We start from the raw sequence: 461,236 nt of genomic DNA on the forward strand, positions 1-461,236 counted from the left end.
CCCTTCCCTGCGCAGCCCATCCCAATGCCTCGCAACCCTCTCGGTAAAGAAGTTTTTCCTAATATCCAACCTAAAATACGCAGAGCACAACCGCCGTGGTGGGCTAAAAGGGGGTGGCAGGGCACGCCAGAGCCGCCACGCACCCCATATTGCTGGCAGCAGCCCCACGGGGAAGGTTTCTGTGCACTCTGTGGGTTTGGGTTCCCCATGAGGATGCGCTTCCTAATGGGAGAGGCTGCGATGTGTTTAAAATGCATCCTTCCCGGAGGCTCGCGCTCGGCCTGGCTGCGTGCCCGGGGGAGCGTGCCAGTGTCTGGAAATGACTAGAAGAATTTACCAAACAAGAAGCCTGCCCTCCCGTGGGCTGCCCTGCACACCCCTGGCCGGTGCAGGCGGTGGGATCCGGGGCTTGGCACCACGGCTCCTGCGGTCTCCCAAATCCCGGTGTCCTGCTGCCGTTCAGCATTAACAACACTGGAGCACGGGGATGTGGGGCCCTCCCCCAAAAGATCACCTCTCTCTCCTCTCTCCGCTCCTCAGATTCAGCAGAACCAGTTTTAAAAAATATTTTTTGCACACAGTTATGGGGCATTGTCCAAATAGGAGAGCGAGGATCGGTCACTGTCATGTGGCAGCGTCTAACTGGAGCTCAGCTCCCATGGGAGCGATGCTGAGCACAGGAGGGGACAGCAGCTCAAAGCCCTGCCTGTCCCCATGGAGGTGGCATCCCCAGCAGCACCCAGGGGTGCCACTAACCACACGCTGCAGCCCCTGGGCAGTCACCAAAGCTCTGCCACTCGCATGTGGCTGGCCCGGGCTCAGTGCAGTTGGGTTCCCTCGGCCCTTTCCCTGCCCACGTTCCCTTTCCCTGGCTGGAGGCAGTGGGACGGATCCGTGCTTGGGGCCAGGCACCTGCTGGCTCCACGGGCATGGCCTCGTGACTCATTAACGCCTGCGGTGCCTGCGGGCAGTGGGGACAAGGTCCTTGCCCAGCCGCCCACCCTGCTGAGCCCCAGCGGTGCCGTCTCCCACCCCAAGGCCCTCCAGAGCCAGAGCTGTTGCTGGAAACCCCCCTCCAACAAGGGACAGAAGCCAGAGCCGCTGCTCCCCGGTGCTCGCCCCAGGAAATGGAAAAACCCAGCGCCGAGCCCTTTCTGCAGCAGTGCCCCCGTTAGCGATCGCCAGGACACAGAGGCCGTTTGTTGCGGGGCTTAAAATTAGCTCTGCACTTGCTGCGTTAGAAACGTGTTTTATAAAAGCCGGGGGAGTGAAAGGGGACGGCGCTTTGCTCTGGTGTTCAGCACACACTGAGGGCAAGGGCGAGGGGTTAGCGGCAGTGTGCATCCCCCCCGGCCTGGTCCCTGCTCCTCCGTGCACCCCAGGGTGCTGCGTGGGTGCTGTGGGCGTTATTTGCCATCAGTGCCCCGTGGGCCGGCAGCGAGCAGTGCACGGGGCAGGGCTGGCACCAAACCAGGCTTCATCACCGCTGTGTTAAAGATGCCTCAGGCCCGACCCCTCCACGTCAGCCCCTGCAGTGCCCATCACGTGCGGGGCTGCTCGGGGAACCCTGCGGCTGCCGGGGGTGCTTGTGGGGGGCTGAGCCCGCACGCTGAGCTGGGCACCTGCACGCACACAGCCATGTACACACACACACGTGCACACAGCCATGTGCTTGTGCATAAACACGCACACACACACACACCGTAGGCATGGCCAGAGCGTGGCCGGCATGTGGGGGACGATCCCATCGCGGGGGTGGCTGCTGCAGGAGCGCCGCCGGGACAAACGGGCTTGACGCAAGCATTTAAAGCCGATATCTGGGTTGTACAAAGGGAGATAAAGCAGAAGCAGCACAGTTCGGGCAGGCACTGCTGAAGGCTGTGGCACTGGGTCCCCAAAAGGGACAGAGCTCTTGTCCCCGCTGCGCTCCCTGTCCAGGCCAGCGTCCTCTCAGCAGCAGCGGTCGCAGGAGCGGCGCTTTCCTGGTTCCCCCTCGCCGCAGCACCCAGATAAGCGGAGCCGCCGGCGCCTGCAGCCTGGGGCAGGGTCCAGCCCCACTCCCGTGCAGCCGCCAAGGTCCCCGCTGGAGCTGGAGCCGTGGGCGGACGGCGCCGTTGGGCTCCCGCTTTCATCTCTACCCAAGGCCCAGCTGGGTCCGTGCCCACACTGCCCTCTTCCTCTTCCTCCTCCTCCTCCTCCTCCACCTCCATCCCGCCGGTGACCTTGCCTCGCTCTCGCACAGGCCCTGAGCATCCTTATCTGGGAGCTTGGAGGCAGGTCCGGTGGAAGCAGGGTGAGCCCCAGGCACTGGGTCCTGGGACATGGCCACGGCGCTTGCTCCATGCTGGCTCCCACAGCGGCGTCCCCACAGCTGCTGGCGTCTCAGCTCTCAGCAGGGAAACTGAGGCAGGAGGTGAGGGCAGGGGCCGGAGCGGGTGCAGGGTGCAGGCGCCCTCCCCACCCAGGATCTTTCCCTGGAAGCGCTCCCAGCTCTGGCGATGAATCACGCTTTCCCCCTGAGCTCCTGCATGCAGGGCCGGATCCAGCACTGCTCATGGGGCTGAAACTAGACTCCCGCAGCCTCGGCACGCAGCCCGGGGTGCTGAGCCCCATGCTGGGACCTTGTCAGCCACGTGTGGGGCACGGGGCTGGCGGCACCACTCCGAGTCTCTGTGGTTCGGGTGGGCTGGGTGCCCTGCGGTGCTGCATGCACCGACCGAGCCACGGGAGCTGCCGAGGCCATGAAGCCTCCCTGCTTCCCTAAGCCTGTCCCCGAGGATTTTTGGGGACAGCTCCGGGATGGAGCCCTGCCCTCAGAGCCCAGGATCCATCCCTGCCCTGGGGCCAGCAGCATGAGTGGCAGGGGCACGAAGGGGCCACGCACTGATCTCTCCCAGCTGCCTTCAGCCCTTGCCAGGCCGGTGCCAGGACGCAGCAGGGGGTGGAGGAGCGGCCGGAGACGCCGTGGTTTATCCTGTTCCAACAGCTGGAACATTTCCCCTCCCAGATACGCTCCTGCCTTTCGCTCTCCCTCCTGTTTGCCGGAGCAAAGTCCAGGGCGGCTCGCACACGAGGGCGTCGCACCCCGTGGGACACGGAGCCGCAGCGGGTCTGACACCCGAGCCGGCCGTTGCCTGGTTATATCCACAAAACAGCCGGGGCTCTCCTCTTACCGGGGACAGCTGAGCCCCTGCAGCCCCCCGGCCGTCCCCTGGCAGGTGCCCAGGCGCTGCCGTCCTCCCCTCGTCCCCTACAAGGGTTTGCTGCCCCCGGCCCCCCTGCCCCGCAGGTTTCTCCCCCCCCCCTTGGCAATCCCGGGTACAGATGTATATTTATACGCACAACTTGTCCGAATTAACAGCATTCCTCTCCTAGTGAGTCAAAAGCCTCAGCACGAAGAGAGGCGCTTGATGGAAAAAAAGAGAGAGCGGGGAATAAAAAAAAAAAAAGGGAAAAAAAAAAAAAAGGTGGGTTGTGCTGAAAAAAGCAACAGGGCCGAAAAAAGCCAAACACCCAAATCTTCCCTTTCCTTTTAAAGCTCTGCTCCCCTGCACGCGTGTGCCAGCAGGCCCGGGAGATGGACAAGAGCAGTTATTTTAAACCCGGCGGCCAGCAAGGTGACGGAGGTGGTGACGCGGGGCCGGGGCCGGGGTGGCATTTGGCGATGTTGCAAGCTGTGGTGCGCGTTGCTGGGCGATTTTGGGGCACGTAAGCTGGTGACTTCCTGAGCCGCGAGTGCCGACTTCCTGAGCGGGCAGTGCCAGGGCGGAGGTAGGCTGCGTTTCGCTCTGATACATTAATTAATTTGGCTTTAATCGGTCGCTTCTGCCCTTCACCTCCTCCGGCCCCGCATTAGGGGTGGCCACACCAAGTGCCCACTGGCCACGCTGCCCCCCTGGGCCACTGCACGCACGCTGGTGTGGCAATATACCTAAAATACGCACTACGGGTAACTGTATGTTAATTATAGCACCCCAAAGGGTGGGGTTAGGGTCCTGCAGGGAGGGCGGGTGGGTGGGCAAGGGTGGAAAGCAGAGCCCCAAGAGGCGAGGGCAGCGGTGATGGCAGCGGCAGCGCCTGGGAGCGTGGCCACGGCCCCCAGCCCCTGGGGGGAGAGCAGAAAGGGGGGCACGGGTGGGAAACGGGGGCTGTGCTCTGCAGGCACTGGGACGGTGGAGACCTTAAGGTGCTGGTGTTTGATATACTCGCGTGCTTCAATAAATAACAAGTGTGTTAAGACGCCGTGCTGCCAGCGCCCCGCTAAGCCCCTGCTCTGTGCACAGAGTAAGGCCGCACAGATTCACAGCCACGTGCTGCGTCCTCCCCCGTGCCCCTTCCAGACGCCCCCGCTGGACACAGACCCCTGCAAGTCCCAGGGAGACCCCCCCCTGCCCAGGGACCCCCATGTCCCCGTCACGTTTCCCCCTCATAGGGCTGGCAGGGATGCTCTGGGGACGTGGGGCTGCAGCCAGCCCTGCGGCTGCTGCTGCCAGGGATGCAGGCATGGCCCTCCCCGCCCTCCTCCTCCTCCTCCTCCTCCTCCTTCTCCTCCTCCTCCTCCTCCTCCTCCCAGGGCGGAGGGCGGCAGCACCCGCAGCTGGCGCTGCAGCCGGGTGAAGCGGCTGCCGGGGGAGTCTGATTTCCAGCCCCGTGTATTAATAACCCCCACCCGCCCCATGCTAAGCCCATGTGCAGCACAGCGCCGGGGGCACCGGGCTCCTGGAGAGCAAGGTAGGAGCCGGGGAGGCGTGGGGGGAGAAGGGCTCATGGGGGGGGGCGTGGGGCAGGGCAGGGCGCTGTGAGACCCCAGGGTGCTGGGCTGGAGAGGGGGTGCCGAGGCTCAGCCCCCCCAGGGGGCATCGCAGGCACCCAGAGAGGGGGCGAGGGGGTGGCAGGGGGAGCACGCCCCGGAGGCGCAGCTCGGAGTCAGTAAGTTTGGAAAATAAATGCTGGCAGAGGAGGGGGGCACGCTAAGCACTGCGCAGCCCCCTCCCCACCTTTCCCCACGCTCCCCAGCTCCAGCGGTCAGGCCGCTGGGTCCGAGGCTGCGATGTGTCATCGCTGCAGAAAACTGCCTTATTAGGAGAGAAAGTACCGGTGAAAATCTGTTCTTTCCTTAAAGCCGTTGCAGCGAGCCGAGGCCGCTCGGTGCCAGCCCGCGCTCATTCCTTTGGGGATGACGAGATATGAGCTCAGCCCGCGGGGCCGGGAGGTGAGAGCATCTCCCCGCTGCCCCCGTGGCAGAAAAAAGCCCCCGCCGGGCCCAAGATCGTGCTCAGCTCCTGCCCCAAATAGCACCCGGGTGATCGTGAGCTGGGAACGTTTTGTGGTGGCAGCAGCAGGTGCCCGCCGGGGATAATGCCCGGCTCGGATGACACTGCAAAGCCGGGGCTGCCGCGGGCCCGCTGCCGTGCTCTGCTCCGGCCTCAGCCAGCACGGAGCCCGCCTGCGCTTTAGCAGCGCATTCCCCTGCCGTGAGGTTATGCCACGGAGCTGGAATCCGGGCACGTTGACTGGGAGCGCCTCACCGGCCGTGCCGTGAGAGCCATCAGCCACTCCGCTGCCATCCCGCCGGTGCTGGTGGTGCTGCTGGGGTGACCCACGCGGGTCGTTCCCCGTTGTGGGGACAGAAGTGCTGCTGGATTTTGAAGCACTCACTCTTCCTCTGCCCCAGTCATTTGTTTTGGGATGGTTTCGCTCTTTTGTTTTGGCCCACGTTGAAGCAAAAGGCTTGGGTCAAAGTTGTCCTCGGGCCACGCAAGCGGCACCGCGCTGGCTGACATCTCCTCTCCTTTACAGGGACCTGATGGCAGAGCCAGAGCCCCCTCCAGAACCGCGGCTGGATGAAGCAGGAGCGGCCCCGGCCCCGCAGGGAGAGGCTGCGGGCGCTCCTCCACACCCAGAGGCTCCACACAGCCCCTCGGAGCCAGCGCTGGGCGCGGGGGCTGCTCCTGCACACGGGGGCAGCCCGGGCACCTGCCGGGAGCTGCAGGCAGACGTCGGGGACGCTGCCTTGAACCTCAGCATGCCAGGGCCACTGCTGGGCGAGCACGAGGCCGGGGCAGGAGCCCCGCTGGATGCGGATGGGGCAGGAATCCCACTGGATGCAGAAGCAGATGGAGCAGGGATCCCGCTGGATGTGGATGGGGCAGGGATCCCGTTAGCTGTGGAAGCAGATGAAGTAGGGATCCTGCTGGACATGGATGCCAGTGGGACAGGGATCCCACTGGATGTGGATGGGGCAGGAATCCCACTGGATGCAGAAGCAGAGGGGGCAGAGATCCTGCTGGATGTGGATGCAGCAGGGATCCCGTTAGACGTGGAAGGAGATGGAGCAGGGATCCTGCTGGACATGGATGCCAGTGGGACAGGGTTCCCGCTGGATGTGGATGGAGCAGGACTCCTGCTGGACGTGGATGCAGACGGGGCAGGGATCCCGCTGTACATGGACACAGACGGGGCCGGGATCCCACCAGAGGTGGACGCAGAGGGGGCAGGGATCCCGCTGGACATGGACGCGGAGGGGGCAGGCACCCCGCTGGACACGGAGGGCACGGAGTGTCGGTGCCTCACCCTCGAAGAGCTGGGCGATTACTTCCAGGAGTGCATCGAAGCCGTGGAGCAGCTGGAGAAGGAGCGCGACAGCCTGATCGAGGAGCTGGCCCAGCTGCGGGAGCCGGCGCTGCAGGAGATCCGCCATGCCCACGAGGAGATCCAGGCCGCCTGCCGGCTGCTGGCCAAGGTGGAGCTGGAGAGAGACAACCTGAAGGATGAGATCCGGCAGATCAAGCAGAAGCTCTTCAAGGTGACGAAGGAGTGCGTGGCCTGCCAGTACCAGCTGGAGAGCCGGCGCCACGACCTCTCCCAGCACGCTGCCTACCGCGGCGAGCTGGAGACCCAGGCCGGGCAGCTGTCCGGCGAGCTGTCCCGCCTGAAGGAGACCTGCGAGAAGGAGAAGGAGGCGCTGCGGCAGCGGCTGGAGGCTCCTCCGCGTCGAGAGGACAACCAGTACCTGCAGGAGAGCCGGCGGCTCTCCATGGAGTTCGAGAGCTTCGTGGCGCAGAGCCGCCGGGGGCTGGAGGAGCACTACGAGCCCCAGCTGCTGCGGCTGCTGGAGCGGCGCGAGGCCGGGGCCAAGGCGCTGCAGGCGCTGCAGGGGGAGATGCAGGGGATGAAGGAGGCCCTGCGGCCCTTGCAGGGGGAGGTCAGCCGGCTGCGGCTGCAGAACAGGAGCCTGGAGGAGCAGATCGTCCTCGTCAAGCAGAAGCGCGACGAAGAGGTCGGGCAGTACCGGGTAGGCGTCCTCGGCGGTGTGTTCAGGTTTGGGGGTCACTGTCTGGGGGCACCAAGGACTGGGAAACCAAAGGGCTGGCTCGTAGGGATGAGGGGGGAGCAGGGTGGATAAGGAGGGCAGCGAGGTGAAATATCTCCCGTGGGTTTCAAGTCAGATGTGTCCCCCTCCCTGAGGATTTACTTCATGCCCCTAAAGAAGCCCCAAAGTCTAAAACTCGGTGACTCAGCATCCGTGCCTCGCTTGGTCTGGATGCTCAGCATGAAAAGACCATTACAGAGGCATGAGCAAACATTCTGGCTTTTGGGAAGACTTCCAGGGCAGGCCCACGCGTGGGTCAGCAGGCTCCAGGTGAGGCCGTGTCAGCCCAGAAACCCGCAGACACATCCCCATACCCCGGGGGGACAGAAGGGAGGTGCGGGTACAGCACCAGCACCGCAGCTCAGCATTTGATGAGAGCTGCTTGTGGGTGCTGGAAGAGAGACGTGGGGCCGTGCCAGGCATCCCCCGCATCACCTCGTGCAGAGAGAAAATGCAATTCAATATCCACAAGAGCACATTTGGCAGGGTGGCTCTGCTGCCCGTCTCGCTGCCAACATTCCCGGCCACCGCTGCTGTCCCCACGGGTCAGGGCTGTGGCTGCAGCATGGGGACCTCCAGGGTCCCACCTCGCTCGGCAGCTGGGATCTTGGGGAGCCCCTGGTGTGCCTCCACGTTTTCTTCTTCCCATTCCCGTGTTTATCTTCTCAAGGGTTTTAGATTTACACAGCGCTGACAGCTTTTCAAACGCACACCTAGCAGCGTAGGGGACAAATCCAGCCAGCAGGGAAGCCAAAGCACGCGCTGCATTCCAGCCCTGGCTCCCACCTTCGTAGGAAAGCAGAGCTTTTCTGCAGAGGCTTCTTAACACCATTTCTGGCAGCCCTCAGCCTGGCTGCCCCTGCCTGGAGCAGAGCACGGACGGGCAGAGCCCCGTGGGTGCTCCCCCATAACCCGGTCTTGGCTTCTTCGCCCCCAGGAGCAGGTGGAGGAGCTGGAGGACAGGCTGAAGGAGCTGAAGAACGGCGTCCAGCTCCAGCAGCGCAAGAACCAGGAGCTGGAGGAGCTGCGGAGCAGCCTGCACCAGGAGCTGTCCATTTACAAGTCAGTCTGTCCGTCCCGGGGTGGTCGGGGAGGGCTGGCAGCGGGCGAGCCCGGCGCTCCTGGCCCCGCACACGCGGACGGCACGGGCACGGGCTGCGGCCGTGGAAAGTCCGACCCTCTGCCATGCAGCGATGTCATGGAAAGTTCTGTGCAAAATAGAAGCAGGGGCTGCCTTCCAAGAGGCAGGCGCGGCAACTTGAAAAAAAATATTTCCCTAGGAACACATGGGAGGGAGAGGAGAGTTCTCGGTTGGGGAACGTTGCTGCAGAGGCTCTTCAACAGAGAGAACCGCCTCCCTATGAACCTACACGGCTGCTTTCACTCCAGACTTCTTTACTACACAGCTTCTAAAGCTCCAGAAAATGCCCCTCAGTTTGGGGACTATTTTACTTGCCAGACTTTGCACTGTTGTGCGTTACTCCAGTCTCAGCTGTGCACATCCTTAAACATTTTCTGGAGCTTTACTGCCGCTGTAGGATTCCTTTTTCCCCTTCCCCACGCACCACGGGAGGGCATCCCCACCACCAGCAGCTGCAGTTCTCTTTTTTCCATGAAAGACTGCAGCGTGATAAGCCAGGGCGAGGCAATCTTCCTGTTTCAGCCTGTCACATCAGCAGTCACTGCAGGATTTATTAACGCGGGTAACCGCATTGACAGCTCTGAACAGATCCCAACAACCCCACGTCTCTGCTGCGTGGGGTCTGTGTGATCGCAGGCTGCAGAGGCCAACATCCAAGCTCAGGTGCAGCTGCAGGCTCTAAATTCCTGGGGATCTGCAAATTGCCATCACGGGAAGCAACAGGGCTCCAGATTTCTTAAATGTCAGGGCACCTCGAGTTCCACGTTTGAACCAGGGACCTGAGTTAGGTACATCTGAGCTGCCCCCTCCTGCAGCTTGCACCAGACCTCAGGTTCCCTCCTGCCAGAGCTCGTGTGACTGCCAAGGGCTCTGGCAGGGCTGCCCTGCGTCTGCACAGCCACAGCACCGTGCACTGAGCCAGTTTTAGTGTCAGCTGATTGCTTTTCTTCCACATCATGAAATGGAAGATTTTTCAGAAGTAGTCTGTCCCTGTTGCCCGTTTTCTCCAGCCAGAATACTTTACACATTGCATATATTCCATATTCCAGACCCTAAATTCACTTTCTACCCACACAGGGGCTGCTTAGAAATCTATGGCCACCTCTGCAAAAAAGAAGAAAAAGCAGATGAAGACTGCTAGAAATGACACTCGTCCTCTTCACAGCAGAAGCGGAGGATAGAGGCAGCTGCAGGGGACGTTTCCTTTCACTGCTTATCTCCTGCTGTACAGCAGCTGCCTGAAGTCAGGAATGCCAGAGTGCTGCTGATCTTCGAGTCAAACTGCTTTTCCACAGAGGAGCAGAGAAAATTATACTTGCACTGAAAAATGGACACATATGAAGAATAATAATGTATGTTTTGCTGTGTTTGGAAAACGTTATCTTGTCTTGTTCCATAGCTGGATTGTAAGCCTGCACAGAAGGTGTTTGGGAAGGCAGTGTTGGGGGTTGATTTTTGAAGTTTACATACAGGTGAAGCTTTATCCTTTTAACAGGACTCTTTTGTAACTCAAGTGCTGTCTGCTGTATTGTGACATGCTCCAATGTGGGCCACAGAAACTGAAGCTTGTGGATAAAAAGGTTTCCACTTTATATAAAGTCTCACACTGAAAATAAAGGTCAGTTTAAGAAGCTTTTGATTTCTCAACGTTGTGTCTCAAAGAAAAATAAGCTTGTGTGTCAAACCATGGTGCGTGTAAGGTGTCCAACTATTCATGCTGCAGACTACTTAAAAAAATATTCTTGGGTAAGAGCTAAAGACAGACCTAGTATTCAGACAGCAGCACACCTGGGGGTAAGGCACACTCCCTCCCGTGCACTCCCAACTGCTTGGAGCTATTAAGTGCTTATTGCACAAAGCAAGCAGCAGAAATAAGAGGAGGTGGCGTTGAAGAACATGCATTATGAATGTAAGGACTATCCATCCCAGCACCTACCCTCTCGCAGGTAGAGATTACGCCCGTGCTTTATGCTTGCTTTCTCTGCTTTCTGAAAAAAATAGTTTACTCTCAAGAAAACTGCCAATGCAGAAGGAAACCATCAGCACAAAACCACACAGCAATGCAGCGTTTATGTAGAAAAAATTTATTCCATCTGAAGCACTTACACGCAATTAGTCATGAAGAACATGGAGAGTAACAGGTTGCTGGTGGAACAGGACACCCTAGTGGAAGATGTGCAGGATCTAGTGGTCAAGGACTAACTCCTACAAAAGGTAGTTCATCCACATGTAATTTGTAATTTGCTTTACATGTACCAGCTACCAATGCTGTTTTAGATTACTGGGCATGCCATCTGTGGGACATCAGCTGGTAAAAACATACACCTTTACAACTTGGTGGCCCCAAGTTTTAAAAACCATTTCACAGAAAGGAAAGAAATACATGTGAAAACACAGCTCAAGAAACACACAATAGAGCAAGATACATGGAAGGTGAGCAATGCTCTGCAGGAACAGCTAATGTACCCGAACTGCTGTCGCCCAGCAGACGGGAGAAGAGGGATAGGACCAAAGGAAGGAATGAAAAACCCAGAAGTACCAGTAGAGAAAAAATACAGAAAGAAATAATTTCAGTTTAAGTCAGAATCTGCTAGTCTTTTTTTGCGCCCCCCCCCCCTTTTTTTTTTTTTTGTATCTGCAGAGGCAGAAAAAGCCACACAGGTACAAATTAACTAAAGGAATCACAAGACTTCTCAGCTGTACTGAACAGGGCAAGACCTTCCACACTCCATTTCTGAACTGCCAGTGGATTAACACTTGTATCATCTCCATTGGCTTAAGCATATTCTGGCAGCTCTACTGATTTAACTTTTGTTTAAATTAGGCAAAAGCCCGTAGCCGTAGCAAGCTAAAGACAAAATAAGAAGAAGAAGAAAAAAAAAGTTTGCTCTGTATGAGGAAAGCAGCTAAAATGGGACAGCCAGCTCTATACACAAGAGGTTGCTGTAGGAAATATGACCAAGGAGCTACAGTGCAGAACCAGCTGAGTTGGGCTAAGCCCTTTTCTTAGGGAGTACTCACTGTCTGGGATAAAAAGCAGTCGATGGTATCTACAGAAGGATGGCTGAACACAAAGTCTACGTGTGTCTCAAAACCAGTGTTAAGTCAGTATCAGGTTGAGAAGGAAGAGAAGGAAAAAAAGACTAAGAACAGGAAGAGTTATCATCTAGGATCCTTGACCTTCTGGATCCACGCTTCCTTCAGGATCTTCATCATTGTATATGTTCTCTGCCTGCAAGACAGAAGCGGAGGAATTGAAGCACTTAGCACCTCATTTAACAGGATTCCACCTGCTAGAACACTTCCAAAAGTTCTGGCAGTCTTCTATCTGCACACGTAAGTTACCTACCCCTGATCCCTCAAGGCTATTTAACATAAAGGCTGCAACACAGATTTCTTTTTGGAAATAGCAATGTCTTCAAAACATTTGAGAAGTACTCTTAAGTTACCATAGCTTGTTGGAATCTGACTTCTTACAAGTGGGGACCACTGCAGGGCTTATTTCAATTAAGACTACCTTGTATATGTTTAATAGATCCTTTACTTTGCTGCAGCACCTTCCAGAACTATACCGAATGCTGCTAAGACAAAGCCTCCGTGAACCAGTCTATAAATAAACCAAAATTAGAAGAATGGTCTTTAAGGTTATTCGAACTGCACAAGACTGTTCTCCAAAACTTTCAACAGCTGGTAATTTAAATAAGCAAGCTCTTTCTACTCACCGCTACCCCTCTCCATCCACAGGAGGATATTTATATCATTTGCAAACATTTCATTTGTTATGACAGTAACTAACAGAAACCTCAATTTCACTTAAAAAAAATAAATAAATATATATATATATATATATTCTAGCACAGAAGGAAAAAGAAGTACTTCTACACCAGTACTCTCTCCTTTGTTTTCCTTTTGAATAGAGAAATAACACAGTTTCTCAGTATTTGTAAACCCTTGTTTCTAGCAAATGGATTTCACAACCCATTTGAGACTTAGGCAGCTCTACAAAGTCATTCCAAGAGCTGTAAAGCAAGAATGCTGAAATTCAGGCAGTTCAACACTCTCTTATCTACCACTTCCTGCACTTTCCCAAACAACTTACCATTTGCCAGACTTGCATGATATTATCTTCTGATACAGAACAGATTACCCAGGGTTCGTTGGGATTCCACGAGAAATCAGATATCTTTGCAGTATGACCACCATGAATAAACTATTACAGGGGAAAGAAAAAAAAAAAAAGTGGTGGTGGTAACATTTTCAAATCTGTGTTACAGAGATGAGTGATATAGGTCAAAACAATCAATGAGATTCAAAAGACTTACCAATAGCTCTGGGGGACCATCTTCAGCATCCTCAGGGGACTGTTCTTCTCCAATTTTACTTTAAGAGAAAATGAAAAGGTTGTGTTTATTTTGTTGTTGTTGTTGTTTGTGATGCAGTTCATCAATAATATTTTGTCATGACAACTTGACGAATTTGGGATTTACCTCAAGTCCCAAACATTTAGCCTGCGGTCAGTGCCACTGGAGGCCAATATAGTTTCATTATGGGGAGACCACTGAACCTACAGACAAGGATGAATTTAGAAAGCAGATTAGTTTTAAGAAGCCATAACACTGCTGACATTCACAGCAAACACCACTGTATCTTACGAGAGCTTTATGAAAAGGCAAATTGCTATTAACTCAAAATATGAATGTGCTCAACAATTACATTCTAAGATAGCGATTAGTTTATATAGTCACGAGGCATTCGAGCACCAAAATGGTACCACACATAACCTCTCCTCTAATGAACGCCACATATTAAGAAGCATAAACAACTCTCAAGGATATTAGCTACTCCTTAATAAGGACTGCACGAATATAAACTGCAGATTCCTTAAATAGTAAGTATGGTTTACACATGAGAAGAAAATCGCTGTAATACAGCTTAACTGCCCAAAAGCTCACATTAACCATGGCTGCTGGAGATAAATCTCTCCAAAACATACCACTCACTAGGATCACAGGATTACAAATTAAGACAATTCTGCATGTTAACCTGACATTTAAGACTCTGGTTACCTCTGAATAAAATTATGTACAGAATCTTTTAAGTACCAACCCTTCCACAAAAAAAAAAACCTTCTACATATTTTGGTTCTGACTAATGCATGAGCTGGAGATGGAAATATTGTAACTGCTAAGCACATGCTACTAATGATGTTAACTTTCTATATTTACAACCAGCAAAATTAGCAATTATTTTTTTGTCACAAGATGGTCCAGCAGTCCCTTTTAGTGATTACCAGCTAAAACCTTCTTCCAGGACCAAGCTGAGAAGATGAAAACACTGCAGCCATTTCATTGTGCCTCCCTGCTTCAATCTGCTACCATGAATAATTTACATTTACTCTGTACTGCTAGTATTTCACTCTTAACATTGTGGACAAAACTCTCAAACATTTCCTTGTTACATTCTGACCCTGGTTTTCTGGATACTCTGAACTGTGCTGGAGTCACCCCCACACGGAAAGCTACACATCTCCACAACAATAAGCCAGGAAATTATAAGCAGATGAGAGAAAAGAACACGAGGGTTTCAAGCACAAGTACACTTAATAAAAACATAGAGGAAAAGAATACTTTTCATTTTTTCCCAGCCATCTAAGTAGAACTAAGGGCATAAAAGACAAAGATATTTTGTTGTACCTGAAATATCTCATCTTTATGGGATTCAAAGGAGTGCAACTTCAGTTTTAAGTTCCTCAAGTCCCATAACGCGACAGTCTAGTCAAAGACACAAAAACATTTTTTCCTGAAGTAACCAATATAACACATCCACATTTACACATCAGAAACTAAATAAATATGTTCCAAGTTCAAGGCAGACCTACCTTGTCAGCTGATCCTGTAGCCAGGATAAACTCGCTGTAGGGATTGAAAGAGAGGCAGTTGACTTCAGCTGTATGAGCATCCACCGAGTGACTAGGTTTGGAGGTGTTGTTTGACCGCGTATCCCAGCTGGAAGGAGAAAGGAGAATGGAAATAAAGGCTTAAAGCCAGTTTTACTGATGGAATTGGAGGCAACTGGGAAAGCAAAGCATACAGAAGTGCTCATTTTCTAAAGACAGTACCCCACTTACATCATGAGCTTCTGATCATCAGCAACAGATCCAAAAAGAGATTCATGGAGCAGGTGCCAAGACACATCTTCCACTACCGCTGTGTGCCCTGTGAAGATGGTCTTCGCATCCACCACTTTACCTTCTTTTGGAACAGCACTAATATCCCACAAGCAAATAGTCTTAAAAAAAAACAAAACAAAACAAATTTGAATCTTGAGACAGAAATTCTCATCACCTCTCCTGCCTCCTCCCCCCTCAAGAAAGAAAAACATTTTTAACCTTTTGCCAAGGGTCACAAATAAAGTGCAGGTCGTACCCCAGCTAATATTTAAAGTACTCACATGATCATCAGAAGCACTAAGCAAATGCCCACTCAGGTTTGGGTTCCATGACAGCCCATAACCTTCTTTCTGGTGTCCACGAAGACGCAGATCAGGGTTACACTCTCCAGAAGGGTCTGTAAAACAGCAGCATAAGAACTTCAATGCTTAGTATCACTTTCAGTGCATCATGGAATACCTGGCATTAAGTTTTACTGTGCTTTACTAAACTTTGCTTTCTATTGCCAACAGGATGCCTCTTTGTCCTTTTGAGCATTATGCCCACCCTACGAATCACCTCATTAAAACAAAATGCAACAAGACAGCACAGAGCAGTTTGTCTGCTTAAACAGACACAAATTGCAGATTTTTTCAAAGCTGCAAATTTTTAGGCTGGATGACCTAGCAGTGGCCCTTTCTAAATTAGCGCTATGTTACCTGCTGAGGAGTCAAAGAAGCCCAGTAGCCACCTTCAGACTCTGGCACGATGCACCTGGTCTAGCTGGATGAAGGAGCAGCAGCAGCCCAACCCAATTACTGCTCAGAAAATTCTTCCTAAATATTCTGCTGGTGGAGTATTGTTCTTTCTCTCATCATCTCCAACCCTACTTCAAAAGCGATAAATACACTTCTGATCTTCCCCGCAACTGGCAGAACTAGTTACTCTGTGTGATCTTGCCAAGCTCATCAGTAAATGAGAGGTAATATCCTTGCAGATCAAGACAACAGTTCAGCTACCCCGATCGTATCATTTCCAGCAAGCCACCTTCTACCACTCCAAATATCATCACATACACTGACATGGCAAACACACTAAGACAGCAAGAAAAAAACACGTACCTTTGTACTGATACACATCAGATATCTACGTTCACGTCTCTACAAAATAACCTTTCACACTAAATGCCCACTTTCCTCTAGAATTACAAGTGATATAGAATCCACAGAAGTTTTCAACCTCTTTTGCACTACATCAGCTTTCTCTTAAGAGTATTTTCTTAAGAAAAGGATGTCGTTTATATTCTTATGACCTCTGAAGCACAGACATGACAAAGATTCAGGCACCTGGCTTAGAAGGGTGTTTGGTGTAATCGAAGACGAGGACGTCGCTGGACGGAGTCTTTGTGGCAATGATGCAGGGGTTCTGTGGCATGTAACGCGCTCTGTTCACTTCGCCCTCGTGATTTATCTTGATTTCAATTTCAATTTTTCCACTAACTGACCCAAAGCCTCCAAACTCTGGAAAAAAAGAGGTATTTAATAGTTGTAAATAATTAGTCATTTTCAGAACAAGACACAAAGATCCAGACTCAGTTACTGGTACTACCAAGGACTTATTTTGGGTGAATAGTCATAAGAACAAGCAACTAGAAGAACACAGTTTTCAAATGGCACATTGTATTAAATATCTCTATTTATAACATAAAAACATCAGGACTTTGGCTAAGTTGAGAGACAAACTGTTTTCCCCTAAAACAGCACAAGACCCAAATTCATCCTACCTAAAATTTTGATCTGTAATGAAGATATGTGCTGTGTATTTGAAATGAATGTGTTGTAATTGCACTTTCAAATATAACGAAGTTCAGCCTTGCAGAACAGACAAAATTCTGATATAAAGAAATTGCTGCACAAGGTTTAAAACGTGAAACTACGTAACTTGCTAAAGCCACCTTATATATCTATAGTTAGTTATAGTAACTTTCTATTTTAAGGAAATTGCACAGCAACATTCTTGCAAAAAGGCTTGCAATTTCCTTTTTTTTTTTTTTTTTTTAAAAAAATCAGAATAGTGTATTTTTGAGAAGTATCAAGATAGAATGGAAACAAATTATTTATTAGACAACATTGTGTTTATCAATAACTGAGAAGCCCAAAGATCAAAACACAAAATGCATAATCCAGGCTTCTGGTAAAAACGAAAGCTAAAATTAGGTGGTTGAGGACTTGCACCATGTAGAAAGATTGATTCAACCAAACAAATGTGAGAAGTGCCTAACTTGGAGCAATGCTGACAGCCAACTAAGATTACAGAAAGCATCAAATTCAAGGCCAGTTCACTGAACAAAATACAGTCATCTTTTCATCCAAGCCAGGCTGGCACAAGTATCAGGCAGCAGAATTCAGACTAGAGGAGAACATTTGAAATGATACACTGCTTTGAAATAAAACATCCTTTTACGTGAGTGACTTTCTCACTGAGTTTATGTAATGCAAAAATGATGATAAAAACCAGGTTAAGCAGCTCTCCAAGAAATTCATTGTCAACTCATGATGAAAAATAGAGGGGTGAAGTTTTTCCCTGCATGCTTTTTCAGCAGGTCTTCCAAGACATTATGCAGATACATCAAACGTGATATTTGTCCGTTAAGTAAGGATAACAGAAATAAACTGGCCAGTTCAGGAGTAGTATCTGAATTTTATTGCCTGAATGTTAAGAAAAGAGAAATATTCTACTGAGAGGAGGAGGAAAAAATGGTTAAAATTCCGTCTGGCTGACACCTTTGGCCCCTTACCTCCTTTCTCACTATCATAGTGCGAAGCATCAAACTGCGCGTCGTCATTCGGCAACTGCACGCTAGCTATCACGAGATGATTTTGTTCATCTGAAGTATGGGTGCCCAGCACTAACCGATGAATACTGAAGTCTTTGCCCTCAGGTCTGCAAGAGAAGAAAGTTGAATGAGAAACAAAAGGGATTCACATAAACACTGAGCTGACCGCAATAGCTTTTGATGACAGTGATTATACTGAAGTTATATCTACATTTATTTCTGTGTTAGAAGAAAGGAGACTTGTTTTTAAAGAAGGTGAAGTGGAAAGAAGAAAAGCATCAAAATCAAGGGTGTGAAAATGTCTTCTCAGTGATAAAAGGCTTTTATTTTCACAAAATGAAACTGACTCTAGTATTTGTGGTCCTCAACTTGCTGATGGCAAGGCAAGGTAAGGATACAAAAAGCAATTAAGACAGAAAAGAATCATGTAATGCCTTACTTCAACAAAAAAGGATCCTAGATTTACAATTTATCGTGGTTTAAAGGAGCAGCTCACCTTGTGACATCCGGCAGCCACTGCGCAGTCAGGCTGGGCCACTCCAGAGCATGGGTCATAACCAAGTCATACAAGAAGGGAGTATTCTTCTTCCATATTTTGTACTCTTCGTTGATCACACGTTCCTCCACCGCATCATCAAAGGCTGCTAATTTTTTTTTTTTTTAAGAAAACACACATTAGCGTTGCGAATACATTTATAATAAGCACGCAATGTCACAAACGGGCACTGAATGGAGAGAAAATCATTACGGGCACCGCTTTGTGGTCAGCCTACCCTGCGGGCACAACCCCGGGCCCCAACCCCGCTGCCTGAGGCGCTGCGGGGCCCGGAGCGCCCCGTGCAGGCGGGGGCGGCCCCGAGCTGCTACCGAGCGCCGCGGCCTGGCCGGAGCCTGGACCCAGCGGCCCGCAACCCCCCGGGGCTCCCCGTGCCCGGGTGCCACCCCCCAACCCCCCTCAGCCCCTTCAGGCCCCGCCGCATCCCCACAGGCCCCGGTCGCCCCCCCCCAACCGGGTGCAGGCCCCACAGGCCCGGCGAGGCCCTGCCCGCCGCGCGCCCCCTGGCGGAGCCGCCCCAGGCCCCCGAAGGCTTCCCCCGAGCTCGGCGGGGCCCGGCTGAGGCCTGACGGAGCATCGGGGCCGGGCCGGGCCGTACCTTCCTTGTCCGCCATGGCGGGGCGGCGGCGGGCGCTGCGGGGCCGCGCGGAGCCGTCAGGCCGCGGCTCTATTGTTCCCTGCCCCCGCCGCCTGCCGCCCCGGCGCGCCGCGCACCCCCCGTTCGCGCGCCAACGCCGCCCAATCAGCGCCCGCCGCCGGGAGGCCGCGGCCAATCAGAGAGCGGCAAGGGGCGGGGACGAGCCGCGCGCGGGGAGGGGGGAGGGTCACGTGGGATGGAGGGGGATGGGAGGGGGAGGGGGGTGAAGCTCCCCTGGGAGCCGCCATTTTGCGGAGGGGAAAGGGAAGGGGAGGGCGGCGCGAGCCCCTCGAGTGGATCTTAAAGGGGCAGCGCCCGCGGGCACGGCCTTGGGGGGGGCGGCTCCTGCCGGTACCGGGGGCGGTGTGAGGGGCCCGGCCCCGTCCTGAGCACCCCCAGAGCACCCCCTGGGGCCCTGCGCCGCCCGCAGTCGTCCCTCGCTGCTTCTTTTCCCCAATTTCCCTTCAGAGTATGCAGATATAGTGTACCTGAAGGGGAGAACCCCGTGTGGTGCTGCGACTAGCAGAGACGCTGAGTGTTTTGTTAATAAATATTACATGGCACCTAAAAATCTAGTGTTTGCGTTGTTTGGGGAAGTCTTGGGTTCAGCTGTGGGTAAATCTGAAAATGCACAAAAATACAGAAAAAGAATAGTTACTATACCTGAAAATCTACAGATCTAATCTGAGGAAAAATTAATTAGACTCAAGTCAATCAGAGTCTCTGATCTAAGTCTGTTCAATTTATAGATACATACTGGTATGAAACTCAGCAACTACTAAGGTCTGATCTGAGAATTAGGCTTCTAAATATCAGTTCCTTTTTTTTTTTTTTTAATGAAAATCACCCCTTCCCCTTTCAAAAAAAAAAAAAAAAAAAAAAAGAATTTGGGAGGAAATTGAACAAACATGGTTTTATTTGCCATGCCCATTTTTCTAGGATCGAAGCCTTAAATGAAGTCTCTCTCTTGAAGGGGAAAATGCTTTTTTCTTTAAGGCTGTGTGGAAGGCTGCAGGGTTTCCGTCCCAGCTCAGGGTCTGGAGGCAGCAGATACTCCGGCTTGCAGTGGGCTGAGCACCCTCGGCTGTAAAACCTGGAAGCCGAGAATACCTGAAGCATGAACGTTTAATTCACCTCATAGCTGTTTTCATTATTTTTCATTATTGCAGTGTTTTGAGGCTGAATGCGATGCCTGGTGAAGAAACGTGGTTCCTCCCCACAAAGGCTGCGGTGTGTGCTTTCCGCCAGGACTGCAGCCCCTCGCCTCGCCGCGCTCTGACAGCGAGCATCATAACATACTGGGTTTAAACACACCAGCATACAGCTGTTACCAAGCTGCTGCCGGGTGAAAAAAACACCAAAAAGGGTTTTTGCAGCGGCAGCACGAGAGGCATGAGGCTGAGCGTGGGCGGCGGTGGCCATGTTCTGCGCAAGCAGGAAGTGGGTGAGTGGTGCTCGGCCCAGCAGCGATGGCAGGCGACGAGAGGGACTACAACCTGACGGCGGAGCAGAGAGCCACCAAAGCCAAATACCCCCCGCTCAATAAGAAGTATGAATGTGAGTGTTTTTAACGCTATCCCGTACAGCACGAGTGTGATGGTGCAGTCGGGGCGGGGGAGGAAGGAAGAAAGCAGGATATGCTGTTTAGGTGCTTGTGGGGTTTTATAGTGTGGTAATTTTGTGTGTTTAGACTGCGGGATACATCTCTAGTTGAAAACAGAGATGAGATACATCCATTTCTCTTTATGGAAGGTGGCTGCCTTTTTTGTTATGGCTGCTAAGGAAATCTTATGAATAAATTAGTTAAGAGACATAGGCTGAAAACTTTACCCTTTCGAGCTATTTCTTAGCTAGACATTACATTGTCTACTTCCCTTATATTAGAAGAGATAAGCAAGAGTGTGTTGGTCTTCTGTGTGGTTTTTGTTTGTTTGTTTGTTTGGTATTTTCTTTTTCCTACATGTACTACTACAGGATCATTCTCTTGTATTCCCCACCCCTAGAATGACTTCTAAGAAATTTCAAGCCAAAGGGCGTCAGCCCAAGGGCCATCGTAAGGCACTCACAGGAGACCACAGAGTGTCTGTTTTCTATTTGAGCAGTGTCTGTTTGCAGGGACAGTTTACATTACTCTGTTAGAAGATGTATTTTTAGGATGCGTTCAGATCTCTATTTGATAGCAGTGCAGAAATACAGTGACATATTACAATAGTTGCGTTGCTTCTATAACTGGAAGAGATTTGATTCTTCTTTTACGTTCACTGGAATTTGTTTGCTTTAGAGACAGTTGTCGAGAAACCGTTAATAGTGTATGAATGATCTAAACAGCATCAGAGGCATCATTCAGTTGGAGTGATCACAGCGTGGCATATTTACATCCCAAGATAGCCCTGTTTCTACCAACCTGGCCCAATTTTCCATTTCTCTTGTTTCTCTAAGGGAATATAAATGATGTTCATGTAAAACTTGATACATGCTTGGGATGTTAAGCTTATGCTATTAGTGAAGATTACTTTATATTTTGTATTACACACTTAAAATTTCTCCTTTTTGCATAATGGGTGTTTTTGGGTGTGGACAGGTACGCTTGTTCACTGAACTGTGAACGTTTGCAAATCTTATCCTCTGCATGAACAATTTTAAGTCCTGCAGACTTCAGCAAAAACTCTTTATTGCTGTTTTTTTTGTCAATTAACTTGTAGAAGCCTGTTGCATTACACCAGCCATACTCTGAACATAGGGTACATGTACATGTAGGGCACTACCACAGTTTGTATTAAACGCTTTTTTTTTTCTGCTGAGCAGAAGGCTTTACCTATGCTATTTTTCCTAATACACTGGAAGATAGATGATCATTGTTCACTGTCTCAGGATGAATGTAGAAAGTTATTATTATAACAACAATATTTTTTATCCTTGTTTTAAAGTATATGTGGTGATGTCATGCCTTTTCTTTTTCCTTCCTCCTCAGATTTGGATCACACAGCAGATGTGCAGTAAGTATGGGCAGGTAGGATTTATCTATATGACAAATGCGTTATTTCTTACACTGATACAAGTCTGGGGTGACTGTTAAAGACTGGTTACAGATGGACCTTATGGAACTAGGAAATGTCATGTACTGAGTTTTTTTGATTGTCTATTTCATTTCTGCTCTTCAGAGGGCATAGAACCACATACTTGGTTTCTTTGCTAAAGTACTATTGCTGTGGTGCTTCTGTTCTTTGGGAGTGTCTTTTGAAACCTTCTTTTAAATGCTTGCCCTTACAACAATTTTTTTCTAAATTCTATGTAAATTCTAAAATCTATGTGATCTACCCAAATGCATAGATATAGAGGAGGATTTCTGTGCAGTCACTTCCTTTGTATTTGTTCTTATGTTCGCATTTCTCACCTGCATAATACTTCTATTTATTTATTTATTGTTACAGTGTGGTAAATTATCCTGTGTCTCTTTAGGCTACATGCATGGGGAGACACTTTGGAAGAAGCATTTGAGCAGTGTGTTATGGCCATGTTTGGCTACATGACTGATACAGAGACTGTGGAACCTCTGGATACTGTAGAGGTAGAAGCAGAAGGTAAGACTTTTTATATTGGATTTTTAGATGTAGTTTTGTAATAGTGGATGAAAATTCAATTAAGCATAACTAATCTGAATCTTCTAGTTGGGCAGAAGCTGTACATCAGCTGCACTCTTAAAAATGTTTGGGTGTTCTTACTGGGGCAGTCAACTGACTGACTACCTTCTCTGCTTCAATCATGCAGGGCATGACATGTTGTCTCTTCTCTTTCACTTCTTGGATGAGTGGCTGTATAAATTCAGTGCCAATGAGTTCTTTATACCCAGGGTAAGTGTTTTGTTTTGTTCTATTTCCATTTTGTGGGACAAGTCAATTCTCTGATAGTACGGGCTCTGAATGCACTGTCCCCTTAGGGAAGGAAAAGGGACACAACAGATCACTTAGGTGTAAGGCAGAAGATATCAAGGCACAAAAAAATCAGAAATAAACACTTAGCTTTGTTTCCACAAAAAACAGTCGTTACCTGCCATTATACCTGAGTGGCAGCTCTGCTGTCTATATGTTCCAAGTAGCAGTATACATCTTTGAGAATGCTCAGATTTTCTGGTTTTAGCTTCCATTTAAATAGTGGAATATTCTTGTTAATGAGGTATTCTGCCTGAAGATAGAAGATGTTCTAACACATTTTTTTCTCTTGCTTTCTCTGCAGGAGGTGAAAGTGCTTTACATTGACCGAATGCAATTCAAAATAAGATCAATTGGGTGAGCTTTAAATGGTTAACTAAGTAATGAATATCTTCCACTGAAGACACATGTTGCCTTCAGTCATCTCTCTGAGATACTGTGATGTACTGGGAGGGCACTGATGCTTTCTAAAAAGTGGATTGTGGACTCTTTTACTATTCTTTGAGGCTTTAAATCAAAGTCTCACTGTCCTATGCTTGTCAATGAAACTAGTTGTAACATTTGATTAAATATTACCAATACGATCACCTCTTTTCTTTTTGCTTTTAAAGGTGGGGAGAAGAGTTCTCTTTACAAAAACACCCTCAGGTATGCAGTGATTCACCTGTACATCTTTATGTTTTAGGGGATACGGAGGGGGTGGTGTCTTTTAAGTCAGACCTCTAAGTTGGCAAGAGATCCAAGTATAAATATATTTGAGTGGTATCACAGGCACTAATAACTTAAGGTCTTACATCCTGTTTTTTTTTTTGTTTTTTTTTTTTTTTGTGTAGTACATTTCTGAACTGTTGAGCTGATGCTTCCTTCACACTGGCAAACTCAACAGTTTGTTTGTTTTTGTGATGTATGATAAAATAGTGAAACAGTCCATACTCAGAATGTTTACGTGAGTTTGGTTCACACATTGTTATCACAACTTCTTGCTTAGTCTTATTTTGCTCAGAAAATTCATGCTTTTGTGTCTTTTTCATTCTAGGGCACAGAGGTCAAAGCCATAACTTACTCAGCAATGCAGATCTGTGAAGAAGAAAAGCCAGAAGTCTTTGTCATCATTGATATTTAAAGCAAGAGAAATGTAACTAAGCCGATACTTGTCACTGGCTGACAAAAGTCACAAGAAAACTGTAACCCCCATGAATGGGACTAAGGAATTAGCTGATTCAAATCATAAATTGAAGGGGGTTGTGGGAAATGTTATCCTGTATTTTGACTTGAGGATGGTGAGCCAGACCAAGACCTGCATGCCAGGAAAAAAAGAGCTAGTTGGGTCTGGGGGGGATTCGAGAAGAGAATTAATGGGATGAAAGTCTCTCAGGAATGCTGGTAGTCAGCTTTTAAAGCTGATACGTGTGTTGGGTGCTGTATGAACTAAGATAAAGTAGTGGAGCTGCTAGCTAAATACTAGCTTTTTGTAGGGTGGCAGGAGATAATTACATGACTTCATTTGCAAATTTAAATAGAATAATTTTGAGCTCTTTTGTATTATCTGAAGGGTCCTAAATATCTTCAGTGGATCAGTCATGCCACCAGGTGGTGCTGACTTCCTGGAAATAAATTTCCATATAAAACCTTAAAGCATGTGACGGTGTACAAGGAATACTAATAGCCATTTATTATCCTAAAAAAGTAGACTGCTTTGCTGCCACTGTTGAAAGGAATTCACCAGATTCTCTGCAGGTTCGCTCCTAACTATGTGTTGTGAAAGCTGATTCTCATCTTTTAGAAGAAGCAGACAATCTGGATCAGCTCCCATTTTTTTTATAAAGGACAATGTAGAGCATCCCTCTGGTAGGAGGACTGTGCATGGCAATTCACGTGTCAGACTGACTCTTTTTGATTATTACACTGTTTTTTACCACTGAGAGGAGTCCATGCGTTTAATCTCTTTTCAATATATACAGCATTCTGAGATTGTATGCCTAACCCCTGAAAAGCTTCTTTTAGCTTTTCCTTTAAAGTCAAACACTAGAACTTGAGATCACTAAATCAAAAATAAATTAAAAATTGTTTTGTTTTAAATCACAGGACAGCAAATGTGCATTACCTGCCATTGCTATTCAAATGTGACATAGGCGCAGTAAGGGAAGGTCTGCGCTGCCAAGACCTGTTTTTTATGGTAAATTTTAGAGGTGCTTTGCCACTGGAGGTAATGTCTCATCTTTATTTTGCTGTAAAATCATCTTAAATGGACCGGACAGTTTTTATTTCCTATTGTGAAGATGAGGGATAAAATCTATTTTTGAGAAACCTTTGTCACTGAAATAAAACCAACTAAAAGAATTAACGGCTTTGTGTGAATAACTTTGGCTGTGAGTAACTTTGGCTGGTGGATTTTTGAGTCTAATAGATTACATTTGTGCTTTGCTCTCTGCTGAGGTGAGCAGACCCCTTTGTGAACAAATACGATTTTCACACAGCGGGTCTTCTCTCCCCACTGAAGGAGCCCAAGGGCTCCAGCACGTGCCCGTGGTGTCCTGCTGGGCCTGGGGACAGTGCCAGCACGGTGGAGCTGTGGAGAAAGAGCGAGGCCAGGGCCTGTCCCCAGCCCACCGGCCCGGGGCCCCCAATGGCGGCCGCGGCGGGCTCGGGGGTCACTGCTCCGGGCCCTCACCCGGCCCAGCGCCGCTACCGCCCCTCAGCAGCGGCCTCGACACCTCATTGGCTGGCTGGGTCAGGTGACCGGGGTTAGCCAATCGGGCGTCGAGTGTGAGGCGGTTTTAATCTCCACAGCGCCTGAGGCGAGAGCGGGGCCGTGAGGTGGGTGCAGAGGCTTTTTATTTATTTATTTATTTTCTTTTTTTCCCACTAAAACGAGAGAAGGGATGTTAATGTAGTTAAACTTTAACGTGGTAGTGCTAAAAGGCCGTGTGCACCATCAGTCACAACCTGTAGTGACACCATCAACAGCTCTGCTCTTACAGCTGCTGACAGGAACTTACTAAAAAAGCACTTAATTGTTACTCATTTTTTTTTTTTTCAATATTTAAATACTGTAACACAGGTCTGAAATTCTCCATTTTAACAGCCGCAGGAAGTGACAGGCCTCAGTAAGCAGGTGTTTTCTCAGCTGGCCATATTCTCACCCAGCTGGGGCCCAGCTCAACACTACCTGCAAGCAGCTACTTCATAAACATGCTTGAACAGCAAAACCTCCCTTTTTTGCTGTTAGTTGAAAAAGCTTTTCATGTGCAGTCCCTGTGGGATCAGCTAGAGGCAGCAGTGGCAGTTCTGGGAGTGGTTCAAAGGAGAGGGTTTTACACAGGCACACTAAACCTGTGGAGGTGTTTGCTAAAGGGTACTGTTGATGTAAGTATAGATGAGTTTAAGGGTAGAGTGGGGAAGTACTTCAAAGAGACATGCATTGGTGATTGCTAGATGTACTAAATCCTGAATTAAGAAAATCCCCTAAACTGAACATGTTTGGAGTCAGGGAGAGCATTAGGGAATTCTTACATAGGGTTTTCCTCTTCTACTTCAGATTAGTAGTTATCTGCTAATGACGCTAGTGGAGACAGAACCTTGAATCAGTATGACTGCTCTTAAATTCTCCAAAGGGAATTTTTGCTCATTTGGCAGTAACCTTAAGCTACAGGTCCTGCTAACCTTCCTTTCTAAGGAAAAGTGGAATAAAAAAGAGACATGAGAGCAAACAGCAGGTCTCTATAAAGAGTTCCCATTGTTAATGCCATTCTCTACTTAGTCCAAAAAGCTTCTACTTTTTCACTTCACCTTTTAATATAAAAAAAGCACTAACCATTTTCAGTTTCTCTAGGGAGGCTTGGTTCTCTTACTCAGAAGAGAGTAAGACTGCAAAAAGAATATCATTACTAAAGCTGAAGACTCCAGAAGTGCAAAGGTTGCTTAAACTCTAAAGGAAATTGTAATTTTTATTGTTTGGTCAAGCAGCCTTTGAGCATCCTATTTTCTTTTTAGGATAGCTTTTCTAAAATAGCTACATGATGCATGATGTGTCCCATTGAAATTAAAGAGGCTTGTCCTCTGTGGTATTTTAGCATAAGACAGACAAGAGTTTAAGCAAATCTTGCACCAGTCCTGAAAAAAATGGAAGAAATCTGAGAACTGTGATTGCGCTTTTATTTCCTTGGAACCATGTTAGTTTATCTTTGCTTTAAATTCACAGTACAAAAAAAAAAAAACTTCATACCTGAAAAGGCAAACTCATACTATGGAAATGCACTACAGATGTGCTGTTCATTATTCTACTCTGTATGGCAGTGTTTATTCTTTAAAATGGTTCATGCTTTTCAGAACTGTGAGGAACAGATCGATCAGAAAACAAAGCTGCAGTACAGCAGGAAGAATTCTATTTGTTTACTCCTTTCTTAGGAAGTTTAAGTGTATATACATGTTAGTTACAGTGTCAACAAAATTGTTTTACATTTCTTAGATGCTTTTGTAAGACTTTTTCAAAGCAAATTATCATTTTTTTAAATCTATGTAGTATAGAATCTTCCTTGTGGAACTGTAAAATAGTTTATTCGTTCCTTATGAACCGGAGCTCTGAGTAAGTCTTCGAAGAAATATAAAGCAATTTTCCTAAATAGTTTCCAGATAATAAGTAATTTCTGGATGATGTTTAGAAGTAGTTACACTGTTGTGTGTCTGTGAGTACAAAGCAACTTGTTTGTAGCCCTATTTTGTTTCTAACAACATCATTTTAACAATATTTAATGAACTAATAAACCAGCATTAGTTGGTAAAACACAAGTAATTTAATCTTGAATACCGCAATAACAAATATACAAATATATCTACCTAAGATTTGGTTTCACCTTTTCATCTGCCTCATTCGGAGTATCATCACTACTAACATGTCGGACAACCAAGTTATACGGTTCCTCCATTGTTTCATCATCTGATTTCTGTTCCTCTTCCAAGGCCCAACTGGAATGTTTGTTTCCTGTGGAGGAGACAGGAGAATGTTCTGCATCTAAATCATCAGGGTTGCTGTCAAAATTAGCTTCTGCTAGACACTTATGGCACAGTCTGTAGCGTCTTGTTCCTTGCTGAACAACACATCCTGTTAGGTCAGTTACATGCCGCTTGCATTTTCTGCAGATCAGTTTGCCGGCTTGATGTATCTAAAAAGATATAAAATTTGAAAAGGTCAGTGCTCAACCAAACACAGTTTATTTTTACTTTTAAATAAAAGAAAAAAGGAAAATTCACTGGATTGTTCTAGAAAGTAAAGATCAAAATTTCCAATTTAAATACTGAATAATTGAAGTTGATACTCAGCTAGGACACCTCTCTGGTACTAGTTATAGAAATGACCGAACAGCTGGTACCAATGAAATCTCGGGCTTTCTTTCCTAGGCTGAATCTCCTGCTGACATGGCGTACCGTTTGGAAGTGGTTACGTAAATGCTCCAGTCGAGTGAATCTCTTCCCACACGCTTCGCATGGGTACGGTCGCTCCCCTGTGTGACACCGAAGATGTCGCTTCAGGTCTGCGCGTCGTTTCACCGTGTGTGTGCAGAAGGGGCACTTGAATCGCATCCGAGGTAGGTCATCTGTCACAGAGGAACACAGGGAACATGTCAAACACTGTAGTCTTTCTTCACATTTGATTATTTTTAAGCTTAAATAAGTAGCAGGTCATTTTTCCTCTGGTTTGTCATTAAATAAAAAAAAAAATCACAAAATATCATCCCTAGAAAGCAGTAGTTCTTACTGAATATGTTAGGCATTTGATGACATATTTTTCCTTATTCCAGGTGTTTAATTTTAGACATACAGATGAACATGAATACATAGATGACAATGTATATTATAGCTGACTCTTGCATTAGCTACTACTTCAGAAATTAGGTATTTGTAATCTCTGTAGTATAGTAGGATTTTGAAGTCTTAAAGTTATGCCTTTATAATAAGCTATATTAGATTAGTTCCCAAAACAATGTGTGTAAGAATATAGCTGTCAGCTTTATTCCACCACCTCAGACACATGCTGTCAGTTCACCAAGAGCTTAGATGCTTTATGCAGTGCAACCAAGCGATCGTGAAGTTCTGGGTTGGTTTGCACCTTAAGGGAAATGCAGCACGGCACCAACACCAGGAACCTTCTCTTGTAAAGAGCACAGGTTCAGGCGGAACACCTCTACTCCTGCCACATACCAGGGGTGTTACATGGGTGATCCAGTCCTTCAGGTCCCTAAGTCAATTGCAGCCCTTTAGGCATCATAAAACTCCATTTAGGTCCAAATAATCAGGCACGTATTATTTTAACTACAGAATACCTGGGTCAGGCTCTCTGATTCTAATTCTCTTGTCCTGTTCTGGCTTCAAAGCCTCTCATTCTGCCAGGCGCTACAATAGAGTAAGTGGTATGTCAGTAACCTGACAGACTAGGCATCATTTTGGTTCTCATGCAGCCATACAAGATTCTCTTATCTGACTTCTAAATAAAGGCCAACTTTGCAAAATCAGAAGTATTTTTTTACCTTCATTCCAACTACTCATTACACCTAAAACTGTGGGCACTGAGGTGTACAGTTCTTCTGCTTTTAATTCCATGAACTCAGGAGAAGTTCGCGAAAGTTCTTGTTCTAGCTGAGCAACAGACCACCTCTTCGGTATTACTTCTGATTCGTGATTATATCCATAATCATTATGATCCACATCATTCTCTGCATCAAAATCAGCTTCCTCTCTCGCCCGAGAGAGGTGACTAGAGTCCGATGCATTGCAACCTTCGCCAGGCCGCTCAGCTTTGTTTGATTTGCACTGCCCAAAATCACGAGTTTGGGACAATCCTAGATGCTTTCGGCGCTTTCTCGTTGAGCTCTGTTTTCTGCCCCTCTTTGATAGCTGTGTGTCTGCCCGCTGAAGAATCATCTGTGAGGACAGGTAGCTGCTGTAACTACTCCACGAGTTTTCATTCACCGTGTTAGCCTTTTCATCTGGAATTGAATAGGAACGCCTTGGGTTGCTCTTTGCTTTTCTTCTGGACCGATAAAGAGTTGGATGAGCAGGTTCGCTGTTGGTACTTTTGGCTGAAAGGCTAAGGTATTGATCCTTCTCCTTTTCATTAATATCCAGAGAGGATTTAATGTATGTCTTGCAGACATTAAGAATATCTGTCATCTGCAGATAACTAGCAGCTGACATTACTTCGATCACATTTTGACCAGTTAAAGGCAATATTCCTGAATACACAAAGTCCAGGATAACCATAAATGTCTCTGGAGAGAAGACCTCAAAAGTAGCTATTGTTGGCTGACTCGTGTCCTTGGAGCTCTGCGAAAGCAGCATCTTGAAATACCCACTACTGGCAAACAGGACATTTCGATGCGCTTTGAAAACCTTCCCCTCCACTAGGATACTGCAGTCGCAAAATAAGTCTTGCTTCCGTTGCTCATTTAACTGCTCTAGGAGGTGGAACTGATGGGAAGAAATCTCCATTCCAGTGAGGGAGTAACAGGAAGTCTTGCTCTAAAGTAAAGAAAAAAAAAATAAAAAGCATATTCATGACAATCTAAAACTAAATCGATGTTGCTGAATGCTATTTTAAGAGATGGGCACTATCTTTAAAGACATGAAGCTGCAAGCATCGCATGCCCCATATAGCTCCACCCCCGCGCCCCGCATAATATAGCGGAGTAAATTGAACAACTCTAAAAGAGGTGAAAAGATGCCTCGGCAAGAAGAGCGCATAACCTGAAAGTCCAAGATTGCATCCGAGAAGACAGAAAGGATTCACGGACAGGACAAAAACGACTCAGTCCTTCAGCAGCACGGACTGCCACGCTCCGGGTGCGAGTCCCTGCGGCCAGCAGCGGGCAGAGCCTCCCCCAGCTGCCGGCCGGGCTCCCCCGGGCCCGGCAGAAGCCGCCGCCGCCGCTCACCCGCGCCCCGGCCGCTCGGCCCCGGCAGCCCGAGACGCCCGGCGGGCGCAGAGCTCCCGCCCGGCCAGGCGCGGCTGTGGCTCTCCAGCGGCACGGCACGGCTCGGAGCCCGCAGCCCCCCCGAGCCGCTCGCCCCACCGGAGCCCCGGCTCCCGCTCAGCCGGCGCCTCGGGCGCTCCCCGCCGCCCGGTGCCCGGCGCGGCCCCGCTGCCGCTGCCCGCGGCCGCCCCGCGCTGGCAGCGCCCCAGCCCGCCCCGCGCGGCCCCTCTCGCCGCGCACCCGCCGCCCGCTCCCGCGCAGCCCTTTGTTGCCGCGCCCGGCTCCTTCCAGCCGCGCCCGGGGCTGCAAATGGCGCCCGCGCCGCTCTCCCCGCCGCTCCGCAGCCCGGCCGCCCCCCGCTCCCGGCGGCTGCCGCCGGCTGCCGGCGCCCCGGAGCCCCCGACGTCCCTCGCCGCAGCCCGCCCCGGGCTGCCCCGGCCCCGGCGCCCGCTCCGAGCCCGAGCCCAAGAGCGGGGCTGCGCAGCCGCCACTCACCGGCTGGGTTCCGCGGGCGGCTGCCGCTCGGCCGGGAGGAGCAGGCGGAGGATGCGGGGTCCCGGCCCCCGCTCGGGGCTCGCTGCGGCTCACGGCGCCGTGCTGGTCGCGCAGCCCCGAGCCCTGGCAGCCCGAACGTGAGAGAAACAAAAGGTATTTGCTGACGTGGGCGTTGGACAGAGACGCCCGAGGGCTGGGGACACAATTAAAGGGGCAACGCACCGAATGCAGGCGCAGCCCAGCAGCTCCCTCCGCCTGCTCGCCCCGCAGTCTGGGCTGCTTTCCTCTTCCCACACCCACATGCTGCCCAGGAGGCCCGCTACCTTACCGTACACAATGCACTGCTATTGTTAACGGCACGGCTAGATAGCTTTTGTGTGTGGAAGGAAGGCGCCACCTGAATGGGAAATATTTGTAGTTCTGTGCAGTAGGATATATTGTGTTACTCAATACAGCAGCATTTTTATAATAGGAAAGTTTTGTATTCAAACAATGGAGGACACCCAAAACCAACGTACTGCAAGTGGGAGTGCAACAGTACAGATATTTTCTTCCTCTTCCACGTGGATAAAATAATCTGGATGCCTGTTTGAAGATGATTTCAATCTTGTTGCTTGACATCGTCAAATAATTTTGAGAAGGGACCTCTGGAGGTCGTCTGGTATAGCACCCTCCTCGACTAGGCTCATTTAGAACAGGGTAAAAGAACAATTGCCATTTTTCACAGTTAAAAAAAAATCATATTGGAATGTGACATAGAACTTCATTAGGGTTTCATTTCGTACAACAGCTAGATGAAGAGACAGAAATGTTTTTCCTTCAACTCCTCCCAGCTCTTCCTTACAATTTCTTTTGTCCCGCGTTTAACATTTGTGATGCAAAAATGTGTGTTGATGCACAGAAGTATGTTATAGGGACCCTGCTACCTAATGGAAAAATTACACTGAATGTCTGCAGGCAAGGACTGGATGATTATGACTCTTTGTTTCAAAACTCAGCCCTTTTTGCTACAATTAGTTTTTTCTCTTTTCATTCACATTTATGCTGCCTTCCAACTAATAGCAACCCTCAAATCGAGTTCAGACTTCCCTGAGATATTTCAGAAAAATCAACAAGGTGGTGTTGGAACGTCTGTGCTAGAATATGGAACTACTGCCCTTACAATTCTGCTGTACCTATCCATGTAGAAGCTTAAAAGGAACATAGAAGTAACTATTCTGGGTTTATAACGCGTGTTCCTCTACCTTGCAAATTATTAGAAGTCCCCGCTGCCAGCTTGACCAGATCGTATATGTAAACTGCTGGCCTCTGCAGTCCAGTTATGGTTTCTAATGAAGTTGTAAATTCATTAACTAAACCCTGAGCACATGTGCTTATCCTAGTCTGACTGATAACTTTAACCTAGAGACTTGGGTTAAAAAATACATAAAAATAGCTGCAGTCCTCCCTTAACTCTGCTAACCCTCAGCAGTTGAGATTTTAGATAGACGCTCAGCTATATAGCACTGTTGTTATGCTAACAGATGCTAATGACTGTCAGAGAGGGACCCAGGAACAGTCCTTGATTCAGCTGTAGCCAGATGGCAGGTCGGGCATTTTTCAGTTTCATCGAGGTCAATTTAAATAATAAATGGAGCTGAAGATACAGTGCTATTAGCCCGGTTAGGCTATCTGAAGTTCAAAGCCAAGTACTTCTGCAGACTGTAGGAACCAAAATATAAGAAACGTAGACATCGGCATAGCTAGGTAATGGAATAATCTCTGACAGTGACCAGATGCTTCAGGGAAGAAACTGAATATATTCTATAATACCAGCAGAATTATATATATACATACATATATATATATATATAAATTTTCATTGAAAAATTGAAAGAGTGCCGAAATCATGGAGGATGGCGTATTTCTTCTGAAGAGCCAGGAGTAAAGAAAGGATTATACATGCAGCAGTCACTGTCAGTATCTAATCATTTTTTTTTCTGCTACAGAGATCTCTGGGGCTCTCAAATATTTTCATAGCTCACACTAAACAAATATATTTGCTTTTTTTTTTTTTTCATCTCAGTTCTTCAGAATGAGAATTGAATATATACCAAATGTTTGGAAAAGGACATTCATTTTGAGCTTTTGGGTATTTTTTTGGTATTAATTGTGAAAATAACAGCTGAAAGCCTGTTTTCCCAAACCTTTTAAAAAAAAAGACAAGTGTCTTTTTTTTTTTTTTTTTTATAATAAATACATAACTTTAGATAACTTAATGGAAAACAAAAATTTGGGGTATATTTATGCAGCAGTTGAAGGAGAAAACAAAATCAAGTATCACATAAATCATAGGTTTACCTGGCATGTGGAATTTTTTATGAATTACCTGAAACAGGAGAAGGAAGATGTTTTTGATTCCATGTCTCATCTTTTTAAGGAACAGCAAGATAGCTGCCAGAAAATAAGACAGTTAAAGCTGAGACACTAAATGGGGGATGATGAATCTATGTCTTTACTCTTGACTGTGGTTTTGTGAACACAATAAACATAAACCAAGCAAACAGAGACAGTCTTTCAATGACAAAGTACAGACGGAGGAACAGGACAAGGAACCCAGGATTGCACAGAAAAATAGAGGTATAAGAGAAACGTTTCTTGAAGTTGACACCCACCACCTAATCAGAGTAAACGAGGAATGGAAAAGCAGAAGACAAGAGAATGGCATATTGAAAACCAGTGAAGAATCAAAATATGCATTAAGTAGCAGCACTTAAGAGCATTCAAAGCAATCAGAGTCATGATGATGATGAAAAATGTACAAGGAAAAATAAAAATAATAGCAAAAATCATAGAACTGCTGGTCACAGGAGAGCTCCGAGTGTCTCCAGTCCCACCTCCTAGAGGAAGAAGGCTAGCACCAATGTCATCTTGGATCAGCCATGCTTTGTCTAGCCAAATCTGGAACACCTTCAAGGGCAGCAATCTAGGAGGCTGCTCTCTGAACTGCCTGTTCCAATGCTGCACTACAATTTAAACCTTCCGAACTTTGACTTGGATGTACAATGGCAGTACAGAAACAGAATCTGAACGGATCAATATCAGCAGAAGCCAATGCAGTCCTATACAGCCTTCTCTAGCATCTAAAGATAAAACCAGGTGTCTTTCTTGTGACCTGACAAAGTTCTAGAAGCATCATTCAAAACAGTTGTTGTCAGGTAAATTAAATTATGTGGGAACAATCCTTTATGCCCTTTGCTTTCGTCCTTGGAGAAAAAAAAAGAAAATGTTACTTCTGCTAATGAGCAGCCTGTGAGCCTGACAAGAGTATGAAGACAGTTATCAGAGGCAATGCAAGGAGATTAAAAGAAATCAAAATAGGGTTACTTTCATTTAAAGAAAAACAAGCAAAAATACATGACCGGCTATGTAAAATGAATGACATAGAAAACATAAGGCACTTAACATTTATCTTGTCTTGTAATACAAAAATAACGGAACAACAACTGAAATGAAAGCAACAAATGTAAAAATGGTAACCTTTTTAAAATATAAAAAGTAACTGACCTGTGGGTATCGCAGCCTTGGGCTAAAACTCCAAGCTTAATAAGATACTTTAAAAATGACTACAAATATTTAAGTACGCTATTTGAGAATAACAACGTATAAAAGCAGTAAAAACCCTTGTTTGCCAAGGCAAATCAGCAATTAATTTGCCTACAGTTAATGTCTTCATATGGATAGATTGTTCCATTTGCCCATTATAGCCACTTCACATCTTTTTTCTGAAGCATCTGGTCCTCACTATTCTTAGATTTACAATATCTAATTAAATTGAGTATTGATCCAGAAATCCCTTTGCTTCTAAAAACTCCCTCAGGTATACAAGAACACTTAATAGTCTCACCTTTGCAGTTGGCAGTTAAGATTTCAGGCCTAGAGTGACACTGTATATCCCCCAATGTACTTCCCTTTAATCAGTCCCCAAACACAGACAGAAATTAATTCCAGTTACTTTGTATTCTGGGACAGCAGGCACTGGTACCCAGCATTGTGCATACTGCTTAATTTAAAGGGAAATGAAAAATCTATTCAATTCTATTTTGGCAAGCATTTTCTGTCAAAATTTGCCATTGATTGAAGTTATTCTGTATTCCTTTATATATATATTTGTTATATATTTGATTTAGTTATGGTTGCCTGCGGAGTATTTCTTAACCATTTAATATTATGAATTTTAGGAGTAATAAGCTCCAAGAAAATAACTAGCTGTTTTCATGTCAAGTCCATTTTGTGGACTGCTGAGCAAAGGGAAGCATAAAATCAAGGCAAGTTTGTTTGGAAAAGATGTTTTTGTACAGCTCATCAGAAAGTTTGGTAAATTCTCCCCTTTTTCCTCCTCTCCTCCCCATGTCTAAGCCAATGGACACTAATTTCTGTAGGAGCAATAAAATATCACTTCCCAACTGGACAAATGGAAAAAGAACAGTCTCCTTGGAACATACAGACTGGGTGCTGCTCGACACCCTGCATGTTTGAGGGAAGTGCTTAATGCTAGCACCATCAACTGAGGATGTGCTCCAGCTCTCAGTTGTGAGGCACCTAGGCTGGCCATCTGCAGCCTGGTAAGAAAATGCTGCACACTCTGGTAAATATGATAATAACAAGGCTATACAGTTTTTACAGAAATAAAAATAAAATAGTGACTTCTTAGCTGTCCCTGGGAAAGAGATTATATAGTGTATATATATATGTAATTGCTCTGTAATTAACCCCAGGTTTCAGCCAAACATGCTTACAAAATTGTTAAAAAAAGACAAAGTTTCCTAAGCCTGTACCCATCGAGTTCAACGATCACAATATAAAGACCAGTAAAACTCATTTCTGTCCAAGAAAATGCCAAGTAAAACCACCCAGCAGCATACTTCTCCTCCTCTCCTCTTTGCAGTGCTGGTTAAGCAGAACTCACCAAGTTAGAAAACAAAGTGACTTAATTTTGTTTTAAAAGGAAACTTTCTTCAACATTAATCATCTCATCTCTTGTAGTCTAATTGTAGGTGAAGTTAAACAAATATGATGCCTATAACTTTCAATACATATTTTTCACTGGCATACAGCATAGACTGAAAAAGGTTGGAATATGTTCTCTTGGTGACTGGGTGACTTTGGGAATATATAAATCGATAAGGACTCCATCTTAAAACTCACCAGTTTAAACTGAGGGCAGGTCAATACAAACAAGAGTAGTTAATGGTTTCAGATGTAAAACGTCATCAGTTCCATTTCTAACGATAGAGTACACATGCTATACAAGTTGGCTCTGCCTCCATTAATGGTGAATAAAACAGGGAACAAAGAGAGAACACAGCAGCCAAAGTAACCTTGTCAGGATTGTTTCATTCATGCTGGCATTGAAAAGCTGCCACTGCCAATAGCAACGCTGTGGATGCAGGGCTACCAGTCATGCCACTTTGCCACTTTTGAGATGTTTTATAAAAAAAAAAAATTAATTATTTTACCAATGGCTATTAAAACACACTCCAATCTGAGTTCCCAATTTTCAGAATGAATAAAACATCTACTGGCATCAATTACTGATCCATATTCATAACCACTTTATCTCTGATGCATTGGCTGGGACTAGCATTCATGTGTTTATTTTCTTGTAAGGAAATAAGTCTTGAATGAATGATCTGCTAAAGATTCTCCTTATTAGAATAATTTTTTTACAAGAAAGTGCTTTTCCAGATATATGTGCTAAAAAAAATTATGCGCTTTTTCTTAATTCTCTGCCCAGCTTTTCTAATCATAATATGAAGACTTCATGAAATTTCCTGGAAGATTATCTTCATTTCTGAATGCTGAAGAGCAGTTGCCTTTATATTCTACAGTGGAGATGGCGGCGGTGGGGTACTTAGACTTTTCTCATCACTGGGAAATACCACATATAAAGCAAACATCTCTAAAAGTGTAAAAATTGGGTAATTTACAATGGTGTGCGACTTTTTTTCAAGAAGAGTATTTAGACCCTACCCCCATGAAAGAGGTTTTGAGAAGAGACCCACTGTCTACTACAGAAAGTAGTAGACTTCTATCCATGTAGTACGTCAGTGTCCATGTTCAGCCATCATTTCATTCAAGAATGGGTTATTTCTAGTGAAGCAAAGTATGGGTATTTCAATAGCAAAACTCAGAATGGACCCAATGATATGTCCATAAACATGCAAGTCCGGACCTGTTCAAGAGAAACCAATAAGTCTTTGTACAATAACAGGCTGGTGGAGGGTTTATGGTCAGGACAGGAATTCCATGTAAAACGGAGAACGTACTAACGCTCATCTTGCAACTACCTAATGCTTGGTTTTACATCCTTTTCATCTGCTTCATCCTCACTGTCATCAACCTGCTGAATGACCAAGTCGGATGACCCATCCTCCACAATCTCCACATCAGATCTGTTGTCTTCTCCATAGTGCCACCTGGAATCCTTATCCCCATCTGCTGGAAATTCAAGGGGTGCTTCAGCCTCCAAGTCAATGCGAATACTGTCTATGCCAGCTTCAGCCAAGCACTCATTACAGAGTCTGTAACGTCTTGTCCCCTCTTGGACCACTTGTCCTGTTAGCTCAGTCACGTGGCGTTTACACTTTCTGCAGATAGGTTTACAAGCCTGATGAATCTGGGAAAATTGAAATGAATAAATTTGATATTTTATCCAGAGAGAAGTGTTTTTAAGATCACAGAAGTAGCGCTGGAGTAGCATCAAGTGGTAGCATTAACTCATTTTGAGGAAGTCATCAAACTTTAAAAATAAAACAATCATGAGTGCTGTGATTGTCCACTTAAGCTCTATTACAGGACTTAGCACACTACCTTTGCAAACCATCAATTAACAAAGAAATGCATCCCCTCTCATAGGAATTATGCTTCAAATTGACTTAAACAAAACCAGCTTAATTATCTACTACCTCTTCTTTATGGGAGTCAATGTATCAACCAGATACACTTGTACTGTGTTTAATTTTACTGAGACAGATTTACACATTGAACAAATCATGCAGTTACTAAAAATACATACTGTTCGAAAATGGCTACTTAGGTGATCTAGCCTGCTAAATCTTTTCCCACATGCCTCACAAGGGTAAGGGCGCTCTCCTGTGTGACAGCGAAGGTGACGCTTTAGGTCTGCTTTTCTTTTTACCACGTGAGTACAGAACGGGCACTTGAACCTCATCCTGGGCAGATCATCTGTTAGGAAATAATTTTATTTAAAAAAAAAGTCATAACACTTCCAGTCACGCTCTAAGAAACTGTATTCTAGTTATGAAAAGCAACAGAAACAGAACAGAAAATCACTCCTGTTTTTTTAAAAAAATATATCATAGGTCTTTTCAAATACAAAGATTTTGTGTTTTCCTATAAATTACACAGTAATGCAACAAAGGAAAAGGAGTGGACCATTAGCTATATTAAAACGAGCTTAAAAAAACAAGATGATCATGAGTCTGGAGCTGTAGAGACACTAAAGATTATGTATTTTGAAAGACTACCTTGATTTAATTTCTTCGTAATTATTTCTTTATTCATTTACTTCATTTATTCATAATTACTGAAAAACAGAGCTTTGCTTTCCAAGCTTACATTTCTGGAAAACGGAAATGTATTTCTGGTAAACGCACACTCTTTCAGCAATGTGTATTTTCTCACTGACACCAGATGATTAACAGATGATTGCAGCATTAAAACAAATTTACCTTCAGTCCAGCCTCCCATGACACCTAGAATAGAGGGCATGCTTGCATACGGCTCATCTGCTTTTGAAGACTTGGATTTACTCGAAGAACGGGGTGATTCGTGCTCCTGCTGTGACACAGCCAAGCTTCTTGAGATCACATCAGACCCTTGACCGTACTGGTATCCCACATGAGGAGATTCAACTTCTGTTTCAATCTGAACTTGCTCCTCAGACTGAGTAATGTGGCCAGCAGGCTCAGCAGCCCTGTCCTCCAGTTTGCTTGATTTATAGTGAGGAATGTCAGAAGGTTGCTGTAGTCCCAGGTGCCGGGATTTCTTGACGGAATCCTGCCTTTGGTCATGTTTGGACAGCTGTTGCTGCGCATTTCTTTGAGAAGCAGGATAGTAGTTGAAATTGCTCCAAGCGTTTCCACCCATCATGCAAGTCCCTTGATCTGGATTTAAGTGGGAATGCGGGGGGCTGCTTTCTGCTCGCCAGCCAGCGCTGTACAAGCAGGATCGGTCCACGCCATTTGAATTTACCTCTTTGTCTGACAGGCTGAAGTAGCGATCCTTCTCCTTCTCACTGATGTCTAGCGAAGACTTAATGAATGTTTTGCACACACTGATAACGTCGGTCATCTGAAGATAGCTTGCTGCTGACATGACTTCAATGACATTCTGACCGGTGAGGGACAGTTTGCCTGAATACACAAAATCTAGGATAACCGTAAATGTGTCAGGAGAAAAGGCCTGGAAGGTGGCTGTCGTTGGCTGAGTAGTTTCCTTCGAACTCTGTGAAAGGAGCATTTTGAAATACCCGCTGCTGGCAAACAGCACATTTCGGTGTGCTTTAAAGACCTTTCCCTCCACCAGGATGTTGCAGTCACAGAACAAGTCCTGCCTGCGCTGCTCATTTAGTTGCTGCAAGAGGTGAAACTGATGAGAAGAAATCTCCATTCCAGACAAGATGCAAGTCACTCTAAGAAATAGAAAAAAAATAAAGAATCTCGATTTCAGCATTGTGCAACTCCGTAAAAGATGTCAAAAACCAGTTGTATAGATATTTTGAAAAAAACATATAAATAGACTTAAATTTAAGTTACAATATCCACGATCATTCATCCTTTTTCGAAAAGAAAAGCCCCAGGGGATGGCAGAGCCCGCTACGCCTGACCACGATAATCTCAGCCACGTCTGTGCTCCAGCGCGGCGCTCGGACACGCGAGGGCTGCGGGATGCGGGATGCGCGCAGCCACCGGGAGCCGCGCAGCGCCCGGACCGGAGCCCAGAAGCCGCGGAGCCCTCCGGCCGCCGCGCTCAGACGCTGCCCCCATCCCCGGCGTGCCTTGGCCGCGCCGCCCGGGCCCGGCTCCCCGCCGCCGCAGGCACCGCGAGCGGGCACCCGGCGGCCGAGCCCTGGGCGGCCGCAGCGCTCCCGGCCGGGCTCCGCGGCACCACCAGAGGCCGCCGCCGCTCACCCGCGCCCGGGCAGCCCGGGACGCCCGGCGGCGCAGGGCCCCCGCCCGGCAGGCGCGGAGCCACCTCCCGGCTGCGCGGGCGGCAGCACCGGGCACGACGCCGCTCCGGCGGCTGCGGCTCAGCACGGCGCGGAGCCCGCAGCCCCCCCGAGCCGCTCGCCCCACCGGAGCCCCGGCTCCCGCTCAGCCGGCGCCTCGGGCGCTCCCCGCCGCCCGGTGCCCGGCGCGGCCCCGCTGCCGCTGCCCGCGGCCGCCCCGCGCTGGCAGCGCCCCAGCCCGCCCCGCGCGGCCCCTCTCGCCGCGCACCCGCCGCCCGCTCCCGCGCAGCCCTTTGTTGCCGCGCCCGGCTCCTTCCAGCCGCGCCCGGGGCTGCAAATGGCGCCCGCGCCGCTCTCCCCGCCGCTCCGCAGCCCGGCCGCCCCCCGCTCCCGGCGGCTGCCGCCGGCTGCCGGCGCCCCGGAGCCCCCGACGTCCCTCGCCGCAGCCCGCCCCGGGCTGCCCCGGCCCCGGCGCCCGCTCCGAGCCCGAGCCCAAGAGCGGGGCTGCGCAGCCGCCACTCACCGGCTGGGTTCCGCGGGCGGCTGCCGCTCGGCCGGGAGGAGCAGGCGGAGGATGCGGGGTCCCGGCCCCCGCTCGGGGCTCGCTGCGGCTCACGGCGCCGTGCTGGTCGCGCAGCCCCGAGCCCTGGCAGCCCGAACGTGAGAGAAACAAAAGGTATTTGCTGACGTGGGCGTTGGACAGAGACGCCCGAGGGCTGGGGACACAATTAAAGGGGCAACGCACCGAATGCAGGCGCAGCCCAGCAGCTCCCTCCGCCTGCTCGCCCCGCAGTCTGGGCTGCTTTCCTCTTCCCACACCCACATGCTGCCCAGGAGGGGATGCGATGCCCTAGATGCTTCCTTCTCGCAGCTTTATGTGTAGCAGGGGTCCTGGTGACCCAAATCCTTCTTTAAGGTGCCTGCGGATTACTCAAGAGGAGATGCAATATCTTATGTTCTCGTATCTCAGTTACCTTCTGGGGAAAAAAAATGCATAATGTCTGAAATCCTACTACTTAAACCTCTTAACTTCTCTCACTGGAAGTTTGGTATCTTTCTCCTTCCTCTTCTTACCGCCAGGGTCTTTTCCCTTCTGTCTTGTCACCCCAGTTATTTGTCATAAATATTTGTTTTCCCATGTGAGCCATTCTGTCTTCACTGTATCCTTTGTGTCCTTTTAGCCCTCCCTTCCATAAAGTTAAGACATTCCATCTTGAAACAATTTACGTTCCTTTCCCCACTATAGAAAAAGCAGAAAGATATCTAAAGACTTTTTCCTCTGATAGTTAGAAACGTTCTCCCCGTATATCATGCATTCATATTCAATTTATATCCGTTTATCTTGTAACAATATTTTTCATCATCTTAATACTGCCTTTTTAATCAACATCTGTTGTCTTGTAAATTCCATCTCCTCTCACATTTTTATATGCAGGCCACGCTTTTAAAACCTTTCATGAGACCCATTTGCTTGTCCAAGACTCCATTCTGTGCTGACCAGCTTAAATTAATCATTCTTGAACATGAGAAAGTGTCTGGAATTTACACAGTATTTTTGCATGAATCTTTTCAGTCCACTGGACAATGGTGTTAATTATCAACTGGAAACATTTGAAACTATGTACCTACAACTGACCAGCCCTTTCCAGCCATGCTACATTGCTGGTTCTTAGTCATCTCTGATCAGTGTCAACTGCAAATGTCACACAATCCATCTTGCTTTTACATCCGAGTCAGAACCGTGTACTGAACTGGGCTGAACTGATCCCAAAGCCAGCCCAGAGGATCGTTAGCAGCCCTCTTTGTGCTCATCGTTCCCTTTTCAGGATAACCCAACACAACTCCAGTACCCAGCTTCTCGATTCTTACCATTAATTAATAGAGCATGTTGAACTCTGTTTGCAACCCTGGTGTCACTCACCTTAAGGAATGTATGTGGGAACCTGTCATTGTTCAGAGAGGGAGAGGAGAAATGATATAAGTGTGCCAGAGCTTTGTACAAATATCTAATGAGTGTGAGGTATCCAAATGAGTAAAATAAAATAAAAAAAAATAATCAGGTGAGATCCATGGAAATCTCTAAAATCATGGCAGGATCAATAGGGGCTGATTGTTCACTGCTTATTCTGCTAAGAGAGTCAGGTGACAGCGAATGAAGCTGGCAGGTCAAGCCAAAGGATGTGGTTCTTCACATAACGTGCGATTAGGCACTGGAACTTCTTGCCCTAGGCTGTTGTGGATGTGAAGTGTTGGTGAGTGGTGCAGGGGTGTACCAGACGTGGTCACAGACAGACCTGAGAGTTCCATGCAGAAGTGCCCGTGCCTTTGGAAGCTGCCAAGTCATAAACTGGAGGAGGCTGGAGGAGACTGAGGTAGAAGTGTTGCTGTTTGCTTCTCTTATTCTTCCATGGAGTAACTGCTTTCATCTGCTCTTGTGAACAAGACAACGGGTCAGAGGAGCTCTCGCAGCTGCCCTTGTGTTAATTATCCCTCTGCTAGCCCTGACTTCCTAAAGCCACTGGAAGCTTGCTCCTGGCTACTAATAATGTACTTGCCTATCAGTTCAGCTAAGTAGCACCACTTTATATGTAACATCCTATGTATTTTTTCAGTTCTTCATCTGCTGAAAACTTCCTTCTGAAAAGAACACTCTGTAGGTATTCGTTTCTGTTTGACTTAGCTGACTTTTCATTTACTAGGTACTTTCACTTGTGTACCAGAGAGTGCTGAGCTTGGCAGTTCGTATCAATATCAGTGGGAGCTCAAGGGTTCTCCATCTGCTAGAAAGAGGTAATAGAATTTTAAAGGTAGAAAAAAATGCAGTGATATCTAGAGTAGATTAATTAGAATTTTTAAAGGTGTTGCAAGTGCTTTACTCAGAATACTTCAGAAAACTCGCCAAGGAGGCTGCTTGTGGCAGTTAAGAACAGCCAGGGAACAGACTGTTGGTTTCATCATACAGAGGGACTAATTTCATCCTGTTTTGCACAATAACACATCAAAAACAATACACTGATTTTAGAAGGGCAGTTGTTTCATCTAGCGCTTTGCACTTCTAAATTTTAGAGATGCTGTATTTAACCAAGTTCCACTTGAAGTTGAGATATTGCTCAGAGAGTTTATCCAATGGAAATAAACTCAGCAACTATGCAGAGGAGGTGCTGCTCATGGCAGCAGGAGGAGGAGTGCTTCAGGTACAAGACTGATAGTCTGCATTTTAGAAAATAACTTAGAAATGACTTAAAGGGCAGTGTTGTTGGAGCTGATACAAAAATTATTAACATAGACTGTGCATTGTTTTATTTGGGTTTTGGTAACCAAGTGTGAAAGTATACTTAACAGTTGCAGCAGTTAAAAGATTTTTTCTGTAACACAAATATTTCAGGGAAATCACATATTTCAGTTATGGGATGTTTTCTGACTTTAGGTATATCGTGATATTTCTTGCCAAAGAAAATTCAAGAGTGTAGACCAGAAAAACTGACATACCATAGTTAAAGGAGACATGTACTGATTCACAAGATTAACTTGGATTGGATTGGATGGAATGGTAATGGATTTTTCTCAAGTGTGTGAGTAAAGTAATATGAATTTACTCCGGTTTTTATTTTTAAATACAAGTAAGATTACATATAACCTTGGGCTAAAGTATACACAATTTATTTTGTCTTTCTGCCATGCAAGAAATAGCTGGATATTTTTTATGCAATCAGAAATTTACCATACTTGGGGAATTAATTAGTTGCTCGCTTTCTTTCTCTTTTTTTTCCTGCATGTAAAATGCATTTAATGAGAAGATGTGAACAGCAGGAATTTTAATCCACGCTCTTGCAAAAATAGTTGCTTTAAAAACAGTGTATCACCCAATGAGCAGGTTCTTTTAGGGGTCCCTGGTAGAATAAGGACCAGCCACAGGACTGTGGGTATAATTAGAGCTTTATTATCACACTAAAAAATTAGCAATCAGCATGGCTTATTACTATCTACAGTTTCTAGCAGCAAGAACAGCTTACTTGCTCAGCCCTCAGAGGAGGCAGATGGTGGTGGAGGTGTCCCTGACCGAGGCAGATCCCAAGTTTTGCAATCCAGCTGCAGTTCCAGTCAAAGTCCCACTTGGCGCTTGCTGCTGCTTGTTTTTATGGGCACTATCTGGTGTGCTGTTACGCTTCCTGTTGCAGGCCGGGTGTCACCACACCCTGGGGACCCAGCAGCACCTGGGCTTTGATAACTCCGCTGGACTTATCCCAGTGCTGGCAGGAGGCTCTTTCTGCAGCGTCAAACTACATTTCTGAGAACATCTGCCTATTCAAAAGCTTTTGAGAAATGTGTGTGATGTAAAAATACAGTATTTTTAGTTCATAGCTGAGTTATTCATCATTCCATCTCAGGAAACTTTCCAGTGTTCCAGGCTGTAACACCTTGCGAAATACAAAGTATACAGATAACAGATAAGGCCACGTCCGTCCCAGCCTTAATGAAGGAGCTTCTAAATTACGCAGACACAGTCTGGAGATAGGGGAACCATATCCAAGACTCCAGAAATCAATTAAGGAGGAGATTACGATTTTCATTTACTATGCTGCTAGCTAATACCTGCATTTCACCTTAGTTCACTTGCCTCAGTATCACTTGACTATCACCAGTTCTCCACGTGACTAAGCCAGTAGTGATTTCTGTGTTCAGTTTCTGTGGTTTCTGTAGTTCAGCTTTCTTCATGAAGATCCCTAGCTGCTTCCTTGTTGTCTTCCACTACAAACACAACAAACACAAAGGCTTGGTCAGCCTCCAGGTCGCTAGGAGGTCACTTAATTTCTCAAAATGCCAAGGAAGTCATATTACTTTTCCTAATTTGTTTAGCATGGGGAGGAATCTCCCGTCTGCAGTAGGCCTAATATTGCCTGAGCAGGCTGTCCTCTAACCGAAGTTCTCAGCTTGGGAAAAGCCCCAAATTCGACTGCGGTGCTAACAGAGGCTGCAGCTCCGCCAGCATCTCAGCCTAGGGTGTCAGTGGCTTCATCTATGCTGGAAACCCAACTTCTGTACCAATAACTGAGAATTGTTGGGTGTATTCTTACCTTCAACCCAGCTTCCCGTAACACCTGAAGTTGTGAGCATATTCCTGTACAGCTCATCTACGTTGATGACTTAGACCTTGATCTGAACAATTAATTCTCCCCGACTCATTAGCAAGTTCACTGGCAGCCTCTCAACTCGCTTGATTGCCCTACCCTCAAGGCTGCTTTCCTTCTCCCACACCCACCTTTGCCCAGAAAAGACACATTTACAGCTGAAAGAATCCTTTCACCAAACCGGGCCCTCGGGGCCAGGCAAACAAAGGCAGGGATGAGTGTGTCCTCCCTCTTTCTTGTCCCTTGGATTCCTCCTGCCCCGGCACATCAAAGCTTTAGTGCTGAGCAAGGGAAGAAACCTCCTACACAGCTCTGAACGTCGTCCCTCTGTCCCCCGGAGCCCGTGGTGCCCTAGCGGTGGGGAGGGGGGGAGCTGACAGATTTGCACTAAGGAGCATTTGAAATCCCTCACTTAGGATAGCCTGGGTACCTGTTACCTTTCACTGCATCCATCCCTTAAAATAGTAACTGCAAATCCTGGGAGTGTAGAAATGGTTTCTGTGTAGTGTTTGCATGGCCCTGCTGAATCCCACTCCCTCCCCTCCTCTCTAAAGAAACCCTACCAAATCTACACTAAATTACATTTCCCGTTAGAAGACTCGATAGTAATCTTGTGAGATTTTTTAAACTAGTGTCCTCCCTTTGTGTGGAAAATGGGAAAAAATACACTTACTACAAGATTAATATTTAATACTTTATGTTCTTTAACTATAAAAGAACCAGACTACATACAACAATATAAACATATATAGTACATATATTTAACATACAGTAAGGACAAATTCAGTAATGCACCACTGTAGAAAAAAAGTTACAAAAAGCACTTAAAGATTTGATCCCCACCCCTTAAAAAGGGTAAATTTTCTATATGGTGGGGGTGTACATTAATTCTCAACTTTGGTTTAATTTCTTTTTCTCTCTTCCACCCTGATACATACACTGGCAGAGAGCTCAACAGCAGGACAGGTACGCTGGCAGACCTGGCAGCTTGTGATAAATGTCATTGGAACTTCTCTGTTACTGATGTGCAAAAAACGTCCACTTATTAAATCTGGAAGGGTCTTCTGGGTTTGCACCGTACTCTGAATTGTCTGTGAACACTGCAAAGCTGTCTTTTGTAACACACTATGAAGACCTACGTAGACTTTTGATCCCAAACACCTGTGGAACCAGAGCACCAGATGCTGGTCCCTTCTTTCACTTTTCACTCCCTGGCATTTGTCTTTCTCATCAAACTAAACTATTGTTTAGTTTAGTGCGTACTCTAGCTTACAGTTTCACACAAGAGGAGAGAAGAATCCTCCCAGTCTCCAAAAAATTGAGGTATTCCAAACTTTTTGTGAACTAGAAATAGCTGTTTTAGCTACCAATAGCTATTATCAACCAACAAAAGATGTCTGTCTTGTATTAAAAACTCCTTCAACTACAACAGAAAAAGATCCCAATAAAATAAAAGTGATCAGATTTCATTGTTTGAATTAAAACAGTGAAAAGAAAGTGGAGGTTATTAAATTTTTCATTGATTCAAGATACTCTAAATCAACAGATAAATACAGATTTTAAATAGAGTCTCTACAAGCAGGTTTTAAAAAGTCCATATGTGAAATATCCAATATTCTTGCATGGTGATCTAGGAAAAAAATAAAATAAAAATTCCCCATTCGTTTTATTGTAGGCATTTGCCAAGATTTTTTTCTAGCTAGCATCTGTGACTGCTTCCCAGTTGCATGGATTTTTCTTGCCCAACATAAAAAAGAAAAGCTTTAAAAAGGTTTTAAAAAAATCACGATGGCTATAAAACTATGAGAACTGGTAAGAAAACAAAATCAATATTAATAATATAAAAGATCTTCTAATAAATCCCAGTTGGCTGGGTTTTGAGTGGACAGCATCTTTTTAATCCTTTCCTACCAAGAACCTCTTTTTTGCTTGCACAGTGTATGTTAGCAGAAATGGATATGTTCATTTTTATCTCCCAAAAGTTGAAATGTGAGCCTTAATCTAGACACACTCAGGTTTACCAAGTCAACTTTTGAATGGTTAAAAAAAAAATAAAAGTCAAAGCAACCCTCTCAGAGAGTTTTATTTTCTAGACAGTCAAAAAACTCCGGAATGCTCTAAGATCCACAAATATAGTTAAGTCACTTCTACAAGTAAGGTTGGGTTTATAAGAATTCGTCACTTAAACTAGACTAAAGGACTCCAGTTATGAAACTGCCTTACAAAACATCAGTAAATTAAATGAGCACATTTGGAAGATTTACAAGGTCTTGCACCAAGAGGTTAAATGCACCATGAATACCAGTGCAGCATGTATTCCTTTAGAGAAATACAGTGCGATTATGTGCAAAAGTATACTAGAACATATACTCCTAGACAAAGTCAATTACACAGAGCTAAGACTTCAAAATATGGAGCCTGCATGGCCTTTAAAAAACTTTGAGAAAGAGATTATATTAGAAATAAGTTTCTTAAAAACATTATTTTCGATTCTTCATTAAGCACCATGTGAATATCTTGTAACAGCTACATCATTTTCTCAAAGCTTGTAGAGGCTGGATTTACAATGGAAGATTTCAGGAAAAACATCAAAAACTAGGAGGAAAAGCACAGCAAACATTTACATGAACATCTGGTCACAAGAATGTGGGTAAACTACATCCTCTTCTACCAAATACAAAAGCTGAAGGACCGCACTGAAAACAAAGTAGCACAATATGATGGATCAACAGGAAACATCGATTTTGGTGGTCACCTTCCATCTGGACTGTGAATGGCACACCCCCCACCCTCCCCAGTGTTACACGGACCTTAACACAGCTCCGTCCTCTATGCACAAGACACACAAGAATAATCTCTAAGACCAAAGGAAGCAGGTTGAAGTAAAGTTGCTGAGATCTCCGCAGTCGGTCCTGCAGCTCTCAGTACAGACTTTCGCGAGGTTAATTTCCCCTGCTCTGAATGTCTTCACAGCTTCAGAGTCAGCTAGCCTGCACCTCAGCACAGCTCAGCCATGTGGTAAGCTAAATCTCCTGACAGTTTAATTGCAGCGCATTAGCCCAAACATGCTCAGCTGATACTCCATGTCTAGTGGCCTCTACCAATATTTACAGTAATTTGGCATCTTCACGCTAGATCAGGATGCCTGGTCACTAAATATCATTGTGGATCCCTATTTACATTCTCACCCCACTCTCATTAGTGAGCTAGTCTCCTAACACATGCAGATATTGCAACTTTTTCGGTGTTCTCACACACACAAGTCCTCCCGACATCAGGTAATCGGATTCAGAAAAAAACACTCTCTGAAGCTGTCTGCACACAACAAAAAATAGAGTAGCAGTCCAAAAGATTAGTGCCAGTAGGCTAAAGGTGGCATTTTCAAATGTGCTAGCACAATTTACAAGGCCATGGCTTGTTCAGTTTTTCAGAAGTGTGTAGGACCCAAAACTACAGCTGGATTTTCAGAGGAGCTCAGGTCCATATCTGGCACCTACGCAAGTTGTCTCTGATGGTCCTAAGTTACATGACTAAAGTAGGGACTACAGAGCCCTGGATTTTTTGTCTTATCCCAGTGAGGTTTTTCTGCCTGTCGCTGTGAGCTGTGTTCAGCTATTACAAACACAAATTTACTGATGATATGGAATAGGAAATACTGCAAGCTTAATCAGTTTGAGTTACAAAAAATAAATGTAGCAACAGTGTTCCTTGAGGTTTTTAGTGTAAAGTGGGAGGAACTGCTCCTACTTTGTCAGCTGCGTCTGGCTGCAGTCTCTGTAGCCAGATCCCAGATCTACACTTACTCAGCTAGAAAGACTCAAGTATGATTTGCATTTTCATTAAACACAAACAACACAGTAAAGAAACATTAAAAGTCTTACTTCACAGTATCTTGTAGTTCCATCTCCTCTTTAAGGAGCAGTAAGTTACCCATAACCAAACAAGCCTTCTGTTTGGTGGTGTTTTCTTCTGAAGTTTCTCAGATTGATTTTGGATAGCTTACATCAACTCAGTTTTATCTGGAAAGGTAAAAATCTCACCTCCTTTGAAAGCCAACCTTTATCTACCCCAGCAGTGATACAGGAGGTCTACACTGGAGTTTAAAAAACAAAAACAAACAAAACCACGACACTTGTATAAATTCGCACAGCAATATCAACCATGAGAAAGACTGCCAAAGACTAAAGGAAAATAGAGGAAAAGAAAAAGGATTTGCATACAAAGAGGCTAGTAAAAAATTCTGAGATTTCCCACCCAATTGCTTCAAAAAGAGTATACAGGGCTGTTTCATATGCATAGCTCATGTATACGTATTTAACTACTCCTCGGCTACATCAGCTGAGGACTCACATTCACAAGTGATTATTTAATCTACTACAATTCCCAAGTAACCTGACTGATAGCTTTTCGCTTCTACTGTAAAAAGTTGAGAATTGGACCATTCACTTAGTCTAAACTGAGAGACCAGGACACTAGACACCATAACGTGTGCTTAATGTTTCTTAAGCACAGACTACTAATGTCTAAATGACATTGAAGATACATCCGAAAATCTGTAGTCCAAGCTCTTGAAAGAGGAAGATGTAGCAAAAACAATTCAGAAAGAGAAACTTGTTCTCTAAATACCTGCAATTAAGGATGTGTGAAATATATTTATTCTTACTTTCTACACTTTCAGCAGCAGCATAGTTTTGTTATTCTGGTTTGTTTGCCCTGGTTTCCAGGTCAACGCAAGTCTACAAAAACACTTAAGGTTTACAGCTTAGATAATACCATCCTAATACAGAAGGATCACAACCTAGTTTAGAAAAGTCCATGGTAATGGATGAAAACTACATTTCTTCAAATCTAATCTTCAGAGAGAAGACGGTGCCCCTTCCAGATCAGGGATTAAGGACCACGCCAATATTATTTGAAGAAACCTGTTATCAAAACAACAGATGTTCCGCCTACAAAATGTTGCCTCTTCCTCAAAACTAGGAAGCAGAGACACAACTGGAGATTGCTCAAGTAAAACCTCTGTGAAGCCCAGACAGAAGATTCTTCACAGAATTCTGGTGCACAGCACTGAAAACTTAAAAGTATTAAAAACTCTATTTCTCCCCATTCTTCAATTAAAAAATGGAATAATAATAATTAAAAAAAAAAAAAAAAAAAAAACAGCTCAGCCTCACTAACACAGTTTTCTGTTGCAAAGCAGCCACTGGCAGAGAGAGACCTTCAGTCCTCCCCCTCTCCTCCCACTGCTACATAAGTGTTTCTCGATCTGATAAACTCCTGTGGATCTCCTGCTTGTCATCAGCATCAGCATCATCGTCGTCAGCTGGATCGTTTTCCTCCCCGGACTCCACATATATGGGCCAGTCGTTATCCGTGTCACCCTTCTCCTGGCCCTCTGAGGAAGGTTCCATCAGGCTGAGGTTAATGGGCATCGAGTCGTCGTGCGTAGTGGTCACACAAGTGCAGCTGTCACACAAGCCAAAGCGTCGCAATCCTTGAGACAGGCTACTCGTGAATGTTCTCCTGCAACCTTTGCAGATAATTGGCTTGTTCGATCGATGCACCTGAGGTTAAAAATAAAATACTGTGATAAAAAGGCAATCTGGCTTCTTAGCTTTAGCTGTTTTTGGGGTGCTGGTTGGCACACGTAGAACATCTAAGCTAAGGGGCAGGTGACCCCACCACGCTGCCAGAGACAAAGATTTGGGACTACGTAACTACTGCTGAACCAAACATCAGTTGCTTAAACTTATTATTAGCAAAGTTTATCTGAGTTGGCAGCAATCACTGTGTGCAAGATATTTTGGGAAATACAATCGGTAAACAATAAAACAGTCTGCTTTTCAAATTTCATGATCATCTTTCAAACTTACACTTAAAGCGTGACTCCGAAGGTGTTCCTGCCGGGTGAAACGCTTCCCACAGGTCTCACAGGGGTAGGGTCTCTCACCTGTGTGAGAGCGAATGTGCCGCTTCAGTATTCCTTTCTGCTTGGCCGTGTAGGGACAGAACGGACATTTGTGAAGCTTGATGGGCACAACTAACACGTCTCCTTTTGAAAAAGAACACAGTGCATTAGATTAGGCAGCTCTGCAACATCAGGTATGTCGGCTTCTTGTCCTTGCTGCAAGTCTGAGTCAAATTAATTGCATTTTCCACTCTTTTTGCGTTTGGCTTACCTGGAATTTCTGTAGGTTGCGCAATCTCAAAACCCGTTAATGCAGCTGGAGATGATCATGTCTCTTGAAAATCAGCTTGCTTATATTTACATGGCTAAGTGAGTTGATTTTAGTGCACTGCACTGTCTCAGCCATAGAAAATCTTTATATATATATATATAAAGGGTATAATATATATATATAAAGGTATATATATATACCCTTATCATTAAACAGCATTCAAAACTAAAATCTTACCACAAATTACAGGTAGCAGCACACTGTTTCCCATACACTTTTACAATGCACAAATTTAGGTACAGGGGACCCATCTGAAAGTATGTTTGTTCCTACTGCCATTCACGTTAGCCTATCAGAAACAACAGGATGAAGGATTCCAATGTTCTTGCTGACAAAATTTTACTAAAATCAGACCACGTGCACACAAATATACAATTTATCAAGTCAGATGCAAAAATGGAGAATTAAATTTGAAGATCCTGTTTTATGTAAACATGGGTATTGCCAAGATTTTCAGTGTCAGCCCAGATATGAGCTGCCCTTGCAGCATGGAGGCTTAGATGTTACCTTAAAGGATTAGGTTTCTCTAACATTTCAGGTACTGATTCAAAAAAGTCTTTGCATATTCAGCCTCGAACTCTTTAATAATTACACCAATTTAGGTAAGACTGTAGCACATTCCTCTTACTGAGGTTTGCCCAACTCAGTCTCAAAAAAAAAATAAATGTGTTCAATATCAACATGTAGCCATCCAGTGAAATTCATCTTGCCCAGCTTTGTACCTCTGTGAGGTACTGCTGGTCCCTCCTGGGCATCAAGACCTCCAATTACAGAAAGAAAAGCAGCTGGTCCTGCCTTGCTTCCAGACTCTAGGGGTGGCGTCGACCCTCCTTCGGCTGAGGGGGACCAGGATGACTGGAGCACATACAGACACTCGGAAGGAAGTGGCATTTCTCATCTGTCAGCTTGAATTCATGAGCACACCATTCTTTTATCTTTTATTTTTGTCAGCCCTGGTGTCTTGTGAAAGTGCTGAAGGCAGCAGGAGCACTGAAAGCTGAGAAGAGGCATCTCCATCCTACCAACTGCTTATGATGCTCGGTTTAAGCAGAGAAACATAGCTGAATGCAAGATGTTTTTTCCCCCTCCTCTTATTTAAAGCACACCTAGCATTAACATTTGTAATATGTTGCGACTAACACCTGATGTTCTCTATCAAATCCTAGTTTAATTTTTAATGAAACATTAACAATCCAAAGACGTTAAGAGGAGAAAAAGTAAGCGAAGTTTGGGTATTAGATGCTCTCGCCTCACTACATGTCAGAAATAGACATGAGCTGGTGATGGTGCTCTCTTCTGGTAACTTTAGTCTTTTGGTGACTGTAGGAGCAGATTATTGATTTTACTAGATTTGTTCTCTAAGAACAGTGAGAGAAGGTATTGTTTTTATTGGCTTTAAGATCACACTTGCATATTTGAACAGGAAATAACACAAATGTAAGCTTGCTATCTAGAGAAGAATACTTGGTGGAAGATTCCCTTTCTGCTGCCCGCACCGTTATCCCGTTTGTCACGTCCTCAAGTGACATCACTTGCAGTGTGTATCGGTCGCCTCCCTTCTTCGTAAGGCAGTTTGGACGAGGTAAGCTGTGCACCAACATTACTGTAAGTGGATAAAAATGCCTTCGTGTCCATTGCAGGAGAAATGCACATGGACACGACCACCTGCTCCAGGCCCCTGACACTGCTGCTGGGAGACATTGCAGCAGGCACAGGGCTTGTGAAAGCAGCAGCACCTCTGGCGACCAGCAGACGAAAAACCAGTCTGCCTCTGGAAGCAAAAGTTAAGTCTCGTCTTTATGCAGTACCACAGAGTTTAAAGCTTTCCACGCTCTTAAGGACATTCTAGGCATCGCAGCATTGAACAACACCGAGTTCTGCCTTTCTGAAAGTCAAAGGAACGGCAAGCAGACTGATCCTGCAGCTGATTAGCTGGTAGGAGCTCCAGCAGAATAAGCTAATTCTGGTGTGTACATCCCTCTCGGAGCAGCCCAACTTAACTTGCCAATTGCACTTTTAAAAAAGAAACTTCCCCTCATAATTTCAGTGTTTCAAATTCACCTGCCATTCAACAGGATCCCAAATGAGACCGTTTATTAAAGCAGCGTCACCAACACCAAGCTCCAGGATCAGTTTCAGACTGTGAACCCTACAGAAATACTTACCGCCCAGGTGCTGCACTGAATAAAGGAGTACAGCTTTCTTTGGAAGTCCACAACAATCGTTTATTTCGCTACGGCATAATATTCAGCAACACACTCCTCAACAAGAAAGTAACAAAGGAGGTCGCACAACTAGGCGGTTTCCTCACCAAGCACCCTGCCTACGCCCTCGAGTCCTCTCACCTGCGTCCTCACCATACCAGTCGCTGTGAATGTCCATCATGGAGCTCATGGCTACCCCCGCATCCTCTGGCCTACCCTCAAAGCCCCGGACGAAGTGATGAACCACGTCGTCCTTCCTCTGAGCCGAGCTGTTGCGCAGCAGAGCCTCCAGGAACTGCTTCATGTGGTAGTTGTTGCAGGCCAGGTCCATCGCCTGCCCGCTGTGCAGCCCCTCGTCCATCTGCTCCAGGGACAGCGGGGTCGGGTACTGCTGCAGCCGCTCGCCCACCTCCACCTCCACCTCATCCGAGTCGAACTCCACCTTGGGTTCCACCCCCTTGGGCAGCGAGGAATTGACGTCCTCCGGGGAGTCGCTGCTCACCGGGTCCCTCACCACGAGCTCCAGGGGGTGGCAGCCGCTGCACTCCCCGCAGGGGGGGTCTCGCTGACAGCCCCCCACCCTCTCCTTGTCCTGCAGGGACGAGGCGGGGGCAGAGCCCTGGCTCTTGGAGCCGTACGAGGGGCCCTCCCTCGCGGAGCCCCCGCTCCCGCTGTCGGCCTGGTAGAAGGCGGCCTCCCTCTCTATCTTCCTGCAGATATCCAAGGACGACCTGATGTAGGCCTTGCAGAAGTTCACCACGTCGGTCATCTGCAGGTAGCTGGCCGCCGACATCACCTCGATGACGTTCTCCCCGCACAGATCCAGCTTCCCCGAGTAGAGGAAATCCAGGATGACGGAGAAGGCCTCGGAGGTGACGATGTCGAGGGACGCGGTGCTGTGCCGCCCGCTGTCCTGGATGTAGTGGATGAGCAGCGCGCGGAAGTAGCCGCTGTTGGCGAAGAGGATGTTCTTGTGCGCCTTGAAGATGCGCCCCTCCACGATGATGCTGCAGTCGCAGAAGAAGTCCCGCTTGCGCTGCTCGTTCAGCTCCCCCAGCAGCTTGGCGTAGTACGACTGCACCTCCATGGCTGCGGGCGGGACGGGGACGGGGACGGGGACGGGGACGGCGCCGTCACCGGAGGGCACCGGGAGGGCACCGGGGGGGCACCGGGAGCACCCCACCCGGTCCTCCCCCCCCGCCCCTCACACCCCCCTCCCCACGGCTTCCCCACCAGAGCCCGAGCCCCCGCCCCGCCCCGCGCGGCTCCTCCCGGTGCCGCTCCCGGTGCCGGTGCCGGTGCCGCCCCCTCCCCTCCTCTCCCCTCCCCTCCCGGCCGCCGTACCGCCGGCCGCCCCGCCCGCCCGCCGGAAGTGACGACGCCGGGAGCCCCGCCCCGCCCCGGGGCTGCGGGGTGAGGGGTCGGTAAATAGTGGTGACGTCACGCCGCCGAGATGGCGGACGGGTGAGCGGCGGGGCCGGGACCGGGACCGGGCATCGGGGCCGGGACCGGGACCGGGCTGGGATTCAGGATCTGGGGACCGGGCCCGGGCTAGGATGGGTTGGGGTCTGGGCGTCGGTACCGGGCTGGGGTTCGGGAACCGGGCACCGGGCTGGGATCCGGTGTGGGGCTGGGCTCCGGGGACCGGGCCGGGCTCCGTTCCGTGCCGGTGCCGTGCGGTGGGGCCCGGCCCAGGCCCTCCCCTTGACTCTCGTCCTTCCCCGGCAGGGAGGAGGCGGGCTGGTGGCGGGGCTGGCTGCAGCAGAGCTTCCAGGCCGTCAGGGACAAGGTACGGGGCTGGGCACCGGGGGGACACCGGGAGCCGGCCGGGGGGCACCGGGATCGGGAGCTGGGAGGAGCAGCCGAGCAGCATTGCCCGGTGCTGTGTAACTTCCTGCGTGACAGCGCTGCTCGTGGTCGTTACGCTACGTAACGCTCCAAACAAGGCTTTCCAAAACACCTCGATTTCGGTTTTTAACATAAAAAATGCCGTTCTGGGTTTTGGGAACGGCTGCGTCCCGCCTTTACCATGCTCACCACAGCCCTGCCCATCGCACGAGTTGTGCCGAGGGCTCTTGGGGTGTCAGCTGTGTAAACGTCAGAGCGACCACGGCTCTGCTGGAGAGCCACAGCAGGCAGATGATCTGTCTGTTGTCTTCTTGCAGTCCTCAGAAGCTCTGGAGTTCATGAAGCGGGACCTGGCCGAGTTCACCCAAGTAGTGCAGCATGACACGGCCTGCACGATCGCCGCTACGGCCAGCGTGGTCAAGGACAAACTGGCAGTGAGTAGAGGAGGGGGAGAGCTGGGGGCTACAGGACGGGGTGAATGGGGCACGGCCACAGCTGGCACTGAGGGCACGATCCTTCAAACAGACCCCAAGATATAAACACAGGCTGTGGGTTTCAGGCTTTGTTCCTGTGCAGATCTGATTCTGAGCCCTGTGTGGGATTTCCATGTGGTGTGAGGAACCTCTGGGAATGAGCGTGGGAAGGTGACCAGTGCGTTTCTGGCTCCTGGCAGTGTCACCATCGTGTCATATCAGACCTTTGCCTGAGCTGCCCTCTTTAGCCCCACAGAGCTGTTGCTGTGCCAGGCCTTGAGCCTGGCTGCTTTTCCCCTCAAAGCCTCGGCTCCGTTCCCAACCAACCTCTCATGAAGGGCTTCCAGTCGGACCAGTGGCACCACACCCTTTGCACAGCCTGGACATGTGGCTGCATTGTTAGCACGCTTTGAAGGGAGAAAAATCATTCTTCCTGGAAAGAACACACCCAGAACGGACAGATTTGTCCTGTTACTTACACTGTGCTGCTTCTCTCCTTCAAGAGGGCAGAAGGTTCCTCAGGTGCGACTGAAAAGGTGAGGAAGGGGATTTCTGACTTCCTGGGCGTCATCTCAGACACATTTGCCCCCTCGCCGGACAAAACCATCGACTGCGATGTCATAACGTTGATGGCAACCCCCACGGGGACCACAGAACCCTACGACAGCGCGAAGGTGAGTGCCCCATCTCAGAGCTTTTCCCCAGCACTGCACCTCATCTTCCCAACCCCGCTGCTGCCCCTCCACTGACTCCTCTTCCCCGTGTGTTCTCCTCTCTCCAGGCTCGCCTCTACAGCCTCCAGTCAGACCCAGCCACCTACTGCAACGAACCCGATGGTATGGGCTCGGCAGTGCTGCCGAGAGCCTGGGGGGGTTGTTGTGGGGGCTGTGGGGTGTCCCCATCACCTACAGCCTGTCACCAGCAGCCCTGCCCTGCTGCCATCGGGACCAGGCTGGGCTGGGAGCCTGCTGTGGGTTCCACCACCCCTACTGCTGGTACTGCTGGCAGAGGACCCACCCTGCAGGGCCCTGTGTGTCCCTCGCAGTCGTTGCTGTGAGATTGGTGTCCGTCCCTCTGCGTGCTGAGCCTCGTGTGGGGCTTTGGGGTTTCTCTTGCAGCAGCGAGGAGCAGCTCCCTCTGGGGACGGGGAGCATGCAGTGGGTGGGGGGAATGCAGGCACCCCTCGGGGCTTTGGCTGCTCGTGGCTTGAAGCTGCTGCTCCTCCCCTCCCTGATTTCTCTGCTTTGACTGCGTCCTGCTTGCAAATCCCCTCCTGCCTGTCGTGTGGGGTTTGAGGCCTCGAGGAGGAGGCGTGCTTGTCAGGGCTGCGTCTTGCTGTGCTCCTGCCTTCCCTCGCCTGCCCTTTGCTCATCCCAGCTGGTCTGCTCTGGAGCATCTATCTGAGGAAACTTCCTGAAACTTTTTGTGCCTTGCTTGTGCCAAAAATTATCTCAGTGCCTCTCCTTCCCAGGCCCTGCTGAGCTCCTCGAGGCCTGGCTCTCCCAGTTTCACCTGGAGGAGAAGAAAGGGGAGATCGCGGAGCTGCTGGCAACCAGCCCTTCCATACGGGCTCTCTACACTAAAATGGTAAGGAGCTGGTTTATGGCAAACTGGCGCAGTGGTGCAAGTGGTAAAACCACTTGCCTTACGCAGGTTGCAGTGGTGCCTGTGAAGTTCAGGGGGAGAGAGGGGTGAGGCAGCAGCCACAGCCCTCCCTCACGCCGTGATCCCTGCGTTGCTCCCAGGTCCCCGTGGCTGTTTCCCACTCAGAGTTCTGGCAGCGCTACTTCTACAAATTGCATCGCCTGGAGCAGGTAGGTCAGGGTGGGTGTTCCCCCTGCGGGTGGGCACGCCAGGCAAGGAGCTCTGTGAGGCAGGCCCAAGAGGCAGAAGGTTCCTTTTCCTGGAAGGGCAGGGCTCTGGGCTGTTATTCCTGGGTTCTTGTCCTTGCTGTGCCTGGGGGGTGAAGGGACCAGGGATGTGAGCAGCTGCTGATGCTGAGCTCCCTGCAGGATGAAGCCCGGAGGGAGGCTCTGAAGCAGCGCGCGGAGCAGAGCATTCACCGGGAGGAGCCAGGCTGGGAAGAGGATGAAGGTGGGTCAGGGGGTGGGGGCCTGGGGGTGGGCTCGTGCGGACCTCGGCACCCTGAGTTTGGGAGGGTGGTGGCTGCTCCTCGCTCCCCCATGTCCAGCTCCTGGCCCAGCTGCCGCTGTGCTCGCTGAAACATCTCTTGCTTCTCTTCTGCCTTCCTACAGAGGAGCTCTTGGGGATGTCCCCCCTGCCTCGTGCAAACGTGAAATTTCCAGAAGCAGCAGAGAAAGCAGCTGCCCCTGCAGCCCTGGAGGGAAGCCACCCTGCTTCTCGCAAGGGTCCCTCAGAGGAAGGCTGGGCTGTCCTCCCTCCTGAGCCGGCCCCAGCAGAGGGGAGCCCCTCCGAGAGCAGTGAGAGCATCTCCCTTGTGACTCAGATTGCAAACCCTGCCTCTGTGCCTGCCGCACAGCTACAGACTGGAGCACAGCCAGACGGGGCCAGAGACCTCTCCCAGAGGCTGCTGGAAGCCACTTCGGAAGAGCCGAGCTCTCTGCCAAAGCCCCCAGAACCTGGGCATCCTCCTGCACCTGCCCGGGAGCCCGCAGCATCCTCCAAGCAGCCGGCTGTTCCAGAGCTCAGAGAGGTGGAGAGCAGAGCCCAGGGCAGGACAGAGACTCTGAAAGAGGAGGGACCAACGGATCTGCGGATCTTTGAGCTGAACTCGGACAGTGGGAAGTCCACCCCCTCCAACAACGGCAAGAAAGGTGCGTGTGTGGGGCCAGTGGTGCCGAGGCTGTGCTCTGTGCAGGGGGTGGGTTTCTCTCCCTCTGCCTGTCACCCCGAGGAGCATCCCTCTGCCCCAGGAGGTTGTGCCTTCTGTTTTGACTGTGGCAGTCCCCATATCTGTCACACTGTCACTCCTTACCTGCTGCATTTTGTGTGTGAGTGAGGTGTGATCTGTCCCAGTTCTCCCAGCCCAGAGGAGAACGTGTTTTAGCACCCGCCTCTCCCACTTGTCCTGCGCCCGGGGGAGCAGCCCTCAGAAACAGCTGGCACAGAAACGCAGCTCAGTGCGTCCCACGCCTGGCAGGGAGCTGCTGGGAGCGGGGGAGGTTCTCCCTCCTCGGGCAGGGTGCGTTGGAGCTGAGCCCCATGAGCGCTTCGTGGGCCTGCTCGGGCGGCTCCTGCGTTGGCCGGGGTGTCTGGAGAGCACGCACAGCCCTGATGGCTCTGGCGTGGTGTTTGTGCTTACAGGCTCCAGCACGGATATCAGCGAGGACTGGGAGAAGGACTTTGATCTGGACATGACTGAAGAGGAGGTGCAGCTGGTGCTGTCCAAGGTGGAAGCCTCTGGGGAGGTGAGTGCAGGGGAGGCGCTCGCTCAGCCGAGCGAGAAGGCTGCTCGGGGAAGGCGTCAGCATTTCATCAGCTCCTTGGGGTGATGCTGCAGCGCTCTGCTCTTGCTGGGTGCTTCCCCTGGGCCTGAAGCCAGGCGGGGAGAGACCACAGAGCAAAAGGGCCAAGCCCTCAGTGTCAGCCCTGCTGCAGGATGTGCGGATGTGGCTGCTGCTGGCCTGAAGGACAGCACCACAGCAGGCAGGTGCCTGCCTCGAGCAGCTCACAGGCAGCTTCTCAAGGTGTCACTCCCTCTTTGAGGACACGGGCTTTGCTTGGGAGCTCAGCATGGGGATTAGGTAAAGCAGAGAAAGGGTTTTCGTGCTTAAAGAAGGATGGACGTGCTTAAAGAGGGCTGAGTGTGCAGGTTCCGCAGGCGGAGCGCAGCAAGGAAATCTCTGCTGTGTGGGTGTGGGAGTGAGTGGATACGTCAGGCTTTGCACCAGCTCGGGTGCCCTGGGCAGGAGGATTTGCCAATAGACGTCTGAGTTACAGAAACAACAGAGATGTTCTTCTTGTTTGCAGCTTGAAGATGAAGAGTGGGAAGACTGGGAATAAACCACCTTCTTCCAGTGTGTCACAGGCTCATTTCCACCATCGAATGTGAATTAAATCACGGACCGGCTGTTCCTTTGTGTGTAACTGTGCTGGGGATCGCAGTTCCTGGCTGGAGGAATTTCGTTCCTGCTAAATCCTGTGGGCATCTCAAATGACCCCTTCAGACCTGGAGGAGGAGAAGGAAGCAGGAATTTGCTCGTACACGTAGCTGCTAGGGAGTTCATCTTCTCGGTAGGTCCTAGAGGCTGGCGAGGCCAAAACTGACTGCCCCAAAAGTGTCGGGTGGAGGCAGATGCGATGCAGGGAGGGGTCCCTGGGGTGAGCAGGTACTCGGGCACCCGGCAGGATTGCTTGGTGCTGCCGAATTGCCTGTTGGCTGAGTGTTTGCTTGTGTGTGTGTGTGTGTGTAATCGATGGTACAGCAGTTCAAAGGATCTTGGGTGCTGCTCCCACTCGCTCACTGCTCTGTGCTGCTGGTCAGGCTGTCCCCAGAGAAAGCCCCCACGTGGGGAATGGCCAGGGGCTGGAGATGCTGCAGGAGAAGCCCCATTTGCTTTTTCACTCGTTGCCACAAAAAAGGCGGTTGGTTTGTGGCTTTGGCCCAGCGCTGGGCTGTTCTGGAAGGAGCCAAACTCCCTGCCAAACCCTGAGCTTCTGCCTGGCTTTTTGTCTTGGAAGCCTTTTCTGATGGGAACTCCTCTTTGCTGCGGCAAGAGCAACAGCTTCTCTGAGAGCCAGGGCTCGATGCTTTCCCCTTCACAGCTAGACCAGCTGTGCTGCCTTCCTCTACTGCATTCTAGGTACTTCTCATTCAATTCTCCAAGCAGAGATTTTTGTGGCTTGCTCTCACTGAGCCCTTCTGGGCAGGCAGTGATTTGGGTCAGCTTGGGAGTGGAACCCTGTGCTGCGGTGCCCTCGCGAGGCCCCATTGTGGGCCACTGATGGCTTCAACACGCTGTGGTGCCAAGGCTCAGCCTCCTCCCAGCCCGGGGAGAGGCAGAGGCATCCGAGCACAGATGGCTCCTCTTGGTGTGTCTGCCCTCCTCGCCTTCCAGCCGCACCAGGGTCACAAAATTCCCTGCGCTCACCTGGTTTCCCTCACCCAACCCCCTGTGACTGCTTGCAACGCTTCCTTCGGTCCCACGGCCTCTGCAGGCAGCTCCCTCGTGGTGCCACGAGGTGCTCCTCAGTGGGGGTCACTAACACGAAGTTATCCTAAAGGGGCAGAGCCCACGCTGCTGGTTTTTGGCCTTTTGGGTGGTGGTTTTATATGTGCTACCGTTGTCCTTCTGCCCCTTGCAGGGCTGCTCCATGTGAGCTGGGGCTTTCCTTCTGTTTCTGGATAGCATTAGCCTAGGTACACTTGGAAGACTTGATTTTATTTTTAATTCTTTTTTCTCCTCGCTGTTGGGGAGATTCTCAAATGCAGCTGCTCCCCTGGGTGGCTTGGTGGCAGCACCGACTTCAGGCCCTTACACGAGCTCTTGTCTGTGCTGCACAACCTGTGTGTGGGGTCCCGGGCCTGAGCTGCTGGTACACAGCAGAGCCTCTGAAACCTGCTGCAGCTTCGCCCTGGGGTGGGCTCAAGCAGCAGAAGCCCTTGTGGTGGAAGGTTTCTGCCGAGGGATTGGGGCAGCAGGCTGAAGGCATGAGTCACAGCGGCATCCCTGGCCCAGCAGCAGAGCTTCAGGGTGCAGTGCTCTCATCTGTGTCATTTTGTTTTGTTTTTCTTCTGTCAAATTAACCATGGGGTTGTCTGTGCAATATTCTCTGTTCTGAACTATTCCGCATCTCCCTGAGCCTTTTCTAGCTGGGGCAAAAAACCAGGAACACTTCTAACAGCTGGTAGTTTTGTAACAATGACTTTCTCCAAACCTTTTACAGACTTGCAGTTAACAGCAATTAAAGGAATTCTACAGAGTTGCTACCTGTGTCCTCCTTTCCTTTGCCGGCGGGGTGGGGAGAGCTGCCTTGAGGGAGCCAACTGCTTTAAATTTCTCTTCCCTGTCCTCCTACCTACCCCAAGGGAGGTTCACTTAGCTGGGGGGATGAATGGGAGAGGAATGAGGACAAGCAGAGGTGTCCGGGCAGCTGGGGTGCCCTGCTGCCTATCCACATGACCCCAAGTGTTGTATATCCTCCTGGCCCCCATGCTGCATATCCCTGTGCCCCCCCCACATGCAAACACTGCCCCAGACTGTGTGGAACTTGTGTGAAGCTTGCTGTGTCTGCCCTGCTCCCTGCCACTGAAGGCTTTGAGGGAGCAGGTAAAAGCGTCCAGATACGAACCAGGCCCTGTCTCTGCCAGCCAGAGGCCTGGCAGGGCACCCAGGAGGCTGCATAGATGGTAAACACTGACATCCAAATTTATCGTCATTTTAGAAGCAATCTGTCCCATTGGGGGAGGGCAGAGCGGGTACTTCTCAGGGGTTCGCCAGCCAGGGGTGCCTGCTGACCCCCTCCACCGAGGGCCTCATGATCATATCTGGCTCCAGGAGCCTTTTCAGGAGGTCCTGGCACTCCCTGGAGACCCCCAGGTGCCTGGGCAGGGAGACTCCTTTCTGCTGCTGGCACAGCATCTGGGGGATGTTGGTGTCGTCGAAGGGCAGGCGGGCGCACAGCAGGACGTAGAGGATGACGCCCAAGCTCCAGACGTCGCCCTTGCGGCTGTCGTGGGGCACCCCCTGCAGCACCTCGGGCGCCGCGTAGGCCGTGCTGCCGCAGAAGGTGCGGCTCAGCTCCCCGCGGCCCCTGGGGAGCAGCTTGGCGAAGCCGAAGTCCGTCAGCTTGACCATGCGGCCCTGCAGCAGGGCGTTCTCGCACTTGAGGTCGCGGTGAGCCACCCCGCAGCCGTGGCAGTAGCAGATGGCCTCGACCAGCTGGCGAAAGAGCGCCCTGGCGCGGCGCTCGGGCAGGGGACCCTCGCGCAGCACGCAGTCGAAGATGTCCCCGTCCTCCGCCAGCTCCATCACCAGGTAGATCTTCCCCTCTGCGGACTCCAGCATCTCGTACACCCGGATGATGTTCTTGTGGTCCAAGCGCCCGACGATCTGGAGCTCCCGGGGCAGGAATCTCTGAATAAATTCTGTCAGGAGAGGAGGCAAAATTACTCACAGAGCAGGGCTGGGGCCATCCTCGAGCTACTGATGCCCTGCACCTCTCCCGGCTGAGGCCACGGGGATGGGTAGAGGGAGGGAAGGGCGCACCGTGTGTGCTTAATTCCTTGTGGGGAACCAAACCTTTCCCCCAGGATGCTCGTCCAGAGAGGGTGCTGGGTTCTGCGTGCACTTGGCCCTCCCTGCAGTTGCAGGAGCAGCCAGCTAAATAATCGTTGGGTCACAGCCCCCAGCTGCTCCGCTGGGGGTCAGCATCCGGCCAAACTGCGCTTAGGTGGAAAGTTTGGGAAACTTATTTTCTGGCAGGAATGGGAAGTCTTCAAGGAGGGGTGGTGCCTCAGCCTGGAGTCCCTTCGGGGCCACCTCTTACCTTCTGGGCCTTCCTTCTTATCAATTATTTTAATTGCCACTTTCTTCTGATGCTTTAGGGATAAGGCCTCCTTCACTTTGGAGTAAGTTCCCTCCCCAATGGTCTTGCCAAGCTGGTAGCCATTGGCAAGCAAAAACTCCTCCATGTCCTCCTACGAGCCGGGACCAGTCAGCCTCAGGTCAACCCCCAGCAACTCCACAACAGCATCGCAGCACCCAGGGACTCCCCGTGCCCCCCAGTGGCATGCACAGCACCCCAAGGCCCCGCTCGTGGCCTGGTGCTGTGTGAAGGGGAGCATAGGGGGACCTCTTAAACCCGGCCGTGCTATTATGATGCAGCTGATGCTGCGTGAATCAGAGGTGACGGATGTGCATCAAAGTGGGTGACCACTCGACCGGGCAGGGGGGATAGGGCTGTGCTGGAACGCCCGCTCAGTGGGCACCGTGAGTAGGGGGGCTCACGGGGTGAGGAATGCAGGGGATGCGGGGCTGGCCACACGTCCTCCCCCTCCTTTTGCCGTTGCTGCCCCTCCGTGTCCCTTCCCCTTTTTCCCCAGAGCAGGCTGGGGGGTGGCAGAAGGGGGTTCAGAGCTGGCGTGCTGGGAACATTTCGCTGCTCGGTGTCCTCCTGCAGCTCCAGCACGGGGACACCGAGGGCAGGCAGTGGCCGTGCCCTGTGCCAGCCTCCTCCTGCTGCTGCCTCGCAGCCGTGAGACCGAGCTGGGCACATCCAGCCAGCCAGGACAGCTGGAACCAGAGCAGGCAGTGCCTCCTGCCCTTCGGCAGGGCAAGACCCGGCCCCGGCGATCCCCTGGGTGCCCCCCAATGTGGGGATGGGGATCTCAGGGGTCAGGCCCTGTGCTGCCAGCTCACGGCTCCTTCTCCCCCATCAGCCACGTCCAGGGCCCGGACATGAGCTCCCAGGAAACACCGCAGGCCCGGAGGTTCCCCATCGAGGCAGGTGACTGTCCCAGCCTGGCCGCGGCTCCAGAGGCTCAGGAGCCGGTGGGTGCCGAGCAGCCTGCGGGAAGGTAAGGGGGTGCTGAGCCCCGCCAGAGGGACTCCTGTGGGGTGCAGGGTCCGACCTCGCCATGCCGCTGCCCTCACCCTTCTCTCTCCCCACAGGCAGCTGCGGCGATGCCCCGGGAGCCACTGCCTGACCCTGCCCCACGTCCCCATTGACGTCTTCCTTGCCATGGGAGGGAACTGCCGGCCACGCGCCACCTGATGCCCCCCACGCCGCTCAGCCCCTGCCGCAGGAGGCCATGGAGCTGCGAAGGACACAGATCCTTAAAACACTTTATAATGAAAGGACATCTTAGAGCGTTGCTATGCGTGCTGCCCTGCTCCGAGCTGCACATGGAGCAGGATCGGGCCCGTGTCCCCTCAGTGCCTCCCCTGGCACGTGAGGGGATGTGAGGGGCAGGGGGGACATGAGGGGGCAGAACATGAAGGGACAGGGCTGAGGGGATGGGGCTGAGGTGATGTGAGGGGATGGATTATGAGGGGACATGAGGGGACAGGTGTGAGGGGACAGAACGTGAGAGGACCTGAGGGGATGGGATGTGAGTGGATGTGAGGGGCTGGGGGGACACAAGGGGACAGAACATGAAGGGACAGGGCTGAGGGGACAGAGCTGAGGGGATGGAGTCTGAGGGGATGTGAGGGGACAGAGGTGAGGGGACAGAACATGAGAGAACCTCAGGGGATGGGATGTGAGGGGCTAGGGGGACATGAGGGGACAGAATGTGAGGGGACAAGGCTTGAGGGGATGGTGCTGGGGGGCTGTGAGCGGACCTGAGGGGACCTGAAGGGACGGGGCTGAGGGGATGTGAGGGGACAGACATGAGGGGACCTGAGGGGACGGGATGCGAGGGGATGTGACAGGCTGGGGCTGAGGGGACATGAGGGGACAGACACGACGGGACGTGTTGTGAGGGGACCTGAGGTGACGGGGCTGAGGGGCCGTGAGGGCACAGAACGTGAGGCGCCATAACTGAGGTGACGGGGCTGAGGGGCCGTGACGCCCACCCCGTGAGGTGCCATAACTGCCTCAGGGGCGGCCGTTAGAGGCGGGGCCGAGTCCGCCCCCTCCCCGGTCCCGTCCCGTCCCGCCCCGGGGCGGGCCCGCGCGGCTCGGGGCCGTTTGGCTCCTCTCGGCCGCCGTTGGCCGCTCGCCGCCCGCCCCCCGCCGCCCTCCCGCCATATTGTGGCCGCCGCCGGGAGCCGCCGCCTCAGGAGCCGCGATGGGTGAGGGCGGGACGGGACCGGGGACACCGGGGGGGACCGGGGACGGGACCGGGACCGGGACCGGGCGGGGGGCTACGGCTCGGCCCCGTGCCCCTCAGCGGGCCGGGGGCTGCGGGCAGGGCTCGAGCAGCGCGGCCCCGGCGGGGCCTTTTCCCGGGCGGGGGGAGCCGGTGCCTCACCTCACGCCAACCTCCCTCCCGGGTTTCCCAATTCTCCTCTAAACCGGCCCAAAACCCCAGCCACAAGCGGCCGCTCCTGTCAGCGAGGGTCCCGGCAGCGCCGTGAGCCCCCCCCCGGGGCCGGCCCCGCGCCCTGTCAGAGGCGCAGCGCTGTCGTTAGGGACGGGTAATTAACCGTAATTAACCGCCGAGCGCTGCCCCTCGGTGGGTCCGGCGGTGCCAGGGGGTTTCTGTCATCCTGGCCGTGAGCTGGGGCTCCATGCTCGGGGCTGTGGCGCTTCCCTGAGGGGGTGAGGGGGCTTTGGGGGGCTGGGGGGAGCAGGGAGCGAGGCCTGCAGCAGGAGCGTTCCCCCCCAGCTTCGTCTCTGAGGTAAAAATTAAGGTCTTTCAGTTTTTAACTGCAGCAGCTTTTAAGCAGGCTTGTCCTCAGAAGCCTTAAAAATGCCCCTTGTGGAGGGATGCGGCCTGCCCGAGGGGTCAGCAGCTCCTCAGCCGCCTCCTGTGAGGCCGTGGCTGCCCCGGCTGCAGCAGCTCCCGTCCAGAGCAGCTTCTGGAACGCAACGCAGCCTGGTGAGAAACCTCGGCCGGCAGCTTCGAGCAGAAAAACGTCCTCGGGCCTGTTGGAGCACGTCTGGAGACTGCGAGCGCTTTCTGTGGCTGAGGGTGTTCGAAGGAGCTTTCCCGTCCTTCCCCCCTCTGCCTCGGTGGTTCCTTGTTGGAGCTTGAAGCGTTTCCGACAGCAGCCATTCGGTGCTTCCCACTTAAACCTTTTAAAAGTAACTTTTAAAATAAGCGAAGACTGCTTTTTCAGTGCTCTGGATTAACAGGTCTAAATTATGGCAGTACGCTGCTGTGCTTTGCGTGGTGTGGGTCGGGGGTGCTGTGGTTTGTAGGGAGCTGTGGAGCGTTGGTCTCGCCTCCTAGAAGTGCCCAAAATCCTAGAAATGCCCCTCAGTCCTTTCCTCGTTGGCTGTGCAGGTTACAAATGTCCGGGTGTCTTTGCTGTGCTGCTCAGCCCATGCAGCAGGAATGTCAGGCTCTCAACAGAGCTCTCGTGGCTGATGAATTGAACTAGTTACTTGGCTGTTTTGCTTTGTTTGCTTGAGTTCGGGAGAGCAAACATGAACTTTGTAAAGGGGAGCCTGCTCATCAAAGTGGTGGGTGTAATAGGGGAAGTCCTAATTCCTCCAGCCTTTCACTTTTCAGCTATTGTACTTCTGAAGCCCAGACAAACATGCTTATCAAAGCACAATGCTGCTTGTTTCTGTAGAAAAGCACGTGCTGGGAGGGATGAGCTTTTTGGAATTCTGTAGCTCTCTGCAACTTTATTTCAGGCTGCGCTAGGGCTCCCGTCTCTCTTTTGGGTCAAGTTTGAGCTGATCCTTGGTTCAGAAACTGTTACGGAGGACTCCCTGACCTCAGGTGAGAGGGAGTTACGCTTCTCAGATCATCAATACGCTCTTAAGGAAGTCTGAAGGTCTTGGGGCATGTAAATCAGGTTGAAGGGGATTTATAGGCGCCAAACCCCAGGCTTTCGGGGTGAAAAGGTCAGGAGGAAGTAGAGTTGAAGTTTGTGTTCAGAGAAACAGACTCAAGGACAGCGAGTTCTCCTGACGTCGGGCACGGGCAGCCAGCGGGAGGCCTCGTCTCGGGCTGACCACGGTGAAAGAGAAGCGTGCTGCAGGGCTCTTAATTCCTCCGAAGAGCATTTTTGTGCTCCCCTCCCCCTCGGCAGGCAGCAGCGAGGCTGTTGCACATTCCTGCAGTGATATCACGGCCCTGGCTCTCGCAGCGAAAACCGACGGGAATGAGCCAACGGCGACTGCTGCACCAGACAGCCAAATAACTGCGGGGATAAGCGCTCTGAGAGCACACCGTGTACTCTGTGACAAGCACCCGGCCCCGGGTGGCAGCAGCTTGGTGTTTGAGACCTCTCTGCAAGACTACTGCCTCTGCTCGCTTGGAGCAGGCACTCGGAGAACCTGCAGGAGGACTTGAAAGCAGAATGAAACGAGCAAGCGAGTGACAGAGCGCAGCGCTTGGCCTTTCCTCCAGGGTTAGCAGCAGCTGGGTCACTGCAGGGCTGTGGAGGAAAAGCCTCGAGTTGCTGTTTGCTTGGCAGGACTCCTCCTGTAGTTGTTTGGTTTCCTTTTCCCTCCGTCACCTTCTGAGCAATGAAGCGATTTTATTCCCAATTCACTTTTCACTATAAAACCATCAAAATGACAGGTTCACTATAAAATGAGAGGCTCAGCGTAGGAACCTGTCCTGGGCTCGTGTCTGCCAGCAGCTCGGAGCTGCCTCTGCATGCAGTGCACGTTAATCAACTGTTTGTGTACATTCAGCATAACCAACTTCACTTAGTTTGTGTTCAGGAAGCACTGATTATTTAGGCTTCGCTTTCTCCATTCCCAACTAAACCATTAAGTTGTCCTGGACACGCTCCTCTGAAGCTGGGTCTGTGTCTGTAGCTGCTGTCACGAAGAACCTTTATGCCATGTTGTAAAGCAACTGCTTTAAACATCCCTTTAAGAATTGACTGAAGACGTGCCTGTGGTGGTGTGTAACGCATTACGTGTCTGAGGTTCAGAAGAACTTTTCTTTCTGTTGCTTCTCAGACTTCAGGAGCTTTCACAAATAAGACAGAAGAAACAGAAAATTCACACAAGCACTGCTAATCATCAAGTAAGTTTAGAGGGGGTTTACAAACTTACTTCAAGCAAAGCTTGGCTGTTATTCCTGTTACAGCAGCAAGACGTCAGCTGTGGTCTTCAGAGCCACGCTTTCAGAGAAATGGGTGGTTAATGCTTGGCTGTGTGGAGACAGGTTTCAGGTTTAGAGACACTTCAGAAATCCGTAATGCTGTTGTTTGTTGCCGTTGTGCTGATCTTTGAGGGTCAGGGCCTGCAGGGAGGCAGGTGGCAGGAGGTTCCTCAGGTGACCTTATGGACTGGAGAGACCTGAGGGATGTAAGCAGCAAGGTTGTCAGATGCATCTTTTTAGTCAATTGATTGTGTTTTGCTCTTATTTGTGGAGCTTAGGGCTTTTTCTTTCCTTGTAACTGACCAAGTTCATGCTGTTCATTGCTGTTGTGTAATTCTGCTGCTGTACTGAACTCCACACACGTGGCTGTCAGCCCTCCTTGCTGGCCAGGTGTCTTAGGTATGTGTCCTGTGGCCAGCACCAGGACTGTAGTAGACACCTTACAAAGATTGCCTTCGTGGAAGGGAGTTTTGGCTCAAAAGCGCCTGGTGAGATCTGTGAGTGTAACTGTTCTGTTCTGTCCCTCCAGGCTGACTCAGCAGCACAAGTCCTGATTTAGACGTGCGAGCCCCTGCAGTGACTCAGCTCGGAGGCTTTCAGCAGCAGCCGAACTGTTGGAAGCAGTTGTGTTCTGTAAGGCAGAGCAGTGGGGAGAGCGTCAGCTGGAAGGAAGCAAGGCTGGGTGGTGATTCAGTGGTCTTGAGAAGCCGTTACAGTCCTGGCGTGGTAGCAGTGACCCTGGAGTCACCTTTCTGGCCGAGTGCTGTGGCTTTGTTGGCTTCTCTATGGGTGGTTACGGGACCCGAGGGCTCTGGTGAGCCTTCAGAGTCCACCTTTCACCCTGCTTTTTCATTGACCTGGTGAAAACTTTCTCATTGTTCAATATAGGGTAAGGAAGAGTGTGGTGTTCTGTTTTTTTTGGCTTACGTGACCACAGGAGGATTTCTCCTCACTGAAGCCGACCATTGCCAGCAAAACCTACAGCAGGAGCCAAACTTCTGCGGCCTCCCCAAGGAGTTTCCTTTACACAGGGAACTGAGCAGGTATTGTTCCATTAACCTTCACCCCCAGGTTTGTTCCTGTAGCTCCTGCAAGAGAATTCTCAGCTCACGGACCACCTGAAAGCAGTCCCAGAGTGAATTAACTCAATAATTCGGAGCAGGGTCCCTGGGGCAGCTGCAGGCTGCTTGGGGGAGCTGCTGCCCGGCTGAGCGCTGCGGTGCAGGAGGAAGCTTCCGTGGGGCACTGCAGGGAAGCCCAGAGCCCAGGACTTGTGCCTGGAACAACATCAGAACGATTCTGTAATTCCAGGGCGTGAGCTGATGCTATCTTGATGCAAGGCAGGGCCTAGCTGCTTGTCAGAGGAGAAAGCTGTCCTAGCAGAGGCGCAGTGCAAGGCGCTGTCCTAGCGCTCTGTGGGGATTTGGGTGGCTGCTGAAACTTCCAGCAGCTGAAAGAAACGTGCCCTAGCTAGGTTTCCAGTGCTGCTTAGTCAAGAGCTTTTCTATAAAAGTAGAAACTTCTCAGAGCAACAACTGATGGTCAGTTGCAAAGTGCAAATGTGTGGCTTGAGCATTGCCTGCGCATCACTCGCAGGTGATTGTGGATGAGTGCTTCTCCTGATCAGAGAATCAGACTGCCCCTCCAGCCTGGCTTAGTGTGGGTAGGATTTCAGTTAATAGTTAACGCTGCCGAAGCCTGGCTTGCAGATATACTGGATGAGCCAGATGTTTTGTGCAGAGAATTTGGATGTGCTGGGCCTCCCGCTGTCAGTTCTGTTCCACGTGTTTGCTGCAGCCTGGTGCTGACAGCGTCAGCTGAGCTCACCGTGGAGTTAGAATCTTGCACCGGTGATGTTGCTGCCATAGAGATGGGAGGTAACGTCACAGATTGGCATTCCAAGGCCAAAGGATTGGGACAGGATGGACTGGAAACAGTCAACGGAAAGGACCTGAGGAGGTGTGTGCGCAAAATGAAGTAGGAAACCAGTGATGGTTGCACGGAGGTGTGTGGGTGTCCAGCCGTGGGGGTCCCTGCAGTGTCACGGTGGTGCTCAGAGCTCCTGAAATCAGCAGCCTCACGCTGCGGGGCATAGCACACGCTGAGTGTGAGACCTTGGTGCCTGGCTGGGTTCCTTCTCTGCGCTGCCACCCAGCTCCAGGCTGCCAGGGTGTGCCTGGGAGCGGGGTTGTGCAAGTCCCCGGGCAGCTCGACTGTCATGTGCCACTCAGCTGTTTGTGTGACCAACTGGCTGGTAATCCCGGGCATAATGCTAAGCCACTTAACCACTTTTTCGTCCTCCCTTCCTTAAAAACTACCTTTTAATTGGGGACTTTGCCTTCCGAAGGGAGGTAGCCAATTTGTCTGCTAGGGATTCTGGTGTAATCTTTCTGAATTAAGCTGTTACTCCTTTATGTGCCCATATCAACCCTTAGAGCTGGGGCAGTCACAGGGATGCTTCACCAACTGAACCAATGGCAGTGGTGAAATTTAATTCCTGAATTAAAATCTGGGTGTAGATGACGCCTTGCTCCTGGAAGATCAGCTATAAACAACCCCCTGTACGTTTTGTCTTCTGTCTCCTGAAGTAGCTGCTACTCGGTCAAAAATAACAAAGATTCTCCCCTCCACCCTGGCATACAGCCCTGCTGGGAAGGGGGATGGCCAAGGGGGAGCAGGGGCCTGGCTTCTGAGAGCTTCAGGCTGCTTCCTTGCCGTGTCAGCGGTCCTTGAGGACGCGGTAGGTGTGTCAGACGCCTTTACAAACATGCCAGTTATTCCGCTGAACCTCTGCCTTGTGAGAGGTGAGCTCAGGGAAAAAAAGAGCCCTGCTCTGACTTGTTTCAGCCCTCCACTCTCTTTGGAGGCTCTGTGTGTTTTCCTTGGTGGTGCTCATGATGCAGTCCCTTTTTCATAGAGCTACTGCGTCCTAAACAACTTACTGCAAGGCTTTCTAACAGCACTGGAATACTGCTGCTTACTGATGAAGAGCTGGTGGCTTCTTTTCAGCCTCAGGTGACAATAAGCTTGCAGCCTGCTGTGCCTACACCTCCTCAAGCCTCGGGATGTCTCTGGGGTCAGCTGAGCTTCAGAACGGGGTCAGGACTGTTTGCCAGGGGCATGTGTGGTTGTTGCAGTGCAAGTGACCAGAGGAACTTGATTTTTTTTTTTTTTTTTGGTGGTGTTTTTGCTTTATCTGTTGCCATTCACAAGAATGTCCTTGCTGATTTGGCCAGGGAAGGGAATGCCCCCTCAGAAAGCAGATTCCATGAAAAGGAGCATGACTCTCCTAATGTTTAGTGTCTGTAGGTATTGTCTTGAAATGCTATAACTGAAAGTATTTTGTTTCCTCATGTTAACATGAATTCTTCTGGTTGTTTCCTCTTTCCACAGCAGTGAGCTGTTGGACAGCTGTACACTGTACCTGTCTTTGGCTCGGCTGTGGGCCCTGCTAGCAGGAGGGCAGCAAGGTCTGAAACTTCTCCAGCTGATCTTGGAGGGCTTCCAGGGTGGCTGGAGGCAGCTGATAAGTCAGACGTGGACTTTCTGTAAGCAACGTGCCTGAGGAGTGCTTAAGGGTTGAAGGAAGAGGTCCGAGGAGGTAGCTGCTGATTTTCACAGGGTGCTTCACAGCTGCTTGGGGCAGGTGACAAAACACAGATACTGGTGTCCTGCAGACTGCCAGGGAATTGTCTCCTGGTCTCAGGGCTAACGGGCAGTTTGCTGCTCTGCATTATCACTGCTTCCTTCCTGCTCTGGGAAGGGCACAGAAGAGAATCCAAGGGATCTGTCTCATAAATGGGAGAAAGGGAGCGTTTGGGAAAATGGAAAAAGGAGTGGATGTGGTCGAAGCAGGGGGTTATGGCTGGGTGCAGCTGAGGAATTGCTATCCTCCTGTGCTCAGGCTGCTGCTTGGCCCTGGTGGTTTTACTCTGCCAAACAGTGGAGTGTCACTTCCCTGACTAGGAGGCAAATAGACGAGTAATCAGGTTTGAAGGACTGCGTTAGTCAGATATGAGGCAGCAAAATAAGTAGGTCAGGTACTGAACCCTCGCAGTAAGCTGGCTGGCAGGGCAAACGTGGCCTGTGATATGTGCAGCTTGTCTCTTGGCAGTGTTTTTAGTGGAGTTGTAAAATCAAGGCTGCAGTTTACTGCGAGCTCTGTTGGGTTTTTGCCATGCAGGTGTGGTTTGGTGCTTCCATGGGCTGCTCCGAAATGCTGAAGTTGGTGCAGTCACCCACTGGCAATCGGAACGGCCTTCAGCAGATGTCTGTGGGAAAGGGATGTCGAGGTGTGGGTTATTCCCTGGTGGTACAAGGGAAATAAGATCTAACACCAAGCTAGAACTTAGTTACACACCTGGACGGTGAAGCTCTCTGAGGAGAAGCTTTTCATATGGGTGACCTGCTTCAGTGTTGTGGCGTTGGATCCAGGTTCCTTTTAGAACAGCAAATCTGCTCTGCTTCCTACAAACTTAATAACAGTCTTGCATCAACAACACATCACCTGAACTAGTGTCAGGGTCATATTCCGGCCTGAAGCTTTTACTTCAGCGTGTAAGAGACCAGCTCTTGCTTTTTACATTAAAAGTCCGTTTAATCTGGCTGTTCTTTGCTTTTTTATGTGCACCGACGTTCTCGTTGAAAATGACACGCTGGTAAAGGAACAGAGAGTGACCAGAAATCTGAGGCCTTTTCCTTTTCACAGAAACCATGGCGAGTCCTGGCAAGGATAACTATCGAATGAAGAGTTACAAGAACAAAGCCCTAAATCCTGAGGAAATGCGTCGGAGAAGAGAAGAGGAAGGAATTCAACTGCGCAAACAGAAACGAGAGCAACAGGTAACTCTCATCTTGACTAGCTTGTGTACAGCCTTAACACAACCAAGATTGTGCTGCTGCCAAACGGGAATCTTCAAGGATCTGTGCATTAAGGTTTGTTGGCAGTCCTCTTATTTTTCCTGTTCTGAGACATTCCTTTGCTTTTCCTTTGTACCTAGCACGGAGTGTCGCTCACACCAAGGGCTCTCCAAGCACTTTGTCTTTACGGTACTGAAGGTTTTTGTTCACAGATCCTTGTTTTTAACTTTTTAATTAATTAGTGAATGGAGTTGCTTCAACCAGAAGCAGGGAGAGTAAGTGAAAGTATGGGCTGCATGCATTTCTTCACTCTGAGCTGTGTGTTTTTTTTTTTGTTTTGTTTTGCTGGGAGTCTGAGAAAGTGAAAGGTGATTCTCGGGTGATCCGTGTGGCTCAGACTAAATGATTGCATCGTCTACAAGCTGCCTTCTCCCTGTTTTCCCTAACTTGTTAGGCCAAATTTTGCACTTGCCTATACCAGTGCTTCAGTGACTTGGGCATTTGCATATCTGAGAGCAAGCCTTAGCGTGTTTTATTATCAGGGCTTGTATGCCAAGCTAGTGTTCAGTGTGCAGAGCTGTTATTAATGACTACTTTTCTATTCAGGTTACGCTTCATCTATAGCTGGCGGTATCTTGTTTGAGGAACAAGAATGTCTACTTGTGAAGACTGTTAATCATTGCTTTCTAATAATGACTCCCATGTTTTGTTCCCTGTCAGCTCTTTAAAAGAAGAAATGTGGAACTGATCAATGAAGATGCCTCCATGTTTGATAGCCTCCTCGTGGACTCCTATGTTAGTTCCACAACATGTGGGGTAAGGTGCCTCTCCTTGCTGCAATCATGCCTTCAGATAGATTTAATGCTGATAGATTTAAAACTGATAAACTGCAACCTGTTTGTTTTTCCCTGGTTTGGGGAATGTTGCTAGTACTACTACAACAAACTGGAGAAGTCTGCCAGGAAGCAGATAGTGTGCTGTAATCTCAGACAGCACATCTTTGGATTAACAGCTAGCACAGAATTGTGGTAGGCTGCCTTGATTGAGATACCTTAAATAAGCTTCATGTGACATGGAACTGTTGTTCTGTCTCCTTTCAGGAGGGAGTGATCACAAGAGAGATGGTAGAGATGCTTTTTTCAGATGACCCTGACCTACAGCTAGCAACCACACAGAAATTCAGGAAGCTACTTTCCAAAGGTAAAAGTCCCTCATCCCTGCCCTTGGGTCTGGCATAGGCTTTATTTCAGGAATATTTGTGCACTTGAAGTGTTGTACAAATCCCTGGCTTTGAGTTTGGGGAAGGCTATAATCTAGAAACTTGATAACCTAGTAAATTTACTAACTATTTACAATTTAATGTGTGTTACTGAAAGTGATTCTGAGGAGCTGTTCTACCAAGTTCAGTACAGCTTGAAACCATTCAGGACAACAATAGTTCATGCTTGTTGTTCCCTTGTATTAGACCTATATACTATTTTGACACTGCATTACTATTTCAGAGCCAAATCCTCCAATAGATGAAGTGATAAACACTCAAGGAGTGGTGGACAGATTTGTTGAATTCCTGAAAAGAAGTGAAAATTGCACGCTACAGGTAAAGCAGCCTGTTAGGAATTCTTCACGGCTTGTAGCTGTTAAATCTTTGCAGCTGAGCAGCGTGAACCCGCTGGTGCTATTAGAGAAAAGTGGTTTTGAACCCAAAAGATGCAGGGTGTATGATATATGGGAGAAGATAAAGATAGTTTTAATGCTTGGAAAGGAGCAACAGAAAAGTTATAGATTGCTCTAAATTCAGTTCTTGGAAGAACGCTGGCAAAAATAATGAAAAACTGTATTTCAATTGTAGCAGAGGGGAATTTGTCATTCCTATGTCTGATGTTGCTGCTGGAAGCTAGAGGAGCCACAGAGGAAATGTGTAGGGAGCAATTGTGTAGGGAAAAACCTCCATTATTTGAGGCTTTCAAGAACAGGCTAAGTGGCTGTTAGAAGTGACATAGGTAGTACTGACCCTGCCGTGGGGCAGAGGGATGGACTAGATGGCTTTTTGAGATTCCTTCCAGCTTGGTAATAACTATAGTTATCTTGCAGGAGTTAAAGATACTTCCATACATGGAGTTGGATCTCAGAGCTGATGGCTGCCTTCATAATTTTCTATCTTCCCTCTGGCCCGGGGCCACGTATCATGAGGCATCTTCGTAGTGTTAGCCAGATGAGAGGGTGGGCTGGAAGTGCTCGCACTGAATAGATAAAGCTTCCTGTTCTGTGTATTTCTGGGCTATGCATCTTCACTTTCATACAGGAAAGTGGTTGTGTAGGTAAATGTCTTCACTCGTTCAGCTGAGCCAATGAGAAGGCAGGTGTGGGTTTTTCTTACTGTACAAGAAAAATCTTTTTCTTAGGGTATTGAGGTGTTTTGTTGGGGGATGCTTTCTCTCAAGTGTTTTAAGAGAAGATGAAAGAATTGTAGCTGCAATTTAATAGCAAATACCTTGCTACGTCACGGTTATTTTATTCACACTTCTCTTTTCTACTCGTTTCAGTTTGAAGCAGCGTGGGCACTGACGAATATTGCGTCGGGAACTTCCCAACAAACAAAAATAGTAATTGAGGCCGGGGCAGTTCCTATCTTTATAGAGCTGTTAAACTCTGACTTTGAGGATGTTCAAGAACAGGTAAGGTTTGCTTCTTTCTTTGGGGTTAGGGAATGAACCACAGTGGGTTGCACACAATTAAAATGCAATGTTTAAAATAAGTGACTAGTCTGAGAGCTGGCTGCAGACCACAAACTGAAGTGTCTGTTACCTGGAGTTACAGGAAAATGCTTTCTTAGCACACTACCCTTTTCTTCCTCTGTTTGGAAACTGCGTGAATGCTAAAACTGTTGCTGTTTCCTTTCAGGCTGTCTGGGCATTGGGGAACATTGCTGGAGACAGCTCTGTGTGTAGAGATTATGTCCTTAACTGCGCTATTCTTCCTCCCTTGTTAATGTGAGTAGCCATGAATACTTGCCAATACACTTTGTGAAGTCCCACTGCACTGCAACAGAGCAATATTTGAGCTGGATGAACAGATTCCCTAGCAATGTGTGTTGATGGGAATCAAACCATTGGTACCAGATGATAAACTGGCAGCTCAGACAAGTATCTGATAACTAGTGGGACTTGGTAGATAACATGCCTTCTCACAAACCTTTACACTGCTCTGAACCTGCAGCGGGTGCTGTTGCAGTGTGCTTGCCTCTCTGAAGCCATAGGCCTTGCTGTTTCACTGTGTCCCTCCAAATGCCTGTTCTCGTGCTTATGCTGTGGATTTCAGGTGCTTGTCTGAGTGGGCTTCTCTAGGACTGAGGAAAGGGAAGCAGGTCTCTGCACACCACCTTGCCTCTGAGCTCTCAGGTGTGGTGCATCCCACCACAGTCAGAAGATCTGGCTGTCAGGAGTGTGCTCTCCAGCACCACTCCCTGCTTTGGAAGCGATTGTTTGCTGTATCCTGTCCTTGGCAAACTGATGCTTTGTCACAAATGACCTGGTTTGCTATACTGGTCCTCCTGTCAGTCCCCTCTCTCAGCAATAACTGACCAAAACCTTCCTCAGCCCCCAGGACTTACCGTCTTCACTGCAGAGTAGAGGCAGCAGTTTGTCAGCTGGCCACTCAGAGGCCATCTCACCTCTGGTGCGAGTGTCTGGGCTGAATTTGATCTTGGAACTGCATTTGGCTAACTTACACTGCTTTCTGCAACTTGTCCAGCATGGAGCTTGCCTGTTCCATGTCACTGTAGTGTTAGGAAAGTAGCTGCTTGTTCTAGAAGTAGTTGTTTCACTCCTCTTCTTGCTCAGTGAGAGGCTCGAGTGACAAAGGGCATGGCTTGAGCTACAGCAAGCGGAATAGTGGTTTGACTTCCTTACAGTCGTACAAGTGTTTTATTTTTTTTGATTCCCTTGCTGGTTTCCAGCAACTTACGTTCTGCACCAAGGGTAATGCATGGTAATTGTCTCTCTAGGCTCCTTACAAAGTCCACCAGGTTGACAATGACACGAAATGCTGTCTGGGCCTTGTCGAACTTATGCAGAGGGAAGAGTCCGCCGCCCGAATTCGATAAGGTGAGAGTAAATGCCTTGTTGGCAGATGTGATGGGGAGACACCCAGCCAAGATGTTTGTCTAAATTATTTTTGGCCGTTGGACTTCTGTAAGATGTTCTGGGAGGGAACGGGGTGAGGTTCTTCCTGCTGAGGTGGATCTTAGTGTTCAGCAGATATTTGAGTGCCTGTTTAATATTCTGCCAACCTCGCTGCATGGCTCTGTTGGCAGCCCATCAGCTTAAGTCCCTTGAGTAAGGGGCAAATGCAGACTTCTGTGTAAGTAGCATGTACTCTGGGCTACCCTGAACTCTTTCTTTTGTGAATGCTGGAAGCCTGCAACTTTGAGTTTTAGACTGAAAACTCAATTCTGAGGCATCCAGATTTTACAAAACAGGAGCTCTGTAGCTATGTTTCAGCTGTGGTAGCTTTCTTCTTGCCCTTCCCTGGTATGCCAGTGGCACTAACAGAAAGTTCTGCTGGTCGTTCAGATCAGTCTCGTTTTTTTTTGTTTGGTAAATCTGAAATGGTTTTAGATCAGTGAGTTTTTGTTTTGTGTTTTTAAAATGAAAGCTTCCTTATCAAAGCTGGGAAGCCTGCAGTGAGGGGTGAAATCTAAATTGAGTGTAAATATAAAAACAAATACTTGAAGCACTTGGAAGTATAACTGTTGGTGTTCTGAATACTGAGCTTTTTAGGGTTAGTGAGAACAAGAATTGGAGCAGTGCTCTTGCATAAGAAATGGAAGGAGCTTCCAAACTGCCGCATGCGTGGTAGCACTCGTCTCAGGAGTCTACACTTGGTCCGAGAGGAAGGGATGTAATTTCAGTTTAGTATTAAAGCTGTTGAGGTAACTTTAAGCCGTGATTACGAGGTACGTAAACCAGCAAGGCAGCTGCTGACTTTGGGGAAGGAAGCTGTGGACGTTCAATATTGTTATCTTGTCAGTCAGCGTGGCTGTGTGGTGTTGGTATGCAAATGTGGTGGTCCTTGACAGGCTGTGACTAATGTGGGGTGGTGGCTGTTGTTGTAGGTATCTCCCTGCCTGCCAGTGTTGTCCCGACTATTATTCAACAGTGACTCTGACTTGCTGGCAGATGCATGCTGGGCTCTTTCCTATTTATCAGATGGCCCCAATGAGAAAATTCAAGCAGTTATTGACTCGGGGGTGTGTCGGCGACTGGTGGAGCTGTTAATGTAAGTATCTTGTCTCACTGCTCCAGCCCAGTGGGACTGGGCAGCAGTTCACTCCCAAATCATCAGAGCTCTCCCCACCTTGTGGGGGCAGGATCCGGGCACTGCCTTAACCAGCTCTGCTGGGGCAGTTACAAAAGAGGGTCTGAAGCAGGGTGGGAGCTGTAGGTTATCGGCCTCCTCTTTCTGAGAGAGGCAGAGCATTTTCTAGTGCTGGAGTGCTGGTTAATGCTGTACACCAAGAAGAACTTATTAAACACAGGTTTGGACTGAGACTGTATGCTAGGGAATGGAATACTAAGTAATGCAGATGGGAGACTGGAGAGAGGATTTCCTAAATATCCGGGTGCAGTGATCTATTTGTTGTCCTTGCACCATCTTCCTTGCAGGCACAATGACTACAAAGTGGCCTCCCCAGCTTTGCGAGCGGTTGGCAACATCGTGACAGGAGACGACATCCAGACCCAGGTGAGGGGGATAGGAATGTTTTACAGATGCAGCTGAAGAGCAGTATAACTCTTCATAATATTTGTCTGCAGCAAATTTTCCTAGGATCAAGGTGCACCATTTGCTTTTCTCTTGTTTTTTTTTTTTTTTTTTTTTTTTTTTTTTTTTTTTTTTGCTACTCTGGAGAGTGCATTTTTGGTGCAATTTCAAAAACTCTGTTTTGGGAGGTGGGGTGGAATACCTTTCTTTACTACATAATGTAGAAGTGCCATTGCTCCCCCCCTTCCCTAAAAGGTCAAGGAGTGCCCATACAGCATATTCCCTGTGTGAAAATGGAAAGCATTTAACTTTCTGCCTGATACTGGTGATCTAACTACTGCTTTCTTTCTCTAAAGGTGATTCTGAACTGTTCAGCCTTGCCGTGTCTTCTTCACTTATTAAGTAGTCCCAAGGAGTCAATCAGGAAAGAAGCCTGCTGGACTATATCTAACATCACAGCAGGAAACAGAGCACAAATACAGGTACAGCATTGAGTCATTTAAACCATCTGTAAAAATCCTAGATTCCAAGCTCAGCATGAAGAACTTGCATTTTTTCCATATCTGATACTTGGAGGCTGGTTTTTCCATATCCTTTATTTGGAAGTTATTTGCAGACTTCTGCACGTAGCCATCTGCCACACAAAAGCTTAAAAAAAAAAAAAAAAAACTAATTGTACCTACAAAAACTGGGCTGAAATGAGTCCCACAGATTGGATCATTGGAATAATGAGAGAGACAGCCCCAGTTTCTCTATATGCAATTAGAAATACCCCTTTGAAAATTTGTAGGTTGTTGAATTTTAATTATCCTTTCAATGACCTATGTACAAAGGCAGATAAATGATGAAAGCATTCCTACAGTATTGATGTAATAATAAAGATCACTGTGCTGGTTACAGAATTGGGTATCTTGCATTACTAGGATCTGGCTGAAGAATGAAATGAAGGAATCATTGAAGGGAATAGCTTGGAAAGTTCTTTCTGAATTGGAAAATGGAAGTAGAGATTTTGTTCAGGTTTTTTAATAGCCTTTTTAGAAACCATGTTGTCAATTCAAACACTTCTTACTATTCTCTCCCCAGGCAGTCATAGATGCAAACATTTTCCCGGTACTGATAGAAATCTTGCAGAAAGCAGAATTCCGTACGAGGAAAGAGGCAGCATGGGCAATTACAAATGCAACGTCAGGAGGAACTCCTGAACAGATCAGGTACTCCCTGGGGCTCCTCTTAAGGGAGATCTGTCTGAATGTATGGTAGCTTTGTCTTTATGGGAACTGCAAGAATAAGTAACAAGGGACTAATTTGGAGAACCTCATGGAGAGTACCTGAGACACAGGCCAAGCTATACAGGTCACATGCTGTGAAACTGTAGTTTCATTCTGAATTGAGGATAAGCCAGTCCAAACTACTCCCTCCCGTCCTGTTTATATAGCTTAGACTAGGCTAAATGTCCAAACTTGGTGACTGATTAAAATCCAGTGTGGATCTAATTTGAATAGTACCTGCATTTCAAGAAAATTATTATATTAAAAAAAAAAAAGGGAGGGGTTGTATACAAATGCAGATAAGTAGCTAAAAATTAGCCTTGCAAAATAGAAATCTTACATAATAAAGCAATATATTTTAGCTTGACTCACTTCTGTCCTTTATAACGGAGCAAAGGGGATGCTAGCTATCCTGAAAGGTGAATGTGTGTTCTTGGTGCTCTCTTTAGATACCTGGTAAACTTGGGTTGCATCAAACCTCTTTGTGACCTGCTGACTGTCATGGACTCCAAGATTGTTCAGGTGGCGCTGAACGGCCTGGAGAACATCCTGAGGCTTGGGGAGCAAGAAGCCAACCAGAGCGGGACAGGCATCAACCCTTACTGTAGCTTGATCGAAGAGGCGTACGGTAGGTTGTGGTTGGTGGTCTTTGAAAACAATAGATTTTATTGAAAGGTCTGATGCTAGGTGGTTTTTGATTGCTTTCCCAACTAGTGAAGTGATTTGTTATATTCTAAATTAGTCAGTATTTGCTCCAATAATAGATCACGCTGTCTTTTTTTAGAGTCTTACAATACAGCGTAAGACAAAATGCTAGGAAGCAAAAGCTGTCATACTTATCTGGGTTTCTTAGAGCTGGATGCCAACCAGATAATTGTAGCTCGTGCTGTTGGGAATATTAATCAAAATAAGCTGAGCTAAGTAAGAAGTTCGTGACTCTTCTTGCTGCAGTTGTATGATGGAAATCCAGAGAGACTTAGCTTTTCCCTGGAGAGGCCTAATTTGGTGTTTCTTGTCCTGTTCCTAATGCTTTGAGGAACAGTTCCTATTTTGGTCTGAAATGTCCTGTATACTGCCAGCGTCTTTTTTGCCCTCTCACTGACTGTTACATCGTGTGTCCCAGTAAGAATAATTCTTGAAATTCTTGAATATGTAATGCTTGGATGCTTCCTGTTCAGCAGTGGATTTAATTAGGACAGCTAAAGCTGTTGCTGCCCTTCTGCTGGAGATTACTGGGACAGGCCCTACCTCCTTCCCCCTGCAACTGCCAAACTTTTCACAGACTGATATTAATTTCACTGATGATTGGTTTTGTGCTCGCAGCTCTCTGCTGGAGAGCCGGTAAAGCTCTCTGCTTTAGCTGTATCAGCTAAACCTACAATTGGAAAGGCATTAATGCTTTCCGATACAGATTAAATCCACAAGCAACTCTGGAGAAACAGGGGTAGTTTTAGCTGTTAGTTGGCTTTAGCTGTTAGTGCTGCTCACAAAATGCTAATCTAACACAGACAAGGGTCTTGTAGTAAATAGGGGGAAGGGTGGAGGATGGATTTGGGACACTGAACAACAGGATCTCCTTGTTTCATTGCATTTCACTTTTTTCTTCTCTAAGGCTTGGATAAGATAGAGTTCCTGCAGAGCCATGAGAACCAAGAGATCTACCAGAAGGCCTTTGACTTGATTGAGCACTATTTTGGAGTAGAGGATGACTCCACCCTAGCTCCCCAGGTAGATGAGAACCAGCAGCAATTCATCTTCCAGCAAGCTGAAGCCCCCATGGAAGGTTTCCAGCTATAATGTGTCTGGGGGGAAAAAAAAAACAAAAACAAAAACACCACCACAAACTTGCCAGAAAGCAACTGGGAGCAGCTGATTGTCCCATTCCTCCTTGCAAATGGAAGGCTGAACACCCACTCCACCTGTTAGGAAACAATTCTTCCTTCAAACAACTAGAAACAGTGCTTTGTCCTCATGGAAAGGAGGGGATATCTTGCACATTTTTTCTTTTTGCTGCTGCATATGTGTCTTTAATGCAGGCATCTGGGTGGAGGAAGAACACTGAGGTAACAGATTGCACCTCTCGGGGTTTTTTCTTTGTGGTGATCTCTCCCAAATGTCACTTCTTACCTCGGGTACTTAATTGAGATTTCAGCATTGGGTTGGGTAAGAACACAAATAGAAAGTAAGCATTCTGACAACAATAATTCTGGAAACCTGGGTTGATCTATTTAATTTTTTGCACATATTACTCTTATTAAAGACTCTAATTTGCCAAGAGCAAAGTTTGGCCCTGGCCTTTCTGCGACCCTCCTTGAGTGGACAGTCCTGACAGAGCTGAGTTCCCCTGAGACATGCTGTAACTGGACGAAGAAGCGGGATGACCTTCTCCCCCTCCTGGGAAGAGTTTTCTGGGGGAAGGAGACTTCCCTCGGCCTAGATTTTCGTGTTCCCGAAGAACTGCTGGTAGCACTCACAAGGAGAAAAGCACCAGGAGCGCTGGTAGCTGAGGGCGGGCTGCCGGGGTGCTGCCTGCACAGGCTTTGCTTGCATTGCTACTGATCGGAGTCACAGAACTGTTCAAGTGCTGAAACCCACCCTCGTCGTTACTTGAAAGCTTTTTTTTTTTTTTTTTTTTCCCTGTGAGAACACGCTCTGAGTTCTGCATTTTCTTTATTTTTTTCCGACCTGGGGTGGGGTGGGGGTGGTTTAAGGGCTGTGTGGTGCTGACTGCGCCTCACTTCGGGCTTTACCCAAGTCACATCATGTACGTTTACTTCAGGCAAAGAACCCAAATCTCTGTATTTTTATATAAAAATATATAAATATGCAGGGAAAGCGGCCCCGTGAGGCGGGTAACGGCCTTGGGGGGGCGGGGGAGGGGCGAGGTTGAAGGCTCGGCCGGGCCCCAGCCCTCTGTGAGGGCTGCTGAGGGGGAGGGCGCGGGGCACGCCGGGAGTTGTAGTCCTGGGGAGGCCGCGGAGAGCCCGGCGCGGGGCACGCTGGGAGTTGTAGTCCTCGGGGCTGCCCGCCGCGGCTGCCGCTTCTTGCCGGCGTTTCCCGGCAGGCCCCGCGGTGCCCGTCGCTGATTGGGCGGCCGCGCTGGGCGACGCATGCGCGGTGCGCGCACAGCGAGGGGCCCGGGCCGGAGCCGCTTCCTGCAGCGCGGGGACCGGGACCGGGACCGGGAGCGGGGCTGGGGCCGGGGCCGGCAGCGGTGGGGCCGGGAGCGGTGGCGGCGGGGCCGTTCTCCTCCCCTCCCCCTCCCCACCGGTACACCGGAGCGCCGCCGGCTGCTGGCCGCTGATTGGCTGACGGAGAGAGGGGCGACTACGTCACGCCGCTGACGCCACGGGGGTACGTGCGTGACGTCACGGCGGGGCCGGGGGGGGGCACGCGGGGTCACGGGGGGGCGGCACCGGGGGCGCTGCCCCCCCCCCCCCCCCTCCCCCCCCTTTCAGCACGGGCCGGGCCCGGAGCCCCCGGGAGCGGCGGCCCCGGGGGGGGGGGGGGCAGGAACCGGCCGCGTCCCGGTGCCACGGAGCTGCCCCGCGGTGGGGGGGGGGGCGCCTGCTGCCCGTTAAACCCCCGGGCTGGGCCCCCGGGACATCGCAGGGCTTTGTCCCGTTAAACCCCGGGGCAGCACCCCGTTAAACCCCAGGTTTCACCCCGTTAAACCCCGGGGCTTGGCCCCGTTAACCCCCCGGTTTCACCCCCGTTAAACCCCGCGGCTTCCCCCTCTCCCCCCCCCCGCCCCCCGTTTCTCTTCCCCCAGGACTCGCCGACACCGAGCGGGCGCAGGCGGCGATGAAGAACCAAGGCGGGGAAGCCAAGGCAGCCCCGCGCCCCGCGGGATCCTCCGTGGCCGGCGGTGCCCTGCTGCTGGAGGAGGGCGACACGGCCGAGCCCACGGCGGGGCTGGAAGGTGGGGAGGGGACACGGGGACAGGGCTGGGGGGTGCACTCCCTGCCTGCGGCTGGCAGCATGAGCAGGAGACACGGGGAAACCCCGAGGGAGGGTTCCAGGCCTGGAGGCAGCGGGGCTGCTGCTGCTCCTGGGTGCGGGCAGGGTGCTGCGCTCACCCCTTGGTGCTTGGGTGAGGGCAGGTGTGGTTTCGGGGGCAGAAAGTCCTGGTTTTCTGTAATTCCTGCGTGTACGCAGGTCTGAGGTAGTTCCTGCTGCTTTTCCGAGGCGTGGAGTTGATGCGGGTGTGGAAATGATGGGGTGTTCGTCAGGCTTAAACCCTCAGGGTCCCGTACAGAACGTGTCAGCCAGCCCTCCTGGGGGTAGCCTTGAGCGATCTGCCCTGTCGTTAGCACTTGGTAAAAATAATTCTATGGAAGACAAAAAAAACAGTAATCAGGGGGGTGCTTGGTTAACGTTAACCTCGCCTTAGATTCTCACACCTCATAAATGTGTGATGTAGGAAGTGCCCAGTGGATAGAGGTAGTTTAATAATAGAGTTAACGGAGTTAATTTAATAACCCAGTGCTGTAAATTCTCCCTTTGGGGGAACTTTGGAAGCACAGAGGTGTGCTGAAGGATGTGCTGCCTGCTCTTCCCCACGTGTCTGCTGCTGGGGATGAGACGTGTTCGGTCTGATCCAGTGCAGTTGCTCCTACGTGTGGGAAGAGGGAATAACCCAAAAGCTGGGCTCTGGGGAAATCTGCAGGCTGCTCCTCTGAGGGAGAACTCGTGCACAACCTGCTTGTGCTAAAGGCTGGCGGGCAGGGGGCAGATCTTGCTCTTGACAGATGTCAGGGGCTCGGGCATGCTCTTGTGATCAAAGGAGAGGCTGCCAGGAATGCACCTCCATTGTCAGGGCGGCCGCCTGGAGCCTCCTCCTGAACAAAGCGCCTCGTGCTGCTGGAAGTTCAGCCTGCCCCGTGCCGTGGGGAGCTCGGGGAAACCTCTCCCTGGCCGCGTGTCTCTGGGGAGCAGAGAACAGGCTGCGTGGGGGCAGCGTCATGCCTTGTGTCCGCGTCTCCCGCAGCTCCTCTCGCGCAGGAGGACGCCAAGTCCTCCCGGCCTGCCGTGCGTGACGTCTCCGAAGAGCTGAGCAGACAGCTCGAGGACATCTTGAACACGTACTGCGTGGATGCCAGCCAGGAGGGTCCGGGCGAGGACGGCGGGCAGAGCGAGCCCGCGGAGCAGGAGGAGGCGGAGAAGTGTCGCAGCGAGTCCCCGAGGAACGGCGAGCAGGAGCCGGGTGGCCCCGAGATGAACGGGGAGAAGGAGGGCACCAAGGGGACCGAGGAGTTCCGAGCTGGCGAGGAGTGCGGGGAGCGGGACCAGAAGAAGGCTCAGGAAAAGAAGAAAGCCAAGGGCCTAGGTAAGAGCTGCCCTGCGGTGGTGGTGCCGGTGGTGGTTGTGGAGTTGGGAGCTCTGGCCCGGGGCAGTGACGGCTGCGAGGCCTGCTTTGTCTCTGCCTTTAGGAGGCAGAATTCTGTGTGAGTTATGTTTACTTTTTTTTTTTTTTTTCATCCCGTGTCTCGTTCCAGGCAAGGAGATCACTTTGCTGATGCAGACGCTGAACACCCTGAGCACTCCAGAGGAGAAACTAGCAGCACTGTGCAAGAAATACGCTGAGCTGGTGAGTCCTTGCGTCTGCGTGCCAGGTTCTGGGGCAGAGGGAGGAGTGCTGCAGCGAGCACCAGGGCTGTGCGGTGAGGCAGACGATGGCTGCAGATTATTTTGCTCTTGGTGTTGAGAGGGACAGTCCAGGAACACGCCTGGAGCTTTGTAGTGTATGTTCTGGGATCTCTGTGCTGCTGGATATCCAAATATCAGAGGGCAGGCGTTGCTTGGTCTGGCTGGGCACTGTTGTTTTGATGTTCTGTAGAGGTGTAAGCAGGGACAGGAGCATTTTTGACAGGTCTGCATGTAAGAGGACTTCAGACACGCTTCCTGTCTGTTCCTGTAAGTGGGAGCTGCATCTCTCACCCATCTTGTCCTGGTGGCCTGTTCTGCTGAGCCTGCGTTCCTCATCTCTGCAGGCAGGGCTGAGCCGTGAGCTGGCAGGCCCAGCTGTGACAGGACCAGATGCATCTCCTGTCTCCACCACTCAGTCACTGTGTTTCTGTTGATAATTTCGTAGCAAGAAGTGGCTGTTTGGCAGAGCCAGCGTGCTGCTAGGTGTGTGTTGCAGAGCTGAGCATGCACGCAAAGCCCTGTACAGCTCTCATGGGCCACATTTAACCTCAGCACGTGCTGTATTCAGGGCAGAGACACATGGGACTGTCCGTGTGCATCCCAAGGGGTCGTGTTCAGGTTTCCCTGCGGGTGGCCGTGTGCTCAGAGCTCTGCTCCGATGAGCAAAGTGTGCGTGGAGATGCTGGAGAAACGTGTGAGTCTGTCGGGTACTGGCAAGATCCTGATTCAGGAAGGAGAAAGGCCCAGTCCAGGGGACTTTGGGCTCTGCATCAGCTCTCCTCTGCTCAAAACCAGAACCTTTTGTGTTATAAAACTCCCGTTCTCCTCTTACGGTACACAGAGCACTTCTTTGGTCCCCCTGTTCCCTCGTACAGGCACAGCTTTGCCCTGGTCTGTTTTGCTACATCTGTGCCCTTTGCTCTCCTGCCCTAGCTGGAAGAGCACCGTAACTCCCAGAAGCAGATGAAGATCTTGCAGAAGAAGCAGACGCAGCTGGTGCAAGAGAAGGACCACCTGCAGAGCGAGCACAGCAAGGCCATCCTGGCCCGCAGCAAGCTGGAGAGTCTGTGCCGTGAGCTCCAGAGGCACAACCGTACCCTCAAGGCAAGTGTCTCCTGGGTGCTGCTCCACGAGCTGCTTCCTCCCGAGCACTCAGATCACTTGCTGCAGGGCTGGGAGCCTCTTTGGCAAGCTGACCTCTGCCCGTGGTAGCCCACAGCCTGATGGCTTCCAGAGCAGGCGTTTAGAATTGCTGTTAAACCTTTGCCTTGCAAGGGAGAGGAGGGCAGGGGGCTGTTCCCTGTTGTGTTCCCTGCAGAAATGCCGGGGAAAGGCCCAGGGCAGGCTGAGGAAGGGGTTTTCAGGCAGTGGCCCATGGTTCCTGACTGACTGACAGCAGGGGGAGGCTGGGTGGGCTCCGAGCAGCACGGCGTGGGCAGGTTCTCTCACCTGCCTGCCCGCGCAGAGCCTGACGTGGCCCTGCTGTCTCTGCCCTGCTCGTGCAGGAGGAGGGTGTCCAGCGTGCCCGGGAGGAAGAGGAGAAGAGGAAGGAGGTGACCTCCCACTTCCAGGTGACGCTGAACGACATCCAGCTCCAGATGGAGCAGCACAACGAGAGGAACTCCAAGCTGCGCCAGGAGAACATGGAGCTGGCCGAGCGGCTCAAGAAGCTCATCGAGCAGTACGAGCTGCGGGAGGAGGTGGGTTGGGGCGGGGGCCTGGGGCAGCCTGCTCTGCCCCACGGGGCACGTTTCTGGGCAGGGACTGGTGGGAAAAGGGGCCTCGGGGCTCTGGGGTCTTCCCTCGGGATCTCTGCCACCCTGGCAGCAGGGCCCTGGCCTGGCGTGTCAGTGACTGGTGGTGTTCCCTTGGCAGCACATCGAGAAGGTGTTCAAACACAAGGACCTGCAGCAGCAGCTCGTGGACGCCAAGCTCGAGCAGGCACAGGAGATGCTGAAGGAGGCAGAGGAGAGGCACCAGCGGGAGAAGGACTTTGTAAGTCTCGCAGCCAGTCCCTAACAGCGCCGAGCACTTCGCTTTTTGCCTCGTTTGTGGAGGTTTGTTGCTGCTGGGTTCCCAAACGCAGAGCCCAAGCCAGATGCGGCCATCCCAGGCCCGCTGTTTGCCCGGCAGTGACTGTTCCCCAGCTGCCTCAGGAGCACGGCTGGAGCCCCCGCTCTGCTCTCGGTGTTTCTCCCAGCCCTCTGCTGTCTCCAGGCCAAGCATCAGCTGCGCAGCGCGTATCAGGAACTTCCCCTGGTGGCAGCAGGGTAACTGCTTTTGTTCTTCCCTAGCTGCTGAAGGAAGCTGTGGAGTCGCAGAGGATGTGTGAGCTGATGAAGCAGCAGGAGACCCATCTGAAGCAGCAGGTGAGCTACCTGGGCTGTGTGCGCTCAGCCTGCTTGCTCGTTTGCCTGCTAGTTTGTTTGTTTTTCTCTTCCTTTCTCCCTCAGCGGGGAACAACCTGAAGTTGCTTAATCTGGAAAACACAAGGGCAGGACTGTTCCTGACTTTGGTATCGGTGTGTCTGTGTCAGCACAGTGTTTGCTGAGACCTCTTTCAGCTCTTCTGCCTTGTGGGAGAAAGGGGCCCTGGTTTTACCAGCACGTTTGGCAGTGCTGGGAGCAGTTGGGTGGTCATGCTCTGCTGAATCAGACCCAGCAATGCTTCCTGCCGAGGCCAGGAGATGTTTGCAGAGCACATCACTCTCTGAGGATGTTTCCCTAAGAAAGGAGAAATACTGCTCCACATTTTCCAGTACCTAAAGTTGGCAGAGCAGCCCCATGCTGCTAGTTTGTTTGTCATAGAGTTCAGTCACAAGAGAACTAGCTCACTTCTTGGCTTAAACCTCCCCTCTCCTGGGGAAGGCTGTTGGGAGGTGCCATGGCGAGGAGCTGTAACCCCGTCTCTCCCTGCAGCTTGCTCTCTACACAGAGAAGTTTGAAGAATTCCAGAACACCCTTTCCAAAAGCAGCGAAGTGTTCACGACATTTAAACAGGAGATGGAGAAGGTGGGTAACGCTGTCGCTGCCTGGCAGAGCGCGTGTGGGCTGGAGGCACTGCCTGTCCCCTCGCTGCGTCTGCGAGCAGGATAAGCTGCAGCTCTGCTTTGTGGATTTCTGCTGGCATTAAACCAGCCACGAGCTGGCTGCTGATAGGAGGTGGATGCTGAGCTTGTGGGGTGGCTGCTGCACCCCTCCTGAGTCACAAACAGCAGCGCTGCCCCTGTCGCCTGGTTTGTTGTTACCTGCTTGGTGTTTCCCACTTGACTCTGACCACAACAAGGCAAGGAGATGTGCAGGGCAGCAGGGTCTCGCTGTCTGGGACAGCAGGTGCCTGTCTGTGGATACCTGAAGTGTGCCCCACTGCATCACTGGCTCATTTGTTCCCTTTCTGTCACTTAGATGACTAAGAAAATTAAGAAGCTGGAGAAAGAGACCACCATGTACCGTTCTCGCTGGGAGAGCAGCAACAAGGCTCTCTTGGAAATGGCTGAAGAGGTGAGGAAGCTCTGGCTTTCTGTGCTGAGGCAGGCAGCTTGCCTGGTCTTTTCCCCCTGAACTTCCCTTTGAGGTTTCGTCTCTCTCCCTTTCTGCCTTCAACCCTGGCGTGGTAAGAGTCTGAAAACTGCCTCTCTGTTTGCAGAAAACCCTGCGGGATAAAGAGCTGGAGGGGCTTCAGGTGAAAATCCAGCGCTTGGAGAAACTGTGCCGAGCCCTGCAGACGGAGCGCAACGACCTCAACAAGAAGGTTCAGGACCTGTGTGCCCACGCGCCCCGGGCAGACATGGACCTGTCGGAGCCCCTGAAGGACCCAGCCCGGGAGGGCTCCGAGGCGGTGGCGGGAGGTGCCCCGGCAGAGCAGCGCCTGGCTGAGGATTGCCTCCACTCGGGAAAGCCAACGCACGGCACAGATCCTGCGGAGCCGCTTGGAGAACTGAGCATAGGAGGCCTGGGGCAGAGTGGGACTGAGGAAGGCACTCAGGGCGCTGACTGAGCTCGCCGTGTGGTAGGCAGAGGTAGGGCGAGGGAGGGTAGCGCGAATGTTTCCAGACTCTGATGGCCCTCTCCTGGTCCTTGGACAGGTGCAAGAGGACAGCCCTCCCTGGGCTTCGAGATTTCCTAGCGTAGATTTTTGGAGGGTTTTTAAATTTTTATATATATATATATGTGTGCGAGGCATATATATATATGGTATATAAAATCTGTGCAGGGCAACGTACACTTTATATACGAATATATATGGAACCTAGAACGACCCACCTCCCTGCGTGTGCGTGAATAACTAATATATGGAGACTCAACTGATTGTCCCTTTCACTAAAAGACCTTGTCATTGGCAGGCTGTGACTCCCCCAAAATCTAGTGCAGCTCAGGAAAGCAGGCGCATGGATCGGCCCCAGCCCTCCTCCGGCTCGTGGCACTGGGACAGCTGGAGGCTTCCTCCGCCTTCACGGCGACGCTCTCGTGTTGAGTGACAGCAAAAGAGTTGAGCGAGGGAGAGCAGAAGCGTTTCCCAGCTCTGGATTCTCCCTCCCTCCTCTGCAACAGGCAGGAGGGAGCTCCTGGACTTGCTGTTGCTTTGGCTGGCAGCTCTCTTGAGTGGGAGCCGAGCAAAGGAGGGCGAGAGAGGCCGTTCCTCCTCTGTGTATGGGTTTTGTGTGTTGAATGGGGACAAAAAGAAGCAACCTGTGGACGCCTGGTTCACCCAGGCCTCCTGCAGGGTCTTTGCTCTTCCCAGAACCTGCCCATGTCTCGATAGCCTTATGATTCACAGTTGCCTCTTTGCTATACGCACATGTGCACAAGTGTATTAAACAGTTAATCCAAAGGTCTAACTCCCAAGTGTTTTGCACAAGCACGTGTGACCAGTTGTGCAAGGGGACGGGGAGGGCCTTCAGCTGAGCTCTGCCCTGCGCCGGGACCACCCCGTGGTGCTGAGCTGCTCCTGGGGGCGTTCAGGGGGCTGGGGCTCCAGGAGGATCCAACCCAGGTCTGCTCCGCGACCTGAAGCTGAACCACTGGGACCAGCACAGGCTCGTGCCGTGGGCCGGGCCCTCCTGCAGCCCCCCGCGGGCCCTCCAGTCTGCACTGGTGCTGCCCGGCCCCCTCCTGGCCCTCTGCTTGGTCCCAGGTGCCAGCTGCTGCTGTGTCTGGGTTCCTCTGCCCACAGGACCCGACCCGCTTGTGCTGGGAGGGCGTTGAGAGACACGTGAGGCTGGCTGGCACGGGGCTTGGGGGATTTCTCCTCAGTTTCTCAAGACTTCCTCTTTTCACTGTTGTTTTGGGAGACCTCTGCTTCCTTGAAACCCTTCCTGCAGCTTCTCTACAGCAGACTTTATTTTCAGCATTGCCTTCCTTTCGCTTGAAGCTGAAGTGAGCCAGCCTGGGCCGTTCCTTGCGGTGGCTGCATTCAGTGGAACAGCTTTGGTTTCTTCTCTGGTGATGCAGCTGCTCTTGCATCTTCTCTCTGCAACTGTACAGTGCCCTCGCGAAGGACCTGCCCTGGGAGCAGCCTGCAGCAGGTGCCTCTGCGTCCCCCTTTCCTCCAAGGGAAGTCCAGCGAGTTCAGGCTCAATGAATGTGGTCACCTACAGAGTCCAATACATCTCTGTAGAGCCACAGTCCTGAACATCCACTAGGACACATTCCCTGGAGTTCTGTGGGGCTTTTTCCTCTAGCCCTGCACCGCCAGCATCGCTTCCTCCTGCATGGGGACGCCTCTGCCTCTGCCAGGAGCCTTCTGGAGCAACTGAATGTAGCTCTGGCCCAGCGGGAGCCCCCAGATCCCCGGCAGCAGGGCTGGCCGAGGGCTGCAGCCTGGCTCTGGACTTCTCTTCTTGCTCTTTCAAAGAAAAATCTCACAGCAAGTCACCACCACCACCACCTTTTTTTTTTTTTTTTTTTTTTTCTGTTATGGTACAGATAACCTCGGCGGGGGGCTGGTGTATGTATCTTGGTACCCAATAGAAATGCACCCAAACTCGCTGCTGCTGTCTGTGTTATTTCTTGGGCTTTAGGGCCGCGTTTGGGAGCGAAATGGGAGGCTCTGGGGTGGCTCTGGCTCCTGGGGTGGGAGGGGAGAGGCTGGGAGGGGGGCTTCAGGTGCAAACCTGCTAGCACGTCCCTGCCTATGGGGAAGGGGTGGGGGTCAGTGCCCAGGACCCCCGGCATGGGGCAGCTCCTGCTGCTCTCCCCTGGGAGCTGGGGGGGCCCCGCACTGCACCCACCCTGGGGTCCTGCAGGCACAGCCCAGCCGGGGACCCTCCTGGGGGGGGCCGTCAGCCCCCTGAGGGCTCAGCCTTTGGCATTTGCGACACCCCCCGATTTTACTGGGGTGCCGGTGCCCGTGCCGGCGGTGTCCGGGGCTGTGCGGTGCCCGGAGGAAGTTCCCGTTCCCTTTAAATGCAAATCCCGGCCCCGGGGCTGGGAAGGCGGCCGGGCGGCTCCGAGGGACGGCCCGGGACGGAGCTGGGGGGGTCTGGCACAGGTCGGTGTCCCCGTCCCCGTCCCCGTCCCGCTGCTTCGGGGGGGGGCAGCCGGAGCCTGCCACAAAGCGAGGGGCTCCCGCAGCGCCATCCCAGCACCGCCGGGGGCCCAGGAGGAGTTTGGGGGGGTCGAAATGTTCCGGGGAGGGCTCGGGGGGTGTCGGGTCCCTGCGGTGGGCTCAGCTCCAGCTCTCCCTTAGGGCATCCGGTGTCTCGCCCTGCCCCGCTGGGGCTGAAATCCTCTTTTTTTTTTTTTCTGCTTGGGCTCTGGGAGATGACGCTGGGAAGTAATCCCTGGCTGGGAGCTCCCTGGCTGCTTTTCAGGTCCCAGCCTCTGCCCTGCGCCGTGATGCTGCGGCACAGCCCGAGATAACGCAGCCCGAGCCCGGCCGCAGATCCCAGCGAGTGCGGGCAGAGCTCCTGGCCTTGGCCCTCCTGCTGCTGCTGAACCTCGCTGCAACCCACCGAGCCCCACCACAACTTCTGGAGCCCCGCTGCAGCCCCCCGAGCCCTGCTGCAACCCACCGAGCCCCACCGAGGCACCTTGCTGGGGGCGTGAGGACGGAGAAGCCCCCAGCAAGGAGCTGCCAAGAGCCGTGCGTCCATCCTGCGCAGGTGCCTGCCCCGCAGCTCTGGGAGCCCCTCCAGGATGGAGGAGAGGAGGAAAAAGCGGAGCCCCAGGGCCCAGCCGGCGCCTGCCGGGGCCCCACGGCCGCTGCCCATCAGCAAGAGCGCGTCCTTCGCGCTGCCGCTGCCCGCACTGCCCTCGGCCCAGCAGCGCGCAAGGCCCCGGCGGTCAGTGCTGGTGGGGGGGACCCTCGGTCCCTGGGGTGCCCTCGGGTGCTGAGGGGCCGGGGAGGGGTCTGGCGGTGCCACCAGCTGCGTGTTCTGCGCAGGGCGAGCAAGGAGAGAGTGAGGGCAGGTGGCACGGGGGCGGCGCGGGGGGCTCCGCTGCAGCACAGCTTCCTCACTGAGGTCTCCGACGTGTGCGAGATGGAGGGGGGGCTGCTCAGCCTCCTCAGCGACTTCCACTCGGGCAAGCTGCAGGCTTTCGGTGAGGGGCTGGGGGCCACAGGGGGGTGCGGGGGATGCACTGGTTGGGCTGTGACGGCTCCCACCCATGGGTGCAGGGAAGGAGTGCTCCTTCGAGCAGCTGGAGCACGTGCGGGAGATGCAGGAGAAGCTGGCGCGGCTGCACTTTGGCCTCGATGTCTGTGTGGAGGAGCTCCCCGAGGAGCAGAAGAAGGCGGTGGCCGACAGGAACCTGGACCAGCTGCTGGTGCACGTGAGTGGCGTCTCCACGCCCCATGCCCAGCCCTGCTGTGCTGGTGGGGTCCCCGCCGGCCCCCGGCCTCCCCACAGCTGCTGCAGCCTCTCCCTTTGCCTCCCGCAGCTGGAGGAGCTGAGCAGCTCCATGTATCCTTGGCGTGGGGTGGCAGTGATGGTGGTGGCAGGGGATGGATGATGGCACGGCCGCTGGTGCTTTCCCTTGACATGGACCCAGACAGAAGCTGCACCTGGCGGAGAGCCCCGGCCCCGAGGAGGCTGCAGCCTGACCCGGCACCGTCCCAGCTGCAAGGAGGAGGCTGCTGCGAGGAAGAGTCCCCGTGGGACGGGACAGGAGCAGCAGCCACAGCCCCACACGGGGAGGACCCCCCCCCAGTGCCCCCACTGCAGGGCCGACGGCGGCGACACCTCAGGCACCCGCCTGGGGGAAAACAGCGGGGACCGGGACCGGGCCCTTCCCCTTTCCCCCCCTGCCCAGCCCCGCCGCCATCTTGTGGGCCCCCATGGCCGGGCGGGTGACGCCATCGGCCGGTGCCCGCTGCCCCGCGGTGATGGCGGCGGTGGCGGAGGCCGAGCAGTGGCAGCGGCTGCTGGGCGCCGTGACCCGCCTGCAGGTGGGGGTCCCGGGAGGGAGCACAGCGGGAGGGCCGGGCCGGGGCGCGCTGCCATTAAACTGACTTGGCTCCAGGCTCGGCCACGATCGTTTCTTACCCACGGGGGGCTGGGGGTGGCTCTCGGGGGGCTTTGGGGGTGGCTTTTGGGGTGCTGGGGGGGGGGGGGGGCGCGGGGCTCCTGAGGTGCCTCTGCCCGCAGGCCTGCGTCAGGGGCTGGCAGCTGCGGCGGCACTTCAGGAGCTTGCAGCAGGAGTACGAGGAGGTGGTGAGGGAGATCGAAGGAGACCTGAGTGAGCTGCAGTGGACAGGACGGTACCTGCCGAGGCCCGTCTTTGTCCCCAAGGTCCGTGCCCGTGGCCGCTGGGGGGGTAGGAGGGTGGGCTGGGGGCTCGGCTGCTCCTGGGGGAAGTGTGGACTGGATGGTGGGTGCCCTGGGTGCTGCTTGCGCTGTGCTACCGCAGGAACCGTCTCTGTCAGCCCTGTGCTCTATTTCTACCCAAGACAAAGTGATAATTACAGAGCCAAGGCTCTGGCTCGTCCCATTTTGTCACTGAGTCTCTGGCTGTGGGTTCAAACGCCCAGCCTGCTCCTGCAGACCTCGCCTCTTTGCATCCACCTCAGCCATTCCTAGCACACAGTCCGACCTGCTCCTGGGGTGGCTGAGTGCTGCTATTTAATGCCTTTGCTCCCTCTGGAAGAGAGGCCCTTTAAAAATCTGCGTGCCCCAACCGAGGCATGCCAGTATCGGGGCAGGATTGCTGGGAACAGCAGGTGCCTGGCTGGGACCGAGCCCTGGCCTGCAGCACAGCCCCATTCAGATCTTTCTGTTTCCCTCTATGTCTGTTTGTTCAGTTTGTCGCATGTTGCTCCTCTAGAATTCACTGCAAGGAAAGTGTTCAGCTGTACAAGAGTCTGTACCGAGTGACAAGGCCAGCACAGAAAAAACAGAGCAGGAGCTGGATGCTTCCGAACCAGAGCGGGACTGGGGCTGCAGCAGCAGTGTGAAACCTCCAGCCCAGCTGCAAAGCAAGGAAGACCCAAGATCCCCGGGTGAATGTGATGCGGCAAGACCCCCAAATCCAGGGGCTGAGGCAGATAAAAGCGCTGCAAAGGGGTGCAGTGCCCTAGCAGAGAGCGAGGAGTGGCAGAACAGCAGTGTGTCATCTGTGTGGGACAGCACTGTCCATGAGTCGGAGTCCCTCGAAGCCTGCCTGGGTAAGGGACAGGAGCCCCTGCGCTCTGTGGTCAGGGCTGTGCCCTCTGCCCATGTGCTTTGAACAACCTGGTGATGAGCGTGGGTGGCATAGTGTAGGTCCTTGGGGAATCAAAACCTTGAGACTGTACTGGAGAGGTTAGAGAAACTCATTGCAGGACAGATGGTATCTGCAATGTGAGTGTTCTGGTAATGGTTTCTTCCATTTCTCTGCAGAAATTCCACTTGAGGACATAAAGGAGCTTCCCCGAACTCGGGCTGGCCTCCAGTCCTACAGAAATCACTTGATCATGGAGCTGCTGTGGCTGCAACAAGCTATCGTCAGCCGTAAAAACGTAAGGGCCTGGCCCTGCCTCTTAGGAATCAGGAATGATTCTATGATTCTATAGAATCATATAATTTTTTCATTATTCCATATATGGAATCTATTTCTATGATTCTATAATTCTATGATTCTATGGTCCTGGCTGAGTGTGATGACTTTGCTGGCTAATCTGCAAAGGCAGGTGCTTTCCTGCTTCTCTATACCTGGGATTTAATTGTTAACACTCGATTTTCTTTCTCTTACAGTACCTGAAGCTGAAACAGAGGCTGGGGACTCCTGACCCATAGAAAGGCATTGCCAAGTGTGGGGAACATTTGTGCTGGTGTGGAGGAGCTGCAGCACCACGGCATCACCTCAGGGACAGCAGTAGCCTGATGGGACTACAGCTCCACAGGATGATGTTCTCCATGTCAGATGCATGGGGCAAGAAAGACATTTAATTTATTTTAAATTTGAATAATTGGTCAAAGCAGGGGTTAATTGTCACTGCAGCTTGTGTGCCCTGGAGGGAGTCCCAGGGAGGCCATCCACAAAAACCCTGTTTTTCTTGGCAGAGCTGGGTGGTTCTGGGGTAAATTGAGGCTGGGAAGACTGTTTCATGCAGGAGGTACTCTTTGGCTAGCTGATTGCTTGGGATGGACCTGAAATGCCTGAAGACAACAGGTACTTTTAATTTGTAGGAATAAGCTCTTCTCCACTGAACTGTGGATGACCCATACCAGGATCTGAGCTGTATTTTTGGGTTGTCACAGCTCTGGGGTCTCCAGGTGCTCATGGTAGGAACACCTAGTTGAAGTATTGAGTTAGGAGGGAAGTTTCCTAACGTGCAGCTGGTGGGGACAGAATATCAAACCTGACCTTCAGGAGATGAGGTTCCTGACACGCACGTTTCTGGCTGTGTGTGTGGCAGGATCACTTGGAGAGAACACCTCACGCTCCAGGGAGCAAGTAAGGAGTTAAGGGGTTGGTGCTGTGCTTTGAGAGCACTTCATTTGTAGAGATATTTTTTATTTTTTTTTACCTTTGTACTAGTTCAGGGATATTAAAAGGGGGACTTCCTGCATGTTGCTCTGGTTCCTCACAGGGACCCTGAGTCTCACGTGCAAACTCTCTGTTTCTATGCTCTGAGTGGGCGCTGTTATTGTATGGCAGAGATATCCTTCTGTTCCTGATGACACCGACTGTATGTGAATAAAAAGTTTTTCTGCAGCTTATCTGTGAATCTGCCTATTCCTGCCTGCCCTTCTGCTCCTGGCCTCTAAGCCATTAATCAGAGCCTGGTGGCCACAGTACTCGATGTGCAGTGAGGGTGAGGTTGAGGAGCCGTGTGGTTCCTGGCTCTCAGATATCAAGGTGTTTGCAGGTTGTTTGATGTGGCCTCCGGACTGGCCCACAGCTTCCTCCTGCTGGGCCCGCAGCCCTGGAGACGGCCAGTTGCTCAGGGGACTGCTGGGGAGGGACAGCAGAACACAAAGACGGCTGCTCAGAAGGCTTCAGGCTGGGCAGGAGGCTGACCACAGCTCTCCTCCGTGCTCTGCGCTGGTTCCTGGGGCTTTGACCCACGGGGATGAGCTCCAGAGGCTTAACTCTGGCACCTCCAGCCAAGAACGTGGTGGTGTACCGCAATGGTGACCCCTTTTTCCACGGGAAGAAGTTTGTGGTGAACCAGCGGCGGTTCCTGACCTTCGAGGCGTTTCTGAAGGAGGTGACCAGGAGCATTCAGGCGCCCCTGGCCGTGAGGAATCTCTACACCCCCAGGCACGGCCACCGCATCGCTGAGCTGGGGGACCTGCAGGACGGGCAGCAGTACGTGGCTGCAGGGTTTGAGAAGTTCAAAAGGCTCAAGTGAGTAGGTGGTCCTTCGGTCCCAGGCTTTGGTTTAGTGGAGGTGTTTGTTTTTTTGTTTTTTTTTTTTTTCAATCCTGCATGAAGCAGAGCTGTTCTGGTTCATCCTGAAATACAGAAGGATACAGGATAAAGGAATACAATGTTCTGGGTGTCTTTACCATGGATATTTGAACTGGTCTGTGATTGATCAGGAATTTATTAAATGTAACAGACTTTAGAGTGAAATTCTGTAAGCCCCTGAGACGTGGCACATAGAGGATTGTTTCTAAAGTGACCTAAATAATAAGTATATCTGGTGATGATGCACCAGGTCAGAGCAGTTGGCCATTTCCTTACTGCTCTTCAGTCAGTCGTGGCCCAGTTGGTATGTGGAGTGTCATCTCCTTGTTCCCACAGCTATTTAGACCAGGGAAGGAAGGAGCTCTGTGGGACCAGTAACAGCAGCGGCGTGCAGGTGAGTCTGAGCTGAGTGGGGACGGGCAGGAATGCAGAAGGGGGGAGGTATGAGAGACATGGAGGCTGGCACTGATCAATCAAAAGTTGAGGTTTAAGGCTGCAAGGTGCCCAGTGGAGATCAGGTAAAAATACCACAGGAATCAGTAGGCTGATGTGTGTGTGAGGGGCTGCTGCTGGGTACCTTCCTCCCATCTCAGTCGTGCAGGGGAAGGATCTGTGCACAGAGGTTCTCTGGCAATTCTGGAACACTCTCAGCTCTGTGAAGAGCCTCTCCAGGCCTTGATGTTGCTGACAACAAACCCCACCTAGCAGCAGCAAACATGAAGGCAGGGCAGACAGCTCCTGGTGTAGAAAAGGGAACAGCCCTGGAAGGCTCAGTGCCAGGGCTGTGCTGTTTTTTTTGCACTGACCTTGTCTCCAGTCCCGCACCGTAGCTCCCTGGAAGTCAAACATCGCAGCACGACGGCAGAAGCACGCCCACCTTGCCATACAGTAAGTGCCTCAGTGTTTTCTCCTTGGAGGGTCTTTGGGAATGCTTCTGGAGGGAATTTGTTGTAAATACTGTCAGGCATCTCCCTGTTTCCCCTCCCTTCCACATACTGTCTCCTTTGGGAAATTGAACAGAGATGCTGGTGGCACAGTTACAGCTGTTACCATGTCCAGTGATGGTCTTAGATGAGGAGCTGCCAGGGCTGGGGAGAATTGATGTCTTCGTAGCTGTTAATGGAACATTTCTGCTCATTTCTGGCTGGTTGTGGCCCACAGGATGGTGCGTGTGATCTGCTGATTGTAAGGAGCTGTCAGCAGCTGTGGGGCTGAGATGTGTGAAAAGTCTTGGGACTGCGAGTGCTGTGTTCACGGGAGCTGCAGGAACTCTGGCTCATGGCATGCTCTGGGCTGTTTCTGCTGCAGTGTTTTCCGGAATGGGGATTTGCTGAGCCCTCCTTTCCAGCTGCTGTTCTCTCAGAGCGCCCCGCTGCAGTGGGACACGCTCCTGGCTGTGCTGACAGCAAAAGCTGATCTGCGCAGCGGAGCTGTTAACAGGTGGGTGTCTGGACAAGGCACTGCTCCATCTTCCCTCTTTATGGCCGGGAACATAAGCAGCACTTAATAAATAGCACACAGGACTGGGAGCTCAGTGCTTCCACACCGAGGGGCTGCTCACTGCCTTGTGGCTTTCCCCTGTGTCGAACCCTTTGCTGTCTTTTCCCAAGGCTCTGCAGGCTGGATGGCACGCAGGTGCTTGGCAAGGAGGAGCTGGTGAATGGCGGTTACTACGTGGCTGTGGGGGATGAGGAGTACAAAAAACTGCCTTACTTTGAGCTGCTGGTGCCCCAGGATTCCACACGCAGGACACCGTGGTACGTAGGCTGTGGCTGAGAGGTTTAAATGTTCATCTCCATGGTGCTCTTTGGCTACAGATATCCTTAGCCCTCCCATTCAGCGCTGTCACAGGTCCTGCAGCTCGCTTCTGCCTGATGCTGAGAACCTGCTTCTTTTTTTGTTTTAGGAACCATCCAGATAGACACAAAAAGCACAGCAGAAAGGTGGGTGGCTCCGCTGGCACAGGGCTGTGTGTGCTATGATCACAGCTGCTCTGTGCAGACATCCATGAGATGAAGCCGTGGATGTGTGCAGCAGTCTCCCTCCCCAACTGCCATGGTTACGGCACCCTTGCTTGGCACCAGCCTTGTGTGAACACGTTAAGAACAGTTTGTAGCAATTGCTTGGGAAAGTGCACAGCGCTGCGTTTCCCCCCAGAATGTGTAAAGATGAAAGTAACCACCAGGGGGAACTTCTGACACCAGAGGAAGTGTAGCCACAGTGCTCTGCGTTTTAGAAAGCCAAAAGATTGTCATCTGGGTCATGAACATTTCCCTTCTGAAGCATGTTACAGCTCCCCATGACAGTAAAGATATAAAAGGCTTTATTGGATATATTTTATTTATTTATTTATTTATTTATTTTTGGTGTGTATGTGCCCTATTTCTATCCTTACTCCTCTACCAGAGAGTTGCAGAGACTGTAGAACAACTTACACTAAAAGCCCAAGCAGTTTAAAGCAGTATTTATTCCACTTAATGTGTCTGGGCAGTGTGTAAGATCCCCTGTGGCTTTGTTCTGATTTCTTGCACTAAAACTCAGTACCCCCAGATACAACTTGTTAATTAGAGCTTGCCTGTAGCTAGGTGAAGCTTTGAAGCTGGCACAGAATAAACATGTAATGCCTAAAATGCCTGAATATATTTGTTAAATAATTTTTTTTAAAGGGAAAAATCTGTTTTCGTTTTACAGAATTTTGTTTTAAAATGTCTGAAAGATGCTTATTGTTTATGGGGCATTTGTGGCTTAAACTTGTCATAAGCACACTGAGAATTGATATAAGGGGATGACGTGCATCATCCTATAGCTGATTCACCGTTCTGCCTAGGTAGTCTCATTAGACTAATTAGAACTTCAAAAGAAAAGAGCTCCTTTGAACTGAAGTTAGAGAAAGCCCTAGTGAAGAATTAGCTACCAGGTAGTGACGTCTGGGCTCAGCGGGGAGCCTGATGCTGCGATTTGCTTTAGGAGCTCTGCTCTACAGTCAGAATTATCTGGGTGCCATAGCTCTGCTCTGCAATGGGAGGGGTTATTAGGCCTTACAATTACCTTTGAATTTAACGTAGAGACCCAGGTCTGCACACCAAAGCCTGGGTAAAACTAGAAACAATCCACGAATTTAGTCCCAGAAGCTTTCTGTAACAGCGAAGTGCCGCATTAATAACTGTATTTTTTCTTCTTTCTACAAAAAGGCAAGGAGCGCAGGCACAGCACAAAAGCCCACGGCAGGGAGAAGGGATGGCAGCGATGCTGAGGGTGAGGATCACTGAATGATGTTTTCCCTCGGCAGCAATCCTGCTCTGAAGAGCTCACAAAGGGACAGTGATGGGAGGACAGCGAGGTACGCTGCTGTCTGCCTGGCTGCAGATAACAAAAGCACGCGAGTCTGAGGTCTGTGTAACGTTATAGACTGGCCAAGCTTTTTGGTGAATTAACAGACTCTTAGCAGGCACCCGAATTATCTGGGCTTGAGAAAGACTACCAGTGAACCATGAACCAGATGCACATTTCTATTAAACAATGCAAAACGTTCCTCCTTTCCACAGCTCTGTGGGTGGTGATGTGGCAGAGAACAGGGCTGCTTTTCTGAGCTTTAATTTAAAAAAGCAGTTTGTAGCTGAACTTGGGAAGTAAGAATTACCACACAGAACATATTCCTTTCTAACAAAAGATTCCTTCCATACAAAGTCAGTCGATCCCAGAAGGTCCATTTGAATTATTTATTAGAAAGTTATTACACCTCCTCCCATCCCTGCTTTAAACCACCCACAGAAAAAAAATCCTTAATACATTGAATAAGCTGTCCTTGCGCTATGCCTTGCTCTGCCCTGGTGCTTGGTGCATCCAATCCATGCTCCAGGTGTGTCAGTATGAGAGCCAAGTAGTCAGCAGCTGAGCCAGGAGCTCCCCTCATGACACGAGGTCACCTTTAAATGCGTTCTCTTCCTCTGCTTGCTGCACCTTGGTCACGAACCAGCCACGCAGAGCGTGACACCCAGGAGGGTGAGCACCATTCCTGCCACGACCCCTGCAGAGGCAAAGCACAGCGTGTTCCTACAGCTATTTTGCCAGGCTCTGGGCTTTAACTTTTCATTTTCCTGCCATTTTCTGACTTTCTCAGCAAAATAATGTTATGGGATGGAGTGAAGAATGGGAAGGGGTATGAGTAGTCACGTTTTGGGGCTTACAGGACATCCTGTTTCAAAGTGGGCATATTCCTTAGTGTTTCTCTTATGGTTAAGCAGTTAGGTAGAGGCTCGGGCCTGTAAATTCTGCTCACTTAGAACAGCCAATTCAAATTCACTTGCCCTACTCACGTACACATCAGTTTCACTTCCTTTCCAGCTTCCTAGCCAGAACTGCCACTTAACTAGTTACAGGGCTTGTGTCCACATTTGCTGGTTTTCAGGAAAACAGAGGGGAACACGCAACTTTAAGTTAGCACACAGATGCAGGAGACAGTACGCCAAAATGTTTTAAGTGTAACTCACTTTTACCACCGATATCCTCTCCCAGCATCCTCCCAGTCACCAAAGTGAAGATCAAAGCCAGGGAGTTACAGAGCGGTACCGCCAGGGACAGGTCTGAAAACGAGCAGCGTAACACAAACAGTTTGTTACAAGATGTCTGACTAAACATTGAGCAGGTCAGCAAACTAATCACTAACACGGTTCCTCCCCCAAATCCCAATCAACCCACTCTACAAAAGCAACGACAGCTGACCTGCAGAGGCCAAGGTGAGGTAGAAGAGCAGCGATCCGCACTGATTGAGCAGGAAGGGCACCATGTACTGCAGGAAGAGCACAGCCCGTCAGTCACGGCACGGAAACCACCACAAGCCCCTCAATGAGCAGCAGAGCCCCAACCCCCTTGTTCTGTGCCATGTTTGGGGGTGGAAATGCAGCCCAGCACTGACTGCTGCCAGCCACGAGCTGTTTGGTGCCTGAGTTCCCCAATCTGCAGGTGGCAGGCAAGGCTTACTTTGTGTAAAAAGTGAGGATTAATGACCTGCTTTCTACAAACCGGTCTGAATTCTGCACGGGAAGAGCAGCACTATGGACAAATAAGTGAAATATTACAGAGGATAACTCATTCTTCTGACAAATTGAACATTTAACAGTTTAAATAAAGGTATTGAGTGCAGAAGCACACAGGAACGATCCTGTGACGCCCCCGGCTCAAGCCTCACCTTGTAATTGAGGCCCAAGAAGCGGATCTCAGCCAGCAGCTGCCGCAGGCGGCTCCGGTGCCGCAGCTCCTCCAGCCCCGCCGCGCCCGTCCGCAGGAAGGGCCCGGTGCTGCCCCACAGCGCGGCCACCAGCAGCAGCACCGCCGCCTCCCCTGCGCCACAACAGCCTCAGCTCAGCAGTCCCAGGGAACACGGACCCAGCAGCGGCCCCTCGGCCCGCCCCGGCTCAGCCTCTCCCCCCCGCACGGGGCCTGCCCTAACCCGGGGAGGCCCCGAGCGACCCCTCAGGGGGAGCCCCGGGCCGGGCCTGCTGCCCCCAGCCCCCCGGGGCCGGCCCCTTCAGGGCCCTGCCCGCAACCATTGGGGCCTGAGGCCCAGCCCACGGCCGCGTCCCCTCGGGGAAGGCTCCAAAGCCCCAAATCCACGACCGCGTCCCCCCCCACAGCCTCCCCGTGCCCCTCTCCCGCCGCCCGCCGAGCCCCGGCCCGGCCCGAGCCGCCCGCCGCCCTCCCCGCTCCCTCGGCCTCCATCCCGGAAGCGCACCCGAGGTCGCCATGGCAACGGCGCCGGAAGTTCCGCCGGCTGCGCGCCCTCCGACCCGGAAGTGGTGGCCGGGGCCTCCTCGTCTGGCGAGCCGCAGCCTCGGCAGCGCCGCCGCCATGGTGGGAGCGGGGAGGGGGCCGTGAGGGGGTTATAAGGGGTTGGTGAGGGGTTATAAGGGGTTGGGGAGGGGTTATAAGGGGTTGGGGAGGGGCTATAAGGGGTTGGGGAGGGGCTGTGAGGTGTTTATGGGGGGCTGTGAGGGGGGTACGAGGGGTTTGTGAGGGGTTGTTCGGGTGGGGGAGGGGCTGTGGGGGACTCTGAGGGGTTTTGGGTGGCTCTGAGGGGTTGGTGGGGGGTTGTTCGGGTGGTGAGGGGGCTTTGGGGGGCTCTGAGGGAGCGGTGAGGGGCAGTAAGGGGTTTTGGGGGGCTCTAGCGGGGCTCTGAGAGGTAGGTGAAGGGCTGTGAGGGGTTTATGAGGAGTTGTGGGGGACTGTGAGGGGTTGTTTGGGTGGTGAGGGGGCTCTGGGGGGCTATAAGGGAGCAGCAAGGGGTTGGTGAAGGGTTATGGGGGGCTGTGAGGGGTTGGGGAAGGGCTGTGGGGTGTGGTAAGGGGTTGGTGATGGTCTCTGGGGGGCTGTGAGGGATTATTTGGGCAGTGCAGGCCCCAGTGGGGGTTCCTGGACTGTGACAGCCGGGTGGGGGATCCCGGCCAGGTCCCTCGTCCCTTTCCAACCCCAACAGTCACCTTTCCCCCGCAGAAGCCGATCCTGCTGCAGGGCCATGAGCGCTCCATCACGCAGATCAAGTACAACCGCGAGGGAGACCTGCTCTTCACCGTGGCCAAAGACCCCGTGAGTGCGGCGTGAATCAGCCCCCGTCCTCCTCGGGTGGTGGGAAGGGGCGGCGTTGGGTTTTGCGAGCCTCCTGAGGAGTTCTGCGTGGTGAGGGCTTCTCTCCTTCCCCCAGATCGTCAACGTTTGGTACTCGGTGAACGGGGAGCGGCTCGGCACGTACAATGGCCACACGGGAGCCGTGTGGTGCGTGGATGCAGACTGTATCTTTTGGCCGGAGAAACCAGTTTGTCTGTGCCCTGCTTATTAGTTTGAGTGATTCAGCTCAGCCGTTCCTTTCAGCTGCTGCCGTGTGACAGGCCTGGAGGCCGCGTGGTGCATTTAACTTGCCCTGACTCCATCTGTTGGATGTTTTTGCTGCTTTTTCTTTCTGGGGTGTTGTTTGGAGTAACGTGTGCTGTGACATTCGCTTGCATTCGTGCTTGAAGTGAGCTCAAGGAAGGTGTCCAAGTTGCACACAATCTTCCCTCTCCATTGTGGGTAGGACATAGCAGAGGTGAAAGCGTACAAAGGTTGTGTTAAGGCAAGGACTGTAGCCTTTTTAGCCTTTTTCTCACCATTTCAGGAGGAAAGCTGTGGGTTTTATAGTAGGCACACTGGGACTCGCTGTCTATACTGGAGCATGGCCATTCCTGTAATGGAATTTGCTCAATCTCAGCAATTTCTCGCTGTAATGCACCCTTTTGACCTCGTGTATAAATACTTTCTGGGTATCTAAACAGCTTCTGGGGGCTACAAACACGCTGATGTTCCTTAACTGGTGACCTAGGGGACACCCGACACGTGCTCACTGGCTCTGCAGATAACAGCTGTCGGCTCTGGGACTGTGAAACAGGTACGGCTCCCGTGGGGACCTCCCCCACGCCACGTCTGGCTCCCAGCTCTGTCCTGCTCTGGAGTTTGTGTGCAATGTCTGCTTGTTTGATCCCTGAAAGGGCTGAATCCTAACAGGCGTGTGTGCACGCCTAATTCCTAGTGAACATTTGGCCAATTTACTCACCTCCTGTTTAGTCTGAGCGTACAGTCAGTGCCTCAGCTCATCGGTTCTGCCTGATACCCTGCCCACTCGGTCACTTTGATGAATTTTGCAGTGCAGGCCCCAGTGAGTGACGGTTTCTGCTCTGTGTGCAGGAAAGCAGCTTGCCCTGGTGAAGACCAGCTCGGCGGTGAGGACGTGTGGCTTTGACTTTGGAGGGAACATCATCATGTTTTCCACGGACAAGCAGATGGGCTACCAGTGTTTCGTCAGCTTCTTTGACCTGCGGGACCCCAGCCAGATTGGTGAGGAATCCGAGCCTGCAGCGGGGAGCAAGGGGAAGCACTGACGGCCAGAGCTGGTGCCATGCTGTCTGTCTGTCTGTCTCCTTCCTTCCTTCCTGCAGAGAACAACGAGCCTTACATGAAAATCCCCTGCAGTGACTCGAAAATCACCAGTGCAGTGTGGGGCCCCCTGGGGGAGTTCATCATCGCAGGCCATGAAAGCGGGGAGCTCAACCAGTTCAGCGCCAAGGTCGGTGCCACGAGGGGCAGCATCTCCTCCGCCAGCAGGGCGTGGGGAGGACGCTGCAGCATTCCTGAGTGGTCACGGGGCAGAACGTGGGCTTCTTGGCTCGAACCAGCAGCCTTGTGGAAGGATAGTGAAAATATGTGGTTCCCTTGAGCCAGGCTGACGTAGAAATGCCTGCCCTAGTGCTGACAGCGATGTCTCCTAAATTGTTTTCACTGGGGAAGCGTGCTGGCTGTGTTTGCTCACTGAACGTGCCTTCTTTGACCCTCCAGTCAGGGGAGCAGCTCTCAAACATCAAGGAGCACACCAAGCAAATCAACGACATCCAGACCTCCAGGGACATGACCATGTTCATCACCGCCTCCAAGGACAACACAGCCAAGGTGAGGCCTCTTGTGAACACAGCCAACTGCTGCACCTGCTGGTAGAGACTGCCTCAGGGGTCTGCTCCTGGGAAATCTGAGCGAGTGTGAAGTCAAATTGGGTGGGAGACTTCAGTGGGAACGGGGAGGCATCGCCACGTTAAACTAGCAGCAGCAAAAGAATGAAGGCTGCAGTGTGCTACCTGCAGAAGGTATAAAGGTGACGGTTACCTCGGGCAGGTATTTGTGGATTCTGGAGAAATGCCTTTGGGTTTTGGGTGCCTGTGAGCAGCTTCAGTGCTAATACCTGCTTGTGTGAGGACTGGCAGCCAGGGGCTGGGGTTTGTGTGAGTTAATTGGGCTGCATGGCCTTTGGAACATAACTAACTCTCTCTTTTTTCTCTCTTCCTTTTGCCTCTTAGCTCTTTGACTGCACGACACTGGAACATTTGAAGACCTTCCGGACCGAGCGACCGGTGAACTCTGCCGCACTCTCCCCCATTTTTGATCACGTAAGAACCCCACTCGTGATGGTCTTACTGCAACTCCTGCCTTGTCCCAGGTCCTCTCGTCTCTAAGCGTGGCAGAGAGGCAGGAACTTCTCGGGGCCCATCGATGAGCTCCTGGGCTTTGCTGGCGTGGTGGGAGGCTTCCCCAGGGCTGGGCTCCCTCCTTCCCTGCCTGCTGCTGCGCGCGTGGTGCAAGCAGTCCTGCAGTGTCGTGGCCTCTGCTCTTTGCAGGTCGTGCTTGGTGGTGGGCAAGAGGCCATGGATGTGACCACGACCTCCACCAGGATTGGCAAATTTGAGGCGAGGTTGGTGCTTTACAATTGTGGAGGTTTTTTTGTTTGTTTGTTTGTTTTGAGGAAACCCCGATTATGTCCCGATCCAGACTCCTGACTTCTTCCTTCTCCCAGGTTCTTCCACTTGGCTTTTGAAGAAGAGTTTGGCAGAGTGAAGGGGCATTTTGGTCCGATAAACAGTGTCGCTTTTCACCCCGATGGAAAAAGGTAAGAAATTTTGCAGATCTTCCAGCATGCTCAAATCAAACCTAGCCTGTGCTTTGGTTAGGATATGGCTGGGCTCACAGGAGCTCTGCAGTGGGAATGAAGCCAGCACCTTCCCCAGTTCTCTCATTCCAACCCTGCTGCCTCCTGTCAGGCTGGCTCTGGGGGTCATTTACACGCTGCTGCACTTTTTGCTGTGTTACTGATATTTTTTTTCATCTTGTGACTATTTCTTAGCTTTTGGAGGGTGTTGTAAGAACAGATTCCATCTCTTGCTGGTATAAAGCTGGATGCAGTGTGCTCCTGACAGGACTGATGACTTTCTCATCTTTTTTTTCCCCATACAGTTACAGCAGTGGTGGTGAGGACGGCTACGTTCGCATCCACTACTTCGATCCCCAGTACTTCGAGTTCGAGTTTGAAGCTTAAAGGAGGGCGTCCTCTCCTCTTCTTCCCTCTTCCCATCCGTTGCCCAGCCCATTGGCTCCTGAGCAGAACTCTTGTAAGGCCTGAAGTTGGTTTGCTCCACAGGAGGCAGCAGGAAGCAGCAGCAAACTCAGGGGCTGTATGGAGGTGGGCATCTAGAACCCCAGCCAGCTCAAAGCAGCACAGCCTGGGGCTTTCTCAGGAGGTAGAGCAAAGGTGAGGAAAGGAGCTGGGTTGGCTGCCTGCCTGCCCCTGTGGATGCTAACTTCCTGGCCTGCTGGGCATATTTATATACCAGTGGAGGAAAAAAAAATGGGCAGGAAATTAATAAATCTTTTCTAAACGCCAGAAAAAAAAAAGTTGCCTCTATTCTTGTGCTCTCAGGGACAAAATTAACCTGGCTCTTTGCTCTCCCAGCTCTGCTGGCAGTGCCTCGCTCTCCACCCCCTGGCAGGCAGCGGTGCTGCTGCTCCCCATGCCTCTGTCCTCGCCCAGGCCTGGGTTAACTCCTTCCCAGCAGCGATCTGCAGCTGCTGAGGTCCAGCCCCAGCAGTGCTGGATCTGGGAGCGCGGTAGCCAGTCATTGTTTTCCAGGCGATGTGCGCCCAGTTCTAGGGCTTTGTTTATTTGCTGGCTTGACCCTGAGCCAACTTTCCTCATGGAACAGTTATTTCCTGCACTGGGAAGGTTGCGTTGCAAATCCTCGTCCTAGCCCTCTGTCCCCGTGTCTGTCTGCTTGGAAGGGTGGCTCCTATCTCTTTCCTTCCTCGAAACTGGGTTCAAGGACCCATTTCCCAGGCTGGCTCCCTGCTTGGAGTGACTGATGCAACACTTACGCTGCAGCCAGCGTGCCTTTTGTGGAGAGGTCGGTGTGAGTTTAGGATGTTTTGCTGCTTAGAAGCTGTGCCAACCCTGCCTCGGTCACGGAGCAGGGCTGGCGTGCTGCAAGGGAGCTGCTGGGCACCTCGGCCTCCTGGGGTGGTCCAGGTCTGAGAGCTGCTGCGATCCCCCTGGGGAATGGAGCAGGATCCTGCCTGAGGGAGCGGGGCTGCTCCTGCTGCTGCAGAGCCCTGCGCTGCCCAGCTCCTGCCCGAGGAACACCACACAACGCAGGAGCAGACTGCGAGACACCACTTTACTGTGCCACGTTCAGTCTGCATGGCTGAGAGGCTGCTGAAGCGCGTCTGTCCCCCCTCTCCCTGGGCTGTCCACGCTGCTGGTGCGCGCAGCCTTCCCTGGGCTCCACAGGGTGAGTGTCCCGCACACATCCCGTGGAAAACTGCATTGCCTTGACCCCTCAGCCCACGGTGATGGGTGAGGGGGATGTGATTGCCAGGACCGAGGTGCCCATGCTGCCGCTCATCTTTCATTCTCCATCCTGGCAGCAGGGTCGGAGAGCGACCGGCTCAGCCTGCTCTCTGCGCTCTCCTTGGCAGGCGCCTCGTTGGCCTCCACCAACCTCTGCATCTCTGCCCGGGCCTCCTCCAGGTACTGGGAGGGACGGATCCAGCGGAAGAATAAACCTAGGAGGAGAGGGGTTGTGTCACAGCAGGAGGGAAGAGCCGAGCAGCTTGCCCTAAGCCACCTAGCCTGAGGTGGTGTCCGCGAGCACGGCTCCGGCCTCGGGTTTGGGAAAAGGCCCCAGGGCTGGCCCCGGCTCACCCTGCCACAGCTGGATGCTCTGGGGCTCCACGGAGGGCCAGATGACCAGCGGGTTGTGTGAGTAGAGGGGGTTCAGGTACTTCTTCTTCTCCTCAGGCTGGTTCAGCCAGGCCCAGAGGGAGTGCGTGTTCTCCTTCACTTTACACAGGCACCTACGGGAGCGTCGAGAAGCGTCTCAGTCCCCGGGGCACGGGGCTGGGGCTGACCCCAGGTGTTACCGAGAGGGTTTGGCTCTGCCCAGGGGCAGGGAGGTGGCCGTGGCACCGCTCCTACGGGGCGCTGCCATCCCCACCTCCCAGCACTCGCCTCTCCTTCTCGTTGTTGCAGAGGAAGGTGCCGTAGTCGGAGGCGTAGGCGTTGTCGAAGAGGGTGAGGAGGAGGCTCTCGCTGAACTCCAGAGAGAAGGGGAACTGGCGGCTCAGCTGCCACACGCAGTCGAGGAAGAGGAGGAACAGCGGCGCCTCCTGCTTCAGCCGGGCGTGGGAGTAGGCAGAGCGGGCGCAGCGGAGGTGGAAGGGGTGTCCAGCCTGCGGGACCCCAAAAAAGCGGGGTAAATAACAGGGGTGAAGGCAACCGGGGGTGCCCAGCCCTGCTTCTGCCGCTCTCACCTCGATCCACTCCCGCTCCAGCAGCCCCTGGAAGCCCACCACGGTGCGGCAGCCCGGGTCCAGGATCACCTGCGCCAGCGCTGTCACCAGCAGTGTCGTGTCCGTCCCCTCCGCGCCGTGCACCAGCACGCTGGCCTCCTCCCTGCAGGGGGGCACAAGCAATTAGGGTGCTGCCAGCCCTGCCCGTGGCTGGTGTCACAGCGAGGGGCTTTGGGGTGGCAGCAGCCCCCCTACCTGTCGAGGCACTGTGCGGCCAGGCAGGCCGTGCTCAGGGCCGCCTTGACATGGCTCAGCCAGCGGCAGCTCTCCAGGCGGCTCAGCCAGCGGTCCATGCTGAGCGAGGCGTCGTTGCAGGCTTCCACCAGCTTAATGAAGCTCTCCTGCAGCGGGCGGCCTCTGGGCGGGAGGGAAAATGGGGTGAGGGGCTTGGCGGGGCTGGTTTTGGGGGCCTGGGGGGGCCGTGCTGGCTGCGGGACAGCACGATCGCCCTAATTATAGGAGCCAGGCTTTGGCACAGCCCCTCACCGCTCCAGGGGCCGGTGCAGCCGCTTCCACTGCGGGTAGGAGGATTTGGGCTCCGTGCCACCCCCCGTCATCCGTGCCTGCTTCGCCGCCTGTGCCGACCGCGTGTCGATGATGAAACCCCGCTCGCCCTCATCCAGGACCGTCCCCAGCAGCACCTCGTCCTCGGGGCAGCGCTTTCGGTTGGGGCCCGTCAGCGGCTGGCTGCTGCGGAGCATCACCTGCGGGGCGAGGGGCCGCGGGTAGCTGGGGCTGGGGGCCCGGCAGGGTGGGATGGTGGTGGGAGAGGGCTGGGGAGACGGACTCACGGTCCCGTTCCTGGGGTGGTAATAGCTGAGGACGGGGAAGCGCCCGCCCTGCCGGAATCGGGCCGCTCTCCGCAAGGTGTCGTCGCTCACGGCCGCCGGCACGATGACGCCCGCGGGGTACGTGGGGCAGGTGGTGAAATCCCTGTTCAGGTCGCTCAGCCGCCACTGGCTCGTCTGGAAGAGAAGCAGGATGGGGGCAGCGGGGTGTGGGTCGAGGGAGTCGCTTCTCCCCCTCCCCTGCCAGCTGGGTCTCCCCTCCCCAGGCTCACCTCTGCGGCGATTTTTTGGAAGTATTGCTCGAGGGGGAAGAGGTGCCAGCCCTCCTCGAGCCGCAGGTCCTGGGGTCTGTAGAAGAACGGGTACATCATCATCACGGAGTCCACCGAGGAGAGAGCCTGGAGCAGAGCGAAGGTGGAGCTGGGGCACGCGGGGACATCTGGGAACGTCCCCACCGTCCCCCCCCTGCAGCCCCCATCCCTGTTCCTTTCTCATGGCCACGTCCCAGCTGCAAGCGAGGGCTGGCATCGCCGAGTGCCCGTGCAAACAGAGCCCAGGAGCTGAGTGTTTACCCACGGTAATGACGGACCCAGAGCAAACACTGCAGGCAGCCACCTTCTCCTGCCAACCCTTTGCAGCCCGGAGCGGCTCCGGCACGGCTCGCCCGCCACCCGGGGCTCACCTCGATGGAGCTGGCGATGTTCAGACACTCCTCCATGCCCGGGATCTCCAGCTGCAGCACCTTCAGGTCTTTGCACCGCAGCGTGATGGTGCCGGAGGAGCCGGCGAGCCTGGGGAAGGCAGCGGGGTCAGGGCCGGCAGCGGGGCTGCGCGGGCAGGAGGGGGCTGCGCACGCGGACAGCCAGCAGCAGGGAGCTGCCCCCGCTCCCCGGGAGGATGGAGCAAGGCAAAGCGCCGTGCCGAGGCGACCGGGATCCCGTTGGCTCTCATCCGGCACCGGCCTCACGTGTGCCCGGAGCTGCGATTTCCATCATCTCCCCTCCTCGGAGCAGCTGCCCCTGCCCTGCGGAGCGGGGTTAGCACGAAGCCGGGCGCTGCCGGGCGGGTTTAGCAGAGCCGAGAGCGCTAAAAGCCAAACCTGGTGTCTCGCGGGGAGCCGTTAGTCCGGGGGGGCTGGTACCAGCCTAAATTCTGCACTCTGAGGCACGGAGGAGAAGAGGAGGTCAACGCCCGGCGCTGCAAGCATCCCCAGCGTGGGCCGTGGGGAAGAGGAGGGAAGAGGCTCGGCGGCCGCAGCCGCTGGGAGGGCAGCGGGGAGGGGAATTTCCCCCCCCCGCCGACGTGGGGTGACGCCACCGAGGGGGTCTGGGGGGCACCCACCTCTTCTCCACCGCGTCCACGTTGCGGATGAGCAGCCAGAGCTCCACAGTGCCGGGCTGGCCGTCCCCCCCGGGGCAGGAGGAGAGGAGCAGGTGGTGGCTGGTGATGCACAGCGTCCCCCTCACCGGCGGCAGCCCCGTGCCCGCCAGCAGCACGCTCTCCACCGTCGCCGTCTTGATCAGCTCCGAGAACTCCATGGCGGCGGCGGCGGCGGCGGTGGTGGCCGGGCTGCGGGTCCCGCTGCGGCTGCCTCCGGCGGGGCTGGAGGGAGAAAGGGGAAATGGTGAGCGGGCGCAGCAAGGCCTGGAAATCCCCCTCCGCACCCCGTCCCCCCCGTCTTTTTTCTTCCCTCCCCGAGCCACGCTGGGGCCCTTCGGCCTCTGCTTGTCACCTCTGCAGCTTCCTCCCCGCGGGGCGCCTCGCTCGCTTCCTCCCCGCGGCGCAGGTGGGGAAACTGAGGCACGGGGCCGAGGGGGGTGAGCAGCCCGCGGGCACCCAGCGCTGGGTGCTGGGGGGGGGGGATTTGGGGTTGCTGGGTCCTGGGTGTCCCCCCCCAGCTCTCCGCGGCACGGGGCGGGGGCGGCTGCAGGGCGCTGCCGGGCGGGGAGGAGGAGGAGGAGGAGGAGGAGGAGGAAGAAGGGGGGAGGAAGAGGAGGAGGAGGGGGCGGTGAGCGGCTCGTAGCGGGCCCCCCCCGGGCTTACCTGCTCCGATCCGTGGCTCTCGGTGGTGGGGGGCGAGCAGGGGGCGACTGGGGGGGAGAACGGGGCAGCAGCCGGGCTGCGAGGGGGGCACATCGGGGTGCCAGCAGGGACCTGGGGGGGTAATGGGGGGGGGAAACGGGGGGGTTGGGGGGGTGCCTGCACAGCCCCGGGGGTGCACAGGGCTGGGCGGAGGGGGGGGCGGGTTTAGGGTGGTCCCAAGAGGAGAGAGGGGAGGTCTGCGGGGCCGGGGGGGGGGAGAAAAATGGGGCAGGGAACGGCTGAATGCTGCCCCGGGGGGGCCGGGAGCGCTGTGCCCCCCCGAGGGTCCCACCTTTAAGGCCCCCCAGCGGTGCCCAGATGCGCCCAGAGGTGCCCAGGAGCCGGGCAGCCCCGCGTCCTTCCCCCGTGTCCTCCCCCCCCCCCCGGTTCACGAGGAGCCGCTCGTTTTCCTTCCTTTCCCCTTTTTTTAGCAACCTTCCCCCCCCCCCCCCCACTCCCCCGCGCCCAGCCCGGGGCCGGGAAGCCGGGGTCAGCCGGTGGCGATAACCGGGAGCCCTCGGGGCGCCTCCTCCCAGCCGGAGGCGATGATGCTGGACCCGCAAAGGAAAAAATAAAAACCAAACCCCCAGTACAAAGTCCCTGCCCGTTAGCATCATCCCGCCGTGTCCGGGCTCTCCGGCTCCGGGGGTGGATAAAGGGCTGCAGCTGGGAGCTTTTTGGGGTTGGGGTCGGTGCCCCCCCCTCCTCCCCGAGCCATGGCCCTGGGGCAGCTGAGATTCAGCGAGCTGGGTGCCGAGGAGCCACCCATGGGCGAGGAGAGCCTGGCGGGCCTCAAGGCGCTGACGGCCAAGCTGAAGCTGCAGACGCGGCGCCCGTCCTACCTCGAGTGGGAGGCCAGGGTGCGGGGGCAGCCCTGGGGCAGCCGAGCCCCCGGCGGGGCCGAGGGGACCCCGGGGAACCCCAAGGGCGAGCGGGACGGCGGCGTCTGCGGCTTCCCCACCGTGGGGGCGGCTTTGGAGTGGCTCAGGACGGAGCTGGTGAGTAGCTTCTGGGGGGCGAGGGGTGCACGGGGTGGTGCCCAGCCCTGGCAGGGGGGGCTCCAGCTGCAGCCCCCCCAGCTTTGCCCTCTTTTTGCCAGCACGGCCGCTGGACGGGGATTTTTGCCAGGTGCTTGGGGCTCTGCCCAGTGCCATGGGTGGTCGCCCTGTGCTTGGCACCCCCCTCCTGCTGCCCTGCTGGGGCACGGCTGCCTGACTTTTGCTGGTGCAGCAGAGGCAGCAGCCGTGTGGGCACAAACCTCCCTGAGCCCCCCCCAGGGCTGGGTATACGTGCACACCCCCCTGCCAGCCTGGGATTTTGGCTCCGTGCTGACCCCAGGACCGCACATCCCCAGTGCCCAGGGGGGCTGTGCCCCGGCCAAGCCCCAGCACCCTGCTGAGCCCCCTCTGGCCGTGCACCGTGGCTGTGTCCCTGGGGGGGGGGCTGCGGTGCTGATGGCCCCATGGTGTCCCCGCAGCAGGAGCTGCAGGCTGCAGACCAGCGCCTGGCGCAGCAGCTGATGCGCCTGCGGGCGCAGCTGCACCGGCTGAAGGTGGAGCAGGCCTGCCACCAGCACAAGGAGATGCTGGACGACGCCACCTTCGGCCTCGAGGGCTGCGAGGAAGACTCGGATCTGCTCTGCAACATCCCCCCCAAGGCCGCCTTCCTGCTCTCCATGCCGCTGAAGCACATCGGCGTCACCCGCATGAACATCAACTCCCGGCGCTTCTCCCTCTGCTGAGCCTGGCGGGGCCCCGCGGGCACCCACGGGTGCACCCAGGCTCGGTGGGGCTTGCGGGTGCCTCCTGAAGCACCGTGGGGATGGCGGGGCTGGGGCTGAGCTCCCTGGTGCAGGGGGTGCTCAGTGCTCTGGGAAATGCCACTGTCCCCGTGGGACACAGGGCGTCCTGGGGCACCCACAGCCCTGTCCCCGGGGATGGTGGGGTCAGCAAGGTGCACGAAAAACTTGAGGAGGAATAAAAGGAGGTGGTGGTAAGAGCCAGGGGGTTCTGTTCTGTGCACCCAGGCGCCTGCCTGTGCCCCCAAAATGTGGCTCCCAGCCCTTTGGGGTGGGGTGGCCGGAGGGGGTGCGCTCCCGGCGCTGTCCCGTGGGCTGGGGGCTTCTCATCACCTTTCTCACCCCGTGCAGGAGGGATGGGGCTGTGTTTTGGGCACCCCGCTGCCAGCCCCTCCCCAGGCACCGGCTGCGATGGGTGCTGGGGCTGTGCCACCGCAGGAAATGCTCGTCACCGAGCCGCCTGTGGGCTGGGAGCTGGGTCTCGAGGCCAGGAGGTGCTGGGGGCTGCGCTCGGGGCCCCCACAACCCCATCCTGCCCCGACCCCGGCCCCCCAGTGCAGGAGAGGGGCCCTGGGTGGTGCTGGCTGGGCTGGGGGGGCTTTGCTTTTGCTTGTTCCATCCACACCAAACACTTTGCAGAAGAAGTTGTCACGGCCGGGGTGCGACTTTCGCAGAACGCTTTTCACAAGCGGTGTCAGGGGAGACGCGGGATGGCGCAGGGACCTCAGGGGGTGCCTCAGGGACCTTTTTTGGGTGCTGCTTCCCCTTCCCAGGGTAACAGCGGGACACGGGGAGAGCTGCACATGCCCCCCGAGGCTGTGGCACACCTCACCTGGGGCACCCCTGGTGTTGGGGAGCAAAACGGGAGTGGGGCCGCTCGGCTGCCCCGGGGAAATGTCCCCGAGGGTGGGTGCTGTGTTTGCCACCGCGCTCCCCCCGCTGACGCAGCTCCCCCCCGGCACAGGCTGGGCTTCCTGCCCATGCCTCCGCAGAGCAGCCGGTAGGTACCTGCGGCTTCATGTCTGATCACAGAAGCCAAGACAATAGCTTTGTGGTTGCTCTGCTCTGAGCTGTTTCCAAAAACCCAGGGGCTGGTGGCGTGGCACAGCCTGGGCACGAGGCATCCCCTCGGCTTTGTCCCCAGCCCGGCCAGCGCTGTGGCTCTCGGGGTGCTGAGGCCTTGGGTGATGCAGTGGGGGCAGCCAAAGCGGGGGCTGTGGGTGCGAGTGGTGTCACGCAGCCCACACGGGGTCCGGCACGGCAAAGCCAGCACTGAGCCTGCAGACATTGAGCACTGGCGAGGGGGCTGCAGAGGGGACAGGGGGGTCAAAACATCCTGGGCAGTGGGTGACAAAATCCCAGCCATTGCTGGCGCCACGCTGACAATACCCAGCTCACGGGACCCCGCTCCCCCTGAGCAAACATCTCCGTGTCCCTCCGTGTCCCTCGGTGTCCCCTCGCCCAGCTGGGGCTGGGGGCACCCGGATCAGGGACCCCCCTCGCGCAGCCCAGCTGGGGCTGAGCAGGAAGCTTCGGGGTTTGTCACTAGCTCTTTGCGGTCGTGCGCGAGCTGTGAACCAGCTTCTCTAGAGTTTGCTCATGAGGCAGGAAACCAGGGCAGGCGGCGAGCAAGAGCGAGCAGCGGCGGCGGCAGGGAGCGCGCACCCGCCTGCGGGGTCGTGGCTGCGCACCCGGCCGGTCACCGTGTGCCCGCTGCTGATGGGGAGGACGTGAGCGGGGTCGGGGTCCTCACTGCTGCTGCCCGGCCATGGGAGTCTGAGAGCTGCTCGTCCTCACCTCGCTGCCACCAGGTAACGGGGGCTGGGGAAGGGGTCTGCGCCCCTCAACGGGTGCCGGGATCCACGGGGTGCCTGGGGCAGGGGGTGTTGTGCCTTCTGATGTGGCTCCGTGGAGGGGTGTTAATGGGGGATTGCCACTGTGGCACTGGGAGCACTGGTTGCCCAGGGGGTCGGGAGGTGACACGGGGAGCAGCCCCAGTGCTCCCCGTCCTGCTGGAGCCACCCAGGGGGGGTGACAGCGGCCGCCCCGCTGCCTGGTGCCCACCCGGGGTGCGAGCGCTGCCCCCTCGCAGTCCTGACCCTAAGCCCCCATCTTCGGGGCAAAACAGGCGCCATGTCCCCAACGCCAGGCCCTGTCCGCAGAGCTGTGGGAAGAGCAGCGGGTTAGTCCTGGCCCACCACAGCCCCGTTGAGGACGGTTTCAGGCCGAGATGTGTCTGTTTTTGGTGCTTTTTTGGTGCTGTTTCGGAGCAAACGCCTCCCTGCCCGCCGTGATGGCGCGTCAGGGCCGGCTCCCCGGGCTCGGCAAGGTGCGGGGCCGGTGTCCAGCTGGGTCACAGCAGATTTGGGGACACCCAGCTTGGGGACCAGCCCAGCCTCAGCCCTGCTGGCGCCCGCCCACGCTCGTGACCAAAGTGTCCAGCCCTGGCCGGACAGGCACATGCAGCAGGGCCGGCACAAGTAGGAGGAGGCCGGGGGCTGCTCGTGTACCCCCGTGCACACGCAGCCACACACCGGGGGGGGACACGGCGAGGCACGGGGTTAGGGGCACGGCCACCTCGCTCTCACGCAACCTTCGCAGCAGAAATTCGTTTGCACAGATGCAGGCGCAAAAACCTGACTTCAAACGCCCCGAGCCGCGGCGCAGCCCTCGCGCCGAGCAGGTGAAACGGTTGCTCGGTGGAAATTACGCTGTGGCTTGAGCACATAAGAAAAAAAAAAAAAAGCACAAAAAAACGACGATAGCAGCACCTCCCTCTGAACCCCAGCTTCTCGCAGAAAGGAAAAAACACCTCCTGGCACCGCTTCGGTAGACGGGCGTTTGAAGTGCTACGTGCAGGTTGGGAGCGTGGGGGCTTTTCTTCCATGGGGCCAGGCTCGGGCTTGGGTCCGGGTCCTGGCTTTGTCTCGGGGCATTGCTGGGGTCTTGCCCGTGCCCTGCAGGCCCCAGAGGCGGCCGAGGTGCTGTGAGAGAGCTCTCAAAGAGGCGGCAGCGGAAGCCGAAAGCACCAGGGCGGCTTCCAGGCCCTGGACATGGTGCGGGTGGGCTCGCTCGTCCACCTTCTCCTTGCCACAATCACTCCCGTCAGCCACTGCGGTGGTGGGCACCCCGAGGTGGCCCCGTGGGGACGGTGCTGATGTCCTCTGTGTCCCCCCAGGCACGGTAAGGGGGTGGCCCTGCTCCTGTCCTGCTGCCCCCTCCGTGGGGAGGTGAGCGCAGGGTGCCCCCGGTCTCCAAACACGGGGCTGTGCCTCTCCTGGTGGCACCTGGCTCCGGTGGCACCCAGGGGACACCGAGCCCCCCAGGGACCTCTGCAGGGCCATTCCTTGTGTCCCCAGCGGCACACAGTGGGTGCGTGCCCCTCGGAAGCACCGTGCACAGCTGTAATGTTGCCCTCCCCAGCAGCACCCCAGGTTTAAAGGGGTGAAAACAGAGCTGTGCCTGCCAAAATAAAGCTGTGCCGTGAGTCCTGGTTGGGAAACCAAGGAGGAAAAAGTGATGGCAGAGCTGGTGGGCATCGTCCCCAAGCAGCTCTGGGCTCTGCCATCCCCGGGGACCCCCCCTGCTGCACCGCCTGCCCAGAGGCCACAGCTCCCCCCCACCAAAAGCGGCCGCTAGTTCTTGGGCAGGGACCCCTGGGTGGCTCCCGGAGGAGGCTCCGAGAGCTCGGCGCCTGCAGAAACCACACGGGGCCCCCCGAAGCCCCCGAGCTCCCCGTCAGAGCCTGGGGAAATGGGTTTGGGGCCAGGCCTGGGAGGGGGCAGATCCCGGCGGCGTGGGTGCGGGGGATTCTGCAGAAGAGCTTTTTCCAGGGCCGTGGGCTGCCATTTCCACGTGACGCAGCGCCGGGCTCTGACGGATTTTGCAGGAAGGCAAAAGTGACACGAAGGAGGCCCCCTCGGCCCACGCAGGGCACCGGGGCTGGTGCTCGAGGTGGGGGCGTCTCGAGAGAAATCACCCTCCGTGCTCACCAAAGCCAGAAGAAAACAAAGCTAGGAGGAAACAGGGCTGGGGACAGAGCCGGGGGATGCCCTCGGGGCGCGCAGGAAGGGCCCGGTGATGTGGGCGGTGGGACGGATGGGAGCAGGGTTGGGGCAGGGGGGTGCAGAGATGGGGATGGGGGTGCTGGGGGGGTGACAGCTGCGCTCACTGCCCCGTGCAGCCACCATGGGCTGCTGCTGCAGCTCGGACTACGATGACGACTGGATCGAGAACATCGACATCTGCGAGCACTGCAACTACCCCATCGACCCCGACAGCAAGCGCCAGGTGAGTGTGTGGGGGGGAGAGAGCAGCCAAAAAATCTCCCCATGAGTGATGTGGGGCTTTGGGGGGTGGCACTGATGGGCCCCAATGTCCCTGCCCAGCAGCTGATCCGCAATGGCTCCGAGGTGCGCGATCCCCTGGTGTCCTACGAGGCCACGTCTCCGCCGTGCTCCCCCCTGCAGGGTAAGGGTTGGCCGTGGAGGGGTGGGGGGGTGGCTGCGGGTGCCCCCATCACCGCCTCCACCCTGCCCCTGTTCCCCCAGACAAGCTGGTGGTGGCCCTGTACGACTACGAGCCCACCCACGACGGGGACCTGGGGCTGCAGAAGGGCGAGAAGCTGCGCGTCCTGGAAGAGTGAGCGAGCGCCGAGGGGGTCCCCGCGTCCCCGTGTCCCTGTGTCCCCCCCGCAGTTGGTGCCCCGGTGCCACCGGTGGTCCTGGCAGCAGGGGGGGGACACTCAGGTGGCCGTGTCCTTGCAGGAGCGGGGAGTGGTGGAGGGCGCAGTCGCTCACCACGGGCCAGGAGGGTTTGATCCCCTACAACTTCGTGGCCATGGTGAACAGCCTGGAGCCCGAGCCGTGAGTAGGGGCCGGGGAGCACCCATGCGGGCACAGGGGAGAGATGCAAGGGCTTCAGCACCCCCCAGCCCTCACCCTGCCCCCTGCCCCCAGGTGGTTCTTCAAAAACCTCAGCCGCAAGGACGCCGAGAGACAGCTCCTGGCCTCGGGCAACACGCACGGCTCCTTCCTCATCCGCGAGAGCGAGACCTCCAAAGGTACCGGTGCCACCGGCACCTCCCACACCGGGAAGGGCTCCAGGAGTGCTGGGGGCCCGTGCCCACCCAGTGCCCCCCTCCCCAGGCTCCTACTCGCTGTCGGTGAGGGACTTCGACCAGAACCAGGGCGAGACGGTGAAGCACTACAAGATCCGCAACATGGACAACGGGGGGTACTACATCTCCCCCCGCGTCACCTTCAGCAGCCTGCACGAGCTGGTGGAGTATTACACACGTATGTGCTGGCCTGAGGGGTGGGGTGGGATGGGATGGGATGGGATGGATGGGATGGGATGGGATGGGATGGGATGGGATGGGATGGGATGGGATGGGATGGGATGGGATGGGATGGATGGGATGGGCACGATGGGATGGGATGGGATGGGATGGGATGGGATGGGATGGGATGGATGGGATGGGCACAATGGGATGGGATGGGATGGGATGGATGGGATGGGCACAATGGGATGGGATGGGATGGGATGGGATGGGATGGGCACAATGGGATGGGCACAATGGGATGGGATGGGATGGATGGGATGGGATGGGATGGGATGGGATGGGATGGGGTTCATGGGATGGGATGGGATGGGATGGGATGGATGGGATGGGATGGGATGGATGGGGATGGTTTGGGGATGGGAACGGGATGGGACAGGACACCCAGGCACCCTGTGCTCGCTGATGCTGGTGCTGCCTCCCCCCCCTGTGCCACAGGCAGCTCGGACGGGCTGTGCACCCGCCTGGGCAAGCCGTGCCGGACCCAGAAGCCGCAGAAGCCGTGGTGGCAGGACGAGTGGGAGGTGCCGAGGGAGTCGCTGAAACTGGTGGAGAAGCTGGGAGCGGGGCAGTTTGGAGAAGTCTGGATGGGTGAGTCAGGGTGAAAGCGGGGCGCTTCCTCCTGCACCAGGGCTCTGCTGCAGGCGGCATCGGCACAGGCTCGGGGGGGGAAGCCGGGGCCCCGCACGGCGCAGCCGGCACCTCCCCAGCTGTGGGACACCGGCTTTTCAAAGGGCTCTGGAAGAAGGGAGAAAAACAGCAGCGAAAGGAACCCCAGGGATAAACCAGAGCAGCCCAAACTTCCCCTTTCTCCCATCCGTGGCCACCCCGACCCCTGTGCTGCTCCCTGCCAGGACGTGGCTGCAGGCGTTTGTGCACGGGGGCTGCGTGCGCCTGGGGCTTGGCACCAGCACAGGAGCACCGTGCGTGGCTCTGCAGGGGGAGCAGGGCTCGGGGAGGCTGCTGAAGCCACGCTGGGGGCACCTGGGGCTCGGCGGCTGCGTGTGGCTTCCAGCACCCTACGGCTGAGCAGCAAAAGCTCCTCCTGCTGTCCCGGTGCCGTGGTGGGGAGGGCACCAAGCGGGGTCCCTGCCCTTGTTCCCATGGGTGCTGCAGCACCCGAAAATCCCCTCTGGGTCTCTCTCAGGAGCTGGGTTGTGGCAGCGCTGCCCGGCTCCGCCAGCTGCCCTGCTGGGAGCCTCTCGGAGGGTTAAAAGCCCAGCACCAAGTTTCCTTTCCTCTCGGTGGCTAAAAGCCACACGTAAAAATCTCTGCCTGGCGGGTTCAAATGTGGCTACAGGCTTCTGCCCAGGAGGTGGCCAGAGCACACACGGGGCTGGGACCGTCCCCTGCTGCAAGAGTTTGGGGCCAGCCGGTCCCTTGCTGTCCCCAGTGCCCCTGGGACCAGGCTTCATCCAGCAGCCCGAACACCTTCCTTGTGTGCTTTTGGGTCGGGATGCCCTAAATCAACAGCCCTGCCTCCCCCGCCGGTCACGCTGTGCCCCTTTCTCTCCGCAGGCTTCTACAACGGCCACACCAAGGTGGCCATCAAGAACCTGAAGCAGGGCAGCATGTCGCCCAGCGCCTTCCTGGCGGAGGCCAACCTCATGAAGAACCTGCAGCACCCGCGGCTGGTGCGGCTGTACGCCGTGGTGACGAAGGAGCCCATCTACATCATCACCGAGTACATGGAGAAGGGTGAGGGCACCGCGGGGTGCTGCCTGCTGCGGGGTTGGCACCCAGGGGGGCGGCTCGGGGCCGTGTGGGGTCGGGGTCCCTTCCTCTCCCACCGCCGTCCCCATCAGGGCAGGCACAGGAAACCCACCAGGGCACCACGTGTCGGTGCTGGCTTTTGTGTTTTGAGCTGTTCTGGGGGATTTTGAGCCTGCACACCACAGCACTGTGCTGGCTGGGAGCTGGGGGACAAGGACCTTGCAGCAGCCTGGTCTCCTGCCCCCCTCCTGGGGGCTGTGAGCCCCCCAGCCCCACACCAGGCGTTGCACTGAAGGGGTCGGTGCCCTGGCAAAGCCTCTGCCACGATGGCAGCCGGTGAGAGGCTGAGACCTGCGCCTTCATTGCAGGCAGCCTGGTGGATTTCCTCAAGACCTCGGAGGGAGTGAAGCTCAGCATCAACAAGCTGCTGGACATGGCTGCGCAGGTGAGGGGGCACAGAGCCACGGGGAGGGGGTCTGGTGGAGCTGTCCCACTCCTCCAATTAACGTGATTAATCCCTCCTGCAGATCGCCGAAGGCATGGCCTTCATCGAGGCCAAGAACTACATCCACCGCGACCTGCGGGCTGCCAACATCCTCGTGTCGGACACGCTGTGCTGCAAAATCGCCGATTTTGGGCTGGCTCGCCTCATCGAGGACAACGAGTACACAGCTCGCGAGGGTGCGCCCGTCACAGCCCCATGCACATCCCCTCTGGGGCTGCTGTCCTTCCCCGGGACCCCTGATACCCCATCCCCTCCCTCATCTCTCTCCCCCCAGCTGCAGGGGGCTGCCCAGAGCCCACAAGCCCACCCGGCCCCGCTTTCGGTGGGCTGCCAGCCCTATCTGCTGGCTGCTGCAGGAACAGGCGTGCTGCCCCGCTGCGGGGTCCCTGCTGGTGTGGGTGGGCAGCTGAGCATGGGGGGCCAGCCACCAAACCCACCCCATCAGCAGGTTAAAAAGAGAGGGGGGCAAAGCTCGGCTGCAGCACTTTATTTTTTCCCCCCTCCCTTTTTATTTTATTTTATTTTATTTTATTTTATTTTATTTTATTTTATTTTATTTTATTTTATTTTATTTTATTTTATTTTATTTTATTTTATATTTTATTTTATATATTATTTTATTTTTGTTTTATTTTTTATTTTTATTTTTATTTTTATTTTTATTTTTATTTTTATTTTTATTTTTATTTTTATTTTTATTTTTATTTTTATTTTTATTTTTTTTCAGGGGCTAAATTCCCCATCAAGTGGACGGCGCCGGAGGCGATTAATTACGGGACGTTCACCATCAAGTCGGACGTCTGGTCCTTCGGCATCCTGCTCACCGAGATCGTCACCTACGGCCGGATCCCGTATCCAGGTCAGGATTTCCCGGCAGCAGCGTGGCGGACGGGCTCACACACACACACACACACACACACACACACACACACACACGCATGCACACACGCAGGCGCACACGTGTGAGTGTGTGCATGCACTCCCGCACGCACACTCGCTCCGCCTGGCCCCGCTCCCTGCCAGCCCTCCATGGGTTCAACCTCTTCCCAGCGCACGTGGCCAGCCGGGCCCAAAATTCAGGGGGGATTTTGGGGTTTAGGAGGGGGTAGAGGGAACGTTTCCCATGGGGTTTGCCAATTTAGGGGGTTTCCAGCAGCAAGGGGGTGACTTGAATTCGGTGCCGCCCGCTCTGTCCTCGCAGGGATGACCAACCCCGAGGTGATCCAGAACCTGGAGCGCGGGTACCGCATGCCGCAGCCCGACAACTGCCCGCAGGAGCTGTACGAACTGATGATGCAGTGCTGGAAGGAGCGGCCCGAGGAGCGGCCCACCTTCGACTACATGAAGAGCGTGCTGGAGGACTTCTTCACCGCCACCGAGGGCCAGTACCAGCAGCAGCCCTGAGGGCCCCCGCAGCCCCGGGGGGGGGCCCCGCTTTGGCCCCCTCATGCTGGGGGTCCCCACAGACTCTTTCTGCATCCCCCCATGGGTGCTGCTTGGACCTGGGGGGGCAGCGGCACAGACTTGGGGTGCTCCTGAAGGCACAAATCGCCCCCCAAAAGGTGAAAGGCCCACGGGCTCCGAGGACATGCCACGTGCCACTGTGCCCACCCGGCTGCACGCCACCACCGCCGTCTGCACCGGTGGTGGCTGTGGGGTCCTGGGGACTGTGTGGGGACCCCCAAAGGGCTTCAGGACCGGGGAGCCCCTTGGGGCAGCTTCAGGGTCCTGGGAACTGTGTGGGACCCCAAAGGGCTTCAGGACTGGAAAGGTTTCAGGCCCTGGGGTGGCTTTGGGTCCCTGGGGACCATGCGGGGACCCCCAGAGGGCTTCATGACGGGGGATGCTTTGGGACAGGGGAGCCCCTGAGGTGGCTTTGGGGCCCTGGGGACCATGTGGGAACCCCCAAAGGGCTTCAGGACTGGAAAGGCTTCAGGCCCTGGGGTGGTTGTAGGGTCCTGGGGACCGTGCAGGGACCCCAAAGGGCTTCAGGACTGGGGACGCTTCAAGACCAGGCTGTGGGGTCCCTGGGGACCGTGTGGGGACCCCAAAGTGCTTCAGGACCAGGGAGGCTTTGGGACCAGGGAGCCCTTGGGGTGGCTGTGGGGTCCCTGGGGACTGTGCGGGACCCCCCCAAGGGCTTCAGGACCGGGGATGCTTTGGGACAGGGAAGCCCCTGGGGTAGCTTTGGGTCCCTGGGGACCGTGTGGAGACCCCAAAAGGCTTCAGGACCGGGGGCACTTTGGGACCGGGGAGCCCCTGGGGACTGGGGACCTCCCGGTTCCCGGGGGGGCAGCAGCCGGGGGGCCGTGCAGCAGGGGCTCAGGGCTTCAGCCTCAGCCCCCCCCCCGTCCCGCAGCGCCTGCCCCGGGCCATACAGGACCTTGGGGACCCCCCCACGAGCCCCACCGGGACCGGGGCCCTGGCGGTGCCCCCCCCACACCAGGGGTCCCTCACCGGGCCCCCCCCCCGCCTTCACAAATGGTTCCTCCCCACCTGCCTCCCCCCTCCCCTCCCCACTCCCCCCATCCCCTCTCCACAAAGGTTCCGCCCCCCCCGCCCACCCCACAGCCCCTTCCCCCCCCTCTCCCCAGCGATGGTTCATCCCCCACACACCCCCCCCCCTCACCCTAATGGTACATCCCATACACCCCCCCCCCACATCGCTCCGCCTAGCCTGCTACCGCTCGCCCCGCCCCTCCGCCGACGCGCCTCCCCATTGGCCGGCGGGCGGGAAGGGGGCGCATGCCTCGCGTTCCGATTGGCTCAGAGGTCGCGCGGGGGGGGCGGGGCTACGGGGCCCCGGCGGCGGGGCGGGTTGCGTTGCGCGGCGGCGGCGGCGGCGGCGGCGGCGGCGGGGTCGGTGGCGGCGGCAGGAAAATGGCGCTGACGCAGGGCACCAAGCGGAAAGTCTGCTACTACTACGACGGTGAGGGGCCGGGGGTAACGGGGGGGGCTCGTGGGGGGCGTGGGGGGGGCTGGGGGTAACGGGGGGGGTGAGGGAGGGGGGTAATGGGGGGGGTGAAGGGGGTAAAAGGGGGGTAAAAGGGGGTAAAAGGGGGGTAAAAGGGGGTGGGGGGTGTGAGGGGGGGTTTTGGGGGGTAATGGGGGGGTTGAGGGGGGTTAAAAGGGGTTAAGGGGGGTAAAAGGGGGTTAAAAGTGGGTTAAAAGGGGGGTGAGGGGGTGTGAGGGGGGATTTTGGGGGGTAATGGGGGGTTTTGGGGGTGATGGGGGGGTAGGAAGGGTAGGGGGCAGGGTAGAGGTTGGGGGCACTGAGGGGGGGTAGGAATTAGGGGGGGCACTGGGGGGGCTAGGAAGGGTGAGGGGGGCATTGGGGGGGGCTAGGAATTTGGGGGGGCACTAAGGGGGCTAGGAATGGTATGGGGGGGGCTCTGGGGGTACTAGGAAGGGTTGGGGGGGCAGGGTAGGGGCGGGGGGCACTGAGGGGGGAGGGATAGGAATGGGGGGGGGGCATTGGGGGAGGCTAGGAATAGTGGGGGGGCACCGAGGGGGGCTAGAAATGGTGATGGGGGTGTTGGGGGGGGGCTAGGAAGGGTGATGGGGGCACTTGGGGGGGCCTGGGGCACTGAGGGGGGTGGGTTAGGAAGGGTAGGGGGGTGATGGGGGGGCTAGGAAGGGTGTAGGGGGTACTGAGGGGGGTTAAGAATGGCGTTGGGGGCACTGGGGGGGGGTTAGGATGGGTGTGGGGCACAGCAGGGCCAGGGGGTGTTGGGGGGGGGGGATTGAGAAGGGCTGGGGGCAAGGGGAAGGCGGGGGGGCAGCCCTAGGGGGAGCAGGAGGGAGAAGGGGCTGGGGGTGATCCCAAGGCTTTGGGGTGGGGAGGGGGCAGGGGGGGCTGGGGGAGCCCCCAAAAAGGGCTTGGGGGGGGGCCCGGGGGGGCCGAACCTCCATTAGGGGGGCACAGAGGCTCTTCAGGAACTCCTGCTTGGGATGGGGGCCAGCCCCATGGTGTATTTTTTTTGGGGGGGGTCCCAGCATCCCGGGGCATCGTTCAGTCCCATCTCAGGCTGCAGGCTGGCAGATTTCTTTCTTCTCTCTTTTCCAAGGCTGGGGGGGGATGGTTTTGGGCTCTGTAACCCCCCCTCATTGGGACAGGGTCGTAACGGGGGGTGGGAGCTGCCTGCAGCCCCCGCTGGGTTCCTCAGGCACTTTCCCCACATCCTGCCCTTCATCCCGGGGTAAAAATCGTGGTAAACGGCCCACCTCGGGGCCTGTTTTCAGCCCTCCGGAGGCGGTGGGGGTGCTGCGGGGTCCCCTCCCCCCCCCCCCTAACGCGGAGGCTTTGGGTCTGCGAGGTCAAATAAAAACTTTTCACCGCTGTTTTTCCTTCCTAAGCGGACGTGCTTCGCCGGCGAGCAGCAGAGCGAGGGGTTTCGTGGGCCAGGCAGGCAAAAAAAGGGCTTCGATCGCTTCCCAGGAGCTGGGGGGGGGCAGCCCCGGGGCGGGAGGGGGGTGTCTCTGGCTGTGACCCCCCGTGACAGCAAAACCAGCGGGGTGCCGGGGCTGTGAGCGCTGCAGGAGCGCTCTCAGGAAGCACCAAAACCACCTCCAAACTTCCTCCTGCACCCCGAGAGTGTTGTGGGGTCGCGGGGGAGCTGCTCAGGTCCTCAACGACCCCAGACCCTAAGAGGCACGGGGCGGGGATGCCCTGAGCGGGGGGTACCCCTGCACGGTGTCCCCGTGAAACGAGCGCTGTCCCCTCCTCGTTCACTCCCTGGGTTGGTTTTAGTGCTTTATTTCTGCTCTTTTACGAGGGGCTGGCAAACACCCGCAGCCCGTCCTGGGGTGAAGGTGTGCTTTTTCTTTGTCGGGGAAGGTGTAAACTGCACTTAGGGGAGGCCGGCTTGCTCGGGTGTCATGCAGGGAGCTTAGGGCTGGGCAATCTTGGCACAGTAACGCCCCAAAATGAGGTCCCTGAGCCATAAAACTCAGATGGGAGAAGGAAACTGCAGTGGGGATCAGCACCGAGCTGCTGGGAAGGGTCCGGGCACAGGGGGGAGGCTGGGAGAAAGCAGCTGGGGACCACGGGGGTCCTTCCTGGGGCCCCCGAGGTGCACGGGGGGTGTGTAAGGTTAGAACTGCCCTGGGGGTGACTCCTTTATTAGCAGGGTCTCCCATCTTCTAGATGGGCTTTTGAGCATCCCTACCTGGTTCCCCAGAGCTCGATTTCACCCCATTTTGCTGTAATTTTGGGGTTTGGGATTTGGTGGTGACTCGTCACCCGGTTAAAACCCCTCGCTGCAGACCGAGGACGCCCGGTCTCGCTGCAGGACCCACAGAATGGTTTGGGGTCGGGCTTTGCGCCGTTCCCATCCCGCTGAGCAGCAGGCAGGGCCGTGCTGCGAGGAAGTGGCAGTTTGCTGAGTGCTGAGGCCGGTGACGAAATAGCTCCCAGCTGAGTCACAGCCGGGCTGGGCTGGGTCTCCTGCTCCCTAAAGTGACTGCGAGCTGTAAAACTACGTGCACAACCCGCTGTGATTTCCCAATAAACCAGGGCTCATCAGGTGCTGCTGCTGCTCGTGCCATCCCCTGCTCCTGGCAGCCCTCGGGCTCTGCGTCCCGTAGCCAAATGGCAAAATCCAACAATTAAATTTTGTGAAAAAATTCATGAAAATAAGTGCCCTGGGAGAGGAGGGGGCAAACAGCGGTGCCTGCTGTGAGAGCAGCGTGAGCTCAGCTTTATGAGGCAGGGGAATATCGGGGTGGGGAGGTGACCTGGGGTAAACCCACAGATGGGTGACGGCCCCGTGGCTTCACTCTGGTCGTGTCTGGAGGAATTTGTGTTTTTCCCCGCTGTAACAAACTCCCTTCTGTCCCCAGGTGATGTTGGAAACTATTATTATGGCCAGGGGCATCCGATGAAGCCCCACAGGATCCGGATGACCCACAACCTGCTGCTGAACTACGGCCTCTACAGGAAGATGGAGATCTATGTAAGTGAGGAGAAATGTGTATGGGAGATGGTAGTTCAATCGTCAGCTCTTAGTTTAATGAAAGAAAAGAAAAACTTCAATGGTTGTACTGATGCATTTCTCCTTTCTTCCGTTCCCATTTCACGGAGATGCTCTGTGCATCAGATAAGCTTTGGAGACTGGAAAATTGGTTTTCTCTCTGTAACTTCAATATTTTCTTTGTCTAGATGTGTAATGTGTTCCACTCTGTGGTAATGGCATCCTTGCCTTTGAGAATAAGTTCCTCTTGTCTATTGCTGCTGGTTTGGTTGTTTGTTTTCTTCTTTCCCTGGGAGTAAATCTGGGACTGGAAACGGGCTTTAGGGGAGAGATGTGTTTCCAAACAAGCCTTTGCTCTTCTTTGTCCTTGCAGCGCCCTCACAAGGCAAACGCAGAAGAAATGACCAAGTACCACAGCGACGACTACATCAAGTTCCTGAGGTCTATCCGCCCCGATAACATGTCTGAGTACAGCAAGCAGATGCAGAGATGTAAGCTGCGGGCGTAGTGCTGTAGTGCTGCCAGTGCTAAGTTTGTGCGCCTGGGATTCCTGGGCGAGCTTTAGAAGGTGGCGATAAGCAGAGCAGGAGGAACCCTTGGAGGCTGTCTTCCTCCTGACTTGGTTTTTTATTTACCTGGTAAATCCAGCGTTTTAAAAACCAATATGCCAGAAGAGCTGAGGAGAACCCTTTGGCCTGGTGGTCTTTTTTGATCTTATGTTTTAATGGAAATTCTTCTAAGTTACCTTCCTGGCTCAGAGATGACCGAACTACTCTATTTATGAGCTACATGGATTTTGTGATCGTTTAACTTTAACCAAAGGTCTCAGGGTGGGAAAGGGCTATTTATTTATTTATTTATTTATTTATTTATTTTTAAAAAGCTCATCAATCATGTCCAAAATCTGTAGTTATTCTGAAGGCTTTTCAGAGCAACGGCAGTTTGGAAGCGGGGAAGTTTGAGATGCACAATGGTGCCTGTCCACTTGGTATTAGAATGGTTTTTGTTTTTTTTCTTGACATGTTCTCCATTCTCTTCCAACCTCTACAGTCCACAAAAGCACTGAAAACCTCTTGGCCACTTTAACGTTACAGAAACCTTTTTTGGGTTTATGTGCAGCTCTGAGCTGAAGTCCTTTGGCAATGACTGTCTAGGTTTCTAGCTAGTAAGGACAAATAGATGGGGAAGGCTTGGGGTTCATTTAAAGTGTTTTGATGATGCACACTGCGTTCCTCGAGAGCAGAAAAAAAGCCCATGGGATTCATTTATGTGCAATAAGTGTAATTTCCAAATTAAACGAAATACGGGTCTCAGGTCTGAAGTAGGGGCACTTGGAAATCTGCTATGAGCTGAAATACTCATGGCTGAAATAGATATTTAGGCATGAGCGTGTGAGAGACATGACTAATATATACTGAAAGACTTCCTACAGTAAATAATATGCCTTAATATACCAAAGTACATATTTACACAGTGAACTGTTTACCCCTGGAGCTGATATGGCTCATAAACACCCACTCTGCTCTCTGGTAGTCCACATTTTCTGTGCTGTATTTCCACAGAACTATATTTACCTGAAGGAGGCAAAATAAGAAAATTAATCTTAAACACGCATAGGACAGGTCTTTTCTTCAACAAGGCCTGTAAAATGCAAACCTCTGCCTAGCTAAAGGGCTATCACGGGAGGCTCAGAAGGGATTAGTGGTACAGGAGACAAGGTCACTGCTCCTCGGTACGGTGACAGGTCTCTGTAGCCTGCTTTAGCTTTCCTTTCAGGAAAGGGTAAGGGCTGGGATGTCCACAAGGATGTTTCCACGTCCGTACTGGACTCTGTCTCAGATACAAAGATCCTCACGCACCCACTGTAAGGAGGAAAGAGCATCTGCACCTCTTGTCTTGCTTTATGCCTCTAGCCAAGCGATTGACCCCAGTTATTAATATCCCTCCCTCCCTCCCTGGTAGTCCTGGCAGCTTCTAATGGGAAGCCTCCCTGGCTTCTGCCATACAGCAGCTCCTCCTGTCTTTGCCAGCAGAGCAGAGGAAAACCCTCAGACACTGTCAGTGCTGCCCACAAAGTTCTGAGGGGCAGTGAAGGTAATGAACGGTTTCTAATTTAATTTTGCTAATGCCGTGTTGCCTGTCCAAGGAGTTGAGAAGACTGCGCCGCAGCCTAAAAAGCAAAGTGTTTAATTTGCTGTAATGGGAAGCATGCAGAAACAGATGACTTGAATTCTCCTCGCTTCACAGGAAAAGCTTCTTTGAGTTAATTATTCAAACTCTGCTGTTTGCTATGCCCTGCTGAAACAATTGGGAAGGGAGAACAATTACTTCCTTTGAGTGTCGTGATGGGCATTGTCCTTTTCAGAGATCTGTGTCCTGCACGGAGACCATTCAGTTCCCTTATCACATCATCTAAAGACTGCGTACTGTTGAGTTTCTAATGCTGAGATCTGCAGCTTCTGCCTTTCCCATTAAGCAGAGAAAAGAAAACATTTTAGAGAGATTGCTACAAAAATACAGATTTTTTTTTTGCTTGTGAAAGCAAACCTTGCAAAATCTCGTTTGGATCCAAGCCTGCTGTTACTGCTTTGATTTATGATGGTGAGGGCTGCTGGCTATTTGCAGGGGCTGTGCTGACCAGCACGCCCTGCCAGAGCAGAGCCAAATCCTGTAAATGAGCTGCTGTGACAAGGGGCACGGGGGTTTCTGCTAGGGACGTGTCCTGGTGTTGCACAGCTCTGCTCCATAGCATCTCCCTGCTGCTCACTCTTTCGAGGTTCTGCATCTCTTCGTGGTGCGCCCCAGCAGATGGCGTGCCTCTCTCAGCACAGCCCCTGGCACTGGTTTTCCTGTGCTCCTACCACATGCACAAGGGTCAGGAGCACCTTCCCGGCAGCAGCAACCTTTTTGCCTCATCAGGCAACCTCAGGCTGATTGTTTTTGTGTACAATGATTCCTTTGTGGTTATTTTTTCTGTTGGTTAAAATGCTTATCTGGTTAGTTTTTAAAAGCAGATCGGTAGCATAAGCTTCGGCGTTTATCTGTGGCTTTGTCTTACTCATTCTTGTGTATTCTTTTCAAGTCAACGTTGGGGAGGACTGCCCCGTGTTCGATGGGTTGTTTGAGTTTTGTCAGCTCTCTGCTGGAGGCTCCGTTGGTAAGCTTGCAACTCATCTGTTCTTTTCTTCTCCTGAGCAGATGTATGTAATCCTTGTAGGTGGTGCTGGGGAAGCCCTGGGACTCTTTCTGAGTTCTTTAATAATTAGACCCAGATTTCTTGTCACGTTACAATTCAAGCCTTACACACTGGCAGATCCCTTTGTGTTTGTGGTGCATAGCTTCACGAGTTGGGGTTACTGCAGCGACTGGACGAAGGAGCCTGTGAGTGATAGAACAACATGTGATAGACAAAACCCCAGCTGCAACATATTTAATTTAAAAAAAATCGATGTGAGCTTTACAGGAAAAAAAAGTTGTAAAAATATTGCTCTGAGTAGGTGTAGCCTGGAAAGCAGAAAGGGGTTACTTAAAGCCACTGGCTCGGGGCCTGAGGCAAGAGGGAATCGAAAGCTGGAACATTTAAAATGCTTTCTCTGTTTTCAAATACTTTGTTGCAGAAAGTCTTGGTATTACCAAACCGGGTTGCTGTGCAAAGGCCTTAAAGCTTGGTGGCCGCTACTCCTGCGGTGACATCTAGAAATCTTTGTTTCCTGGAACAGGGCTCAGCAGCGCGTCCCAGGGCTGACTGCAGCGTGCTCTGCGGTCCCAAGGTTGCACGTTCCACAGAATGTAGCATTTGTTTCCATCCTTGGAGACTTGCAAAATTGCAGAAAGTTTGGGAAGGAGCTGGGGGAAGAGAACTTCCTTTGTCTACATGCATATTCGGCGACTGACCCAAGCATATATGGGATAAAACCATTTGTTAAATCTCGTGCCTGTGGCCCTGAGAAATCTCCTCTGTCTTTAACTGTGCCCCGAGCTAGATGCTGCGGGATTGTTTGTGCACATTTTGTGCTCTGAGGCATAAATGGGAAGCTGTTAAAAGTGTGAGCAGGCACAGGAGTGGCTGCGTTGCTCTTCCCTTGTCTCTGTTAGCTTGTTGAGCCGGCCACCGTTCGAACCCTTGGCTTGGGCTTGTGCCCAAAAGCACACAGAAACAGTGAGGTGGTGACAAGGGACCTGTGCTTTACCCCTCTGTCCCTGCCATGGGTACTCTGCCCTTGTGCTAACGGTTTCTAATCCTTCTCCCAACAGCCAGTGCTGTGAAGCTGAACAAGCAGCAGACAGACATCGCTGTGAACTGGGCAGGGGGCCTTCACCACGCTAAGAAGTCGGAGGCTTCTGGCTTCTGCTACGTCAACGATATTGTCCTAGCCATCTTGGAGCTACTCAAGTAGGTGGATTCCTTACCGCTCTTTGAGTCCTTACCACTCCTTGTCGCTTTTTTTAGCTGTGTATTTCAGGGAGGTCTTAGTGAGCTACCTCTTTGGGATGTGGTGCCCTCTCTGCAGAAGGGCTGTGTCCCGTTGTGGCTCTGTGCGGGAAGCAGAAGGCTTGGAGCATTGTGTGGTTGCTCTTAGGCCCTCCTCCTTCCCCTGAGAGAAAGGGGGCACAGCTGTAAGATGTGTCTGCTGGTTAGCACCCTGACAGCTTTTGGCTCAAGGCAAAGCTCAGTGGGAGGCTTGGACGTAAAAACGCAGAGTCCATTGGCTGAATCTGAATAAACTGAGTCAAGTCTGCCTTCAGAGATCAGCTGCAGCAGTCAAAGCCACTTTGTTTTCCTTGGTGATTCTGTTCCACTGCTGACTGAGGCACGTGCCCATTCTCCACACTTCTGGTGCCCGTAGACACCAGAGCGACAGCTGCTTGGAGCTGTGCAGCCTCAGGATCAGCACCGAGCTCTTTGCCCTCTGCCCACGTACTCTGCTGGGGAGGGCTCTTCCTGCTCTGAAGAAACACAGCATTTTGACTCCTTTCTGATCCTAGGTATCACCAGAGAGTGCTGTACATTGACATTGATATTCACCATGGGGATGGCGTGGAGGAAGCCTTCTATACCACAGACCGTGTGATGACCGTGTCCTTCCATAAGTACGGAGAATACTTCCCAGGAACAGGGGACCTACGGGTGAGAACGAAGGCTTAGCAGAAAACTCCTGAAATTCCTAACTAAAATCACTGCTCTCCTGGGTTTTCCTGCTTTAAATAATGCTCTCAAAGTAGCATCCTTTTAGTGAGAGCAAAGGTGTATACGTGAGGCAGCTGGCTTGGCTCTTGGAGTGGGTGCTTTGGTCCTGTGATCATGGTCTGGGTAGCCATAAAATCACGGCTGTGATATTGGTCATTTAGCAGCCTTCTGGTGGAATTATGCTCAGAGAAGTGACTCTGAAGATGGGGTCTGGGTCACCTGCAGCTTCTTCCAAGCTCAGTTTGGTCCCACAAGCTTTTTGTGGAAGTTTATCAGGGAGTGCCTTTGTGTGTGTTGGTGCATCTTGCTGGCGTTTCTTCCTCTGAGTCAGTTCTGTGCGTTAAGGAATCGCATGGTGGTCACGGTGGCACTCTTTCAAGTCAGGTACAGATGTGGTATCAGGTTGGAAGTAGAATTTTGACCACCAGTTTTACAGCTGTGGAAGAGAGTGGCTGTTGCCAGTGGAGTGGGAGGCTGTGTGCTCAGAACAACATGAAGGTGACAGTGGTAGATTCTTGTTCCCTGAGCAGAGAGCCAAATGCACCCACGTACACTAAATACCTGCTGGTGGGGTCAACTGGCTCTTGCCTTCTGATGGACAATATTTGTGTTGTAGGTGATTCTCTGGTGACCTTATGGTCTCTCCTCTCTTTAACAGGACATTGGTGCAGGCAAAGGCAAGTACTATGCTGTCAACTACCCTCTCCGTGATGGAATCGATGATGAGTCCTATGAGGCGATATTCAAGCCGGTGAGTGGCTTTGCTGGGTGATGCTTTGTGCATCATACTCTGTCGTTGGGTACTCGTGGAGCCGTTCTTTGGGGAGACTCAAACTGCTGTTATGAGTTTCTTCGGGGGCTGTATTTCTCCCTAACAATTGCAGCCTGTCATCAGTAAGCTTTTCGTTGCAAGAGCCCCAGTGTTACCAGTACAGGGGAGCCAACAGCTGTGGGAACACTAGGGATGTCTTCTTGTTGCTTGCTGACGTGGACATTACTGTGTTGTTGTGACACTGTCCTGTGGAGAAAGTGTAACAATGGGTTTCTTGTTTAGGTGATATCTAAAGTGATGGAGACGTTCCAGCCTAGCGCAGTTGTCTTGCAGTGCGGGTCGGATTCTCTGTCAGGAGACAGGCTGGGTTGTTTTAATCTGACCATCAAAGGTAAGAGTACAGTGCTTCCATCAAAATACCAAGGCCTGGTCTGTGATCCTGAGAGGCCAGAACTGTATTGTACAGTGCCTGTGTTAAACTGGCACAAATAATCGGTTTTCACTGAGAAGTTTGTCCTTTATGTCATGAAGCTATGGCCTTTTTTCCCCGCTGCCTTTGCTTCAGGTCATGCCAAGTGTGTGGAGTTTGTAAAAAGTTTTAATTTGCCTATGCTGATGCTGGGAGGAGGTGGCTATACGATCCGCAACGTGGCTAGATGCTGGACCTACGAAACTGCTGTGGCTTTGGACACTGAAATCCCAAACGGTAATAATTCTCCCCTGCAGTGTTTGAGGCAAGACAAAGGGACAATGACTATCTGGTAACAGAGCTCAGGGACACAATGTTGCTGCAGGAGAGGCAGGAACCCTAAGATGTTTCTTTAGCTCTTGATTATTACCATGGAAGAGCTTTTTAATTCTCTGATTTTCAGTAGCTGTTGCTTACGTTACATTTCTGTAGGTCTCTCCTCCATTAAAAGGTACCCAGCAGGTTTGTTGTTGTACTGAAATGAGATGACCTTCAACTGAAAACTTTTGTGTGCACTGAGCGTGTTTAACTGCCAAGTAAGCTTAGGCTCTTGTTGCTAAGCTATCTGCTTTGATCTGAGTTTGGGCTATGAAAGCGTCAGCTCCTACCCCTAGGAAAATGCAGTTGTGCTCTTATGTAGCACTGAAGCCCACTGTGTATGAGGTATTTCATTACTGGTTCATTGTTAATTTGGGCTTTTGTTCTATTTTAACTTGCCTGCAGAACTTCCATATAACGACTATTTTGAGTACTTTGGACCAGACTTTAAGCTGCACATCAGTCCCTCCAACATGACTAACCAGAATACCAACGAGTATCTCGAGAAGATCAAGTAAGTGTTTGCTCCTCTTCACAAGACTGACACCTTCTTCTGGGGGCTTCAGAGCCGTGGGTGGCTTCTTGCTGACGGAGGTATTCCTTTTCTGGGCGGCTCTAGGCAACGTCTCTTTGAGAATCTGCGCATGCTGCCTCATGCCCCTGGTGTCCAGATGCAGCCAATTCCCGAAGATGCTGTTCAGGAAGACAGTGGAGATGAAGAGGAAGAAGATCCTGAGAAACGCATTTCAAGTAGGCACTTGCCTCTGGCATAGCTGCATTGCCTTGCTGGGAAGTGTACAGCTTTGGGCCTCAGGGTGCCAAAGCTGAACGGGATCAGTTAGCTGGAGAACTGTGCAGGCACTAAACTGAATTACCTTACAAAGACAGGAGGATACGTGATTTAGATTTATTTTAATTCTGGAGTCGTTCAGTTTGAATCTGTTTCCAGTGTTCTGATTGATTTTGTAATGAAGCAATGAGGCTGAGTACTGCGGGGCTGGTAGATTTCTTCTCCCTGGGAGAAATGTCTCCCTGGGAGACAATTTCCATAAAGAAAGAACTTAGGCCTTAATGTGAGAATTTAAACAGTTCCTGTGATGTAGGTGCAATGACAGTCTCCCAGAAAGTATTCTATCAGGTTTGATCCCAGAAGTTGCCTGCCTCAGTGAAAATGCTAGTTTTTATCCAGATTGGCTGATGGCCTTTAGATCTGGCAGTCAGATTTTCTCAGTGTGAAGTTGGTTAACCTGCTTATGCTGTCAAGTCTAGACATCACGCTGTATCTAATCCAAGCTCTACATGTGATCTTAGATCTTAAGCAGGAGCAGTCAGAAGTGATCAGTTAAAAGAGACGGCAGGTAGAAAGATGAAGTGCTTTCGCTGTGGCCTAATTGTGACTTACGTAGATTTATCAGTTCTTTCCCACGTGTGTAGATGCACTTGGAGAAGTTAGTGCTCGGTGTCTTCTGACTTTTAACTCTGCTGAAACAACCTCTTCTCCCCTTCACGTTCTCAGTCCGCAATTCTGATAAGAGAATATCGTGTGATGAAGAATTCTCTGACTCTGAAGATGAAGGGGAAGGAGGGCGCAAAAACGTTGCCAACTTTAAGAAAGCGAAGCGTGTGAAAACAGAAGAGGAAAAGGAGGAAGAGGAAAAGAAAGGTAAGATTGGAAGCCCTCCCAGCTGCATGGAACTTTGCCTGGTGTGTGCTTTCCTACCGTTCTACCATGTCTTTTTTTTTAATTTTTTTTTTCTTTCTCATTTCCAGAGGAAAAAGAAGAGGAAAAAGCAAAAGAGGAAAAACCAGAACCCAAAGGGTGAGCCCCGTGTCTCTTGGCTTGGCAATTAACTGGCTGCCTTTGTACTTCCTTGTGCATTCCCCCGATGGGTTATTGTGTAACTTGTGGGGTTGGAAGGGAGATGTGGTAGCTGGGATGGCTTTGTCATGGGGAGAAGTTTGCATAGGTAGAACAGCACACCTGATAAAGCACTGTGAAAGCCCTCAAAGAAAAGGGCTCAAAAGTACTGTGTATTCAATACATTACTAGTTTTAGGGGGAGATTGACATCAGAGTATGGTGTTTTTAGGATGGGCTATCTGATCAGCCTTTTTAAGGCTGCAGCTCTAGCTTGGGTACAGCCTGAGGTACTTGTTTAAACCATATTCTTCCCTATTTCCTTCCACAGGGTGAAGGAAGAGACAAAATCTACCTAAGATGGCTGCAGCTGGACAGTCCCTGTCAGTGCATAGTTATCATAGGTTAGCTTCTCCGGTTGCCTCCCATTCCACAGGATTTATATTTTATATATGTTTCTGTATATATTTCTATATAAATATATAAATGACTTGAGAACTGTAAATTATTCCTTGCTGCACTCCTCTGGGAGCAGATAGGGAGGATTCTGCGGAGTAGAGAGACCTGCACTGCCCAGGATTGGTGACTGGGAAGTTTCACTCTTGCCTTCCACTGCCTCCTTAGTGTGTCTTTTAAAAAAATCACTTCCTTTCTTTACTCTCCTCTGAAGTAACCGCCCTTGGAAAAGAATAATTTAAGTAGAAGTAGTATCTGCATTTCAGGTTAGGTGGAAAGATGGCCATGAAACTTTTTTCTTTTTTTCTTTTTTCTTTTTTCTTTTTTTTTTTTTTTGATGGGAGATATGAATTCCCAAACGAAGCCTGTGAGAGAAGACTGACTATTCCTTTGGTCTTCAGTCTGATTCCACCATGGCAAGTAACTGCAAGCTGGTGCCGCTTCTCAGGGTCAAATAGTGCAGTTCTTGAATAGAGTTGGCTACCTCCCTGCAGCAAACTTGTGGAAAGAGATGAAGCAGCTTAAAAGCAGATCTGAAAATTGCTTGAGTGAATCTGCCCAAGAGCCCTGCAGGTGCAGATCTGGAAAATGCAAAACGAAAATCACCCTAATGTGGTGGTTAACATTTTCCAAGATCTTGCAGATCCAGTTAGTGTGGCAGCATTATGCATCTCGAGTAAGAGAAGGCGTGAAGTTTTTATACATTTTTTTCTATACTTATGCCCCTCTTTGCAGGGGGGAGGTGAGTTACTGCCCGTCTGGCCGCCTGCTTCGCTTTTCCAGCTTGTTCTGCCCTCAGCTACGTGTGCTGTAATTTGCTTTCTCTATCCCGATCTGTGTCCTAACTGAAACCACGGCAGAAATTCCCAAGTCGTGTAAAGACCAGACAAACCGAGCCCAGCTGAAGCGTCTTGTCGACATGTGTCGCTCACTGAAAAACTTCTCTGAAGTGAAGCATACAAATGTTTTCAGGTTGAACCTCTCCTCTCTTTGCTCTCAAGGCCAGTAAATAGGGAGAACTTTTTATCAGCAGTCTGAGCTGTTATCTGTACAAGGGAACAGCAGATGGGGCTCTGTACATTTTTATAACTACTCCTCTTCCTACTCCCACACATTATCTCACACCCAAAGGTCTTTTGTGATCAGAACTGGCCTTTCTCTTGCATCTCGTTTTGTACAGCTGATCGGTAGATGAGCTTTCTGTGAAATGCTTTGCTGAGCTCCAACTTTGCAGAAGTTTTGCAGGCAGTTTTGACTCGCTGCTCTCCTTTCTCAGGGGGATTCCTCTGTCCATAAGAGGATCTGTACCTCCCACGGAGTGCTGCTGATGGTTTCAACTCTAATAATGCTGCTAACTTAACACAGGTTATTTTTAAAATGTTTTATTTTTTTAAATACTTTTTTTCCCTTTTCCACCGTAAGTTTTTTAGTCTCTTGGAATCTGAGTGACGTCTCACTCCCGCTCTTCAGTGTTTGTATGTGAAGCGAGAGAGATCAGTGTATCTTTGTGTCTGGGGGGGGAAATATATTGTGGTTTTTTAAAGATGCTTTTATTTTGAATTTTGAGAACCTTTGTAATAAAACTGGTACATTTCTATGGTTGGCCTGAGTTTGTACTGCTTTGTGCTGAGAGGAAACACTTGGATAGAGTGGGAGGGTGGTTGGTTTTCAGAGTCACTACTGGAAAATGTTGCGGTGGCTTTATGGTGATCATAGTGTAGTGTAGATCCCTACAACAAAAAAAATGACAGTGGCTTTGAAAAGAAATGTAAGGCAAGATTATTTTTCCCCCTCTTTTGGTTTTTTTTGGGGGAGTGGCTAGGTATATTGGTTCAAATGCATCTACTGAAGCCTGTAGCATTGTATACGGAACATGCTCCATGCTGCATGTAAAAGAATGCTTCAGTTCCTTTGGTAGATGTTGATATTTCCTTGACTTATTTTTTTGTTCCCCTGCATTTGATAAAATAGCCTCGAAATTCTCCTTGTGACCCTTTCTCTCCAGAAAAGGTAAGTTGAAATGCTGTACATTTTGTGTGCTCACACCTCTTCTACTGAGGATCGTGGGGGCAGTTCTTGTCCTCCTGAAATTGCAGCCAGGTTCTCCTCCAGCAGCACTGCTGATGCTGATTGGGGTTGCAGCTTGGTGGTACAGTGCTTCATGCACTGACTCTTGCTCTGAAAGCAATGTTAGTCTGGAAAGGGAAAAATAGGTTATAGGAAGGGAGTATATTATATATTTTTTTGCATGAGCTTAAATGGTTTTAATGCGGTATTTAATTGAAAAAAATAAAATTAGGAGCAGGTTAATTTTGCACTGAGTGCTGATCACAGCTGAAATGCACATGGAAGGTTCCCAAGCCCAATCCGTTCTTTAGGTAGTTAAAGAAAAGCTTTGAGTGGCTCAGCTGCCTTTCAGTGCTGTAACAATACTCCGGGAAACTTAGCTATCCTTCTCCCCCCAGCACACAATTAAAATCCTCTTCTCCTCGAACAAAAACAAGCGTACAATTCCAGTCACCCCTGCTATCTCATGCATGCCAATGTGCGACTGCGGCCTCCCTCCCTCCCTCCCAGCCTCTCTTAAAATGGCTGCCGCCGCGCGGCTCCGCCACAGGCCTCGAGCCCGGCACCTCTCGGCTGGGCCTGCTGCAGCTGGGCCTCGGGGGGCACGCGGAGCCATCTTCCAGCTCGGAAATAATCTGCAGATCGCAGCGCCTGCGTTTAATTTTATTTTATTGCCCCAGGTTAATGGGGATGAATGCCTGCTGCGGTTGGAAGCGGGTTGCTTGCTGTAGTTTCCCATTATTGATGATAATAAATACCTTCTGCAGTTGGAAGCGGGTTATTTGCTTTTTGTTTCCCGTTATTGATAGGAGGATGAGCTGCATAAAGCCCTTTGGGCTTCTATCGAGGGCCATGGAGGAGCTCTGGTGGCCCTGCCTTGGTGGTGCCCAGCAGCCCTCGGTCCTGGCTTCTCTCCGGGCTCCCTTTGGCAGCCCAAACAGTGGGGGCAGGTGGTTAAAGGGGGATTAGGAGCCGGCCATTAGCTGCAGGAGGCCCTGCGCTGTCCTACACAGCCCGAGGGGGCAGGAGGAGCTGCTGGGGGCTGCTGCCTTTGTGCTCTGCAGCTGCTCTGAGGTGGGCAGCAATCCTTCCTTCCCCAGGGCAGACCACAGAAGAAATAATGGAGGCATCCAAAACGCCTTCATTTTGGAAGGAAAAATCTTTGATCCTGGCTGCTAGCTCTTACAATCAGGCATGTCCCCATAGCGCAGGATCAGCTCCTTCCTAGAGCCACAAAAAATTAAACCAAACTTACACTGGGGCATCCCTAGTGAGACATCCCCCCTCCACCCCCCAGGAACCATGCTTAGGGCTCCCGAAATCAGGTACAGAGCCAAGGGGCATCCTAAGGTAGCAGTGACAAGAGGCTGGTGTGAGAAAGTCCTTTGTGGCTGTAGCTCTACATCTGCTGCAAGTCAATTAACTGCGAGCAGAGCCAGGGCTGGGGTGATTAAATGCAGCAGCTGTTGAACTAAATAAGCAACTGCTATCTTCGCTGGCCCTTGTCTGGCATCCAGGACAAGAAGGACTCAAGCTCACCCATAAAGGGGTCACCATTTATTCCTTTCAAATGTTACAATAAAACCCATACAGCTTTTTTTTTTTTTTTTAGAAGTTAGAAAATTGCAAATCAAGTGTTTTGGCCATTAAAAAATTATTTACAGAGAAAACAAATGTTGCTTCACATTATACAGCTGGCAGGCCCCCTCCCTCCACCCCAGACCCTAAAAGTTATCCCCTAGAAGCAGAATTAAACACAGCGGACTTACAAGCTTTACGGTTTTAAGCCAATAGTAAGACTTTATAAAAAAAACTAACCAGATTAGCTTTTAAACCATTGGTTTCTATAAAAAGCACAAAATACTTTAAATGAAGTCAGAACCAGGAATGTAAACTGAGAAAAAGAATCCACTGAACAGTCACTGGCTTGCTGGGCTCGGAGGAGCGTGGGGACGGTCGGGAGGCCAGCAGAGACCAGAGCAGGACGCGGGCTCTGGGGTCTTACAAACTGTAAATTCCAGTTATGTACAGGATAGTCTTCCTCCACAGTTTTAAAGGATTCAGGTAAAACTACACTCCGAGTTGTGATGGTGGTGGGAATCCAAACCAGCTTCCTAACAGGAGAGGTGGGGGCGAGGGGAAGAAATAATAATTCAGGGCTGGGTTTTAGAAAGCGCTGTCAGTTCTACACCGGAGAGGGGAGGTGTGTGGGCAAGGCAGCGAGTCCGTGGTGTTACTGGGGTGGAGAGGATGGCGCAAGAGTCTCAAGTTAGGTGGATGCCAAGCAGGCTCTACTCTTCCTTCTGCTCCGCCGCCGCGGGAGCCGTGGGCTCAGGCCCCGCGGCTTTCGAGGGCTCCTCTGGTTTGGCTGCATCCCCCTGGGGGTCCCCCGGCTGCTGTTTCTCCTCCTCCTTGCTCTCCCCTGCTTCTGCATCCTCCCTCTTGGGCTCGGCTTCCTGCTGCCCCTCGCCAGCAGCCCCGGCCCCGCTCGGCCCCGCATTGCCCCGCTCCTCCGCCTGCCCCTCCTGGGGGGGGGCCGAGGGCTCCGTCCCGCTGCCGGAGCCGGAGGGGGGCTCCTCTCCCTTGGCCTCTGCCTTGCCTTGGTCCTCCGTGGGAGAGGACGCGGAGGAGTCCCCGGCTTCTTTCTTGTTCTTCCTAAAGGAGATCCCGCTCAGCTTGAAGGACTTCTTGAACGAGAACTTCTTCTTCTTCTTGGGGGTGTCCTTGGGGGCCGCGGCGCCTTCGGGCTTCGCGTCCCCACCTTCGGCTGCGGGGGCCGGCTCGATGGCATCCTCGGCACCCAGCTCGCCCTTGCTGTCCTCCTGGGGGGGCTCGGCCGAGCCGTTGCCATTGAGGGGGGCCGCTTCGCCCCCCGCCTTGGGCGTCATGTCCCCGTTGAGCCTCAGGTGGCCGTTCTCCTGCGGGAGCAGCTCCGCGTTAGGCACACCCAGGACCCGGCACCCACTCCCCAAAAAAACCCAAATCCCCCCCCAAAAACCCTCCAAGCCCACCGCCAGCTGGGACGAGAACCCCTAAAACCCCAAATCCCTCCCACCCCACAGCCAGCTGGGGAGGGAGGGGTCACCAAACCCCCCAACACCCAAATCCCCCCAAACCCGCAGCCAGGCGGGGTGGGGCGCCCCAAAACCCCCCAAAATCCCCCCGCAGCCACCTGGGGCGGGGGGCACCGAGCCGGGAAAAGGGAAGGGGGGGAGAGACACCGGGGCGGGGGCGTTCGCACCGGGTGGGGAAGGGGAAGGGGATGGGGGGGGGGGTCCCCGCGTTGCCACCGGGCGGCGCCCGCGCTCCGCGCCCGGTGCCGGGAGGGGGGCCCGGGGCGCGGCTCGGTGCCGGCCGGTTCCGCAGCCCGGAGCCCCCCCGGGGAAGACCCCATCCATATCCTTCCCTTCTTTCCTCTCCCCCCCCAACCACGGGGTTTCGGCCGCCCCCTCCCCTCCGAGCAGCAGCCACCGCCTTTGTCTGTCTGTCTGTCCGCCCTGCCCCGGCGGTGCGCACGGTGCCTCCCTCCCGCATCCATCCCGGTTCCTTCCACGGTTCCCTCCCGGTACCCACCTGCCCGTTGGCTTTAGAGGGCTCGGTAGCGGCGGCGTGGCCGGCCGGGGGGGCTCCCCCCTCCGCCTTGGCCGCCTTGGAGCCCTGGCTGCCCATGAGTGCGGCGCCCACCCCGCCGCGGCGGCTCCGCTCGGCGCCGAGAGGCAGTGGGCGCAGCCCCCCGGCGGGGCGCTGATAAGGAGCGGGGACGGGGCGGGACGGAGCCGACACCGCCCCCGGGGCGGGGGGACCGGGCTGCAGCCACCGCCCCATCGGGGCCGGGGGGCTTCTGCCCTTCCCCACCTCCCCCGACGGCCGGGGAGCCCCCGCTGGGGATGGGGAGGGAGCCGGAGGGGGAGCGGTGCTGCCCCCGGTGCCGGCACCCCGGGGTGTCGCCCACCTTTGGGTGTCTCCCACCTTGGGGTGTCGCACACCCTGGGGTGTCGCTCACCCTAGGGTGCTGCCCGCCCCCGGGAAGGTCCCTTGGGGGTGGCATTTGGGTTGTTGTTTGGCTCGCCCCCGCACGCAGCCCGGTAGTTTGCCCCCGCAGCCCTCGCCGTCCGTTCTTGGATTTCCTGGAAAGGAAGAGTTTATGGGAAAGGAAAGTGGGACTGAGCCGAGGCCGATGCCAAGCAGCAGGGACAAGGGACAAGGGCCACAGCTCCTGTGGCGAGCCAGCAGCAGCTGGGGGGCAGCGACCTGGGCTCAGCCCTCCCGGCACCCCCAGGAGGGTCCCAAGAGCGAGACCCCCTTGTGCCAGTGGGAGCTGCCCCCCCCGTACCCCACCAGCAGCATCCACGCTCCGAGAGCTGCGCCCTGAGCCCCAAACCCTGCCACGACCCATTCCAGCACCGTGCTGGGGTCTGCAGCCCCCCCTGCCAACACCACCCCAACCCGGGCAGCCCCCAGCCCCTAGCCCCCAGCCCCCAGCCCCCAGCACCCAGCACCCAGCTGGCCGCAGGGGCCGTGCAGCATCAAGGCCAGCGTCTCCGGGGGGGGGGGGAAAAACAATGCTGGGCTGTGTGCTCTCCGCCAACAAGGTCATGTTTTGTCTCCGTCCTCCCTCCCCCCCCCCGGCGCACATCATCTCCCCCCCGTCGGAGAGAAATTGCGCTGTTAATTAAAGCAGGCGGCATCTTCCTTATTGACTTTTGGTTGCCAGTTGATAAAGCCTTTGCCCGGCTGCTGGCTCGCCCGCCCGCTCCTCGAGCCGCCTGCGAGGGGGGCAGCGGCCGTCGGGGCTGCAAGGGGGCTGCGGAGGATGTCCCGGGTCGAAAAGCACCCGGTTTTCAGAGCGTGGTGAGGCTGCTTGCTTTGGCAAGACAAACGGCCCAAGCGAGTCCATTAAATCTGTCGATAAACACAAAAATCGCCCCGTGTCTCTGCCACTTGGTGCCCAGTGCCCCCAGCGCTACCTGCTGGGTCTAAAATCTGGCAGAGCCGGGGGTGGTGACCCCCAGTTTCTGCCCCTGCGGCCACCCGGTGCTGGGCAGTGTCCAAGCCAAGCCCAATTCCTGTCCCCACGTCCTGGGCATGAGCATGGCCTGGGTCCCCTGCTGCAATCAGGGTGTTCGGAGGAGCAGCAGGGTCCCTGCTCGAGGTGGGAGGGATGGGGCTGGGGTCAAGGCTATCAGGGTTGCTGCTGGGGCCGTGCTCCGTGCCGCTCGCTCGGCCCCCACGCAGAGCCCAGGTCTCTTCCACGCTTTGCTGGAGGGGACAAAACGCTTCACACCCCGCTGCTCCCCTGCCACAGCCATCGGAGGGCCGAGCTGAAGTGACGGGAGGCAGATGTGATGTTCCTAAAGGGCAAACTTTAGCATGATGAGACAGGTCGAGATGCAGCCCTGCCGGGGGGTGGGGGGGGCAGCCCCCCTTTTGGCATCCAGCAGCAGTGCCACAAAGCTCACGTGCGCTTTTTTAGTGGCTTTCATCTCCGCGACATCCCTGCTTGCCACATCGCTCCTGATCCCAGCTTCTCTTGAAAGCCTCCTTCCCCTGCAAGCTGCGCAGGGGATGGCTTTATAAATAGATTCCTTCCCCGTGGGTTCCCAACCTGCCTCCCCCTCCCAGGGCCACCCTCCCCGCGATGCCTGCCCTGCCCGTGCCGATGGCAGCGGGGTCAGGAGCGCTCAGCGGGCTCTGGAGGGGTGCTTGGTGCTCCTGGGGTGCAGCCAGCAGCCCCTGTGCTGTCACCAGGCTGCTCTCGGGCGTGTTGGTGGCACGGAGCACGCCGTGCCACGCAGGGTGACACTACCAGGGGTGTGCACACAGCTGGGTGGGGGCAAGAGCTGTGACGCACAGCGCTGGAATCCACAGCACGACCCAAAACCTGAACCCCACGAGGGTTTTGCTGGCTCCCAGGGCTTGGGCTGCTCGGGGAGCGGCGGGGATTTGCAGGGTGCAGGCGGACGGGCAGATTACGGGGCTGTCTGCCTACTCCAGCAGATGGACAGGCAGACAAATCTGTCTGCCTTCCTGCGCGCCGCTCCTGCCTACAGGGCCTCGGGGATGAGACATCTCTGCTGATGTTATTTTCCACTTTCCAGACCTACTTAAACGGCTTGCTGATTATTAATTTATGAGGTGTGAAGCGCTGACAGCCCGCAGGACGCAGCGGCGACGGCAGCCCCCGCGTGCACTGGAGCCAGGGCAGGAGGACGCAGCCCCCTGCCCGTGCCCTGCCCCTGCCTCCCGCGTCGCTCCCCGGCGAGGACCTGCTGCGATTATTTATTCATGGATCTGGAGCCACTCAGCAGCCTCGCATCATCTGCTCCAGGATCTTAACCGAGTTAGCAGGGGCCCAGCCAGGGCAGCCAATGGCGCTGGGAATGGAGCGGAGGGATTTCCATATTGATTTATAAATAGCAAAGGAATTAGCTAATTAGAGCTCTCCGGGGAGAGAATTCCAGCAGGGAGAGTGCGGGGCCGGGCTGCACGCAGAGGGACGGGCGGATGGTGACAGCTCCTGACCCCGTGGCAGCTCCTGCAGACAGCCCTCGGCTGTGGTTATGGCTGGGGTCTGCCTCCACCGTGCCCCCCCTGTCCCCATGTCCCCTGCCGTGCCCTGCCCGGTCCCTGCTTGTGCTGCACTGGGAGGTTGAAGGCTCGAGGCCGTGGGGCTGATTGGGGCCATCCCCACGGAGAGGAGGAAAACCTCCAGCCATGTGCTGGGGGATTTCGGGAGGAAGAGATCTGGCCAGGCGCAGGAGGAAGACGAGGGCCTCGTGGTGATGGAGGGGGCTTTTCCAGCCCCTCGTGCAAGCAGAAGTCACCTCCAACGCCGTGCCACCACTGCGGGGCCTGGTGGGTCGCTGCCGAGCACCCACCCGGGTCTGTGACACAAAAAGGGGTCCTGGGCACCTTCAGGGGCTTTCTCTTGTCTCTTGACCCATGCTGGGTTATCCAGGCCCCGTTCTTCTTGAGGTTTCTTGCTGCCACTCGTGGGTAGGTGGGAACGCTCTGGGCCAGGGGGATTTTGGCCCCAAAGCCCTGCTCCCCACCAGGCTCAGGGGCAGAGCCGCGGGGCTGGGGCCGGTGCCGCAACCAACGGCTCCGAATCCGTCCTGCCCTGGGAAAGGCTCCAGCCCGGAGGCTGCAGCAAGGCGCTGACTTCCCATAGAAACACATAAAAGGGCCCGTTCTTGTATTTGCCAGAGGCCCATCATTTTTGGTTGTGAAGATCCCATGGCAACCGGTGCCTTGTGTAACTGCATTTTCTATTTCTGGGGCTGCTTTTCACTTCGGTAACATCCTTCTCACATCCCCCCCGTCCTGCGCAGGGGCAGCACCAGCCCTGCTCAGCCAGAACGGGCACGGGATGGGTGCTAGGAAGCAGCCAGGGCCGAGACATGTTCCCCACTGCTCGCACCCCATGCACCCCGCTCTGCTTGGCCCCGACACAGGGAGGCTGCGGGCAGAGGCTGGCAGCTGGAGCAGGGCGAGCCCCGCACCTCCTCTCCTCTCTCGGAGGCCATCTGCCCCGCTTTTTGGCCAGGAGCTGGAGCATTTGCTGGGGCTGGCTGACCCAGGGGACAGCCCTGGCTTTGCTTCACCCCAAGACGGGGAGCGAGGGCCCCCGGGTGCCTCCCCGTACCCAGAACGGGCACCCCACACCGGGTGGGAGAACGGGAACCGGCCGCAGCATCTGCGCCCCGGCGGGACGCGCGTCCCCCGCACCGTATCTCCTGCCTCCCACCGTAGGCTACATTTCAGCGCTGATAAAGGGCTCCCTGACCCTGACCAAGCCGTGTGCTGCCGGTTCGGTCACGTTACGAGCTCAGGACGGCTGCCAGGCGTTGTCCGGAGAGAAAAGGGGCCGCAGCGTCCAGCTGGCAGCGGGGACGGGAGAGCGGCTGGGTGCTGCTGGGCTCCCTCCTGCCTTGGCCGGGGCTGCTGGCAGGGTCCTGCAGCTGGGGGGCTGAGCGGGGAGCGTTCCGAGCCTCCTTCCTCGCTGGAAGGGAAGTTTATAATGGAAACAAAAGCGGCTCTGCGGCCAAGTGCAGCTTTTCCCATCCCGTTTCCTCCGGAGCCGCCTGCGGAGGTGCCCCGGGAGCGTGCCCACGCGCCGCGCACCACCACGGCTGCAGCGTGGCGAGGAAGCTGGGGCTGGGTGCGTGCCTCACCGTGTGCAGCACGGCCGTGTCCTGCTGTCATTGTCCCCAGCGAGGGCTCAGCTCCCTCCACCTCCAGAGCTGCCTGTGCCCGGAGCGGAGCTGCGCACCCAGGGGGACACAGTTTGGGGTCATCCCTTGTTCCTCAGCGGGGCAATGCCCCGATGGGGCTGCACGACAGCAGCTCGCCCCGGCCTCTGCTGCAGGTGGGGATGGGGTGAGGATGGTGTGTCCCTTTTGGGGACACCGCTGCTCCTGGAGGGCTCCCGAGCCCTGCGTCTCCTTGGGGTGCTGCTGGAGGGGACTCGGCAGTGGGTGCCCCAGGTCCCGCGCACCCCGCACACCTGCAGCCTCCCCTCCCATGCAGCTTCTCCTCCTGCACATCCAGACCCCGAGGACGCCGCTGAGCGCAGGGGCTGGATGCAGCCCCCCGACCCGGCAGCCCAGGGGGGGTGACCGCCTGTACCCGAGCCCCCCGGGGCTCGGTGGTGGCCAGACCCGGGACAGGAAAGCGGCGCTGGGCTGCAGCGGTCCCAGCCCCCCGCCGCCGGGGCTGCATGGGCCCCTTTCTCCCGGGCAGTCAATGTGTCTTTTTGTTGCGCTGCTGGGTTTTGATGCCTGCGAGCAGGGCAGACAATACGTCGCATTGTTCCCTTTCAGCAACATCTGACGGCCCGGGCAGAGAGAGGCCAGTGTGTGCGCGGGGGGGACATGGGGAGGCCGTGGGGGAAGGGAGGCAGGGAGGCCAACGGGACTCTGCTCGAGGGACCGGGATCGGGAGGGAGGTTTGGGGTGCTGGGAGCCTCTGTTCTGGCTGCTTTTGGGACCTGGGGGAGGGCGAGCCTCCAGCCTCACTTATCCTGCCCAGCCTCGCTCGTCCTAACGATACGGCCTCGCTAGGAGGCTGTGGGTGCCGTGCCCTTACCCTCCCTGTTGTCCTCTGCCAGAAATCCCAGCTAATTTGGGGGTGATGGGGGTGTGTGTGTGCATCCCCTGTCTCTGTGCAGCACCAGACCGGGCTGTGCCTCTAATAAATTTGGGGTGTCGAGGCCAGGAGCCCCGCCAGGCCCCCCCGTGACCCCCACAGGCTGCGGGCAGACGGGGATGGGCAGCACCAGGGCAGGGGCTCGAGCCCCCAGGTGGGCTGCGGGGAGGAGCTGGGGGGGAACTGCGGGGAACTCAGACGTCAGCGCCGGGATTGTCTGCAACTTTCCATCAGAAATCCCCTCCTTCCCTGTCCCTGCTGTCCCGGCCTGGATTGCCCAACCGCCTGGAGCAGAATTCCCCTCCACCACAGAGCAAAACCGAAAGCGTCCCCGGGGCCACGCAGCGCAGCGCAGGACACGGCACGGCGCCCACGGGGCTCCGCCTGGGTGCCCGCAGAGCCCCGGGACCCTCACGAGGGGTTCTGGGGGGCTGCTTCCCTTCAGGGGTGCTGTGCCGTGCCCCCAGACTTTGCCTCCTTTGGTTTGAGGGGATGTGCTGGGGGGGGGTCCTGGAGCCAACCCCCTAGGGTGGGCACTTGCAGCAGGGCTGCAGCAGGCAAGGAGCGCGGTGGCACCGCGCCGTGACCGCGTCCCACCGGGGTGCAGCCCCTGTTTTGGGGGGAAAACAGGGAAAGGAGCACTCCCAGTCCCCCCCCACGTGCTCCCCACTCTCCTGCCACGGATTTCACTCTGGGCAGAGGTGCCAAGGGGTGCCACGGGTGCGGTGGCCGCGCGGTGGCCGTGCCGTGGCCGCCATCCCCCGGCAGCGGGGCCCTCCCCGCCCCCACCGCCGCCGCAGCTGCATTTCGCCCAGACTTGCATGGCCGTAACCATGGCAACGGCTGCTCGGCGGCAGCGGGATCCCCGCGGGGCTGGGGGCGGCGGGATGCACGGCACGGGCACGGGGACGGGGACGAGGATGGGGACGGGGTCGTGGCGCTGCACCGCGTCCCCCCGGCGCAGCCCGCTCCCAGCAGTGCCACCGCTGCGGGGCTGGGGCACACCCGTGCACGCATGCAGCCGTGCACACGCGTGTGCAAGCAGGACGGCAGCATGGTGGGGAGGGAGGGGGGCTTTATAACCCCGTTATCAGGGCTGGGCTGCCATAAAGCCCGGGCTGTTTGCGGAGGCGCGGGCTGGGGCTGCCATCGCCGCCGCGCTTTGTCTCTCCGCGTTAACTTTTAACCGCGGCTGCCTCCCCGCGCCGCGCCCTGCAGGCATCGTGCAGCTCCCGCGGCTCAGGGCTGTGCGTGGACACCCCCCCGAGGATCCCTGGGGACCCCCACGCCTTGCCCCCACACCATTTGGGGGCCTCTGGTTCCCCCCTGCACGCTCCCTGCCCGCCGGGGATTTGTCCGGCTGCGTCCCGCTTCTGTTCCTTGGCTCCCGGTGGCTGCGAGGCTTTTGGCTGCTGCCTCCAGCGGGGAATTCCCGGGGCTGGCGGGGACGTTGCAGCCCCGGGAGCTGCAGCCTGGGAGCCGAGGGCAGCCCCTCACCACCGCCGTGCCCGGCCCCTCGCCACCGCGCAGGCAGCGCCGGCCCCGGTGGGTTTGGCAGCGCAGCAGCTCAGCTGGAGCAAAGCCTCTGGCGCTGCAGTGACCCACTAACCCTCTTCCTCTGAAAAATGCATGAAATGCAGGCTGCTGCCTATGGGGACTCGTGCACTCACGCTGCTGCTGCTGCTCACGCACGCGGGGGCAGATTTTTGTCACCGCACCCCCCGTGGCTGGGCCAGGCAGCGGCACTGGAGACCCCCCCAGCAGGGCCGGGGTGCGCTGGGATGGGGTGAGCGCTGCGCTCGCCTTGCTGCAGATTTTGGGGTATGAGCAGTGTCTGTGTGCTCCCCCTCTGCTGCTGCTGCTGCTGCTCGGTGCCCTGCACGTCCCCAGCCCACGCGAGGGCACGGCAGGTTGCTGCAGCAGCCGGGGCTGGCCCCGCTGCTCTCCCCTGGGCTGCGATAACGTCACGGCTGCGCAAAGTCCACGCCGCCGTCCCCAGCTGTGCCAGCGAGCTGGAGGCTGGGGCTGGGGCTGGGCAGGGCCGGATCCTGCTGCCAGGGAGGGGAGGAGGGCACCAGCTCACCCCAGCCACCGTCACAGCCCCGGCCTTGCAGCCCTGACCTCGTTTCTCTCCGGCTCCTCCACTCCTTTAATACACCCCAGCCAGATGGCTGCGAGCCGGGGGCTCCTCCGCAGCACAAGGGGAGCCAGGGGCTGCGGGGGGGCTGCAGCTCAGGGCTCTGCTGCTGCTGCTGCTGCCCCCAGCCCCACCAAACTGTCCCAGTGTGCCCCCCCCCCCCCCATTTGCAGGGAGCTCCTGGGGCTGGGTGCTGCTGGTGCCGCCCCGCCAGGGGTTAACGGGTTTGTGCCTGGCTCGGCTGATTGAATTTTGGGCGCATTTGCATCGCTGATTTCGTGGCTGCAACACCTCAGCTGCTGCGCTAGAGACGCCGGCAGGATGTTCACTGCTGGGTGGCCCCGGGCAGAGTCCGGATCCAGCCCCACGGAGGGTGCCTGGGGGGTGCCCGAGGGGTGCCCAGGGGGGGTCCTCAGGGAACGAACGGGCACATCCAGCCCGCACCAGCACCGCGGCTCTCAGCGGGAGCAGCAGGGGATTTGCAGGGCTGCGGGGATCGAGGTTCTGCCTTCCTTTTGTGGTTGCAAAAAAAAAAAAAAAAAAGAAGAAAAAAAAAGAAACACAAAAGCTGACAGCAGCCAACCCCCCCGGTGCCTGCTGGCCTGGACTAAACGCACCGCGGCACGGCGCGAGACGCAGCAGCCTCCCCCTGCCAGCACAGAGGGAATCACCCCCAGGCTGGATGCGGCCACACCACATTTCCCGTGTCCTCTTCCTTCCCCAGCTCTGCTCCCCTCACTGCCTGCTCCTGCTGCAAGCTCTTCGCGTTGCTCCTCTGCCCCCAAGGCAGCTGCGTTTCCACCCGGCGGCACAACCCTTTCCTACAAAAGGAAGCAAAACCCCGCACCAAACCCCACCAGCGCAGCCCCAGCAGCAGCAGCCGGCGTCCCAGGGTCCCCAGCCCTTCGGTGTGACAGCTCCCAGGGGACAGAGCTTTTCGGAAAGGCCGAAGAGCTGAGCACAGCCCGGTGCTGTGCTGAACGCCCCCATGGGTGCACGTGGCCGGGGCTCTTGGGATCTGGGGGGGGGCAGCTGTGTGCAGGGCGATGCTGGCGGCTGCGCTCGAGCAGCCCCCGGAGGTGTTTCCGTGTGATTTAAAGGGGAGGGGAGAAAAACAAAATAAAAGAAACCAAAAAGCCCCGAGAGGGGATTTGTTTGGCTGGCAGCAGCGGGCGGGAGCCGTGGGAAAGCAGCGCAAGGTGCGGGGCCGGGCAGGGGCAGCCGGGGGCTTCCAAGGGGGCTGCCAGGGCCGGATCCTGCGGCATCGGGGGGGTCAGGAGAGGGTCTCGGTGGGTACGGGACACGGAGAGGAAACAGCAGCAGGGCTGGGGGAAGGGAGCATTCACTGAGCCCTTTTGGAAATCCCTGCGGCTTCCTGTGTGGTTTCAGCTCTTGCTCGTACGGCAGCGCAGCCGAGGAAGAGCGTGAATCAGCGCAGGAAGCCGCGCACCGCTCATCCCTGCCTGCACCCTCGCCCCGTGCCCTCCTGTGGTCCCCGCGACGTGGTTGCCCCCCTCCCACGTCACCGGGGCCACGGCATCGGGGTGGGCTCAGCTTGGTGCGCTGCGGGGCTGCGGGGGTGCACATGGGTGCACATGGGTGCATGTGAGTGGGTGCACGGCTGCACGGGTGCATGGATGCACGGGCGCGTGGGTGCACGGGTGCACATGTTTGTGGGTGCACATGTGGGTGAGAAGAGGCTGAGTGAGTTTCCAGCTTGCGGTGTGAGCAGAGGCCCGGCAGCTCCCCCCAGCAGCAGGCAGACGGGGGCCGGAGCCCAGCAGCACCTTGCAGCCTCCTCGGTGGTCCTGGTCCTGCTCTCGTTGTGCAAGCTGGGGGTGGCAGCACGCACACACACACACGCACACACACACGTGTGCACACGCATGTGCAAGCCCCCAGGTGTGCGCACACCTCTGCAGCCCCACGTGCGCCCCCCCTCCACGCACGTGCCTGTGCCCCCCCCCTCCCTGCCCCAGCTGGGCTCTGCGCTTGCTGGTGCCAGCCAGGTGGCAGAGGAATCAGTCTCTCGGCTCCTCCAGCTAATTAACATAAATTGACACTGACTAATTAACCGTCCCAGCTCATTAGAGCCTGCGTGCTGCATCTCGGGGAACAGCAGGCAGCCGAGCGCTCGCTGCCTGGTGGGGCGGGTGGGAGCCCCACGGCCACCCCTGGCCTCCTGGAGCACCCCAGTCCCCATCCCTGTCCCTATCGGTGTCCCCATCCCCATCCCACAGCCCTCGCTGAGGCCGCAGCGATAACGAGCTCGGCTCCTAATCCATTTATTCCTGGAAAACGGCCTGGCTCGGCTTCCTGGCACAGCCAGGGGAATCACCCGGCTGCCCTGCGGCACGCGGGGTGCCCACGGCTGGGTGGGGGCACAGGAGGAGACGCGAGGGCGGCCTGGGCGCAGACGTGGTGTAAGAGATGTGGCAGGATCACAGCATCCTGCTGGGAGCAGGACTCTGTCCCCGCGGGCAGGGCTGGCCCTGCAGCGGAGGTGACAGTGGTGTCACCCACCCTGCAGCAGGGTGGCCTCGGCAGCAGCTCGGTGACAAACCCTGCGTCAGCCGGGGAGCCCTGCCCGGCCCTGGCGCTGGGAAACCCCCACCTGGGACCGGGCGGGTGCTGGGGACCCCCGGGCGTCCCCAGCAGCACAGCCCCGGGGTGCTGCCGTGAGACGGGGCAGGAGGTTGCACCCAGCTCCCTGGGGCAGGATCAGACCCGCTGCGGGGAGCGGGGAGCGGAGCTGGGCGCAGGAGAGGGCGGCCGTGCCGTGCCACCACCTCCACGGCCCTGCAGGAGGAAGGAAAAGGAAACTTCTCGCTTCCCTCTTTGCTCATGGCTTTGGCGTGGCTGCCCGGGAAGCGTGGCCCCGTGCAGGTCCCATCCTGCACCCCCCCCCCCACCCCACAACCCTTGGGGCTGTGCCCCCCGCCCCAGCCCGGCCCCTGCGGCCTGCCCGCGCACGCCGCTCCCCACGCGGCCGCCCCGGGGCTGAGTCAGGGCCCCCGCTCCGACCGGTTTGGGGGGGACCCGGCGTGGGAACGGCACGGCCCCCGCGGGGAGGCGGCGTGCACCCAGCGCCAGCCCCACAGCTGGATGGGGCCCGGTGTCTGCGGACCCCAGGGGGCTCTGGAAGGGGACGTGTCGGTGCCCCCCACCCCTCCAGGCAGCGTTTGCCGGTCCCTGGTCCCTGCCTGGTGGCCTCGGCAGCCCGGGGATTACAAACTAGGTCAGCGGCAGATCCCCAAAGTGGTGGCAGTCGGGGGGTTGCTGCTCTCCTGCTCCGCTCGATGGCGTTACCACTGATCTGGAAGGGAGCGGAGAATCGCTGCTGCTGAAACGCGGGGGCACGCGGAGGGGCTGGGGGACAGGGCCTGGGGATGGAGCCCACGGGGAGGGAACAGGGACATGGGGCTGCTGGTGACACACTGGGAGCACTGGGAGCACTGGGAGCAGCCCCATCCAAGACTGGGAAAGAGCCACAGGGAGGGTGGAGGGTGCTGGAACGGCAGGGAGAGATGGAAACGCTCAGTGCAGGGAACCAGGGATGGAGAAGGAGGAACTGCGCCCCGTGCCCAGCAGCAGGGCAGGATTTGGGGTCGAAGGGACCCCGGGTGCAGCCGGGGACGGACGTGGAGCAGGGCAGGAGCCCGAGCCACGAGCCCCAGCGCTGGAGGGCAGGAAGAGGGGCGGGAGACGGGGCAGGAAGGCAGCCGGCAGCGGCGGAAGGAAGCCCGGCAGCGGTGCAAGGCTGCGCTGGGGCTCGTGTGCCGGCCGTGCCACCGCGGGTCCCTGTGCCAGGCGCACCGGCTGCGCCCTCTGTGCCGCATCGTGCCGGGAAAGGGCTTTGTCCCGGGCGAGCCCCGGGCTGCAGGTCGCAGCACCCCGCGGCACCGGCACGCCGGGGCTTGTCGCTTCATGCCGCAGCCGGCTCTGCCACGGTGCTGGCGCGAGGCTCTCAGCAGTCCCGGGGCGGTGCTGCCTCACGCTGTGTGCTCAGCCAGCTCCCTTCCCCACCCAGCCCCTTTGCACCCTGCGCTGCCAGGGCTGGGGAAATGTCCGGGTCCGGGTCCGGATGGGGATCTCCGGGTGGATTTTTCCTTGGAGCAGATTTGTGTTGTTTTTTTTTTTGTTTTGTTTTCCAGAAATGATGCAGCAAACCTGGCGAACGGCCCCGTCCTTGTCCCCGCCACGGCAGCCCCAAAGCTTTTCCAGCTTTTCCAGGCGTGCTGGGGTCGTGGAGCTCAGCCCCGGGGCTCAGCCGAGCGAGGCTGCGGAGGGGCCGTGGGGTCCCCGCGGGCTGCGGGAGCTGCCGCCCGCCCGGCTGTCGGCTCGACAGCAGCGCCGAGGATGGAGCTGTTAAATATTTATGGGCGCTGCTGGAGCCGGGTGGGTAAAATGGCAGCGGGATCGGGGAGGGGGACACACACACACACACACACACACACACACACACGGCTCTGCTCTCTCCCTGCGGCCCATCTGGCCCCGCGCAGCTCCGCGCATTGTGGAGCTGCAAATCGCCATCTGCTCCCCGCGGAGGGCTCGTGCCCTGCTCAATCCCCGGCCGTGCTCCCAGGGGGGGGCTCCGAGCTGCGTCCCCAGCCCCACTGTGTCCCCAGGACGTGTTGTCACTGCTCAGCTGCCTCGGTGCAATGAGTTTTTGGGACCTCGGGTGGTGAGCGAAGGACCAGAGCAGCCCCTGGGTGGGTGCGTGGCGGAGGTGGGGATGACCCCAGGGAGCGGGGAAGGGAGAAGAGGAGGAGGAGATGAAGGCACAACGAGCAAAATAATGGACGGGTGTGCGCAAGACACGGGGTGTTCCCTCCAGCTGGGTGTCGTCTCCCCTCCCCTGGCTGTGCCGTGCCCATCCATCTCCCATTTTTTACCCCATTTTGGTTATCCGATCCCTGCGGGGGCTCCAGGGGTGCAGGACCCGTCCCCGCTCCTCCCCACACTCGCTGCCCCCCGTGAACTTGTTCAGATCAGAAAACGAGGGCAGGCGTGCGTGTGCGTGTGTGTGTGTGTGTGTGATTGCTAATCAGGCCCTGCACGGGCTAATTCGGGGCTGCCAATTACTGCAGGTCTCTCCGGCTCGGGACGGGGCCTCGTGGGCCGTGTCCTGCCCCGGTTTCGGCAGGGCGAGCCCCGGGCAAGGTCGGGCTCGGGGGCAGCGGTGGGCAGCGGGGCTCGGCTGGGCTCTGACCCCCCCTGCTGTGGGTGCCCACGGAGCCCCCGGGGTCAGGAGATGCTGTGGGGTGGGCACAAAGCAGCTGCCCACCCCCACCACCACCACCCTGTGGCATTTTTCCCCTTCTCCATCTCCCACAGCCCCTGCCTCGCTGTGAGATGGCAGCGGGCGAGCGAACCCTTTAATTAACCACTTTAGGGATTTGGCTTTATTAATGGCATAAACGATGATGAAGGAAGAATTAAAGCTACCGGCCTGCAGCTAAAGGGCACGGCGCAGCGGGGATCTGCACGGGGGGCTCCCTCCTGGCCCCCTCTGTGCTCTTTCAGCCTCAACAACAGCCCCATGCCCCCCGTTTCTGCCCCCCCCGTGGGCAGCAGGAGGCTGGAGCTCGGCCCCTGCTCGTGTGCCACGTTCTCCCCAGGTTTTGACCCCGCTGCCAAATTGGTGTTGGGGTCCTGGGTTTGGGGGCACCCCAGGACAGGACCCTGGCACCCGTGGGCTCCCTGGTGGCTCCGGAGCTCGTTAGGGGCAGGTGTGGGATTAGCCCTAATTGCCTGCACTTTGCTGGCCGCAGCCTCCTCCCCGAGGGCTCCTCGTTACCTGCAGCAAACCTGCGCCCGGCATCTGGCTGCTAATCCCGGGATTAGGGGGCAACGGGGGGGGGGGGCAGCAGATGGAGCCCGGCCAGGCCAGGACCCCCAGGGGCTGCTCCCACGCCTCGGTTTGGTTCGGGTGGGCCGGGGACCCCCCAGGTCCCCAGGGCATAGGGACGAGGGGACGAGACCCCCGCTTGCAGCCCCCCCGGGGCCGGGTCCCCCGTGCGGCTCACCCTGCTGCTCCCGGGGGGAATTCCCACCCGGGATCTCCCCGGGGACATCATCCCCTCCGGGTCCCCGGGGAAAACCCCTGCGCTCACCGCTGGTGACTCAAGGGAAAGGAGAAGTGCCCCCCCCTGCCCCCCCCCAGCTCCCTGCCACCCTTCCCAGCTGCGGGGCCTTGCTGGGAATGCGCTCGCCCTGTGGGAAGGGGCTGGGATGCATCGGGGTGCAGGCACCCCTGGGGCTGGGGGGGTCTGCACGGTGCTGTGGGGTCGCGTTGCTGATCCTGGCGTGGTTGGGAGCCCCAAAATCGTGGCTCTGTTTGCTGCAGCCACCCCCAGCCTGGCCACCCCAGGGATGCTGCGCTGGGCCGTGTCCCCAAATATCTGCAGCGTGCTCGGGCCGAGCAAGGGAATGGGGGTAAAACCATGGAAAAAGAGAAGAAAATGGTTGCAGGGCTCCTTCCACACCCCTGCACCGCCAGCTGCCTCGTCCCCCACCCTGGGGAGGCTGCGGGGGTCCCGGCTGGGAAGCGGGACAAGAAGAGGGGGGTCCCGGTGGGAGCTGCCCCCGGGGCTGCGTCCTGGGGGGGTGCCCCACAGCCGGACCCCCTCCTCCTGCGGGCCGAGGTCCCCCCAGGGCTGCGTGCTAACCCCAGGGTCCCCGCTGAATGGGAGGAAGGAAATCCTCATCCTCGGGAAAGGCTGGACACGGCCGCTTCCTCCTGCCGCAGCTGGGAGGGGGCCGGGGCGCAGCTCTGCTCCCGGGGCACGGGGGCAATGGGGGCACCGGGGACGGGCTGGGGACCCCCCCTCCGGGCTGGGACCCTCCCCAGGCTGGCTGCCAGCCCCAGCTCCTCGCTTTCCTGCTCCTTCTTCTTCTTCTTCCTCTTCCTCGCTGTGCCCTCGGGGGTTTTGCCCCAGTGGCTTTGGCCCCCGCGGTGTCCCCGGCTGGGTGCTGGGATCCTGCACTGGGGAAATTGGGGAAATGGGGAAAAATGGAGCAGGGAAAAAAGGGGAGAAGGGGAAAATGGGGGAGTAGGGGAAGGTGGGGGAACGGGGGGGAGCTGGGGAACAGGGGAAAGATGGGGAGCAGGGCAAAAATGGAGAGATGGGGAAAGATGGGGGGGACACGAGAAGATAGGGGAGCAGGGGAAAGCCCCCAGCCCCCAGCCCCCTCCCCGAGCCCCCTCCGATGCCCCCCGGAGCCGTTCGGGCTCTCCGCGCTCCCGGCCCCCCCCTCGCACTCCCCGGGCGCCCCCTGGCGGCGTTGGAGCCCCCCCGAACAAAGGCCGGGGGCGGCGGCGGCTGCTGGGGCCCCCACACCCTGAGCCCCCTCCCCGTGGGCGCCTGAAAAACGCCCCCGGCAGCAGCTCCACCCTCGGTGATGCGGCTCCTTGGGGCTGGGGGGGGTCAGGGTTTGCACCCCCGGGGGCTGGGGGGGGGTGAGGGGCGTGAAGGGCTCTGCCCCAGCCCCCTGCACCCCCCCGGGTTTGGCCCCGTGTTTTTTAGGGCTCCCTTAGGGTCACCCCCCCCTGAATGATGCGGCTCCTTGGGGCTGGGGGGGGTCGGGGTTTGCACCCCCCGGGGGCTGGGGGGGGGTGCAGGGCTCTGCCCCAGCCCCCTGCACCCCCCTGGGTTTGGCCCCGTGTTTTTTGGGGCTCCCTTAGGGTCACCCCCCCCGAGCCGCAGGGATGGGTGGTGCTGGGGGGCTGCGCACAGCACGAGGCTCTCCCCCACAGCAAGGGGTTGTGGCTTAAAAACGTTTTTAGTTAAAAAAAACGCAACCCTGCTGCCAGCGAGCGTTGCAGGGATTTCTGTAGGGTCCCAGGAAAAGGCAGGGTCAGGGCCCTGCAGAGCTCCCCTCACACCCCCCAGAACCCAGCCCCGTTAATGAATTTCTCCTCTTGCATCCAAACAGGAGGAGGCCCCCTCCCGGGATTCCACCAGCCAACAAACGCACAAACAACTGTTGGGAGTAAAAAAATATGTTTTTTCCTTTTAATTACATCAGTTATCAAAGAAAAAAAAAGCAGTGGTAACAAAAATACAAAGCTCTGAGGGTTTCTCGTTTTGTTTGTTCTGTAATAAGCTGAGCATCAGTGCAATTGTTTTAATTTAACTTCTGCTCTGAGTCTCTGCTGGCAGAATAGGAGTAGGCTTTGCCCAGCACCAGACGGTCACGCAGCAGCTTGAAGAAGGCGTAGTAATTGCTGAAGAGGATCAGAGCCAGTGAGATCGTCTGATGCCACTTCTCCGAAGAAATCAGCGAGTAAAGCTGGTAGAAGATGACGGCTCCTTCCAGCAGGATCAGGATGTTGAGGATTCTCAGTGGTTTGCTGAAAAAGAACTGGAGGAGAGGCGACAGTGAGGCACCGAGCGGAGGAGCAGCCCGACAGATCCGTTTGGGACAGGACGAGTGAGGCAGGGAGCAGGGGGTGGCCCTGTGGGATCCCCTCTGCAGGCACCAGTACCCAAAATGGCTCTGTATGCACAGGGGCCAGCTCTGCACGGGGCAGTCGCCCTCCTGGCAGCACCGAAGGCAGATGTGGAACTACCACAAAATGCCCAATCCAGCTCGTTCTCTGCCCCCGGTACACCCAGCGGGCAGCTCCCCGCCCTGAGAGCCAGCTCGTGCCTCCAGCAGCTCCGAGGTGCTCAGGACGAAGGCTGCAGCCCTGCCGAGGAGCTGCCCGTCCGTTCCCAGCAGGGGATGTGACCTTACGTGGAAGCGGAAGTGCGAGACGTCCGACGGCACGGCCACGTTGTAGTGACCCACAGCTTTGTACACATTCTTGCTGTGTTTCACCAGCACTCCCTGTGGCCACATGCACTCCTCTGTCCACCTGCAGAAGACAAGCAGAGCGTGCTTTTACTTCCACCCGCACAGCTGGAGACAGGGGCTGGGGGCTGAGCAGGGTTCTGCTGCCTTCCCCTTTCAGCCAGGACAATGTCCAAGCCGTGGTTGTGGCATTTTCCACGGTGGCGAGCTGTGGTCACTCGTGAGGACAGAATTTGGGCCGCCGAGGCACGTCACTGTGGCAGTGACAAGCTGCAGTTACCTGTGGCCAGCAGCAGCAGGCACCTTGCCAAAATCAGATCTGCCTGCAGCACTTGCAAGTGGACAGCACAGATAGTGTCTGCACGGTGCCACATGTGTCAGCTCACAACCCTGCCTTCATTTTTCTCTCTCTTTTTTTTTATGGCAAAAAGATGAGAGATAGCTGAAAGCTGAGCCTCCCCCATCCAGCCTCTGTTCACACCAACAGAAAGAGAAACCCCCAGCCCCGGGTGAGCTCCTTACTGATGCTGCAGCACGTTGGAGCAGAGGGCAGGATCGACCTTCTGCCAGCAGCCCAGGTGCGCCGCAGCTTTGTGGAGCAGGTCGCAGTAGCGCGCGGGCAGGAGGTACTGCATCAGGATCACCGACGTGCTGATGGAAACCAGCAGGAAGAGCTCACACGACCAGCGCTTGTCGTAGTACTGCGTGTTCTGCGGGGGGTTGGACAGGAAGAATGTGACGAGGTGTTTGGACAGCCCCACCTCACGAAGCCATCAAAACACAAAGCGCTCCGGCAGGTAGGGCGAGGGCTTTTCACGCAGCCATTCAGCCTGCCTCCAAAAGAGGCGCCCACAGACACGTAGGACGGCTGCTGTGCAGTTCCCAAACACACCACGGCAAAACATTTACGCTATCGCTGCTGAGCACCAAATATGGGGAAATGTTTCTGATGCTCCCCCAGCGATGGGCGGGGGCACCGGTCCCGCAGGGCTCATCCCCGAGGTCTGACAGATTTATTACCAGACCTGTCTCACTGCACAACATACCAGGAACAGAAACAAAGCACCTAAGAAACCTAATAAAATCCATCCTGTCTCGGACTGCCTCCCTGGTTAAAGTCAGTCCCCTGGCCTTGAACAGAAGGCCAGCCTGCAAAGGACTGCTCAGCCTGGGGTCCAACGCCCCCCATTTAGCTCCTCGGGAAGGTGAGCAGACGGATGCACATCTCACAAACAGCAGCCCTAAACCATTGCCCACCTCTCCCCAGTCCTCCCCAGCCAGTCCCATACTGGGAGGAGTGGGACGATGCACGCACAGGGCTCCGGCTCACCTTCACAAACCAGACTGGCACGAAGGCCACGTAGTAGGCACTGAGCATGGAGCTCACCAGCACCTCTTTCATCCGCCAGTTAAAGTCCATTTTCAAGTATTCCACCTCATTTCGGATGAGATCTGGGGAGAGGCAGCAGGCGTGAGTGGGCATGGCCTCCATGCCGTACATCTGCCGGGTGTGCTGCTTCCAGGTTTCCTTTAGGACAGTCAGGTAGTCTCTGCCCCTGAAGTTCACCTCGCCGGTCTCTCTGGGACCGATGTTGGCCACCTGGGAGAAGAGGCTCGTCTTCCGAAAGTCACAGTTCAGTTGGAGGAAGGGAATGTACATGCCAAACCTGCAGCATCGAGGCGCAGAGAGGTGGTTATGTCCTTACCAGCTCCCCGTGCGACACCTTTACGACCACATCCCTGTCCCAAATGGCACCTGCCACCTCAATCAGCTCCAGAAAAGATCTTCGCCAAAATGACCTCAAATCACAGTACAACCCAGGCCACCTTCACCAACAAGTCTCATGTCTTTACAGGATCCTTCCTCCTGTATCTACCAGAGGGAAGGGAGCAATTCCACTAATTGAATGGAAATTCAGCCAGCTTCCTTCTGTTGGTTAACATGAAGCAGGGAAGCGTTTGATCCTCTCCACCTGGCAGAGGCACCGAAGGACTACAGTAAGCTGAAGGAATGGGTTCTTTGAATACCATGAGAAAAACAGACAATCCTTTTCAGATGACACAAGCAATCTAGGAGCTGTAATTAATGCTTACATTAAGGCTGAAAGGTGTGCAAATGGGAAAAATATGCCCTGGGACCAAGAAGAAACATGACACAGCAAGAAAAGGGTAGGTTCAGTTCTGTTGCCGTGTTGCTTATTTACTTCCAAACTTCCTTTCACCTGAGCAACATCAGAAATCACAAGAATGACAGAAGAGATACTTACGGGTAACAGAGGAACAGGAGATTAAGGAAGGAGTAGGTTCTGAAGAGGTGAATTATTGATCGACACAAACTCCAGCCCGTGCCGGTGAGAACGGCGAAGCGGGTGATCACCAGGAAAACCGAGCGAGGCAGGGAGACTTTGCCACTCTGCGAGGCCTGCGGGGAGAGAAGGAGCAGGGCTGAGGGGAGACCGACTCACTGCTCCTCCAGGGAGCAAGCTGTAAGCGGGCAGTGCTCAGTCTGTTAAAACAACACCCTAAGCACGAGGGAAGAGCTAGTGGGAGGCATCAAGTGAGTGCCAACAGAAAGAGGAGGATGCCTTTAGGCTGGAATCCAGAGCCTCCAGAACCCAGGGCCTCACTCCTCAGGTCAGAACGAGGAGAGGTTTCAGCTTCTTGTTAAGGTCTGGTCCTTACCTAGGCCACCAGCCCACTGTCCTGGACCTGCTGACCACAGAAAGCTTCTGCAGTCAGCAGAAACCAACCTATGCTGCTTCCTCCTTAGAGAGCTGGGTAAATTAAAACAGGAGAAGAGCCAAACGCTGCTCTTTGCAAGGAACAAAGCAGAATTACTACAGCCTAGTTGAGACAGCAATTCAGAAACAAGCACAGGAGGACAGTGAGAGTCACGAGCAAAGATTTGAGACGCTCGTTTCTCTCTTCTTCCAATTAGAAACCACACCTAGGTTCCTGACTGGGACATAGCCCAAAGTTCATTGGAAAAGGACAAAAGAATTTGGGACTGCAAAAGGGGCACAGAACTTCATGTTTCACCCGAGCACAGCGCTGAGATTCTCCTGGGGACGTTACCTCCTTCACAATGGCGACGATCAGCCGGCGTGCCAGGACGATCGTCGTCACCGTCAGCACGTTGAAGTCGATCAGATGAAAATTCTGCAGCAACGAGAACAAAACGATTCCGCTTTCCATCGGGCAGCACAAACCCACACTCAACAGAGAAGCTTCCAAGGTATTCCCTTCTCCTTGGGCTCTCTTTTCCAAAATCAGAAAGAGAACGCCAAGCAGACAGCCGGTGCCCAAAATTCACCAAACGAAAGCCACATGAACAGCCCTGCAGGGTCACGTGCAGTTTAAATAAAACAGAGATGGAAAAATTCACATCTAACAACCCGAGAGAGCCCGTAAACCTCACCAGGCAGCAGCCGTCCCTTGGTGCTTACCAGCGACGTGTGCGAAGGAGGGTGGGAGGGCGGGTACCACCACACGGTCTTGTAGATGTTGATGTAGTGGACGAACAGCGCAACGAGATGGCAGAAGAAGAGCTGAAGCTCAAACAGCACGCTCCTCTCCACAGGCAGCTCGGGGATCTTACAGTGCCGCAGGGGAACGACTGTCTGCGTTGCCAAGGGCGGGCTGGAAAGGCCTGTACCTGAACCGCTCCTAGCAGGGCAGAGCAGAAGCAGCAGTCACTCCCCAGACAAGCACAGCCCGTGGATTCCCCTCCAGCCCCTGGATTCTGCAAGTGGGAGGCTCCGACACCAACCGAGGGGCCTCGGCGGGCCCTCACGGCCAGGAGCTGCCACCAAGCAGCCGTGTCAGCACCCCCAGGACTTCCACAACGCCTCTTCCAGGCAGATGCGAGCAGGAATTTTCCCAGTGAAAGCAATATTTGGAACCAGGCCAGCCTACAGCGCCGGCTCGTTTGGTATTAAACCCCTCGCTTTGAGGCAGGTTCAAAAGCCGTGGCTGCGTCGGGGCTGTTCAAGGGGCAACCAGTGGCCCTCTTAATTAATTGCGAGCATTTGGGCCTGGAGTCGCTATTTACATTTCTAAGAGTGCTTGAACATGAAATACAAAGCAATTAAACACAAGCCCTTTCTCATTCTTCAGCTTCTATTCAACGACGGGGAAAAACAAGTTTAGTCAGAGGAGCGTGTTCCTGTGCGAGCACGCACACAGTTCCAGACACCAACCCTTTTAATCAAAGGGAAGGGAATTAATATACAGCAGAGATATCTCTCCTGATTTGCAATCTCTAAATAACAACAGGCAGAGGAATCTGGGTGTGGGTTTCAAAGGAACCACAGAGCACAAGGTGCCAAATTCCTACTGAAAATCCTAAAATGAAATCACAGCAGTCTCAGAGCGCGACGGCAGAAAGGCTTCTAGCCGGGGTGGATGCAGGTGGATCAAACCCTGCTTTTTCAAACCGAAGGCTGACAGCCTGAAATAAGTGTGGGGACAACTTTAGGAACCCAAGCTGTGTCTGAAATCCCCCAAATCCCAGCTTGACAGGTTCTGGACCCCCGGCGGAGGGCTTTAAGCACAGACCTGAGGACTTTTTAATGCACACACACTGTCACTTGGGGCTTCCTGCACAAGGCAGCTCCCAAAGGCATTACAGGCACGGAGCATTTTGGGGTTCCCCAGCCTGGGCTGCTATTTAGGCGACCGGTGTCGCATGGTACAGCACAGAGACAAATCCCCTGGAGCTCTGTGCTGCATTCCCTACTCCGTGATAAGGATTTCTGCACACACTATCACAGCAAAGCGTGTACAAGGTGGATTGCTCCACTCTCGGCAGCCTTGCAATAACTTGTTTGAATAACTGTCTCCACACATCTCTTGGCCCAGGGCCACAAGCGGGGAGAGGTTGGGATGGAGCTACCATTTGCTCCGCAGACAGTTCACAAGGTGCCGCCTGCTTTCGTATTCCTGGTGGTGCACGGCTTCTCGTTTCACCTCTCTCACCTCCGAAGCAGAAATGCAAACAACCAGTTGGGCCAGAATCTGCAGAAGAACCAAACGCAGCCTCCACATCACCTGACCGAGCTGAACTCTACCCTAGAAACACCTCCTGTGACAAAAATGGGGGCACGGGGACCCAATAACCAGAACTCCACATCCAGGCTTTGGGTAAAAAAAAAAACAAAAAACGTGTTTCTGCTTTTCACTGAATGGTCACTAAAAGCTTTTGAACGCTCATGGAAGTCTGTCGTGGTCTGACCAAGCACTGGGGCAAATTGGAACCCACAGACCCAACGGGACGTGCAGGGCAAGGCTTTCTGCCAGGTGTGGGAGCCAGCAAAACCCCGAGCAAAACCCCAAAAGGGCCAGCAGGGTGTGAGGGATGGCTGAAACCCTCCAGGGAGAGGAGCAGCCACCTGGCTGTCCCCCCAGGACCCTGCCACCCGCCGTACCTGGTGCGTGAGCGCACGCCCGTGACGGAGGAACTGGTGGAGTGTCCGGAGCCGCCAGCAGCACCGGGCTCGCAGAGGGGGTTTCGGCAGTAGGACGTGCGGTTGGGACCCCGCCTTCCCCCTGCCATAACAGCAGAGGGTGCGGAGGGTTTGCTCTGTGGGGCGGCTTCTGGGCTCCTCACTGCGTGGCGATGGCTTCGGTCCTTAAAACTGGAAGAGAGAAGGTTTGGAAATAAGGCTCGGCTGCTCGCCCAGCACCTGCAGCACAAGGTGACCCCGCTCAGCCCCGCTCGGCCCCTTTTTCACCGGGGGCTAAGCCCGGCTCCGTCTCCTCCTGCATCACCAGCGGCCAGGGACACGGCCCCGAGAGCTCCCGACGCGCCCAGGGCGTGCAGCAGCTTGCTGAGGCGCTGCCACTCGACGCCTGCAGGCTGCGAGGGGGCAGGAGGAAGCTTTTCCTGCCTCCCCCCGGCCCAAGGCAGCTCGCAAGGAATTTAATCTGATCCCTGCTCCCCTGGCAGAGCAAGGCGCTCACGGAGACGTTAAACAATTTGCCCAAAGGACTCAGTAAGTCGGGGGTATTACCTCGGCCCCCTTTTGCCCCAAATGCTTGCAGCTGTTTTAAAGGCACACAGTTGGCTTCTTCCTTTTTGTGCCCTTTTAGGATGGGGAAAAAGCACCTGGAGAGTTTTTAGGGGATGTCTGCATGGTGCAGGGCTCAGTGGGACGCCAGCCTGAAGTCAGCTTTCCTAGGGCTTGCTTGCCACAATATCAATAATCCCAGGGCTTAAAAACCTCCCCTGGGTCCTGTTTAAACCATAAAACTTAAACCTGTACAATTAAGCTACACGACTTCAAGAGAGGACGGGGTGAGAACACCCCCATTCTGCTAGAAGCGGGCTCTGAGCCGTGACAAAACTCCGATCAGGTCACACCAAACGTTTGTAATTTATTTTTCTGGCTATTTTTCTCCAGTTTGCAACCGACTGGAAGCCAGAAAACTCGCTGCAGGCTCAGGCACCGCTCTCCAACCAACTGCAAGGCTCACACCGAGCCCAGACAGCCCCAGCAAAGTGCCCTGGTCCTGGACGGGGGCTCGGGGAGCTGGGGGGGCTGCACTGAGGGGCCCCAGGGCACAAGGAGGGCCCCGGGGGGGTCTCGGGGCACCACAGGAGCGGGGCCGGGGGGGGCACAGGGGATGGGGGCGGACCGGAGGGTCCCGGGGGGGCCCCTCAGGAGCCGCAGGACGCGGCCTGGGGCTGGGGGGGGGTCCTGAGGGGACACCGGGGGGGTCCCGGGGCCCTGTGGAGCCGGGGGGCGGCCCCGGGGCCCGCTGCAGGCCTCGGCCGGGAGCCGCCCCCTCAGCGCGGCGGGGCGGGGCGGGGCCGCCTGCGCCTCACGGAGGGCCCCGCCCCGGCCCGGCCCGGCCCGGTTCAGCCGCTCCGGTCCCGGCCCCCCCCGGTCCCCCCCGTCCACGCCCGGTGCCGCCCCCGCCCCCTCCCCGCCGCCCTCACCCATCTCCGGCCGCCGCTCCGCCAGCGCCGGGCGCAATATGGCGGGGAGCGACGGCGGCCGGCAGCGGACAAACCTCCGGCACCGCGCCAGCCACGCCCCCTCGGCACATAACCCCGCCCCCTCTGCACATAGCCCCGCCCCCTCTGTATACAACCCAGCCCCATCTACACATAACCACGCCCCCCTCTTCACAAAAGCCCCGCCCCATCTACGCGTAGCCACACCCTCTCTTTACATAACCACGCCCCCTCGCGGTCCCAGCCCCGCCCCCTCTCTCTGGGCCGCGGGTTCGAGCCCCGCAGCCGCCGGTTCGAGCCCCCCCCGGTCCCCCCATCGGGGTCCCCCCCGCAGCTGCCGCTGCCCCAGCCCTGGTTGCTCGTCTTAGGGGGGCTGGTGGCTGCCTTCTCCTTTTTTCCTCCCAGTTCTCAGAGTGCACGGCCCAGCATGGCTCTGCTGGGGGGATGCGAGCGCCCCGTGCCCCCCCCAGCATCACCCCGGGGGCTGAGCCCCGCTCCGCATCTCCAGCCCGACACCAAAAAAAAAAAACCAAAAAAAAGCCAAAAAAAGGCAAAAAAGCCAGCGTTAGGCCTTTATTGTAAGGGATGAGTAATCGTTTCCAACACCTGCTCAACGCTTCTTGCTGAACAGCAGCCACGAGCGCGCCACTTTCCCCTGCGAGTTATTTTAACGCCGTGATTCACCTTGATCAGTCTTCACCATCTCTACCAGCCTCTTGCTGTGTTTTTCATTGAATTCCTCCACTCGTGGGCGTTTGATGCCTCAGTGCAGATGGAGCGTTACGCAATGGGGAGAGCCACCCCTGCCTAGGCTGGAGGCAAAGCTGCTGCTGAAGGTGATGAACTTTCAGGCCCCATCTTCTGTTCCTTACTGGGTTTGGAGCCTGTGCTGTGCAGAGCCATCAAACCCCACAGCATGCGGATCCTGGGTGCAGCCCCGTGTTCGGAGCCGTAACGCCAGCAGGCAGGATGCATCAGCGCCACATCAAAAACAGGTCTGTGTGTGCAACACCACGCACGCATCTTCCGCAGCGTTGGGTTGTAAAGCCAGGGGAAGTAACAGCTCTGTTGGAAACCAGCGGCGCAGCCCTCACGCTGCTTTTGGGGCAGCTGAAGGAGGTCCTGGTGCTCGCCAGCGCTCCCAGCAAATTCTGGCCGTTCCCTGCTTCCCAGTCACAGGAAAGGCAACGGGATCTTAACTGTGCTCCTTTATCGTCTCTGACACCAGCTCCTCCGAGCTCCATCCCGCTTTGCAATAGGAGCAGAGTGAGCGTGGAGGCAAACATCTCTATTGAAACATATGGCAGCAGTGGAAGGCTCAACTGAGCAGCAGCAGCAAAGGTTTCTGCACTGCGCTCACAGAACCGAGCTTCCCGAGCAGAAAAGAGGAATAATATCTACATTTGAGATGGCAGCTCCCCACGGGCCCTGACTAGCCTGCAGAAATTCCTCCCCCTCAAAGCTTACAAGTGGGGCTCGTATCCAACATCTCCTTCGAGATGTTACGGCTTTATCAATTAAAGCGGGATTTCCCTCAGCCTCGCCTTGCTCCCCAGAAGCACCATATGTACTCGGCTCCTCGCAGCCGAGAGAGGAGCTGTGTGAGCAGCGCCTCCTGTTCTCCTCGGCAGCTCCCAGCAGCCAGGGCACAGCTGGTCCCGTTTCCTTTAGGGCTGCTCAGAAGGTTTGGCACAGGCTGCAGGGATCGCCCTCTGCCCACGTGCTCCTTAGGAGAGCAGCGGTGTGGGGTGAGGAAGGGAAGATGTGCACGTTTGAATTGTTTTTCTTGGCTCCGTCCGTGGCAGATGCTCTCATTCGAAATTAAAAACTCATTCCGTACAAAAAGAATCATCCGCTCTAACAGCCAAATAGGGAATCCAGCTGGGCTCCTACATCCAAGCTGGACCCAGCTTGCCAAATTTGGGCTTTCACAAAGGGCCACATCAAGGCAGGTTTTCAGCCTTACTGAAAACACAGTGCTTTAAGTTAAAAAAATAGAAAGTTATAAAATAAAGCTCGTCGTCATTTGCTTTATTTAAGAATCTAAATATCAACTTGAAACCAGGGATAAGGAATGGGCATAGTATGAGGCAGGGAGTGCTCTGCAGCACGAGGAGGTTTCTGGAGCCAAGCTTCCCTTGGGAAGAGCAGCACTGCCATGGAGGAGACGTGACTGCATCATGCATCACACTATACTGTACTTTTGTTGTTTATGGCCTTTGCCACCATCCTACAAATAAGGAGACGTGGATTAGATCTTTGGGCAAAGCAGGAGACTAAAGCTCACCTGCACTTGTCTGCCCACAGCCAGCAGAATGCCCCCTCCAGTGGGGATGTCAGCGTAGAGGGAGGTTGTGTGGGCGACTCAGACTTCAGCACTCGGAGGAATCTCTACCCCTCACGTATTTCAGTGAGTCCTGCATCACCCCCGGAATGTCTGGCTAATTAGAGCATCTCTGAGAGACACATCCGATGCCGATGGCTATTTTGGGATCTCAAATTAGCTTTTGCAGACTCTAGGCTAAAATCTGGATGTAGTAATGCTTTGAGAGGGAGGAAGATATCTGATGCAGGGCATGTTTTTGAAATATTTTTAGCACATACAGTTATTTTCAATATATTAAGATTTACATTCCTCCATAACATTCAATTTTTCACATAAACATGCAACAAATGCAACACAAACTGTATTACTCCAAAGGCAGTGTCACAAGATCCACGTCTACTGGTAAAAAACTGCATCATAATAGATGATCTCTATCAAATCTTTTCCACTTGATATAAAAGCTGTGCCTATTAAGAAAGAAATGGGAGAGATTGGTACAACACTATATAAATCGATGTTGGAGTTACACTGTGAGTGAAGATGCATTGCACAAACAGGCCACAGAAATTCAGACAAGTTAAGATTTCCCCTAACAAAATTATGGAGCAATTTTCAAGTTAAAGTCCAAGAATTGAGGATAATTGCACTCCCTTGTAACATTCCCACATATTACCATTTCCTTGATCCTAATACTCTTAAGAGAAGCTCATTTGGCAGCTTTACATTTCCATATAAAAAAAGACTTTCGTCCTTATACCCTGCGCTCAGGGCTTTTCACGGTGGTCTTTGAAGTCATTAGACCTCAGCAGCACAAAGGTTTGTGTCTTTGTTCTTTTATTTATGGAGCTCAGACTCGCAGCGATCTTGAGAGAAACGGATCGGCCGTCCCCAAAGGAAACGCTTAGGGCTGCTGCCTTGGGGCTGGAGGGAGACGTGTCCTGGCAGCACAAGGTCACTCCTCCCGTGGGTGATGCCGGGGGTCTGGCTCCCCAACCAAGGCACCACTCGGTTTGCGAGCATGTGCATGTATTTATTGAGGTATTTACTGGAGAAAGCAACTCACTGCGGCCACAGCAGCCACCAGAGGGAGCCCAGCCACCACGGGTGCTGACCAGCACCAGCTCCCAAAGGTGCTGGGGGGTTCCTCACCCCACCGAGGGCTCAGGGTGTCCACTCCCTGCAGGGCTCTGAGCTGGATGCATCCCGGTGAGGCGTGGAGGACCACTAGCCCAGCAGTTTTACTACTATACTGGACTAAAAGCTGTTGAACAGCAGCCAGATCACGTTTCAGATGCTGCCACGGCAGCGTGGAAGGGACAGCACTAGCAAGGTCTAATTGGGCTACCTGCAGTGCGTAATTTTAACGCGTTATAGGGTCCTGCAGGAATTCCTCCTGAACTGTTCCGTAGGCTGCTCTGCTTCTAGAGCACCAGGTTACAACAAATTTAATGCCACCTTGCTGCTGAGAGCATTCAGACGGAAGCCAGCAGCTCAGTCGGGAGCCAGCTCCCAGAAATACATCTCCTCGCCACGTTTCCCCCTCTCCTCAAATCCACTTAAAACCTCCTTCTCCGCGGGACCTCGGTGGGAGAGCTGCAAGCAGGTGCACAACTGAAGCCTCCCCCACACCGTGACCCCTGCGCGAGTGGCAGTCATGGAACTGGCCTTTCGCAAGAGGAATTTTATTTGTGGGTCTGTGAGGAATGGCTCCAATTTAGCAGCTCAGATGGTGCCGCCCCCGCCGCCCCCACAGAACATGTTAGCAGCTTGCAACGGGTTGCAAAAATAAACAGACAAACTCACCCACTTCGTGTTGCCCCTGCTCATCGTCCCCCAAGCGATTCGCAGCGATGCACTCTTGACTCCTGCAAATTGAAGACATTTGTGAGCCTCCTTAACGTAAGCACAAAGCAAAAGAAAAAAGATTCCTGCATGCAATTACACAGGAAGGAAAACATGCAACTTAAGCTGAGCTTTGAACATGTCACAGTAAGTATCAATACGGGGGTCTAAAAAGGGCCATCATTTTTACATTTTTAAGTAACTGAGCAGAATTTTGGTTTTGGCAGTAGCAGGACTATCTATATTCGTTCTCATTTTACATCTTTTGATATTTAAGCTTGCCGATTCCTTTTTGCCCACATTACATTACAGTGCATTTTCAAAGGGCACAGTATTAAAGTTATCGCTAATTTATGCAGAAGCATGTGGTTGTTTTTTTTTTTAAATGTTTATTTTAAACATTTTTTTTTTCAAATTTTTACATTAAAATTAACATTTGAAGAATTGTTTCAATAAAGTTTATGCAAGTTGCCGTCACAGTTTATGTAAAAGAGAAATGTGCTATTAAAATCAGACATTTAGGTTACCTTTTGGGTTTTGCGATGCATGTTAGCTTTACACATCCTGATTCTCCTGCGATAATTTTCCTTTAAAAGGGGGGCATAGGGTGATCTTTTCATCAAGCAAGACATTATGCCCTGAAAGCTGACTCCAAACCATTGTTGAAAATTCAGTTATTTGCACTTTAATAACAATCTACAAATACAACTTTTTGTTTTAAAGTATTCCCCTCAGTCATGCACTGCTGCGAGCAGTTTGTTTCCTGCTGCTCTATTTTTCACCCCCGAGCAGTTTAATTCTCTCCCCCTAGAATGCCAGATTCACCTCGCAATTGGGAAATGCGAACTGCTTCCCACATCTCTAAGCAGCAGTTTAAGATTACAGCTGATGTATACACAAATACATAACACACCCTGTCGGAAGGATTTGAGGAGCAGCTGCAGCACCCTTCCCAAAGAGGGGTAACATTTGCAAGTGGCTTTCCAAGTAAAGGCTACCTTAAGGCAGGAAGGGCAGCATCCCAGCCCAGTGGGATAGGGGAGTTTATGTGAGCAAAAAGCAAGCTTCCTCCTCCTCCTGGTGGCAGCTAAGCCTCGGAGCTCTCAGCCTTCGTTTTGTCACGTTACATTTACACCAGCCATTTCAGACTCAGCCTGGAGCCTGCAGCCTGGCATGCTCCGTGAGGCCACCTGAAACCTCAATCTTTAATTCAGTGAACGCTTTCCATCCAGATTTCTGCAATAGTCTAGGATCAAACTGCTTTCAAGAACTTCCAGGGGGTGAAAAACAAATTTTCTTGTTTTTTTCCTTTTTTCTTTTTTTTTTTAATTACGCTCATTTAGTGAGCTCGATAAACTTTTTGTAAGAATTGCAAAAAAACCACCATTTTTAGAATGTCTCCATATTTTAAAAAGACAATTAGCTTTAGCATTAATTTAAAATTATTTGAAAAAAATAATAGCTATTTTACTGCTCAACCAAAAAAAATGACAATTCATCACATTTACTTTGATTAAAAAAGGACTAAACTTTATTGACAAACTGCGGCAGACATTTTGACAAGTTTTAGCTACCTATTTAGGCAGACTTACACATGTAGCATTTAATCTTCAAGAACAGAGTTGGGAGGACAGTGTACAAATCCAATTAGGACTTTAACCTATGTACAACGTGAAAATTTTCCTCATTTTTTTTCAGCTGCAGTGTCCCTTTTTATGCAAAGCTAGTGTTGAGATACACTTGAACAAGTCCATGGGATTGCTAACACTGACAGTTTTGCCAGTTTTAAACTTGCACTGTATTATCTGCCCCAAACCCTATAACCATGAGAAGACTGCAATTTTACAGAGTTCAAACCTACTCACTTAGTACTCTGTTTTCTAATATCAAACCCCGGGCAATTAGAGCCATGCTTTAATTTGTTTTAAAAGTTCTTCATATCGAACCAGGCTAAGGACCCCTTTACACTGGAAAATCTGCTTCCCAAGCATCTCTCAACACCGCATGTTCGGGGCTAGATTTCAAAACCCACATAAGAAAAGTCAATTTTACAAACCTAATTTTTTCTTTTAAGTCAATCACCTTTAAAAAATGCTATTTAATTTGCTTGAGGATCCTTCGTATTAAAATTTAAACTGAAGATTCACCAGCAATCTGCTTTTAAGTGAAGTTTGACATCTGAGGTTACTTTTAAACGGTGGCAACTACTACCGTTACATTATGATTTTAATTCTTAAAAACAGCCCTGAATTTTGAAATGTAGCCTACTTTGGGATTCTGCAACTACAACTTTTATGGGTTCCTTAAAACCGAACTTAAAAGGTTAACAAAACCTTAATTTCATAACTGCTAAGCAAGCATGTCACTTTTGAAACTAACATTTTTAAGTCAACTTTTTTTTTTTTTTATTAAAAAAGGTACAGTTGTGTTTATCTAAACAACAAAGAAAGAGAAGCAATCTACACACTTAAAAAAAAAATTAAAGTCGGTCCTCTAAGTCTATTTAACTCATTTTAAAATACTACGTACAGAAGCCAGAATGCAGGGTGAGGATGGAGTGGGAGAAAAAGGGCCACGAAGAAAAACAGTTAGACAATTACTTGTCTGGTGTGGGTAAAGCAACGGGAATCCTGGGAGATACAAGAATCAGTAACAACTGTTTGCTCATAACTGATATTTTTCCCTCATGTTTGTTTTTAGTAACGTCCGTATGGGTGCTCTCTGTAGGCCCCCTTCACCGGCCTAGCTGGCGGGGCCTTCAGGGAGGGCCTTGTTCCATTCCAGTCATCTTGGCCTGCAGAAAAGAGAGCAAGAAATCAGCGCTGGCGGCGTGCTCGGGGCCGGGCGCAGCCTGGCTCCCGACGTGGGATCCTCTTGGAGCCTGACCCGAAACACTCCTCGGCTCCACGCGAGTTGCTCTACAGTGTAAAGCACGAGAAAAGCCCCTACACAATCCCCCCGGCCCCACAAAACCTCTCTTTTGCAGCCAAGCATTGGACCAGTACTGGGAAAAGCCACTCGGCCGGGAATCCCCGGGAAGCCGGCAGCCCCGGCACCCCCGCTGAGCGCAGATTTGGACAAATCCGGTGCCTTTTACGAGTAATTAATTTCAGCAGAGCTGCAGCCAATTCACGGGGTGGCTTTGGCAGCCAGCCTGCCTCTGCTAAGGTCCGGGCAGGCGCAGCCCTCTCGGATGGGCAGCCAGCAGCGCCGTGACACCGGGACTGCGCGGGGACACGGCCACAGGTAGGGTGCTCCTCCTTGCGATGCACCAGCCAGGCAGCTCCCCGTAATCGTGCCAAAAATCAGTAAATGACTCACGCTGCCCTCAGACAGCAGCATATCCGAGAGAACGTGCAGGCATCAGCCTGCTTTCCGACTGCTCCTTCTGCACCGGGATGATGGGGAAAATCTGCAGCTGCAGGGAGCGCCGCACCTGCTCGCCCAGGACGGCCAAAACCCTTCTGACAAATACAGCAACCACTGAAGCGAGTTAAGTTCACATCCTGTTGTCCCTGAGCTAGCTCAAGCCCCGGACATCCAAACGCAGCTTTCACAAAGGGTTGTGCCTGCAGTGTTCCTACTGCCATGCCTGCTGCTGCCTCCACGGCCCCGGTTCGTGAGAGCGAGCGCCCAGACCCCGGAGGACGGCCGAGCGCTGCTCCTGCTGCCACGGAGCACGTCCTCATCTTCTCAAAACCGTCTCCAGCCCGGCTCAACAATTTATTCTTCTAATTTTGTTTTCGTGAAAGCAGAAACCAAAGGAAATTACTGTGGATAAACAGATTAACTGTGGCAACTTCATGCCAAGTGTACAATGAGCATTTTGGCCTTCCTACCCCAGACAACAACACTGCTCTCCTACCAAGCAGGAGGCACAAAAGCCTCTTTGTGCTGCGTGACTAACACAGGCAACAACCCAAGCCATTTAAGAGCCATTCTGCACAGAGGCACGAAAGATACCCACCATTACTGACAGCAGCTGTCTATTCAAATTCATCCTTGCCTGGAAGAGCAGCCCTGATTAGGAACCTGAATTTGCACTCACAGCTTAAGCCCGGAGCACACCCAGAGGCAGGTCTGTCTCTGCTCCCTGGGAGCAGGAGATGCCACAACTTGGGCAGAGGATTCCCTGTCTCCCCAGAAGCCCCTCCAGGTCAGTCATTATCGTCTGGGTTCACTCACACCTTCAGGCATGGATGCTCTGCTGCAGGGACTGCTTTCAACACTGTATGTTTCCATGCCACTAAGCAGCTCGCTGTGGGGCTTGTGTAACTGTTTACATTTCAGCTTGCTTCCAGAGAAAGTGAATCTTACTCATTGCCACATGCAGATGTCATTCATGAGCTGGGATAACTGAACTAGCTTAAAAAAAACACAAAACAATGCAGTCACCCAATGCTTTCTTGCCAGCACCTCACATGTAAGGCCTGTGGCTTTCAGCAGTGGGTGATTTACTCAGCTGTGGCCAAATCGGTCCTCCACACTCCTCAGTCTAGCCTACGTTGGTAGCCTCAGGTAATTTAAATTAGCCAGACTTCATAAACTGCTTCCTAGTCATATTGACCAAGATTGTTCTACCTAATCGAAGGGAGGCCTTAAAATGACATTTAAATCCATTTTTCAAGCAAATTGTGTAGCGCAGTCGGTGTCAGCTGGAAGGTTTTTGAGGATAAGGAAGCAGATGGAGCCATGCACTCATGCAGCTCAACAAAATATAATCCATGAAACCAGACTGCAGCAAAAGTAGTGCTGTGGGTGGAAATCCATAGCTCTTAAAATACTTTAAAGCGACAAGGAAATTAAAAGATACTTCCATATTTAAAAATGGAAGTTTTCATCGCCTTTGAGACAATTGAGCTAGATAAGAATCTGAAAACCACAGAATGCCTTCAGTTGTTCAGACCTGGGTAATCTGTAGGGTATAAATATTCTGCCACAAAAACTGCCCGAGGCTCTCCTCAGCATCAGAAATTTCTGCTCAGGGCGTGGAGTGGCACTGGAAAACAGCTGATCGACTGCAAAATTCCCAGCTACGTGCAGCCCCTTCCCTGCAAGAGAACAGTATCCCCAGACATACCATAAGCTTCATAGGTTTCCTGTGCCTCCCCGTGTCCATAATCATAGTATTCTGTGTCCCTGGAAGAGTAATTATGTTGGTTACATACAGCTCTGAAATCGTACTCTAACCTGACACAACTTGCACAAACACTGGAACAGCAAAGATGCCCGACGTTGCTCACAGCTGTGGTTGTGTGTTCGCTGCTTTTACACATTTCTCAAGAACATTGGGCCACTCCCAAAGCTATTTCCCAGAATCTCCTGGATTACAGCAGAACAGGGCACTTTCCCTACAGCTCAAGCTCAGAAACAAGTGTTTCCATTCCCTTAAAAGAAAAAAAGATCATGCACAATGCTCTCAGTAAGACAGGTGACTTACCCTTGGCCCTGGCTGTAGTACCCTTCGTACCCCTCATAGCTCTGGTCTGCATATGCATCATCATAGCCCTGAAATGGAGGATGACAAACGGCATTAACAGAAAGAAGGAAGGTTAACGACTGACCGAGGGTAGTGGCAGAAGTGAATTGAGACTGCAGCAGTTTTCAGAGAAGCCTCTGAGTCCCTGCCTGCCACAGGGAAGGGGGCTCCATCACAGAACACGTGGGCAGCTAAAAACTGCTTGTGGCTTGCAAGGAATGAACCACGCTAATATTTACAATGCATCTGAGAGTTATTTACATGTCCAAGGCTGCAGCTGTCTGCAGTACAAGTCCTCATGTGTCATGAGGACTCTGTGCTCGCCAGATTTACAGGTAGACAACAACCCATCTGTTATGATTTGCTTCAGAAGTTTTACTGGGAGGAGAAGCAGGATTTTCAGAAGTTGCTGTATTTATGTCTGTTCCCCAAAATGCTGCTGTGCATCAAAAAGCAGCGTTCTTGTTTTCTGTTTAGGATATCAAGAGCAGAGATGCTAAGATAAGCTTAGCAAGAGGGTGGTGCTTGGGTATATGACCAGAAACCTCATTATGCTCATTCACATGTTTACTTGAAGGATTTTATGGGCTGCAGAAAAGCGCTGGTGCTCCCTGTTGAAAGAATTCTCTTGCAGAAAAGGCAATGCAGTTTTTCCAATGTGCAGTGATAGTTATGCCAAAGTTCAGACCTGGGCACATTTCAGTTTTATGATAACCCCTTCACCCGAATTCATGATACTAGCAGACCCCCCTTTTGAAGACTGAACAGGTAGAGCACGTCACCAGCAGCATTCTGTGTCTGCACTAGGCTCACTTCATCAGCATAAGCTTCTGTGTTGGTAGCCTGCATTTAAAGGATGTTAAATACCTAATACACAACTAGCTGGCTAGAATAAAGAAGTAGACAGTTTCTTACATATTCCTCGTAGGTTTCTGGTGCAGGAGGAGGAGGAAGCGGTATCCTCTGAATGCCGGCTGCACGTGCTCTGGGTGCAGGAGCCCCCCGCACCGCCGGGGGGGGAGGCACTCCGCGGGCTACGGCAGCTCCCCTGGCAATGGCACCCCGCACCGGGGCTCCTCGCACCAGGGCCCCCCGAGGAGGAGGAGGAGGAGGCCCAACACCACGGCCCCTGGAAGGAGACAGAGATGACTGAAGAGCTTGAAGAGCTGTCACCGCACTGCTCACGTGCTGAATAGCGAGGGCAGCGCACGCGCTTCTTACGCCTCCTTCAGAACACAACAGCTTGATAAAGAAATCCAGCTACTGTTCTCTAAGCTATGGAATATTTGTCACAAAAGAAAGCACGGGAATTAATCCTACATTGCACGGGCTGAAAAATGGGGTGGAACCGGACTGCATTACATGTTATGCAGATGTAGAAATGAATCTGATGCAGAACTTCTGCCAAGTCATTTCTCAGAGCTGGTTTTAAACAACTCTCTGTCACTAATCAGCACAGACTGCCATACCTCCAGGACTATAAAGATCACTGATGAGATAAGCAGGGACACTTCTGGGATAAACAGTCAGATGAAGCAAAGGCTTTCCCCTGTGAAATATGTAGTGAAGCCAGAACTACAGCAACAGAGCTTTATCGCCAATTTATCCCAATCCCTTGACAGCAGTGACAGAGTAATGCTATGCTGTGACTTTCAAAGGAAGGTCAGTTTGAACTGAAAGTGCTTATTCTGCTGCAGGTTGCAGAAGCAAATACAAAACATCTACACATGATTTTGCAGGCTGTTAAAAAAAATGATTTTCTACTTATTCTTTTCAATTTTTGAAGGGTTACTTTACGAAGCTTCTAATTTCAGGCACCAAAAAACAAGATAAGACATCCATTGAGCTGGATTACAACTCAGCACATATCAAATATCTGATGTCAGCTTGCTCAAGCAAGCCTGCAGAACAAGGCTAGAAAGCCTTGGTCAAAAGCCAAGATCAAAGCTAACGGCTGATGTACACGAATAAGCAGCTCGACCTGATCTTGGAGCACCGCTCCGAGCAAGACGCAGCATTTCCAGATCCACGTTCTGGGATCGGTACCTTGGCACAGGCGGAGGTGGTGGCGGAGCTGCTCCCCTTCCCCGCACAGGGACTCCTCGGCCGCGAGTTGGCTCTGGCACACCGTTCAGATAGGAGAGCTCCAAGAATTGCTCCTGACAGATATCATCCATCATATCCTAAAGAGGGAAGACAGTCAACTCCAAAGAGCAGCTAACTAGACAGTCCCTGCTCCAGGACATCACAGGCTACCGCGCTGGAACAAAAATGGCCTAATAGTCCCAAATTAAAACCTGCTGGTGACTTTTACTGGGATCTTCCCAGCTGGCAGCAGCACACGGCTGCCAGCTTTGTCCAAACCAGCCAGGAGAAGCCCTCTCCACTGATGTCCAGGAGCTGCACTGCGCACGGCAGCTGCTCCCTGGGCAGAGGACCTTGCTCACAGGAGGTCTGGAGGCATCCCAGGGATGCTGGCATGATTTATTTGCAAATGTTGGAGGGCTCAGAGGTCAGGCAAGATGTATCTCACCTCGAGCATCTTTCAACTGCCATTTAAAGGCAGGTGGCTGGCAGCGAGCCCACGGAACGTAAAACACACTGCCGTGTTCCTGACACACCGGGGAGCAGGAGAGGATGCAGCCTGACGAGCAGTAAATGCCAATTTGCAAGCAGGCTGACTCCTCACTGCCTCACGAACGCAGTATGCTTCTGCTCCGTGCATTTTTATCACCCCAGGGGATGGAGCTCGAGGATTCGGTGCCAGACCCTGCTGACCTGTGGGGGTCTTTGCTGCCCACCCCTCCCCGAGCACACACCCAGGCCGGGCCTCGCGCCGCCGGTCTCATCAGAGGGGACCCTCACGCTGCCATGGCAACTCCACAAAGCGAGAAGCCTCCTACCAGATGTGTCTTCACAACCCTGCTGCCTTCCTTTGTGGCTTCTCTGCCAATTTTCACGAGTTTAACACATTGTTTGAAGGCAGCGCTAGATAAGACACTTTAAATAGCAAGGCTGCACGCTCGCTTCGGCGAGCCGAGGTTTTGTACATCCCAGGGGCTCCTTGAAGATGACCTCTTTCCTTCAGAGGCACTTCACACAGCAATCTCTCCTCCTCTCCGTGTCAGACACATGGAAACCACTCAGTAACCGTATGCTTTTCCACACTTCCCTGCAGCTCTCGAGTTCCACCTGCCCCTTGACCCCGAGGCACACCTGAGCTCAGCCGCACGGCGCTGGGCTCTGCTCAGCTCCCTGCCTGCCACAGCAGCACTGAGTGCTTCCTTCCCATTTTGTTTTCTTCCTAATTTAGCAAGCAGTGCTATGATTTTAATATCTTCTTCAGGTACCTCGGTTCTCCGAGGCAACGCTCAGCTTTGTCGTATTGCACACTGGCACAAAACCCCCGATGCTGAACATGAAGGTCTTACAAGCTTCGCCAGTAGAAGACATCCCCCAAAAGACAACAAATGTCATCTGCATAAATGCCTGACAGGCAAAAGGAGGTTCCTTCACATCATACCCATTTAAAAGCAGCAGAAATATTGACTCAGGGGTGTCTCAGAAACTAATCACAGCGCTAAGTACCACTACCAGGCTCCCAGGCAGTCACCCTCCTCATCCTCACACCGTCCTCCAGAGCAGAGCAAGCACCTCTGTGCACAGAGTTCCTGATCTGACCTGTACAGTTTTCTAGGCAGATTTTGATGCCCCAGTTCCAAATCGGAGGAACCCATCCAAGAAGGCTCTTCCATGCCAGATCCAGATAAAATTATTCGCCTGCTAAATCTGAACAGGGAGCTAGACGAGCTCTCCACCCACCCGCGTCCACATCTAAAACTGGGAAAGAAATACCTACTCCGAGTTTCCCATGCAATTGCCCTGAAGGTGTACTTCCTTCTCATTATGATTAGGGGATTAATACATGACCTCATGCAAGATTAATGTGGCCATCTTAAGCTGCCACACACACACTTACTATTCTTACTACTCCAGGCTTCCTCGTTACACCTTTCCTGTACCACGGGCCTTACACCGAGCAAACCTTAACCCATCTTCACCCTTCAATACAAAAAGAGCATCAGCATACATACTGGGACAAGGAACTTCTTGACCTCTTCCATGGCATGAGCCATCAGAGCATATGCTTCACAAGGGGGTCCAAAGACTTCAATGAAGACGTGCAAATCCATATTTAGATGAGCATATTTAGGATCTCCCCCTTTACGTAGTTCTTCCTCCTAAAACAAAGCATATTAGAGAGTCCTAAACTAAGTAAGAAGCAGCAAAACTATTTTTCTTTTCCTGTTTCCTAAGCCTTAACAGGTAACGTCCATAAAATCGTTTTAGCCATGCTGGTTCATGGATCATGTTAACCTCCTATGCACATCAATACAGTTTTACAAAAAAGCCACAAGCAGCCTGCAAGTCTGTACCTTCCAGCTTTTTATAGCAGCCTTTTCAGGTGCCTATGGTATCTGTGTTAAACGCAGTGATGCCAGCAGCTTTTTTTTCCAGAAGATTAAGCACAGGGAAGCGATGTTCTTCCTGTTCTACACCACCTGTCTGCCTAAGCAGCTCTTTACAGGGACAGTGAAGCTCAATGCCTCAAACACGCCTGTTCTAACTCTGCTCTTTGATACCTGTGTTATTCAGCTGGTTTTAAGAAGCTGTAAGCAAGCTAGAAGCATACAAGCTTCTCAGTCTGCTAAAGTAAAAGCCCCATTGTTTGTTAGCTCAATTTTAGGAGCAAGCAGGAAGAAAAAAACGTTTCCATTTTTTCTGCTCAAAAAACCTCCCGGCACTTCGTGATTCACTGAAGATTACCAGGAACAGACTGCTCCAACGTCTTCAGTGAACCATGAAAATGTACAGATTTCAGAGGGGACATCTGGAAGAGGGAAATGTTTTTTGTTTTTTCCCCCAGAGGGAAAACATATTCCTTTAGCAAATGACTTTTCAAGGAGTAGCTAGAATTGGTTCTTACTTTAAGGACCTTGCACTTCACCTTTCATATAAGCTACCTCTGCACCCGAGGTACAGTATATCACAGAGATGACTGGTTTCTGCAAGTACTGCTTACAAAGAACACATGCATCACACTTCTCCCCCAGCCAGGATTGCTCCCAACAAGCACAGAACATTTTCAGAAAGGTGACCTCCTGTTGCCTTCGCTTTTGAATTTCCATCTATAAAATGCTTTGAGAACCTCTACTTTTCACAGCGATGTGCAAGGCATAACGGATGTCTATGGCTTCGAGGGGGTGCCCTTACCTTTGCTTTATCTCGCATCGAACCCTTCCCAAGCACGGATATCTTAGCACCAGTTTCTTCCTGAAGTCTCTTGATGGTGTTGCCTTGAGGTCCCAAAATCTTTCCAACAAAATTGAACTGGAAATACAAAAAGAAGTTGTTTAACTCCAGAACTCAGTAACGTTAACAAGAACTTCTGTCAATGTTACGCTGGCTTACAAGAAGTTTAGTCACGCCGCTTTCTCTTAATCTCACAAAAAAAAAAAAAAAATCAGACCAAAAAACGCACAGGAAAACTTAAATTCCAGAACATTCTTTCAATGAAAAAATGCTCCACCAGAAAAGAGCTAAATTAACTCACGTAAAGCGTTTAATTCTAACTGCTACTCTCCAGTGGCTTTACAGGCAGCAAGCCTTATGAGTTAAATGTGGTCTTAGCTGTAAAACAGAGCTCTACGCATGGAAGTCTATTCCAGCAATGGAAGATCACAACTACACATCACCATTTAGCTTTATCCCGAGACATGCTGGAAATGCAATGTATTAGAAATAAGATCCTGCAAGCTTGCATAGGACAAATTCTGTAGCGATTCCAGCGGCACACTGGCGTAACTCCTGCTGACACTTTGACAGCTGCTATCTCTAACATTCAGCCATAAAATCCACAGAAAATAAGCAAATCACAGAGATTCAGTAAGCTATTTTCTGGCCCTCACCTTGGGGTACTGTTTGACAGGTATCAGAACTCGTTCTTTCAGTTTCATATTCTTGTGAGAAAATAAATCCAGGTAGTTCTCTTCCTCATCCTTCTTTGTTGTTTCACCCTTCTGAATTTTTTCAATTTCTAAACAAGATAAAAATAGGGCTGCTTATATTCCTCAAACAAGCATCATTTTCGAGTTGGAATTGTAACAGGACACACCACCCTCATTCTCTGTCAAGACACCGACATTCATTGGGTTCATTTGCACTCCTGGAACCTGGGCAGACAGGACATCCTCAGTGCTAGCCCCGCTCCTCTCCTCCTCCCTTCACAGCTAGGGATTGCACAAGGCCAAAACCAGGACAATGAGCAATAACGAGGACAGCAGAGTGCCCTGCAAGCTGCTTCGTGGGTTCAGAGGGACGCTGTGAGCACAGCTCTGCGATCACTTCTGCTGTGCCATTCCCTCTCAGTTCCCAAATTCATGCCTGCACAGCTCCCACCTGCAGGCTCCTAAACCTCGGGGGGCCCAGCCCCGCTGCGCACCCCTGATTTAAGGCAGCAGCCCTCAGCAAAGCAGGCAGGTTGAATCACTCCAGCTGATGTGCTGGCTGCATCTGTAATTTAAACAGCGGTCTCAGCACACGTTGACACTGAATTTCTGCTAAGCTGAGGACATTGCCAATAAACAAGCCCCAATTAGTGACAGCCTCGAGTTTGGGCTGGTTTTCTAAATTCTTACAAACTTGGTTACATGCGTGCACCTTTATCACCCGGGTAATTGATCACCTGGTGTAAGCCTCAGGCACACCAGCCGTGGGTATCACAAGTCCCTAACTCGATTTGAGCAGTGTAAGGACGAGTTTTTCTCTGTCAAAGCCATTCTGGTGTAATTGCACACGGAGTTACGGAGTCTTGGAAGATCTGAGGCAGCCTGAATGAACCGTGGGCACCCTGCAGCCCGGGGGGATGTGCAGAAAAGTCCCAATTACCTGCTGGCAGCAGTCGTTAAGGCAGGCAGTTAGGAACTAGTGCTCAACACCTCCTCAATCTGGCTAGAGGTTAAACTTTCACTGAGAGATGCCGGGTGACAGTCACCCCAAAAGAGAAGAGCCCCCAGGCACCTTTTGCTCCAACCCCAGCACCCGGGCGCACCACGCACGGCCATCCCGAATTACTACTTAGATACTCAGTGAGTAAGGGCCCTTCCTTAAAACCCTAACGGCGTCATTTCAGCAGCAAACCCAAGAACTATAAATACCTCTTCCGAGCCGAAAGTGCTCTAGATACAACTCCTCACGTCTCGGGGGGAAGAGAGAGACACTTTCACAAGCTGACACACGGAACTGATCAGAGCTGCAGGCTGCTCGCCGGGCGTTCAGGAGGGCAGCAGCAGCAGCAGCAGCAGCTTGCCATCTCTGTCCGTGCCACAAACGGTGAGCCTGACACCGAGCCTTTGTGTTTAGGGCTTTGGAAGACTGGCAGAGCAGATTCTGGGCATGCCAGCCACCCAGTTGCACTCCCATATAACGGGAACAGAAATAAATATAATAGGAGCGCTGGGTTTGCCATCAGACCCCTGCCCAGGCAGGCACAGCCCAGGGGCTGAGCTGGACGTGCAACCAAGAAGCCCTCAGGGACCACGCTGAAGGATCAGGGTTTAACTTCTTGGTTGGGGGCACCCTCACGCAAACTGGTTTTTAGTTTAGAGATCTAAATACGGATCTTGGTATCGCGTTGCATAATTGTGAAAAAGGCCTAATTTTTCTTATTCCTACTTGCAACAGCGCCTTGGATCCCTTACAAAGCTGTTACCATGACTCCTCGGTTTAAGAAAATTGCTGGATATAATCAGCTTTGAAAAAAAGGGCTTGGATTTTTCCTTTACAGAGAAGTGACTTTGAGGGCAGTACACAAACATAACAAAACCGGAGTTCAAATGCTGTCAAATGTGTAGAACAGACAAAGGAGATGGCTGCCTTGGTTAGTTTTATACACAGGTTTTAAAATTTTAGCAATGAAAACACGTCAGGGAACCAAGCTTTGGAATCTAAGGATTGCACTGGTGGCCTCTGCATTGATTAAGTGCAGCTTTCGATCCTGTAATAGAAATGAGATCACCTCTCCGATGCTGTGGCTCTCCAAAAGCAGTATTTGTTGAAAGGCACCCTGCGTGTTAACACGAAGCACTTCCTATGCACACACCAAGAATAAAAGCACCTTTCAACGACCTCACAGGAACCCAGAGGGATCAGACGTCAGCCCCTGACACCAGCGAACCCCAATTCACAACAGCCACACAGCAAAACCCCATTCTGCCTCGTGCAAGAGCAGCAGCAACATCTGGGACCTGGTCTGAGCAGGCAGCAAACCCTTAAACATCCACCAGCGCTAACTCTTCAAGGGAAACCCAAAATATGGGTTTAAAATATGGGATTAAAAAAAAAAATCCTGACCCAGAGGAATTGCTCCTGGAGCTCTCGGTCAGCACAGGACCTGGCACCTCCGAACGGGCTCCAAAGCTGCCAGCAGGGACCAAAGACACGCACAAGGTGTCCCGTGTGCTGCTCCAGCATCACCCAAACGCATCCTGGCACGAGCTGCGCGGCACAGAGTGGTGCTGGAGGAACTGCTGGGCGGCAGCAGCGTGCCAGAACAACCTCCTGAGCCCAAGGAGGAGCGTAGGTATACCTCGAGGGGTTAGGCACGCCGGGTTGCAGTGCTGGTTTTAGGAAGCCGGGTGAGAGGCGCAGCAGAAGGTTACCTTCTGGCCACGGGGAATGTCAGCAGGCTGGCGGCATGCGTGGCAGTGGTTCCCAGGCCTTCGTGGGGGGCAGTGATTGCATTGTCTCGGTAGAAATCCTAAGGGGGTAGGTAAAGGGGGTTGGTAACGCCGCTGCTGCGCAAGGAGGAGGCCGAGCAGCCGCAGCGCTCCTCCTGCTCTCAGCCCAAACGTCCTCAGCACTGCCCCGCAGCACGCCGGGGCTCTGCGAGCAGGGACAGCTCCTGTCCAGCCCTAACGCTGAGGGCATCGCCTTCACGGCGTGGTTGTGCTGACCCCGCGGCCCCAAAGGAGAGAAAATGAAGAGTTTTGGGGTGGAAGAGGGCAGGGCCCCACCTCTACGCTACTGCTCCTTAGCAGGTCTGATCTCCCAGGGCTGGGCAGCACAGGGAGAAGGGGCACAAGGAGGAGAAACACCAAAGCGTGAGGCAGGAGGAGAGCTGCGAGAGATGGCACAGGCAGAATCCCGGCAGTGGCAGCACCCAGCGGGGCTCAGCAGGACGAGCATTGAGAAATGAGGCACGTGGCTCGGCTCAGGACATCAGGCACGGGTCTAAGGCAGCACTCACAGCTCCTCGGGGGGCTGGGTACACACTCGGAAACACAGGGATGGATAAAATCATCTCCATGCCCAACTCCACGCGGAGAGAGCTCTGCCCAGCTGCCTGCTGGGGGTTTCGTACAGCTCCTCGCTGCCCCGTGGCCTCAGCCCACCTCTAAGCCTCCTGCTGGGTCCTTGGCAGCACAGCCACTGCCTGCCCGGCCCATGCAGCCTCTTCTCTTGCTAGGAAGAGATGAAATGGAGCTGGCACGAGGCTGGCAGGCAGCAGAGGATCCTGCCGAGGGCTCCTCGCGCTGCCCCTGCTCTGCTGTGCGTTGATTAACACGAGAACCCCAAAAATCCTGCGCCTAGCTAACGTCAGGGGGCAGCTCCTCCAGCCCTGCCTCCGCAGCACACGGGGGGCACAAGCCAAAGAGAGGAGAAGGGATTCTTGTTCCTGCAGGAAAGGAAGCTCCCAGAGCCCGAAATCACAGCAGTACAAAACTGGCTCGTATCCCAAGGTGCAAGAAAGCCCAGCCTTCAATTCCTGCTCAGGGCGCTGCGTGACAGCCCCCAGCTGTCCTTCAGCTCACTCCTGAACACTGCTGATTTTTCTTCAGGACTGCTAAATAGTTTTACAACTCCAGAAGTGTTTCAGCCTGCTTTCAGACGCTGTTTTTACACGGGAAGGCTCGGTGTCAGCGCAGACCTGCGGGGTTCTCCCTCCCGAGAGCAGGCAGCACCAGCAGGCTGCGTTCCTGAGAAGGGGCTGGGGCAGGAGGGTGGCTGTCAGTCAGTAACCAGCCTTTTTTGTTTTTGGTGTGTTTGTCTGAAAATCACTTTGCTCAAGTTGTGCTACACGTACATGCTACAAGCTCTGGCCCAGACCTAAATTCCAGAGCAGCTCCTCCAGCGGGACAGCCCCAGAGGCTGCCACGGCAGTAGAGGAATTGTGAGCAATCCAGGGAGCAGCCGGTCCTCTGCACAACGACTCACTTGCCTAAACCTCAGGTTTATTTCAGCTTTTCTTCCACCAGCTTCTCGCTCTGATTGCCCTGAACGCGGACTGCTGGTGGATGCTCCTAAAGGCCAGCAATATCCAAAGCAGGCAGGAAGCATCTGGAGCTCTTCCAGTGCCCAATGTTAGGTCTCACAAGGCAGCAGTCTGCTCTCAGCAAATGTTAAATTAATAAAAACCCCCTCGTAAATCCTGGTCACACCTCTCTCTGAGGGAAGCTTTGCTACGGGGCCGAGCGCTGCTCTTTGTGCGGGAATCAGCAAACCCCTCCGGCTGCGCTGGGGGCATTATCACCGAGCATCAGCTGGCTGAGGGGGTTTATTAATGAAAAACCTTAAATTGATGGCAAATCAGCTTACAGGACTGATTGGTTTAGATCGAGACGTCCACAATCGATGCCAGGTTCCCCATGCTGACACACCTCGGTTACTTGCACAAAGGGAGGGGGCCCTTCTGAAGAATTATTCCCCATGCCACAGGAGGAGCTAGGGAAGCCCCTCATGCTGCGATGACTACGGCAGCATCCAACGTTTTAAAGCCCTGAACGAGCCCATTCCAAAGCAGAACGATAAATACCGGGGAGCTGAGCATCTGCAGGCTAAACCTGCGCCTGTCCTCGTGCCGGTGCCTCCCGGCACACGGTAAGCACGGAGGGGCACCGAATGCTGGCACTCGTTCCCCTTTTCAAGCTGTCTGCGGGGTCTGCAGGCAGCCGAGCCTACCCGATAGGGCCGCCGAGTGCGGGAGCAGCAGCTGCACCGTGCAGATAGGCAGAAATCCGAGCCGGCAGGCGATTGGACAGCGACGGGGAAGGAGAAGGCGAAGGCTGGTCTGGGCGCAGAACAAAGGCTGCCATTGCCAGCCCCTAACTCGGCTCATCGCGAGCACGAAACGAGCCCTAACCCACAGCACCCGAGGGGAAACTCAGAGGGCTCGCAACCCGCAGGGCCTCAGGCAGCCGCTCCGTGCAGGACCCCGCTGTCCCCAGCCTCCTGGGGCGCCTCTCCCCCCTGGGGGAAGCAAAGGGCCGGCCCCACCGTGCTCTAAACCCCCCTCATCCCCCCACCGGCTCCGGGCTCGACCCACCCCGGTGAACCGGGGGCTGCCCCGGGGCGAAGCGAGCTCCTCAGCACCGGGCTGCTCCAACCCATGCCTCCGGGGGGGGCCCCACAACGGCCCCGCCGCCCCTCCCGGGACCTTCCCGGCCTCCCCCCCCGCCCCGCTCATTGCCGGGGGTCCCGGCCGGCCCGGTACCTGCGGTGAGGAGCTGCATGGCGTGCGTGAAGGACGGGTCGAGGCTGTCCTTCTCGGCCATCAGCTCGGGCAGGTATTTGTTCTCGGGCTCCAGCTTCCCGCCGGCCCCGGCCAGCAGCGGGGTGGGGGCGCCGGCACCGGAGGAGGAGGAGGAGGAGGAGGAGGCGGCGGTGGCGGTGGTGGAGGCAGCAGCGGCGGGGCCCTGAGCGGCCGAAGCCGTGCCCGCGGCGCTGGGCGGGAGCAGCGGCGGCGGCGGCTGCGCCCCGGAGCCGGCCCCGCGGCCTCCCCCGCCCCGGGGAGGCCGCCGCGGTGGAGCTGAGCCTTGCCGGGCTCCTCCACCGCCTCCACCGGGCCCCGGGCCCCGGCCCATGCGGGCGGCGGGGTCGTCGCGGCGCTGCATGGGGGGGGGGGGCGGGGGCGGGGCCGAGCCAACCGAACCGGGCCGGGCCGGGCCGGGCCGGGCCGAGCGGAGCGGCGCTGCCACACCGTCCGCCGCGGCGCCACGGCCGGAAGTGAGCGGCCGGAAGTTCCGCCCCCTCGGTTACCCCCCCCCCCCACGGCTCCCGCGCGACCACCCCGCGCGCCTCCGCGCCTGCGCAGAGCGCCGGCCTCGCGGCGCGGCCTCGCCCCGCCCCTCACGGAGCGCGCATGCGCAGTGCTGGGGCCGTGAAGGGGGAAAAAACTGCGCGCGGGGAAGCGCCCTCGGCCCCGACTGCGCATGCGCAGCGCTGCCGGCGCGACATTGGTCTCGGGGCGGCGCGAGAATTGTCCCCCGCGGCCTCAGCGCGCGTGCGCACAGGCGGTGGCGCCGGGTGGGGGTGGGGGGGGGGGAAGCGGCTGCGCGCATGCGCACTTGGCTGCCCGCGCGGGGACGGCGTTGAGGTGCGAGGCAGCGGGGCCGGGCCCTGAGGGGGCTCTGAGGGGCCTGGGGCGGGGCTTGAGGGGCTCTGAGGGGGCCTGAGGGCCTTTGAAGGGCCCCTGTGAGGCTCTGGAGGCCTCTCAGGGGGATCTGAGGGGGCTGGGGGGCCTGAGGGGGCTCTCAGGGGGTCTGAGGGGCTCTGAAGGACTCTGAGGCGGCTCTTAGGGGCCTTTGAGGGGCTCCTAGGGGGCCCTGAGGGAGCTCTGAGGGGCCTGAGAGGGCTCTCGGGGGGCTCTGAGGGGCCTCAGAGCCCAGGGGAGCAGCCCTGGTCATTTTCCCACTGAGGGTGCCCGCTCCCACACAGGGTTTGTCTGTGTGGGGTTCTGTTGCCATGGTTTTCGGAGGGACCGAGTGTTCAGGGAGCAGGCAGGGGACGCCTCGGTGCTCTTGGATGCAGCCCTTATTGATGGCTTTACGTTCATGACCCAAAGAGATGGCCTTTACAGCTGGTAGAACCACACATCTTTCATCCCCTTAAGGACACGAATCTCATCTGGTCTTTCCGTGTCTCGTCACAGGGCCCAGTTTGCAGCAGCCGCTTGTGTGGGGCTGGAGTCGATGTGCGTGGACAAACGGCCTCCGTCGGCAGCAGGTAACGGCAAGCCTGGGCCCCGTGCTGCCCCCTCCCCAAGGGTGCTGGTTCTAAGCTGAACCTGTGCACAGCCATCACTCGGCATCAGTGCTTGGGCGCTTTGGTGCCTGTAAAGCCTTGCCTCGAAGGGAGCTCCTGGTGTTGCATGGCTCCCTGATACGTGTGCCTAATGTGTGCCTCCCCTGTCAGGGCCTTCCTTGCTCGCATGCTCTCTCTTCTTCCACCCTGGTTTTATATCTTCAGTGTAATTTTTGGATATGTTTCACTGAGATTCGCTTTCCTTGCCTGTCCTGTCCTTACAGCTGCATTACTTGTAAATGCCGTGGCGCCTTCCTGGAGCAAGGCGGTGCTAGCTCTGCTCTTGGAAACGCTGTCCTTGCCCCAGGGTTTCCACCTGCTGCCTCGTGCTGAGCACACACAACTCTCCCCTTGCTGCAGCCAGCCCCTCTGCTGTGCTTGTGCTGCTGTGAGGGACGGCTGCCATCAGCCATTTGATCTGGACTCATCCCTCCCAAAAATTTCAGCCAAAAGAGATGCGTTCGGCTCTTCTAGAGTTTAATTTCTAGAGGAAGGTTGCCCGATGGGGTCCAGGTATGGAAGTTTGGAAATCTGGAACCAGTTTCCAACTTCTTCCAGGCTTCTTGAGTGGAACTGGACACTTAACTGGTCAGTTCCCCATCTGTAAATTGAGCTACTTCTACTTTATTTGTCCTCAGCCTGATCTGCTGGGGCGCAGAGGGGCTGAGGTTTGTCTGTTACAACCTTGTGGAGCCCCCAGAGCGAGCAGCACAGCCCTGAGCTCAGCCAGAGCCTCCAGCAGCCACTGAAAAAAAGAATCCCGGGGTGTTAAAATGGACGCGGGGCCCTCCGGGACGGGGCAGGGCGAGAGGCAGGAGCCGGCCGGGCAGCGCCTTTGTTGTGAAGGGGCCCGGTGGGCCGGGGCACCGGGCGCTATGCAAATGGGAGTGCGTCAGCGGCCCCGCCGGCCCGAGGGGCCCCGCCGAGGGCTTCCTGCGGGCGCGGAGGACACAGAGGCTGCCTTGTTCCTGCCCCCTCCCTCGGCCGGAGCGGCGGCGATGCCGGTGGGGACGGCCCGCCCGCCCTGCCCCCGGGCTCAGCTCCGGTAATTTGGGCTGGGCAGGCAGGGAAGGCGGCGGCAGGCTGCGGCTCCCGATGAAGGTACTCCTCGCGGTGTTAACGGGCGAGCACAGCCCCTCCGGGGCCGAGCGCTTTCCCCCCCCGGGAGCCCGGAGCGGTGTCCGGCTGCCCTCTAGCGGGGCCCGGCCCGGCGGCGGCTCCACCCGGGGGGGGGGCAGAGGAACCGAACGGCACCGGGGCGAGCCCAGCGGGGCCGTGCCGCTCCCGGGGGCGGCTCCGCCTCGGTTCCACCGGGCTGCACTCAACGGGCAGCGGGGCCGGGTGGGAGGAGGGGGCTGGAGCCGGGGGCACGGAGCCGCGCTGTGCCCGGTGGGGCCGCCTGGGGGCCGGTACAGCCCGGTACGGCCCGGTTGTAGCCCGTTACAGCAGCCCAGGTCGCTTTTTTCAGCTCCCGAGCGCCACGTGGCTGAGCCGAGGAGCTCCGTGTCCCCTTCTCCCCCCCGCCCCACGCTCCCGTGCCGGCCGCTCGCCGTTTTGAGGCGGTTTCGGGCTTTTTTCCCCCCTTGCCCCTTTTTTTCTCAATGGGAGCGGCCGCGCCCGCCAGGCGGAAGGCGTGGGAACGGCGGGGCGGGCCGAACCACCGGGCGGGGGGATGGGGGGGGGGAGCGGGCCGTACCAACCCCTCCCCGCGCGGGGGGGGGAGGTGCTGGCGTGGAAGGGCCGGCGCGCACGTGGGGCCGGAGGGCGACTCCAAGTGCGGCGGGGGGGAGGGGCGGGACCCAGCGCTCCCCCCCCCAGCGCTGCCTTGGAAGGGCCGGGCCGACGCTCAGAGGGGCGGGGCGGGCCGTACCACCGCGCGGAGGAGAGGGGGGGACAGCAGCGCGGTGATGGCGGCGGGAGGGCGGCAGCGGCTCCCTGTAGCCCGGAGGAGGCCCCGCGCTTGGCTCCGCGCCTCCATCCCGGGATGCGGCGGCGGGGCCCGGCACCTCCTCCCCGCGCTGCTCTGCTCACCCCCTTATTCCCGGAACCCCCCCCGCGCTGGTTATAGATGGTCTCTCCCAGCGGGCAGAGCCGGGGCGGGCGGACCGTACCACGGAGCGTTGAGAGGGGGGGAGAAGGAGGAGGAGGCTGGACCGTACCACGCGGCGCGGGGGGGCGCGGCCTGTCCTCCAGCAGCAGCGCGCGGGCTCCGGGCTCCCTCCAGCAGCGGCCGGGCCCCGGCGGCCCCCACCCAGCCCCGGCTCCCGGTTCCCGGTCCCCGCCGCCTCCTTCCCCTTCCCCTTCTTCCCCTTCCCCTCCCTCCCCTCCCGCCGCGCCCCTTCCCGCCCCCCTCCCGGCCCCGCTGCGTGGGAGGCGCCGGCCCCGCTCGGCAGAAGGCCGCCCGCTCAATGCCCACGGTGAGGGGGCCCCGCGGTGCTTGGGGGGGGGGGCACCGGGTGAGGAGGGGCCGGGGGAGGCCCCGCAGCCCCCGCCCCGGGGCGGGCCTGGGCCTGGGGGGGGGTTGGGGGGGGGGCTTCGAGGCCTTTCTTGGGTTTTTGGGGGGGTCCCGGGCCTCAGGGGGGGGTCCTGGGGGGTTTTGGGGGCTTGGGGGGGGGTCCCGGAGCCCCTCTGGGGCCTGGGGGGGTCGTTGGGGTGCGAGGGGGCTCTGCTGGGAAGGGGGCGCCCGGTGCCCCCCTGTGGGGGGGTTCTGGATTTGGGGGGATCCGTGGGGTTTTTCTCGCCCCCCTCCCCTCATGAGGAGGTGGGTTTGGGGTCCTCAATCTTAGGGGTTTGGTGGGGTAGGGGCTGGGGGTCAACCCTCAGCTGCAGGATGGGGGCGGTTTGGGGGCTCCCTGGTCACCCCCCACCCCCTCCAGGGCTGGTTCTTGGGGATAGCGGCGGTTATGGGACCGGGGGGGGCACCCCTCGCCTGTGGGGTGGGGGTGAGGGGCTCCATGGGGGCAGTTTGGGGCAGTGGCTGTGCCTCCTGTATGGGCTCCTTGGGGTGTTCGGGGGGGCAGCTCACTGCCTCTGGGCCTGCAGCGAGGGGGGAGGTGGGGAGGGGGCTGGGGGGTGCGTGGGGGCTTGTACCGGGCACGGGGGGGCACTTGGAGGTCTCAGAGGTGAGGGGGGGGCTCGGTGGTGGGAAAGGAGTTGGAGAGGAGGCGGTGGGGAGCCTGCCTCGTGTCTGCCCTGGGGGCGGCCTGCGAAGGGGAGGGGGCTTCCCTGGGAGCTGGGGGGCTGGGGGGGGCTCGGGGGGGGCTCCTCCAGCCGGAGGTGGAGCTGGGAAGGGAGAGGGGCCAGGATGCGGGGCTTTTCCTGGGGCTGCAGCAGGGGCAGCGGTGTGGAGCTGGAGAGAGGGGGCCAGGAGCGAAGGGCTGAGGCTGGGAACGGCCGGGGTTTGCCCTGGGGGGGGGGGGCTGCAGGTCCGGGGGGTGTCACAGCAGCCCCTGCGCCCTCGTGGGAAGGCTCCCGGTGCCGTGGGGTCGGGGTTGGGGTTTTCGTGGCGGGGCAGCCGCGTGCTGGTGGCCGTCGGCGCGAGGCAGCACGTTGGCTGTCACGGCGCTCCCCGAGCGGAGCAGTCGGGTTCTGACTCAGAGCTGCAGTTGGTGTTTAAAAGGAGAGAAAAAAAAAAAAAAAAAAAAAAAGCAAAAAGCTAAACCCACCGCCAGCAGCAGCCTAAAAACTCTCTCTTCTTATGACTCAGCGCCTCCAAACAGCCGGAGTTCGCGAGCTCAGCTGCTGGGAGCTGGAGCAAGACGGGGTGGGGGGGGTGCCCGGGGCTGATTTTGGGGGCTGCTTGGGATTTGGGTGCCCACAGCCCCCGGGAACGGCGGCTTCTGCCTCTGCCCCTTGGCACGGGGCTGAGCTGTGGCCGCAGCCGGCTGCATCGCTCCTGCCCCAGGACTTTGCCCCGCGCCGGGGAACGGCCTCCACTGCCTTATCCTGCCGGAGCCGGGCTGCACCGGCCTCCTGCGAGGGCACGTTTCCATCCTCACTTCGAGGAGGGGAGCCCCCAGCTGCAAACACGGCTCCTGGGGGGCTGCAGGGCGAGTGGGGGCCCTTTGGAGGTGCTGTGGGGGGTGCTGGGGGGTTTTTGGAGAGCTGTGGGTGATGCAGAGGGATCTGTGCGGTGCTGGTTGTGCTCGGCCTGGTCTGGCAGTGTGGGTTCCTGCTGAAGGGTTGGGGTTTCAAACAGCTCTGAGGTGAGAGGAGCCCTAAATCTCTCGATCCCTTCTCTTCTAACCTCGAGGGGCCGGCTGCTGCCTCTGCTCAGGGCGCTGTGTCAGTGTCTTTGTTCCCCCTTGCCAACGAGTTAAATTCTTCCCGGCGATCTGCACCAGGAGCCCGGCTCTGCTCGAAATAATGCACCCCGGAGTTGAACAATTGTGACGTTGTGGCCGTGCGGTGACATTTATCAGCGAGCTTCAGTTCCAGGCTGACTTTAACTGCCGCGGGAGCGTGGCCCAGGAGCCGGCTCCCCACCAAGTCCTTTTTCCAGCAGAGGTAGATGGCAAATTCAAAGGGAGCTGAGTAAGGTGCAAGTAATTCGGCTTTGGAGCTCCGCAGGATAATAGCCCTGTTGCTGTGTGGTTGGAAATCGCTTTCAAGTCCGGCTTGACTTGTTAATGGTTTTTTTTCCTTTAGATCCTTGATCCTCAGTGTGAGAATATTTCCTCCGAACCGCCGGGGAGGCCGGCGACTGGGCGATGTATTTCCAGAAGGCAGCAGTTGCTGCAGCTCAGCTCACCCTGCTGAGCTTTAGAAACTAGTTTAGAGTCCCGTAACCACGAAGCATTGACTAAAAGTTACTTTTGACTTAGATGTTTCTGAGTTAAATGCGCTTTTTTGGTGTGAGGAGGAGAGCGGTGAGCTCGGATCCCTCTGTCTTTTGGGGGGCCCTTTTGGTTTACACTTCAAACGCTTCTGGTAACTTCAGACTTTCTGGGTATGCCAGTAATATTCAAATGTGTCTTCTGAAGGATTTTTTTTTGAACTAGGTGGTGGGTGGGGAAAGCATTCAGCAAACTCCCAGATGTCAGAGCAGCCCTTTAAGCGGCGAAGCAGGTTCTGGCTCACCGGACAGGAAAACTGCAGCGTAAGGCACGCTGCCAGCCCTGTCCGAAGGGCTCGGGGGCTACGGCTGAGCATTTCACCTCCGAGCTCTCCAGGATGGGCTTCCCCACGTGCTGATGCCCGCGTTGGAGACGGGTTTGACCTCACCCAGACTGAGGGAGAAACGTTTTGGTGTGCGGTGCTCGAGTTTTGGTGCTTTTGCTGGGTCACATCTGAGAGCCGTATCGCTTCCTGGCGCGTCACTTCCAAATGAAGATTTTTTTTAAAAATTTTTTTTTTTATAATCTGGACTTTTTTTTAATATCTTGCAGAGGCAGATTTGTATCTGCTGCTGTTGGTTTTACGGCCTGGGACGGAGCGACGGGGGCAGTGCAAAAGGAAACGCATGAGTCACCGGCAGAACTTGTCAGCGCGCGGGGAGGGAGCTCCGCCGCGGGGGTGGATAGGGTGGAACAGTAAGATTCTGACCTCACCCCTCTCTGGGCACGTGTCGTCCCGAGCAGGCTTCCTTCGGAGCGTGTTCAAGAGCTTTTTTCCAAGAATGCTGGCTCCGGAGTTTTTCTCTGTATGCTAGGGGGGTTGGTGCTTCGGAAAAGGCCATCTCGGTTCTCAGCGGCGTGGGTTTGTGCCGTGCTGGGGCCGGCTGCTTCTGGGGGCCTCGCTGAAGCCCCTCCTGCAGGGCTGGGTCTTCAGGACGCTTCTGGTGGAGAATTGGCACGCCGCAGGTCGTTCAGAGGAGCGATGCAGGAAGAGGAAGTGAAATAAATACCGAGCACACCGCCAACGTCAGGAAAAGCAGGGCTGCGGCGCGCTCGCAGGGTGGAAATTTTCACCGTCAGGTTTTGCACCGGCAGCGCAGCGTGGGGCTGGTTTCACGTGTGCGAGCACAAACCACAGGAATGAGGTTTTCTTGAAGAGGAAAAGGAGAAAGAAAAAAAATAAATCAGCAGTTACCTAAGGTCCTTAGCACCGAATGTGAATTCCCGCTCGCGGGGCAGAGCGAGCGCGGGCGCTTTCAGAATAGCGCTCTCTGCACCCCGAAGTATTCTCCTCACAAATTAGCGGGCTTTGCTCCGCATCCTGTGCTCTGGTTGTTTGGAAAGGTGAGCCGGGTGACCTTTCCAGAGGTATCTGTGTTTTGCAATCCGGGCAGGCTGCAGCTGTTGCAGGCGGTTGAGCTGTCGCCGTGCGGCTCGGGAAGCGCTCCTGGCCGTGCGCTTGGGAGGCGGTGGGACTGGGAGCTCCCTTGTCCCTTTTAATACGTTTTTTTTCATCAAATCCGTGTCCCCGAGCTTGCAGAGCTGCAGTTCAGAAGGGAAGAGCCCCGCTGAAGCATCTCATTCAGGAGTCAAGGCGCTGCTGGGTGCTGTAGCCGGGTGGTTTGCTCCTTGGGGCACCCTCTGAGATTTCTGTCAAGTCAGGAATTCGTTCAGCTCCTCTCTCTGAGTTAGCTGGGGAGCCTAAATAAACAAACTGGTGATTAATAGGCCTGCCCCTCGCTTACACGTTAGGCAGATTTGTAGGATTTGGGGACTTTCTTCTCAGCTTGGCCCCATTAGGCTCCACCAGGTGTTCCCGCAGGTAGGGCCGCGAGCTCGTGGCGGAGCCTAAGTGAGTCCTGTCACGGACTGTCACGGCCCACTGAGCATGGCTGGGGAGACAGGCGTCTTGATTGATGATTATTCCTTGCTAATTAAGTCAAACGATGTGGGGAACTAACTGCCAGGCATTGCCAGCTCCTCTCAGCTGCAGGAATCGCTGTCGCTGCTGCCCCGCTCCCCTCTCTGGTTCCCCAGGGAGCTCTCGCGCCCCATTCACGGTGTGGATGTGTGAGGTGGCTGCTCCCTCCCTCAGCCCAGCCCTGCTCCACCTCATTTTCCAAGCCTAGGAAGAGGGCTAATTAGCTGAAAAGCCATTTCTTGCTTTCTGCTGTGCAGCCAGCCTTGCTGTGGGTCGTCATCGCCCGGGTGGCGCGCAGCTCCCCTGGGGTTTCGAGGTGCAGACTTGGACGTTTCTCCCTCCCTGCGTCACCAAGCGCTCACCTGGGGAGCTGAGAAGTTTCCCACAACGGGGTTTTTCCCCTTTTGCTCCTAACCAGAGGCCTGGTTGCTCACTAAACTCGAGCTAAGTGGCGTTGCAGTTGAGGTGAGGGGCGGAAGGGCTGCTTTAAAACAGGATTGAGCGCTACATAAACTTCTTACCCTTCTGGAAATCGTTTTTCAGGCTTAAATACGGCGCCTTACGTTTTTAATCACTCCTGAGCTATTAGGTAATTAAACGCTCTAGTAATACGCCTCCGGGGAAGGTAAGGTGCTGGCGTTCCTGCTCGGCAGATGAGTCAAGCTCCTGGAAGCAGCGTGGTCAAGGTCAGGCAGGAGCAGGCGCGGGGCTCGAGCCGGTGCTGCCCTGTGCCACGCTCCGTGCTCTGGAACCTGTCCCCTGCCCGCCTCCTGCCTTAATGGCTCGGTAAATAGTTCTTAGAAACCATCTTTCAAGTAATTGGGCTGAAATTCCCTCTGATCCGCTGGAGGGAGGGGAAGCGTAGCGGTAATGACCTGATTTGATGCGGCTCACGGCTCGGGTAGCGCTGGAGGAGGCTCCTCCAACCCCGTTATTGCTGCTGAAGAGGAAAAATGTGTAAAGGATTTGTTTAAATACGGCACAATCGCTCTCCCCCCCGGGACGGCGTGCTCTGAAATGCTGTAAGCTGCTGGTACTCGGCTCTCAGCTCTGATCTCCTACCCCAAGATGTGCTGATGACTGGTTTTGGTTCAAATCACCTTTTTTAGGTCCTAAAAACTTGGTTTGGGGACCGTTCCTCTAGTGTAAGCCTTCAGGGTGCATCAGGTGGCTTGAGCCTATATTTAAATAGGGTGGAAAACCCCATCCTGGTATTTCTATGGGAAAAAAACATTTTCCTGCATAGTTTTACAGGTGTTGGACACGTGTGGCTGCTGTAACCGTGGGGCTTCTGTTCACCATGGTGCTGATAAAATGTTCCAGGATCCCCTTCCGAAATCTGTATTCGAGTCACTCGGCGAGAGCTGCTTTCAGGTTGGGGGAGGTTATTGGAAACATCTTTGTTCTTGCCTCTGGCAATCTAATTAATGTGTTTTTTTGGCGTTGAGAGCTGTTCTTGAAGGAAATAATTGCTGTTCTTTGGGTGATTTTTGACTTCGTGTCAGTGAAAAAGGTATTTTTGTACTACTTAATTTGACTCTTTTAAAGCGAGGGTCTCATTAAAACGTTGAGCGCACCGCGGGTTCGGGGTGTGAATTTCCAGGCGTGTGTTTCCCTAATTGCGTTCACTTTGCCCTTTCAAGGCAAACTTTGCTCAAGTTGCAGGTTTTGTGACTTCTGGGCTGGTTTGGATTTTACTCAGCTGCTTTAAAACTTCTTTAGAAATGCGAAGTGTCTGCAGCAGGTCTTTGGCTTTCTGCTTTTTACGCACCTTATTCCTTTCAGTTTAGGGGTCTGCCCTGGCAATACGCGATTCCAAAACAGATCTCACCCTTTGGTGCAGTTTCCCTGCACAGCAAAGCTGCTTCCTTCCTCTGCAGATGAAATCTGGTGCGTCTGAAGTCGCTCTGTACCCACGAGGAGGTAACAAAGCTCTAACAAAGCTCGTTGCCTTCCGACTCCCTTGCAGACGTGACACATCGCTGGCCTCCTTCTGCTTGCTGGGGAATTTCCCCAGGCCCAGGAGGGCTCCTTCTGCGAGCCAGCAGGAGGTGAGGGACGGAGTGGTGTCATCTGAGCGAAATCTCAGCCTGGCACGGCCTCAGAAAGCTTCACCAGCATCTTCCTGACAAGCTCAGCTTTGAGCACATCGCTTAAAAACAGCTGAGCAAACCTTGTTTCACCTGCAGCAGCAGGAGCCGTGTTGCTTACCAAGTTTTTCAGCCTTAAATGTCCCCCGCAGGGTTAGTTCAGGTGAGCTCCGTCCTCTCTCAGCAGGCCCATCAGCTCTTGCTGTTGCTGCACCAGCTGCGAGTGGGAATCCTCTGCTGGGACTGGGAGCTTTAACGCCCCGGGCTTGCTTTGGAAATGACCAATTCCTGCAGGATTCCTCCCTGCTGCTGCTGGCAGCTCGGTGGCGCAGTGCTGGTGGTGCTCCTGTGCTACCAGCAGTTGAAATTCCCTCCTGTTCCTGCTCGTAGTGCTTCTGTTGTTGAGAGCACGAAGCTGTCGCGTTGTGGGCACAGCCTGCAGTGCCAGGAGGCAACAACTTCAGGTTGGTGTGTTGGACCCAGCCATGTCCCACCTGGAAACGCAGGCAGTCCTCTCTCATCAAACAGAGAGCTTTAATTAGCAAGCAGTTCGTTAATCTAGGAGTGGGTCCAGCCCTGCCTCCGCTTTCCGCCTGTCCTGATGGGCTTCGGGGTGAGCACTTGTTTCTGTTGGGCTTGGGAGTTGGTGGTTTTCCATTATTCTGCTCGCTCTGACTTAAAAAAATGTTAATTTTGGTGGAATTAGCATCCTGTTTACCTCCTGCTCTTTATGACCTCGCTTGTTGGGGTGTTAGTCACCGGCAGCGTGTTGTTCTGGGCAGTTTTAGTCATGCCTGGTGTCATAAATCGTCCTGAATGGCAGGAGCTTGAATCAATGGTGCAGTTTATGTGTGTTTATTACCCTGCTGGTTCCTCTCAAACGTTTACAAGCAGCAGCTGCAGGGGCTTCTCCTGAACTGCTCCTCATTTTGGGGCTCTTCGTGCAGCCTCAAATCTCAGGTGGTCGGAATTTCAATGGGAGGAAAGGGAAGCTGCTTTGTGCCGCTCTAAAAGAAATGATTGAGTTGGTGTTGACTAATTTCAGCAGCTCACACCACTACTGATGGTTCAGAGCTTCAGGCTCGTTAATAGTTGGAGCCAGAAGCAAGAGCTCCTCTCACGTGCTGTTTTCTTCTCCTTGCAGGTGTTCTGTTGGAATATACGGCGCACATTTATGGCGATTCTGAGCGTGAGGGCAGACTTCTGCCAGGCCCAGCACAGCATCCTGGCTGACAAGTGAGCCGAGAGCGGGGGGTTTCACGTGCCATAAGTACTTTGCCTTGAAGATTCCGGACACAGCGAACACAAATATATGGGATATCTTCTGCCCATTGGAAGCATATTCCTCTTACTGACTCTAGCAAAACTAAGCGTCAAGAAAACAAAGTGGAGAGAAAACCTGCCCTTACTTTTTTGCCTTACCAGTGCCTAAATGTAGAACAGGCTGCCTAGTCTTGCATGTAGTCAGAATTCGTGGAGTCTGAAGGATACCACCTGCAGCAGCTGAGGCCGAAGCTGAATTCGAGTGGATTCTGAAGCAAACCTGCTTTCCTAGAAGCGAAGTCTCTAAGGAACAAACACGTCGAAGCAAGCTCTGATCAATCCCAGCCATTTTAGTGGTCTTTTTAATGTTTTCTGCTGTGAAACGTTTCCAAGGTTATTGATTTATTTTTTTTTTTTGCCCCTCACCCGTTTTGTTTGCCATTATGAACCGTCCAGCCCCCGTGGAAATCACCTACGAGAACATGCGTTTCCTGATCACTCACAACCCAACCAACGCAACCCTCAGCAAGTTCATCGAGGTAAGGCAGGCAGAAAAAATGCCATCCTTCTTTCCTTTCCTTCCGTTTTCCTTGTGTGCTCATCATTTCTGTAGAATTATTCACACCTGTGGTTCACAAAGCTGTGACTGTGTTACGTGCTACTCGAATCAAGGCATTTTTTTTCTTTAATATTTCTTAAATACGTTGTTTACATTCTCTTGACAGCATGAGAAGAGAATTCGCTGATTACTTTTCTTCCAAATCTTGCACTTCTTTAAGTAAGAGGGGCAGGGTGAGCTCCCATTTCAGAGCACAGCCCTGCACCCTTGCCATTGTTTTTGTCCTGGCTTCTGAAGGACTGCATGTTCTGTGCTCTAAACAGAATTTTTCACTAAATAATACGGTGCTTCTGATACGTTGCTCATCTTCTGGCTTTTAAAGTAGCAATTAATGGAATTGTGACTGATTCCTGAACTTCTGTAAGGCAGGGTTAAGCGCAGCGCTTACGCTGATGTTTAGTTCTGAGGATGTTTTCTCAGACTGCCCCGCTGATCCCAGAGCTGTCCTTCTCCAGGGATAAATGCTGGCACCTGAAGCACCTGACAGCTGCCTGGCTCGGACTGTGGGAAGACTCTGTTAAGATGGACAGTGAAACAGAGCATGACTGACACAATAAGGCCTTAAATACAGCAAAACTTAATAATTTGACCTGAGAAAGTGACAAATAGTTTCACCTACTACACACACACAGAGTATCTGCTACCGAAATAGTATTGCAGTGTATTTCTGTGCTCCAGCTTGCTCCAAACCCGCTGTATCTTTGTGCCCTTTGTATCCAGAGGACTTTTATCTTGCCTACGTAGGCCCTTTTCATTCCCAGGAGATCCTGTCATCTGATACTGCTGGCTGACTGCAGCAGACTTCCATCACTTAGCAGCCTGCTCTTCACCCCGAGTCCGCTCATGCATTAGTGGTTAATTTGTTCGCAAAGCCACATTTTTTAGTCTCTGTTTTTTCAGCCTGTGGATTGTCTTCCTTTATTAGGAGGCTCGAGTCTGGAACAGATTCTGCTAATTGTTAAAAGTCATATTGACTCAGCCCAAACACGAGAGGAAATTCTGCTCGCTGTATCAACCTTCAAAGTGAACTGGAACAGCTTTTTGTTTGATCTTCTGATTATTTATCTAGCACAATGTGCTACTTATAGTGCATTACAAGGAAGCTGGAGTATGGTGGGGTGTGTGTTCTGTTCCTCCCTGCCTCAAAATGTCAACACTGGCTGCAGCGACCAGTTCCAGGCTGCTATTTAAAGACAAAAAGAAGCTGCGTGGAGAGGAGAAGCAGCTATTCTAACTTTGCTCTTACATATGCATTTTTTTCCACCCTGGCGTTTCCCCAGGGAGGAATAATTCAGAGGAGTTTTATGTTTATTCCTGTCACTCGTAGCCCTTATCCTAACGCGGGTCATAAACGCTCCTTTCACAGCTGGCTCCTTTGTCGTGCAGTCACCTGGGAACCGTGCAGGTAGTACCTCTGGTGTGGTGTAAAATCTTTACTTTCGCAGCTGATGAGGAAGTTTTTGAGTTTCTCCTCCTGGCGGTGTGCTCACGTGTTTCCTTTCTTCCTAAAGGAGCTGAAGAAGTACGGAGTGACAACCTTGGTGCGAGTTTGTGATGCCACTTACGATCAAGCTCCTATCGAAAAAGAAGGAATCCAGGTTCTAGTGAGTTGTCTTTACCACTGTCTATACGTGAGAACTGCTTGTCCTCGAGAGCTGGGGACAGCTTCGTGCTTTGGGAAGAGCTTGTGACTGCTTCAGAATGGTCAAAAGCTGTGTGCTCCCCTGCATCAGCCAAAGCTGGTGTTGATAAATTCACAGTGCTTCTGTGAAATGTACCTGCTGATGAATTTCTGTCAGCCCGAGTGCTTTAGTTGGGATAGAAATGTCTGCTCCTGGGTTTCTGGATTGGTTGGGATACTCAGGATGCGTTTTAGTGACTAGGTTGATACTGATGCAAAGAGAAATCCCCGGACTTTGTTCTGTTCAGCCTCGTGTTTCACACAACCTGCTCAGTCCTTTCCACGGAGCACTTGTTGGCTTTCCATTTACAGCTGCCCTTCTCAGGATGAAGATAAAGCTCCCTTCTCTCACGCTCAGAAGCTGCTGCGTGCTGAGCCCCCAGTGCCACGCTGGTGGGCTGCTGCTTTTGGGTAGGACCCAGGTTTCTGTGGGCCCTTCCAGGGGATCCGTGGCTGGGAGCACAGTGCTGGTGCTTCCCTGCCAGGCAGATGGAAGGAAATCCTCTTGCACAGCTACTGCCTCTATTGGCTGCTACTGCAGGCTGTTCTGAGCATTTATTATTATTATTTTATTTATTTTCTAGTAGGTGTGTGTTTTTTATTTATTTTTTAGTAGGGGTGTGTTCGAATTAACCTCGCGGGCAGTATTTTTCCAGGCAATCCTTGTGAATTATTGCAGTGTGTTAGATACAATCAGTTGATTTTACTGGGGTGAGTAACACCCTGCTGTGAGGCCAGGAATTGCATCTCGCCTCCTCCTTGCAGGTCGTCCCCTTCCGTTGGTGCCGCTGGTTGTGTGCCGGTGGTGGCTGTTGGGTTTTGTTTTTATAAAGGCTCAGCCGGAGGAAAACCCTCAGCTTTCCGTTAGGAGAAAAGCTCCTACTCCGGCGTGTCTGTGAAATTCCACGTGCAGATCAGGCAGGTTTCTTGGCTCCTGGCCCTGGGAAGCATTCACTCCGCTTCCAGGCAGCCATGTGTGCCTCCGTGCTGCTGGAAAACTCGGGCACTGCGGGGCTGCCAGGCCCCCAGCTGCACGCTGGAACTGCATTTTTGTTCCTTCTGGAGCTCTCTTGGGCTTAGGCACCCTGCAAATCCTCTAGCTGTGAGACCTGGAAGCTTTGCAGAGACTGGAAGGACGAACCTGTGGTGTGTAAGCCCTCGGAGCCCTGCTTTAAGCCGGGATTTAGGGGATATCAGGTCCCGTGGCACAGCAGGGACCTGAGTTCATCCTTGAAGACTGAAGGGCAGTCTCCCTGTGTCCAGCTCCACCAGGATGGCATCGCTGATACTGATGATGCCAGTCGTGATCTTGCCTTCATAACTGGCTGTATTGCAGCTGTTTGGCTGTGTGGGATCAGGTAACCAGTTACTGACACAACCGTAGCTTTTCCTTCCCGTTAATAGTGTTCTTTCCAAACTGATCCCTGTCGCTATTCGGAAGCGGCGAGCTCCCAGCTGGCTGAAAAAATCCCCCCTTTATTTAAAGCTACCACTTGCCTGTAAAAATAACAAAGATTAAAAACGCAGCCTGATGGGGCTTGGTGTCTGTTTTAAAACCATCGGGGCCAGAAGCGTGGCGAGACCCCAGAAAATGAGGGCGTTTCAGCACAACCCGCTCCCCTGCTGCGGTGCCGTGCGCCGGCACGTGGGGCACAGCGTGGCAGAGAGATGCCTTGGCAGATGGCAGAGTGAGAAACGGGAGAGCGAGCTGCTCCCTGCCTGGCGTAGTACTACTGCGGGGCTTTGTCAACAGAGATTAAGGCCAGGAGCCGGGCAGGGCAGGGATGGAGGTCGGCTCGGGGGCTTTCTGCGCTCTTCTTACAGCTACGCTCGTGTGCGAGGCCTGGTGGTGTAAAAATGGTACATCAAAAAAAGTGTTTTTCCTGCTATTTTTTTTTGCACTGACTAGCAGTCAAGGAGGGCTGCAGTAGTTTTGTTCGTGGTGAGGATCTAAGATGCGTTTTTGTGGATTTCTTCCTGCTCCGTGCTGTCGGGAGCGCCCGGTAGAGCGGTGCCTTCGCTGCTGCCTCTGCCCCACCACGGCCTCGGTGCTGAAGGAGGGACAGCCCCACGCTGGTGGCCGTGGTCTCATCCCATGCAGGTGCCAGCAGTTCTCCTGCACCTGGGCTTTGAAGAAAGGGACCTTGGTGGCTTCACAGCCCTGGTGCTGCCCTGGCTCAGCCCCGCTCTGCGCTGTCAGTCCCGCGGACGCTGCTGGCTGACAAACCAGGTGCTGCTTTGCTGAGCAAAACTGCTCCAGGTAAAGGGTAAATGGGAGCTGCTGTCACTGCCCGTCGTCCTTCCCAGCTCCTGCAGGGTGACACAGCAGCGCTGCGGTGTCTGTTGGTGCATCATCCTGTTTGTTAATGGCTGCTTTGCTCGGGGAGCCCAGCAACTGGTTCCCGGTGCTGTCTGACAGGTGCTCGGAGCTGTTGCTGGCAGAACTCGTAATTAAGGGAGGAAGACAACACAGACCTGCAAAACTTGGTTGCTATTACTCCTCTGGTCCAGAATTACTCTCGTTCCCTGCTCTGAGCAGCATCCCGTCAGCGCTGCTGTCATGCCAGTGGTGTACCAGGACTGGGAGGTGATGCTCTCCCAAGAAACGAGGGTGGTCATTAATTAACGCACAGCAGCACATGCCTTGTGCGGACGTGAGGACTGGCACGCAAACAAAAGTAATGCAATCACATGCTGCGTGTGGTCTGCAGGAAGGGATTTTAACCTAACCCAAAAGTAGGACGCAGAATTGAAATGTAAATCCTGCTCTCTGCAGGTCGGGTTGAGCAGAAAGCATCTTGCAGCGGGTAAAGCCTCTTCTCTCGACTGCCCAGGCGTTTCTCCCTGGGACAGCGCATGACACTGGGCCTGAAATAATACTGCTAGCAGAGTGTGATTGAGTGGAAAATCTTGTAAAAGCCTTTTATTGGAAAGAAAAAGATTTACTTTATGATGTTGTTGTATAGCCTTGCAGCTTGCCGTGTTGTCCCAGGTATTTTTAGTTTCCTCCTTCCTTTAAAAAGGAGTGCTGCACGCTTCCAGGCTTTGTCTTTCCGAATTAATCAGATGTAAAAGGATTTCATTAACGTGAAGATTTTTGGTTTTGCAGTTCTGACAGGTTTGCACCTCGCAGCTTTTTAATGGTTGCAGTCTGGAGGGCTGAGATGCTCCATGCTCAGCTCTTCTTGCTGGTCAGGAAGTAGCGGGGCAGCAGTAAGTGCATTGCCGGGGAAAAGCCTGGCGTTTTTTAAGCCTTCCCTTGTGCTCGTTCAGCTTTCCCATGTTCTTGCAGGGTTCAGAGAATATTGCTTGACATTAACCTGTTCTCAAGATACTGCTTGGAAAAACTCAGATCCAGCCAGTGAAGGAAAAGGAGGAAAGGAGGGCTCCTTTCCAAGCACTTTCCCTTCCATTTTGTGAGGTTTTTGAAGAACACCAAACGCTGGTTATCAGTCTCTTTTGTGAAATCGCGTTGCACTCTGCTAATGAAAAGTGCTAAATAACCCCGAAGTAGGACTTTTCCCCTTGCACTGCCCGTGCCTGAGGTTGTGAAATGTGCTGTTTGTGCTCGAAATGCAGGACGTGTAGTACCCCTCCCAGCGCGGGTTCCAGGAGGGAGCTGTGACCTCGAGAAAATGGGAAGCTTCTCACGTGTAATTTTGGTTTCCAGCCATTCTGATGACATTAAAGGTGGCCTGGATAGCTTAAATATCGGCAACCCCTTTTATAGACAGGAATGAAGCTTTAAATGCTGCTTTGTTGACTTTGCCATTGTCGAAGCACTCTTTTTTGCTTTTAAATATGATTTATTTTTTTTTTTCTGGCTTGCGAATAGCCAGGTAACAGTAAGTCTTGCTCACTGGGTGCGCTGACAGCTGTGCAGGCTGTTTAATTTAAATTGCTGTGGAGTACCATCTCCGCAGTACAAATAGTATTTTAAAAGGTTGACACAATCACAGGCAGAAGTTTACAGTGCTCCTCTGTCAAATACTTATTTGAAACGTCCATTGATTTTTACACTTTTTAGTAAAATGAGATTTCAAAGGCAGCTATTAAAAAAACCTACTCTACACGGAAGTTATTGTCAAGTTCTACTTAAATTTTATTGAAAAGCCTAATGCAATGGTTGTTAAAAATTTAGTGTTGCATTATGATATTGACTTGCAAACTTCTAACTAGAAAAATACCCACAAAACTGTTAGGGTAGCACAAATATTTACAGGATATTTTCCTTCTCCTGGTTATGGTTACCGTGCTGTTGCCTACAGATGAAATTTGTGATTGTGTGCATGTGCTTCAGGAACACCTGTCTAGAGCTGCTGTCTTTTTTCCTTCGAAGGACTGGCCGTTTGATGATGGAGCGCCACCCCCGAATCAGATAGTTGACGACTGGCTAAACCTGTTGAAAACCAAATTCCGCGAAGAGCCTGGATGCTGTGTCGCTGTTCACTGTGTTGCAGGGTTGGGCAGGTTAGTGCTCTGCCTCCGGGGCTTTCTGCTGGGCTCGCTTAGTCGATGCATTTGGGAGGTAGCTCGCAGAAGGTGTTAGGTAAATGCCAATATCCGTGTTTTGTCCCACGTAGTGCTTTAAAGCATCATCATCACGATTGTGTCGTTAAGCAAAAGAGATTTATTGCAGCTTAAAAATCTTCAGTAATGTCATACGCCTGATCTAGTGTCAGAAGAAAAATGTGGAGTGATTGTTCAGAACACTTCTCTCAATCACGGACGATGCACAGGCAATTAGAGGCGTTACTAGTTCGGAAGTGTTTGTTTTTCTGCTAAAACGAGGTCTCTTCTGCTAGGTCTCTTACACTTTTTTTGACAAAAGCAATATACACGCAGAGTACAATTTTTAAAGCTGTACATATTTTTAAAATTTCCTCCTGTTTCCAACTCTACAATATTAAGCATGTGGTAAATACAAAAAGCATTTAGAAAAACTGGTTCAACTATTGACTTTCTTACTCTAAAGTGGCTTCACCTCAGTGTTAGAGAAGGGTTAGGCTTTTATTTCTTGCTCACATGCAGACGTGTGTTTCTCCCCTTCTCACTACTTGTAATGTAACTTCTTTCTGTGGGAAGAACTTCCTTTCAAGGTGAAATAAAAAGTGCTGCTCAGAAAGCTAAATGCAACCTTCGTATTCCCAAGTGTAATCCCTGAGTGTTGTTTGTCCTAAAACTAGGACAAAATGGAGCCTAACCGTTAGTATTCTTACAATAGCCATGGGACTGTTAATATTTAAGGATCTGAATGAGTAGGCAAGAAAGGTGGATTAAAGAAAGTCAAGTACGAACAGAGTTGGAGTGCTTCAAGTTCTTAAATTTTCTCCTCTGGAGAGGAAGAGATTGGGGAAATGAAGAGATACGGAGAGAAATGGCCAATATTTAGAGACGAGAGCCAGCCAGGTAAAACCCAAGGCAATTAACATGATTTCTTTGTCCATTTCTGCTCTATTTTTAGCTGAGGAACGTCTTTAGGAAGGTGGCCACGTGTAACAAGTGATATTAAACTGCCTTTTTTTTGCATAATGCCAGGCCAAACTGTACCAGAAGCTTCCCATCTTGTGTATATATTGCAGCCTCGTGTGCTGTATCTGCTCCTTACACAATTACCTTTCTGCTGTTGCTCTCAGACCGTTTGTGGCAGAGGGGAAAAGGAAGAGCTTTACAGATTTAGCTTTAATCTGGCAAACTGTGCCTGTAGCAGGGCATTAAAACTCAGCTACAGTAAACAGTTTTTGTTTTTGTTTTTTTTTTTCTTCAAAGCAACTGAGATTTCAGATTGTTCCCCTTGGAAAGTGAATTCTTCTTTTTATGCAGGTGGCAGCGATAGCGAGCTGTTTCTCCTGCGCTGTATTTTTGTTTAGCTATGAGTACAAGTTGTCCAACTGCTAGCACCTGTTTAATCCCTTACTGCTGTGCCACCAGAGGTGCCTGTTGCAACTCTACGTGTTCAGCAGGGTGAACGCCAATCCAGGAGAAAGCCGATGTGTGCTGTGATCTCAGCTTGTTTCCAAAGCCAGCTCTGTGCTCCTAACTCATCTCATAAATGAGGACCCCAAAGCAGAAAGCTGTACTTCATCGCTGCTGGAATGCCCAGTTCCAAGAGCAGCATGTAATAAATAAGTTTTATCCGTAAAAGTCAGCTGTGCAGTGCTTCACCGATCTCTCTCAGGTACAGCTAAACCTAGTATAAGAAGCAAAATACAGCCAGGTGATGTTAGAGATTTCTTTTACCAAAGTAGAAAATTAGGTTATAGTGAGATGAGAAAGTACCATCAAAGCATAACCATCTCGAGCTGTTGCTCCATACCACCAAACACTGAGGAACACTATTTGTGTGTGTGTGTGTCCACTGGAAACAGAGCTGCCTGCTAAAAGAAATTTTACATGAGATACTCAGCAGGCAAATAGCTTTCTGTAGATAACATTTAAAGAGGAAATACTTAAGCTGTTTGTTTATAGATTAATTTGATGCATTTTGAAGGATTCAATCTATTGTTTCTCCAGATCTTCCTTAAATATTGATTTTTCCTTTAGGGCTCCTGTCCTGGTTGCACTTGCTCTCATTGAATGTGGAATGAAGTACGAAGATGCAGTTCAGTTTATAAGGCAGTAAGTTAAGCTTCCTCGTTCTCGAAATAAATTCTCGCTTTATGTTGTATTTGAACAGCATGCATCTCCATAAAGGTTTGTTAGATTTTTTTCACTTGTTTTCTAGTTGTTATATCCTGACAATATGGAACATGACTTTGATGTTAATGCTGGAGGCTTGTGCCCTTTTTCTCTGCGTCAAGATGAGGATTAAAAAATGATATCCCTCCTCCTTTTTTTTTAAATCCGGGCTTATGTATTAAGCCATTGGACTAAGACCCAAAGCTTATGGACTTGGAGGGGGAGGCAGCCTAGGCTAGGGCTGTAAAAATTGTGGCTGGAGCTGGACATGGACTAATTGCTCCTCATTCAAAAAAATAATAAATCCAGTGAGTTTGGACCCCCAAGCAGCTCCATTTCTCCAGCAAGTAGGTGAGCATCAGCACTCCTACAGACGTTGCGCATGAGTGCGTTATCCACTCAGGAAATGTCAGCAGCCACCTTGTCTGGAAAATAGCAAAACTGGTAAAGGATGAGAATGCAGAGCCCTGTTGGTTTAGCAATAACATCAGATCTTGAAATGAAGCCCAGCAGGTAAGATTGATGTTGAATGAGCTTTGTCAAAAAAGCAATTCATCCTTTTATGGATTCCCAGGGTCTCCAGTTATCTTTGTAAACTATATTGATGTCAACAGATTTTTCTGAACTTTTCCTTTTTTTAAATTGCTTTTTATGTTCCTAGCTACAGTACCTTTCACATTGAGAAGTTCTTTTCTGAGCACCTCTTATATAGTTCTAACTGACTGTCATGGTCTTACTTAGCTAATACAAGTAGCACATGCGTCTGCGAGGAAAGGGTGACCTTGTGGTGTTCAGTGACTGCTGCTGGTGCTGGAAATAAACTCTCCCAATCCAAGAAAAGATGCTGAAATTTGCTAATGGGATTTTGATTTCAATATTGGCACGTAGATAACGAGCTGCATGTGCTGCTCTAATTTCTTTCCTCAAAGTGTCGATGGATGCCAAAATGTTGTTTTATGGATACAGAAAAGCTTTGGAATGGGGACTAATCTACATTAGAATATATATGATGATCGAAGCAGTACGTTTTCCATTGATATTAGCCTTCATTCTGTTTGTTTTAGGAAAAGGAGGGGAGCTTTCAATTCCAAACAGCTGCTTTACCTTGAGAAATACCGACCTAAGATGCGATTACGCTTCAGAGATGCCAACGGTCACTGCTGTGTTCAATAGAAAATCTCAGACGAAGGCAGAAGTTAGCATGGCTGTTTTCTGGACTCTTGGCACCTGGAAATGTGAATCTGGAATCAAACTACGTCATCAAATTAGTGGTGGAGTCAGTGCTCCTCAACCTCTGTCCTAATGGTGGTGATGATTGGAAAAAAAATAAAAATAAAAAAAAAATTAAGAGAAACATTTCAGTGAAGGATTGTTTTCTCCTTAAGCTGCAGTTTGAACATCTGCAAGGAGAAAAGAAAATCAGTTTCTGAACCTTCTGTATTTTTAACTTTTTAAGAAAAGAAATAAAGTAAATTTTATGTCTAAGGAAAACCAGCAGAGCATTGGCTTGTGCAGAAACTATTTTCTTGATTTGAGGAAAGTACCCCGCAATTAGGGCCTGATGCATTAATTCCAATAGGACTCTTTTAAATAGAGTTGCCTTTTTTTTAAACCTTGCTGAGAGCTGGCAGACAGACACGAGGAGAAGCCTCTGTTTCTGTACAGGAGCAGTCTGACAGCCTTAAGCCCAGCCTGGGCATCCTAGAGATTTGGTGATGTTTGTGCTGTATGTCTACATGGTGTTCAGACTCTGCAGGTGTGAGAAACTTCCTGGTGGGCTTTAACAGAAGACTCATTGTCTGATATCTCTGGTGAATCTCCTAAAGGCCTTTTCAGATTGGTGGGAGACAGCGACTTGAACTCTGTGCGCGTGTTTGTGTGTGTGCACGTGCGTGTGATTTTGTGTGTATGTCTAAATCTTATTTCTCCAAAGAATCTGGCTGAAATGTTAATTGTCTTTCTGTTGTTAGATAGAAAATCTATCCTGGCAGAAGACTGACGTTCAAAAGTGTCCTAGGTGAGCAAGGGGCCAGTCAGACAAGGAACTGAGATCAACTTACCTGTCATAAGGAAGAAGAAAAGGCTTTTTGCTGCTGTCCAGATTCTCTGCCTTTCTGAACACAGTAAATCAGGATTTGGGGGGAGGGTCTTGTTTGCATTGTATATGAGGTGTAAAGATAGTATGCACACAGAAATGCTGTCCACAAAGAAATGCCTAGTGTGGGTCTTTTCCCAGACTAGCCCTCATGTACAGTTCAGTTTAACCACTGATTGCCTTGTTATTTTTTTATTAGGCTCTTTTGGAGGGAGAATCTCTAGTTACACACCAACATGCCTATCATGCATTTACCATTGGCAGACCGTAAACACGCTGATTTTGGAGTGTGGACTTGGCACCATGTTCTCTGTAAGGCCAGTGATGATGTCTGAATTAATCAAGGCAAGTCATTTTACAGCCTCTCCGAAGCAGTTTCAGCCAGGCTAGTTCTACCAAACAGACCTTAATTCGTGCCCTGCCCCAGTAGCGACCTCATGCTTTCGAGTTGACATTGCAATATCCAGCAACGAAAGGCTTTGAGTACAGGGTTAGGGTCATACCATCCTCTCCTGTGACACTTTGCAGTGGAGCACCAAAGGCTTTTTGTCTGTGCCTCTAGAAGGTGTGGACTGGTACCCGTCTTTTACCAATACCTCAGCTGCTGGCTAAACGAACTGCCTTTACGGGATTTCTTCCTGTTCTAGACTTCTGTTTTTAATTCGCAGCTTAACTGCAAAAACCCTTTCAGAAAACAAGTAATGGGCTTCTACAATTCCATTCCTGGGAGAGATTTTATAAATTTTAAGCAAAGAATAATGGTACTCGTCAAGCCCCTCATTTTACAGATGTGCCGACAGACCTCTTCTGAGGTCCGTGGCTAGAAAACTGCTCTCCACACCACTCAGTCTGCACCTGACTCAAGCTGTATTGTTGTACTAAGTTCCTTCCTCCTGTTAAGATGTGTAACGTTTCTGATTCCTTTAATAGATAAGAGACGAGAAAGTGTTTGTGATGTCAATGCCTACATTAGGGAAATAACCTATCTGGTAATGAGTCCACGGGGAAGGTAGATGACGCTGGAAGTATCTAATTCTGGCTTTTACCTTCCCCTCACAAACTAGAAGCTAATGCTCTAACTGTTTCTGCAAATTAAAATGGGTGTTCTTAGTAAAATGAAGTACTGGTAGACTAAGCTGATTTGACAGAAGTTTGATTGGAGGGGAAGGTGTGGAGCTGGATTCAAAACAAAAACCCCAAGCCCTTCTGAAGATCAATTAAAAAATATATATATATTTTACATGCTGTATGTATAACTTTGCATTCTTCCCCCTAGTTTTACTCTGATTTATAATGTACTAATTATATACCGTGACTCTGCAGCCTTAATTGAGGAAAAATACTGAAAAGTGCAGGCTGTCATGCAGCGTAGACACAAGCGGGGGAACGTAATTGTGACCAATGTCCAGTAGGCACGATATTTGGTTCAGCACTTGAACGTAGTGCAATAAAGTTCTTGCAGTAAAATGTCTCTTCCCTCTGGCTCTTAATGAATTTATTGCAGGTCATTAATGCTAAATGTTTTGCTTTGGTCTCATCTGTAAGGGCCTTTGGACAAGCTTGTCCGTGCCCTGTGTATCCCTAGGCGTCATTCAGTGCTGCGTGGTCTGAACTGGTCGGTGGCTCCGTAACTACTGGGAAACACTGGTCCACTTCTGAGAACAGAGCAATGCTGCAGACAACCACTTTCTTTCAAGTTACCTGTTTAAAAACATGAGAACGTGTAAATGTACCTTTAAAAAAATATTTTTATATATATATATATATATATGTAATAATTCCTGCTAGTGTTTCTGAGAACAGGCAGAGATTTGTTGCAAATCGTACTGTTGTGCCCTGGACAAGACTAGACACCGTGTCACCTGGCAGGGTTTGAATTGGGTTATTGTTCTGGGGTAACAATGAGCGAGTTTCTGGAGTCCTGGATCCCAGTCAGTTCCCCTCGTTGGTAGTGGAACGCCACCGAGCTGATGTGCATAATTTATTGAAGTGACACTAAGGTGCTATTTTCTGGGCTGCACAGATAACAATCTGATCAGCTTTGCTTTGCTGCCATGAAAGAAGTAATGTTACTTGCGAATTGGCATCGTGTTTCTAATATTTATCAGATTTTCCCACTAGTGTACTAGAACAAATTTTTGGTCCCTGTTGGCAGTGAGATAATAAACCACTTTGGCCATGAGGCTGAAAGCAGTGACTGCCAGCTTTCATCTCCTCTTTCTGTGAGGATGTCTTTGTGTAGCTTTGTCTTGTTTCTTAACGCCAAGTTCTTGGTTGAAGGTTTTTTACCCTTTTGCTTACTGTGCACAGAAGTAAAACAGTGTGTTTAACCTAAGGCTAGTCAGTAGGAAAAGAAATTCCATGCTTCACTGGAACTGAGCTATTCCTGTATGAGTTACTTATTTCTCTTGGTAGCTCTTTTCGCTCACATCTAGGCAACCTCAGATACTAATACTTCCTCTAACTGGGGGTAACTGCATCACGTGGGTGTTTATATGACTTCAGATGGTGCTTCTGGGGCAAGTAAGAATGAGCAGAGTGGGGTATCTGTGTTGGTCAAGAAACTGCAGGAGTCATGGTTACACGCTGTTACAGAAGCACAATGCTTTTAACTGAAGTTATGAATCATTTCCCTTAGTCTTACCACTTGCAAATCCATTCTGTGGATCTCAGGAGAGCAGTTAGGTCCGTGTTCCTTGGGGGAGAGAACAGCTTTGTGAGTAAAACAGATCTTGGAGTGTGCCAAGGGTGCTGTTAGACCTGCTGCTGCTGTAGAGGGGCAGTGGCACCGCTAGAAGACAACGTTCCTGTAGCTGCTAGAGGTGGTGGCAGCAATGGCTTTGGGTTGTGATGCTCCCTAACAAAGCCAGGGAGGCTGCTGGAGCCGAGGCACTTGGAGCACAGAGATATTTGTTGTTGGGCTCTGGTGAGTGGATTGCCCCAAAGGGACGAAATGATGCTTTCACAGGTGTAGCTGGAACACCTTTCATTTTCGACTGTCCAAGAGCTATACAGATGTTGTTTTCCATGGCAGTCCTGTGTTAAATATTCATATCCCTAGTTTGAAAACAAACAAAAAACCCACCCCAGAGGAGCTAAGGCCGAGGACCTTCCTTGTTCTCATTGCCTGCCTGGTCAGAATGAAATCACTGTCCCCAGTGAAGTGATGCGAGTGACCCTTAATGGCTCTTCATGCCTTGTACCTGGTCCAGGTCCTGCTCCTGCTGCTGGGCAGCAGAGCACACACCGGGGACGAGGCCGTCTCACAAAATTGCTCATTACCTGACCCCAGGGTGTTGGTGCAGATGCTGAAAGCTGCCTCCAGGCCACCCAGCACAGGAGCTCCACTTCTGGGCTCGGGCACTTTTTGTCCAAGCCTCGTTTCAGGGGTGTGCTCCCAGGTAACTTGAGCATCTGAGCGCTCTGTGACTGGAAAGGAGCTCACCTCCTGAGGAAACGGCCATGGGGGAGATTTAGAGGCTGCTAGAGAAGCTTTGTTTTGGCAGTGGCTGCTGGCAGGATAGCTAGAGTTTGAGGTGCCTCTGTCTGTGCCCTTTCTTACAGGGCTTAACTCTGTAGATGGAGACAAACGAGGGACACCGAGAGTCAACACCGGAGGAAAATCCCCGATCCAAGCCTGCGGATGAATTAGAAGAGCTCATGGGGGAAGAGGAAACAGGTAAGGGATTGCTTCTTCTCTGTCCTGTGAGGGAAACCAAACGCACTGAGTGATAACACGGCTCCTCTAGGGCTGCACGAGGAGTCAACGGAGGGGATGAATCTGGTCCAGGACGTTTTTTCTGTGGTTCCTGAAGCCACTCTGGTGGGAAGCAGGGTGGGAAGGCTGGCTGAATGCTGATGACCCGAGTCCTTTATTGAAGGGATTCTCTCCCTGACAAGCACCCTGAGGGGATGCGCACGCAGGGAGCTGGAGGATGCGATGTTGTGAAAGGCCCCCTGCCCCCGGCAAGGCAGGGGAGCTGGAGCTACTTCCATCTGCAGTGTTTAGCAGAGAATGGAGAGCACAGCACGATCCCCTGGCTGAAATCATACTCAGCAAGCCCTCGCGTTATCTTTGGCAAGGCCGTGCGTGCAGAGCTGCTGACCTTCCTGGGCTACTGTTTTGTTTCTGTTTCGTGTTGCCCTTGTTATCCGAAGGGCTGCGGGATCATTAGCTTGCTGGGTGGCACGGTCTTGCTGAGCTGGTTATTCCAACCCGCTGCACTCGGTGCTTCGGGGTGCCTTCTGCCGCAGCCGATTCTGCATGCAGCCCCAGCCTCGTGCTGCTTTGTTGGTGATTTACTGCCGTTTCGATTCCAAATTTCAATTTTAAGCACTAAAAGGGAGAGGACGTTCCTCCGTGGAATATAAACAGCGTTAGGACTGAAGTAAGAGATTTCCCTGGAGGAAAGGATGGCAGAACCCATCGGGCTGGAGGGAAACGTGCGTGCAGGTGCAGCAGGTTGTTGACTTGTGGTTCCCCGAGCTGCTCGGCCCCGCTGCCTGCAGGTTTTGGGGCTTTCTGTTCCTGCAGAAAGCTTCAGCCCCACCACTCAGCGTTTGACAGGGAGGGGAGCATCTGCTTTGCTGGGAGACCTGTCGCTGCTTCTGATCCGTGCTTTTTGTGTTGCCCGGGGGCTGTGAGGCACGCAGCGGGGCTCCTGCTGTCGGATCAGGTGCAGGGGGGATGAAATGCAGATCGGGCTCGGGGGCTGGTGCCCTGGAGGAGCAGCTGGGGTGTGTTGTACGTGGGGTACCTGCTGCGTTGGAGCAGCTCGGCCTGGTGCTTGCAGGACAGATCTCTCCCCTCTACCCTGAAAACAAGATGAACGGTAGCGAAATGGTGTCAGATCCGCAGGAAAAAGCTACAAAACGCCCAACTTTGTGATAATCACTGTGGCTCTTTGCAACTATTTCAGCTTTCACCACCCTTATCTGGTTGTGCTGCCTGGGACGGGGGCCTCGGCTCAGGGGCAGGCTTTTGGGGTGTCCCTTGTTGTGGGGCACTCATTCGTATTCGTGGTGTCTCTGCAGCCAGGATTCAAAGTCGGGCCTGATCTTGCGGCCGTGGAGAGGGGCAAGGGGAAAAAAAAAAAGATTCCATTAAAAAAAAAAAAATGTTGTCAAGGAAACTGCTTTCACAGTACCACTCCGCGCAGCCAATAAGGCACAAAGAGAAGTCTCCCCACAGCAGAGCTGTGTGCAGCACGGGGTAGGCTCCACAAACGTAATTGAGACAGCGGGAATTCGGTGCTAACTACAAAGCCGTGTTTTGATTACCGTGTGGACTCCATCCCAACCTACCCTAGTTATTCTTTGTACCTTCGCTAATGAGCCAGTCTTGCCTTCCTTTCTGTAAAACTAGCCAGAAATTCTAAATAGGAGAGGGGTCAGGAGGAAGGTGTCAGAAATTACAGCAGACCTGCTTTTGGTAGCAGTATTCCTCCTGCAAGGATAATTACTTAAAGCAAGACGGATGCTCTGCATTTCAGTTAACTCCTCTCCAGCCCGCGTTAAATCCATTACAGGATGCCTCGCGTGTGACATCCCTGTCTTTGTCCTTAATGATGACAGTAAATTTAAACACCCTAGGAGGGCTGCAGATAGCTGCCAAGGCTCAGAAAGCTGCCGCTGCTGCTGCTGCCACCGCTCTGACATCGCCCCACGGCTGAGGCCACCGGAGCTGCTTTGGGAGCACCGAGAGCGCTGGTGGCTCCCCCACGCTCTCAGCGGAGGTGAAAGCTGCGCTCACAAAGCTGATGTGACGCTGATAACCCGCGGTTGCTTCCTGGTTACTAGGTAATAGCCCTGTCCCAGGTGAATCCTTCGTGTCTGCAAAGGTGATTTATCACCCGGCTTTCCTGTTTGCGTTCTGCCGAGCCGAATCCAAGCCTGCCATTTATTTCGGGGCTTCGGCGAGGAAGCAAAGCCGGGTTGCCAAAGGGCAGCAGAATTAAACTGTTTGCCTTCGCTTGAAAATGGCTTTAAGTGAATTGTGGTGCTCACAGAATCGAGTCTTTCAGTGATAGCTGAGACAGGAGGCGGCTCTGGGCAGCTGTAGTGCGAGCAGCACGGGCTGTTTCCTACCCCACGTCCGTGTAATAACTGCCAGAGCCCCCCGGTGCCTCTCAGCTCAGACCAGCATTAAGCTCTTGCAGGACTGAAGTCCAGGACAGCTCTGTGTTTCTGCCAGCACTTCCCTCGACCCATCTCTGCTGGGATGCTGCCCTGAGCTCAGCTCCCCGCAGCAGCCCCGGTGCCCACCTCCCATCAGTCCTGCCCCTGGCTGCTGCAGTGCCCGGGGGGCGAGGAGGAAGCTTTGCTGTCAGCCCAGGCTGTTGGCACTCCTAAACAAAGCAGCTCACCAAGCAGGGCCTGCGGGGCTGGGGGATGAAATGCCATCTTTCCCCCGGCTCTCATGTTTATGTATATACGCCGCACACGCTCCTATTATTCCACCTGTTTGATGATAATGGGTGTTGGGGATGGAGCAGCTGCTAAAGTGGCACACGGGGCGGATCAAACCAGCAGGTGACATTTTTCACTGGGTTTATCTTTGCGAACAAGCTGGGCCTGCAATAAACTGGCTGCTCCTTCATTTACCGGAGGACAAAGCTGCCATTATTCAGGGGCAGAAGAAAGCGAAACCCCAGGAGATGAGCCGAGTGCGTGCGTGATATCCCTGGCTGGCTGTGTGCAGGCATTAATGCAAGAACTCAAGGTCAAAGGCTACCCTGCTCGGAGAGGCAGAGGCAGAAGGGGCCTCCAGAAAGAAGAATGGTTTATTTCTTTATCTCATGGAGTCATGTATCAATTATCCATGGCGTCTGAGAGCCGAGGAAGGGAATAGATTTTCTGCTCTTTCAGAGTTCTTTTGCATGTGCCGTTCGTTTTCTGGGCAGCGGCTTCAAACTGTGCATGGCTCCGAGGCAGGAGTCTGAAAGCAGAGGCACGATGTAGCCTGCGAGAGGGGAAAACCCGACGGGCAGCAGCTTTCCTCTTGGTCTCAGATGGTCCTTCTGTCTTTCATGAGGCAAATTGTGCTGATAATGTGAATTAGGGAAATGTGCTGTGCACGGTTCTGGAGGGATTGCGGAGAAAACGAAGAAGAAATTGCCGGTCCTGTGTGACAGAATGGTGGCAGGGCTCAAAAATCAGCCCAGCTCCAAGCTGGGAGCTCGGAAAACCAATTTCCTTCAACTTTTATGATCTAAAAACCCAAAAGCAAACCTGCTCATCCTCTCCGCAGCGCCGTGCTGTGCCGTGACCAGCTGTCAGCCTCCTGACACCGAGCTGCTGCCCGGCTGCCTCGGAGCTCCCGGGGTTTGCAGCCTGCAGAGCGCGGCTGTCCCGAGCTGGGGGGGCTCAGGGCTTGCAGAGAGGATGCTCCTGCACCTCCCTTTGGATAAATCCGGGTGAGACCTTGCTCAGCACCATCCAGCAAACCAGCACCGTGGCCAAATCCCTTCCCAGCAGGAGGGTGTAGCTGCAGGGGCTCTGCTTGCTCAGAGAGGTCGGGGGCAGCTCCCCCCAAGCAGCAGCGCTCGCTGGTTCAGAAACCTGGGGGCTGGAGAAATCCTGCCCCGACCAGGGGGGGCTCCAAGGGGTACCTGGCAATTCCCGTGGTCCTGACTGTTCCCCCCTTCAGGCCGAGTGAAGTCAGCTCCTCGTTTTGGGGAGAAAACACGTTCTGTTGTCTGCTGGCCTCCGCGATGAGCTGATCAGAGGAAGCAGTGGCTGCAGCATGAAAGCGCTGCCTCTCAGCCAGACAGCGAGTGGGTTTGTTTTACCGTCTCTGCCATCCGCGGGCGTGCTGCCTGCCTCGGCAGATCAAGGCACCAGAAAGCACTCCAGCAGCTTTCCCCCTGCCTCCGAGCACCCTCTCCTGCTCCATCCAGCTCGGAGCTCTGCAAATGCCATTTGGGGAGCTGCCCCTGCCCTGCCGAGCACCAGCACCTGGGGAGTGGGCACAGGGTGGGTGCAGAGCTGCTCGTGCCTTTCACCTGGTGCTTCCTTCTCCTTCCTGGCCTCGGCACCAGCCCCATTTTGGAAAGGAAGCCAAATGGGAATGGCTCGGGTCTGGGTGAGGACGGGCAGCCCCCAGGGGGCAGCGACTGCGGCATCCCAGTGCTGCAGGAGGGAGCTGGGCACCTTCCTGCGATGCTGGGGGAGCCGTGGTGCCTGGGGGTGGCCTGGGGGTGGCCGTGGGGCTCTTCTGGCAGCAGGGTGGTAACAGCGAGCTGCGAGGAAGAGGGAGGAATATCTCGGCCTTCCTCCAGCAGCTTTAGCTGTCTGCGCCGGCTGCTGCTGCCCACCGAGGCCCCACCTTTGGTTTTCTGGTTTCCTGCAAAACACAGGAGCTCGGTCGGGTCGTCCTGCTGCCAGTCCGAGCTTTGATGTGGGACCTGTGGCTGCCCCTCCTCGTGCTTCAAAAGGACACAAGTCGCTGCCCTCAGCGCTTCCCAAAGCCTGGATGCCTGACCTGTTTCTCAGGACACTGCTCTGTGTGCGCCACCTCCACCTCCTGTGCTGCTCCCGACCTTCCTCTTCCCCCAGATTTTTCTCTTGACTCCTTAGGAGGCATTGCCTGGCCCTGCCTGCCCTGTGCTTTGTAACTGGGGGAGTTTGCAGCCCCGAGAGGTGCCCCTGCTTTGTGCTGGGCATGTTCTTAGGGTGAGCAAATGCTCCCTGTGCCTCCATCCCACATCCTGAGAGCTGTCTGCAGCTCCCGCTGCGGTGCCCTTGCCGCCTGCCTGCTGGGGCTGTCCTTCATCCAGTTAGCAATTTTTGACGAGGAGGATAAATGTGGCCTCTTAGAGCTCAGCCTCATATTGGAAATGCAATAACACAGAAAGCGATTGCAGCTTGAGCCTGTCTTTCAGGGCTGCTGGCTGCAGCGGGGAGCGTCCCTAATGGATGGAGCTCTGCCGCCCCGCAGCACCGATACCTGATCAATACGGGGTGGAAAGGGAGCAGCCTTTCAATCTGCACCTCCTCGGGACCTCCCACGCCAAGGGCAAGGAATGGATTTGCAGCCTCGTGGTTTCCCAGCCGGCGCTTGGCAGGGGGCTCGGCGCACGGGGCTCTGCGAGCGCTGCCTCTGAATCCAGCCCAGCGCCGCCCTTCCATCATCGTGTCCTCGCGCCACGCTTCATAAAACCTGGATTATAAACTGCGGTCTCCTCCCGTTCGCCGCGTAGCCGAGGCAGAAGACGGATGAGAATGGCTGTCAGAGCTGAAGGCGGAGGGAATTTCTCCTGCTCACGTGGAAGCCGGCGCTGCCTCTCCAGTGAGAAGGGGTCATAAAACACCAGGGGTGTCTGTAACACGGGCTCCACGTTTGGTGTGAGACAAAGGAGGGATTTTAGCTGGCTGCCTCGGCAGGAAACGATTCGTATTCCCTTGACAAGGGGGTTTCAAGGGCAAACACCGACGCCGAGGACAGCGACCTCCTAAATCTTTGCTGTAACATCTCCAACACGTGCACCCCTCTGCGCCCATGGGGCTCCACATCCCGCTCCGATGGCACCCATGGGCCCTTCCCCGTGTGGTGAGATCCTTGCGGGGTGCCCCCCTGGATGCTGCTGCAGCTGGAGGCGAGGTTTGGAGGTCTCCCTCTCATTTTGCCGGGCCGCTGACTTCTCCGGGCCTCCATCTCTGTAAATCTCCCCTGGCGAGCCGCGGGAGCCGTGCCGCGGATCAGAGGTGCGTGAGCTTGGCTGCCTTTGTTGCCCTAGGACTCGGAGTGCAATTAGGAGTGCAATCCATCCCCCGTCGGCCAGGTGACACCGCACGCAGCCTGTCTGAACGCCGTGGCTCTGTTCTGTGCTTACCAGCAGCACGGCCACTGCTCCCAGTTCAGCTGCTGCCAGCCTCGCGCAGCCTCGCTGCGGTCCCGGGGGGCCAGGACACGTTTGTCACCGTGCTGAGCGTGACAGCCAGACCCTCCGGGGTCTCCGGGTGTCCCTTAGCGGGATGCTTTTGCTCAGAGGAGTGAGGTGGATGGAGGGGTGGCAGAGCCCAGAACCCAGACACAACTTTCCTGCTCCGTTGTGTCCCCAGATGGCGTTGAGCGGAGAGGTTTGGGGGCTCAGACACCTTCGGTTTTAACGGTGGATTTGTCTTCAGTGTTCAGCTGAGTTGTTGCCATCTGGTTGAGCCCCAGCCTCGCCTTGCCAAGAGCAACCAGCACGTTCCCCTTGCGTCGTGCTCTGCAATGCCCCTGGGATTTATCCTGGCAGTGCTTGGGCACGATCTGAGCCCCAAGGGGGCCGGAGGTGAGGGCGCACAGCTGCCAGGAGCTTGGGCCCCGGTGGGCTCCTCCACAAAAACCCCACGGGGGTGAAACCTGAGGTTTCTATTAGGCTCTGTGTGGTTTTCCAGGAAGGGCTCTGCCCGAGCGTGCGCCAAGGCAGCAGTAAAAGGGGACTTTCACCTCTGGAGCTGGTCCTGAGGCTGGAGAGCCCGGCTGGCTGCACCGTGCGCGGGGTGCCCTGCGGCTCCTGGGAGCCTCAGCTCTGGGTGAGGGAGGCCCCGTTTCTGTGCTCCTGTTTCCCTACTGACTCCTCAAATCCTGCTGCAAAACTCCGGGGCGTTCCTCAAGTCACACTGCGTTCAGAGGACGTGCTGGAGGGGCCGTCAGGCTGCAGGAGCAGTGGGAACACGTTCTGGAGAGCTTTGGAAGCGAGGGGAGCTGGCCTGCGTGGAAAGGGTCCCTGGCACCGCCACGCAGAGCTTAAAAAAGAAAAAAAAAAAAAAAAAAAAAGAAATCTGCAATTTGTTTAGCTGTTTCCTACCCAGTTTTCTCACATTCCTAGAGCTGACTCACAAACCTGCTGCTCTGCATTTCTGCTGTGCAGCCGGAGGGCCCGGCTCACGTGGTGCTGGGCGTTCGTGGCTCTGCACGGGAGCGCTCGCCAGCAAGTGCTGTGCACCTTGCAGGATTGATCCCAGGGACCCCTGTGTCTGTAGGAGAGTTTGCTTTTATTTTTTTTTACCCAGAGACAGCTGATTGCCTTTTAATTAACAACAGCCAGCGTGTTTGGTGAGCGTTTGGGAAGTGTCCAGACAAGCTTTGTTCCAGGATGCTGCTCTCTGCGGCTTACCCGGGGCTCGGGCGAGTTGTTAATGGGGATTCAGACACTGCCCTGCCTCCGTGTGCGCCGCGCTCCCTCGGCAGCAGCAGCAAATTTCGCTTTGAAAGTTGGCCTGGATCATCTCTAAATACAGCGGGAGCTCCGGCGGGGTCAGAAACAAATCCGTGACATTTCGCATCAGCGGGGAGAAAACAAAATTTCATCCAAGGTTTTTATTCAATAGAGGAAGCGATGATAAACCTCCCCCCTCCCGTTGCTGTGGCAACCCGCAGCCGTGCCGGGATGCAGGGATGGATGCGGAGCGGTGCTGCGAGGAGGAGCTGGGGACCTGTGGGTGAATTTTGGGGCTGGCTCAGCCCGGGGAAGGGCAGGTGGAGGGGCTGGGGTTAGGCTTTGGCACGGCGGAGCTGGGTGCTGTAGGGTGAGCTCATCCCGTGGTGGCTGAGCAGCTCTTTTCCCGTGTAGTGGCCGTCTCCAAGTGTTTCCCATCCTGGAGGGGAAAACCCTCGTGTCCTGCTCTGCTGCCTCCTGCCTTGGCGCAGTGACCAGCGGGGTCTGTGGGCTGCTCTGAGCCCCAGCTCCCAGCTGAATATTTGGGATCTAGGAGTTAGAGACCTGCCGACAGGCTGTGAGGTTAAAAATTCAGCTTATAACCTCTTTGCCCACCCTGTCCGGGGTAGAAGAGGGTCCTTTGGTGCATCGCTCGCGTGCTGTGGATCAGCGACGTTGCTTTCTGGTGCTTGCTGCCTTTTGTTTTATTCCCCTGGGCTCTCCCTAGGAGAGCTGGATTTGGGAACGGGGACCCCGAGGCGCTGCCCGTGCCCATCACTGCCTGCTGGGGCGCTTCGTGTCGGCACACCACGCACAGGAGGGGCACAGGATGAGGTCTCTGCGGGCTTTGGGACAGAAAACACAAGCTGCAAGTGGAGTGGGCTGAATTCCTGCCTTGCAGGTGGAAGCTGTAGATCCCCCATCTCCCAGGGGCGCGCCGATGGAAGCGGCAGAATTTCTCGGTCATTATTTCATAGCCTGCGGGCCTCCTTGTGACAGCGATCGTCCCCGTGCCGCCGTCCTTGGTGGTCACCTGCTAGGGGAGAGGAAAATCTCTGCGCTCCCCGGGGCGCGCCGGGGAAGGCTTTGCGGAGCGGCTGCTTCGTCTCCTGCAGAGGCAGGCGCTGTCGGTTAGCCAGAGTCAGGAGGGAGAGCAGATGGTGACCTGTTTTTGCCAGTGAGTGAAAGAATGAGGCTGGGAAGGCACCGTGGAAGCGAGGGCACGGGGAAGAGGCAGTGCCACAGGTAATCGAGGCTTCATTTGAGCCGGCCCCGGCGCGAGGCGTGAGCCTTGTCCCATGCCTGGGGAGGGAGATGAGCCTGTTACAAGGTGAGGGCTGCAAACACAGGGCTCTGTGGTCCTTGATTTTCACCTGTGATGTTACCTTCTGGCTCTAAAAGATGTGTGTGGTAGGATGGGAAGAACTTGTCCACGACGTCTGCCCCGACAGACCCCCGGTGACGCCGCAGCCTCCTCCAGCAGGGGTTTGCTGCGAGCAGGAGGGACGAGGGGATTTTTTCCCCTTTTGTTTTCCTGCCTGCTGCTAACTATTGTGGGATGATTCACTGTTATGCATACAAACATATGCTTCTTCTCGGAGCCTCGCCAATTTCTTGGCTTCAGCAGCTTCTTCTGGGAGTTGGGCCACGCTCGGTTCGTGTAGAGCGAACAAGCGCTGTTAATGCCCTGTCGCCTTGGGGGGGTTCTGCTGCGGGGGAATTGAGGGCTGGAGCTTGGTCCCTGCTCAGCATTCATCTCCTGCCTTGAAGACAGCTTCATCAGCGGCGCTTTCTGCTCCTGCAGAAGGTGCCCGAGGCAGAGCCAGTTGCCCCTAGCAGGAGGATTCACGAATCACCTGAGATCCGGGGCCGCGAGGCGCTGGCTGAGTTACCATGGTGAAGGATTTGCTGGGGTTTGAAGCACTTGGAGGACTCGGTGGCTTGCGGTGAGATGATCCGCGGCGGAGAGAAGCGGAGGGGAGAGGGAAAGGCACCGGTCCCTTCCCAGAGGGGATTAGGAACTAATGGAGAAGGGATTTGGAGGGCTGATAAAAGAACCCTGTGCCTCGTGATGGTTCATCCGAGTCTGCCCGAGGCCCCAGGTAGATCAGAAGGTTTCCAGGTGCTGGTTCCTGGGTGAGAAGGGCGATCCCGATGCCACCAGGGGCAAAAATAAAGCAGCAGAGGGGCAGCTTCCCCACGCCGCTGTGGTCCAGCAGCCAGGGAGCCCCGTGGAAAGCCCAGCTCTGCAGGAACCGGCCCGGCGAGGGGATGCGGTGTGCCCGGCGGGGTTTTGGGAGGTGTGAGGAGGATGGAGAGATGGTTTCCAGGCCTGGAGAAGCAGCAGAAGAGGCTGCAATGGTCCAACATGAAGTGTGGCTGCACGGGGAGATGCGATGAGCAAGAGGCTGAGGAGCGGGGCCGTAATTAGGGCAGGGGATCCGGGCCGGCGAGTGAGTCACTCGGAGATTAGGCAAATCTCCGCAGGATGATGATTATTACAAGGGAAAATCCTGCAGATGTTCGCTCGCAACAGCTTGAGAAGTCACCTTGAAAGGGGAACTTTGCCAGGGCGCTGACCTTAGGAGGATGCCTCTCAGTGCAGGGGGGGGTTTGGGTGCCGGACCGTGGCAGGTTGAGGCTGTCTGGAGGTGGGAAGCAGCGACCGAAAGCCCCAGAAACTTGCGTGGGGCTGGGCTTTGGTGCTGCTGGATGCAGGCGGAGGCGTCCTGCAGATTTCCCTGGGTCCCTTTAGGTTTCCATCCCGTATTTTTCTCTCTCGTTACCATCTGCTGCGACGCGGGGCCGGGCTGGCAGCGACGTTTTTGGAGCCCTTCCCCCTGTAAAAGGCTCAAAGCTCTGTGAGTCCACCCCGTGCTCGGCAGCTGGCCCAGCACAGCACCCAGCTGGGCGACCTCCTCCAGATGCGGGGTGGATCCGGGCAGCCCTGGCCATCCTCTGCCAGCTGCCTCGGCTCCTGCTGCTCCCTGCAATCTGCTGCAGCCGCCTGCTCCGAGCCTCCCCAGGAGGAAATTCCCCCCTGGGGCTCCCCTTTAACTGTGCAGGATGGCACCAGCAGCAGCAGCAGCCAGCGAGGCAGGAGGCGATGCAGCCCCAGGGACCCAAAACACTGCTCTGGGGGTCTCGGGGTCACCTCGTACATCCCTGGGGTGGCTGCAGTAACCCCGAGCAGGGCGATTCCTTCTCCTTGGGTCCCTGGCTGTTGAAATATTAACTTTCGGAGCATGAAATGGTTGCTAATTAGGCAGCAGTGCTTGGGCACGCAGCCGCGCGAGGCCGTAGCTCCAGGACGTGAGAAGTGCCCTTCCTGGTGGGTTTTTCTTTTTTTTTGGCAAACCGTTGGCCTCATCGGTTGCTTTTGATGCACGGGCGCAGGGAAGAGGGGGGTAATTGGATTATGACAATCCTTGTGGTCTGCGCAGGAGGGTTGTGCTGTGATGGATTGCTTGGATCTACCTTGGAAGAGCGCCGCAGTTGGGGCCACTGCTGTTTAACCCCTCTCTTCTTCCACGCTGTGGATTAACCTGGCTTAGCCCGCTGCAGGCAGGGGAACGAGGACGTGGTGGCCCCATAACAGCCTCCTGCTCGCTCCCAGCCCTCTGCCGTTTGGGCTGATGGGGTTTTGCTGGACAAATCCCTCAACAGCATCCCGAGGGCTTTGCTGCTGCTGCCTGGGAGGTGGAGGGGGGATTTCTCTGCTGGCTGGTGCCTCAGCCAGGCTCTGAGATGAAGCTGCAGCCTCGCTGTTTGTCACCAGTGATAAAGATCCGGCGAGCCGAGTGGTTTCAGCGCCGCTGCCCTGCCCTCGTCCTCTGCTTTCTGCTAGGGAAATGCACAGAAAGCACAGAAATCCAGCTCTAAAGAGCCCAGGATTCCACCAGCCACGACATCTGCATCAGCTCAGACGCTTTCTGGTGCAGCAGGCAGGGCAGAGCAGGGTGGCCGTATTTATTTAGGCTGTGGGAGTCCCACAGGGGTCCCACACATCCCCTAGCCAGTGGCTGGGTGACCTATGCTTTATTTAATCACACCCCCTAATTCCCCAGGTGGTGGATGAGCACTGGTCCTGTCCTCAGGTGCTGTGCCACGAGGCTGCCCCTGACCCCAAGCACTCCCCCTCCTGCATTTTACCCTTTGAAGTGTAATTGGGGCACCCTGAGGTGCTGGGGGAACCCCTCCACGTCGCCGTGCAGCCCCAGCAGCTAAACCCGCCTCGTGCCTCTGGCCGCTCTTACGCAACGCGAGGTTTCCCTGCGCCTGGAATTCTCCTCCAACAGCCTCACAATTTAGCAGAGTGATGATTTTGTTGTTTTTTTTTTCTTCCTATGCCTTTCCCCAAGCTGTCGTCATCCCGGGAGAGCCAGCTTTGAAGGCAGCGTCGAGGTAACCGCGGGTCGGCCGCTCGTTAGGCGCAGCGCTCCGCTGGGGCCGAGAGCGTGAGCCAGGATGAGGCACGAAGCGTTAATTCCTGACCCTGCCAGCTCGCTAAAAACAACAAGCACGGCCTGGGTAGCCAGGTGAGGCTCTCGTTCCTCCTGTTTACAGCAATGCCCTCATTAAACGGCCCCCTCGTGCGCCACGGAGCCTTTGTGCCGCTAATGAGAGGGCGGCGTGGTTTGCGTGGGAGCTGCCCGGCTGCTCCCCCTGTGCCGGGAAGGATTTCAGGCCAAAAATGATTTTCTGCTGCCGGCCACATCGATGTGGGGGGATAAAAAAGGTTTGGGGGAGGTGGAGGGAGATTTTTAATTGGATGCTCGCGCTCAGAAATGTCTCTGGTAACAGATCTGAAGAGCGCTCTGGCCCCGTGCTCCCGCTCAGAGGATGTTTGGTGCTCAGAGGATGTTTGGAGCTCAGAGGACGTTCGTTTTCCTCTCGTTACTGGGAAGAGGAGCTGAGGTCGTGGGGTTTGCCTTTTGTTGGAGCACGGTGAGGGCGTGCAGAGGAGGTGTCCTCAAAGGCAGCAGCAGTGCCCGGCCGTAGCTGCAGCTTTCTGCAGAACAAAGTCGTGTCGAGTCGCGCGCTCGGCGAGGGAAGGTGCAGGGAGGCAGAGCAGCTTACGGGTGATAATCGTGGGGACCGTGCTGGTGGCTGGCATGAAAGCTGTGTGATTGCTGAGCAGAGCCTCGCAGGCAGCCAGCAGCCTGGTGGGGCCTGGAGAACAAGTCCTACGAGGAGCGGCTGAGGGAGCTGGGCTTGTTCAGCCTGGAGAAGAGGAGGCTCAGGGGTGACCTTATCGCTCTTTTTAGGTACCTCAAGGGAGGCTGTAGCGAGGTGGGGGTTGGTCTGTTCTCCCACGTGCCTGGTGACAGGACGAGGGGGAATGGGCTTAAGTTGAGCCAGGGGAGTTTTAGGTTAGATGTTAGGAAGAACTTCTTTACAGAAAGGGTTGTGAGGCATTGGAACAGGCTGCCCAGGGAAGTGGTGGAGTCACCATCCCTGGAAGTCTTCAAAAGACGTTTAGATGTAGAGCTTAGGGATATGGTTTAGTGGAGGGCTGTTAGCGTTAGGTTGGACTCGATGACCTTGAGGTCTCTTCCAACCTAGAAAATTCTGTGATTGTTGTTCTGTGATGGCTGTGCTGCAGGAGAGCCGCTCCGAGCGAGCTCCTGGGCATCAGCCGGCTCCAGGAGGGTTTTGCTGTACCTGGAGCTCTTCCAGAGCCTCTGCTCGCCTCTCCCAAGGGGCTCAGCAACCTTTGGGCTCCGTCTGTGCCACCCCAGAGGTGGCACGTGGTGGGATAGGAGCCTTGCTCTGTCCCCAGCCCTGAATGGGAGCAGGATAACGGGGAGCCCCTCGTGGGGACCCTGGTGGGACCTCGTGGGCTGGGTGAGGTCTGGCTGCTGTGGACCTGCCTCCTTTGGTCTCACCCCCCTCACTCTGCCCCACGTTGAGCTGGGACCTCAGCCGGGCTTTGCTCCGAAGGCTTTTGGTGATGTTCCCCCCGGGGAGCTGCACGAGGGGCTCCTCCCTCGCCCCTCCTGCTCAGAGGGGCTGTAAAAAGGCTCCCGGCAGCCAGGTTGTGAACGTTTCACTTCCAAGCGTTTGTTTCTGCTCCGAGAAATGCCAAGCATGTGCCCCAGCCCGCGGGAAGGCCACTTAATAAATGTTAGAAGTAAATAATAGAGATTAATAGCAATAACAGTTTCGGTATCACGTCGCAAACACAGGCCTTGAGTAAATCCGAAGGTTAACAAACAAATAACAGCGATAATCTTGGGTGGTTTTTGCTCCCTGGGCTTTAAAGGCAGGCTTTGAAGAGGTTCTCTGGAGCTGGCTTTGCCGTGTGGGCGCAGCCAGGAGGCTCCTGCTCGTGTGCTGGAGGCTCCCTTCGGAGGGAGCTGTGATGGAGCAGGAGGTGACAAGAGCACAGGAGGTGACCAGAGCACAGGAGGTGACCGGAGCTCCCGTAGCACCTGGGGACATGACCAGTGGCCAACCCACGGCCAGGACTTTCGGAGCCTGCAGCTGCAGATCCTGGAGAGGGGCTGGCGCTGAGTTTGCAGCATCTGTTGGTAAAACCCACCGTGCACATCAGGGGCTGAGCCTGCTGCTGCTTCCGAGCTCCGGCAGTAAAATCCCTCTGGTGCTCTTGGGGCACTGAAGGGCGTTTGGCATCGGCCGGGGGAAGGCAGGGTGAGGCCGCCTGAGTGCTTGGGAAGGGGCTGTGCTTCGTTCCCGGCCTTCCCAAACAGCAGCAGCTCTTGCCACCGACCACAAGGGCTGCAAATTGCTGCTCAGCCCCAGCAGCGGCGCCTTATTTTTAGCTGTGGTCAGCCTCGAGTCGCAGCCGAGCCGGGGCGATGTGTGCGCGCAGAATTGGCTCCGTTTGCTCGTTTAGAGCCAGCTCCACAATTAGCGATCACTTGGGGAGGGAAACAACGATCTCTGTCCAGGGCAATGGGCTCGTAACTCCCCTGGATTTGGTGATACAGGAGGAGAAACCCTGAAACCAGGAGCTGCTCTCCAAGCAGAGGCTGCAGCGTCGGGCACAGGATGGCCCCTGCCTGGCACAGCCCCCGTGCCGTGCCGTGGGGAGCTCCTGGTGACCCGGGCTGCCTCCAAGTGCCACCCAGTCCCTGCCTCTGCCAGCTCGTGATGGATAAAAGCTCAGTCCTGGCGTTGTCCTAGCACCAGGCAGGGCTTGGAGCACGCCAGGGGTGGCCAAAACAGGGAATCGATCCCGAGCTGGGATGGGGAGCGGCGCCTGGTGCAGGATGTGCTCGGGTCACTCTGCTTCTGGCAGCGAAGCTCCGAGCGGTCCCCCAGGAGGCCGGGAAAATCCGGTGCACTTAACGAGGTGCAGCCCGTGGCTTTCCTGCAAAGGCACCTCCTGTACCCATTTGGAAACGACGTGGCCACGAGACGAAGGGGTCGCAGTCCTAATTGCAGCTGGCACGGGCACAGGGTGAGGGCTCGGGCTTTTAGCAGGGTTTTTTTGCTGATGGTTTTAGCGGAGCAGGGTTGGGATTTGCTGAGCTGGGTGGTACCACGCAGCCCCGCAGGGCTGAGCTCTGCCACCGAGCACACTCTGCTGCCCTTCGTCGCGCTCAGGGTTGCATTTTGGTGAAAGGTTTGGGGGGTGGAAATAAAGGCAGGGCTCCCCGGGTGCTCCTGGGCACCCCAAAACCACTCCGGTGCTGGAGGGGCCGTGGCGCAGGGTGCTTGGGGTGCCCAGGGCTGCAGCAACCCCGTGTTTGAGCCCCCAAAAAAGTGCTGCTGGTGCCCAGCTGGCTCTGCCTGTCCCTCCTCGGCCACCTTCAGCACCAGCACCCCCCCAGCCAAGAAAATGCTCCCATTGCAGGCAGGGTGCCCCCGTCCCAGCCTCTCCTGAGCACCCCAAAAGGCTGCCAGGGACCCCAAGCGGGTGGTGGCAGCTCCTGGGCACTGGAGGCTGTGGTGATGGGGAGAACCGTGCCTGAGTGGTGGGGGACAAGGGCAGGGGGGGACCCCAAGGAGCCTGTGGCTGGCCACAGCGGTGGCCCCGTGCCACCAGCCCTGGGAACGGCAGCATTTTGCTGCCCTCTAGTGAGGCCCGGCCACCGGGCTCCCTCTGGGGTCCCCATGGCACCACCATGTCCCCATGGGGACCCTTGGGGCAGGGGCACGGCCTTTGGGGTCTCCAGGCACGTCCCCGTGGGGTGGTGACCCTCGTGGTTTGGTGGTGGGCTTGCTGCCCGTGTCCTCTGCAGGGCAAAAAGCCCCCAAAGCAGGGTTTTTTTCCCCATTTCCTACAACCCCATGGGATCCATCCTGCCCTAGAGCTGTGGGGTTTGTCCCCAGGTTTCCAGCCCCTTCCCCCGGGACCAGCCCTTAACGCCGAGGAGCCGTTTGCTCCGAGTCCTGCCCGGCCAGCTGGTGCTGTGTGTAAATAATACAAATTAATTAGAAGGGAAATCAAAACGAAGCACATTCATAATGAGGCAATCCGCAGGCCCCTGTTGTAATTAATTAGGTTAATAGGGGTGCCTGCACCGTGCAAGCGCTGCGCTGCCCTGCAGAAGGCTCTCGGGGGGGGCTCGGGGGAGCGTGGCTGAGCACCACTGCCCTGTGCCGTGCCCCCCCAGAGCCGTGCCAAATCTGGTGCACCTCAGCTCGGGCTGCGTGCTCTTTTTCCTCCCATTTTTCCCCTTTTTCCACCCGTGCAGGCGGCAGCATCCCCAGCTCTGAGGGCAGGGGGCTCAGGCTGGGGTTTGGGGTTTCTCCTGGTGCTCCGCAGCAGCCTGCGGGGTGGGAGAGGAGCGGGCACGGCTCCTGCCTGATGGGGAGAGCCTGGGCAGCTCCTGTTCTGCCAGGGGAGAAATTCGCCTGTCCACCACGGGCTGCAGGAGGCTGTCACCGTCCCTGTCACCTGCAGGGCTGGGGGAACAGAGGTGACCTCTGTGAGGGGCGTGGGACCGTGGTGTCCCCGTGGAAGGGATCAGGAGCTGGTGGGAGCAGGAATTCCCCAGGCAGCACCCTGCTGAGAGGGCTGGGGGGGCGATTTGGAGCTTATTAACAGCTCCTGTGTCCAGGAGGGCCACAAATCAGCGTGTTAAATGGCCGCTGTCACTCAAGATTAGGGCTGGCACTCCGAAGATGCTGGTGGGAAACCTCGCCGGGCTCGGGGCGCTCGAGCGAGCCGGTTTGTCTTTTGCAGCCGTAGGAATCCATCCCTGCCGGGCTGCTCCTGGGGCTCTGCGGGGGCAGCGACCCAAAGGGGCGCACGGCCACGTGTGTGCACACATGTAGGGGTCTGTACACACGTGTGGCTGCGCGTGTAACGGCGTGGAGGCGCGGCACGGACACCGCCTGCACGGCGGCTGCGTGTGCGCACTGCCCTGTGTGCATCTCCACAGCCCTGCCTGCACAAAATCCCTCACTGCCACGGATTTTTCTTCTTCCTAGCATCTGGCTCGAGCATCTTTGCCCTGAGCAGCGAGGCCAGGCCCCAGCCTGACCCCCCCCCGTGGAAATTTGGGTCCTGGGGCAGCCTGGTGAGGACTGCGGCACGGCCTCGTGGCACTGGGCACCTCCCTGTCTTCGGCTTCCTCTGCCTTCCAAGTGATCATCAGGTATTCAGAGAGCTGGGAGCGGAGTAAGCCCTGGGGACACCTTGAATTAAAGGGTAATTGTTCCATATTTCTCGGCTAACTCTAAGTAAAATAATAAAAATAACCCCCAGCAAACCTAGCCTTTTGCACCTGCCTGCCAGGAGATTTCAGCACGGGGACTTTATAGTCCAAAACACCATAAAACGGAGCCTAAATTACCTGGCTCTCATTTGAAACAATTACAGGTTTTATCTATGGATATTAAAGGAGATGATTGTTCAGTGTAGTTAAAAAAAAAAATAAAAAATCTCCCTTTTCCTTCTTTTGTAATTCAATCTTTATGGACCTGAGGGGAGTGGTGTGCTGCTGCCCTGCCGGCCACGCAGCAACGAGGAGGATTTGGGGAGGGGAACGGGGGGCTCGGGCTGGGAATGTGCCAGGTGAGAGGCAGAGGGGGCTGTGCCCTTGCACCCCTCAATCTCTGGGCTGCATCACCCCGGGAATTGGCACAGAGAGCGTGCCAGGATAAGGCTTAATTCTGCTGAAATTGGGGCACCTCCGGGGAGGCTGCTCTGGGGCTTGGCGCAGGGCTCCGGGGCGCATCCTGCCCCCTGGTTCCAGGCGTTGGATCCGCTGGGGGATCCCAGCCCCGTTGTCCTGGGGGAGAGGGGAGCCAGGACAAAGCCTGTGGGGTCGGGGTGAGCCTGGCACGGCCGCCCCGGCTGCGTCCCTGCCGAGGCTGCCCCAGCCCCGTGGTGCCGCGGCTCTAATCCCAGGTAATTGGATTTACGGGGAGCGCTGTATCCAATTACAGACTCCTAATTAACGGACCAAAGTTACAAGTGCGATGTGTCTTGCTTTCAGCAATTATGATTAATTTTGCCAGAATACACACGCAGACGTTGATTACAGGATCCGCGGGCAAACAGGAGCGGAATGCTGATAATTGAGCCGTCAGCGCGGCCGCCTCGCGGCTCACAGGGGCCGTGGGGAGCAGGGGGACCACGGGGCAGAGCCGGGTCCCCTGTGGGTTCCTTGGCTCCCTGGGGTGACAGCACGTTCCTGCTGGCCCCAGGAGGGGACCTGGGGCTGTCCCCTTGCAGCGGGGCTGATCTGGAGCTCTGGGGTTCCCGGAGATGCCTTGGCATATCCCGATGTGTCGACACGCTGGATGTGGGGACCAGGAGCTGCATCCCCCCTTGGTGCAAAATAACCACCACCCGCTGTCCTAAAACTATGAGAACTGAAGAAATCTGAGTTGCTGCAGTGCTCGGGTGGGCTCCTGGTGCCCGTCCCCCAGGAAGGGGCAACCTGTGCCCTGTGCACCCCATCTGGGAGCGTTTGGTGCTGGCCGTGCCTTATCATCCCCTCGCTATCATCTTGTTCCCAGCCTGCTGCGAGTCCCTGGCTCAGGACATTAATCCTGCGCAAGCCAGAGGCTTATCCAAATAGGGAATCTTCCTCGGTGATTTTTAAACAAAACTTGATAAATCCTTTGCAAAAGAAAAAGGGCTTTCATCTCCAAAGGGCCCATCTCGGGGCTGATGAGCGATAAGCGCTCCGGCGCTGCACATCTTCATTTCCTTCACGTTTTCTCCCCGGGTGCCCGAGCTGAACGCATTTACTCGGTGCTCTGTTCTCACCGTATTTTTCCTGCTGTTGCTGCTCGGCGGGGAGATCCCTGGCTGCAGGGTGCTGTGCCCAGGCCGTGGTGCTGCTTTTGCTGCGCCTTGCAGCCGGGTTTTGGTGCTTGGGGATGTGCCGAGGAGCCGGGGGGGGCCCCACGGCTGCTGCCTTGCTTTATCCAAGAGTTTGTTCTTGCCCGGGCTCTGGCCAAGCTCCGGGAGCAATTTCCATCATTGCTCATGGCCACACAACCAGCCTCCACCTCCCGTGTCCTTCCTCACCTCCCTCCTCTTCCTCGCTTCCCTCCAAGTCCCAGCTCCTTTGACGCTCGCCTGGGCTTTGATCTCCTCCGGAAAGCCCCTTCCCCACGCAGAGCCGACCGCAGGGCCTCGGCGGAGACTTATTAAAATAGATGAAGAGCTGCCTTTGATCGGCCGCGCTGCTCCGAAGACCTTTCCCCACTGCGAGGCTTCAAGCGAAGCCGTCTGCCTTTCATCCCCGCGCCGGCGCGGAGCTGCAGCTCGCCTCCGGGACACAGGAGGCACGGGGGACACGGGGTCCTGGCCCCTCGGCAGCCCCCTGGGGCTGGGATGAGGGCTGGGGCTCAGCACCAGCACGGCCGGGGTGCTGGGGTGCTGGTGGGGACAGCAGGGTGCAGGGATGTGCCGGGGAGGAGCGTTGCTGAAACGCTGGGGAGGGCGGAAAGGGAACGGGAAGGTGAAGATAAAAACGATGCTGGGAAAAAAGAGAGAGGGTTACTGACAGAGGAGGAACAAGGGGAGCTGCCCCCCTGGGCAAAGAGCTGCTGAGACCTTTAAAATGACGTGTGTGGATTTGAGAAAATGGGGATAATTAATTCCTCCTCCCCCCCTGGTTTGGGCTCTGTGCGCTCCCTGCTGCTCCGAGGTGCTTTGGGCGCTGAGCTGCTGCTGCATGGGGCTGATAACGGGGGGGCTCTGCAGTCTGTGGGGGCATGGGGATGTCCCAGGGGTGTCCTGGGGATGTCCCGGGGTGAGCAGCCCTGCTCAGAGCCCGCTGTACCCCCACAGCTCAGGGGATGACAGAAAGGAGACACCAGGACCGTGGGGACATCGGGGACCAGGAGCCAGCGCGGTCCGTGGGGAGCGGGGAGGCCGCGTGCCAGGACTCCCCGGGCAAATATTTGCTCAGGCTGTTAAAACGGAGCAAATCCTGCTAATTACAGCTCATCAGCTGCCGGGCGGGTGCAGCCAGCACCCCGTGTGCCACGGCCGTGGTGCCGGCACGCGCGGAGGACGCGCGGTGGCCGCTGCCCTCCCTGCGGGGACTGGGAGCACCGGGGACACCGGGGACACCCAGCACTGCGCATCCCCACGGCACCGGCCCTGCGGGGGGAGCAGCAGCACCCAGGACCCCCCAGCAACAGCCCCAAAACCTCCGGTGCTGCCCACCCAGCCCGGCCCTGCATGGCAGGGGCTGTGCCAGCCTTACCGGGCTCGCTTCGCGCCCTGTGCTCAATTAGCAATTCCGCTAACGGTTTGTAATTCAGGCACGACCCTGATTGCATCCGAATGCTACTTTATTTCTTCTCTGCCGCTTGCATTCTGAGCACTAATTATGCCTCTTTGGATGCTAATTGCTTCCCAGCCCTCTGCCGCTGTCTCGCGCGAGCAACATTTATTTTTTCACGCGGCCGTGTGGTTAAACTAATAAAGGCCGGGGGGAGAGGAAGGAGGGAGTGCACCCATCCGAGGCTTTGCCCACATCAAACATCCCGGGAAGGTGAGCGGGGCCGTGCAGCCCCGTGGGACGAGGGGGTGAGGGAAGGACCAGGCTGCCCTCGACCCCTCCGGCCCCTCACCAAGCCCCTGCGCACCCACCGGGGGGGCTTTGCCGCCAGCTCTGGCTGCTCCCTGCCCGCCATGGCCCCCGGCGTGGATGGAGACCCCCACGTGGAATGGCCACGGGCACCGGGGGGGCCTTTTCCCACCCGGTTGGGTCCGTGGTGGGCAGGAGGAGCCCCCAGCGTGGGGCTGGGGCAGGCTGCAGGCAGGTGGCAGGAGCTGTCCCCATCTCAGGCGGCGGCTCGGGGACACCATCACAGCCAAGGCACGAACCCAAATCCCCTCCTCTGGCCATCGCTGCCCAGCTCTGTTTGCCTAGCAGCTAATTAAGCAGCAATTAGTCCCCAACAGCACTCTTGGTGCAATTAGGAGGAGCGGAGGGACGGAGCCGCTCCCGGGCCCTGCAGTGGGCACCACGCATGGCACAGGGACACGCGTGGTGCCTGGGGGGCTCGAGGTGATGCAGGGCCCCCCCCGTGCCCTGTGCTGGGGCTGGGGGCTCAGCGCCACGCTGCCTCTGGCCGTGGCTCCTGCCGTGAGCTGCGCCGAGGGCACGGGGCGGAGGAGACGGGGAGCTCGGGGAGCTCGGGGGCGGCTCTTACTGCCCTCGGTAATGACAGGATCACTAACGGGTATTTAATTATCTCAGCCACTCTCTCGTTAATGGCACTGCGGGGCCGGGAGCTGTGCTGAAGGCGGGGATGCCGGCGAGCTGTCGGGCTCTGCAGCCACCCTGCTCCTCCGGGCTGGCCCCGACCCGCTCCGTGCCTCAGTTTCCCCAGGGCGCAGCAGCGCACGGGGACGTCCGGGCTGTGGGGGCTGCGTGGTGCTGGGGGGGCCGTGGTTGTGCACCCCTGCACCCCCAGAGACCCCGTACGGCCTCCCCTCGCCTGGTGCAGCTCCCCCAGCACTGCACGAACCTCATTTAGGGTACGAGGGTGGCTGAGGGTTATTGGGGTGCGGGGAGGGTGCAGCGTGCGGCCAAGGTCCCGGCACGCGGCACCGCACTTTGGGGAGCCCCTGGGGTCCTCCTGCTTGTCCCCACCTGCCCCAGATGCCCCACAGATGGGACCCACGGGGGAAACATCCCCAATTCCACCCCTTTTGGGGCTGCCCGGGGCACGAGGTGGCCGGTGCAGGAGGCACACAAGCGCCGTTGGCATCGTGCCTGGTGTTGGATGCAGATTTAATGCCCGGGTACCCGAGCGCAGCCCTGCAGCGTGGCCAAAGCATGAATATTCATCTGCTCGGGGAGACGGCGAGCACGCACACCCGGCTGAGTGACAGCTGTCAATCAACCAGCCCAGGCAGGGATGCAGGTGCCCCGGGCGTTCCTGCTGGGAAGGATGCGCCCGGAGAGGCAGTGCCCGGGCTCTGCGGCTGCAGGATGACGGCTGCAGGGTGGGAGGCACTGGGATCGGGGCTGCTTTGGGGCTTGGGGCTGGGGTCGGGGCCACTTTGGGGCTGGGCACTGGGATTGGGGCCGCTTTGGGACCGGCTGCCCCACGGCTTCGTGCTCTGCCCCCAAGGATCCCACGTGCCCCACCAGCGGGGCCCCGTGTGGGCGAACCTACAAGTCTCCTGCTCAGGGCTGTGTTGGCGCAGTCGTGTTGATTTATTTAAAATATTTGGCAGGCGGCGGGGGAGCAGAGGAACGCGGGATCGGATTCGTGGTGGGATCCTGCTGGATGGCCCTGTCACCCCGGCAGCGGCTCGCCAATTAAACACCCATCAGTAACAAGGAAAACAAACTGGCGGATCCCCAACGCTCCGCATTAAAACTTAATAATACAGCGAGCACCTGCAGCAGGAGAGGCAAATTAAGAGCAGCACTCGGAGTAAGGCAGTCAACGGAGGAGGGAGCAATTAACAACCATAAAAAGATGAAGGGAAACAATTAGGAGCTGGGGGGACACGGCCACGTGTGCAGGCTGTGGCCCCCCGGGGACAGGTTGCGCCCTGGAGGCTTCGCCCCTGCTCTGCCCTCCCCTCCTGGAGTGTTTTTGGGGGGGTCTCTGAGTCGTTTATGGGGTGCCCTTTGCAGCCCCTGGGGATGAGCCCTGCAGGACTTGGAGGAAATCTCACCCTCCTGCGGGTCCCTGCAGGGCGGAGCAGGCTCCCCATTTTCTGGAGGAATTCGGATTTATTTTTTTGTTTGGATTTTATTTTTTTATTTGGATTTTTTTTTAATCTGGTTACATCGCAGCCCCAAAGGGAAGGCTGACACCTCTGAATATGCAGGAGAATCCTTCCGAGCAGGCGTTAAGCAGGACGTGGAGCGTTTCAGCCGTCACAATAGCGCATTATTGGAGCGGTGCAGGCAGGACAGAGACGCTCACCGCTGCTGTGGCCGCAATGAAAGGAATTAAAATCGAACCCAAAAAGCCGCCCGGAAGCTCAAAGCCCAACGGCTGCTTCCAAGGCCTGACTTTTTCCGTTACAGATATATTTTTGGAAAGCAAAAAATTTCCATTTGGGGGTATTTTTATCTGCCAGATTAACTAAATCCCTTGAATATGGGAGAGAAGCAGAGTCCCTGCACGGGCGGCCGGGGGCTGCCCAAATCACCGCGCTCCCTCAGCCTTCGCTCATATTTTTCCCCATTTTTCACGGATTTTGGCGTTCTGGGGGTGCTGCTGGCAGGGAGCTGGCGTGCGAGGGGCAGCAGCAGGGCTGTTGTCTCCATGCCCAGTGCCGGGGGCTCTCGGGGGGCTGCGTGGTGCCCTCGGTGCACCCCAAATCCGAGCGGCATCGGGGCCGCCCCGGCTCCGTGCGCCAGCAGCCGCCTCCTTGCCGGTGACCGGGATTTATGCCAGCGAAACAGGAAGCTGGAGGGAGAGATAAATTAGAATTATTTTTAATAAAATGGGGATCATTTTTAATCATGTTTAAGTTATTTTTCTTTAGCCACTTTGTACAGTGTAGATTTCCCTGAAAAATGGGGAACTTTCATCTCTTGCTGCTTGGAAATTAATTCCTCCCTGACAGCCGTGGTGCTTAATGTAGATAATAACTATTAGTTCTGCCCAGACAGCACACTCCGTCCTGCGGGGCCGGGGCTTTCATTTTTCTCCCTGGATTAGACCAAATCCTCGGGCAGGCAGCGAGGGGCTGGGGGGGATGCGTTGGGCAGGGGCACGGCGCTGCCGGCCCCGTGGTGAGGTCCCTGGGGTTCCTTGGTCCTGGTGGGCTGTGGGTCCCCTTGGGGCACCCCAGGGTGCTGGATCACGCTGTTCCTTTGCATTTTGGCAGCAGTGGCAGGGCTCTCCATCAGCGGGCGGCGTGACGGACCGAAGGTAGCCCTCATCCTATTAGGAGGAGGCTGTAAATATGGAGCTAATGGAGCCTGCACGGCCGCCGCTTCCTCAGCGTCTCCCCGGCAGAGCCTGCGGGGTTGGGGTTTGTGAGCAGCTCGGAGGATTTATGGCCAGGATGGGGATGGGGACGTGCTGGAGGGATGCTGCCCCCGGGAGCCTTCGCTGTGGGGCTCGGTGGTGGATCTCAGCGTGGTTGGGGTCTGCCCTTAAAAACCGAGGTGTGGCAGAGGAGGGAGGGGAGCAGAGGCAGGGGGAAGCTCTGCGCCCCGCTGTGCCGCCGGAGATGTGCTGCAGGGAGCCCCAAATCTGCTCTCCCCATTGACCCACTGGGTGCTGGGGGTGACGGGGGCACTGCTGGGGGTGCGGGGGTCCCTGCCAGCTCCTCGTCCCCTCTGCTCCTGGTGCCCAGCCCCTTCCCGGGGGCACGGATCCGTGCTCGCCCCTCCTGGATCCACGCGCCCCCCTCCCCGCTCTCCATCAGCGCTAATCTGCCTCCATCAGCCGAAGCCCACGGGGCTGCAGAAAGAGCTGCTTAAAAGCAGCCCGAAGAAGCCGGCAGCAATTTCCACAAAATGAAGGCTTTCTGCTGCTTCCCCTGCTCCGTGGCCTCCTCCCCTCGCTGCCTTCTTTCGGTGAGGCGCGGCTGGCGACCGCGGCGCCCGTTTGCTCTACCCCTGCCTCTTGCAGACCTCGAGGGGCGTCCTGAGCTCCCCAGGGAGCTGGGGGTGGCCAGGATCTGCGTTCCCTGCCCCTGGCCTCATCCTGCTGCTGGTGGAAGGGGTCAGAGCCCTTCCTGCAGGGACCAGTGCTGGAATGGGCAGGATAAGCTGCGAGCTTGGCAGATAATGCAATATAAGAAGGGCGCAGCGGGCGGCGAGGCAGATCAGAGCTCAGCACCCGTCGTTCCTGCCCGTCTCAGCGCACGGCCAGGGCCCAGGCTGATGTTTGGAGCTCTGGACAACCCCTGGGTGCTGCCCGCGTGCGTTTGTTGCAGCAGCAGTGACTGCCTCGGCGCTGACACGCAGATCACAGCGGCTTTGATCCGGGGGCTTTTCTTCCTGCTGCAATTTCATATTCATTAGCTGGACCATTTGCTTACTTAAAACGGTGAAAAACAAGCTCGAAACGCTGGTTTTCACCCAAAGGACTGCTCTCTTTGAGCGATGACATCTGGGGGGGGGGCGATACCCCTTTGGTCCTCCCTTGAGATGGGGCCGGGGGGCTGCGAACATCTCGAAGGTGACAGCGGGGTGGCCCCAAGATTTGGGGTGCTCTCATTAGTCTCTTAATTAAGAGGCACAATGAAGAGGTGGGGAGCCAGGCCCTGGAGCCGAGGGGCCCTAAATAAACCCCAGGTGAACCGAGTGGCACCTCTGTCCCCGTGGGGTCGGGGTGGCAGCGGGTGCCCGGGGAGGGGGCTCGCGCCGCCGCTCATCCGCGTGATCCCGCCACCGCCCACCGCCACGGCTGCAAAAGGTTCTTTTAATCAGGGGTAATTTTATGCATCATTAATATCAGGCCTGATTAGAAGGAAGGAAAGTTCAGCCGAGGGGAAGATGAAAGGCGGCGGCCGCCCCCTCTCCCCTCACCGCGGGCGCACGGCTCCGCCGGGGCTGCCGGCACGGGGCCGAGGGCGAAGCCTCCACGGGGGGGACAAACGGGGGACAAATGGGGGACAAACGGGGGTCCCAGAGGCTGAGCGGCTGGGGAAGGGGGTGCTCAGTGGGATTTTGGGGTGCTCCATGCATCCCCGTGCTCCTGGCAGCCCCGTCTGGCAGTCTCAGGGGATTGCTGCTCGCTGCGTTAATGCCATTTTCTGCACGTAATTTGCTTTGTAGCCTCTCCTGCATCAAAGGTGCTTCTTTCACGGGCGGCGCATCAAACGCCTCGAAATCCCATCCCCGGGCTGCTCGGGGAAAGCCGAGGTCCCCCCAGGGCTCCCCGGGGGCTCCCCGCTTTCCGCCCCAGCTCTGCCCGAGGGGCCGGCAGCGGATGCGCCGTGTCGGGGTTTCACAAAGGCATTTCTGTCCGCTCTGAGGCGAGCCGGGAGGGAAATTTTTCTTTTAATTGTCTTGGCTGAGGACCCGCTGGTGGAGCTGAGGGCTGGGGGGGCGTCAGGGGGTCCCCATCCTCAGGACGGGGTGGCTCCAATCCCCGGGCACGAGCCGCGACGTGGCAGCAGCAGCTGGCTGAGCAAACGGCTCCGGCTCCTTGGAGAGAACCTCGTTGCTTCCTCCGCTTCCTCTTCCTCATCCTCCGCGGCTTGCTTTCCCTCCGTGTGTGGGTACAGACATAAATTAGAGCCTCTGTGAAGAAAACAACATCTGTTTACCCTCCTCAGACGCACAGCTCGTAAAAGGAGGAGAAGAAGGCGCCCGGCCGCCCACCCCGAGTGGGCTCCTGCTCCCCGGCACGGCGGTCCTGGCCCTGCAGGATGGGGCTGGGGCTGGGGCTGGAGGGGGGCAAATCTCATTACCCAGGGTTTTGGAAGGAAAAAAGCCCTCCCAGAAGCAAGGGAGGTGTTATTCCTTGTAAAGCACGGGGTATAAAACCTAAATGCTGAGAGAACCTTCACCACCGGGGTGTAAATTTACGAGGATTTACCCCAGTGAAACCTGGCACGAGTCCCTCCTGCACGGGCTGAAATGTTGCTTTGACTCCCTTGGGTGTTAATTGGGTTAGGAGCTCACCCCGTCCGCTCCTGCTTGGGCCAAAGCAGCTGCGGGAGGGGAAAAATTCCCAAATTGTCCCCAAAGTTCACCCGGAATCGGTGGCGGGGCCATGCTGGGCGCTGCCCTGGGGGCTTTGGGCTCCCCAAACCCCAAATTCCCCCTTTCTGGTTCCTCCACCCCAGGCTGAGGTCTCCCAGAGGTGCATGGAGCAGCCCCATCCCCATCCCCATGGTCCCCGAGCGCCTTGGGGTGCTCCTGGGGTCCCCTGGGGTCCCGGTGCCGTGCCCGAGCCCCGCGTGCGGCCACCCCGGGGGAGCTGCAGGTCCCTGGGGACCGCAGCGGCGCGGGCACGGGGGAGCTGCGAGAGTCCCGGGGGAGCTGCAAATCCCCCCGGCGGGGAGCTGCTGATGAGCGTGAAATAAATTAACGGCTAATTGGATCAAAACATCGCCGCCGCTTTGTTGCCTCGCCGCCACGCGCTGCCGGGGCTGGGGGGGAGCGGGAGCGTGGCTGCCAACTGCGGGGTGTGGGGAGGGATTGGAGGGGCTGGGGGGTTTTTTGGGGGGCTGGGGGCATGGTCTGAGCCGGTCCCCATTGCTCGGCGTGCCAGCAGTCCCTGTGCCTTCTCGGTGAGAGCACCGCCCTCGCAGCACCGAAAGGTCCCCGTAGTCAGGTCAGCAGCCCCGAGCGTTAACAAGGTGCATGTTTAATTAAACACCACTTTTTCCCCCCCCTCCATCCTCCCCTCCCCGTGCCATTCCCCGTGCCCTTTGCGCAGGCAGAGGCTGTGATTCAAGGCTGCTCTTCAGCTGCCAGCCCCAGATTTTGGAGTAAAATATGAAAAGCGCAAAGTTCCCCTCTAATATTAACCGTAATGAGATAAACTTAATTGAACGTTTTTACGATGTCATACCCATTTCCCTTTTTAATTAGGTCCTTCTTCCATAACGACACGAAACCGTACGGTTGTGGACTTCCAGGAGCTGTTCATTATGGAGAGCTCTGAAAACCGAAATTGGCAGCAGGGCTCCGGGGCTGCCGCAGCGGCACGCGCTCGGGGCTGTGAGGGGGGCAACAAAACAGCCCCAAAGGGGGGCTCGGGGGCAGCAGTGGGGTCTGTGCTGGGGGGGAATGACCCTTGGGGTGGGCTGGGGCTGGCAGCAGGAGGAGGAGAAGGAGGAGGAGGAGGAGGAGGAGATGCAACAGATGCAACCCTTGCCCTGGCCAAGCTCCCCTCGCTGCTGGGCTCTGCCTTCCCTGTCGTCGCCGTCTCCGAACCGGGAATTAATTGCACTTAGCAACATAAACAACCTAATAAAACGGGGGGGAAAGAGGATGAAAGATGAGCCACCGCTTTGATTTAATGGCCTGCTCGCGAGGGAGTCACTGGGGACTGCAGCAGGACGCTGCCTGGGCGCACAGGGGCTGGGCAGCCCCCGCGGGACCCCCGTGGCAGGGGGCTGTGCCTGGCCCCCTCCTGCCCGGTGGGCGCAGGGGTGGCCTCAGCACCTCCTCATCCTCACCGTGCATCCCACAGCTGGCTGGGAGCCACCCCATGAGCAGGGGTAGCAGGGAGGGGTGTGGGCAGCTTGAGCCCTGTCTCCTCCCCGCTGCACAAAGCTGATTTCTCATGATTTTCTCCGGATTTTCCTGATTTTCTCCCGATTCTCCTGGTTTTCTCCCGATTCTCCTGATTTTCTCCTGCTTCTCCTGATTTCCCCAGCTCAGCACTTCGAGGTCGGGCTGAAAGGGCAGGAGATGGCTCCTGCACCGCATCGGGGACACAGCATTTTGGGGAGCCGCGGCACCGAGCGGGCACCACGGGGGTGCCCGGCGCACGACACCGAGCGCCCTGCCCCGGCTGGAGCTGAGCACCCACGGGCTGGGGCTGGGGTGGGCGCAATAAACCAGGGGAGAGGAGCCAAGCACCGGCCCCGTGCTGCCCGCCCGTGATGCTCCGCGGTTGCCTCGCTCCCTGCGGGGCCGGAGAGCGGGTATTTTGCAGGGGAGAGCACTTAGTGCATTAGCGGCGGCTTCTCCGCGCACGAAGCCTGCCGGTAATTAATCATTCATACAGCTCTGGGACCCCGGCACCGTGGCAGGGAGTAATTACACCTCTCGTGCTCCTCTCGCTCCTCTTCCTCGCCGCAGTTGCCGCAGCCCCAGCCTGGTGAAAAAGCAAAGTTTTGACAAGTTGATCAATGAGGGCAGCAGCGCCGGTAGGGCAGGGGCCGCTCCGGGGGAGAGGTAATTAGAGCAGAAAAAGGGGCCCGGAGGAGGCAGCCCTCCTAATGGAGCGCTGCTGCTGGGAGAAGGGGGCTAAAAGCCAGAGCGTGGCCCTGCCGAGCACCAAATTGGCCCCGCAGGTTCCCCAGGTGGGATGGGGCTGGGGATGTGCCGGGGTCGCGCTGGGTTCAGCATCCTCAGCTTGAGAGGCAGCAAAACCCAACAAGAAGAGAAAGAAAGGGAAGAAATGAAGAAAAGCCGGCACCGTTTGGGATTTGCTTCCCCAGCTGTGCACCGAGCACTGGGCTGGGCTTGCGGAGGAGCTCGAGGGGCTCCGGGAGCCGTGCAGGGGCCGGGGCTGAGCCAGCTGGGCTGAGCGCCGCGCGGCCGTGGCTTGGAGCCTGCTGCCAGCCCCAGACCAAAACATGGTTAGACAAAAAAAAAAATGTGCGGAAAAAAAAATCCTGGTCCTTAAAAATGCAAATAACATGTGATGCTGAATGTCCTTGTTTGCCTGTAATTGCAAAATTCTTAGACTCAATCAGCCAAAGATAAACTGTGTTATTTAGGAGCAATTTGAAAGCAGACAAATTGAAAACAATGGGCCGGATTCAGCTCTCAGCTGCTCCTCAACCAGCCCGGAGCATCCCTGCTGGATCAGCGGGGCCGGGGGGATTTACACCACCGGGATGGATCCGTCCAGGGCACCCCGACCCCCTCCCATCCCCTGGGGCCTCATCCTGCCCGGCGTGGCGTGCCCCCTGCCCTCATCCCGGTGCTTAACAGAGGGAAATTCTGGGCAGGGGGGGCTCGCAGGGGTGCCCCCCACCTGGCTCAGCTCTGGTTTACACCAGGTGCTGCAGGAGCCCCCCGGGAGCCCCCCGGGAGCCCCCCGTGCATGGTGCTGGCAGCGTGTCGGGGCTGGGTGCTGGCAGCGCTCCCCTCTGCTGAGAACCAGGCTCGTGCTGGGCTCCGCTCCTGGCAATTGAAGTTTTTCTGCCCGCACCACCCCAATAAATCACAGCGGGGCACAGCCCTCCCTGCGCGCCCAAACCCAGCCGGGGTGGCGCAGGCGGCGGAGTCCTGAGGGGGACACGGCCCCTGCGGGCACCCAGGCCTCCCTCCTGCCCCTGCCTAATTAGCTGCTGCTCGTCAGGCTTAACGAGGAGAGGGAGAGGGGCTGCAGTGGGAAGTTTGGCCGTCCTGGGGGGTTTTCCAGTGGGGAGGCCGGGGGCGGCGAGGTGGTGGTGGTAAAGCAATCCCCTCTCCCTCCCCGTGCAGACCTACGGGAATGCAAACAAGATCCCCTCTAAACGCATGCTTCCTGGCCATCCATCACGGCACCCAGACTTTATTACGCTCTACTCTATATGTTATAAATTACATTTTAATGATAAATTACGCGCTCGTGATGCAGGCTGCAGCCTCCCGTTGTTGTTAAAAACAATAATAGATTTGTAGAAGGCGAAAAGAGGGAAATGCATATTTATGAGGCCGGGCAGTTGGGGGAAAAAAGGCAATTGTTATCTGAAATATTGGGATTTATGGCTTGCTTCCTGGTGTAAAAGGCTTTCTTCGGGGCTCCTCGTGCTCAGCACCGGCGAGGAGGGGAGGACGGTGCCGGAGCGCTCGCTGCAGCTCCTGTGTCAGGCGATGCCGTGCGCCCTTGGGTGCCCAGAGCTGGGGGTGTCCCTGCACCCCTCTGGCTGTCCCCATCCCTCCTGGCTTTGTCGGGTGCTGGTGGGGGTCTGGGGGTCACCGAGAGCCCCCGGGATGTGTGGATGGGGCACGGCCAGCGTGGAGCAGGGGGTGACAAACGCCTGGTGCCGAGCAGGGCGCAGAGGGCTCCGGGAATAACCACGGGGTGACCCGGAGCGTGCAACCCCCCCCCCCTCCCCCGAGAGGTTAATTTAACCCTGTCAGGATGGAAAGCTGCTGTAATTAGGCTTCCCGTGGCGGTGCCGCGGCGCTGTCAGGCAGCCCTAACGATGGCAGCTAATTAGTGGTTGCACAAGCTCCATGCGCTGGTGCTGCCGGGCAGGGTGCCCCGCGCAGGTGCGGCGAGGCTGGGGCTGCGATTTGGGAGGCTGCAAAGGGGCTGCGACAGCGGGGGGGGGGGTGTTTGGAGCCCTCCCCGGCAGCAGAGGCGGGTGCTGAGCAGCGAGGAGGAGCAGCAGGAGGGTTTTTTTTGGCAAGCAGCAGCCTGCAGCCCCTCTCCTGTGCCGTCTCTGCTCGCGCTTCCCTTCCCTGCCGTGAGCTGGGCGCAGAGCAGGGCCGGAGGGGGCCGTGCACCCATTTTTTGGGGGGGCTGCTGGTTGAAAACCAGCCTGAAATGTGGCCCCCAGTGGGTGCAGAGCTTCCTGAGGGCAGCGGGGAGCTGGGCAGGGTGCGGGGCCGTGCGCCCTGAGCTGTGTTTTGGGGGGGGAGGATGCGGCCCCCCGCGCTGTCAGCTGCCAAGTCGGCGCTTTTGTCTGCACATCCATTACGGGAGCAGCTTTTGACTTCGGCAGAGATCGCGTCTCTGGCCTTCAGCAAATGGTTTTTTTCAAGGTGAACCATCAGCTTTCTGCCGGAGCCGAAGCATTTGGGAGCTTTTAAAAGAGCATCCTTTATTCGGCAGCGGCAGCTGGAGCCCCTAAGTGGGCTCAGGGCTCCGCGCTGTGACCCCCCCCCTCGGCTCCCACCCGCAGCAGCACCTGGGCAAGGAGCCGGGGGAAAAGAGCACAGGGAGGAAAAGGAGAGGCAGGGGCGGGGGGCACGGGGCTGCACCGCCAGCTGGGGGGCTCTGCGTGGCCCCAGAACCGGGGAGAGGAGCGGGGCTGGGGGCTGGGGGGTGCCCTGGGTGGGTGCGCACGGGCAGCAGGGACAGTGAGAGCCTGGCTGCGGGTTCAAAGCCCCCAGACTGCCAGCACGGGGGGTGGTGGCAAGGAGAAAAGGAGGAGGGCGAGCAGGCAGTGGGGGTGGAGAGGGGGAAATCCTGATGCTGGAGATGTGCTGGGGACAAGGGGTGAGCCACGGGGCTCTGGAGGTGCTGGGGTCATCCTGGTGCTCACCAGCAGCGGGTGCGAAGCGCAGCATGTGCTGTGCTGTACCTGAACAGCCTGTGCCGTGCCATAGTGTGCCATACCGTGCTGTACCATGCCATAGTGTGCTGTACTGTGCCATCCTGTGCCGTGCCATACCATCCTGTGCTGTACGATGCCATCCTGTGCCATCCTGTGCCATACCGTGCCGTACCGTGCCATACCATCCTGCACCATACCCTGCTGTGCCATGCCGTGCTCTCCTCGCCCACGGGCACCAGCAGGGCTGTGCCAGGAGCGCAGGGGGCTTGCTCTGAGCCCCCAAATGATATCTGCATGAGCACCGTTTCCCCCACACACGGGCGCCCGATGAGTTTCTGCATGGGCACCCGAGGAGCGCGTGCATGCCCGCCCGATCGCCTCGTGCATGGCAGCCCCCCCTGGAGACCCCAGCAGTGCCCACGGGAGCGTGGGCAGGGGTAAAGGCATGGGGGGGGTGGGAAGGAGGCTGGGGCTGCCCCCCCTCAGCTGCTGCCTGAGTTTAATTAGAGGAGCTGCTGCCGCAGCGCGTCCCAGGCCGCGCTGCCTGTGCTGCGGATCTGGCAAGTGCGAAAGGTAGCCCCTGGCAGTGCTTAAAAAGGGGGTCATTAAAGAGCTGCAGCTGATTGGGATTCAGGGCTTTTGGCAGATGAAAGAGCTGCTCCAGTCGGTGGAAAATCCTGGGTGAGGGAGCCGAGCCCGTGAACAGGAGCCTTGGTGCGGGGCTGCCTGGAGGGGGGCTCGGGGACCCCTGGGGTCCCCCCCCCGGTCACCTCCAGCTCCGTGCTGGCCCAGAGCTGTTTGCAGCAGCTTTGTGCCATGGGTCGGGGGGACGGGGTGGCTGTGAGGGCTGGGCTGGTGTTAGGCTGGCTTCTGAAGGTGTGGCTGCAGCCAGCGGGTCCGTCCCGACACCTCCCCGGGGCTGCAGGCCCCAAAACCTCCCTGGTGCTGGGTCTGAGGGGCTGGGGGACACGGGGACGGGGGACGAGGCGAGCCAGCCTCTCCTGGTCTCTCTCCGTTGGGTGAAGTGGTGAATTGTTGGCTGTATTTAGGAGGAATCTAGGGCAGGCTGGGGCATCCGAGGCGATCTCCTTCCCGCAGCTGCTCTCGTCCTGCACGGAGCACAGCATGTGAGGGCTGCAGTGGGCGCTGCCCTCGGGCTCTGCCTGCCAGGGGGGGCAGCCTGTGTGAGCTCCATCTCCGGCTGGCAAAGCACTCAGGAGATTTCCTCCAAAGGTTTTTTCACTGCAGGGGGCTCCTGAGGGTGGGGGGCACATCACGCCTGCAGCCGATGAGCCCTGGTGGTGCCGTGGCCGTGCTGGTGGGCGCAGGGTGCTCCCCACCTTGGGGAGGTGGAGGTGGAGGTGGGGGGCTCCTCGCCTGCGCCGCGCTCCTGGCAGCACGCTGTCCCCGCGGTCACGGCGATCTCCTCTCAGCAGAAGCCTTTGTTCCGCTGGGCAGGAGCTGTTTAATTCTTCTCATTGCCATTAGCATAAAAGTACAAAGAAAGGTGAAGGCAGAAAAATCGCTCCTGTCCTGATTCCCCCCCTCCGGCTCTCGGCAGCAGGGCGAGCGCTGCCAGCGGGGGACCTGGCACCGGGAAGGATTTCGTGCTGGCAGCAGCCCCGTGCCCTGGGTGCCCTCTGCACAGCCCCGGGGGGGGGTTTCCATCCTGTTTTCCCCCCCAGCGGGGGCAGCTCCGTGGAGTGGCCCCGTCCCAGCTGATGCAGATGCTGCTGATCGGGGCGTTGCGTTTGAAGAGCTGCTGAAGTGCCACGAAAGCCGTGTCAGCTCCTCGCCAGGGAGCAGAACGCACCGGGGCTGGGGATTAGGGGCTGAGTGACGGCCGGGGAGGGCGAGCAGACAGCCCAGCAATCACTGCAGGAGCACCGGGGGCGGCCGCCGCACACCCACCCGGGCGCTGCGGGCACGAGGGGGACGGCGGCGACTTGGGGGGGGTCGCAGTGAGCAACCACGGGGGGAGGCTGGGTCTGGGGGTGTCACGGCACAGCCAGAAACTGCAGAGCCCTCAGGGGGGGGTCTGGGTGCTCCTTGCTCGCTCCCTGGGTGCTGGGTTTGGTCTCGCCCCTCTCCCATCTCCTCTGCTCCCTGGGGTGCGTTTCCAGCCGAGGCGCCCCGCAGCCTCCAGAGGTGCCCAGCTCCACGCAGGGACGCGTCTCAGCCCCAAGCTGAGGAGCTGGTGCCAGCCTTTTGGGGGCAGATTTGGAGATTTCAGCTCAGGCTGAGCCTCCCAGCAGGCAGAGCAGCTCCGAGGGCTCTTCAAAGCCGAGGACTCGCTTCAGCCCCAGCGCCGGCGGCTGCCTGCAGCTCCAACGCGTTTATCGCCTCTTCGCACCCTCCCTCCCTGCTCCACGCTGCATTGGGAATTTCTCACATGGCTGCAGGGCTGCGTGGGGGGAGGTTTTTTGTTTTTTTTTTGTGGGGTGGGTCCCCGCCTGCGAGCTGGGGACTGTGGCACGCTCCAGGGTCCGGCCGCGCTGCGGGAGCTGCAGGTCCTGCACGGCTTCAGCCTCCTCCTCCGTCTCTTTTCATGCTTCATCTCCCCACCTGCAGAGCATGAAGGCCAGGCACAGGCTGTGGTGCTGCCCACACCAGCTCGGCCCCCAGTGCCCATCGCCGTGGCCTCGGGGCTCTGCCCTGCCCGGCCGGAGCAGCCTGGGGACCCGCAGCGGGGAAGCACCGTGGCGAGGGCGCCTCTCCGCCGGTATAAATAAATGTGAGATGATGGCCTGTTCTTCGGGGAGCATCCAGCCTTTCCTCCCTTTCCCTTGGCTAATTAATTTAATGGCTTTATGATTGCGAAGAGATTAGTTAGGAGCTATATAATCTATATATAGAGGTACGGAGGGGGCTATAGATAGCACGGCGAAGGGCGAACGGCCCCCGCGCCCCCGCAGCTGGCGGCACGGAGCTGGGGTCCGGACCCACTGCAGGCCACGAGGGACACCCCCAGGTTAAGGGGGGCTCAGGGGAGCAGGTCTGGGTGCTCTCGGGTGCCCGTGGGGGTGTCATTGCCAGCACGGGGGGGCTGTCGGGCGCCGCTCGGCCTTTGTGGCGCGGTCGCCTTCGGCTCTCCGGAGGCAGCGAGCTGCGGATTGACTTTGACAAACACAGCCCAGGAGCTGCGTCTTGGCGGATGCAAATTATTCAGCAGCTCCAGGGAAAAACGCTCCCGACGCCGTGCTGAGGGGGTGTGGGCTGCAGCACCCTGTCACGTCCCCCCCCCCTCAACAGCTGCGCCGGGTCCCTGCTGCCACCGGCACCCCCGGGGCGCATCCGTGCGGCCCCGCGCCGGGGGGCTGGGGAGGGCAGCGGGCACACATCCGAGCCGTGGGCTGTGTGTGCACGTCCCCAGCCATGCAGGGAGATGTGCTCAGCCCCAGCTTGTTGCAGGATTGCAGCTCGCTCCTCGGGGCCGGTCTGGGCAGGAGATTAAGCCATAAGCACGGCTCGGAGCCGTGTGCTGGGGCTATTCCAAAATTGGCCGGGAGCTGATAATAAAGGAGATGAAGATCTGGAAATGTCTCCTGGGGTTGTTTTGCAGATCTGATTTGCCAGACTCCGGGCAGGTAGAGCTTGCAGAAAAGCCTGTTGTCAGCTGAGATTCAATTCATGCTCAGAAAAAAAGCAGCAGCGAAGCCGTTCCTGGCAGCGAGCCGCGGGCAGGGCCGTGCTCTGCGCGGTGCCGGGGCGGCACGGAGCCAGGGAGAGGAGCCCGGGAGTGCCTGGAGCAGGACGAGCTGGTGCCAACCCAGGTGGGAGGCATTTGGGGGCAGAACTGGGGCTCAGCACCTCTCTCCTCGCTGCCAAAACGCCTGCGCCCGTCTGGCTGCGTGTGCGCCCGGTGGAGAGGTTCTGGGGGGACCTGGGGACCCGTCCCGAGGGCAGCGGTGGAGATTTGGGGCTCACCCCCTGCCCGCTGGGCTCCTGACCCTGCAGGTGAGCTCTGCCTTGGCTTTGCAACCTCCAAAGCCCTCCGAGGGCTGAGTGGGTGAATCCGTGAGGGGAGAAGGGGACCGGGAGGCGAGGGGAGAAGCCGCTTGCAGGCAGCCCTCCCGGAGGTGGCGTTTCAGCAGATGGAGGAGCGGAGCCGGCGCTGCAGCCGCTGCTGTCTGAGGAGGATGTGAGAGAAATGAGAATATGGAGAGGCCGCTCCGGCCGCCTCCAGTGCCCCCCAAGATCTTAACCAAACACCAGTCTGGGGCTGGAGACCCCAAGCCAGCTCCTTGTACCAACGCCACCAGCCCTCGGAGGTGGCAGGCGCCACTTTCAGGGCTCCGGGACCATTTTTGGGTGCCACCAGCCCCACACCATCACCGCCACCTCCTGTCGGGATGGCCACGTGGCCCCCTGAGCTCTGGCAGGAACGTGCCTGCACTGGGCTGTCCCGCTGAGCCCTCCAAACACCGAGCCATCTTTTTATGCCGAGGGTTTTGGCATTAATATTTATCTATCAGCAGCTTGTAATTAGGCCTTTCAATGATGCTCCTGTAGTTGGGTGAAGGAGATAAATGCAGATGATGTGTGAGTGGAGCGGCAGGCTTGCTTGGGTATGTGCTCCGCGTCCAGATTGGTAGCGGGGCTGGGTTAAAATTTTCCATGCTGCTTTTTCCCCGTGCCACCGCTCCTGCCCAGCTGGCTGGGCCTTGCTGACGGCCGTGCCAGGGCTCAGGGGGACACAGCGGCACGGATTCCCCCCTCCAGGCATTTAACACTGTGTCCTCCCAACATTTTGGGGGCCTTGGTGGCTTTCTGCAGCGGGGACAAGCCAGGCAGGAGAGAGCCAGAGCCGTGGCCAGGCGGTGCAGGGGGCAGAGAGCCGCCGGAGCAGGGTCCCCCAGGACACCCACCGCGGTCCCCAGCGAGCCCGGCGCTGTCCCCACCGCCCCGGTGGCAGTGCCAGCTGCGTGGGGACGTCCCCATCTCCCCATCCTGCTCACCCCGTGCTGGTGGCCACCAACAGGGACCCCGGGGGCACCTCGCACAGCACCAGGGCCGTGCCCGTGCGTGGCACCGCGGGCACCGTCCTGCCTCGGCAGCGCCCGGCCCCGCTGCAGCTGCTGCTGCCGTGGCAGGAGCCGCTCGGGTTCCTCCCGGCCCCGCGGTCTCTCTCCGTGCTGCTTCCCATCTGCTGTATTATTTCAGCATTTAATTATTTACCGCGGGCTGCGTGGGCGGCTGTACAGAGGCAGTTATTGCTTAATTGAGCTACTTGACTCCGGCGCTGCCAAAATAATAACACGCAGGCAAAAAATGGGGCCCCGGCTGCACGGCCCTGCTGGGACAGCCCTGTCCTCGGGGTGCTGGGGGCATCGCCCACCGCCTGTCCCCGTGCACCATGCCCACCTCAGCCCCGATCCCATGGGTTCAGCTCCGCTGGCTGCTGCGGGACCCAGGCGGGACGGAGGAGCCCCGTGGGAGCAGCGCACCCCGGGTGTGCAGAGCGAGGGGCTTCACCCCCAGCCCGGGCTGGGACCGTGGATATTTGCAGCATTTCCCTGCTCCCAGACCCAGGTTCTGCCTGTCCTCTTCACCACTGATGTCCTGGGACCTCCCCATCTGCTGCCAGGCCGCGGTGTCCCCAGCACCGCTGTCCCCTGCCCCTGTGCTGGAGGGGGGGGGAGGCTCCATCCACCCCGATTTCTGATTTCAGGAGCTCCGCGGATGAGAGCGCGGGGTAATTGCTGTGATTACAGCATCCAGCAGGATGCAGATTGTGGCAGAGCAAACATCTGCCCGCTCCTCTTTGGGGAGCAACGGGAAGGGGAGAGGAGGCTGCGGGGCTGCTCGTGGCTGTCCCTGCAGCGGGGCCGGGGACGGTGGTGGGGATGGAGGAGGTGGAGGAGCCAAGAAATGGCAGGAGGGAAGCAGAAAAGACCCCGGTGGGTGTGCTGGGGGGACACAGGGGTGTGTTTGTGCCCAGGGGAACACCCACACCTCTGTGCTGTGTGGGTTTTGTGATGGGACAAGGCTCAGGGTTTCTAGAGGGAAGGGCACGAGTGGCACGGGGGGGACATTTAGGGGGAGCTCGGAGCTGTGCCCCCAGCACCATCCCTGCGCTGGGACCCCACGGGGCTGGGTGCGACCCCGCTGGGACCCTGAGCTCCAGGGCACAGAGCGAGGAGGAGGCATTGTTACAGGGAGCTGGGTGCATCTGGGGACAGCTTGGGGTTGTCCCCAGCCCCGTGGAGGTCACCAAGCCCCCCAGGCTGCCGTGTGTCTGTGGAGCCCCCACCGAGCAGGCCGTGGCCGAGCGCGTGCCCCCCACGGGTGGGGAAGCGGTGGTGAGCAGAGAACGAAATTAATTAAAGCCATCAAATAAAACAGCACAACGGCCCCGGAGGGATCCTCGCTCACGCATTCACTGGTTGCATTTTGGTGTTAATGCCCTGACGGGGGGGCTTTCATTACCAGCTTTTAAGCCTGGAGTCCTCCCCCCTGCCTGAGCATCCCCGGCGAAGCCACCCAACGTCCTCGCCATGGCACCGGGGCTCTGCCACCACATCCCCGTGTCCGGCACCATGTCCCTGCCCCAGCCACACTCCTGATGCCTTGCTGGGGCTCACCGTGAGCATCTCTGTGTTATCATGAGCTGGCACAGCGAGGCGAGCCCCCCCCTGCACCCCCCTCGCTGCCGTAACCCGCCGGGAGCCGGGGGCGGCGGGGGCAGAGCGCGGCGCGGGGAAAAGGGGCCGGCGCCTTGTGGGTTTTGATAAATTGTTGATAATCTCGGATGCTGGAGGAGCTCGTGGGATTTCTTCCTTATTCAGAAAAAGAAGGAAATGCAAATGTGTGAACTCGGGAAGCCCCAGTTAGCTCGGCGCACACGCGGGGCGCTTGCTGCCAGGCTCCTAAAGCTGCGGCATGCTCACAGCCTGGGGGGGGAGGTGGGGGCAGCTGGGGCCGTGCCGGCACCCAGGGGGCTTTTTGGAGGCAGAACTGGGTGAGAGGGTGCTGGAGGGGGGTGCTGGAGGTGGGGGGGTGTTCCAGGCACCGTCTGACCCTGCGCCTCTCCCCGGGATCCTTTTGCCTTTGTGCTCCAAAAGGCTTCGTGCAGGGCTGCTGCTGGTGATGATGATGATGATGATGATGATGGTGATGGTGATGCTTGTCCCTCCGGGCCCGGCCCCAGCTCTGCCTCCTCGGGGACAGGATCTGACAGCAGGGCGTGCCCGATTTATCCAGGTATCACAGGCTGTAACAGCCTTACTGCCACCGTGGTCAGAAATTCAAAGGGGAAAACGAGCGGGTGCCGCGCTTCGCACCAGCGGTGGGCGCAAAGGGAGGGACGGGGACGTGCCGAGGGGCTTTGGTTAAAGTTTAATGAACCTCATCCCCAGGGAGGGGAGGAGAGGTGGTGTTAGGGCCATTTTGGGGTCCCCAGGATGTGCCCAGGCCCTGCCAGCCTGCGGGGCTGCCATCGGCCTCCCCACCACGAGAGGCTTTTACTGGGACACGGGGGCAGCAGCTGGAAAAGCCGCGGCCCCCCTGCATCCCCCGGCCAGGACAGGAGGGAAAGGGCATTTGTTTCTCTGCCAAATGTATTTATTGCTCCGGCATGCTAGCTTGCGCACCTAATTGTCTTTTAATTGCGATGTAGCTGTATTCCATTGTGGCTTAATTAGCAGCATACCTTATCGGTGGCGCCGCTCGCGGAGCCCCGGGCTCGGTGCCGGGTGTGGGCAGCTCCTGGGGCATCGAGCGGAGGAGTGGAGGGGACCACAGGAGAGGGAATTGGGGCCTGGGGTGGGCATGAAGCTGATGTGAGGTAGGAGAGGAGCTTGGGGAGCTGCAGAGGGACAGGGCTGGCAGGAGAGGGGCCCCCCTGGGTGCCCAGAGAGGTCCTGGCTCGGTCGTTGGGGCTTGTCCCTGGGTGAACCACGGCTGGGGAGAGCCGGTGGTGCCCCCGAGGTCGGGGCTGCTCAATTGTGTCCCTGCAAGTGTGCCCGAGAGTGCCGTGCTGTGTCTGTGCCCTCCCTGAAATGATGATGGGGAAGGATCGGGCTGCGGCGCTGATCGGCTCCGCGGCTTCCTCGTGGCCCTTAATTTATTGTGCTGTTATTTGAACTGTGCCTCAAAGCAGAGCCGCAGCCAGGAAGCGGCTCTCCGAAGGGCCCATCTCGGGGCTTTCTCTCCACTTCCCATCAATGAGTCGGACGTAACAAATCTGCTGTTTATAAATCAGCCTCCAGTTCCTCCTGCTGCTCTGTGGTTACCTCCCGCCGCCTGCGGAGCCGCGCTGGGCTATTTCTGACTCATGCATCATCGCGGCGATGAAGAGCCGGGCACCGGGGCTTCGCTGGCAGCTCGCTCGGTGATGCATGAAGTGCAGCGAGCGCGTCGTGCTCGTCAGCAGCCTGCCCCAGCCCGGGATGCTGCTGGCTGCCGAGGACGCCTCCTGCGCACCGGCGGCATGGGCAGGGGGACGCCGGGCGCGGTGCGAGGGGCTGGCGGTGCTGCCAGGCTGCGTGGAGCGAAGGCTCCGCCCTGCTGCCCGTCCTGCTGAGGGGCTGCGTGACTGAGAGGAGCCCAAATCCTCCGAAATCGGTGGGAGGGAATCCTCCAAAGCCGGTGGGAGTGAGCCCGGCCGGTGCCTGGTTGCAGTCGCTGCATTTTCCCCTGGGATGCGCCAAACCCGACCTCGCCCCTGCGTTATAGGACCAGGGATGTTTGGTGGTGGAGAGTGCAGCCCGAAGCGCTCCTCTGCTCCTTCTCCTCCAGGTTTCATGCCCTGGTTAGTGAGAGGCTTGCTCTGAGCATTTTCCAGCCCGGGGGCTCTGCCAGCTGCTGCCACCCAGGCACCCCCCGGCTGCGATTCCCCATCCATCCCGGCCATCCCCATCCTACAGAAGCCACCGTCCCCGCTGCAGCAGGGGGGCGAGCGCGGCCGCCGGTTCTTCCCCGCCGTCTCCATCCCCGTCATCGTCTGCGTGGATTTTCCATCTGAGATCTTGTAAAATCCGAGGCGTGGAGCCGCCTTCGGAGCCGGCAGCTGCCTTCGCGCGGCTGCGAGTGCCAGCAGCAGCGGTTCCCATCGCACGGCGGCGGGCGGGGGATGAGGTGATTCATGCCCGAGGGTCTCTCCGTGCAGCAGATCTGCCCAAAAAATAGTTGTCAGGGCTGGTTTGTGTGCGTGTATTTTCCCACCAATAAACTTCTGCCACAATTACCCCATTTTTTATCTTTATGGCCTTCGACGCTGCAGGAGATATTGGATCCATATCAGAGCAAAAGAGGACATGAAAAAAGCTACTAAAAGCAGAGAGGAAATCTGTCAAGCCGTCGGGTGAAATACGCTATTTTGATTAAGCATTCAGCAGGTAACCCAAACATAATTTACGAGGCTTAAGCAGCCGCGCGCCGGGCTCCGCTCGCGCCGGGAGCCGCATCCCTCGCAGAGCACCGGGGAGGCACCGTGGGGAGCAGGGATGGCACCAGGGCTCGGGGCCCTTGTGGGAGCCCTGCCCGACCCCAGGACTCTGGTGGGCACCGTCTGGCCCCGAGGAAGCCCTCCCGTGCCTGGGAGGCTGAGGGCACACGGAGGCAGCTTGGGGGTGCTCCTGGAGGAAGAGCTGTAACCGTGCAGCCACCGGGGACTGTGGTTTTCGGGAGGAGCTCGGTGGCTCCAACCTTGTCCCTTCTTTTCGGGGAGAAAGGGATCAATCTACCAGCCCCGATGCACCCGCCTTGCCCAGGAGGGGATTTGCAGAGGAGATGGGGAGAAAACGAGACGTGGGGGTGTTGTGTTTGGGCACCCCTGCCCTCCCCAGCACGCCCACAGATGGGGAGCTGGAGGTGGCACTCACATCCCTCCTTACACAGGGGCCCTGGGCATGTGGGCACAGCACCGGGGGGCTCAGCCCCAGCCCCAGGGGGGTTCCTGCTGCCCAGGGCCCCTCCAGGCAGCGGGGGCGGCTGTGATGGAGCCTCGGTGGCAGGGCCCTGCAGAGCGCCAGGAGCCTGCGCGCTGATGGGTGCCGGGCTGCCATTTAGCAGCGCTTAATGAGCACTTGCAGTGTTATGTAAATTTGCTCTTCACTTTCACTCCGATGAATCAAATAAGATCAGGTGCCCTTTATTTTTTTTTTCTCCTTTTCTCTTTCAATCTCGGCACAGATCATCTTTTCTTCCCCCCCCCTGTTCCCTTTCATTTAGCAGCAGAGGGATCGCGCCGAGCGGCTGCGGGCGAAGCAGCTTCACAGGCAGCCGGGTGCCAGCGCTGCGGGGAGCAGCTGTGCCTGCAGCCCCTGCCCAGCCTCTTCCTCCTTTTCAGGGATTTTTCCTCCTTTTCAGCGGTTTCTCCTCCTTTTCAGGGGTTTCTCCTCCTCCTCAGTGGCCAGCACGTGCTTGGCTTTAAGCACCGTGAAGCGCAGCGAGGGCAGCGCGGGGAGCGGGCGGAGGGCAAGGTGCTTTGCCTCGTGCACATCCGTCTCCTGGAAGCACTTTTTAGTTCCTTTCCCCGGTAATTATTCTCGGTACAAGAAAGCATCTCGGCAGCTCGAAGACCTGGGAGGAAATGTGTCAGTCATATAATGATTTTCTTGATATTTTCCCCCCCCCCTTCAAATGAAAGTTGGCTAATGGTTCGTTTCGAAAAAAATAATTGCCGCTGATTTCTCCAAATTGCAGAAAATGTATTAATGACACTTTTCAAGACAGAAATAACACAATTTGCATTTAAATGTGCCTAATCTTTGCAAACTCCACTTGGTATTTTCTTGCAGACACACAAAATACCGAGCGCTCCGGCGCATGGCGCGGGTGCTGCGGTGCTGAGGAGCGGTGCAGGTGCAGCCGGGGAGGCTGGCAGGGTGGTGACAAGAGGTGACAAGGGGTGGCCGGGGGCGTCCAGGGGTGTCTCTGCTGCTTTGGCTCCGTCCTTGGGGCTCGGCCACCTCCAGCTCCCACCCCAGCCCCACGTGGTGATGCTGAAGCTGGGCCGTGCGGATTCGCTGCGCAGCCGGCCTCACCGAGCTGCTGGGTTTGGGCAGCTTGGCTTTATTAATAACCCATCCCTTAATTGCTGTTGCTGCCTCGTTAGCAGGAGCCCAGGGAACTGATAACTCAGCATGGGATGGAGGCGCTGGGGTGTGATGGCACTGGGTGGGAGCGCTAAGAGGAACCGCTCCAGGCTCCCACCGCGGCCCCGTGCGCACCGCACAACCTCTACGCCTTCCTGGCATGGCCCCGGCCCCAGGAGGGATGCGACTGGGATGTGCTGGGCTCTGTGGGCACGTCCCAGCGTGGGCACGTCCCTGCCTGGCCCCTGCTCCCCCCTTTCACCCCCAGCCCCTTTCCACGAGCCGCTCTCCCCTCCACCGCAGCTGGCGGCGGAGCTGCCGCGGTTTCGTCCTGCATTAGGCGGAATCGCGCTCGGTTTTAGGAGCTGAGAACGGGCTCAGGGCTGGTGGAGCCGGGCTTTCCCTGGCTTTGGCAGCGCAGAACCGTGGCGAAGGAGCTCAGAGCAAAATCCCCGGGTAGCTCCAGCGGGAGATAAGAGCAGCAGAGACACCACGGCGGGTCCTGGCCTGTCCCCACTTGCCCCGTGTGCCACCACCTCCCCGGCGCTCCCCCATAAATCTCCAGGCACTGACCCCTCCCCATCGATTTTCCGATGGAAATCTCCTCTCGTGCAGTGCCAAGCTTCGTGCTGCCCAAATTTGGGTTTTTAATGGGGTCCCCACGGCGCAGGAAGGCCCAGGCTGGGTGGGCACAGAGCTGGGTGCTGGTCCCGTGCCGCTCGCTGCCCCCCCAAAAGGCCGGGGACCCTCGGCAGCCCCTCTCTCTGCTCCTGGAGTTATTTTTCCCCTCTCCTCTCCTGTTTTCATTGCAAACAGCTCGCCTTTGAAATTCAAATGTTGCTTTAGCCCTTTCCTAACCCGCTCCAGGAATATCTCCCTTTTCATCTGAAAATAATTAACAAATGAACAAAACTCCTGTGTGAAATTAAAAATCCTGCCCAGAGGTGACCTCTGGAGCCCGGCGCTCGCTGCTGCGGGCTCGGTTCAGGTGTTTCCTCCCACTCGCTGCCCGGCTTCAGAAGGGCTCATTTACACCTCCCTTCCCTCCTCTTCCTAATTGCATCCAGCCGTGTTCCCCCAGAGCTGCTCCTCGCTCCCGGCCGCCCCAGGGGTCCCCAAACCCCCAGCCCCTTTCAGCCCCGTGCCCCCCTCGTCCCGGTGTCCCCTGGGGCTGTGCCGGCCGTGGATGTCAGGTCTGACAGCCAGGCTCGGTCTGCCCATCTCTCAGCTCGATTCGGGGCCGAGGTCGGGCACCGTGGGAGGATAATTGTTGGTGATCACTAACGAGGAGCCTCGCACGGTGCCTCGGCTGCCCTCGCTGCTCGCCCTGCGGGGCTGGAGGTGTCCCCACACGGCTCCTTGCCAGCCAGCCCCCATTTGCTCCGTGCTTTCCCATCCCCGTGCTCGCTGCCTGTGGGTGCTGTGGGCTCTGCAGGGCTTTGTCCCCGTGTCACTGCTCCTCCAGGGGGTGCCCGGTGCCGTGGGCCCTCCCTGCGCCCACCCGTGGGTTCCCGTCGGCTCCCGTCCTGGCTCTGGGGAGCAGGGAACAAGCAGCCCCCCCCCTGCAAAGGCAGCAACCGCCTGTAATTAAACCAAGTGGGAAAGGTTGCCATGGCACCACGAGCGAAGAAACGAAGCTGCACCTTCACTGCTGCTCCACAGCCCCGGGGTGCTGCGAGCTGCTCCTCCCGGGGTGCCGTGGGGTGCCGTGGGGTGCTGTGGGGCACCCCGAGATCCCTCCTCTTGCCCCTATCCCCTCCCCATATCTGCAGGGGGGCAGTGGTATCGGGATGGGGCAGCGGTGCTGTGGCCTTGGGGACGTGCTCTGCCTCTTCCCTGGGGAGCTGGGGTTGTTCCCTGCAGGCTCCCCAAACATTTTTTAGGGTCCTGATTCCCACGCAGCGCCCCGTGCCGTGGGGCCGCGTCCCCCATCTCTGTGGGCACCCCCCCAGGCTGCGCTTGGCACGGTGCAGGTGGCCCTCGGGGGCTCTCCAAGGGGTTTTTGCGAACCTCAGGCTGGGGGCTGCCAAAATTTGGGGGCATCACTCCCCCCCCAAACACACCCCAACTTCTCCCTGCACCTGCAGCCACCCGAGGGAGCCGCTCCATCGCATCCTGTCGTCCTGGCAACGGGTGAGGATGCTGCAGAGCCAGCCCTGGGCTGTCCCCTCCGGCTATGGGGGGGCACCCTCACCCCAAAAACAGCCCCTGGAATGGGACCCGGGGGTCTCCAGCCAGGCAGAGGGGGGAGTGCTCAGCCCCGTGGACCGTCCCCTCTCTCAGTGCCCACAGGTTGTGTCCCCTTGTCCCCTTGTCCCCTTGTCCCCGGGGGCTGTGGCTGTTTTCCAGGCGAGGAGCTGGCGGTGCGCAGGAGCACCAATTAGTTAATTACCAGCAGGCCACCTGGCCATTAAGCCATCACCACGGGGCTCTTCTGGGACATGAGCAGAGGGGCTGGGGGGCTCCTGCTGGGGCTGGGGGGCTCCTGCAGGGGCTGGGGGCTATGGGGTGAGCAACGTTTCCTCCTGCCCATGGGTGTGGGGAGAGGGGCTGAGGTCTGCCCCCGCTGCCACCTTCTGCAAGCGCAGGAATTTCGCACAAACTTGACGATGGCACCAAAAGAGCAGATGTTCGAATTATACCAATTTGGGCAAATTTCTCCCGTTGAAAACCCCCTCGGATCAATCCTTTGTGTAGGGAACTGAGATGCCTTTCACACCCGCTTTAATCTCGTTAGCGCCGTGGCAGCTCCCGGCCGGAGGTTTTGGGGCTGTGCCCTGCACGAGGTGCACCCCGTGTGGGTGGCGAGGGGGGAAAGAGCATTTTGGGGGAAGATTCCCTTCATCGGAGGGGTTTCAGGGCAAGGACGGTGCCTCTGCTCCTTTGGGTCTTGGTGAATGGGGCTGGATGTCGGGGGCAGCCCTGGCTCCAGGCGCAGCCCAAGGGGTTTTAGGGGTGCTGGTGGTGCAGGGGGCTCCGGAGGGGTCTGGGATTTTCCATCAGCCTCCAGCTCTTGCCCATCCGCAGCCCCGTCTGCTCCTCCTGGATGCTGTGCCCAGCCTGGGTTTTATTTTTGCCTCTGCCCCATATTTCGGGCTCGTTCCTTGCCCTTTCTCTGGCCTTGTCCTCCTGTTGTGTTTCTGCCACGACAAAAATAGCCGAGGAGGTGCTAAAATAGCACGAAGGCGCTTGAATATGCAAATGCTCCCTGCTTGCCCCGTCGCCTCCTCCATTTCAGCAGGACCGCTGGGTGCCCTGCACTGCTGCTGAACCTCCCGAAAAGCTCCTAAAAACCCTGGTTTCTGGCCCAAACCTGGCGAGTGGCGTGCGGCTCCCTCCGGATGGCCCTGGCCATGGCACCGCCGTGCCCCGTCCCACCGAGGGAGCTGTCCCAGTGCCACCTTCCCCTTGCTGGGAGCAGGCACGGCACCGTGGAGCTGATGGAGAGCTCCCCGGCCCCGAGCCGATCCCTCTGGTCCGTGGGGGATATTTTGGGAGCGCCGTCACCGGGCCCCGGCTGCAGCCATAGACGGGGAGGGAATAAAAGACTTGGAGGAGCTGGCAGAGCTCCCTCGGGGAGCCTGTCAGGGACTTCAAACCCATCCTTGTTCCTTCCTTCCCATCAGAAATTACAAAATGTGGCTGCTGCCATGCTGGAAGCGCCGGCACCTCCGATTTTTGGCCGGGGGGGCCCTGGTTGCTGCCCCCCCTGCTGCTCCTCACCCCGTCCCCAGCCGGTGCCGAGGTGCGCCCCTGCCCCACGAGGGCTCACGGCTGTGGGGTCGTGATGCCCAAGCCGTCCCGGTGAGCAGTGTCCATGCCGGGTGCTGCACCCCTTGGAGGCTCCAGGGATGGGTTGGGGGGGCCAGACCCAGCCTGGGAAGCCCCCTTGGTTAAGGGATGGAGCCCACTGCCCCGACAGGTCTCTGCCCAGCTTCCAGGGGGACACCAGCTTGATTTTTGGGAGCAGCCTCCAGGCACAACCCGCACCCTGTGCACCAAGCACCGACTGGGGAGCAGGAGGGCATCGCGGGGACCTGAGGGACCTGAGCTGCGTCCCCCTCCCCATCCCATGGGCATCAGGGCGAGCTCAGCCCTGATGCCCCCTCGGCCCTGCCCGGCTCCCCCGGCAGGCTGGGGCTGGCAGACGGCGCAGGCTGCATTTCCACGGCGATATTTAAAGCCCGACCGGGTGGGAAGCGAAGGAATCGATTTCCCAAGTGGGAGGGCGGGGTGTTATTTTTATGTAGCATTGGATACGCAGCTTAAATCTGGCCCTGGGAAGTGAAGAGGAAGCGGGTGGGGAAGGGAAATCACGTCCTGGCGCTGGCACGGGCTCCGGGCGCACGGGCAGAATCACGCCTGGGGTGGCAGGAGGGGACGGGGACCCTTGTGGGGTCCCCATCGGGTCCATCCCTGCAACCCAGCAAGCTGGAGCAGGCGCTGGGTGCAAAACACAGATGGTGAAAGGGAGGAAAAACCCATCGAGGCCGTGTTGGTGCCGGGAGCTGCTCAGCACGAGGCTCCAAACCGGGGCTGGGGCCACCGTATCCCATGGCTGCTGCACCCCCAGGCTGCATTTTGGCCCCAGCCCCTCAGCACCCGGTCCCCTGAGACCCTGAGGGTCCGTGTGGGTCGAGGAGCTGCCCAGGTGCTGTGGGTGCTGTGGGTGCTGTGGTGCGAGGGGCCGATCCTGCGCCGTGCCGGCTCCGTCCCTCCTGCTCCTGCCAAGGGAGCAAGCAGCCGGGGACGTGCGATCTCCCCACTGCCGAGCCGTCTTCTGTACTTAATTAATTAGTGTTTGTAAAGCGCCGGGATCCTTGGCTGAAAGGCGCTATTAGAAGTGCAAAGTGTTGTTATTAATAATTTACATCAGCCGTTCTGCTGCCTCTGTTTGGCTGCCGACGCCGGTGATGCCGAAACCGCGACGGCTCGGCTGCGGCCGGGGTGGGTTCCACCGGTGGGGTGGGAATGGGATGGGATGGGAATGGGAATGGGGATATGGGATGGGATGGGATGGAATGGGATGGGATGGGATGGGATGGGATGGGATGGGATGGGAATGGGAATGGGGATATGGGATGGGATGGGATGGGATGGGATGGGATGGGATGGGATGGGATGGGATGGGATGGGATGGGATGGGATGGGATGGGATGGGATGGAGTCAGCCCATAGCTGCTTGTCTGTGGCCGTGGCAGGCAGCCTTCACCTCCTGGTGCCACCGGGCACGAAGGGCTCTCTGCCCTCGGCGCTGAGCATCCCCTCTGCTCCCAAATGGCCCCCAGCTCCTGGCCTCGTGTTTTGGGATGCGGCCGCACCTCGGTGCTCGCGGGGTTTCCCGTGGAGCGGCGCGTGCTGCTCACGGCAATGCTGGGTTTCGGAGCAGGGGCTCGTTCCACGCTGGTTGTTAATTAAGTGGATCATTCAGAGCCACTAGTAATGTAGTATGTTGTCTTATAATGGTTGAGATTCTGTCCCTGTGCCAGCTTCCATTAGCAACAAAACCCACTTATCTTGTTCCTTCCTATCTCTTCCCTTTATATTTTTATCCTTCCCTCTCCCTGCAAGTCTCTCTCTCCTCTGTTTTCAGTCCCAGCACTGCAGTAATAATTCTACCAGTCGTCATCTCGGTTGACAAAACACTGTTGATGTGACAGCTCCGAGCTATGAAATCTCCGTTACCGCTCGATAATTAATTTACTAATTGCGTGCGCTGCCTCGCCACGCGGCTCGGAGCCAGCCCCGCAGCTGGCAGAGCCCGGCTGACCCCGCTGCTGGGGGGAGCCACGGGGGGCTCCTGCCCCTGCCGGGGGGATGGGGCTGGCCTGGGGGGTGGGGACATGGGGATGGGGTTGGGATAGGGTCAGGGATGGGATGGGATGGGATGGGGATGGGGTCGTGGATTGGGGTGGGATGCAGATGAGGATCAGGATGGGGACGGGATGGGGATGGGATGGGGATGAGATGGGGTCATGGGTTGGGATGAGGATTGGGATGAGGATGGGGTGAGGATGGGATGGGGATGGGATGAGGATGGGATGGGGATAGGGTCAGGGTTTGGGATGTGGATGGAGATGGGGATAGGGATGGGAAGAGAAATAGGAAGGGGAAGGGAAAGGACAAGCCTTTCTGCCCGGTGAGCTGACCTCCTCCCTGGCTGTGCTGAAGGCACCTGCCTGCATCCTTGCACATCCCACTGGAGGGAAGGTTCCCGGGCTGGTCCATTATTTAGGAGGCCAGGCCCTTCCTCGTCTATCTCCTGGCCAGGAGCTTTGGGTACGTGCCCTACCCCAGCCCCAAGCACCAGCTGGGACCTGCCTCTACCTTCACATGGTGGCCCCAAACGGTGGCCCCAAACCACACCAACCCCGAGCACCCGGCACCCAGCTGGTGTCTTCCCCATGCTACGGACCTGGCGTCCAATTTATGGTGGAGAGTGGATGGAGGGGGGACGGGGGCTGCTTCTCCTCCTGCCGATTAATTTTAGGCAGACTCGGAGACCACGCAAACCTCCTGCCTGGCTGCGCACACCGGGGCAGCCTTCGCCGTGGCTCAGCTCGCTCCTTCAGGGAGCTGGGGCTTGGGAAAGTTGATGTTTTCTGCACGGGGATTGCTGTTGCCGTGAAATGTTTTGATTTTCTCTGATTGCAAGAGTCAGGATGAACAAAGTCTTTTGGAGCCGACGTAACGAAGAGGCATCTCTCACTCTGACACCGCAACTTGTTTCATTTCTGGAGGGAAGTGTCGCGTTTTGCTTCGTTTTGTTGATTTTTTTTTTTCCCTTTGACGTCTCAAGCCCCAGACGATGAATTTTCATCGGCAGGAAAGCTTCGCCTCCCACGTCTCCAGCAGGAATCTCGGGTACGGTGCTGCTCGGTGCCTGCCCCACACCAGGGGGGACCCTGGCCGTGCCCCCCGTGCCCCGTCCCCGCTGCAGGACCAGCGAGGTGCCGGTGCCGAGGGATTTCCTCGGTCCTTACCCACCATCCTCCTGTAGAAAACGATAACTTGTAGGGGCCAAAGCATTTCAGGAGCTGATTCTGGTCAAAACCACCTAAATCATCACAAAGACACCCCTGGAAGGAGCCTGGCGGGGAGGGGAGAAGGATTTGAGGCTGGGCTCTAAGTCCCCACGATTCGCCCCCTCGGCTCGGCACCGCTTTTACCTTACTCAGGGGCCAGGCCACCCCTGGTGCCACCCTCCCACGGCAACGGGTGGGTGCTGGGACCCTACCCACATCCCGCTGGGACCACGTCCTACAAATAGCCTGCGGTGCAGCAGCAGCAGAAAGGCTGCACGGCCCCGGGGGCACTTGGCCACCCTCCGCATCCACCCCCCGACCCCACCGTGTGCTCTGGACCCGGCGGCCGGCACGGGGTCCCGCCAGTGCTGGGAACCTTCCACGTCCACGCCGGGCCCATAAATAATGGCTTGTCTCCCGCGCCGCCGAGTCGCTTACGTGGTAATTGCTTTCTGGGAGATGCAATTACCGGGCGCTGTGGCGGAACGTGTCGCTGCTGTGCGTCGACACCGGCCTCTGCCAGCAGCCGCCCCGGCCTCGCGCCGCGTCCTGGGGGCACCCCTGGTGCCCTCCCTGTGGGTGCTGCTGTGATTTGCCCACCCCGAGCTCCCCACGCTGCTCTTTCCATCCCATTTCCATCCTCTCCTCTTTGTCCCCGTGCTCTCGGGGCGTTGAGGATGGAGCCCCCGTCCCCGCACTGCCCCCCTGGGCTTGGCACCGAGCCCCGAATCTGGGGGAACGCCGGGCCCATAATTTGGGGTGGGAGAGGAGGGGATGGAGAGAGGAGGGGGCCGCCAGCAGCCGAGGCTGTTTGGGTAAAGGAGCGATGGGTTTTAGGCACGGAGCCGTGGCTCTCAGCAGCTTCTGAAGCCTGGGGAAATTTGTCTTTGTGGCTCCGCGAGGTGCTCACGCAGGGAGGGAAACGCATTACAAGCTGGAACGCTTTGAGCGCGGAGAGGAAGCGTGATGTGTTTCAGGCCTCGTTCCTCCCAGCGAGAAGAACCTGATGAATACAATATATTGTGCTCCTCGCCCTGCTTCTCCTCCCCGCGCCGTGGGTAGAAATATGCTCATTTCCCCCAGCTCTCCGGCAGCCTCGGCCGCGGGCAGGAGCCGGCTGCTGCCACCCGGCCGGGCAGGGCTGGGGGGAGCCGGGTCTGGGGGGACCCCATCCCCATCCCCTTCTCCATCCCCAGGGGTTTGTACCCAAGGAGGGTGCTGCAGGGCCTGGGGTGCCGCCAGCCGTGGTGGCAGCCCGGGAGCTCAGCGTGACGTGTGAGGAGTCGAAAATAGAACCAGCGCCGGGCTCGGTTCGTGATAATAAATGGGAGCAAACCGCGAGCAGCGGGTAAGCGGCTGACAAACGCTGGTATTTTAATGTCCTCACAAAAGACCCGTGTGTAAGTGGGACTTTGCATGAGTAATTCCATACATTTTTAATGGGGGGGCCCCGGGGGGGAATCAATCACGCTGCGCGCTCGCGTTTTCCCTAACCATTGGGTTTGGTGACGCCGCGCCGAGTGCCGCCGTTTCCCCGGGCACCCGCTAGCAGAGGGGAGGGAGGCGCCGAGCTGCGGCTTCCCCGTTACGTGGACGTCTTCCCGGGGACCTTTCCGTGGGAAACACCCCCTCGGCGAGCCTGGCTGTCCTCCCCCACCATCACTGCCTGGTTCAGGGTTTAGGGCAGGGTTATCCGGCTCTGTGGGACCAGCCGGGGGTCCCCAGGGGCTTGGGGTCTTGCCCTGCATCATCCTCAGCCTGGCCGTGGGCACCTCGAGGTGCTCCATCCCGAGCTGCTCCCACCCAGGACCCAGGGATGCTCAGCTGGGTGCTCCCCCCAAGGAGCCTGCGCCTGGCGGCTGCTCCCCAAAGGGCTCCCGGTGCTCGGCAGCACCCTGGGGACCTGCTGGGGTCCCCGTGCGCACCCAGGACGGGTGCCCACACGCTGCTCCGTGACCTTGAGGGCTCAGCTGATGGCTCGGGGGGGGTGGCTGGGTGACAGGTAGGGCTATGAATAGCTCTCGGGGAAAAAAACGCCCTTATTGGTATTCTGGACAGCGCCGGCTCCGTTCATCTCTGGTGCCAGGGCGCTTAATAAATATCAGCGGAGCCTCTCCGCAACGAGCCGCGCGGGCAGCAGCACCCATGGGTGCCGTGCAGGACCCCATCGCCCGTCCCCTGTGCCCACGAGGGCGCAAGGACGCGGGTGGCCCCGCTGCCACGCGCTGTGGCAGGAGTGGCAGGAGCCTTTTCTGCAAGGGCAAGGCAGCGAGCAGTTAGCTCTTTGTGATGGAAATGTGGCCCTGCAGGAGCAAAAGGCTAATGTGCTCCGGGTAGCTGCTAAAACTTCTGCTGGGGATATATAGCACCTCATTTACGACGATATTTTTTATGCTGAAATGGAAGAAAGCAGCTGCTATCTGTACAAACAAAATTAGGCCAAAGGAGGAAAGTAATTTTGTAAAAGAAATAGGGAGATGCAGGGGGAGATGGATAGGAGACAGATGAATAAACACAATCTACATAGAAACTGATAAAAATTCAATTTCTGCTCACACACGTCCCGGTCTAGCTCACTCCCTTCCTCTCCTCTTCTCCGCACGCTCCGGCGATGTCTGCAGTCCTCGTGCATCCATCTGGGGTGTGGGAGGCGAGCACAATGATCCTATTCTGTCCTCAACATGCTGCAAATTTTCCTTCAATTATGGCGCTTCAATTCCTCCGGCTCCGGCTCCATCTTCAATATTTTGCCCTTGCAAGCAGCGGGTGCCAGAGGGGGCGTCCCTCGGGGCGAGATTCGGGGAGGGTGTGGGGGTTCCTGCTGGGGACACGGGGCTGGCACCGCAGGTTATGGGGTCACAAGGAGCCAGCGACTGCTAGGGAGGACCCGTGGTGGTGCCCATGGGTCTGGTTCATCCCAATTCTTGGTGCTGGTTTCCCTGCAAACCCCAGCTCCTAGAAATGGGATCACGCTGGGCTTTCCCCTATGCTCTTCAAGCACGTTCAGTGCCTTTGGTTCTGGGTTATATTAAAAAAAAAACCACCCAAACTTTCCAAAAACTTCCCGTGGATGTGCCCACTCCTTGCGCCCCGCGTGCCAGCGGTTCTGCTCTGGTGTCACCGTCCCCACCGAGCGCACGAGGGGATGGATGGAGCTGGAGAGAGCCCAGGTTGGATCTGCACGAAGGGAAATGGAGCCTGGATGTGGCCGTGGCACGGGGAGAACACAGAGCTGGGGCTGAGCCCTGGGTGCCGGGGAGCACCCCCACGGCCCCGCAGTAACGCCAGGGGGGCTGCTGGAGGTAAGGGACGGGGCTGGGAAATGGCACGTGAGGATGAGCAGGTGAGGAATAAATGGGGGAGGCTTCGGAGCTGCGTTCAGGGAGGTTTTGGGGCACGGCAGCGACGCAGCGAGGCAAATCTCGTGGTGTTCACTGGGGTGAGCTTGTGCGAGCACCCTGAGCCCCGCCAAGGTGTCCCCAGCCCCTCTGCACCCCGCAGGCGCTGCTCCGCTCGCTTCAGCCTCCACCCCGGGCTCTGGGGAGGCTGCAGAGCAGCCCCGAGGGTTACCCAAAATGCCATCAAGAGCCGGGAGGGGAGATGGAGACGTGGGGCACCCACGCGGGCACCCCCAGAGCCCTCTGCACGCCCACGTCCCCGCACGCACGCCCACCTCCTCCCCGCGCGCCCACGGCCCCCCGTGCACGCCCACGTGTGCGGAGGCTGAGCCGAGCTCCAGGCTGGTTTCCCTAGGAAACCGAGCGGAGGCCACGCAGCTCTGCGAGGTGCTGGAGGGCCCCGAAACGTGGCCTGAGGAGCCCTGCACCCAGCGAGCCCCGCTGTCCCAGCCGGTGCCCCAGGGGCACGAGGTGACAGCGGTGGCACGGAGCCGCCTTGGGGGCTGGGGGTGCGAGGGGAAGGCAGCGAGGCTGCAGAGGGGAGGCTGGGGAGGGGATTTGGGTGAGGAAATGAAGCTTTGGGATCGGCCCTGCTACCTGCAAATGATGGGGCTGGCCCCACAGGGGGTGTCCCAGCCCCTCTTGCTGCCAGGGGCTTGTTCAGGAGCGGGGCAGCTCCGAGCTCACCCCGAGCACCCCGTCCTGCGCCGCGGGGAGTTGGGTCCATCCCAAACAACCCGTAGCCCGCTGCCAAAGCGGTACTGGGAGGATGCATTTCCCCAGTAAGGGGGTGGTGGGGGAGGAAGGAGGGAGGGCAGCGCTTTAGGGCTGAGCTGTGCTGTCCGTGGAGCTCCTGCTGCCCTCAGACCCCATAAAACATGCGAGGGAAAATCCTCTCCTGGCCCAGCGGGGTCTGCCTGGATCCTTGGCCTCACCTCACCTCACCCAGTGTGCTGCCTCTGTGCCAGCTCCCTCCCCCTCCTCCTCTTCCTCCTCCTCCTCTTTCTCCTCCTCCTCCTCTTCCTACACCTCCTCCTCCTCCTCCTCCTCCTCCTCCCTGGGCCGTTCTCAGGCTGCCAAGTGAAGACGCGTTTGCCGGGCTGCGCGCTCCAAAAGTTGCAAATTCCCCTTCAGGCAATTAGAAGGCAGCCATTTCTCCTCAATCAGCCGTATTTGAATATGGAAATGATTTTTAATTACTCAGAGTCAATATCATTTTATCACCAAAATGTGTTTGAACGAGGTTTGCCCGTATTTGCAGGGCGTCTAATAAGCTGAATGCAAATTCGCTCCGATTCACGCTTCTTAAATGTTACCGGCAGCGAGGGGGGTGCTGCCCTTTGACGGGTGCCGAATTTGCAGGGTCCTGTAATGCCAGCACCACCTGCACCCCCCCAACCACGGCCGGGACCCCCCTGGAAACCCAGCCTGTGGCAGGGGACGTGGCAGGGCTGCCCGCTGGCGGTGGCACGGGGACACGGGGACAACCATGGGGACACGGGGACAGCCACAGGGACACGGGGACAGCCACGGGGACATGGGGACAGCCACAGGGACATGGGGATGGCTGAAGGGACAAGGGGACATCCCCTTTCCCCTGGACCACGAGCGTGGCCGTCCCCAGCTCGCCTGGCCCCGAACATGCCCGGTGGCACGGGGTCAGCCCCAGACACAGCGAGTGCCATCTCGGCGGCGTTACATCCCCGGCTATTGTCTCCTGATTAATTTGCTAATTATGTTCTGCTTTTATCCAAGGGGCCCGGCGGCGGTGCTGAAATGTCAGCCTCTTGTTTATGCCCCGGGTTCCTGGCGCCGTGACAGAGGCAGGGTCCCGAGGGGCCGCCCCGTGCCGGAGCCACGCGAGCCTGGCCCCGCAGCCCCTCCATGGGGTGGGATGGGGCTGCTGCCCCCCCTGGCCACCCGTTTCCCCCAGGGCTGGGGGTGAGAACACCCAGAGCATCCCCCTGCACGCCCTGGGGTGGGAGAGCTGCCTCGCACCACGGGTGGCCCTAAAGCCACCACGGCCATGCCCGGGGTGACGGCACGGGGTGGCTGCGGTCCCCCTGCAGCAGGGGTCAGAGCGCACGGCACCCGAGGCCGAGGCAATCGGGGCAGCTTCAGCCCAGCTCTGCCCCCTTTTTCTCAGCTCACGGGGGGGTTTTGGGGTCCCAGGAGGTGCCAGCCCTGCTGGGGGGGGGGGACGGGCACTCCCCAAACCCGACCTCCGGGTCCTCCCGCTGTGCAAACCCAGCGGGCGCCTGCGTTAAACACGAGGCTGAGCGGCGCAGATAACATCCCCCCGCCGGAGGCTGGAGCTGGGCTTTCTGCAGCCTCATGTATATTAATCGAGATGAATATTTATGCCAAGTTCCCTGCTCTTTAGCAGTTGTTGGTGTGCAGGCGCACTCCGGGTACCGCTGCTGGTTCAGGCTGTGGGTGGCCAAACGGCTCCAGCCCGGCCACTGCACCGGGGGCTGGGGGGCAGAGCCGGATCCTTCCTCAAGCAGAAACTCTCCCCGTTCCTCCCAGTTCCTCCCAGTTTCTCCTGGAAGCTCCCCCTCACTGGCCCAGCACGCTGAGCCCTTCCTCTTGCCAAGGCTCACCTCTGCCTGGGGCACACGGGCACGGCGCTGGCCCCGGCCGGCCCTTTGGCACAGAAAATGCTGGGAAATGACTGAAACGATGCTGCTGAGCCAAAACATCCCCCCCGGGCAGGAAAATGCTGCAGGATCCGGAGCTGCGTGGGACCAGCTGGAGGCTCAGGCATCGCGGCCGTGCTCCTCGATCCTCAGCAAGCCCCAAAGTGGCATTTATTTCGGGGTATTCCCACATCCGTCCCCTTCTGCCTTGCCGCGCGGGCTTCCCTGGGCTTTTCCCTTTGCTTTTCCCCCTGCCACCACTAGCGGAGAGCTCCGGCCTGAAGCTGCCGGGGCGCTGAGCAGCAGGCAGGGCCCATCCGTCTGTCCACGGGCCCTTTTGCCAGGCCCTGGCTGCCTTTTCCCATGAACAGGGGTTATTTTGCGAATCACGTCTCCCTGCTTTTCGGGGCTTTTGTTCTTCCACTGGAGCAATTCGCAGCAAAGTCCATGGGAAGAGGCTCCGTGGGCATCGCTGGGGGCTGGGGGCTGCCCCGTCCCACCCTGCAGCAGAGCCCAGAGGCTGCTGCTGCTGCTCAGAGGAGGAGGAGGAGGAGGAGATGAGCCCTGGGAATTGGGCAGGGGGCTCAGGAGAGCCTGGGGGCGGTGGCAGCATCCCCGTGCTCCCCAGCTGGGCACTGGGCTTCATCTTTTTCCTGCATCCTCACCTAGAGCCGTGTACAGAGCAGCCGCCACCGTGCTAACTCTGACCTGTCCCCAGTTTCTGTGCCAAAAGGAAGGGAAAACAAGAGCCCTGAGCTGGAAATGGGTTATTGGTACATTAACGGGCAGGTTTAATTCCCCGCTGGCAGGCAAAGCCCTGCTGGAGCAGCCTCTGCACGTGCTGGAGCTGCACTAATCCTGCCCTGCGAGCAGCTGACAGCCAGCCCCGGCGGGGGGCTGAGGATGTGGGGGGCTCCGTGGCCAGCTGGGGGGGATGCTCCACACGCCATGGGGTGCTCCCGAGCACGGGGTGGGGGTCCGGGCTCCCCACTTTCTGCAGGCACAGCCATCGGCAGAGCCCGCGCTGCGGCTGGGGGAGGTTTGCAGGGCTGCAGCAGCAACAAGCAGCTCCGGAGGCAGCACCCAGTTGTCCTGGTAACAGTGGGTGCCTCCGGCTCCTGCAGCTCGGGGCCCCCCCCCCGGCACGCACGAGCCCCGTGGCCCAGCAGCACCGGGATGGGAGCCGGGAGCCGGGCCGGGCACTACGGGGCCAGGGCAGAGCCGGTGGGCGATGGCACCCGGCGCGTCCTGCGGCGAAATAGCTGGTGCCACGCGGTGCGCTGGGGGGTTTGGGATTTGGGAGCACGTCGAGCGTGCAGAGCCGGAGCGAAATACCCGTCGGGAAGCAGAGAGCGCGACCCGCAGAGCCGCGGGCTCGGGATCGTCCGTCTGCTGAGCTGCAGCCTCTGCACTGATCTGTATTTACAGAGACGGGCCACGAAATCTCCTCGGGTGATGTCTGAGCCGACGCTGCCGCGCGCCCTGCTACGGGGAGCAGACGGGGAGCTGCCTGGCTTCTTCTCAGCCTCGGCCCCCAGGGGATGAGCGTCTGTCTGGGGACAACGGGTCAGGCACCAGCAGGCTGCTGGGGACGACTGGGACAGGGAGCAGCAGGGAGGGAGGCAGGGAGGGATGGAGGGAGCTGCTTTGCACAAAGGTCTCGTGCGGATACGGCCCCGCACACCCAGCTGCACGGAGCAGGGCTGGGGCTGATCCCATGGGTGCTGAGCAGAGGGATTTTGGGGCTGATTTCCCAGATTTCTGCTCCTGCCTGGCCCTGCTGGGTGCTGCCCCGGGGGGGCACGTGGGCTGCCCTCGGTCACCCCAGGACTCGCTGGGGTTTGTGCACGGCCGGGGCCCCGCAGCCTCCTGCACCCCTGCCCGTCCCCACGCGCTGCTGCAGCTCCGCAGCCCCCTCCCCACTATCACGACGCCCTCAGTGTCACGACCACTCGTGCCACGGCTGTGCCAGCCCGTGCTGTCCATGCAGCCCCCACCCCGGGCTCCCCCCTCAAGCAGCGCCGTGCCGGGGGCTGCGCACGCGTGTGTGCAATGCACGTGCGTGTGCAAGCCCACAGCCCCCACTCCTCTGCACACCCCCCCCCCCCCCCCCACCCCCGCAGGCACGAGCAGCCCCGCCGTGCACACCCGACCCCGCTCACGCGTGTGCGCGCCCCCCCCCGGAGCACGCACGCCCCCCTCCCCCCGCGTGCACGTGCACATCGCAGCCGTGTGCGCGCCCCCCCCCTCTGTGTGTGTGTGTGTGTGTGTGTTTTGGGGAGGGGTGTGGGGGGGGTGCACCCCCGCCGCGTGCACGCGCACCCAGCGGCGCCGCGCCGCGGGCAGCCCCCTCCACCCGCCTGCAGCAACCCGGGGGTCGCTCCCCCAAAAACCGGCACCGGGTCTTGGAGAGAGGGGGGGGGGGGGGTTGGGGCGAAGGGGGAGGGGGTGCACCGTGTCCCTCGTCCTCCGCGCCGCCCCCCCCGCCATGCCCGGTGCTGTCACACCGCCCCGCGCCCGGCGCATGCAGCAAGTGCCCGAGCCGAGCGCGCCGCCGCCGCCGCGCCCCCCCCCGCCGCCCGCCGCCAGCACCGGGGCCCGGCGCGCCGCGTGCCCGCTCCCGGCCCCGCGCGTCTCCGCCGCCGCCGCCGCCGCCGCTGCCACCGCCGCGCTCCCCCGGGCGCGCCCGGGCACCGGCAGCCGCCGCCGCCGCCGCCGCTCGGGGATGGCCAGCCCGCTGCTCGCCGCGCCGCGCCGGGGCTCCACGCGCTGCTGACGGAGCGCAGGTAAGGGCGGCGGCGCCGGGGGGGTGAGGGGGGCGAGAGGGGGCGAGGGGGGGCGAGGGGGAGCACCGGGGATCCCCCCCCAACCTCTCCATTTCCCGGTGCGTCGCCCCCCGCTCGGTTCTTTCCCATCACCCCCCCCCCCCTTTTTCTTTTCCCGGTGCCCGCAGCCCCGCTCCGTTGCGCCCATCCCCGAGGGGCGCCGCGATTCGCAACCCCCCACCCCCCCCCCCTCCACCTCGCCGCGGAGCCCGGTGGGGGCGGCAGCTCGCCGGGATGCGGGATGCGGAGAGAGGGGCCGCCGCTGGGCACGGCCCCCGGGGCGCACGGATGCGCCCCCCCCGCATCCCCGCTACCCCCACAGCTCCCGGACCGCGGCCAACTTCGGTGCCCGGGCAGGAGGGGACCCGGGGGGGGGGGGCGAGGGGGTCGCAGCCGCCTTCCCGGGGTTACCCGGGGCTCGGTGCCCGGTGCGGGCAGCGGCATCCCCCGGGCGGCCCCGGCCCTGCCGGGAAGTTGCGCGGGGCTGCGGCGGTGGCGGTGGCGCTCCGCTCGCACCGGGCATGCCCGGGGGGGGGGCCGGTCCCCGGCGGTGCCCCCCCCTGCGAGCAGCGCGTTCGGCCCCAGGGCAGGGGGGCTGCGCGCGTGGGGGTGGGCGCGGGCACACTCATGGCACCGCCGTGCCGTGGCATCACGTCCGGCAAGGCTGTGGGTGCCCGGTTGCCAAATTGACATCCCTGCTAGCCCCCCGGTGTGGGCACACGCCTGCAGCCGGCCTGGCACCCGTGGGCCCCCCCCACGCCGTCACCCCTGGTGTGGGTCCTCGTGCCAGGCGTAGGCAGGGTGCTGGCACCGTGCCGGGGGCAGGCGGGCGTGCAGCCCCCCCCCCAGTGCAGGGCTTTGTTCAGCTGAGGGCTTTGGGGAGCCCCCGGCCCCGTGCCATGGGGCGAGCGGCACCCGGGGCCCGTGGGCGTGCGGCGAGGGCACACGTGGGCACCCAGCGTGTGCCGGCGCGGGCACGTGCAGCGCGCAGGTGGCAGCCGGATCCGGGGGAAAACGGGGGGAGCGGGGGAGCTGCTTCCCTTCCCGGGGGACCCGTGAGCATGGGGGGGGCACAGACGGAGCCCCGCCACGCGTGTGTCCGTGCGGGTCACTTGTTGAAGCAGCGGGAGGGGAGGTTTGCTGCAGCCCCAGCCCGGCCGGGGTGGAGGGTGCTCGTGCACCGTGCCTGCGTGGTCGGCGCCGGGGGCTCGCGGCAGCACGGTGTGTGAGCAGCACTCTGCTTTTCTAGGTCATGTCACTGCTGCCTGTGCCGGATGGCGCCTGGCAGCCCGGGCTGCCGGTGACGTGGGGACCGACCCCAGGAGGTGGCCCCGGGGTGGCCGGGCTGTGCCGCGCCGAGCGTCTCCTTGGGGTTTCGGCCGGGTGCTGCTGGCGGATGGGGTGCGAGGAGCCGGTGGCATGGGGCTGGCTCCTGGCCGTGCTCTGGGGAAGCACTGGGGGTGCTGGGGTGACGCAGGGTGGTCGTCTTGGGCTGATCTGTGCCCTGGGAAGGCTGCGGGGTCGGAGCCGGGCAGGGTCTGGGGGGAGCCGGCGCGTGGGCTCGCTTGGCCCCAGCACGGAGGCAGTGGGGAGGAGCGGGGCGGCCGCGGCTGTCGTCACTGCCACTGTCACTGCCGCTCTCGCTTGGCTGCCCTCTGGCCGCCCTCATCGGGGATGCTGGGCGCCCCGCTTCCCAGTGGGCTTCGGTTCGAGCTGCGGGGATGCTGGAGGGAGCCGTGGGGCAGCACCAGGCCCCCTGCGCCGGAGCCTGGCAGCGGTTCCTCCGCGAGGTCTCCCCGGCTGCGCTGCGTGCTTTGCCACCACGGGGTTCTGATCCAAGGAGTCTGCAAGAAGCTGGGATGCTGCAAATCCGCTCTGTGACGGAGAGAAAATGGAAACGGAGCCGGCACCGTGCGTGGCTTGCTCTCCAAACGTGGCTGAGGAGCTCCAGGACGCGCTGCCTGCTCCTCCCGCTGCCTCCGGTGCCGCTCGACGCCTCCGAGGACTCGAGCTGTGCTCGGCTGGGGCTTCCCGGGGAGCTGCGGTGTGCTCGGGGCTCTGCATCGGGTCTGCAGCTTGTGGAGAGCCCTGTCCGGGCACCAACCCCCTGCACAGGGGCACCGCAGCCCGTCGGGGCTGGCTCTGCTGCAGGAGCCACAGGAATTGATGGGTTTTCCATGGGAATGGACGGGATTTCCGTGGGAATGGATGGGTTTTCCTTCGCCCGGGCTGTCCCCATCGCTGCCGGGTGACAGATCTGGGGCAGGCCAGCCCTGTCCCCGCTCAGCTGGCTGCGCTGCAGGATGGGCTCCCCCTTTCCCTGCCCAGAAGGAGGAAATGCAATGGACGGGCTGGGCCGGGCGCACGGCCCCCTCCGGGCTGGCCTGCTTTGACGCCTCGATGCTTCTCCAAGGGAATTTGGACTGAGGCCCTGCAAACTCATTTCCTACCACGCCGCCATCCCCTAATGGGGACAGGGCTGGCTCCAAGCCACCCGGCTCGGTTGCCAAATGTCAGAGGCTCCAAACCTCCTTGGTGCTCGCGAGGGCCGTGGTGCCCCCCCTGCTCTCGGCCCGTCTGTCCCTTCGTGATGCCCTCCAGCACTGGGATGGATCCAAGCCCGTTCCCCTCCCCGGGGAGCAGCGCTTCGGGGTCTTCCATCAGGTTTGGATCCAGCTGAGATGCGGGGCTACAAAAATCCCTCCCTGGCACGAGCGCACGACCAGGCTGCGCCTCCCTGCTGCCAGCCCTGGCACTTGGACCCCCCCCTTCCTCTCCGTATCCTCCTGGAGGCCCCCAGCCCTTCGCACGGTGCCAGGGCAGGAGGGAGCTGGTGGCAGGGGGAGCCGTGGCCGGCGGCACTGCAGCTGCTTGCAGGAGGCTCTGGGAGAGCAGGAGGAGCAGCCACAGCCCCTGCGGTGCCTGGCTGGGGGCTCCTTGCCCCCGGGGACCCCACAGCTGCTGGGGGGGGGGCAGGCACACGGCACACGCTGTTCCCTGGCAGAGCGTAATCCCTAATCCCGGCGGAGATTTCGCTGTGCCGTCTCCCGGCCTTGCTTTTGGAGCGGAGTTTTACCAACAGCAGTTAAGTAAAATAAATAAAAGGGCCTGCGCTTGCCAGTGATAGCGGGGCTGAGCCAGTGATTGGCAAACCCGCACCATTAATTAGGGCTCCGCGCCGCTGCCAGCCTCCGTGCTTCAGGAAAGGTGGTGGCAGCGAGCCGGGGAAGCCAGCGGGAGAGGGAGAGCGAGCGGGGGAGCGCGGAGACGTGCGGGCAGGGGAGGGGGAAAACGTGGTCCGAGGCGCCGGGGGGGAGGTCGTGCAGCTCCTGCGGGGAGCTGCGTGGAGAAGCCAGCTCCCTGCCGAGCGCACGTGCGAGTGTGCAGCAGCACGAGCCGCACACCCACGGGTGTGCATGACGCTGGAGGAAGCTGCGTTTTCGGGGGGCGAGGGCTGGCGGCTGGGATTTCGGTGGAGTTCATCCGGCACATTCTCCTGCTGAAGCTCAGAGCGTTAATTAGGGGATGGAGAGGCTCTGCTAGTGCCGGGGGCTCGGTGCCGGGGTCCCCGTGCCGTGAGGACGGGCGCAGGGAGCAGCGGGGCCCAGGAGCCCTCGCAGGCGGAGGGGCTGAAGGCAGAGGCGGCTTTGAAGCTCCCTTTTAACCACGAGCAACGCTCCTGGGGATGGGAGGAGGGCAGGCTCACGCTGCGGGGGCTCAGCAGGAGCTGTCAGAGCGCTGTGTTTGCCGCCGGTCACCTCTGGGCAGCTGCGAGGTGCTCGGGTGCGATGGAGCGCGCCTGGCGCCCGGCAGCCGTGTGGGTGTGCGTCCATCCCGGCCGTGCCGAGCCGTGCCGAGCTGAGCCATGCTGAACCGAGCCGTGCCGAGCCGTGCCACCTGCCAGCCTGCTTCTCCCCACGGTGTTGCCTTGCGGCACGGAGCGGAGCTGCTCCCGCAGTGGCTGGGCGCCCGGTGCTGCAGGACTGCCCGGCCCCCTGCTAGCCCTCGCGCCCTTGTCCCGAGCCACCCTCGCCTCCAGAAGTCTCACGGCTCGTATACTTTAGTGAGCCTATTAAAAGAACACTGTCAGGTTAAAAACCGTGTCTCTTAAAACCCAAATCTCCTTTACTTTGCTATTAATCGTTTCTCAGATTATTAATGCCGGCAGGGCTTAGTGCCGCCCGTTGATCGCTTTTGGGGCTGTTTGTTTCTGCCCTCGCCTGGCTCAGAGGGGCTGCAGCTCCCAGTCCCCTCACCCCAACCCCGGGGCCGCTGGTGCCTGCGGGCTGGGCAGGCTGGAGCTGCCCCAGACCCCCTCCGAATCACCCTAAATGCGCAGATCTTCGGGGAAACAACCTGTTCGTGCGGCGCAAGCACGCCTGGGGCGGTGCGGCGAGGAGCAGTGCCTCCTCCTGCCGTGCTGTGGCTGCTGTGCAGGGAGAGGCGAGCCCCGGCCACATCCTGCAGGTCTCCGGAGCCCGGCTGGATGCGGGCACCCGGCGGCGATGGAGCGGTGCCGGCGCTCGGAGCGGGGCCGCTGCTCCTCCCTCCGCGGCGCGGCCGCGAGCCGGGGCTGTCATTCCCTCACCAGCACTCGCAGGCTCTGTGATGGCTCTTTAAAAGCTTTAATTAAAAACCCAGCCCTCCCCTCAGCCCAGGCGGGGAACAAAGGGAAATGAGAGGGGCTGGAGCAGGCTGCAGCGGGTGCCTGAGCGTGCCAGCAGTGCCAGCCGTGCTGCGGGCAGCAGCAGCAGCAGCTCCTGTGGCCCAGCCGGGCGCTCGGATGCGGCACATCCCTGGGGGCAGCCGGGGCCCCCCGAGCCCGTGGCCACCGGCATGGCGAGGAGCGTGCTGGGGGCTCTCCAACACCAGGGCCGGGGCCGTTTTGGAGCCACCTGGGCCATGGGCAGCGGGGCCGGGGGCACCGGAGCAGGCGGACGGCGACGCTGCAGGGCACCAGGTCCTCGCCGCGGTGCCAGGTAGGGGGAGCGTTGGCTTCAGCCCCGTCCCCCCCCCCCTTTCCCCGAGCCTTTTGGCAGCGCTGCCCCCCTGCTAGCCCCCCGCCGGGTCTCTCGGTGCCCCCGCCGCTCGGTTTCTTCTCGGGCCCAGCTTGCAGCTGGGTGAAATATTTTCACTGCAGCAGCGGCAGCAAACGCTGCGGGGAGCGGGGCTGGTGCTGAACGAGCCGAAACGGATTTGATCGGCTCTTAACGAGCCCCGGCCTTTTGGCAGCAGCTGCGGCAGCGCTGCGAGGGCGCATCCTGACCCCGCCGTGGGTTTGGGGTGGGGGAGGCTCCCCGCGGTCCGGAGCTCCTGCCCGGCTCTTTTTGGGGGCGGCGTGGTTAAACCGCGAGGAGCCCGGGGAGCGCGGCAGCCCGGCTGTGCCGTGGTGGCAGCGGGTGGCAGCTGTGCCCCGGGTGGGCAGCGGGGCCGAGCAGCCCCTCTCTCGCCGCTGCCAGGCGAGGGAAGCAAGCTCCATCTTGTGTCCCTGCCAGGCTGCGGGAGCCCTGTGAGCTGCAGAGCGGCAGCGTGTCCCTGCCTGACCTCCTCCTCCCCCTCCCTTGCTTCCTCCTGCCCCTCCTCCTCCTCCTCCTCGTCCTCGTCCCTAGGCTTCTTGCTCCCCTCCCCGAGCAGCACAGGGTGGGGATCCTCTGGGGGACCCCAGGTCTTTAATGCTTCAGGAGCCCCAGCAGGGACCTGGGGCAGCTCCAGCCACCCCTTGGCTCCCTGCTTTTGGGGTTCCCCTGTTGAACCAGGCTGGAAATGTCCCTAGGAGAGGGGGTTCCCCTTCCCCCCGACCTCCCCTACTTACATCTGGGGTCGCTCCTGGATCCGGCCGCCCGCCTGGCTGCTCCCCGTGCCACCAGCTCCTCCCTGCCCCTCTGCCTTTGTCCCCGTGCCCACAGGCTGCTGGTGGGGCTGGGTACCCCCACGGAGCCCCCGCAGCATCGGGGTGGCAGGAGCAGCGCCCGCCTGTTGCACGGGAGCCGGGTTATTTTTAGCTCCCTAATGTGCCCGTCGCGGTGCTGGCGCAGGCACAGCCGAGGCTCAGGGCTCCCTTCCCATTTTGCAGGGCTGCCAGCGGTACCGGGGCCTCGGCCGGGGGGGATTTGGGATCAGGAGAGGTTGCTTTGGGATGGAGAGGAGCCTGGGTTAGCCCGGGGGCCAGGGGCCACCTCCCCAACCTCGCTGGCCGCCCCCTGGCCCGCGGAGCGGTGCCGCCACGCGCTTGGTGGCCTTGGCCTCTGTAAAGCCACGCTCTGGTCCCACTTAATAAGGCCACCGCATGCATTATTTTATTAATGAGTTATTAAAAAGCTATCCGCAGTGGTGCTGCTGCATACCCGGCATGCTTCCCAAGAAATACGTGCTTTAACGATCGCTCGCCCCGTGCCGGGCTCTCGCAGCAGGCAGGGGGGGTGCCCCGCTGGGGGGTGCCCCAGCTCATCGCCCCGGGCTCCTCCAAGCACCCACCCTGACCCCGAGCAGCCCCAGGGGGGGCAGGAACAGCCCCAAAGCTTTTCATAGCCCGGTCCATGCAGGCGCTGCCTGGTGGCTCCTGGCCCAGGATGCGCAGGGCGAGCGGTGGCTTGGTGGCCCCGGCACCAAGTGGCCACTTGCCACACGGCCGCTGCCCTCGAGTGAGTGGGACCGGGGTCTTTGGGGGCTGTGGGACGAAGCCCCCATCCCATGATGTGTGCTGAGGGCACGGGGGCCACCTCGGCACAGCCAGGGGACGGGGCAGGGGGCACTGATGGCTGCCCCTGGGGGCTGGGGGCACCCCGGGTGCTGCTCCCACGGTGTCCGGGGCTCGGTGCAGGGCGCTGCCCCCCACCCCGTGCCGTGGCTCCCGGTAAGCATCCGTCTGTCCGTCTGCCCCTCTGTCTCTCCCCCCAGGGCAAATGCCATAGGATGACCGCTGCTGGTCCCCTCTTACTGGCTGTGATTTCGTCTGTCCTGTGGCTCACGCGGGGCTTCGACCCGGCTCCCAGCGCCTGCTCCGCCCTGGCCTCCGGCGTCCTGTACGGCTCCTTCTCGCTCAAGGACCTCTTCCCCACCATCTCCTCCGGCTGCTCCTGGACCCTGGAGAACCCCGACCCCACCAAGTACTCGCTGTACCTCCGCTTCAACCGCGAGGAGCAGGTCTGCACCCACTTCTCGCCCATGGTGCTGCCGCTCGACCATTACCTGGCCAACTACACCTGCGACCCGCGCGGCGAGCCCGCCAGCCCCCCGCCCTCCCCGCGGCGGCCGCAGGAGGACGAGGAGAAGGAGGAAGAGGAGGAGGAGGAGGAGGAGGAGGGCGAAGCCGAGCTGGAGCTGTGCGAGGGCGCGGGGCCCTTCACCTTCCTGCACTTCGACAAGAACTTCGTGCAGCTCTGCCTGGCGGCCGAGCCCGAGGCGGCGCCGCGCCTGCTGGCCCCCCAGGCGCTGGAGTTTCGCTTCGTGGAGGTGCTGCTCATCAACAACAACAACTCCAGCCAGTTCACCTGCAGCGTGCTGTGCCGCTGGCTCGAGGAGTGCCTGCAGGCACCCGGCACCCGCCGCTGCGGCCTCACCCACGCCGGCTGCAGCTGCCAAGCGGAGAGCCCCCCGGCACCGCGCCGCAACGGCTCGGGGCACGGCGCCCGCACCCCGACCCCGCTGCCCCCCGCTGCCGCCGCCCCCACCGAGCGCTGCTGCCCCCCCGAGCTGCATTCTGAGAATGCCAACGGGTTCGACCTGCCCGAGGTGCCGCACGGTGAGTGGGGTGCTGGGGGGGGAGCCCCAGGGGTTGGGGGGCTCCCCTTGCTCCGTGCAGGCTGCCCCGTTGCGCAGGAGGGGGCAGAGGGGGTGCTGTGCGCGTGGAGGAGCCATCACAGGATCACAGAATCACAAAATTACAGAATTGTAGAATATCCTGAGCAGGAAGGGACCCAAAAGGACCCTCGAGTCCATCTCGTGGCACCACACCTGCTCCTGGCACAGCACGGAGCCGTGCGCTTCTCACGGAGCCGGGGAGCCGTGCACGGGGTGAATCCTGCCCGTGCCTGCTCCCAGCTCAGGGTGCAGCCCCCCCCTTGAGCAGCAGGCAGGCTCAGCAGAGCTCGCCGTGCCCCGCACCAGTCCCTGCTCTGTGCCACGGCTGCTTTAGCACAGCCCCAGGGCTGCTGGGCTGACCGGGAGCGGGAGCAGGAGCAGGAGCAGGAGCAGGAGCGCTGTCACTCTGCATTGCTGGAGACGAGGAAAACAATTTGCAGGTAAAATGACCCCTTCCCATGGCAAATTACCCTTGACTGCTGCAGCCCGGGCGCTTGTTATTCCAGGCAGGATGTGGCGGCACGGCACGGCCGGGCTGTTAACCAGGCGGAATGAAGCCATTTGCTCATTACCAAATTGCAGGAGCCTCGAGCGTGAATAAAGCAGCCACGCTCGCCCGTGGGCACCGGGCAGCGAGCCGCCGCACCCCGGGGTGTCCCTGCTGGCCCCGGGGGGCACACATCTGCCCAGATGTTCCCCCCCACGCCATCCCCAGGCAGTGCCCCGGGGCTGCAATCCCCAGCTCAGCTGTTCCCGGCCTTTATCCGGGGCGATGCTGTTCCCAGCGGACGAGGTGGCGGTGCTGGGCCGCGTGTCTGTATAATTCCATTGGGTTTTAGCGTTTGCTTCAGGAGCTAAATGTCATTATGGGCAGATCCCCCGAATAAATCCCCGGTCCGTTTCAGCTGCGTGCTTATAAATCGCCTCATCCCGAGGGGAGCTTCTTGATCTGATTTTTTTCTTCCTTTTTTTTTTTTTTTTTTTTTTTTCCCCCTTTAAGTACAGGATTAAGAGCTCAGGGCCGGGCCCAGGTGCCATCCCTGGGCTCAGCCTCGCTCCCCTTCTGCCCGGGGGCTCTACGGGGGCTGGCTCCTGCTGTGCCCTGCATTGGCAGCGGGTGATATCCTCTGATATCGCTTCCCGGGGGGGGGTCTGCACCTCCTGGGGGTGTTAGCAGCAGCGAGCGTGGCTCCAAGAGGGGTGCTGGGGCCACCCTGGGGTGCCGAGCCACCCGCCGGCTCTCCACGCAGCAGCACGGAGGCAGGCTGCGAGGGCGGCAGCCGAGCTCCTGCTCCTTCCCAAATTACGTTTGACATTCAATTAAAACCCCGAGGCACCCAGAGGTAACGAGTTATTGCAGGCGGATCCACGGGGGGCGATTCAGTGGCCTCGGCTGCTCTCGGCACCCCCCACGCCGTGCGCCCCCCGATCACCCCCCGGGACTGGAGCACAGAGCGCCCTTCATGGCAGCGAGGGGGGGGCCCGGGGCTCCCACCTGGCCTCCCCCTGGCCCCCCGGGGGGGGAAAAAAGGGCTCCTTTCAGGGCGGCAGCCAGGGCTGGGGGCTGAATGGCGCCTGTGAGCCGAGCCTTGGCGGGCGCCCAGCGCTGATCTCACCGGCTCTCCTCCGCCGAGCGCCGCAGCCGAGCGGGGGCTGGCGCCCACCCAGCAGCTCCCCGGCCTCCCCGCTCCCACCCTGGTGATGCCACGGGGTCCCCAACCTCGTTACTGTCCCCCTTGTGCCTGGAGGGGGGGGACGCACGGCCACGTGCAGCGTGGCACCCGGTGGGCACCCAGTTCGTGCAGGCAGAGTCCCCCGGAGGGGTGGGTGTAGGGTTGGGGTGTTGTGGGGTGATTTGGGGCGCATTGTCCCCGTGCTGTCTGTGTCCAGCTCGCTGTGTTTTTGGGGACCCCTCCCAGGTCCCCAAAATTTTGGGGCTGGCTCGGGGCCGTGTTGCCCCTTGCACCAAAGCCCCAGCCCCTCAGAAAGCAGCCACCAGGGCGGTGATGCCGGGACGGGGCTTGCGGGGATGCAGCAACCAAGGGGGACAAAAGGGGGTCCCCGGGAGGACACCCCCTCCCTCGAAGCTGTGCTGTGGGGCACGGCGAGGGGCTCCGGGGCAGGACCCTGGGTGGGTGCCGGGGATGGCTGCAGGCAGGGCCGTGGCGCAGGCGCGGTGCGGTGACAGCCGGGGATTTAGTGCCCTCCCTGGGAAATTGGATTTGGTGCCTGTCGAACACGGCTGGGGAGAGCGGCCTCGTATATCCTCCGGATTTATGGCTGCCCCCAGGCTCCCGCGGTGACGGGCGTAATTCTGTCACGCCGCTCATGGGGACGGGTGGCCCCGTGGCGAGCTCGGCACCGTGGACGGAGAGAACCTGGGGGCAGCCCCCCAGCACCCCCCCTGGCCCCTGTGGGGTGCCCCGAGAGGAGCCGAGGGGCGCAACCGCCCCGTCCTTGGAGGAGCCCGAGGAGGGTGCCGGGCTCAGACAGGGTCACTCCGAGCTGAAGGCAAAAGTCGGTAAATTTGGGTCTGTTTTACAGCACCAATAAGTGTCAGCGCAGTCCGTGCACCTGCCTGGGGCTCGTATATCACCTCTGGGTGTGTTACAAAAGGGGCCACAGCCTGCCCAGGGCACGGCTGAGTGCCCCCTGCCTGTGCCAGGTGTCCCCGTGTCACCTCCCTCCGTCCCTCGGGGACATCACCGTGCCCTGCTGGCTGTGCTGGGGCAGCTCAGCGAGGCGCTTTGGGCTCCGTGTGCTGCGTGCCCACCCTCTGCCATGCCCAGGGGGGACACAAGTGATGTCTGGGGGGGGACACGGGTGCTGCCCGGCCCCAATGTCACCGCACCGTGCCCAGGATGAGTGCCTGGGAGCGTGTCGGTGTCCTGGGGACAGATGAGGGACACGGGGGTGGTCCCGGGGGGCCGGGCAGGAGGAAGGCAGGGCAGGTTGCCCCCCGCGCCCGCAGCGCGTGCCTCTCCGCCGAGCCCTCCACATGCCAGTTAATTTCACGCCAAGTGCTCTTGATGGATCTCTTGTTATTTTTGGTGAGCTGAGCCATAAATTTGTGCCACCTCACTGCAGCAATCTGTTAAGTGGGGCCGGGAGGAGCACCGCTGCGCTCCGCTAGCCGCGTGCCACGGGGGCGCGGGCACCCCGGGGATAGGGGTACCCTAAAGTGCACGGGTTTATTCCAGCCCAAATCCCCAAAAAGCAGGGGCTGGCAGAGCTGTGACATGTTTTGGGGGGTGACGAGTGTGCCGGGCCATCTCTCGCCTTCAGGAAGCCCCGTGGCATCCCTGTCCCAGCCTTAAAACATCGCTTGGCTCGCAGCATCCCGGTCCCATTCCTGCCCCTGCCCGCTCTCACCGGAGCTCTTCTCTCTTCCAGGCAATGCGGTTGAGGAGAACCAGAAGGTGAAAACCCAGTGGCCCCGGTCGGCGGACGAGCCGGGGGTCTACATGGCCCAGACAGGTACCGGGGACGGGGGCAGGGGGCGTTGGGCTCGGCCGTGGGCAGGGCGGCGGAGATGGAGTCACTTCCTTTGCTTCCTGCCCACAGACTGACTTAATTTGCTCCATTTATACATTTTTTTATTTTTTTTTTTCCCTTTGCACCTTCCTCCGAGGGTTGTAAAGCAGGCAAAAAAAAAAAAATCCATTAATTGTTTCGTTCAAATGTATTTATTTGGCAAATTCATCTGGGTAATTTGAGCGTGCCGCTGCCCCTCCCCAGCACCCCCTGATTTATGGGTCGAGGGCTCGCAGGCGAGAGGGGAGATGGATGGCCCGGGGCCGGGCTGTGTGCCTGGCATGCCGATCTGCACCCCGCTGTGCTTGGCTGCTCCTGGGTCCTGAGGTGCTGGGCAGGGCCACGGGGCCACCTTGGCCACCCCGAACGCTCAGCGGGCTGTGCTGGTTCCCAGCCCCGTTTCCAGCCTGGCCAGGGGGAACCAGGACCCCCGTGGGGTGAACGGCCCCGTCCCGAGCCCCCGCCTCGCCCTGGGCTTCCCGTGTGGCGCAGAGCCGCCGGTGGGCACGGGCACCTTGGTGGGAGCAGAGCCTGTCTGCAGGACAAACCCTCCCCTTCAGAGCCCTCCCCTGTGTCTTCCTTTTTAATTTAAACCGAGGGCCTTTTCCTCTGCCCTGCCCAACGGCTTCAGATAGATCATCAACCTTAATAAGAGCCAGGTGCTTGGAAATGTCAGCACCGCGGCTGCGCGGCGAGGGCGAGCGGTGCCGCCTGTGCCGGGCTCCTTTGTGCACCCGGGGGTTGCCCAGGACCCTGTCCTGGGTCACATCCTGCACCCAGAGCCCTGTGCCGGGCCAGATGCTGTGCCTGGGGTCCCTGCTCCGGGTTTGGAGGGCGGCAGCACCGTGCTGGGGGCTCCTTTGCCCTGCCTGCGCCCTCGGTGCCGCGGCACCCTCGGCACCTCGTCCTCGCTGCTCCCGGGGCCGGTGGGGACCCCGCGGGCTCCCCGGGCAGCCCCCAGCCCTCAGCCCACGTCTCCCCCCAGGGGACCCCGCGGCCGAGGAGTGGTCCCAGTGGAGCGTCTGCTCCCTGACGTGCGGGCAGGGCTCCCAGGTGCGGACGCGCTCCTGCGTCTCCTCTCCCTACGGCACGCTGTGCAGCGGGCTGCTGCGCGAGACGAGGACCTGCAACAACACGGCCACCTGCCCAGGTACCGGGGGGCACGGGGGGGGGGTTTCAGGGCCGGGACGGGGGTGGGGGACACGTGGGGACACGTGCTTGCGTGGGGGTCTCTCGGTGGCGTGGAAAATGGGGGTGCCTGGGGGCGCGCAGGGAGGGTGGCTTCGTGCGGCGGGGGCAGCAGGAGGAGCCCACCAGCTCTCCCCCCGTTGTGTCCCCTCCCCTGCTGCGGCAGCTCTCGGGGGTCCGTGGGGGGAGGCACCTGCAGGATGTGCCCCCCGTGCCCTGCCTGCCTTGCCCTGCTCCTCTTCGTCCTCATCTCCAGAGGATGCCAAAAACCTCGGGGCTTCCCTGGGGAAGTTTGGAGCTGGGGGAGAGGCAGGGGCTGGAGCCTGTGCCGTGGGGCTGAGGCCAGGGGGACTCGTGCGGGGCAGGAGGTGGCCGAGCTGCTCCAGCACGGTCCTGAGCAGGGGCGAGCAGGATGGACGCCTGCGGTGGCACCAGCAGTGCCCTGCCTGTCTGTCTGTCTGCCCACAGCGGGGTCCGTGTGTCCTGTGTGGGACCGCGGGGACCGGTGGGACCTCGGGGTGCAGCCGTGCCACCCCATCCTCTGGTTCTGGGGGGCTTTGCACCCCATAACACGTGGGTTCTCCCCTCGGTGTGGGGGCGCTGGGGCTGCTGGGGCCATCTCGGCTCGCAAAGCATCCTTTAGGACGCCTGGGAACCCCGAGTGCTTCCCAAGTGAGCTGAGCTTGTGAGTGCCACGCGTGCAGGGGCTGTGCCCGCAGCCTCAGTGCCAGGGCGAAAGAGGCTGTGCCAGGGCGAGCAACAGCACCACCGGTGCCTGCTCGGGGCCTTTGGGGCGTGCAGATGGGGAAGGTGCCGGTGCCGCAGGGCGAGGAGGGGAGCGGGGACCATGCCCAACCCTGCCGCAGAGCCGCGGCCGCGGGCACGAGGGGTCTGCGCCGCCCAGGACCCCTTTGGTGCCAGGAGGGAGGCGCAGGGGAGGCTGCAGCCCCCCCGCGGGGCCGTGCCGTGACGGCGCTGTGCTGTGTTGCAGTTCACGGCGCGTGGGAGGAGTGGTCCCCGTGGAGCCTGTGCTCGGTGACCTGCGGCCGAGGGGCCAGGACCAGGACGCGGCGGTGCGTGGCCCCGCGGCACGGAGGGAAAGCCTGCGAGGGCCCCGAGCTGCAGGCCAAGCCCTGCAATATCGCGACCTGCCCGGGTCAGTACCGCTCCCCCCCTCTCCCCCTGCTCCCTCCCGGCCTCGTCCCCAGCCCTGGGACGGCCGGGGAAAGCCACGAGCCGGGGAGCCAGGGCTTTGCTCCCGGTGCCGGGGCTGCAGTGGCGCACGGGACGGGCGGTGCGGCCGCTGTGGCACCGCCACAGGGACCTGGCACAGCCCAGGGGCACGGGGGGGGCGATGGCACGGGCTGCACCCTTCTGCCCCTATGGAGAACCAGCTCCGTTGGCCACGCAGGGGGACCTGGAGCCCCCCGCCAAGGGCAGGAGGGGACAGCCCCGGGGCACGCTGGCAGCTGGGGTGGCGCGGGGACATTGTGGGGCACCGGGAGGGGTTGTGGGGTCTGTGTGTGTGCGCGGGTGGCGGCGCCGTCGCTGTTTCTTCATTCTCCTGGCACAATCCCAGCCGGGGAGGCTGTTTTGGGGCCAGCAGGCTGCGGGGGCATCCCGCGTGCAGCCTGGCGAGGCTGGAGGCGGGCTGGGGGCACGAGGAGCAGGGGAGCGCCTGGGCTCAGGGTGCACCCACCCTGCAGCAGCTGTGGCAGGGCCGTGTCCCCACAGCACGGGGCTCTTGCCGTGCACCCTGCCTGCCCGCAGAGCCGCTGCCAGAGCCACGGGAGCTCCAACAGCTCCTTCCCCATCAGCCCCAGCCCCCACAGCAGCGCTGGGGCTCTGGGGTTTGGCGTGGAGCAGCTCTGGGGGCTCCCAGCGGGTCCCACGGGGCTCACCTGATGGTGCTGGGCGCCGTGGTGCTGTAGGATCAGCCGCTGTGGGGTCGGAGGGGCTGATCCCGGTGACGGGACCCCCTTGGTTGGGTCAGGGCTGGGCGCTGCCCTCTCCGGGCTTCGGCACGCGGGGCCGGCACGTGGCTAGGCTGGACCCGTTGCACGGGGAGCGGGGGGCACGGGCGGCGGGGAGACGGTGCCAGCGGCCCCGTTGGGGGGGGCACACTGATGCCGCTGTCTTCGTTGTCCCCGCAGTGGAAGGGCAGTGGCTGGAGTGGGGCGCCTGGAGCCGCTGCTCCGTCACCTGCGCCAACGGCACGCAGCAGCGCACGCGCAAGTGCAGCGTCTCGGCCCACGGCTGGGCAGAGTGCCGGGGGGCCCACGCCGACGCCCGCGAGTGCTCCAACCCCACGTGTCCCAGTAAGGCCCCCGCGCGCTGGGGAGGGAGTGGGGGGTGAAGCTGGGGGGGGCACGGCATGGCACGGCACACTGCGTCGTGGCACGGCGCATCGGATCCCAGCCGGGCTGTGAGTCTGCCTTAAAGCTGATGCGGTGTCACCCGTGGTGATGCCGGGCTGCTGGCACCCTGGGGTGTCACCGTTTGGTGCCGCCATCACCGATGCCAGGCTCATGGCACCCTTTGGTGTCACTGTTGGTGACGTGGTGGTGCCAGCGACCGCCCCCTTTGTGCCGGTTGCTGCCCCCAAACGTGTCCCAGCTGGAGGAGGAGGTGTCCGTGCTGGGCGTCCCTGCTGGCTCCCAGCTTTGTGCTGGGAGCTGTGGGGAGCTGTCGGTGTGCTCCTGGTGTGCTCTGGGTGTGCAAGCTCTTGTGCACGTGCCCGGGGCAGCTCGGTGCCCGTCCCACCACCCTGCTGCCTGCTGGGGCGCAGGGATGGGGACACAGGGCACAGGGAGTCAGCCAAAGGGCAGACCCCGTCCTCCTCCTGCCCTTCAGTCGCTGGCACAGAGGGAGGTGGGGGCTGCCCCGTGCCAGGGTGCCCTTGGGCTGCTGCACGGGGGCGTTGGTCTGGTTGGAAGGAGATTTTAAGCCATCGATCCGGGGATTTAATCCCCGCGGAGCTTTCCCCCCGCGGCACGGTGAGCAGCCGCAGCAGCACGGTGCCACCAGCCCTGCCCCGTCCCTGTCCCCCACCCACCACGCCGAGCCGGCCGTCCTGCGGCCGGGGGCCCCCACCGTGTCCCTGCCCCGCAGCCGACAGCAAGTGGGGCCCCTGGAACCACTGGAGCCTCTGCTCCAAGACCTGCGACACGGGCTGGCAGCGCCGCTTCCGCATGTGCGAGGGCACCGGCGTGCAGGGCTACCCCTGCGAGGGCACGGGCGAGGAGGTGAAGACCTGCAACGAGAAGAAGTGCCCAGGTACGGGGCAGCCCCCGGCGCCCACCCCCGGTGCCCGTGCTGCCCCTGACCCCCTCCTCTCGCCCCCCAGCCTACCACGAGATGTGCAAGGACGAGTACGTCATGCTGATGACCTGGAAGAAAACCGCCGCCGGGGACGTCATCTACAACAAGTGTCCCCCCAACGCCACGGGTGAGGGGCACGGGGAGGGTGGTCCCCAACCAGTTCCCCTTTCCGGGGGAGCTGCAGGGGACCGGGCGGAGGTGGGTGATGGGGACGTGGCTCTTGTGCTGCCCTCGAGCCCCCCCCTGCCCCTTGTGTCCCACACAGGGTCCGCCAGCCGCCGGTGCCTGCTGAGCCCCCACGGGGTCGCGTACTGGGGTGTGCCCAGCTTCGCCCGCTGCATCTCCCACGAGTACCGATACTTACATCTCTCAGTAGGTGCACGCTCTGGCATGGCCCCCCCCCGTCCCCAAGGGGTCCCCAGCCCCTGCTGCCCTCCCCTGCTGTCCCCAACCGGGACAGGGACCCCCTCGCCATTCTCTCAGGGGGGTTAATTCGTTGCCCTGGGGGTGCTGGCACCAGTCGGATGCCACGTGGGGACACAGACAGGTCCCCGGGTAGGGCTGGGAGGGAGGGAGGCTGGGAAGGACCCCCCCAAAATCCCCTTATCCCACTGCTGCCCAAATCTTTGCAATTAACTCCGCAGTGCCCCTGGCTCTGGGCGCGGCGAGGGGTCGGGGACACGGAGCACCTCGGGGGGGGGGGTGCTGGCAGCGGGGTGACACCCGTGTGTGTGTCCCCCCCCCCATCCAAGCTACGGGAGCACCTGGCCAAGGGGCAGCGGGTGCTGGCGGGCGAGGGCATGTCGCAGGTGGTGCGGAGCCTGCTGGAGCTCATGGCCCGCAAGACCTACTACAGCGGGGACCTGCTCTTCTCCGTGGAGATCCTGCGCAACGTCACCGACACCTTCAAGAGGGCCACCTACACCCCGTCCTCCGAGGACGTGCAGGTACCGAGCCGGGGACGTGGTGGAGGGGGGAGCACCCCGGGGAGAGGGGGTGGCAGCGGTCGGTGTCCCCCCCCCCAGCCCCGCTGACCCCCGTCCCCGCAGCGCTTCTTCCAGGTGGTGAGCTACATGGTGGACGCGGAGAACCGGGACAAGTGGGAGGACGCGCAGCAGGTGAGGGGCGAGGGGCTCAGGTGGGCGGTCGGGGTGGCCACGGCGTGTGTGTGCCCCCCCCCGTGGACACCCCCCTGAGCTGCTCGCCCTCCCGCAGGTCTCTCCCGGCTCCGTGCACCTGATGAAGGTGGTGGAGGACTTCATCCACCTGGTGGGGGACGCGCTGAAGGCTTTCCAGAGCTCCCTCATTGTCACCGACAACCTGGGTGAGTGGCGGGGCATGCGCGGGGGGCGCATGGGGGGCGCACAGAGCCGGCTGCTGACCCCCGCTGTGCCCCGGCAGTGATCAGCATCCAGCGCGAGCCCGTCTCCGCCGTCTCCAGCGACATCAACTTCCCCATGAAGGGGCGGCGGGGCATGAAGGACTGGGCTCGCAGCTCCGAGGACAAGCTCTTCATCCCCCGGGAGGTGCTGAGCCTCGCCTCCGCCGGTACGGCGCGCGGCATCGGCGCGTGGCGCACGTGTGAACGCCTGGGTGTGCACGCCCGGCGCTGTGCACACGCGTGTGAGTGTGCACCTCAAAGAGGTTGTGTGCGGGTGGGTGTGCGCGTGCGTGAGCGTGAGGCTCTGGGTGTGCGTGGGGGCAGGTTTGTGGCCGGCACATTTGGAAGCGTGTGCGACCGCGTGCGTGTGCGAGCGCGCGGGTGGCGTCCTGCCAGCCCTCGGTTCTGCAGCTCCGGGTGCCAGCACCCGTGTCGGAGGGGCGCGAGGCCTCTCCCCCGTGCCCCGAGCAGCCCCGTGGGCCTGCCCGTGTCTGCATTTGCTCGCCGGGTGCACGTGTGCCGTGCGAGCCCCCCACGCGTGTGCCGGGCGCTGGCTCCGCGCCGCTCCCCTCCCTTCCCCTCTCCCTGCAGAGCTGGACGAGTCGTCCCACTTCGTCATCGGGGCCGTGCTGTACCGCACGCTGGGGCTCATCCTGCCCCCTCCCAGGTGAGTGGGGCCGCCCCGCCGCCCCCACAACGTGTCCCCCTCCGTCCCTGTGACAGCCGCTGCCCCCTCCCCGCAGGTCCCCCCTGGCCGTCACCTCCAAGGTGCTGACGGTGACCGTGCGCCCGCCGACCAAGCCTGCCGAGCCCCTGGTGCTGGTGGAGCTGTCCCACGTCATCAACGTGCGTGTCCCCTTGTCACCGCTCCTGTCCCAGTTCTCCGAGGGCACCGGGGAGCCGGGCAGGTCCCCGGGGGGGTGCCAAGACCCCCCTGGGGGGCTGGCAGCGGGCACGCTGCTCACCCCCCCGTCTGTCCGCAGGGCACGTCCCACCCGCAGTGCGTCACCTGGGACTACTCCAGGACGTGAGTGGGGTTTTGGGGGGCAGCGTGGGCAGCCCCACTGAGGGGGGGGGGAGATGCTGGGAGATGGGGCAGGGCTGTCCCCGTGCCCGGGTGGCACCGAGTCCCCGGGGGAGGGACGTGCACGTGGCCGAGCCCCCCCCCAGCTGCGGGGTGATGTTCCAGGTATCGATTTGCTCCCGCGTGCCACCGGGGCCGGATGGCTCCCGCCTGCCAGATGCAATTTGTTCACACAGGGCTGTGGCAGGAGAGAGGGAAAGTAGGGCACGGCACGGGGCGGGGGTGCTGAGGGGTGGGGGGCAGCGCCTGCGGGTGCTCTGAGCCTCGGGGTCACCGGTGCAGCCCCGTGGGGAGCCTGGGGCACCGCAGCGTGGATCCTGTAGGGACAGAGAGGTGCAGGGCCGTGCTGAGCGTGGTGGGGCGCAGCCTGCTGGGGACACACGTCCCAGACCGAGGTCCCCATCCCCTGTGGCTGCGTCCCCACGGGGCTCCCCGTCCTGGCATTGTCCCATGCAGGGGTGGCCCAGGAGCCTTTACCCCGAAGGTTTGGCTTTGCAGAGGGTCCCTGTGCCGGGCGCAGGAGACCCCTGGGACTGCCTCAACCCCCCCAGCACTGCCCCAGCCCTGCTCCATCCCCACCACCCTCCCCCTGGGCCTGGCCCCCTCCCTCCTGCGGTTTCAGTTTGCCCCCCCCAGCCTGGATGGGATGATTAGGGACCAAGGCTCGGTGCCATGCAGCTCCCCGGGGAGGGGATCAGCACCTCGGGCCCTGCTGCGGGCTCAGGGCAGGCACCCCGGCCGGGGGCAGCGAAGGGTTAAGCGAGGGGCTGCGTTTGGGTCTGATCACTTCAAATTGCTCGCTCTCCCTCGCTCTCTCGTCCCATTAATCAGGGATCCTGGCTTGGGAAACTGGGACACGGAGAGCTGCCAAACCCTGGAGACCCTCCCGGCGCACACCAAATGCCAGTGCCGCCAGCTCGCCACCTTCGCCGTCCTCGCCCAGCTGCCGAGGGACCTGGTAGGGGACAGGGATGGCGCACGGGGGGGGGACACCAGGGGTGGGGGGTGCTCCCTGGGCTGAGGTGGGGGTCCCGGGGCAGGGTGGGGTGCACAGGGGCTGCAGGGACACGGGTGGCACGGGGGGGATGTCAGATTTGGGGGGCTCCCCAAGGAGGGGACCCCTGCGCCCCCGGCACCCTGAGGGTGCTGTGGGGTGGGGGTGGTGCTGCAGGGCTCCGGATTGAGGAGGGGTCAGAGCCACATGGCCCCGGCCCCCCCCACCCCATTGCTATTCCACCCACATCCCCCGTCGGCATGGAGATGGGCGCAGGGCCCCGGGAAGGCGCCTCGGCCGCGCCACCGCTCGTCCCCCTCCGTTGGCACACAGGGAGGGGGTCCCCAGCCAGGAGGGACAGAGGGGCACGGCAGGGGGCAGGGAGCAGCCACAGGGGGGGCTGGGCTCAGCCTCGCCCTCCCCCCTCTAATTCCCTGCCAGGCCATGGACCCCTCGGGCACCCCCTCGGTGCCGCTGATGATCGGCTGCGCCGTCTCCTGCATGGCCCTGCTGACCCTGCTGGTGATCTACGCTGCCTTCTGGAGGTGACCGCTCCTGCTGGGGACACTGGGGACCCCGGGGGGGGGGGGCGTGAGAGATGTGGGGAGGGGGCACGAAGGGGGACACGGCGTGAGGAAAAGCTGAGCTCAGCGTGGTTACGAGCAGCGTGCGGGGAAGGGACGCGGGGTGGGAGAGGTGCCCCGGCCGTGCGCTGTAGTCCCCGGGGGGGACACGGGGTGAGGGGGGGGACACGGGACGAGGAGGGGATGGCCCCATGCTGCTGCCCCCCCCCCAGGTTCATCAAATCGGAGCGCTCCATCATCCTGCTCAACTTCTGCGTCTCCATCCTGGCCTCCAACATCCTCATCCTCGTGGGGCAGTCCCAGATGCTCAGCAAGGTGGGCGCCGCGCCGCGGGCTGGGGAGGTGGGGGGGGGGTCCGAGCCCCTTGGGGAATTTGGGGTGGAGTGTGGGGGGGCTTCTCCCAGGGGCAGATTGGATTGGGATTAACTCAATCTGGGGATTAAACTCCCTGCGTGGCGGCGGCTTTGGCACAAGCCCCGGCCTGGCGTGGGAGGTTAACCGGCGCGTGGCCGTGCCGCATCCCCGGCGCAGGGCGTGTGCACCATGACGGCCGCCTTCCTCCACTTCTTCTTCCTCTCCTCCTTCTGCTGGGTGCTGACGGAGGCCTGGCAGTCCTACCTGGCGGTGATCGGCCGGATCCGGACACGCCTGGTCAGGAAGCGCTTCCTCTGCTTGGGATGGGGTAAGGGGGCAGGGGGGGGAGGCACCGCGCACCCTTCCCGCTACCCAAATCCCTCCGAGGGAAACCGAGGCGCGGGGGAGCGCAGGCTCCGTACCCCCCACCCCGCCTGGCCCCTTGGTGCCATGGGGAGCTGCCAAAAGGGTCCTGCTCTCTGTCCCCATCCTTTAGGGGTGTTCTGGGGGGAGGGGGGGGTCACAGCGCCGCTGCGCCCCCCTCCCCCTGCAGCTCGGCCCCCGTCTCCCCTCCCTCCTCCAGGTTTGCCAGCCCTGGTGGTCGCCGTCTCCGTCGGCTTCACGCGGACCAAAGGCTACGGGACGGCCAGCTAGTACGTGGGGCTGGGGGGGGCGGGGGCATCATGGCAGCAATGTAGGGTCAGGGGACAGGGATATGGAGCAGGGGGTGTCCCGTGTCCCCCCCCGCATCGCCCCCTGACACCCCCGGTCCCCGCAGCTGCTGGCTCTCGCTGGAGGGCGGTCTGCTCTACGCCTTCGTGGGACCCGCTGCCGTCATCGTGCTGGTAGGCTGCCCCCCCCTCAGACCCCAAAACCCACCCCACAAAGCTCCCCTTTAACTCGGGGGGGGGGTCCTTAACCCCGGCTCTGCACCCCCCTCAACCCACCCCCCCCCCCCAGGTGAACATGCTGGTCGGCATCATCGTGTTCAACAAGCTCATGTCCCGCGACGGCATTTCAGATAAGTCCAAAAAGCAGCGAGCTGGGTGAGTGCCCTGCGCCCCCCCCGGGGCTGTGCCGGGGCCACCGCGGAGCCCCCTCCCCTGCCGTGGGGTCTTTGGGGGGGGTTCAGGGGGGGGGGGCAGCCGTGGGGGTCCCTCGGGAGCGGGGGCTGAGCACGGGGCAGACTTCACCGCACGGGTGGGCGGCGGGACCGAGCCCAGCGCAGCCACAGCTGCTTACTGGGAGCTACTGGGGACGGGGGGGGGACACACACACACAGCGGATGGGGAGGGGGCGGCCACCCCGTGCGTCCCCCAGGGCTGGGGGGAGCCGCTCGCTGCGGACCCCCCCACACCACCAGGGGAGGGGGCTGAGCCCACCCGCCCGTCCCGGCTGCCGCTTGGCCACCCCCGCTCACCATTAACTGCTGTGCCCCCCCCCCCAACTAACCCGGCTCTTTCTCTCTCTTTCTTTTTTCTCCCCCCCCCCATTTGCTTTCTGCCCCTGTCCGTCCATCCATCCGTCCATCCATCCTGCCCCCCCCTCATTGCTGTTCCCTCCTCGCCTCTGCCTCCCCGCGTGGCCCTGTCCTGGCCGCGGGGCGCCGGGGGGGGGTGTTTTTTTTTTTGTTTTTTTTTTTTATTTTTTTATTTTTTTGCCTGGTGGTGGTGGTGGTGGTGGTGGTGGTGGTGGGGGCGCGTAGCTCCAAGCCCCCCCCCTGCGGCAGCCTGCTGCTGAAATGCACCAAGTGCGGCGTGGTGTCCAGCGCGGCCATGACCTCCGCCACCGCCAGCAATGCCATGTTAGTGCCCGCTGCGCCCCCCCCCACCCCACCCCGAGCACAGCCTGACGCCGGAATTTTGGGGAGGGGGGGGGGGTCCTGGAGGGTGGGGAGAAGGGGTTCGGGTGGGCTCTGGGCACCCCCTTTCCTCCTGGGGATTGGGGTCGGGGGGTCTTGCGGGCAGGCAGGGAGAAGGCTGAGTGCTCGGGGCGGCCCCCCCCCCGGGTGTGGGGGGCACGCGTGTCCCCCCCCCCACACCCCCCCGCAGCCATCACGCCCGCATGGCTTCCCGCAGGGTCACCTCATCGCCGCCGCCGGGGTGCGGGGGGCTCAGCCCCTCCTGCCCGGGGTTGGGGGGAGCGGGGAGGGCAGGATGAGGAGGGGGGGGGGGGGGGTGATGGGAGCATCCCCGGGACCCCTTTGGTGGCAAGTGAGCCCCCCCCCCCCCCCCCGGGTGCTGGCTGGGCTGTGTGGGGGGGGCTGTGACACTGCCACCCCCACCAGCCTGCTGGCCACGCTGCCAGGGGGTTGGGGTTTGGGGCCCCAAAAATAGGGCTGAAACCCCCCTTCTGCTGGCTGGCTCTGGGGGGGGGGGGGCTGGGGGTCACCCCACGGCCCCCCAGCACCACTGTGGGTCCGGCTCTGCGGGATGGGGGCACGCAGAGCCCCCGTCCCCCCCACCCCAATGCAGGGAGTGCCACCAGCACCCAGCCAGCGCCGGCACGGGGATGCGGAGCAAAAGGGGGGGACACTCGGTGCCAGGGGGATTTTGGGCACCGGGCTCTGTGCCACGCACGCGTGGGCTCCCTGGGGGGTGAGGGGGGGGTCTCGGGGCTGTGCCGGGGCCGCCCCCGTGGTGGTGGGCTCACCCCCGGCCCTCTCTCCCTGCCCCAGGGCATCGCTGTGGAGCTCCTGCGTGGTTCTGCCTCTGCTGGCGCTGACCTGGATGTCGGCCGTGCTCGCCATGACCGACCGGCGCTCCATCCTCTTCCAGGTCCTCTTCGCCGTCTTCAACTCCGTCCAGGGCTTCGTCATCATCACCGTGCACGGCTTCCTGCGCCGAGAGGTGGGGCGGGGGCACTGGGGGGGGGGGGGCTTTGACGGGCAGGGACCCCGGCTATGGGGCAGGGACCCCCGGCTTATGGGGTGCGGAGCTGAGGGGGGAACCCCACCCTGGGCGCGGGGCCGTGACCGGCTGTGTCCCCGCAGGTCCAGGACGTGGTGAAGTGCCAGGTTGGGGGGTGCAGGGGCGAGGAGAACGAAAACTCCCCCGACTCCTGCAAGAACGGGCAGGTGCAGATCCTGGTGAGTGCGGCAGCGCCGGCGCGGAGCGGGGCAGGGCCCCCTGCACGCCCTGCTGGACCCGGGGCTGCCCAAGATGCATTCACTTCCCCGCCTCTCTCTCTCTCTCTCTCTCTCTCTCTTTTTTTTCCTCTTCTCCTCTCTCTCTCTGTCTCCCTTTTTTCCCCCTCTTTCTGTGTTTTTATAGACAGATTTTGAAAAGGACGTTGACCTGGCGTGCCAGACAGGTGAGGTCCCCCAGGAAGGTGCTGGGGATGGGGACGCACGGGGATGGGGACGCGGTGGTGCCACTCCTGCCTGCCCCTCCAGTTTGTGGGGTGGGTGCAGTGCCGGCACAGGGGGGTCTCGGTGCCCCGAGGGCTTGCACGGTGCCGGCTCCGACCCGCTGCCTGCCCACAGTGCTGTTCAAGGAGGTGAACACCTGCAACCCCGCCACCATCACCGGCACCTTGTCCCGCATCTCCCTGGACGGAGACGAAGACCCCAAGCTCAACACCACCTCGGAGGGCGGCCTGGGTTTCTCCAACCTGCCGGGCAACATCCCCGCGCCCAGCATCCTGGTGCAGGTGCCCAAGATGCCCCCCAACGTGGTGGCCGAGCTGGGCGAGCCGCCGGCGCAGCCGGTGGGGCTGGAGGCGCAGGGCCCCGTGTACCTGTGCACCGAGAGCAGCCTGAGGCCCGTGGACTACGGCTGGCTGCGCGCCCCGGAGCCACCCCGGGAGAGCGACTACATGGTGCTGCCGCGCCGCAGCGCCAGCCTCAAGCCCTTCCAGCGGGACGAGGGGCAGCTGGAGGAGGGGGCCCCCGGCGGGAAGGGGCGGCCGGCGGGCGAGGGGGACGCCTACCCCAGCTTCATCTCGGTGGAGCACGTCAACGTGAACCTGAGCCAGCCCTACGGGACGGTGAAGCACCCCTACGGGCTGCAGTTCAAGCAGCACCCCACGGTGCGCCAGATCCTGGCCTCGGAGCTGGCGGAGCGCAGCCGCACCATGCCCCGCACCGTCCCCGGCTCTGCCATGAAAGTGGGGTCCCTAGAGGTGAGCGGGGGGGCCCTGGGGAGCAAAGGGGGACGGGGTGGGGGGCCTGCTGGTGGGCTGGGGGCGTGCATGGGGCTGGGAGCACCTTGGAGAGCACGCGCAACTTGTGTGCGCAGGGTTGCAGAGGTGCCCTGCTCCTGTGCTTGCTGCCTGGCATCCCATAACCTGCTCGGGGCTGGCTCTGCTCTGCCTGGGGCTGCTGGGCTCCTCCCCGGCCCTGCAAAGACTTTTTTCCCTTTTTTTCTCCTCCTCCTCCCCGCTGCTCCGGCCCCGTGCACCCCCTGCCAGAGGAAGAGGTTGCGGTACTCCGACCTGGATTTTGAGGTGAGCCACGCAGCGGTGGCACCCGGCACGGGGGGGGTGCCCACAGGCTGGCCCCAGCTCTGCCCTGAGCAAGGCTGGGGGAGCAGAAACCAAGCTCTGAGGAGTTTTACACCAGGCCATAAAAAAGCATTGGCTTTTGATTAAAATGCCAGCACAGGGTGGGAGAGTTGTAGCTGGCTTTATGGGAGGAGACGGAGCGTGGCAGCAGGGACTTTGCGTCCCCGTGTGGCCCGGGGATGGGGTCAGGGATGGGGACGGGGATGGGATCAGGGTGTGTGGACACGAAGTGACATCCGTGGGCCCTGCTCTCGCCCTGCAGAAGGTGATGCACACGCGGAAGCGCCACTCCGAGCTCTACCACGAGCTCAACCAGAAGTTCCACACGCTGGACCGGTACCGGGCCCCCACCGCCGGCACCTCCAAGGTGAGGTCCTTGGGGGGGGGGGGGGGGGTTCGCATCCTGCCCGGCCTCCCCTTTGCATGAACCGGGGTGCTCGGGGCGGGATGGGGGGAGCTGGGGCTGAGCACCACGTCTTGTCCCCAGCGAGAAAAGCGGTGGAGCGTCTCCTCGGGCGGCGGGGAGAAGAGCGCGGCCACGGTGAGTGCCGGAGGCTGGATGGACGTGGGGGGGCTGTGCCCCAGAGCTGGGGGGCTGGCACCGTGCACGGCGTGCTCTGCAACCCCAATTTATCCCGCAGGACGGGGTCAGCCCCGATGCGCAGCAGCCGCCGGCCGCGCCGCCCAAGCCCTGGAGCACGTTCAAGGCCATGACCTTGGGCTCCCTGCCCAGCGCCCACCGCGACCGCCTGGAGCTGCGCTGCGCCGACTGGGAGGGGCCCTGCCCCGGCCTGGATGCGGCCGACGGCGACTTCCAGACGGAGGTGTGAGCGGGGAACCCAGCGCCCTGCCCGCTGCCACCTTCACCCGGGGGCACCCCGCAGCAGGAGCAGCCCGGAGACGCCGCCTTCGCTCCGTCCTCCTCCTCCTCCTCGCTCCGGGGGGGTCCCCGCCTGTGGCCGTGCGGTTCCTCCTCCCCGCTGCTCCCCTTCCCGGGACATGGGTGCAGAGGGGGGCCACGCGCACCCCCACGCACCCTCACCGATCACTTGCGCACCCGCTCGGCACCCGCCCGGCCGCCCAGGCCCTGGCATCTCCGTTTTTTTTCTACCGGGACGTTTCTTCACGCAGTGCACCGTGTGCACGCGCGCGCGCGCGGCGGCCCCGGGCACCCCCGTGGCCGGGCGCCTTCGCCCCGTGGCCGCCCCCCTCCCAGCCGTCCCCACCGTCCCCTGTCCCCCCCCCAACCCCTCTTCCACGGGGCAGGTGCTGTCGTTGTTGGAAATAAAAGTTCACTCTCTGTGGTGCCGTGGGGCCGCGGCCGCCGCCTGCTGCTTCGTGTGCCACGCGCCGGGGTGGGGAGGGGGTGACGGCCACCCTGTGGGGACCCGGGTCCCTGGCATCCATCCTGCTGGCTGGAGATGAGCCTGCTCCCGTGCGCTGCTGGGCAAAGGAAGCGTGGTGTTGCAGGAGCTGAGCCGTAAATTACACGGTAATTAATCTGTGAGTACCTTCGGAGGCAATTAACGTGCAGTCGAAGAGGGAACGTGGGGCACCTTGTGCTGCCCCGGCTGTATCGGGGCTGGGGAAGGAGGGACCCGGCCATGGGGGGAGAGCAGAGGTGGGACCCAAATTTGGGGCAGCCCCCAGGGAGAGGAGCTCGGGGACTGACAAGGTTTGGGCTGTGCTAACTCCTGGTGTGCACCAGGGGCTCAGCACCGCAGAGCCCCAGCAGTAATCCCTAATGCACCAGGAGGGCTGTGCCGGTGGGAGGCACCCCCTGGGCACGGCTGGGGGGTCCCTGGCAGAAATCTGGACGTCCCTTGGGGCTCATTTTGGCAGGGACACGCTTGGCATGGGCTGGGGGGGAGCAGGAAGCACCCCACGGTGCTCCCCTTTTGGACTGGTGCTGTTCCCGTGGGGATGAAGCGGGGACCCAGGGTCTCCATAAGGACGCTGCCCCGTTTGGGCTGGTGGCCCCCGAGGTGCTGGTTTGCTCCTCACCTCCGTGGCGGTGCTGTGCGGGGCTCTCCAGCTTCCCCCCAGCTCCCCCAGCCTCCCAGTGCCCCACCAGCAGCTTACTGGTTCCCACTGGTGTGTGGCCAGCAGCGGAGTGGTGCCGGGCAGGGGGTGGCTGCGGGCACAGGCGATGCGCACCCAAACGCCCCCAGCCCCTCCCCAAAACAAGGGTCTCTCCTTGGCCCCTGTCAGCCCCATCCCGCGCTAACTGCACGGCCCAGCTCATCCCAGTGCTGCCCAGTTTGGGTCTGGGTGCTGGAGGCTGCTGCACTGGGAGCAGGGAAGCAGTGAGCCGGCGCTGGGCTGGGGCCAGCTCCAGTTGTGCAACATCTGGGGGCCACGGACAGCACTGGGGGGGGAGATCGGGGCTGGGGCTGCAGCAGGGGCTCAGCTGCGGGGCTGGGGCTGGGGCTGAGCCCCCCGGGATGGGGCTGGGGGCTCTGGTTCCCACTTGGTGCTGCTCTCTGCTCTCTTGGCCAGCGCTCCTTTTGCTAAGAATAGCAGCCGCCCGTTCCTTGGGAGCCTTCTCTGCCTCCAACCCGTCCCGTGCTTCGGGGGGGGGGGGGACGGGACCCAGGGCCGGCCCCCGCTCCCTTCTTTCCCTCCCCAGCCCGCCGCAAGAAGCAGCGTCAGGGTTTCCTGGGGCATCTGGTGGCAATTAGCAGCTTTTATTACTCATGGAGACGCCATATGCGGTGAGGGAACCGAGCCCGCCCCAGCGGCGCAGGATCCTGGGGGGACGGAGAGGGGGCTGGGGGGGCTCGTGGTGCTGGCAGCCGTCTATGGGGTGAGGGATGCACAAGGGGGGGGGTCACCAGCCCCAAATCCTGCGGTGGGCAGGGGGGTTTGTGGCTCCGGGAGGTGCCCAGAGGCTGGGGGCAGCGGGCCCAAAGCTGGGTGCTTGTGGGGGGGTTTTGGGGGGGGGAGCAGAGCAGGTTGGAGAGCGCCGGAGCCATTTTCCATCTGCAGCTTCCATCTGAGCCGCTGCGCTCCACGGAGCCGCTCCCCCTGCCAAAAAAACGCTCGGTTTTGGGGGGCGGAAACGATGGAGAAAACACTCGGCGGGCGGCACGGAAAGTTCCTCGCCTGGCTTCCCGGCGCCTCCTTCCCGGCGCTTCCACCAAAAAAAAGGGGGAAAGCTGCTGCTGCTTTAGTGCTGCTGCTGCAACCGCTCGCTGCCAGCCTGGAAAGGAGCCCCCTGAGCCGCTTCCTTCCCGGCAAAAATTGGAATTTAGGTGTTTTTTTTTTTGCCCAGAGCGGTGCCTGAATCCCCGCCGAGCCGCAGGAATTCCCTCCCGCGCCCGGCCTGCCTGCGCCGTGCGGGGCTGCGGGAGCGAGGCCGAGCCGCGGGATGCCCCGATCCCAGGCAAATTGTCTCAAGCTTTTGGAAATTGCAGGGCTCTGTCTCCGGATCGGGTTTCTTGGCCGCTGGCGCTGCTGTTTCTTGGAAATTCAGCTTGCCTCGGCATTTTCCATGGCGGGCCGGGGGGCAGGGGCCCACGGTCTTTTCCCATCCTTGCTCCCCGTGCCTGTTCCCGTCCCCCTGGGCACGGCCAGGATGGGGCCCGGTGCTGAGGAGTTTGGGTTGCTGCTCCAGGGGCTGCCAGCACGGGCTGGAGGCAACTTCACCCCCTTTGCAGAGCTCCAGGCCATCGGCACGGGGGAGAATTTGGCAGAGCTGGGCAAGAAACCAGCCCTGAGCAGCACCCAGTGCTGGGGGATCAGGATCCAGACTGGGCTGGGGTCTCTGCACTGGGGTCAGCGGGGTCCCTGTGTGCCACCAGGCTGGGGACAACCTGCTGGAGGGGGAAACTGAGGCACGGGAGGAGCAGTGCGAGGGATGGTGGCCAGCCCCAAAGCAACTCGCAGCTGAATTTGAGGGTGCTGGGAGCTGCTGGCTGTGCCGGCATCACCAGGGGGTGAGAGGAGGGGGTGAGGCTGCCCCTCGAGACCCCGCAGTGCCCACCACAAGGTTCACAAACCCTGCTCCTGCTCCTGCTCCTGCTCCTGCTCCTGCTCCTGCTCCTGCTCGCGCCCCGCGTTTGGCACTGCCGGCAGGCCTTGAACGGCGAAGATCTCCGGGTGAATAATTGTCCAATAAAAAGGAATTATAAAAGTTTCGTTATGTTTCATAGCCACTTGCTTTAATTAGCCTTAATTACTCCAGTAGGTGACTCGCAGACGAATCGAGCGCCCCATCCCTGCATCTCGGGGATAAACGGCAGAGCCCAGGCGCGCCCCAGACGCGGCGCTCGCTTGGTTTGCCCGCGACAGCTTATTTACTGTGGGCTGAATAAATATCAGTTGTTAATTAGAGCGCGTTTATTGAGATGCATGCGTCCCTAACACACATTTGTAAAGCTTCAGTGTAAATAGATTCATCATCATTTGGGAGGAGAGCGGCTGAGCAGGGGCACGGCGGCACCGCGCCGCGCCGGGGGAGAGGGGGGACACAGGGGACAACCACGGCTGCTCTGCGGCCCCCAAACCCCAACCCTTGTGGGTCGGTGGCTGCCCTGGCTGGGCCCGCTCCCTGCCCGTTTTCTGCCTGTTTCAAGCCCATTTCCTACCTGGGGGGGCTGCAGTGGAAAGCCATCAGCTCTGCTGCTGGGGACAAGGAGCCCGGACAGCCGCAGGGACCCAAACCCAGAGCCCAGCCGAGCTCCAGCCCTGGGCACCTCGTCCCCAGGTCCCCAGGCAGTGGGGACGCTCTGCCAGCTCTGTGGGGTCTGGCACGAACCTGGGATGTCCCACGGGTGCAGGAGCATCCCAGGAGGACTCCCTTCACCCCCCACCACTGACTGTTCTGGCCAGCACCCGCTGCCACCGGGGCCAGCACCGGAGTCCCCCCTGTGCCCTGGTGACCCCCAGTGCCCCAGTGACCCCCGTGTCCCGGTGTCCCCCCATGCCCTGGTGTCCCCACTATGCCCCGATCTCCCTCTGTGCCCTGGTGTCCCCCTTGTGCCCTGGTGTCCCCCAGTGCCCCGGTGTCCCCCCGTGCCCTCGTGTCCCCGTGCAGCCGAGGGGATGCTCCCCAGGGATGGGGGCCAGGGGCCGGGCCGAGCCCCCCGGATTTGGGGGGCGGCGGTTCCAGGCGCCCCGACGGGGGACGGAAAAGGAGGAAGAGGAGGAGGAGGAGGGCGAGGAGGAGGGCGGGGAGGCGAAAGCGGGCGGCGGCTCGGGTCCCCCCGCCCCGGGCAGGGGAAGAGGAGGGCGGGCAGCGGCTGGGGGGCGGCTCGGACCCCCCCCCCGGCAGGAGGCGGGGAAGGCGGTGAGGGCGGCTCGGCACGGCTCGGCACGGCACGGCACGGCACGGCACGGCTCCCAGCGCCCCGGGCCGGAGGGAGCCGCGGAGCCGCCCCCGCCGCCGCCCCCCCCGAGCCCCGCAGGTGAGCCCCGGGGGGCTGCAGGGGGCAGGGGGGGGCGCGTCCCGCTCCGCCGGGCACCGGGCGAGGAAATTCCCCGGAGGGAGCCCCGAGGGGTCGGGGGGCGCGGGGGGAGCAAAGAGGGGGGCGTAGAGCCGGGGGGTAAAGCTGGAGCGCAGGGGGATAAAGGAAGGGGGCAGGGGGATAACGCCGGGCCGTAAAGCTGGGGCGCACGGGAATAAAGTTGGGGTGCAGGGGGATAAAGCCAGGGAATAAAGCCGGGGTGCAGGGGAATAAAGTCGGGGTGCAGGGGAATAAAACTGGGGTGCCGGGGGTCTTGCACCGCCGAGCCCGGTGCCGAGGGCGCAGCGGGGAGCGGAGCCGAGCGTCTCCGGTCCGTCCCGGCGCCGGCTGCCTGCAGCCCTGCCTTGCCTCGTGGCAGGAAGCAGGCAGGAGGGAGGCCAGGTCGGGGTGACCTGAGGGGTTTTGGGGCACCCCAGGGGGCTGGGAGTGAAATGGGAGGGAACGAAACCTGCCCGGGGGTCCGGAGCAGGAGGCACCAGGGGCTCTGGGGCGCCTCGGCCCCTGCGTTTCTGCAGTTTCGGTGTAAATTTGGATGCAGGGGTTGACAGGTTGGGTTGCACCCCCTGAGTGCTGGGGCCTTGGGGCTTGTCAAGTCCCCAAAAGCTGCCTGAGCCGTGGCTGAGTGGCTCAGAGCCTCCTCCACATCGGTGGCTTTGCTGGCAGCGTCCCAGCATGGGACGGCTTGGGGCTCAGCCGGTGCCCCCCACATGCCCGTCTCACTGTGCCCCATCTCTGCTTCCAGGCAGCTGTGTTGGCCCCGAAACGCTGCCCCGAGCACCATGAGGGGGCTCTGGGCCCTTGTGCTTGGGGGGCTCATCAGTGCCTGCCAGGGGAAGGAGCCAACACAGGCAGAAGGTAAGAGGCACCGAGAGCGAGGGTGCGGGGTCTGCACGGGAACCATCCCGCCTGTCCCTGGGCCCCTGGGGAGATGAGGAAAGGGATGGGAGGGCAAGGAATCGGGGGGCAGAGGTGGCTGGGGACCACCGTGACCGTGCCGGGTCCCCACGTGCCGGCACCTCTCTCTGGGCAGCAGGGCAGGCTGCGTGCACCGCTCCCTGCGCGCGCGCCGGCTGCGCAGGCTCCGGGGTTTCGCTCGGCATCCCGGGCGGGCACGGGGCCAGGGCGAGCCCAGCCAGCCCCGCTGTGAGGAACCAGCCCGGGGACACCCCGTTCCCGCCCGCAGCACCGGGAACACCCCGCGGGCTGTGCCGAGGGGTGATGGAAGGAGAGGGTTTGGCCACGCTCCGGCCGCGGGGCGCTCGCTGCCAGCTGGCCGGGACGGCGGCTCCGTCCGACAGCGCCTGCGGGATCAGCGAGGGCTGCTCGGGGCAGTGGCGAGGATGCACGGAGCTGTCGAGTTTGGCCTCCTGCTGCAAGGTTTGGCCACGGTGCACAGCAGGAGCGGAGGGCTCGGGGCTGTCCCTAGGCGGTGGGGATGACTGGGTGACAGCAAAGACATCGAGGGTCCCTGCTGAGCCGTCCCCGGCCGTGCGTGGGTCACGGCGTGGGGCGGCTTGGGGCGAGTTCGAGGCGGATGGCGGGGAGGAGCTGCTGGCAGCGAGGCTGTGGTTGCATCAGTTTTTGCGGGGGCGGAGCGGGGCCTCGTCCCGACAGGGCCCAGGCCGTGCGGGTGGCTGCGGTCCCTTCGGCACAGCCGGGGTGCCCGGGGTGGCCGAGCCCCATCGGCACGGCCGGAGCGCCTGGGTCCGGCCTTTCCCAGTGGTTTCCATGCCAGAGCTGTGAGCTCACGGCCGAGGCCCCGTTCCACGGAGCAGGAGGGGGCCCCACGTCAGAGCAGGGAGCAATGCACGCTTCTCCTGCGCAGCCCCCCGTGGCACGGCCGTGCCGGCGTGGGCGGCCGCGTGCCGCTCTGCCGAGGTCCTGGCACAGCGCAGGGGGTGCCCGGCTGGGGCTGTGCGAGGGACCTGTGCGGGGAAACGAGGGCCTCCCGGTGAGGGGAAGCAGTGTCAGGGCTGGGACAGCTTCAAAGCAGACAGCACCCGGGCTGAGGCGTGTTTCGCCGGCTGCCCCCTGACCCAAACGCGATGATCTCAGCGCGAGGGAGCTCTGCCTCCGGCACCAAGCGTGCTGTGGGGCTGGTCCCAGCAGCACGAGCGAGTGCTCAGCCTCGAGGAGAGGCACCGTGGGGGTGCCGGGTCCCGGGCAGAGGCAAAGGGACCGGAGCTGGCCTCGGGGTGGGGGCGGTGAACGGTCAGGGGCTGCTCCGGGGCCGGTGCGCGCACGGAGACGCAACAAAGTCCTCGTTCAATACCCCCTTGTTTCCTCCCCTGTCTCATGCCTCCCAACATCTGGTAGCATCCAGCGGAGGTGGATTCCTGCTGCCGGAGCAGCAAGAGATCAGGGAAGCGCTGAGCAGCGCTGGCTTCCCTGTGGTCGGGGCTGACACAACGTTTCCTGCTGTCCCCGTTCCCCGCGGGCCCTGCTCAGCGCTGCTCGGTGCCTCGCCATCACCTCGCCGTCCCCTGGCCTGTCCCCACGTGCCACCAGCTCCGAGGACGCCAGCAGGATGAGATGGGACGGGACGGGATGGCCACCAGGCAGCTCTGGGCGCCGTCTCCCCACCGTGGGTGGCCGCGGTGCCTGGCTGCTGTCCTGATGCCGATCCCAGGCGCGGGGCTGTTTTGAGGCGAAACGCGCCGCGACTGGGAAAAGCATTTCACCTGGGGAGCTCGCTGTGGGAAGCAGCCGGGGCCAGGGCTGAGCTCAGGGTTCGTCTGGTCAAAACATCCAGCTCTGCTCCTGGCGGGTGCTTTGCGAGGCGCTGGAGCCGCCGTGGGAGCGGCGTCTGCTGGATCCGCGCTGCCCTGCGCCTGCCAGCGAGCGGTGCCGGGGGCTGGTGTGAGATCCTCACCGTGTACCCGGCCTGGAGCACAGCCTCCCCATGGCCCTGGGGACACTGGTGACCCGGCGGTTTGCCTTGCAGGGGAGCTGTGCCCGCAGCTCTGGGACGAGGACATGGTCGGGGACAAGTATGAGAACGTAACGGGTAAGGAAACGGGGCCCGACTGCGGGATGGGCTCTGCGCCCTGCCCGGGGAGGCTCAGCCTCGGCACCCGCACCCTGACCACCTCTCACCGCCTCCTCCCCGGTCCCTGCCCGCAGGTTTTAACCTGATCAAGCGGTTCGACCTGCTGAAGATCTCCTCCATCAAGAAAGTGCGTGGCCTGCGGGGCCCAGCGGTGCTGCGGCTGGGCGCGGTGCCGCTGGTGCAGCCCACGCGGTGAGTGCGGGGAGCTCGCGGGGTCCCCCCACAGCCCACGGTGCTCCCACCCGCTGCCCCCAAGGCTCACCCCGACCACTCCACATGTAGGACCTGGCCCCTGCAGCCCTGCGCTGCGTGGGCGAGGGTGGGCAGCAAATGCAGCAGCACCCAGGGGGCTGCAGAGGAACCGGGGGGGTGCAGCACTGGGCTGCCCGAGCCACCTTTCTCCTCGAAAGTAAATCACGGGCTGAAGCAGCTCGGTGGGCTGCGGCCAGCCCTTACGCAACCGCCGCGCTGTGGATGCTCTGTGTTTGCTCTCCTCAACTTGGCAGGAGCTGGCCGGGGTCTAGACGAGCTCACAGGGCTGCGCAGCGCCGAGCAGGGGCTGCCGGCTGCGCTGGGGGAGCCGTGCAGAGCCCAGCCTGCAGCTCCGCTGTCTCCATCGCATCCTGTCCACCCGTGCCCCAGGCTCTGCTTCTCTCCCCCCTCGCCCCCACCCCGTGCCAACCCGCGGGGCTGGCAGCATCCCTGCCAGCGTGGCGGGTGGGAGAGCGTCCACGGCCCGGGGAGCAGCGCAGGAAGCGGCTCCTGCAGGAAGCGGCTGCGGTTTGCACGCCTGATTTGCACGCCCGCCTCCCCCGGCACGCCTGGCCCCGCGCTGCTCCGGGGCTGGCACGAGGCTGTGCTGGTAGGGGGGGGGTCCCCGAGGGGGCTCGGAGTGAGGGGGCACCGCGGGGAGGAGGAGACCCAGCCCTGGCTCCTGACATGGGCAGCTGAGTCCTCAGATGGCTTTTAGATGGCCGATGCTCCGGGCTGGTGTTGCTCTTGGCCGGGTGCTTGTGGCAGCCCAGAGCCAGTTTTTGGGAGCACTCAGCGCAGGGATAGCCCCAGCAGGCAGGGTGCGAGCCTTGTCCAGGCACCCATGGGTGCCCCTCTGCCCCGCTCCCACCCCTCGGTGCCCGGCAAGGACAGCCCCGTGCCCCGCAGAGGGTCCAGCCCACCCCACGCAGCCACCTTGGTGCTGCTCCAGGGCAGTGGCTTGGAAAATCGCTGGTGGAGCCGAGGCTGGGAGCAGAGCGGAGCCCGGAGCAAAGATTTCCAGTGGTGGAGCGAGCTGCTGGCACGGGCATGGCCGGGGGGAGCAGGGGGGCACTGCCTCGTGCCCGTTGCATCCACGGAGCCTCCATCCCCTGGGCTCGGGGGCTTGCTCCCTGCTGCATGGTGCCAAAGGTCCCCGGGGCAGGCTGGGCTGCGTGGGGATGCTGCTGCTGCTCCCGGGGGAGCCCGGGGCGAGCTCCTGTGCCTGGCGGGGCGGGGGGAGCATCCCCGGCGTTTGTCTCGTGTTCAGCTCCTGTTGCACAAGCGCTGGCTCCTCTCGCAGCCCGAGCCCACGTGCGTCCCGTCGGAGACACAAACAGCTCCCGGGCCAGCCCGCACCGCCCCGGGGCTGCGCTCCCCGGCCTGGTTTTGGGGCTGGAGCCGTCCCCATAGCACAGGCAGCGGGGTCAGGGGGGGTCTCTCTCCGTGGTGCCACCCGTGGGGCTGCTGGGGACCTGGTGCTGGCGGTGCCCTGGGGGCTCCGGGGCTGACGCTGCCCCCCCGGGCTCGGTGTCCCCGTGCCCCCTGACGCCTGTCCCCGCAGGCAGGTGTTCCCCCGCGGGCTGCCCCCCGAATTCAGCCTCGTCCTCACCTTGCTGCTGAAGAAGAACAGCACCGGGGAGCACTGGTACCTCTTCCAGGTCACCGACCGCCAGGGCTACCCCCAGGTACAACCCTGGGGACACGGGGGGGGCGCACGGTGGCGAGGGGACCTCCGGGCGCCACCGACCACCCCCGAGCACCGCGTCCCCTCTCTGCCCAGCTCTCCCTGGCCGTGCACGGCCCCGAGAAGAGCCTGGAGTTCCAAGCCAGGGCTCCGGGGACCACGTTTGTCAGCACGGTGTTCGCGGGGAAGGCCGTCTCCTCGCTGTTCGACGGGCGCTGGCACAAGGTGGTGGTGGCCGTGCAGAGCCGCGCCGTCTCCCTGCACCTCGACTGCGGCTCCATCTCCTCCAAGCCCCTGGCGCCGCGGCGAGCGCTGGCCCCGGAGGGCAACGCCTTCCTGGGCTTGGATGCCGCCCGTGGGACCCCGATTCGGGTGAGAACCCCCGTGGGGATGCGGGTGTGGGGTCCGGTGTGGGGTCTGGGTCTCATCGCGCTGCCCCTTCCCGCTGCAGTTCGACCTCCAGCAGGCTCACATCTACTGCGACGCCGAGCTGGCCCGGCAGGAGGGGTGCTGCGAGATTTCGGCCAGCGGGGTGAGTGCCCAGGGGGAAACTGAGGCACGGCGAGCTCAGCTGTCCCCTGAGGGTCACTTTTTGGGGCCGTGGAGGAGCGGAGCAGGGAAACTCCACACCCCGCACCCCTGGGCACGGTGCGGGGCGCATCCACTTGAAGGGCGCTGGGTGCCCGAGCGGGGCTGGGGCTCCGGGCACCCCCCTGACCCCTTTTTTCTCTCTCTCCCTGCAGTGCCAGCCCGAAGCGCCCAAGACACGGCGCCAGGCGGAGCTGATGCAGAGCAGCAACCTGATCGAGCTGTCGCCGCAGCAGCCGCAGGGCCGGGTGTACACGCGCTGCTTCTGCCTGGAGGAGCCGCTGGGCTCGGTGAGGCCGCGGCACGAAGCCACGCCGGGTTCCTCCCCTGGAAAAGCCCGGCCTCACTTTTTCCACTGTCTGGGATGCTGCCGGGAGCGAGGGGGGAGGCTGCTGGCTGCCTGCCCGGGGCTCAGCCCGCACCCCCCCCCCAAGGGATGTGGGGCGGGGAGGTGGCACCCGTGGGTGCGCTGGGTGGGGGAACCTAGGGGCGCACGGGGAGGCGCCACCCTGGGGCGCTCTGCTCTCTCCGCAGGAGCCAGCGAGGGCCAAGGAAAGGAGCAGCCTGAAGGGAGATCACGGGGAGAAGGTGAGGGGAGGTGGGCGAGGGGGTCCCAGCCCCGTGGTCCCGCTCCCAGCTCGGCCCCTGCTCCTCTCCCCCCTTCCTCCGCCGCCCTCGGGCGCTTTCCGCGGCTGCGGTGCCGTCAGGAAGCGGCTCCGTCTGCTCCCCCGAGCAGGAATTCAGGCCCCACTTGCTCTCGGCCGCTGCTGGAGCGAGCCCAACGGCAGCTCAGGGCCTCTTTGTTCCCTCCGAGCTGCTGCAGAGCTGGGAAACGTCCCCAGCACACCCCGTGCCCTGCGCCCACGCCGCCCCTGCTCCCACGTCGGGCTCCTGCCGGGCACCCCCGGGGCGCAGCCGGGTCCCGTGGCACGGGCTGGGGGTCAGAGAGGGGGGCAGCTGGAGCCTGCCCAGCTCGGCTTCTCACCCCCTGCTCCTTTTTCCTTCCCCACAGGGCTACAGGGGTCCGCCGGGGACACGCAGCGAGGAGGTGAGGCGGGAGGGGAGCCCCGGGGTGCCCCCAGCCCTGCCGGGAGCGCGCTGGAGCGGCCGCCTTGGCTCGGCGGAGCTGTGGTCAAGCCACAAAGCCGCAGGGAGAGCCCGTGCCAGGCCAGGCTCTCTCCTCTCCTCCCCGGGGAGGCTGAAAAAAACATTTCCTCGGGTTTCCCTTCGCCCTGGGTGAAGTGGGGGAGCCCCGTGGGTTGAGGGTGTGCGGGCAGCAGCCGTGGGCTTGTGTGGGGAGGGGGTGCCAGCACCGTGTCCGTCTCTTTCAGTGCCCCCCCTGCTCGCCACGGACGTCTCCGGCCAATGTGAGTGCCCTGGGCAGCACCAGGAGCGGGGGGCACTGCCTGCCGGGGGTTTTGGGGACATCTGGGGACATTTGGGGACAGGGCGATGGGAGGAAGGGGGATGTAGGGAGGGTGGTCGGTGCGCCCCCCGGGGTGCCGGGTGCTCTGTGCCACCCCCGTGCTCTCTCCCCAGGTCACGCTCGGTCCCCCAGGACCCAAGGTAGGTTTGTGCCCCCCCCCAGCTCCAGGACCCCCAGCTGGCTCCCCCCTGAGCTGGGGGCACACACGGGGACAGTGGTGTCACACCTCGCCATCCTCTTCCTCTTGCAGGGAGGGAAGGGTGAGCGCGGCCTGCCCGGCTCCTACGGCACCAAAGGGGAGAAAGGCGAGCGTGTGAGTGCCCCCAGCAGCCCCCCCCCACCCCACCCAGGGGTGCTCTGGCCTGTGGGGACCCCCCTGCCCCGCATAAATGAGCCACGTCCCCCCCCCTGAGCCACCTCCTCTCCTCCCGCAGGGCGCTGACTGCGTGCGCACAGACCCCAGCGGCCCCGTGCAGGTGAGACCCCCACCCTCAGCACCGCCCCCAGGGTCCCAGCACCCCCCCCAGGGTCCCAGCACCCCCTCACCACCCTCCCCTTCTCCCCCCAGTGCGCCGAGGGGCCGCAGGGCGAGAAGGGGCAGCGCGGAGAGGCGGTGAGTGATGCCGGGGCTCCCAAATTTGCTTTGTGCACGCACCCTGTGCAGGGCTGGGGGTCCCCGGGGTCCCTCTGACGCTGCCCCCTCTCTGTCCCACCACGCAGGGGCTGCCGGGGGCGGTGGGTGCCGACGGGGAGAAGGTGAGGACGGCGCTGGGGACGAGCTGGGTCCTCGCTGTCGGGGTTTGGGGACCTGCAGAGCCCAGCGGGGTCCCCGAGGGGTTTGGGAGGTGGCAGTGGTGACACCCGTCTGTCCCCCAGGGCCAGAAGGGTGAGAAGGGCGACGGGGGACTCCAGGGCAAGCCGGGCCGCCCGGGCCGTGATGTGAGTAGCTCCGGTTGTGGGGCAGGCTGTGGGGCAGGAGGGTCCAGCACCATCCTGCCCCGTGCCACGCACGGCGCTCACCCCGCTCCCTTCCCCACCAGGGCCGGCCCGGAGAGATCTGCGTGGTGGGCCCCAAGGGCCAGAAGGTAACTGGGAGAACTGGGAGGGCTCGGGGCACCCAGGAGCAGCGCCGGCACGGAAAATCCTTGGTTTTTAGGGCGACCCCGGCCTCGTGGGACCCGAGGGGCTGGCGGGAGAGCCGGGGCCACCGGGCAAGCCGGGCTCACCGGGGATCGGCTTTCCGGGGAAGCCGGTAAGGGGCCGTGCCATGGGGGGGGCGAGATGCCCCGTGGGGCTGACGGGGGGTGACAGCAGAGCTGATGCCATCCTCTGTCCTGTTCAGGGCGACCCCGGTGGCCCCCCAGGTCCGAAGGGAGAAAAGGTGAGGAGGGGGCGTACGGAGGGCGCTGGCTGCGCTCCCCGATTTATGGGGCTGGAGAGGAGCGGATGGGAGATGGGGGGGCTGGGGGGGGGTTTTGGGGCCGTGTTTTCCACCTCTCCAGGCTCAGGCTCTGCCGTTTCTGGCTGCAGGGCAGCTCGGGAGCTCCTGGACCCGGCGGCCCGCCTGGGACACCCGTGAGTACCGAGCGCTCGGAGCCAAAGCCGGGGTCAGAGCCGGGTTTCCTGGCTCGGGGCCGGGGCTGCCTGGCCGGAGCGGGGCTGGGATCCCAGCCCGGCTCGGGAAGGGCTTTGGGGGCTGGGACCGACCCCACAGAACCCCAGGGGCTTGGGGAAAGTGGGTTTAGGATGGGCCGAGCTGCAGCGAGCCCACCCCACAGCCCCAACCCCTGCCTTCATCCCACAGGGGCCACCCGGCGCTCTGGGGCCGAAAGGAGCCAAGGTGGGTGCAGGGTGGCCCGGAGGGGGGCTGTGCCCACCCCCTGGGCTGGGGGGCTTCTGGGGGCTCCTTGGGGACCTTGGGGACCCCCCCGAGGTGCCAGCCTGGGGCTGTCCCTCACCGTCCCCTCTCGGCAGGGCGAGCCATGTGAGCCGTGCCCCACGGTCCCCGCGGGGACGCTCGGCACCGTCGGGCTCCCGGGGGAACCCGGACCCCGGGGGGAGCCTGGGCTGCCCGGCAAGGACGGGGTCTCGGTGAGTCTGGGGGTTGTTGGGGGGCGTGTGGGGGGGTCTTCTCCGCATCCCTAAAGCTTCCTCTTCATTTCCCTGCCCGCAGGACAGGCCTGGCCCCGCAGGACCCAAAGGGGACAGGGTAGGTGGCGCGGGGCTCTTTGGGGCAGGGTGGTGCCGAGGAGCATCCAGCCCGTCCCAACCCCAATCCTTTTCCCCAGGGAGACCCTGGCATCCACGGCATGAAGGGGGAGAAGGTGAGTGTCATCCCGCCGTCCCCATGTCCCGCTGTCCCACCCGGCGTGGGGACAGCCCCCCCGGGCTCAGCGGGTGACCCCGAGCCCCCCCCGATTGTGCCGTCTCCGCGCCCCTCGCAGGGGGACTCCTGCCTGTCCTGCGACGCCCGCGTCCTCGCCGCGCTGCTGCGGGAGCCCCCCAAGGGGCACGAGGGCGAGCCGGCGCCGCTGCTGGTGAGTTCACGGGGCTGAGACCCCCCCCCAAAGCCCCCCAGAGCCCCCCAGAGCCCCCCCAGCCCCACTGAACCCCGTGTCCGTGGGTGCTGGAGCTGTGACCTCTCCGCAGGGTGCCACAATCCTCCCCGGGCTGGCTGGCATCAAGGGCGAGAAGGTGGGTGACCCCCCCGTGGGACGTGGGGACCCCCCCCCGGTGGGAGACGTGCGCCCCCCCCCCAGGGGCTGAGGGCACCCCCAGGGGGCCGGATCCTGACCCCAATATCTTTTAGGGTGCCGGCGGCCAGGAGGGTCCCGCAGGCAGCCCGGTGAGTTTTTTTTGGGGGGGGGGGCGGCACGGAGCTGGGGGGGGGCTCATGGGGGCGCAGGGCTGCACGGCCTCATCTCTGCCCTTGCAGGGGCTCCCAGGGGATAAGGGCGAGCCAGGAGTGCAAGGACTGAAAGGAGAGAAGGTGAGAGCTGGGAAGTGTCCCCGCGCTGTCCCTGGGGGTCCCCAAGCAGGCGGTGACCCGGCTGTGTCCCCCCCCCACAGGGTGAGCCCTGCGGGCAGTGCCCCCCGGCCCCGCAGGCGCTGGAAGGGGCAGGGACGGTGCTGGCTGTGCCGGGAGCACCGGGGCAGCGGGGCAAGGACGGGCCCCCCGGCAGAGCGGTGAGTGCCCCCCCACCCCTTCCCCGTGCCCGTGGGGTCCCCGTTTTGGGACCGGGGGCATTTGGGGCGCCCGGGGACATTTGGGGTGCTCGGGGACGTCGTGACCCTGATGGCTTCGTTTCCCCAGGGCAAACCTGGAGACGCCGGCCAGAAAGGGCAGAAGGTGAGAGGGGACGGAGACGGGGTCCCGGTGGCAAACCGGGGGTGCGGAGGGGGCTGTGGGGTGGGGGGGATGCTGACGCCCCCCCTCCCCGTGCCCTCTTTTTTGCCAGGGGGCCGCGGGCAGCCCCGGGGACCCGGGGGCACCGGGCATGGACGGGCTCCCGGGGCTGGCGGGGGAGCCGGGCATCAGGGGGCCGGCCGGCCCCAAAGGCGAGAAGGTGAGGACCCCACAGAGGTGGGGACGACCCCAACACCCTGTCCTACCCCCCCCCCATCCCCTCACCGCCCCAAACTCCTTTTTTCTGCTCTTTCCTCCTCAGGGAGACTCCTGCGAGCCGTGCCCCGTGCTGCAGGGGCAGCTCTCGGGTATGGGGGGCGTCCCGGGACGACCCGGGGCCAAAGGGGACCCCGGCACCCCGGGCACCGGCCAGCCTGGCAGACCCGTGAGTGCCCCCACCCCGCGGTGACCCCATAGCCCCGCGGTGACCCCCCCAGCCCCACGGTGACCCCATAGCCCCGCGGTGACCGAGCTGTGTTGTAGGGCAAGCCGGGGCTGCCGGGGATCCGAGGTCCCGCCGGGCCCAAGGGGCTGCAGGTGAGTGGGGTGCATGGGGTGGGTTGGGGGGGGGGCGCACGGGGACGTTCACTGCTCCCCCCCCGTTCTCTGTAGGGCGAGCCGGGAGAGCAGGGGATCGGCCAGCCGGGACCAAAGGTGGGTGTGTGGTGCCATGGGGTGCCATGGGGTGCCATGGGGTGCCGTTTGGTGCCGTTTGGTGCCGTTTGGTGCCGTTTGGTGCCGTGCCAGGCACCTCTCCCTCTCTCTTTCCCCCCCCCCCCAGGGAGAGCCCGGCAGCACCGGACCACCCGGGACCCCCGTAAGTGTCCCTCTGGGATCCCAGTGACCCCCCCCCACATTGCAAACGGTGACAGCGTGGCCCCGGGGACGGGGCTGTCACCGCTGCTCGCTGGGGAGACCTAATGGCACCTCCCGCCCCCAGGGACCCCCCGGAGCGCAGGGCCCCCCAGGAATGGCAGCAGAGAAAGGAGCCAAGGTAAAGGCGGCGCCCCCCCGAGCCCTCCCCTCGTTGGGGGGGGGCTGTGCCACCCCCTCAACAAGCCTGTCCCGGGGTCACATCCCCCCCGGGCACACCGTGGTGCTGGGGCACAGCGCGGTGCCACGTCCCCCCCCACCCTGCCTCATGTCCCAGAGCACGGTGCTGGTGCCCCCCCAGCACCCCCCCAGCCCCCTGTGCCCCCCCCCAGCTCCTGCTCTCCTTTCCCCACAGGGATCTCCGGGTCCCAAAGGTGCCGTGGGCCCCCCCGGGCCACCAGGACCCAGCGTCACCGGGCCACCGGTAGGTCCTGCCCCATGGAGGGGGGGGGGGGGACACACACACGTTGCCATCCCCCCCCCCCCACAGCCCCTTGGTGCCAGCTGAGCCCAGGGCCGACCTTCCTCACGCTCCTCTTCCTCGCAGGGCCCCGAGGGGCAGCGGGGGCTCCCGGGGGTGCCCGGCTCCAGCGGGCTGCCGGTGGGTACGGGACTTGGGGGGGGGACACGGTGGGGGCCGGGGGACCCCTTGCTAAATCCATCCGTGCCTTTCCCCCTCGCAGGGAGAGAAGGGCACCCAGGGCGAGAAGGTGAGCGGGTGCCGGGGTGGGAACTTGGTGCCCCCCCCCCAATTTTTGCCCCCCCCCATCCTTTTCCCTCACCTCCTTTTCCTGCAGGGGGACCCCGGGGAGTGCTCCTGCCCCCCCAGCCCTCGCCAGGACCCCAACCACGCCGGGATGCCGGTGAGTGCCCGCGGGTGCCAACCCCAGCCCCATCCCCGTGGCTTTGTGTCCCCCCCTCGAGCATCCTCCCTTTTTTTCTCCCACCCCCCCCAGGGAGCCCCCGGGCTCTGGACCGGGATGTCCTGGCAGCCGCAGCCGGGTCCCCAGGTGGGTGCCGTCCCCGCAGCCCCCCCCCCCCCAACCGGCCCCACCACCACCTCACCGCCCATCTCTGCTTCTTTTTTGGGGTTGCTGCAGGGTCCCCCCGGAGCCCCCGGCCCCCCCGGCCCTCCCGGTGCCCCCGGCCGCCAGGTGAGCCACGGGATTTGGAGCAGCAGCGTGCACGGGGCGGGGGGGGGGGGTCGGGTCCTGCCCCGCTTTTTGGTGATGGGGGCGGGTGCCCAAACTCTCTCCTTGGCTCTAGGGGGTCCCAGGACACAACGGCTTGCCGGGGCTGCCAGGACCGGCTGGAGACCTGGTAGGTGGGGGCTGTGCCCCGTGGCCCCCCCACCCTGCACCCTCTGGGGAGCGGGGGGCACCCCCTATCCCCTCCCGTCCCCTCCCGTCCCCTCTCTTCCCGCGTCCCTTGCAGGGGCCGTTGGCTGTGATGGCCGAGAGGAACATCGAGGTGCTGAAGGTGAGTGCCCTGGGGGTCTCCGGGTGATGCCCACCCCCCGTTTGGGGACCCCTGAGCCCCTTGGGGTGCCGCTGACCCCCCCCATCTCCCCCCAGAACATCTGCGGGGACTGCGCCCAGCTGCAGGCGGCCTTGGAAGCGCCCGGCGGCGTCAAGGGGGAGAAGGGGGACCGGGGCATGCCGGGCGCCCCCGGCAGCGAGGGCTGTGCTCGGGTGAGTATTCGCCCACCTCCGGGCTCCTGGAAGCCCCCTGGAAGTGGTGGTGGTCCCGGGAGGGGGGGGGGCAAACAGCGGGGGTGCTCCCGAGGGCATCGGCTTCTGGCGCGGCGGTGCACAGCAGCGGGCGCACGCAGGGCTGGGCACGCTCGGGGCACCCCGTGGGCACGCTCAGGGAACACTTTGGGCACGCTCTGGGCACGCTTGTGCCTTCATCCCATCCAGGATGGGGGTCCCTGGGGGGTCGGGGGGGGGGCACAGCCTCATCCCGAGCCGCACGCAGGGTGCGGCGCTGCGCCCCCGGGGCTCTCCGTGGCGCGGGGCGGCCCCCGGGTGACTTTGGGTTTTTTTCCAGTGCTTTGCCCAGTTCCCGAGGGCTGAGGAGGCTCGGGTGAGTGACCCCTGGCACCGAAGGCCTTTTGGGGTGCTTGGCGGGGCTTGGCGGGGCCGTGCCGTGGGTTGTGGGGTGTGTGGGGGGGTGGGGGGGGGACACACATCCATCCCCGCTGCTGACCCCGTGCCGCTCCCCGCAGGGCGACAGCCCCGACCCCGATTGCGCAGGAGACCCCGGGCTCCCCGGTGCCCCGGGCATCCCCGGAGAGAGAGGCGAGCAGGTGGGTGCCCCCCCCGTGCTGCTGGAGGCCATGGGTGTCCCCCCCCCCGTGGTGCCATCTGACGGCTCCCGTCCCTCCCCAGGGCCCACCGGGACTTCGGGGACCCCCAGGGCCACCGGGCCCCATCGTAAGTACCCGCGCCGGGGCTTGGGGGGGTGCTGGGTTGTGCCAGCACCGCGTCGCAGCGCCGGGGGGGGGGGGCTCGGAGCTTCTGCTGTCGACCCCCCAGGGGGTCCCAGCGCCCCGCCACGAGGCCCCGGTGATGGGCAGAGGCCGAGGAGCGTCGCAGCCGCCCCCCCCCGTGGGGCTGGAGATGGAGACGAGGGCGCTGCCGGCCCCGGCACGGAGCAGGAACCCCGTCCGGATGGGGTCGAGGTGGCCCCCAGCGGGGGGTGCTCCGCGGCACCCCAAGGGCTCAGCCTCGTCCTCGGGGCGGGGGGGGGGGACGTTTCGGGGCCGTGACGTCCCTGTTTCTCCCCTCAGGGCCCCCCAGGCTTCCCTGGAACGCAGGGCGCACCCGGACTGCCCGTAAGGACCAGCACGGCCCCGCTCTGTGCCGTCTGTCGCTGCCGCTTGGTTTTTGGCTGTGCCCCCCCCCCGTGTCCGTGTGTGTCCCCCCCCCCCAAATCCCCAAACACCCCACGGCACCGGGCAGCGACCCCCCGGGAGCAGCCTCCCCCAGCTTTTCTCATTTCACCCCCCCCCTCATTTCACCACATCTCCATCCCCTTGCTTCCCATCTCCATCCGGGGGGGGCTCCCGGTGGGCTCAGGCTCAGGAAGGGGCACCCCGGATTTGGCAACCTGAGCCCCCCCCCCCCCCCGGTGCCGGATCCCTCCCCGGCACGGGGCTGGGTGTGCCGGGTGTCCCGGTGTGCCCCGGCACGGCACAGCCCCCCCAGGAGGGCTGGGTGCCCCCCCCCCCCCTCCAGGCACCCTAATGTTGCCCCCAACCCTCCTGGGGGCACGGGGGGCTCCTCCTCACGCCCCCCCTCCCCGGTGCCTGACTCCCCCAGGAGCAGCCTCCGTCCATCTCCATCATCTTCATCATCTCCATCATCTCCATCCTCATCCTCACCCTTCCTCCCGGTGGCAGCGGGGGGGGGGCCAGCGGCTGTCCCGTGGTGGTGGCTCCGTGCGGATCCTGTCCTGCTGCTGTCCCCTCGCCTCCCCCCCCCCCCCCACCCTAAATGTCACCGTAACAGCTCCGTCCGGCCGGGGGGGGGGTCTCTCTGTGGTGGTCTCTCTGCGGTGTCAGCCTGTCCTGTCCAGCCTCCAGCACCTCGGCACCACGTAACCCCCCCACTAACCCCCCCCCCCCGGTGCGCCACCGAGCCTGGGGGCTCCTGGCTGTCACCCGTGTCACCGTGTCACCTGTGTCACCGTGTCACCCGTGTCTTGTGTGCCCCGGGAGGACGGGGGGGCAGCGGGTGCCCCCCCGTGGGCTGAAGGTGCCCTGGGCACTGGTGGGTGCTGGTAGGGGGGCACCCATGTGCAGCCCCCCCCCCCTGCAGGGCTCTTTGGAGCCCCCGGGGGTCCTGGCACAGGGTTGGGGGGCGCAGCAGTAGGGGGGGTGCCTGGGGTGTGTGCAGGGGGCAGGTCGCAGCCCCCGGGGGGGCTCCAGGCAGGGTCCATGGGAGAGCCCCCCCCCCCAGAACCTCTCCTCTTCCCCTCCAAGGGTCTCCAGGGGGAGCGCGGCCCCGCAGGGCTGGCCGGAGCCAAAGGGGAGCCGGTGAGTGGGGGCACCCTGGGGTGGGGGTGGTGGGGTGGGGGGGGGTCTGGGGGGGGCAGGGTACACCCTGCGGGCTCTGGGTGCCCGCCTGGGGGGGTCGCAGGCGGCTCAGCTCCATCCTCCCCCCACAGGGACCTCCAGGGCAGCCCGGATACCCCGGTGCCACGGGCCCCCCCGGCCTGCCCGTGAGTACTGCAGCCCCCCACCACCCCCCCCTGTGTCCCCTCTGCCCCCCCATGTCCCCTCTGCCCCCCCAATGTCCCCTCTGCCCCCCCATGCCCCCCCATGTCCCCCCATCCCCCCTCTATCCCCCCGTGCCCCCCCATACCCCATGCGGACCCCATATCCCCCCTCGTCCCACACGGGACCCCCATTTCCTTCCCCCCCCCCAGGGCATCAAAGGCGAGCGAGGCTACGTGGGCCCCCCCGGGGAGAAAGGGGAACCGGTGAGTGGGGGCTGTGCCCCCCAGCACGGGGCAGCGGGGCCGGGGGCTCCCCCGGGTGCCCCCCTCTCCGCGGGCACGGGGTTGGGGTCCCTGCAGCCACCCCCCCCCCCTCTGAGCCCTCCCCTCTTTTTTTTCCAGGGCCCCCCCGGCTTGGACGGCCTCCCCGGTGCTGTAGGGCCAGCGGTAGGTGCGGGGATGTGTGGGGGGGGGCACAATTTTGGCCCTGGGGACCCCCCAAATTTTGGCTATGGCGCTCACGTCCCCGGCTCTCCCGCAGGGACCGAGGGGCGAGCGGGGGCTCCCGGGCAGCTCCGGCGAGAAGGGCGACCAGGTGAGTGTCCCCCAGGGACCCCATCCCCACAACCCCGACCCTACAACCCCGACCCTACAACCCCGTCCCCCCCCCAGCCTCGTCCCCGGCTCCCCCCGGGGTGCCCGGGACCCCCGTTTGTGGGGCAGGACGCGCTCAGCCCCCCTCTCTCCATAGGGTTTCCAGGGCCAGCCCGGCTTCCCGGGGCCACCCGTAAGTCCGTCCTATAGGGCTGGGGGGGGGCGCAGAGTGGGGTGACCCCAAGACCCCGTGCTGGGGCCGTCGGTGCCCCCATGGGGTCGGGGGGCGAGCTGGGGAGGGGTCCAGGGGGCAGTGCCGCGGGATGGGGCGCAGGGGGGCAACCCCGATGGAACGGGTTTGGGGTGGGAGGGGGGCACGAGGGGGGGGGTTTATCCACCCCATATGACCACGGCTCCTCTCCTCAGGGCCCCCCCGGCTTCCCGGGGAAGGTCGGCCCCGCCGGACCCCCGGGACCTGCGGCCGAAAAGGTGAGCGCGGGGGGGGGGGGGGGCGGCGGTGACACCGCGGGGTCACCTCGGGTCACCCCTGACCCTGACCCTGACCCTGACCTTGACCCTGACCCCCCCCCGCCACCGTGGTCCCCGCAGGGCAGCGAGGGCATGCGTGGACCCACGGGCATGCCGGGCCCCCCCGGCCCCCCCGGCCCCCCGGGCATCCAGGTAAGGGCTCCCCGTGCCCACCCTGGGGGCATCGCAGCGCTCCCCTCCCTGCTGCTGCTCTCTGGGGACCCCCCCACCCCAAAAAGAGGTGCTGGGGGTCACGGCCCCCCTCCGAGCCCCCCCCCTTGTCCCCGCAGGGCCCCGCTGGCTTGGAGGGACTGGACGGCAAGGACGGCAAACCGGGGCCGCGGGTGAGGTGCTGGGCTCTGTAGGGTCCTGGGGGACCCCCCCTGCGCCCCCCCCCGGGGACATCCCCAATGTCTTTTTCTCCCTAGGGTGACCCCGGCCCCCCCGGCCCCCCCGGGATGATGGGCCCCCCGGTGAGTGCTGCCTTTCCCTGTCCCCCTCCCGGTGCCCGGTGGGTGCCCCGTGAGCCGTGCCGGTGTCCCCCCCCCCCCCCAATTGGCTCTGCACCCCCACCCCAAAATCCTCCCCTCTCCTCTCTTCTCCCCCCACAGGGCTTTAAGGGCAAACCGGGGCACCCAGGACTCCCCGGCCCCAAGGTGGGTGCTGGCACGGGGGGGTCCCCGATGGGGTGGCGGTGACCCCAATATGGGGACAGCCCCGGGGACCCCGGTGCTGGGGGGGGGGGGGCGTCCCGGTGCCACCCTGTCCCCGCTGTCCCTTTGTCCTTGCAGGGTGACTGCGGCAAACCCGGCCCCCCGGGGAGCACCGGACGGCCGGGGGCCGAGGTGAGGGATTTGGGGAGGGGGGGGGGGAACACGGGAACCCAGCGCTGGATGGGTCCCGTGCCCCCCCCCCACCCCGTTCACCCCCGCTGCTTTCCGCAGGGCGACCCCGGCCCTATGGGACCCCAAGGCCGGCAGGGACCCCCGGGGCTCATCGTAAGTGGCTCCGACCCAACTGGGAGCACTGGGACGGTGTGGGGGGGGGCTATGGGGCCCCGTCCCCGGGGTGGGGGGGCTTCACCCCAGGCTGAAACCCCGCTCTGTGTCCCCAGGGACCCCCTGGCAGCCCGGGGCAGCCGGGTCCCGCTGGCCTCGCCGGAGTGGTGAGTACCCATGGGGTGCCCCGCGGTGACCCCACAGGGGGCTGGGGGGCACGGGATGGGGCCGGGGGACGTGGTGGCTGTGTCCCCCCCCCCCCACGGCGGTGGCCGTCCCCATCCCCTGCTGCCCCCTCCCCACACACCCTGCTCCATCCCGTAGGGGCTGAAGGGCGAGCGCGGCTCGGCGGGGGACCGAGGGCTACCGGGGATGCCGGGACAACCGGGACCACCAGGACACCCCGGCCCACCGGTGAGGGGGGGGGGGACATAAAATAGGGGGGGGGGGGACCTTACAGGGCCCATCTCACACCTCCCCAATCCCATTCCCGCAGGGGGAACCGGGGCCGGACGGACCCAGCGGTAAAGAGGTAGGAGAGGAGAGGAGAGGGGCTGCGCGGCCCAGGGGACCCCCGGGACAGCCCTGCCACCCCCCTCCCCTCTGTGTCCCCCCCCCCAGGGCCCCCCGGGAAAACCCGGCACCGCGGGACCCGCCGGCCAGAAGGTGAGGGCAGAGCCCGGCTGCGATGCTGCCGTCACCCCGAGACCCCCCGAGACCCCCGTTATGGGGTCCGGGGGGGGGGGCTCCCGTTGACCCCCGTCCCCGCAGGGTGAAGCCGGATCCCCCGGAGAGCGAGGGTACCCCGGGGAGAAGGGCAGAGCCGGCGCCCCGGGGGGGCCGGGGAAAAGCGGCTCCATGGGGCCCGTGGGGCTGCGGGGTCCCGCCGGGGAGAGGGGCCCCCCCGGCTCCCCGGGACCCGCGGGCAGCCCCGGGCTGCCGGGACCCCCGGGGATGATGGTAAGTGGGGTTTTTTTGTTTTTTTGTTTTTTTTTTGGGGGGTGGGGGGGCGCAGAGCTGGGGGCTCGGTGGCCGCGACCCATCCCGTTTGTGTGTGTGTCCCCCCCCCCCAGGGGGACGTGGTGAATTACGACGAGATCAAGAGGTTCATCCAGCAGGAGATGAGCAAAATGTTTGACGGTAACGGGGTTTCGACGGTAACGGGGGGTTTTTTTGGGGGGGGTGAGGACCCCCCCAGGACCCCCATTTTTCCCCCTCCCTCGTGGCCCCCCCCGATCCCCGCTGAGGCGCGTGTCCCCGCAGAGCGCATGGCGTACTACACCTCCCGGCTGCATTTCCCCGTGGAGATGGTGGCGGCCCCGGGCAGACCGGGACCCCCGGGCAAGGACGGGCTCCCCGGCCGGCCGGGACCCCCCGGTTCCCCGGGGCTGCCGGGGCAAATCGGCAGAGAGGGGCGGCAGGGAGTGCCGGGCATGAGGGGTAGGTGGCGCCCGCGGTGTCCCCAAAGTCCCCAAAAACTGGGGTGGCCCCAAAACCTGGGGTGGCCCCAAAACTGGGGTGGCCCCAAAACTGGGGTGGCCCTAAGCAGTGGGGTGTCCCCAGGCTCTAGGGTGTCCCCAAGCACTGGGGTGTCCCCAGACTCCGGGTTGTCCCCAAAAACCAGGGTGTCCCTGAGCACCAAGGTGTCCCCAGGCAGTGGGGTGTCCCCAGGCTCTTGGGTGTCCCCAGACTCTGGGTTGTCCCCAAGGACTGGGGCGTCCCTGAGCACCGGGGTGTCCCCAGGCGCTGAGGTGTCCCCGAGCACTGGGGTGTCCCCAAGAGCTGGGGTGTCCCTGAGCACCAGGGTGTCCCCAGACTCTGGGTTGTCCCCAAGCACTGGGGTGTCCCCAGGCTCTAGGGTGTCCCCATGCACCGGGATGTCCCCAAGCACTGGGGTGTCCCCAGGCTCTAGGGTGTCCCCATGCACCAGGGTGTCCCTGAGCACCGGGGTGTCCCCAAGAACCGGGGTGTCCCCAGGCATCAGAATGTCCCCAAGCATCAGGGTGTCCCCAGACTCCGGGGTGTCCCTGAGCACCGGGGTGACCCCAGGCACTGGGGTGTCCCCAAACACCCCCCGTGCCGGGGTCTCACCCTCCTCCCCTCTCCCCCAGGAGAACCGGGCGCCAAAGGAGAGAAAGGGGAGAAAGGCGTGGGGATGATGGGGGACAGCGGCCCCCCGGGACCCCCAGGTGAGCCCCCCACCCGCCCCCACCCTCCTGCTGGGCACCGCCTGCCCCGTGCCACCTTCCTCCCCCTCTTTTTTCCCCTCGCAGGCCCCCAGGGACCACCGGGCTACGGGAAGATGGGGCCACCGGGCCCCGTGGGCCAGCAGGGCATCCCCGGTATCCCCGGCCCCCCGGGGGCCACGGGACCCCCGGGCAAAACCGGGCACTGCAGCCCGGCCGAGTGCATGGGCGCCCTGCCCGTGGAGCAGCCCCTTTTCCAACCCAAAAACGCCAAGGGGCCCTTCGGTTGAGCCGGCGCCGGGTGCCGCCCGCTGCTGGATTTATTCTTGCCCCCGTTTTCCAGGGGGCTGCGGCGCTCCCCGGGGGGCTCGGGGGGCTCAGGGGGTGCGGGGGGGTGGCTGTGGGGCGGGTGGATCCTGCCCCGATGAAATACAGCCGAGTGCTGCCCCACGCGTGGCTCCTCTCGTGGTGTGTCTGCTGTGGCCCCGTGGCCCCATGTCCCCATGTCCCCATCCATGTCCTTGTCCCCATGTCCCCATCCCTGTCCCTGTCCCTGTGCATGGGGCTGAGGCCAGAGCCCTGCTCCCATCCTGATGGTGGTGGTGATGATGGTGATGATGATGATGGTGGTGATGGCGATGGGGATGGTGGGTGGGGTGGTGATGATGGTGATGGTGGTGGTGATGGGGATGATGATGGGGGTGATGGTGATGATGGTGATGAGGACAGTGATGGGGGTGGTGGTGGTGATGGGGATGGCGGTGACGATGATGATGGTGATGATGGTGATGACGATGGGGATGGCGGTGGTGTTGGGGATGTCAATGATGGTGGTGGTGATGGGGGTGGTGGGTGGGGTGACGATGATGATGATGGTCATGATGATAATGTCAATGATGGAGGCGATGGTGATGATGATGGTGGTGATGGTGGTGGTGATGATGACGATGTCAATGATGGAGATGCTGATGGTGGTGGTGGTGATGATGATGATGGCATGGTGGGGATGGTGGTGGGGATGGGGATGAGAGGGGTGATGATGATGATGGTGGGGGGGCTGTTGATGATCTGGAGGGTGGTGGTGATGATGGTGATGGTGACGATGATGATGATGATGGTGGTGATGATGATGGGCTGTTGATTGGGGTGTTGGTGGTGGTGATGATGATGATGGTGGTGATGATGATGATGGGGGTGTCAATGATATCGATGATGATGATGGGGATGATGATGATGATGGTGGTGGTGATGATGAGGACGATGGCGATGATGATGATGGGCTGTTGATCGGGGTGTTGGTGGTGGTGATGATGATGATGGTGAGGATTCTGGTGGGGATGGGGATGTCGATGATGATGATGATGATGATGATGATGGCGATGATGATGATGGTGATGACGATGATGATGGTGATGGTGGTGATGATGATCCTGGGCCTGACGTGGAGGTACGGTGGGGACCCCAGGCTGCTGTAGGCCCTGGGAGGACCCCGACCCCGACCCCGACCCCGACCCCGACCCCGACCCCGACCCCGACCCCGACCCCGACCCCGACCCCGACCCCGACCCCGACCCCGACCTCCCTTTCGGGTGGGCCCCACTCCCCCCCCATCACCATCGCCGCTTTAAGCCCCAGGAGTCCCCGCCCACACCCAGAGCGGGGGCGGGACCTGGCGGGGCTCAACCGCGCGGTGCAACCAATGGGAGGGCGGGACGCTCGTGACGTCAGGAGGCGGAAGCGGGGCACTGTCAGTGGTGGCGGCGGCGGTGGCGGAATCATGGCGGCGTTTCCGGGACAGGTGGGGCCGGGACCGGGGGGTCCCGGGGAGGGCCCGGGGACCCCGGGGCCTGGGCCTGGGCCTGGGCCTGGGCCTGGGGGTCCCTGAGGGGTCCGGGGGAGGCCGGGGGGGGTCCCGGAGCTGGGGTCTGGGGGTCCTTGAGGGGTCCTGGGGGGATTTGGGGGTCCCGGGGAGGTCCTGGGGGTCCCGGGGTAGGGGTCTGGGGGTCCCAGAGGGGACCGGGAGGGTCCTGGGGGGGATTCGGGGGTCCCCGGAGGACTGGGGGGGGCTTGGGGATGGGGACTGGGGGTCCCGGGAAGGATTCGGGGGTCCTGGAGAGGACCGGGGGGGTCCCGGGGGTTCCTGGGGGGTCCCGGGGGGATTCAGGGGACCCGGGGGGACCAGGGGAGTCCCGGGGCAGGAGCCTGGGGGAGCCGGGGGAGGATTCGGGGGTCCCCGGAGGACCGGGGGGGGGCCTCGGGGCTGGGGGTTGGGGGTCCCGGAAAGGACCGGGGGGTCCCGGGGGTTCCTGGGGGGTCCCGGGGCTGGGGCCTGGGGGTGCTGGGGGGATTCAGGGGGCTCTGGGAGGGCCCAGGGGGTCCTGGGGGGGGTCCCGGTACCCCCCTGACCATACCGTTCCCCCCCGCCAGGGCTGTCCCGGTGCTGGGCCATACCCCGGTGGGCCCGGAGCCCCCTACGGGCACCCCCCCGGCGGGGCCGCCCCCCCAGGTGAGTACATCCACAGGGACCCCCCCCCTACCCTGCACCCCCAGATCCAACCGGGACCCGAGCAGAACCGGAGCCCGGTGCGCACTGACGGTGCCCCCCCCCCCTCCCCGTCACCCCCCCCCAAAACAGGCTGCGCCCCCCCGGGCGTGGATCCCGAAGCCTTCGCCTGGTTCCAGGCCGTGGACGCGGACGGCAGCGGCCACATCTCGGTGCGGGAGCTGAAGCAGGCGCTGCTCAACTCCAACTGGACGGCCTTCGACGACGACACCTGCCTGCTGATGATCAGTGAGCAGCCACCGGGAGAACTGGGAGCACTGGGAGAACTGGGAGCACTGGGAACACCAGCACACAGCCCCGCTCCGCTCCTCGCCACCCTTTTTTTTTAATTTTTTTTTCTATTTTTCTCTTCTCCAGACACGTTTGACAGGACCCGCTCCGGGCGCATCGATGTGTACGGCTTCTCGGCCCTGCTGCGCTTCATCCAGCAGTGGAGGAACCTCTTCCAGCAGTTCGACCGCGACCGCTCGGGCTCCATCAGCTTCAGCGAGCTGCAGCAAGGTGGGCGAGGGACGAGGGGCACCGACCATGGGCTCTGTGGGGTTTATTGCTCTGCCTGCTGCTGCTTTCCAGCCTGTCCCCGAGCTTCTGGGTGTCCCCAAGCTCCTGGGTGTCCCCGAGCTCCCCGTGTCTCCTGCACGGGGCTGCAGAGCGAGGACCCGAGGAGCTGCGCTGCCCACGGGGAGGATTCGAGGAGCTGCAGCCCAGCCGTGTTACGAACCCCAGTCTTTAGGAAATCCCTTTCTCCCCGTTGTTCTCCCAAAGGGCTGTGGCAAAGCCTCGCCCTGCGCTGGGAGGAGCCCTTGGGCGTGTGTGGCTAAATGGGAGAGAAACATCCCAGGAATTTGGGCTTTTATTGGGTTCCTTCCTCCCACGGTGATCCTGGAGTGTGGTGGGGATGGGTGTGCACGAGCTGGGGCTGTCACCCTTCTTTTTTGGGGGGTTTTAACCCGAGTGCTTCTCCCTCCCAGCCTTCTCCCAGCTGGGCTACAACCTCAGCCCCCAGTTCAGCCAGCTGCTGCTGGCCCGCTACGCCCCGAGGTCGCCCGACCCCAGCATCCAGCTCGACCGCTTCATCCACATCTGCATGCAGCTCCAGAGCACCACCGAGGCTTTCCGCGAGAAGGACACGGCGCTGCTGGGCAACGTCCGCCTCAGCTACGAGGACTTCCTCACCATGGTGGTCACCCGCATGTTGTGACACCCCAGGGCCCCTCGCTGCACCCCCAAATTGCCCCAGGACCCCCCCCCCACCCCCAGAGCCCTGCTGGTGCCTCCCGGTGCCGGTCCCTGCGGTGCCACCGCACGGTTCTGCTGCCCCGGGGCTGTGCCACGAGGTGCGACGGCCAAACCAGGAGCCAGCCCGTGCCATGCCTCTAGGGACCACCTGGATTTTCCCGTTTCTGGCCCAAAATCCTGCAGGAAGCCAGGGCCAGCTTCTTGCCAACGTGTCCTGATTTCTTTCTGCCCGTGGAAGCCGAGCGGGGGAGCGGTGCCAGCCTCGTTGTGCAGCTCTGGAATAAAGCACCCCACGCGCTGCTCTCCTGCCTGGGCTGTTTGTGGGGTGCTGGCCCCCCCAAAAAAACCCCGGGGGGCCATGGATGTCCCGTACCCACAGCCCCGGTGTTGCTGCTGGGGGGGCAGGATCAGCCCCGGGCAGGAGGAAAGCTGCGGGGCTGCCTGGGCTGTGGGACGCCTCCCTTCGCTTCCATAAAATCCATTTTTTTTTTACCTTTTTTGTCCTAATTTACGGCAAAAGCCGTGCCCTGCTCCCCTTCTGAGGCACAGCCAGGAGGTGAGCAGCACGAAGCCTTCCTCTGCTTCTAAACTGACATCTCTACAATTCTGGGTTTAATTTCCCTTAATGGGAAGCAGCTCGGAGCGGGGTGTGAAGGCCGCGTTCCTTCCCCATATTTGAAGGATTTTTTCTACAAAAAGGGACATTTTCAGGCACCGTAACCTCTCTGATGCCCTCAGAAGCACCGCCTGGGTTTGGGATTTTTCTAACCCTCAGCCAAAGGTGTGGGACCGCTGGAGTAACCCCTGCTAATTCCCAAAATAGTTGGAGCCGGGCCCTTTCTGGTTTATTTTGGGAGGGGATTTTGGCTCCTGGGTGGTTTTATCCTGGGGGGGGGGGGTGCAGGGCAGGATCCCACCACCAGGTGCCGCCCCACTCCACGCTGGGGGGGGGACCAGAGGCAGGGCTGTGGGGCTCCGAGCCAGACTGACTGCAAATCGAAACCAAAAAGAGGCAAAAAAAGGGAGAAAAGGCGAAAAATAAAGGGGTGGGGACAGCCCGAGCTGCTGGGGCGCGGCTGGGATTTGGGAACGGTGTGGGCAGGGGAATGGGGACGGGATGGATTTGGGGATGGATGTAGGGATGGGATAGGGTTGGGGACGGGATGGATATGGGGACAGGATGGATATTGGGATGGGGTTGGGGTGGATGTGGATAGGGGGTGGATGTGGGGACGGGATGGATTTGGGGATGGATATTGGGATGGGATGGGGTGGGTGGGGGTATGGGATGGATGTGGGGACGGGATGGACGTGGATGGGGGCATGGCATGGACAAGGACATGGGGCTGGGATGGCCGTGGGGATGGGGACAGGGTGGGGCTGGGATGGCCGTGGTTATGGGATGGATGTGGGGCTGGGACGGACGAGGACGTGGGTACGGGATGGGGCTGGGATGCCCGTGGGGACAGCCACACGCACGGGCTGACCCCAGACACCATCCCAGCTCCAGCACACGCACTCTGCACACCCCCAGCCTCACTTTTGAGTCTCTCACCGCTGGGACCCCCCAAAAAAAACCCCAAGACCCCCTTGGCAGCCCCTCACCCTCTCTCCCCACGCATCCAGCCCCCCGATCCCTGGGGCCCCGCAGCTCCTGCAGCCCGCGGCCGAGGTCACAGCGTGCCAGCAAAACAGGAAGGCGGCCGGACAAAGCCGCCCTTATCAGGCCCCCGCAGCCCTTATCAGGCCCCCCCAGCCCTTATCAGCCCCCCCCAGCCCTTCCAGGTGCTGCCCCCCCTTCCCCTTTACCCTAAACCCTGGGCCCCCCCTTCCCTCCCCATCCCCGACCCCACAAGCTCGCACCCTTCGGGGCCACGCGCCCGCCGGGAGGCTTCCAGGAGTTTATTTACAAATATTAAAAAGCAAAATAAATACAAAAAAAAAAAATAAAACAACAAAAAAATGGTTTAAAAGTACAGCCCGGCGTGGGGGGGGGGGAAGGAAAAGAGGGGGGGGGCTGTGAGGCTGCTCTGGACCCAGCTGCGGCCCCATGGGGACACTTGGGGGGGGGGGGTCCCCAGGGCCACGTCCCTGCACAAAAAGCCCTTAGCACCATTGGGACGAGGCGGGGGGGGGGGCACGGGGACCCCCCCACCCTTGGGTGCCAGCAGCACCCAGCCTTGGGGGGGCTCCTCCAGCCCTTGGGGGGGCTCCTCCAGCCCTGGGGGGCACGGAGGAACCCCCCCGGCTGCGTGGTGCTGTGCTACCCCCCCCAAAAGTGGCATGGGGAATTTTGGGGGGGGGAATAAGGGACCATATCTTTTGGGGGGGGTCCCACTGCAGCCCCCCCGCCATATAACGGGGCTGGGAGAGGGCTGGGGCGGGGGGGGGCCGCCTTTGAAGAGCCCCCGGCTGCCGACAAAGAGCCCGCCGAGCCCGGAGGGGGGGGGATTAACGGGTAAATCCCACAGGCAGCGGGGTTGCCCCCCCCCCGGCCTCATTCCCCCCCCCAAAAACCCCATGCACGCCCCGATGCACCCGGCCGCTGCGTCAGCACCCCGGGGCGCTGGGGTCACGGGGGGGGGGCATGACCCCGACTGACCCCGGCTGGGGAGGGTCTGGGGAGGGGGATCAAGGACGTCTCGGGGGGGGGGGGGGTCGTGGGGAAGGGGGGGTCATTTGTGGGGCATGTCCTCCACCCCGACGCGCCCCCAGACGCCCAGCACGAAGCTCTCCACCTCGCACTCGTTGACGCCGCGGGCGATGCGGAAGCGCCCGTCCTCGCCCCACGCCCTGCCCCACGAGTTGGCCGCCGTCTGGGGGGGGGGGACACGGCTTCAGCTCAGTGCCCGGACCCCCCCCAAGACCCCCAAGCGATGCACAAGGCTCGTGTCCCCCCCCAAAAAAATACTCACCCAGTATTTTAGGGTCTGGCCGTCGGGCAGCTGCTCCTCGCCCCACCTGCAGTGGGAGGGCAGGGGGTGAGCGGGGACCCCCCCCCAGGCTCCATTTTTGGGGGGTGCATGGGGGGTGCACCCATTTTTGCCCCCCATCCATCCCGTGCTGTGATCCTGGGGGGGCTGTGAACCCCCTCTCGTTTCCCAAGGGTTGGGATGGGGCAGGGGGAGTGCGCCCCCACCCCCCGGGTCCTGCCCCCGGTGCCCAGCGCCGTGCGCTCGGGGTCCCTGCTGGCACCGGGACCGGCTCCAGCACCACCAGCACCAGTACGACCAGCACCAGTGCCAGAACCAGCACCAGTGCCAGCAGCACCAGCTCCAGCTCTGGGCTCCTGCACCGGCTCCAGCACCAGGCTCCAGAACCAGCACCAGCAGCACCAGTACCAGCTCCAGAACCAGTACCAGAACCAGCTCCAGAACCAGGCTCCGACACCAGTGCCAGGCTCCAGTGCCAGCTCCAGCTCCCGAAACAGCACCAGCACCACCAGCACCAGCACTGGGCTCCCACACCAGTATCTAGCACCAGCACCAGCTCCAGAACCAGCACCAGCACCACCAGCACCAGTTCCAGCACCAGTGCCAACACCAGTTCCAGCTCTAACACCAGTGCCAGAGCCAGCTCCAGCTCCAGAACCAGCTCCAGCACCAGTGCCAGAACCAGCTCCAGCACCACCAGCACCAGCCCCAGCTCCCACACCATTCTCCAGCTCCAGCCCCAGCCCCAGCTCCATCTCCAGGCTCCAGCCCCCCCCGCACCCCTTTTCCCAGCCCCCCCGAGCCCCCCGAGCCCCTACCCGGTGATTTTGACCGAGTGCGTCCCGTGCCGCTGGTGCTTCGGCCCCTTGCCCTCGGCCACGGGCGTGTGCCGGTAAATCCCGCTGCGGTACAGGAAGAAATCCTCGTGCACCTCCAGGATGGCTGCGGGCAGGAGCAGAGGGCTTTGGGGGGCTGGGGGGTTTGGGGGGGGGGGACACAGGCACCGAGCAGCCGGCGCTCAGCACCCCCCCAGGAGGAGGAGGAGGGCAGGGGGCCGCGGCTGTGCCAAGGCTCGGCCAGGGGAGGGGATTAAAAAAAAATCAAATCAAGGAGGTTAATGAGCAGGGAGGGCAGCGTGACGGTGCTCAGCAGCCAAACTGGGGGGGCCCAGCCCCACGGCTGGTCCTGAGCTGTCCCTCTGGCAGCAGACCCCAAAATTTAGGGCTCAGTGCCCCCGGCAGCTCCTCACCTTGCACGGGGCCGTTCTCCATCAGCTCCTTCATGATCTCCTTCTCCTGCAAGCACGGAGCCGCCTGGCACCGGGTGGGCACGGCTGCCCCCCAGGGAAGAGCCCCCCCAGCCTCTGCCCTCCCCAGCACCACCCCAGGGTGCACCCGGGGTGCACCCAGCAGGGTGACCCCAAACCCCCTTGGAGATACCCCAAATCCCCCCCGGGTACCACAGGGCAGAGCTGCCCCAAGGAGGGGAGGTTGCAGCGGGCGTCCCCCTGTTTCCCTCCCCTGCTGCCCCCCCCAGCCCCGGGTCCCATGGGTGCTCACGCTGGAGGCGAGGCGGTAGGCGGGGGTGGACTGGTAGATGTCGTTGGCGTGGGTCTGGGGGTTGGGGCAGCGCGCCGTGGCCTGCCGCTTGCCCCGTCCCGTGGAGCGGCTGTGCATCATGCAGGGCGGTGCTGCCGGCTGGCTGTCGGGGCTGGTGAAGGGGTAGCACTCGTCTGTCACCACCCTGATGAGAGAGGGGCGAGGGCGTGAGGAGGAGAAGGACCTGTCCCCATCCCGTCACATCCCCATCCCAATCCCATCCCATCCCCATCCCATCCCATCGTGCCCATCCCATCCCATCCCCATCCCCATTCCCATCCCATTGTGCCCATCCCATCCCATCCATCCCCTCCCATCGCACTGTGCCCATCTCATTGTGCCCATCCCATATCCCCATCCCATCCCATCCCATCCCATTGTGCCCATTCCAATCCCATCCCATTGTGTCCATCCCATTGTGCCTATCCCATCCCATCCCAATCCCATACCCCTATCCCATCCCATATCCCCATCCCATATCCTCATCCCATCCTATCCATCCCATCCCATTGTGTCCATCCCATTGTGCCTATCCCATCCCATCCCATCCCAATCCCATACCCCTATCCCATCCCATATCCCCATCCCATATCCTCATCCCATCCTATCCATCCCATCCCATTGTGTCCATCCCATTGTGCCTATCCCATCCCATCCCAATCCCATACCCCTATCCCATCCCATATCCCCATCCCATATCCTCATCCCATGCCATCCATCCCATCCCATTGTGCCCATCCCATTGCGCCTATCCCATCCCATCCCAATCCCATATCCCTATCCCCATCCCATCCCATATCCCCATCCCATCCCATTCTGCCCATCCCATTGTGCTCATCCCAATCCCATCCCATTGTTCCCATCCCACCCCATCCCCTCCCCAGCAGGGCTGGCAGCCCCCGTCCCCACACCCACCCCCGTCCCCACTCACCCCCTCCTGCGCAGGTACCACCAGGCCCCGTCCAGCCGCCCCCCGCTGCAGCCCCGCTGGTTGCGGGTGTCGCAGGAGAGGAGGTTTTGGGGTGACAGGGAGGGCGTCATGTGCCCCATGGAGTGGATGGAGATGCGGTCGGAGGCGACGGCTGGGGGTGAGCACAGGGGGGGGAAATCGGGGCTGGGGGCAGCTCCCCGGGGTCCTGCCCTGCTCCCACCTCCATGGGTTTGGGCTCCAGTCCCTCCAGTCCCTGTCCCCAGAGACCACCCCGACCCATCCCATCCCATTGTGCCCATCCCATTGTGCCCATCCCATCCTATCGTGCCCATCCCATTCCATCCCATCCCATTGTGCCCATCCCATCCCATCCATCCCATCCCATCCCATCCCATTGTGCCCATCCCATTGTGTCCATCCCATCCCATTGTGCCCATCCCATCCCCATCCCATCCCATCCATCCCATCCCATTGTGCCCATCCCATTGTGCCCATCCCATCCCATTGTGCCCATCCCATCCCATTGTGTCCACCCCATCCCATTGTGCCCACCCCACCCCATCCCAGTGCCCCCACCAGCCGTGGAGAACGCCCAGGATCCGGCGCAGTTGCCCTGGTCCAGGGGCTCGTGGATCATCCCCGGCCACTTGGTGGCTGCGTCAAAGTGGGGGGGCAGCACCTCGTTGGAGTCCATGGGCACCTGCGGAGGCGGAGGGGGGTGCTCAAGACACGGGGACCCCCCCCCAAACACACCCCTTCCAGGGCAACCCCAAAGCCGTGCTCCACAGCCCCACACTGAACCCCCAGCCCCACTGCAGACGTCATGGGGTCGGACCCCTTGGGTCGGGGACCCCCCCAGCCCCTGGTTGAGGTTAACCAGGACACACGTGCCCCCCCCCCGAGGACCCAGCTCCTTTCCTAAATTTGGGCTCAGCTGTGCCAGCCCCCAGCATCCGGCCCTGGGTGCCAACGGGGGCGCAAGGGGGGGGCCCCCTCCTTGTGGCCCCTATCCGGCGCTGCCCTCCCTGACCCCCGTGGCTGACTCACGCCCGGCGTTTCCTTTTCGGGGGGGACACAGGACGGTGCCCCCGCCCCGGCCACGCACAGCTCAGCCTTCCTGGGGAGGCTGCGGCACCCAGCTCAGCCCAGCCCAGCGCAGGAAACGCTAAAATTAAACCTCGGGGGGGGGTCAAGGCCACGGCGCTGGGCGTGCGCCGCGTGCTTGGCTCGCTCCTGGGGGGCTTCCCGGCCTCGGGGGGGGGGTCCCGGTTCGTGGCATGGCAGGGGCAGAGCCCCCCCGGTGCCAGCACGGTGCCGCTGATGCTGGGCACCCCCTTGGGATGCTCCGTGCTGCTCCCCACAGCCCCCCAAATTAAGGCTTGCGTGGGGCGAGCGGGGACCCCCCTGGACACCCCGTGTGCTGCCCACCCCCCTCATTTCCATTTCCCCTGGGGGCTGCTTTCGGCTGCAGCTCGGGGGCACCGAACCCCCCCCAACCTCCCCCGGCTGTGCCGACTCAGCAGCCTCGGGGCCGGCTTTCCGATGGGAACGCAGCGAGGAGCAGTGGGGCAAAAACAACAGCGGCAGCGGGGGAATGTGCTGAGCTGCCGTCTCCAAACAGCCCCCCCCCGGCTCCCCCCAAAACCCCCCCCCACGGCCCCTTCCCCGCCTCCACGCCGGGTGCCGAGCCCCTCGTAGGGACGGGGACCCCGTGGAGATGCTGGGCGCAAGGGGCCGCGTGCCTCAGTTTCCCCATGGGGTTGTTTTTTTTTTTTTTTTTTTTTTTTGGGGAGGGGGACACGGGGGGGGGGGGCGCAGGGCTCACGTGCATCTCGTTCATGTTCATGACGGTGGGCGGCGGGCGGAAGGTGCCCAGGCGGTAGCGGATCCCCTCCTCCAGCGTCATCCCCCAAAATTGGCTGTAGTTGCCGGCCCTCCAGCTGCAGGGGAGCGACGTTAGGGGCAAAAAAAAGCACCCCAAAAGCACCGAGGGGGGGGGGGGCACCCCCGTCCCCATCCCCGTCCCCATCTGGGACCGTTCTGCCCCCTTACCCGAAGTTGCCCCCGTTGATGGCATCGATCAGGTCCCCGTCCACGAGGCAGGCGTTGTCCTCGCACTGCCACTGCCCGCCGGGGCTGCAGGTGCTGGGGGGGGGCAGCACGGTCAGTGTGGGGGGGGGCAGCACCCCATGGACCCCCAAATGGGGGGTCCCCACGTTGGGGCTGCCCCCACTTAGCTGGGGACCCACGGACACCGAGGGCAGGGGGCTGCTGCTGCTGTTGGGGGGGGTTGGTGGCTGTGTCCCCCCCCCAAACCTTGACCCTCCCCGGTCCCCGCAGTCCCCCCCCCCGGGGTATGGGATGGAAAATGAGCTGAAAACCCTCCAGGGCTGCAAACAGCAGAGCGGGGCTTGGACACCAGCCCAGGGAGGGGGACTCGGGGCCGGCAGCACCAGGGGGGGACCCGGGGAAGGGGTGGCGGGGGCCGTCTCCCCACGGGGAGCCCCCGGCGGCGCTCCCCCCGCGTGGCCAGCAATGCTCGGCATCCCTCCCGGCACAGCTCCCGGCAGCTCTTCCCTTTTAAGGAGCCTGGCTGCAGCCCCAACAGCCCCGCTCCTTGCTCCTTGTGCCCCGACGGTGGCACCGTCCCCGTTCCCATCCCATTCCCGTCCCCGTCCCCATCCCCATCCCTGTCCCCATCCCTATCCCTGTCCCCATTCCCATCCCCGTCCCAGGGCAGCCACCCAGCCCCCAGCTCCCACCACAACCCGGCCCCCACGTCCCCGTGCAGGGGGCAAATCCCTCGGCACAGCCAGGCTCGGAGCAGGGGGTGCGAATCCCCCCCTGGTTTCTGCCCCCACGCAGCCCCCTCCAGGCACAGCCAAGTGCTGGGGGGCAGTGGGAGAAGCCCCTGGGATGCGCTCCCTGGGGACGGGCGCTGGGAGCCCCTCGGGGGCAGATTTGGGGTGCAGCCGGGCACCCTCAGCAGCTCCCTGTCCCCCAGCCCCGTCTGCGTCTCCCAGGCTTTGATTTTTTTCTCCTAATTTCCCCGGCCCTGCCGGAGCCAGGCAAGGACCGGGTCAGAGCGAAGCACTGCAGGAATTGCTCTCCGTGTTCCAAGTGCGGGGGAAGAAAATTTTGGCAGAGGAGCCGCAGCCCCCGGAGGCCAGCTGGGCAGGGAAAGTTCCCGGCACAGGGACCAGTTCCCCGAGCACAGGGCTCTGGGGGGGGGGGCTCGACCTTCCCCGGGGAGCTCGGGAACGGCCTCCAGCCCCACGTGCCTCCACGCCACGGTCCTGAAAAAGTCCCGGGTGGCTTCGGGGAGGGCTCGGCTCAGCCCATGCCCCTCCTGCACGGCTGCGTGGGGAGGGCTGGCCTCTCACCTCCAGCCCCAGCGGGCTGCTCGGGCACGCAGGCGCGCCGGCACGCACGTGCAAGCACCCACGGGCACGCAGCCGCGCGCTCCAGCCCCAGCCGGAGCCTTTGATTCCCCCCCTTATCGGCCGCATCGCGCCGAGCCAGCCCGCCCAGGTATGTTTGCTCCTCGTCTCGGGGCAGAGCTGCGCCCGCAGGTTCCTCGTTCCCTGGCTCCGGGATGCCAGCAATTCCTCCGCAGCCGCTTTCCAGATAAACCCCACGCCGCCCGCCAGCACAAACAGCGAGCTCCCGGCACGCAGAGGGAGCAGGACGGGGCTGGACCCTGACCCGCAGCAGGCTGGGGCAAGCTGGGCCGGGAACGGAGAAGCCCCGGCAGCCTCAACCCACATCTGCGAGGCCGCACGCTGCCCCACGAGCGAGCGGCTCCCACCGAGGCGTGCGCTGAAATTTGGGAGCAGCCCAAAGCCCCGGGCTGTGCGCTCCGAATGCGCCAGGGCGAAGGCGTTTGGCACCGGCCCCCACCACCCAGCGCGGCCCCGCGCGCCCCAACCGGCTGCGGGCAGCCCCTGCCGGCCTCGTCCCGGTGCTGCCGGTGCTGCCGGTGCTGGCACAGCCCTTGGGGCACTCACCACAGGTTGCAGTTCTCCCGGTACGTGGCCCCGCTGGGGTAGGTGCGGCCGGCGCGGGCGCAGCCTGGGTGGGAGAGAGGAGAGCCCGGGTGAGCGCACGGCTGCGGAGGGTCCTGCCGGGCCCCCCTCCCAAAAAAAAAAAAACACCAAAGGGAAACGAAACACAAATCCTAAAGGTGCTGAGCAGCCGCGGAGCTGTGCGCCCGATCAGCACGGGGCTGGGGAGCAGGATTTGGGTAGAGAGGTGGGCGCGGGGCTGGCTCAGCACCAGGAGGGTTAAGCCTGGGGCTGCCCGGCACAGCCGGCCTCGCACGCACAGCCTGGCGGGGCCGGGATAAAGGGGCCACTGATCCCCGGAGCTGGCTCTGCTCCGCGGGGACTTGAGAGGGAGCCTTGTGCTGCGCGGCGGGGGCAGTCCCGGCTCGCCCCCACATGCCACGGCTGCCACCCGGGTGAAGTCAGGACCGTGCCCCAGACATGACCGGGGCACCCCGGCACCATCCGGCCCGGCTCTGCCCGCAGGTGCGCGCCCCAGCGCTGCCCCCCCCCCGCCTTCCTGCCCAAGGAGAGCTGCACGAATCGGGCTGGGGGCTGCTCCAGCCCCTTTGCTGGGACCCCAGCCCCATCCCGCCCAGTTTGCACTGGGTTTCCAGAGCTCTGTGGGATCCAGCATGACTCTGTGATCATCCCGGTGCTGCCCAGCATGTCGGGCACCCGTGCCAACCCCACCATGAGGGGGGCGGATTTGGGGAGGGGCGCCTCACCTTGAACTTTGGGGAAAGGGGCCGGGATGCCCAGGCAGTACTCCCAGAAGTCCGGGCAGCAGTCGGAGACGGTGCGGTTGCAGAAGAGGTCGCAGTAGCAGATGGTGTCCAGGTAGGGCACGGTGCAGCCGTCGTCCCGGCCGTGGCAGCAGACGTCCCCTCGCTGGCAGTAGGAGCCGCCGGCATCGTAGACGCCGTGCTCGTACAAGCCGGGGGCCAGCTCCCGACGCGTGCGTGCCCGGGCAGCCCCGGCCGCCCCCGCCAGCAGCCAGAGGCAGAGCAGGGCCCAGGGCAGGCGCATGGTGCCCGCGATGTCCCCGACCTGCAGCCGCTGCGGGGACGGGGCGGTGAGAGGGGACCGACCCCAGCCCCTGCGCCGATGCCCTTTGGGGTTGCTGCTCCCGGCGGGTGGGAGCTGGGGGGGTAATGGGGGGCGATGGGGGGGCGTTTTGGGGGTGCTCTGTGCCCACCCAAGGTGGCTGTGCCCCTGGTGGTGTGCGTGATCCCCAAACTTTCTCCTTTCCCAGCTCCCCCCCGACCTCCAAGCAGCTCCGTAGCGGGGGTCCCGGCTCCCAGCCCCGTGCCCCCACCCCGACGCCCCCCACATCGCCTCCCTCCGGGGTGCTGCACCCCACGCAGACCCTAAAACCCACCCTCCAGGAGCAGAACCCCCACGGGACGGGGGATCCCCGGGGGTGGGGGGCACAGCCCCGTGCCCCCTCCGCCCCAAACCCAGCCGGGGCGCAGCTGTGCCGGGACGTTGGGTGGGGGGGGGGGACCCAGGGGCGCCCCCGTCTGCGGGCGCTGCGCTGAGTTCCCCGGGCTCAGCCCGCGGCTGCCGGGAGCCCTCGGGGAGAGGGAGCGGGTCCCGGTGCGGGGGGGTCCCGGGGCACGACCCCCGCTGCCCCCCAGCCCCCTACCTGCCGCCCCGCCGTGCGCTCCGCTCCGCGCCTCCGCCGCCTCCGCCGCCGAGCGCCTCCCCCGGCCCCGGCGCTCCCTTATAGCCGCGCCCCGGGGGGGGGGCCGGGAAAGTGCCGGGGGGCAGCCGCGATCGTGGCCGGACCGGGATAGGCCTGGGGGGGGCGCAGGGGGGGCGGTGGTGGCCGCGCTGCGCTGTCCCAGCCCGGGCGCAACGGGGTCGGTGCCGGTGGTCCCAGCGCCCCGGTGTCCCCTGCCCCTTACGGGTGAGGGAACCCTGCTGGGGGGGTTGGGGGGGTACTGGGGGGACCTGGGGGGGTCGTGTAGAGGGAGGTGGTGAGGGTAAAGGTGGTCCCGAGGGAGCTCTGAGCCCCCTGCCCCGTCCTTCCCAAGCTGGGGGTCCCCAGCACACCACGCTCCGGCACGGGGCTCCCCGCAGCCTGGGGAGGGTGTGAGGGGTGCAGAGGGGTGCGGGTGCCCCCCCCTCGCCCAGCAGCCCGGCTGCTGCATGTGTGTGAGCCCGGGATGTCCCACAGCACCCGGGGCACGCAGCCAGTGTCACTTGGTGCCAGCACCACGTCCCCACCGCCAGGACCCCCGGCCGGAGGGGGAGAGGGGCCGTGCGCCCCCAAGGGCTTGCCCACCCCATGGCTCCTGTCCCCCCCCCACGGGGATTTTGGCAGCCTCAGGGCTCGCCGCCTGCCTCTGGCCCCCAGGAGCATCCCCAGGCCGCTGCCAAAGGATTCCTCGAAGATGCTTCCCAGCAGCCAGGACGGAGGCACGGCGAGCAGCAGGAGGCCAGCCGGGTCCCCGGGCCGAGCTCCTGCCTCGGGGGGAGGCTGCGGTGGCTCGGGGGGGTGCTGAGAGCCTGGGGCACCCCAGCCCGGGGGGCACAACAAGGGCTGCGTCCTGCTGGAGGTGTTGGGGTGCTCAGGGCAGCCACAGGAGGGTCCTGAAAGAGCCCCCCCAGTGCTGGGATCCCTCCGGGTGCCTGGCTGCCGCTCCCAGATGCGGCTTTTCCTGCGAGCGCGGCCTTGGGCAGAGCGAGGCCACGGCACGGGGCCGGGCTGATCGCTGCTGAGAGCCTCAGGAAGGAACTGGGTCCGGCCCGGAGCCCGGCTGTCTCCTTTCCGTGACTGTGCGGACAGGAATCCAGAGTGAGTCATGAATTTCTCCAAGACCCCAAGGGACAAAGCAGAGCCACAGGCGTGAAGGACACCCCCGGTCCCATTCCCGTCCCCGGTCCATCCTTGTGCCAGGCAGTGCCCAGGCTGAAGACGAGGATGCAGCGAGCTGCGGGGCGCTGCCAGGCGCAGAGCTGGCCCCCTCCCGTTCCCACAGCAGCCCCTGACCCCCCCCAAAAAGCGATGGGGGCTCGTGTGCGGGGCCAGCAGCGCTCGCCCCCTTCCTGCGGGCGTGCTTGGCTTGGCTCTTGGTGTGCCGACCTGGCTCCTGGCGGGACGCGGGGTCACGGCTCGCTGCGTCCCTCACAGGCATTTCCCCCCCCAGCCCTGCGTTTCCCCTCTCCCTGCCTCGTGTACACGCAGCAGGGGGGGGGCCAAGGTGGAGCAGGGACAAAGTCCAGCCTTGGGCACCTCGGGCTCACGTGGGAGAGGGAGGCAGCGGGCTGGCAGCGCGCCCGGCCCTGCCACCACCGCCACCACCACCTGCGGCTGCTCTGTGCAGGGACAAGGTCCCCTCGTGCTTTGGGGACACGGGGCCGAGCTTGGGGGCTGCAGACGTGGCCCAGAGCCCAGCCCAAATTTGCTGGGAGCAGCAGGGGCTCACTTGAGCTGCATCCAACACACGGCGCTGCTGTCCCCAAGCCCCCCGCGGCGATGCGGGGCCATGGGTAGGGCGCAGACCCCGCTGCGGGCACGATGCACGACCCCAAACCCACCCCAGAAAGCGGTGCCAGCAGCTGGGGCAGCAGGACAGGGGCTGTTCCTGCTCGCCCCGTCCTGGCAAACCCTTCAAAGCCTCTGCTTCAAAGCAGCCCCGGGCGCACGGCAGCCGGACGTGCGCAGCCGAGGGCTCCCCGGGGATCGCGCCCCGCACGCCAGGAGCTCGGGGGGGACGTCCCCAGACCCCATCCCAGCAGAGACCCCATGGATTGGGGCCGCTCTGGGTGTCTGGGGGGGACAGCAGAGGGGTTTCTGCAGCTGGGGTGGCGGTGGGGGCTGACCCCACGGCGCAGCCCCCACCCCAGGATGAGCCCGGGATGGGATTTTTGGCAAAAGGCAGCCAGGAAACGCAGGGAAGGAGCGGCTGAGAGCCCGGCTTCCTCCTGGGGAAGGGCAGTGCGGGAAGGGGCCTTGCCCTCCCCGTGACACCGGCAGCCCGGGGGGACACGGCCACAGGGCTGGGGCGAAGGCTTTGTCACCCCCTTGGGGGGGCTGCAGGTTTTTGGGGAGGGGGCTCACACCCGCACCTTGTCCTGGATGTGCCCAGGGCCATCCGAGCACGGTGCCCAACTGGGGACCCATCATTTGGGGACGCGTAACTTTGGGGACACACAGATCTGGGGACACACCTTTTGGGGACGCATCGTTTGGGGACACAGAAATTTGGGGACACCCCTTTTGGGGACACCCTTCCAACAACGGCAGCGTGGGTCCCTCTGCAGTGCCATCAGGCAGCTCGGGGCCGGGGGGGGGAGCTGGAAGGGAGCCCAGCACGGGGAGGGGGGGGGACACCAGCGGCCACCCGGTGCTGCTCGGTCACAGGGCTGGAGTGCCACCTCTTGGGACAGCAGAAACCAGGCGGGCAGGCGGCGTCTGCTTCAAATTTTAATGAAAGAAATAAGTTAATAAGTTAATAAAGTGAGGTAACTACCGCCGGCTGGGGAGGGCTGCGGGGACCAGCCAGCCCCTGAGGAGGGGGGGGGGGGCTGCTGAGCGGGGCTGGGGGGCGAAGCTGTCACATGCACCCTCGCCCCAGGGGCACCCACAGCCCCCCCCCGCCCACCAGGCACCCATGGGTGGGTGGAAAGGGACGGGGGGGGTGCAGCAGCAGCAGCACGGGGGGGCTGCAAGCTCGGCCCTCGCTGGCCACATGCACTAATGAGGCTAACGAGCAAGCTCGGGGCAACCCCAGCGTCCCCCCCCCCACTTTTTACTGGGAGCAGAAGCATCCCTGGGGGGGGGCTGGGGAGGGGGTGGAAATCCCACAGCCCGACGCTGAGAGAGAAGTCCCAAAAGCCCCCCCCACACACCACGGGGAGCACCGGGGGCACCAGCCCCGGCTCTGCAAATTTTGGCACTACCACGGTCACCCCCAGCCCTGCGGGGCTGGAAACCAAGCAGCGTGCAAGGGGGGGGGCACAGGGACAACCCCCCCCCCAAAAAAAAAGGTTTGCCACCCAGCCCTGAGTCCTCAGGACCCCCCTTGGGGAGCAGGATCCAGCCCTGTGCACTATTGGGGGGGGGGTTGCTTATTGCCTACCATGGCCCCCCCCAGGGTTGCTGTCCCCGGGGGGGGGCGTTGCATATTCGGACATTATTGCATATAGAATATCAATATCAATATCAGTATCATTATCTCCTACCTACGTGTTGCCCTGGGAGCATGCATGGGGGGGGGGGGGTCAGGGTCAGCCCCCTGCCCCCCCTGCTCAGCACCGCAGCGAGGGGCTGGAGCCTTGCATAGCTTTTGGTGGCCCTGGGGGCGAGCGGGTGGCACCGGGGCAGGACCCTGCTTTTTTTTTGGGGGGGAGGGGGGGGGGGGCTGGACACTTGCCCTGGCTCTGGGGGGCTTCCACACCCCCCTGGGGGGCTCCTCCACCCCCCCCCAGCACGGTCAGATCCTGCCTGCACCCCATCCCTCTCCCACCGTGCGCCCTTGCGCAGCGCAAAACCCGAGCACCACGGCGCTGGGCGATGCCGGGGGGGCTCCTGCGCCCCCCGTACCCTGCCCTGCGCCCCCCCCGTGGGCTGTCGGGGTCCGTCCCCGCCGCCCTCAGTCCATGTTGGCGCTGGCCGAGCGGGAGCTGCTGAGGGTCTGTGCGGAGGCCGAGATGTCCTCGTGCTCCACGGGGCTGTGGTAGTCGGAGGTGCTGTCGGGCTCGCCGGGGGGCACCCGCACGGCCCCCAGGCTGAAGGAGTTGCTGCAGCCTTTGCGCAGGCACTGCGAGTAGAGGCCGAGCAGCACGTCCAGCTTGTGCTCGATCGACTGCACCTGCGGGCGGGCGGCGCTCAGCAGACCCCCAGGAGACCCCCAGGGGACCCCCAGGGGACCCCCAGGGGACCCTAGGGGACAGGGAGGTGCCCGCCGGTGGCCGTCCCCTCCTCACCTGCCTCTCCACCTTGGCCACGCGCCCCATCATGCTCAACTCATCCACCGGCTCCGGCTCGGGCGCCGCTTTCTCCCCCTTCTCCCGCGTCTTCTTGTCCCCAGCGGGGCCCCCCCTGCCCACGATCTGGTCCACGCTGTCCCCAGGGGACACGCGGGACCGTGAGGTGAGGGACGGGCACGGCTCACGGGGACGCGTCCTGCGCGTCACGACGGGTGGCCACGGGGCTCGTGGGGACAAACGGGGGGGGGGGGGGGGGGTCCTGTAGGAACCCGGAGCCCCCCCTGCCCACCCCAGGGGTCCCAGCTCACCGTGTCTGCAGGCTCTTGATCCTGCCCAGCATGTCCAGGTGCCCGGCCGAGTACTGCTCGATGACATCCTTCACGTCGTAGGGCCGCAGCGTCTCCTTGAACTTCCTCTTGGCCACCAGGAACTTCAGGATCCTGCGGGGACAGCGGGGTGGCTGCGGGCACCGGGGTGGGGTGGGGTGGGGGGCCAGAACCCCCAAGCCCCCATGGGAGCTCATCCGGAGACGTCTGCTCATCCCAAATGCCGTTTTGGGGACAGAAGGGGCAATATAGGGGACGTGGGCTCACCGCACAGCCCTGATGAGGGTCTTCACCGCCGGCAGGATGTCCTCGAAGGCCAGCTCGCAGGGGGGGCTCTTCTCCTCGCCGCTGTCCTCCGGCGGGCAGTCGGCTGCGGGCACAACAGAGCTCAGGGACCCCCCCCCATAATGGGGACCCCCCCCAGACCCGCTCCCGGGGCTCACCCTCGGCCGGGGGTCGCGGCTTGAGCCGGAGGGAGGCTCGGAAGCGCGTGCGGTCGTTGAAGCTCCAGCTCTTGTGCACCTTGCTGGGACTCGAGGCCTCGGGGGGGTCCTCGGGGCTGGGGGAGCGCTGCAGGGGGGGCCCCAAGTGCTGCCGGCCCCGGCCGCCGGGGGGGCCCAGGCGGATGCGGTCCCTGATGCCCATCTTGGTGCTGCGGGGCAGAGGACGGCAGCGTCAAGGTGGGGATGGGGGGGGACACAACAGCAGGGGGGGGGAGGACGGGGCTGCAGAGCCCCCCCGAACACAAATCGGGCACGAGCTGGGGCGCAGGCGTCACCGTGCAGGAGTCTGAGCCCCTTTTGATTTCTGAGAGCAGAGAAAGGAGGAGACAGACGGACGGGGGACAGACGGGCACGGGGGGGGGACACGCAGCAGAGCAGCCCCCACGGAGCAGCCCCGCTCCTGCCCCAGCTCGGCTGGCACGGGGGGGGTCTGGGGAACACGGCCAGGCCCCCCCATCCTCCTCCTCCTCTTCCTCCTCCTCCTCTTCCTCCTCCTCCTCCAGCACCCAGCTCCTGCTCTGCTCCCGCGTGCTGAGCGCAGCCGCCCCCCTGCAGCCCCAACGCGAGCTCTGCTGGCTTGGGGGGGGGGGGACACAACAGCCATGATTTATGTAGGACCTACACAAACACACCGCCTGGCGCGACGAGGGGCCGCAAGCACGCTTTGGCACATGCGAGGAGGCCGAGCAGAAAGGGGCCCAGCTCCAGCCAAGCCGGAGCTGCAGAGGGGTCCCCAGCAAAGCGGGGTGTGGGGAGACCCCCGCCCGCTGCACGGGGGGGCTCCGGGAGACCCGGGCACCCCCCTCGACTTCCCCACCCAGGGGCACCAGGCTCCTGCCTTCATCGGGGCCATCAGACAGGAGAACCCAGCACGGCTCAGCCGTGCCACAGGCGGAGAAACCGCGGCACGGCCACCACGGGTACAGGACCCAAGGGGGGGGGAGCCAGCCCCGAACCCAACCCAAGCCATGCAGCCCCTCAGGACGACCCCGCTCTGCCCTCTCTGCCCCTATTTCTGCCCCCCCCCCACCCCAACCCAACCCCGCAGGCAGCCCCGCATGGATCCCATGCACCCGGCGGCTCCTGGCCCCGGTACCTCCGTCTCCACGTGGCCCACGTCCTCGGCTTACCACTACCCAGCTGCCTGGGGTCGGGGCAGGCACGGGAGGAAAAACAGCATTAGGGGGGGGTGGCCGGCACGGCTGAGAGCCCCCCCGACCCCGCACACCCCGCTCCTGCTGCGAGGAGCTGAGCGCCGCGGTTTGTGTAGGTCCTGCATAAACACCAGCGTCTGCCCCGCAGCTCCGTAAAAAAGCAGGGGTGGGGGGGCCACGGGAACGATCCTGAGCCCTGGTCCTCGTGGGGTCGTCCCCCCCCCCGGTGCCCGCTGGCCGGGGCGGGCGGCTCGGGGGCGCGCGTTTACCTGAGGCTCAAGCACTTGTGGGGCCGCGCGTCCTCCTCCTGCCAGCTATGGGGTGAGTCGGGGGGGGGGGGGGTGCAGAGAGGGTTTGGGGATTTGGGGAGGGGGCGAGGGGACGGTGAGGAGGGAGGGGGAGGAGAGAGACAAGGGGAGATGTTATGAGAGGCGATGCTCGCGGAGATGGGGCCGGGGAGATGGGTGCAGACACCGGTGCTGCCGCAGGAGGAGCCCCCCCCTCCGAGCCCGTACTCACCTCGGGACCCCCTCGGCCCCGCAGGGGGGAAACTGAGGCACGGGGCCGTGGCGGAGCAGAGCCCCCTCTCCCTACCTAACCCTGCTGCCAGCACCGATGCCCTGGGGCCGGGCTCGGTGGCTCTTCGGAGCTCAGGACCCCCGGGCACCGTCCCAGCACCGCGGGGGGCTCCACGGCGTTGCCAAAGCGTCCGTCCAAAGGGGCCAAAATTGGCACGGGGTGGGGGGCCGCAGCGTGGCTCTGCCGGGACAGAGGGGCCGGGGGCTGCTCCGCCGAGGTGCCGGGGGTGGCAGCACGTGGGGACACGGAGGAGAGGGCAGAGACGTGGAGCTGGGGGGGGGGCTGCTCCCTACCTTTCCCCCGAGCAAGGCGCGGGGACGGCGCTTTTCTGGGCAGAGGTGAAGGGGTGATAAGGCGGCGGTGGGGCTCCGTCGGGCCATTTTCTCACCTCTGCGTTCCTAAATCCTCCGTTGCGGGCTCGGTGCAAGTGCTCAAACATAAGGAGCAGCTCTCTGAGGGCGGGGTCAAACGGAAAGAGGGAGAAATTAAAAAACAAAAAACAAAACAAAAAAAAAAAACGCGGCGAAGCAAAATGCGGGGGGGGAGCGAAACAAGGAGGGAGAGGGGGCTCTGCAAAACAAAGGGGGAAAAGGGGAAAAAGGGGAAGGAAAGGAGGAAAAAGGGGAAGGAAAGGGGGAAAAAGGGGAAAGGGAAGGGGGAAAAAGGGGAAGGGAAGGGGGAAAAAGGGGAAAGGGAAGGGCTCCCACGCAGCCTGCGGGGCTGAGAGGTGATGGCACCACTGGGATGGGACAGGCAGGGGACAGGCAGGCCGAGTGTCCCTGCTGTGGGGAGCTGCCCCCAAGTGCCCCGGGGGCTCGGGAGCTGCTGGAGCAGCCGGGGGAGGCTCAGACCCCGCGGGGATCGAGCCCGGCCCCATCCTCGCTCTGCTGGAGGAGAAGCGGCTCCCGGCACAGCAGCGATGCACCGGGGGCACCGGAGCTCCTCGGGGGCACGGCTGTTAGGAACCCTGCTTTTGGGGGAAATAAAGAGCAGAACAGAATCAGAAATTTGTTGTGGCAAAAAAAATAACACATGAAGTGAGCGGCAGCAGAACACAAAACCAAAGGTGGACGGGAGGGGAGGGCTGGGAGCACGCAGGGCATCCGGAGACATTTTGGGGTCCTGGCTCACACGTGGCAGCAGCGAGTTTGGGAGGTGAAAGCGCCGCAGGATGGGGCAGGGGGCTCCCCGCTGAGCCCCCCCGGGTCCCTCTGGCTCCTGGCTTGCTGCAGCCCCACCGCCGCGGCCGTGGGGTCCCCGTGACCGGCAGCACCGTCCCCTCTCCCGGAGGAAGGCGATGGATGGGGTGAGAGGTGGTGGTGGGATGGGTGCTGTGGGGTGGGGGGGTGGGATGAGGATGCATTTGGGTTTTGGGCAGCCCCTGAGCTGCGTCTCCGGCGTCCTGGTGCTGAGCAAGGAGCCGCTCGTCCCCGCGGTCCCCACCGAGCTCTCGGCGTCCCCACGTGTCCCCTGGTCCCTGCGGGGACCCCCTGCGAGCCCCCCCGCCGCCTCTCGCCCCCACCCTGCCTACCTGAAGGAGGGCAGGAGGCTGTCGTAGTAGCACCAGGTGGCCGCCAGGTACGCCCGGCTGGCGTCCGTTGAGTAGAGCCGCCACGCAGCCTGGGCAGGAGGGAGCCCGCGGGCATCAGGGCCGGCCCGAGCCCCCCCTTGCTGCCCCTCCTGTCCCCCCCACGGGGATCTGTGGTGGCACAGACCCCCCTGGGGCACCCACGGGTGTTGGCTGGAGCTACCTGGATGAGGTTGGCTGCAGGCGTGCGCCTCTTCTCAAAGTGCTTCTGCCGGTGCTGCTCCTGCACCTTGAGGGCGAAGCCGGAGCCCAGGATACCCTGGAGGATACGGGAGGGGATGGGGTCCGCGGAGGGTGGATTTTGCCCCTTTTCCCCTCAATTTTTGCCACGTGGCGGGGTGGGGGAGCGTGCCCCTTCTCTCCTGTCCTACTCACGGCAGGCAGAGCGAAGAAGGAGATGCCGAGCAGGGCGAAGCCGGCCGCCAGCATCCTCCCCAGCCACGTCTGCGGCGTCTTGTCCCCGTAGCCGATGGTGGTGAGCGTCACCTGAGCGGGGACAGACAACGGGGAGCCCTGCAGGGAGCTCCCCCACACACCCCACAGCCCCGTCCCACCCTCCTGGTCCCCTCCCGGGGCTAGAGGGGGGGGGTCCTCGCTTACCGTGCCCCACCAGAGGGAGTCGGCGTAGGTGGCGAACTGCGCGTTGGCGTCCTTCTCCACCAGGTAGACGAGGAAGGAGGCGAAGATGAGCACCAAGAAGCCGATGTACCAGGCGGTGATCAGCTCCTGGTGGGGCAGCGGGGGTGAGCGGGGTCTGGGTGAGGTTTGGGGGGGTGGGGGGACACCGGGACCCCCCTTCTCCTCGTCCTCACCTTGCTGTGGGCGTAGACCACGGAGCCCAGCAGCTTCCAGGTGCCGCCGCGGCGGTCCATGCGCACCATGCGCAGGATCTGCAGGAAGCGCATGCTGCGCAGCGCCGAGGTGGCGAAGATGTTGCCCTGCGTGCCGGCGGCGATGACGGCCACCGAGGCGATGAAGACGATGAAATCTGGAGGGCGGAGAGGGCGAGGGGTGGGGCGCGGGGGGTTTGTATGGCCTGGGTGATGCTCAGAGCCCCCCAAATCCCCATACCCTGTACCTATCACGAGGGCGAGGTTTGGGCACGTGGGGTTTTTATGGAATGGGTGATGCTCAAAGCCCCCAAATCCCCGCACCCCATACCTATCACAAAGGTGAGGGTCAGCTGTGGGGGTTTTTATGGCATGGGTGATGCTCAGAGCTCAGAGCCCCCAAATCCCCATACCTCATACCTCTCATGAGGGAGAGAATCAGTTGTAGGGGTTTTTATGGCATGGGTGATGCTGAAAGTCCCCAACCACCTGCACCCCGTACCTATCACGAGGATGAGGGTCAGGTGTATGTTTTTTTTTTATGACATGGGTGATGCTGAAAGCCTCCAAATCCCTGCACCCTGTACCTATCACAAGGGAGAGGGCTGGGTGTTGGGTTTTTTATGGCCTGGGTGATGCTCAGAGCCCCCAAATCCCCATACCCTGCACCTATCACGAAGGCGAGGGTCAGCTGTGGGGGTTTTTGTGGCATGGATGATGCAGAAAGTCCCCAAATCTCCACACCCCGTACCTATCACGAGGGTGAGGGGTGGGGTGCGTGGGGTTTTTATGGCGTGGGTGATGCTCAGAGCCCCCAAATCCCTGCACCCCGTACCTATCATGAAGGTGAGGGTCAGTTATGTGGGTTTTTATGGCCTGGGTGATGCTCAAAGCCCCCAAACCCCCTCACCCCGTACCTATCACGCAGAAGGGTTTCCGGGCAAAGCGGAGCCTCCCCCGCCAGCCCCGGTAGCGGCAGCAGCAGCCGGCCGCCCAGACGCGGACGATGTACTCCATGCCGAACACCACGATCATGACAAACTCCTGCAGGGGGGGACGAGCGGGGTGAAACCAGGAGGGCAGGGGCTGCAGGACGGCACGGGGAAGCTTTGGGGGTGCAAAAGGAAACCGGGACCCCCCCCCGGGACCCCCCAAGTGACACAGCTCCGAGCTCCGGGTGCAGGGCCCACGGCCGTCGAGGCTCCCCGAGCAGCCCAGCCCTACCTGTGCCAAGCTCAAACTGAGCCGGGTCCTTTTCCTCCTCCGTCAGCATTGTCCTCGAGCCCCCGTTCTGCTTACTCGGGGGAACGTCACCAGGACCTGCCCGATTTAGTCCCCGCCGCTCGCAAGAACCCCGGCGTCAGCCGTTTCTGACACACTTTGGGGGAAAATTGCCTTTTTTTTTTTTTTTTTTTTTTTTATTATTTTTAGCCCCTCCTGCCCTGCCTCCCCACCCCACCGAGGGGTCACCCCAAGCCTCCAGGACCCCGCAAGCAGCGAGGCCACCCCACAGAGTCCCCAACGTGCCGGGCTGGGTGGCATCGGCATCGCCACCGGCATCGGGCAGCGGTGGAAGCCACGGGGCCGAGGGCTGGGAGGGGGTCTCCAGGAGGGGGCTGCGGTGGTTTTAGCACGGGTGTGCCTCCCCCCCCCCTCTTACCAGGATGAAGAGGCACTCGTTGGCCAGCTTCTGGTGCTCCTGGATGGTGGAGAAGACGGAGAGCACCAGGCAGCTGAAGACGAGGAGGAAGCTGCAACGAGAGCGCACGGGGGTGGGAGGGTGTTGGGGGGGGTGGGAGGGTGTTCGGGGTGGGCTGGGGGGGTCCGGACCTTCCCCGGGGGTTGAGGCTGAGCCTCTCCGAGGCCGGGCTTTGCCCCTAGGGGGAGGCAGGGAGCGGCTCGGGAGCGCGCAGGGTGCGGGGATGCGCCCGGAGCGCGCCCCGAGGAGCCCCCGGGAGCCGCTGCCCGAGGGTCCCGCACAGAGCCCGGCCGAGGGGGGGGGGGACGGGGGGGGCTCGGGGTGGGCAGGAGGAAGAAATTCGGCCCCCCCCAGGCTCAGGAGGCCCCCAGGGAATGGGGGTGCCCGGCTCTGGGGGTGCCCGAGGCCGGGCTGGATGGGGCTGGGGGCAGCTGGAGCTGGGGGCAGCCGGGGCTGGGGGCAGGGGTCGTGCCCATGGGGGGGGGCTGGAGCAGAGGATCTCGGAGGTCCCTTCAACCCGAGCCATTTTGGGGTGTTTAATGCCCCAAAATACCCAGCGGAGCACGGTGACAGTGTGCAGAGGCAGGGGATGGGGCAGGGAACCGTGACCCCCCCCCAGCATCCTCACCCTCTCACCCAGGAGTGGGGGCTGCAGGGGACACCTCGGACACTGCCCGGCCCCCGCTTGCAGCCCCCCCGCTGCCACTGCTGGCACCAGGAGCGATGTCCCCAACGGGACAGGCAAGGGGGGGGCTTTAACACCTCGCTGCTGGGCAGGCGGAGGGGACCAGGGGCCCCACAGGACCCCCCCGTGATGGGGTCATGTCCCCAGGCCACCCCGCAGCACACAGGGGAGGAGGAGGAGGAGGAGGAGGAGGAGGAGGAGGAGGAGGAGGAGGAGGAGGAGGAGGAGGAGGAGGAAGGCCCGGCTCCAGCAGCCGTGGGGCTCGGTGCCAGGCTCTGCCGCAGCCCTGCGGCCTCTTACCCAAAACAACCGCTTAAAAAAAAAAGCAGGGCAGGAGCTGGAGGGCCCCCCCCAGGCAGAAAGGGGACCAGAGCCACTGTCCCCGCTGTCGCTGCCCCCATGGGGACCTGGCACCACAGCGGGGACACGGAGCCACTTGGGAACAGCCGGGACCCAAGGGCAGAGTCAGCAGGGAGCTGCTCCGAGGCTGCCCGTCCCGAGAGCTGGGGCGAGACCAAAGGGGCTTTGGCCCACTTAAAATAAAAAGGAGGGGAGAAGAAAAATAGATTCTGGAGCTGAGGCAGACGAAACTCTCCAAAAATACATTATTTTTTTTTTTTTTTTCCCCTGATCCAGCGATTCTAAAAATGGAAAGCGGAGGGTTTGTGCCACCGGCCCCACGTGATGGGCGCGCAGAGGGCTCCGCTCGAGCCGCCTTGCGTAACGGCACGGGGGCACCGGCACTGGCTCCCCCCCCCCGAACTGGGCACAGTGGGGACAGAGCTGGGAGCACAGCCCCACCACGGGCAGCACCGGGGCTGCTGGTGCAAGCAGGGTGGTCCCAGCACCCCCCCCTGACCCCCCCAGCACCCGGTGCAAGCAAAGCCCCTGGGACCTGCAAGAGGCGCTGCGGAGAGCGCAGGGCTCGGCTCGGCACCGTGCTGCCCGACGCCGTCTCGGAGCACTTTCTCGTCTCCTCTTGCTGCTGACACGGAGATTTGGAGCTGAATTGGCTGCCCGGGGTGGCTGAGGGGCTGAAACCAGACCCTACAGCTGCAGGAAGGCACCACGGGGAGAGGTGTCCGCCGGGACGATGCTCGGTGCCCTCCTCAGGAGCACCCAGGCCAAGGGGAGGTGGCTCAGGCACCGAGCGCTCAGGAGGGAGCTGAGAGGTCCCCGGCAGCACCGCGTGAACCCGGGCTGGCTGGGATGGTGCAAAAGGAGCGAGAGCCAGACCTGGGTGAGAAAACAGCCTGAAGGAACCAGGCCGGTCCCTTCCCCAAAACCGCTGCCACGAGGGGAAATCGGAGACGAGGCTGAGGGCAGAGAAACGCAAGGAAACGGGAGAAGGGCCGGGAGCAGGGCAGAGCTGGAACAACACACACCCAGACAAAGGGGCTGGGGGCATCGCGGCCCCATGCGATGCTCCGAGGTGCTCCCCGGCTTTGGGGCCGGGGGCTGCAGCCATCCCCTGCCCCCTGCATGATGGGCACAGCCTTTTCCCCGTGCAGGAGCTCTGCCCGTAGCAGCTGGGGGCAGCAGCAGCTCGCCGGGCTCCCCGCCGCGCCGACGCTCGTCTGGAGAAGCAAACCCAAACCTTGGCCGAGCCGCCCAGGGCAGCGCCTTTGTGCACCATCAGCAGCAAACGTTACACAAGCGGGATTTGGCAGGCAATGACACGGGCAGCGGAGCGCAAAGCAGAAGAGAATGCAGAAATCTCCCAGCCTGCGAAGATTTGTGCCTCTCGCCCAAGCTGGGGCCAGACAGGGGGGGTCTCTGATCCCTGGCACACGCTGGCCCCGCTGGGCACCCTCCTAACCCGAGCACCGCACGGGCACCGAGCTGGTTGGGGTCACCGTGCTGCAGGAGTGATGGAAAGCCACCCCGAGAGCTGCTGCCCCCAGTGCCACCCCCCCAGGGGGATGCTCCTGCCCGGCCCCCGGCCCCACAGCGGGGTTTTGTGAAGGACACGATCGTGGGAGGCCCCCACGGCCCCGCAGGGAAGGCAACTTTGTGGGAACACATCACCTGCTGGGAATTAACTCACAAAGCTGGGGAAAGAGCCCCTGGCCTGGCTGCTGGCAGTGCCTAAGCAGCTTAGGGGAGGATCAGGTGCCGGGGGGGCAGGAAAGGGGCTCCCCAAAGCCCCCCCACCATGTCCCAAATGCTGAAGCCAGGGGCTGTGGGGGCACCTCCTGTGCCTCCCCACACCCTGCAGGCACGGAGCTCGTCCGCAGGAGCGCTCCTCCCGCCGTGCCCCAAAAATATTAATTAAAACCCAGCAGGGGAGGGGCTGGTTGGAGAAAACGAACCTCCTGGCATTGATCTTCATTAGGGCTGCCTTCGCCATATGCTCCCGGCCGCTCCGGCGGCAGGAGAGGGGAAGGAGCAGGTGAGGTGGGGAAGGTGCTGAGCTCAGGGAAATGGGATGGGGTCAGCCAGGGGCACCCCCAGCACCCCGAAAGCTGGGCTGAACCCCCCCCCAGGCAGACAGGCTCCAGCCCCGGGGGCTGCACCAAAGGGGTTTGGCGAGGCTGGGAAATGGGGGTGAGGTTTGGGCACCCCTGTGCCCGGCCCTGCTGCAGGCAGCAGCAGGGCAGAGCGCGGTGGTAACGGGGTGGAAGGAAAACACCACGTGCCATAGAGCAAACAGCTCAGCCTGGGGACGAGCCCGGCACGGCCCCGAGAGGGAGAGGAATCAGTGGCACCGCCAGCCCTGGCACCACCGTGGCACTGCCGGGTCCCCACGGTGCTGGGTGGCAGCGCCGGGTGTCCCCAACCTGCGCACCAAGTCCACTCGGGGGACAAAACCACCCAAACCTGGCTGGGATGGGGACAAGGATGGGGTCAGGGATGAGGACGGGGATGGTGCTTTGCCCCCCGCATCCCCAAACCCGCCAGGCTCAGCACCCCGAGCACCGCCTGCAGCTGTATAAACAGCGTGTCTTATAAATCCCCCGTCCCTCGCGCAGCAGCCTTGCAGGAGAGGCGGTGCAGGAGGCCTGTCTGCCCCGGGGATATAAATATCAGCTCTGGAGCCGGCCTGTTTGTGGCCGTAACCATGGCAGGGGCGGCCACCCCCTCGTCCCGCAGTGCCGGGCATCGCCTGTGGCCACGCAGGAGCTCGGTGGCTGCTCCTGCCCAGCACCCAAAACAAAAAAACCCCAATCCCTTGGGAAGGGGAAGGAGCTGCCCTAATCGCTGCCGTGCCTCCAGCTCGAGGGGTGCACGAGGGGGAGGTGGGACCCGGGACAAGGAGCCCAGCTGGGGGCTGCACGGCGCATCCCGTGGCCGCGCAGGGACCCAGTGTCACCGCCCAGAAGGGATCTGGATGAGGTCCCCCGCTCCGTGCTTCCCTGCCAGGTGCTTTGGTGAAGGCAGCCAGGCACGGACTCGCTGCACGAGTGACAAAACCCTGGCACTGCACGGCCGGGCAAGCATCGTCCTCCCCGTGCCGAGCCCCGCGCGGGGCCACGCCGCGCACCCTGCGCCCTAGGGTGGGTGCCAAGAAGTCCCCGAGGCCTTCGGGCTCCGGGCAGAGCGAGCTGGAGACTGAGAGCAGCATCACACATCGCCCACCCCGGGGTCTGTGCCCCTCGTCGCCCCCCGGCCCCGTGTCCTGGCGGGGGAACGGTCACAAGGTTCCTGCGGACGGTGCCAAGACGCTCACACGGAGCAGCTGAGATAGTTTTGCTCTTGAATCATCTGGCAAGCCACGGGCTGAGGGGAGGGGGGAGGAAAGGGAGCGAGTTCCCAGACCCATTCCCGAGAGGCCGTGCACCCCAGCACAACAGGAGGGGGACAGGAGACCCCCCGAGGGCATCGCACATGGGGGGCAGAGGGGGCAGGTCGGGGCGCTCAGCCCCATTCCATCCCCTCACCCCAGGGCACAGACAACCCAAACCTCTCCAAGAGCATCCCCTCGGGATGGGGGCTCCCCATCCACGCAGCTGTCCCCCCCTGTCCTCACCACTGGGGCCAGCCAGACCCAGGCCCCAAAACCCTGCACCTTGTGCCCGGGGTCCGGCAGGAGCAGCTGGAGGGGAAACGAAGAAGAAAGAAGAAAGAAGGAAATCGATGTGCAGTTTCACGTTGCACCACAGCCACTTCATTTTATGCCCCAGCGACGCTGCGTCAGGTTCAGCAAACTGCTGCGTTGCCTTCTCCTTCCCCTGGCGTTTTCCCCTGCACCACAGCTCCCATTTCAAGCTGGGACAAGAGGACAGGGGGCGGCCCTGAGGGGGTCCCCTGGGACCACCAGGAAGGAGCCCTGGCTCCGAGGGCGCAGCTCCAGCAGCCGAGGGTCCCGGCCTCGCTGTCCTGTTTCATTTTGGCCACCCACGTGCAGCAGTCGGGTTTTCCTCCTCCTCCTCCTCCCCAAAGGAGCCACCGTGTGGGATGCCAGCGGCTGGGGACGAGCCAGGTCCCTCCAGAGCAAGAGTGACAGCGAGTTACAGCCCGGAGGAGCTCAACACCAGAGGGTTTTGCAGGGCAGGCGGAGGACAGCCAGCACTGAGCAGGAGGTGAAGCAACTTCCCTGCAAACCCTCCGGGGCTCCAGCCCATTAAACGGCCCCAGGTGGGTTCGGCAGGGCCCTGCCACGTGCCGAAGCATTAAGCAGTGCTCGGGTGCTGTCCTCCACCCCCCGTGCCAGCAGGGATGCCCACGGCCCCGCAGCCAAACCAAGGGGCACCACGCGCCCACTCCAGCTTTGGTCTACCCTTTCCCTCCACGTCCTGGCCTCGTCCCCATCCCCAGGGGCAGGGAGATACTTCCCCAGGAGGGGGGTAAATAGGGGCACACCAGTTTGGCACCGTCCCACCAGTGCCCCCAGAGCAGCCGGCACGGGGAGGCGTGTGGATTACCCCACCCCGGGGGCTGCGCTTTGGGTAGGGGTCCGGGGATGCTGCCGGTGCTGCTGGCTCGGCCTTCCCCATTTTGCTCCAGGTCAGACCTCACTAAAACCCGTATTAAAGAGCTCCTCTAAGGGCTGGAAACGTGCTGAGCTGAGCTCCTGGTGCAGCTCCACGCTGCCAGAGCCCCCTCTCCACCGGGGCAGGGCACCCGTGGCAGGGCACCGCTCCCCCCGGGGCTTTGCTGGCACACGCAGGGAGAACAGCGAAAGAGGAAGCTTTGATTTGCCTCTGGCCCTAAATCCTGTTGGTTAAGGCTCCAGTCACGCTCCCAGATTTTCCCTGTAAGCCCTGGGCTAGGAGCTGGCACCAGCCAAGCCCAGGCTCGGTGTGGTCAGCACGGCCCCGAATCAAGGGGACAGAGGGGACGGGGCCACCACCGCCCCCCTCGGCTCTATTTTTGGGGCAGGACGAGGGGGCTGCAAAGATGTGGCAGCAACAAACCCATCCCACGAGGGGGGAACCAGCATCACCCAGCCCCCAGCAGCCGCTCGGGGAGGATTTGGGATCAATTTCCCCGCAGGAGGAGACTGGACTTTGCCAATAAGCGGTATCAGCTCAGCCCGGCTACGTGCTCCCAGACCTTAAACTGCTCGGAGGAGGGAAGCTCTCCGCTTCTCAGCGGGTATTTCCATTTTAGCAGTTTCCATTTTAGCAGTTTTCAGCCCTGTCTGGGAGCCAGGCTGCTGGGGAGGCAGCGCGCAGCCGTGGACGGGTCCTGGGCCTGGCGCTGCCCCGACCTTGGGCAACCTTGGGGCATCTCCCGTCCCTCGGTGTCCCCCGAGCAAGAGGGGGTAACGCCGTCCTCCTCGTCCCCAAACCTATCCTCAGGCATCGAGGCACACAGATCGCTCCTGCAAACACCGGTACCCAGCGCTGCGACAGCTTCACAGCTCCCTTCTGCCGTGGGGGTGAAAATTTGGAAGCCAGAAGTGAGCCAAACTCCCTGGGAAGTCTTTTCGGAGCAGGCAGCCCTCTGTGCGCCCACCGTGGCGCCTTCCCATGGGTTTTTTGGGGGTCCTGGACAGCCCGGCAGGGACGGGGGCACCGGCACAGCCACGCAGCCCAGCCCTCGAGGGCAGGTGGGGCTGGGGACGGGCACGATTCCCGTTCCCATCCCCATCCCAATGATTCCTATCCCAGCCAGGTCCAGCCCCAGCAGACGAGCACCTTGGAGCTGCCCCAAGCCGTGGCACTGTCCCCAATTTGGGGACAAAGCCACCTCCCGGTGGCACCCGCAGCTCCGTGGCTCTGCAAGGGGACCTGCTTGGTTCGGTGCTGCTGTTTTTGGGGGAAAAACACCCACAGGGAGAAGGCGCTGCGGGAGGAGGAGGATGCCTGGGCCCACCCGGAGGATCCCAGTGCAGAAACCCAGCAAGAACACAAAAAAAAAAGCTTTGTCCCCCCTCCCCAAGCAGGAGGTTTCGGCTGCCACCCCAAACTCCCCGCTGGAAAAGCTTTGACGGGCAGCACTTGCAGCGTAGGGATTATTTCCAGACCACACTGCGGAGGTGTCGGCAGCCCTTACAAATGGGGCCCCGGGCTCCTCTCGTGGCTCCCCGGGGAGCTCAGGTGCCCTGCGATCAAGTGACAAATTCCTCCTGCCATCGCAAAGTGCTAACTTACACAAGACCCACTTTCCTGCCTCTTAACGAGCTGCGGCCCCGTGCTCCCCGCTAACGAGCGGGCACCGCTGCGCAACGGGGCCGGGGAGGCAAAATTTGGGGCTCCCACTCCACGGGGGGGCCGTGCCCAGCAGGGCTGAAGGGTGCACACCGAGTGCATGAGAGATTTTTGGGGAAAAACATCACTTTCCGCATGGCTACGGCCGGGCAGGGAGTAGCAGCACCCCAGCAGGGTCCCAGGTGGGGGTGGGCAGCGCAGCCCCGCACGGAGCCCCCCAGCCCCTGGGTGCACCCCCAGGGGGGTCCCAGCCCCCTGAGGACACCCCAAGGGGCAGAAATCCCCCCTTGGCCACGAGCTGAGGCTGTGCCTCTGCTGATGGCCGGGCTGGGGAAGGGCCCAGCTCCTGGAGCATCCCCGGGACGTGCTGGGGACCAGCAGCACCGGGGACCACGGGGGGGACATCTCACGGGGCACCACTGCCAGGCTTTTACCAGGGAGAACCCCCCCAAAAAAAAAAACACCTCCCCCATCCCACCTTGGCACAGCTCTGGGGATGCCAGGAGGGGACTTTTGGGTGCCTGCCCCACGGCCACCCCACGGGACGGGTCCCTGGTGGCACCCAAAGGTGCCCTATGCCCCTTCTGTGGGACCCCCATCCCCGAGGGTCCCCATGGACTCACAGGGGACAGGGACTAGACCGAGGGGGTGCCCCCAGCACGGCGCAGAGCGGCACCGGGGAGCCGTCGGGGGCTCAGCACCCTTTCTCAGCCCCCCCCCCGGCTGGGTGCTCGCCCCCTGCCCGCTCCCGGAGCTCCCCAACTCGCTGCGCACCCGGCAAACCCCACCGGGGCGCGCGGGGAAGCTCCGGCCCCCCCCCACCCCGAGGGCGTCCCTCTTCTCAGCACCACCCCGCCACCCCCGGGAGGTCACAGCCCACCCCCCCAACCCCCCAAAACCCCCCCAAAACCCCCCAAAAAACGAAAGGGTCCCGTCCCGCGGCACTCACATAAAGGCGTGGTACACGAAAGCCCCCCCGCGGGGCCGCTCCAGCACGTTGTACAGGCAATTCTGCAGCCTCCGCCGGCACCGGGGGGGTCCGGCGGGGCGGGGGGCACCGGCAGCAGCAGCAGAAAGAGCAGCAACAGCAGCGGGGGAGGCAGCAGAAGCAGCGGGGGGGGCAGCCCCGAGGCTCGGAGCCGCCAGCAGCCCCCGGCGGCGGGGAGCGGGGGTCCCGCCGGGGCCCCCCCCGCTGTCGGTGCGCACCGCCCGCAGCCGCTCCCCGCCGCTCCCCGCCGCCCCGGCCATGGCGCCCGGCCCCGTTCACGCCTCCCTCATGGCCCCCCCCGTGTCCCCCCCCCCCCCTAGAGCCCCGGAGCCCCGGGCAGGCTCCGTTTAATCCGCGCCCACCCCCCCCCGCCCCGGTTCTGTCTCCTCCTGGTTCTCTCTCCCCGGTCACCTGCCTTTAGCCGCCCCCCCCTCCCGGTAACGGGACCTCCCCCCCCTCTCCGGTGCTGCCCCGCCCCGCAGCACCTGGCCCCCGCCCACCCCAAGCCGGGGGGGGGGATTTGGGGGAGCCCGCAGAGGTGGCAGCCCCCGGGGGGAAAAGGGGAGGGGGCGCCGCTGGCTCTCAGTGGGGTCCCCCCCCCCTCTCTCTCCGGTGCTGCTGGGGGACCCGGTCCCATTCTGCCCCCCCCCCCCGAGCCCGGTGGGGAGGGTCCGCTATGGGGGGGGGGGGGGTGTGTGGGGCAGCTCGGAGGGAGCGTCCCGAATCTCCAGGGATGGAGCAGCCTGGGGGGAGCATCCCAAATTGTAGGGGATGGAGCATCCCGGGGGGGGACATCCTAAATCACAGGGGATGGAGCAGCCCGGGGGGAGCAGCCCGAATTGTAGGGGATGGAGCATCCCAAGGGGAGCATCCCAAAGCACTGGGTGCCGAGCACCCCAAAACACCAGGGACGGAGCACCCCAAGAGTGAGCATCCCAAACCATGGGGCATGGAACATCCCGGGGGGAGCATCCCAAATATCAGGGTACGGAGCATCCTTGGGGGGGAACATCCTAAATCACAGGGGATGGAGCAGCCCGGGGGGAGCATCCCAAATTGTAGGGTATGGAGCAGAGCACCCCAAAGCACCAGGGATGGAGAATCCCAAGAGCGAGCATCCCAAACCATGGGGCATGGAGCATCCAGGGGGGAGCATCCCAAATTGTAGGGTATGCAGCATCCCAAGGGGAGCATCCCATGGGTGCTGAGCACCCCAAAGCACCCGGGCCGGAGCACCCCAGGATCCCCAATTCCTCCCCTGTCCTCGAGGTCCCGCGCACCCACAAGGGTTTTGCTCTGCCACCTTATTCCCCCGAGCTCCCCCGCTACCAGATGGGGAAACTGAGGCACGCTGCAGCCGGTTCCCCAGCCCTTGCCCCATGGGGGGTGCCCCGGGGCCCCGAGCTCCAGGAGAGGAGCACAAGTTCCAGCTCCGGGCGGTGAATTATTTAACGCGGTGCTTGGAGATCCTGGCACGGGCACGGGGCCCTCGTGAGCGCTGCGGTAATGGGGTCGGGCTGGGGGAGCACACACAAGAAATGGATGGTTTGATTTTGAGGGGGCACGGGGGAAATCGTGCTGGCCAAACCCACCCCGAGGGCCAGCCTGCAAAACCAATCTCCCCCCGAGGATGCCCCACAAGCACCCAAGGGTGCCCCAAAAGCACCACGGCACCAAGACGCCAACGAGAGCCGGCTCCGTGTGGGCTGTAACCGTGTGGATCCAACCCAAAATCTGCCCCGCGCCCTCCTGCAGCCCAATTCTGAGCTCCTCGGGGGTCCCAATGCAGCGTCCCCCCCCCTCGCCGTGGAGCACCCTGACCTTCAGCATCTCCCTCGGGTTCCTGCGCCCCCCTCGTCCCCACGGTTTCGGTTTCACCTGGCGATTGATCGGAGCCTGCGGAGTTAAGGTGACCTGAAAGGACTTCCAGAGAGGGGCACGGGCACAGGGGGGGGGCCGGGCGGGTGGGAAATTTTGGGTTTATTCCCCCTTTGGAGCGGGAGGGTGCAGGCTGAGGTCCCAGACGTGCTGGGGAAGCTCTGGGGGAGCTCCGCTCGCAGAATTAGGGATTTTTTTTAAACAAAGTCATCGCTTCTCCAAGCTGGGGGGAGAAGGGGACCTCGAAGGCTGCAGCTGTGGCCGTGCTGCTGCTCCCTCCCGGCCCAGCAGAGCACCCGGGGGTGATTTTGGGAAGGGTGCATCCTGCACCGGGGTCACGCTTTCCACCTGCGCAGATCCTGGGAAAATCCCCTGCTGTCGTGGAGCTGGGAGGTTTTGTAGGGTACTGGCCCAGCCAGCAGAACCAGCAGAGGTTTTGGGGAGCCGTCCCAGGCTCTGTTGGCTTTTTACCCCCTGCCTGGCCACGGGCATCCCGCAGAGACCCCTCACATCCTCGGGTCTGGCCCCCAGTGGAACTTTTAAAGAGGATTTCCGAGGCCGGGTGCTGGTGAGCGAGGAGGGCCTGCGTGCTCGGAGCCTGCTGCCCTCTTGGGATTGCAGCTCGAATTCCTGGCACGGACGGGGAGGCCGGGATTTGAGGCCAGGATTTGCATCTAGAGGATTTCCAGTAAGTTTTGCAGCCCTGGTATGCAGCTGCAGAGCTGCCGGCTGGGGAGGGCGACTGGTGGGACGGGGGCTCCACGGGGAAGTTGGGATGGGATGGGAGCAAAACCCAGGCTGGTGCCCTCCGTGGGGGACTCTGGGGGGGTCCCAGGGAAGATTTGGGGGCGCACAGAGGGCAGGAGGTGGCCAAAACCTCTGCACAAGGGAGCCTGAGCTGGGGCTCGGTGGCTGGGATGGAAAATGCTGGGGACAGGGTGCTCGGGGCTGGCTGTGCCCCGGGAGCTGGGGACAACTGGGAGCAGGGACAGGGGGCAGGGAGGGCTGCGGAGCACCCGCGTCTGCCAAAAACTTGGCCAAACCAGCTCCGTTACGAGCCAGCCGGCGTGGTGAGAGCAGCCTGCCTTCAATCACAGGGGGGGGCTCTCGCTGCAGCTCACACACATTTTGTGTCCTTCAAGCTATTTGTTTAATTATCTGTCTGTCTATCTATCCATCCCCAATTAAACTCCTTCAAGCAAACGCAAGGCAGAGCCCAGCTTTGGGCACAGAGCTCTTGGGCAGAGCCCAGCTCGGGTGGCTGCCAGCCTCCGTCCCCAGGACCCTCCATCCCCAGGACCCTCCATCCCTGTGAGCCTCCATCCCCAGGACCCTCCATCCCCACGCAGCAGCCACCCGTGGGTGCCCTCTCGTGGCCGCAGCCCACACGCAGAGTTTTCACCCAATATATTCTATTTTTTCCCATTTTTGTGCTGACTCTGCTCCAGGCGCGGTGGTGCCCATCCTGCACGGCGCTGAGGGCGCTGCTGGCTCCCAGCCCTTTTAGGACTCCTTTTAGGACTCCCAGGGGTGCCCTCACCTCCTCACCTGGCCCAGGAGCTGCAATTCCTGCACCAAACTCCCTCGCTGGAACAACCCGGCCCCGTTTATGGACTTTACACCACTCCTGGAGCTGCTCCTCGCTGCGAAACCACGGCGAGCTCGGCTCTTCTGGCAGGAAAAATGAGCAGCTGCTGGTGCTGGCACTGTCCCTGCGCTGTCACAGCTCTGCCAAGGCGCTGCACAAAGCCACAGAGCCCCTCCTGGACGACGTGCCAAGTATGTCAAATCGCCCGATGGTGGACACAAAGATTAGGAGTTACAAAACCTCAGCCGTGTTTTAGCCAAGACCCAGGCTTGGCCCCAACGCCGCCAGGATCCTCGCCGTGTGCTCAGTGAAACCTGGCTCCTGGAGCTCGTTCACACCCGCCCCAAACCCCTCGCTGCTGCAGAAGCTGCAGGGAAGGCTGACAAAATGCTGCTGTGCTGAGGCAGGCACCATACAGCGACCCCACAGAGACCTCCTTGGCTGGTGGGCACCAAGAGAGCTCCCACCCCACTACTCATGTTCCCAAAGACCCCACTAAGCCCCTTCTGCAGCCACCCTCAAGCCCCGTTTGCTGTTTTCACCACTTTGGGGTGATTTTTTCAGGGACTGGGGCTGCGCTTCGCTTGGCAGGTTGATGCTGGGCACCGGTTCCCAAAGAAAGTGCAGACGTTATCTTAGAAAGGAAATTTATTTTGTTTCATGAAGCTTATATTACATGCATCGACTGAAGCTAGTACAACAGTTAACAGCAGGGCTGGGGTTTGTCCAGACTTCCATTAGTGTTTCTGGAATAAACCAGGCCAAATTAAAGAATTGTTTGCCCTTAGAAAATACAGTCATAATACAAGGAATGTTTTTGTTTTCACTTTAATTACTCTTCCCCTACTCCCTGCCCCCTAGCTGCATACACTCAATGCTCCGGCTTACCAAAAAAGGAGGCAGGAGAGGAAAATCTAACACACATACACACTGCCCCCCCCCCACGCCCCTAATGGACCACTGAGATGGTGGGACTGAATCTAGCTCTATTCAGAGAAAAATACAAAGAGAATACCGGGAATAAAGCTCTTACAACAAACCAGAGGCAGTACCCTTTAATCATTTCACTAGATAAAAACGTTTTACACATTGTTCAATGAGATGCTGCCAATTCCTTTCGATGACTTCTCTTCAGTTTCCAGGGGGTCGAACGAGCAGCTGAATACACTGAAATATTGACTTCTGAAATTGAAAATACAAATATTGCCTTCTTGTCAGTGTCTGCTGGATATTCTCTCATACCCACCAGAGGAAGGCGTATAGTGCACCAGAGACTGCAGCCTACTGTAGGCTGAATATTGAGCACGGATACAGAGAAGCAGATGGGTTCATCAGACCGGGTCGGTACGGCCAGCGTGGGGCTGTAACGTGGTTTTGTTTCCACACGGAGACACGAGGTGCCCTCAGTCCCCTGTCACTTGCGTGGCCTGGCCGTCTGAGGTTTGGTTGGTGGACTGAATGAACATGGGCTGGGTGATGTCCTGGCCTGCAGGCATGGTCACTTGCTGGATCTGATAAAGCTGCTGGAGGGGGAAGAAAGGGCTGTCAGTTCTCATCACACACACACAGCGTTCCTTCCCTCCGAGCACATTAACCCTATGAGTTTAGTGGTGCTGATAACAGCAGCTCCCAGGTCCAAGTCGTATCTGTCCCAGAAAATGGAGCACAAAGCACCGCTGGTAGGATTTAAGCAATGGATGTCTGGAGTAATTCTGTGAATTTCTCATGCCCAGACCGAGTTGGCGCTGCTTATGCAATAGTCAATAGCTAAACGTTAGGACCTTTATTCTTGGATTGGTTAGGATTAAAATGCATCCTAGGCAGAGTGCAAGGGACTGGGTTAATTTGGAGCTGCAGCCAAACGTGAAGAATCCACCTGGATTAAGAGTGGCACAACATTCACTTATCCTGCATCTGCTTAGGGTTTGGTGGCAGTAGCAGGGTTTTACCTGGAGGAGTCGATTTGCCAGAACACACAGACTTTAAAACAGTCTTTCCAGCCTCTGACTTTGAAGGGACGTAGCACCAACAACCTCCAAATTCTTACCTGTCCATCTGTGAACTGGCTGAACTGCTGCTGTCCTTGCTGGACTTCTGTCTGCGTTATCTGCAAGGGTAAGAGAAGGATGATCACTGAGGGCATTTTGGAGAGGGCCAGGACCCCACCAAAATATTCTGCCGCGGCCTTTCAAGAGCATTTAGACTCTTCCAAACTTCGTTCCCCCACCACGTGGTAAGATACATCTCATGCCGCTGGACTGCAGTCATGCTGGTGCTAACTGCAAGTCAAGAACAGGGGACATGGGGTTCAGCTGTTCCAAACCAAACACAAGCATGTCCTCTCTGACTGGCACCAGGAGAATGCGGCCTCCAGGATCACAGAAAAGCAGCAGCTCTCCTATCAGGCAGAGAAGAATCCCTTGGTGACCAGCCTCACCAAGACCACGAGGTAACCTGCTGGCAGCAACGCTGGCCCTGATGTTTCACCTCTACAACAGCCCTCCTGAGAGCGTGCGCTGCTGCTGCTCCTCCCTCACCCAGCCAGAAGGAGCAGAAGTAAAGAGAAGGCTGATGAACTGAAGTTTTACCTGCAATCAGCTCAGAGGCAGCACGAGCTTTATACAGTGAGAGCCACGCACGCACGCACACACACGCATGCAGCTTTCACGTACAGGTAAAGGAAACTTCCACTACGCTCCTCGCTTCGTTATTCTGACCAAGGTAACAGGAAGAAAAGAAACGCAGGAACCCTAGCCCAAGAGTTGGTAAAATTCAACTGGACTTTGCAGTTTCAGGAGCTAGGGAACAACACTTTAACAGTTAATGTCAGCCCTGCCGTCAGAGTGCATACCTGCTGTGCATTGGTTGCAAGCGTCTGGATCTGCCCCTGGACTACCTGGGTGCCTGACACAGGTTGGGCTAAGCGGATATACTGCAGCTGGCCAGCATTCAACTGAACCTGGAGACAAGCGGAGGGGGCAGGGAAAGAAAATTAAACAGGTAACTGTGTAACCTGAAACACACAAACTTGCCTTCTCGTTTCCACAACAGAAGCCAGAGTAATAGATGCCATGGGAAGCTTCAGTTGGTTACCGGTTGAGATGAGCAACTACCACTACCTGCCAAAGCAAGAACGATGTCCACAGAACTCCTCCAGGTTCTTGAAGTAAACCCCAAAGAAGCACCACATCACTTCTTTCTTTCTTTCTCCAGAATGGAAGTGGTCAGTTAGTAGCTAAAGCATATTAATTGCTAAATTTCTGAAAGCATCAAGGACACTCATTTGTCTTTTTAGTTAGGAGAACCAAGTTACGACTTCGATGCATTGTTTCACATAAAGAAAGCTCTCACGAGCTAGCTGCACACAATGACACTCCTGTTACATTCTGCCAAAAAAATATAAAAAGAAAATACGGGAAATTTTCAAATAAACGAAGGCAGTGCAGATGACAAAACCCAGGGATATTGCAAGATAGTATTTGGAACCTTTAATTACAGCTCTTCCCCACCTGGCAGAGGCCAATTCTTTGTGTCGGTGCTTTGTGTTTTACGTTCAAACGCAGATTTATTTCCTACAACCCAGATCTTGCAAGGGTAGATGCCTGGGGGAGTGGGATGTGAAGAAAGTGTCATCGCAGTAACCTCAGCTCTCGTTTTGCATTTTCTGTGATACAAACAGCTGATACTGCTAATACCCATCTGAGAAGCAATAAAAAGCTCACCACATGCTTGATATTACTCTTGAATTTTTCATTTTGCGTTATTTATAGATTCATAGCCTTCAGGTTAATTATACACAAAAAAAAAATATTTTAAGTTTAAGTTTTCTTCTTTTTAAAAAGGGTGAAGACAGACATACAAAACACTTGAACACGGCTCACTTGACAAAGGTTGGAAGTGCCTAGAACATGGGCTTGGCATTTACACAAACACCGCTGACTTCACCAGCTGTGTCTAAAAGCTCCAATATTATTTCAAGAGCAAATAAACTCCACATGAGCATAAACATTTCAATAAAGAATCTGTTTCTGCACTGAGATCTGCCTGCAGAGCATGTTTTCCACGCTGGGGGTTTCCTGCTTCGATTTTAACTATGCTACCAACAGAATGGATCAAAGCCATTTAGAAAAACTGCTCTTCCAGAACCGTCAGTAAGCTCCACAGAGCTGGCCTGGCAATGCTTAGGCTAAGATACAGATGAAATTTAACACAAAATTAACGTGGGAAAACAAACGATTACCATTTAATTGATGTAGAGGCTTCCTTCCTTCCAACTTTGCTCAGTTTTTAAAAAGAATAAAGCCACCTTCCCACAGGCAACCCACGGTCCCAGAGCAAACAGAGGGAAGAAGCAGAGTATCAGGAGCATGTGGAAAGCCAGCAGAGAGTTTTGGGAAGATTCTCCCAGCACTCTTGCAATCTTCAGAGATGCTCCTGGTTTTACGAGAGTGTTTCAAACTTTTATATCTGCGTTAAGAAGGATTCTTAGCTGAACCCTAACAGATACCAGGGTGAAAAAAAAAGAACCATCAGAAGACAATGGTAACTGTATTGAGATAGAAAGGGAAAAATAATAAAAGCACAGCAGAAAGAGCAAAATGGATGGCAGCACTGAATAGACCGAGGGCTGCAGCTCTGTGGAACCACACAAAGTGCTTTCCAGGTGAGGGCACTAACAAGCTCTCGTGGTGAGCGCACGGCTCCCCCGCTCCATTGTCCTTCGTTTGGTGGAAGCAGAAAGGGGGAAAGGTGTTTCATCTTCCACACACTGTGGCTCTTCGACACGTTGTGATTAAAAGGAGATCTGTTTAACTACAGGCAAAACAGCATCTCTGCTAAATGCTGAAGGGAGAATTGTATTTCATTAAAACACCACTCCCAAGTTACTCTCTTTTATAGTCTTATGCTTGTTAGAGACCCAAGCGCTCCTGAAGACAAAGCTTCCATGCTCAGGCACTTGACAGTTCTTATCTCATATCTGTTAATTTAAGCAGCATCCGAGGACCAGCCATAACTACCTGCTCTTAAATGCTCCCAGGCAAGAGGACGGTAGAAGAAAATGCCTGGCCAAAAGCAGGCACTAATTAAAAAGCCTCCAGACACACATTTTCATAAAGCATGTGATCGCTTACAACTGGATGCACCTACGTGGAGAACAGCACTTTGTGCACAACGCTACGGTCCCCTCACAGCTGCTTTATGAAGATTTCTTTCCCTCAGTAGATCTCCAAATCCTTTTCTTGCAGGGAGTTGCAGCATTCAGCAGAGACGACTGGAAAACAAGTCTGAACTGTTCTTCTGTTGCCAAACCAAAGGAGGATGCTGCAACACTCGGTACTGTTTTAACAGATTCACTCAGGCAGGGGTGCAGATCTCCTTCCCAAAGGCTTTTAAGAACAAGTATCTCAGAGAGGCTTCCATAAAGAAAGAAAAAATAAGAATGTAAGAGAAAGGCAGTGGAGAGCACAGAGGAGAAAAAAGGTTGCTTGTAGGAAAATACCACATTTGGCAAGCAGTGAGCTTCCTTTCGGACCAACACCTTAAGCCAAGCAGTCGGAATTAGCTGAAGATTTAAGAGATGAGAAGAAGTGGGAGGTGAATTGGAAAAATCTGGCAGCACCGACCACCTGAACCTTTCTCCAGATGCTGTGTCAAAGCACAAAGAGACAGGGGGAAGCTTAGCGAACCTTGACAAGCCAGACTTGTGGAAAAGATGGGTTTTGCCCCAGCCATGGGGAAGCCTCGTAATAAGAGAAATCAAAGTGAAGTGCTTGTCTCGGTCACTTGGTCTGACCTTCGTGTTGCTGGTTAAGTACACAGAACTGGATGGATTTTTTTTAAGAGGTGCGAAATTTTCCAGATGGGAATCAAGAGACCCAGCTTTGTGGTTGTTAGAAGCTACAAAGAAGGGAAAAAATGCCATTTTTTGACCCATGTGTTTACCTAGGACACGTGCCAAAATTTACCTCTGATGTTGGGCACTCAAAATCCCGTTCTTAAGGCCTCAGCAGATCTATGCTAATGTGAAAGCGAGAAGATATTTCCTGGTTCTGCAAAGCAATTCCTCCAAAGTATTTCGTAAAATATTTTTTATAACATAAAAGCTTATTAATAACTCACAGATGGCACCTTTCCCACTCAGTCTGCCAGGTCCCGACTTCAGATTTGCAGAGGCAGAACCAAGAAAAGGCAACAGAAGTTAATTACACTTTATTGAAACCATGTTGTAGTGGAGAACTCAGGTTTACTCTGGAACTATTTTATTTATTGCTTCCTAATAGCAAGTATTCCACTCAGGGGGAAGTGTTGGTGGTGGGCACTGAGTCTGCACTAGACGGGTTGGATTTATTCCCCCTTTCACATCACACCTGGTTTGTTTTCCTCTCCTAGTGCAGGAAACACACCACTCAATCCAAACTTCCTCTTACAATTAAAAAAAAAAAATAAAGCATCCATGTACAGTCTCATGCCAGAACACCAGCAGACGGTGCGTTTGCAACGTTACACGTTTCTGGTGGTCAGAAGCCTTACCGGGATCTGCTGGATCTCTCCCGTGTTGGTGATGATCTGCTGCATGACTTGCATGGTCTGCCCGGTCCCGCTCTGCGCCTGCTGGGTCTGTCCTTGCGGCTGGGCCTGCACGATCTGCACCTGCTGGCCTTCTCCCACCTGCATCGTCACAGGGGTGGTCTGCGTTCAGAACAGCGGGTAAGGGCCGAGCAAGGACCCGACACAGGCCAACAGGATGCCAAAAGCGACAGGCAGGCTGCTCCCGAGACCCACCGTTATCTCCTGGTGCTTAAAGTGCCTTGGAGAGAAACCAGGACCTGCGTGATCCTCGTTATTAACATCTCTGAACACCTGGCCTGCTCCCGCACGCTTATCTTTACGGCGCTGCTGTGAAGCAGGAAGCTGATTTTCTGATTTTACAGATAGGTAACTGTGCCAACAAGAGGCACGGAGACACGCCACATGTATTCAAGAAAATGCCTGCCAGTAAGGGCTCAAACTGAGACTTCAGAGCTCTGAAGATGGCAGTGGGCTGGTAACTGGAACCTGCTTCCTACAAAAGCAAAAGGTGCCACACCAGCCTCACCAACACACCACGATTGCCAGATAAAAGGAAAAAAAAAAAATAAGAAAAGCAGAGCAGGCCCCGTTTCTCTATCAATGTCAACACTGTGCCTCTTAAAGCATCTCTTCATTGTTTTCTCAAATCATTTTCCTAACCTCAGTATGCTATTAATAAAGGTGAGGAGTGGAAAGAAAAAACACACACAGTGAGAGTCACATGATTGACAGTGGACAAACACAGCCTCAAACTTATTCCAGCTTCACTTGCATGGGGAAAAAAAGAATTCATCCTACGGCTGCCACTGCTTGCTCTTGACTAAAGGTTTCAGTGGCTGCACTGAGCTGCAAAGCCCCCAAACCCTGCTCAGCACTCACCTGCCCCTGCTGCGGCTGCGCGATGATGATCTGCCCGGGCTGGATGGTGGTCGTGGACGTCGTGGTCTGCTGCCCTTGCTGCTGCCCCTGAACCTGCACTGCAGCAGGCTGCTGGGCGAGCGTGAAGTAATACTGGACGGGCTCGGCTGGGGTCACAGCCTGACGCACCTCCTCCTGCAGCACAGGGAAAAGGTAGGTGAACGGGGAGGGAACAGAGCCACAGAGATTGCCCACCCCACCTCCCATAAGCATACTCCATGGGAAACCATGATCAACCCCTCATCCCTAACAGTTTAACTCAAGTAACCCTGAGACGACAAATCCAAACCGGCTTTCCTGATTTATTCAGCTATATGGAAATCAAAACCATCTCCAATATCTTACGTCTAATCACGCAGTCACCAATTTCATTATGAGAAGCGAATGTATAAAATTACCAGAGCTGAAAACCACGCAACTCCTCATCAGTAAATTCCATCATCGCCTGTTATCTCAGCACTGAATGAATTGCAAATGCACCGGGAAGACTCACAGAGCCTCAGCTGTCAGCAAAACCCTCTTCTTAGCCCACACGTCCAACACAAATCTTAATCTAGCTCTGATGATAAGCCCCTCGGAATAGAAGGCACGCACTTGATGTATGCTGTAGTGCCTTTATTTATTTATTTAAACCCAGCTTTTCCAGATCCGTAACGACTTCATCTTGCACCATGGCTCTTGGCAGCCTGATTCCGCTGCTAGCAGGAATCTCTCAAGAGCGTGAAGAAAAAGCCTCTGCTCTAGCTCACGGACTGAAGCACAGGCTGCAACATGGATGTTTTGCTTTATCTAAGGACATCTTTGGGAAAGAAAAACCCCTTACGATTAACAATATCTTAAGCAGGGAATTTTAGGCAAGATTTGGAGCGATTATTAAGCGGCAAGCAGTTAATGCTGAAGACTCCAAACCCTCAGGCTCCCCGGAGGAGCAGTCAGGTCTGCACCTCGCAGAGGATGCGGCTCACCAGCTGTTCACTCCATGGCAGAAGGCGTAAACAATCCTCTCCCAGCCACCTCGAGTTCACAGCTGAGAGTGTAGGATGTTTACACGTGCTACAACATGGTAGGCTCCAGGCTGCACGAGTCCCTTCCGCTCCCCTGCATTAGCAGCAGGTTGCTCGTGGCTTACCTTCAGCATCCCCAGCTGGATGGAAAAAGAAGAATTTGTGTTAAAACAGAACTGGTGAACGCTGCCTAATGGGCACCAGGCTTGAGTAAGAGAGCCTTTTCCCCCAGATGCTAGCCTTTGGGAGGGACAGCAGCTAAACAATTGGGAGATTTCTCAACAGCCTACCAGAAGATCACGCCCCAAAGGTTAAGCTGTTCACAGTTGGCTGTAACCAAGGAGCGACTTCGGAGCGGGGCTCTCAGAGCAAACATCGGTGCTGCCCCACAGCACCGCCAGCCACCAAACACGTGCAGGACTTCCTACACACGGCAGTTCACCGATTAATTCCCTCTCGCTTCATCCAATCCTCTAGGGAAGGGATTAATAACAAATTTAAAATATACATTCGACAGGACACGTCTCCAGCTCACCATAACCCTGCACGCCCAGGAGAGCTGTCGCTGTTTCTGTGAAGCCCAGGCCTTGGGCACGCTATTTCTAGAGCACTCCAATCCTCAGTTCCTACCCAAAACCTCAATTAAGGTTTTCCAGGTTAAAGGTGCCTTTGCTAGACACCCAAGTGACTCTAAATCCCCATCTGCTCGCAGTAGGTTATATCGCATGGCTTGCCATCCTTTATTTTCAGGCCATAGCTTTAGTTACCAGAGCAACATAACAGTCACGGCTTCATTCCCAGCTCCTCCACGTAACCAACACTAACTTGTCAAACAGTCTTTTCCGTGGTAGAGATAAAATACAGATTGCACCCCCAGCCAAAAAGCGCAGGCTGTCAGCCTACAGGCAGCTCCTTTTCAACGCTGTTGAATCAGAGGAATATTTTCCACTGTAGAGTCCTGACCTGGGCTGTTATCAGGCAGCTATTTCTCCAAACTTCTCTTGCTGCTAGAAGTCTTTTTAATGATTCAGCAGTGTTCAGAAAGAGTGAATATTTCATCTCCAAGGCCTATTTCGGTCCAAACCTGACGGGGTCCCGCTGCTGATGCTGTGCAATCCTACAGACAGTTCTGGTGTGACGCATCACGACAAGTGAACCTAGCAACTTGCACGCATCCAACACATGCTACTAAAATACTTCACGCATTAATTTGGTTACAAATCACGAGGGGTTTCTTCTTGCTGTAAATCACAAGGCTCCAGGCAAGGGAAAATATGGGCAATGTTCTCCCTCCCCAACACCGAGTACTCAAATATAAATATATATAAAAAAAAATATATATATATAGCACTACATCGTAGAATAACTGAACGAGGCACTAAAAGAACTGAATTTGCACTGCCAGAACTCTCCTGCCTTACCTCAGACTGCAACCTGAACCAAACTGAAATGGGGGTTCCCTTTCCCCCCAGTTAGCACAACATTGAGAGCAGCTGCTGCTTTGTCTTTTTATTTAATACTGAACTGATGATCTTTGAATAAGTCATCTCTCCTGTACTACTGCAGGGATAAAGCAGGGAACTTGTGATGACGAGCAGAAGGAGCCGTGCCATGCTCCCATACAAGATGTTCGCCCTGTGTATGGACTACAGAGCTCCCAGCACACCAGTAACGAAGTCTTGAGATATTACTAATTGTAACCACAGCTGATTGCAGCACTGGGATGGACACTCCTGCACATACCGTGACGTGGGAAGGCGTTTTCTTCACTTACTAGAAAGTCACAGTGCTTCTGGAAATCAGAACCCAAGGTTAACTCAACTCGGGATGTCACCAAAAAGGATGAAGTGCGGATTTCCTCCCTTTGGTGGTCACGGCAGTAGAACCATGAGGATTTCAAGACAAAAAGTAAAACCACCTCCAAAATCCGGATCTACAACGAGGCCACTGCCTCTGTGCTCAGAGCAGGTATCTTCTTGCATGCTGTCCTGATTTATATTGGAATCTTTTCTTTGACATCTCTCATATTCCAAGTAAAACACTTGCCAGCAAGTTGTTTTTACAGTATTCCAGCCTCTCCAGTAGCACCCATAAGAAAAGATATTTTAAGGATCATTTTGCACATTTCAAAGACTAAGGCACTGCAAACCTCCAAAAGTACCAGAAAAACAGCTGAAGAAAGCACATAAACTGTTATAAGCCACTGCAATCTGCTGTTCAGAGAAGAAACTGCTGCAGTCAAGCCCTGGGCAAGGATTCCAGGAGCTGCTGAGCAAGGTGCAGCCCTGCCCAAACCCTTCCCTAGAGGTGCACCAGCAGCAGGAAGCCCAGAAATTTTCTCAAGCAATGTGTAACGAGGAGAGACCAATAATCACTGGGCTGGTGAACTTGGAGCAGCAAAAAGAACAAGATTTTAAGCAAAGGAGATGAGTTCGCCTGGATCTGTTTCTCTGTGCATTTGAAGCAGCAAGACAGCTTCACCCCCACCTCGCTGCAATTTTGTCACCGTCTCAAACACGAGGGAAACAAGCGCTTTGTGGAGCACGAGCCTGTTAACTTTCAAAGGACATCTTGTGCTCAGATGACCGCAGCAGCCTGCCGCTGTAAACATCCGACTGAAAGCTCCTTCTAACACCTTACAGCTTCCAGTCAAGGATGTTTACAGTAGCAATGACTGCCCCAAAGGGTGCATAGCAGTAGCACCTCCTGCAAAGATGCCTGTTTCTTCCTTTCACAACACTCAAAAGGATGCAGACTCAGCACACTTTTAAGTTATTTTTTTTTAAAATGCTGGCAACATTTGTTTTCAGAGCTCTTTAGCAATGTTTTTGTTACTTAATTAAATCCCCAAGTTAAACTTCTGTAAATCTCTACGCAAACTATAAAAAAAAAAATAACCCAAAAACTGCTGTGAAGAAACCTGTGAAAAAGAGAGGCACAAACTTCATGTTTAAACCTGAGATTCTGGACTTCTTTATTAAGACTCTACCAATTAGAGAGTGAAGTCGCACCGAGGAAAGGACAGACAACAGGGCAACCACTTCTCTGTCTCACCTGCCGCTTTGGAGGCTTCAGTTCATCTCTGGGAACGATGTCGATGAGAAAGTCAAACTGATCAAACTTTGTAATCGCCATGGCAATGTCATTCCTCTAGAACAACAAAAAGAAAACCATTCTTCAGCTTTAGAAGTCAGTTTCGTCACTGAATAAATAAAGTCAAGGCTTTTTAATCAAAGGTGTTTAACAAACTCAGGTTTTTACAGTCATCTACTCAGCCACCAGGCCTAAACAGATTCTTCACAACAGCACTGATGTAATTCACTACAGAGGGCTCATGACAACAGTCACAAACCTTTTAGCACATTAAAAAAGGGGAATTGTTAAAAACAAAGAACTTTAAAAAGTCAAACAAAAACCCACTCCAAAGATCTGGGCAAAAACCTTTGCAAAAAGATGAAGATGACTGTTAGAAACTGCATTACTAAAAACATACGTAGAATACACGTTGGGGAAAGGAGGGAAAAAAAAGAATCACAGGATCATCTTATTCAGGGCTGGGGAATCCCAAGAGATGTTGCAAGAACAGGCTTCAGCATGTGGAAGGGCAAAATAGTTAAAAGAAAGCAGGAAGATAAAAACATACTTAGCAAACTGGCCAAACATGCATCAGAAAAAGGATGTGCAAGAGCCAATGAGCTTTTAAGAAAAACTGGCAAGGCAAATATCTTCTTGAAATTGCTATATACAATGTATATATAAACCTTTTCCTTTATATCTTAACCAAAAAAAAGAAAACAAAACATTAACATCAGGTCAAAACATTAAAAACCTGAACGAAGAGTCAGCCAGCAATAAGTCATCACTTAAATGTATTTGCTTAAGTTCTGAAACAACCCTAGGATAAAGACTGAATGTCTTGAAGGAAAAAAAAAAAAAAGGTACTGTCATTTAAAAATTTCTGCAAGCCACCTTAAAAAGTAGAGCTGATTCAAGAAGCTATTAAAAGCCTCATTTTCATTAGCTGAAGATAAATTTATAAAGCATGTATATGAACATGAGTTGAGACAAAGATGCCTACGCTGCCTAATGAGTGGGTAAGATTTAAAAGACTATCAATCCTCACATTTCAGGCTAGTTGACATTTCTAAACCTCATACTGTCTTGGCATTTAAGTGCCAAACAATCATCACGGAGAAAGCACAAGAGAGACATTTCTTTTGTTCTGCAGGCAGCATACATTATAAAAGTATCTTCACCAGGAAGAAAACTTTTATTGAACAGATGTCTCTCATATTTCATTCTCCATGCTGAGGATTGGGTTCAAGCCAATTTCCTTCGGAATAGACTCCCATAACTCAGACCTCTCCACTCCAAATTTTTTCCTAAATGCTTGATAAGAGAGCATGCATTCCTCCAGCTGCACTGTCCATGCGGAGAGCAGCTGTTCCAGGATGGCAGCTGCTGTGGGAGGCAAAGCTCTCAGAAAGAAAACCTGGGTCAATTAAAGGTCTTATACATTAGGATCAGGATTTAAGCACAATTCTGAAATAACAACTTGAAAGCTGTTAACAGGACGTGCCCGAGTTAACACTTGCTGCTTACAAAGCATCATGATATTGGTATGTGTACCAAATAACCCTTCCCACAGTAACTGCATTAAAGCCTGGATTAAGGAAGTTGCATTAGCCCAATTTAGGGAAGATTGAGTGGTTAGACACCCACTCAACAGCACAGCTTTGGACTGAAGCCAGAGTTGTCTGCTTGCCACCATGGCAATCTCTGCACCGGGGTGTGGGAGATGCAGCGTGGCCCTAAATTTCTCTCTCCTCTGATCTGAGGGCCTGGACTGACGGTTATTGCAGGGTCAGGTAGTTCTGATCAATATTTAAGACAAAGCACATGTCAAATTTTTCATAAAAGACCCTAGAGGGCTACAGTTTACTCCTGAACCACCAAGAATTGTCTCCCAGTCCAAAGGGAACAGTGATCTGTTGCAGAGGTGGGTGTTTTTGTTTTCATCTCTGCACGTTTATCAACCCAGACTAGCAGCCACAAGCTTACATTAGCAGAATCACTACTGAAAAACAAATCAGATGAAGTTCAACAGCTACAGACACCCCAAGTAATTAGAGCAGGCCACAATTAGCAGACAGCTGCAGCTCTGTGTGTTTTTCTTGTTGTCTGTTTGTTTTTAAGACCAGGTTAAGCAAAACGCATTTAAGTTACACGGGGCCCTGTGCTTTGTACCAAGGTTTGTGATGATAAACACAGGCACTAAAGTTACTGTCTACAAAACAAACCTCATATTATGGAAACAAGAAGTTGGAAACAGCCTACCAAGCAGATGAAGGCTAGGTAGGAGCAACTCTGTTACCTGCAGAGTCCTGCGTTTGTTGTCCTCTGTGTGTATCCACGCTCGCAGAGTCAATTCTGTTATGAATATCTGAGCTGCCTTGGCGAACAACACAGGAGCTTCAGCGCTGATCATCTGTAATTAAATTTACAGATTTTTTTTTTTTTTGAGGTTACCATCAATATTCTAATGCAGCAGAGCGGTAGTCAGGGTAACTTCATAACGTTACTCAAATCTGAACGGTTGCATTGTTTAACGGTGAAGCTTGGGGAATTTCCGTAACAGAAGATCTGCGGGGCTGACACTCCAAATAATTACCAGGCTGGAGTTAAACACGCTGTGAGGAGTACTGATCGTATACAGGCTGTCTTCCAAGCCTGTTTCATACGTGCCTAGTTAGACGTGAGCTCTGTATCGTGCTGGATTACGGTAGGCCAGCAACGTGCAGTTACAATTGGCATCAGCGCGTTCTTGGCTACGGGTAACAACCAGCACCTCCTCCTGGCACGTGAGGACAATTCTGAATGAGGGCAGAAGCTGAGCAGGACAGGCTGAGGGCTCGTTACAAAGCCTGGCTCCTATATTGATGTTACAAGTATAAAGTAAGTTGAAATAAATGGAGAAATTGCAAAGGAGGTTTGGAGCCACAAGCACCTCGCCAAATTACCAAATTCCTTAGCCTTAAGAAGTACCTAGCTCAAGTGCAGCACTTTCATTATGAGCTGGCTTGGCATTAGCGATGACTTCCTAGAACAGGCTGCTTCTTGTTAAATAATGCTTGAAGGAAGGCCAGAGACTTGATTTCCCCTTAAATCTCATCTTTCCCTTCATTATCAAAAAAAAACGACACTCATTTGGGCAAGGCAGCAACTCGGGACCTCAGCAGCTTGGGTTCATTCCAGTTACAGGCCGAATGAAGAGCTCCCTTGCACAGGAGGACAACACACACCTTTTTCCTGAATCCCTTTTAAACATTAAAGGTTGTCCTACGAGAAGGATGGTGTCACATTGAGAAAAACAATAAGAAACTGCAAACTGTTCTCTGCTCTCTTAGGAGAGACACATCTGACAGTTCTCCAGTTTAGAAAACTGGGAGGACAGGAGCAGTGCAAGCATCAACATCCCAGAGCTGATTCCTTCCTCTTTTCCTCTATTTTCATAAAATGCTGCCAAGTTTTAATCAGTCAACTCACATGTTGTCTTCATCAGTCACACGTCAAGGGTTCAGCTCAAATACTGGTATCAAACCCATGTTATCTACCTAAATTATTATTTGTTTTTCCGGAGAACTTTAAACAGCATATCACACATTTACGTGAGATCACATTAAACACCCTACAGCTTTGTGAAAGAGTTGAGAAAAATAAGGAGGAAACACGAGAAAAAAACAGTTAAGCACTAGAGAAAACAAACGAAGGAGAAAATGCCCAGAACGATGCAGTAAATTGCTGTTTAACAGAAGCAAGCACAATTGCAAAAGTCTTAAGCAAAGATCCCAAATGACTCCGCTCTCCCAGTTCAGTTTAATTACACCAGGCCAGCTGATACTGCATCCCAGGCAATTGCTCTATAATGTGCTTTAAAAATAACTACACACAGTAACAATAATGAGTAATGAATTGCAAGGAATTATCGCTACAACATCCACCAGAAGGGTCATAAACACCTAGGAAAAAAAGCCACGATTGTACCTTCACATCCTCATCTAGCTTCATTATCTTCTTAATACGAGCCAGGGGCAGTTCTTGAACTCTGAAGTCTTTCTGCAGAGAGATTCAGATTTGAGAGACTCTTTAGCGATACTTAACTGAAAACAAAAGAAAGAAATGTTAAAATAAATCGGTACTGTCCAAAACTGAACTGGCTAAAACTAGATAAAAATAACTTAGTTTCTTTGAGGGATGGCAGTTTCTCTGCAGATCCAAGCATTCTCATCTGTTTTTCTGTGTTTTATACTGGTACAGTTGTACTTCAATCTTCTGTCAGACACTTGCAGTTACAATTTCACCTCAAAGCTGAAGTCATTCTGCAGAACAGAATGTTTCTGATGTTATAAATAGAGGCAGAAATGGGTATTTGAAGCAACTAATTCAATTAGGTGTCTTAGGACCCAGAAAGCAATGGAATTTGCAAAAAGTCACTTGAGAAAACGAGGGCAAACAGGAGCTCTGTGGGGCCACAGGATGAAATCCTTTACTTGCACTTCACTGTTGTTCAACACAGGTTCTGGTGTCAAAAACCTCCGCAAGAGCCTTGTCCAAAAACCTCTTCCGTTCCCGTTTTCAGATGGATTTCTTGCAATTCTCCAGCAAAAAGAAGCGCTGACTCAAAATGGTGTAATGATGGTTTAAGAGACGGCGAGAGAGAGAGAGAGCTGTCACTGCAATCAATCATCCTGCTCAGCTGTGAGCACGAACCCGACGTGTGCAGCAACAGAGATGCCACCGAGCGTGGAAGGAGGCACCAACACCTCCCTCTGGGGGTGAGGGAAGCTGCTGAGCTTCACTACAAGCCTTGGTCTCCCCTCTCCGAAGATACAGAGGAATAAAAAATGCAGCTTTGCTAACAGGAGCCCCTTAAAAGAGGGATAAAGGCTACGTACCATCGTGTCAGGAATGCAGAATCCCTGCCCACAAAAGGGCTGCTCAAAAACATCTTTTCCCTTCTCTACAAGAATGTCAAAAGAAATAAAAGGAAACTCATTTCTCTGGGGAAGAAAGCACTGCGAGACATGTTAGTGAAACAAAAGAGGGGAAAAAATGCTGAAAATGCTGCTTTCTATTGAAACAAAATATGGAAGCTGTACATGGCCCAGCCAGCACTCCAGCAGGGGGTATTTTAGTTAAGTTATATATAAAAAATTATCTTATTTTAGGGCTGTGTGTGTCTGTATATATATAAATAAATAGAAAAGTCTGCCCTTGCTCTGGAAAGAAGTGTGAATGTGGCAGCAGCAGGGCCAGGGGGGTGTTTTGGAAGGACTTGGGGCAATGGGAGAAGAGAACAGCCAGGGCTGAGCCCGGTGCTTGAACTCACAGCGTGCTGAGGGTGGCACTTCCAACCAGTGACTGCCACATAAACAGCTTCAGGGGTTGCCAGGGCATGAAAAAATATCCCCGAGGTTTTCTGGAGTTTATTTTTTTTTAAAGCTCATTCCCTTTTAAAGAGCCCTGTGAGGTTTGGGCAAGCCTCAAAGAAAGATGAAGACCAAATTCCTAATTTGTAAGGCTCTTCATGGTGCTAAGCAGTTCACTTCCACGAGCAGCAGAGCTGCAAGCAGACACTTGCACTCCCAAGTGTGTTGCACAAGGTACGATGCTATTAAAATCATTAGAGAAAAGAGACGGTGAGAGAAATCGCAGAAATTTAAAGCTCCTTTATTCCTTTAAGGCTGACGGGCAAACGTCACATAAATCAAAATTAATACGCAAGTGCCATGCTGAAGGGAAGCATGACCACTACTGGCTACTGCCCAGCACAACAAACTTCAGGCACCGATTCTTCATCTTTTCTTTTTTCCAAATTAGGTCTCGATGTGTTCACAGGCCACTTCGAACTCACTGTGGAGCTGAAGTGCTGGTTTCAGCCTGGTCTCGTTTCCTATTTCTCCAAGATTAGGCTACAGTCCCTTTTGTCCTGCGGGGCAGAGAACAGGGACCTCTGGTTCGTTCCTATAAAGCAGCTCCCTTCTCTCCTCCCCTGAATTCCAGCTAGTGGTGGCACATGGCAAGTGCACAGAACCAGAGAGAGCTGTGAAAAGCAGGCAAGCAGAGCAGGCTTCTCCACCAGAGAGCTGCTCTGACCTCTACTACGCAGTACAAGCAGACGAGCTCCAAAGGTACTTACGTCCACAAACACGGGAGCCCTTTCAATAAGATGCACAAAAAATTTCAGGGTTTGATTACGCTGCTGTTATCCCTCTTCCTCGCCATCTCCCCTTCAGCATCCTCAGCTAATTTTTCAGGGGCTTACTACCTTGCGATGCAATAAATAGATTCATGCAGCAGTTAAAAATTAAGCTGCCCATCCTTGATAAGCTGCAGAATAAACCCCTTTCATGTGGAGATGAAGACAAACTACAGCTCTCGAACACCAGAATTCACTGCACTGAAAAGAGGAAAGTAATTAATTCTGGTTATGCATACAAAATTCTACATCTGTTTCTTTAATCAACTATCCGCACGCAGGCTGAAAAAAGCAGCTTATCTTCAAACTCCTTGATTGGGGTTTTCACTTTGAACAACCCATCTTCCACTGGAGCTCTTTTGTTTCCAGTCACATTACAAGCACGGCAGCGTGCTTTCAGGACCACAGTATCACAGTCATCTCTCAATCTCTCCTGAAAAGTCATTTTTATTATATGCCCTTGTTCTCAGGCACATCTCTTTTGGGGATGGGAAAAAAAAAAACAAAAGAGAAGCTACTGAATATTCTTATTCTCAGCCTATACCTGATTTTTTTTAATCAAATGCCTTTAAATTAATAAAGCAAGTGATGATGTGCTTGGCATTCAAGGGAGTTGCAAGACTTCAGGCTTGTCAAAGGAGGCTTGACTGAAAGAGGGCACGACGGCTACACACGGAAGCCTAAACCCAAAAATCCATTCACAAAATCCTAACTGGCTGCCAATAGCCAGATGTCTGAATCCATAACGGGGGTGGGGAGGATTAAGAGGTGTATTTTGGTAAGGATATCCTTACATGGAAGCAATGCTTGTCGCAGATTTTGTATTCCTGAGTTTGAACAGCCTGCTACAGCGTGAGGCATGGTCTCAAATCCCTTAACCTCCTGCTGGCAGCTCCCCTTATACCTGGATGTATTTTAAAATCTCTTCCTCTTTGCCCCCCAGACCATAATACCCATGCAAGAAGCTGCCAAGGTTATCATTTAGCCTGTTAAACGTTCAGTTAACCTTCTTCTTTCTTCCAGTGCCTGCCTCAGGTTCTGAGGGTTGTAGCAAACAGTCCAAAACCCGGCTGGACGACGATCAGCTCTTAGGGCCACCTCGCTGTGTGTGAACAGCCAACCCCGCGAGCAGCAGGAACACGTCCAAAAAGAGGCTAATCCTCCAGAAATAGCACAACTGGAGGAGACACTTACCACTGTGAGGTTGCGGATCTCCTCCATGACCCGTGGCCAGAAGGACTGGAGGCTTTGCTGGGCATCGCTGTTGCCAGCTGTACCGAAGCTGCCATCTGTGGACATGCTGGAAACTGGGAGGAAAAAAGAAAAATGGGAAAGGGTTAGTGCTGAGGGAAGGATGAGGGAGTCAAAGGCACGCAGATTCCCTCCGAATCCCAGGAACACAGAAAGGGGCCAGCCTGGCTCAGCGCCAGGAAAATTGGCAAAGATCTGCCAGTGCAGGTCACAGCAACGACGTGAGAGATACTCACAGCCTCCGCAAAGTGTTTTGATTTAATTTTATTTGGTTTTCCAAAGATTAAAAAAAGAACATATAGAAAAAAGAAAAGGAACTGAAGGCTGCTGATTCCTTCTTCCAGCTCTGCCTCTTCACAAGGAGTCACAGACCACGACCATGGCCAGCCACAGCTCGCACTGCAGTGCTCACCTGCCCTACAGTCAGTTCTTCTGCTGCTTGCTGCAGCCAACAACAGCGCGGGACACGGCACCAAACGCCCCTCAAGGTGAAGCCAGAGCATCAATGTCAGCCTGATATTACTTCTAAAAACTGTAATTTAATCAGTTATTCTGTGCCTGTTTGCAGGGTGTCCGGTTTGGTGGATTTGCACTGTTTTTAGCACACCGGCAGGATCCTGGCTCCAGCAAGATCCCCAAGGGGCAGCCGTGCCCAACACACACTTACACCCAGGACGGCCGAGGAGCAGAGCCCCAAGGGACAGGGCTGGCACCTCCCATGCACAGAGGCACTGTGCTGAATGCCAGCAGAGTCTACGAAGAGCTGCATTTTTCTTTAATTAACCTGGGGAGGATGACGAGGAGGAGCACGGATCGTGTTTGCAGTCTCAAGGCAAGAGTTCAAGACGGGGAGGACGGCAGGCAGGGCTCCGATGGAAATCAGCGACCTGAGGACTCCCCGACAACTATTTGCATGACAATCCTGCCCGCCCACAAACTGAGATAGTTCAAGTATTTATAAGAAAATACAGAGAGAGAAATAGTCTACTGACAATTTTAAATTGGCACTTGATTTCCCCCCCCTTGATCTGCGGTGTCAAATCCAGACAAAGAGGAGTTTAGGCAGATAAATAGAAGCTGATGCTTCAGATCTGCTCCACGCTGGCAATATTTCACCACCACCACCAGCCAGGGGCTTTGCTGCAACTGGAGATGCGATCCAGCCCGATGACAAGCCAAATCACTTCTCAAGGCTTTATTGAGAAATACAAATGACTTGCGTTCAACCCACTCAAACGCCGTGCCGGAATACAACGAGCTACAAAACCCTCAGAAGCAACAGTTCCTCGAACAACCTAGAGTTCAGAAATCCTCCTGATTAATCCAAAAAATTCCTATCTTTGAGGCAGACCCAGGTTTTTTTCTGATTTCAGAAGGCGAAGTGAACAGCCTCCTGCTTGCCCAAGGGACAGCTGAGCTTCAGGAGACTGCTGATGAGGATCGTCAGGAAATTGAGTGAGAGTTGTAGCAAGAGTCACCGACAGGGTGATTTTTTGGTAAACTTAAGAGAAAAAATAACTACAGACGCCAAAATAAAAGCCTGAACAGAAAAAGCCTGTTAAAGCTACTCAAAACTTTACTCCAGAAACAAGTCTGCAGCAGGACATAGATGTCACAGACATACACCCCGGGAAGGCGAGCATTTTGTTCCCAGACTCAGGAAAAAAGAAGCTGAAGGGTGAAATACAGAGGCCTGGCCCCAAAGGTGCTCACCGAGCCCATCAGCCAGCAACAGGCGGCAATTTGAGCTCTCCTGCTCATCGCAGCACATCACCTACAAGCATTAAACACAAGATCCTGGGGCAGCTCGCTTCAGAGGAGCACAAAGCAACCACGAAGACACCAAAGTCCCCCAAAATGGCTAAATCTGAAGGGAGAGGCTGAAAAGCAACGAGATGGAAATTTGGACAGATGCTTCGCTTCAACATCCTTCGATTACAGCCACAAATCAGAACAGAACGAGTATTTCTGAAAAACGCCGCTGCAAAAAAAGCCCCCCCCAAGGTTTTACCACCATTCAAATACAGAATCGCTGCTGAGGTTGCCTTAGGATCCCCCCAACCATCCCACGTTGTTTCTTTTTTGTTGGTTTTGCCCCCTGTGGCCTTACAATACGTTTACCAACCAAGCTCACGTTAACTAAGTAGTCAGATCCCAGCACCCCGTTAACTCGCTGCATCTTATGATGATTTTTTTGCAGATAAGCTTGGGGCATCATAGCCAACACCTGTATGGGATTGTCCCAGAACTGCCTTCCTGATGAACATCCACCCCTGCCTCATCTGAAGGCACCTTTGGAGAAAGCGAGGTGCTTTGTAAAACCCTCCAGCTCAACAGGTACCAATTTATTTCGCTGCTTTCAGCACACGCGACACCCTCAGGCCACAATCCTGGAATTCCAGTCCTAGATGAAGCGGCCCAGCTCCACCTCCCCGTTACGAGGTGGAAAACACTCAGGAGATAACACAAAACTGCCCTTACCATTCCGTGTACACCACAAGTCCTTCAGCATGGCACAGCCACGGTGATGCTGTCACTGCAGCGTCAGAACTAACACCATCACGCACAGGTAACAAATCACAAATAAAGCTAATGCTCAAACATGGGCCAAAATCATTCACCCCAAAGATAGGGGAACTCTTTTCCATTCCTGTAAGACACCTAAATATCCAAGGCAGCTTTTCAGGTAGCGGGACAAGGTCACGCTCACAAACCTACAAGGTTCTGAAGCCGCACTCTGGATGAAAACACAAACTTCCAAATTTCCAAAGCAAACCCAAGAGGCTTTCTGCAAAACCAACCCAATTTAAAATCCAAACGCTTCCTTCCAGCTCGCCATCACACGAAGCTGCTGCAATTCCTCAGTTTTATTTCAACCTTTCCCTCCTGCAGCATCACACACTGCTGGCACCCCAAATTGCTGCTCCTGGCTGCGGGGAGGATGATTCCAGGGCGCTGGACGAGGTGCACGTTTCTACATTTCCCTGGTGGTCAGGAGAGTTAAATCCCAGCCTAAATTACCTGCGGAGGGCACCGAGTGCTTCTCGCCTAAGGTCTTTAAGAGAAGGTTGCACAAACAAGTCAGGAAGGGCTCCGGTCGGGTTGGTCTTGCCTCGGGGCAGAAGCATGAACAGGATGACCTCTTCGGGTGTCTTCCAGCCCTTTCTTCTCGGAGCACTTAGCAGCGTGCATTTTATCTTCAAAGCACCGTTTGAACATTGCCTCCCCGATGCCTCCAACACGTTACTTCTGGTCTCATCCCTCCCAGGCACAGCGTTTGATTTCAGCCCAAAGGAGCTGCGAGGCCAAGGCGAGGGGGGCCTGGGTGGCCAGCTCCAACACACGGCCCCTTAACCGCAGCGGGGCCAAACCTGCTGGGGGCCACCCACTGCCCACCTGCCACCAGCAGCAGCACCGCTGGGATTTGGGGTTTTTGCTGCTGCCACCCCAGCACCTCGTGCTCCTCCCCGTGGGAGGCAGCAGGTGTGAGGAACCAACCTGATTTTGCTCATGCAGAGCAGAAATTGCCCTGATAACCTCTCTGACACTGAGTGCAATGTGGAATTACAGCCTGGATCTTGCAGAGAGCTGCACGAAGACAAAACCGAGCCCAAATCTCCTCCTGGACGTGGTGCTGCCTGGGCAGGCTTGGCAGGAACGAGAACTGCTGCTGCAAACCGCTTCGGGGACACAGGACGAGGGAATATCCTACAGCACCTGGAGAAAATGTGGTGAGCTCCGTACCTCAACGCAGCAGGCACACAATGGGATGAGAATCTCGGGCAGGTCATTGTCAGTTAGCTTTGCCCTTTCAGGAGAATAAAAATCCCAGGAATTGTACCCAATTTATAACACCCGAGGTTTCTATTTGCAGTGCACCGAGTGCCGAACAGCCCCGCTCAAAGCCCCCCGTCCAGCAGCAGTCCTCATTAAACCGCGCACAGAAAGGCTGAAGCCACGCGCAGACTATTTTTAATGCTGGGCAGGGTTTTGTGCCTGCACATAAATACACCCGAGGCTCGTAGGAGAAAGCCACGAGCAGGATGGCATGGCACAGAAACCACACTACAAATTGTGAGCCGGCCTCCAAGCCAAAAAGCCAGGCTGCGAAGATTAAACCACCACATAAAAACCAGCGCTGGACTGGTTTTCTTTTAAAAGTTAAAGCAAACAAAATAATCTGGATTGCTGTTTGCACTGGTTATTTTACTTTCCTTTCTTCTTTGACTGAAGGAGCACAAGGGTCACACTTGATATTTGGTATTTCAACAGTTAAACATTATTAAAGAGCTGCTGTTTGCAGCGCAGTTTTGGCAGGCATGGAGCAAGCAGCAAAGGGAGAAAATTCCCAGACAAATAATAACAAGTGTCTACGATGAACCCTGCTGGCTCTTCAGCTCCTAAATTAAGCAGCCAGCAGAAATGGAAAAGCTCTTTTAAGTGAGGAGCGTTCAAGTTCGGCGAGTCTGCTTCACACAACAAGGCAGGTGGCACACACAGGGACAAAGCTGCAGCTCGGGTACCTGGCTCCAGAGCCTCTGACCTCAAGGAACCCGGCACAAAATCGCCTTGCTGCCTCGTATGGTTGGAAGAATTTACAAGCCACGCACCTCACGATGCTTCTCTTGCTCCTGGGACATCTTTATTTGCTCCCCTTTATTTTGTAACCCAGTGCCTGCTTCCAGCTTTGGGGGGCTCCTGCTCGGTGTCCGCCAACAGCCGGACACCAAAGGCTCCCAAAAGCTGCTCTTGAGCAGCATTTTGGGTACTATCAGCGGGGTCTCACCTGGATTTTGGGGGAATTTGCTCGTATTTTAGGCAACTGAAGTTCTGATCGCATCACTCACACGTTTCTTCCACGGCTTGGCAGCACCAGGAGCACGCCCGGTGAGCGTGGATGGATCAGACAGCCCTGGAGCTTGCTGTTAAGCCGCAGTCCTGGAATATTCTGAATGATTTATAAAGAATTCTGCATGAAATTACGAGCTTCTGTGCAGCAAGCCCTCCTGAGTGCCCTCGCGTTTTCTCATCCCTTCAATACCCTCACAGCTTCGGTGGCTGAGGAAGCTGAACGGGGTGCTCACGGGGCAGCAGCTGGACCAGAGGGTGATCACTTGACACCGCAGCACACCTCGGGCAAGGTTATGCCACAAGTTGAGCATGTTTCTGTGCTCTTCTGCTGCATTTTTAGCCTCAGCCACCGCCGTGCTGCTGGAGAGGGAAGAGGGCAAGTCAGGAAGCACAATTAAAACCGCACCACGGCAGCTACAGCAGTGGATGCAACCTACAAAAGATGAATGACAAACGTGAGACGTTCACAGAAGCCTGGGATGGATTTAGAGCAGCGAGAGGCTGGGCCAGCTGTTAGCAGGCACATCTTCTGGGAACCTCGTTAGTCCTGGTAGAAAACGAAGTGAATGTATGGCTTTCAGGGGCTGTAGGGTCATTGGGATGCTCCGTGTTCCTATTTCCCTCTTTACTCGGTTTTATAACTTAAAATATCACAAGGCATGTTGCAAAATTAAAATAATTATCGATGTAGACACAGACACGAGATTTCTGCCACCCAGGATCTGCAAATCTGGCCCCAGTGAGCACAGCCCACAGCGCTCAGCGGGCAGACAGGATGGAGCAAGCAGGCCTGCTTGTTTTCACCCCATCCTGGGCTATAAACATGCAAATCTTTGGGGTCACCTTCAGTCAACGAAGGAGCCGACTCAAAGTGACCCACTTCCATCCACCAGGAAGTGACCGAACGCGACAGCAAGCCGGAGGCGGCGGAAGAAAATCCCCTGAATGAGAGCTCAGCACATAGAATTATTTTCTTTTTTTTTTTTTGAGAAGAAAAAAGACAAACACACAACAAAAAAAAACACTTCCTGGAGCTCCTGGGGAGCTCTGGCAGCGATCCTGAAGGTTGATCCTGCAGCCAGTGCCCCTCGTAGCAGTCACTACATTTTTTGAGACTAGGAGGCACACGGTAAATTGTCCTTTTTTTTAAACCAAAACGGTAAGGGAAGAGTTGAAGCGACCAATCAGGCAAATTTAATTCCCTTACGACACGGGCAGCCTGATGTGCCCTGGAATTAGGAAACTGCTTCGCGTGCCCACGCTGCTGGAAGGCAGATGTCACCACGATAGGAAACACAAGCCCCTGGCCTGATTAAAAACCAAATTAAGAAGGAACCGGGCTCTGGCTGAAGGGGCTGAGGGCACCACCTTCCTCCCACTTGCACACCAAATCCCTTTCCAAGCTTTGTGGCTTTCCTGCTGCTCCTCACCTCTGATGACCAGGCAGCACCTTCCCTTACACCTGGATGGCCTTTTGCAAGCTCTGGCACTGAAATAAGGTTAATATGGGCTGTAACGAGGACTTCTGCAGGATTTCTTATTTACATCAAGGCCTCCACACGTTCTCTCACCTTCTGCTACCCCTCGAAGGCAGGCAGCAGCTCAACGCACCCCAATTTCAAGGAAAAATGCCTTGAAACATCTCCAAACAATGAGCTCCATCCCCGCAGCACACCCTGCACCTCCGCCCGCTGCCCTGCTGAGGATCTGAGTGCTATTGGGGCGTCCTGGAGAACCCCCCCAGTGCTCCCAGTGCTTACTGGGACGGCTTCCACTCCACCCCTTCACTCTGCCCCTTCTCGGATCTGAAACCAGCACCAGGCACCGTGACAAGGGGACATTTCCTGCTGGTCTGAACTGGGATCGAGGCACTGAAACAACACCCGGAGGCTGCCACGGCTCAGGGACAGCTCCGGGTTGGGGCCAGCCCCGAGGGGCAGCCCCCTGCTCGCTCCTCTACTCACCCTACGGAAAGGTGCTGAGCAACGCCAGCACCTTCAGGTCCTAAAGCAGCAGTTTTAAGGCCAACAGGCAGCAGATTTGGGGCAGAAAAGGGCCAAACACAGGGCTGCGAGTACCTGCAGCATAGATTAGGATGGCAAAGACCCCCAGCACCCCCCAGCCCCGTGCCCCATCCCCCGGCATCAATCCCACCCCAATCCCACCTGCATCCACCCCCTGTGCCCCCGGTGCCCCGGTGCTCAGCCCCCGTTTCCCACCTTTATTTTTTAATTTTATTTATTATTTATTAATTCTGGGCCAAAGTGCCGCCAGCAAACTTTGTCCTTCCCCCCCCGGAGCCGTGCCGCCGGGCAGCCTCAAGGTCACCGGTGCTGCCGAGAGCCGGCCTGGAGCTGCCCCCTCCCGGCCCTCGGAGCCTCGGGGGGAGCTCGGGGGCTGCCGGTGAAGCCCCGGTGCCCACCGGCAGGGCCCGGGAGGGGGGTGTGGGGGGGGAGAGGAGCCGCTTTCCACCCCCCCCCCCCCGATCTGCGGCACCCGGTGACCTTCAGCGGGGGCTGCGGGCCCTATGGGGGGCACCCCCACCCCCCCATACCCCCCCCATACCGGGGGTGCTCCGGTTGGACCGGGGCCGGCTCCGTGAGGCCGGGCACTACCGGGGGAGCCCCCCCCACGTCCAAGCGGTGCCACCGGGGAAGGCGCTGCCCCCCCCCATCCCCTCCCCCATCCCCTCCCGTTACCGGGCGCGGCCCAGCCCCTCCCCCATCCCCCCCCGGGCCTCACCGGGGGCTCAGCCCCGGGCCCCGCTGCCCCCCCCCCAAGGCCTCAACCCCGCCGCCGCCGCCCCGTGTTGGCCTTACCGGGCCGCGGGAGGCTCAGGGCTCGGCCTCCGTGCTGGAAACGGCGGCGCTGAGGCGCGGGGGGTGGCGGCGGGGCCCGCCATGGCTTTGTCTTTCAGCTGACCCCTGCCCGCCGCCGCTCCGCGTCCCCGCCGCACCGGCGGCCGCCTGGCCCTTTAAGAGCAGCCGCTCAGCCTACCCTGCTGGGCCCGCCCAGCTCGCTCCCATTGGCTGAGAGCAGCGGGGGGAGCCGCGGCCCCGCGTTCCTATTGGCTGCCGGCGGCGGAGCAGCCCGGCCGCCCGCTTCCTGTTTGCAAGTTACCTTGAGAGGCGGCGCAGGGGTCAGAGCAGAGCCCGCCCGCGGCCCCTCGGCGCCGAGGCCACGCCCCCCGGCTCCCATTGGCCACCCAGCGCCCGGTCGGGCACGCGGAGGGGGCGGAGCGAGGCCGCCGATTGGTCCGCGCAGCTGTCGCTCAAGGGGGGTTGCTCCTCCCCCCCGCCCCTTCCAGCGGCGCGTCCTGGGGCGCGGGGTCAGGGCTGGGGGTGGGGGGGGAATAAAAATAAATAAAATAAAAAATAAAATAAAATGAAATAAATATAATAAATGGAACATAATGTATATAGATAGATGAAATATAATGTATTAAAATTGTAAAATATGAGTATAAGATATAAAAATAAAAGAAAATAAAATATAAAAGTTATGTTAAAAGAAACTAAAATATAAAAAATAAATAAAATAAAATAAAACAAATTAAAAGGTGATGCCCAGGCTGGTCCCTGCCTCACCAGGGCTGCCCCGCAGCCCCCCAGCAGCACACGGGCCCAGCCATGGGGACCAATACTACTGCTGGATTATAATTATTGCTATTATTATTGTTGTTTTGTTATTAATTATTATTATTATTTAATTTCTGGAATCACGGTGCACAGCTGAGCTCCGGCACTGCCCCAATCCCACGGCAAGCATCCCACCACGAGGCTACGGGGAGGCGATGGATCCCGCACCATCAGGGGCTGGCACCGGGCGTCACCGGGGTGCCACAAGAACCCCGCCACCGACCAGGGGTCACCTCCCGGGGGCACGAAGCCCTCGGGGAACCGGCCGGCACCGCAGGGCCAGAGCCCAGCTCAAGGTCACGCATCTGCCTAGGGGCTGGCTGCCCCCTTGGCCTCCCCCTTCCTCACTGGGGGCAAGCAGCTCGGCGCCCCGAGCTCCCCCAAATCCTCCCCGTGCTGTGCTGGGCAGCCCAAGGTCACGGGCAGCCGCCGGTGCCCCAAGCGAGGGCAGCACAAGCAGCGGGAGGCTGCCCGAGGGCGGCGGAGTTACACCGGGATGTATCCGAGCACCGCCAGGCCGGCACCGGGACACGGCAGGCGCGGGGGGGGGCTTCAACCGAGGAGAGGCAGCGCTGGGAGGGCGCCGGGACCCTCGCTCCTTTCCCCCGGGAGCACCGCGAGGCCTGGCAGGGCCCCGGAGGGAACGGGAAGGGAACGGGGCCGGACCCCGAGCAGCCCCCGCCCCGCTCCCGTCACCGGGGCCGCCCTCAGGCCCTGCCCGCGGCCTGCAGGCCCCTCACCCCCCCCCCCCACCACGTACCGGGAGGCCCCGGACCGTTACCGGGCTTCGGCCTCTCCCCCTTAGAGACCCCCCCAGAGGCTTCCGGGGTAGAAAAAGCCCCAAAAAGCCCCGGAAAGGGCCCAAAACACCGCGCCGCCCCCCTCTTGGTGCCTCCTCCCCCCCCCCCGCCCCTCCCGTTCCCCCCCCCCGCCGCCCCCAGCCCCGGCTTCCTGCCCCCTCCCGCCCCGCGCGCGCGCGCGCGCGCTCAGCAGCCAATCACCGCCCCGCTCCCCCGCGGCACCCAATCAGCGCCCGGCTCCCCTCTCCCGCCTCCACCCCCGCCGCCAGCCAATCAGCGGGCGCGGAGCGGCGCGGCGCGGCCAATCGGAACCCAGCAGCCCGGGGTGGGGGGCGGGGATGGAGGGGGAGGGGGGAGCCCCTGAGGGCCGCCCCCGCCCCGCGCCCCCTCCGCCGGCCGCCGCCGCCGCCTCCCCCCCGCCCCTCGGCCCCGCCACTCACCGGCCCCAACGAGCGCCGCGAAGCCTCCGCTCGGGCTGGGAGGAGCCCGCGCTGCCCCCCGCGCCCGGCTGGCAACGGGAGAGGACCCGGAGGGGAGGGGAAGGGGAGGAGGGAGGGGGGGGGGGCGGCGGGAGCCCGGCGAGCGCCCAGCGGCCGCGGACCAAGATGGCGGCGGCGCCGTGAGGCGGCTCGGGAGGGCGCCCCGCCCCTTCCCCCCTTGCGCCGGCGCAGCGCGCAGGCGCGTGACCCGCGCCGAGGTCTCGCGAGAGTTCGCGCTGAGGCGGCGGAGGCGGCGGCGGTTGGGCCTGCACCGGGCCTAGGCCGCGCTCGGTCCCCTCAGGCCCCGTCCCGTGAGGCCCGGGGAGGCCCCGCCGGGCCCTGTGGGGGCTCCTCGGTAGCCCCCCGTTATCCCCGGGCTGCCCCCGGTTCCCCCCGTGACGGCAGCGCGCTGCCCCGGTGCCCCCGGGCCCTGAGGGGGCCGCCGCTGTGAGGTGGCTGAGGGGCGGCGGCGGCTTCCCTGTGAGGGAACGGCTCCACGCCGAGTCGCGACGGGTGTATCGCGACAGAGATAACCCAGTCGCGTGCCTGGGCCCCGTCCTGTGCGGCTCCAGCACCTTCAGGGGGGTACCACAACCGGGCTCCGGTACAGCAGCTCGCCCCACACACCGGGGCCCTCCCGCCTGCCCCCCACACGGGCAGGACCCCGGGATCCGTTGCTCATTTGCCCCAATTGCAGGAATCGGGACAGATCCCTGCGGCCACACGTGCTGGTTTCAAAGCCAGGCTGCCCCGCGGGCTGACGCTGAAGAGGGAGACGTTTTGCAGCGAATTCCTGCAGTTTTAGTGAAAATCCTGCGACTTCATGATCTCAGGGCGCTGGCGAGGCGCAGCAGCCAAGGGAAATACCGCGCTTGCCACCGGCTTGTTTTTCTTCCCCTCCCCGTTCTCACGAGTTCTCGGCGAAATCTCCTTTGGCTGCGGCGCTCCCCTCGTCGCAATGACTCATTTATAAATCAATTAGCCAGAACTGCCGCTGGCTCTGCTGCCAGGCGCAGCTGCCCAACCAGCCAGCTGTGCCTTCTGCGGGGTTCCTCCCCACCCACCCCTTTTCCCCCCTGACTTTTTGTGGGTTCCCCTGATGTTTTGTGGCTCCCCCTGATGTTTTGTGGGGCCGTGCTGCCCCCGTTTCCTCCCCCCACCTGCTCTCTCGGGGCAGCAATGCCCGCGTTGTGCGGAGCAGCCCCGGCTTCCCCGAGGCGTGCAGCCATCTGCAGACACAGAGCTCCCTGTGTCAGCCCGCCCGAAACGCGGAGCAGCCAAAAAAAAAAAAAAAAAAGCTTTTTTCTGCTCTCGGTTTTATTGGTGCTTGCATAATTTTTTATTTTATTTTTTTTTTTGTGGTTTGCTGATTTCACACTTAGCGCCATCTGCTACCTGCTCAGCCAATTCTTCCTGCGCCAGCAGGACCCAGAGGAGCTGTAGCACACCCCCCGGGCAGGTTTTGGAAGGGTTTTTGACCCTTTTGACACCTCAGAAATGGGAAAAATCATAAAGCTGAGAGCAGGGGCTGCAGCCCGGCCCTTCCCCAGGCAGCCCTCTGCCGTCCCACCCCACACAGCAGGCCTCGAGGCACCCCAAACCAGCTGCTGCTCCGGGGCAGCCACCCCCCAGCAAAGAAAAGAGCAGAAAATTAAAATCTGGATGTAAATTATGCCTGGACACGGACACCCTGCCTTGTAAATCGGGCTGGAAGGCAGCTTTTTAGGGCCAGATCTTGTCCAATAGATAACGTTTGCTATCTAATCAGATTTCGTTTAATTACGTTTCAGTCGCCCTGCCCTCGGCCACGCATCTTTTGGAGGACCTGCAGCAACCTGGGGCGTTGAAAGGAAAACCACCAGATTGAGCAACAGGACGGAGCTGCTCGGCTGCTGCTCTCCTGGGGACACCAGGAGAGGGGAGGGACCCGCTGCCACCCCCAACACAAGGACCGTGAGTCACGGCAGCTGGGGAAGCTCAAATCCCGAGTTCCCTCAGTGCCCCCAGCACCTTTTTTCCCCACCTGAGCACGCCGTGCAGCCCGGAGCAGAGCAGCTAACGGGACACGCTGCTGCCAGGGGTACAGAGCAGGCACCTGCCCAGCCACATTTCGCGGGTTTTTGCAGAATTCATTCACAAAATAAATAAAACCCAACCTGGAGTTATGAAATCTGTAAAACCTGACGAGCTGCAAAGGAGCCGAGCCGCCCAGCCCGGCCCTGACCTGGCTCTGCAGGGAGCTGGGATCCAGCTCAGTTCCTCCAAGCACCGCAAAGCCGAGCCCCGTGAATCCTCCTGCACCACCTCCACAGGAAAAATGGCTTTAAACAGCCCCCTTTTCCCCAAAACCACCCCAAAACCTAAAGGAGGAAGTGGCGAGGATGCCCCAAGCCGAGGCCTTGGTGGCAGCTGGCTGAGGGGCCCGGGGCGACCTGCCAGGAGGAGAAAAAAACCCAGAGGGGCGGCGAGGGAGCTTCGTAGCGACCACGCCGCGGTGCCTGATATTTTATTCATCGTGCTTTATCACCGAAACGTGGCAGGCAAGAAAAAAAAACCACACCAACCAGCTGCAGGAGGGAGACGGGAGCAGCTTTCCACCAGCCAGGCACGTGCTGTCGCTATCTCTTCCCCGGAAAGGATCCGTTCCCAGAAGCGCCGCCGGCCCCAGCACGCTGCAGCCTCGTTTGATGGACTGGCCTTTCCTGCGGAGGTATTTTCAGCTGGTTTTTTCTAAATATTACTCATAAAGGCCCCCCTTCCAGACAACCTCTCTCCCTCCCCGCGTTTGTTTATACGCTTTGAATTCTGTTAGGAAACCGGCTCCCTACCCCGGCTCTGTTTTAGCCACGTTTCCATATTTAGTTCTTTCAGCTATTCCTGCTCCTCGCCCGGCTCTCCCCGCACGGCACCGGGACCCGCCGCGTCCCCACGTTCCATCCAGCACCCCGAGGGGCTTTTCTCCCCCATCCTCCCCGTACCCACACTCGCCCGTTGCACCCTTCCACCCTCCAAATCCCAAATCACCCCCTGCGCCCGGCACGGGGACGTTTGTAGGGGTTTTGCCCACGAGGGACGGGGATTTGGTGCCTGCCACAGCCCCGTGACCCCGCAGGGTGAGGTGGGGAGCCCGGGGAAGGCCGAGCGTGGCGTTATTTTGGGGAGGGACAGAGTTAAAGCGGGCGAAGGAGGCTTCCCTGGTGGCACGTGGCTGCCATGCCAGCCGCGGGGCGCAGCCAGAGCAGGGGAGGAATTTGCCGTGAGGACAGCGAGGCGCCAAGGTGAGTCCAAGGGCAGCGCGGGCACCGGGGCCGCCTCTGCCCTCAGATTTTCAGTCTCCTTTTGGGGACACGTGGCGGTGTCCCCGTTCCCCCAAAAGAGCCGTGTTCGGGCACAAAGCAAAGCCCCGTGGCCCCCTCACGGCCTCACAGCCTCGTGGCACTGCCACCACAGCCCCTGTCTGTGGGTTGGGGGCACCGACGGCGAGTGGGGACGTCCCAGCGGGCAGCTTGTGGGGTTGGGATCGGATTTGGGGGGTTTTGGGGGAGCAGCACCCATGGGGTGGCAGCTCCGGGTCCGGCTGGAGGCTCCTCGGGGGGGAGCAGGACCCGAGGGCAGCTCCCGGGGGTCCAGCTGGGGGGAGCAGGGCCTGGCCGGTGGCTCTGGGGTCCAGCTGGGGGTTTTGGGGTCTGGGGATCCCAAAGCAAGGTGCAGCCGGTGGCTCCTGAGGTCTTGGGGTGGTTCTTGGGATCGGGGTGATGGGGAAGGGGCAGCTCCTGGGGGCCAACCGATGGGCTCAGGCTCTGGGTGGGGGCTCTTGGGGTCCAGCCGGCAGCTCCAGGGGGCTCTGGTTGTTGGCTGTAGGGTCCAGCTGGGGGCTCTTGAGGTCTGGCTGATGGTTTTAGGGTTCCGTTGGGGGCTGTAGGATCCTGTTGGGGGCTCCTAGGGTCCAGCTGACGGCTGTAGGGTCCCGCTGGGGGCTCTTGAGGTCTGGCTGATGCTTGTAGGGTCATGCTGGGGGCTCATAGGGTCTGGCTGATGGCTGTAGGGTCCCATTGGGGACATTTGGGGTCCAGCTGATGGTTCTTGGGGTTCAGCTGACAGCTGTAGGGTCCCGTTGGGGACTTTTAGGGTCCAGCTGATGGCTTTAGGATCCTGTTGGGGGCTTTTAGGGTCCAGCTGATGGCTTTAGGGTCCCGTTGGGGGCTTTTGGGGTCCAGCTGGTGGCTTTAGGATCCCACTGGTGGCTTTTAGGATCGGGCTGCCGCAGGGCTGGACGGCAGCGGGGGGGGGGGGCAGCTCCCGGCTCCCACCGACGGCTCCGAGGCTCATCTCTGGGGGGGGGGGGGTGGGAAGGGGAAACCCTAACGGGACGGGGGGCATCTCCCGGGGGGCTCCCCCGGCCCTAAACCATCGGGGCCGAGCCCGGGGCTCCCCCGCCCGCCGCTCCCAGCAGCCCGCCGGGGCCGAGGGGAGGAGCGGGCACGGGCGGCGGCAGCGGCGGCGGTGGCGGTGAGTGCCCGCGGCGGCAGCGGGGAGGGGTCGGGGAGGGGGGGGCGCACCGGGGGCGTCCCGGTTCCTTTTGGGGTCAATGGGGCCGCACCTGCAGCCCCGCATCCCCCCACGGCGGCGACCCGGGGGATGCCGTCGTGCCCGGGAGGAACGGGACGGGAGCCCCGGGAGCCTCGGGGGGGGGCACGGCGAGGTGGGGGGCACACGGGGAGGGGGGGCCCAACCCTTAGGGGCAGCCCCGGGAGGTGCCCCCGGTCCCCCCACCCCCCCGGTTTGCAGCCCCCTGCCCCAAACGGGGACAGGGGGCACCCTAAAAGCATCCCCGTGCCCAAAGAGCGGGGCTGCGGGTGTGCTGCCAGCACCGGGGGGGCACCGGGGGTCGTGCACCGGGACCCCCCACCCCACACACACCCCCCCCAGGGCTTTTGGGGTGTTGTAGGGGGGGCGATTCCCAAGCAGCGGCTCGGGACCGGGAGCGCTTTCCCGTGCCATCCATCATCCCCGCTGAAAGCCCGTTGACGTCAACCCCGTCCCGTGCACGCCTGGGCCCCGCCGGGGGGGACACGGGGGTAGGGACCGGGCGAGGTGGGGGGTCCGTCCGTCCGTCTGTCCGTCCGTCCATCCTGGGGGGGGGGGGCTCAGGGCATCCCCTTGTGGCCCCGTCCCGATCCCAAGCCCCATGGGACGCCGGCGCTCGCCTCTCACCTCTTGGTTGTGCTCCATCCGTCCGTCCGTCCGTCCGTCCATCCGTCTGTCCGTCCCGCTCGGTGGATCTGGAGACCCCCCCGTGGGTGGCCCCGGGGATGTGGGGGGGGTCCCAAGGGGTGACCCCCACTCTGCGGGGGTCCCGTGGGGTCACCGAGCACGGCACGAGGGGCCCCGTCCCGGCCCTCTCCCGGTGCACCTCCAGGATGCGGCGTTTCTGGGGGGGCCTCGCTGCATTTTGGGGGGGGCCAACGGGGTCAGTGCCCACCCCCACGTGCCCACGGTGCCCCCGCACCGCTCCCTGCTCCCCCCTCAGGTCTCCCCCAAACTCAGGGCTCCCCCTCCCTTTTCTCCAGGCCCTCCTCGGAGCCTTTTTGATGCATTTAGGGGATGAACCGCGGTGTCTCGGCCATCCTCACGCCCCCCAAGCTGGGGGGGGGACCCCCGCAGCCCCCCCAAAACCCCATCCCTTGCTGCCCCTTGATTCCCACGGGCTCCAGGGTGTGAAAACACCGATCCTACTGCTTTTTAGGGCCTGGGCTGCACGGCACCATCCCCTCGCATCCATTTCGAGGCACTTCGGGTGTTCTGTGCCCAACCACGGGGGGGTCGCAGCAGGTGCCCAGGAGCCCCCCCGTGCCCCTCGTCCCCCCAAAATACCCCAAATTCAGCCGCAGGGTGGTGGAGGAAGGCTCCTGTGAGGCTCGTTAGGGTGAGCTGAGCCCTTTTTTTTTTGTTGTTTTCACCTTAAAAAAGAAACTGCCATGGGGCCACGCTCACTGCTGGACACGGAGCTGGAGGGGGGGCAGTGGGGGGCAGCCAAACTCCTGGACCCCCCCGCCCCCGGTGGGTTTGGGGCACTCGTCTTGGATCTGTGGGGCTGCTCGGGGGGGGCCCAACTGTTGGATCTGGCGCCTCTGCTGCGAGCGGGAACAAAAAAAACCATCCCAAAAAACTCCGAATTTGGGTTCGGACCCCAGGGGTCCTCGCGGCCCCGAAAGGCGCAGCCCCAAAAGGCTCAGCGCTGTCTGCTAACGGGGCGGGAGGGGGAAAAAAAGGGGAGGGGGGGGGGGAAGGAGCTGCTTGGGGGGGGGCAGCAGCAGCAGCCAGAGCTGCCTGCTCGCAGCCCTGCCCCTGGAGGAAGCAGCTCCATGAAATATTGATGGGATTCGCCGCGCGAGCTGCATTGCGGAGCCCCGCACCGGGCAGGCAGGGAGGGGCTGCCCACCCCATAGCCCCCAGCCCCACACTTTGTGCCCCCCCGCTCCTCCCAGACCCATCAGCACCCATGGGAGACCCCACCCATGGGGAGAAACGTGCGAAACGTGCTCCTGCCCCCCCCCCCCCCACTCATAGCCGGGGATGGGGACCCCATAAGCGGCAGCACCCCTAAAGGGTGAGGATTTGGGGTCAGCGCCGAGGGACCCGCAGCGTTGGGGGTCTGTGGGGTGGCTCCCCCCTGGCTGCCCCCCCCCCACAGCCCTTTTTGATCCCTGCTGTTGCCCTGGGTAACGGTGGGATTCGGCACAGAGCTGATTTCACCCCCCCAACGTCACACGGGGACAGGGACAGCACGGGCAGGGCACCGTCCCCGGGGTCCTGGCATCTCCGGGGGGCTCAGCCTGGGGGTAATGGGGTGCCCCCCCCCGCTCCCAACCCTACAAAGTGGGGGCGTGAGGGTGCTGTGCCCCCATCCACCCCTCCTGGGGGTGTCCCTGAGCTGGGGGAGCAGAGCCCAGTCTGGGGGGCACCCCGAGGTGCTCACCCCACCCGGGGAGGGGCTGCTCCTCTCCCCCAGGACCTCCCTCAGCCCCCCAGGACCCCCGGGGCATCATCCCCAGCAGGAGCTCCTCATCCTCATCCTCGTCTTCATCCTCATCCTCACCCAGCCTCGGTCCCGCAGCAGCTGGGCCCTTTCCTGGGCTCCCCAAATGGTCCCGGTGCCCCCCCCCCGGGCAGCCCCTTGAGTTTGGCACGTGCAGGACTGAGCTTGAACTCGGTTTTAAGGAGAAGCAGGGAAAAAAAAAGGGAAAAAAGCTTTGTTTGGGATCAAACCTTGCCTCTGGGGGAGGACTCTTTCCTCTAAGCTCCACTCATCCCGCCAGTGGGGTGCACGCGGCCCCCTCCTTGAATTTTGGGGTTCCTGTTCCCTGTGGGGTGCCGTGCCTCACGGGGAGCCCCCCATTATTGGGGACACCCCCTGGGGACACCCCATAGAGGCCCCAAGCCCCCTCTGTGCCCTTCCCAACAAATCGGGCACCTTACCAGGTGCTCCTTTACCTCCTCCGCCCCCATCAGGGACCCTTCCTCACCTTTGCGGGGGGCACCACCCGGCTCCTCCCCCCCCCCCAGCCTTTGTCAACATCCCCCTTTTTTCTGTCAACGCTCCCTTCTTGCAATTAGTGCCGTTATTGTTAATCACCTAACGGGGTGGTTGGGGTCCCCCCTGTACAGGGCTGGGTGGCCACCCCAAATACCCGTGACCCCTTATCCCCGCTCCCCCTTTTCCCACTTCCAGCATCATCCAGTGGGGACCCCATAGGGGCTGTGGGGCACCCCCTGCACCCCCCCACCCTCTTGGTGTGGCGATGCCCGCGGTACTGGGCTGATACTGGGCTCATACTGGGCTCGTACTGGGCTCGGGGCTGGGAGAACTGGGTCAGCTGGGTAACCATGGAGATGCTGAAGCAGCGCGGGCACAGCCCCGCCGCCACAAACCTTGCAGGATTTCACCGGGCTGGCACCCTCCGTCCGCAGCGGGGCCGGGGAGGGGGGGACACAGACACACAGCGGGGTGCCCCCACCTGCACCGGGCGGTAAGGGGGCCGCTGTTTTCCCGTGCCTGTAGGGTGGGGTTGGTTTTTTTTTTTTTAGGGGGGGGCTGTGTTGGTGATGGAGATGCGGGAGGGGAGCCGCGCTCCCGGCCATCGCGCTTCTCCTGCGCGTTGCGCATCGGCTCCGGCGAGCTGCGGGTTTCGGGGGGGGGGATTTTGGGGTTGTGACATCTCCCCCCGGACCCCCCCAGCCCCTTGTGTCATCCCTGGGGGGCTCGGCGTTGAGCCCAGCCCGCGGGGAGGATGGGGCTCGGCCTCTGGGGCGCTGCCGGCGGTGGTGGCGTGGCGCGAGGCCGGCGGTAAGGGGCTGGAGGGGGGGCTGCGGGCTCTGCCCCCCCCCCCAGCTTGGGGCTGGGGGCTCTGTGCGGCGTGGGGAAGGGGCTTGCACGGGGCTGAGCTGCTGCTGGAGTGTGGACAGAAGGAATGAAGCATGGAGGGTGGGAGAAGGGGAGCCTCCTGCAGCCGGGGATGCTCTGGGGACACTGGGGGATGCTTTTGGGGTGCTGGGGGATGCTTTTGGGGTGCTGGGGCTGGCTCGGTGGTGGCTGCTGGCTCCGGGGTGCTCCGGGCTCCAGCCAAGCTCATCTCAGCACCAAGAGCCGCTCACCCCACGGCCCCACTCCCCGCAGGAGCCCTAAGCAGATCGGGGGGAAATTTTAGGGCAGGATTTTAAGCAAATCCTTCCCGCGGGCTGAGGAGCGCGCCTTCCTCTCCGTTCGCAGTGGGTTTTCCTCCCGGGGGCTGTGCTGGCAGCGGTCTCGTTAGCGTGGTGCTCTCATCAGCTCGTTTGCTGCCACCAGAGCTGGGTGCTGGGGGGAAAAACGGCCTCAGGAGCCCTCGGTGCCCTCCTGGCCGTGGAGCAGCGTGGCCCCGTTACTCCACGGCCCCATTACTCCATGGCCCCGTTGTGCCGTGGCTCTGCTCCCCCACAGACCTGCGGGGAAAGGCCTGGCCAAGCCCTTTGGGGTTTTGTCTCAGCCCCGGGCAGGTGGGGAAACTGAGGCAGGGCGCAGGGACTAACCCTGCACTTTCCCCCTCCAAAACCCGTAACTCCCCGGGTTCAGGCGATGCCGGGAGCCGCGTGGCTGATACGGGGGCAGCCCCGTGCCCAGCCCCAGCTCAGCCTCCCCACTCGTGCTGTCCCGAAAGAGAAATCTTTCCCCAGGCGCTGCCTTCGCGCCTTACCGTCAAGTGGCTCCGCTTGGCCCGCGGTTAATAATTCCCCTCGCCCTGGAAGATGGATGCTCCCGTCCCAAAAGAGCTTAAATATTCATGGGGAAGGAAGGGAAGGGAAAGGAAAAGGAGGTGAGGGCTGGTTCGGGGTGGGGGCAGCCTCCCCGCAGCCTCTGCAGCCGGTGACACCCCGGTGTGGCTGTGGGGGGGCTCCCCAGGCACCCCCCCCTTGCTGCCAGGGCTTTTTGTGGGTGCCGGCAGCCCCCCGGTGTGGTTTTTGGGGCCGGCCCCGTGGCAGGCAGCCATCTCGGGGCGGAGCAGCACGCAGCGATGCTGCAGCTGCCTTTTGGTGAAGGAGGTGGTGGTGGGGGGCGGGGGGGGGGCTTGACCGGGTGCTTTTTCCCCTGGGCACCCCCAGGAGGGGTGGATGGGGCCATCGCCGAACCCTAGGGCACCCTTTTGGCCCTGGCCATCAGGGGGTGCAGGGCTGGGGTGGGGACAAACAGCCCCAGCACCTGAATTCCCTCGTGGAAACGCCTCGGAGGGCTCCTTTCCTCCCAGCTGGGGCTTCCGCAGGGGGGGCACGGCGACGTTCCTGGCGATGCCACCCCCTGCTTTCAACCCCCCCACCCCCCTCTCTCTCCCCTTTTTATCCCCCTTTCCTTGCAGCTGATCCCAGCCGGCGAGCTGAGGCAGCGTCCGACCATGTTCAACGGGGACGCCGGCTCCTCCGCCGCCAGGAATGTCGTCCGCAGCTCCAGCATCAGCGGCGAGATGTACAGCCTGGAGAAAAGCGCCCGGGGCAGCGCCGACTCCGTCAGCATCATGGCCAGCAAGAAGCGCCGCTCCAGCCTGGGTGCTAAGATGGTGGCCATCGTGGGGCTGGCGCAGTGGAGCAAGAGCACGCTGCAGCTCAACCAGAGCGGTGAGCTGGGGGGGGGTGTGCGCCCCGCTGCCCCGGGATTTGTAACGTTTCTGGTGAAAATACCCCCAAAAAAAAGCCCGTCGTGAATGCCTCCCGGCTCAGCCGTGCTCCCCCAGGTGCTGAGGGGGTTTGGAGACCTGAGCTGGAGCTCAGGGTGGGCTGGCAGGGAGGGGGTAAGTCACAGAAAGGACTCGTCAGGTGCTCTGGGCGTGGGAAATGCTTAAATTTTCAACAGGCAGGGGAAGCAAAAGGCACGTTTTGGTGCAGGCTTTTCCTCTGGTTACCACTTTCTGTTCTGGCTCACGTTGGCATTTCGTGATTCAGGAGAGGAGGTAATTGGGAGCCCTCTGGCCCTGCACACCCGAGGTGTTACGGGAGGGCTGGAATCAGCCCCAGAAGCCCAGCCAGGCGTGCCAGTGGCCAGCAGGAGCCCACCTGGGGCCAGCAGGGCTGCACCTCCCCAGCCAGCAGAGCTCAATCCCTCTCCGAGCACAGCTCCAGAAACAAGCCCCGTGCCAGCCTTTGTGCTTAAGTAGCATTTGCCAGTCCTTGGCCACTGCCCCCAGCCTTCCCCCATCACCTTAAAAGACCCGAGACAGTTGGATTGATATAAAAACCGACAGCAGTGACCACAGCGTCCTGCCCACTCCACTGCAGGCACTCAGGGGTTTTGGGGACCAGCCTTGTGGCACCAGGGAGGGGACCAGGGGGGCTGCGCCGGTCCCACAGCTGGAGGAACACCAGAGCAGGGACCGGTGTTGGGGTCGGGGTGGGAGCTCAGCGCTCCCCTCGTCCTGGGGCTGGGTGCTGGAATTGGGCCGGGGCTGGCCCAGTGCCCGGCAGCTTTTGGCAGCGCCGGGGAGCATCGCGGCAGCGCTTGGCTGAACACATCCACGGGCAAACGCTGCACGAGAGGTGCCCAAATCTCCGCCCCGCTCTGCACCCGAGTGTGCAGAGCTCCTGTGGGGCAGCCCTAAATGAGCAGAAGTGAAACCTGACCCCCCCGTGCTGGCCATGCTGTGGGACTGGTGCTTGCTGGTGGTGCCCGGGGGCTGCTCAGGCCACGCTCCTGCCACCATCGCTGGCTCCCCGTGCTCACCCCACATCTCTGCTTGCAGAGGGAGGCCCCAAAAAGCTGCGCAGCAACATCCGGCGGAGCACCGAGACCGGCATCGCGGTGGAGATGAGGACCAGGGTCACCCGGCAAGGCAGCCGCGAGTCCACCGACGGCAGCACCAACAGCAACAGCTCCGACGGCACGTAAGGACCGGGCACACGGCCTGGGGTGGCGAGGGGACCTTGTGGCCTTTGGGGCGCGTGCCCTGCACACGGTGGGGCTCCGTGGCAGCGCTCTGCTCCGTCCCACACAGGTTCATCTTCCCCACCACGCGGCTGGGCGCCGAGAGCCAGTTCAGTGACTTCCTCGACGGGCTGGGGCCGGGGCAGCTGGTGGGGCGGCAGACGCTGGCCACCCCCCCGATGGGTGAGTGCTGGGGGGATTTGGGGGGGGTCTGTGCTGCACCCGGGGCTGGGGCAAGGGGATGCTGAGGGTGCCACACGTGCACCAGCCCCGGGATCCCTCCTGGCAGCTCCCCTCGCTGCTAGGAACGTGCTGGGGCCGTGCATGGCTTGCAGCCACCCCCGTCCTGCTGCTGTTTCTGGCCAGTGCCAGCACCCCCACTGCTCCCAGGGCACCCCCAGGTGCCTGCCCCGTGTCCTGCCTGGGGACGGGGGGACCCTGCAGTTCCATGACCCGGTCCCACCAGCCCCCTGCCCCATTCCTGGTGGGGCAGGGGGGAAGGGAAGGGGGCAGTTGGACCCCTTTGGGCTGTCCCCAGGGGGTCACCGTGATGCCCGGCAGTGACCATAGCACACCGGAGCCCTGCGCCATCACCTCCTTCCCCTCCCCGGCTCCTCGTGCAGCCCCGGGCCGAGCCTGACCTGCTGTTGAAATGCTGAGTGTGTTTTGAGAACATCCAGGTTCGTCTCCTTGCCATTAAACCCCGCTGGGACATCAGCACGCCCCTTCCCCGTCCCCCCTCTCCCTGGGGCCACAAGGCAGCGAGCGCCGGGGACGCGGCGGCCGCGGGAGACGCGTACGTACGAGCAGGACAGCGTAAGTGGGAGAGCAGCACCGCCACCACGGCCAGCTCACGGGTGCCCCTTCGTGTTCCCTCCTCGTGCTGCTGCAGGGCAGGACCCTGGTGAGACCCCCGGGCAGCAGCTCCGTGCCCCTGCCCCAACGAGGAATTGGGCAGGAGGTGGCCGTCCCCGGTCCCTTTTAGCCACTCACACCCAGCTCTTTGGCTTTGTCCTTCTTCAAATCCTGTCGGGGGGATGCTCAGGGCGCTGCTGAGGATTTGGGGGGCACCAGCACTGCCCCCCACGGCTGGGGACAGGCAGCAGGGACCGTCCCAGCCCCGGGCTGCAGCTTGTCCCCGTGGGAGATGGGCACGGGGAGGGTGCTGAGCGCGTCCCTTCCCCCGGCCAGGCGACGTCCACGTGGGCATGGCCGACCGCAGTGGGCAGCTGGAGGTGGAGGTGATCCAGGCCAGGGGCCTCACCCCGAAGCTGGGCTCCAAATCCATCCCTGGTAGGTGGCTGGGGAGGGACGGGGACGGTGCCAGCGCCGTGCCGGGGGGGCTCCGAGCCAGCGCTTCTCCCCCCTTCCCACCGCAGCCACCTACGTGAAGGTTTACCTGCTGGAGAACGGCGTCTGCCTGGCCAAGAAGAAGACCAAGGCGGTGAAGAAGACCTGCGACCCGTCCTTCCAGCAGGCCCTGCTCTTCGAGGAGAGCCCCCAGGGCAAAGTCCTGCAGGTGATGTCCTGGGGCAGCCTCCGGGCAGGGCGCACGCACCCGGCGTCCCCATCCCGACCCCGGACCCTAAGGGCGGCCCCGCTAACGCCATCTCTGCCCCGCAGGTGATCGTGTGGGGTGACTACGGGCGCATGGACCACAAGTGCTTCATGGGGATGGCGCAGATCGTCTTGGAGGAGCTCGACCTCTCCAGCGTGGTGACGGGCTGGTACAAACTCTTCCCCACCTCCTCGCTGGCCGACTCCAGCATCGGGCCCCTGGCGCGCCGCCTCTCCCAGTCGTCCCTGGAGAGCTCCACCAGCCCCTCCTGCCCGTAGCGGCAGCTCGGAGCCAGAGGCCAGGCGGGGAAGGAGACGTCCTGACCTACCAAAACTGTCAGTGGATGGCTGTAAATATCCCATCCTCTTTTTTTTTGTTGTTTTTTTTCCTTTTTTTTTTTTTTTTGGTTTTTGGTTTCTTAAATCTCCTTCCCGAAGCAAACCTGCTCTCGGCACGCTCCTCCCCGAGCGAGCGCCCCAGCGCGCAGGGAGCGGGGGCCGTGGGCATCGAGGTGGGGGGCAGCAAAGGCCCTTGGGGGGGGAGCCGCAGCCCCCCCATAGCCCCCCGGGGAGGATGGGCACCATGCCGTGCTCCTCTCGGCCACAGCAGCCCGGTCCCGCTCATCCAGCGCCACTGCAAGAAGTAGCATGACGCCTCGACTTCTTCTCCTCCAATTTCATTTTCCTTGCCTCCGAGGAAAAGGGAGCTTTTCAAGGAAAGAAACTCAGAAAAAAAAAAAATCCAACTCAGCACTACTGTTTTTTGTTTTTTTTCTTCAAGGAATGTAGCATCTTCGATTATGTAGCTTGCCACGTGCTAACAACACACTCACTGCAATATCTGAGACTCGGCGCTGACGGATACATCTGCCAGACACTGCCCGTTTGTTCGTTTTCTGACACAAACCCTGCGACGCTGAGCAAGCCGTTCCGGTGACCATTTTTATTTTTATTATTTTTTTTTAAATTTTGGTAGCGTTCAGCCTGTGACAGTGACATTGCCAAAGGGACAGAGCACGGACAAGGGCGCGCGCCACCCCACCAAGCACGGGCTGGGCTTGTCCTCGTGTTTCACCGCTCGCCGCCGTCCCGCGTGGCCACGGCGAGCCCCAAAACATCGACTCTGAGCTGCCCGAGGTGGGTGCGGGAGCCCCGAGGAAGCAGGGACGGGGTGATGCTGGCTGAGCCGCTGCCTTCCAGCCCCTGCCTTCCTCCTCCGCCGCCCTCCTCCTCCTCACACCTCCAGGGGGGTGCCGGGGGGTCCCGGCTCCTGGGCACGCTACAGGGGAACATCTCAACGGCGTCTTCTGCTGATCTGGAATTAGGGGGACTGAGAGGTTACGAACAAAAGGACTCGATGCTTTGAGTTCATTTTCAGGATGAGTGTCGTTTTTTTTTCTTTGTTTTGTTTTTTTGTTTTTTCTTTGTATGTTTTGTTTGTTTGTTTTTAAAGCAGCATTTTGGTTCCCCCGAGGGACCAGTTCTTGTAGCAAAACCGAGAATTACGGAAGCTTTTTTTGAAGGTGCCTAATGAAATTTGCTGAAACTACTCAGGGGAGACACCACTAGAAACTCTGGTTTCTTCGTAAGATACACTTCACACAATGACTGTCCTGAAGGGTCAGGTTCCAAAAGAGAGGGAAAAGAGCAGCAAACCACAACACACCAAAACACGAGCAGTCTTGAGACTGGAAGAGGACAAAAGGTTAATGGGGAATTTCTACTGCCCAGATGGCTCTGGCCTTCAGTCTTTAACACAAACCAACCAACAGCACAGTTGGGATTTTTTTTTATTTTTTTATTTTTAACAACGATTTGTTGGCAAAGCAGAGGATTTCACACTGCACAGAGCACAACAAGAACAACCTGCAGTTCTCCCGGCGATGCTGGGAAGGACGAACCAGCTCGAACCCGTTGCCACGAAGGAACAAAACCAAACCCGAAGGAAAAGACTGTTGCATCGAAGCTGTCCCCTCACAAAACAGACCCGGGGGGGGGCAGCGAAACCCCACACCCCGCTTCCAGCATCGTCATGTCAAGGAACTCCAGCTGCTGTCATGTATCTCAGATCTTTACCAAACCACAACTGCTGCACGCCTCTGAGGGCAGGCTGGGGGTGGCAAAGGGATGCTTCGAGACCCCAGGGCCCCCCCGGTCAAGCACTGAGCCCTCGCCTGGCACGGGGACGTGGCACAAGCCAGGGGCTCCTGCGGTTTGAGGGGGCAAGCTCGATGCCCGGCTCGCTGGAGCAGGCATAAACAAGGGGTTTAAAGGAGGCCTTCCTCCTTGGAACTAACTCTTTTTGCTTTACCAGCTCAATTTTAGCAGAAGAAAAGAAGGAGGAGCCCGCCTCTCAGCAGTGGGACACTAACCACAAGCACAGGGAATGGGGACAGCAGCATGGGCAAAGCTCTGCGGGGGTTTTCTGCTTGCCAGTTCGGATGCATCCCCAGCTCTGTGGTTCTCCAGTGAGTTTTGGAGCCCTATTTCTACCCCCAGGCAGCACAGTGCTGCTGCTGAGATCCAGAAAAGCAGCTGAGGGAGCACAGAGCCAGTGGGTGCGCACCCCCAGCGGGTGCTGAGGTCCAGCAAAAGCTCCCCTGGTTCTGCGCCAGCCCCAAAAACCAACCACGGCCGGCACTCGGAGAACCCAGCACCCAGACGGAGCGCCTGAAAGGCACGGCCGGGTGCTCCAGGGAGCATGGAAAACCCAAATATTTTGGCTTCCTTTTTATCACTAAGGAATTGATAACGCCTTGGAGGATAACGGCACAGCCAGGATCAGAACAAACCGCTCCCCGATTCTCCCTTGGGGATGGATTCCTGTCTGCTGCAAGGCAAGGGGCTCGTGGGGGCGATTCCTCGAGGTGCAGCCACCGTGCCAGCCACTTCAAGCACTTGCCATTACCACCAGACACCGAAACCCATCAAAACCTTAACTTCGCTCTCAGCACCGCGTGCCCGGTCCCCGCAGGGAGCTGGTGCTCGCTTTTTGGGGAAGCCTCTGGGTCACGACCACCTCACGCTGGCATGGAGAAACGACAGAGGGGGAAGCAACCCAAGTGTTTACCCACGTTTACATTGCAGCGTCAGCTCCTTCTCATTTCTGCCTGCATGAGCCGTGCATCCCCCCCCTCAAACGAGAGCAGAACAGCCAAGTTACCCCGCTGCTTTCTACACGAGGCACCAGGAAAACCACGAGGACTCAGGTTTTTTCTGGGGGAACGTTTCCTTGCAGAGGGCATTTTTGGTGTGCTATCCGATTGGCAAGAGGTGGCTGCACTAACCAGGCATCGTGCTTTAGATTGTTCCATCTCCTTCCTCCACCCAGAAAGGAAATTCAGGCCGTTCTACTTTGCAGATATTTTCCCCTAGAAAAAAAAAAAAGTTATTAATGTCAAACCAAGCGAGCTTTGCAGGCTGTTTTACACCCAGCACTCGCAGCAGCACCCACCTGAGACACAGATGATCTTTCTATAGCACAGCTGATGGGGCAGCTTACCCTGGTGTCGGAATCAAGGCGCCCTAGTTCAGTAACAAGGGTGGATTTTGCCAAAATAGCCTTGAACCGATGCTTAAACAACCCCTATATCCTCTCAAGTCAGTTGCAGCCATGCAGCAAAGCACAGAAAACACCACGGGATTTCATGCCTAAGCTGTCTCTGGATTTTCAACCAGCCAGGGATGGGCTTCATTTGCCAAAATTGAGCGCCTGAACATTTCCTAGGGCACCGGGCCAGGCTTTTGGGCACAGTCAGAAATTAGCTCCTGTTTCATCAGCTCCACAGCACGTTGAAAGGATGCTTGGGCACAGAGCTGTCCCGAAACCCAGTGAGATACAGAACCAGTGAGCTTACCCGCAGTAACCAACCCCATCAGGTGGCTTTGGAAAATGCCACAAAGCAACAGAGGTGGTGGGAAGCATCCCCTCCACGGCCACCTTTCCCACCCCTTAAAACCTTTCCTGCAGAAGCAGTTAAAGCCTAGCACTGGGCTGCAAGCAGGAGGCCAGAAACTCCTGCAGGAGCAGGGCCAGGGCTGCCCCTGCTGATAGGGAATTATTCCTGCTCAGCTCCTTACGAGACTGCTCTCGGCAGCACCACGCTTCGCTCCGAGTCTCGTATTTGTGTGCGTGAGGTTAACGTGCTTAAAAACCTGTGCTTGTTTCAGTTGGCTTGGAAATCCCTAGCAGCAGCGTGCGATGTAAGGGGCTTTACTGCTCCAAGGCCCGTTATAAAACAGCCCTGGTGATGATTTAAGGGGAAAAGAGCCCACCTATTTTCTTCCAGTTGAGACTCAGACACTCCTTCCCAGATTGATGTGAAACGCTTGGACGATGCACATCTGTAAACTCCCTTCAGTGTGTGCGTTTGGTTACTGATTTGGAAAATAACTGCACTTTAAAGGTCAAGGAACAGCGCTCAGGCACCGTGCTTCTCGGTGCCCGAGTCCGAAGCCTGAAAGTGTTTTGCATCAGGGCTGGAAACAGATATTATATTAAGAGCTCGCTCTGCTTTCCTTTAGGTTTTCATGCCTCTAAACAGATTTCTAAAATTACCTTCTACAAAAGCAAGGTTCGCATCCCATGACGTGCCAAAGGCATGACGGCCCCTTCCACTGTTCCTTTAGCGGAGCTGTTTCAACTGGAAGTCTTCCTCCTACACCGTGTTCACAGGCATGGGGAGCACCCCCACGGGCTGGTGGTTAGAGGTGCGAGAGGTGTTCAGGAGCTAAAAAGGCTGCAGAAACGGCTGCCTGTGGAAAACGAACCATCTGCAAGGAGCACCTTCTGGAACCGAGGGGTTACGCAGAACAGACGGAGGGAGCGGCTGTGATAACGCCCCGCCTAGGCGGTCACCTTAGCTGAGCTCGTCCATATTTCCTGAGGATTTAGGTTTTTAAAAAGGCAGAAAATGTACAGTAAAGGGCCTAAGTGTTTGTCTCGCTGTCTGAATAACCGCCACACTGTTAAACCCCCGATCGTCTGCCCCGGGCACAGCCTGGCTGGAGCGCTGATTATCGGTATACCTCATTTGATTCTTTTCTCCTTTTTTTTTCTTTTCTCCTCCTTTTCCCTCTTTAAGAACCAGAGCTTAGTGCACTCTATCACATTCAGGTTATTTTTTTTTGTTGTTGTAATTGTGCAATGAAGAGCAATTGTTTTGGGTGTGCTTTTACCACCTGCTCCCATGCTGGCTCCGGCCCCTGCTTCGTTGAGCACTTGCACTACTGACGGCTGAGCTGGAGGGCAGCGGGGCCAGGAGCCAGGGCGCTTCTCTGGAGGGAGGGATGGTGTGGCAGGGCAGCAGGCACCTCGTCGTCTCTCCTGTTAAAAAGCAGGTGGATAAACAGCGCCCAAAGGCTACTCCTTAGCCTGACACAAGGGCATTCCAGTCCTGCACCTCCCCAAAAAAGGGCCAGCAACGAGGTGAGCAGCTCAGATGCAAGGAGCTGAGGACAGCGTCCTCACCTCCCTCTGGAGGCTTTTTCCTGGAGAAAAAGCCTCAGGAGCAGACAAAAAAGGGTGAAGAAAGGCATTGCATAGCGATTGCCATCTGTAGAGCTGCTGGAACCTGGTGCTGGCCAAAAAAAAAAAGGGATCTTTGCCCTGATACATGCAGTGAGAGCCACGAAGCTGTGCCTGCTGTCGGGTCTGGGGGCAGCAGCGCTCCCCTCCTCGAAGCAAGTGGCCAGGGCCCCTGGCAGCGGATGCCTGGTGAACGTTAGCACTTTGAAGTTGGTGGCCTTGTTTTCTTAAAGGGCTTGATCTTTTCGTGCAGTTAGAACTAAATCTTCCCCATCATGTTGTCCTATTCCCCACCTCAAAATTTAAATGAGCAAGCACCTGGGCCGTTTAGAAGTTTGTCCAGGACTCAAGAATCTGTCATTGATCTCAGAAGTTTATACCTCAAATATAAAAACAAGCGTATACATCCAGCTTAATAACAAATTAAAGTAGCAGCTCCAAGGTTGAACTGCAGTTTATCCTTGAATCTGATCACTAGCAGCAACAGGAAAAAAAAACAAACAAAACCAAACCCACTTAAGCACACAAAAAGCACCAAGTTTTTAGAAGCACCTGAACTGAAGCGTTCATTCTCTGAGAAAAATTCAATTTCTATTTCCAAACTACAAGACGTGAAGGATTTTGCCTGTACCTTAAACCTCTTACACACAGCCTACGCCTTTCTAACTTTGTTGGCCCCATACAAAGTAGGACAGCAGAGCAGTTAGCAAGGTGCACCAACAAAGAATTCACACAGAAGGGTCCAAGATCGTTAAAGGTCATTAAAGGTACGAGGCAATGAGATGCACCCGAGACTTCTCAGCCAGCCACTGCTAACCAGAGCCTTTTCTCTCCAGGTAGCTTGCTTCAAAAGGCTAAGAGGAGCATCCTGACCAGGGTGCATCCAACCATACACCTACACAAACCTACGCTACTTCCCATTTTTCACTCCTCAAGTACCCAACAAACTGCATTGGGAAGAATTACCCAAACCAAGAGAGATGGATCAGACTGGAGAGCTGTCAGAACACCATTAGCCACGGGTTAATTGCTACTACGAGCTTAGCTTCCAACCTCAGACAGAGCAGGTAGCAGACATCTCCCCCTCTGCGCGGCAGCCGCGGGTCTCCGTACCGGGACCTAAGAGGCAAAGGAGAGGTAGGTGCAGAACTCACAGTACTCACCCTGGGTAGCTTTTCACTTTTGGAAGTCAGGATGTAATTGCATTAGTGAACAGATCTGGCTGCCTTCACTAATCCACTCCATTTTGTAGTAAACTTTGCTTTGATGACAGATTCATAAGTTTAACAACTCCACCTTGAAATAAATGCCACCGAGGGGTGAACCAGGGGCTTCTCTACGCCCCGGTTCCGTATTCCAGACAAGGGGATGGGCTTGTGATGGATACTTGAGAATGGTTATAGATTTAAAACAAAAAAAAAAAAAAGCAAATGGCAATTTTATACTTGTGTTATGTAATGTTTTATATGTGCGTGGTCTTTCTTAATGTAAAACTCTTGTATTTTTGTGGTTTATATGCAGCAGGACTGATGGCTGTGAGGGTGCACGCTATTTTGTAAAATATTCTTAGCCAGTTTTCCCAAGGAGGAACAAACTGAAGTATTCACATTTTCATTGGCTTGTACCTGCATGTACAGTACTGGGGCAGCAAGTGAAGATGATTAAAGCCAGCTTGAAAACAACTTCTGGCCTTGAGTTGAGCTTCACAAAGCGTCCAGCCGCAAACCCTGTGTAGCTTAGAGCCAACCCTCTCCCCCAAAACAGAGATGTTAAAGGATGAAACCCTCTTTTCTGAGGGATCAGACTTCATTCCCACCTGAAAAGAACAGTTTTTGCTGGAGGAAAGAAATACCATAATTAATAGGCACCATAATTAATATGCAAGTGGAGTAACATCAGCTCAAAGCTCACACAATTCAAACTCTCTCCTGCAGCTGCACACAGGCACCCACAGCCCTAGGAAAACTGGCCTTCCTGTCTTTGTGTGACCCAAAATCCCCCCAACCCTCTTTCTGAAAGCTTACAGTGTACCTTTTGAATAGACCTCGGTCAGCTTTTATTGAACATCAGCGTGGAGCTGCAGTTCTCCCATTCCTCCCAGCTGCAGGAATGCTGCATCCACCCGCACCCCTGCGCTGCAGGTTTCTGTTGTATATAAAGCTGTCAACTGACCTGATTTCGCCCCTGCTGAGCCTGGTTCTTTGCAGGCAGCCTCAGCTTTCAGGCAAACACCGTTCTTGCCTGACATTTGGGACGCAGCCCTGCTACAAAGCAGATGGAGCTCGTCCGATTTGGGACTGGGAGCCTTCCATCCGACACCTGAAGTGAACAACTCGCACCAGGGAGAGCAGCATTCAGCACAATCTGTCGGGCTGTTTGAAAAACAAGACAAGTCAGCTGAGGTTTCACTGCAATATTTTATTTGGGAATTTACATATACACAGGAGAGAGGAGACCGCAGAAGTCTGACTTCTTGCTCACGCTGATGAGTTTAAGCAGTTGTGTTCTACTGAAGATGAGGAAAGAAATCTGACCCACCCACTTTTTATGCCTAGATTAAAATGTCTAAAGCTAGCTGGGAAGGGGTACCGGGGTTACACAGGAACAAAAAAAAAAATATATGAAAAAAGTATAAATTAGGATGTCATAGTCATTTTAAAAGTGTAAGAAAACTTGCAGCGGGCTCTCAGCCCTTGATAAGTTAACTCTCAGTTAGTTCGTTAAAAGTTAAATACATCGATACCACAGATTAGACAGAAAAGCCACTCTGAAGTGCAAGTTTCACATTCCAAACAGCTTGCCCCCACACTGTGCGAGAATCCTGCTTGCTCATGGGGGGAGGGAGAGGGGTCTTCAAAATGACTTTGGTTCCAATGAGGGTTGGCGAGCCAAGCACAGCAAGGCCTCAGCTCCAGAGAACGCTGCTCGAGGGAAGAGGTAGCAAGGCTTGCTTGCCCCGGGCTTGGGTTAAAATCCAGTTCCTCAGCACCAAACAGGGTTTCCACCCCTCTGCTAACCAAAACCCCTACTAATACTAGAGTTTAAGTGGTTCTTAAAAGGCCTGAAATTACAGGCAGTATTATTATAAGTACAGATTTCCCACGTTCCTCAGTCACACCTCTGCTAAGACCCCAGGACATTAAGTGCTACCCAGAAGCATTAGTGGAGGTTTGTGCAAGGAGGGGGGTCCACCCCAGAAGTGTGCATTGACTGTGCTAAATACAGGGGAGCTCATGTTCTGGTCACTGAGGTTTCACCGTGTCTGACAGTGAAAAGGCAGAGATGGGTCTCAGTTATGGAAAGAGGTTCGGGCTGGGCAGCCAGCCAGAAAGAAAAACCCTGAATGTCTCATGGAGCAGTTTTGAAGAACAGAACAGAAGGCAAAAATGGTCACAACGCACGGGATCATTTCCACATCTGAGTGCTGAGGGACTGATTGCTTCCCTGGGCACCTCCTCCACCCATCGACTGTCCATAGCCCATCATACCATTAGCTCCATAGAAGTTCATCCCAGCCATCTGCTGGGTCATCTGCAGAGGGGAGAAGAGAAGAAAGTCAGGGCTATGCCAGGGAAAACGTGCCAGCCCACGGCAGTCAGCTACAGTAAAACTCTTCCTCCCCAACACATTAGTCTTAAGCGAATCCTCGTAAAAAGTTACAGTGAACAGACTCAGACAAGGCAATAAAGCTTCATTTAAGGATATCCTAAAGGTTAAAGTCCTCTACAGTCAACCCCAAGTTAGACTTACAAAAGCAAACTCCACTCACACACCTTTCATCTTATTATAGAATCCGAGGCACTGCCGAAACATGGTGTGTGCTCTTATCTGACCTTCCTTTGCCATGCTAAGCAGCCTCTTAGAGGAAGATGAATCAGCTGGTACTAGTGCTAGTAGCACTCCTGATTCACAACAGGGTTTTATAGCACCCCTGCTATACCTCAAATCAGCCTGCGAGTCCCCAGCCCAGCTCCTTCAGCTCAAGGCACAGAACACAGATGCAGCCTGATGCTATGGCATGAACACAAACCTCTATCACTCAGCTCACAGGAAGCTCTGATTTCTATACAGGACACTAGTTTTGTCTACAAACCTGCTATTTAGCCCCATCTCTCCTCAAATGTTTACATGAAGGGAGAGTCAAGGTTTTGTTTCCCATTTATCCCCATAAAAACAAGGATCACTACCTAGCAATTTCCCAGGTGTGTGCCCATCTATCAAGCTGAGGAATTTCTCCTTTCAGCTGATGTTACACTGATTTTTGGTCTCCACCATGAACCTTGAGACCACTGTTACTGCTTTTTGATCCCTGCCTGCAGCACCAGCATGCCTCACCCAACCTCAGGAGACAGGCTGAGAGCACAAGGGACAGGGAGCTTCCTGCCTGTGCCTCCCCTGCCTTTCATCCACCCTCAGGTCAGCAGCAGATCCCCCCTCACCTGAGTGATGTTCCACTGAAGCTGCTGAGCTGGCTGCACACCGTAGACAGGCTGGGGAACCGCTGCCATGCCAGCCACGTAGCCAGCCTGCTGCGCAGCCATCATCCCGTTGGGGACACCGATGACAGCCGCCTGCACGTTGCCCACGTACCCGGCAGGGATGGCCATGGGGGTCACCATCCCCGCAGCCCCAGGCTGGGCCATCATGCCCACCGAGGGGGCCATCATGCCTCCCATCATGCTGCTGGAAGGAGCCACTCCTGGGAAGCCCGTGTAAGCTGCTGGGGGGTACGCCATCTGAGCCGGGGCCATGAACATTGCTCCTGAAAAAAGGAGGAATAAAACAAAAGGGGAGGAGTGTTATCGCGCTCACTCTTGGGGCTGAAACGCTGACCTTCAAATCAAAGCCTGCCGCAACGCTCGCTCGGCCGTGACATCCAGGCTACGCAGCTCGTTATGCTCCTCGCCAGCTCTCAAGGACCACCTACACTCCCACATCCCTGCTTGTCAGCTATCAGGACACCCCCACCCACTCTGAATTAGTGTGCTGCTCTATTCTGAGATCTGGTACCTTGCGCGGGCAGCTGAGGTGTTTGAGAGCCGTACAGGGAGAGGATAGAGTCTTTAGAGAGCTGCTTCTTCCCCACTTCATCCCCTTTGCCTCCTGGCTCGGGGAAGAGGTTCAGGTTTTCAGGAACAGAGCCAGCACTTCCAGAGGTTGGCATAGAACCAGTGACCTGAGAAAGAGACAACACAAATACATCAGCTGCCTTCAGCACTGCAGGAAGGTGGAGATCAATGTGGGAAGGTGGAGATCACAGTCTCCTCACTCAAGCATCTCTTTGGCAAACACCGATGCTCCCTGCTTACCTTCCTGGAGTCAGAGTTCGATGCCACCGATGCAAAAAGATCAAGATCCTTCTCTAAGCTGCTCGGCCTGCCATTTGTAAGGGTGCTTGTCACGGGAGCATCTGGGAGAGAGAAAGCTGTGATGGACGGGCACGCAGATGGCCTCAGGCTGAGGGGCAGCCTCCTTGCCAATGAAGCAGTTTGCACATATGCCACTCAACCCAGTGACCTGACCTGTAACCTACTTCAGCCAGCACACTGCCAGCTCTTCACTCTCCCTTCTGGTGAAGGGAAGGAACTGGCTTAGGACCAAGGAAGCACGCTGTGCCATATCTGTCCCATTAACCTCAGAGTAGCCAGGAGCCACATGGTGTCTGGAGACCATTAAGTGCTCCTGTAACACTACAGCCACTGCGCCAGCAAAAAGGAAAAGAGATGTTTCTGCTGCAGTGACCAGAGAGGGAAATAAAGTACTCAGAGTTCACCAAATTCACAAGACCAAAGACAGAACATGGGGGCAATTTAACAAGTGCAATAATGCTGGAGAGGCTCTTACCAAGTCCTAGCAAGTCCATTACTGGTTCAGAAGACTTAGGAGAACTCTTTCTAGACTGCTGTGTCTCTTCTTTCTTTTGAGGCTAGGGAAAGAACACCAGAAGTCTTGTTCAAGTCTTGTTTTTACTCTGATATATCAGAGGCTTTAATGAGAGATTAAACCCCTTAAAAATCCTTTTCCCAGTGGACATAAGTGCTTTGAAAGTGAACAGAAATACAGAGCAAGTATTCTACAGTTGTTTTACTGTCCTGTTATATCGGAACCCATCGACAAATTTAAGCATGCTCTAAACTAGGAAAAATAACAGCTCAAGTTAGAAAGCTAAGCAGGGAGTAGCTGGATTCCAATCTGCTCTGCACTGCAAGGCAGAGCACATCTGCTCAGTATCTGTCTGAGCAGTGGAAAACAAGCTACTACCATTAGTGTGACTCAATGCATCCACTGCTATGACTGAGGCCTGAAAAAATGCTTCCATATGAAGCTGGAATGCCTCCGTCCTGCTCAAGAGAAGTCTTTACAATTTATCGATGGCCATGGCTTCTGGTCTTACCATTTTCACCTTCTCAAAGATGATAGGTTCCAGTTTTCTTTCTGATACTGGCTCATTACTCTTTTTCCATTTGTCATCCTTCTCTTTCTGTAAAGAAAAGCACTGACATGAGGTCAAAGCTCACATCACGCAGTAAGAACGATAGATCTTTGTGTGCTGTTACTAACCCAAAAAGCCTCAATCTTTGCTCATTTCAAGCTCCTAGCAAGCTACCCATCCAACAGCACAGATATACAGCTGAAGACCTACATTAGAAATCAGTCGTGCTCTGACCTTCAGAGGTCCCTTCCAACTTAAATTATTCTCTACAGAACGACTGAATCCGATCAGCCTTGTAGAAATTAGTCACTAATACAGGAAATTTAAGCCTGTCTGTTTTCATACACTCACTGCTTACTCATGAGACAGACCCACACTTAACAAGCACTCAAGCCTTCGTAGAAGTGATTAGGAACTAACCCTAAATGCGTTGATGTCAATACTTCGGTCCATGTATTTCTTCTTTTCATACTTATCACGAATGAAGCCCTCCACAGCTCTGCAAGAAGCTTGTTAAAGACAAATGATTCAAGAGCAGAAGATTTGCATAGCTTTGTTTAACACACGGATACAAGGTACAAGCTGTAACTAAATTAATGACTGCCTAAAGAGCATTTCCAGCAGTAACTTTAAAATAATTTAGCCTTGGATCCAACTACTTTAGCTGCTCAATTTTTGCTCCTTTGGACTATTCAAAGCATGACAGTGCTATAAAAGGTACACTAGATCAGGGCTTAATTCCTACCGTGCTTTTTTCTTTGATGTGTATTTACTTTGAACATCACTCAAGAGCACACGTGTCATCAGCACAAGGCACAGTGGTCAGATAAATGGATCTGATGCATACAGGACCACCTCAACCACCAGCTTACGACTAAAACTAAGAAGAGATGCTCCTTTTAGGTTCACATCTGTAAAGCCCCTTGCACTACCTGGCTAGAAACCCTTATTTAATAGATGTAGTAGAAAATTACAGCTTCATTTTCAGAAGTGTTGGATCTTTCCAGCTGTCTCCACTAAGGATCTTAAATGCTCAAGCCTCCTATTTGCCACAGGCCCTGAAGTGCATCTCACACAACACCTTGGCTAGTAACACTCAGCTTCCAGTTCTCCACCTTCACAGCTCAGAAACAATCCTTCCAGCTCTCTTCCACTTTGTTTTGGAAGCAAGCTGCCTGTGGCTGAAGCAATGTCAGAGGGTGCCTAGCCAGGCACTTTTTCTCACAGCTGATGCCTAGGCACATGAAGTTAAGCCTCCTGTGCAACAAGGGCAGCTACTAAGCAACAAGGTGAACGCTCTCCATGTTTCCCAAGCAGCAAAGGAAGAAAGGATACTGATCTGTTTGAGGTCGCCTGAAGTTCTCCGGCAGGAAGGCTTCATAAAGACGATTTGCTTTTCCATTCCCCATCTCTTGCATGCACTGCAATTCAAAAGAACTCATCCCGATTATCTTTTTGCTTCACTTCCCACCTCTTTGGTCTCTGAGACTCCCCCCAGCTCACAAACCCCCACTACTACAACAATCCCTTCATTTCACCTGCATTACCTGTATCTGTTCTTGTGTCCACTGGTCAAGATTGACGGATTTTACCCTGGATATATGAACTCCTAGGTTCCTGTGGATCCCAGCGCAACGAATACAGATGAACACACCAATATTCCAGGATGCCCATCGTGGCCCTGCAAAGAGATAAAAGTGTTTCATGCCAGCCAGTCAATCCGCGGTTACCTTGAGCAACTGAGAAACTGCACCAAGTGAACTGGGACTGAGGAGTCCAGGCTAGAAGTTTGAATTAGCAGCAGAATGTTTAAAAATCATCTCCCAGTGACTGTAGTTAGAACCAGTATTTTATTACCTCCCTCCTCCATGTTGAAAGCTCTGCACAAATAACTCCAAGGGGAAGAGGGAATAAAATAAGCATTCAAACCACTCAAGACCACAAACCTCAATTTCCCCTTGCTTAAACAGTCACAGCAAAATAGGGCTGCTCCTGCTTTAACAACAGAGAACCTTTCCACTGTGATAGGGTTACCTGAGAGCCAGCTCCACAATATCCACTGCTGCTCTAGGAAAAGCAGCACGAAACTTGTGATTTGCATCAAGTCTTCTGTTGGCCTTGTGCAGGAAGAAGCAGATGAGTGAGGAGAGCAGCACGAAGCCCGGTGCTCTGACCCCCAGGCCAGATCCTGGCCCAGGACCTGGGAACAGTTCACTCCCCAGTTTCTACAGCTCTAATCAGACTCACTTTGCATGCGGCTTTCAGACAGGCAGGAGAGCTCTGAGGTGTGGAAGGGAGATCATGCCAGGGAAGAGAACGACGAGGGAAAGATTAACGAGCTGTTTTACTCACTGCAAACAGTTCTCTGGAGGAAGGCTGAAGCACATCAGGGGGGGATGAGGGGCTCTGCAGCCCAGCACAGGCACTCCCACTGCTCACAGCCCCCAGCCCCTGAAACCCACTGAAGACCAGCTTTGGAAGCAGTCCTCTGCAGTGCGAGACAAGCAGGTTTAAATATGAGATAACCAGGCTGGAGCTGCCATCTGCGTGGTTAAGTCGCAGCTGGGTATTATTGTGGCTGATGGTACCTACAGCAAAGCCACATCCTGAAGAAGAACCACCAGCCTCCAGCCCTGGAGCAGAACAGTTTTAAGCAGAGCAGATACATGAAGAGCTCCCCATTTCCCTCCACCCGTCCAGGAGCATGAGGTGCACTTTTATTGCTACAGGATAAAAAGTGCTGCTCCAAGTCAAGCTTCCTCACTGAGGTACCTGACTAGCACAGCAAATCTACCAAGTACTTCCAGAGGGACTACAGGCATTACTGCAGATGAGTTATGCTGCCTTTCCTTGCCATAGTTAAAATAGCAATCCTCAAAGCAAATGATACAGAAGTGGGAGGAGAAAGAGGGGGAAAGTGTAATTTCAAAGCCCGAGAAAAGCAGCACTGCATTTAACAGCCATCTAGCATATCCAGGAAAGTTAAACTTAACTCCAATTTACTGGGCAAATCAGAGCATCCTGAGGGATTTAACACTAATAAGGCAATCACTGGCTCACGGTTCCTTCCAGGGCAGAGGCATGCAACCTCTAACTTCCCCCAGAAGAATTTCTTGCAGCTACCTTATTTTATTCATTTTTTGAAAAAGCTTTCCCAAGTTTTCTGGCCTGGCCCAACATTTATTTCTGCTTTTTCACTAGAAGTGGTCCTTTGGAAAGGCACTGGTTTAATGCTGCTGATCAAAGTCATTTCCTTGCGTAGGAACAGCTCTTGGTGAACACCTTATAGAAGCACCTTCCTGACTGCACCTTAATGTCTTGCATCTACCCAAGTCTAGAAGTGATTAAATAAAAGGAGAAGCCCATCCTATTAGCATCACCTCAGCATGCCAGTCAAAGAAAAGCATGGAAATAAATGTCTGTAGTTTGCTCAACATTATGCTTGTAACCCACCAAGGTAAAGGCAGGAACTCTGATCCTCCATTTGATTTATCCGGTAGCATTCTCTCCCAGCCAGACCCTGTCTCATCCGAACTGCTCCTGAAAGCTATAATATGAGAGACTGATGGCAGGATTAAGCATGAGATTCAAGGTTAGATTTAAACTCCAGATATATTTAGCTTTTATAGGACTAAAAGGATTAATAGCCAGCTAGATACTGCATCGGGGTTATAGTAATCAGCTCAAGATCGTCACATGGGCTAGTTCAAGCCCCTGCAGCCTCCCACCCTGTGACACAGGATGGGTGACTCAGTGGTGCTGTGACACCCATCCTGCCTTGGTGTCACCCCAGCTGCGATGCAGGACCTGAAACAGCAAGGGCTGAGGGCTGGGATAACAGCTGGCCAGCTCTGCTAGGTGCCAGCTCTGGGAGACACCGGTGTAAAAGCAGCTCCATTACGCTAGCGGACATTAAAACAGAGGATTTCTGAAAGCCTCCCAGCAGCTAGCACTTGGTGGCAAATGCAGATATTACACAACAAAAGGCGGTTCCCTCCACGAGGGCTGTTCCAGCAGTACTTGCAGTGCCAAGAAGTGCCGTGAGGAGGACTTCAGACCGACAAAGCAGAAGAGGTCAGAATTTTGGCAGTGTGGGGCTGTTCCTGTGGCCTGAGCCAGGAGGAAGGCGGTGACCCCACACGCTGAGCGGTCTGCTCACAACATGGGAGCATGCAGCAGGTACTCGGACAGCTCTGAAAAAGCTGCCTGAGGTCTCTCAAAGAGGAACAAGACCCAGCTACACCCCTCTGGAGTGAAAAATAAAAAGCTGCTTTAAGATAAGCAGCTGCAGAAGAGGCAGCAGCAGAAGGTTGACACAGCGAGACCGCACGCAACAGGCGAGGGGAGCTCCTGAATAATCAGTGATGAGCAGAGCAAGCAGTAGCAACGAGGCAAATGAAGTCTGCCCAGCTATCAGAGCCCAGATAGCTCCATGCTGGTTGAAATTACCCCAATTACCCCAAGGGAAGGTTACGGGACTGTTGCTGGAGGCAGGGGTACCCCACACAAGATGGCTGCTGCTGGCCAGGCTGCTGAGGGAGCAATGGGTGAAGCCCCAAGGCCCAGATTAGGGGCACCAGCCCGGCCTCACACATACCTTTACCAGACCTTCAGCTTCACTACTTAGTGCCCCAGACCTTAAAGCCAAAACAATGTTTTTACTGCTTTTTACTGTGTTTTGTCTCAAGGGCGAGGGGGAGGCCGGCCTCAGTGCTGCTGTAAACAAGGCTCCCACTTCCCCCTCGAGGCCACAGCAAAGGAGTCGCTCTAGAAATCGCATGAGGAAGTGCCCAGAGAGATCAGGCAGGGGAGATTTTTGTGCAGTCATTTCCCCACGGTTTCACATGCTATTTTCAAGGTGACTGACTTGCAGAAAGCCCCAGGTGAAGGTATTTACAGAAGCGAGTTCAGTCATATGTTACAGCACTCAACTTCCCGAAACTAAACTGAGCTGAAAACTGCACAGCAGTTACAGCAACTGGGCACTGACAGAGGAGGCAGAACACATTTGTAAAAGCACAAAGGCACAATTTCTCAGAGAAAAACGCCTTTTAGATCAGTAAGCCACGTGAGAAAACCCCACCAGCACTTCTGGAGCCACCAGAGGCCTCATCTCCCCCTGAGGCCTTCGGACGCTCATGAGGGCCCAGGACACCACAGCTTTGTGCCCTCCAGGTTGGAGGAATCACAAAAATGGAGCTTATAGACCAAAGGTTTTAAGGCACAGCTCACAGAAGCGTTTGGCTTATTAAACCAGTAGAAAGAAACATGAAAGAAATCGGTCCTTGCATGAACACACTCACTAGCATCATAAAAATAGTTCCCTTCAGGCTGGCATCCGCACAGCTACCAGATGGCTCTAGAGCTGGAGGCCCGAATGAAAACTCACTTTCCATATGCAAAACTGAAGTTTGCTGCAATGCCAACCGGCATCAGACACGCACGCCTGGTGCTGCACTTGCTCCTTTCAGTATTATACCGAATTTTAACATCCATAGAAAGCAAAGCAAGTTCCTTGGCACTAACTGGAGCTGGGCATCACTTGCTCGGTTCTGATTAATCATCTCATGCCCCTGCGCAGTGCCTCAGATATGCAAAATGCTTCCTGGAGAATGCCATTTGCAGATGAACAAGAGATTAAGGGGAAAGGCAGTTTTCAAGAAGAATTGGATATTAATCAAAGCAGATTCAAGAGCTTGGCTACGCACTCAGATCCAGCACAATATTAAGGCTAGATGAGACCACTTCCATGCATATTCCTGGCCTTGGACTGGTTGCAGAGAGATCCCAGTCAGCTCTGTCATTTAAGAAAGCTGCACTGAATGCCTGACAGGGCATTTCTAAAGGGGGATGCACCCGTATCCAGAACGGACTAGAGAGCTACATGCAAGAAACCCTGCTGCCCAGTCAGTGCCTCCATGCGCTGGTTTCATGGCCTGTTTTATATCCCAGCATGTCAAAATAAACACTGCATACCAGGCAGCCCATACCAGCTTAAGTTAGCACCCACGACTGAATCATTAATGCGGACAAGGGCTGTCTGAATGATCTGCCCTTGGTGAAAAGGCTCGCAATTCCCTTTAAAACCCAAGCCCAGCCTGGCTAGCACACACCACGCTGTAGCCACTTGCTGAAAGTTCACACCCTGGAGTGCTTTTAATCGAGGAATCCCAAGGGGATTCACTCCTCATCCTTTATTCAGACATTACATTTTGGCTCAAGCTACTTGTGCAAGTTTCTTCAGTAATAACCCTCCAGAAGGCATTTAAAAATAAAACAGAAATTGGCTGCAAAGCCACTGCTCCTTTGAGAAGGGGGGGGGAAGGGGGTCAGGGAAAAATAGATGCTTTCACAGGCAGGAAGGAGAGGACACAGCTATTCAAAGCCTAATGAAATATTCTTAGTGCAAACAATCATTTGACTCGCAGGCGATCCAGCAAAAGCCCAGCTGTAACTGGGAAGTGTGCCTGCCAGGCCCATTGATCCCAGCTAACACTACTACATGTGTTGAGGTCCAACCACCCCCTCTGCACACACAGGGAAAGGGGATGTGGGAAATGCTCCTTGGAGAGGTGTAGTCCCAGTGAGATGACATCCACATCCTCTCCTACGAGCCTTCACCAGCACTTGGAAATTTCTCATCGAGTCAAAGTTGATGAGAGCAAAAAAGCCCAACTTTTTGCAGTGCCAAATGAGGAAATAGCCAAGTATCCAAGAGCTTCCTTTGACTTGTGGTTTCCTTATTCTGGAAAGAGATTGCTTAATGACTTACTGAAATTCATTCCATTCATAGAGAAGCTATGACAAAAGCCATGTTACAAAACAGCTTCCTCTCCTCTCGACTGTAGACATCTGTTCTGCAGTCAAGTGTTCAGATTATCTGGGGGAAAACAAGGTAAACCCTGCTGGCAAGTGAAAAGGACAGTTAAACTTAACTTCAAGATCTCTTGATTATGCCAGGTAGCTATTAATGCATGCAAGTTAGCAGTTTTTTTGGTGTTTGTTTTTCCAAATGAAGGACTGCTGCAGTACCTACGAGCCTCAGCCATTCTTTGCATGCAAAAAGAAGAGCCAGAGGCATCTACAGTGGTTGAGAACATTGCTGCAGACAACAGCTTGGAGCTTCGCCTTTAAATTCTTCTTTATGTTATCAGCAGCCATATACTGTTTCCCCAAACCACAGTGTTTACAACAGGCACGTTACTGGCCAACTCAGATCAAGCAGACTGCTGCTGGCTCAGTTCTCTCCAGGGCAGGTTATGAAGCCTCTGCAGTTTACCCGAAATGCCTACTGTCCCAGGGCCTGGTGGCTTTGAAGGCAGTCACACAGAATTTGACCTGTTGTTCCCAGAACACCAGATCTAACAATGAGCAGTGGTAAGACTGCAGAAGAAGCTTTCAACCCAAGTCTTATCGTTGTTACCATCTTGCTCTCTGAAGAGGTGCTGCGACGATACAGATGCAGAGCAAAGCAGAGGAAATTGAAATGGATGCTGCGAACAGCAGGGTGGGTCCTTCCTGCTGTTTTAAGGAAGGGATGTTTATTGCTTCGGTAGATAAACCATGAAAGCAACAATTTCAAGCAGATGCTATACTAAGACTATGCCAGACAACTGGTTAACATTACCAACATTGACAGCAACACCACCTAACAATATATAAAATCAGTCCCACGGAACCCCGTATTTTCTGAGGTTAGCACAGGAGTCCTAACAGAGATGGGCAACAAAGAAGAGGACTTAAGAGTTCCTGAGATTTGATAATAAAAGGCTGGTCACTGGGGTCTGGCCAACGCCACACACAGGTCAGCCTAGGAGTTGCTAGTGCAAAAGCAACAGCTTTATTTCAAGGAGGCTTGAATCACAGTGAAATGCTAAAAAAAAAAAAAAAAAAAGGTTGTAAACAAGCCCTGTCTTTCAGGCATTTCAGCTTTGAATTTTTCTACCATCAAGTCTGCTCATGCAGCTGTAATTTTTTTTTTTTTTTTTAATTTTTGATATTTAGATTTGAATTTAGATTTTTGAGTTTGTAGATCTGGAGTCAAAGCCCTTACTGTAGCTCCTGACACAGCAGTCAGCTTCTGGGCCACTTTTTGCTACAAAACAGACCTGTTCTGGAAATGAACTCCTCTTCACTATCCATCACCAAAAAAGACTTGATATTCATGATGAAAAGGCATAATCTGGCCAGCATGGAAATGTACAGTTTGACAATAGCAGAGGTGAGCAGTTTACCAGGGCACTGAAAGGCCCAACAGCACAGGCAAATCCAGCTCCACAGTCAAAGGAAGCTCTGATTCAATGCAGTCTCTCTCAGAAACTCAAGCTTTTCTGTCCTAGATTCCCTGGGACACATGAAATAATCACTATTCCACACCAACCTGAAGGAGCCAACAGCTATTCTTGCTTCTCTAGCTTGTTTTGATAGCCTGCTTGCATTTTGGAGGATGAGTTACCTTTAAACCAGAGGCATTTTCTGGAGAGGCTGGCACAAGCTCCTGAGTGTTTGCTACCTTATATAATTCATCTGGCAGTTACTATAGGAACAAACTTCCACTGAAGTTGCAGCTATGACTGGAGGATCACATGGCATTTTCGGGCCCTTAATTTACACCCTTTGCTGTAGCAGCCACTCAGCACACTTTGGCTCTCCACAGATGGGTCGATATAGCTGGGAGAGAACAACAACAGCATTAAAATAGACACGGTTTGCCAAGATGCCCTCTACTCGGAGGATTATCTTTGTTATCTATTTCTGTCAGATGGAGAGACTTGCATCTCTGTGACTCAGCTCTGCATCTCTTTTCTGAAAGGATCTCTTCGAGTAACTCTTTATTAATCAGAAGCCAATTCCAGTGTAAGTCCCTCTCGAAAGGAGGATGCTTTTTTGCCAGGTGGGCAGCTTGGATGGGAAGTTCCAGCAACCTACCTCACGCAGGTGAGCACAGGGGTCAGGCTCCCAGTTGGAGCTGGGTTCCCTCGCAGGCAGGGTCCCACACCAGGGCAGCACCGCTCAGACCCCCCAGGACAAAGATCACTGAAGGATAAAGTAAATCTCGTGGGCAAAGCTCATTTCATCTTCTCAGGCCAGTGTTCTGTGGTAGAACACTGCAAAAGCAGCAGCACTTGTTAAGATAACAGCAGAATATTAGGACCACAGCTAAGAATTAAATTGAGCATACACACAAAGATATATGCACCCCTTCGGGCAAGCTTCCATTAAGTGAGCTTCTCCTAACTCAAGATTTTCTAAAGCAAGCTGAGCAGCTTTAGACCTACAGCTGATTTTGAAGCTGACTGCAGGCAAACAGCATGCAGCACTATCCACTGCTCCGTTTTCCCCACAGTGATTTTTCATCACATACTTGTTTTAGACAAGCATTTAGGTTACTCTTCACGTTTCTTTCACTGAGAAGTCACCTGTGATTCAATAGCTTTCCTCTGCCGATGGAGGATTTGAGTCACAGCAGATTTTGTGTTGACTATTAGCAACGTGCTTCATATTAGCACTCATTTGGCTGGATTAAACCACCTGCAATATGACTAACCCCCATTTTACTGGAGGTCACCCTTCCTGAAGCATACCTGCAGTAGCCACAAGCTTCTTATCCTACTCTTCCTGTTTGCCAGCCACTTCCTACCCCATCCAGCACTTAACGACCTCCTCACAGGTAATTGCCAAGTTCCGCCCCTCTTTCAGAAAGAGCTACTTGAGGAATTAGATCAGGGTTCAGGTTGTGTTCAGGAGCAAACAGCTTTCCAGCAAACCACTCAGGTTACAAGAAGGGGTTGATTTTGGCACAGCAGCTCTCACAAGACACAAGGGACAGAGGGGAGAGTCAGACAAACCAGGAGGAGCACAGGGCAACCTTAAGTGATGAACAGCTAGAGCAGTCCTCGCTGGTGCTCCCTGGAGGAATTGGTTCTGGTTCCAATGAAACTGGATCCAAGGAGCCTGTTGGATAGACAGGACTGGGAGAGCAGAGGGGAACAGTTTGGGAGAAGGAGAAAATCAAACAGAATTAGCTGCATGTTGCACAGAGCTATAAAGTCAGAAACACAGAGAAGACTCCAGTTAATTCAAGTATTACTCAACACAGGACTGTTTCCACTTACTGGAAGACATCTGAGGTCAGGACCAATTTTCCTGATTACACCACATCCCTCCTGCACCTGCGTCACAGCCCCAGCCTCCGGGCTCACTCTGGTGTTGGGTAGCCTGGCTTCTGACAGACCGTCAGTGCCTGGCAGCCCTGACATCCTACATACATGGAACCACCACTGCTCTCAGAAGTGTCCCTGCCACAAAGAAATGCACCAAGAGAAAGGATCCCACTCACCAACAGCTCGTTTCTCTTTTAAGGATTGCACTCCAGCAATGCACACAGCAGCCAAGACCTTCAAATAAAGAGGATTATGATGATTCAGTCCCTCCAGCCTTCCACCTTAGCCACACTGGGTAGTCCTGAGGTAGTTACAGCTGTGCCATCACAGGTGGTGCCAGGACTCCACGCAGAAACACTGCTTTGATAATCACAGTTAGTATCCTGATAGCATCATGTGAATACCTTTGATAGCACTTGCAAGGATAAATGTTTTGTTTGTGCCCAGCATTGCCAGACGATGTCCTAAAGGCTGCCACCGAGATCAAGCCTGGTTTGTCCAAGCACTGGAAGTCCCTTCTCATGTACACTGAAGCTTTCACACAAGCTCAGCTGCCAGAAAGCACTCTAGCCAGGCCTTTTTTTCAGCACAGGTCACACTCACCTGTCCATTCTCTGATCAGCCTGCCCACTTTACCCACAGATAACACTGACAGAAGCCCCACAATGGAAAGAGGAAGCAGCAGGGCAGAGATCTCACCCACTTCCTCCAAAACAAGAGCCTCAAAGCACTGCACACTGTTGTTGTTGCAGAAGCAACCCACCCTGAGCTTGTTTTCCCAGTTTCCCTGTCCCTTTTTTTTTTTGGCCTCCAACAACTTAGCCCTGGCCATGGGCAGCTGTGTGAAGCCCCGAGGGAAGCCGCTGTGCTCACACTTCTCCTTTCACTCTTACTGTGTGGCTCCTACAGCACAGCTGTGCAGAAGCAAAGCCTTGGAAGGAGTCCTGTGTGCTGAGGAAGCCACTCAAATCCCAAACACACGAGGGGAGAAGGGCTCGGACTGATGCTGAGGCCGCTGTGGAGGTACGAGATCAGGTGGGTACACGCAGCTCCTGCAGCTGACACCTGCATGTACCGAAACCTCATTTAGTTCTGCAGATAGAAGAAATACAGCACGGAAACCCAGCAAGCAGTTAGGTCATTGGGAACAGGCATAATGGAAGTGTGGGTGGCATCTGAACAGTCTCTGCTTATGTGTCATGCTAGCTTGGAAAGGCGCAGCTCAAGCAGCAAAACACCACGGATCCGGTAAGCTGGGCACAAAAAAAAGAGTCAAAAGTCAGTGTTTTATTGTAGCACTGCCTTCAGAGGGGCTGGGGGAGCCACCAGGCTCTTCCTCTGCCCTCAGCTTTGTTGAGACTTGCCCCGAGATCCTGATGACCTTGAACACGAGCTGTCTGGAGGAGCAGGCAAGGAGTGCCACCTGCCTCCAGCCACCCCCCAGCACCGCTAACGAAGCGACCCAGATCCAGCGGTGACCTTGGCGGACGCCTGCTCCCAACACGGGGCCGCAGCACCAACATCTGCAGCTCAGCAAGGACACAAAGCCCGCTCGAAGCGCGCTGCAACGCCTCGCACGTGAAAAAAAGTTCAACTTCTGCAGGGAAGATGATGATTTTGGGCCTCAGGATCTCCAAAAATGCACATCCCGCTCAGAGCTCACCCAAAGCCATAAAGCAGCCGGCTGCACAGAAGCACTGCCACGCTTCCAGGTAGCACTGGAAACGTTGAGGAAAACCATCTGGAGGCAGCAAGTGCCACGTGGTCTCCTCAGTGCAGACCTGCACGGAGTTGTAGTTATTAAGCCGTAGATCAAACGAGATGTGCTCCTCACTCTGCACAAGCACACTGTGCTCGTTCCCATGCCGAAAGGAGCTCTGCAGTTCCTTGCAGCAGCAGCGAGCATGAAATTCAGGCCTGCCTTGCCACTGCAAGCCACAACAGAAGCACAAAACATGTTGCTTGGCTGGCACCTGGCTGGAGAGCTCGCTGAGCCTACCCTGCTGTGGCCAGGAGCTCTCCAGACTGAGATCTCACATCTCCACGAGCCTCATTAGGATCGTGGATCATTATTTCACCAGGCAGGCCTGAGCACAACAGCAGCCCACTCCTCCAGACAGGTCTCAGGTGTTTCCCCAGGCACAAGCAGCTTAAGGCTTCGGGGGTGAGGCTTAACCGTGCGCTGTGACTTAAGAATTAGTGCCAGGGAGGCTGCATCTCCAGGACACGCCGTCAACAGGAGCAGCTACAGAACAGCAACGCGACGAGTAACCAGGAACCGTGATGAGAACGCTGCCCTGCCTTGAGATAAGACAGCTATTTGTGCCCTTGGTGCTGGCATTAGGAGCCAGGAGATAAGAAACTCGCAGGCTTTTACACTCAGCTCCCTGCCTGCGGGGTCGGGCAGAGCCAGGTGGAGGTGTGAGGGGCTGCCAGACCGAGCTGCTGCTACGAGGGCAGCGCTTTCTGGGCTTCTGAGAGCCCCTTATAGGAGCAGCCTATATTTTTATTTGTTATTTTTTAATATATTTTATATTTATATGCAGAGCAGCCCCATTTTCAGGCAGTTCAGGGGGAGCTGGCAGCTCTCAGAGGTCACGCTGCAGCCCCCGGGCACTGCTGGACACCGAGACCCAGCTCCTAGAGCTCATTTATTGGGGCTGTTGGGACATAATCCCCAACTCCCAATCTCCAAACCACGAGAAAAAACTCATTAAAACAGGATTTTAAATAAAAAACAGCCCTACCCTTAGCCCTTTTACTATGGGAAACGCTCTGCTGTCCCAGCAGGGAGCCACAGGAAGGCTCCAGCATCACAGGGGGATGAGTGGGGGCTGTGCCACCCCCCTGCCTCCTGGGGCACCAACACCCCCGGCTGCCCCCAGCACCGGGGGGAGGAACCTCGACCAGGCGACCCCCCTGTGACCTCCCCAGGGCCACCCCCAGCCCCCTCAACCCCCCCACATCCACCACCACCCCGTGCCCACATTCTGGGCTTCCTCCCCCCTCGATACCGGAGACCACCGAGCTCCCATCCCAGGACCTCAGGCAGCGCTCTACAACCAAATTTGTGCTTTTTTTCCTTTTTTTTTTACTTTAACTTTTTATTACCTTTACCTAACCCCCCCCAATACACCCCCCATTCACCCCCCCACATCCACCACCACCCCGTGCCCACCCTCCGGGCCTCCTCCCCCTGATACCAGAGACCACCGAGCTCCCATGCCAGGGCCTCAGGCTGCGCTCTACAACCAAATTCGTGCTTTTTAACCTTTTTTTCACTTTAGTTTTTTATTACCTTTACCTAAACCCCCCCAATACACCCCCTATTCACCCCCCCACCGGGTCACCACCCCCCCAAACCCCCCCAAAACCCCCCTCAACCCCCCTCTAAGCCCCCCCAACCCCCCCCAAACCCCCTTCAACCCCCCAAATCCCCCCCCCAAATCCCCCCCCGCCCCTCCCCCTCCCCGTTACCGCTCCCGTTACCGTTCCCAGCCCCCCCCCTCCACGCCGGTTACCTTTGGCCTGGCAGTCGGCGCAGAACTTGTTGGCCTCGTCCAGCAGCAGCCCGGCCAGCACGGCCTGGTAGCGCTCCACGTCCCGCACCGATTTCCCCGTCATGGCGCGGCCGCCGCCGCCGCTGCCCGCCCGCGGGTCACGGCGCCGCCGCCGCCGGAGCCCCCGCCGCTTCCTGCTTCCGGTCAGCCGGTAGCGGGCGGGGCGTAAGGAGGGAGGAGCCAATGAGGGGGCAGCGCGCGCTTTAACGCCTCCTGAGTCCCCGCCCCCTAGGCCCGTGCCCGGCGCTGATTGGTTGAGGGGAGGCACGGCCCCACGGGAGCCAATGGGAGGGAGGAGGGGAAGCGGGGAGGAGGGGAGGGGGGAGGCATGAATGGGGAGGGTCACGTGACGGGGTGGGAAGGGGAGGGGGAGTGAATGGGGGCGGGGGGAGGGGGTGCGGGGGTTGTGGGGGGGGGCGTGGGGGGTGGGGGGGTCTTGGGGGGGGTTGAGGGGGTGTGGGGGGGGTGGGGGAGGTTTGGGGGGCCGGGAGGGGCTTGGGGGGGGCCAGGGAGGGGTTTGGCTGGGGGTGGGGGGGTGCAGGGGAGGTGGGGGGGGTTGGTTTGGGGGGAGCTGGGGGGCTTGGGGGGGCTGGGGGGGTTGGATGGGGGGGCTGGGGGCCTGGGGAGGATTTGGGGGGGGTTGGCTGGGGGATCAGGGGGGCTTGGGGGGGGCGTGGGGTATGGGGGGGGTTGGCTGGGGGGGGGCTGGGGGCCTGGGGGGGGGCTGGGGGGGCTTGGAGGGGTGCAGGGGTGGTGGTGGGGGGGCTGTTTGGCTGGGGGATCGGGGGGGTCTTGGGGGTTCAAAGGGACTCGGGGGGGGTTGGCTGGGGGGGATCGGGGGGGCTGGGGGCGCAGGGGGTGCCGGAATGGTGCCGTGCAGTAATTTGGGGGGGGGGTCTTGGGGTGGCGCAGGGCTTCCAGGGTGCCCTTCGGGGGGGGGGGGGGGCCGAGCACCCCGCTGGTGAATCAGGAGGAGGGGGAGGAGGAGGAGGAGGAGGGGAGGAAGGCGATCTGGCAGAGATGAATCATCCCCGAGCCTCCTGGGGATGGCAAAGCCGGGGGGGGGGTGGCTGGCAGGGGGATGGGACCCCCCCCCCATGTACCCAAGGGGTTCCCTCCCAGTCCCCTCCCAGCACCATACTGGGGGCTTACTGGGGACCGGTGATGCACGGGGGGGGGGCTCACATGGCAAAAGGGGGGGGGGGGCAGTCACATCAGCCCCCCTCTGTCCCCCCCACAACCCCCCCCCTCCACAACCTCCCAGCCCCTGGCGTGCATCAAAGCCCCCTTTGTGCCACCCTGCGCAGCCCCAAATAGCAGCACGCTCACCTGCGGGGGGGGGCTGCATATTAATAACCCCCTCCCTCCTCCTCCTCTTCCTCCTCCTCCTCCTCCTCTTCTTCCTCCTCCTCCTCCTCCTCCTCCTCCCCGTCCCTCCGAGCCCTCCAGCAGCCGCACTCAGCTCCCCGAAGCCCCCACCGAAGCCCCCACCGCTCGGTGCCGGCCGCCCCCCCACCATGGCCGGCCGCAGCTTTGGGCTCTCCCTGCTCCTCCACGCCTGCCTCTGCCTGGCCCAGCTCGTGAGTTGTGTCCCCCCCCCCCTCCCCGAGCCCCCCCAGAGCTGTATTGGGGTGTGGGGGGTGCCAGGGGACCATCCCCGTGCCCCCCCGGTGCGCCCCAATTGGGACCCCCAACCCCGTGCCCAAAGCCCCCCCCAGCTCTCTGGGATGGGGACGGGGCTGGGTTTCACCGCTCAGATTTGGGGACGTGTTCGGGACCCTTTCGGACATCCCCTGGGGATAGGAGGGGTGGGGGTTCCCCCCCCCAGCATCCCAAATTTTGGGGTTCGCTTCTGCTTTGCCGGGACGCGCTGCGGAGCCAGGCTGAGGGGGCTCCGGGGGGGGGGCTCAGCCCCACTGAAGGGCTCCGCGGGGGCTGTCTGAGGGGAGAGGGGTGCTGAGGGTGGGGGTCTTGGTGGTGGGGGGGGGGCAAACTCACCCAGAGGCAGGAGGATAAAAAATTGGGGAGATGTGATGGGGTCGCGCCCCTCGGAGCGGGTGCTGCGCGGGTCCCTTTGGGGGCACGGAGTGGAGGGGAGCCCTCGGGGCCCCCCCCCAGTCCCGTTTGGAAATCGGGAGGGGAAGCTTTGGGAAAAATTCTCCCTGCCTTTTGGGAAGAATTTGGGGAAATTCTGCCTGCCTCCTGTGCCCGGGGAGCTCCGGGCAGCAGCTGGGATGGGACGGGGGAGCTTTTGGGACGGGGGAGCTTTTGGAAACGGTTCGGGGCGCACAAAGGTGCCATTCACCGGGGGCTCGCTCTCCCTCCCGGCCCCAAATTCAGGATTTAATTCCACGGCGAAGCCAGGGAGCCCTCGATTTTGTGAAAAAAAAACCAGCTGGACGTCCCATCCCCGCACAATCTTTTAAAATAAATGAACCTCGAGGGCTGCGGCAACCCCGCTGTGTGCCAGACCCGGCGGCCGCCGCCGCCGCTCCCGTTTATCCTCTCCAGGAACACCACGGGCTCGGGCTCCGCCACCAAAACCCGCTCCCCGTTGGGGTCACAGAGCTTTCTTTGCGGAGCTGCTGCCCTGAAAACCTCAAAGCTGGAGGCCGGGCTGCTCGGGGGCTCCCTCGGCACGGGCTGAATGGGGCTTTTGTTGCGCCGCGACACCGCGAGCGCGCTCGCCGGGCAGCCAGCCAGCCCCGGTGCTGGGAGCTCAGCGTTCCCCTTTCACGCCGGGCTTCGGGCACCTAAAACCCCTTTTCGGGGGGATTTCCCCATTCCCCAAATGTCTCCATCTCTGCTTTTTGCTTTGGGCACAGGCTGGCACCGACATGGCCCAGGTGGTGACAGGAGTGCGGGTGCCACGGGGGTGCTTGCTTTTCCCTCCGGCGAAGCGTCCCCGGTGCAAGCTGGTGGCAAAACCCTCACCCCACGCAGCCCCCGACCCCAAACATCTCCAGGGGTCTGTCTTCTCCTTCCTGACCCTTCTCCCCCTCCCTTTTCCCCGTAGCGAGGGCCACCAGGAGAGCCCGGCCCGCGAGGTCCCCCCGGTCCGCCAGGAGTGCCGGGAGCGGATGGCATTGACGTGAGTGCGGGCGGCGGGGGGGGGACGGGACTGCGGCACAAAGGGGACTTTGTGCCGGGGCAGAGGCTCGGCCGAGGCAGGGGCTGTGGTGCCGACGGGTTCCTGCTCTGCTCTGTTCCAGGGCTGGGCTGTGGGGCCCCCCCGGACCCTCCCTGGAGCATCCCCGTGGCTCTGGGCAGCGCTGGTGGCAGCGGGAGCTGGCACCTGGGGACAGCTTGGGGACAGCAGGCTGGAGCCTGCTTGGGAAACGGGGCCTGAAATGGGTTTTTTTTTTGGAGCTTTTGGTCCATGGTGCTTGTGGCTCCAAGGATGGGTCCTGCCCGGTGAGGAGGGGGATTAGGGGCAGCAGGACCCCCAGGCGGGGTGCCCGAGGGCTGTGGCAAGGGGCCGAGGGTCCTGGAGCCTCCCAGGGGCTGTGGGGTGGGAGCCTGAACAGAGGGGAGATCTGTGAGCCTCCCAGGGCCCTTTCTCCCTCCCCGAGCTCCACCCCGGCCCTGGGTGGTGTTTTTTTTAGTGCTATTTATACCCTACAACCGCACCAAAGCCCTCTCTTTTCTCACCTCCATCCCCATCCTGGCCCCGGGAGCCTTGCACCGGGTTTGGGAGGCGCAGAGCTGGTCCCGAGCACCCCCCTCTGCGGGGCCCAGCTCTGTAGGGTGACAGACCCCATTGGCAACCTTCCTCCTTTTCCCCAGGGTGACAAAGGCTCTCCCGGAGCCCCCGGCTCTCCGGTGAGTACCCGTGTGTCCCCCCCAAGCCCCCTGGTTGTCTCTCCCCTCCTGGAGGAGCCTTTTCTAATTCTCACCGTGGCCTTTTTCTTCTCCAGGGTGCCAAGGGGGAGCCCGGAGCCCCCGGTCCCGATGGGCCCCCAGGGAAGCCGGGCATCGACGTGAGTACCCAGCCCTCGTCCCACGGCACCACCGCAAGCGCCTGGGGTCCCGTGGGGGGGGGGGGGGGCTGCAGGATGGGGGTGCTGGGGGCGATCTGCTGGCCAGGATCGGTGCTGGCTCCCCTAAAACACCACGTGGAGAAGCCTCGTGCAGCGTAAAGCCCTGGCACCCTTTTCTCGGGATGCACGGAGAGGCTCCGGGACACGTTTCCTCCTCCTCAACCACAGCGCCCGTCCCGGGCTCATTTCTTCCATCCACAAATCTCACAGCTCAGTAGGAGCCCCCCCGGTGGCACCCCCACGTCCCCGTTGTCCCCTTCCCTGCAGAAAGGGGGCTGCCACAGCTGGGGAGAGGGGCTGGAGCCCCGGCCCTGCAGTGGGGTACGCGGGGTGCGCGATGGGTTTGGTGCCCCCCTCCCCAGTGAGCACATCCACGTCTGCCAGCATCAGACCTCCACCTGCTTACCAGTGGGAAACCCAAACTCTTTAGGGTCTCTGGATGTCAATTTGTAAACCCTTTTGGGGTTTATTTATTCCTCAGAAATAAATAAGGGTGGCAACGTCACCGCAGGCATGCGTTATTGCCCCAGGGTAACCGTGGTGGTGCTGCCTGCGGTGGTGCTGCCCCAGCTCCCCTGTGCCACCCGGCTTCGTCACAGGCAGCAGCCCCAATTTGTTTTGGGACGTGTTCGTGGCCGAGTGGCAAAGAGAAATCCCCACCCTCAGCCCCCCGCCATGGGAACAACCCCAGAAAAACACGGGATGCTGGAGAAGGACTCGGGGCGGGCGCAGTGGCAGTGACCTCCTGCTCTCTCTGTCCTCTTGCAGGGTCTCACGGGAGCAAAAGGGGAGCCAGGACCCATGGGGGGGCCAGGACTGAAGGTAAGGGTGGGGAGCATCACGCCAGGGCCCCCATTTGCCCCCTCCTGCAGCGAGTGGGGCCCCGACCAGGTTGGGGCCATCCCAGCACCGTGGAGGGGACGCGCGGGTGCAGGAGCGGGGCGATGGAACGGGGCAGTGCCAGGGCATGGGGACGGGATGCTGGGGGGGGGATTTAGCAGTTGTCACAGCAGCAGCAGGGCTTGGCAGGGTGGGCCAGACCCCTCACGTCTTCCCTTCTGTCCTGGCAGGGCCAGCCCGGACTCCCAGGGCCACCGGGGCTCCCCGTGAGTATCCGCGTGTCCCCTGGGCACCGCGCGTGATGCGCCCGCTCCTACCTCCAGCACCCACAAAAGGGGCTGGAACAGAGCAGGGACAAAACCCTGACCCCCCCTGCAATGCACCCCGCACGGAGCAGGGCTGCTGTCGGGTTTGGGGGGGGGGCAGCAGATTTGGGCTCACCGTGTCTCTTCTTGTTGCAGGGCCCCTCGCTGCCAGGACCGCCTGTAAGTGCTGTGCTTGGGTCGGGGCGGTCGGCCAGGCCCCCGGTTTGGGGGGGTGCTGCCAGAGCTCAGACCTCAGCACTGCCAAAACGGGGTTTTGGGGCTCCCCATCATACACGCTGAATGTCTCTCTTCTCCTTAAGGGGCTTCCAGGCCAGGTTGGACTCCCCGGGGAGATCGGAGCGCTGGGACCCAAGGTGAGGGGGCTGGAAGGGAGTGCGGGGCAGGAGCCCTCCCTAAACCCATCTCAGCACTTTGGGGACACCTGGGGTAAACATGGGAGACCCCATAATGTGCGTGAGCATCCCCTACAGCCGGAACGGGCTCAGCACCCGCAGCCAGGTCCCCCTGCACCATCAGCCCCCCAGTTCCCAGCCAGGGGTGCCCCCGTTCCCAGTGTGACAGCTGGGGTCCCTGGCGCTTCGTCTCCCCTCTCCGTGCCAGCTCTGGCAGTTCCTGCTGCCCACCCAGTCCCAAATAAATCCCCTCTCCTCGGGGTTCTTTCCTAGGGTGACCCAGGACCCGACGGCCCGCGGGGTCCCCCAGGCCCCCCAGGAAAACCCGTGAGTATCCAGCCTGTGCTGCAGCTCCACGGGCACCAACCTCCCTCCTGGGTGCTCCATCCCCAATATCTGCTCCCATGGGTGCTGACGGTCTCCTTCCTTCCCCGCAGGGCCCCCCGGGACACATCCAAGGACTGGAGGGCAGCGCTGATTTCTTGGTGAGAGCTGCCACCACCTCGCCCCCTTCAGCAGGCTTTCACGGCTTAACGGCAGCTGGGAGAGCATCCGCTGCACGGGCCCAAAATTCATCAGGAATTTGGTGCCTGGGGGGGGAGCAGGGGCCCAAAATGCAGCGATGCTGGGGGCAGTGGGCTCCTGCATCTCCCAGCCTTGACTTTACACACGTGAGCTCATCCTTCGGGCAGCAGCGCCCGCGCACGGCTCCTCCCCAGCCCAACGTGTGCTTTTTCTTTTTTTTTTCTTTTTTTTTTTTCTTTTTTTCTTTTTTTTTCAGTGCCCGACCAACTGCCCGCCGGGTCCCAAGGGCCCCCAAGGACTGCAGGGACTGAAGGTGAGGAAGCCCTGGAGCCAGCGGGGTGCAGCCAGGGACTGGCCCTGAAGCGATGCGCACGCACGGAGCCGGCCGTGGGGTGCTGAGCCCCGGGGGCATTGCTGCTGGGGGGGGGACGTGGTGGGCAGGGTGGCTCCGGGGAGCTCACCTCTTCCTCCTCCTCCTCCTCCTCCTCCTCCTCCTCCTCCTCCTCCTCCTCGCCTTTAGGGACACAGAGGTCGTCCCGGTGCCCTGGGAGAGCCCGGCCAGCAGGGCAGGCAGGTGAGTGGGGCTGAGCCAGTGCCCGGCATCCCAGTAGGGACTGGGGTGGGTGATTTGGGGAGCTGGGGGTGAGGGCGGTGGGGAGAGAAAGGGGGAAGGTGGGGGAGAAGGTAGGAGAGGAGGGAGATGAAGGCTGGGAGGAGGAGGAGGAGGGTGGGGGGTGATCTTCCCATGGAGGATGGGGCTCTGTGCGCCCTGGGGAACCTGGCTCCATCCCATCCCCATTTCAATCCCATCCCCATCCCCATTTCCATCCCCATTTCAATCCCATCCCCATTTTGCCCATCCCCATCCCATCCCCATTCCCATCCCCATCCCCAAACCATCCCCATCCCATCCCATCCCAATCCCGTTCCCACTTCAATCCCATCCCATCCCATCCCATCCCATCCCATCCCATCCCATCCCATCCCATCCCAATCCCATTCCCACTTCAATCCCATCCCCATCCCATCCCACCCCATCCCCTTCCAGGCCCCAAGGGAGGGGTCCCAGCCCCCCAGGACGCGTCACCCTGCCTCTCACCCCTCTTCTCCCCATCCCTTCCCCAGGGTCCCAAGGGTGACGTCGGCGTCTCCGGAGAGCAAGGCATCCCAGGCCCTCCAGTACCGTATTTATTTCTCTTTGCTGCTCTTCTGGGGTGCTCGGGGCTGTGTAGGGGATGGGGGGGGGACCGGTTTGTGCCCCCAAACTCGGGGCACGTGGTGTCGTGTCCCTACACCAACCCCTGGAACCGGGGCACAGCCACCATCCCCTCACCCCCATCCTCCCAGCGATGGAGCTGCCACCCCTGGGGGGTCCCAAAAGCTGACTGGATGACCTGGGACAAATCCCCCGTTCCCTCTGAGCCCCCCCCCCAGCCCACCCCAACCCAAATGGGGCTGCGGTGCCCAGCTCGCTGCGGGGACGCGGGGATTAAGCCGGGATCCCCACGGAGCTCTTTGAAGATGCAGAGCAATTACCGGGCTGAGCCCCCCGACCCCCCCCCCCCCCGCTGCAGCAAAGGGCAAACCTGCTTTGAAGCCCTGAGCTTTTTTTTTTTTTTTTTTTTTTTTTTGGGGGGGGGCAGCCCCGTTTTGGGGCCGCTGCTGTGATTGGAGCGACAGCTGGAAAGGAGCCTGCTGGGCTCCGGCGGAATTAGGGCGAAAACGCCTCGAGTTTGGCAAAAGTGGCCAATTTCCCTCATCAGATTCTGCTTTAATTGTGCCCCCCCCTCCAGGTGCTGCTGGCTGGTACCTGGGCAACTTCCAGCTGAGCCCAAATTTTTTTTTTTTCCTCCCCCCCAGGGACCACAGGGCCAGAGGGGCTACCCGGGGATGGCAGGACCCAAGGGCGAGACGGTAAGCGCCGGGGGGGGGGAGGCAGGGCAGGGGCTGGGGGCTGCTCGCCAGGAGCACCCCCAGCACCGCTGTTCGGCCTCTGGAGGTGCTGTTAATGGGGTCGGAGCTGGGCTGGGAGGAATCCCCCCTCCGTGCTCTCTTTGCAGGGTCCTGCTGGCTACAAGGGGATGGTGGGGACCATCGGTGCGGCCGGGCGGCCGGTGAGTGCCCCCTCGCTTCGCCCCGGCTGCGGGTGGCTGGGTGGCACCGTGCCCCCCTGCTCAGCCCTATTATCCCCCCTGTAGGGCAGGGAAGGCCCCAGAGGACCTCCGGGGGAGCCGGGCGAGAAGGGAGAGCTGGTAGGTGGCCCACGGGCAACCCAAATGTCCCCGTTTCCCCAGCCTGGCACCACTCCCTGGTGCGGAGAGGGGGCTCTCCGGGCACCCCCTCCCTCTCCGTGCCCATCAATTCCCCCCCCCTGCTCTCTCCCACTGTAGGGTGGCCGCGGGATCAGGGGACCCCAAGGAGACATCGGCCCCAAGGGGGAGAACGTGAGTACCTTTGGCAGTGCCCCGAGCCAGGAGCAGCCTCTCGGTGTCCCCCCTTTGTCCCCACAGGGCCACCTCGTGTCCTTGCACCCCGGCCCGGAGGGGGGCACGCGGGGCTGCTGGGCTCCTTCCCCTCCTTTCCTGGCCCTTTGGGGGTGTCAGACCGAGCCCCCCCATCCCCTTTTTTTGCAGGGTCTCCCGGGCATCGATGGCAAGGACGGGACCCCGGGCATCCCCGGCGTGAAGGTGAGGGGCTGCGGGGGGCTGCAGGGGGAACCAGCACCCTCTGCTCCTCCTCCTCCCAGTATATAACCACTGGAAATACTGGGAACGGCGAGCGGCTTGGGTTCCTGGCCCTTGTGGGATCGAGGATGGGGCTCCTCGTGTCCCACCGTGGTGCCGTGGTGGTGACATCCTCTTCCTCCCCGCAGGGCAGTGCAGGACAGCCCGGCCGCCCAGGGCCTCCGGGACACCGGGGACAGGCTGTGAGTAGGGGAAACCCCCCCCAAAAAAGGGGGTTGGGGGGTGCTGGGTGCGGGGCCAGCACCCTACGGGGACCTCACCCCCTAAGGATGGGGTGCGTGGGGTCTGATCCTGCCGTGTTTCCGCAGGGTTTGCCGGGCCAGCCGGGAAGCAAAGGTGGCCCGGGAGATAAGGTGGGTGTGGGGCTGAGCCCACAGCCCCGTCCCCCTCCCGTGTCCCCCTCCTGCATCCCTTGGGGGGGGGACAGGGACCCAATGCTGAGCGCCTCTGTCTGTCCTCAGGGCGAAGTGGGTGCTCGGGGCCAGCCAGGCATCACCGGCGCCCCGGGGCAGCTGGTGAGTAGAAACCCCAAATAACCCCCCCCAGCAGCACGGGGCCGTGTTTTCCCCCTTTTTTTTGCTCTCACAAACCCCTCTGCAGCCCACGGGATGCATCTCAGCACCCCCATCGCACCCCCCTGGGACCCCAGCCCTGGCTCCAACCCCTCCGTGGCCAGGCTCTGCAGCCGGCAGCCGCCCCTCCGAGGCTGGGGGGGCACCTGGAGGGGGCCGTGCACCCCCCTGCCAAGGATGAAGGGCGCACGATGGCACCAGCCAGCAGCACCCAACAGCACCGATGCCCCTAATTTGGGTGTTTTTCCTCTTTAGGGTGAACCTGGCCCCCGGGGCGAACAGGGACCGCAGGGTGTCCCCGGGCCAAAGGTGAGTGGGGGGCACTTGGGGGGGGGGGGGGCTGCGGTTGTGCCGGGCACTGCCCCTGACCTTATTCTCTTTGTAGGGTGACCGGGGTGAGCGTGGCCTCGTGGGTGCCCCCGGGGAGCAGGGCAGAGCGGTGAGCACACGGGGGGGGGACATGGTTATAGGGGGGGGCAAGGCTGGAGCCGCGGCTTTGATCCCAGCAGGGTGAGGGATTACCCAGCAGGGGGAATAGTGCTGGGATTAGCAGCCCCCTGGGGGGGGCAGGAATTTCCTCCCTGCCCTGCCCGAGCGGGACAGCCGGCGGGGTGAGCGCTTGGCCCCTTTTTGGGGGTTTTTATAGGGTGGGAAACGGCCCCAAAGTGAGCTTTGTTCTTATGGGGACGGAGCCCCTTCCCTGCAGAACCCCCCTGGCTCACGAGGGTGGAGCGGGGGCTTTGTCCTCCCCCCGTCCTGCCCTGTGACCCCACAGCTGTGGGGTTTGGGTTGGGGTGGTGGAGCTGATGCTCAGCTGGGGGCAGAGGACGCTCCCCAGGGTTTGTGCCATTCATTTCCCTTTTTTTTGCCTTCTCTTACCTCAATTTCCAGGGGCCCAAGGGTGAGCAGGGGCCACCAGGAATCCCAGGACCCCAAGGCTTGCCAGGAGTCAAAGGAGACAAGGTGATGGCTGCAGGGCAGGGATTTGGGGCCGGGGGGGGGCTTTTAGCAGCCACTTGGTGTTCGTGGGGCGCACCCACCCCTCAGCTCACCCCCTTTTCTCCTTCCTCCAGGGCTCCCCAGGGAAAACCGGCCCCAAAGGTGGCATCGTGAGTATCCCCCCGGCGTGGAGGAGCAGCAGGAGGGGGGGGGGGATTCAGTGCTGGTGGGGGTCTCACAGCTTTCTTGTCTTTGCTTTAGGGTGACCCCGGCGTTCACGGCCTCGCGGGGGTGAAGGGCGAGAAGGTAGGGGGCAGGAGCGACCCTTGGGGGGGGTGTGGGGTCAGCTCTTGGGGGGCTGTGCGTGCGCCCCCCCCGCAGAGCACTGCCTAAATGCGTGCTGCTTCCCCATAATCTTGCATCCTCTGTCCCCCAGGGTGAATCGGGGGAGCCGGGACCAAAGGGGCAGGTGAGTGAGCGGCTGCTGGGGGGCGAGCAGAGCCCCGCACCCCGCTGCTGAGCATCCCCAAGGGACCCTCACCCCGAGCCCATCGTCCTCCGTGGACCCGGCGGTGACCCTTAACCCCACGCACGCCCAGCTCAGCACCCCTGACCCTCTCCATCCCCTCGCAGCAAGGTGTCCAGGGCGAGCTCGGCTTCCCCGGCCCCTCGGGGGACGCGGGCGCACCGGGTGTGCGGGGCTACCCGGGTCCTCCTGGCCCCCGAGGACTCGTCGGGGAGCGCGGCGTGCCGGGGATGCCCGGCCAGCGGGGCGTAGCGGTGAGTACCCCAAAAAAAAAAAAAGACACACCCCAAAAAGCCCACGGCCACCCCGCACCTCCTGCGCCCACCCAGGAGGTGATTTGGGGACGTCGGTGGCGTCTCGGTCATTTTCTGACCCTCCCTCATTGACTGCTTCCTCCAGGCAGCTGGAGCTGAGCTGATTATTTCAGAATAAGCCCCACATTGCAGCTCGCTGAGCTGGACTCGGGAGCCCCCCTTTCCAGAACAGAACAGCTCAGCTCTTTTTTCCCCCCCCGTACATAAAATCAGCAGATTTAGGTCCAAGGCGCACTTTTGCAGCCTTTTCCCTTGTTTCCCAGAACAGAGTTTTTCCCCTATAAGCCCAATTTTAGTTTCCTGCAGCTCGAAGGTGGTGAGCAGGTTGTAGGGCCGGCTTGGCACGAGGCTGGAGCACCTCTATGGGGGCTGAACGGGGAAAAAAGGGGTCAGGAAGGGGATGAGGGCACACGGAGGTGCTTTGGGCTGGGGGAGCAGGACAGGGCTGGCTCTGGTGTGATGCCCCCTCATGGTTCACCCCTCCTCTTGCTGCCCGTAGGGCCGGGACGCTGGGGACCAGCACATCGTCGACGTGGTGCTGAAGATGCTGCAAGGTGAGGGGGGGGGGCAAAGGGCACCCGGTGCACGCACACCCCATTAGCAGGACCCCACACCACGTCCCATCCCACACCGACCCCTCTCTGCCCTACAGAGCAGCTGGCCGAGGTGGCCGTGAGCGCCAAGAGAGCTGCCCTGGGGGGAGCCGGTGCCATGGGCCCCCCCGGACCACCCGGACCCCCAGGTCCACCTGGGGAGCAAGGCCCACACGGCCCCATGGGACCTCGAGGTGTCCCCGGCATCCTGGGGGCCGCCGGGCAGATCGGCAACATCGGCCCCAAAGGTAGGTGGTGGGTGGCAGGGGGGTGAGCAAAAGGGTGGTGTGGGCAGGGGGGGGGCTCTGTCGGGGTAAAAAAGCAGAGGAGGTTCTGAAATAATCCAAAAGGGGCAGGCTCACCCACCTGCCGAGTTCTTTGGGGTGAGGTTTTCAGTGATGTGGAAGCTCTCAGCTGGGTGCAGGATGCGTTTTCCCCTCCCCACCCCAATTCGGGCAGGGGTCATAGCTGTATTTTCCCCTTTGCATCCCCAAAACAGAGCCGTGCCCACCCCATGCTGCGCAGCCCTCAGCAGCAGTAGGGCGCAGAAACCTCCCTGGGGGCTCACCCTGCCTCCCACTCCCCTATTTCCCCACGAACCCATACTGAGCCCCCCCACCCCATAGACCCCCTCCAGCATCCCCATGCTTCCTGCTGCAGCTCCAGCCTTCCCTTCCCTTTTTTTTTGTTTTTTTTTCTTCCCCCCACAGGAAAGCGTGGAGAGAAAGGTGAGCGGGGAGACATCGGCCGCGGACACCCAGGGATGCCGGGACCCCCAGGGATCCCAGGTAAGCCCCTGGGGGTGCACGGGGCACCCCCAGTCCTAAGCAATGGATAAAACCAGGCACTTTTAGCCCATGCCTGCAAACCTGGGAAGATTAATCCCACAAATCCTGCCCTATGGCATTGCCAGCTGTGGGGGCAGCACGTCCCATGCCCTGCTGCACACCAAAGGTGCCGGGAGCTGGAGCTGAGCCCCCCACCTCACGGCCACGCTCCCCTCGCAGGTCTCCCCGGCATCCCCGGCCACGCTCTGGATGGCAAGGACGGGGAGCGGGGCCCCCCAGGAGCCCCAGGAGATGCTGGCCGCCCGGGTTTACCCGGCCCCACGGGGTTACCGGGTTTCTGTGAGCCAGCTGCCTGCCTCGGAGCCTCTGCCTACGCCTCGGCACGCCTGACGGAGCCGGGGGCTGTCAAGGGACCCCTGTACTGAGGGGACCCAGGGTCCGAAAACTGCAACCCCCTAGGAAGCCACCTCCGCGCCATCCCGGCCCCGAGGGCTGCACAAAGTGGGGAGCCCGTAGGAGGGAGGGTGTAGGGTCGGGGGGATCCCCGGTTGGGGGCAGATCCCCCCCCCTCCAGCAGCTGGGGTCGGGGTGAGGAACAAAGGGACATCGCCCCCGTGCCCGTCCTTGGTGCTGGGGCTCGCCCCCGGCCCCTCTGCCCCTCCCTGTGCCCATCCCAAAGAAATAAATCGACTTTTATACAAACCCTCTCGCTCTGGTATGTCCTGTTTGGGGCTGGAGGGGAGGGGTTGGTGCTGATTCCCCTTGTCTTCCTTTTTATTTTTATTTTTTTTTTAATTAAAAAGCAGAAATTGTGGTTTGACTATTTAAGATGTGCCGGAGCCAGCCTTGTCCACTGCCGGGCTCAGGCAGCTGTAAATCTGTGTAAAATAGGATTATTTTATAACTATGAATAGAAAAATCGCCAACTTTTTAAGAACTGGACAATAAAACCGAGATGGATTGTTAATGAACTGAGACAATGCGTTGATTTCCTTGAATCAAAACAAGTCTGTGCTGGGTGTGTGTGTGTGTGGGGGGGATGTGGTGCGAGGCTTGCTTTTCTCTCCCCTCAAGGCTCTTCCTTGGGCATCTCCATTGCTTTTTCCCTCCCCTGGGGACAATTTCAGCCTCTCCATCAGTTTCTTATGTGAGGGCTGCTCCTTTTTCCCCTTCTTGCACCTCTGCAAACGTGCACAGCAATTTGTCCCCCTTGATCTCTCGTGATCAGCAGCTCCACGGGGCTGAGCAAAGCCACCAGAAACGGGTCGGACACCCCCAAACAGCACCGAGCCCTTCCCCAGCCCGCTATTAGCAGCACCGAGGAGGGCATCGATCCCCTAACAGCTCAGGAGGAGCCCGCAGCTGTCCCCAGATCCCCGGGTGGCTCCCTCGTTATTGCCATCGACAGCAGGAAGGATGAAAGCAGCGGGAGCCACGGGGTTTCGCTTCGCAGGATAAACCAAAATCAATTTATTGATTAGCAGAGCACGTTCGGCTTGGCAAGGGAACAAACCCCGGGGTGCCGCAGTCCCGTGGGGGCATCATCCCAGCACCACGGGCAAACGGGGCCACGGCTCATCCACACCTGGGTGCACATCCCCTGGGGGGGCTGATTTGGGATTTTGGCAGCTCCAAACCCAGGCAGAGCCAGCGCCGGGTGCTCTCCATCCCCACACACACCCGGCCCTACAAGCAGGGTGTTTCCCATATGGCTCCTGCCTGTCCCCACAACAATGCCCCGTGCTCCCTTCCCCAGGCCCTTTGCAGGTTCAGTGGCGAGGCAGCAGCTTGCAATCAGCTAACTTTAAGGGGACTTTTTTTTTTTTTTTTCCTAATTGGAAGGGAATTGCAAATGTTTTATTCGCAAGCTGGAATTTAATCAGGAAATTAAGGCAGCTGCATTTCAACCGGGGGCCAGACCCCGCTTCCATCCAAAACGCGCTCCGAATCTGCCTCTCCCTCAGAGCCCTCGTAAATATTCACCCAGTAACGACCAGATCGGATACTGGGGTGGAACTGGGAGCTGGAAAACGGGCTACTGGGAAAACCAAGCAACCGCGGAGCCCCCAGCCCCAAACGATCCCCGACCACTGCGTGCGGGGTGCCAAGCACCGGTCCCCCCTCGGGCTCCCCAAATCGCTTCGGGACGGTCCCGGGGAGCTTCCCCCCGAGGTGACCGAGCCCCTGGGGGGGACATCGGGCTCGGGGGGGCTCCAACGGAGAGGCACCGGCCGGCCCCGAGCCGCCAGAGGGAGCCGCCTGCCTGCGCAACGCCCCGGCCGCGGCTCTGCCCGGTGGGGATGGGGCTCGGAGCCACCCCCCCGGGGGGGCTGCAGGAGGCTGGGAGGGGGCTGCTGAGCCCCCCAGGGGTCGTGCCCGAGACGGAGCGAGGAGGTGGGTGGGATCTGGGGGCATCCAAGCATCAGCCGCTGAGTTTGTCGCATCCTGAAGGAGCAGAAACAGGCTGGGTCTTACACTGGGGCTCATCAAAAAAAATCATCTCCTGCGCTCCAAAAGCTGCTCCCAAGCCTGTAGGTGCAGCTCCAGAGGTGTGAAGGTGCGGGGCTCACCGTGCATTTTGGCTTCAGGCTCACCCAATTCTCCTCCCAGAGCCAGCACCCTGGGGTGAAGCTGCTCCAGCCTCCTCCAAACCCAGCTGAAAGCAGTGGCCAGAGGGGAAAAAGCCCTGGTTTGAGCACCCAGACCCCTTCACAGCTGGGGGAGCACCACCCAGGGGGGGGTTTCTACCCACCAGATGGATTTGCTGAGCTGGAAAAAAGCTGCTTTAGGTAGATGGGGTGAAGTGGAAGGACTCAAGGCAGGTCCCTGCAGGGCCACAGCAGCCCTCCCCAAAAGCTGCAGCTTTCCTTCTCTTCCCTTCTTATTTAAAAGGAAGAGGGAGCCTGATTTTTGGAGTAATTTGGGGACCTCTGATTGCTGCAGCTTGCATTTAGCCACGCACACCCCTCACAGGGAGGCAGGGAAGCAGCTCCTGGCCCTTCCCAAAGCCCTGCACACACCAGGGGAAGAGAAAACCCCCAGCACCCAGAGGCACAGGCCCCGTACCCCATCCCAGGGACGTTCCTGTGGCACAGGGGCAGAGCTGCCACCTGAATAACTCAGGGCAATGAGATAAAAGTTTCCCCGTGCCAGCCGATGCATTGATTAGCCCAAATTGCCTCCCGCACCCTCGGGGAGGTAGAGACGAGCTAATCACCATTTGTTCTCTCTTGATAAATGATTAACCACAAATTAGAATATTAAATAGAGGGCTTCGGGTATGTGAACTAACAGCTGAGAACTAAGTTAATTATTGGAGGAGCCAAAGAACTCCTTATTTTTGTTCTTAAAAAAAAAAAAAAAAAAAAAAAAAAAAAGGAAACTTTTTAAGGTGCTGGCTGTGCTGTGTGGCCAGAAGCAGTGCGCACAGCTGGGACAACAGGGACACAGGAGCACAGCAGGTTTTGGAAATCAACCTTTCTGCAAGGAACCAGCCCCATCCCACTGCCTGCTGTGCTGTGGGCAGGGACAAGCAGGTGCCTGATGTACTCACAGGTGGCCAGAGGAGCTGAGCTGATCCTGTTTTTCCAAGGAAAGGCCAAAATTTGGAAACTGGCTGTACCCAAAAAGCGACCAGACTCTTCCAAGACGAGGGAAGAGCCGATACAGGGTCTCAGGGAATTACCTTTGTTAATAACCCTTTCATTTAAATATAACAGTGAGCCTGGTCAGTATAACGAGGCTGGAAAAATCTTATTAAAGGCCAAATTAGAGGAGTGTGGGTGAGGGAAGTCAGGCTGGGTGAGGTGTAGGGTGCTCAGGGTGAAATCCTGCCCCGGCTCAGCACCCATCCCAGAGCAGTTTGGTGGCAGCACTCCCCAGGACGTGATCCCATAGCCCCTGAGCCCTCGAGGGGGTTTTGGGGCCCGCAGCCCCCAGTTCTCCAGTCTCAGCTCGTGGTGCCAGCCCTGGCACGGCAGCGGTGACCCCGAGGGTGCTCAGCTCCTGCAGGAAGGGGTCCGAAGGCTGCTCTGCCACACGGCAGAGGGGCAGGGACGCGCTGACAAAAGGCTGATTTAATTACTAGAATTGTTCTGATTACAGCCTGCAAACACTGTTATCTTGTAATTATTGCCAAGAACATGCCATTAGTACATGATTAAACACCACGTCTTGTGGGCTGCTGGCTGATTGTCTGATGCCTTATGAACTTAATTGCTTCGCGCGGGTGGAAAGCGACCAAAAAGGATGGAGCCCGGCGGGGGCTGGAGCCGCTGGACACCCCCACAAAGCAGGGCCCTCAGCTCCCACCCCAAATCCAGGCTGCTCAAAGTGCCCACAGACACGCTCAGCACCCCCAGCCCTTGCACCCCTCAGCCAAGGGGGAGCAGGGTCAGGATCAGAGCCTCGCTCCTCTCCTTGCTGTGCTAAATTCATCTCCATCAGCTCACAAGCAGAGGGCACCAGCTTCCTCCCAGCATCTCTCTTAATAAGAGAGGAAAATCCCAAATATATTTGGTGGCACAGGGTGCCTGGGAGGGCACCAGGTCCCAGCAGGATGAGCCCCACGCTCAGGGTCCTGCCCATGCCCCCAGCTGCCCTCGCTGGCAGCACGGTGCTGCAGGGAGCTCAGTCTCCTTCCAGGAAAAAAACAAAAAAGAACAAAAAACCCAGCAACTTTCTGCCTCAGGGTCCCCTCGGCACCTCTCACACACTGTCACCCTGCCCGGCTGACAAGGACACACAAAGCAGTCCTGACATCTCATTAGCAGGATTAATTCTTGACCTCGTTCGCCTCTCGGAGGAGAAATCAGCACTTCTTGGTGTCACAGCACAAAGCCCTGCTCCTCCAGCCGGGGCTGAGCAACCAGCCAAGGCCAGGCAAGCAGGCTCCTGGCCCTCCCTCCCCATCCCTCCTGCTCACAGCCCTTCCCCACCTCCCTTCCCCACCATTCAGTACCTGCTCCTCCCCAGAGGACTGCATCTCCCTGCAGCCAGCACGTCCCAGGCTCACACAGCTTTTAAACAGAAAAACCAAAGGAATTCCTTGGTGCAGGCTCCATTAGCTGGGATCTGCCCCCAAAAAGCTGGGGCTGCTCGGACGGGTGCATTTATACCAGAAAAGCCCCAGGTGGGTGGTGGGGGAGCACCCACCTGGGCAGGTGCTGAATGGGAGCTGTCAGCCCTGTAATTTCTTTCAGGCTGGGCTGTTCCCTGCCTGCTTTCTAAAAATCCCACAGCTTGCCTGGTTTGGGGGACAGCCACCCTTCCCCCTTGGTCACCCCAGCTGCTGTTTTATCCCTTGGTGCATCCTCATCCTCTCCCTGCAGCACAGATTTGCCACCCTCCCTCATTGCATGACATAAATAAACTCCGTGTACCAGCAACCCCAAGGCAGGAAAAAGGGGAAATAACACTGGGAATGGGTCTGCTGCCCTCCCGCATAGCTCAGGGCAGGAGCACACGGGCAGGTGGAAATGGAAAAAAGCAGAGAAAAAAGGGAAACAGCCCCGGCTGGCAGGGCAGGATGGGGCCAGGCTCATAGGAGGAGCAGCCCTGCTGAGCACCAGCCCAGCTCTGGCCCCCGGTTCCCCAAGAGGAGCAAACATTGCTCCTAAACGATGATTTCTATTGTAATAACTTGCTCCCGTCAGCAAGCAGCCTGGCGTCAAATCCATTTTTACGGCCTGCTGAAAATGCCTTTTCTGTGCTGCCCGAGAGGCGCCTGCTCCTTCCCTTCCTTTCTCTTCCCCTCCCTCCCAACCCATTTTTTTTTTTTTTCCCCTGTCTTGCAGGAAAAGGAGAGGAAATCCCCAGCAGATTTGTTGTTTATAGAGTCGTGTTCAACACCAGCGAATCGATACAACAAGCGGCGCGCCGCGACTCCGCGCCTGGAATAAACGAGGTGCCGGGCGATTCCACTGGTGCCTGTCATGCTCAGGCACCCGCCGGATCGGAGCCTGGAATGAAACCCAAATGTCTCTTTGCAGGAGTTAATTACAGCTCCACGTTTCTCATTTCTCTCCGCCACCAGCGCCGTGTTGTGCCTCCAGGTGATTTCGGCTGCGCTGGGGGAAGCACCGCCTGGTTTTTGTTCCTGTGCACAAATCCCGAGCTCGTGGCACCCGTGAAGGTCTCAGCACAGAGGGGCTGCCCCCAAGGGACCAACGCTGCCCCCAAGGGACCAGCACTGCCCCTGGGGCACTGCCCAGCCCCTGCCCTGCTTTGTCCCCAGAGCTCCCCATGGGGTGACGGTGAGAGCTCCTGCAGCACCTGGAAATGTGGGGTGACCAAATTGAGGGTGAGATGTGGTTGGGGTTCCACCTCCATCTCATACCTGGGCCTCAGATTTAATGCAGGCACTTGGCAGAATCAGATTTGGGTCTTTGCAGTCTGTCCCCAGCAAAACCTCCTGCAGGGACGTCGGTGGCACCGCTCCTGCAGAGGACTCAGGGCCACGTGCCAGCTTTGCTCCAGCAATCAATGCAATGGGCACAACCATGAATCCCACCAACAAAGAGGATTTTTTCATTAAAAGGGAACAATTCTCACTCATCACCAGCTTATAACCAGCAAAAGAGGCGTTTTAGTGCTGCTGGGCCTGGTGTCTGTGCAGCCCCATGGTTTGGCTCCTGCCCCTTCCACCAACACCGGGTCCGGGCTCTCCCTTTGAGGTGCCCCATCCATTTGTGTTTCCAGGACACCTTGCGATACACCAAGGTGTATCCAGAGAGCTGCTGTAGAGGGGCCAGGGGTTATTAAACCCACAGCCAAGCCATCAATCATCGGGCCCGACTGGTGCAATATCATATTTCTTATTGATGGAATTAGCAGCGCTGAGCTCCCAGCCCGATCAATACCCTTAATAATTCCATCAAGGTCATGTCAGCTTTCATTTCCCCGGGTATGTTTTCCGAAAGAAACTCATTTCTGAAACTAAACCCCAAAGGCCTTGCCCGCATCCTGCCCAGCCACCGCTCCAAGGGGCATCCGTGCCACCCCCTGCACCCACCGGGGGGCTTTCCATGCAGAAACCTGGCTAAGTTGGGGTGCACCGAGGGTCGTGGTGAGGTGCAGGTCCCCCAGTGCCACCCAGAATGTGTCCCCATGCCACGCACAGCCAGATCCCAGCAGCTATCGGCAGGGTGCTGGCCGAGGGAGGGTCACCACCACACAACGCTGCGAGCAGTGGCCACAAAGAGCTCAAAACACAGATTTTTGGTGCCTCAAAGGCTCCTCCCAGCCACACCTCAAGCTGCTGCCTGAGCCAAAGGATTTGATGGCAGGTTAAAAATGGAATTACTGCCTGTTAGGAGTGTGTCAGGAGGCTGCTAGAGACCTCTTTGCTGGGGCTTAGGAAACATCCATCGAAATATCTGCAGGTGCTTTGCAGGCTGTGATGGGCACAGTTTTCCTGAAGGTCCAGCAAGAGGGGTGCAGCAATAACGGGGTGAAATTATTCTTGGGGTACCTCGGGCTGGCAGCCCTGGGGGTTGCCAGATGGGTGCTGGGGACCGGGACACATCCCAGCAGAGGTCCATCCCCACGGATCCTCACAAAAGGCACACGGCTGCCCCCAGATTTCCTGCACAATGGTGGGATTAGGAAGCAGAACGAGCGGCTCCGTCCGTAGGCAGCGGCTTTGCTGCTCTTCCTCGTGGCAGGACGTGGGGCTGTCGGAGTCCTCTTAGAGGCTGTTCCGCGCTCTGCTGACAACCCTAATCCTCTCTCGCATCAGGGCCCTGCCATTGTCAGGGGTTTACGAGGCCCTGAATCTGCACTCGAATCTTTCCATGTGTATTATTAATCCTGTGTCTCCATTCCTGTGGAGATGGATTTAATGAGGGTAATTATGATTTGCGAGAGAAAAACCGCTCAAGCTGCAAATAGTGCCAGCAATTCCCCTTTTCTTTCTCTCTCTGCAGCAGCAGCTCTGAAAGCACCAAGAAACACGGTGTCCTCTGCTTGGGGTGAAAAGCCTGAGGCTTTACCCTGGCAAGAAAGCCCCTGCTGATGCCCACTGAACCTCCTGCCCCTGTTCTCTGTCGGAGCTCCCCACTTGTTAAAGCAAGATGCAGCAGTAGCGGGACCCAAAGCAGCCTTGAAATACCCTGGGAAAAACCAAATCTCGAAGCTGGAGCCCTCTTGTCCCAGCCTGGTGCTTGCCATCCTGCTGGTTGCTGAGCAATGCAGGCACCAGGGCCTCCTGCAGACAGTTCCTCTCCTGCAGCAGCCGGGGCTGGGCCCTGCCTCGTGGCTGCTGCGGAGCTCCCGGCGTGTTGGCCGCTCCGGTGGGTTCCCTCATTAACGCCAGGGACGCCTCAGCCTTGTTTTTCCTGATGGATTAATTCTGCATGAGTGGCCTAGATTCTCCCCGGAGTTTCAATCAGATCTGATTTTCTCATTTCTGCTTTCTCTGGGTCTGGTTGCAACCGCACCCGGGTGCCCTGGGGGGGCACGGCACAACCCCCGGCTATGCTCAAGGCTGTGCTGGGGCGCAACGAATCCCCGGGGGCACTGCACAGGATTCATTTTGGTGATCAGAATTACAGGCACGAGGTGTTAGGAAAGCCAAAGCCAGGCTCCTTTACACCCTTTACAAGCTTCTCCTCCTTTACACCTCCCTGGCACCCAGTCCTGCATCCCCTGGGGATTTCTGCCCACTGCTCAGCCGTTTTTCTCCCCAGCCCAGCTCAGTAGCTCTCTTGCTTATTTCAGGTCAATATTTTTTCCTTGGTACCATGAGAAACAATAACGTTTTGCATTAACTTCCTGCCCTCTGCCCTGTTTCTTTCTTTCTTTACTGCCTCCATTGCATTAAATCCTGGATGTCTCGGCCACAGGGTCCGTATTTCAGATGCACGAGAGCCCAACAAAGGTGCTTAGGGGGACAGCGGGACGCAGAAGGATCATTTTTATTTTTTTTTCTAGGGATTTGGATCAAGATGGAGACGGATTTTCTCGGTTTGCCTCAACGTGAGGGGATTTGCATGTACATAAATAGTGGTGCAGACTGCTCGTAGTGCCTGCGTCTGCTGTGTTGGTGGAGGTAAGGCGAGCCAAAATCTAAAGAGACCGTGTCAATAGCGTTACGGGACAGGAGCAGCACAATGCTTTCCATTAAAACCCATCCTCCCATAGAGATGGATTGAAAGGCGCTCTGCTCCTCCTGGGATAAACTTCTTCCCTATCTCTAGAGAGCAGGCACAGGGGTTTCATGGCCCTGTAAATCCAGCTTCAGGGCTCCCAGTGCCAGATAAAGAACCTGCAGTGGCTACATGATGCTGTGTGCTGAGCTGGTGTGAATTTGCTCTGCTGGCTCACGTCTGCTCTGGTGTTTTGGCAGGACATGGCCAGATGGTGGGTTTTGGTTAGGGCAGGTACCCGGCACCCTGCTGCAGGCTGCAGAGACCTGGGATGGAGGCTGGGAAGGATGGGGGCTGGAGACTGGGGTGGCTGGAGACTGGAGCCTGGAGGTTGGGGAGGCTGGGGAGGCTGGAGACTGGAGGTTGGGCAGGCTGGAGAAGATGGATTTTGGGGAGGCTGGAGGCTGGAAGCTGGAGGGTGGAAGCTGGGGAGGCTGGAGGCTTTGCCCCCAACCCCACAGAGCTGCTGGGGGCTCCCTGGCCGAGGGATGGAGGGGATGCCCGGGGTACCTGCGCCTCGCATCTCCTCTCCAGCTCGCCCCCATCCCTCCCAGCTCCCCACCGCAGGGCAGAACCTCGCACCCCGCAGCTTTGGGGCTGGGGGCGGTGGGGGAGGACGGCCCCGGCCCTGCCCATCCCCACGCCGACGCTAGGGGGGGGCCGAGCTCCGCCGACGAGGCTGCGGCCGCTCCCCGCTCCCCGCTCCGCAGCCTTCAGGGCGAGGCTCCCCGTACCCCAAGGGGTTTTTAGGGCTGCCCGCTGCCCCCCTGGGGCTGGGGGCGATGCCAGAGCAGCTTCTCCCTTCCTTCACCCGGAGGGGTTTGCTCGCATCCTCCTCGGGGTCTCCAGCCTCCTTCCAGCCTCTCGCCTCGACCGAAATGACCCCAAATTTCTCTGGGTTAGGGTACGGGGACAGGGTTGTCCCAGCACCTCTGCTCTCGGGAGCAACAGGCAGGAGCCTGCAGACGACTGATGTGGAGGTGCCCAAAATGGGGGCATCGGCAGCCCCTGGGGCACGCTGCCCTTCCCTGGGGGCCAGGAACCTCCTGACCCCTTCAGCGATACCACGCTGAGCACTGAGCTCGTGAGAAATGGGTGTCTGGTTTTTACTGCTCAGCCGTGAGGTGCTTTAAAGCATTTCCTTCTCCTTACAAGCCCTCCTCCTATTTTCTAATACACTGAACTATGAAATTAGGAACGTGAGACCTTTCCGTTAGGATCTGTCCCGAGCGACGGGAGACGTTTGGCAAAGTTCAGAACCATGGGAACGCGCTGCTGTGGCATTTTCAAATCATTAATCAGAGATTGCCACCTAATACCTAAAATCCTTATTTTCTTGCTTGCTTTCAAGTTAAGCTGTGTCTTCCTCAGTGCTGGGCCAGCGACTTGACCATGCACAGCATCCCCAGTGCTGCCCATGCTCAGCCCTGGGTGCATTTTACTCCCAATCCCATTGCAAGGTGCATGAAAATAATGCTGAGCTGCTGATGCTCATTATGACAGATTAGGGAACAGGGAAGCACTCGTGCACACCTCCCTGGCAGCCTGCATCAACAGGGTCCCAATATTTAAATGTTTTCTTCATGAGGGAATTTGATGAGCTAAGGACGAGGCTTGAACCTCAAATTCTTCAGCACTGAAGCCGCAGCTCCTGCTGCTTGCCCAGAGTGGTAAAAACCATCGCTGGCTCCCAGGATCACTTGTGCCCTGTTGGGAAAATCAGCTTTAGAGGGCAAACACTGCAGGGCTGGGTGGTTGGGATGAAAACCTCTGGGTTTACACCCCTGGGTCTGTCTCGGGGCTCCTTTCAGCCCTGGCTCACGCACTGCACTTTAAATAATATCCCCTGAGCTTAATATCACCCAGCTGCCCTGCAGCCAGCCCCTTCCTGCATCCCTGCCCCAGGAGGGTCCCTGAGGTCCCAGCACCGCACCCTAGCAGGGGTGCAGCACCTCGATGGCCCCCCCCAGCACAGTCTGGGTGTCCCCAGTGTGTGCCCCAGCCCTGCTCTCCTGACTGCTCGAGCTTGTGGCTTTTGACAGAAACCAACTCGCAGTGCACAGAGGAATGTCTCCGAAATGCTTAAAGGGAGCCAAACTAAATGAATCTATAAATATCCCTGCCCCTGACTGCACGTCTCACTATCGCAGACATTCTTTGGCATTAGAAATCCCCTCAGCCCTTTTTAGCTTGTATGTATTTAATGGGAAATTAAGTCCTAAATCCTCCATCAACGTGTCGGATGGAGGGACCCTGCCTGATGCTGGGCAAGGTCTTGGCCTGCAGCCACGTGCAGGACCAGGGCTCTGTGTTCCTGCAGTGGATCTGAGCAGATCTCCTCCTACCTGAGGTGATCCTGGCCCTGTTTTTACCCTGGGCCACAACCCTGAGCTGGTGCTGCCCTGGTTAGCTTGGGCAGGCATTACCTGCAGCATTGTCCTGCTTGCTCCCCTGCCAGAAAAGTGTAATTTTGTGCTAGGAAAAGACACCTGGAAATGATATTTGCTGCCCTCTGAGTTTCTGCATGCTCGTGGGGTGAAGGACACAAGCTGGAGTTGAGCACAGGGTGCCCTGGGCTGTTATTTCAGCCACATGCACCTGAGCTGGGCTTTCCCAGCCACCAGCTTTTGGCTCAAGAGGCTCAGCACCACTGCAGGATTTATGGACCCGAGTGGGAAAGGGAGGGCTTCCTGGCTTCCTCTTTTTGGCTCAGCTCAGGGAATCCTACAGCAGCTTTGGCCCCTGTGTTGGGAGCATTAAGCAGCATCACACGGATGGGTGCAGGGATCCCAGGGAAAAGGGTGGTGGAGCAAAAAGGAGAAGTGAGGACCTGAACCAGCCACTTGGCCCTTTCCGTGGGGACATCTCCATCACTCGCCCAGGTGTAACATCCCCAGGGTCACAGCCAAACCCTCCGTGCCCTCCTGGCTGCACTGCCAAGGAGCAGCACATGATTTTGGGATGCCAGCAGCAGCTCCCCTGTGGCTGCAGCCCTACTAGCGACAGCCTCTCCTGCAGGGAAACCCTACAACCCCTCAGGGGATGGGGCAGCAGGTTCACCGCCCTCACCGGGGGTGTGCTGGAAATATTTCCCTTCTAAAACACCACTCAGGAGCATTGGTGGGGCTCAGCTCTGCTCCTTCCCAGCCAGCTCACTGCCAAATGGCCGGGGAAGATGGATCAGCAGTTTGCCTGCGTGGCTCCCCGGAGCCCTGAGGAAAAGAGCCTGTTCTCTAGCCTTGGAATAAGGTTTCTTTAGCAGCTGCTAAGCAGAGCTGCTGGGAAGGGAATGGGAGGACGTTCAGCAGCACCACAAGCCCACGCAGCATCATCACAAACCACACTGGGTCCTGCACCAGCCCCTTGCTCTGTGCCGGATCCTGGCTGTGTCCTGAGGGGCTGGGGGATGTTTCCTCCTCTGAACCCTGGCACTGTGGGGGCACAGCTTCAAACTGGGTGCTGTGAAAGGCCAACGGAGAAAGATTTTCCTTCAAAAAGGAAAAAAAAAAAACACACAAACACTTGATGACAAAAAGAAGTATTTAAAAATTGAGGCTTGCGCATCTCTAATGACGAGGGATGGGGAAAGCTTGCTGCCTCCTCTCGCTCTCGCCCCGCTGCGTGGGCAGGAGGTGACGACCAGCGCTGCAAAATTTAGCAGCTCCTCCAGGCAAAAAAAAAAAAAAAGTCACCGTGCGAGGAGAGCTGCCCCAATTTCATCTCGGGTTGCCCAAACCTCGAGCTCTCCCCTCCCGCGTGCACGGAGCTGCTCCAGCAGCAGGCAGGGAACAGCAAGGAGCTGGGGGCTGGACCCACACCCCAACCCCTGGCACCCCCAGGTTGTTCGGTGCCAGATCCTGCCAAACAGGGATGAATAAATTTTTGAGATCTCCACCTTAGATGCAATTATATCCTACGGTCTGGTAAAAGCCAGGATTTAGCTCCTGCTTTGACAGACAGCCTTTTCTTCCTCTGGTGTTTTAGCCACAAATCTCTCGCCCTCTCATTCTACTTTATCACCACGCGAGCAGTTTGGGGAGAAGATCTTTTAAACGCTGAATTAACATACAAATGTTAAAAAAGCCCAGCAACAACAACAACCAAAAACCGTGCCCTGCAAGAGCAGCATAAATATGGAGAAAAATAATTGTGCATTAATGCTAATTGAAACAGTGAGGGCCCCACTTATACCATTTTGAATATGCATCAATTGAACAAAGAATTAATGGAACTTAAAAAACACAATCCTGACAAAAGAGCCCCCATTCCTTTTTCACGACTAATATTGTTAAAATGTTTTACATCCCGGGAATAAATGTCTGGTTTTGAGTGAGAATTAACCCATGAGTCATCGGATCACAGCGTATTATAGCATTTAATGGTTATTATTATTTTCACATTTCCCAGAACGGTGCCAACCAGGGAAAACAAACCAAGACAGGGATCTGCAGGGCAAAACACAGCAGCCACCAGTGAGCTTGCCTCAGTTTCCCTGCATTTTCCTGGGGTGCTTCCATCTCCTCCACCCCATCATGGGCAGCAGGGACCTCTCAGCTCCTTCCTCACACCATCAGCATCCTCCTTCTGCTCCCCAGGTCTCCGCGCTCATGTGGGCGTCTACGTGCACGCTCGCAGCCCCCGAAGTGACTGGAGCTTCTCCTCGTATTGTTTAATTTCCATACGTGACCCCGAGGTCTGAGCACTCAATTAAAACCGCCGTATAAATTACCACGTATGCTAATGGTGATGGAGCAGGTTCGGTGCAAGGCTGATGCCTCTGAAGGCGGCGATGGCAGAGTTCAAACGGCCTCGCTCTGAGGAATGAAACACTCGCCAGGATCTGGGCTTTGGCCGATAATTAAGACTTAAAGATGAGCACCTTTTGGGGGGGGAGGTGGGAGAAGCAAAGGGATTTCAAAAATAATGAGCGCTGCATGAATAAATGATGAGTGACCGGGAAGAAAGTTGGTTATTACTTTATAAAGAGCCCTAATTTAATTAAGGTGAGGAATAGAGCTGTCTGGGGCTGAATGCCTTGCTCCTGGACTACAACCAACACCTCCCCGTGGCCCTCTGATGTAAGGGGAGCACAAGGGAGAGACCCCTGGTCCTGCCAGGGCCCTGGGAGGAAAATCTGGGGATGTGATGCTCCCACACCAGCAGAGGATGGAGACGGAGCCGGCCACGGGGTCACACCACCTCCATCTGCTCCTCGGTCTTTCTCCTCCCCAGCTGTATCTCCTCATTTCTGCAGATTTTTACGTTTCATTTTTCTCCAGACTTCCTAATGAAATATTCCACCCCTCTTGGGCATTAATTCCTGCACCTCTCCGTGCACAAGGCTCCATCTCAGCCCGGCCCCGGGGCTACTGGATCCCCACGGCTGAGCTGGGACTTGGCAGGCTGCGGTGCCGCTCACTGCAGCTCTAACACCTCCAGGGCAGGCTGCATTGATGGGGAAGTAACTAGGTTAGAGGAAAAAAAAATAAAAAAAATAGATCCTGGCATTTGAATGTAGGCTAAGGCATCCACAAGCTTTAATCTTCAGGGTGATAAATGGGGAAGAGGTGGAAAAAGTTGCTCTGTCCGCTGTTTCCTGTATTTTTCTCCTTTCCTTCGCCTTTTTTGGAGGGGAAAAATAAGGAAAAAAAAGCCTTTTGGGAAGCTGAAAGAATACCTCAGGTGGGATGTAAAAATTACTTTTTTGGGCACCTTTACCAAAGCCTTCCAGCTAAGCCTGAGCATCCCCTGCGACACCAGTGCTGAGGGTGCAGCCAGAGCCCAGCATGGCCCAGTACCCCCATACCAGTGACAGCATTCCCAGGGGCAAGGGGCTCTCAGCTCCATCCCCTGGTCCTGCTCCCCCCAGCAGGGCTTTCAGCAGCCCAGCATCACCCATCCGGGGGCAGATTTCAAGGGCACCACTGGCTCCTGGGAGCAGGCATCGCAACCTGCCCTGCTCAAAGGGCGCAGATGGTGTTTATCTGTTAGGAATAACCCGAGCTCCGTGTCTGCTGCCTGAGCTCCTGAATGTTAATCGCATCCCCGGCACGCTGCCTGCTTTCCCTGCCCGGGATCCAGCCCCCATCTCACCGGTCTCAAAAGCAGCCGGTGCAGTAGGAGCAGTAGGGAGGACAGTCCAGGAGCTGCTAAAGCTCATCTTGAGACCGAAATAGCCTTCAGGTGTCTCAAAGCAGCCCAACGTCTGCGAGTGGTGTGTGTAAGCCGTGATGAAGCCAGTTTCTCTCTCTGCTGGGAGTGCGGAGTACGGGAAGCCAGGCACCGAGGTGCTTCCAGCTGAGCTGCAGCACGGCAGCAATAAAAGATCCTCCTTTTTGGAGGCAAAAAGCCACCCCCAGCCTCCTCCTCTGTGCACCTCTCCTTCCCCATCGCCTGGGATTTGTTGGCTTTCCATCGGGGGGCTGAGCAGCCCCAGCCTCCTCCAGCAGGTGCCTGGCCCAAGCAGCACGGGGGATGCTGACAGCCCCATCCCTCCTGCAGGTGGGCTCAGCAGACAGGTTTGGGGCTGGGAACAGCACAAAACGGCTCCCAAATGGAAGGAAACGTCAGCTGTGGTGCCAAAGTGTGCACCAGGCAAGGGCAAGCTGGATTTTCGCCCTTCCAGGGCAGCTGTAACGTGTACTGGCAAACCCTGTCCGGCTCATCCTGCTGCCCTTCTGCTTGGCAGGACGTGGGCTGGAGAGCTGAAGGAGCCAGCAAAGCCTGTGATGGCTCTGAGATAGAGGGCAAATCACTGGGGACAGCAATGGATGGGTCCCAAAACAGCAGTGCCCTGCTGGAGGTCACCACAGGACAGCACTAGGACAGGCACAACCCCTCTGACCCCCCCTCAAACCTCCCTGCCCATCTTCCCCAAAAAGCCAGAGGTCCCCACGCCAGGGATTCTTACCCAAAGGGTCTCTCCAAACCAGCACAGCAACACAGAGATGGTTTTAAGGAGTGGAAACAGCCACCCTGAGAGCACCCTCTGCTTTATAACCCCCTCGGAGCACTTGGCTGGTCACTGCCCAACCTGTGCTGGCTCCCACCCCAGGGTGGGTTAATGTCTTTTAAAATTAGCTCCATATGCAAAGAAGGGGCCAGCTGCTTCCTGTTTATAAATTAAATAATGTTGATTGGGTCTCCTTATGCCTGCTGGAGCTAATGAGCTCCAGACGTGGAACCTCGGCAGATGCTGCAAGGGGCTGATCCTGGCAGAGGACGAGCCAGGGGAGCTGTGGATGGCCCAACACTGAGGGGTTTCCTAAGAAATCCACACCCAGGGCACAGCATCAGTACCCAGCAGGGTTTTTGGACGTTATTTTGTTGTCATCACGGGCTGGCTGTGCTTCCTACCCCTTGTCCAAAAGCCATGGGGAAGAAAATGCTTTTCAGCTCGTGACCCGCACGGCCTCTAACAGAGGGCAGGCTGCTGCCTGGCTGCTGGGCTGTTTTGTGGTGTGTACACACAGGTTTTAAACAGCTGCTTTCAATCTCTGACAAATTTGCTGGTGGGACAACTAGGCTGCATTCAGGGAAAGTGTCTGCTGAGCTCCCACAATTACAAGGCTGTCCCAAAGTGACTATCATTTGCTACAGGAATGTTTTCTAGGCACTCAAATAGTGGTAGATGTAGGAAAAAATCAATACCTACAATCCCATTGGCTTGATTTTACCAACGAGCCATGCTTCGCCCAGCAAAAGCTTCCCTAGCAGAAGATTACTTTGTGTAGCAAAAGGTTTTCAGCTGGCCAGAAACAATTCAGTGCGCATGGGGGGCAGTTAAACGTAACAACCCCGCCGAACTTCCGAGGCTTTGAAAAGCAAATCCGGCCAGAACAATCTGCTTAAACGTGCCAGCTGCAGCCAGCAACCCCCTAAGCCTGCTCCTCCGTCACCTCTCAGCTCTCTGCTGCGGTGGCAGAGCCAGGCTGGAGTAATGAGCACGGAGATTATGGGCAGCGAGAGCAGATTGAGCAACTCGGAGGAAATATTGGGGGCTAAATCTTCAGCGGAGCTGCTGCAGGCAGCAATGGCTTGATGCTTGTGGGAAGGGAAGGGAAATTTCCAGGGTACCTTTGACAAATCCCTCTCTGTACTTCACATCCCTGCTAGGCTGGCATCTTTCCCACGGGCCGGCTACACCTTGGCACCATCAGGCAGAGGACACAGGGACACGATGCAGACAGCATTACGGGATCAGGACCCTGACATTTAAAAATCGAAGGGATTTGACTTTTCTTTTAGTATCTGTCAAACGCTCTGCTCTGGGGAGCCGTCCTCTGCTCAGGCATCCAGCCGAGCCCAGCAAACACCTCCACGTGCCTCAGCGGCGTGGGGAACCGATCGCATCTCCGTCCCTTTCTCTGCCCACAACATCTATCCCCAATATGCTGCCGAATAATTTCCTGCCTGCTTCTTCTCTGCAGCTGGAAAATCGCAGAGAACGACCTGGGAAGGCTGGCTGGCGTTTCAGGACGAGCCCTGGATGAGCCGAGCAGGCGTCCTGCGGACAAATCTATTTAGAGCCACTCATTGCCATCAGATTCACAGCAGTGGGTAGAAACTGCTGGCCAGGGGAAGCAGAGGCTGAAACACAGTTTGTGTGTGCATCTGTGCACGGTCACAGCGCGGGTCCCAGTACGTGCATGGCTGTCTCCATTTCCCCGTGCAGCGGGCAGCAGAGGAGCAGGAACTGAAGCACTAATGACAGCCCAAATCCATCACCCCGGCTAATGCTCTCCCGAGACAGCTCTGCCATTGCCACCAGCAGGCCAAGAGAAGGGCTGACTGCCGGGGCCATAAACACTGCCTGACCTCCAGCCTTGGGGCATCGTCGGGGTGAGGAAGGCTCTCGCTGCCCCTCGTGTGAGCTGGAGCTCAGTACCCCTAGGAAATTATTGCTCTGAGGCTGGGTTTGGGCCACGGGCTGTGCCTGCCGAAGTTGCTGAGATGGTATTAGACCTTCTTTGCGGTATCGAAATAAAACGCTCCAGCCCGGTAAAAGAATTAGCCTCGCTAATGCTGCAAAGCTGCTTAATGGTGGATTTGCCTTCTGCAGCAGGCTGCAGACCCAGGAGCCCTCACCTCGCCTCGCGTGCCAGCACCACGCAGGACTGCACCGTGTCGTGTGCCTCTTCCCAAAAACGTGCAAGGCCTGCCCCAGCACAGTTTTTGTCCCATCTCCCTAAAGGAAGGGTTGTTTTCCCTGCCATGCTGCTGCCCCCTCCAGCATTTCACGTTTGTCCCCTGCAGTGCACGGGGTGCCCCAGCCAGGCAGCTATTTATAACAAGGTAACGTGCACTGCTTAAAAATTTCATGAGGATATTACAGGAATTGAGCAGAGCCCATCCATCACCTAAATTACATTTCTAGCCATGACGGTGCCATGCTTGTTGGGTGTCAAGGCAGCAGGAGAGGGCAGGGGCCAGGAATATTACAGACTTATTTGTCACCATCCCTTCTGCAACAAAAAGCCATGGAGACGAGCTGTCACGGGGAGACCATCAGGTTTTCTGGCCCTGCACTGATGAGACTGAAGGACTGTGAAGGATTGTGATTGGGGATTGCCCATTCCTAGCTGGGGCAGAGGGGACACATCTCATCCGAGATGCCACCAGGGGTGGATCAGGGCTTCTCCTGCTGCAGCCCCAGCTCACGATGGCTAGGGCTGAGCTCTGTCTGCTCCCTCCACCTCCAATTAGCCAAACCGTTTGGAAGGAGGTGATGACAGGGGATGAAAAAAAAACAAATTGGACCTAAGAAACGTGAGGTGCTCCTTGGGCTGTCCATCCCGGGGAAGGATGCCCTGCCTCTGCCACTTAACCTTCTGCCAACCTTATCTCCCTCTGAAAGGTGCCAACACGCCCCTCCAATTTTTGAGGCTTAATTTAATAACACTGCTGATGTGCACTGCAATCCTTTAATGGGAGGGAGAGGCCAAGGATTGCTGCATAGGTGAAGGATTTCTAAGAAGCCACAGCAATATGCTCTGTAATAAGCTGAAATGGCTGTTTAAAAGGGCAAATGGAGCGATATTTCCTGAGAGTAATTCTTGGACGCAGCTTGCCCCTGTCTGTGCCCACCCCTATCTCTCCATCTTTATGCTGAAGAGCTAACATACAGCTATATTTAATTTATAAAAGACGTGGTAGTAAATCACAGCTGGGAGCAGCCACAGGTTCACTCTTCTGCTTTCCTGCATGTACATTGCTGTACACACACTCATTGCTCAGGGAGGTTTCCCTGCCTTGTTATGACTGCAGCTTGTATCACTTCAGGATGGCAGACGGTAGTCTTCTGAATAGTTTCAGCTTTGGGGGATTTATTTTAAAATAAAAATTTCTAATTAAAAACATCTCATGAATGTTAGGAGCGAGCCAGACGTTGACAGCAGGGCATGGATCTTCGCAGCGCCCTTATAAGCAAGCAGCAAAACGCAGCTGTGGGCTGACGCACGGCACCTGGGTCATCCCATGGGGTCCCGTGGGATGCTCATGGTGAAGTCTTCAGCTGTCCTTCACCCACTTTGTAGGGCCCCCCAACCCACAGCCCCAAATCGAGAGTGCTGAGAAAGCATTTTGTGAAGGCAGGGAGGGCCCCGAGCTCCTGTGGTGTACAGGGCAGCCCCCAGCATTTATGGGGCTGGGGAGGTGCAGAGCCATGAGCCCACCCCGAACCCCAAACCATCCCAAATCCTGCAGCTCTGCTCCTGCTGTGACAGCTGGCGGGGGCAGAGGGGGATGCAGGGGGCTGCCAGCGGGTGTCTTAAGAAGCAGGCGAGAGTCCGGGCCAGGCGGCGTTCGTGTTTTAAATTGACCTGAAAATGACTTAGCTACGGACTTAATGAAGTGTTAATGTATGAAAATCTCTCATTAAAAAGCAAAACTGTGGGCGCTTTTGATGGCTGCATGGCCGGACTCTGAACCGCGACTGATTAGATATGCAAAGGTTTTCCAGAGACCTCTGCTGCCGAGCCTGCCGGCTTCTTTCTAAAGCCGCCTCGCTGCTCTCCTTGTCTTTTTTTTTTTTTTTTTTTTGTCATTTTTCCCAGAAGTGGCTGCTCTGTGCTCCACTCAGGTGGGCTTCTGTCACACTGGTCACACTGGGCAGTGGCTCGTGGCTGTGGGACATGGGGGTCCTGTCCTCATCCAACATCGGCCGTTTGAGCTTCAGGTCAGCGTGGTCCCTGCGGTGCCCGGCTCCTCACCCCATACACATTAAATAATTGAT

General features: G+C 57.8%; 32 protein-coding genes and 5 long non-coding RNA genes across 93 annotated transcripts; 20 read left to right on the forward strand and 17 right to left on the reverse strand.

Moving 5' to 3' along the window:
• Positions 1 to 3,662: 3,662 nt before the first annotated feature.
• Positions 3,663 to 10,144, forward strand: SYNC (syncoilin, intermediate filament protein). Of its 2 annotated transcripts, none has more exons than XM_084496880.1 (4): positions 3,663 to 3,771; positions 5,800 to 7,294; positions 8,310 to 8,434; positions 9,591 to 10,144. In XM_084496880.1, the coding sequence occupies exons 2-4, from the start codon at positions 5,807 to 5,809 to the stop codon at positions 9,652 to 9,654; spliced, it is 1,677 nt and encodes a 558-aa protein (XP_084353006.1). In that variant the 5' UTR covers positions 3,663 to 3,771; positions 5,800 to 5,806; the 3' UTR covers positions 9,655 to 10,144. The 2 variants fall into 2 exon arrangements, with proteins under 2 accessions (XP_084353006.1, XP_084353005.1); XM_084496879.1 differs by lacking the exon at positions 3,663 to 3,771 and adding an exon at positions 4,175 to 4,731.
• Positions 10,145 to 10,581: 437 nt separating this feature from the next.
• RBBP4 (RB binding protein 4, chromatin remodeling factor) lies at positions 10,582 to 18,784 on the reverse strand. 2 transcript variants are annotated; one of them, XM_084497071.1, is made up of 12 exons: positions 18,652 to 18,784; positions 17,994 to 18,141; positions 17,459 to 17,604; positions 16,008 to 16,181; positions 14,964 to 15,079; positions 14,641 to 14,801; positions 14,392 to 14,518; positions 14,207 to 14,284; positions 13,001 to 13,077; positions 12,836 to 12,893; positions 12,613 to 12,723; positions 10,582 to 11,745 (listed from the first exon to the last, which is right to left on the reverse strand). In XM_084497071.1, the coding sequence occupies exons 1-12, from the start codon at positions 18,665 to 18,667 to the stop codon at positions 11,680 to 11,682; spliced, it is 1,278 nt and encodes a 425-aa protein (XP_084353197.1). In that variant the 5' UTR covers positions 18,668 to 18,784; the 3' UTR covers positions 10,582 to 11,679. The 2 variants fall into 2 exon arrangements, with proteins under 2 accessions (XP_084353197.1, XP_084353198.1); XM_084497072.1 differs by having other exon boundaries at positions 17,994 to 18,138; positions 18,652 to 18,751.
• Positions 18,785 to 19,025: 241 nt separating this feature from the next.
• ZBTB8OS (zinc finger and BTB domain containing 8 opposite strand) lies at positions 19,026 to 24,959 on the forward strand. Of its 4 annotated transcripts, none has more exons than XM_084497073.1 (7): positions 19,573 to 20,247; positions 21,662 to 21,686; positions 22,150 to 22,271; positions 22,459 to 22,541; positions 22,924 to 22,976; positions 23,231 to 23,267; positions 23,656 to 24,959. In XM_084497073.1, exons 1-7 carry the CDS (start codon positions 20,160 to 20,162, stop codon positions 23,740 to 23,742), a joined length of 495 nt encoding a protein of 164 aa, XP_084353199.1. In that variant the 5' UTR covers positions 19,573 to 20,159; the 3' UTR covers positions 23,743 to 24,959. The 4 variants fall into 4 exon arrangements, with proteins under 4 accessions (XP_084353200.1, XP_084353199.1, XP_084353202.1 ...); XM_084497076.1 differs by having other exon boundaries at positions 19,582 to 20,247; positions 21,662 to 21,700; XM_084497074.1 differs by lacking the exon at positions 21,662 to 21,686 and having other exon boundaries at positions 19,026 to 20,251.
• Positions 24,960 to 26,982: 2,023 nt separating this feature from the next.
• LOC311423271 (zinc finger and BTB domain-containing protein 8A-like) lies at positions 26,983 to 31,424 on the reverse strand. Of its 3 annotated transcripts, none has more exons than XM_084497061.1 (4): positions 31,082 to 31,424; positions 29,144 to 30,134; positions 28,044 to 28,213; positions 26,983 to 27,781 (listed from the first exon to the last, which is right to left on the reverse strand). In XM_084497061.1, the coding sequence occupies exons 2-4, from the start codon at positions 30,102 to 30,104 to the stop codon at positions 27,452 to 27,454; spliced, it is 1,461 nt and encodes a 486-aa protein (XP_084353187.1). In that variant the 5' UTR covers positions 30,105 to 30,134; positions 31,082 to 31,424; the 3' UTR covers positions 26,983 to 27,451. The 3 variants fall into 3 exon arrangements, with proteins under 3 accessions (XP_084353187.1, XP_084353189.1, XP_084353188.1); XM_084497063.1 differs by lacking the exon at positions 31,082 to 31,424 and adding an exon at positions 30,827 to 30,898; XM_084497062.1 differs by lacking the exon at positions 31,082 to 31,424 and adding an exon at positions 30,360 to 30,478.
• On the forward strand, positions 27,726 to 29,128 carry LOC311423278. The gene is made up of 2 exons (XR_014685616.1): positions 27,726 to 27,806; positions 28,017 to 29,128. It is a non-coding gene; the product is annotated as an uncharacterized lncRNA (long non-coding RNA).
• A 2,998-nt stretch (positions 31,425 to 34,422) lies between the features above and the next one.
• Positions 34,423 to 40,991, reverse strand: LOC311423272 (zinc finger and BTB domain-containing protein 8A-like). 2 transcript variants are annotated; one of them, XM_084497065.1, is made up of 4 exons: positions 40,837 to 40,991; positions 38,815 to 39,776; positions 38,193 to 38,308; positions 34,423 to 37,739 (listed from the first exon to the last, which is right to left on the reverse strand). In XM_084497065.1, the coding sequence occupies exons 2-4, from the start codon at positions 39,752 to 39,754 to the stop codon at positions 37,407 to 37,409; spliced, it is 1,389 nt and encodes a 462-aa protein (XP_084353191.1). In that variant the 5' UTR covers positions 39,755 to 39,776; positions 40,837 to 40,991; the 3' UTR covers positions 34,423 to 37,406. The 2 variants fall into 2 exon arrangements, with proteins under 2 accessions (XP_084353191.1, XP_084353190.1); XM_084497064.1 differs by having other exon boundaries at positions 38,139 to 38,308.
• Positions 40,992 to 42,983: 1,992 nt separating this feature from the next.
• Positions 42,984 to 55,085, reverse strand: ZBTB8B (zinc finger and BTB domain containing 8B). Of its 4 annotated transcripts, none has more exons than XM_084497066.1 (4): positions 54,027 to 55,082; positions 51,316 to 51,494; positions 44,327 to 51,006; positions 42,984 to 43,090 (listed from the first exon to the last, which is right to left on the reverse strand). In XM_084497066.1, exons 1-3 carry the CDS (start codon positions 54,970 to 54,972, stop codon positions 50,689 to 50,691), a joined length of 1,443 nt encoding a protein of 480 aa, XP_084353192.1. In that variant the 5' UTR covers positions 54,973 to 55,082; the 3' UTR covers positions 42,984 to 43,090; positions 44,327 to 50,688. The 4 variants fall into 4 exon arrangements, with proteins under 4 accessions (XP_084353192.1, XP_084353195.1, XP_084353194.1 ...); XM_084497069.1 differs by having other exon boundaries at positions 42,984 to 43,093; positions 54,027 to 55,075; XM_084497068.1 differs by lacking the exons at positions 42,984 to 43,090; positions 44,327 to 51,006 and adding an exon at positions 51,622 to 53,452 and having other exon boundaries at positions 51,377 to 51,494; positions 54,027 to 55,085.
• On the forward strand, positions 43,089 to 49,696 carry LOC311423277. Its single transcript, XR_014685615.1, has 2 exons — positions 43,089 to 43,885; positions 47,988 to 49,696. It is a non-coding gene; the product is annotated as an uncharacterized lncRNA (long non-coding RNA).
• A 178-nt stretch (positions 55,086 to 55,263) lies between the features above and the next one.
• On the forward strand, positions 55,264 to 62,113 carry BSDC1 (BSD domain containing 1). The gene is made up of 11 exons (XM_084497070.1): positions 55,264 to 55,349; positions 55,614 to 55,674; positions 56,051 to 56,167; positions 56,710 to 56,880; positions 56,988 to 57,042; positions 57,678 to 57,793; positions 57,952 to 58,020; positions 58,219 to 58,300; positions 58,462 to 59,001; positions 59,492 to 59,595; positions 60,158 to 62,113. Exons 1-11 carry the CDS (start codon positions 55,339 to 55,341, stop codon positions 60,188 to 60,190), a joined length of 1,359 nt encoding a protein of 452 aa, XP_084353196.1. The 5' UTR covers positions 55,264 to 55,338; the 3' UTR covers positions 60,191 to 62,113.
• A 500-nt stretch (positions 62,114 to 62,613) lies between these two features.
• TSSK3 (testis specific serine kinase 3) lies at positions 62,614 to 63,821 on the reverse strand (the record flags this gene model as incomplete). Its single annotated transcript, XM_084497334.1, has 2 exons — positions 62,614 to 63,275; positions 63,677 to 63,821. 2 exons carry the CDS (start codon positions 63,819 to 63,821, stop codon positions 62,614 to 62,616), a joined length of 807 nt encoding a protein of 268 aa, XP_084353460.1.
• Positions 63,822 to 65,798: 1,977 nt separating this feature from the next.
• KPNA6 (karyopherin subunit alpha 6) lies at positions 65,799 to 83,032 on the forward strand. 5 transcript variants are annotated; one of them, XM_084497051.1, is made up of 14 exons: positions 65,799 to 65,925; positions 73,576 to 73,709; positions 74,448 to 74,543; positions 74,828 to 74,927; positions 75,230 to 75,324; positions 76,271 to 76,402; positions 76,629 to 76,717; positions 77,731 to 77,830; positions 78,841 to 79,004; positions 79,391 to 79,469; positions 79,844 to 79,969; positions 80,571 to 80,698; positions 81,205 to 81,383; positions 82,368 to 83,032. In XM_084497051.1, the coding sequence occupies exons 1-14, from the start codon at positions 65,922 to 65,924 to the stop codon at positions 82,550 to 82,552; spliced, it is 1,611 nt and encodes a 536-aa protein (XP_084353177.1). In that variant the 5' UTR covers positions 65,799 to 65,921; the 3' UTR covers positions 82,553 to 83,032. The 5 variants fall into 5 exon arrangements, with proteins under 5 accessions (XP_084353177.1, XP_084353180.1, XP_084353178.1 ...); XM_084497054.1 differs by lacking the exon at positions 65,799 to 65,925 and adding an exon at positions 66,580 to 66,880; XM_084497052.1 differs by lacking the exon at positions 65,799 to 65,925 and adding an exon at positions 69,472 to 69,910.
• Positions 83,033 to 83,892: 860 nt separating this feature from the next.
• TXLNA (taxilin alpha) lies at positions 83,893 to 92,389 on the forward strand. Its single transcript, XM_084497059.1, has 11 exons — positions 83,893 to 84,109; positions 84,528 to 84,677; positions 85,746 to 86,084; positions 86,254 to 86,345; positions 87,338 to 87,508; positions 87,910 to 88,104; positions 88,280 to 88,399; positions 88,699 to 88,773; positions 89,323 to 89,415; positions 89,809 to 89,904; positions 90,050 to 92,389. Exons 2-11 carry the CDS (start codon positions 84,560 to 84,562, stop codon positions 90,398 to 90,400), a joined length of 1,650 nt encoding a protein of 549 aa, XP_084353185.1. The 5' UTR covers positions 83,893 to 84,109; positions 84,528 to 84,559; the 3' UTR covers positions 90,401 to 92,389.
• A 455-nt stretch (positions 92,390 to 92,844) lies between these two features.
• On the forward strand, positions 92,845 to 94,865 carry CCDC28B (coiled-coil domain containing 28B). Its single transcript, XM_084497085.1, has 6 exons — positions 92,845 to 92,893; positions 93,216 to 93,686; positions 93,788 to 93,945; positions 94,022 to 94,176; positions 94,285 to 94,307; positions 94,396 to 94,865. The coding sequence occupies exons 2-6, from the start codon at positions 93,541 to 93,543 to the stop codon at positions 94,445 to 94,447; spliced, it is 534 nt and encodes a 177-aa protein (XP_084353211.1). The 5' UTR covers positions 92,845 to 92,893; positions 93,216 to 93,540; the 3' UTR covers positions 94,448 to 94,865.
• Positions 94,660 to 97,539, forward strand: IQCC (IQ motif containing C). Its single transcript, XM_084497082.1, has 5 exons — positions 94,660 to 94,792; positions 94,992 to 95,135; positions 95,668 to 96,007; positions 96,222 to 96,340; positions 96,576 to 97,539. The coding sequence occupies exons 1-5, from the start codon at positions 94,682 to 94,684 to the stop codon at positions 96,615 to 96,617; spliced, it is 756 nt and encodes a 251-aa protein (XP_084353208.1). The 5' UTR covers positions 94,660 to 94,681; the 3' UTR covers positions 96,618 to 97,539.
• A 148-nt stretch (positions 97,540 to 97,687) lies between these two features.
• Positions 97,688 to 101,782, forward strand: DCDC2B (doublecortin domain containing 2B). Of its 2 annotated transcripts, XM_084497080.1 has the most exons (7): positions 97,688 to 98,175; positions 98,575 to 98,632; positions 99,056 to 99,126; positions 99,547 to 99,678; positions 99,849 to 99,995; positions 100,145 to 100,181; positions 101,430 to 101,782. In XM_084497080.1, exons 1-7 carry the CDS (start codon positions 97,898 to 97,900, stop codon positions 101,505 to 101,507), a joined length of 801 nt encoding a protein of 266 aa, XP_084353206.1. In that variant the 5' UTR covers positions 97,688 to 97,897; the 3' UTR covers positions 101,508 to 101,782. The 2 variants fall into 2 exon arrangements, with proteins under 2 accessions (XP_084353206.1, XP_084353207.1); XM_084497081.1 differs by lacking the exon at positions 99,547 to 99,678.
• A 161-nt stretch (positions 101,783 to 101,943) lies between these two features.
• TMEM234 (transmembrane protein 234) lies at positions 101,944 to 103,988 on the reverse strand. Its single transcript, XM_084497086.1, has 5 exons — positions 103,970 to 103,988; positions 103,427 to 103,578; positions 102,961 to 103,027; positions 102,729 to 102,821; positions 101,944 to 102,265 (listed from the first exon to the last, which is right to left on the reverse strand). Exons 1-5 carry the CDS (start codon positions 103,980 to 103,982, stop codon positions 102,204 to 102,206), a joined length of 387 nt encoding a protein of 128 aa, XP_084353212.1. The 5' UTR covers positions 103,983 to 103,988; the 3' UTR covers positions 101,944 to 102,203.
• EIF3I (eukaryotic translation initiation factor 3 subunit I) lies at positions 103,956 to 108,480 on the forward strand. The gene is made up of 11 exons (XM_084497079.1): positions 103,956 to 104,088; positions 104,728 to 104,820; positions 104,936 to 105,023; positions 105,590 to 105,655; positions 105,952 to 106,101; positions 106,203 to 106,330; positions 106,600 to 106,710; positions 107,112 to 107,201; positions 107,430 to 107,503; positions 107,606 to 107,698; positions 108,043 to 108,480. Exons 1-11 carry the CDS (start codon positions 103,981 to 103,983, stop codon positions 108,122 to 108,124), a joined length of 1,083 nt encoding a protein of 360 aa, XP_084353205.1. The 5' UTR covers positions 103,956 to 103,980; the 3' UTR covers positions 108,125 to 108,480.
• LOC311423286 lies at positions 105,182 to 105,898 on the reverse strand. The gene is made up of 2 exons (XR_014685617.1): positions 105,821 to 105,898; positions 105,182 to 105,452 (listed from the first exon to the last, which is right to left on the reverse strand). It is a non-coding gene; the product is annotated as an uncharacterized lncRNA (long non-coding RNA).
• Positions 108,481 to 109,242: 762 nt separating the features above from the next.
• On the reverse strand, positions 109,243 to 113,497 carry LOC311423279 (myotubularin-related protein 9-like). Of its 2 annotated transcripts, XM_084497077.1 has the most exons (12): positions 112,951 to 113,497; positions 112,560 to 112,820; positions 112,318 to 112,377; positions 111,901 to 112,009; positions 111,491 to 111,616; positions 111,222 to 111,395; positions 110,917 to 111,134; positions 110,626 to 110,787; positions 110,392 to 110,533; positions 110,090 to 110,310; positions 109,784 to 109,935; positions 109,243 to 109,644 (listed from the first exon to the last, which is right to left on the reverse strand). In XM_084497077.1, exons 1-12 carry the CDS (start codon positions 113,352 to 113,354, stop codon positions 109,481 to 109,483), a joined length of 2,193 nt encoding a protein of 730 aa, XP_084353203.1. In that variant the 5' UTR covers positions 113,355 to 113,497; the 3' UTR covers positions 109,243 to 109,480. The 2 variants fall into 2 exon arrangements, with proteins under 2 accessions (XP_084353203.1, XP_084353204.1); XM_084497078.1 differs by lacking the exon at positions 112,318 to 112,377 and having other exon boundaries at positions 112,951 to 113,369.
• A 16-nt stretch (positions 113,498 to 113,513) lies between these two features.
• Positions 113,514 to 115,298, forward strand: FAM167B (family with sequence similarity 167 member B). Of its 2 annotated transcripts, none has more exons than XM_084497084.1 (2): positions 113,514 to 114,298; positions 114,781 to 115,298. In XM_084497084.1, exons 1-2 carry the CDS (start codon positions 114,017 to 114,019, stop codon positions 115,039 to 115,041), a joined length of 543 nt encoding a protein of 180 aa, XP_084353210.1. In that variant the 5' UTR covers positions 113,514 to 114,016; the 3' UTR covers positions 115,042 to 115,298. The 2 variants fall into 2 exon arrangements, with proteins under 2 accessions (XP_084353210.1, XP_084353209.1); XM_084497083.1 differs by having other exon boundaries at positions 113,515 to 114,298; positions 114,778 to 115,298.
• A 1,437-nt stretch (positions 115,299 to 116,735) lies between these two features.
• On the forward strand, positions 116,736 to 124,246 carry LCK (LCK proto-oncogene, Src family tyrosine kinase). 2 transcript variants are annotated; one of them, XM_084497338.1, is made up of 13 exons: positions 116,736 to 116,909; positions 119,282 to 119,388; positions 119,487 to 119,568; positions 119,649 to 119,739; positions 119,865 to 119,963; positions 120,057 to 120,160; positions 120,246 to 120,395; positions 120,878 to 121,030; positions 121,958 to 122,137; positions 122,521 to 122,597; positions 122,680 to 122,833; positions 123,385 to 123,516; positions 123,859 to 124,246. In XM_084497338.1, the coding sequence occupies exons 2-13, from the start codon at positions 119,287 to 119,289 to the stop codon at positions 124,059 to 124,061; spliced, it is 1,527 nt and encodes a 508-aa protein (XP_084353464.1). In that variant the 5' UTR covers positions 116,736 to 116,909; positions 119,282 to 119,286; the 3' UTR covers positions 124,062 to 124,246. The 2 variants fall into 2 exon arrangements, with proteins under 2 accessions (XP_084353464.1, XP_084353465.1); XM_084497339.1 differs by having other exon boundaries at positions 119,490 to 119,568.
• Positions 124,247 to 125,468: 1,222 nt separating this feature from the next.
• Positions 125,469 to 139,286, forward strand: HDAC1 (histone deacetylase 1). Of its 4 annotated transcripts, none has more exons than XM_084497088.1 (15): positions 125,469 to 125,586; positions 128,499 to 128,611; positions 129,003 to 129,120; positions 131,712 to 131,786; positions 132,884 to 133,022; positions 133,616 to 133,757; positions 134,476 to 134,568; positions 134,872 to 134,980; positions 135,155 to 135,295; positions 135,782 to 135,890; positions 135,996 to 136,126; positions 136,893 to 137,039; positions 137,147 to 137,195; positions 137,565 to 137,637; positions 138,034 to 139,286. In XM_084497088.1, the coding sequence occupies exons 1-14, from the start codon at positions 125,538 to 125,540 to the stop codon at positions 137,590 to 137,592; spliced, it is 1,443 nt and encodes a 480-aa protein (XP_084353214.1). In that variant the 5' UTR covers positions 125,469 to 125,537; the 3' UTR covers positions 137,593 to 137,637; positions 138,034 to 139,286. The 4 variants fall into 4 exon arrangements, with proteins under 4 accessions (XP_084353214.1, XP_084353215.1, XP_084353213.1 ...); XM_084497089.1 differs by having other exon boundaries at positions 138,425 to 139,286; XM_084497087.1 differs by lacking the exon at positions 138,034 to 139,286 and having other exon boundaries at positions 137,565 to 137,728.
• A 2,012-nt stretch (positions 139,287 to 141,298) lies between these two features.
• Positions 141,299 to 143,612, reverse strand: MARCKSL1 (MARCKS like 1). Its single transcript, XM_084497091.1, has 2 exons — positions 143,330 to 143,612; positions 141,299 to 142,674 (listed from the first exon to the last, which is right to left on the reverse strand). The coding sequence occupies exons 1-2, from the start codon at positions 143,579 to 143,581 to the stop codon at positions 142,048 to 142,050; spliced, it is 879 nt and encodes a 292-aa protein (XP_084353217.1). The 5' UTR covers positions 143,582 to 143,612; the 3' UTR covers positions 141,299 to 142,047.
• Positions 143,613 to 159,032: 15,420 nt separating this feature from the next.
• TMEM39B (transmembrane protein 39B) lies at positions 159,033 to 173,634 on the reverse strand. 4 transcript variants are annotated; one of them, XM_084497094.1, is made up of 10 exons: positions 173,569 to 173,634; positions 170,930 to 170,991; positions 165,269 to 165,478; positions 163,289 to 163,508; positions 162,918 to 163,001; positions 162,110 to 162,264; positions 161,173 to 161,509; positions 160,365 to 160,552; positions 159,786 to 159,906; positions 159,033 to 159,410 (listed from the first exon to the last, which is right to left on the reverse strand). In XM_084497094.1, the coding sequence occupies exons 3-10, from the start codon at positions 165,394 to 165,396 to the stop codon at positions 159,174 to 159,176; spliced, it is 1,470 nt and encodes a 489-aa protein (XP_084353220.1). In that variant the 5' UTR covers positions 165,397 to 165,478; positions 170,930 to 170,991; positions 173,569 to 173,634; the 3' UTR covers positions 159,033 to 159,173. The 4 variants fall into 4 exon arrangements, with proteins under 4 accessions (XP_084353220.1, XP_084353218.1, XP_084353219.1 ...); XM_084497092.1 differs by lacking the exon at positions 173,569 to 173,634 and adding an exon at positions 171,496 to 172,337; XM_084497093.1 differs by lacking the exons at positions 170,930 to 170,991; positions 173,569 to 173,634 and adding an exon at positions 166,783 to 166,861.
• On the reverse strand, positions 167,347 to 188,526 carry KHDRBS1 (KH RNA binding domain containing, signal transduction associated 1). Of its 2 annotated transcripts, XR_014685618.1 has the most exons (11): positions 187,999 to 188,526; positions 182,417 to 182,544; positions 181,722 to 181,838; positions 180,542 to 180,688; positions 178,494 to 178,630; positions 177,363 to 177,576; positions 176,409 to 176,476; positions 176,049 to 176,107; positions 173,569 to 173,762; positions 170,930 to 170,991; positions 167,347 to 169,593 (listed from the first exon to the last, which is right to left on the reverse strand). XR_014685618.1 is itself a non-coding variant. In XM_084497096.1 (9 exons), exons 1-9 carry the CDS (start codon positions 188,396 to 188,398, stop codon positions 173,665 to 173,667), a joined length of 1,368 nt encoding a protein of 455 aa, XP_084353222.1. In that variant the 5' UTR covers positions 188,399 to 188,526; the 3' UTR covers positions 172,477 to 173,664. The 2 variants fall into 2 exon arrangements, 1 of the variants encoding a protein (XP_084353222.1); XM_084497096.1 differs by lacking the exons at positions 167,347 to 169,593; positions 170,930 to 170,991 and having other exon boundaries at positions 172,477 to 173,762.
• A 298-nt stretch (positions 188,527 to 188,824) lies between these two features.
• PTP4A2 (protein tyrosine phosphatase 4A2) lies at positions 188,825 to 210,168 on the forward strand. 4 transcript variants are annotated; one of them, XM_084497110.1, is made up of 7 exons: positions 188,825 to 188,880; positions 189,436 to 189,509; positions 199,578 to 200,235; positions 201,827 to 201,919; positions 206,336 to 206,466; positions 208,540 to 208,614; positions 209,739 to 210,168. In XM_084497110.1, exons 3-7 carry the CDS (start codon positions 200,140 to 200,142, stop codon positions 209,845 to 209,847), a joined length of 504 nt encoding a protein of 167 aa, XP_084353236.1. In that variant the 5' UTR covers positions 188,825 to 188,880; positions 189,436 to 189,509; positions 199,578 to 200,139; the 3' UTR covers positions 209,848 to 210,168. The 4 variants fall into 4 exon arrangements, with proteins under 4 accessions (XP_084353236.1, XP_084353237.1, XP_084353235.1 ...); XM_084497111.1 differs by lacking the exons at positions 188,825 to 188,880; positions 189,436 to 189,509 and adding an exon at positions 190,514 to 190,688; XM_084497109.1 differs by lacking the exons at positions 188,825 to 188,880; positions 189,436 to 189,509 and adding an exon at positions 191,798 to 192,004.
• A 151-nt stretch (positions 210,169 to 210,319) lies between these two features.
• ADGRB2 (adhesion G protein-coupled receptor B2) lies at positions 210,320 to 299,173 on the forward strand. 12 transcript variants are annotated; one of them, XM_084497102.1, is made up of 35 exons: positions 210,320 to 210,691; positions 210,969 to 211,114; positions 214,334 to 214,448; positions 226,278 to 226,454; positions 280,020 to 280,863; positions 284,316 to 284,399; positions 285,442 to 285,606; positions 286,636 to 286,800; positions 287,798 to 287,962; positions 288,756 to 288,920; positions 288,991 to 289,092; positions 289,231 to 289,337; positions 289,718 to 289,912; positions 290,015 to 290,083; positions 290,181 to 290,289; positions 290,367 to 290,513; positions 290,938 to 291,013; positions 291,090 to 291,192; positions 291,330 to 291,373; positions 292,262 to 292,388; positions 292,866 to 292,969; positions 293,221 to 293,323; positions 293,540 to 293,690; positions 293,946 to 294,015; positions 294,141 to 294,207; positions 294,323 to 294,408; positions 295,068 to 295,166; positions 296,040 to 296,211; positions 296,355 to 296,450; positions 296,635 to 296,674; positions 296,847 to 297,484; positions 297,773 to 297,808; positions 298,128 to 298,232; positions 298,353 to 298,406; positions 298,507 to 299,173. In XM_084497102.1, exons 5-35 carry the CDS (start codon positions 280,035 to 280,037, stop codon positions 298,693 to 298,695), a joined length of 4,662 nt encoding a protein of 1,553 aa, XP_084353228.1. In that variant the 5' UTR covers positions 210,320 to 210,691; positions 210,969 to 211,114; positions 214,334 to 214,448; positions 226,278 to 226,454; positions 280,020 to 280,034; the 3' UTR covers positions 298,696 to 299,173. The 12 variants fall into 12 exon arrangements, with proteins under 12 accessions (XP_084353228.1, XP_084353223.1, XP_084353230.1 ...); XM_084497097.1 differs by having other exon boundaries at positions 210,320 to 211,114; XM_084497104.1 differs by lacking the exon at positions 295,068 to 295,166 and having other exon boundaries at positions 210,320 to 211,114.
• A 1,321-nt stretch (positions 299,174 to 300,494) lies between these two features.
• Positions 300,495 to 323,591, forward strand: COL16A1 (collagen type XVI alpha 1 chain). Its single transcript, XM_084497113.1, has 72 exons — positions 300,495 to 300,579; positions 304,076 to 304,188; positions 306,278 to 306,340; positions 306,457 to 306,574; positions 308,199 to 308,322; positions 308,418 to 308,693; positions 308,773 to 308,853; positions 309,065 to 309,199; positions 309,444 to 309,497; positions 309,922 to 309,957; positions 310,241 to 310,276; positions 310,449 to 310,475; positions 310,586 to 310,648; positions 310,770 to 310,811; positions 310,904 to 310,948; positions 311,056 to 311,091; positions 311,212 to 311,274; positions 311,376 to 311,420; positions 311,492 to 311,587; positions 311,678 to 311,716; positions 311,866 to 311,910; positions 312,140 to 312,175; positions 312,310 to 312,426; positions 312,509 to 312,544; positions 312,624 to 312,659; positions 312,780 to 312,872; positions 312,985 to 313,029; positions 313,145 to 313,180; positions 313,271 to 313,324; positions 313,405 to 313,521; positions 313,649 to 313,684; positions 313,794 to 313,901; positions 314,004 to 314,126; positions 314,225 to 314,278; positions 314,354 to 314,395; positions 314,523 to 314,558; positions 314,682 to 314,735; positions 314,970 to 315,038; positions 315,162 to 315,215; positions 315,298 to 315,324; positions 315,412 to 315,477; positions 315,571 to 315,624; positions 315,715 to 315,768; positions 315,881 to 315,934; positions 316,049 to 316,093; positions 316,189 to 316,305; positions 316,664 to 316,699; positions 316,842 to 316,922; positions 317,005 to 317,049; positions 317,406 to 317,450; positions 318,600 to 318,653; positions 318,785 to 318,838; positions 319,046 to 319,099; positions 319,238 to 319,282; positions 319,377 to 319,430; positions 319,587 to 319,622; positions 319,856 to 319,918; positions 320,039 to 320,110; positions 320,248 to 320,301; positions 320,386 to 320,430; positions 320,569 to 320,613; positions 320,749 to 320,802; positions 320,902 to 320,955; positions 321,072 to 321,122; positions 321,280 to 321,369; positions 321,452 to 321,487; positions 321,577 to 321,621; positions 321,727 to 321,915; positions 322,029 to 322,095; positions 322,219 to 322,395; positions 323,067 to 323,144; positions 323,229 to 323,591. The coding sequence occupies exons 1-72, from the start codon at positions 300,575 to 300,577 to the stop codon at positions 323,429 to 323,431; spliced, it is 4,932 nt and encodes a 1,643-aa protein (XP_084353239.1). The 5' UTR covers positions 300,495 to 300,574; the 3' UTR covers positions 323,432 to 323,591.
• Positions 323,592 to 324,870: 1,279 nt separating this feature from the next.
• Positions 324,871 to 327,243, forward strand: PEF1 (penta-EF-hand domain containing 1). The gene is made up of 5 exons (XM_084496846.1): positions 324,871 to 324,939; positions 325,569 to 325,647; positions 325,777 to 325,932; positions 326,062 to 326,205; positions 326,676 to 327,243. The coding sequence occupies exons 1-5, from the start codon at positions 324,919 to 324,921 to the stop codon at positions 326,903 to 326,905; spliced, it is 630 nt and encodes a 209-aa protein (XP_084352972.1). The 5' UTR covers positions 324,871 to 324,918; the 3' UTR covers positions 326,906 to 327,243.
• A 1,587-nt stretch (positions 327,244 to 328,830) lies between these two features.
• Positions 328,831 to 338,196, reverse strand: TINAGL1 (tubulointerstitial nephritis antigen like 1). The gene is made up of 12 exons (XM_084496845.1): positions 338,097 to 338,196; positions 337,177 to 337,507; positions 336,413 to 336,476; positions 334,458 to 334,550; positions 334,231 to 334,345; positions 332,982 to 333,105; positions 332,406 to 332,556; positions 331,436 to 331,619; positions 331,126 to 331,171; positions 330,695 to 330,818; positions 329,859 to 329,904; positions 328,831 to 329,759 (listed from the first exon to the last, which is right to left on the reverse strand). The coding sequence occupies exons 2-12, from the start codon at positions 337,475 to 337,477 to the stop codon at positions 329,619 to 329,621; spliced, it is 1,389 nt and encodes a 462-aa protein (XP_084352971.1). The 5' UTR covers positions 337,478 to 337,507; positions 338,097 to 338,196; the 3' UTR covers positions 328,831 to 329,618.
• Positions 338,197 to 340,872: 2,676 nt separating this feature from the next.
• Positions 340,873 to 357,596, reverse strand: KCNQ4 (potassium voltage-gated channel subfamily Q member 4; the record flags this gene model as incomplete). Its single annotated transcript, XM_084496864.1, has 16 exons — positions 340,873 to 342,270; positions 342,386 to 342,521; positions 342,697 to 342,828; positions 342,982 to 343,084; positions 343,158 to 343,366; positions 344,314 to 344,361; positions 344,641 to 344,685; positions 345,244 to 345,402; positions 346,482 to 346,570; positions 346,702 to 346,797; positions 346,914 to 347,024; positions 347,139 to 347,264; positions 347,351 to 347,526; positions 348,286 to 348,412; positions 349,029 to 349,119; positions 357,298 to 357,596. The coding sequence occupies 16 exons, from the start codon at positions 357,594 to 357,596 to the stop codon at positions 342,052 to 342,054; spliced, it is 2,166 nt and encodes a 721-aa protein (XP_084352990.1). The 3' UTR covers positions 340,873 to 342,051.
• A 3,836-nt stretch (positions 357,597 to 361,432) lies between these two features.
• On the reverse strand, positions 361,433 to 389,662 carry NFYC (nuclear transcription factor Y subunit gamma). Of its 14 annotated transcripts, none has more exons than XM_084497133.1 (10): positions 389,534 to 389,662; positions 379,748 to 379,860; positions 376,339 to 376,410; positions 374,669 to 374,782; positions 372,349 to 372,444; positions 368,252 to 368,425; positions 367,334 to 367,471; positions 363,654 to 363,761; positions 362,850 to 362,909; positions 361,433 to 362,325 (listed from the first exon to the last, which is right to left on the reverse strand). In XM_084497133.1, the coding sequence occupies exons 2-10, from the start codon at positions 379,850 to 379,852 to the stop codon at positions 362,206 to 362,208; spliced, it is 987 nt and encodes a 328-aa protein (XP_084353259.1). In that variant the 5' UTR covers positions 379,853 to 379,860; positions 389,534 to 389,662; the 3' UTR covers positions 361,433 to 362,205. The 14 variants fall into 14 exon arrangements, with proteins under 14 accessions (XP_084353259.1, XP_084353257.1, XP_084353248.1 ...); XM_084497131.1 differs by having other exon boundaries at positions 361,433 to 362,322; positions 367,334 to 367,492; XM_084497122.1 differs by having other exon boundaries at positions 367,334 to 367,492.
• A 158-nt stretch (positions 389,663 to 389,820) lies between these two features.
• On the forward strand, positions 389,821 to 410,780 carry RIMS3 (regulating synaptic membrane exocytosis 3). 4 transcript variants are annotated; one of them, XM_084497118.1, is made up of 8 exons: positions 389,821 to 390,176; positions 391,363 to 392,282; positions 399,463 to 399,718; positions 400,837 to 400,978; positions 401,089 to 401,201; positions 402,210 to 402,311; positions 402,398 to 402,537; positions 402,642 to 410,780. In XM_084497118.1, the coding sequence occupies exons 2-8, from the start codon at positions 391,737 to 391,739 to the stop codon at positions 402,852 to 402,854; spliced, it is 1,512 nt and encodes a 503-aa protein (XP_084353244.1). In that variant the 5' UTR covers positions 389,821 to 390,176; positions 391,363 to 391,736; the 3' UTR covers positions 402,855 to 410,780. The 4 variants fall into 4 exon arrangements, with proteins under 4 accessions (XP_084353244.1, XP_084353245.1, XP_084353243.1 ...); XM_084497119.1 differs by lacking the exon at positions 389,821 to 390,176 and having other exon boundaries at positions 390,915 to 392,850; XM_084497117.1 differs by lacking the exon at positions 389,821 to 390,176 and having other exon boundaries at positions 390,915 to 392,282.
• SMAP2 (small ArfGAP2) lies at positions 410,501 to 428,386 on the reverse strand. Its single transcript, XM_084497121.1, has 10 exons — positions 428,220 to 428,386; positions 416,083 to 416,216; positions 415,871 to 415,956; positions 414,956 to 415,034; positions 414,497 to 414,583; positions 413,947 to 414,028; positions 413,412 to 413,512; positions 413,113 to 413,278; positions 412,542 to 412,864; positions 410,501 to 411,633 (listed from the first exon to the last, which is right to left on the reverse strand). Exons 1-10 carry the CDS (start codon positions 428,320 to 428,322, stop codon positions 411,508 to 411,510), a joined length of 1,287 nt encoding a protein of 428 aa, XP_084353247.1. The 5' UTR covers positions 428,323 to 428,386; the 3' UTR covers positions 410,501 to 411,507.
• On the reverse strand, positions 419,358 to 424,868 carry LOC311423300. The gene is made up of 2 exons (XR_014685622.1): positions 423,464 to 424,868; positions 419,358 to 423,205 (listed from the first exon to the last, which is right to left on the reverse strand). It is a non-coding gene; the product is annotated as an uncharacterized lncRNA (long non-coding RNA).
• A 1,080-nt stretch (positions 428,387 to 429,466) lies between the features above and the next one.
• COL9A2 (collagen type IX alpha 2 chain) lies at positions 429,467 to 441,559 on the forward strand. Its single transcript, XM_084497136.1, has 32 exons — positions 429,467 to 429,838; positions 431,275 to 431,349; positions 432,045 to 432,080; positions 432,176 to 432,238; positions 433,067 to 433,120; positions 433,369 to 433,404; positions 433,600 to 433,623; positions 433,764 to 433,817; positions 434,130 to 434,183; positions 434,294 to 434,341; positions 434,638 to 434,694; positions 434,902 to 434,955; positions 435,507 to 435,560; positions 436,242 to 436,295; positions 436,442 to 436,495; positions 436,580 to 436,633; positions 436,772 to 436,825; positions 437,015 to 437,068; positions 437,254 to 437,307; positions 437,434 to 437,478; positions 437,587 to 437,640; positions 437,953 to 438,006; positions 438,083 to 438,136; positions 438,589 to 438,660; positions 438,771 to 438,806; positions 438,898 to 438,942; positions 439,073 to 439,105; positions 439,270 to 439,416; positions 439,976 to 440,030; positions 440,129 to 440,317; positions 440,780 to 440,857; positions 441,077 to 441,559. Exons 1-32 carry the CDS (start codon positions 429,776 to 429,778, stop codon positions 441,280 to 441,282), a joined length of 2,064 nt encoding a protein of 687 aa, XP_084353262.1. The 5' UTR covers positions 429,467 to 429,775; the 3' UTR covers positions 441,283 to 441,559.
• A 12,810-nt stretch (positions 441,560 to 454,369) lies between these two features.
• Positions 454,370 to 456,953, reverse strand: LOC311423201. The gene is made up of 2 exons (XR_014685602.1): positions 456,914 to 456,953; positions 454,370 to 455,468 (listed from the first exon to the last, which is right to left on the reverse strand). It is a non-coding gene; the product is annotated as an uncharacterized lncRNA (long non-coding RNA).
• Positions 456,954 to 461,236: the final 4,283 nt, after the last annotated feature.

This window comes from Aythya ferina (assembly GCF_964211825.1).
Source record: "Aythya ferina genome assembly, chromosome: 24".
Classification (NCBI taxonomy): Eukaryota; Metazoa; Chordata; class Aves; order Anseriformes; family Anatidae; genus Aythya; species Aythya ferina.

Bases quoted from the DNA above. Each gene is read 5' to 3' on its own strand.
- IQCC (XM_084497082.1), top strand. From the start codon at position 94,682: ATGGCCGGGCGGGTGACGCCATCGGCCGGTGCCCGCTGCCCCGCGGTG. The intron at 94,793-94,991 runs GTGGGGGTCCCG...CTCTGCCCGCAG, and splicing joins GCGCCGTGACCCGCCTGCAG to GCCTGCGTCAGGGGCTGGCA. The intron at 96,341-96,575 runs GTAAGGGCCTGG...TTTCTCTTACAG, and splicing joins CTATCGTCAGCCGTAAAAAC to TACCTGAAGCTGAAACAGAG.
- LOC311423271 (XM_084497061.1), bottom strand. From the start codon at position 30,104: ATGGAGATTTCTTCCCATCAGTTCCACCTCCTAGAGCAGTTAAATGAG. The intron at 28,214-29,143 runs GTAAAAAAATAC...CCTCTGTGACAG, and splicing joins AATGAGTAGTTGGAATGAAG to ATGACCTACCTCGGATGCGA. The intron at 27,782-28,043 runs GTACGCCATGTC...ATATCTTTTTAG, and splicing joins TACGTAACCACTTCCAAACG to ATACATCAAGCCGGCAAACT.
- CCDC28B (XM_084497085.1), top strand. From the start codon at position 93,541: ATGGAGGAGAGGAGGAAAAAGCGGAGCCCCAGGGCCCAGCCGGCGCCT. The intron at 93,687-93,787 runs GTCAGTGCTGGT...TGTTCTGCGCAG, and splicing joins CAGCGCGCAAGGCCCCGGCG to GGCGAGCAAGGAGAGAGTGA. The intron at 94,308-94,395 runs GTATCCTTGGCG...ACATGGACCCAG, and splicing joins GAGGAGCTGAGCAGCTCCAT to ACAGAAGCTGCACCTGGCGG.
- SYNC (XM_084496879.1), top strand. From the start codon at position 4,688: ATGTGCAGCACAGCGCCGGGGGCACCGGGCTCCTGGAGAGCAAG. The intron at 7,295-8,309 runs GTAGGCGTCCTC...CTTCGCCCCCAG, and splicing joins AAGAGGTCGGGCAGTACCGG to GAGCAGGTGGAGGAGCTGGA. The intron at 8,435-9,590 runs GTCAGTCTGTCC...CTACCCACACAG, and splicing joins CAGGAGCTGTCCATTTACAA to GGGCTGCTTAGAAATCTATG.
- PTP4A2 (XM_084497112.1), top strand. From the start codon at position 200,062: ATGTTTTCTGCTGTGAAACGTTTCCAAG. The intron at 201,920-206,335 runs GTGAGTTGTCTT...TTTCCTTCGAAG, and splicing joins AAGAAGGAATCCAGGTTCTA to GACTGGCCGTTTGATGATGG. The intron at 208,615-209,738 runs GTAAGTTAAGCT...TGTTTGTTTTAG, and splicing joins GCAGTTCAGTTTATAAGGCA to GAAAAGGAGGGGAGCTTTCA.
- COL9A2 (XM_084497136.1), top strand. From the start codon at position 429,776: ATGGCCGGCCGCAGCTTTGGGCTCTCCCTGCTCCTCCACGCCTGCCTC. The intron at 433,624-433,763 runs GTAAGTGCTGTG...CTTCTCCTTAAG, and splicing joins CCTCGCTGCCAGGACCGCCT to GGGCTTCCAGGCCAGGTTGG. The intron at 437,641-437,952 runs GTGAGTAGAAAC...TTTCCTCTTTAG, and splicing joins CCGGCGCCCCGGGGCAGCTG to GGTGAACCTGGCCCCCGGGG.
- MARCKSL1 (XM_084497091.1), bottom strand. From the start codon at position 143,581: ATGGGGCGGTGGCTGCAGCCCGGTCCCCCCGCCCCGGGGGCGGTGTCG. The intron at 142,675-143,329 runs GTGGGTACCGGG...CTGCTCCCGCAG, and splicing joins CCTCTAAAGCCAACGGGCAG to GAGAACGGCCACCTGAGGCT.
- SMAP2 (XM_084497121.1), bottom strand. From the start codon at position 428,322: ATGACGGGGAAATCGGTGCGGGACGTGGAGCGCTACCAGGCCGTGCTG. The intron at 416,217-428,219 runs GTAACCGGCGTG...ATCTCTTTGCAG, and splicing joins CGCCGACTGCCAGGCCAAAG to GGCCACGATGGGCATCCTGG. The intron at 415,957-416,082 runs GTAATGCAGGTG...TTTGAATTGCAG, and splicing joins GGACACAAGAACAGATACAG to TGCATGCAAGAGATGGGGAA.
- ADGRB2 (XM_084497097.1), top strand. From the start codon at position 280,035: ATGACCGCTGCTGGTCCCCTCTTACTGGCTGTGATTTCGTCTGTCCTG. The intron at 280,864-284,315 runs GTGAGTGGGGTG...TCTCTCTTCCAG, and splicing joins CCTGCCCGAGGTGCCGCACG to GCAATGCGGTTGAGGAGAAC. The intron at 289,913-290,014 runs GTACCGAGCCGG...CCGTCCCCGCAG, and splicing joins CGTCCTCCGAGGACGTGCAG to CGCTTCTTCCAGGTGGTGAG.
- HDAC1 (XM_084497088.1), top strand. From the start codon at position 125,538: ATGGCGCTGACGCAGGGCACCAAGCGGAAAGTCTGCTACTACTACGAC. The intron at 134,569-134,871 runs GTGAGTGGCTTT...TTTCTTGTTTAG, and splicing joins ATGAGGCGATATTCAAGCCG to GTGATATCTAAAGTGATGGA. The intron at 137,040-137,146 runs GTAAGATTGGAA...TCTCATTTCCAG, and splicing joins GGAGGAAGAGGAAAAGAAAG to AGGAAAAAGAAGAGGAAAAA.
- TINAGL1 (XM_084496845.1), bottom strand. From the start codon at position 337,477: ATGCGCCTGCCCTGGGCCCTGCTCTGCCTCTGGCTGCTGGCGGGGGCG. The intron at 333,106-334,230 runs GTGAGCCCTGCG...CCGCCTCCGCAG, and splicing joins TGAACATGAACGAGATGCAC to GTGCCCATGGACTCCAACGA. The intron at 331,172-331,435 runs GTGAGCACCCAT...CCGTGCTTGCAG, and splicing joins CCTACCGCCTCGCCTCCAGC to GAGAAGGAGATCATGAAGGA.
- TMEM39B (XM_084497094.1), bottom strand. From the start codon at position 165,396: ATGGCAGGGGGAAGGCGGGGTCCCAACCGCACGTCCTACTGCCGAAAC. The intron at 163,002-163,288 runs GTAAGCACCAAG...TCGTTGCTGCAG, and splicing joins CTCCTTCGCACACGTCGCTG to AATTTTCATCTGATCGACTT. The intron at 159,411-159,785 runs GTAAGGTCACAT...CCTCTCCTCCAG, and splicing joins TCTCGCACTTCCGCTTCCAC to TTCTTTTTCAGCAAACCACT.
- BSDC1 (XM_084497070.1), top strand. The intron at 57,043-57,677 runs GTATGGGCTCGG...TCTCCTTCCCAG, and splicing joins CTACTGCAACGAACCCGATG to GCCCTGCTGAGCTCCTCGAG. The intron at 59,596-60,157 runs GTGAGTGCAGGG...TCTTGTTTGCAG, and splicing joins AGGTGGAAGCCTCTGGGGAG to CTTGAAGATGAAGAGTGGGA.
- RIMS3 (XM_084497118.1), top strand. From the start codon at position 391,737: ATGAAATCTGTAAAACCTGACGAGCTGCAAAGGAGCCGAGCCGCCCAG. The intron at 399,719-400,836 runs GTGAGCTGGGGG...CTCTGCTTGCAG, and splicing joins GCTGCAGCTCAACCAGAGCG to AGGGAGGCCCCAAAAAGCTG. The intron at 402,312-402,397 runs GTAGGTGGCTGG...TTCCCACCGCAG, and splicing joins GGGCTCCAAATCCATCCCTG to CCACCTACGTGAAGGTTTAC.
- FAM167B (XM_084497083.1), top strand. From the start codon at position 114,017: ATGGCCCTGGGGCAGCTGAGATTCAGCGAGCTGGGTGCCGAGGAGCCA. The intron at 114,299-114,777 runs GTGAGTAGCTTC...GTGTCCCCGCAG, and splicing joins AGTGGCTCAGGACGGAGCTG to CAGGAGCTGCAGGCTGCAGA.
- NFYC (XM_084497122.1), bottom strand. From the start codon at position 379,852: ATGTCCACAGATGGCAGCTTCGGTACAGCTGGCAACAGCGATGCCCAG. The intron at 372,445-374,668 runs GTAACAGAGTTG...TTGTTGTTCTAG, and splicing joins ACAAACGCAGGACTCTGCAG to AGGAATGACATTGCCATGGC. The intron at 367,493-368,251 runs GTGAGTGCTGAG...TTCTGAACGCAG, and splicing joins CGCAGCCGCAGCAGGGGCAG to ACCACCCCTGTGACGATGCA.
- KPNA6 (XM_084497050.1), top strand. From the start codon at position 73,045: ATGCAGGTGTGGTTTGGTGCTTCCATGGGCTGCTCCGAAATGCTGAAG. The intron at 73,710-74,447 runs GTAACTCTCATC...GTTCCCTGTCAG, and splicing joins AACAGAAACGAGAGCAACAG to CTCTTTAAAAGAAGAAATGT. The intron at 74,928-75,229 runs GTAAAAGTCCCT...TTACTATTTCAG, and splicing joins CAGGAAGCTACTTTCCAAAG to AGCCAAATCCTCCAATAGAT.
- DCDC2B (XM_084497080.1), top strand. From the start codon at position 97,898: ATGAGCTCCAGAGGCTTAACTCTGGCACCTCCAGCCAAGAACGTGGTG. The intron at 98,633-99,055 runs GTGAGTCTGAGC...CCTTGTCTCCAG, and splicing joins GTAACAGCAGCGGCGTGCAG to TCCCGCACCGTAGCTCCCTG. The intron at 100,182-101,429 runs GTGGGTGGCTCC...TTCTACAAAAAG, and splicing joins ACAAAAAGCACAGCAGAAAG to GCAAGGAGCGCAGGCACAGC.
- EIF3I (XM_084497079.1), top strand. From the start codon at position 103,981: ATGGCAACGGCGCCGGAAGTTCCGCCGGCTGCGCGCCCTCCGACCCGG. The intron at 106,102-106,202 runs GTGAGGAATCCG...TCCTTCCTGCAG, and splicing joins GCGGGACCCCAGCCAGATTG to AGAACAACGAGCCTTACATG. The intron at 106,331-106,599 runs GTCGGTGCCACG...TTGACCCTCCAG, and splicing joins TCAACCAGTTCAGCGCCAAG to TCAGGGGAGCAGCTCTCAAA.
- RBBP4 (XM_084497071.1), bottom strand. The intron at 13,078-14,206 runs GTACAACAAAAT...CCTTGTCTGTAG, and splicing joins ATAAAGATGAGATATTTCAG to GTTCAGTGGTCTCCCCATAA. The intron at 12,724-12,835 runs GTAAGTCTTTTG...CCCCTGTAATAG, and splicing joins ATGGTCCCCCAGAGCTATTG to TTTATTCATGGTGGTCATAC.
- ZBTB8B (XM_084497066.1), bottom strand. From the start codon at position 54,972: ATGGAGGTGCAGTCGTACTACGCCAAGCTGCTGGGGGAGCTGAACGAG. The intron at 51,495-54,026 runs GTGAGAGGACTC...CTTTTTCAAAAG, and splicing joins CTGGTATGGTGAGGACGCAG to GAGACGTGTTAGTTGTGCCC. The intron at 51,007-51,315 runs GTAAGTTTGAAA...TTTTAACCTCAG, and splicing joins TTCGGAGTCACGCTTTAAGT to GTGCATCGATCGAACAAGCC.
- TXLNA (XM_084497059.1), top strand. From the start codon at position 84,560: ATGAAGAACCAAGGCGGGGAAGCCAAGGCAGCCCCGCGCCCCGCGGGA. The intron at 86,085-86,253 runs GTAAGAGCTGCC...GTCTCGTTCCAG, and splicing joins GAAGAAAGCCAAGGGCCTAG to GCAAGGAGATCACTTTGCTG. The intron at 88,774-89,322 runs GTGAGCTACCTG...CTCTCCCTGCAG, and splicing joins AGACCCATCTGAAGCAGCAG to CTTGCTCTCTACACAGAGAA.
- LCK (XM_084497338.1), top strand. From the start codon at position 119,287: ATGGGCTGCTGCTGCAGCTCGGACTACGATGACGACTGGATCGAGAAC. The intron at 119,569-119,648 runs GTAAGGGTTGGC...CTGTTCCCCCAG, and splicing joins GCCGTGCTCCCCCCTGCAGG to ACAAGCTGGTGGTGGCCCTG. The intron at 120,161-120,245 runs GTACCGGTGCCA...CCCCCTCCCCAG, and splicing joins CGAGAGCGAGACCTCCAAAG to GCTCCTACTCGCTGTCGGTG.
- LOC311423272 (XM_084497064.1), bottom strand. From the start codon at position 39,754: ATGGAGATTTCTTCTCATCAGTTTCACCTCTTGCAGCAACTAAATGAG. The intron at 38,309-38,814 runs GTAAATTTGTTT...ATTTCCTAACAG, and splicing joins CATGGGAGGCTGGACTGAAG to ATGATCTGCCCAGGATGAGG. The intron at 37,740-38,138 runs GTATGTATTTTT...CAATTTTCCCAG, and splicing joins TAAGTAGCCATTTTCGAACA to ATTCATCAGGCTTGTAAACC.
- ZBTB8OS (XM_084497073.1), top strand. From the start codon at position 20,160: ATGGCAGGCGACGAGAGGGACTACAACCTGACGGCGGAGCAGAGAGCC. The intron at 20,248-21,661 runs GTGAGTGTTTTT...CTTCCTCCTCAG, and splicing joins GCTCAATAAGAAGTATGAAT to ATTTGGATCACACAGCAGAT. The intron at 23,268-23,655 runs GTATGCAGTGAT...TTTTCATTCTAG, and splicing joins CTTTACAAAAACACCCTCAG to GGCACAGAGGTCAAAGCCAT.
- COL16A1 (XM_084497113.1), top strand. The intron at 306,341-306,456 runs GTAAGGAAACGG...CCCTGCCCGCAG, and splicing joins CAAGTATGAGAACGTAACGG to GTTTTAACCTGATCAAGCGG. The intron at 317,451-318,599 runs GTAAGGACCAGC...TTCCCCTCCAAG, and splicing joins AGGGCGCACCCGGACTGCCC to GGTCTCCAGGGGGAGCGCGG.
- PEF1 (XM_084496846.1), top strand. From the start codon at position 324,919: ATGGCGGCGTTTCCGGGACAG. The intron at 325,648-325,776 runs GTGAGTACATCC...CCCCCAAAACAG, and splicing joins CGGCGGGGCCGCCCCCCCAG to GCTGCGCCCCCCCGGGCGTG. The intron at 325,933-326,061 runs GTGAGCAGCCAC...TCTCTTCTCCAG, and splicing joins CACCTGCCTGCTGATGATCA to ACACGTTTGACAGGACCCGC.
- LOC311423279 (XM_084497077.1), bottom strand. From the start codon at position 113,354: ATGTGCCCCCCTCGCAGCCCGGCTGCTGCCCCGTTCTCCCCCCCAGTC. The intron at 112,010-112,317 runs GTTTGGCTTTTA...TGCCTTCCCCAG, and splicing joins GGCTCCCCGCGAGACACCAG to GCTCGCCGGCTCCTCCGGCA. The intron at 109,936-110,089 runs GCGAGTGCTGGG...ACGCTCCCGTAG, and splicing joins TGCAACAACGAGAAGGAGAG to GTGCCTGTGTAAAGTGAAGG.
- TMEM234 (XM_084497086.1), bottom strand. The intron at 103,028-103,426 runs GTGAGGCTTGAG...CTCTTCCTGCAG, and splicing joins TCTTGGGCCTCAATTACAAG to TACATGGTGCCCTTCCTGCT. The intron at 102,822-102,960 runs GTCAGCTGTCGT...GCTCGTTTTCAG, and splicing joins CCTCACCTTGGCCTCTGCAG to ACCTGTCCCTGGCGGTACCG.
- KHDRBS1 (XM_084497096.1), bottom strand. From the start codon at position 188,398: ATGCAGCGCCGCGACGACCCCGCCGCCCGCATGGGCCGGGGCCCGGGG. The intron at 181,839-182,416 runs GTGAGGGCCAGA...TTGTATTTCCAG, and splicing joins CTGTCAAACAGTACCCCAAG to TTCAATTTTGTTGGAAAGAT. The intron at 177,577-178,493 runs GTACCGATCCCA...GTCTCCTTCCAG, and splicing joins CCACCTCCGCCTGTGCCAAG to GGGCCGTGGTGTTGGGCCTC.